This window comes from Schistocerca americana, chromosome 6, assembly GCF_021461395.2.
Source record: "Schistocerca americana isolate TAMUIC-IGC-003095 chromosome 6, iqSchAmer2.1, whole genome shotgun sequence".
NCBI lineage: Eukaryota > Metazoa > Arthropoda > Insecta > Orthoptera > Acrididae > Schistocerca > Schistocerca americana.
This window is the reverse complement of record NC_060124.1, coordinates 333834666-334411381: the sequence shown is the minus strand read 5'-3', so window position 1 is coordinate 334411381 and position 576716 is coordinate 333834666. Positions and strand designations below refer to the sequence as shown.

General features: G+C 41.2%; 4 protein-coding genes across 4 annotated transcripts; 2 read left to right on the top strand and 2 right to left on the bottom strand.

Moving 5' to 3' along the window:
• The first annotated feature begins 12223 nt into the window (after positions 1 to 12223).
• LOC124620122 (putative odorant receptor 92a) lies at positions 12224 to 29839 on the top strand. Its single transcript, XM_047146792.1, has 4 exons — positions 12224 to 12714; positions 15796 to 15895; positions 16596 to 16700; positions 29783 to 29839. The coding sequence occupies exons 1-4, from the start codon at positions 12224 to 12226 to the stop codon at positions 29837 to 29839; spliced, it is 753 nt and encodes a 250-aa protein (XP_047002748.1).
• Positions 29840 to 49452: 19613 nt separating this feature from the next.
• LOC124620120 (probable cytochrome P450 6a13) lies at positions 49453 to 121661 on the bottom strand. Its single transcript, XM_047146791.1, has 9 exons — positions 121352 to 121661; positions 119309 to 119540; positions 118838 to 119026; positions 117214 to 117347; positions 107476 to 107683; positions 100879 to 101021; positions 88836 to 89048; positions 68062 to 68307; positions 49453 to 54736 (listed from the first exon to the last, which is right to left on the bottom strand). Exons 1-9 carry the CDS (start codon positions 121659 to 121661, stop codon positions 54564 to 54566), a joined length of 1848 nt encoding a protein of 615 aa, XP_047002747.1. The 3' UTR covers positions 49453 to 54563.
• Positions 121662 to 178561: 56900 nt separating this feature from the next.
• LOC124619292 (xanthine dehydrogenase) lies at positions 178562 to 423358 on the bottom strand. The gene is made up of 28 exons (XM_047145566.1): positions 423258 to 423358; positions 296423 to 296480; positions 292881 to 292977; positions 288884 to 289119; positions 277274 to 277551; positions 274568 to 274709; positions 274215 to 274382; positions 260745 to 260821; positions 256137 to 256230; positions 255519 to 255631; positions 240110 to 240294; positions 229744 to 229857; positions 229451 to 229589; positions 229294 to 229369; positions 225694 to 225914; positions 222089 to 222211; positions 220842 to 221066; positions 214608 to 214741; positions 199188 to 199362; positions 197903 to 198094; positions 197599 to 197744; positions 190388 to 190565; positions 184474 to 184602; positions 180670 to 180797; positions 180450 to 180564; positions 179581 to 179835; positions 179122 to 179289; positions 178562 to 178879 (listed from the first exon to the last, which is right to left on the bottom strand). Exons 1-28 carry the CDS (start codon positions 423303 to 423305, stop codon positions 178829 to 178831), a joined length of 4065 nt encoding a protein of 1354 aa, XP_047001522.1. The 5' UTR covers positions 423306 to 423358; the 3' UTR covers positions 178562 to 178828.
• A 70997-nt stretch (positions 423359 to 494355) lies between these two features.
• On the top strand, positions 494356 to 551015 carry LOC124619753 (stress-induced-phosphoprotein 1). The gene is made up of 11 exons (XM_047146331.1): positions 494356 to 494512; positions 494728 to 494937; positions 522243 to 522526; positions 522604 to 522799; positions 530472 to 530598; positions 535907 to 536049; positions 537036 to 537213; positions 546838 to 546999; positions 547157 to 547260; positions 550054 to 550217; positions 550319 to 551015. The coding sequence occupies exons 1-11, from the start codon at positions 494504 to 494506 to the stop codon at positions 550389 to 550391; spliced, it is 1650 nt and encodes a 549-aa protein (XP_047002287.1). The 5' UTR covers positions 494356 to 494503; the 3' UTR covers positions 550392 to 551015.
• Positions 551016 to 576716: the final 25701 nt, after the last annotated feature.

Sequence of the window (576716 nt, the reverse complement as noted above, 5' to 3'; positions counted from 1 at the left end):
ATTTATGTGGCACAACACTTTCCTATACAAAATCCTGTGGTCTATAATCACTTTCAAACACCATATAAAAAGTGTGCTCAACATAAAATCTCGATTGACAGTCACTATATTCTTTTTCCTTGATTTCCGGAAAGCAGTATTCGAAGTTTTTCTTCTGCTCGTTTGGCCTCACCTCTTCTTTTGCTAGGTTCTTATTGCGACGTTATCTAGCAGTCATCTCACATAGGTATGAAACCAAGATTTTTGACTGAATACACATTCTGGAACAATCTCGATTAGATCACCGAAGCCAGTATCTTACATAGCCGGTGCGTGACGTACTGCCCGCCTACTATGTCCACTTCACTTTCTTCAGAGCGTGTAACCAGGGTAGAAGAGCGATATTAAAAGTGGTTGCTTAAAAAAAGTCTTCAAATCTCGGATAAGTAAATTTTTCGAATAACTATACCATTAGCGGACACTGTGTGTTATGGAAGTTTTAAATGATAAAAATGCTGATTACTGTCTTCACCGACCAGGTCTCTAATGAAAAGAGGCGGTAACTATGAATGAATCTTTTGTAGATAGAATAATTACTACCGAGGTGGTGACTGAAGCTCCGTAGCCCATAACTTATGAAAAGACTGCGAGGCGTGGTTTTTTGATGTTCGGAGCACGTTACGGAACGTGCTTCGTAATTCTGGAACAATTAAGGCTTCAAAGCATTACGACAGGTGCAACATTTAATAACAGGCGCTTAAATGATGTAGGAAATGTAAGGAACCGCACGCAATGAGAATTCAAAATAAATGCTCACGATTGCAACTGGTAAAGCACTCATGTCCTTACGAAAATCCTCAAGGATACCAGTTGTTCCAGCGTCGGTGGCTAGGTGAGATGTTCCTGCTTTCAGAGTACATCTTAATATCAAATCATAGGATGTAGGACAACGAGTACGCAAAAAGTCTCATAATAAATCGCTGTGGTCATTTAGAAACAAAAGCATTGTGTGTAATGTATGAAGGCAACGTTTTTCTACTCAGACTACAGTACTCCTTTTTATTAAGTCGTTTTTGTGACCCGTCATACACATAATCAGTTTCAGCTTAAAGTGTTTTCATCTTCTAGTGTCAATGTGAGCCTCATAAATCGTCAGCAAAATGAATTACAACTTAGCATAACCATTACTCATCAAGCTTGACGTCCATTTTGACACCATTATATGCAAACATTAGAAAATGGCTGGATACACCGAAACTACGTAGGATATATGTTATATTACTCCTTCCTTGAGTGTGACCTAAATGTATCCCGTTAGTTAACCGATTCATGGCAACGCTTTGTCTTTGCGGTTGCGGTTCTTTTTTTTTTTTTTTTTTTTTTTTTTTTTTTTAAGCAGCTCAACTGGGCTCCTATATCTTTGCTTTGCTGCCTGCACAGCTTCACCTGAAATTCTAGCCAAAGACCAAGTAAAGTGGATGTTCTTTGTATCAGGCGTTCATCAGACGTTCTCAGTACTTTCACGAAGGCAGAGGCCATTGTACAGGTTCATATTAATGTGTAAATATTATCTTGGAAAATTAGACTCGCCTACATTATTGCCATGATGTTTACCATATTTCAGTAAATCACAGTCAATTCAGCTTTCAGTGCAGCAACTCCCGAATTACCGTATCTACCTCTCGAAAATAATAAAGGGTTGGTATTAAGTTAAAAGGCAAAAGGAAGCAGGAATGAGAGCCAAAACGAAGAGGGGAGAGATAAGTATGACACGATCAAAAAGAAACCTTGATAGATGTTGCAGTCTGAGAGAAAAAATGTTACCTTCTTTCGACAAATTTCTGGCTGTATTCAAAAATGGTTCAAATGGTTCTGAGCACTATGCGACGTAACTTCTGAGGTCATCAGTCGCCTAGAACTTAGAACTAATTAAACCTAACTAACTTAAGGCCATCACACACATCCATGTGCGAGGCAAGATTCGAACCTGCTACCGTAGCGGTCGCTCGGCTCCAGACTGCAGCGCCCAGAACCGAACAACAGATTACTTTGTGGAAAAAGTATATTCGGTTGTTAAAAACTGCCAAAACACCTACGCATTGTCTTCGTACGGTTTGCAATATTGCCCTACAACAGTAATGCTTCAGCAATTCATTTCAATTATTTCAGTGTACAGCTATTACTTCGTGGTCAAAACTTCCTGTGATGCCAAAAATTTTCAGACAAGTTAATTTTAAAAACATTTATTGAATACTGTTTTGTACCCCAAAGAGCCTGACGCAACGTGAAACGTCGCGGATTTATGTCTCCAGAGAGAGTTGACAGACTTATGCAGTAATTTCTGCACTTGGAAAAGCCTTCAGTTAATGTTCTCACCCAGTCTCGCATAAGGTGATTGGAGATGTTAAAGGTGAAAGGTTAAAGGTCAAAGCATCAGGCAGAAGATATTTGAGCTATACTCTTTCTGGCACGTAACGGCATTCAAATGTGAAATCAATCTGTTGCTTTCGTGGGGTGACGATACATGCAAACACGGGGTATTTTCTACCAAGTGATTGTTTTACAGCCAAAAGAATTTGGTTCAAACTGACTTATGCAGTGGACTCCGATGCTCACGCGTACATACGCAATTTACGATCGCTGCTCCCCTACGCTTGTGCATTCTTCTTTGATGTATCCCTCACACCCTGATGGTCTGCTTCATGCTGAGGTCTGCTTAGCAGGATATCTGATTAAGGGAAAGTATGTGCTGCGATTACCCAAACAAAACAAATGCTAATGATTTCCAGCAATTCCTAAGCATTGCTGGGTTCGCTAGTTATTGATAAACGCGAAAGTTGCTTATGAATAATAGAAACATGTTTTAAAAAGATCTTCGAATCTATATTTGATATATTTTTGTTTTTCATGTTCTGCTTTTTAGGGGGTTTTTTTGTTGAGAAAATTGCGTTTTCTAACGGTATATGATGACTCTGTATTCTTTTTTCTATTTTTACTGCAAGATCACTGTGTTCCACGTTACAAGTGAATAATTTTCGAATAATACCTGAATTAAACATTGATAATTTTAATTTTGCTATAAACACTGTCTATTTGCAACAGGAAGTGGTATAACTACGTAGAACAAATGTGTTCCATAGGCTACACCGCTTTATATCTCCTCACTTACTTTCTAGACGATTCGCCGCTTCTCATTTGTATGGGAAGCTAGTAAGACGTTAGTTGCATCCGTAAACAAAGCGACCGATATGAGGTGACGCCCAATAGGTATGCAACACACCTGACGTACAGGTAACGTGAGCCGACATCAATTGACCACGGCTACTAGGAAAACTACCGTAGTCTGTCCTTACTTACGACACTCTATGGTAGCCTACGGTAGTTCTGCAACTGTAGCTGCAACCAATGCTTGCAGCGTGAGTGCGCGCGCGGCGGCATGGAGTCTGCAGGGGCAGCTTCAGAGGGCAACGGCAGCGGCAGCGGCGGCGACCTGGAGTACCTGCTACGGCTGCTTCACTGGGCGGGCACGCTGCGCCACCCGCGAGCCGGCCTGTGGTCCAGCCGCGCCTTCTACGCCCGCAAAGCCTTAGTGATGACTGCTGTGGTGCTGTTCCTCAGCTCCCACGCTGCGGTCATCGTGCTGGAAGGCACAGCAGACCTGGACCGCTTTACCCGCGCTTTGTTTCTTCAACACTTCCTTCACCTGGCTGCTCCGCCTCACACACGTCGCTGTGCGAGAGCGACGCTTCCACGCTATGGTGCTACAGGTCTGTTCGACAAACGCCTCCGCCAGCGCTAGGCATCCCGTTATCAGTAATCTTACTTTGTCGTATTTCTATTTTATTTCACCCTTGTAGCCAATGAAGTTAGAACTAAAATAAATTATGTTATATTCACTTCCTACGTTGGTGTACAATGATAACCATTGTCTGCTGTATAATGACATGAACAAAAAATTAGACACCATCACAAGACATCACGCTAATACCGTGTAGTTCTGAGACTAATCAAACCTTGCTAGTGACCTCAGTGTGGCAAGGAGAGCTTATAAGTTTCTTCACTTCAGATTTTTTTTTACATCAGTTAATTATTTACATGTTCCATAGACCATTTGAACTAATATTTTGTCTAAATGATGTGGAACGAGTAAGTTTACAGGATATGGATACATGATTACTGTTAGCATTAATGGACACATTACTACTTTAGTACAACTATGCTTAAAAACACGGTTTTTTCCTTTTTATTGGTTACCAGTTTTTAAGTAGAAATTTGTCAGTGGAATAGAAGGTGATGTCAGGAGAGAACCACTGAAAGCTTTAATAATGGCTAATAAAGTAATTTTTCCCTTTATTGTTGTATGTATGGGCATACTCGTTCTTCTCAAATTGTGATGGATGAGTTTCATTAGCGAACAAATGTTCTGTCACGGCACAGTTAAAATGCCTAGCCCCTTGAAGAGGTACCTACATGACATCGATGGGTGAACAACATATATTATTCTTACTGCTCGCTTTTGTACAATCAGTACTTTCTTTCTAAGTGATGAATTACCCAGAAAATTATTGCATAAGACATTATTGAGAGGAAATTGCAAAATATATCAGAAAGTTCATTCGTTTGTTTCTAGTATCGATAGTTATACAAAGAGCAAAAATAGCTGAACTTAATTTTCTGAGAAGCTCAGTAAAATTCTTCTTTCACTACAAGTTTTCATCAATATGTAATCCAAAAATTGGAGCATTCTATTCTATTTAATGATTCCTGCTCGTGTGCTTCATCAATTATTGGTGTGACTGTATTTGTTGTAATTTTTCTTCAAAATTTATTTGAGTTCATTTTCTGAGAATCACTTTATGATTCTTTATAAAATGTCATTTATCTTCTTCTCCCTCCCTTTCTCTCTAATAGGATTCATTATAACACTAGTATTATCTGCAAAAATTACCTATTCTGTTGTTTAACGTTAAGTGGAAGGTCATTGACATATATAAAGAACAGGAGTGGACCAAAAATTGAACCTTGTGGGACTCCCATTGTGATTCTTACCAGTCACTAAAATTTTGTACATTTCCAACATCGTTTAAATTATTCAGCACAATCTTTTGTATTATGTTTGTTATGATTCAAACTAGTTGTGTGTAGAGCCATCCGTTGCATAAAATTTGAGTTTTTCCAACAGAGTAACATGATTTACACAATCAAATGCCTTGAAAAGATGACAAAAATAGCAACTGGCGATATTTTATTACTTAAGGCTTGTACTGTTTGATGGGTGAATGTATAAATAGCATTCTCAGTTGAGCAGTGTGTGCATAACAGCCATTTGAATTTATGATTCCTTACAGTGCTGTGCTCATACAGATACTGCATGAAACGGTCTGTCGAATTCCCGTCGGTTATGCATAGTCATTTGAAGGAGCCATGATATCTCTTTGTCTCGCAGTTACGTTTTGTATGGTTTGGAAACCTTTGATCTAAGGTAACTTCTCACTTCATGTAATTATTATAATTTGCATAACTGAAATTATAAGGATGCAAGGATTCAGGAGAGGTAAGCAATTAATCACACACTCAGCAGAAAAGTTTTACAATTTATTTTGTTCAAACAATTTAGATAAATCTGGACAGAAACAATGTCAGTACCAGTTGTAACATTGCCTACATTTTATTGCAGGTCTAAACTTCAACTAACAGCACAGCTATCATCAGTGCGTTACAGATAGTCATGTAGACTCAGCATATTTATAACAGCACATATTACATTATAAGTTTCACATATACAAGCATCAGTCAAAGTGCTGTCAGTTTGACTGATATGTGTTTTACATACCAAAGCTATATTCTGTTAGCTGAAATCTAGATCTGCAATAAAATATAGATGATATTACGACCATGCTGACCTTCTTTCTAGCCTGGAATACCCCATGGTTGCGGCTAAAAATTATTCTAATGGATGAATTTAGCCCACACTGGTAACCTGAGGTCACTTGATGATTCAGTTTAATAGCGCCAATGAATAAATCAGATACTTTAGCCTAAACTGTGGCAGTATCTCAAGTGCTCACAGACTGCTTACTATGTCATAATGCATTACGTCTTATAAACTGACACAATTTTAAACAAAGATGGTATCTACAAACTAATTAGTTTCTGCACATCGTCTTTGTTTACTAACTGTGAAAGTTTATATTTGAGGTATTACGATAGAGAAGGGGGCCTATGACTACTGGAGACAGTGCCACAGGTTACCTCAAAGTCGTAATGCAACACACACATAGTATTAATAGACATAAATCCACGACATGACGGAAGTTTAAACCTTTTAAAAGCATTGTGAGAATAAATAAACAGCAACTGGTAACAGTAAACTTGTTGTTTCATTCGATATCAGTAACAGTTACGCTAAAGTTTAACATAAAATGTCCGCATTTAAAGATAATGTTTCAGGTTAAAAGAAGTATCCAGTATTAAAAATATGTATATGCACCCAACACAAAAAAGTGATGGTCCTAATAAATCAACTGCAGTTAATTCTTTTGACCATTCTCCAGAAGCCTATACCAATAATAAATCTGTAAAACCACCATGTCTGTCTGCTTGTATTTGAACACACTAAGCCGCAAAAATACTAGATGTATTTTCATTTCGTTTTCGCAAGTATCTAGAGCACAGTCTGGGACCCTGTAGCTTTAGTTCATCAAAATCGCATCACAGGAAAAGACCGTGTGATTTAAAGTTTTACTAAAATTTTCCTGTCTGTCTGTCTGTCTGTCTGTCTGACAATGCTAACCTCCAAAACTATCAGATGGATTTTTATGGGGTTTCGACTGGTAACTTCATAACAGTCATGAACATGGTATAGGCTATATTTCATCTAAATCTATTCACAAAAATGAAGCTATTCGTATATGTTATAGAAATGTATGTATGTATGTTCCACATTTCCCCCGCAACTAATGGGTTAATTTCAACCAAACTAGGTAAGCATTTCACTTATCGTCTGGAAAGAATCGGTGTCAGGGTAAGAACCACCTACTTGTCGAACTGCGCGACCGTTACGGTCGCAGGTTAGAATCCTGCCTCGGGCATGGATGTTTGTGATGTCCTTAGGTTAGTTAGGTTCAAGTAGTTCTAAGTTCTAGGGGACTGATGACCTCAGAAGTTAAGTCCCATAGTTCTCAGAGCCATTTTAACCATTTGAACCTACTTGTCAATGGGGTAAGGTTGAGGGTGAAAAGGAAGTGCAGGGCATGATGTGTGAGAACCCAGATTTTATTCGTCCAGCACCTGAGAATGAGAGAACTTAGTGGCTTGCAACAATCTTTGTACATAATTTCAATCCTTAACAGAACCTTTTCTTGTTGAGAACACCAACATGATGCTAAAAGGAAAAAGTTTATAGCTTACTACATTTTTGCTGCTCATTTCCGTATCAGGCATGATGACTATATCTCTGTACTGTATTTGTGACACATTTTCCAGACAGTTTTTGCATGTACTACTGAATGTACTTGCAAAATTATATCACTGTATGAAGCATACTTCAGCATTTATAACATAAACACTGAAATGTGTGGAAAACGGCCGCACAATGCACGTATTCTAAATTTATTATTGCTAAAATGCTGAGCTAATTTCAATGAAATTCGGTAATGAGGTAGTTCGAACACTGAGGGAGAACAAAGGCTACGTTAGGAAGTATGTAGTAGATGGAACTTACTGAGTTGAAGAATATCATATAAATTACAGAAAAATATTTACTTTTTGAAAGAGCTATTTGCTGTTTGACATTTGAACTTAATCACATTTATGAAAATGCTTTTCTTGGTTGATACGTGTTATGTGGTATGATTCAAACTAATGAGCACAGTGTTTATACAATCTTCAATACGTTTAATTCATACTTCCCTATTATTTGTTGCACAACATTCAAGTTGCATGATGTATAGCTACTTTGTGCACTATCTAGTATTTGAGAACGAGAGCAGCTAGTGACTTGCAACGATCTTTACACATAATTTCAAACTTTCAAGAAACTTTTTCTCACTTACAACTCATATCAAATAATGAAAGGGAAAAAGTTCATCACTTACTGCATTATCGTTGTTCATGCAGTAAAACTGTCGCATCAATCATCACATCATTACCTCAAAATTTATTTCTTCTTTGCTACTAACTCTACTAACAACACATTTAGCAGACAATATGCATATATGCCTCTGAATGCACCAAAAAATGATATCATTGAGAGAGGGGGAGGAGGAGATGGACAAAGGAGTAGCAGGAGGAGATTGACAGAGAGTGGAGGATGGAGAAGATGGACAGAGAGAAGTCGAAGAAGAAATGGATAGAGAGGAGTAGTGGAATTGAACAGAGAGAGGGGGGTGGAGGAACAGACTACTAGAACTGAAATAAATACCTACCTGGGTAAAACTGGGTACTCAGCTTCGTCGCATACTTATAAAATGCAACGAACAGAAGTCACTAAGTATAAGTTTACCCAGAAAGTTCTCGGAGTACAAAGACGACACTACAGGTAGGCCAGTGGCTTGGGCGTTGGCCAGCATTGTTACGTGGACTCACGAGGTAGCGCGTGAGCTCAACTGCCGAATCCGCGATGGGCGCCAAGGTGTTAGTGGGGACCATATATAATCACATTACAAAACCCCAAAGGGCGGTGGCCGGAAGCGCGAACATGGAAGAGGCGACGCAATCTGCCTCACAGATAAAAGGTGGGGGCAGAGTAGCCTGCAGGAGAGTTCATTATAAGCAGCAGTCCAAGAGTGACGTGTGCGTAGGTCAGGCCCGGGGACTGGACTTCGCTCTGGCTCTGCTCGCGGTAATACTAAACTGTGTATCTCCCTCCATGGGATTTTGCATTCTAGGAGTAGTGTACTCTCACACAGGTGAGCAATTAAAGATTTTAGCTATTCAAATCTTGTCTTTGTTTGATTATTTCTTTCAGACTTCCATTTAGGCATTTACATGTTAGCTGACTGGAAGGACCTTCTCCAGTCTCCAATGTGATTGTGCTGCTAGACCAATGGATGCTACAGCTTGTTGTTAAATATTACTGCTTCCTATAATTTTCCAACTATTTTTCTAATCCCATAGTACCCATATATATCATGTAAGTAGTCAGTTAATGTATCAATATGCTGTTTTGGAAAATAAAACTTCCAATTCTGAATATATAATGATTTTCTCCTAACTACAACCTCTTGTGAATTACGTAACACTGTTTTATTTTTGGAAAATCATCAGTCTTGTAATACTTGTTTAATTTGTCCTAACTGACATTCTCATTCTATTCCCAAGAGTATCCACAAATATTCCTAATTAGTCTTTCACCTTTCACTTCCTCTAAATAAAACAATCTTACCTGAACCTGCTTGCACCCTATTTATCCCCTCCCCTATATCGAACAGCCATTTTGGATAGAGCATCTGCTGTTTTGTGGTCTTTACCTCTTATGTATCCTATCTCAGTATCAAATTATATAAAAACAAAGCCCACAAATAGCCAGTCTTGGATATTTCAGTCTACATTGTTGCAAGAAATTCAAAGCTTTATGAACATAGTACACTATTGTTTTATGTCCCAACGAATACCACTCAGATTTTTGAAATTCATATACTATTGCCAGTGCTTCTAAGTATTATAATACTGTTCCTCATGTTCATTCAAATTTCTACTGGCAAAGGAAATTGTTTAATTAATTAATCATTGGTCTGTTTCTACTAACTTAAACACACCAATCCCAGATCACAAAAACTTGAATCTGTACTAATGGGAAAGTGATAAAGTGAAGTAGGGATGTTACAATAAATTTCTGTTAATTATTTCACTTCTCAGTTTTGGAAGGTGTCATTACATTCTTTACTTCAATTCCACATGATGCTTTTCTTCAACAAATTGCTCAAACACGGGATGAGAACAGATTGATCAGTAATAAAATTCATAAAAATCCAATTAGTCCAAACATTGCGTCCAACTGTTTTTACTTTTAGGAACAAGTTATCACAAGCAGTGAGCAACAAGAACTTTAAACGCTCTGCTCATTGAAAATCAGCATCCTTCCCTAAACTTGTAATTCTTCAGCACTCAACAACTTTACAACAAGATGGTTGGTTGATGTCACACAGTGGCTGACTGTACCTATCGCAAAACACACGTTCACTTCCTTGAGGTTGCCCAAAAATTGAGAGTGACTGTTAGCTTTGGGTGCTTTTTCAAACTTTGGCCGCAAGGAAAGCAGTTTACACACGAAGTTCACACAACTTCTTCAGGCCAATGTAACTGATTCCTTTGAAGCAGTTGTGGTAGGACCGCTCTGGGATGTTAAATTTCCAGGGATTTTCAGCACTTAATGCCATCTCCACCTGGCAGATATGTCCCTCATGTGAAAGTTTTCAAGTTCCTACAAAGACTGTTCTAATGGCTATCACCATGTTGATGATCAGCAGTAACTTTCTAATACAATTAGGTTTCAACCTAAAAAATCAAGGAAAATATCTTTGTATCTACACTACTGGATATTAAAATTGCTACAACACGAAGATGACGTGCTACAGACGCGGAATTTAACCCAAAGGAAGAAGATGCTGTGATATGCAAATGATTAGCTTTCCAGAGCATTCCCACAAGGTTGGCGCCGGTGGCGAGACCTACAACGAGCTGACATGAGGAAAGTTTCCAACCGATTTCTCATACACAAACAGCAGTTGACCGGCGTTGCCTAGTGAAACGTTGTTGTGATGCCTCGTGTAAGGAGCAGAAATGTGTACCATCACGTTTCCCACTTTGATAAAGGTCGGATTGTAGCCTATCGCGATTGCGGTTTATCTTATTGCAACATTGCTACTCGCGTTGGTCGAGATCCAATGGCTGTTAGCAGAATATGGAATCGGTGTGTTCAGGAGGGTAATACGGAACGCCGTGCTGGATCCCAACGGCCTCGTATCACTAGCAGTCGAGATGACAGGCATCTTATCCGCATGGCTGGAACGGATCGTGCAGCCACGTCTCGATCCCTGAGTCAACAGATGGGGACGTTTGCAAGACAACAATCATCTGCACGAACAGTTCGACGACGTTTGCAGCAGCATGGACTATCAGCTCAGAGACCATGGCTGCGGTTACCCTTGACGCTGCATCACAGTCAGGAGCGCCTTTGATGATGTACTCAGCGACGAACCTTGGTGCACGAATGGCAAAACGTCATTTTTTCGGATGAATCCAGGTTCTGTTTACAGCATAATGATGGTCGCATCCGTGTCTGGTGACATCGCGGTAAAAGCACATTTGAAGCGTGTATTCGTCATCGCCATACTGGCGTATCACCCGGCGTGATGGTATGGGGTGCCATTGGTTACATGTCTCTGTCACCTCTTGTTCGCATTGACGGCACTTTGAACAGTGGACGTTACACTTCAGATGTGTTACGACCCGTGGCTATGCCCTTCATTCGATCCCTACGAAACCCTACATTTCAGCAGGATAATGCACGACCGCATGTTGCAGGTCCTGTACGGGCCTTTCTGGATATATAAAATGTTCGACTGCTGCCCTGGCCAGCACATTCTCCAGATCTGTCACCAATTGAAAACGTCTGATCAATGGTGGCCGAGCAACTGGCTCGTCACAATACGCCAGTCACTACTCTTGATTAACTGTGGTATCGCGTTGAAGCTGCATGGGCAGCTGAACCTGTACACGCCATCCAAGCTCTGTTTCACTTAATGCCCAGGCGTATCAAGGCCGTTGTTGCGGCCAGAGGTGGTTGTTCTGGGTTCTGATTTCTCAGGATCTATGCAACCAATTTGCGTGAAAATGTAATCACATGTCAGTTCTAGTATAATATATTTGTCCCATGAATACCCGTTTATCATCTGCATTTCTTTTTGGTGTAGCAATTTTAATGGCCAGTTGTGTATGTATCATTATTATCTGTTTATCATTTCTCAGCCGGCTTCACCTCATACATTAAAATGGAATGCAAATTTGTGCATTCATTAATTACAGATGTTTCTGAATTAAATTTTTAACTTTGTGTGCTGCAGTTCCTTGAGTGTGTTACTTGACTTTTTATTGACAGCTCTTGAGGGTGTGGCATTACAATTCATTAAACTCCCTTTTTTTCAGCTTTCGGATAGTAAACGCAGTTGCAACAGAATGGTTTTGGTGATGAATTCCCCGCACTGTACTGACTCTAAATTTTTCTCATGTTCTACGTGGACAGATGGGCAGCGACTTTGGAGAGTTCGTGACACGACGCGATGCTGCGTTGCCGAGCATGCGCGGTCGCTCGCTGCGGCGATTCGTGCTCGCCTACCTGTCGTTTGGCGCGGTGGCCGGCATCGGCTGGGACGTGTTCCCGCTGGTGCGCTACGGCGTCTGCAGCGAGGGGCTGCCCTTCTACATGGCGCTGCCCTACAGCGTCGACCAGCCACTTGCCTTCGCCGCCACGTGGCTCTTCTGTTTCTGCATAACAATGCACGTTGCCGTGATCACCATGGTATTCGACTCCTACAACGTCAGCCTCTTGGCTCAGCTGCGCCAGCAGCTGAGTGTGCTGTCCGGCAACATCCGTGCTCTGGCGGACGAGGGAGGTCGCGAGTTGTTGTCTGTCGCGTACTCCAGACAGACCATGAAGTCGCCAACACATGTCAAAAGCAATCATTTACGTCATCGTCTGCGGAGCATCATTCGCCACCACCAAGCTATCATCAGGTAAGAACAGAAGTTTGAATGGTGCAGCAGTAAAATAATAGATTTCTAATAGTGTTAAATCTAGAGTATGCCTCTGGAATTGTGATCTGGAATAACACAACCAAAATCCTAAAAACGTTAAAGAAGAGCAGAGACAGGAGAGCACAACAGCCACAGTGTCTGTCTCAATTCTGCAAACAACTAGCTGGTTATACACTAATGGCCATTAAAATTGCTACACCACGAAGATGACGTGCGACAGACGCGAAATTTAACCGACAGGAAGAAGATGCTGTGATATGCAAATGATTAGCTTTTCAGAGCATTCATACAAGGTTGGTGTTCAATCCCGCGTCCAGCCATCCTGATTTAGGTTTTCCGTGATTTCCCTAAATCGCTCCAGGCAAATGCCGGGATGGTTCCTTTGAAAGGGCACGGCCGACTTCCTTCCCCGTCCTCCCATAATGCGATGAGACTGATGACCTCGCTGTTTGGTCTCTTCCCCCACACAACTCAACCAAGGTTGGCGCCGGTAGCGACATCTACAACGTGCTGATATGAGGAAAGTTTCCAAACGATTTCTCATACAAAAACAGCAGTTGACCGGCGTTGCCTGGTGAAACATTGATGTGATGCCTCGTGTAAGGAGGAGAAATGTGTACCATCACGTTTCCGACTTTGATAAAGGTCGGATTGTAGCCTGACGCGATTGTGGTTTATCGCATCGCGACATTGCTGCTCGCGTTGGTCGAGATCCTACGACTGCTAGCAGAATATGGAATCGGTGTGTTCAGGAGGGTAATACGGAACGCCGTGCTGGATCCCAACGGCCTCGTATCACTAGCAGTCGAGATGACAGGCATCTTATCCACATGGCTGGAACGGATCGTGCAGCCACGTCTCGATTCCTGTGTCAACGGATGAGGACGTTTGCGAGACAACAATCATCTGCACGAACAGTTGGACGACGTTTGCAGCAGCATGGACTATCAGCTCAGAGACCATGGCTGCGGTTACCCTTGACGTTGCATCACAGACAGGATCGCCTGCGATGGTGTACTCAACGACGAACCTGGGTGGACGAATGGCAAAACGTCATTTTTTCGGATGAATCCAGGTTCTGTTTACAGCATCGTGATGGTCGCATCCGCGTTTGGTGACATTGCGGTGAACGCACACTGCAAGCGTGTATTCGTCATCGCTATACTGGCGTATCACCCGGCGTGATGGTATGGGATGCCATTGGTTACACGTTTCGGTCACCTCTTGTTCGCATTGACGGCACTTTGAACAGTGGACGTTACATTGCAGATGTGTTACGACCCGTGGCTCTACCCTTCATTCGATCCCTGCGAAACCCTACATTTCAGCAGGATAATCTACGACCGCATGTTGCAGCTCCTGCACGGGCCTTTCTGGATATAGAAAATGTTTGACTGCTGCCCTGGCCAGCACATACTCCAGATATCTCACCAATTGAAAACGTCTGGTCAATGGTGGCCAAGCAACTGGCTCATCACAAACCGCCAGTCACTACTCTTGATGAACTGTGGTATCGTGTTGAATCTGCATGGGCAGCTGTACCTGTACACGCCATCCAAGCCCTGTTTTACTCAATGCCCAGGCGTATCAAGGCCGTTATTGCGGACAGAGGTGATTGTTCTGGGTACTGATTTCTCAGGATCTATGCGCCAAAATTGGATGAAAATGTAATCACCTGTCATTTCTAGTATAATATATTTGTCCTATGAATACCCGTTTGTCATCTGCATTACTTCTTGGTGTAGCAATTTTAATGGCCAGTAGTGTATTTCTTTCCATACACACAATAGTATCCTCCTATTATTCGAAATCAAACAATACAGTCAAATAGGTAATTGGTAGTTACGCTAATGCGTTAATGTGCAACCAGTTTACACTGAAAAATATTAGATCCAATTTTGACCACCAGGTGCAAATCTGGCTGTGTGAATGCTAGAAAAGACACGTATAAATACATCCACATGCGGTCGTGCATTATCCTGCTGAAATGTAGGGTTTCGTGGGGATCGAATGAAGGGTAGACCCATGGGCGTAACACATCTGAAAAGTAACGTCCACTGTTCAAAGTGCCGTCAATGCGAACAAGACATGACCGAGACGTGTAACCAATGGCACGCCATACCATCACGCCGGGTGATACGCCAGTATGGCGATGACGAATACACGCTTCCAATGTGCGTTCACCGCGATGTCGCCAAACACGTATGCGACCATCCTGATGCAGTAAACATAACCTGGATTCATCCGAAAAAATGACGTTTTGCCATTCGTGCACCCAGGTTCGTCGTCGAGTACACAGTCGGACGCGCTCCTGTCTGTGATTCGTCGTTAAGGGTAACCGTAGCCATGGTCTCCGACCTGGTAGTCGATGCTGCTGCAAACGTCGTCGAACTATTCGTGCAGATGATTGTTGTCTTGCAAACGTCCTCATCCGTTGACACAGGGATCGGGACGCGGCTGCACGATCCATTACAGCCATGCTGATAAGATTTCTGTCATCTCGACTGCTAGTGATACGAAGCCGTTGGAATCCAGCACGGCGTTCCGTATTACCCTCCTGAACCCACCGGTTCCGTATTCTGCTAACAGTCATTGGGTCTCGACCAACGCGAGCAACAATGTGGCGATACGTTAAACCGCAATCGCGATAGGCTACAATCCGACCTTTATCAAAGTCGGAAACGTGATGGTACACATTTCTCCTCCTTACACGAGGCATCACAACAACGTTTCACCAGGCAACGCCGGTCAACTGCTGTTCTTGTATGAGAAATCGGTAACAAACTTTCCTCATGTCAGCACGTTGTAGGTGTCACCACCGGCGCCAACCTTGTGTGAATGCTCTGAAAAGCTAAACACTTGCATATCACAGCATCTTCTTCCTGTCGGTTAAATTTTGCGTCTGTAGCACGTCATCTTCGTGGTGTACCAATTTTAATAGCTAGTAGTGTATTTTCTTGCAATTGCGTTTTCTTCCTCCTTATGTTTTTTAATGTTGTTATGGGCCTGCCATCCTTTTTTGATTTCTTAATGCACCCACCTCTTCTTCTGTGTTTCCAGGAACGTTGAGTCGCTGGAGGAGTGCTTGGGAAGCATGCTGTTAGGGCAAAGCCTGTCCATCGGGGCCTCCATCTGCTTCCAGCTGTTCCAGGTTGCCACGGTGAGTCTCTTAAACGCCGCTACTATTTCCGTTGTCCTCACCGACACATTCGAATTCTTTCGACTAATCTGGCGATAAAAATAACTTCCCAAACCCCTTTACACGCTAAATGATTATGTATCACACTTAAATAAACATCGCCGTCTGTTTAACAAGAACGATGACGTTTCCAATAAGTCTGTGCATTTCACTTATACAGATTTTCCTTCAATCGTTTCGACTTAGCAAAAGACACCCCATTGACACAGAGACTTCTTTTAGCTGCTAATCTTCAAAGAGTAAGCAGATTTTTCCACAGCATTCGCTGTAGAAACGGGTCTTTTAGAACCAGGTCAGCTGAGTGCCTTCATTTTGCAAATTCCCGACTAATTACTTTGAATATTACTTTTATGTGATGTCCTGTACTTTTTCTGCCAATAAACAGTCATTGCTCACATCACAATTGTAAATCGAAATTTCGAATTCTGAGCCTAAAATCAGAGCGGACTTCAGAAAAGCGACAGCGCATATGAGGGACCTGGGGCGAACAGATTGGATGAAGAACGTGATAGAGCAACTGGCTGCTAGTTGAAAACGCGCATTCCTTGATTATGAACCCGTAAGGCCTGAACTGAGACAACATGAAATGCCGAGGAAAATAAGCCAGGTGTACTAAGAAACCTACTTTAACACTGCGCTGTGGGCCTGTTTTCCTTTTCAGAGTGCTGAAAGCCTGGCAGAGGCCGGCAAGTTCGGCTGCTACCTGTCCGTCATGCTGGCTCAGCTCTTCGTCTACTGCTGGTTCGGAGACGACCTCATCACAGAGGTGAGCTGCTACTGGATAGCCACGGTTAAACTGGCAACATGGAAAGAGAATAACAAAGAGAATATTACACGTACTGGGATATATCACGTAACTAGAGACTGACTGAACTGGAAACAGGGGAGGCCAGTGTGGCCGTGCGGTTCTAGGCGCTTCAGTCTGGAACCGCGAAACCGCTACGGTCGCAGGTTCGAATCCTGCCTCGGCCATGGTTGTGTGTGATGTTCTTAGGTTAGTTAGGTTTAAGTAGTTCTAAGTTCTAGGGGACTGATGACCTCAGGTGGTAAGTCCCATGGTGCTCAGAGCCATTGGAACCATTTGAACTGGAAACAGGTGCCTAGTACGGTTTAAGCGTGTGAAAAGAAAAGCGTTTTAAAACGCCCGGGAGGAAACGGGGTAGATATGCGGTACTAATATAAGCTAGCCTTTAGCACTGGTAACTGTACAACACTCCCTTGACACAGGAACGGAACTGGATATTTAACGACCGTGTGCCTAAACCCACGTACCTGGTCATTCACGCGGCAGTTAATCTGCTGCTCTCTGCACTGCCTGCTACGATGTGTCCTGTAATAACTGTTGTCTAGCTGGAAGAGGAGCCACTCACACCAACAGTACCAAGTTGATCTGGTAGAATCCACTGTATTCTGTTAAACACTAGCACAGGGTGGGGCTGCACTGTTCACAATTAACATTATGCCACAATGGACATGTTCAGTGTTTGTGCTCCAATGACGTGTCCGTTGCGAGGTATACGTTTGTTGTCTAAATTACGGCATCCAATGCAAAGACACGTTGCACTGAACACAAAATAATCACTGTCCAACGGATGTTTTATTAGTTGACGATTGGCACAGTTCTTCCAACAGTACGAATTCATTCAGCAGCTTATAACACGAGCGTGCGCGTTTCCGAATCGCGACGCGGATGCTCCATAAAATTTCGGGTAATTTCCAAGAATGATTGCCTATCAAAGTCGCAGGGTCCAAATGATACATATCGATCGGGCGATTGTAAATCGATCGTGTAACTCTGGTGGCGGGTGTTAAGATCAATTATTTGTGATCGTAATTTTTATCTGTTTTCCGTCGTTCCTTTAGTTGCTCTAAATTACATACCTCCGCGAGTTAGTTGTGAGTTGCTTGGGAAACCAAATAATGAGTGGGATGTCTGGTGTTCCTGACGTTTCTTCGGCGGATTCTCGTACATGGAAAAATCTGATTCCGTGCTTATACAGCACAAAAAATTGTTTGACTTTTTGTCGCAAATATGGAGTACTACCAGACGAGGAAGGGAGGGACTGTGTAGACTGTGGTGGTGCGAAGTGTGTAAAGCTTCATAAGAGGAGCTTCAATCCTGAAATACCGTTACAATTTCATTGAGGACAGTATCAGGAAGAATACGCGGTTCGATTCTTCCAAATTATCCGTCCACACCAGCGCAATTCTTCTATCTTGCTGGATTCGAGACTACACATTGCAAGCAACAGCATCGGAAACTGACTTCTCTGCCAATACCGTGTGTGACAATTTCGGGTTTTACAGACAAGTGTGTTATGTGGTACTGACAAATGACAGTGTACCAATTGATGGACCGAGTCAAGTTGTGGAAGTGAACGAATCTCATGTAGCTAGAAGGAAGAACCAGAGAGGACGACCTTCAAAGAGTGAAATCGATCATATTTGGGTATTCGGTGGAATAGAAAGAGAGTCCCGGAAGTGTTTCATTTTAAGAGTATTGTCCAGAGACAAGGTCACTTTAGTGGGTCTGATAAAGCACTTCATACTGCCTGATACTAAAGTCATTACAGACGTATTTCAGTCCTACGAGACACTGAAAGCTGAAGGATTCGACCAAGAGTTCGTCAACCACTCTGTAGAGTTCGTGTCTTCGTATGACCACAGTGTGCACACGTAGAACATCGAGCAGCTATGGAAATCTGTGAAATCTTCCATTAAAAGAGAAGGGAGTCCAGGACAAAGAGGCGAACTGTACTTGTTTCAGTACCTCTATTTCCACAACTTGCGTTTTCAGGGAAAAGTTAACGCATGGACACACTTCCAATATTCTTGCGTGATATTGCCAGAGTTTACCCAGATTACGGCAAAAAGGGCATTTCCCTGTAGCGTACACATCACATGGACTTTCACATGACGACAACACCGATGACGAGTAAGGTAAGTCGTCTCCTTTGTAATTAGAAGTATTTTTGTAACGCTCTTCTTTTATTGTTGCTGTAGTGACCACCGTAAACATACTCATAACAGCCGCCACCAGAGTCGCATCAGCGACTTACAATCACACGTTCGATACGTATCGTATGGACCCCGCGACTTCGATAGGCAAATTTCGGGTACTATATACGAACGAGAAAGTACCTGCGCTCGTGATATTCGGCCAGTCAAAACGATATATGTTTCTTTCACTTAGAACTTGCAGTTAGGATCATACCAGTCCACACTATTTTCCCGTAACCGTCGCGACGCTGTTGATTGTTGTTCTCCCGACACGACACACTAAACCTAGAAACATCGACTTTTGGATAACCATTGATACTGCGTCGTGAACACCGAAATTAAGCGCAAAACTTGTGCGGCAAACATGTTCAATTACTTAACCATAACTTGTAAGATATGGGCTGCAGCCACAGCATCAACACAACACTCCGCCCACGCTCCACGAAAGCTACGCCACGACGCTGCTCTGGGCAGAGAGGCGACTATCGATAGTCAACGATACAGTTCTATGCTTACAACGTTAGCCAGCCCGCTCCATAACGGGCAACCACCGCTGGCAGAGAATTCGGAGCAAGGTCCAAGGGAAGCATATCTCTCGAAGACGTACAACGGGCGTTTAATAGGATGCCATTCAGATCATCTGCGGGTCACACCAGCACGCTCATGTCCGTGCAGTGTTTTTCGCTCCATTTGATACAATTCGGATGCGATGGTTTGGTGCATTAACTGTAGGATGCTGTAGGTGAACCCAAGGACACACATAGACTGAAAGGATGGTTCTCCATCATTCAACAGAAAGAGATGATGGAACACATATCAATGTTCACATTTCATCGCCCACAATTTTAGGTAATTCTTAATTTAAATGTTTCTCCTTGTGGCTATCGCACGTCGTAAGGAATTGTTAAAAAAAAGAACATGTTTTGTACGAAACGTGACAGTGTTGCCTAAACGACAACCTTCGTTTCTTTACGAATATTAAGGACATCAGTTCTCCAATATAAATGAAAAGTTTGATTTGAAAAATAACATTTCATTTACTAACATTTATTAAGTTTGTAAGTAAAACACTTTTTAACAATGGCTACCTCGAACTATGCTCATATTAGTAGTGAAGATCAGTTAGCTTTCACACTAACGTTTGACACTGCGGCATTGATTTCCCAATTGTATTACCACCTTTTAAAAGTTCGCAGCTCCCTTAATAACTGTTCGAGCAATAATATAGCTCGCCAATGAATGCTACTAGCTAAGTAGCGCATCCTCCGTGAAGAAATCGATTAATAATTCCGATTGCCCTACCATTCGGCTGAAAATTCCAAGAGTCAATATTTATCAATTTTTGCAAACTGTCCATGTTTCTTATTGCGAATCGACTGCATACGACCGTCCCACGCTGAATCTGAATCTCGATTACTCTCGCTTAGATCAGTAGAGCGTTAAACGAAACAGCGAGGCAGCGCCTCCTGATAGCAAAGGCGTGCTTAGCTTCGAATGTTCTAAAGAAATAGCGATAAGTAAAGCGTACGATTTGATTACGTAATACCACTATCGACAGCAGTACCCCTTACACAGTTTAATAATGAAGGTTATAAAGGACCACTCTAATTAAATATCGTCGGCTATGCTTTTGGGGAACAACAATACAAAGGGAAGAAAGGGGAGGTATACCAAAGGTAATGCTCACAGATCAAGTAACCATTCTAATTAAAAGAAGTGACAGCTGTTTAATGGTTTGGACAAGCTGCTCAGCATGAGGACTACCAAGAAATATAATAACGTGCTAAACGTCAAAACTGGGATACACCATATCCGCCGAGGAAAGAAGATACCACAAACGATGGAAACAATAGATATGTAGAAAGTTGAGTGGCACCAGAGAGAAAAAAAGTGGAAAAATGTGAAGAGAGCAAACGACTGAAGACGAAACTGAAGTCATTAGGCACATAATAATTGGCATAGGCAACTGTGAAAAAAAGAGTGATGTTTTTATTGTGAAGATCTGTGAGATTGCCGTTGAGGCTGTTTATTGCCATCTGTCGTTTTAGAATGCCTGTTCTTTCAGGCCCCAACAGCCTTCTGTAGCGTGTAGAAGTGACTGAGGTCAGAATGCTTCGTAGATAACATTGTTTCAGTGTCTGCATATCATACTGTTGAAAGGCAATAAAATAAACCGAAGTCAGATGGATGCCACAGAAAGCTTCGCTCATTTGGCTGTCTGTAGAACGTAGAGTGCGCGGCGATGTTGTGCTTGCCACCAGCACCCAAAGAACTGTAAACATCGGTTTTTGCGCCGGCCGGTGTGGCCGAGCGGTTCTAGGAGTTCCAGTCTGGAACCGCGCGATCGCTACGGTTGCAGGTTCGAATCCTGCCTCGGGCATGGATGTGTGTGATGTCCTTAGGTTAGTTAGGTTTAAGTAGTTCTAAGTTCTAGGGGACTGATGACCTCAGATGTTAAATCCCATAGCATCGGTTTTATGAAACGGACCTGTGAGCCAAGAGTTTGCGTTGTGTGTGTGTGTGTGTGTGTGTGTGTGTTGTGTGTTACTCAGATCTGTAAAAAGTTCTACGAGTCCTCTTCACAAATGAATCCTGATTACCTCCAAGCAGTGACTGTCTCTGACTGCTGGGCAAGATAAGAACGACGACATTATCCATGAAATGTTAACAAATGTGAGCGATACGAAAGTGTGGTCGAATTGTGAACAAAAACCATGTTATAAAGCGAGCTCCCTTATTTATGCGTATTGCGTGGAGTAGTGCATCATTATTCATAATTGTAATGTAGTTGGCTTTCCGAGTGGCACTCACGCATAGAGTGAACACGACGCGACACTTCAAAAATTCTCATCGCTATCAGAAGAGAGCAGCCGATTACATGGCTACGTAGCTGGAGCTATACAGGGACCGACTATCACACTCAGTACGTCGATTCGCAGAATAACTGCTATTTCCAGAGTCAACTGTAGCTGTTAACTGTGTGTCCATGACAGACGTGAATCACCACGTCGATCCACACAACAAAAATACCTAATCATCCGTATTATCAGAGTTCGCTAGCTACTACCTCACATCTCTCTTAAGCTTCTTACTCTTAAGCATCTCATACCTTAACTCTTGCCTCGTAAACTCACAGTACATAAGCACATTTCCATTGGTCGCTGCAAAGATCCAGGAAGGTCAAGAGATATCTTACGTGGAATGTACTACGACACATGCGTAATCTAATATCGTTTCTTGCAGAGGCGTAGCACAGAAGCCTGCTTGCTGATTACGTGTACACAATTGTTTCAGTACAGCATTATGCTGTAGATCTGTACGTTTAGCCTATCTGCGTCGTCGTCAAGAGAGATGTGCCCACCTAGGATCCTCTTCCAAGCAGGTTCCGAGAGTTATGAGAAATTGTACTGTCGAGCAGTGTCATTTCTCTCAGACCAGTATTTCTCATATTTCAATGTGCCCTAAAAAGCTTTTTTATAGCCATATCTTTCTAAATTATAATTCAGTAGTGTGGCCGTGGTATAATATCGGAAAGCAATCTGCGAAAGAAAGTTACAGAAGTGTAAGAACGAGAGCTTTTCAACTTCAGCCACAGTTTTTGTTAATGCCAGGATTCCGTTAGCCGATTAGAAGTCACAGGCTTGATGCTAGATGCTTTTGTGTTGAGTAATTTTATGTGTCACAGATGTTATCATTTCCTTACGCTGTTCCTATAGACATAATCCACTTCCGTCGAGTAATTCAGACTGAAAGTTAAATACAGTAGTGCAAATAAATCACTTTTCATTTTCAAACATGCATAAAACTAAAATTATGACGCTTCGCTATGAATTTTTTCACGTTATAGAAAATGTTCGCTATGCTTTCGCAGAGCGAGAAAGTCAGCGCGGCGGTCTACTCAACAGTGACGTCACTCGAAGGGTGCCCCGTGTCTCTGAAGCGGTCACTCCTGCTAATGATGACGCGTGCGCAGCGCCCACTCCATGTTACGGCTGGCGGCTTCTTCGATCTGTCCAGGGAATCCTTTGTTAATGTAAGAAAGACTTTCTCTAACTCTCTCTCTCTCCCTCTTTCTCCCTCCCTCTCTCTCTCTCTCTCTCTCTCTCTCTCTCTCTCTCATTACATAAAGTCAAGTATGATATGATTCTGGAGACACAGCCTTCTTCAGTAATACAGGAAATGTATTAGCAATTGCAAATATGAACTGCCATCAGCTGTATATTGTATCATAATGACGACAATGAAAGTTCGTGCCGCACCAACACTCGGACCCGGATTTAGAGGAGGAGGAAGAGATTAGTGTTTAACGTCCCGTGTACAAGGAGGTCATTAGAGACGGAGCACAAGCTCTGATTAGGGAAGGATGGGGGAGGAAATCGACCGTGCCCTTTCAAAGGAACCATCCCGGCATTTGCCTGAAATCATTTAGGGAAATCACAGGAATCCTAGATCAGCATGGCCGGAGATGGGTTTGAGCTGTCGTCCTCCCGAATGCGAGTCCAGTGTGCTACCCACTGCGCCACCTCGCTCTGTTCGTAACCGGATTTCCTGCTTTACGCAAGCGGTCACCTTAACACCTTCGGTTGTCTGTGCCCGAATCATTGTCAGATCCAAACTTCTCTATATCGCCGTCCATGTATCACAACCTGCACTCACGCATTACGTATATTCCCGCCAGGAAGGACACATTTATTGGGAGTCGAGGACCTAGTATTGCCAAAGAAATACCCGTCCGGAGGAACAGTGCACCGCACTTCTTAATAACACAGGCGCTGCTACGAGGTGTGATTGGAAAGTTCTAAGAATGGATTCGCTACTGCTTACTGGTTTGGCGGGCAGTACACGGAGGGTGGGGAGTGAACCATTGCCTTGCCCTTGAACCCCCTCTGATAGGAAACTGCGTTTCCTTTATTCACTTCGTTGTGGCAACTGGTTGAGTGTTGGTCTGTTAGGGCTTGTTGCCGGATTCTGTCTGCGTGAAAATGGACGTATAAACGGAGCAACGAGTTTGTGTGAAATTTTGTTTTAAAACCGGGAAATCAGTTTCTGAGACTAACAAACTATTAAAAACAGCTTTCGGAGATAATTGTATGAGCCAGTCATGTGTTTCTGTCTGGTTCAACAGATTTAAAAATGGCTGCGAATCATTTGAAGATGAACCACAGTCCTGCCGTCCTTACATCTCAAAAAACGAATTAAAATGTTGTGAAAGTTCGCTACGTAGTGCGCTCTGATCGTAGACTTACAATCAGGGAGATGGCTGATGAACTTAATTTAAGTTTCTATGCAGTTCAGTCAATTTTAACTGAAGATGAGAACATGCGTCGAGTCCGCAAAATTCGTTCCAAAAGTGTTGTCAAGTGACCAGGAACAATACCGACTTGAAGTGTGCCAAGAACTGATTAATCGGACTAAAAATGATCCAGATTTGTTAAATAGGGTAATTACAAGTGACGAATCGTGGCTAATAGATAAGAACCTGAAACCAAAGTGCAGTCTTCGCAGTGGAAGACTCCAGGTTCACCACGACCGAAAAAAGCACGCAAAGTCGGTCGAAGGTGAAGACAATGTTGGTGATTTTTTTCGATTCTACCGGTATTGTGCATCATGAATTTACCCCTAGAGGACAGACACTTAACCAGGAATACTACAAATGTGTTCTTGAGCGTTTGTGCGAAAAGGTGCGGAAGAAAAGGCCTGCACTGTGGAAAGACAGGAGTTAGGTGCTACACCATGACAATGCTCCAGTTCATAGTGCCTTCTCCATCATTGAATTTTTGACCAAATTCAAAATTCTTGTCCTTGGACAACCGCCATATTCCCCTGATTTGGCCCCTGCAGCCTTCTACCTGTTTCCTAAAGCGATTTGATTCGATTGAAGACATCCAGGCAAATAAGGAGAGCGTCCTTAACACACTACAGGAAAAAAATTTCCAGAAATGTTTCCAAAAGTTGAAACACCATTGGAGCCAGTGTGTTCAGTCAGAAAGGGACTATTTTGAAGGAGATGCATCAAAGTAGCATGTAAGTACCACCACTGTACAATTACAAGCCCATTCTTAGAACTTTCCAGTCACACCTCGTATTTCGTATCATTCTTTAGTAAGACAATGAGCTACGCTGCTGGGTGAAATCTTTTCGACTCTTTTTTTCAGCCTCGTTTTCTGAAGTTCGACCTGTTTGATCTGCAGAAGTAAAGAAAATTACTCATAGGCTGTTCGATAAGTTTTTCAGTGGGAAACGTTTTCCCAGCCAAAAAGTGAACCGATGCTTAAATAGGCTTGTGAAGTTGATTGATTAGTTGGGAGGAATAATCTCTCACGTAAAGATATGTCCTCTTGAACTCTTCTTACGATACAGAGCTGCGTTTTCTGTGATGATACGGTTTTGGCTAATCGCCTATGGGGATTTCAAAGGCAATGAAAATTTTTGAGACATTAAAAAGTTATAAAACAGTCGAAAGATTACCTCTAAAATATCTCTTAAACATAATGTCAAACGAAAAAGAAGTGAATCAGAAACATTAAAACACTATAGCAATTTATGCGAATGCCACATATTCCAGACGGTTGGAACAGTGACCAACACAATCAGAACAAATTATTTTCTTCACTCTACAGTCACACTTTTATTTTGTTTACTGTTCCGGTTCCAAATACCATCAGCACACCATACTCTGGCACGTAGGCGTAAAGCTTACTCAAGTAGGTGAATAGGCGATGGTTAATGTACGAGCCAGTCAGTCCGAAATTAAGTGAAATAACTAGCTTAAATTCTTTGTGAGGTGGTCAGACAGATCACGTTTTAAAATCTGCTTCGCTTTTACCTCATCACTTGGTATGAAACGGCATGTAAAATACCTGGCGTTGGGAACCAACTGAAAAGTTGAAAACAAATAGGTCACCAGGTCCGGACGAAATTCGAATGAGGTTTTACAGATAGTACTCTTCGATATTTTTTCTTTCGCCACTAGCCATTACTTAGTATTAAATTATTGCGAATCTCACGCTCAGCGCAAAGTCCCAAGTGACCGGAAAATAGAGCACGTGACTCCCGTACATAAGAAGGGCAAAAGGACGAACCTGGTAAATTACGCACCAATATCCTTAACGCTGGTTTGCTGCAGAAATTCTTGACCATGTTCTTCGAATACAATAAACTGCCTTGAGACAGAAAAGCTTCTGTCCACAAACCAGCACGGATTCAAAAAGCATCCCTCTTACGAAACTCAGCTCCTGTGAACCATGGATGGAGAGCAATAGGCAGATTCCATATTCTTATATCTGCGGATAGTGTTTGACACAATGCCCTACTGCAGACTGTTAAAGAAGATTCTAACATGGGGAATAGGTTGTCAGATATGTGAGTGGCTCGAAGACTTCTTAATAAAACCCAGTACGTTGATCTAGAGTGCCAGACATCATCAGAGACAAGGGTATCGTGTGGAGTGCCGCAATGTAGTGTGACAGGACCTCTTTTATTTTCTGTATACATCAACGATCTGACGGTCATGGTGAGTAGAAATCTGCGACTGTATGGTGATGGTATTGTACAGTCGGCCAGAATCCTGAAAGCTTGGTCAAAATTTCAAACTCTGCTCCAATATGGGTATAATAGGGTGTATGGCCTTTCTGATAACGGTTTTTAAAAACAATATAGAAAAAATCAAAATGACGGATCCAATGTAATGAAAAAATCTGTAAAGAGTTAATGAAGTGGACAAAGAATGTTTTCTGTGAACATTTATAACTTTAATGGTAAACGTTATTACAAAGCAGCCTTTATTACTGTCTTTGTTACAAAAAACATATATTACGAGTAGTAACAAGAATTGAAAGTTTTGTACGTCTTCTTAATCTTATTCCTCTTGTGCTTCTTCTGTTTCATCTGCATTTCCTTCTTCATCTTCTTCCTCACCGACATTTGTATCTTCTTTATCATCCTCAGCTACGACTCCTCCTAATCCTCTGCAGCAGGTACAAAGAGGGCAACAGCTTCTGACGAATATGTTTGCACTTTCCTCGGAGATGGTTTCTGCAAAGAAGAAATGTAGGGAGCAGTTTCTGCCAGTAGTCTCCGGAAAATATTCTTCATATTTTTCAAGTGAGAAGACTTTCGGGCAAAGCTTAGGTGTTATTCTCTTATTACTTGTTTGTTGATTCCTGCGCAATATCCAAAAGCCGGACGGTTGGTAAAATTGAGGCAATTACGTTTGTATTTTTTAATAGACTATCGGCAATTTTATAGAGAAAAAAACTGTATGATTATGCGCGCAAATCTGTTTGACTCATGTTTTAGTAAACTTTTCAGTCCTATTTTCTCGTTGTAAGTAATGGCATTTGTACCTGTCGCTTAAAAAATTGTTCAAAGCCCAAGGAGCTGGATTTTAAGAGTGATACGTGAAGATAATAGTAGGGGTACTTAAGGAGGGGGTGAGGTAGAAGGCGAAATGTCGTGGAACCTAAAACTTAGCTTCTTTTTCGCTCGCGTTTTACAACTTCTTTATTTGTATTCCTGTAAGAAGTCAATTAACAGAAACCAGTTGTTAATTAATTATTAAATAATGAAATTAATGTTCATGATTATGTACATGCCTTCTGGAATAGTGTTCATTTCAAAAAAATTGGTATGATGTCACTGAACAAAAATATTTCATCCGAACCACGCAGTACTCTTCCAGATCGGCTAGCGCGGCGTGTGGCTCACAAGTGGACGTCGCGTTGGGCCTGAAATTCAGCATTCCAGAGAAACAGCTGGACGCTTCTAATAACGGAGTTCAATAGTTCCAGGCTTACTCAAGCCAAGCTATTAAACGAAACTTCTTAACTCCGAAATTTTATTTTGTATTTATCGCCAATTCTTCAGGATTCTGGCCTACTGTGCGCTGTAGTGTACGGGAAAGTGACATCGTTGAGTGTGAGGAGTGGCATCTTGAGCAAAATGTAAAGCACCTAACCTTAATGCAGATGAGTGGGAAAAACAAACACGTAATATTGCAATCCAGTATTGGTGGTGTGCTCCTTGACACAGTCACGTAGGTTAAATATCAAGACATAATTCTGCAAAGCGATATGTAATGGAAAGAGTACGTAAAGTCGGTAATAAGAAAGGCGAAAGGTCGACTTCGATTTATTAAGAGAATTCTATGAAGATCATGTACAAAGGAGACGGCGTATAGAACACTTGCGCGACCCATTCTTGAGCACTGCTCGAATGTTTGAGATACCCACCATGTTGGATTAAAGGAAGACATCAGCACAGTTCAGAGGCGAGTTGCTAGATCTGTTACTGGTAGGTTCGATCAACACCCGAGCATTACGGAAATACTTCGTGAGCCCAAACACACATAATTGGTGGTAAGACGACTTTCCTTTCGCGAAACGCTGATGAGGAAATTTAGAGAACTGGGATTTGCAGTTGACTGTAGAACTATTCTATTGCCGTCAAAGTAGATACCGGGTAGGTGCGCGAAGACGAGAGAAGAGAAATTCCTACTCGATGGAAGCATATAGACGGTCGTGTAGCCTTCGCTCCATTTGCAAGTGGAACACGAAAGGAAATCGCTAGTAGTGGTACAAGGTATCATCAGCCATGCACCATATGTTTGTTAGTATGTAGATGCAGATGTGGCGGTAGATTTCATCTGAGACCGACTCCTCTCTCCAGAATAAAATGCACTCTGTTAAAGTGTTGCGTGCTAAGAGGCGGCGCACACCACAAGTGTCACAGAACTAGCCAGTGCAAAAGTATACGTACCGAGATATTTACTTATTACCTCAGCTCCAAACACTCTAGTAGTGATTTAGAAGGCTCACGAAAGACAGTCATCTGTTTCCACAACGAATATTCGTTTCTGTACAAACTACTACTAAGGCTCTGACCACCTAACTCCCTGTAATCCATTTCCAGCACCTATTTCGATTCTTTTTCTTTTTTTTCCCTTCTTTTTACTTTGGCTTCTCCTGCGTATGGATTATACTGAATACACCTCCTCCTCCCTCTCTCTGCATCCGCCTCTCCCTCCTTGTGTCTGTCTACCTCATCCTCCCACCTCTCTGTGTTCCTCCCGACTCATTTCAGCTCCTCTTCCCTCTCTTCTTCCGATTTCTCCCACCCCCTGGTTCTGACGATTTCTTCCTCCCCTTTTCTCTGCCCATATCATCCCCTCCCTCTCTCTTTTCATCTCTACCTCCCCCTCTTCCTTTTCCACCTGCCCATTACCCCTCTACACCTTCTACCACGCACATGTTCTCCTCCCGCCCTCTCTCTGTCCATTTCTTTCTGCACCTCACTCTGTCCATCACCTCCTCTATCCATCTCAACTGTCGCCAGCCATTTAATTGGCATGTGGAGCCCCTGCAATACAGTTCAATAAAGCAAGCCGATACTACTCCAACACTCATTCAGAGCAACCTACATGTTGGGGACCAGAAAACAGAGTCTTGCCCCTGACATGCATGGTGTCATGCAAAGCAGGTTGACTTGACAGGCAAGTATTGTTCCCACAGCACATTCCTGTCATGTGGAGCAGCCTCGATGTCAGGGGCTTGGAAGAACACGTTATTTCCTATATCTGCTCGAAATGAAGCTAGGCTGTTACAAGCCCCACAAATTTGATACTCGTGTGGCCTCATGTTTCTGTGCAAAATTTGGCTGAAATCAACCCAGAGATTTGGGAGGAGATCTGTGTCATACACACACACACACACACACACACACACACTGCTTTATTTTATATGTATAACAGATTGAAAAATACTGAACCCCAAGAAGAAATGTGGTTGCATTTGATTATGATTAAAAATGTGTAAGTAAATGAATAACTGATTAATTTCTCTCTTTTTGCAGGTTTTAAATGTGTCTTACTCATTCTTTGCCATTCTTCGGAATTTCAAGGAAGAATAGAAGCGGATGACTTCTTGGTGCTGCATGTCTACCACTGCGCTGCATTCCAGAGTACGATTGCACTAGGAATGAGTCATTAATGTCTCCATGGCAAGATACAGTAAAATTTCGACAATTTTAAGATAAAATGTCTGAGCTATGCCTATGTGTTCTAAAAAAATAATTTACTAACAAGGAAAGAGCATTTGCAGTACTGTGGCTGTGAAAGAATGGCTAATTAAAAGCAGGATCAGAGATGTATCTATACAGGTATACTACGCCCCATACTGTTTCTCCAACTGGCAATATCCAGAAGTGTTCTCAAAAAACACAGATCATCTAAAACCTGGATAGCACCATTTTAGTATCTTTTCATGAAATCTATCATCATAGCTTCCACAAAAAAAACAGTGGTAAAGCAGGGTATCAATCAGGCAATCCTCCCATGGATCTTTGTTATCCTCTGGATGATTAAATTTTATATTTCATGGGGGGGGGGGGGGGGGAGGGGTATGTTCTTAACGAAATGATATCCATCATAATTTGACTTACTCATGTTCAACAATGTTCAAATCCCAAAGTTTCACTCATAGTGTTGACAAATGTAGTAACTGAGCACCACTATTATTTTAATAAAATATTGCCCTTAATTACCAATTCTCTGTAATCGGTGTTAAAAATTTTTCAATGGTTTTTGCTTTTTTGTGCATATTTTATGTAAAGGACAAAACTAAAGGAAGATCATTATTTAAGATTTGAGACTCACTAACTTCTTTACTGGGAACCAGGCCTTACATGGGTTGAAGGAGAAACAAATGGGAGATGTGGAATCTACAACCATACAGGCGTCACACATAAATATAACTATCGTAATCATTATTACTGTATTCGGATGAGATGTTTCATTCTCTGAAGATACCCCACAAAAAGAAGATCTGACAAAATTATTGTTGTAAAAGTGTGGGACAGATAGTTCACCTTCTATGTAACACATGTTGAGAAAGACCAAGTCTGATTGCGTCCATAAAAAGCAAATAAGGAACTTTGATGAAACAGAATGTTAACTTGCAGACTTCTGTAAAGGCTTGCTATATTTTTATTTTGACTGTGCTTGGTTACAGTGGCCTTGAAATTTTCTTTTGCACTTTATTGTATACACAGTTGTTTGTGGTAGTTTTTTAATTCATAAGTAAATGAAAAAGTGTGTAATTATTTTGTCTCACTTCATATTCTTGCATGAAGTCTTACTTAGAATTCTCGGGAGGAATACGAACATATCAGTTCTTATACAAAAGTGCGTTACATAATTTTGTTTCTGTCATGTTCCACATTCTCAATGTTCTCCTCTGTATGGATCTGGAAAATAAACAGCGAATCTAATCCTGATTTAATCTTACTCATGATCTAAAACAAACATCTCTTGAGGTTCCTAGTCCGAAGCAACCTTCCAATTTGACGGTATTTCGGCGGTTTTCGTGTTGAGTTCGCTTCTCATTTTACTTAAATAGCTCCTCACGAGGCCTCCTGAGGCTTAGGGATCGCTATAGCAACTTTTCTCCGCAAAAAAATCCTAGGTGACTCAAGACAATTAAACGTGAGGGACATGCACATTGATAGTCAACAACACCAACCACTAGACTGCGAAAGCGTAACAAATTCTTAGTTGGGAACTGTAATTTTCATACAGCGGAACACTTTCTTCTCTGTAGTTTGGCTCAGGCTCTAAATTTACGTTCCAGCTATGGAGTCTTCAGTGCACATTGCCTTCGAGATACGCAGTCAGAATCTGCTTTCGCGGTCTACCTAAGACATTTTTTTCCTAGCTCATCGACTATAGAAACTCAATTCCAGAATGAGATTTTCACTCTGCAGCGGTGTGTGCGCCGTTATGAAATTCCTGGCAGGTTAAAACTGTGTGCCGGACCGAGACTCGAACTCAGGGCCTTTGCTTTTCGCGGGCAAGCGCCGTACCATCTGAGCTACGCAAGCACGACTCACGACCCGTCCCCACAGCTTCGCAGAAGAGCTTCTGTGAAGTATGGAAGGTAGGAGACGAGGCTCTGGCAGAATTGAAGCTGCGGAGACGGGTCGTGAGTCGTGCTTGCGTAGCTCAGATGGTAGAGCTCTTGCCCGTGAAAGGCAAAGTCCCCGAGTTCGAGTCTCGGTCCGGCACACAGTTTTAATCTACCAGGAAATTTCAGAAACTCAATTGTTTGCAACTTCCCCCATGAACCATATACATCACGGAGGAATTATTCGAATAGGAGGGAAATCAGTAGATGTGATGGACATGTATAGACAAACAAATGTTCACAATTTCAGAAAAAAATGATTGTATATTCAAGAGAAGGAAGTTCACAAGTTGAGCGGGACAGTAATGAGCTGCTTCACCTCTGGCCATTACGCAAGCAGCTATTCGTCTTGGCACTGATTGATACAGTTCTTGGATGTCCTCCTGAAGGATATCGCAACGAATTCTGTCCATGTGGCGCGTTATATTGTCAAAATTTCGAGCTAGTTGGATGGCCCTGGCTATAATTCTCTACACTTTTTCAGTTGGGGAGAGATCCAGCTAGCTTGCTGACCAAGGTAGGGTTTGGCAAGCACAAAGACGAACAGTAGCAGCTCTCGCTGTGTACGCACTGACGCTATGTTGCTGAAATGTAAGCGCAGAATGGCTTGCCATGACAGACAACAAACCAGGGTGTTGACTGTCGTAGACGTGCCGCAGCGCTGTGTGGGTGCCGCGGATCACAACCAAACGGGTCCTGCCATGAAATGAAATGCACCGCAGACCACCTGTTCTGGTTGTCGGTCTCTATAGTGGACGACAGTCAAGTTGATATGCAACCACTGTCCAGAGCCTCTTCAGACACGTCTTCGCTAGTCATCGAATCTCAGTTCGGAGAGGGACTCGTCACTGAATACAGTTCTACTCCAGTCAATGAGGTTCCAAGTCGAATATATCGTATACCAGTGCAAACGAGCTTTCTGGTGTACAGAGCTCAATGGCAGTCGGCTTAAGGGGAGCCGTGAGCTAAGGCCCCTTTCTATGAGCCGCCTGTTAATGGTCTTTGTGGTCACTGAAGCACCAGTTTGCGGGCTTTCAAATAATAAATGTGATGTGTTGTGTGGCCCTCAACTACGTACCCTCTGACTCAGAGTTGAAATATTAAAAGTTCTGGCTGGTTTAGTTGTCTAGGGGCTGGGATACGTAGTTGCCGCATTGTAAGCCAAATACTGCTGAGTCTACAGTATACAATATGAACATACACGTGAGTCGAATGGTCGAAGCTTCCTATCACTGGGCATCTGCGAATTTAGAATGCAAAATAGTAATTTATAAATGAAAGACTGCAATTAAACTAAATCTGCAGGTACTATTTTTAACGACATTAATTGATGAGTAAGATAGCAGAAGTACCTTTAAGAATGCCGTTTATTACTGCAAAGACTTACTGGAGTCGATGGTCCAGCAATTAAATAAAAGTTGAATAACAGGGAAACAATAGATTCCTACTTCACGTAATTAGTTACGAACAACAACATACCTCGCGAGATATTCACTTCTAAACGTATACTACGTCTTCAGTGCAGAAGCCACGGAAATCACACAAGAGCACAAGTCGGCACGAAATATTTCTATCTCTCGTGACCACGCGCAAACTTCTCCCCTCTCCCAGTAGTTCCTGCCACAGACGGTCGCTGCTTCCCCTCTCGCACTTCCACTGTGTTGTCCAGCACCCTCTCTGCCCTGTGCTGTACTCCCCCACTTCCATCCAGTCTCCGCATCAAAGAGCGCCGTGATTGGCTAGAGCGCTCCCGCCATTTCTTCAAGCCAACGCACACTCACAAACATAATGAAACGCATTCGAAATGCTGGATTTACATTCAAATAACTTGAAATTAAATAAATATTCCTACGGCTGGACCATAAACACGCTCTAACACAAATTATTAAATACATAAACAAGTTAAGTCAACAAATATCAAAGGAATAGAACAGAAGTAAGCCAGTAGCCTAATTTCTCTGTGCTTTCTAAAACACAGTAAATAATTCAAGAATGGTTCAAATGGCTCTGAGCACTATGGGACTTAACATCTTAGGTCATTAGTCCCCTAGAACGTAGAACTACTTAAACCTATCTAACCTAAGGACATCACACACATCCATGCCCGAGGCAGGATTCGAACCTGCGACCGTAGCAGTCCCGCGGTTCCGGACTGCAGCGCCTAGAACCGCACGGCCACCGAGGCCGGCCAGTAAATAATTTACCAAATTCTTCGTAAATAATATACATCGGATATAAACAAAGACATAGATGAGTAAATATATTTATAAGCGTGGTGCTACCGTTTTTTCGTGTAACTGTGGAGTACTTATGGCCTGCGCGGTTAATAGTAATCGGCCACTTTGACCTCCAATAACTCATGTACTATTCAAGTTACATGCTTGTAATTGATACCAATTTAGGTTTACACTACTAGCTTTCTAAAGACATGTCGATCGACAAAATTTGGTGAAGCGTTTAAATTTTGGAAATTCGTTGCTGGATGCTACTTGTATAATTTATCGTCAGATACTAAACTTTAAACTAATAAAGATATGGAAAATCTGATTACACCATCAGAATCTTTGTGCAAATAATGGTAATGTACATATTTCTTTTTGAGGTATCATGATTCATCTGGTTACTATTAGTTTCTGAATGAGCTGTGTAATGTCTGCCAGTATGGTTTCACGAAGTCCGCCATTTTGGCACTCTGCGGCATACAAATCCCCTTCATCGACACAAAGCCCATTCTGCGACACAGCGTTAACGTGGAATTCCCAGCCACATGGCCGGGTCGGCCTGGACCACATGCTCTTGCTCCGGCTAACGAACGGCACCACGCGGTCGCTGACGAGAGGCCCGTGCGGCCACGCCAACTCCGAACTTACAATATTTTCAGGACGCCACAACTGGCCCGTTACCTCCCAAATTGCAGTTCGAATCGGTGATAGTGACAAATGTGGGGTTCTGAGTGCCTCTAAAAAATGGTTCAAATGGCTCTGAGCACTATGGGACTCAACTGCTGAGGTCATCAGTCCCCTACAACTTAGAACTAGTTAAACCTAACTAACCTAAGGACATCACAAACATCCATGCCCGAGGCAGGATTCGAACCTGCGACCGTAGCGGTCTTGCGGTTCCAGACTGCAGCGCCTTTAACCGCACGGCCACTTCGGCCGGCCTCTGAGTGCCTCTCTCACAGTTCCTCGGACCTCTCGTTCTTTCGTCTCTCTAGGTCGACCGTTTACTTCTTGACGCTGTGGTCGACCATAGTCCGCCTATTCCTGCCAACATCGTTGAACAGTGGCATCGCTCGTATTCAAATTTCGAGCGGTTCACCGATTATTCCAGTCGGCTTCATTGAGCCCAACTACACATCCTCTTTCAAATGCTGACATCAGTATATCTTATTCACGCACCTGTCTGAGAGACATAGTTTCTGTCTATATAACAGAGGTTGAAAATACATCTTCAGTTGTAAATTACTTTGTTTTCACACGACCGGTTTCGGACTGTTATAAGCCCATCTTCAAGTGTCGTAGTTGTGCTGTGGTCCCCGAGCGCCGCGTGTACCAGGCGCGGTGTGCTGGCTATGGGCGCTCATAGGCAGATTCTGACTGTGTATCTCGAAGGTAAAGACCAGTGTAGACAACATAGCTGCAACGTAAATTTAGAGCCTGAGCCGAACTACAGTGAAGAAAGTGTTCGGCTGTATAAAAATTACAGTTAACAACTGAATCGGTTTATCTGCGATGGACACTCATAGGCAGCACACCGCGCTTGGTACACACGGCGCTCGGGGACCACAGCACAGCTACGACACCTGAGGATGGGCTTATAACAGTCCGAAACCGGTCGTGTGAAAATAAAGTAATTTACAACTGAAGAGGTATTTTCAACCTCTGCTATAATGCTCAGTTGCGGATGTTCTGCCAAAAGGATTGTTTCTGTCTGAGTACAAAGAATGAAATTCGTATTGACTTTATGGCCTGGTGTCTAAATCTCCCTGCTTAGTACCCCTGCCAGCTTCGCCGGCCGGAATGGCCACACCGGAGGAGAAAGAATTTGTAACGTGCAGCTACCACCTTTACACTGTCACGGAAGTGGGAATTCAAAGTATCAATCACTTTTTCGTAGCCGGCTGTAGTGGCCGAGCGGTTCTAGGCGCTCAAGTCTGGAACCGCGCGACCGCTACAATCGCAGGTTCGAATCCTGCCTCGCGCATGGATGTGTGCGATGTCCTTAGGATTAAGTAGTTCTAAGTTCTAGGGGGCTGATGACCTCAGAAGTTAAGTCCCATAGTGCTCAGAGCCATTTTGAACCTGCCAGCTTCCCGGAGAAATTTCACAGTAACGTCACACATTCATCCTCCACCTGCCACGGTTTACATTTTCATCACGTTCCTTCAGTACCTGTATGAATATCAATTTGTTATCGGTTGCATAACTCCTTCACATTGCGTCGTTTCTTTGTCTTAGAGTGAAATCACACTGTATTCTTCGTGTGACAGAACTGGTGTGGAGATGACCTGTGCGATTCCACTGTGATATTACTCGCTGATGTGACTCATCAGAATCACTGGGGCAGGGCGAACAGGGAGTCCATGAAAAATACCACTTTTAGATTTCAACAACTAGGATTTTACTAGACATTTAACAGTGTCTTCCTCACCTCTAATGTAACAGATCTTTATTTATTGTTAGAAACAGTGGCAGTGGCAGTGGCAGTAACTCTTAAGATTCACATCTTCGTAATGGTGCAGGCGTGTGGCGCCCTCCCACGTCGTCACCCTCGGGCTCGGCGACGTTTGAAGCAGCAACGCGTCGACACTTGCGAAAAAAAGGCCACACCTCAAAAGCTCACGTGAGTGTTAAGGTGAGTTTAATTCTGGTCATGTTCACTCATTTGACTCTACGACAGAGACATGATCGACTTTTGAGTGTCCACGCTTTCCACAGTCCGCAGCATATCTTAACAAACAAATAGATCTATCACTTTTTAACGAAGATAATCACATAGATGTAAGATTTAGGCGACATCTTTCGTCCCGGCAACAGCACAGCAGGGCGTATCGCTTCGTTCGTGATTTGCTTTACGTGCTTCTAACGAGAAGCGACTTATTTTGATTGACTTGTGTGCTTTTTGATTTAAATTCGTAAATGCATTGCCTGTTTACTTGGCAAGGTTACGCATGTTAATAACGGTCTAATGTACAGCTCCACTGTCTTTAGTACGGAAAGGGACTGTAATTGTTGTTTTCGGTTATGAGCTGAGTTGGCGACCCTTGGCTTCTTCCAGGAAGTGCCGGCTTCGTTCAAGCAGCTTGAAGCCAGTGGGCGTCACTGTGTGTTGTGGGGGCGGCGGAGGGGGGGGGGGGGAGGTGGGGCGTGACGGGGCGATCCGAGGGACGTCAATCACATCCCACGGATCCCCCAATCGGTCCACTACTGTGGCCGCCCCAGTTACCGCCCGCGTTAAGGTTCCTCATTACCCGTGGTCGACTGGGAGATCGTTTCAACGTGCATCAGACAGTGAAAGACTTTCCGTAGGGCCGATCTAAAGGCCTTCCCAGTTCGTCTGACAAACAGCTTTAGGCGCCATCTGAGGCTGATGAAGATCCTGAGCTGGATGCAGTCACTTGCCCTGTTTCAGGCCTGCAGGTCCTGCAAAATCTGGACATCCACACACTGGTAGTTGAGGGCTCCGAGGTAAGAAACGTAATGGGGCCCCTTAAAGATATGGCTACCGAGTGGAAGAAGTTCAGCGTGCACACTGTGTGCATACCACGGGAGGAACGGCGGGCGGGTGGGGAGAGACATACCAGATGTGGAACGGATGTTTACCGACCCATGAAAAGCACTGGCTGGTGGCTCGTGTCGGTAGTAATGATGTGTGTAGCTTTGGATGTGACTTGATTCTCTCTGGTTTTGTGCGGCTATATGAAGCGCTAAAGACTGCCGCCCTTGCTTCATCATCAATGGGACTGATTATGGACGTTTGGTACAGAGTCGAGAGTTCAGCCAGAATCTGTTGCTCAGACGGCTCTGCGATCGTGTAGGATGCAGACCCCTCGACTTGCGCCACAAGGAGGTGGGGTTTCGGATTCTACTTAATAGGTCAGGGGTCCATTACACACAGAAAGCGGGTACACGGGTAGCCAGGGCTGTGTGGGGTGTAGTGATCGGTCTTTTATGTAGGAGGGTTTCGGGAAAGTATAGAAAAGACTTCAATCTTAATGAATGCATGCCAAACATAGGATAAGGATAGACCTAGCAACAATAGATATTGTAGTTCCAAATTATCGTAGCTGTGTTGGGAGACAACCAGAGCTCAAAGCGCCAACAGAAAGCACACTAACTCAATTCGTTATAGTTATGAAAGCTGGCTAAATCTGTATTCGATGTTAACAAATTTCTCTTCTTCAACTACGCCTCCCTTGCCATTGTGAGTACGCATTTTATGTCTTCTCTAATACGGGCGTCATCAATCATTTTACTGCCCAAATAGCAAAATTTAACTGCTATTTTTAGTGTCTCGTTTCCTAATCTAATTCCCTCAATATCGCCTGACAATTTGACTACATTCCATTATCCTTGTTTTGATTTTATTTATGCTCATATTATATCCTCCTTTCAAGAAACCGTTCATTCCATTCAACTGTTCTTCCAAGTCCTTTGCTGTCTCTGACAGAATTGCAACATCTGGGATAGACTACAGCCCTGTCTCATTTCCTTCTCAACCAGTTCTTCCCTTTCATGCTTTTGAACTCTTATAACTACAGCCTAGTTTCTGTTCAAGTTGTAAGTAACCTTCCGCAACCTGTATTTTACACTTAATGAGCGTATGCTAATCGACATTATCAGCTTTATCTAGTGTACAAATGCTATAAACGTAGCTTTCCTTAACTTACGTTCTAAGAGAAGTCTTAGGTTCAGTATTGCTTCGCGTTTTCCTATATTTGGTTCAAATGGTTCAAATGGCTCTGAGCACTATGGGACTTAACATCTGTGGTCATCAGTCCCCTAGAACTTAGAATTACTTAAACCTAACTAACCTAAGGACATCACACACATCCATACCCGAGGCAGGATTCGAACCTGCGACCGTAGCAGTCCCGCGGTTCCGGGCTGAGCGCCTAGAACCGCTAGACCACCGCGGCCGGCTTTTCCTATATTTCTCCGGATTCCAAACTGATCTTCACTGAGCCGGCTACTGTGTTTCTTCCATTCTTCTGTAAGTAGTTATGTCAGTATTTCCTAACCATGATTTATTAAACATATAGCTCGGTAGTATTCACACCTGTCAACACTTGCCTTCTTTGGAATTGTAATAATTGCATTCTTCCTGAAGTCTGAGGGTATTTCATGTCACCTCTTACGCACCAGGTGGAATAGTTCTGCGAGGCTCGCCCTCCCAAAAATATCAGTGGTTCTGACGTTATGTCGTCTACTCCAGGGGCTTTGTTTCGAATTAGGTTTTAGTCCTCTGTCAAATTCTTCTCGCAGTATCATATCTCCCATTTCACATTCATCTGCATCCTCTTACCTTTCAGGTACACTTTCCTTGTACAGCCCCTCTATATACTGCTTCCATCTTTTACCTTTCCCTTCTTTACTTGGAACGCGTTTTTCCATTCCGAGTTCCTAATATTCATACAGCTACTTCTATTTTCTTCCAAGGCCCCTTTAAATTTCTTACAGGCTGTATCTGTCTTCCCTCTAGTTATATACGTTTCTAATACAGATACGTCTCTTTTCTTCAAAGGCTTCTTTAAATTTCTTTCTTGTCCTCTTGTCATTTCTGCTTGGCTATTGTGCACTTTCTACCTGTCTTATATTTAGACCTGTGTAATCCCTTTGGCCTGCTACATTTGCTGCATTTCTATTTTCTCTCTTTTGATGAATTAAGTTCAATATATCTGTGATATCCAAGGATTTCTACTAGTCCTTGTCTTTTTACCTACTTCAGCCTCTCATGTCTTCACTATTTCGTCTCTCAGTGTTACCCATTCGTCATCTACGGCGTTCCTTTCCCTTGCTATCGTCAATCATTGCCTAACAATCCCTAATTATTCCAACTCATCCAGGTCCCATTTCCTTAATTTCCTCCCTTTTTGCAATTACCTCAGTTTTAAACTACCGTTCATAACACGTCAATTGTATTAACAGTCCATGTGTGCCACTGGAAATATCATAAAGTATAAAATCTGGTTCCGAAATCTCTATCTTACCATTACATAACCAATCTGAAATCTTAACAGTGTCTTCAGGTCTCTTCCACGTATACAACCTTTTTTCACGATTCTTAAAACCAACCTTCTTACACGATTCTTAGATCAAGTGCTACCGATTGCTAAGTTACGTTCTGTGCAAAATTTTACCATGCTACTTCCTCTTTCATTTTTCTCCCCCCCCCCCCCCCCCCCCCAAACCCATATTCTTCTATTTTTCCTTATCTTCCCTTTTCTACTGTCGAATTCCAGTCCCCCAACGCAATTACATTTTCTTCGCCCTTAATTATCAGCCTAGCTACTGTTGTGGATGTTGGGTTCGCATCTGTTTCGGCTAAGATGAGGCGTTCAATACAATGTACATAGTAGCTTACCCGCATTCTTTTTTTCTTCTTCATTATTAGGCCTACTTCTGTATTACTCCTATTTTATTTTGGAATTATAACCCTCCACTCATCTGACCAGAAGTCTTGGCCCTCCTGCCACCGAATAGAGGAATAGATTTACTAAATGGGGAGTTAAAATTTATGCATAAATTCTTAATCAGGCTGCAATCTACCTCCGACGCAACACTTTCAGAAAATCAGGCCTCAGGAAGGGACCTTCGCGTAATAATAATGTATTTGTAATAAGACAAATTATTAAAAAACGTTCTGATTTTGGCTTGGAAACACACTTAGCATTTATTGATTACGGTAAATCCCCTATTAAGGTAAAAAGAACCTTTTTATGGAAAACATTAGAAATAAAAGGTCTTCCTAAACATCTTCTTAATTCCACAAACACTCTATACGTAAATACGAAAATAGTTTTAAGTTCAAGTTAGAAAATTTCGGAAGAAATTTTAAGAAACCAAGGCGACCGACAAGGGTGTACTCTACCATCCGCTTCGTTTAATTTATATATTGACGGCCTAGTTATCAAGCGTAAAACTAAAATACAGCTAGGAATTAATTAGGATCATGCATATACCGAACTTTATTACATGTTGATGACAAGGCAGCTTTACAGGAAACAGAAAATAATTTACAAAGCGCAGTACATAGACTGAGTCAAAACGCAATATATTACAATTTAACGACATCTGCGAATAAGGTAAATATAATGGCTTTCAAAGGGAAGGATTCAGTCAGACAGAAAATAATAATAAATGAGAAAATTGTAGAAAAATTTTCCCCTTTAACTCCTAGGATGTGATGTTAGTGTCGACTACGAGAAAGATAATGAGAGGACGATTAATAAACTTCAAGCTATCTGCGAAACTGTTGCAAGAACTTTGGAAATACAGACAAGAAAGGAAATACAGATGAAATTGTATAAACTTACGGCTGTACCTACTCTTGTATATGATTCCAAATCATGGACAATAACAAAAAAGAAAACAACACGTCTACAGGTAACGAGATACTTACGGGTATTAAATAAGGAATGAAACAAGGAGAGCATATTTTAAAATATTTTCAATTAATAACAAGAAGGAAGAGAATTGAATGAAATGGACGAATCATGTTGGTGGAATAATAGAAAATAGGTTACCAAAAAAAAGAAAACAATGAATTATCGGCCTACCGGAAAGAGAGAACTGGGAAGAGTCGCAATAGATGGATTGATGATAGAGACCAGAACAAGTGACTGCAACACATAATTCTTGTAAGTAGATGATGATGACCGCTCCTTGAAGATGAGAATTAACACTTACGAGGCAGCCAATCGGGTGATTTTAGAGGACGGGGTAATGTATCAGGAGATGGGAGAGAGTTGGATGAGCTACGGAAAGTGGTAGTTACAGTGAGTAGAGGCTAGAAAGGCGTCGCAGCAGCAGTGAATGAGTACAGGTTTGGGCAAGCATCACCCGCAAGACACGCATAAACGTAAGACACTGATCCAGGTCAGCAGCATTAGATGAGTGCGGTTGAGTGGAAAATACTGAAGCATTCTATTGCAGGGTTGCACGTAGTAACAAAGTAATGAATGATAGCTGACTGCAGAGAAGCGAGCTACTAAATGCGTTTCCAGTGCTGGATTGAGGCATCTTACCACAGGAGTGCATGTACTGAGAAAGAACTGAACAGCAGACTGTTCTGTAGGCCACGGGATAGCGGCGCACTTCCTTTTAAAAAAAGTTTCTTTCACTGAAGTAATTTTCATTGCGAAAACAGCCTACGAGGTGACAGTGATATGTCTGTGCGAACAGGGGCGTTACTCCAGGTAAACAGTATCAGGGACTCATACGTATAAATGTTACAACTACAGTAATAACCACAAATGGCGATGCTGATACAAAGATTTATTCACTAATACCTTAAGTGATCATTGTACAAAGAGTCCTTCTCTGCGCCAGTGAGCCGGCCGCTGTGGTGGAGCGGTTCTAGGCGCTTCAGTCCTGAACCACGCGGCTGCTACGGTCGCAGGTTCGAATCCTGCCTCGGGCATGGATGTGTGTGATGTCCTTAGGTTAGTTAGGTTTAAGTAGTTCTAAGTCTAGGGGAATGATGACCTCAGATGTTAAGTCCCATAGTGCTTAGAGCCATCTGAACCATTTTTTTGCGCCAGTGAAGCTTTCTGAGACAATTCAAGTTGGTGAACACAACTATTTTATTCCCGAAGTAGACACTGCTCCGTAGCGAAGTCTTACTTTGTCGCTAGGCTGCTGTTTTCACGTCGAACTTGTTGTTGGGAGACTTGGCGATTCCTTCGGCGAAAATGATCGATGCTCCTCGGCAACATAGATTCTGTTATCTTAGCGACTTCTGTTATAAGCTGCTCGAAATGCTGGCTGTCTCTTTCCGCCTAGTAAGTAGGCTGCCCGTGCAACCTGCGTTGCATGAGGGAAGCCTCGTCTGTAGTGGATTTACGGCCAAGCGACTCGCTTTCGCAGTATATCATTTGGGAAGGGAAACTGGTCAATTTTCAAAACAGAATCCATATCCGAAAGATCACGACTTGGACACTGGAGAGCGCAGAAGTCTTAGATGTGTGTGCGATCCACGTTTCATCAATAACCCAACATGAGTAGCACATCACGCTGTCTGTATTACAAACTGGCTTCGAACTGCGTACCTCCTACGTCAATGCAGAGCCTACATCGGTGGTGCTGAGCTTGACGCACATGAGCCAACGCGTGAGGTTTTCTTTGAAATGTTTCAATCGCTCCGTGGTCTCGAGCAATTAGGTCCTCCACTGACGTTACAGGTCTGCCATACGTATACACTCCATACTACCTCATAGAAAATAGTCGAGAGCGTTCAGATCTGGCGACCGTGCTGGCCACGGAACTGGTCTACCTGTGCCAGTCCATCGACTGGTACATGCGACTATGAAGTGATACCGCACATAGACGTCAAAGTGTGCTGTAGCTCTGTCGTGTAGCACCCACATGTCCACTCGAATATATAGTGGCACTACATCCAATACATCAGGCAAAATAACTCTAATAAATGCGAAGTACATCGGCCCTTTTAGTCTGTTTAGCAGTAGATATGGCCCAATGATACGGTCACCAATTTTCCCCGCCCAGATGTTAATACCAACCCTGTATTGGTGATCTTGGATTACTTGCACCGTTGTGGGCAGTCCCGTAACGCCTGGACTTTCTGCAGGTCGTATGGTTAGAGCAGCGTTCATGGACAACACACCACAAGTCACTTTTACCAGCGTGCAGTGCCTATGACACCTGCCGAGTGCTGATGGTTGGGTCCCCTTAGGACATTTTCAGCACCTCATCCTTCGAGCCGAGTCTAGACGACCCGCATCACGTACCAGAGGACAAACAGTTGATTGGGGGTAGGATCGCAAGTACTCAGCTCAAAGTGTTACTCTTTTACTGTACAATTAACAAGCCTCAGGCAGAAAATACTTACGTGCAACTTTCTGGATTCTCGGAGGTGTCTCTTCATGGCCGCAAACGTGGAAAGATGTGGGGTACATCTGTTTGGAAAAAGTTCCGCATACAATCTTGCAGCAGATCTTCCACTGCAGTCTGCTTTGATGTATGGAAACACCCTGTCGGTTATTTTCGCAGCTGTGTACTGGCACATGCCACACTGCTGTCAACAACGTAACTGCAGTGGCAGCCACATAAGATCCGCAGTAACATGCGCGCGAGGGCTATGTCAAGGAATGTAGAGCATGCGCGGGAATGTTATTAAGCTCAGGTCGTCCATCCGCAGTACACAGATGGCTACAGGGTCACTACCGTTCGTTATCAGACCTCGATCCTCTCCCGCTCCAAAGCTATGGGTATCTGGATATGGGTTCCTTCTTGAAAACCTATCAGTTTGCCTTCCCATAAAACATACTAAGCGTTGTTAGTGTTGTTTTTTTTTTTGGTACATCCTGTATATGTATATTGTTAAGTCATTAAGTAGTATGTCTGTTCAAGTGTTCCATTCCCCGTAGTAGTCCGCCCCCGGTAGCTGAGTGGTCAGCGTGACAGACTGTCAATCCAAAGGGCCCGGGTTCGATTCCCGGCTGGCTCGGAGATTTTCTCCTCTCAGGGACTGGGTGTTGTGTTGTCCTAATCATCATCATTTCATCCCCATCGACGCGCAGGTCGCCAAAGTGGCGTCAAATCGAAAGACCTGCACCAGGCGAACGGTCTACCCGACGGGAGGCCCTAGCCACACGACATTTCATTTCATTCCCCGTAGTTAGTCTAAATGAGCGTTTTATTCTGTAGAAAATCGTGCAATGTATAGTTTTCTTGCAGTTCACTTATCAAGTGAAAGAGCTAAAAATCTTCACTGTTGAAGTAGTCAGAGAGCTGGACCCAGCATATGCAGATGTGCTGTTGTGTAAGGTTTTTGTATCATGTAACAAGCATATGTGGGCAATATGTATATGCATATGGCCTCTAGGCAAGGCGCTGTGTGTTTCTTAATATTTTAGCGGTGACAAGCGCTTCTAGTGTGTTGAGTTTTATCCACTTGACATCTTGTGCATGAGCTTCAGTGTAAAATGAACATGTTTTACTACCAAAAAAGTGTTTAATGCCTGAAGATGACAGCCAAAACTATTGAAGCCATTTGTTTTGAATAAAAACAATTTTGTGCGATCTCGGCTTTTGAATGGTTTTTAGCAGTAGGATATTCTACAAATTTAGTGAAGCCCGTAATTGGTGTCTTCTGTGAAGGTGATCTTTGACAAAGGGACACGAAAGGACGGGTATATTTCACTATTACCACTTGATATGAGCTTAATTACCTGGATTTTGAACGTCATATGCAGAATGAGTGTCACACACTGCCTTTCATAAGATATGCATGAAGATAGTGTGCGCTGTTAACCATCTACACACTTTTCACATGCAAAATATGATTTATTGCCTTTTGCTTTCTGCTTTCTAACTCGCCTGGTAAACGTGCTTGAAAATGCAGTGCTGCGAAGTTCTTGGTAATTTCAGGATGCGAACCGCTGTTTGGTACATGAAAGCGTGTAGGCTCCGTAACGCCATGGTGTGTGCTATTGTGTTATAGATTTTTGCCCGTGAGCTTTATTGCAGGCGATTTCCAATTTATCGTTGAATAACACATTCAAAGTCAGCATCTTTCGGGGCGAATAGTTCCCCAGAAAATCTCTTCAGAGCCTATGAACTACATATGCCTCCTCAGACGGTAATCAAAAGACTTACCATTTGGGTAACTCGACGCTATTACAGTACGTGAACATAAATTATGCCAAAAATTATGTATTACGTTGGATGCAGATTATCTTGGTCAGTATAAGCCATAGATGCTCGTTTCGGTAGTAAATACGCGTCTCAGAAGACACAGTTTTAACTAGGCTCACTTTCATTTCTTTGTAATAGTTCGTATACCGAGGGTCAAGATTAGGTTATAGTGAGCTCGAATCGCGTCATCCTTATCTAAATGCGACAGTGGGATAGTGATCAACGTCACTGGTTGGATGTATACGCTGGAAGTCCATGATCTCTTCCCGTTGATCGTGGACTTTTAACGGGTGTGAAGAACTGTAGAGACCTCTGTGCACCCATGTGAGGCCAAAGTGAATCAGGCTGTCTACAAATACCGTGACATACAAGCCGTCGAAGTGGTGTAATACGGAAAGGCTTTCATATGGCTTTACGTTTCGAGTCCTTTTTAACGCTTTTTTGTAATCTTGATATTTCGGAAGTTCTTTGTAATCGGAACTGTCATATTTCAGAATGTTCCAATCTCAAAATGCAATCCTACCAAAATACCAGTGTTACTATTTTGCAGCCCTAGCTTTTACGACCGCTGACGACTGCGCCGTAGAGCGCCCCACAAACCAAACATAATCAGCATCATCACCAGTCAGTTCTTGGTGGGCTTTGTAAATCCCTGTTTAAGTTAAGACCTCTGCTTCACAAAACAGTATCCATAAATTTTGTCGATTTCTGAATCTACAGCTAATAATTAATCAACATAATTTCAATGCCTAACGTATTTGTGTGTGTTTTACATTAACGGAGCTTCATGCCAGTATTTGAAATGTGAGAGTCCAATGTTTTCCCATTTTGTTATTTTTAAGCTACGCGTGTCGTTATATAGACGTCGCACCCAAATTCCAATCAGTCGATGATTAGTTAACCAGCACTGTTGTTATGTATGTTGTTAGGCTGTCTATAGTGAGTATCTAACATGTAATGTTCATTAGTCAGCCCATTCGTAAACAAAGTCAGTATGCTTTGTTATAATTCTACTTCTAAATACGTACAACCACTTATAATCCATGCAGCTCACCGATCTGTGTTACGAAATTGATATTAATAAATACAAGTAAGATGACATCGAAACCAAATTTAGCGTCATGAAATGGGAAGAGAATGAAAAAGTAAGCTCTAAAGTGTTAAGTACATTTATTCAATAACTGTCCACCACATCAAGTAAGCTCAAGAGGAATATTAAAAAAGATATTCCACGAGACTTATGAGGCATCAAAAAGTCACTAATGCTAAAATCTGCGCGTGAAAAATCACAAAACACAATCGTTGACCTGTCCCGAAGCTCTGTGCACTCTTTTTGCAGACTAACGGCATGCAAAACTCACAGAAACATAGGAGCACTATGGAGAAAATGAGATTCATAACAGAAACGACTGATTAAGGTAAAAGAAAGCACAGGAAAAAGTTAGTCGAGACGAACGCAGAGCTCACGACGTCATGGAGTGGGCAGAAGAAGATTTGAAATATATTTAATACGCTGTAGATGTGTGAGGACAATGCTCAAGAATATACAGTACTGTCATCAAAATCAGCAAGGATGCATTTATATCGACAGTGTACGGAAGTATGTTGTCAGTGATGAGTACTTTAATATTTGAAAGACATGTTGGTAATCATATCTGGAAGTGTGCGAAATTGAGGCTATATGTCTTTACCACAACGAATGATTACTGACATGGAATTTCAAGTACGAATGCCCTGACTGTTGCAAGAGGAATTCAGCCTCAGGGCCGAAGTATTCGCCCCGAAGCAGTAAGCTTCCACTATTCCAAATTTGCACAAAAGCACTATAATGCACCGAGACTATATGGCAATGGAATGCCCACGTCACTGAGAGTGTAGTGAAAGGCCTCAAAGTTTTGCCATAATGTAAATTTTGTTTGGTTATTTTTAAAAAAAAAAATATACGCAAACTAGTGCCTTTGTTGTGGCTGAATTACTTATTACTGGCTTCCGTGTCACCTTTAGCGTATGTCAATATGGTAATAGAGTTTCATGATTCAAGTACTATTTACTGGATCCGACAGATTTGTCAGATGGTTACCTCAACGTTAAGCCAGATCCGTATTGACCACTGCAGGTAAGTGAAGTCTTAATTACATGTAATGGTCATACAGTAACGGCAAAATTCAAGTAATGTGAATGTAAATGACAATAACCATCAGAAGTAGAATATCTGTACTGTGATTACCAATAATAAAAGATTCAATTTAGTAATTATTGTCATTCATGAAACATATTGTCAAGAGTGTTAATTATTTAGATTGTAATGTTGAACCTCAAAGTAATTTCACTGAAAAGGTAATTTGAAATAGGAAGCTGAACATTGTGAATTTCCATGAGACACAATGAATAGTAGTAAGTTGGTATAAGCAACATCTCGATTGTGTTATACTGCTGGCCTGAGTGGCCTATGTGGTGCCATATTGTCTTTCGGCAAGGTCTAATAACGAAGTCTAAGGAAGAAAAATTATCACAAAATCAGAAAAATTTGCCAAGGATTTTTCGAGCTACATAAAACGATAGTAAATATTGCAGGATCTCTATCAGCGAGGATTCTGTTTCAAATAGCACCTGAGGATTGATAGGCATATAAAAATGACACGCTGATGAAGAGCGACCCGTAGAGAGAGAAAATGGTTAGCCCTCCTCCACTTGAGGCGAGAGTGGATGTTGTTGAAGAAAACACATCGACAGCAAGGCCGAAGGCCTGGAACTAGATGTAAAGTTGCAAAAAACATTAACATTGTCATAGCTGCATTTAATTTGGTAGTTCAGTGACGGATACCTTGGCCATACGCATCGTTAAATATCAAACAGTGCAATAATCACGACGTGGAACACAGCGGATAAGGCGCCGCCCGCAACGCGCGCCGCACCTCATTAGATGGTTCGAGCGGCAGTTACTAAGGCTACATCTACGATGACCCCTACTTCTCCCGATCCGACCCGATCCAGTCCGATGCAGATCCATTAGGTGACCCAATGTCGTTCGACGCCGTCCATTGTGAGTGCTTTTATTGTATCCGTATTTCCTCCGATCCGATTTAGAATGGTTATCTGCCCTGTGGTCGTTTTTGTGTTGGTTCCTGCTGGAGAAGAGCGTTCTCCTTAATAAGATACTTAGAAGAAGGCGTGGGTGCAACAGTTTAATGAAGATCTGCAGGAGAATTTTGTGGAATCTGCAAGCATTTACAAAATTGCCGAGATAAATTCAAGGGCTTTCATCGTATGACTATAGAAAGTTTGACCACATTTTTGAAGGCAAATTATTCTGACTGAGGAGAAATCATGTATGGGTTTCCCCACAGTTCAGTCTTACGTCCACTATTGTTCCACACCTGTGCAAACGATCTTCTGTTTAATATACAAGAAGTAGATTTACCACTGTAATCAGCCAAGGCACACATACAGAAACAGAAGTGATGGTAAGCAACGTTTTTAAAAGTATAACTGCCTGGTTTTCTGCGAATCGACTCACTCTCTATTTTAAAAAGACACAACATATTCAATTCTGCACATCTAGGCTTATTATATCAACACATGGTGAAGAAATAGCAAATAGGAGGAAACTTGAAAATTCTTAGGATTCCGTATGAATGAGAATTGAAAGTGGAAAAGTCACATTTTCGAGATCCTAAAACAATTTAGTTCAGCCACGTTTGTATTTAGAATCATCGCATATCTTTGGGAGACACAAATCAGGAAGTTGACATATTTTGCATATTTTCATTCAGCAACATCATACAGAACAACATTCATTGGTCGAAAACGTGCTGTAAGAATAATATGTAGTGCTCACCCACGATCATCTTGTAGACATCTGTTTAAGGAGTGGGGCATTCTGACTACTGCTTCACAATACGTTTACTCCCTCATGAAGTTCGCTGTAAATAAACCACTGTAGTTCAAAAGGAACAATGATGTATATAATTACAATACCAGAAGTAAAACGGCATTCATTACTACATTTCTGAAGGCTGTCTGTAGCACAAAAATGGTACACAATGCTGTAGTTATAATCTTTGTTAACTAACCCAGTGGTATAAAATGTCTTTCAAACAACAAAGCAAAAATTGAAAACAAACTGAAAAAGTTTCTCCTTGACATCGTTTTCTATTTCGTAGAATAATTTTTGTTGTTGTAATGTATAAAATGTGTTGGATAGCAATTGATAACTCACACCTGTATATCTAAATATATATATATACATATAAACATTCAGCATGTAGCCATACTTGCAAATTAATTTGCAATTTGAATGTAAAATTACTTTTTCCACATCATAATGATTTATCATGCAAATAATCCAGGAAATATTACACTAACTAACTAATTAACAAATAATATGACTGATTAGGGCAGGTTTAAGGGCCAAGCAACACAAGTGCTACTTGAGGTGCCAAACGGAAAGGTGCCCCAAAGGAGTCCAAGTGCAAAAGTTTTATATAGAGGGAAAAACAATTAGAAGCGAAAGCTGACATGGGTGAAAGTATACGACAATACTCGCAGAAACAAAAAAGGTTCGAGTAAACGAACCGTTTTGCAGGTTCATTGAGAATGTGTTGCTACAAGCTGCCACTGTGAAATAATGTACTAATAGTACAAACGCATTAGAAATTTAACTTTTCGCTCTAATTGGCTGCAAGTTTCGCTCTAGTGCTACCTCAACAATAAATACAATACTACTTCAGTGCGTTACTTGACACAATTTACTGTTAAAAAATGTATTCCACATGTCATACTCACATATGGAAGCAATACTGGACTCGTCTCTATTGTGAGCTGAAAAATCTTTAAAACATACCCAGATCGAATCATAACTGTTAACAGCATTCTACAATTCGCAGTTCCAGTTCCACAGCTATATCAGTGGGAGTTCTGTACACTTCACTTTTGAGAAAACCCATGCAGAAAAATCCAAAAGATTGAGGTCAGATGATCTTGGAGGCCAAAGGACAAGCTTTGTTTGACATATCCGTCTCGGACTGTGGTTGCATGTTAGATGCCATCTTATAACAGCAACAAAATATGCCTGTGCCCCATCACACATGTGCCACATTCTCCAATGTTGCATAGGGCAAGGCGGGCAAATAGATGAATTTTGAGACCAGTTAGACAGCTACTGAATCAGAAAGTTTACGTTTCAGATACAATTCTGCTAACTAGGACAACATCTTACACAGAAGTTAATGGCACTCATAAACACACATTTATAATCTGTTATATAGAGTATAAATCAGAGTACATACATATATATGATGTATACTTGTATGTCTGGTACCTCATCGCAAACCAGTGGATCAATTTCAATCAAATGTAGCACAGAAACAGCAGGAGTCACAAGTATCAGCGCTATGGGCTTATAATCTCTGGTTCCAATGGGGGTGGAGATACGAGTAAAAGCTTTTTCTCCAGCGTCTGTGGTATATGCTGCCCTGCAAGACAAGCGTGTTGTGTGGGAACAACATAGGCCTGCTAAATCAACATGGTTTGCAAGTGGCAAGAAATGCTTTTCCAGGCCCCAACATGTATGCTGCTCTACATTACAGGAGTGTTGTGTTGGCCTGATTTATTGACTTGCTTTTCTTGGCGTCCTATGTCTCAGGAGCAAATAAATGATTTTCAAGCACCTGGCATGTAGCCATACCTGCATGACAAGCATGTTGTGTGAGTAGTGTCCACCAGCTTTATTGTGATAAGCATAGCTGGAGACCAGTAGAATTGGACAGAGGAGGGGATGGACAGAGTGAGGGGAGGAGGAAATCGGCAGAGTGAGAGAGAGGAGGAGGAAGAGATGCATGATGCATGTAGAAGGCATAGAAGGGCAGTAGGCAGATGGTAGCAGGAGTAGAAGGGCAGTGGGCATGTGGAAAGGAAGGCAGAGATGGAAAGGAATGGGCAGAAGTATATGGATGGAGGCAGGGGAGGAAGGTATGGTCAGTGAGAGGAGATGGAGGAAATAGACAGAGGGGAGGAGGATATGAAGAAACAGAGAGAATGGGGAGACGGAGATAGATAGAGATGGTAAGATCAGTTAGACAGACGAAGGGAGGACGAGGCACTCACAGAGAGGGGAGGAGAAGATGTGTTCTAGATATGTCAAACCTACACAAAGGCAAAATCATTGGAAAAAGGTTAGTTATGTCCTAAATAACTTCTTACAGACCTGTGTTTATTGGAAGGTATTCGTTTCTCTTATCATATACTTTCACAGTGTCAGATGTCACTATTAACTGTGATCCATCTTATATGTATCAGGGCAACAATAATTGTTTTTGAAGATATCAGATATTACCATCAGTGAAAATGAATTGTTACTTCTCTTAATATTTAATAGTGGTATAAGATTTAGAAATTGATTTCTGTTACAGAGGAATGCCTATGCAGCTCTTACTTTAAAAGAAATAACAATTCACTCTACAGTAACTAGGCTATATTTTCACTCTGATATTGGTGTTATTAATAAAGGACTGTTAATAAGTAACTATGTATGAGCTAGAATAGTATCTGCCATCGTTTTGCGCTGTTGGGCTCTGATATCAGAATGGAAACAAACATGTCTGGTCGATAAACTCGTCGGTCTGACACTACACGTCATCAGACGTTGTTTGATAAGGTTTCCACTTCCTGTGTAGGCAGTTACATTTTAGTCTGGGTGTCTTTTTCTTCCTTCTGACATCAACGATCTTCGATCGACTTTGGATCGGACTGACAGAAATATGGCTCCAATGTAGATGTGTTCTCTTAAATCTTGGAAGTTGACGAGCACAGCTCTAAACGTACATTTCAACACAGCGGTACCTAGCAGCCTCTTCTGTGATACAATAAATACTTTTCCACTATGTGGCAGATACAGTGCCTCCCTTATTCCTTTTAATTACTGTTTCCATTGTCACTTAGCCTTAAAAGTACCCAGCATGAAACAGTACCAATGAGTTGAGGACCAAGATAGAAGTGATGTGATGGGTAATACTCATACATACATATGTGATATAAATTTTGACCAAAAGAAAATATTACACTAACATCAGATATTGAAACAAAATTACTCTCATTCATCAGTAATAGAGTTACATTATTCTGCAACTGTTGATTTGGATCACACTCAGTCACGACTAAAGTAAACACTTACTTTCATAATAAATTCAGAGTGTTTCACTCGTTTTGTCCACTTGCACACAGGGTATTTAAAAAAAATGGAACATATTCCAACATAATGTAGTATTGATCGAAACTAGAAGAAAATTTCCATAATGATAGGTCAAGAAACCAATACCTGTTGAGATATGGACCAATCTGTCGTCTCACTCCCAACTGTCTGACACATCCTTCAGCATTTACTTGCAGCGAATCGTGCACTTTTTCAAATACTCATGGCTTCGTTTGGACTGCGTCATATTCATTGATCACATGCTCCTGAATCACACACACGTTGTTGAAGGGTTGAGCGTACTACGATGCCTTTAACTGTGCCTGTAGTCAGAAATCCAGTCCAGTGGATGGAGAGGCCTTGGCATAGAACCTCTTTGACCATTCAGTCACCCATGAGAAACTGGTGTGACCTAATGTCGCAAACTGTAGTAAACAGGGAGATGCCCCATCGTTTACAAGTGATGGCATTGTCATTTACTACAATACGCACATGTGGTAAGATGCCAATCCTCGTCACTCACAGAGGTGAGTCCATCAGAATCACTTCAATATCAATCTATGGAAAGGAATTGTCGATGACAGATTCATAGGGCCACACGTGTTATCGAAGAGATCAACAGGTGCACCACCGATATTACCTGCGCTATTGGAGAGTAGAAAGACGAAAATTGTGGATTATGGACGATGGGGCGCCACTCCATTTTGTACAGATCGTGTGACAGTACATCACAGCAACGTTTGATGGGCAGCAGGCTGCTCAAAGAGGTTCGATAGAGTGGCCTCCCACTTCACTAGATCTGAGTCCGCTGAATTTCTGGCTATGGAGACATTTAAAGGCACCTGTGTATGCCCAATCGATCAGCAGTGTGTATACATTATAGGAGCATGTGATGCAAACTGAATGGAGCTAGGTGTTTTTGAAATAGTACATGATTCAATGTGATTGACTGCTGAAGGATGTGTCAGGACATATGGTTGCCAGATGGCTACAGCATCTACTTCTATGTAACGGACAGGTGGGAGTGGGAGAGGGGCTGGCCCATATCGCAACAGGTGTTGGTTTCTGGGCATATGATTATGGAAACTTTTTTTTAGTTCTGATTATAGCACTTCCTGTAATAATATGTGACACTTTTCTTTTCAAGCACTTTGTACATGGTAACTTTCTCTTTCTTTAGACAATCTCTATAAGCTATAGGCAAGGTTAGGAACATGTATCACACTTTTATGACTGAATAAGAAGCCAAGAATCAACTTTGTGTGGTGCTGTAGACCATTCACGAATAATACAGCATGAGCTAGTTAACATGGTGAGATACGTTGTGACAACTTTTCAAGTCCAGGTGCAGCAGCAGACGAAAGCGTAAATGAGTCTCACCACAATGAACTGGAACAACGACATCTAATCACTTGCTGCGGCTAGGGAGAGTACCGAGAGGCAATCTGTATGCAGTTAGAAGTGCGTCACGATCTAGATATCCACCACAGTCCAACTGCAAAACAAGCTGCCATCACTTTTCGTGATTGGGCAGTATCGTCTGCATAAATAAGCAGGAGGTGGTGTAAGGTGGCGACACGGAGCTGCAGTACAGCAAATAGTAGTCACGTGTCGTGCCTGGGCAGGATGGTGACGCGAAGCCCGTGAGCAGCAGTGAGTGTGTGGTGGTGGGGGCTGAGCACCACCGGCAGCACTGAGTGTGGGCATGGCCGCAGCTCGAACCGGCGCACCACACCCGCCACCGCAACTTTCACCAGCGACAGCGCGAACCGCATCCCTGCAACACACATACAGGTACGCTGCCTTATTTGGAGAACACAGGAAGTTACCTTAGGCTATTAGACCAATTTAAATGGGAACGTCGCATCCTCTACACGCAGAAGAAATAACGGGTGATCAAAAAGTCAGTATAAATTTGGAAACTGAATAATGTAGATAGAGAGGTACAAATTGACACACATGCTTGGAATGACATGGGGTTTTATTAGAACAAAAAAAAATACAAAAGTTCAAAAAATGTCCGACAGATGGCGCTTCATCTGATCAGAATAGAAATAATTGGCATAACAAAGTAAGACAAAGCAAAGACGATGTTCTTTACAGGAAATGCTCAATATGTCCACCATCACTCCTCAACAATAGCTGTAGTCGAGGAATAATGTTGTGAACAGCACTGTAAAGCATGTCCGGAGTTGTGGTGAGGCATTGGCGTCGGATGTTGTCTTTCAGCATCCCTAGAGATGTTGGTCGATCACGATACACTTGCAACTTCAGGTAACCCAAAGCCAATAATCGCACGGACTGAGGTCTGGGGACCTGGGAGGCCAAGCATGACGAAAGTGGCGGCTGAGCACACGATCATCACCAAACGACAGGCGCAAGAGATCTTCCACGCGTCTAGCAATATGGGGTGGAGCGCCATCCTGCATAAACATCGTACCTTCCAGCATGTGTTTATCAGCCAGGCTGGGGATGATGCGATTCTGTAACATATCGGCGTACCTCTCACCCATCACGGTAGCAGTTACAAAACCAGAATCACGCATTTCCTCGAAGAAAAAAGGCCCGATAACGGTAGATGTGGTAAATCCAACCCATACCGTGACTTTCTCGTCATGCAATGGAGTTTCCACGACAGTTCTAGGATTTTCGGTAGCCCAAATTCTGCAGTTGTGGGCGTTGACAGACCCTCGAAGCGTAAAATGAGCTTCGTCGGTCCACAACACGTTACTCAACCAATCGTTATCTTCCGCCATCTTTTGAAACGCCCACACCCCAAATGCCCTCCGATTCACTAAATCGCCAGGTAACAGTTCATGATTCCGATGGATTTTGTACAGATAGCATCGGAGAGTACGCCTAAGTGCCAACCAAACAGTAGTGCGACTCCACGAGCGCTGACTTCCCCGTGCATAGACGAACCCGCTACAGTCTCCATTTCTTCCTGAACTGTCTCAGCAGCATTACGCCTTGTGCTCGGTCAGCCACTACGGGGGCTATCGTCTAAACAACCCGTGGTTTCGAACTTCGAAATCATTCTCGCCATAGCTGCATTTGTCAACGGACCTTTACCCGTTCGAATCCTCTTCCTATGGCGATAGGATCGTAACGCTGAACTAGCACACTCCCCATTCTGATAATACAGCTTCACTAAAAGCGCCTTTTCAGGTAACGTCAACATGCTGCGACTGCTGGTGCATCTGATTCTCTCTCTCTCATTACAGCTCCTTTTATACACGATTGTCATGCGCAGTCACTGACGTTTTGCTGTCCAGCGCTATCTGTCGGACATTTTGTGAACTTTGTTTTTTTTTTTGTTCTAATAAAACCCCATGTCATTTCAAGCATGTGTGTCAATTGTTACATCTCTATCTACATTATTCCGTGGTTTATTAAGTTTTCAAATTTATACTGACTTTTTGATAAATCGGTACAATAGCTGTTCCCTGAGTGCCTAATGTATCCACTACTGTCCTCGCTCTATGTTAATGATCCATTGTTTTGCCTGAAACAGAGACAAAAATAGTTCTTCTTTTCCACATAATACAACTGGTCTCTATAAACGAGTTTGTTATGAGAAAAACGTGTAACAAAAGACTTGTACTGCCAGAACTATAACGTTTTTTATTTGGTTAGTGTAACAACAACAGATGGCAAACGGAACATAAACACTTCTTGGGCGTACAATATCTATAAAAACTTGTACTGGAAAATTATATGTGTTTAAAACGGGGTAGTGATGCGTAAAACATGACTTCAAGCTAGTGAAGGTCAGCCTTCCTACTTAATACCATCTCTCGCCTCCAAGTTCGTGAACGCCAGGAACCCGATCAACCCAGTAGAAGGTTGGGTACCCAACTCCAATGGGAAACAGGATCAGAGAAGAACAGGGCTTCGACTATGAACTGACAGCCCGTACCCAGGAAGAGGTCCTATTATGAAAGCTCAAGAAAATGCAGCTGGACCGACCCTAAGGCAAAGACATGGCACAGCAACATGGGACATAACAATTTGGTCATGGGATTTACAGACATTACATAGAATTTGAGCCCTTGGAAGTCTGATTGGTACAGTTAAACCATACAAGCTGGATACCATGGCCTCGCAAGAGGTAAGATGGAATAGACAGGGTAGCTTCCAAAAACAACAGTGTACTATGTACTGCAGCGGCCACAATAGAGAACACATATTTTGAGCGAGATCTATAGTCAATCAAAGCACTGAACAACTAGTAATAGGATTGAAAGCATTGTCCAAGTATAGTATGTATGTGAAGAAAGGGGGAACTCTTTAACTGTAGTCTCCTAAATGCGCATGCCCATACTGAAGAGAAGACAGCAGAAGAGGAACTGGAGCAAGCTTATGACAGTATCCAAAAAATGATATCAAAATGATAATAGAAGATATTAATGATGAGGAGGGGCAGGGGCAGGTCTTCTCCTCTACCACTGGTAAATAAAGCCTCCATAAAGAGATTGATAACAATGGACTCTACCCGATAAATTTTGCTGCTTCACTTAACGTGACAGCTTCTAAGACGTGTTTCCCACATACGAATACACATGTAATGACCTACGTGTCACCAACAATAATACGAGGAACCAAATTCATCGTATATTAGTGGGTGTCAGGAATGGCTCTGATGTACTAGATTGCCACAGTTTCAGAGGTTCTAATATGAATTCTGATCATTACCTCCTCACAGAAAAATTACAGGGAAGATTTCGAACGCACATAAAGTTAAAGGAGAAAGACAAAATAAGTTTAACATCTTAGAACTTAAAGACCCATGGAAGGCTGAACACCTAGCTATTAATTTGGAAAATAGATTCACGGGAATCATACAGAACAATTCTCATAACGTAAATGAGCAACGGAATAACATCAGAAATGAAATACAGGCTGCTGCAGAGGAATTGATTGGTATGGAACAAGAGACCATAATAAATGAATGGTATGGTGAATAAGAGTGTGAGGAGGCAAAAGAACATAGAATGAAGCATATAAAAAGATGCAGGCTAGAAGAACAAGAATGATGGTGAATGACTATAGAGAAAAAGGCATGCAGAAAAGCGGATTCTGAAAGCAAAGAAGGAAAGCTTTTTCGGAAGACAGTTGAAGGACACTGAATCACTGAATAACGCTAATGAAAGCAGGAAATTCTACAGGCTGGCCAATAATCTTAGAAAGGAATTTCAACTAAAACAGTACAATGTAGAGAAAAGGATGGTAAACTAATAGCATCACAGGAAGAAATACTTCAAGAGTTATTATACTCAGAAAATGCTGAAGCAAGGAAACTAACTGAAAACCAAAAAGTGGCAGAAGAGGAAAATGGGATGCTCTCGATGCAAGAGATTCGGTTAGCTATAAAGAAAGTAGACAACAATATGTCACCTGGCAATGACAACCTGCCAACTGAGCTTATTAAGTGTGGTGGAGAACATCTAGTTAGATCCATGTGCGCCCTCAGCTCGATTATATGGAAGCAAAAAGTCATCCCACATGATTGGAATACTGGATTAAATTTTTGCTATACATAAGAAAGGGGCATCCTGAAACGTAAAAGCTATAGGAGAGTTACATTATTGAACACGGCATGTAAAATATTCTTTCCCTGCTTTGAACCCGTGTAAAAACTTTTGCAGAATACGCAGTTGGGAGATATTGCCTTAGATCTGGCAAATCAACTATTGGCCAAATATTAACCCTGAAGGAGATATCGGAAAAAACAAAGGCATACAATATAAAAAACATCATATATTTGTTGATTTTAAAGCAGCGTGTGACACCACAAAAAGGTATAATGTTATTTAAGCCGTAAACGAGTTGGCCATACCATAACATCCATACGCTTTGTAAGCGTTGCTATGAAGAAAGTAGTAAGTAATGTACGGATACAAGGAAACTTAACATCAGGTTTTGAAACTGACTGGTCTGAGGCAAGGGGATGCACTCTCATGTATGCCTTTTATCGTAGCAATAGCCGAGATAATAAAGACAGCTCAAATCAACATAACGGGCACAATATACGATAGGATGGTGCACTTTCTGGCCTGTGCAGATGATGTCAATATTGTTGCAAGACCAGTACTAGCTGCCAAAGAAACACATAGGGCTCTGGTGACAACAGCAATAGATATAGGACTGGAAGTTGAACATCAATAAAACCAAATACATGCGAATAATAGGACCAGAACTAAATACAGTGTCACAAATTGACCAGGCATAAATACAATCTGTTAGTGAATTTGTCTCTCTGGAAACTGTGGTAACATCACAGAATGTTGTTAGTATGTAAATAAAGTGTTCATCCACCTAGTTAGTAAATGCTGTTATGGGCTGGCCCCACAACTTAAGTACAGAAATCTGCCCAGAAAAACAAATTGTCAGCTGCATAAAACCTTAATACGTCCAGTGTTAACATATGGGTCAAAAACACGGACACTGACACGACAGTGTGAAGAGCTAACAGAATGTTTTGAACGAAAGGTATCACGCAAAGTATATGGAGAGACTAATAAAGATGGAGCATGCAGTAGAAGATATAACGTCGAACTGTACAGATTATATAAAGAGCTTGAAATAACGAAGTTTATTAAAATAAACCGCCTGAAGTGGGTCGATCACGTTTTTCGCATGGAACATGAGAACCCAATAAAAATAGCACAGCTGCAAAACCCAGTCGCACGAGAAAGCAGGGAAGACCAAGACTTGGATGACATACAAGAAGATTTAAAAATTATTCATGTCAGAGGGTGATACCCAAGACACTGGACAGGAACGAATAGAATGATGTACTAGAGCAGGCCAAGACCCATCAAGGCTTGTAAAGCCCGGGAGAAGAAAGTAAACAATACAAGAGATCTGCTAAACGTTTGTATTCAACTGAAGAGAAATTCCAACTTTGCAAGACGGCATTTCTTTCTTTTTTTAGATCTGTTATTGCCCAGACATGTTCCAACACTTTACGTGCTATCTTCATAGGAATTTACTTACGTTTATTTTCTTTCTGAAAATTTTTTATAACATGTAAATCTCTTGCGTAGGTTATATGAGCTTTTCAACTAACAGCTACTTACAAAGAAGTGATAATTAGGCGACCAGTATTTTTCGTTAGTTTATATTTAAAGTTAATGAGTTGTACACTTACACTATGCTGAAAGATTTACGTCTATGATACTAACTCGAAAACAGTATGGTTATATATTTGATCTCACACTTTATATGACCTTATTAGTTGTGTGTGCTGGTAGTTTTATCTCTACCATTCATTCTACAGCTTGTCGTCTGAAAACGACGAAGCGTTTTCTACATTGTTTTCTGTTTATCGTCCATTTCCGACTGAGAATCGCTGTGAGTCACGTTACTTAGCGTGTTACTTGAGGTTGTCATTATTTCACTGTTTATGAGGAGTTACAACAGTTTTTTTTACTGTTTTTTTTTTCTGTTACACAGGGATTTCATATAATTTATCAGCAAAGAAGAAAGTTTCTACGGCCTTTTCACGTCGTGTTATAGCTACGTGATGATCATTTGTTTCGTTTACTGTTAGCGTGAAAAAGGATGTTTGTTTCGGCATTATTGTTTACCAAGTGTTGACCTTCCTTATGTACCTTCACGATGAGTATTTTGTCCACATTCCCATCTTCCAAGAGGACAACACCCTTGTTTATAGGGCTGCAAGCACGCATTCCTGATTCAACGAACACTCGTGGCTGAGCACCAACGTCGGTCAAAAGGCAAGACATGAAAGGTCCTGTGATCACGGTTAAAAGTAAAATTTGTTTAAAATGTCTCTGCAGTGCACTAACATTAATTGCAAGTCAACTAACTGTCGTCAGCCAACCGTACATTTGACCACAGTTAACGCTGCATACTGGAATGGAAGACGCCCTAGAGAAGCCAAGATGTTAGAAATTTGAATTTGTATTCTGCCACTTACGTACATAAGTTCTCTAGACCATTGCAGGTGAAAGTGACGTCATTGTCACATGCTCTCTCTTTCATCAACAAGCAGAAGTGTTCTTATACCTTGTTATTAGTCCCGTTCGTGAAATGGGTAATAAATGACGAATACCAAATTTTTCGAAGTAGAAGATGAGTATACGCCTTGAATTGGTCAGTGCGGATGCATCAGTTCTTGAAAACAAAAAACTGATAGATGCAGTATAGCACAAGAAACATACAGTGTCTCGTTTTGGTCATTAGGTTCTTCGTTTTTTACCTTTCGGTTCGAATTACTACATAATTAAATATAAAAGTCATCAAATATATGCTAATTAACACATTTCATTGTCATTTTCATGCAAAAATGGACGTCTCCTTATTTCTAACTACATATTGCATACAAAAATTCAGTTTCCAGTTCAAACAAAAATGGTTAATTAGCGATCTTTTACAAAATTTTATTAATCAAGATTGTATAATTAAAAAACTAAAAATTAATTTTTTCTATCCTTTTTTATTTTAGGCTTCAGGTAAATGCTTTGTTAATGCTTTGTTTAAAAACTTGAAACCAACTGGAATCGGATCCCCCCCCCCCCCTCCTCATGCAGCAAGTAAGCAAGCGCACTACCACAGATTCACACAGCTTACCAGCTTACTGAAAAAATCGGCTACCTTATTTTAGCATCTTAAACATGGTCGGAAAACTTAGCAGCTGATTTTCTAGGGCATTTTTGGGAATTGCATCGAACTGGTTTGGGGGAGATATACTCGTATTTGAGTTTTGAGCTTTATGTACCATAAATTTAAAAAAATACGAAACTCTGATTGACATGTGGTTCCTCTATTAGAGAAAATAGTCAATGTGGGCATCTGTGGAGGCACAATTTAATTCTAGTCCAGGAAGGTTGATTCACAAATTAATAAACTTTTTGGGTACATCTTACGGACAGGGTACAGTACGCAATGCCTTGAGTCTGTCTCAATGCACTGTTACATGTTGCCATCTTCATACCATACGCCTATAAAAACATGCTCATCTCGCGAAAATTGGGTATGAGTCAGGGTCAAATTTAACCATGGTCAACTCCCTCGTTTAACTTTCCTTGAAGTCGATACACCGGAGGTTTGCACTGAACTAGGTGAAATGCCAACTTAAACACGGTTAATTTTTAATTGAGGTTAGTGCACTCAGCTGTCAGGCTTGACTGGTTCATTAAATTACCTGGCACTATTTGCAGCAGCAGGTGAAATGTAGCAATGAAAAATCCCAAAACGTGGTAGCTCTATAGCTTTTATCGTTCTTTTTCGATATTTATTTGATTTTAGCCTTTCAGCTGAAGAAACTTATGAACTCTCATTTCTTCATCGAATTTACGTCTTTATGAAGGCTAGAAGACATCAGGGAATAATTTCCATGGTACTAGAAGAAGCTTAGAGGGTAACAACTGTAGAGGAAGCCAGAGATGGCAATACATCCATAAAATAACTGAGTACCTAGAGTGTAAGTGCAACTCTGAAGTGAAAAGGTTGACGCAGTATACTATCTCCCAAATTTTACTGGCAATTTTCCTCGGGAAAGCCCACAAAAAATTTATTGAAACAATAGCTAATAAATTTATCCACACAAGTCAGACAATAGAAAGCTAGTAGATCAATCGGTGATCACCGCAGGCCAGGTATAAGAAGTTGTAACTCATTGTGGAGACTTAGAATCTTGCATAGACCGTGTGCTGCATGTCTTACAGAAGATTAATAAAATAAAGAGCGAAAGCATTCCAGCTACCTCGTGGATTTGGCTTTTATTATTAGCTCCACAACATTCCAATGTATTATTATGTCATTTCACACAAAAACTCTATACATCTTCTAAGTAATTCCGCATTCACTATTCGAAATAATAGCTGCTAGAATTATTCTTCCATATACAGTCCTTTTATGATAACATAAACAGTCTCTTTTTCTACACCAAGCAATAAAAGCTAGTGCATGGGGTGTATAACACAATTGCATCACATTCACTTAGTGTCTTTGGTTTGTACAGTACAATACTTCGAGTGCCATGAACTGTAGACGTTTTCGTTTCTCATACTTAACTCCGATATTCCACTAATTCAAAAGTGTGAAGAATGAGAGGAATTTGTTGCAATTCATATCAAACAAGTCATAAGAAAGAAAAAAAAACGGTGCGAGCGTTGTTAACACAATATTACCGTGTTATAAGATGAGGTAACACATTTTTTGTCAGGTGTATTTTTTTCATGTTTTCTATATACAGGGTGTTCCAAAACGAATGGCCTGATTTCAAAACTCCGTATTTATTGATAGAAACATACTACAAACATGGGATGTATTGTAAAATACTCACAAAATCTTTGTTTTAGTTATGCTATTATACACTGAACCGCCAACGAAACTGGTATAGACAAGTGTATTCAAATACAAAGGTATGTAACCAGGCAGAATACGGCGCTGCTGTCGGCAACTCCTATATAAACCAACAACTATATGGCGCAGTTGTTACATTGGTTGCTGCTGCTACAATGGCAGGTTATCAAGATTTAAGTGAGTTTCAACGTGGTGCTATAGTCGGCGCACGAACGATGGAACACAGCATCTCCGCACGACCATTTCACGAGTGCACCGTGAATATCAGGAATCCAATAGAACATTAACTCACTGACATCGCTGCGGCCGGGAAAAGATCCTGCAATAACGGGACGAAAGACGACTGAAGAGTCATTCAACGCGACAGAAGTGCAACCCTTCCTCAAATTGCTGCAGATTTCAGTGCTGAGCCATCAACAAACGTCAGCTTGGGAACCATTCAACGAAACATCATCGATATTGGCTTTCGGAGCCGAAGGGCAGCTAGAGTGTACCCTTAATGACTGCACGACACAAAGCTTTACATCTCGTCTGGGGCCGTCAACACCGACATTGGACTGTTGATCACTAGAAACATGTTGCCTTATCGGACGAGTCTCGTTTCGAATTGTATAGAATGGATGGACGTGTACTGGTATGGAGATAACCTCATGAATCCATGGACCCTGCATGTCAGCACGGGACTGTTCAAGCTGGTGTAAGGTCTGTAATGGTGTGGGGCGTGTGCAGTTGGAGTGATATGGGACCCCTGATTGGTCTAGATACGACTCTGACAGGTGACACGTACGTAAGCATCCTGTCTGATCACCTGAATCCGTTCATGTCCATTGTGCATTCCGACGAAATTGGGCAATTCCAGCAAGACAATGAGACACCCCACACGTCCAGAAATCCTGCAGACTGGCCAAAAACACTCTTGTGTGTTTCAACACTTCCGCTGGCCACCACACTCCCCAGACACAAACATTATTGAGGGTATCTGGGATGTCTTGCAACGTGCTATTCAGAAGAGATCTCCCCCGGCCCCTCCCTTGTACTCAAATGGATTTATGGAGAGTCTTGGAGCATTCGTGGTGTCAGTTCCCTCCAGCAGTACTTCAGACATTAATCGAGTCCATGCCACGTCCTGTTGTGACACTTCTGCATGCTCGCCCTACACGAAATTAGGCAGGTGTACAAGTTTCTTTGGCTCTTCAGTGTAAATGGTCTATGTGTCCAACAGCTTCAGCACGAACAACGTCTAGACGATAGCTAAATTCGCCATAAATTTTGCACATTGTATCTACTTTTTACAGAAGTTATGGTACCTGCACAAGAAACAATCGCAGGGGATAATTTCTGGCGATCTTGGAGGCCAAGAATGCAGGGCAGTGTCTCGGGGTCACATGCACCCTGTCCAGCATTGAGGCAGAGTTTCATTGAGAAGCTGAGGTACGTTGTTGTGCCAGTGTGGTGGAGCTCCACCCTGTTGGAAAATAAAGTCACTGGATTCCTCCTGAGGTAGTGGAAAAGCCCATTCTTTTACCCAAATCCTTTCCACCATGTCATCAGAAGTGTGAGGCCTACCTGGACCTTACTTTTGCACGAACATCCTGTCTCTTCAAATTGGCCATACCAATGACGAATGTTTTTGGGTGCAGGCGGATCAGTGTCAAAATCCGATGAAAAGCACGCTGTACCGAAATCACTGGCTCACTCTTTGCAAACTGCAGCAGACAAAACGCCTTGTGTTGAACAGACGCCATCTTACTTCTGACTGACTGTTAGTTGAGATGACGCATTGACTGTCATCCAACGGCAAATTACTGAAACTCTCGATCACGCCCGAAACAACACATATTTACTTGCCGGCACGTCTCAGGTTTCGTAATTATTACCGTCCAGTACAAGGTTATTCTTTTTGAACACGCTGCATTGGATGAATGTTATCACAAGCAGTACAAACTGTATGTTATTGTTATTTCTGCGGTTTTTCTTGATTTTGTGGAAACTAATATAATATGCGGAAGAGGCAGCTGAGCCGTGGTAAAAATTGCTGTTTTGAAGAACGCGCCGCAACGCGTAGTGTGAAGCAGTCGCCCTCCGTTTCTGGCGGTGACGCCGATGTGACAATCGCAGCTTTGGTGTCTCTCTCTGGTGGGAAAGGGGAAAGGTTGCCTTTTCACGTGCATTTAAAGGTCGCTATGAGCTCGCCTGTAGTCAGTTGGTCAGCCGGGTCATTGTGGGGCAGTCAGTGTCTGTCTGTCGTCCGGAGTGCCAGTACGAGGGCTATCCACAAAGTACCATATGTTTTGGAATTAAAAATAAATAAAGTATTGGAAATTTTTTTATTATATACAGATGAAAGCCACACTTAAATACTACATTTCTACATAGTTGCCATTTAAATTAAGGCACTTATCGTAGCGATGGACGAGCTTGGAAATTCCTTCGTCGTAAAATTCGGCCGCCTGCGCCTTCAACCACGTGGTTACCTCTTCTTGTAGCTGTGCGTCGTCATCAAAACGCTGCATAGCCAACCACTTCTTCATTGCTGGGAATAAGTGGAAGTCGCTCGGTGCCAGGTCGGGACTGTACGGCGGATAAGGAAACAACTCCCACTTAAAAGATTCGAGAACTTCACGAGTGGCATTTGCCGTGTGGGCCCGGGCGTTGTCGTGAATCAGCAAGATCTTTGAACCCAACTTTCCCCTGCGCTTGTTTTGTATTGCTCTTCTGAGGTTGCGCAGAGTTTGGCAATACCTTTGAGAGTTTATTGTAGTGCCTCTTTCCAGGAAATCCACAAAAAGCACACCTTTTCTGTCTCAAAAGACAGTCGCCACCTGGTTGAAGGCGCAGGCGGCCGAATTTTACGACGAAGGAATTTCCAAGCTCGTCCATCGCTACGATAAGTGCCTTAATTTAAATGACAACTATGTAGAAAAGTAGTATTTAAATGGAGCTTTCATCTGTATATAATTAAAAAAGATTTCCAAAACTTTATTTATTTTTAATTCCAAAACGTAATGTACTTTGTGGATAGCCCTCGTATGTGTTAGCCGGCCGGGGTGGCCGAGCGGTTCTAGGCACTTCAGTCTGGAACCGCGCGACCACTACGGTCGCAGGTTCGAATCCTGCCTCGGGCATGGATGTGTGTGATGTCCTTAGGTTAGTTAGGTTTAAGTAGTTCTAAGTTCTAGGGGACTCATGACCTCAGATGTTGAGTTCCATAGTGCTCAGAGCCATTTGAACCATTTTTGAACCTCGTTTGTGTTAGGCCGCCAGTCTGCTCGAGTTTGTTCAGGCAATGGTCATTGGCGGTTGGATCGATCGTTTGGTCGGTCGCGCACTGGGACACAAGATGAGTTGTCCGTCTTGAGCGTCGGCGCATGTGAGGTCGCCACGTGAGTCCAGTGGCCCGCGCCGTATAGCGAGGGGTAGTGACTTCGCGGCCGACACGAGATCAAGAGGAGTCAACCCACGACATCAGTCTCGCCGGGGCGAGCTGCCACGCCGTGAGACAGGAGATCGGCGCGCCTTCCTGCGTCCGTTGAGGCGGCTGGCAGGGGACGGTTCGGGAGAGCGTTTTGGGGGTGCTGCGCCAGGTCTTTGACAGACATCGCAGTTTATTAGAAGTTAAGTGATTCGTGATATGTTGTTTCATATACTTGTTAAATTCTACTTGTTTTCTTGGTCAGTCTCTCGTCCCCAGCTTGCTCGTCTGTCTCCCGTCCGCATTTGTTAGGCAGTTAGTGTCCGTCTGTCTGTCTGTCGGTCTGCCGTACGTTAATAGCTGCCTCTGTCATGTTTGTCGGATGCAGTGTTAATGGATTTATTCCTTGAAGTGTAAAGATCGAATTCCTGAAGTATGTTTTTATCTTACCTATCATCTTGAGAGGCGGTATATGTGTAATGTAGAGCATGTTTGTATATTTTATGTAAGACTGCATTTCATGGGTTTTTATTTAATTGGTCATTTTAGTATATAAAGTTGTCACCCTTCCACCGTAAGAATTTTCTTTTAAAAACAAGTTGCACTTTCGGTGGCAAGTAATTTTCTTTTTTTTATGTGGGTCTTTTGTAGCATTTCCATCCCTCCTACGGGGTGCATAGTTTATGTGTTTGTGTGAGTTGTTAAAATTTTTGTTTTAAAGTGATCTGGTGTGTTGCAGATTTGCACCAGTGTAGTCAAATGGTTCAAATGGCTCTGAGCACTATGCGACTTAACTTCTGAGGTTATCAGTCGCCTAGAACTTAGAACTAATTAAACCTAACTAACCTAAGGACAACACACACATCCATGCCCGAGGCAGGATTCGAACCTGCGACATTAGCAGTCGCTCGGTTCCAGACTGTAGCGCCTAGGACCGCACGGCCACTCCGGCCGGCACCAGTGTGGTCTTTCAGAGGCTGTTGTGAGCGGTCGTGACTACGGCCGTGTTAAAAGGGAGCGGCAGGGTTGTCAGCCTGAAAGCTCATACTGTCAACAACAAAAAATTGTTATTTCTGCCTCTGAATAAATTGTAACTTGATATTTAGAGGGTGCTTTGTGATTATAAATTTTAAATCTGTTTTTTTTTTAAAAAAAAACGGTTTTTAGGAATAAAATTTCCATTTGTTGAAAGAAGTTTGTTTTCATCAGTTACCCACTGGCAACTACTTCTATGCTCACACAGTGTGATTAAATGTGTTAATGTTCTTGATGAATCGCTAGCAAGAAAAGATTTTGAAGGTAAATTCACAGTTCAGCAGCCCGCAGGTAGCAGCTGCAGCGGCGACCAGTCTTACCCAGACAGACGCGCGGTCCCTCGCCGAAAGGCAGGTAGGCGAACCTGTGTCGGGCGGCGACGGCGGGTTCGGCGAAGCGGCGCGGGTCGAACAGCTCGGGGTCCGGGTAGAGGGCGGGGTCGCGGTGCAGCGCCAGGATGGGCACCACGACAGGGGTGTCCACCTCCAGCGGCCGGCCGCCCAACGTGGCGCCGGCGGCGCTCAGCCGCGTCAGCGCGGGCACCGGCGGGTGCTTGCGCAGGCTCTCTGCGGCACAAACAGTCTGCTGCTGAGCGCCGCAACGTACTTTTCTCACATCACCCCATAGGCCAGCAAAATTAGCTCCAAAAAAGAGGGTTGCCTTCCAAAAATTAGTGGAGGTCTGGAAACTCTTATAATCACTTAGGTAGGACACTAAAACTAAACTCTGTCTGAGCATGTCCAATGGTACCGACGGGCCGCCGTGTCATCCTCAGCTCACAGGCGTCATTTTATGCGGATATGGAGGGGCAAGTGGTCTGTAGACCACTCTCCAGGCTGTATGTCATTTTACGAAACCGGAGCCGCTACTTCTCCATCAAGTAGCTCCTCAGTTTGTCTCACAAGAGCTGAGTGCACCCCACTTGCCAACAGCGCTCAGCAGACCGTATGGTCACCCAGCCAAGTGCTAGCCCAGCCCCACACCGCTTAACTTTGGTGATCTGACAGGAACCGGTGTTACCACTGCAGCAAAGCCATTGGTTAGGTAGACCACTGATAGGAATAAACTCAGTTTGCCCTACTTTCTGAATGAACCTTCAACCTCGATGAAAAGAAAACCACCAAAATTTCAGACCTTTTTTTTTTTCACAGTCATCTGAAGCTAATCACTTAACCGAAAAAGTCAGGGTTATCAGAACTGTAGAGCATTAAATTCTAAGTCGACTGAGTACCAAAACATTGATTAAATTATCCATAGAAAAGGCATTTTTTACACTTTGCGAAAAATATTCTTTTCCTCTCTATAAAACAAAAAACGTCTGAAAATTGACCAATTTTACGCAAAATTTTATAGGAGAAAACCTGCAGGGTATCAAACTATGTTTCCAAAAGGTCAAAGAAAGTGACAAAAACGTATCTGGTAAGTAAAATCGCCATTATTCAATTATATGTAAATTTGCACAGAAACCCGGCATAATCCAGATTTTTACTTATCTGTGTGTCCACTCCTGCACCATGCAGCATCTGGTCATGCGCTCAATGTTTATGACTTGTCCGAAAGAACAGATACCATCGGTGGCCATGCAGCTCTCTAGAATGAAATGATAATTATCAATACCCTTAGCTGCTGACAGGCGTTGATATACATCAATGGGGACATTTGAAAATGTGTGCCCTGACCAGGACTCAAACCCGGCATCTCCTGCTTACATGATAGACACGCTATCCATCTGAGCCACCGAGGGCACGGAGGATGGTGCGACTCCAGGGACTTATCCCTTGCATGCTGCCCTTGAGATTGTCTGCGCGAGTAATGACTGTAAATGGGCAGTGGCACTACGAATGTAGTGTGTGGACATTAAGTTGGGAATGTGGGTCGCACGGGGAGAGTGCGAGGGAAAAGTCCCTGCAGTCGCACTATCCTCTGTACCCTCGGTGGCTCAGATGGATAGAGCATCTGCCACGGGATTGGAGTCCCGGTTGGGGCTCACATTTTCAACGGTCCCCGTTAATGTATATCAACTCCTGTTGGCAGCTTAGGGTCTTGATTTAAATATCATTTCATATATCCTGATCTATGAGTCGTTCAATGATATAATTTTGTAGATACGTTCAGCGGCATATGTAGATGCTGAACCACATGCTTCATACGGTGCTTTAACTGCAAGAACAGCAGAAAAGCAGTAAGAGATAAACAAATTTCCTTTCATCATTTTGTGGAGGTGGTCAGCGACAAAAAAATTTGAAAAAGTTTGAAATAATGTGTAAAGTTTATTGCAAGACACTAAGTACTCCCTTTCACAAATACCGGAAAAATAAAGTCTGGGAATTTACGCGTCACAGGATACGCTTCTTTTTCACACCCATCCTCACCATTTTGATAGGTAGGTGGTTCTCACTCCCACAGCGAAAGTCGCCTGACATTGAGGTATTTGTGTACCAAGTTTGATGTATGGATTACATGGCTAACGACCAACATCAGCTTATCACTTTCATACTAATAATGATGGAAGCTGAAGAAATGAATTAGGAAATGAATTAAAATTTGTGCCATTGCCAACATTTGGATCCAGGTCTCGTTGTTTACTAGGCAGGTATGTTAGCCATTACGCCAACACAGCACTCTAGCCAACGTAGTTGCATGGACTACCCTAGTTAGCTCTCTACATAAATTGTACATATTTTGCGTGCTAGTACTATACAAAGATCCGAGCTACACACGTAAGTCTTTAGTGTCCTCCATGGCTGCACCAACAGTAAGTCCTTTTCTTGTGTTAACACCAGTCTTAATAAGCAAACACAACTGCTGGAGCACTCATGAGCGTACCTTTTTTGTTTGATTGCTGAAGACTTTTGCATTTTAATCTATGCTGACTTTACATTTTTCTCCACACACAAAGCAAGAATGAATAAAGAGGTATTGATAAACGCAGAATAGGAAAGTACTTTAAAAGAAAAAATTGAAAACAGACGCAATAGTCTGATCGGACATTTGTTAAATGACTCATGTTGGTGTAGTCCTCTAATAGAAGTGAAATGAAGATAAAAATGAGGATGGTCAAGAGCAGAATTCTTATGACATCGGGAGACACCTCCTACATCGGCAAATAGAGAGACTATTCCTGTGTTTTCCATTATACCACACCACTGAGCATAGGGTTAAGATGGAGGAGAAGGAGGCAGGTTTATCACAAATTATGGAAGCAGTTGACTAATACATCTCACCTTTGAGAAAATATTTTGGAACATCGCAGTCTTGCTGACTTCTCTTACGAGAGTAATTCCTCTTTTTAGCTGCATGATCTCAAGAACATACCTAGCAGATTACGGTGCATACTCTCCGGCAGTTTGACAACTATACAACTATCAGCTGTTTGCACAACTATATTTCCGAAAGTTTTAATGGTCATCCAACCTCAAGTTGACTTGCCAGACAATGAATCACGATTCGACCCTGCTGATTACAGCCCAGTAGCAATTCAATTGCACTCATATAAGTTTCTAGATCCGACCACTCGGTTACAGATATACAACATTAATAGTCCATTATTTAATTCCACATGGCTTCTTACAACATCCAGTTTAAGCGAGGAATTTTGAGATAATAGTTCAAAGACATGGCTTTGAAAGTCACAACTGACGATCAGCTACAGACCTTGTCCAGGAAATCCTGCCTTCTTTCCCTGCTCGGTGTTTGTAGATACGTAAAATAAGCTGCATGGTGGGCATTTCAGACTAGACGAGACTATCCGTAGTTTTAAAATTTAAATTACAGACGGATCCCACGCACCAGGGTAAAGGAGATGAACTAACAAACGCAATCGAAGAGAGACTCTATGTCAGAAAGACAGCCACCGCCATACTAATTCTGTGATTTTTAACTGAAAAGCTGAATACATCCGACCTGCTGTGCCCAAAGCGTTCAACAACTGTTTAGATGTCAATACTGGTAGTTTCGCGAACTACAAGTGACCTACTGCTGTACATTGTCGTTATCTAAACAAAGTCTTTTCAGTATTCAAGACGCATCGTTTCCAATATTCTTTAATGAAAACACACTTACCGTCAACCAATCTCCTACCTTCGGGTTCCTGTCACCGCGTCCTTGTTGAATACCGCTCTATCACAAGGCAACAGACGAAACCAAATCCTGGTCTAGTTCACGGAAAGCATCCTTCTCTCTTCACCGTACCAGGCGCCATACATAACATAGCCTCTTCTTCTCGAAGATGTTTTCCACATACATCTTTCTTCACATTTTGTACTCATACTTTTTGTGTCCACCAAGTTTTAAAAGTTCTTCCGTAATAGTAAGATTCAATGGTTTTGAAGTTCGTGTGTATTCAGAGTTTATACTTCACATCTTCAGATTTTTTTATAAAGAATGATTGCTTATCCGCTATGTTGTTCTTGTCTTCTTTGTTTCGGCCATATTGTACTGTGTTGACTCACAACTAGACGAATGCTGTCACATGCTTTCCAATATATGTACCGATTATGATGAACATTTGTTTATAATTCTCCTTCTTGCTTTGTTTATCTTTACACCATATCTGCGGTAAGCATCCTTCCAATCCAAATAATACTTTATTTTTTTCATCTTCCTGTTACTCGTCTCAAATCTGCCAATTCACTCGTATGACAGTTTTGAACATGGCTGTTACTCAGCAACTGCATACTAGTTTCAACATAGGATTATATAGCTATCCGGTTGCACGTAACTGGTAGGTACATTGCCCTAGCTTCGACACCTACTGGGCACTGCTGCTCTTCTGACCATTGGTTTTTGGCAATGTAATTTTACGGTTTAGCAAAACTTCGTTATGATGAAGACACTCGTGGTAGGTGTCGAAACCTAGGTCAATGTACCTACCAGTTACGTGCACTCGGTTGGTTGTATAATCCTATGTTGTTACTCGTATGACTGAAAAGTTTTCCCTCTCATTCTCACCGCTGTTGCGAATCCTTCTTCATTTCTTTCAACTTTCTTCGATTTGCCAGCTGTATATCAGTAGTAATCAACTTCTATCCTGCCACAGAGCCTTTTTAACAACAGACAGTGTCGTCTGAGTTTAAGACTCTATAATTTTCATTTGATTTTTGTAAATATTGTAAATCGCCGGTGTACGTCACCATTGTCTTCACAAATCTGAAAATTGCATTCGATTTATGTAATGTTTAGAGATCCCTTGGAAATAACTTGTTTCAGACCTTAATTAGTGTTGTCAGTGCTTACAAGGGAACCTCCCCCATTGCACTCCCCTCACATTTAGTGGTAAAATGGCCCAGTGGATATCCCGTCAAAAACTGAACACATATCAAGCGTGAAAACAGACAGAAGGTGTACCGAACTATGAAAAAAGGAGCAAAATAGAAACAGTGAACGGTCCAAGTTCAATATGTGGAACATCGAGCAAATTGCAAGAACCACTGCGTCGTGCTCATAGCGTTGGACTGCAAAGAGAGAGATCCGTTTTCAATTATTACACAAAATTATGAACTCGCCGTCCGGTCATTGACGTATCTGTTCTCCTCCTGTAGTCTTGGCAATTATGATACTATACATTGGCCCTAGAATATGAGTCATGTTGTAAGAATATATTACCGTCGTAAGAAAATGTGATGAATACTGAGAGCAGGCGAGGTGCGGCACAGACCTCTCACAGAAATGAAAACAACAAATAAATGCGTCTGAACTATGTTGCAAAGAAAGAACTCAAGAACCAAAACTTCCAAACCGGAACGCAAGGTACGTGGGTCGAACAAATAGGTACGTACGTCTGGAGATCCCGTCCTTATACCTCGCTGTTGCAAAAGGACGTTACGCCACGACACGGACTCAAATCTGAATGCAGTGAACAGACATGTCAATGACCGGACGGACTGTTCATAGTTTTGTGTAAAAAAAAGGGGGGTACGAGAGAGATTTGAATACGGACGTCCCACTTGGATTCCAGCACCGTGTCAACATAATCACAGCGCAATGGCTATTCACATTCGCTTTATGTAGCACATCTTGAGCTTGGATCGTTTACTGTTTCTATTTTGCTTCTTTCTCCACAGTTCAGTACACCTTTTTCCAGTTTTCATGCTCTAACTCCTTTCATTTTTGACGGGCTATCCACTAGGCCATCTTACCACTAAATCTGAGAGGGGTGCGACAGGGAGTTTCCCTTGTTAGGAATGAAGTTGACTAGAGCAAGTATTGCAAAATGAAGGTTATGACTGATAATTTACAAAATACTTGTTAGTCCTTGTCTACATCGACATGACTGTACATTTAAGAGCCTGGCAGAGGCTGCATCGAGCCATTCTCATATTATTTCTCTACCGTTCCACTCTCGAACAGCGCACGGGAAGAACGAACAACTGAATCTTTCCGTGCGAGCTCTGACTTCTGTTATTTTATTACGATGATCATATCTTCCACAGTAGTTGGATGTTAATAAAATATTTTCGCATTAGGAGGAAAAAGTTGACGATTTCTATTTAAAAATCTTTAAGAGTTCCACATAAAAAATTCGATGGCATTACTTTTCAGCATGCCCTCCTATATGAGGGACAGCAGAGTGTGTCAAACACTCCTTAAAGAACGCCAGATATCACTTACCGCGTATGTTTCACTAAATGACTTTCTCATCAGTTAGTACGGACTGTGACCTTTCTGATAGTAAATCACGAATCCAGTTGCACAAGTGAGACGATACACCGTAGGCGCGCAATTTCATTAGAAGCCGCGAGGAACAGTATCAAAAACCTTCATGAAATCTAGAAATATTGAATAAATTTGAAATCCCATGCCGATAGCACTCATTACATTATGAGAACAAAGAGCTAAATGTGTTGCACAAGCACGATATTTTCTGTACGTGCGAATAGATCGTTTTCTTCGAGAAAATTCAAAATTTTCGAACACAGTATATGTTTCAAAATCCTATTGCAAATCGACATCAGTGATATGGGTCTGTCATTCAGCGGATCCTATTTCTTTTCTTGTCCGCCCCCGGTAGCTGAGTGGTGTCCGCAGCTCGTGGTCGTGCGGTAGCGTTCTCGCTTCCCGCGCCCGGGTTCCCGGGTTCGATTCCCGGCGGGGTCAAGGATTTTCTCTGCCTCGTGATGACTGGGTGTTGTGTGATGTCCTTAGGTTAGTTAGGTTTAAGTAGTTGTACGTTCTAGGGGACTGATGACCATAGATGATAAGTGCTCAGAGCCATTTGAACCATTGCCCGCACGGTAGCTCAGCGTGTTCGGTCTGAGAGCGCGTTGGCCTCTGCAATAAAACTGAGTGAAACGATCAAGAAACGAACTTGACCGGATGTCATGTGACGTCCGCAACGAACAAACACAACGATCAACAACGAACAAAATGGAGAAAACAAAAAAAAAAAGTGGTCAGCGCGAAAGACTGTCAATCGTAAGGGCCCGGGTTCGATTCGCGGCAGAGTCGGAGATTTTCTCCTCTCATGGACTGGGTGTTGTGTTGTCCTAGTCATCATCTTTTCATCCCCATCGACGCGCAAGTCGCTGAAGTGGCATCAAATCGAATGACTTGCACCAGGCGGGCGGTCTACCCGACGGGAGGCCCTCGTCACACGACATTATTATTATTTCCTTTCTTGAGTATTCCTGTGACCTGTTCAATTTCCAGTCTTTAGGTACGGATATTTTGCCGAACGAGCAGTTCTTATGATTACTAAGTTTGTAACTATTACATCAGTTTACTCTGAAAGGAGCATAATTGGTATATAGTCTTGCCTTTATTAAGTGATTTGAATTGTTTCGCTACACCGAGGTTATCTACTTCTAAGTTGCTCATATAGGCAGTTGTTCTTGATTCGAATTCTGGAACTTCTTCTTTGCCTTCTTTGATGAAGGTATTTCGGAAAACAGTATTTAGTAACTCCACTTTAGTGAAAGTGTCACTGGTAACTTTACCATTGCTATCGCACAGCGAAGATATTGACTGTGTTTTTCCACTGGTGTACTCTAAATACGAAAAAGAATCTGTTTGGATTTTCTGATGGATTTAGAGACAGAGTTTCGTTGTAAAAAGTATAACAAGCACGTCGCGTTGAAGCCTGAGTTAAATTTAGAGCTTTTGTAAAATTTCGCCATCCTTGAGGATTTTTCGTTCTTTTAAATTTGGCACACTTTTTTCGTTGCTTCTGCAACAGATTTCTAGCCTGCGTTGAATACCATGGATGATCAGCTCCGTCTGTTATTAATTCATTTGGTATGAGTCTCTCCATTCTTTGAATTCAAGTCAAGTCTGGTCTATACTCACATACTTCTGAAGTAATGGAGGCTGTATTTTAGGAAGGCGTCGAGCGAATTTTTATCTGCTTTTTTTAGGAGATTTGTTTTGCATTTATTTTTGCTGGGTTTGAATGTCTCGCAACGAAACCTATTAGTGATTAATCCCTGTACCCATCATGATGCTCCCTATTTGCTTAAGATTATTTGTCACTAAGAAAGCAAGCATGGTTTCTCTAACATTCACAGCTCGAGTAGCTCCAGAGTTAAATACCCAAAATAATTTCCAGAGAAAGCATTTAGCACATTTTCGGACAATGTTTTTACGCATACCACAGGATTTGAACATGTATTTTCGCCAAGGTATCGAGTGTAGTTTGAAGTCACCACAGACAACACTGGTGTCCAATATTATAGCAATAAACGGAAATTTTTCAAGGTTGTGTTTACTTCACCACAAAACAGTACAAACAGGTGATAGTAAAGGAGAGACAGTGTAAAGAATACAGAACGTAAAATAACTGCAACATGTAAAACGGTAGCCAAAAATGTACTTAGTTTTTCTCCAACTTAACGGATTTGCACACACATTCCGACAACTGGTTAATGTGCTCAGTATGGGGTGTGACCTTCTCTGCCAGCAATACAGACATGACAACGACAGGGTATGCTGTGAATGATGTCATCAATCTCATGTTGAGGCAGTAACGTCCATTCTTCCAGCAGAGCTGCTAGCAAGTTTTAGAGAGTGGTTGCTGGAAGCTGACGTGATCTAACCCGTCTCAAATGGTTGAAATGGCTCTGAGCACTATGGGACTTAACTTCTGAGGTCATCAGTTCCCTAGAACGTAGAACTACTTAAACCTAACTAACCTAAGGGCATTACACACATCCATGCCCGAGGCAGGATTCGAACCTGCAACCGTAGCGGTCGCTCGGTTCCAGACTGTAGCGCCTAGAACTGCTCGGCCACCCCGGCCGGCTTAACCCGTCTTCCTAGTGCATCCAAGATATGCTCCATGGCATTGAAATCGGGAGAGCGAGCAGGCTACGCCATGCATACAGTATTTTCCAAGAAAATATCAACCAGGCATGCTCTATGAGGTCGAGCACTATCGTCCATCATTACGGAGCCTGGACCCTCAGCACGTCGCAACAATCGCACATGAGGTCCCAAGATCTTTTCACAATACCTGACAGCAGTTAAACCTTGCCGATTCACCCGTACAATTTCGTGGAGACATGTTGAGTGGTCAACGTAACCCTGGTAAAGACCGTTAGATATCCTCCTCGATATCGGTCTCTTTCCACAACGTTTGGGTGCAGAGATCGCATTCCACGTTCCCTATAGATGTGAATGCGTCGAGAATCACTCTCCAGACGTAACCGGGACTCATCTGCGAAAAGCACACTGGCCCACTGTTCGACTGTCCAGGTGGCATGTTGACGACTCCATTTTAGATGTTCCCATATGTGAAGAGGCACTCATCTGTGAAAAGCACATGGGCCCACTGTTCGACTGTCCAGGTGGCATGTTGACGACTCCATTTTAGACGTTCCCATATGTGAAGAGACATCAGAGGTGCTCATACAGCAGGTCACCTACAATGAATTCCACTCTGCCTCAGCCTTCTGTGCACCGTTTGCTTCGATACAACACGTCCAGTGGATGCTGCGAGTTCAGCTGCCAGTTGCTATGCAGTATTAAGGCGGTACCCCGGGTCTTTGCAGCCACATAACGGCCTTCTCTTTCTAATGCCACACATGGTCGGCCGGCCGGTGTCGCCTAGCGGTTCTAGGCGCTTCAGTCTGGAACCGCGCGACCGCTACGGTCGCAGGTTCGAATCCTGCCTCGGGCATGGATGTCTGTGATGTCCTTAGGTTAGTTAGGTTTAAATAGTTCTAAGTTCTAGGGGACTGATGACCTCAGATGTTAAGTCCCATAGTACTCAGATCCATTTTTGAACACATGGTCGACCCTGCCATAGTCTTCAGGATACCGTTTTGGTCTCCGTAAGCTGTCACGACATCCGAGAAACAACAGAACGGTTCACATTAAGCCATCGAGCCACATCAGTTTGCTACTGTCCTGCTTCCATTCTTCCTACGTCCTCCACCACAGAGAGTCTGGTAGGCGTCTTCCCTGTGCCATACTGCACCACACTGCTGTGTACACAGCAATTGTGAATGTGAGTCTACCCGGAAACGATTCCCCGTTTGGTAGGTGCCCTGACGTCATCGTCGGCGTGGTTTTCCGTTACCCGGAATGCCATCTTCCGTGCAGAACACGGTCGTGCGGATAATTGTTGATAGTTTGTATAATTATATCGCGAATTAGTCACAGGACGGGGAAACAGCTGATTGTTGCTTTAATTTTGGACACCAGTGTATAGCTATATGAGTGGGGTCGCAGGTTCGAATCCTGCCTCAGGCATGGATGTGTGTGATGTCCTTAGGTTAGTTAGGTTGAAGTAGTTCTAAGTTCTAGGGGACTGATGACCTCAGAAGTTAAGTCCCGTAGTGCTCAGAGCCATTTTTTTGTTTATTTTACTCTCTCATTACAGTCCAGCATTAGCCGGCAGGTTCGGCTGCTTGTAATTTTCCCATCCCATGGTCCAGCAACAGCAAGTCAGTACCGGGGTAGGCAATCTCGATCACACGCCTTCCTTGTGTGGTGAAAAGGTAATGCCGTCTTTGCGACACTGAGCAGGCCATGCTCTGGAAATTTCTATGCCGCTCCCGCGGGTTTATCAGCGTCTGACCAACCAGGGCTGAGGAAGCCGCATGGCCATGCTGGACGTACTCTGCCGCCCTCCATCAGGGATCTCTCTTGATCGCGCGCCCTGTAGCAGTCAACATCTCCTGCCCTTCTCGGTGCTGTGGAACCGTGGACTTTGTTTTTTCACTTGCTGCCACGCCAGTCGGACTTGGTCGAAAGGCAGACACCACTTTTCCTTAGCTATGCGAACCACATTTCGCCCCTGACTACGCTCTGTCTCACCCTCGCCTCCCTAGGCCTGACAATGTGACCTATTTCAATCCATTTACTGCAAATAGATGGCCTTTTACCTAAAACTGTTCTAATGGTTTATTCCCACCCACCGCCTTCCAATCCTGCTGTCCTGTACAGTATTTTTAGCCAGAACACTGTTTCTTCATGAGAAATGTTCTCAAATATTAGCAATGTGCAATTGACCACTAGATGTCACGAGAGGCAGACCCTCCAGTGTACAAGGAGACGAGGAGTGCTGTGCTGCCAGTAGAGAAGAGGTAACACCAGAACATGTCCGTCAGGAGAGCTCAGTTACTTTGAATGTGGGCTACTCATTGGATGTCACCTTGGTAACAAATCCACCAGGGACGTTTCGATCCCTCTAAAGCTACCCAAGTCGACTGTTGTGGATGTGAAGGGGAAAATCTCAGGAACAGTCGTAGCTAACCTGAAGCCAGGCAGGCCTCATGTAACAACAGACAAGGGTTGTCGAGCATCGCGGAGGATTGTTGTAAAGAAGCGAATGGAATCAGCAGAAGGAAACACCTGTGAGTGGCAAAGTGCCATCAGCAGTCCAGCTAACACAATGTGGAAGGATATGAACACATTTTACATCGTTCTGTACTGTGTACAGTAAAGGAACAGCTTGGAGAAAACGATAACTGTATCAGCGTGACATTGCACTCTGTCATAAAGCAGCATGTGTGGGGTAATGATTTATAGACAATAACGTGCCTGAAATAGACTGGTCTGCCCAGAGTCCCGATCTGAACCCAATGGAATACCTTTGGTATTAATTAGAACGTTGCTTCACTCCAGACCCCAGCGTACAACATCACTATCTTCTCTGGTTTCGCTCTTTAGGAAGAATGGGCTACCAGTCCTACACCTCGGACACCTAACTGAAAGTGGCTCAAGCAGAGTTCGAGCCATCATGAAGGCAGACGGTGGATACACCCTAAATTAATGCCCAGCAATAGGTGTCTGGATACCCTTTATCGAATAGTGTACTTGTTGGCTACGGTTTCTATTGGAACGGTGCTTCTGTTCCCTTTATTTGAACAAAAGACTAGCTAAAATATCTGTACAGGCCGAGAATTTGGCGCGTAACACGAACTTCTCGTTGGCTGTGACTAAGCAAAAAACGGAATTTGTCAAATACAGTAGGTCCGTGAATAAAGTCATTGTCCATTCCTCTGCTATGAGAAAGCCAGCCAGAGAGCACCAGACATAGTCCAAGCTCACAGTGTAGATCGTCAACAAGAGGCCAGTTGGCGCTTAGGTTGTTAACATGTAGACTGAATACGACTCTGTCTCGTTGTCGTGGTACATGCAGCTTTATCACTTTAGAGAGACCTCTGGATCACCCCCAAGTGACTTGACATGGCGGTGAGGGCATGTCTCCGCCCCTGTGGTGTGATCGCTGTCTGCTGCGCGCATATGGTGCCGCCGGCTGTGGCAGTAAATAAATACGAGATCTAGTTCTCTCAGCTGCTGTCCCCAGCACCTTCAATACGTCTGACTTTCGTTTCTGTGGCTAGGCACCCTTCCTAAGGCTAAAACTTCGCACTAAACAACATATACGAGGAGCAGTTCGGCTCACTGCCTGTCTGTGAAGCATTTGATTTCTGTTCTGTGTATTTTTTGAGGCGCAATTGAAGAATCAATTTGGAATTTGTATGTCCGATTCGACTTCCCTTCTTACTCCATAAGGTGTTGACGTGGTAATATGTGCAGTCAGCTCCAATATGTGTAGAATGGATAGTGTTTGTTAGAACTGCACAATGGGCATTTGCATAATCGATTTGAGAAAAGACTTTTTAATACTAGTGTTCTCAGTGAGATAACTGTGTTATTCCGTCTTCTATGTTTGAAGTGCAGGCTTAAATTGATAGTCATGACTACTAAATTTTACATTTCCGAGTGACCAACTGTTAGCCATGAGTGACTGTTGTGTGCACGTGCAAGCTGAGTTGATAGCCCTTCACTTGGCTTGAAGTTGTTGCCGATGGCATCACTGTGGGGGACCAGACGTGAGAATCCAAGGGTTAGCCAGCATGTCCCACTTGTCTCCCAGTCGGTCCACTGCTGCAGGCTCCTCAGTCATTGCACACATTGAGGGTGGGCCCCCCTCCCCCTCTCCCCCCCCCCCCTCCCACCTAACACACACACACACACATGTGCTCGAGAGGGAGATTGTCTTCAGTTGTGGCAGGCAGTGAAAGACTTTTCAGATGGCTGACAAAAAGGCTTCCCAAGTTTGTCTGACAAACAGGTTTCAGGCGCTATCTGTGATTAATAAAGATTATGACCAACATTCAGTTGTTTGTAGCGTTTCAGGGAAGCCTCTCACGCTGCAAGACCTGGATATTCGTAGGGAGTTGAATTACTATAGTTGACAGACCCAATTTTAGGGGTGTAGTGGGGCCCCTTAGGTGCATGGCTATCAAGGAGGGAAAGAAGCCCATTGTGCACAGTGTGCGCATACCAGCAGGGGATTGGTGAGTCATCCTCGATGGGAAATGAGTATTTTCGGATGCCACGAAGTGACAGAGTGTAACCGACTGCTGATGGTGGCTCACTTTGCTACTAATGGTGCGCGTCGCTATGGACTGGAAGATATTCTCTCTGGTTTCTAGCAACTGTCTGAAGTGCCGAAGACTGCCAGTGTTGCTTGTGGGGCAAACGTTTAATAGACGTTTGGTACAGAGCTGAGTGGACAGTCTGAATCAGAGGCACAGGCTATTCTGCGACTTGAGGTGTGTTGTAGGGTATTGTATCGGGTTCTTCTTAATAGGCCAGGGACCTACCACACAGAGGAGGCAGCTACACAGGTAACAGACACTGTGTGGAGTGGACTGGGTTGCTTTTTAGGTTAGACGGTCTGGGTATAGAACAAAAACGGCTTCTATCTCAATGGGTGCAGGTCAAACACAGGAAAATGCAAAACCTAGGAACCTTAGGTATTATAGCTGTAAAATGTCGTTACTGTGTTGGGAAAGAGCTAGAGTTCCATGCGCTAATAGAAAGCAATGAAGCTCAAACCGTTATAAGTGTTGGAAGCAGACTAAGGCCTGAGACAAATTTAGCTGAAACTTTTACAAAGACCTAACAGTGTTCAGAAAGGATAGATTAAATACAGTTTGTGGTAAAATATTTGTTGCTGTTAGAAGTAGTTTATCTTGTGGTGAAATACGGAAGTAGATACTTCAAAATGGTTCAAATGGCTCTGAGCACTATGGGACTTAACAGCTGTGGTCATCAGTCCCCTAGAACTTAGAACTACTTAAACCTAACTAACCTAAGGACATCACACACATCCATGCCCGAGGCAGGATTCGAACCTGCGACCGTAGCAGTCGCGCGGTTCCGGACTGCGCGCCTAGAACCGCGAGACCACCGCGGCCGGCCAGTAGATACTTCCTCTGAGTTACAATGGGTAGAGGTTGTACTTGAAATTTCGCATAAATTAATAACTGGTTCCTTTTATCGATCTCTGGACTTAAATGACACAGTTGCTGAACAGTGCAAAGAAGACTTGAGTGGTTCCAGTCTGTAGCGCCTAGAACCGCTGGGCCACTCCGGCCGGCAATAAAATAAACCCTTTGAAATAACGACAGAATCCCCTACTGTCTGGCTCAACCTTACAGTACTTTAAAAATGGACACAAACAGTCTCGGCTGCAAAACCATTTGTTTTCATGGTAACCGGTTTCGATCAGTTTTTGACAACCCTTAGTCCCTCATACTGAAATATGAATATAGAATCGATTTAGAGGGATGTCTGATAATAGTAGTAACATATAAAATACAGTATATACAACGAATATTAAAAGAAGAAATTATGCCCATGATGGTAGGCGGTGGCGGTGAATGGAGCGGGTATTGTTAACTCCACAAACATCACCTGGCAAGGAGAGCAACGCAGTTGTTGGTTAAATACACGATGCTCTGCCCACTGCACACCGAATTACATCAACGACAGCCAATCAGGTACAGATCACGTAAAACAGTTATTACAATAAGGTATATAAAGAATAGTTACACGAAAGCGAATAACAAATGAACAAATACGCGCATTTCATTATATAAAGTAATTGCTACAAACAGCATTTCATCAGTGTGAGAACACCCGCCGGCCGGAGTGGCCGTGCGGTTCTAGGCGCTACAGTCTGGAGCCGATCGACCGCTACGGTCGCAGGTTCGAATCCTGCCTCGGGCATGGATGTGTGTGATGTCCTTAAGTTTGTTGTTGCTGTTGTGGTCTTCAGTCCTGAGACTGGTTTGATGCAGCTCTCCATGCTACTCTATCCTGTGCAAGCTTCTTCATCTCCCAGTACCTACTGCAACCTACATCCTTCTGAATCTGCTTAGTGTATTCATCTCTTGGTCTCCCCCTTTGATTTTTACCCTCCACGCTGCCCTCCAATACTAAATTGGTGATCCCTTGATGCCTCAGAACATGTCCTACCAACCGATCCATTCTTCTGGGCAAGTTGTGCCACAAACTTCTCTTCTCCCCAATCCTATTCAATACTTCCTCATTAGTTATGTGATCTACCCATCTAATCTTCAGCATTCTTCTGTAGCACCACATTTCAAAAGCTTCTATTCTCTTCTTGTCCAAACTATTTACCGTCCATGTTTCACTTCCATACATGGCTACACTCCATACAAATACTTTCAGAAATAACTTCCTGACACTTAAATCTATACTCGATGTTAACAAATTTATCTTCTTCAGAAACGCTTTCCTTGCCATTGCCAGTCTACATTTTATATCCTCTCTACTTCGTCCATCATCAGTTATTTTGCTCCCCAAATAGCAAAACTCCTTTACTACTTTAAGTGTCTCATTTCCTAATCTAATACCCTCAGCATCACCCGACTTAACTCGACTACATTCCATTATCCTCGTTTTGCTTTTGTTGATGTTCATCTTATATCCTCCCTTCAAGACACCATCCATTCCGTTCAACTGCTCTTCCAAGTCCTTTGCTGTCTCTGACAGAATTACAATGTCATCGGCGAACCTCAAAGTTTTTATTTCTTCTCCATGGATTTTAATACCTACTCCAAATTTTTCTTTTGTTTCCTTTACTGCTTGCTCAATATAGAGATTGAATAACATCGGGGAGAGGCTACAACCCTGTCTTACTCCCTTCCCAACCACTGCTTCCCTTTCATGTCCCTCAACTCTTATAACTGCCATCTGGTTTCTGTACAAGTTGTAAATAGCCTTTCGCTCCCTGTATTTTACCCCTGCCACCTTTAGAATTTGAAAGAGAGTGTTCCAGTCAACGTTGTCAAAAGCTTTCTCCAAGTCTACAAATGCTAGAAATGTAGGTTTGCCTTTCCTTAATCTTTCTTCTAAGATAAGTCGTAAGGTCAGTATTGCCTCATTTGTTCCAGTATTTCTACGGAATCCAAACTGATCTTCCCCGAGGTCGGCTTCTATTAGTTTTTCCATTCGTCTGTAAAGAATTCGTGTTAGTACTTTGCAGCTGTGGCTTATTAAACTGATGGTTCGGTAATTTTCACATCTGTCAACACCTGCTTTCTTTGGGATTGGAATTATTATATTCTTCTTGAAGTCTGGGGGTATTTCGCCTGTTTCATACATCTTGCTCACCAGATGGTAGAGTTTTGTCAGGACTGACTCTCCCAAGGCCGTCAGTAGTTCTAATGGAATGTCGTCTACTCCGGGGGCCTTGTTTCGACTCAGGTCCTTCAGTGCTCTGTCAAACTCTTCACGCAGTATCGTATCTCCCATTTCATCTTCATCTACATCCTCTTCCATTTCCATAATATTGTCCTCAAGTGCATCGCCCTTGTATAGGCCCTCTATATACTCCTTCCACCTTTCTGCTTTCCCTTCTTTGCTTAGAACTGGGTTTCCATCTGAGCTCTTGATGTTCATACATGTGGTTCTCTTATCTCCAAAGGTCTCTTTAATTTTCCTGTAGGCAGTATCTATCTTACCACTAGTGAGATAAGCCTCTACATCCTTACATTTGTCCTCTAGCCATCCCTGCTTAGCCATTTTGCACTTCCTGTCGATCTCATTTTTGAGACGTTTGTATTCCTTTTTGCCTGCTTCATTTACTGCATTTTTATATTTTCTCCTTTCATCAATTAAATTCAATATTTCTTCTGTTACCCAAGGATAGTTAGTTAGGTTTAATTAGTTATAAATTCTAGGCGACTGATGACCTTAGAAGTTAAGTCGCATAGTGCTCAGAGCCATTTTTTGAGAACACCGATAACCATCTGTGGGCATTTGTCGCAAACTTGTAGATTGTATGCCAGCAAGGACAGTGGTTAAAAAATGGTTCAAATGGCTCTGAGCACTATGGGACTTAACTTCTAAGGTCATCACTCCCCTAGAACTTAGAAATACTTAAACCTAACTAACCTAAGGACATCACACACATCCATGCCCAAGGCAGGATTCGAACCTGCGACCGTAGCGGTCGCGCGGTTCCATATTGTAGCGCCTAGAGCCGCTCGGTCACCTCGGCCGACGACAGTGGTTCAGCAACACCAATGGTTGCCATGGAGACGGCATTGTCGTATCGATATGCGCTATCCAGATGAAGACCATTTTAGAGCTGCAACAGCTACTGGATGTTAAATACATACTGGCATGCATGACGACGTATAGAAATGCATGCCAGAGACTGCAGATTGCTGCTAGATGGTAGTGGCAGTCAAAATATTGTTTGAGTGACGCCGTTATTCGCAATGGAAATGGCGTGGAGGTATCGATGTGCACTTTTCAACAGAACACGATTTCAAAGTTGCGATAGCGACTATCTGTTACAAAACACTGGTAAACAAGTAAAATGACTGTCGTCATATGTGTCAGATCCCCCAGATGAGATCGCCCAAGTAACCAACAAGATAAAAAGTAAAGTGGTATACATAATATCTAAAGCATGTAAAAATAAGTTATATCAAAAGAACTACGGCAAAAAAATCTCATTGACTCATCGAGGTAGTCAAAACCACAAAACAATGAGCATAAGAAGTTGAAGTATCAAGAAACTGTGAACATATTTGTTTACAGTCATAAATATTCCACGAAATTCCATAATATAGGCGTATATACTGTCAGACGTACGGAAATATAGATTACATCACTATCATTTAATACGTCATAGACAACTCAAAGTAGTCATAAACGTAAAATTAACGCACAAGCAGTCAGAAAGTATAAACGATACTGGGAATATAGTTAATTACAGTCAGATATGTCCATTAAATAGCAATAAGTGTCAAGTTACAATTATTATTTGGAGAAATAAAAGGGGAATTAAAACGAAAGGAAGTATAATAGCGTTCTTTAGGTAGCCTAGAGCAAAATCGTCATATTACATCAAAGGAGGTACTGCATAGTGATTGTTATACAATTGACTGGGCCTTTTAAGGTAGTCATGAATAAAAAATAAAAAACATAAGCAGCCAATAGTTTAAAATAAAGTAAGCAAAGTTTTATACAGTCAAGGAAACATTCCATAAAATATAAAATAAAGAATAAAAGAGAAACAAAAGAGCAGAAACATTTTATAGTAACTCATCAAATAGACCACAAAAATATTTTTCATGTGAAGTGTAATTGCTTGTTGAGTATGGACGACAGTTTATTTTTGTAGTGAACACAAATCTCTGTTTCTTCTAATGTGTTAAGTACACTTTGTGATCAAAACTATCCGAACATCCCCAAAAACATACGTTTTTCATATTAGGTACATCGTGCTACCACCTGCTGCCAGGTACTCCATATAAGCGACCTCAGTAGTCATTAGACATCATGAAAGAGCAGAATGGGGCGCTCCGCACAACTCAGGGACTTCGAACGTGGTCAGGTGATTGGGTGTCACTTATGCCACACGTACGCGAGATTTCCACACTCCTAAACATCTCTAGGTCCACTGTTTCCGATGTGATAGTGAAGTGGAGACGTTATGGGACACGTACAGCACAAAACTGTACAGGCCGACCTCGTGTGTTGACTGACACAGACCGTCGACAGTTGAAGATGGTCGTAATGTGTAATAGGCAGACATCTATCCAGACCATCACACAGGAATTCCAAACTGCATCAGGACCCACTGCAAGTACTATGACAGTTAGGCGGTAGGTGGAATTTCTTGGTCGAGCAGCTGATCATGAATCACACATCACGCCAGTAAATGCCAACGATACCTCGCTTGGTGCAATGAACGTAAACATCGAACGATTGAACAGTGGAAAAATGTTGTGTGGAGTGATGAATCACAGTATACAATGTGGCGATCCGATGGTAGGGTGTGGGTATGGCGAATGCCCGGTGAACATCATCTGCCAGTGTGTGTATTGCCTAAAATTCGGAGGCAGTGACGTTATGGTGTGGTCGTGTTTTTCATGGAGGAGGCTTGCACCCCTTGTTTTGCGTGGCACTATCACAGCACAGGCCTAAATGGTTCAAAAGGCTCTGAGCACTATGGGACTTTACTGCTGAGGTCATCAGTCCCCTAGAACTTAGAACTACTTAAACCTAACTAACCTAAGGACATCACACACATCCATGCCCGAGGCAGGATCCGAACCTGCGACCGTAGCGGTCACGCGTTTCCAGACTGAAGAGCGTAGAACTGCTCGGTCACACCGGCCGGCCAGCACAGGCCTACATTGATGCTTTAAGCACCTTCTTGCTTCACTCTGTTGAAGAGTAATTTCCGGATGGTGACTACATCTTCTACTTGTACATCTACATCTACATTTATACTCCGCAATCCATCTAACGGTGTGTGACGGAGGGAACTTTACGCGCCACTGTCACTACCTCCCTTTCCTGTTCCAGTCGTGTACGGTTCGCGGGAAGAACGACAGCTGGAAAGCCTCCGTGCGCACTCGAATCTCTCTGATTTTACATTCGTGATCTCCTCGGGAGGTATAAGTAGGGGGAAGCAATATATGCGATACCTCATCCAGAGCCGGCCGAAGTGGCCGTGCGGTTAAAGGCGCTGCAGTCTGGAACCGCAAGACCGCTACGGTCGCAGGTTCGAATTCTGCCTCGGGCATGGATGTTTGTGATGTCCTTAGGTTAGTTAGGTTTAACTAGTTCTAAGTTCTAGGGGACTAATGACCTCAGCAGTTGAGTCCCATAGTGCTCAGAGCCATTTGAACCATTTTGAACCTCATCCAGAAACGCACCCTTCCAACACGATTGAGCACCTGTTCATAATGCACGGCCTGTGATGGAGTGGTTACACGACAATGACATTCCTGTAATGGACTGGACTGCACTGATTCCTGACCTGAATCCTATAGACCACATTTGGGATGTTTTGGAACGCCGACTTCGTGCCAGGCATCACCTACCGACATCGATAATTCTCCTCAGTGCAGCACTCCATGAAGAATGGGCTGCAATTCCCGAAGAAACCTTCCTGCACCTGATTGAACGTATGCTTGCGAGAGTGGAAGCTGTCATCAAGACTAAGGGTGAGCTAACACCATATTAAATTCCAGAATTACCGGTGGAGGGCGCCGCGAACTCGTAAGTCATTTTCAGCCAGGTGTCCTGGACTTTTGATCACATAGCGTAAATGTCCTTTAGGTACAGTGTGAGGAATCTTTAAATTATTCGTTATAGGTCCTTCCGAGTGATCATGATGTGTCAGGTGTTGGCCAAACATTGATTTATTACGAGATGCATCCAAAGTGTTCCTTATAAGAGCAAAGTGATGTTTTTGTGGTCAGGACTGTTTGTGTCCATTTTTAAAGTTATTCCGCATTACATAGGATGCTTCCGATCAGACAGTGCATGCAGCTGGCAACAGGAACAGTACTGAAGCGATCCTCACCAGAGACGACGCGGTCGAGTAGCTCCATCTCCTGCAGCTTCTCGTACGTGAGCTCCGCCCCAGTGGCTGCCACCACCTCTTCCCGCAGCTGCTCCTGCACGTCCACGTTGTGCGCCAGCTCGAACAGCGTGAAGGCGAGGGCAGTCGCGCACGGGTCGCACCCCTCCGTGAAGAACATCGTCCCGTGCGCTGCGATGTCTTCTAAGGAGTAACCTGCAAGCTCCACCCGGGATTAAATGGGTAATTGTTTCTGCATATTAGTTCAGGTGTCTACTGGTTGTGTACGTCGTGCCAAAGACATCTACATGGAGCTCTGTACACTTAATGCTACTATTATTTTACATCATAGTGAGGGATGGAACAATAGGAAGCTTGGTGACTCATCACATCTGTGACTTTGTAACTGATTTACTTCGTTGAGTAGCGATGTTCTACATCTACATTTATACTCCGCAAGCCACCAAACGGTGTGTGGCGGAGGGCATTTTACGTGTCACTGTCATTACCTCCCTTTCCTGTTCCAGTCGCGTATGGTTCGCGGGAAGAACGACTACTGGAAAGCCTCCGTGCGCGCTCGAATCTCTCTAATTTTACATTCGTGATCTCCTCGGGAGGTATAAGTAGGGGAAAGCAATATATTCAATACCTCATCCAGAAACGCACCCTTTCGAAACCTGGACACCAAGCTACACCGCGATGCAGAGCGCCTCTCTTGCAGAATCTGCCACTTGAGTTTGCTAAACATCTCCGTAACGCTATCACGCTTACCAAATAACCCATGCCGCTCTTCTTTGGATCTTCTCTATCTCCTCTGTCAACCCGACCTGATACGGATCCCACACTGATGAGCAATACTCAAGTATAGGTCAAACGAGTGTTTTGTACGCCACCTCCTTTTTTGATTGACTACATTTTCTAAGGACTCTCCCAATGAATCTCAACGCCTTACCAACAATTAATTTTATATGATCATTCCACTTCAAATCGTTCCGCACGCATACTCCCAGATATTTTACAGAAGTAACTGCTACCAGTGTTTGTTCCGCTATCATATAATCATACAATAAAGGATCCTTCTTTTTATGTATTCGCAATACATTACATTTGTTATGTTTAAGGGTCAGTTGCCACTCCCTGCACCAAGTGCCTATCCGCTGCAGATCTTCCTGCATTTCGCTATATTTTTCTAATGCTGCAACTTCTCTGTATACTACAGTGTCATCCGCAAAAAGCCGCATGGAACTTCCGACACTATCTTCTAGGTCATTTATATATATTTTGAAAAGCAATGGTGCCATAACACTCCCCTGCGGCACGCCAGAGGTTACTTTAACGTCTGTAGGCGTCTCTGCATTGAGAACAACATACTGCGTTCTGTTTGCTAAAAACACTTCAATCCAGCCACACAGCTGGTCTGATATTCCGTAGGCTCTTACTTTGTTTATCAGGCGACAGCGCGGAACTGTATCGAACGCCTTCCAGTGGCGGTTGTTGTGTAAGAGCTCAAGACCGCATGAACAGTTTAACTTTTGACACTTTTCGGTTTTAATGATTATTTTTCTTTGAATCCTGTTAAACATAATGTAGATGTAGTAATATGAAACACACAGCACTAAATCTGCCACACTATGCTCCTGTAGACCCGGTGAAACTTGACATCAGGGGCACGAGTACACCTTCAGTTGTGCACGTTTTAAGGGGTTTTGCACTTGCACAACTGGCATGATGTAACTGCCTTATGGGCCAAATACATGCGGATTTGATAAACAGCTGGCCTTTACTACTCAATTACAAGTTTACATCAGTGCCATGAGGTGGTAGCACACTGCAGCAGACTTTTATCCCCCTTTGCTCGACGTACGATGTGCAACAATAAAGTAATGAGACTGATTTTCTTTGGAAGATGTGGCAACCCTGCAGACTTGCGTAGGCACAATATCTTTGGCCTTGGTCTATAAGATGCTTCTAGTCCAAGCAGCACGTTGATGCAACTGCTCAGGCATGAGTTGTGCTGTAATAAGTTAAGATGTGTTTGTGTCTCTCGTCACGGAAATGGAACCGCATAATATTGCGCAACGGTATGCCATTTCTTTTTGTGTTAAATTGGGTGAAAACGCGACGACAACTTACGGTCAGCATCAGAAGGCTTTTGGAGAGGAGGTTATGTCAAGAGCTCAAGTTTTTCATTGGCATAAAATGTTTAGTGAAGGCAGAACGAATGTTGAAGATGAAGACTGCAGTGGACACCCATCAACCTCACAGGCGGATGTCAAATTGGCCAGGATGTGTGAACTCGTACGATTTGTTCGAAGATTATCCATGAAAATGATTGCAGAAGAACTGAACATTAATCGAGAAACAGTTTGTCTAATAATAACTGAAGATTTGTGCAAAAATGGTCCCTAAACATCTCACAACACAACAGCGAGAAACATGGAAAAATGTGGCAGCCGATATGTTAGAGCAAACAGAAATCAATCAAGAATTGTTGAGCCGCATTATCACTGGTGATGAAAGTTGGTTTTCTCAGTACAATCCAAGGACAAAACGCCAAAGTTCGCAATGGTGCTCAAACTGATCACACAGACCAAAAAAAGCTCGCATGTCAAAGTCAAAAGGGAAATTTATGCTTGTATGCTTCTTTGATTCCAAGGGAATTGTTCATAAAGACTAGGTGCCTCCTGGACAAACATTTAACCAATATTACTACAAAGAAATTTTAGGAAGACTTCGTAAAAGAGTTCTTCGTACCCATGCCAACATTGCTGAGAATTGGATTTTGCATCACGATAATGGGCCATCCCATACTGCTTTGTCAGTACAGCTATTTTTAACCTCAAAACAAATTTCAGTACTACCACAGCCACCTTATTCACCAGATATCGCTCCATGCGACATTTTTCTATTTCCAAAAGTCATAACGGCGGTCACGGGACACCATTTTCAAACAACACAAGATGTCCAAAAAGCTGTGACGAGGGTCTTGGAGGATATTACAGAAGATGAGTTCCAGAAATGTTACCATCAATGGCAGAAGCGCTGGAAAAAGTGTGTGCAACCAGAAGGGAACTACTTTGAAGGAGACAACACTAAACTTGAGTAAAACCGTAAGCAACATTTTTTTGCTTCAGTCTCATTACTTTATTGTCGCACCTCGTAAATCCCGGTAGGCAGCAGCACATTCCTCAGATATGCCAATTCACTCTCTATACAGTAAAATTAGATCAGACATCAATATACGTTATAGTTATACTGTCAGAAAAACCTATTTTGTGGTATTCTGAACGAGATACAGAAAATTAAGCTATGGATTTTGCCATATAGTAAACCATTTTATGTGCTGAGATTAAACCACATCATCGCCGATTGTGAGACAGTAGGATTTATTCATATTTCTGACATCTGTTGATCTTATGGTGAGTCACGCTTATCTGTACTGTAGACCCACATTATACATATGTATGAACATTTGCGCAAAACTCTCATTGGTTTCTCCGATGTTCACTCAAATGTGGGGTCGAAGGCGGTGTGCTTTTGGGCCTTGTGGCTCTCAGCGCCTCATTCGTAGTCAATGCCATGTTGGTAGACAGTACGGTACTACTTGAATTTAATCATTTCCGCATACGGCTATTTGGGTTCGGAGTTGGTTGTTTACTGTGGAGGAACCGGCTTTCCCGTGCAGTTGCAACATGAACTCTGTTGAATCTGTTTTAAGTGCTAACAGAAAAGGAAATTACCAGGAATAATTAGCCGCAAAGGAACTAGGGCCTCCCAGACCAGATCCGTTGTCTGAGAAAGTGACGAAATCAAATAAGCATGACAACAAAGCGAAAAGTCGACAATGAAGTGTATAATAAGCATAAGTAGTCTTGTGGGTGCAACGCAAAACTGTCTGATTTTCACCCCAGACGTTAATTCCGTTAATTCGTTAACTAATGCACGTATTAGGAACCTCGAACATTTTTCTAAAAACATAAAAAAAGCACAAAAACTCCCACTTACACAAAAATGCGAGACAGAGAGTAATGAAAGCTTAAATATTATTTCGTTCTTGCCATCAACTATACTTAATTACGTACAAGATAACAAAATTCTACAGAAACAATTTTTTTCAGACAAGTTATGCATATTATCATTACTATTATTATTATTATTGTTAATGACAGAGGTTGAAATCGTAGAAATAGAGGATCTAGAATTAGCCACAGATTAAAGTTAAAGCATAAATAACATTCCTCCATAACGTTTAAGATCTTTGGTGAAAGTATCCACCATACAACTATTTATGTCGGTTTGTACAATTTGTGAGTCTGGAGATGCACCATCAGACTTCTGAAAAATATCAACCACTCTGTCCCAGAGATATCAGGAGCAGCTAAGTACAGGAACATCACACAATCTGTTTAACAGCTCATGCATCAAAGCTGCTGAGAAGAATAATGTACAGAAAGATGTGTACAGGGGGATGTGTTAGATGGTGATCTCTTGGTTTTATGAAAGGTAAAGGCAGCAGAGAAGCAGTTCTGATGTTTCACAACAGTAAGTAGGTTGAAAGCATGTTCATAGGATTTGTCAACCTAGAAAAAGTGCTTGACAATGTAAAATCATGCAAAATGAACTGAAGCATTTAAGATTTGGTGCTCTAGAATGATGAAAATTAGGTGGACTGATAACATTTGGAATGAGGATGTTCTCCATAGAAATGGTGAAGAAAGATACGTATGGAAAACACTGACAGGAAGAAGGGACTGGATGATAGATTATGTGTTAAGACACAAGGGAAAACCTTCCATGGTACATGAGGAAGTTGTAGAGGGAAAAAACTGCAAGAGAAGACAGAAATTTGGAGCACATCCAGAAAATGATTGTTGGCATTGTGTGCAAGTATTACTCTGAGGTGAAGAGATTGGCACAGAGAGGAATTTGCAGCAGGCTACATCAAACCACTCAGAAGACTGATGACCAAAAAAAATCATGTGATCTCGAATTTAGTTGTCCACAAGAACAGTATTATTTGCTGAAGGCACAACTGTTATAAAAAAATTTGAAAAGATAGGTTCTTCAAAAAAAACTGCCACAGAAACCAACTTAGTGGCTGTTCTCAGCAAACCATCTGTTTATAAACAACAATAAAACAGTAGCCCTAAATTTTCACAGTCCACATATTATAAATATTCATTATCCAAGTGGTATGTAGAGTGCAATATACTTGGATCAACAGTTCTGTAGTAAAAGGAATAAGATCCTGAAACTCTGCTTAAATTAACAGGCAGCTCTGAGTAAATATTATACATTTTCATTCACATCCAAAATATGGAATCATATTCTGAGGTAACTCTCCTGCATATCAGGGTACTTTCAGAATGCAAAATTTCAGAATACAAGAGTGCTGAAAGGACTACTAGACACCCATTCAGGGTATTATTAAACATTCCACCATTGTCTGGCTTTTACATCTTCAAAACATTATTGTGCATTGAGGAATATGAAATTAGTAAGGAAACATGAAAAAAATTTCGACTTTCACAATGACTATATAAAACAGCCAGATAACATACTTGTGACACCTATAAGCTATAACAGATGACAAAAAAAGGACACATAATTTGGAATAAAACTGTACAACAAGCTTCCATGTACTATAAAATTCATCAATTATGAAAAATGATAGAGAGATAAGGAAGCATATTTCTGCAGCGTCACTCCATCTACTCAATATGGTGATATTTGATAACATACAGTACACATATAAATATTAATTCACAAATCATAATTTAAATGTGCAATTAATGCATACCTTGTGATTGCATAGATGAATCTATTCAACCAAACACTGGAAAATTTTGGATGTTATAACACCAATATGAAAAGATTAGATGCCACTCACCACATGGTGGAGGCATTGAGTGGCACACAGGTACATTTCATGAGCACTTCTAGATGTTATTTAACTGTCAGACTAAGTCCCTGGTCAAACATAGACAAAACACACACATATTCACACATGCATGACTCACACACAAATGGCCACTGATGTCTTTGCACACTAAGTCCTGACTGCTTAATTGAGTAGGTGGGATAGCAAGGTAGGGCAGGGGAAGATGCTGGTGTTGCCTGTGGGAGCATGCAGGGACTAGATAGTGGACTGCTAGGTGCAGCATTGGTAGGCTGTGCCAGAGTAGAGAAGGAGAAGAGGAGAGAAGAGAAGTAATGAAGGGGAAAGGACCACACAGGTATCTGGTGGGATAGAAGTGGAATGGAATCCAAGCAGTTGGAGGACAGGACCTAATGAAGCCTGAGGCTGGGGAATGTTTACAGGAACAAAGGTAATGCTGCAAGAGTAATTCTCACCTGAGTAATTCATAAAAACTAGTGTTGGTGGGATGATTCAGATGGGACAGGCTGTAAAGCAGTCTTGAAGTCAAGCACATCATTTTTGCACTATTCTTAGCAATGACATGATACAGCTGTCACTCAGACACAGTTTGGCTGAGTTCAATCATGTACACAGACAGCTTGTTAGTGGTCATACACAGTATGTTGCATAGTGATTGCAACCAAGTTGGTAGATCACGTGGCTGCTTTCACAGGTGACCCTGCCCTTGATGGAGTAGAAAATGCTTGTGTCAGGGCTGGTAATGGGAGGGTGTATACAACAGGACTTACATCTAGATCTATTCCAGCAGTATTAGCCATGGTACAAGGGGTTGGGAGCAGAAGGGGAACAGGGATGGACAAGGATATTGCACAGGTTGGATGTGCTGTGGAGAGGATATTTCTCATTCCGTGCCATGACAACAGGTAGTCCAAGTGCTTGTGGAGAATGTGATTCAGTTGGTCCAGTCTTCGGTAGTAATTGGTGATAAAGGCAGCACTCCTTTGAGGCTGCTCAGTTGATATATGATAGTTGATAGGTGACTGGAAAGACAAGATGCAGGAAATCTGTTGCTAGACAAGGTGAGGAGAGTGAGGAATGCCCAGTGAGACTGGGCATATTTGGAGAAGTACTGATTGTCACTACAGATGCAACAACATTGTGTGTTTAGGCTGTACTGAAGGGATTGTTGGTGTGGAATGGGTGGGAGCTGTCAAAGTAGAGGCACTGTTAGATAGGCTTGACATGAATGGGAGTACTGATGCAGTCATCCCTGAGGTAGGGTCAACATCAAAGAAGGTGGCTTGTTGGGCTGAGGACAATCAGGTGATACAAATGGGGAGATGGAGCTGACATTCTGGATGTGAATAGGATGTTCTCACCCTCAATCCACATGCTGAAGATGTCATTAATGAATTTGGAGGAGTTTGAGATTCTGGATGGCTAGAAAGGATATATCTAAATGGTCCATAAATAGGTTGTCACAGGATGGTGTGGTGTGGATCCCCATTTCTGTACCACAGAGTTTTTGTAGGTGAAGTCTTCAAATGAGAAATAATATTTTGGGTAAGGATATAGTTGGTCATGGTGACCAGAAAGGAGGTTATATGCTTAGAGTCAGTCAAGTATTGGAAAATGTTATGTTCAGTAGCAACAGTGCCATGGACATTAGGGATGTTGGTGCAGAGGGCAATGGTATTAATAGTGAAGTGCAGTGGCTAGGGGGTAAATGATGAGGAACTGAGAAGAATTGGTAGAGGATTTAGGCAGGTCATTGTCCTCTTAACTGCCTCTATCCTCTTCCCTGCTTCTACTTCAGCTTACACACACCTTCTGCCTGGTAGCACACCTGCATAGTCCTTTCCCCTTCTCTACTTCTGTCCTCTCCTCTGTGTCCCCTCCCCCTTTAAGCACAACGTCTCAATCCTGCTAGCCACCTGTCCTATTCCCACCACATCTCTACATGCTCCCACAGGCAGCACTAGCCTCTCCCCCATCCCTATCCGGCTACCTCTCACCATTCCCACATCATGCCTCTTCTGTATTATCACTACCTGCCCCGACTGAGAATGCCACTCACCTCAAATGCAGTCAGGCCCTAATGCTATGATATGACACTGGCCAAGTATGTATTAGTTATGCATGTGTGAACATTTGTGTGTTTTGTCTGTATTTCACAAAGGATATAATCTACTTTAATTAGATAGACAAAAAAAATCTCCTCACCAAGTGGTGGCAGAACACAAACACAAAAGAAGGTTGTAATTGGGCAAGCTTTCAGAGCCAGTGGCTCCTTCTTCAGGCAGAAGGGTTGAAAGGGAAGGAAGAGGGGTGAAGGAAAAGAACTGGAGAGGTCTAGGAAAAGGAGCAGATTTTGTGAAACTCACCCAGAACTGTGGATCAGGTCAGATTTACCACGCGGGATGAGAAGGAAAGACTGATTAGGATATAGTCTGACAGCTAAATAATGTCTAGCAGTTTTTATTCAATGGGCCTCTCTGTCAGCCATTGTCTCCTCTATGTGGTGAGAAGCAAACTATCCTTTTAATCCAGAATGAGATTTTCACTCTGCAGCGGAGTGTGCGCTGATATGAAACTTCCTGGCAGATTAAAACTGTGTGCCGACCGAGACTCAAACTTGGGACCTTTGCCTTTCGCGGGCAAGTGCTCTACCATCTGAGCTACCAAAGCATGACTCACGCCCGGTCCTCGCAGCTTCACTTCTGCCAGTATCTCGTCTCCTACCTTCCAAAACTTTACAGAAGTTCTCCTGCGAACCTTGCAGAACTAGCACTCCTGAAAGAAAGGATACTGCAGAGACATGGCTTAGCCACAGCCTGGGGGATGTTTCCACAATGAGATTTTCACTCTGCAGCGGAGTGTGCGCTGATATGAAACTTCCTGGCAGATTAAAACTGTGTGCCGACCGAGACTCAAACTTGGGACCTTTGCCTTTCGCGGGCAAGTGCTCTACCATCTGAGCTACCGAAGCACGACTCACGCCTGGTCCTCACAGCTTCACTTCTGCAAGGTTCGCAGGAGAACTTCTGTAAAGTTTGGAAGGTAGGAGACAAGATACTGGCAGAAGTGAAGCTGTGAGGACCGGACGTGAGTCGTGCTTCAGTAGCTCAGATGGTAGAGCACTTGCCCGCGAAAGGCAAAGGTCCCGAGTTCGAGTCTCAGTCGGGCACACAGTTTTAATCTGCCAGGAAGTATCCTTTTAATATTTTTGTTGAATCTCATAAATTATATTCTGTAAAACAGAGTGTGCAACTGTAAGTAAGAACAATAAAATTTTATGTTTTAGGCAGCCAGAATACATTGTACAGTACATAATGCATTGTACAGATAATAAATAAAACAAATAGCTACATATGAAAATTTGACATATTGGTATTGACTGTGGCATTACAAATGTCTTTGATGATGTGAATCACTAGCTCAACTTATGAATTTAAAATGTTGTGAGATTAACACAGCTCTCTTACTTGTATGGAGTCTTGCCATTATAACAGAAAGCAGGGAGAAACTGAAAATTCATTCTGAAAAATAATTTTGATTTGTCACTGTGTTTCTGTCTTATATTATTGTGGGATAGTCAGGTACCAGTGAGAAGCAAGCAGTTCTTTCATAAACATTCTGCTGTGATTAAAAGTGCTGGTTACAGCTTACTGCTTTAGTATTAGCTACTTATACAAAATTAGTTGCCAATATGATCGAATAACTTCTGGAATGAAAATTATAGCTCCAAAAACTGTTATTAAACCATAGGAGAGTTAAGTAATGAGCAACATCTCAAGTACATCACTTAGTGAACCTGGTCAGATTTGGCATTGACTGAAATTAATTCATGCTCTTTAACATCAAATTTTCATCTCTGTCTTCTTTTTCTAGACTGATTGACTCTTTGTGTGAATTTATGGCATGAAAACCACTAGTAAGTATACTTTCTGACATGAGAGTGTAACCGAGCGAGGTGGCACAGTGGTTAGACACTGGACTCGCATTCGGGAGGACGACGGTTCGATCCCGCGTCCGGCCATCCTGATTTAGGTTTTCTGTGATTTCCTTAAATCACTCCAGGCCAATGCCGGGATGGTTTCTCTGAAAGGGCATGGCCGACTTCCTTCCCCATCCTTCCCTAATCCAATGAGACCGATGACCACGCTTTCTGGTCTCCTTTCCCAAACCAACCAACCAACCATGAGATTGTAAATATTTCTAGGATCCCTTCCAATGCCATATACAGCATTAGGAATATGTTGTTGTTGTTGTGGTCTTCAGTCCTGAGACCTGTCTGATGCAGCTCTCCATGCTACTCTATCCTGTGCAAGCCTCTTCATCTCCCAGTACCTACGGCAGCCTGCATCCTTCTGAATCTGCTTAGTGTATTCATCTCTTGGTCTCCCTCTACGATTTTTACCCTCCACGCTACCCTCCAATACTAAATTGATGATCCTTTGATGCCTTAGAACATGTCCTACCAACCGATCCCTTCTTCTTGTCAAGTTGTGCCACAAATTTCTCTTCTCCCCAATCCTATTCAATACCTCCTCGTTAGTTATGTGGTCTACCCATCTAATCTTCAGCATTCTTCTGTAGCACCACATTTTGAAAGCTTCTATTCTCTTCTTGTCTAAACTATTTAGCGTCCATGTTTCACTTCCATACATGGCTACACTTCATACAAATACTTTCAGAAACGACTTCCTGACACTTAAATCAATAATCGATGTTAACAAATTTCTCTTCTTCAGAAATGCTTTCCTTGCCATTGCCAGTCTACATTTTATATCCTCTCTACTTTGACCATCATCAGTTATTTTGCTCCCCAAATAGCAAAACTCCTTTACTACTTTAATTGTCTCATTTCCTAATCTAATTCCCTCAGCATCACCCGACTTAATTTGACTACATTCCATTATCCTCGTTTTGCTTTTGTTGATGTTCATCTTATACCCTCCTTTCAAGACACTGTCCATTCCGTTCAACTGCTCTTCCAAGTCCTATGCTGTCTCTGACAGAATTACAATGTCATCGGCATACCTCAAAGTTTTTATTTCTTCTCCATGGATTTTAATATCTACTCCAAACTTTTCTTTTGTTTCCTTTAATGCTTGCTCAATATACAGATTGAACAGCAATGGGGAGAGGCTACAAACCTGTCTCACTCCCTTCCCAACCACTGCTTCCCTTTCATGTCCCTCGACTCTTGTAACTGCCATCTGGTTTCTGTACAAATTGTAAATAGCCTTTCGCACCCTGTATTTTACTCCTGCCACCTTTAGAATTTGAAAGAGAGTATTCCAGTCAACATTGTCAAAAGCTTTCTCTAAGTCTACAAATGTAGAAACGTAGGTTTGCCTTTCCTTAATCTTTCTTCTAAGATAAGTCGTAGGGTCAGTATTGCCTCACGTGTTCCAACATTTCTATGGAATCCAAACTGATCTTCCCCGAGGTCGACTTCTATCAGTTTTTCCATTCATCCGTAAAGAATTCGCTTTAGTATTTTGCAGCTGTGACTTATTAAACTGATAGTTTGGTAATTTTCACATCTGTCAACACCTGCTTTCTTTGGGATTGGAATTATTATATTCTTCTTGAAGTCTGATGGAATTTTGCCTGTCTCATACATCTTGCTCACCAGATGGTAGAGTTTTGTCAGGATTGTCTTTCCCAAGGCTGTCAGTAGTTCTAATGGAATGTTGTCTACTCCCGGGGCCTTGTTTCGACTTAGGTCTTTCAGTGCTCTGTTAAACTCTTCATGCAGTATCTTATCTCCTATTTCATCTTCATCTACCTCCTCTTCCATTTCCATAATATTGTCCTCAAGAACATCGCCCCTATATAGACCCTGTATATACTCCTTCCACCTTTCTGCTTTCCCTTCTTTGCTTAGAACTGGGTTTCCATCTGAGCTCTTGATATTCATACAAGTGGTTCTCTTTTCTCCAAAGATCATTAGGAATATACAGGTAGCAAATCAATAAAACAGTCTAAGATCTGACTTTTTTACAGAAAATAACTATTCGACAGTTCTGAAAATGCTAGAAGCAGAAACAATTCTAAATTGGATCATTCATTTTCATAGAAGCATAGAAGCACACAAGAACATCAGCATTCATGAAGAAAAAAATTCTAAAAGAGGACAATGAAACACTAACAGACCTGTGTTCTCATCTGAGTCTATTTTATGTATCTGCATCATCGTTTGCATGAAATCCATCCTCTTGAAATTGTTCTCATCCCGATAGGAAACAACATGTTTCACTGCTCTATAAAAGAAGTCTGACACTTCAGCATCAACTATCCTGTGGGCAAAATGATTGATGAAATTGCAGTAGTCGAGGTTCAATGATAAATATGTCAGAACATTAAGGAAATTGTTTCTGCACTGAATTTATTGTTATTATTATTATATACATCTGTGAATGTTGCACATATATCACGAGAGGTGTAGGTGAATTTAATAAATAGTTCAAACAATGGAAAAGCCAGGTTGGCATGTCAATAATAGAAAGGAAAGGATAGATTGCTACTCACTGTAAAGATGACACATTGACTTGCAGACAGGCACAATGAAAGGATGGTTACACATTTAGCTTTTGACCAAAGCCTTCTTCAGTAAAGAAAACACACACACCTTCATTTACACAAGCAAGCATGCCTCACACACACATGACCACCATCTCTGGCAGCTCAGACTGGAGCTCCTGGAGATGGCAGCCATGTATGCATGAAGTGTCCTTGCTTGTGTGAATGAACGTCTGTGTGTTTTCTTTACTGAAGAAGGTTTTGGTCAAAAATTAAATGTGTAACAGTCCTTTCATTGAGCCTGTCTGCAACTCAGTGTGCCATCTTTACAGTGAGTAGCAATCTATCCTTTCCCTTATTGTGAAAAGAATAGCTGCCACTCACCATATAGCGGAGATACTGAGTCACAGATAGGCACAAAAAGAAGACTGTTACAAATATAGCTTTCAGCCAATAAGACCTTTGTCAAAATTAGATGACAGATACACACATACACACTCATGCAAATGCAACTCACACACACATAACTGCAGTCTCAGGCAACTGAGGCCACACTCAGTTGCCTCAGTTGCCTGAGACTGCAGTCATGTGTGTGTGAATAGCATTTGCATCAGTGTGTATGTGTGTGTTTGTCATCTAATTTTGACAGAGGCCTTACTGCCCAATAGCTACATTTGTGACAGTCTTTTTGTTGGGCATATCTGCGACTCAGCATCTCTGCTATATGGTGAGTGGCAACTTTTATTTTCACAATATTGTTACATTCCATCCTGGTTTTTCCATTGTTTGATGTTCTTTCCCTTTTATTGTTAATAAATAATTCAGTGTGTTTCAACATCTGGAAACAGTCTCTGTAAACATGAAATAGTGTTTAATGTTTTGTTATTTTGTTATTGCACATTTATCACAGATACAGTGTGTTTTTCATTTTGAAATGAAAACGTTTGAAATGAAAAATGGCTACAGTAAGTGGCCTCATTATCAGTAATGTCATAAAAAATCAAACACATAGGTGTGACCTTAATTCTAAACGTGACCAACAGTGGCTCAAGTAACTGCTGTTACTGTATCATGTACAGGGGAGAAATCATAAACTATGGTATGTCTGCACTGTGCACGGTGTTGTTGCATTCATGCTCAGCACTCTGATTATAAAACAAATAACAAAGTTAGCTATCATTGGCTGGAATGTGGTAAAGGAATTGGACAAATGGCTATGTGAGCTTCTCTAGTGTTCCAAGATTACTTTAGGAAATAGCACTCTTCATACATCCTACAATAAGTTTATTCAGTGGGATAAATTTGGAAGAGTTTGCAGGTCAGATAATGCCTATTCCATTAAATGTGGAAAAGTCCAAGGTATTAAACAAGAAAGTAAAATTACTAGGTTTCAGGGAGGGTGGGCTTCATCTTACATGAACTACAGTGAATCTGATGAAGTGTAAAATGCTTGCACTGTGCAATTGACTGTTCCATATCTGTACTAGCCAGGGTTGATTATTACTTACGCTAAATAATTCCAGGGATATCTTTGCTGGATATGGCATGCCACATTGTCAGTTTTGAGGAATGGTGTGGTCACACTTGATAAATTGAGTTTCAACTGTGATCCACATGCTGCCTACATCAAATCCATCACTACCAGTCATGGTATTTTCCTTGTTGCACAGCACAAATGGATATGGCATGGACATTCAAAACTTTACAGATACCACAAGGTGTCAGGTGTTCTGCAAATGTGTATATAATGTATAATAAACTCTTTTAATTGAGTCTGACTTTCCACTTTTTAAATAGACATTGTTGGATCATATTGAACTGCCACACTAACAGGTGACAATTTCCACCTGTCGATATTTTTGGCTTATCTGGCTTTGTCTAAATCTTTACATCATTCTAGTGTTGCTCAGCCACTCACTACCGCGCTTTATCTCTGAAATTTTTGTCAGTCACATGGATTGAATTTATTACTCAATGGGCTGCTTTAATCATGCCATTGTAAGCACTACACAGGGATGTTATTGCTTCATCATTTCCACTTTAGTAGCTGGTAAATATTTCTACAAAACCAGCCTTTCCATTTCTAGAAACTGCACTTAGAAGTATTTGTTAATCTTGTCAACATAACTGTGCTTGGTAGAATTTATCTATTTTAATATATCAATAAACTGAAGGGTTCAGCTTAGGAAAGTGCTAACCCTCAATTAACTTATGACAGATCTGATCACCTCATCTGTAGTATACTTGAATGCACCACATGCTGATAAGAAGTAATTCCACATGTACTGATAGATAGAACTGTCTTCTGCATAAAACTGTTTTATCTTATTGCATTTTAATTTTTTCTTTGTATTTATTCCAACACGTAACATGCAACAACTCAAAATCCACTCCTGTGGATTAGTATTTTCCTTCAACAACCCGTTCAGTTATCAGTTTCCTTGTAGATTGGTATGGAAATTAATTTTTTTATACTTATGTGGTAATTTATTTTGTATATTAATAGATACATACAGTGTGTAAATATATGTATAGACAAACAAGAAATGGAACATCTACTTACCAGTCACTAAAGGAGGAACAACTGGTGTAGAGCTGAAATACATGAAAATATAGAAAAAGTACTTTCAGCTGTATGATAAATATGTATGTCTCTCAGCCCTGCAATTGCTGTTCTTACCTTGGCTCCACTTCTAATATTCTTAGTATTCTTTTTCCACTTCCATATTGAATAGAAAAAGTACCACCATATGACTCTAGCAGTGTAAGCAACAAAAATTTCAATTCAGTAATGTAACGCATGAAAATATCTATCCACAGTTTTTTTTTCTTTTTTTTAAAAAAAAAAGTAGAGTATATCTATTTTCCAACTTCTGATGGCAGACACATATTCCAGGTGGACGGAGAATAAATTACAAAACTGAGTGTAGAGAGACATTTTCTATTTATGGTGTTGAGAGGAACTGATAGTGAATGGATTACTGTTGTGGATAATAAGAGAAGAAATATACAAGATTCCATGGAAAGAGTAGAGGAACAACTGCTAATCTTCAGTATTGCACTGAGTGCAATGTTATATACTGTGTTCTGAGTCTGCTTTTAATGAATATTCTTCATTAACAATTATGGAGGTGAATGGCAATCACATTCACCAAAAGTGCTGCAAATTAACTCTGATGTGAAACTTCCTGGCAGATTAAAACTGTGTGGTAGACCGAGACTCGAACTCGGGACCTTTGCCTTTCGCGGGCAAGTGCTCTACCAACTGAGCTATCCAAGCATGACTCACGGCCTGTTCTCACAGCTTTAATTCTGCTAAAGTACCTCATCTCCTACCTTCCAAACTTCACAGAAGCTCTCCTGCGAACCATGCAGAACTGCTAAGCCATGTCTCCGCAATATCCTTTCTTCCAGGAGTGCCACCTAACATCCCCAGTGCCCATGGACTTGCCGCTATTGAACATCACTTTTCACAACACCCCAGCAACTACAGACCTATAATCTCTTTTCTTATCACCATGACCAACTATATCATCACCCACAATTCCTCCTCCTTTGAGGGAGTCCCTTAAATTTTTGATACAGCAATGGGAATTTGCATGTCACCATCCTATGCCTAACCATCCAGAAACCCAAACCAATCACCTAGTTCACAATTATTAATGACATTTTCATGTTCTGAACTGAGGATCAAAACATGGTATCCCCATTCCTCCAGATCCTCAACATCTTCTCCTCCATTTACTTCACCTGGGCCTCTTCAGCCCAACAAGCAACCTTTCTCGATATTGACCTCCACCTCAAGTATGGCAACACCAGTATCTCTGTCCACATCAAACCTGTCAGCCACCATTAATACCTCTACTTCAACAGCTGTCACCCTTCCCACACCAAGAAGTCCCTTCCATGCAACTTAGCCACCAATGGTTGTCACATCTGTAGTGACAAGCCATCTCTCTCCAAAAATAGTGAATTTATTCTCCACTCCTTGTCAAGAAACAGATCTCTTGTGCCTTGTCCCTCCAGTCACTTATCACCGCCACACAGTCACTGCACATCCACAAAGGAGCACCACTCTTGTGACTCTGTGGCACTACCAACTGGAGCCACAGAATCACATTCTCCACCAGGGTTTCAACTACCTCTTGTCATTCCCTCAAATGAGAAAAATCCTATCCAGTTATCCCCACCTCTTCCACAGTGTAATTCTAGTGCCCATCCAACTTACACAAAATCCTTGTCTTTCCCTGTTCCACCTCTGCTCCAAAACCATTGAAAATTTCATAATCATGTGGACAAACACATACCAATGACACAGCTAATCATCAATTATGTGCACAAAGTTGAGCTATTATGATGACACATAATACCTCAACTGACACCTTTCCATGTGGCTCACATTCCCACAACAAACCTAGACACAAGACCTGTTCTTGAGATCCACCCACTACCACCTGCTCCAGTCCTGTCACAGGCCTCTCTTACCCCATCAAAGGCATGGCCACCTATGCAAACAACCATGCAATCTACAGTTTAGCTGCAAGTAGGATACTGCATTCTACATGGGCACTGCAACTAACAATGTGAGTGGTCACCACCAAGCTGTGGCCAGGAGATAGCTGGACCAACCAATTGCTGAGCATGCCACACAACACAGTTTGCTTGATTTCAATGGCTATACTCTAGCCTTTCTGAAATACACAAGTGGATGCTCTTTCGGCAATATATTTCTTTGCCATATATTCCTTGGCCTCAACCTTCACCAATACCAGTCCACCATCTGGCTACCCCATTCCCTGCTCCCATTCATGCCTTCTACCCCGCCAGCACACCTCACTATCCCTTTCACATTTCTGTCCTCTTCCCTCTACTCACCCCCCACCCCCCAGAGTAAAGTGCACAGTGTCCTGGTGTTGCATCCACCAGTCCACTGTCTGGTAACAACCATGTTCTGTTCATTCCCAGAGGCATCACTGACACCTTCCCCCACCCCTAACCTGCACCTCTCCTCCTCCTTGCCCCATACCTTTTCTGTACTACCACTAACCTCCCCAGCACAGATTGTTGCTCTCCTCAGACACAGCCAGATTTCAGCTTCAATGCATGGAGATGACAGTAGTCATTTGTGTGCAAGTTGAGCTTGTGGGAATGTCTGTGAGTTTTGTTGTCTACATTGGCTATTTGAATAATATTTGCAGTCTATTTCACTGTACTTGCTTGCGACTCAGTGGCTCCTCTAAGTGATGAGCAACATCTATCCTTTCATTTTGTTGCTAAATTTTTTTAAAAAAGCTTATACATGAAGTTTAATTGTCAACTGTACAACATATTCTTTACATTGGTAAGGGTAGGTTTAGTAACAGTAAGATCATGGTAATGAGAATATGAGAGTGTCTATAGATATGATATTCACTGTGAGGAACAAGGAATCAGTTGGACCTTATAGAAGACAAGGAAAAAAGTATACCATAGGTATCACATCACTGGTCCTGGTTTATAATGACATAGATGATTTTGATGGGAGCATAATAACCATTGACACAAAACATTTTGAACACACTGACAGTCATTATGTACTTCTGTTCATTCCCAGAGGCATCACTGACACCTTCCCCCACCCCTAACCTGCACCTTAGGATAAGGCTTCTAAGTAAATATGTCTATTGATCACGGAAATCCTTCAATCTAGTCATTACTGCAGTTCATAATCATACTGTCGTAAACTTTGTCTACAGGGGTGACTATCAAGCTCTTTCCAGGTTGCAAATTTCAAAATGTGGTATGGGCAAATTATTAGTGCCCCTGAAAATTTCTCAAGCAAAATAAGATTAGACATGTCTGGTCATTAGGAATTATTGATCAGATACTACAAGCTGGATAAAATTAGTTCCTGCTGCGACCCAGCCTACACTCACTGTATCCATCCTCCCTCTCTTCCTCTGTACTCCCTCGCATTCTCCGCCAATCTGCCATTGGTTATCATCCTCCTGATTCCAAGCCATAGTCTGTTATATGTCCCTTGCACAACCCTCTATCCTTTTGATGTTCTGTCTTCTTTGGTCTAAACAGCCAGTAATGTTAGGAACAACATTACTGCTGAAATAATAAATGGTGTGTGTGTGTGTGAGAGAGTGTATGTGTGTGGGTGGGTGGGTGTATGTGTGTGGGTGGGTGAGTGTGTGTATTTTATACTGAGTTCCAGTTCCCTCAGCAAGATCTTATTTCACTCACCTGAATCCGAGAATTTCAGCAAGCTTTGGTGCTTTAACAACTACAAAATGCTTTAGATCTTTCCATAAATTTGGCACTACTATGTTTTGAGCCATATTCCAAAAATCAGCCTCCGGGTCTCTGAAAGCATTTCCTTTAAGACCAAAGACACTTGATGCAATGATATCCGTTGCAAACTGAAGTGAAAACTGCTTAATATCCACACCATCTATAGGGAAAACCAATGACAATGATTAAAAAGCTTGAACTACCTCTTAATAAAAAATATATTAGTGGTAATTACTTTTATTCCATCATTATGCTGAATTTTCAAATAAATTTAACTGTCAATGTAGTGCTCTGTGGAACACAAATTTTAGAATAAGTTTTTCATCTACACTAAGCTTTTCATGTACACTACAAGAATCTGCTTCATCATTAAGTAAATCTGGCTGATAGAATTTCTCATCAGAGATGATACAACAGTTTAACACAAATAAATATATATAAGAATTTCTTTCTCATGTTTTACATGTAGGACTCTGCTTAATTAATACAGATACCTCTCAATCTGGGGCCTGGGCACCTGCCCTGCCTTCACAATCAGTAATTCATTCATCATTTTCTATAGATCCCATAAAGAAGAAGAACCTTCAGGAATATGGAATGAGTCAAGATATACATTAACATGAAACAAATACATCATAGAAACTTAACCTCTATATTGTACTATCACTATACTATTTAATACTGTTCAAACTCATGCCATCAAAATTTAATCAAGTAAATTAGTAATAAAACTGTTACTTTTAAAAGAAACTGCTGCCTCAGCCTTTTTGCATAGTTGCTGTTTATCTGTTATTAGTAAGTTAACATTTACTTAATTGCAATAATATTTTTAAAAGAAAATATTTTTACATTTATGTACACTGAGCCCTATTTATAGTTCATTATTACCTGTCATACAACTTTATAATGAATATCGGTATTTGCCATGTGATAACAGATATTTTAAATACCTGAGTCTGGATATTCAGACAATTTGTAGAAAGTGTGTCTAAAGAGATATTCTTTTGAATTGGTTTGTAATCCCAATTTTTTGCTTTATATTAGGTGGGAATATCTTACCACCAGAGTACATAACTCCATTCCAAACTCTCAACAGGGAAGCAAGTTTTGGTATCTGGCAGTGATTTGGATTTCCCACCCAGCTTTGGCATCAATACACAGGAAAGGCCAGAGATACTGTGGCTTCATACCACAAACACAGCTAGCCTCTGTAGAGGTTCCCACTGCCATCTCAAGCATGTAATGTAACAGTGTCTATCAACATCACTGCCGCACGCATATATGGCTGTTCCCAGTTTTCTCTGAAGCCTTCGTTATACGCTGTTGAGAGTAGAGTGACTGACCTTGGCTGTGTTTATGTTTTTCAGTTCAGATCACTCCTTGGACTGTTTGCAAATGCTTATGACAATTTTTCCTACTATCTGGACCTTGCTTCTGGCTAGCTGTTCACTTCATTAATGGTGCCATCATTGCCCAGATGAACCACCTGTTTGTTTCAGCTGTCTCTGCATCACCACCAGTGTGAGTGATCATAATCTGTGTTCAACCCATATTGTATAAGGTAGCTGCACATTTGCAACTTTATGTAAACACAGGGCTCTAAAACATACAAAAGATGAACAACACAAAGTGGATCAAATAATAAACATTTATTAAGTTTATTTGAAGTAATACTCAGCTTCGAGCATTAATAGATGCATGACTGGACATGCTGACTTGCCTAACACAATGAAGATAGCCATCTAATCTATAAATATTTAGCTGAACTGCCATTTTTGAGAGTACTGTGTTCTGTCTCTGACAAATAACTTCACTAGGCACTTGGTGTTGAACAGTCTGTTGAACACTCATAAACAGCAGCTTGTTGCTTGGTGGTGAACGAAGAATCATCAGCTGATGTAGACTAGAAATGTATAACAGTAGCCACTCAGACGTGAACTTGGTGTGAACTGAGTCAGATGTGAACTGCAACTGATCTTGATGTGTAAATTCTATGAGAGTCACCATGTTTTGGTTTTGCTTACACACTACGATCAGCAGAATAATCTTGCATTTTGACAAGGAAAACCATTTCAGATATCAGTGTCCATTGGGGCAGCTGATATCACTCGCAGCAGATGCTTGCTATATACAGTTTATATCCAGACCCAGATGTCAGAATTAAGACATAGCTCCACGTGCTGCTTTGACAGTCTTGTAACAGAGGCAGAAATTGGTCCTTTATTGTGAGTGTTATCTAGATGGCAACAGATTGGAACTCAGTGTGGTGCCACAGCAGGAGTGCATGACAGTAGTGCCCTCTGGTCTATATTGCTGTGTACCAGTGACCAAGTACAAAGCAATTTACTTTGGTTGCACTATCCCAGAAGGTAATTATAGAAGAGAACACAGCATAAAAATGTGCAAAATAAGCCAACACTTGACTTTAAGTCAATGCAGTGGCACAGTGGAGCATGCTTCTAAGGGCATAGCACATTGAAATAAGCCTTCAGATTAGTTTATCAATGTCTTGACTCCATTTTAACTTCTTATCCAGTTGAACATCCAGAGACACAAGCACTACATTCATTGCGTGATCATTAATGTTTACTTCCGGTGCTAAAAGGTCATCATTACTTGTTGTAAATTGTATAATATGATATATTAAGAGATTAAGGCTTAAACATTAAACCATTTGTAGGCCTGTTCAGCTATCATCTGAGATGTGTCTTCTAAGGTTGAGTTTGGATCCTTGATTAGTATGTTTGTGTTCTCAGAAAGCACTACAGTTTTTGAACTGCTCTTCATTCAAAGATCAGTTCTGCATGTTAGAAACAAGTGTTGGTCCAGTGCTAATCTCTCTGGCACTCTACACATTGTGTATGCCATTCTGAGGTTATTTTTGTACTTGTGACACAGTCTAACAATGGAATCTATAAGTAGGAATATCAACAATGTAGGAAGAGATAGATTGCTACTTACCATAAAGATGATATGTCAGTTGCAGATAGGCACAACTAAACAGCCCTTTCGCATAAGCGTTTGGCCACAGTCTTCGCCAGAAAAAGAGAAGCATACACCATTCATTCACACAAGCAAGCACACAGAATGCACAGATGACCACCAACTCCTGCAGCTTGGAGCAGAATACAGCTATCACATGGAATAGAAGCAGCAATCTGGAGGGGTGGGGAACAGGAAGGGATGGTAGCACAGGGGGAAGGGAAGAGTGGAGTACTCTCTGGTGGAGTGTGCAGGGACTAGAATACCAACAGGCACAGTGTCAGAAGATTGTGTTACAGAAAGGTGGGAGGAATGGAGCAAAAAGGAGAGGAACAGGGAAAGGTGGGAGGATGCAATGGCAGAGGGTGGCAAACAAATAAATTGGCAGATGAGAATGTGGAGGTGATAGGGCAGAGAGTGCTGGAAACTGTTGGGTGGAGGGTGTGGGTAGAGTATGCTACCGCAGTTTGAGACAGGGATAGTTACAGGAGCAGAGAATATGTTGTAAGGATAACTCCCATGTGCACAGTTCAGAAAAGCTGGTGGTGAAGGGCAGGATCCAAATTACTCAGGTAATGAAATAGCCACTGAAATGAAGTGTGTTACTTTCATCAGCATGTTGTGCCACAGTGTGGTCTGCTTTGCTCTTGGCCACAGTTTGGTGGTGGCCGTTCATTCTAATGGTTGATAGTCACACCAATACAGAAAGCTATGCATTAATTGCAGCAGAGCTGGTAAATAACAAGGCTGCTTTCACAGGTGGCCCAGCCACTGATAAAGCAGGATAAACCTGTGACAGAACTGGAACAGGAAGTGCTGGGTGGGGCGACTGGGCAGATTTCGCATTTGGGTCTTTCACGGGGAAATGATCCCTGTGGCAAGGGGTTGGGATTGTGAGTGGCATAGGGATGGACTAGGATGTTGTGGAGGTCATGTGGATGACACAACACCACTTTAGAAGGGGTGGAAAAGATCTTGGGTAGGATGTCCCTCATTTCAGGGCACGACGATACATTCCAGTCTGGGGTGGTATTGGGTGACAAAGGGGGCACTTATTTGTGGCTGGTTCTTGAGGGCAGTGAGAGAATTTGGGATGTGAGGGAAAATGACACAGGAGATCTTTTGTGAACCAGGTTTGAGGAAACGTGCCTGTCTGTGAAGGCATTGGTGAAGCCCTCAGCTTAATAACCAGGGAGTTCTGGCCACTGCAGATGTACCATCCCCAGGTGGACAGGCTGTTTGGCAGGAATTTTGTCATGTGAAAGGGATGACAGATGTTGAACTGAAGGTTCTGTTGGTGGTCGATGGGTTTAATGTAGACAGACGTGTGGATGGAGCCACTGGAGAGAAGGAGATGGCATGCTGGCTTGAGGAAGGCCAAATGAAGAGGATGGGAGAGAAGTTGTTGAGGCTGTGAAGGAATGAAGATAGTTTGTCTTGATCCTGAGTCCAGTTTATGAAGATATTGTCAATGAAACTGAACCAGATATGAGATTTGGTTAGGAAAATCTCCTCTAGATGGACACCACCTCCATAAGTTACTCAACCAGCTGACATCTTACTTTCACCTTGGGGTACTAGTATCCAATCCCCACCCTAAACACAGTGTTCCTCCTCATCCACCCCTCATAGTGCCTAAAGCCTGCCTAGCTGACCTTTCCAACTCACCACATTCCCCAACACTGCACCAAATCCAGAGCCAAAACCTTCCTGTAACACTGTTGTTAATCTTTCCATCAAAACCCTTAGCTCCACAGAAGTTTCAATCCTGTCCAAAGACCTCACCTTTTCCCCTCGCATCTAAAATCCTCCCACCACCCCCAAGAACCAGTCACAAAGGAGTGCTCCTTCTTCACCCAGTGCCACCATGGACTGAAACAACTGAACTGCATCCTTCACTAGGACTTTGATTACCTATCATTATGCCTAGAAATGAGGGACATTCCACCTGAGATCTTGCCACTCCTCTGACAGAGGTGTTTCGTTGCCCTCCACAATATCCTAGTCCATCCCTTTGGCACTCCCAATTCCAACCCCTCATCATAGGGATTGTATCCCTGTGATAATCTCAGGTGCAAGACCTGCCTTATCCCCCCACTCAGCACTTCCTAATCCAGTCCTGTCACAAGTTTGTCCTAATCCATCATCATACCTGTGAAAGCAGCCTTCTCATTTACCAGCTCTGCTGCAATAATTTCATAGCTTTCTATATTGGTATGACTACCAACAAACAGCCCACTAGGATGAACAGCCACTGCCAAAATGTGGCCATGAACAGAAGCAGACCACTGTGTGACACAACATGGAGATTAATGAAACATGATTGACTTCAATAGCTGCTTCACTACCTGAGCTATCTGTATCTTGCCCTCCACCACCAGCTTTCCCGAACTGCACGGATGGGAGTTATCCTTACTAGACATTCTCTCCTCCTGTAATTATCCCCCCCTTACATTAACATACTATCCCCACACCTGCCACCCAACAGCTTCCACCTGCTCCTCTGTCCTATCACCTCCTCCACCCAACCATCCCTCCATGCTGTTCTCCTTTTTCCCTTCATTTTTCCCAACTTCCTGTCCTACAACCTCCTGACACTGCACCTGTTGGCATTCCAGTCTCTGCACACACTGCCAGTCAGTGCTCCTCCCTTCTGCCATCTGTACATTGCTATCCCTCCCCATTCCCCACCCCTTACTGATTGTTGCTTCCATCCCACACGATAGCAGCATTCTTGCACGAGCTGCTGGAGTTGGTGGTCATGTGTGTGTTATGTATGCTTGCTTATGTGGATGAATGGTGTGTATTTCTCTTTTTCCGATTAAATCTGTGGGCAAAAGCTTAAGCGTAAGTGTCTTTTAATTGTGCCTGTCTGCAACTTAACATATCATCTTCATGGTAAGCAGCAATATATTTTTTCTACATTATTGTTACATTGTCATACATCCTCTGCTTGCTGTTATGGAGTTAATATTCCATCTATACAATAGGGATGCTGTTAGTGACATAAGACTTCAATTTTCTACATAGAATTTTATGATCTTCACAGTTAAAGTTTTCCCCAACCTATTCCTCATTCCTCCCTGAGGAAGGAACTAAAAGCTCTGAAACTATGGTAGTTTCTGTTCTGCATTTATATGTCTCTATTAGCAGCACTTAATATTTTGCCTCCTGATGGTGAATATTAACCAGTTATTCTTTCTTCTTGTAATTTGTCATGCATAACCCAAGTAACAGATGTAGAATTTGACAGCTTTTAGACTGAATTTAGAATTAAAAGTATATTCTGAACTTTAACATCTGCTTCAACAGTGTAAATAAATGAATATAATTATCTATTTCATGGCAATCTGATTTTGTCAATCATTTCATAGATTTTTTGGGACAATATCAAGTAATCTGAAACTTCAATATCCCCAGGCCCCTTGTAGTTCAGTGGCTCCAAAGAAAACTAAAAAAAATCTGCGGATTATTTTTGCTTGACTCAGTGTTCTGTCTAACAGAATGAATATCTGGATCATATAGTTCTTTTATGCCAGCCTGCTGGCCTTTTATAGAAATGTTATCAGACTCCTCTTTTACATTAAGCAATTGTTTGATATACTCCTGCCAGCAAAGTAGCATTTTTGTTGTCACTGTGAGAATCTTCACATTTTCATTTCATTGTCTAACAATTTCATGCTTTTCTTCAGGGAAATTACTTTCAGTTTTTGTGTTTATACCCTCAGTTATATGACAACATTAATTTACTGACTTTCTTGTTTGGTTTGTTTTAAGTATCTTGTCATCTTTCACAGATTTGTTTCTTTGGATGTCTGGTTGAATTTTACCTCACTAGCTTATACCACTGATTTCCCATCTTAACATTTACATTCATCTACCTAATTGTTTCATCAACAAGCTGGCCTTTTCTACTCCGGTTTTTGTCGTATCTCCAATAGCTTCTTGAACCAGAATTATTTCCTTCTTTTGTCATAGTTTTGTATGCTACTACACTAAGTACTGAGCCATTAGTGCAATGACAATAAGAAGGAATAAAGGAAGGGTTATGATAGTAACAGGATGGTGAGAAACACATTTTGTTCAGTTCATCTGGTGAAATCATCCACTTTGAGAACTAGTGCCAGCAAGTACACTATGATCAATGAAGCTCCTAGTTACATGTGAATTTCATTTTCTGCACCCATGCACAAAATGCTAAGTTAAGTCCTTGCCACATCAAAAAGTAAGGTTAATAGTCCTTGAATAATGATGCTTCATGTATTATTTTATTTTAAGAGATTCATTAAGTTGTCTTCCTTTAGTTTTTATCACATTTGCACAACTTATCCTTTTGTGTTTCATATAAAAAGTAACTTGTCATTGCTTTTTCATGCCATTCTCACTGAAGCCTCTCTTTCTATATTGTTTGCTTGATGTACTATTTTTAGTTTTATTTTATTCATCCATTTCTTTTATATTTTCTTCTTCCTCTTGCAGGCTTATTTTTTTTCCCCCAGCTGAATAATACCTTTTACTAATGGATATGTGAAATAAGAAATTCAATTTTGATATTTCTTTGTTGCTATTAGTCCTGCTGTGGTAATGCTGATGAAAGAAATAATGAATTTACTGTAACTTCCACATCTGTGATACAAGGCCTTGCTCTCTGTATATATTTATTTATTCATTCAGTCAGTTCAAAACAGAGTTATGTGAACTCATATGTAAGTCTACATCTACATGGATACTCTGAAAATCACACTTAAGTGTTTGGCAGTCTATCAAATAAAAAAAAATGAAGACATGCCATAGTATTAACTCCCTAAACAACTTATTTGTTTACCGGTACATCACATTAGAAATTGAAAATTCCTGCTAATAGATAATGATGCCCAATGTAAATTACCTCTTTCCTTACAGTGAATAGAATGCTTTTTCTTAGAAAGTTATCAGTGTAGTCATGTAAGTGTTTGTCAAGCAACTGAAGAAAACAGAATAGCAAATACAAGTACTATGAAGAAATACTACAAATTTCAATGTAACAGCTTTTTTTTATCAGTTGTGTGAGAGGTTTCATTCAGGATTTTTTATGTTTGTGTGGAGCATAGCAAACTTATATTAGTAATGTAACATTCAAAAAACGTTTGTGAATTCCAGTTAGTTCTAGTGACAGATGACTACTTGAAATCACTCAGTAGCCCCAAAGGCTCTCCTTTATCATGCCATGCAGAGAACATGAAGTATGATGAAGTGTATAATTAAACAAAAAAGAGGGTTTACATCCAATGTCGCTGGAAACTTATACAACAGTAAACAAGTGAAGAAAGCATGTGTGTGTGTGTGTGTGTGTGTGTGTGTGTGTGTTTTCACTCTGATGAAGTAAATTTGGGAAGTAAGTTACAGTGCTCACAAATTTGTTTATGTGCTTATTTAATGCCTAATTCTCAAATGATAACAATAATGAAATGTACTGCAGTACTTAATGGAATAAAAGTAAAACAAAAGTCATCTATTATACAAGCAACCAGACTGCAACTATTTAATATTTGATGTATGTAGTACACTGAGGTGACAAAAATAATGAGGTACCACCTAATATTCTTGGAGTAGTGCATCAACTCAGCATGGTCTCGACAAGTAGTTGGAAGTCTTCTGCAGTAATATTGTGCCATGCTGCCTCTATAGCTGTCCATAATTGTGAAAATTGCCAGTGCAAGATTTTGTGCACAAACTGGCATCTCAATTATGTCCCATAAACGTTTGATGGGATTCATGTTGGGCAATATGGGTGGCCAAACCATTCACTCATATTGTCTAGCATGTTGTTCAAACCATCTGTGAACACTTATGGCCTAGTGATAAGGTGCATTGTCATCAATTAAAATTCCATCATTTTTTGGGAACATGACATCCATGAATGGCTGAAAATCATCTCCACATAGCAGAACATCCAGAGGACCCAGCCCATTCCATGTAAACACAGCCCACATCATTATGGAACCACCACCAGCTTGTGCAGTGTCTTGTTGATTACTTGGGTCCATTGCTTCACAGGGTCCATGCCACACTGAACACTAGCATCTACTCTTACCAACAGAAATAGGGAGTCACCTGATTAGGCCATGGTTTCCCAGTCACCTAGGGTCCAATCGATGTGGTCACAAGCCCGGGTTAGGTGATGCAGGTAATGTGTTCTTAGCAAGGGCAGTCATGATGGTCACCTGCTCCCATAGCTCATTAATGCCAAATTTCACCACACTGTCCTAATGGATATGGTTGTCAAATGTTCCACATTGATTTCTGCAGTTATTTCATGTAGTGTTGCTTGTCTGTTAGCATTGCCAACTCCACGCAAACATAACTGCTCTTGTTTGTTACAGAAAGCTGTCAGCCACTGCATTGCCCATTGTTAGAGATTATGCCTGAAATGTGGTTTCTTGGCATACTCTTGACACTGTGGGTAGCAAACTATTGAATTCTCTAATAATTTTCAAAATGGCATGTCCCAAGCATCTAGCTCCAACTACCATTATGCATTCAAAGTCTGTTAATTCCTGGCATGCAGCCATAAACACATTGGAAACCTTTTCACATCAATTACCTGAGTAAAAATGACAGTTCTGCCAATGCACTGCCCTTTTAAAACTTTTGTATGGTCACTGTATGTACATATGCATATTGCTACCCCATGACTTTTTGTCACCTCAGTGTATATGTATAACAAACCTTGACTCCTGGCTTCTGGCAATTTTTCTAAGTATACCAAGGCCTCCTTGGTAACTTCCATCATCAGAGGGAATATTGGTCGAATTTTTGCTACTGTCATTGCTGGAGTCAAGAGATTTCTTGTGTCTTTCCATCTGCAATGATAGAGAAGTGCTGATTTTAATATCCACAAAAATTGAGACTTTGCATTTAAAGTATATTAGCAGAAACATTCTTGCTTAGTTTATGTGTATCCAAAACTTACAGTACATATATGATTTGTAATTATATGTTGGGGCTATTTTTATGTGCAAGTGAGCCGGATGAGGACTCTGTTGCAAGAACAATGCTGTACATTAGGTAGAATCTCAGTCACAAATCTCTGAAAGCTCAAATTCCAGAATGAGTCAGGAAAAGTATTACCTCCTCCAACATACCAGTATATCCCAAGTAATGACCATAGTAGTAAAATCAGAGAAATTCAGAATCTTGCATAGGTGTGTCAACAGCCTTTCTTCCCATGTAGCATCATCATATTGAATGGGAAGAGGGAACAAATTATTTTGGTATCCTATGTACACTATACGACACATCATACAGTGGCTTGCAGTGCATAGCTAGATGTAGGTTCATATTTTAAATTACACTTTTTGAGATATTTCAGAGCTACAAAATATTTATCACAGGTTAGTATTTATATACAATTGCAACAAAAGAACGTGTGTTTACAATGCCTGTTACTATTCATTATGCAGCTAACAAGGGTCTTTAGCTTTTGAATATTAATAAAAAATAAAATTTATGGGGAAGGCTAATAAAAAATGTTCTTAATTTTTTTGAATCATGGCATTATCTTTGTGGAGGATAGCAACAATCCAGGAACTGTTGAAAAGTTTCTAGTTTCAGACTTTGATACAGTTTTCCAATAAACAATTAACTGTTTCAGATGGTTATGACCGTCTTCAGATCTCTGTGCCCAAATTTAGTATGATAGAAGTATGTTGGAATGGTGCTAAAATACAGTACCAAATGTTATTTGAGAGTGTTTGTACTTACTCTACATGATTGTTGATTTACTATGTCACTATCATAGACTTTCTTTTAACTTTGTAGGGATTCTCAGTTTCTTGTTTTATGTCACACAGGGCCTCATTCAGAACCTTTGCACCTGAATAAAGATCCTCTCTCCAAACCCTAGACAGTTTTAATCCAATCTTTAAGCCATTGCCTGCCACCAGTCCCACACCAAAAGTTTCGTAACGCTCATTATTTGATTCTGTAAATCTCCCTTCAGTTCATTTTATAGCTCTTTGTATAGAAATCTCAATGTTTTATAATTAGTTTTCTTGGACCTACATGATAAATAAATAAAATAAATCCATCCTGCAATCTACTCTTCCCTCTCCCATCTCGTCACATGCAGGATTGTGTGCAGTATGCTAAGTCCCTGCCTGCTTTGTAGTAAGCTTCCTCCTGATGCCATATTCATATTTATGTGCATCCTCCATATCATATCATTACTCATGTGTTTCCCTCACTTTTTTCATGTTCACCACAACCAGTACAGAAGTACACAAATCTGACAACACTGTTATTGAAACACTGAAGCAAGAGAGATATAAGAGCACATGACATCATGGCGTACCTTTCCTCATGCTGTGCAGATGGACATTTTCCAACTACTGGGTCAACTTCTTCACTCACTTGGAATTCATTGTCACTAAAATTGTGGAATTCCTTAACTAGAACTGTCTTTATTAGCTCCAGATCTCGCAATAAAATTGCTGGTTGATGACACTTGTAAAAACCACCATATGGATGGTCTTCCAGCTTCCTGTAAAAACCGTTGAGTTCAACATAAAAATTGAGCTGATATTTTATGTTCAAATGTAGTTTCTTCACAAGTAATTGTTTCATTTTTACTTTTAATGACAGTATTAAAAAGTAGCTTGGTGAATCACATCAGTAGAAAAAAAATTATATTGATGTAGCAGGTATTTTCTTTCCACATAAAAAAGTTTCTGTTTCTTGATAATGTAACTTCTTGAAATTAGTATTTATCAATTTCTGCAATACTTTTATATTATGGTACTTCAGTTTTTCTTCTCCTACTTACATGTACAAATCTTGATACACAGAGCTAAGGGCTTTCTTTCTTGTGATATAATCACCAATATTACCAAAGAATAATACTGGTTTCACAAAAGGCACATCTTGTAGTTGCCAGTGCCTGTATTTCCACATCATATAAGCATAGAGTACACTTACTGTTGCCACTAAAAATAGTAAGCAATCCAATCTCCATAGTGGAAATATTTCCAAAAGAGATGCCATAGCCCACGCAGGCACTGAAATTGTTTTATGGAAGAAATTAGTACACAAGGACAGAGTGGCTTACCTATTGTAATGAAATTCAAAGTATAAATGAATTTGATATGGGTTCTTTAATAATAAAACAACAATGGAAACAAGTACTTTTTTGTAGATAAATATTATAATGCAAATCCCTAGATCGTAACATACAGTGAAATGAGTAAAGGCAAGCATGCACCACACAATGGATGCACTGGATAGTCTATAGCCTCATTAACTAGAAGTGAATAAACAGTTGGCAAGTTACATTTCGCCACTGCTACTAACTTACTGCAACGTTGAATGTTTTGTTAACATGACTCTTCACTGCATAATATCTCTGCAGTAAACTATTTACAAAATAGTTACTATACTATTGTTAACATCAAAAACACCCTAAAATAGAGTCATTGTTGTAATTCAGTTGTGATGGTATACATATTTATATGCAACATTAAATACTGATACAATATGGAAAATGTGGCAGGGGTTTATGTAATTCCGTCTATTTTATTGTTAACTATATGAAAAAGGTAACAGTGTCTGTATAGAGACTAAAAATGGTATGCAAGAAGAGAGGACTATCAGACTGAAGACAAACATTTGAAGCAAAAGCTAAGGTACAAGCTTTTCCAAATGTTTCTTTAAACTAAAATAACTGCTCTGACTTAGAGGTGTGCATGTGAGGAAAGAAATTTCTGAACTTACACAATAAAAATGTATCATGTGTATTAGTGGTTATTATGTTTGATCTAAACATTGTGTGTGTGTGTGAGTGAGTGGGTGAGAGGGGGAGTGTGTGTGTGTGTGTGTGTGTGTGTGTGTGTTTCAGTATCACATCACTCCAGTATATATATTCTACTTTTGAACTTGTTTCTTTTGCAGCATTCTACAAAGTCTGCAGCAGTCATGAAACCCTGTGTTGAATAGGCACAACTAATTCCTTATTCACTGTTCAGACAGACAGACCTATTTTCTTTCTGAACTGCAGTAGAATAAATCATTCTGGAGAAGAACTACATTTATAAATTTAAAACGATGAAGGCTGTAAATTCATCCAAGATTTTTCCTCATCCATATTGTTTCTATTACATTATATTTTACATTATAAAAGTAAGCAGTATTCATCAGTATCCAAATCAGACAGGATACTATGATATCTTACAGTATGTCATTGAACAAATAGATATAATTCCTTATTCACTTTTTGTACATGACAAAATTATTCTTTATGCTCTGCAGTACAATAAACTATTCACCACACACAAAAACAAAGCACCTTGTGTCAAGACTAGTCTATTGCACTGACGTGAACAAAAAACACAGTGATATACTGAGAGACATCAGGTTATCATGTCCACTGTAGGCTCTGCAGAGCACCAGAAATGTGGCGTTAGAGAAGAACAGTTCTAATACCAACAGGAAAAAGTTGCAAATTGGTATTGAAATTTTTACTGTCTAAAACACGGTGTCATAGAAACGAGATGTGTGAGAAAAGATTTTGACGAATTTATAGATTTGATCATTTTTATTAAAAAAGATATTCAATTGATGGCACGTAAAAAAGTGTCAAGATATTCGCACTTATTTGTCGTTGCTGCCACAGCACTACGAGGTTCACAACGATCTGCACGATGTTTACGTAATCGATTTAAGTAAAATGTCATCTGCGGTTGAAAGGTAAAAAGCAAAATTCCCAGGAAAGATCGTTACTGTGCGTTGTAGAGTTGTGATCGGTATACGGAGTAATCACATGGCGGGGCGCGGCGGAACGCTGCCCGCAGAGCTTGACTTCTCACCCGCTTACCTGCCGGCGCGCTGCGGCGGATCGCGCGGTGTGAGTGTCGGCGGCGAGTGGCGGCCAACGGCGGACGGATTGCCGTCGGAAGCGAGGTCCCAGGGTCACGCTGGGCTCCGGATCGCTGCCAATTGTTCCCAATTATTGTTAGGGACGGTGGCGGAATTACGGCGATATGTGCCAGCCATGACCCGGTCGCTCCCGCCGGCTGTCTCCCTGGCTCGCCTCGCGGGCACACAGCCGCTCCGCACGCCGGGCCCCGCTTCCGGAGCCTGTAATTGGCGTGCAGCGGCCGGTTAATAGCAGCCTCGCCATCCATTGAGTCGCACTCACAACCGACATTTTTTTTCACTTCCTCCTTAAACGTCACCTCTGTCGTTATTGAGGTATCGGGTGTGATTCTGTAGTTTTTCTGAGGCAGGTGCATAAGTTCGTATCGTTTTTGTTTTGCGTGTTGGCAGTCCTAGTGAAACAGTTTGTCTATCGATTGTCAGTTTTTATTTGTAGTTCACCGCTGTTAGTTATGTTTACTTGAGCGCTGAAAGACCTGAGTCGAAACAAGGCCCCGGGAGTAGACAACATTCCATTAGAACTACTGACGACCTTGGGAGAGCCAGTCATGACAAAGCTCTACCATCTGGTGAGCAAGATGTATGAGACAGGCGAAAAACCCTCAGACTTCAAGAAGAATATAACAATTCAAATCCCAAAGAAAGCAGGTGTTGACGGATGTGAAAATTACCGAACTACCAGTTTAATAAGTCACAGCTGCAAAATACTAACGCGAATTCTTTACAGACGAATGGAACAACTGATAGAAGCCGACCTCGGGGAAGATCAGTTTGGATTCCGTAGAAATGTTGGAACACGTGAGGCAATACTGACATTACGACTTATCTTAGAAGAAAGATTAAGGAAAGGCAAACATATGGTTCTAGCATTTGTAAACTTAGAGAAAACGTTTGACAATGTTGACTGGAATACTCTCTTTCAAATTCTAAAGGTGGCAGGGGTAAAATGCAGGGAGCGAAAGGGTATTTACAATTTGTACAGAAACCAGATGATAGTTATAAGAGTCGAGGGGCATGAAAGGGAAGCAGTGGTTGGGAAGGGAGTGAGACAGGTTTGTAGCCTCTCCCCGATGTTATTCAATCTGTATATTGAGCAAGCAGTAAAGGAAACAAAAGAAAAATTCGGGGTAGGTATTAAAATCCATGGGGAAGAAATAAAAACTTTAAGGTTCGCCGATGACATTGTAATTCTGTCAGAGACAGCAAAGGACTTGGAAGAGCAGTTGAACGGAATGGACAGTGCCTTGAAGGGAGGATGTAAGACGAACATCAACAAAAGTAAAACGAGGATAATGGAATGTAGTCGAATTAAGTCGAGTGATGCTGAGGAAATTAGATTAGGAAATGAGACACTTAGAGTAGTAAATGAGTTTTGCTATTTGGGGAGCAAAATAACTGATGATGGTCGAAGTAGAGAGGATATAAAATGTAGACTGGCAATGGCAAGGAAAACGTTTCTGAAGGAGAGGAATTAGTTAACATCGAGTATAGATTTAAGTGTCAGGAAGTCGTTTCTGAAAGTATTTGTATGGAGTGTAGCCATGTATGGAAGTGAAACATGGACGATAAATAGTTTGGACAGGAAGAGAATAGAAGCTTTCGAAATGTGGTGCTACAGAAGAATGCTGAAGATTTGATGGGTAGATCACATAACTAATGAGGAGGTATTGAATAGAATAGGGGAGAAGAGAAGTTTGTGGCACAACTTGACAAGAAGAAGGGACCGGTTGGTAGGGCATGTTCTGAGGAATCAAGGGATCACAAATTTAGCATTGGAGGGCAGCGTGGAGGGTAAAAATCGTAGAAGGAGACCAAGAGATGAATACATTAAGCAGATTCAGAAGGATGTAGGTTGCAGTAAGTACTGGGGGATGAAGAAGCTTGCACAGGATAGAGTAGCATGGAGAGCTGCATCAAACCAGTGTCAGGACTGAAGACAACAACAACAATAGTTATGTTTACATTCTGTCGTTTGTCTCCCCATCGCACCCCCCTCAGATTTAGTTATAAGTTGGCACAGTGGATAGGCCTTGAAAAACTGAACACAGATCAATCGAGAAAACAGGAAGAAGTTGTGTGGAACTATGAAAAAAATAGGCAAAATACACAAACTGAGTAGTCCCATAGACAGGCAACATCAAGGATAGGGTGAGCTCAGGAGCGCCGTGGTCCCGTGGTTAGCGTGAGCAGCTGGGGAACGAGAGGTCCTTGGTTCAACTCTTCGCTCATGTGAAAAGTTTGATTTTTTATTTTCAGACAATTATTATCTGTCCGTCCGTCCGATGCGAGGTAACTGCGCCGTAGTATGGGGACGCTACACCTAAACAAACATCGAAACACACGACGTCAGTCGACTAGAGCGCACGGAAGAGAGAGTATTCCTGCTAACGAGGCTCCCTGGCTAGCAGTTGACTGTTCGCTACTTTGGACGATAGTGCATTAAATACGTGAGATGTATTCCGTGGGCAATATGAATCCAGCAAATATGGCTCGCAACTTCAATAACAAGGTCAATGAATATTTTCCGAACTGTAAGGAATCGGAAAGTTCCTTAAGGGATCGAACGATTGTCGAACATTTATATGATTATTTCCTACATTTGTTGATAAACAGTACGTGTGGTGATGACGATACCTTGCTGATTGCTGTGGAGCTGTATGTACCAGATGATGAGATTGTTGACGATCCGTATGAAGAACACGAAGAGGAAATACTGCGACTTCAATCTGACGGTATTTCTTTGGGTTACATGAAGGAAATGCTCCAATACAGGTCACTGTCCAAACCAATTAAAAGACCCAAATATAGATTATGGAGTGAAGTAACAAATAAATTTAAGAAATTTAAAGGGATCGAGGAAAAAATCACAATTAAATATTGCAAATAAGTCGTGGAACGAGGTGGAACCCGAAGACAGAAGTTCAGTGAACTACAAAACCATGTATACCGACAATTTATTAAAACCAGAAATGAATTAAGTGCAGTGCATGATACGGACCTACAGATTTGGGGATTGCATTACGCTAAACAAATCGGCCTGGACTTCAAGGCTTCATCTCACTGGCTTGTCACGTTCAAAAGAAAATACAAAATTACGCGCAGGAAGATTACGAAATATGTAAGCAGGAACTATGCGAATTAACTGGAAGAACTTTTAGAGTGTTCCAAGACGTTTGTTACAGAAACTAACGTCAGATTCCAACAGTATGAAGACGCATATATTATCAACACAGATCAGTCCGGTTTTAACTATGAAATGAAATCGACCCGCACGTTATCGTTAGTTGGAGAAGGCGACACGCAATGTACTGTAGGATGCCACTTCACATAGTTATACCATACAATATTCTCGGAACAAAGCAGGATTTATTTTATCCACATTTTGTTTATGTTTGCAGGAAAAAAATGGTGTATCTGGACCGCAAGTTTAGCAATAGGTGAATAGGGTACTTGCGCAAACGCCGAATGTCATTGTGAATTGCAGTGCGTCAGGAAAAATGGAGAAAAGACTAGTGAAAAACTAATGAACATATGATTGCTCCTTACTCGGACAAAGATTTTGCCTTACTCCTTGACAGCTATACAGGAGAGAAGGATCAGGCATTGTACAATTTTAGCGTGGGAGTAGGAGTGATTACTGTGGTGTCACCGCCAGACACCACACTTGCTAGATGGTAGCCTTTTAAATCGGCCGCGGTCCATTAGTATACGACGGACCCGCGTGTCGCCACTGTCAGTAATTGCAGACCGAGCGCCACCACACGGCAGGTCTAGAGAGACTTACTAGCACTCGCCCCAGTTGTACGGACGACTTAGCTAGCGATGCAACACTGACGAAGCCTCGCTTATTTGCAGAGAAGATAGTTAGAATAGCCTTCAGCTAAGTCAATGGCTACGACCTAGCAAGGCGCCATTACAGTATAGTGCATTTATCTAAAAAGTATAACTTGTATCGTCAAGAGCGATGTACACCAATGATGGATTAAAGTTAAGTATTCCAGCAGCTACGTACTTTTCTCTATAGCATTCATTACGTATCCTGTTTCAGACCTCACGCCATCCGGCTTGAGCTTATAGCGTGCATTTCGGATTCCTCAAACAACACGGTGTTGGCAATTCTGCTGACACTTCAATTACCATTCCTCCAGGTTGTACACCTCTTGTGCAACCATTAGATGTGTTTGGTTTTCGGCAAGTGAAATACTTTGTGAAGAGATTCTATGATTTTGCGAAGCTGCACAGGTACACAGAGCAGTATTGTTTACATGATCGTGTGTCAATTATCAAAGTTCAGGCACTCACACATAATCAACTTCGCTCTCCAAAATTCCAGGACATGTTCAGATTTGCTTGGACACATGCAGGATTTGACGGTCTACACACGGAAAAATTTGAAAACGTTAAAAACATATGTTTTGATAGAGCACAGGGAAAACTGTGCGATTGTGAAGCTGTTGCATTCATTTGATGTAGTTTATGTGACAAACTCTTATGTTTTCATCACTTTTTTGGGAGTGCTTATCACATCCACAAGAAAACCTAAATCGGGCAAGGTAGAAGAATCTTTTTACCCATTCGCCAAGTGTACAAGTTAGGTGGGTAGACAACATATTCCTGTCATGTGACGCACATGCCGTCATCAGTGTCGTATAGAATATATCAGACGTGTTTTCCTGTGGAGGAATCTGTTGACCTATGACCTTGGGATCAAATGTTTTCAGTTCCCATTGGAGAGGCACGTCCTTTCGTCTACTAATCGCACGCTTTTGTGGTGCGGTTGCAAAACACAGACACTAAACTTACTACAGTGAACAGAGACGTCAATGAACGAACGGACTGATCATAATTTTCTGAAAGTAAAGAAACTAAACTTTTCACTCGAGGGAAGACTTAAACCAAGGACCTCTCATTCCGCAGCTGCTCACGATACAACGGGACCACGGCGCTCCTGAGCTCATACTGTCCTTGATGTCGCCTATCTTGCGCATGGACTACTCAGTTTGTATATTTTGCTTATTTTTTTCATAGTTCCACACAACTTCTTCCTGTTTTCTCGATTGATCTGTGTTCAGTTTTTCAAGGCCTATCCACTGTGCCAACTTATAACTAAATCTGAGGGGGGTGCGATGGGGAGGTTCCCTTGTGAGTGGAGCTGCGGACGCTAGAAAATGGAGTGTCGAGTGGAGAAATCGGAACATTTCTGGTATATTCTTCTGTTTGAATTCAGTAGAGGGGTGAGAGCAACGGAGGCAGCCAGAAAAATTTGCGCCGTGTCTGGAGATAACTCAATTAAACAGAGCACGGCAAGAAAATGGTTTTGTCGTTTTACGGAGGATCGTTTTGACATTAGTGACTCTCCACGTTCAGGAAGACCTTCAGGGTTTGATGAAGATCGTTTCAACTCATTAATCCACAATGATCGACGTCGGCTTTGTTGACAAATGGCAGGTATGATGAACTGTAATCATTCCAACATCGTGCGACATTTTCATGCAATTGGGAAGGTTCAAAAATCAAGTGTATGGGTACCGCATGCCCTAAACCAAAATCACAAAAAGCAGCGCGTGGCCATATAAGCATCTCTGCTTGCTCATCAACAGTTGGCTCGTAAATGACACCTACCATTCCTATCCTGTATCGTTACTGGTGGCGAGAAATGATGTCTTTATGCTAACATAAGGAAAAGAAAGGAATGATTGAGGTCAGACAAAGCAGCAACACCTGGTACAAAGGCCTGCGCGCATCCACAAAGTATAATGTTATGCATTTGGTGCAACAGCGACGGTGCGGCGAACTATGAACTGGTTCCTCGATGCTGACAGTTATTGTCAACAACTGAGACGCCTTGCAGACGCACTTCAAGAACAATCATCAGGAAGACTGCGTGAAGCGATGGTCGTCCACGATAAAGCCCGCTCGCATTCTGCTAGACTGACCACAAACACTATATAGAAGTTGGACTGGTTTCAGTTTGATGTAAAATAAAGATTGAATGTTATTTGACCCTCATAAATTATTGCTAGTCTGTAAATTATTAATTAGAAGTTAAAGAAATTGGGCTATAATTAAAAAGTTCTGCGAAAATATCGAGAAGTTCGGCCTGAAACAAAGGCTGTATATATCCCTTCCAATAGTCAACTGGCGCATTTTCCCTGATGTTTAAGCTGATATTTGCAATTTCGTTGTTGGGACTGGTGAAATTGGAATAATAAAGAACTGTGAAGGTGGTTCGATGAACCCTCTGCCAGGCACTTGAATGTGATTTGCAGAGTATCCATGTAGATGTAGATGCAGATGTTCCGCGCTGACAACTGCCACAATGCAGCAGCGCCATTGATTTGCTGCTGGAGTACCGATTACTCTTTACGTTTCACTGTCCCTGTTACATATATCAACAAAGCGAGTCTATGTCTACATCTATACTCTGCAAAACACCATGAGGTGCATGGCAGAGGGTACGTCCCATTGTACCGGTTATTAGGGTTTCTTCCCGATCCATTCACGTATGGAACGCGGGAAAAATGATTGTTTGAATGCCTCTGTGCTTAGAATAATTATTCTAATCTTATTCTCCCGATCCCTATGTGAGTTATACGTAGGGGTTTGCAGTAGATTCCTAAATTCATCACTAATGTCGCACTACACTAATTTGGGACCGCTCTGTCGAATGGGCATGTAAAGTTCCGCTTTCAAATCATTTTGCTTGACATGAAAAAAAAAAAAAACTTTCCGTCGGCACTGAGGACTGATGAGCAGTATTTCTTTCGCCTGACTCCAGCTACACATTGCGAAATCAAGACTGCAAATATTCTACAAAACATCGGACAAAATGCGCCTGACGACTCTTGGGAGGGACACTCAGTGCACAGGACATTTAACTTGAGACAGCTAAATATCTCGAAAGCGACACAAAATGATGATTAGTCAAGGGGACATTTGTCTGTGCTACAACTGGAAACCTCCTACCCATCTCTCCTGTTTGGACAGAGTCAAATTTGCATTTTCAAGTGAAAACCCACCTTTCTTTTTTTTTTCTTTTTGCTTATTCGGATTCTTCACTAAAATTACGTAAGGTTTATCAAACCATTGTTTTCTAATCTTGGTAGATGATGCTGTAATCCACAAATATCAAGTTTGCACCGACGCATTTGATTCTACATTTCATTTACGATGTAAGTTTAAACCTCTGTGTTCTAAGGTTGATATTTATGTTCGAAATTTACTTTTGCGTTGCAAAATTTGTACAGTACAATATGGTTCTGCTTTTAGCGTGATCCAGCAACAAAGACGTAGATGTAATAGTTTTCTGTTCCCATCGAGATGTTTGACATTGGTGAGTCCTCTGGCCTCTCACCATAGGGGTGCTTGATAACGATGAGTCCCCTTGCCTCTTGCCACTGGGGTGCTTGATTTCGGTGCGGTTCCACGGAGTGTGCGCCTATCACTATCACCTCATGGACATTTTATCTTATTAGAACGGTTGTGGTTTGCATTCCGCCGGTAGCCACGTAGCGACCAGCGCGAGAGTTACATTGGTTGGATGGAAATACACACCTAAATCATCTTGATGGCGAGGTTCGAGGTCGGTGACCGAAATCAAGCAGTCCTATGGTTTTGGGACTCTCAACAATAGACACTGAAGTGAACAGAAAACTACGTTATCATACAGGTAGCTTATTTGCCATAAATATCAATGTCTAGCCATATTATTTGTATTGTAAAGTCAAATTTGCAACGCTCAAGTAACGTTTTAACATAAATATCAACCGTTAGAACATAAAGGTTTAGATTTACATCTTGAATGAAACAGAGAATCAAATGCATCGTTTCTTAACTGCAAAAACGGGCACACTCGATATTTGTCGATTACAGGGCCATCTGCTACGAGTGGGAAACAATTGTTTGAGTAAAACGCACATATTGTTTTGGCGTAGAATCCAAATATACAATAAAAATATGAAGGGGTGGGGGGTGGCGGTGTCCCATTTGAAAATACTAAGATTGCTGCAGATTCCCTTGGTGCAACAGCATTACTGTAGATCACCTGCATCACTTCAAAAAATGGTTCAAACGGCTCTTACAACTACTTAAACCTAACTAACCTAAGGACATCACACACATCCATGCCCGAGGCAGGATTCGAACCTGCGACCGTAGCGGTCGCGCGGCTCCAGACTGTAGCGCCTAGAACCGCTTGGCCACCACGGCCGGCGCATCACTTCATGTTTGATGTCTTCCCCAACGTGGATGGCATCTTCAAGCAGGAAGGCCACAATCGTGCATATCAGTGAACTCACATTGATACCTTGGTAACTAAATTCGCCTGCTCTGAACCCAATGGAACGCATCTGTGAGTGGCCATAGTCCACAGCTTGCATGGGGCCTTCGACTGCTAGCACAAATCTCATGGAAGTCCAGACTGAAGACACTCATAGCATAATCTTACCCTTACCGGCCTGCGTTCTCGCGTCCCGGTCCGTCATTCAGGCGAACGGCCGCTCGGAACCTGCAGACGCTGAAAGCAGCAAGGTGTCGATGTATTTGAGAAAAAGGCCAAAGCTCAGTTGTTCACGTGAAATGTAAGGTGGCTTAATGATGTCACATTGGAAGCAAATTTCACCACAATTCTGCTCAGTGCCACAGTGGACATGCCACACGAAGGGAAGATTACCCCACGCCTCTCACCCACATTTCTCCACTTCTTTTGTCACACCTGCCGTCGAGGCTAGAACCACGATGCCCAGCGTTGAAATCACGCAGTTTTCTTATGGATGGTGGAGGAAAACATTTCAGATACATCTCCGCTCAGCATCGAAACGAAAAGACCTCAGAGTGTGACATAAAGGACGCAAATGAAACCATTCCTTCTCTGTGGGAGTTGATTCCCACAAATTATGCAGTCGGAAACAGCGGTTCTCAGTGAGACGAGCAGTAAGACAACGTTCTTCACAACCTTTAACACTGCTTGCAACCCCGGACGACTCATCCCTTCTCTAAGGACATCGTGCTGTTGCAACCCTACTGAATGCCAGTGTCGGTTGGTCACAGCCAGTGTGCTCCCTGCCGCCCTTGGATAATCAGCTGCCAGCAGAAAGTCGTATACTCCTAGCTCATTCATTTGTTACATAGTTTAATTCTTAATTTCTTTGCGTGTTTTTGGTACTTACATTGTTTAATTCATAAATTTCTGGAGTATTATAGTATTTGAGAGCTGTAGCATAGCGTTTTAGTACCTGAATAGTGTAAAACCGCGTAGTCTCCTTCCGCCGCCAAGCACTGTGTCAGCAGTGCGCAAGTAGCAGCATTACTGAATTTATTAGGCAATCTTGTATTTTAATAACCGTTTAAATTTTGTGTCGATTTGTTTGTGCTCTCTGTAGATTAATTCAGACGTTCTTTGCACAACAGTTTTTAGCATGGATAGGGACTGCAACTGCTGTGTTCGGATGCAGGCTGAGTTGGCATCCCATCGTCCCCAGCTTCAGGCAGTGTTGGCTTCGGTCACACAGCTTGAGGCTGTTGCCAATGGGCATCACTGTGGCGGTCCGGATGGGGGTTTGTCGGGGACGGCCAGCTCGTCCCACACATCCCCCGATCGGACTACGACTGTGGCTCCCCGGGATACTGCCCACACTGAGGCTGATCCCTCACCTGTGGTAGAGTGGGAGATCGTCTCGAGGTGTGGCAGGGGGCGAAATACATTCCGGAGGGCTGAACAGAAGCCCTATCCAGTTTGTCTGATGAACCGGTTTCAGGTTCTGTCTCCGGCTGATACTGATCTTCGGCCGGAGATGGCTGCTTGTCCTGTTCCAGAGGTTGCCCCTCAGTCTACAAGATCCGGGCACTCACAGAGGGTGAGCTTACTGGTAGTTGGGAGCTCCAACTTCAGGCGCGTAATGGGGCCCCTTAGGGATATGGCAGCAAGAGAGGGGAAGAAAACCAATGTGCACTCTGTGTGCATACCGGGGGGAGTCATTCCAGATGTGGAAAGGGTCCTTCCGGATGCCATGAAGGGTACAGGGTGCACCCATCTGCAGGTGGTCGCTCATGTCGGCACCAATGATGTGTGTCGCTATGGATCGGAGGAAATCCTCTCTGGCTTCCGGCGGCTATCTGATTTGGTGAAGACTGCCAGTCTCGCTAGCGGGATGAAAGCAGAGCTCACCATATGCAGCATCGTCGACAGGACTGACTGCGGACCTTTGGTACAGAGCCGAGTGGAGGGTCTGAATCAGAGGCTGAGACGGTTCTGCGACTGTGTGGGCTGCAGATTCCTCGACTTGCGCCATGGAGTGGTGGGGTTTCGGGTTCTGCTGGATAGGTCAGGAGTCCACTACACGCAGCAAGTGCCTACATGGGTAGCAGGGGTTGTGTGGCGTGGACTGGGCGGTTTTTTAGGTTGGATGGCCTCGGGCAAGTACAGAAAGCGCAACAGCCACAAAGGGTGTGGGGCAAAGTCAGGACATGTGGGGACCAAGCAGCAATCGGTATTGTAATTGTAAACTGTTGAAGCTGCATTGGTAAAGTACCGGAACTTAGAGCGCTGATAGAAAGCACCGAAGCTGAAATCGTTATAGGTACAGAAAGCTGGCTGAAGCCAGAGATAAATTCAGCCGAAATTTTTACATAGGCACAGACGGTGTTTAGAAAGGATAGATTGCATGCAACCGGTGGTGGCGTGTTTGTCGCTGTTAGTAGTAGTTTATCCTGTAGTGAAGTAGAAGTGGATGGTTCCTGTGAAATATTATGGGTGGAGGTTACACTCAACAACCGAGCTGGGTTAATAATTGGCTCCTTTTACCGACCTCACGACTCAGCAGCATTAGTGGCAGAACAACTGAGAGAAAATTTGGAATATATTTCACATAAATTTTCTCAGCATATTATAGTCTTAGGTGGAGACTTCAATTTACCAGATATAGACTGGGACACTCAGATGTTTAGGATGGGTGGTAGGGACAGAGCATCGAGTGACATTATACTGAGTGCACTATCCGAAAATTACCTCGAGCAATTAAACAGAGAACAGACTCGTGGAGATAACATCTTGGACCTACTGATAACAAACAGACCCGAACTTTTCGACTCTGTAAGTGCAGAACAGGGAATCAGTGATCATAAGGCCGTTGCAGCATCCCTGAATATGGAAGTTAATAGGAACATAAAAAAGGGAGGAAGGTTTATCTGTTTAGCAAGAGTAATAGAAGGCTGATTTCAGACTACCTAACAGAACAAAACGAAAATTTCTGTTCCGACACTGATAGTGTTGCGTGTTTATGGAAAAAGTTTAAGGCAATTGTAAAATGCGTTTTAGACAGGTACGTGCCGAGTAAAACTGTGAGGGACGGGAAAAACTCACCGTGGTTCAGCAACAAAGTTAGGGAACTACTGCGAAAGCAAAGAGAGCTTCACTCCAAGTTTAAACGCAGCCAAAACCTCTCAGACAAACAGAACCTAGACGATGTCAAAGTTAGCGTAAGGAGGGCTATGCGTGAATTCGAAAGTAAAATTCTATGTACCGACTTGACAGAAAATCCTAGGGAGTTCTGGTCTTACGTTAAATCAGTAAGTGGCTCGAAACAGCATATCCAGACACTCCGGGATGATGATGGCATTGAAACAGAGGATGACACGCGAAAAGCTGAAATACTAAACACCTTTTTCCAAAGCTGTTTCACAGAGGAAGACCGCACTGCAGTTCCTTCTCTAAATCCTCGCACAAACGAAAAAATGGCTGACATCGAAATAAGTGTCCACAGAATAGAAAAGCAACTGAAATCACTCAACAGAGGAAAGTCCACTGGACCTGATGGGATACCAATTCGATTCTACACAGAGTACGCGAAAGAACTTGCCCCCCTTCTAACAGCCGTGTACCGCAAGTCTCTAGAGGAACGGAAGGTTCCAAATGATTGGAAAAGAGCACAGGTAGTCCCAGTCTTCAAGAAGGGTCGTCTAGTAGATGCGCAAAACTATAGACCTATATCTCTGACGTCGATCTGTTGTAGAATTTTAGAACATGTTTTTTGCTCGAGTATCATGTCGTTTTTGGAAACCCAGAATCTACTCTGTAGGAATCAACATGGATTCCGGAAACAGCGATCGTGTGAGACCCAATTAGCTTTATTTGTTCATGAGACCCAGAAAATATTAGATACAGGCTCGCAGGTAGATGCTATTTTCCTTGACTTCCGGAAGGCTTTCGATACAGTTACGCACTGTTGCCTGATAAACAAAGTAAGAGCCTACGGAATATCAGACCAGCTGTGTGGCTGGATTGAAGAGTTTTTAGCAAACAGAACACAGCATGTTGTTATCAATGGAGAGACGTCTACAGACGTTAAAGTAACCTCTGGCATGCCACAGGGGAGTGTTATGGGACCATTGCTTTTCGCAATATATATAAATGACCTAGTAGATAGTGTCGGAAGTTCCATGCGGCTTTTCGCGGATGATGCTGTAGTATACAGAGAAGTTGCAGCATTAGAAAATTGTAGCGAAATGCAGAAAGATCTGCAGCGGATAGGCACTTGGTGCAGGGAGTGGCAACTGACCCTTAACTTAGACAAATGTAATGTATTGCGAATACATAGAAAGAAGGATCCTTTATTGTATGATTATATGGTAGTGGAACAAACACTGGTAGCAGTTACTTCTGTAAAATATCTGGGAGTATGTGTGCGGAACGATTTGAAGTGGAATGATCATATAAAATTAATTGTTGGTAAGGCGGGTACCACGTTGAGATTCATTGGGAGAGTCCTTAGAAAATGTAGTCCATCAACAAAGGAGGTGGCGTACAAAACACTCGTTCGACCTATACTTGAGTATTGCTCATCAGTGTGGGATCCGTACCAGATCGGGTTGACGGAGGAGATAGAGAAGATCCAAAGAAGAGCGGCGCGTTTCGTCACAGGGTTATTTGGTAACCGTGATAGCGTTACGAAGATGTTTAGCAAACTCAAGTGGCAAACTCCGCAAGAGAGGCGCTCTGCATCGCGGTGTAGCTTGCTCGCCAGGTTTCGAGAGGGTGCGTTTCTGGATGAGGTATCGAATATATTGCTTCCCCCTACTTATACCTCCCGAGGAGATCACGAGTGTAAAATTAGAGAGATTCGAGCGCGCACGGAGGCTTTCAGACAGTCGTTCTTCCCGCGAACCATACGCGACTGGAACAGAAAAGGGAGGTAATGACAGTGGCACGTAAAGTGCCCTCCGCCACACACCGTTGGGTGACTTGCGGAGTATAAATGTAGATGTAGATGTAGATGAATGTGATCGCACCCCTTTGGAATGCAAAACAGGACTGTTCAAAACCATTTCGCGCCGTCCTGTCTCCTGTGTCGTGATCACGGGAGATGTGACATTGACGTATGTGTGAATAAAATGGCAAAGAGTCCCTCTGAGGCCATCCCCGTTCTACAGCACCCTCAGTGCCACCTATGCTGAAGAGTTTAAAAATGTACTGTACAGAGACAGACGGTGACTTGCTTACTAGGTGCCGGCGGGTCAAGCAACCATTTTAAAACCTATGAGCTCGGAGCTGAGTGGCGTTATGATGCTGAAGTAGCCTCTGCAGTCTGCATATGAAATCGAGGGGGTGTATAAAGGAGTGCACGTCAGGCCGGTGCGTAGCAATCAGTGAGCGGCTGTCTCTGTACAGGTACATTTTTAAGCACTCGACTAAGGTGCGCAGGTGGCATCGAGAATGTTGCCAAACTGGGCATCTTACAGGGACCCATTGCCATTTTATTCATGCATGTGTCAAAGTCGCAACCCCCCCCCCCCCCGCCCCCCCCCCCCCGACCTCTCTGCGATCACAATACAGGAGGAAGCAAAACAGGACGGCACATCCTTTGGTGCTTCGAACCACGTCTGCGGAGATACCAAATTTGAGACATTACCTCACACCACGGACAATGATGTGGCCAACGATCTTCATGTAAAGGCCGAGAACAGCGGCGTTTGCGTAGACTTCTCAGTGCTAAGAGACAAGAAACGCTGCGTGAAATAACCACAGAAATCAATGTCGGCCGCGCGGCATAGCCTCGCGGTTAGAGGCGCCATGTCACGGATTGCGCCACCCCTCCCGCAGCAGCTTGGTCCTTTAGGAATTCACACACATTTGAACATTTTTTGAAATCAATATGGTACGACGAAAGCATCCTTTTCGACAGTGCGGCGAAAATTAGCGATAAAGGGCTATGGCAGCAGACAGCCGACGCGAATGCTTTACCACCAGCACGATATCGCATGCAGCCCTCTCCTGAGCTCATGACCATATCGGCTGGACGCTTGACGACTGGAAAGCCATGGCCTGGTGAGATGAGCTCGCTATTAGTTGGTAAGAGCTGACGGTAGGGTTCGTGTGTGGTGCAACTCCCCCCCCATGTTATCAACAAGGCATAGATCAAGCTAGTCTGCCTCGTGATGACTGGGTGTTGTGTGATGTCCTTAGGTTAGTTAGGTTTAAGTAGTTCTAAGTCCCATAATGCTCAGAGCCATTTGAACCATCAAGCTAGTATAGATCCATAATGGTGTGGGCTGTGTTTACAACGGATGTAGCGGGTCCTCTGATCCAACTGAACCGACCATTGACTGGAAATGGTTGTGTTCGGTCACTTCGACACCATTTGCAGCCACTGATGCACTTCCCAAACAACGATGGAATTTTATGGATATCAGTGTGTCATGTCACCATGCCACAATTGTTCGCTACTGGTCTGAAGAAAATTTTGGACAGTTGGAGGGAATGATCTGGCCATCCAGATAGCCCGACATTAATCCCATCGAACACTTGTGGAATGTAATCGTGAGGTCAGTTCGTGCACAAAATCCTGCACCGGCAACACTTTCGCAGTGTCCTTTGCTGCTTCGAACGACGTTCACATTTCTTCGAACGGTTTAGAGTGGTTCAAATGTGTGGCAGAGCAAAAGTCGCGGGCACGCTACTCTGCACAGAGGTGTAAGCACGCTCAGCGGGGTTGCTGAACCACGATGTCCGTAGAGAAGAGTTGTGGCGTCCGGGAGCGTGTCAGCATAGTCAGAGGTTGTAAACAACGTCTTCCTGTCGCTCGTCATCCTGCGAACCGTCGTTTTCAGCGACGAAATGTGTGGAATCAATTCCCGAAGGAAAGGGGTTGTTTCATTGACGTCTTTTATGCGGGCCGCTGAGGCCTTTTCATGCCGGTTCTAAGCGGTGTTGTCTCTTAAATGTTTTCCTCGGCCACCGTTAGGAGTAAATCGCGTGATTCCAACGCTGGGAGTCGCGGTTATTATCTCCATTGCTAGGCGTCAAAAGAAGGAGTGAAATGCTGATCAGAGGGGCTGTGACGACCTTCCCATCGTATGACACGTCCACGGTCGTATTGGACAGAACCGTGGCGAAACGTAGTGCCAATGTGATATCATTAACACACCTTACACTTCCCATGAACTTCTGAGGTCTGGCCTTTCTATCGCATGTGTCAACACCTTGGTGTTTGAAGTGTCGCCGAGCCCGATAGTGACATCGCAGGGTGCTACGCTTTTGGACCATTACAGAGAAAGTTTGTAAGCAATTTTGAGCCAAATTTCAAAATTCTGCGTCGCAGTGGGAGACAATTACGGGGTTACGAAAAAGTGACCCTTTGGTTGTGTTGTGTAGCATATTTAACTTGCTGACAGTGAACAAGTCCGACCTCTCCGAGAACATTTGTAAACTTGAGTCGATGATTAGGACGCGTTTTTAGCGTCTGACCATGGTGCAGCTGTAGCGAATGTTGTCACTTAGGTGAAAAGGGCTGCAAAGTAAGAAGAACAGTCTTCATATTAAAGTAAATGTCCTTTCTCACACATGAGATAAAATCATTTTATTCTAGCAGGAAAATGAAAAGGAATTGTGACTTGAGACAATGGTACAGTACAATAGATCAAATTATAGAAAATATTATTTTACAGTTATCAGAATAACGTTGTGTCACACACCCAATTTGTTATAAACAACGTTACAATGCGAACATTCTTAAGAATCTTCACCCTCGGCATATTAGTTGGAACGCAAAAATTCAAACCCGAAAATGACAGCAAGAACCAAAATCTTAACAAAATTGAAACTGAAAACTTCCAATGGTACTTCACAAAGGAAATTGAAAGAATTTTGCCACCATTCAGTTGCCATGTCGCTGCAAGATGAGTGGGGTAGTAAAAAGTACTAGTAGTGTTCCAAAACAGCGTTAAATGCACTAAATCATTTGGGTCTCACCGAGTGAGGTGGCTCAGTGGTTAGCACACTGGACTCGCATTTGGGAGGACGACGGTTCAATCCCGCGTCCGGCCATCCTGATTTAGGTTTTCCGTGATTTCCCTAAATCGCTCCAGGCAAATGGCGCGATGGTTCCTTTGAAAGGGCACGGGCGACTTCCTTCTCTAATCCGATGAGACCGATGACCTCGCTGTTTGGTCTCTTCCCCCAAACAACCCAACCCAACCCCATTTGGGTCTCAACTCTAATGCAATCTAAGGGCCAGGTCCACCTTTGATAGTAGTCCACTACGGATTCCTTGAGCAGAAAACTGTTCTCAGTGACTGGAAAAAAGTGCAAACCACTGTTACCAATTAAAAAGACAGCATAACTGTTCCACTGAAATAACGCCCTGTATCCTTTAACTTGAATTTTCAGCAAAAATATTTTACAGTAAAACATGATGAACTACCGGGATGCAAAATATTCTTCCGACATGGTTTCGCTGAAATATCGACCATGCGGCACCCACTTCACGCTTTTAAAATGTAGTATTCTATGTGCCACAGCTAGAGGTACTTCATTGGATTTGGTGTTTCTAGACAATCCAAAACAATTGTTTCAGTGCCACACGAAGCCTAGCAGCGATAAAGCGTTATATAGGATATATGGCTTTGTGACTAGATTGAAAACCCGTGACTGATATAATGCACCACTTTGACATGGACGAAAAGTCATCTGCATATATAGAAGTAATTAGTACAAGAGATTTAACAAATGTCTTGTAACGATTGCGTGGCGGCGGACGACTGTTGTTTGAAATTTAAAAAACAAAATGTGGCCAGTGTTGTACTGTAGGTCTTTCGCGCCAACGACCTGTTCGTGGAATTAAGTAGAATCTTATTGTGCGCTGCTAAGGAATCAAGCAGTTATTTATTTGGCTAAGTAGACCCCGCTTCAAACAATGCGAATAAAACGGCAGCTTTTACGAAAATAAATTCAACAAATACTTGTTCCCGTTTTCTGTGAAACTTGTATATTCCATAGGACTCCGTAATCCCGTTCTTGTTTCGCGTTCCGCCAGACCCATTTCCGACCATGGCTGTCAATGATAATTGAACATATACGATGTGGCAGGGATTCCTTAAGGCAGAAATCATTTCTTCAAGACTCTGTTATGGGAGAAACTTATGACAGCGAGCTTCAAAGAACGTCGGCGGACATTGGCGGAAAGAGTGTCAGAGGTCAAACGCGAGAGGCATGAGCGACCCATCCCACGCCGTTTCAATGTGTGAGACTGCTGTATTTCTCATTCCGGTCACTCTTCAGACCATTTCAGTTTTAAGGGACGTTTTTCATACAAATAAGTTTGCTCTGCTGTTACTTATCTATGGCGCTGTTAAAATGAATGGTTCAGTTAAGTGAGGCAAGTCCGAGTAATTCGCCATTTTTCACATTGTTCTATTTTGTTATATGAATGCTTTCCGAATATTTCTTTTTTTCATTTTTGGTTCATGGACTATGCAGGTTTGTTGCATTTTGTCTTAGTTGTCACATAAACACAAGTACCAGGTACACACACAGCATGCTAGAAAATTTATTAAATTAAAGTTCTGTCGACCACGCAGTAAATCCTTTACAGTTGCCTTTTGTAAATTTCTCCTGTCTGTTTACTGCCAGGAAGTTAAAGAGATGGCGTAACCTTTCTTTCTTTGATTGAAATATCTCATATTGAAAGCCACGATCCCATTAATTTTTATTATTAACGACAGGATTCGACAGTTGAAACTATCAAACTTTGATCTGTGAAAAAAATTTGTTTTCATTTGTGTTCCATTGTGAGTTTATCACTCATGCCATGTCGTCATTACGGGGGAGAATACATAGCACATTACACATAGGTATGACAAAATTAAAACCATATACACATGAAAAGCACCTTGCGCAATGGGCATGCTCACACACGTAGCAATCCACTGATGCTTGTTAGTCCTTAAAATGCACGATATATAGTAAAAATGAAACTTTGTAGAATTGTGAACCTGTATGAACACGCACACTGCACAAGGTGCTTTCAGTATGTTAATGCTTTTACTTTTGACAAACCTGTGTGTAATTGGTTGTATATTCTCCACCAGTATGACATTACATGGGTGATAAACTCATAGCGGAACACGATTCACGAGAATATTTTCAAGATCAGTTTCAACTATCGAAACCGGTCGTCGATAATGAATATTAATTAATGCGATCTTGGCCATAAAAAGGTTTTTTCGACTTTCTTCCTTTATCATACACTAGAATAAAAATTCATGAACCAAAAATCAGTTATTTAATTTCTAATAATAACATGATTCGTAACTGAAGAATATTGCTATACTGCTATTAAAATGGAATAGCATTATAGTTAATTAACAACTTTATATAGAATTGGCATATGTCTAATGGAAGATCCGACCTTATAAAAGTTTCCTAATAAATTATTACGACCAGCAAGCCCAATTGCTGCGATATTTGCATTAGCTTATTCGGAAATTCATTGTCGTCTTCAGAAAGCAAACAATACGCGTACGAAGCAGGACTCTCGCCCTGCATGTACTTCAGAGAGCGAGTCGCGACTGCAACATTCTGCACGTCTCACACTGAGAATTTACGGTGAGCGCTAGTAGCAGCACCGGCATCTTAAGGACAACCCTTGGTCAGAATTTAGTCAGAACATTGCATTTACCTGTCCCACATCCACCAATGTATTGGCAGACCCATTCGTTTCTCAGTCTAACAGTCAGGCAAACAGTCGCTATATTCGTTTCGTTAAAAACTCGCGTGTCATTTCAGAACGTCGGTTGCGTCTATAGGGCACGTTCTTAAATCTTTCAAGTAGCTGTGGAAACCAGCAGGTTTACTTGGTGTAAACCGTATAGTGCTGATTTGTAATATTAACTTAATATTGTCAGATAGATGCGTTTCATATTTGTGTTTTATTTGAATAAATTAATGTCTTCAATTAAAACTTGTTTCTGTTGACACCTTCAGTTAATCTCATTTTCAATTTATATTATGCGGTTCCCCACTTTAGGATCCACAGCTATGGGTTTGATATTTCATCGTGTTAGTTAATCCGTTTGAGCACAGTAATTCAGCTTGGGTCTTAACGGTGTGTCTGTCTCGTAACTAATTTTCTGAGCCAGTTTAACAATTCCAAACACACGAGACGTATTGCAATTGGTCATCATTTTGTCAGAGAAATGTGTGGATAGTATTGATGGGATCTCTCTATTTTTGTCACAGACTCAGCATTGTTACGGCTAGGAAGCTTAGAGCTCTACACATTATTATGTACGAGGGCTGATTAAAAAAAAGACTAAGATTAATTTTTTCGCAGTTGTTTGTTACTCCATTTCAATTTTTACATGACCTTTTTCAGTGTTTCTGTCAGTCCTTGAACACGTGGTGCGGGCCATTCTTTGTCACGTCCTTGAGAATCGCATCACAACTTCAGAGTTCTCAAATCGAATGCCCTGGAGCTTTGCGTTTAGTGATGGGAACAAAATACCACAGGGTGCAAGATTAGGGCTATAAGGCGGATGCGGCACGCAGGTAGTGTTTAACCGACCAAAACTGCATGATCTGATTAGCAACATGAAGCCACGCATGGCCATAATGAAGTGGCCATCCAGTCACGTTCTGGTTGTTTTCTTGCTACGTACCTCGTCAGTTTACCCAGTATTGGCACGTAGTGTGATGCTGTAACAGTAGCGTGAGGGAGAAATTCATGCTGGTGAAGCAATCCATGACTGTCAGAAAATGTGGTCGCCATTACCTTCCCTGTGGATGGAACAACTGTCGTTGGAGAACCTGTCGATTTTCACACTGTGCTGGCTCGTTTTCCTTCAGAATCATAATGATGTAGCAATGATTCGTCATCGATGAATCGATTCCAGAAACGCATCCTCTCCAATAGCAAAGAGATGCAGCATCTCACAGCTTGTCTCCATTCATGCAGCCTTTTGTTCGGGAGTCAACAGACGGGCATGGATGTGTGTCATGTCCTTAGGTTAGTTAGGTTTAAGTTGTTCTAGGGGACTGATGACCTCAGATGTTAAGTCCCATAGTGCTTAGAGCCATTGCAGTTACCAGTTCTCATGAGTAATCACAGCACCTGTGTTGGTGTGGACTTCAATCACAGCACAAACCAAAACACCAGGCCCACCTTGCTTAACCCAGACAAGTCGGTCTTCTTTGAAGTCCTTAAACCACCTAAACATTGTTGCAAGAGGTAGTTCACCTTCACCGTATGCCTGTGGCATCTTTTCGTAAGTTTCAATGGTTGTATGAATTTTATTATGCCGTACTGCTCCTCTCACGTCACCTTCATTGTTTGGTAAGCAAAACGCAAAGACATCTACAAAATAGAGCATTACAACCAACCTGCCAATACGAGGTGCTGCCGCCTATGGACATGACACATAAAAATCTGCTCTTTTTGAATATTCATGGTACAGAGAGAAAACCATCATGGAAGCTACAGAAACATATCAGTCTCAGTCTTTGTTGATGAGCCCTCATAGATTTGGTAAAGTAATACATGATGTGAAAAACATTATGTAAATATTTCTCTGATGAGTAATTTTCGATTATCTGCTGAAAGTTGCTTGTCACATATGTCAGTTCTCAGTTTTTATTATTTTCCTCCTTGGTTAGCTAACATATTTTGTGTCCAGTAGTCGATGTCTGATATGGAGGCAGTCTGTGCTCAGTCAAGATGGGTAGTCTAATCGGTGTTCTTTGGCGAGTGGTGTCTCAGCCAATAGGAGATCAACATGGCATCGGCTGGTATGACGTGGTCTGCATTCGAATGAGGAGAAAATAGTCTTTATTTAATCTGGTCAGAATAAAGGAGCTGTAGTGTGCTAATAAAAAGGAAGGCTGACTTACGTTTGCTGCTTGGGACTGTATGTGCAAGCTTGTGCTGGCACGCTTGTAGAGAAAGCTGATGTGAAAACTTGCAATGAGATTTCCTTCCTGTATTTTTTCTTATGAGTATTGAGATGTAGTGAGATAACACATTGCACAGTTCAGCTTTGGGTAACGAATTTTCATCTGTCCATTTGCTCTCTAACGTACCGATCCAAAATGGCGCACTTGCATGTCCCCACCGCCACTCCAACCACCAGGAGATGGGTGTACTGTATATAAGATACAGCCGCCCGTTCATCTAGCTAGCTCATTTCAGAATGCTGTTGTTCACAACTAGTTACCAAATGACCACCACCGGATTGTAACGTCATAATGTCAGTATAGCATCTGAATATACTTCGAAGTTACAGTAGAAGTAGAGAATACCCAGTGGAACATGACGGTGCATTTCACTGAGAAGGAGCGTGATCATCTGTGCAGGAAGCTGAAATACAGTGCAGACTGGATAACAACCACCTGCAAGACATCGATGTCTCCAGCAGCAGCAACAGCAGCAGTGCATTCACCATCAAAATGTATGGGATGATACAGTGAAGTTAACATCACAAGATCTTAGACTGTACATATATTTAAAGTGTCATAAACCTCTGCACGATGCAGTATAGGTAAACATGGACAGATTCAGTCTGTGGTGAGCAGATGTCAAAGCATTGTTCAATGATATTGTAGAATATGGGTTGGGACATAGAGTTCATGTGGAGGAAAAGTTAGACAAGTGTATAAGTGCATGTATACATGTTATACCTAAGTCAGCTAGTATTACTTCTATAAAAAGAAATTCCTTGCAACTAGAGTTTACAGATGGCATACCGGCATCTATTAGTGGTTCAGTTGATTTGAATGCAATACATGCCCAATTTAAAGCACATAAAAACAATTGTTTGAAAATATTGTAGAATGATAATTGGGGTTGATGTAGAAGCAAAGAATAGCATTGTTCTAACAACAGCGATTTATTTTATGTGGTTAACAAGGTACAAAAACGTATATTGACAAAGTATAAAAATTGTAGTGAAGTATGTATAGAAATAAATACGATTTTTACAATCAGCCATATATTTTATTCCATTATACATATTTTCTCCTAGTCTTAATAGTTCAGTCTTTGGAGAGAGAGTCTTAGCATTTAATACATTTACAGAGAGACTTTATAGTCCAGTCATAGCTATGTGAAGAGACTCAGCACATTTTACGTGAGATGAAACATAACTTTTCAACGTCTGCAGTGTCTGAGACAGATCTTTACAGTTCCTGCTTTCTCAGTTGTTGATGGACTTAGCAGTTCATTATTAAAACAGACAAAATCTATATGGTCATTACAGGGAATGGCAATCTATTTTTATTTTGAATCTATTTGAATCAATTACCATCAGTTGGGTGGATTTTAATGGAGGTAACTTATTTTTTGTTGAAGAATCTGTCACCTTATTGCATGAGCTGTAACGCCCACACACATTTATACCCTTTTATGGTCTTGTTTTCTCTCTACAACGTGGTAGTGATCTAAGAGGAATGCGATTACTGTACAATTATCAGCTTCAAGTCTCATTTTTGCTCATCACGTTTCCACCATACGAAAAGTCTGCCAAAATATGCAGAAGAAGAGTGAAGACAGTGTTTATATCTCGGAGAGGTAAGGTCTTGCTCAAAAATTACAGCATGTTGGTGTGAACCATACAAGGTGTTTGTGGAAGGCTACCCGTCGAGTAGCAATTCTGAGTCTGTGAATAAAATGGAGAGATTCCGTCAGTGCTATATACACATTTGTCTAGCTACTTGCTTCCCACTTATTGTGATAAATCATTATCAACACATCTCCTACTATTGTTACTAGAATATCTGCAACGTACCACTAAGTTCAGATCTCAGAGCCATATGCCCTGTGTGCGACTGTCTCTGCCAAGAAGTTAGCTTTCATCGCATCAGCCAGAGAAATACTATGAGGTGCTGAACTCACTTTTCCATCCATCCGTCACTATTACCTGCTGTGGTCAACACAGAGATCTACCCTGAGTGTCTGTTCCATGGCGGCTGGTCTGCAGATATTATCACTTGTTTAAATAAATAAAAACATTTCTATGCTCCTACAAACACACAGGTTGGTAGTTGTTTAAACACTAGAATCGTTTAAATTTCAGAACGGTCTTGTAAATGCAAGTCGTATAATTATGCAGACTCTAGAACATTTTGTATTGGAATGACACTGAAAGATGCTGGTGAACCTGAAACTGAATTACTTAACTACCTATGATGTCACAAGCTATGCCCTCCTTATCAGTGATGTCATCATGATCTTGTATCAAGCCGTGTCTCCTTTCAATGGTATCATCATGTCCCCACTCCCCTTATCCCTTCCCATCTCCCCTTTACCACTCCTCCAATCATACCGCAGTGTTTTAGTGGCCATTAAACTGAAACAGCCATTCGCATTGTAGCCCCAGAGCAGCAATCTTGGTTTTACTCAAAAGTATCAAAATGCTAACAGTTTTTTGCGCCATATTCAGAAATATTTACCAAAAAAAGTTATGCATAGGGTGTAACTTGTGGTATTTGGGCATTTAAGATAAATGCTTATGTCATGAACTTACATTTTAAGTGGCACTGTTGAATGTCCAAACTTATACCACACTTGGTATAAGGCACAATGGACCCTCAAATTAAGTATTTCCACATCCACATTGTTCTATGATTCTTGTCAGGCGTTAGCATTTCTATCTGAAGCTATGTCAATGTTGATTCATGAAACAAAGTGTCATCACCTTACGTTTTCATAAGTTTTTCAGTAATGTCTCCCCTTGGTAAACACCATTTTTAGGGGGGGGGGGGGGGGGGGGGAAGAATATGATGATCCATATTTTACGCTAAAAATATAATCTATGACACTTATTGGCAACTATTGATTTTTATTACAAATGATTGAAACCTACTCAGGGCTATGTACAAAAACAACTGTTGAAGAAGGCTGCAATATTTACCAATCGGACCTATGGTGCTAACGCTCTCAAAAATTTTTACACACTGTATTTTCCATAATTAACTAATAAATAATACCAAAAATCTGATCAAAATATGCGATATAAAAACACACAACATAGCCACAAAAAAAGCGAACTGAGCTAACACCATTTTAGGGAGAGATGAAGATTTTTTTATGAGATTATTATTGCGATTTGGTACTTTAATTACATATTTTCGTAATACACAAGAAAAAATTTCATAATATGAAATGTTGACATACTACACAACATGGCCAAATAAGGAATTTAATAAGATAAAGATGAAAGATCTATTTCTCTAAAATACTGTCTTTGACACCAAAATAAAATTATCTATCAAAATAATTAGTTATTTAGAGTAGAACTTGAAATATGCCAATATAATAACTCTGACCGTAAAAGAAAATTAAAAATTAGCACCAAAATACAATTGTGTTACTTTTCCAAATATGTAAGATGTCGAGCACAAATCATGCATGGCACTACTTTCATCCCTTAACTGTACTATTATAATAAAAAGTATGTTTGGCTTGCATATTCACACTTCTTATGAAACCTATAGGTTGATTAGTATTTGGTGTTGACCAAATTTCGATTGTAAGCGCAAAGGACCTTCAAATTAAATATTTCCACATCTAAATTCTCTTTATTATTTATTAAAGCATACACAGGTTGCTGACTGGCACAGTGGAAACGGGTAGGATAGTAGATGAGTGAGGTTCGATCTTTGTACCAAATACTGAATTCATCAGTGAAACGCCCGATAAACCCGCTGGGCAGAACAGGTAATTGAGATTGTAGAAAGGACCAAATAAGTTGTTGGTCAGGTTCACTCAAAATTGTAATTTATTGTAATTTAATAACACCTTTAAATCAAAATGGCACGAGTTTCAAAACGGCAATTACTTCACGGCTAAAGGCCTCCAAACAAGAAATTTTCAGCAACAAGATAAATCATAAATGGTAAAAAACATGCAGTTAAAATCGCAAATAAAATAATTAACATATACATACACAGCAAGGCTAAAGAGCCTCAAGGCAAGGCTAAATAGACAAACATAAACAAGATGCAATACAAACAGCTGAAGGCCCACAATAAAATTTTCAATATTTTAAAATAAATTATCATAATCTTTCAAAGACAGAAGACTGCAATGTTTTTTTTTTTTTGTTTTGTTAATGAGGATTTAAGTGGCTGAAGGCCCACAATTGATTTCTAAAATTCAAAAAATACATAACATCCAGTAAAAGCAAGAATTTTTTAAATCATTGGCTATGATAGATTAAAACAGGCAACTAAACACCAGTGAGAAGGAAAATACAGAAAACAGCACTCAGAAGTGCACTCAAGGAGGTCGGTCTGCCATTGTTCACTTAAGTGAGACAGTTGGTGAACACATCTACACTTGATCCATCGGAACCCAACTAGGGGACAGCCACGGACTGACCGACAAAACGACTTGCTTGCCACCAATTAGTACATGAGAACTCAAACACAAAAAGTTACGAACGTTATTATCCAGAATGAAATATGTATTAGCTATCAAAACTACACACCATGTTGGACAGAGACAACAGGTGAGGAAAGGATGGTGCCTGAAATTACGTTAGTGGCCAGGGCAGGTAACCGGAACACTAACGGCCACAAGGCAGAAAATTCCACTGGTACACTTGAATTTGAGATACAGTAACATAGTTAACTTCATCCAAAAGGAACACTGCCTGAATTTACGTCAGTGGCCAGGGCAGGTAACCAAAACACTAACGGCCACAAGGCAGAAAATTCCGCTGGTGCACTTGAATTGTAGTCAACCAATATAGTTAATTGCACGGCATGGTGGCTAAATTTCAGCAATAGAAACATTCAGTGTTGCTCACAGGAAAACCTCCCCAACAGCGAACCATCGAAATGAACCACACAACATGAATGGACGTGGCTTGGGTAGTCGATACCACTACTCAACTTCGACGTCCTGGGTCAGTGAACCACGCAGCTAACGATCAGACAGCTCCACACACAGTCCGACACTGCGCAAGGACCGCCAATGGACCCAGCCGACTGCACCGTGTGGAGATAAATTCCCTGGTCCGCAGCAACTGACCGACTCACTGCAGACCCCCTAGCCGGAAACAATATGCACAAAACCAAAGATGGTACACGGTACAAATATCGATACACATCACTGCTGCCACACGTTGAAGGAAGAAGAACCATGACATAACCACAACAAGAGTGGGAAACCAAACATAGATAGACAGCAAAGTTCACGAAAATGCATAGTTGGGAGTGAGCACGTCTCAATCAGAATACATAAAAATTGATTCAGTAAATCACAGACTGGCACTAATGCTGATGTAACTTAACAGCTTAAAGTGCACTTTCTGACAAGAACAGTACATATTGAAAAACATACAAATCGAATATACATTACATTTACATAACAAATAAATGACAAATAGCATATGGGCTTCCAACCATGACAGAGAAATCAGGACAAATAACTGAGTCCCTTTGACCTACAACTACTTAATGTTACCACAATAAAATTTATGTAACAAAATTAATTACAACATGCATACGGGGATTTATTCTTGGCTGCGGAACCCACAGCAAATAATTGAGCCTATTTGACCCACAAGTACTTCAAATTAATTGACAATGACAAATATTAAAGATACTTAAACCTAGGAGATACATGCAGTAATAGTGCAGAGAAAAGCAAATGTTCCTAGATCAGGTAAATGATTTAAGTGCCAATTTTCTTCTACCCACTGCATTAGATTAAAACAGCATTAATTAATTTCATATTCCTTGTAATGAATAAGACCCCATTTGAAGATAACTATCCCAGCATTGCGCTTTCATGAATCCATGTTACTGCCATGTCAAAATTCATACCATAGTAACTAATTAGTATAAGCTGTGTATGCCCATGAGTTGTCAGTACTGGAAGACAGATAATAAAACATCCCCCTTCTCACATACTCTAAAAGCCTAAAACCATCAGTGACAGTGCTGTGTACCTCTCTGTTCCAAAGGTAGGCGGCCAGCTTTACTTAGCTCACAATGTAATTCACTTATGTCAATTAAAATTAAGCACTTTTGAAATATTGCTGTCTTTGTACTGTTGTATTGTTTGTTACTGAGCCAAAGCTCTTAATGTTAGTTGACATTTTCTGATTCATTTATTATTAACTAAATTCATATTATAAAATAAGGCTGAGAACCACAGGCTGCATGAGTACTTGATTTCAGCAACTGAGGCAGAACATCGACTTCAATCCAGACTCGGGCATCCAAAATCAGTACCTTCTCTGGTATCGACTTTTGAGGGAGAGTAGGCTGCCATTCCTTCACAGACATTCAGACACCTCAATGGAAGTGTCCCCAGCAGAACCCAAGTCGTCATGAAGCAAAGTGTAGACACAACTCATATTAATGTCCACTAATAATTACCAAGAACCAGTTCCCGTCAGATCACTGAAATTAATCGCTGTCGGGCTTAGCTAGCACTTGGGTGGGTCACCATCTGGGCCTGCTGAGTGTTGTTGACAAGTGAGGTGCATTCAGCCCTTGTGAGGCCAATTGAGGAACTACTTGACTGAACAGAAAGCCACTGGTCATGAAAACAGACAATGGCTGGGGGAGCAATGTGCTGACCACCTGCTCCTCCGTATCTCCATCAGGTGACATCTAAGAGCTGAGAATGACTTAGCGGCCGATCGGTACCATTGGGCCTTCAAGACCTATTTGGACAGTGTTTGTAACAGTTACCCAGATACTTTTGATCAGGTAGTCCAAGAGTTACTGTTGAGTGGTGGGTTCCCATTAGCTGTGCTGTCTTCAGGCTGTTTGTGCTGTAATGAGGATTGCAGCAGTCCCTGATACATTGGATACGTGATATAAAACCCCCTCATCAAGTCCCTAAGAAAAATAAGCTCCTTATCCACAGTGAGGGTAGATGCTCTTTTCCAGGCACAAAGCACTGCATTGGAGAGCTGAGGTGGGGAGACAGTCAAGTCTTGAACTAAGCTTACATCAATCCATCGCCCTTTATTTGGGTGCAATATGAAATTTAACCATTCTGTTCTGTTCACTTTTACTATACAGATGTACTGTTCAGGTCAATATGACCTGTTTGTGCTGTAATGAGGATTGTAGCAGTCCCTGGTACATTGGATACGTGATATAAAACCGCCTCATCAAGTCCCTAAGAAATATAAGCTCCTTATCCACAGTGAGGGTAGAAGCACCAGGAAAGTTCTTTCGAAAAGTAGTCCTCAACACCTATCTGTATGTTCGTATTACTTTCTTTCCTTCTTACCCATTGCAGTTTCGCAACAAGTCGGTGGCATTTCTTTTGCATACATGTTTATTACACATTTCACACAATATGTCTGTTTTATTGCCGTTGCTTGAAGGACAGAAGTTACAACATGCACATTTAGTACGGTTTCTTGCCGTTACTGATTTGGGTACGTACACCTGCCCCTCCTTCAGGATCATGAGGCTCCTGACCAATCTAAGAAAATCTTCTGTTAATGTAAAATGCTTCCTTGATGTTACGTACTCTGCTATCAGTGTCTTTCCAATTTCCTCCTAAAGTAGTCTCCTTCTAGTCAGTTTTCTTGCATTCCAAAGTCCACAGGAAATATGCATTACAGACAGCAACATCAAGAATATTGTAGAAAATTATCATAGGCCACCTATTGGTTTTCTCTTTTCCATACATATACAGGGTGGTCCATTGATCGTGACCAGGCCAAATATCTCACGTAATAAGCGTCAAACGAAAAAACTACAAGGACCGAAACTTGTCTAGCTTGAAGGGGGAAACCAGATGGCGCTACGGTTGCCCGCTAGATGGCGCTGCCATAGGTCAAATTGATATCAACTGCGTTTTTTAAAATAGGAACCCCCATTTTTTATTACATATTCGTGTAGTACGTAAAAAAATATGAAAGTTTTAGTTGGACCGCTTTTTTCGCTTTGTGATAGATGGCGCTGTAAAAGTCACAAACATATGACTCACAATTTTAGACGAACAGTCACTAACAGGTAGGTTTTTTAAATTAAAATACAGAACGTAGGTACGTTTGAAAATTTTATTTCGGTTGTTCCAATGTGATACATGTACCTTTGTGAGCTTATCATTTCTGAGAACGCATGCTGTTACAGCGTGATTACCTGTAAATACCACATTAATACAATAAATGCTCAAAATGATGTCCGTCAACTTCAAGATATTTGGCAATACGTCTAACGACATTCCTCTCAACAGCGAGTAGTTCGCCTTCCGTAATGTTCGCACAGGCATTGACAATGGATTGACGCATGTTGTCAGGCGTTGTCGGTGGATCACTATAGCAAATATCCTTCAACTTTCCCCACAGAAAGAAATCTGGGGACGTCAGATGCGGTGAACGTGCGGGCCATGGTATGGTGCTTCGACGACCAATCCACCTGTCATGAAATATGCTAATCAATACCGCTTCAACCGCACACGAGCTATGTTCCGGACATCCATCATGTTGGAAGTACATCGCCATTCTGTCATGCAGCGAAACATCTTGCAGTAACATTACGTAGGAAATCTGCATACATTGCACCATGTAGATTGCCATCGATAAAATGGGGGCCAATTATCCTTCCTCCCATAATGCAGCACCATACATTAACCCCCCCCCCCCCCCCCCAAGGTCGCTGATGTTCCACTTGTCGCAGCTATCATGGATTTTCCGTTGCCCAATAGTGCATATTGGGCCCGTTTACGTTACCGCTGTTGGTGAATGACGCTTCGTCGCTAAATAGAACGCGTGCAAAAAATCTGTCGTCGTCCCGTAATTTCTCTTGTGCCCAGTGGCAGAACTGTACACGACGTTCAAAGTCGTCGCCATGCAATTCCTGGTGCATGGAAATATGGTACGGGTGCAATCGACGTTGATGTAGCATTCTCAACACCGACGTTTTTGAGATTCCTGATTCTCGCGCAATTTGTCTGCTAATGATGTACGGATTAGCCGCGACACCAGCTAAAACATCTACTTGGGCATCATCATTTGTTGCAGGTCGTCGTTGACATTTCACATGTGGCTGAACACTTTCTGTTTCCTTAAACAACATAACTATCCGGCGAACGGTCCGGACACTTGCATGATGTCGTCCACGATACCGAGCAGCATACATAGCACACGCCCGTTGGGCATTTTGATCACAATAGCCATACATAAACACGATATCGACCTTTTCCGCAATTGGTAAACGGTCCATTTTAACATGGGTAATGTATCACGAAGCAAATACCGCCCGAACTGGCGGAATGTTACTTGATACCACGTACTTATACTTTTGTGACTATTACAGTGCCATCTATCACAAAGCGAAAAAAGTGGTCCAACTAAAACATTCATATTTCTTTATGTACTACACGAATATGTAATAAAAAAAATTGGGGTTCCTATTTTAAAAAAAACGCAGTTGAATCCGTTTGACCTATGGCAGCGCCATCTAGCGGGTCAACCATAGCGCCATCTGGTTTTCCCCTTCAAGCTAGACGAGTTTCGTTCTTTGTAGTTTTTTCGATCGATGCTTATTTCGTGGGAAATTTGGCCCGGTCACTATATATAGCTGATCAAGCGTGTTTAGGCCCCTTTGGTTGAATTATAATCTAAAATCGTTTTTGCTCCGTGTCAGCGTGTCACTGATTTTCCCCATCATGGTGGAGAGTGCTCATAAGTACAACATTCTTATTTCTCTTAGTAATATAACTGACCACTGCAGTGTCATTCGTGAAGTAAGAGCTGAGCCTCCTGGTTCGTCATATTTTGTGGAAGTTCTGGTTTATTTTTCAGTATAGTTCCTAACATTGTCCGTTTCTTTTCAGGAGCAGCTGTCCCATATTTTATAAAGTAAAAAAGATATCGCATGTTACCTTCTGACCTCTCAAATCAGAGGTGAGATCATTAACTACTCTCGCTGCCTGATATTTTTTCTGATGCTCCTCCGCTCCCCTTTCCGGTATAAATTTGGACTTTGACTACATATGAAAATTTCCTGTCACACAGAATCCTTATTTTGATCCCATATTTTGCCGGTTTGCTACGGATGCATTGTTTGAATGGATAGCGGCCTCTGAATGCTACTAACTGCTCATTGATGGACACATTTTCTCCTTGGATTATACAATATAGGAAGGACTTCTAACCACTTCTGTCAAATACTACGATTTGCGTCAAGTTTATCGGTAGGCCGACCTTTCATTCTGTTGGATTTCTTATCAAATCGCAATTCATGCAATATTTTACAGAATGTTTCAAGGGACGTGATTGCTCGAAATATGTTCCGCAGAGTGTCCTTATGCCACAAACATTTTTTAAAATTCCCATCTGATCGAAATACACCCGCAAGGAATAAGAGCCGGCCGGAGTGGCCGTGCGGTTCTAGGCGCTTCAGTCTGGAACCGCGCGACTGCTACGGTCGCAGGTTCGAATCCTGCCTCGGGCATGGATGCGTGTGATATCCTTAGGTTAGTTAGGTTTAAGTAGTTCTAAGTTATAAGGGGACTGATGATCTCAGATGTTAAGTCCCATAGTGCTCAGAGGCATTTGAACCATTTTTTTGAGGAATAGGAGTCCTAAGTACACTTATATTGCTTGTCCATTGTTGACCGTAAACTTGTTGCCCTTCGGTATTTGATATCTCTATCATTTTATTCTGAAGGGCTCTACAAAATACTACTTCAAATGAACTTTTAATATCACTTAGTCTGATGCTTGCATACCTGGTAACTCCTGGTGTAGGCCTACTCCTGATGACTTCGAAGCAGGTAGATGGCTGTGTTGTGCCGTCATTTTGCGTTCCTGCCTTTAGAAACGTAATTCTGTACACTATTTTGAACAGGCAGCGGACTTTCGTCACTCTCATCTTAGCACTCGCTTTCAGATGCGTTGCTGACATGATATTCAAACTCGGAAGGTGATCCTTTGTCTGTTGGGGTACTTACTAATTCTCCCCACACAGCGTCAGTCAGTGATGTAATCGCCATGATGTCGTAATTCAGACTGATCGCAAAGGAGAGAGAATTCAACGTCACAATTCAAACGGAGCAGATCTGTGGGTAATTCGAAGAGTTGACAAGTCCTAATGACAAGTCCATTGTTGTAACGCAGCGCCTTTGCTGATTTGTTGAATGTTATGAATAATGAAAGTCAATACCACTGTAAAATGTAACAAACAACCAGAAAGTATTTGACGTTAGAGTAATCATATTAATGTGGGGTCACTATGAGCCAAACGCTACATATGTAGGCCATAACTGTTAACGTTTATAACCAAATGACTCAAAAATTTTAAAACTTTTTTAAACAAGTACTGCCCTTGCATTTTCAGAGAAAGTCACCAAATTTCATAAAGTTATATTGACATTTAAATAATAAGAAACGAAATTTGTAGCCATATCAAGTCATATAGGTCCGAACAGAAAGCGGGATTAAAGAAAACTGAAGGAAATAAGATCGACAGTATCCTTGGAATGGAGAAGAAAGACGTGAAATACGTATGTATAAAATTCACAGTCTGGTGATTCTATGCAACTAGCAGTTCAAGCAAATAATTTTCAAAGCCAACTTCAATCATATCCGCTAGACGATTCTTGGTACACTACAGATGCATTTCTTGATGAGTGGTGCTAACATTGCTATTTAGGTATTTCTTTTAGCGATCTTAATTCTGGAAATGAAGTTTGTTTATCCTAATAAAATCACAGATGAAAAGACATTTTATGCCAACTGATCTAGCCTCCCTACCCTAACATCTCAGATTTTTTTTAAAAATTTGGTGCGTTGATTTCTACACTTAGCAAAAGCCATTCCACAATTTTTTAGCTCTTCGTATACAGTGCCAATACCTGAGATATTGCCCTCGAACATACATGTATTATATCTCAAACTCTTCAGAAAGACGTTCACTACGAAATGAACACATTTTTTTTTAAATTTTTGACATTCTGTGTCAAACGCTCAAGGGAGGGGGGGCGCCACTATCAAGGTTTTGCCCCGGTTCGGAAATATCGTAGATCTTGGTTTGTCCCCTGTTAGTTCTATCTGATGCAGATCCCACACACTTGAGCAGTTTCTAGGATGGGTCACACTAGTGATTTCTAAGCAATCTCTTTTGTAGACTGCTTGCACTTCCCCAGTATTCTACCAATAAAACGAAGTCCACCATCTGCTTTACCCACGACTGAACCTATGTGATCAGCCCATCATATCCCTACACCCAGACATTTGTATGAGTTGGCCAATTCCAACAGTGACTCATTGATGTTATGGCCGCAGGATATTACTTCTTTTTTTTTTTGTTTTCTGAAGTGCACAGTTTTACATTTCTGAACATTTAGACTAAGTTGCCAACCTCTGCACCATGTTTAGATCGCATCAAGATCTGACTCAATATTTATGCAGCTTCTCTCAGGGAGTACTTCATTATAGATAATTGCATCATCTGCAAAAAGTGTGATTTTGCTATTTACTTGTATATTGTCTGCAAGGTCATTAATATACAACATGAATAACAAACAGTCCCAACACACTTCCTTGGGGCACACCCAAAGTTACTTCTGCATCTGACGATGACTCTCCATCCATGATCACATGCGTATCCTCCCTACCAAAAAGTCCTCAATCCAGTCACAAATTTCAATTGGTACCCCATATGATAGTACTTTCGACTATAGGCATAGGTACAGTACTGAGTCAAATGCTTTTCGGGAATCAAGAAACGCTGCATCTGCCTGGTTGCCTTGATCAAAAGCTTTCAGCATGTCATGTGAGAAGAGTGCGAGTTGGGTTTCACATGAGTGATGTTTCCGAAAATCAAGCGGTTGGCACTGAGGAGATCATTTTGTCCAAGATATCTCATTACGTTTGAGCTCAGAAATGTTCTAAGATTCCACAACAAATCGACGTCAGGAAGGGATCTAGGATAGATTGTAGTCAGAAGAGGGACCAACTCAGCTGCGAATTCAGCAAAGAATCTGACAGGGATTCCACCGGGCCTGGAGGCATGGTATTTGGTCTTAAGTGTGCCAAAAGTGCAGTGCCACGCCTCTTCACACGGCATTCTTCTATCGCATGTCACTGTATTTCGCTTTGTGGAATTCAAACGTATATATTTTCTAATGGAAACTATCCAACCTATATTCAGGACAGTGAAATTTAAAATGTCCTGTGGTGCCATTCCTGCTCCCAGTCGGCTGATTTGACTTCTACCGCCCTTTAAAAAAACTCATAATTAATATTGGGTGGGATTAATTGTTACCAGAAGAATAAGAACTCTTCAGAAAATTTGCGCCCTTTATTGCCTATTAGCTAATAACTTTCTCTTTTGTGTGACATAAAATTAAATATAGGAAACATAAAATCAGTAAAGACAAGAGACGAGCGAGACAGTACACATTTCTTCAGTCCTTAGGTCCAAACATTTTTTGCTCTCTAATCATGCTGCAGCTTTACATGGCGTTCTTTCCTTTCTGTGAAAAAATTTCTTACCTCATCAATGTTCATCAGCATGAAAAATCAAAATGCCATTGTCTAATACTGAAAAAGCTCTTAATACGGATAGTACCCAAGACTTGTTTGGTTTCCCGATTTGATTACGTCTATATTGTCATCTTCTGCTAGATAAAACGAAATAAGGCCTTTGTAATATTGCAACAATTGTAATACACGCCAAATAAGCACGACTGTTTTGGCCTATAATAAATGTACCTCATTTACATAAATAAAACACCAGAATATAACTCACGAAATACCAGTATCAAATATCTATTAGGCCTACTACAATCAAAAAGTTTTATGTTAGGAAATAGTTTCACATTTCATTCATACGCTCCAGTTTCTCAAGCTTGGGATCGAAAAGTTGTAGTACCGGTACGAAATTTTTATATAAATTTGGAATCGTCATGTTCTTCCATATAATTTGCGAGATGTGTCTGTTTCTTCTTCTCCTTCCTCGTTCTAACAAGCAATCTTGTCATCACTGATTCTGTAGCTATTCCTGCCACTGTCAAAACTTACTCCCCTGTTAACTTCACTAACCTTGGCAGAATCACCGGTTGGGTTATTCCGCGTTTATTATCCGGTTAGGCGTTTTCAGCGCTGTTCCGAGAATAGAACTTAAAGCGGCTAACTGGTAACTGTACAACTGATCTTTAGAAGTGTAACGATCTGGCATTTTTTTTTCTTTTAGATGCGACAAGGACCTGGCAGAGATGTCATGTACACTATGCATGCATTCAAAAATCACCTTACGATTCGTTCAGAAATCAACTTACAATGTGTTGAAAAACCTACTGGTTTCAAAATCAAATGAATAATCGATAGGCCAAAGTTCGCTGGATGTTAGGTGCTTTGTGAAACAAGGCTTTTTCCTTCAAGAATATGAATTTGACGCCCCCTGAAATTCCCGCCTGGGGCTGGAAGACCCATGAAGACAGACGTAAACTATCCCAAGTTTACTAATGAAATTACAAGAACCAGCTTCAAATGATTACTCTAGAGACATACTACAACCCCTACGTATCGTTCATACAGGGATCGTGAGGATAAGATTAGAATAATTATTGCAAGCATAGAGACATTCACACTATCATTCTTTCCGCGCTCTTTACGTTAATGGAACAGGAAGAAATCCTGATAACTTGTACAATGGGTCATACTCTCTGCCATGCATCTCATGGTGGTTTGCAGAGTTAGATGTAGGTGTAGAAGATTATATGCCGGTGATATCAATTACATGACCGGTTGTACAATGGGTTTGCAGCTGGTTAAGCTATATTCTCGGAATAGCGCGAGAAATGCGTTGTCCGAACCCGGAAAAACGCCTAAACGGAGAATAAACTCTTTATAACTTAACAGGTGAATTATGGCAAGTTAGCAAGCTTAACCATGGAATAAGTTTTCAAGGTGGCAGGAATAGTGACAGTTGCAGACAACGATGACGAGATTTTGGCGGAACTGTTCATGAGAATGAGAAATGAAAAGAGAGACGACGCCGATTCAGATTTCATACACGGATTTTGCTTATCATAGGAAGCCATACGTTGTCTTTTCAATATTATAGCTGAGAAACTGGAGCACATGACGAAAAAGTGAGATTATTTCTCTGTTTTCTTTAATAATACTGTTTATTTGTAGTAATATGCATTCGATTTCAGTACTTCTTGAATTCCGTCGTGTGCTTTGTGTATATCAGAAACATTAAAATGGTGACTCGTATAAAAATAGTATTTTTTTCTGGCGTATGTTACAATTGCTGCAGTAGTGGAAAGGACTGTTTCGTTTTACTAGGCCCAATGCAACTTACCCCATGGTTAACCTATTCCTCGGTTAGCTGTCCCTGGATTTATCCATAGATTGTACAGGGGGGGTCGAATCAGATCAAATATTTTCCAAAAGTGGGTCATTAAATTTTACTAAGCGAAAGGTTTAGGATGGCTTCCTTTTCTAAGCATGTGAAATACTTCATCATTAACCAAGGTACCAAGTCCTAGGCTGCATAATTACTTAGTTTCGGAGATATTTTAAGGTAATGGTACAAGTACCAAAACATTTCACAACAAATTATACTCATATTGCACTGATCAGCCAGAATATTATGATCACCTACCCACTATCGACATAAACCTATCCAGGTGATAGCCATGTCACCTGGTGAGGAATGACTGCTAGTCAGAAACATACATATGGTGCATGTAGTATCAGTGAGTATGCTGCCCATGTGTAGAACAGGGGAGGTGCACAATCTACACTCCTGGAAATTGAAATAAGAACACCGTGAATTCATTGTCCCAGGAAGGGGAAACTTTATTGACACATTCCTGGGGTCAGATACATCACATGATCACACTGACAGAACCACAGGCACATAGACACAGGCAACAGAGCATGCACAATGTCGGCACTAGTACAGTGTATATCCACCTTTCGCAGCAATGCAGGCTGCTATTCTCCCATGGAGACAATCGTAGAGATGCTGGATGTAGTCCTGTGGAACGGCTTGCCATGCCATTTCCGCCTGGCGCCTCAGTTGGACCAGCGTTCGTGCTGGACGTGCAGACCGCGTGAGACAACGCTTCATCCAGTCCCAAACATGCTCAATGGGGGACAGATCCGGAGATCTTGCTGGCCAGGGTAGTTGACTTACACCTTCTAGAGCACGTTGGGTGGCACGGGATACATGCGGACGTGCATTGTCCTGTTGGAACAGCCAGTTCCCTTGCCGGTCTAGGAATGGTAGAACGATGGGTTCGATGATGGTTTGGATGTACCGTGCACTATTCAGTGTCCCCTCGACGATCACCAGTGGTGTACGGCCAGTGTAGGAGATCGCTCCCCACACCATGATGCCGGGTGTTGGCCCTGTGTGCCTCGGTCGTATGCAGTCCTGATTGTGGCGCTCACCTGCACGGCGCCAAACACGCATACGACCATCATTGGCACCAAGGCAGAAGCGACTCTCATCGCTGAAGACGACACATCTCCATTCGTCCCTCCATTCACGCCTGTCGCGACACCACTGGAGGCGGGCTGCACGATGTTGGGACGTGAGCAGAAGACGGCCTAACGGTGTGCGGGACCGTAGCCCAGCTTCATGGAGACGGTTGCGAATGGTCTTCGCCGATACCCCAGGAGCAACAGTGTCCCTAATTTGCTGGGAAGTGGCGGTGCGGTCCCCTACGGCACTGCGTAGGATCCTACGGTCTTGGCGTGCATCCGTGCGTCGCTGCGGTCCGATCCCAGGTCGACGGGCACGTGCACCTTCCGCCGACCACTGGCGACAACATCGATGTACTGTGGAGACTTCACGCCCCACGTGTTGAGCAATTCGGCGGTACGTCCACCCGGCCTCCCGCATGCCCACTATACGCCCTCGCTCAAAGTCCGTCAACTGCACATACGGTTCATGTCCATGCTGTCACGGCATGCTACCAGTGTTAAAGACTGCGATGGAGCTCCGTATGCCACGGCAAACTGGCTGACGCTGACGGCGGCGGTGCACAAATGCTGCACAGCTAGCGCCATTCGACGACCAACACCGCGGTTCCTGGTGTGTCCGCTGTGCCGTGCGTGTGATCATTGATTGTACAGCCCTCTCGCAGTGTCCGGAGCAAGTATGGTGGGTCTGACACACCGGTGTCAATGTGTTCTTTTTTCCATTTCCAGGAGTGTATATGAGTTTGACCGAGGGCAGACTGGGGTGGTCCAAAGACTTGGCACAATCATTTTGGAACCTGCACAACTTGTCAGGTCTTCAAGGAGTGCTGTGGTGAATGTCTTCAACACGTGGTGAAACTATGTCAAGACATCATGGCGTTGGCAACAACCCCTCATTACAGATGACAGATGTCTTAGGCTAGGCATATGTAAAACAGGAGACGAACTATGCTGGCACTAACATTAGACTTTGATGCCGGGCAGGACACTCCTAACAATGGACCTCTGCAGCTGATGACCCACGCATGTGCCAATGTTAATATCACAACATCGGCAACTATGATTGAATTGAGCACATGGCCATTAACACTGAATGTTGGTGCAGTGGCAGAGCATTGCAAGGTCTGATGAGTCCCAATACCTTCTTTATAATGCCTATGAGAGGATGGGAAATCGCCATGTTCCAGGAGAACAGATCTTTGACACCTGTACTCAGGAACAGAGACAAGCTGCTGGTGGTTCTAATATGCTCTGGGGCACATACATGTTAGCATTTGTGAATTCAGTGGAGCTCATGCAAGGCATCATGATGACAAAGGAGTATTGGTCATTTGTTGCAGACCGCAATCACCCCTTCATTGTGATCGTGTTTCCCGACAGCAGTGGCATTTTTCAACAAGATAATGCACTGTGCCTCGAGGCCAGGAGTGTGATGCAGTAGTTTGAGGAACACAATGGTGAACTCCAACTGATGTGCAGGCCCTCCAACTCTCCAGATCTGAACCCAGCCGAAATTATCTGGCATGTGGTTAAATGTAGCTCCATAGCTCATGGCCAAGCTCCCAGAATGTATGGAATTAGGTAACCTGTGTGTGCAGATGTTGTGCCACCTACCTCCAGCGACCTACCAAGGCCTCACTGCTTCCATGATAAGATACATTGCCTCTGTTATCCATGTCAAAGATGGACATACTGGCAGATCATATTATGAAGAGTATAGTTGCTACTCACCATATAGCAGACATGCTGAGTCACAGATAGAAACAACTAAAAGACTGTCAGCAAGCAAGCTTTCGGCCAAAAAGGCCTTCATCAGAAATATTCAAAATACACACACACGCTCACGCAAATGCAACTCACACACACATGGCCACAGTCTCTGGCTGCTGAGGTCAGATGGTAAAGTGCTGCTTGTGGGAGCATACAGGAATGAGGTGGCAAGAAGGTAGAGCAGCTAGGTACAGTCAGGAATTTAGACAGAGTGCAAGAGGGCAAGGGCGGGGGGGGGGGGGGGGGGGGGGGTAGTGGAGAAAAAGAGAGAAATAAAAAGACTGTGGGTGTATTGGTGGAACAGAGAGCTCACCTTTTGCCACACTCCTGCATTCAGTCATGCAGGACTTGTTAAAGACCTTCTCTCCTTCTCCTGGTCCCTACAGTGGAATTACTGTTTCATCATCACGCCTACTAATCAGGCTCAACCAAATGCCAATGTTGAACCCTGCCTGACTCAGTTCACTCCTTCTTCAAACCATGATCCACTCACACTGCCTCCAAATCACCTCCTGTTAACATTCCAGAATTTCTTAACATCAAACCATAAAAAGCTTAACAACCAATGAAATTCAGTTTGAGAGAAGCCTAAAGGATTTATTGGTGGCCAACACCTTCTACTCCATTGATGAATTTCTCAGTAGAACCAACTGATTATATGAAGGGCTTATTTCATAGTAGTACAAGTTCATTTTTGTTCATTTTGAGATACAGAGTCCTAAAGTTAAATGAGTGCTGAAAAATCTGCAATTGAGATACAAGAAATATTCAAGTATATGGCTTGTTGCTAGAGATGAACCTTTCTTTCTGTTTGTTTGGATCATTAATTTCAGCAACATTATAGGCAGAAAAGTGAAGGTAATGGAGCCGTACCACTATTGAAATAAAATAAATTGAACATTGTAAATAAACCTATTAATTCTTTTATTGCAAATAATTTTATTACAGTTTTAATGTACACCTTCTTATTAAATTCACATGTTTATTGAACTACACAGTCACATATGTTTCAGGTCAATTGGTTTCTGTAAAACTAAGGATTACATTCTTCTTCTTCATCTTCATGTTCCAGACCTCTGTCTTCTGTTTGCTGAGCAAGGAAATAACTATATTTGATAGCTGGAACATAAGGGAGCAAATCAAGCATATATCCCGCTTTTTCTTTTTCAGCACTTTTCTGATGTGTGGGTAAAGTTGTGAAACTGCAATAATGCCATATGCGTGTGGTCTCCCTGTACCACGTTTAGGATGTGGAACTCAATGTCATCATTCAGTGTTTCCTTGTAGAGCATTTTGTATGGTTTCTGCCTCTCAAAATGCATCAATTTTAGTTTCACCCAATTACATTGAACATACTCCATGGGGATCTGTAACTAACTTATTGAAATTGCAAGAAAATAATTAGTGTATCAACGATATGATTTCAACAACTGGATCTCTTAGGAGAAAGTTGTACAAACTTTTAACATAACAGTAGAGTAACTTCCACAAAATAGTGACTCATAACAGAATCAAGGCCTTTAAATATTGACATAAACTCAAGTCCATGTCCCCTGAGAGATAAAATGTAATCAATTTTGCCATTTGTGTATTAGTACTTCTTAACTTAATGGTAATGGTCCAGACTATAATGCTTCCAGTGAGTCACATGTTCATCACTTACTCTCTCTCTTTATCTTTTTGAACAACTACAGTACTATATGACTTTTTAACTGTTCAGGTAAATTGAACCCTGCATTTTGGGTTCCAGTTAACTTGCAATTACCAGTCCCTAGTAAACTGTATAAATCCAAACTTGAAGTTAAAATTCTGCAACAAATAAAAACCATTCACCCCGTAAATGAACCTTACCACTAAATGCAGGAGAGGTATGGTAACGTAACCTTCCATCTTTGCTGCTATTGTCTTAACCCAACTGTTAAAATGCTGATGAAAGATTGAGCACTCCAGTACAAACATGACTCATATAGTGGGTACAAACATGATCTTATAGCAGATGGCCATATACAAGTCCCAAAAATTATCTCCCAAAATGCCCAGTTTCAATCAGAAAGAGGAAATCTCTATCATGAGGGACAACCTTGTATGCCTCACACCAAACAAATGAAACTTGAATTCAAAACACAATCACCATTCACTGAGCACTGATAGAGCACATGTTTCTCCAGAACAAAGTCTGACCATATAACTTCTAGGTTTCCCTCCCTGTTAAAATCCCACTGACTTAACAATATTCCTTAAACAAAATTATTAGCTCAGCTAATAGGATGCCTCCCCTCAGTGAGGTCTCCTAGGTCCACAGACTTGAGATTTCACACTACCACCTCACCTGCTACCATCCACCATGAATACTCAAGGTTCATCATTACTGCCTAAACCACATTTAAGTTAACTCGACAGCCACTAGTATCTCTTTACTTCTACCTTGATGTGGAGGTTTTTTTATACACTTTAAATTTTGACATAATATGTTTACTCGGAACTCATTCGTTATGAAAGGCCATACGTCCTCTGAGCTGTTCATCCACTTCACTTTCTCTGGTACATTACTGATTAAAATTGTTGTTTTTGGGTCTGGAATCTTCATAACCACAAAAAGTCCTTCATACAAGTGATGGAACTTGCTTGTTAACTTTTCATTCTTTGTGGTTCTTAACTAGGATTAGATCTCATACCCTATATTGTATCAGGATACCCTTTTCCCCTTCTCTTCTTCTTCTTTTGCCCTTCTTTGATTAATGACTCCATCATATTAGCCTCTGGTACCAGTAGGGTATTTACATTTTCCATGAGCCATTCAATGCATTTTAGTAATAGTGCCACTTGTGTTGGTCTTCCTATTACTGCTACTGAGGAACCTTGGCTGATGAATGAGGTAATGTATTTATCACTTTTTCAAAATCTGCCACTGTTTCTATCCATTTAAAATGCTTGTTTGCACAATAGGTCTGACACAATCTACCTAATTCACAGTTAGCCCTTTTATCTGGGTCAGTCTGCAGGTGGTATTTGGACATTCGCACGAGCCAAGTGCTCTTTAAACTGATTCACAGTAAACTGTGTGCCATTATAAGAAAGCAGTCTCAATATTATACTCTTGGTCATAGCTGCTTCTATGAATACAATCTAACTAACTTAGACCAGCACTCTAAACCTATTAAGATGTATGCCTTACCCCCATCCCCCCACCCCCCACCCCCCACCCCCCACCTCTAAGTGGTAGACCATAAAGGTCCAGGGCTATTAGATCCCATAAAGCTCTTGGTATTATCAAGCACAGTCTGGTGTACATATTCAAAATTTGTGATTTTACTGTCTGGCAGATGTCACGCAATCTCAGTATGCTTTTAACCTTCTGGACATATTTTTGAAATAATAAAATTTCCTCATATGCAGTTTTAAACATGGCTGTTATTCAGCAACCGTATACTAGTTTCAACACAGTATTATAAAGCCAACTGGTTGCAAATAACTGTTTGGTACATTGATATAACTTTTGACACCTACTAAGGGTATCTTCAACATAATGAAATTTTGATAAATCATAAAATTACATTGCAAAAAAAGCAAGAGTCTGATTTTAAAGCAGCTATACTCAGGTAAAAAATAAAATAAAACATTCCATCTTTTCCCATGTGTGTCTAGCTACGAACATGCAATATGCAATTTTTTTTTTTTTTTATTTTTTCCTGAATCGTGCATACCCAAATTGTTGGTATCACATTAACAGATTGATACTTTTTTAGAAATGCATAGTTGCATAATAACCATTTGTTTATTCAGGAACTTTTATGAAATAAAATTCCTTTGTGAATTTTCCGTTGGATGTTATTTCCCTGTGAATTTTGCTGCAGTTGTATGTATATTTTTAATATATTGTCTTAGTATTGCTCAGTCTCTAAATTTTAACAAAGCAATCTAATGTCTGTTTCAATTCTATTTACTTTTAGGAAATATATTGCAAAAGTATCTTTATCCTTAACATCCTCATTTGAGGGTAACCCAATTGGTAGTCGAGATAAGCTAGGTTTTCATTTCCTTTGACATAGCCTATCGAAAATTTAAATTGCTGTAGGACCATGGCAAACTACTATTGTTTCGTGGCCAGCTAATAAATATTTAAATTTTTAAATGTCCACACAGTAGCTAGTATATTTTCTTCCATGATTTCATAATTTCTTTCATGTTATGTTAGCTTTTGACTTGTAATGTTATGAAGCAATGTTCTTTTCTCTGGCATGTATGTTTCTATTGATATAAATGACCTCTCAAACCATAGTCTGACATGCTTGTTGCCAAATGGAAAGGTAGGTCAAGGTCTGGGTGTACTAACAATAGTATTGGCGCCATACGGTTTTTAAGTTTCAAGAATTATGCACTACAGTCTAATGTCCATTTTCTTGTTTTGAATAGCGCCATCGTATACGTTGCATTTGACACATTACTAGATAAAAATTTCCTGTAAAATCCTACCATTGTAAGGAATGACTTAACATCGGAGGTCATCAGTCCCCTAGACTTAGAACTACTTAAACCTAATTCACCTAAGGACATCACACACATCCATGCCCGAGGCAGGATTCGAACCTGCTATTATAGCAGCAGTGCCATTGTGGATTGAAGCACCTAGAACACTCAGCCACAGCAGCCAGCGATACTCTCCCACAAAATGTCAAGGTTACGGTTTACCATTGTGACATGAAGCACTATATCCCACCTCTTATAAGCTCCATTTTGGTCACATGTCTTCCCAATGTGATGCATCTCATATTTGTGGCACCTGTGGTGAATCCTGGTACCCGACCACCCAAGTGCATGAACTATTCTGGCTCACACTCTCCATGCACACCATATTGACCAATCTACAAAAAGGAAAGGAACATTCAGGAATTCAAAACTCTTGAGCAGCAGAAATCCAACCATCACTCCCAGTATTTCTAACATCAAACTTCGTTCTATTATGTCCTTTCCTCCTCCTCTTCTTCTCCTTCCTCTTTATCTCTGTCTCTCCACTTCCCTATCCTTCTCTCAGGTGGTTCCTATTCCCCTCCCCTCATGGAACCACTCCTTCTCCTCATCCAGAGAAGAAACCCTTTTCTCCTGCACTTCCTGGAGATGGGGCTCCCTCCTGGAGCCCACTCTCTATTGCCCCCAGGAAAAGGAGCCTATTACTTTCAGCCAGATGTGGGACCCACACTCTGTGGGCCTTGAGGCCTCTCATTGTCTCTCATATCTGGAGGTTGCTGCAACTTGCTCTCTTCCCGACCACTTCTCCTCCCACCTCCAAAGGAGAAGAAGAAGATGCATAAGTCACAGGACAAGATACTTCTGACATTCCAGTAGGTGCTCCTACCTCCTTCCCAATCAGGGTCCAATCTTACATTGATGCGTGTCACTCCATCCTTACCAGTGACAGACACTGACTCAGCATAATAATTGATTCTGGCCCATTCAACATCCATCCAGCTTCTTGTACCACTCTCCGCTGATGAAACTGTTATGGTTACTACTGTCTCCTTCTGGAGCTGAAGTCAATTCCTTCTTTCTACTTTGTAGCTTGCATTGTATAGCAGGAATCTGACTTCACGCATACTCATTTGCCAACTCTTCATGGTTTTCAAGCCTTTGGTGGTTTCAGTACATTACTGCACAGACATCATTAGTTTCTGGGTTCTGCTTCAAACTGCACTGGAAGCTGTGGTAGTTCAAATCCATTTAGGCTCTGAGGTAACAATATACAATCTTCATTTCCCTCTGACTAGCCTCCTACACTTCCTGCTCTTCTTGCCCTCGTATGACAGTGTTCTCCTCCCTTCCTTCTCCTTGGAGATTTTAATGCCCATAATCCTCTGCTGGGTGGTACCGTGATCATTGAAGACATGCTGGCAGAGTTAGATCTCTGCCTCCTCAACACTGAACTCCCACACACTTTAGTGTGGCACATGGCACTTTCTCAGCTATTGATCTCTCCATTTGTAGCCTGTATTCCTCCCCTCTCTTCAATGGGGAGATCATGACGATCTGTGTGATAGTGATCATTTTCTGATTGTCTTATCTTTTATTCAGCATCACTCACCTGGATGCCCTTCCAGGTGTACCTTTACTAATGTGGACTGGAATGCCTTTTCCTTGGCTGCCATCACAACCACTCCATCACATGACAGCATTGATGAATACATACAGAGCTTGACTGACGCCATCCTTTCAGCAGCTGCATCAGCAATTCCCTCTTAATCAGAGTCTCCCTGATGGATGACTGTTTCTTGGTGGAGCCCTGAAATTGCTGCAGCTATTAAAAACAGGTATCATGCCCTTCAACACTACAAATAGCATCTGTCTCTTGACCACAATATGGCCTTCAAATGGCTTTGTGCTCAGGTCCATTATCTAATTAAAGGCCAGAAACGAATCTGTTGGGAGCAATATTTCACAGTCATAGTGCCACATATTCCCTCTTCACAGTTATGGTCAAAGATCAGGCACATTTTTGGCTGATTTTTCCCTGAAAGATGTTTTCCTCACCAGCCTGAACTTAATCGCTAAGCATTTTGCCCAGCCCTCAGCATTTGCCCACTATCCACCTGCATTCCATCTTCTCAAACACCACATGTAATGCCTTCCTTTATCTTTCAGCCCCCATCACCTGGAGCCTTATAGAGCACCATTTAGTGAGTGGGACTTCGCCAGTGCCCTTGTCATCTGTCCCAAGATAGCTTGTGATCTGGACTGGGTGCACACCCAAGTGCTTCAACACTTGTAAATGGCTAGCCAACATCATGTACTTGTCCTTTTCAACCTTCTCTGGAGCAAGGGGGAATTCCTTTCTGAATGGCAAGAAATTGTCATTATTCCAGTTTTTAAATTGGTTAAACCACCTCTGCAGATGGACATTTATCGTCCAGTCAGTTTAACCAAAGCCCTCTGCAAGTTTCTTAAACATATGGTGAGTTGAAGACTATACTGGATCCTTAAATCCCAGTACATTTTGGCTTCAACACAGAGCAGTTTTCACCAAGGCCACTCTACTGCAGATAATTTCGTCCACCTGGAGTCTGCTGTCCAAATGCCTTTTTCCCAGCATCCACACCTTGTTGCAGTATTCTTTGATCTGCATAAAGCTTATGATATCATGTTTGCTCCACCACATCTGTGTCACATACAGGAATGGGGCCATTATGGCCTGCTCCCAACTTTTACCCAGAACTTTCTTTCATATCGCACTTTTCGTGTACAGGTCAGCACTTCCCGTAGCACCACCCACATGAAGGAGAATATGGTACTGCAGGGCTCTGATTTGAGTGTCCCTCTCTTTTTAGTGGCTATTAATGTCCTAGTGGGAACTGTGGTGTCCCCCTCTTTGTATGTTGATTGTTTTAGCTTATATTTTTGTTTGTCCACGATGGGCTGTTGAAAGCAGACCGCAGGGAGCAATATGCAGAGTGCAATCTTGGGCTGTCACTCATGGGTTACAATTTTGGGCTGCCAAGACCTTTATCATGCATTTCTGCCATCACCGTACAATCCATCACTATCCATATCTGTGCCTGTAAGACCTGCCCCACAGTATGGTGAAATCTCATTGTTTTTTGTGACTGGTCTTTGATGCCTGGTTGACATGGTGTCCCCATCTTTGTCAACTAAAGCAGACATATTGGTTGCAAATCAGCACTTTTCAGTGACTCAGCACTACCAACTGTGAGGAGGGAGGGGGGCAGGCCATTCTACTCTGTTATGGCTCTAAAAAGCATTGTTCCAGCCCTGTTTAGATTACAGTAGTCTTGCATACAGCTTGGCAGCACCTATAACAGTACAGATACTGCACCCCATAAACCATTGTGGAGTACAGCTGACAGCTGGCACATTTCAGGCTAGCCTTGTGATCAGCCTCCTAGCAAAGGCAGGGATCCCACCACTGCATGTTCTGCACCAACAACAGTTGATCACTTATGCATTACACATCTGCTACTCCCCAGAGCATGTGAATTACCATCTCCTCTCTCCAGATCAGAGACCTACCTCTCCCAATGGTGGCCCAGGTCTGGGGCTCCAGTCATCACCCATATCTGGTCCCTTTTCTCAGAACTCCAGTTTTCCCCTCTACCACCTCTTCTCCAAGCCTGCTCACATACACCTCCAAGGTTCATGCCCCCTCCACAGCTCTCTCTTGACCTATCACAAGATCTGAAAGATTCGGCTCCACCTGAGGCCCTTCATTGCCAATTCTTCTCAACTCTTGGCACATTTCAGGATTTGAAAGTAGTCTATACTGATGGTTCAACGGTCTTAGGTCACATTGGCTTTGCTTATATCCAAGTGGGATGTAATGAACTTTGCTCTATGCTGGAAGGCTGCACTGTTTTCATTGTGGAGATGGTAGCCATCTCTCATGCTCTTGAGCATACCTGACCCTGCACTGGCGAGTCCTTCCTTATCTGTAACAACCGCCTGAGTGGTTTACAAGCTCTTGACCAGTGTTACCTTCTATCCAGGATTTCCTTTTTGCCCTCAAACAATGTGGATCCTTGGTGGTCTTTGTCTGGACTCCAGGTCACGTTGGGATACTGGCGAATGAACTCGCTGACAGGCTGACCAAATTGGTTACCAGCAAGTTACCTCTTGAGATTGGTATTCCAGCATCGGACCTTTGAATGGTATTATGCTGCCAAGTTCTAAGGAGTTGGAATACAGAAGTGCATTTCTCTTATCAAACTACAGGTGATAAAGGAGACCACAAATTTATGAAGGTCCTCCATGCAGGAATTTCGCAAGGACTAAATTGTCCTTTGCCAACTCCACATCTACCATACTTGGCTCATTCACGGTCATCTCTTCCATCATGAGGACCCGCCCCACTGTTGTTGTGGTGCCCTTGCCACCCTACTATGGACTCCCTATCTTCCTGACCAGTTACCCCTGCCATTAGCAAACATTGCTCAGGGACTGACTTGGTTTTATGGTTTATTTGTGAAGGGGGCTTTTACCACACTTTCTAAGGGAGGGTCCCTCGGCCTTGTCAGCCCATTTAGGGGTTTGCAGGATGCATTTTTGCCTCCTCCGCCGTGACTGGGCGATGGATACCCTGGCTTGGTGGTCTGCCCCAGCCTTGACCTGACCATTCTTTTGCATTTCTTCCCTTTCTCGTGTGCTCTGACTGACTTGGTGTTCTTCCTCTGTTTTCCTGTACTGCTCTCACCCTGTCCATGTCACTAGTCTTTACTGTGTATTATTGGGTTGGATGCCTCTGTTAAGTGGCACGGGTTACGTTGCCCATCACAGCTTTTGCCTTTGAGGGTGTCTGGCTGGTCCCTGGACAGATCATCTCACCTGTCTTCCTTCCTTTCCCCCTTTAATTCTTTCTTGTTCCTTTATCTAGGCTTTGTTGAGCTTCAGTAGACCTTTGGATTTTCTTTCCTCACGTTTTGTGCACTACACTTTCTTTGGCATGTAGTTTTGTTGCCTTGCCTGCTCCAGGTAAGAGGGACTAATAACCTCTTAGTTTGGCTCCTTTAATCCTTAAATCAGCCAACTAAACTGTATTGTCAACATACATTAAAAGCTAAAAAATCTGATTACTTGGCCTAAAGCTTTAATGAACACTGAAACAGAAACATTTAGATCAGGTGGTAACACTACGAAGTGATATTATCTACTCTCAAACAGTAAGGCTGTGTATTTTCTTGAGTCAGTGTGTTATGGTAACTTCAATAACCAACTGTCAAGTCCACTGTACTGATATATTTTGTCCTTGTAAGCTTCGTCAATAAGTCCTCAATGATGGGGGTCTGTCCCTTTTTGGTTCGATTATCTTATTAACAGTCCTTACTTCAAGTACTAACTGCACTGATCCATCAAGTTTTTTAACAACTACCAACAAACTGTTATAACAGCATTTAGAAGTTTCTGTAATTTTCCATGCAATAATACTGTTTATTTTCTGTCTTACTGACTCTAATGTTGCTACTGGTATTGGGTAAGATTTCACAAAAAATGGTTTGTGAGGTTGTACCTTTAACATACACACAAAATCTTTAATGAGTCCTGATCTCATGAAGAAAATGTTCACTTAGTAGGGCTGTCATATATGCTTTCTCTTTGATGCCATGTCCTGAGGATTTGCCTCTCCACTTACCTGTTTATTATAATCATATATATGGCCTTTGCCATAATTATCTAAAGTCATTTCTGATGTTTTATTTTAGATTAATGTGATGTAACTGTTTCAAAAGTGAATACCAATAATTCTGCATATTACATTTAAGTGAATGTTATAAACCCTTCCCTGTAATCTAATACAACTCCTTCCTCAGGGAACCAGTCCATACTTAGAATTATAGGGATGTTTAATTCTAAAATAAGTAACATGGTGTATTCAAATGTATATTTATCAAGAATAAATCTCGCTGACAGTTCTGATTGTATTGGTTTGCCTTTGTTTCCTGTGAATTCTATGTTCTTGACTTCCTCACATACTCAAAATGCTGGAAAATACTGCAGCACGTTATTCTATTCCAGAAAGTTCTGGTCTATTATGCACATGTCACTACTTGAATCTAAAATATATTTACTGGTTCATTTTCTATTGTCCTTTTAGTTTTGGTTGAATATATTCTCTAATTTGTTGTTCAGTTTCCTCTAACAAGTCTTCTGCTTTACTAACCCTATTGTGATACCTTAATAGAAGTGTTTTTATCTGATGTGCTCATTTGCTTCTGGGGACCTCTCTGTAGTATTGGTATTATTGTCAAAAACCCTACTGAATTTGTCTCTGTTGCTGTCATCCCTCCACCTTTGTCTTACCCTATTGCCTTGCTGTTCACTGTTATCAGTTCTGGTATTCCATGTATGTGGTCCTGTGATTCCATTTTTGATGTTTCTATTCGTTTTGTTGTTATGCATTACATTTAGTTTCTTTTCCACAAACCCAACTGTTAGTCTATTCTATCCATCATACCACGGTATTTTGGTTGTTTATTTGCCTTTCCCCAGTTCTTTCCTACTAGTTTATCCCATATTTTCCATGGTAGGCTCCTTATAATTACCTCTAACAGATGTTTCTTTCGAACTTAGCTTCGTTCAGCCTGTACTCAACAAAACCCCTTTGATCTTTCCGGTTGTTGCTGTTGTTAAGGTCTTGCTCCCAGTAACTCCAAACAAAGGTTTTTTGGACTCCCTTGCTCCAGTATTTTTATTTAAATGTGACCTCAGAATCATAGTACATTTTAAAGTTGTCCAATTTGAACATACCCCATTGTGCTGTGACTACTGTTACATGATTTATTACAAATCTAATTTTATGATGGTCAGCTCAGTTGGCTGGTAGCATACCATTAAATCCTTTTGAGAATGAAAGAGGGTGTAAATCAGCAGACAGTGTTAATTTAGCAAAGTTATTATCTACATCTTTGCTCAATATAGCTGTAAAGTGTTTGTTTGATTTATAAAGTTAATTGATTTTAGTTGACTCTTCCTCATGTCTGTCTCTTTCATTATGACCTCTGTAGTCTACATTTAGTGCACTGTTGTTTATAGGGGTTCCCATCTATTCTTAATAAAAGAGTGCTCCATACTATATGACATTGGCAGTCACTGTTAATGGTACTGTAGTCATGATGAAATGGGGTTAATTTCAATAAGGACTTATTATGAGACTGTACCTCATTCTCCTTTAATTCTTTTTGTTTTCTAATGGATGTGTTCTTGGCTCTAGCTCACTTATCAGCACTGTTATTGCATTTGTATTTGTAAAATTTTGCACTTGGCTGGTGCATCAATTGTAGGATAAAACCTTCTTGTAGAAATAGTAAACAGCCAATCAGTTCCAAAATGAAAGGTTTATTAAAACCCTTTTACCATCGTTTCAAAGTTTATAAAAACGTCTTCTTCATAAGGAAATATGGACAACTGGATTACATGTTGTGGCAGAGGTATGTTAAAATATAGCTGATGTATACTGACTGGCACCTATGGCTATATTTTAACATACTTCTTCCACAACATGCTCTCCAGCTGTCAATATTTCCTTCTGAAGAAGACATTTTTATAAATGTTGAAACCATGGCAAAGGATTTTAAAAAACTTTCCATTTTGCAACTGATTGGCTGTTTATTATTTCTACAGTGTCGGCAGCTTTCTCTAAACTTTTTTTTTTTTTTTTTTGTTTCTAATAACTCTCTTTTTAAAAGTGTTAATTCTTTTAAGTAACTCATCCTGTGTTGATGGGCATGCTTATGTTCCAGTTTCCCATATAGCTTGTCTCCTACTATTCCTGGTCGAGTATCCAGTTTTTACCATGCCTGAATCCCATGTCTAATCTGTATTCTAATTTATCCACCTTTCCCATGATTTGAGACATTCTTTCATCTGTTTGGTTGAATTTAGTAGCTAACTGGTTGAATCTGGTTTCTATATTAGATTTTAATTGACGAAATTGTTGCATCATGTTTTCCATGAACACTTAGAATGTTAACTGATTATTCATTAGAGCCATGTTCACTGTAGATACTGTTGCTAATTAATAAACATCAAAATATCCATTTAATTTTTTTTAATATCTCAAAATACGTGTATATTATTTCTCTTGTTAGTAAACCCTGCACCAAATACAGTGAAATGTTTTACAAAGTTTGCATATTACTGTGAATACCTAAACATTTGTGCAACACTCTTTAAAGTGGCTAAGGTGATAAACATATATTTCATGACTGGTTTGTGCACACGTTATATTGAACTGACTGATAGGAAATTTAATTATTGTTCACAGCTGTTCGTACAGGGTGTTTCAAAAATGACCGGTATATTTGAAACGGCAATAAAAACTAAACGAGCAGCGATAGAAATACACCGTTTGTTGCAATATGCTTGGGACAACAGTACATTTGCAGGCGGACAAACTTTCGAAATTACAGTAGTTACAATTTTCAACAACAGATGGTGCTGCGGTCTGGGAAACTCTATAGTACGATATTTTCCACATATCCACCATGCGTAGCAATAATATGGCGTAGTCTCTGAATGAAATTACCCGAAACCTTTGACAACGTGTCTGGCGGAATGGCTTCACATGCAGATGAGATGTACTGCTTCAGCTGTTCAATTGTTTCTGGATTCTGGCGGTACACCTGGTCTTTCAAGTGTCCCCACAGAAAGAAGTCACAGGGGTTCATGTCTGACGAATAGGGAGGCTAATCCACGCCGCCTCCTGTATGTTTCAGATAGCCCAAAGCAATCACACGATCATCGAAATATTTATTCAGGAAATTAAAGACGTCGGCCGTGCGATGTGGCTGGGCACCATCTTGCATAAACCACGAGGTGTTCGCAGTGTCGTCTAAGGCAGTTTGTACCGCCACAAATTCACGAAGAATGTCCAGATAGCGTGATGCAGTAATCATTTCGGATCTGAAAAATGGGCCAATGATTCCTTTGGAAGAAATGGCGGCCCAGACCAGTACTTTTTGAGGATGCAGTAAAGCAAATGCTGCCCACATGCATATTGCCGTCATCAATCCTGTGCACTATATCGTTAGCGAATGTCTCTCGTGCAGCAATGGTAGCGGCGCTGAGGGGTTGCCGCGTTTGAATTTTGTATGGATAGAGGTATAAACTCTGGCGCATGAGATGATACATGGACGTTGGCGTCATTTGGACCGCAGCTGCAACACGGCGAACGGAAACCCAAGGCCGCTGTTGGATCACCTGCTGCACTAGCTGCGCGTTGCCCTCTGTGGTTGCCGTACGCGGTCACCCTACCTTTCCAGCACGTTCATCCATCACGTTCCCAGTCCGTTGAAATTTTTCAAACAGATCCTTTATTGTATCGCTTTTCGGTCCTTTGGTTACATTAAACCTCCATTGAAAACTTCGTCTTGTTGCAACAACACTGTGTTCTAGGCGGTGGAATTCCAACACCAGAAAAATCCTCTGTTCTAAGGAATAAACCATGTTGTCTACAGCACACTTGCACGTTGTGAACAGCACACGCTTACAGCAGAAAGACAACGTACAGAATGGCGCACCCACAGACTGCATTGTCTTCTATATCTTTCACATCACTTGCAGCGCCATCTGTTGTTGAAAATTGTAACTACTGTAATTTCGAAAGTTTGTCCGCCTGAAAATGTACTGTTGTCCCAAGCATATTGCAACAAACGGTGTATTTCTATCGCTGCTCGTTTAGTTTTTATTGCCGTTTCAAGTATACCGGTCATTTTTGAAACACCCTGTAGTATAACTCTCATGCGACCCACCAGATAATTGACTACATTTGGTGGTGGCTGCTGCTACTGTGTATGGCTGCACCCTGGTTGTTGGAGTAATATGTTGTGATTTAATGCCACGCTACAGACAGATGGCTCTTGGTGAATGCTGTCAACCATTGCTTAGGTAATTACTTGTGGTGGCGGCAGTCGGATGTACCTGCAGTCACCTCTTCTTCTCCATAGAAGTCAATGTTGACTTGAAAATATATAGTGTACTTTATAAATGATCTTGTGAAAGATATCTTGGTCTCATCAAGATAGTTATTCATAGTGAAATCTTCTCAATATGTCATAAAAAAGGCTTGCTCATACTTGGTTATTTGCCTGGCAACCTTGTGTTTATTACTGTTACCAAGCCCAATTTTTCGTATTTGGTGTTATATCAATTTCAACTCATTATTTTTGTTAATGAAGTGCACTGCTATCTATTACATAGGGATGTCTTAATTTTGAGGGTATATGTTGCACAGCTGTCAATACTGTACCACAGTTAGTGTATTTGTCCATATATCCTGCTCATAGTTTTGCTTATTTTTGTCATTGCTACCTGTACTGTTTCCTCACTAATATGATTACCTTTTGGATGGCTGTCACTGTATGATTCTCTTGTGTGTTTTTCTCATATTGCTTTCATCTTGGCTTGGAACTTCATTTCTGTATCTGAAGTTTTTTCATACTTTATTTTGCAGTTTCCAAAAACATGGTCACCACTTGTGAAGATTTCTGTCTTCTTGAAGATGCTTTTACTTTATACCAATCAGAACATGCACTTCTTAAAGCTATTCTTCCTGTAGAGCTATATCTACTATGAAGGAGAATACGCTACGTATTCTGGACAGAATCTGGTGTATTGGATAGACTACAGCTCAGATTCAGTTTACAACACAGATTATAACTAAGTCATTTCACAAGAACATCTCGTACGACAAATTTCTGTTGTCAGATTCTTCTCTTTTCTTCAATCTGCATTCTAAGCTCTATATTGACAAAATCCATGGAATTTCACTAGGGAGGAGCTCCAACGTACAGCACATAGCACTGCAGACCCTGAACAACTGCTTGTGATGATTGAAACTCATCAAAAAAGGAGAACCTCATACGTAAAAATCCAACCCCAGCAAACCTTAATTGTCTCCTAACTTCAATGAACAATAAATAATGCTGCTTAAGCTTAATTGAATGCCAATTATGAATGATTACTCAATTGTACTAACTGTTTAGGGTACAGGTGTTTCACAAAACCTCTGAAATATTAATCATCATTTCACAAAACCTCTGAAATACTAATCATCATATCTGTACCTTTATGATACACACCTTGTCATCATCCTGATTGCCTTTTCCCTGCAGTCTCAAGTTTTGAAATTCTTCCATTGCAGGAGGTATTGAATAGAATTGGGGAGAAGAGGAGTTTGTGGCACAAGTTGACTAGAAGAAGGGATCGGTTGGTAGGACATGTTCTGAGGCATCAAGGGATCACCAATTTAGTATTGGAGAGCAGCGTTGAGGGTAAAAATCGTAGAGGAAGACCAAGAGATGAATGCACTAAGCAGATTCAGAAAGATGTAGGTTGTAGTAGGTACTGGGAGATGAAGAAGCTTGCACAGGATAGAGTAGCATGGAGAGCTGCATCAAACCAGTCTCAGGACTGAAGACCACAACAACAACAACCACTGCAGGCATTGGGGTATGGTATGCAATGAAGTCCTCAAAAGGCAACACACCTCCTGAAAACGACTGAACAAGGATGTGGAAGCTATGGCATACAACTGCTCTGCTTGCAACTGGCATCAGGCTGCTTCAGCCCAGGCTTTTTCCTCCTGACCCACCCCCATCACCCCAGGGACCACATTCATTTGGACTTAGGCTCATTTCTCAGCTCTGCATGGCTCATCCAAGATGCACACTCCATATCTATTCTATTGTCCAGATTCTCGCTATCAGAGGACTTCCCCAAATGTCCATGTACGACAGTGTGCCCTGATTCACAGTAATGGCTTTTGACCAGTTCTGCACCTCAAATGACATCAAATATGAATAAAGAATAATATTTTACTTGCGTTCACCTAATTTTAGTTTCACTGGGGAGATCTCTTTCCTTACAGAAGTTTTAATGAATGTGCAAATTGCTAACTTGTTTCTTATGCCTCTTAGGGAGTCTCAAATTTTCTTTTTTGTTTTACTTGTTCTTGATAGTTATAAGGAAGTTTGAAACATTATAAAATGATTGTACAGAACCCAGATAACATTAACTTGTCTCATATGTATTATTCATCAGAACTTTATATGATCAATTTGCTTGTCATGAACTATTTCAATTTAACATTGCAGGTAAGTAAGCAACATAGGCTATTACAAGCCTAGCAAGCATTTACAAATGGAATCGCAAATAAGATACTGTCTTTAATAAAACCTCACATATTTACTCATAGATGTAGACCGACATTACATTATGATTATCTAATAGACCTACCAACTGACTAATATTGTGACTGTGCTAGTTGAAGATGACTGATTTACTAGCTCACCTGTTAACTAAGTGATGCAGACTGACTGCTGCTGTGTTCACGACACCTATTTATAGATGCACTTATTACAGAAATTACAAAATATTAAAACATAAAGTTACTACATTTAGAATATTAACATAAGACAGAAAAACTGAAAGACACAATAGGCAGATAAGTAAATTTGTTTAACCAAATGCTGTATTTTTTAAGCTGGTACAAATGTTAGGTATTATTTTACAAGAGGGAAGTTTTAATGTATGTTGGGATTTTGAAGCCCACCAAGGATGTGCCAGAATGTTATAATTTCTTATTAGCATACTTTGTTACCTAACATTCTACTTTTAAAAAAGATATACACATTTTTTGAATCATAAAATTTGGGGATACAAAACTGAAAAGGTAGATTTTTGACAGGATTGCATTTTAAAACTGGAACATTATAGAGAATGAAAATTTTGAATACAAATAGCTTTTGAAGTATATGATTTTCAGAGAAACAGTTTTTAGAAGGATTGAATTTTGATGCCTTATAGCTATTGTAAATTCAGAATATTTCTTCAGATAAAACATTTGTATATAAATAAGGCTATTTATGCCAAAATCAGCATTAGTCTGAAAATTATACTGTGAATAAGAGTTTATTCAAATACTGCATGAATAAGAATTTAGCAATTTGAAATATTTATGATATATGCCTTATGTTTATGATATGCAGCTTTTCCACCTTGCTGTGTCTCAGAGGATAAGATATGGATCAAAAAGAAAAGTCAATATAAGTAATTCTTTTAGTACAGATAGAATCTGGAACAGTGCATGCTGAAAAAAATCACTGCAAGGCAACTGATGACTTCAGCTAAATCCACAGTTTTCAAGTTGATGCTATTTAATTAGGAATCCATTTGAAAACAAGCAACAAATCAATTATGAAGAACAGATTTTTATTTCAATTCAAAATTGTGCAAAATACATCACAGTCTCCATCAGCATTCATACAGACATTCCAAACACTAATTACTTAAAAATATTCCATGAGCATTAATTAAAATAATAAATATGGAAGCTATTTGATGACATTTGTCAATTTTCTTAAAACAGATATCACAGGTTATTTAAGAACATTTGTGTGTTCTTTAATATCTATTCTTTTTTCAGTATCCAGTCTCATGCAGATCTGGAACATCATTATGATTACAACACCACATTCCATGGAGTGTATGTTCCTTTGTCAGGTTCCTGGAACTATAAAATAAGTTACTTTAGCTAATAAGCACACAACTTTGCTCATTTGAGTTACAAAATTGTTTTCTGCATGGACTTTCACAATTTAAATACAAAGTAATAAGAAAGAAAGGTGCATAATTCTGCTCAAAACTGCAATTTTTTTATAAGAACTAAAGTTGTGAAACATAATTTACTGAGATTTGTAAATTAAAAAAATAAACTTTGAGTGATACCTTTAAAGGCATTAATATAATACAAACCTTGTTCACTATTTTATCACCACAAGCCATGCGAATGCGTGCAGCTGTGGCTGGCGCATCTAACTGGAACCACTTATCCAGTCCATTGTCAGCACGAGCAGCTTGGATAGCTGCTCTTATGGCAAAAAATACTGAAGAAGCCAAGAAGAGAGGAGGCTCTCCTACTGCCTGAAATGTGCAAACAGAATACTGAATTACTCTATTGTGTAACAGTCTTGTTTATGAGTCAGTTTTATATAATGTACCCAAAATCTAAAATACTGTGGATGCATTGGACACAATCCCAGCTGTGCCCTTTTCAAGAAATTACTCTCATGCATAAAATCATGTTTTGTTTTTTCTTCACTGTTTTTTTGAAATGTTGCAGATTTCAAGTGTAAACTTTTATTGAAACCAGTAATTTTAATACTTCAGTAAAGGCCGCCACTTCAAAGCATATAAGAATGCTGAAATGTGTACCTTTGAGGAGTAAACAGCCCTTGGGTTTGGTGCATCCTTGAGTAATGACACATTGAAAACTGTTGGTATATCAGCAAAACCAGGTATCTTGTATGCTCCAGGTCCTCGAGAATACATTGTGCCTGTTGGAGAAACTACCACTTCTTCTAGCGCAAACAGACCATAACCTTGCACAAAACCTCCTTCAATTTGTCCAATGTCTATGGCTGGATTGAGACTGGAACCTAGATCCATCACAATATCTGTCCTGAGAACCTGCACAGGAAAAAGAGGAAACAGAATTTTGAATTTTTTGCTTGAGCACATTCAAATTTTGCCCTTTCTGTTTAATATACTATTTACATTTCTCCTAATGCAGGGATATTAGAGAAATCCATATAGTAAATTCTGTTTTTCTAATTGTGTACTTCGGCTTTATTTCTATTATGAATAATGGCTAATAAATATTTTTTTCTTCTGCCTCAAATATTGCTGCATTTCATAGTGGTAGTTGAATTAATTTACCCATAATTTTATAATTTAAAGATGTTTGGGCAACATCAGAGCAAATGTCAAAGTAGGTAATGTCTTACATTTGGGTAACTCAGCAGTTCATTGTTACCTTAGACAGCTTTAAATAATGAACAATAAAAAGATGAGAGAGAGAGAGCTACAGTATATGAGAGATTCATTCTTGTCTCTGTACCTATTCAACTATGCTACAATTTTATTCAGTTATTACAGTGGGCATTAACAAGACTACTTAAAAATAATGTCATTATTACTTTCTGTTCATATTAGCACCAACAAATTTCTCTTACTCTATGCTGCAATCTTTCACTTTAATTTTTATTTCCTATCTGAGAATGTATTACTTTACTGTATCTCACCTTGTGATCTCCTGTTAGACAATCAATTTCCACTTCTGAACAGGCAGCACCAAAGGAGAAATAATTGAATGGGTTTCCAGTATTTTTGCTGAAGTCGTAGGTGATATTTGGAGTTCTTGCAAGAAAGAAGGAAAAAAGTATTAGTCAATATTTTTTATTTATTGCATTGACTTTGATTACGAACATGCAGCCAAAGAATATTATCGGTATATCATCTTACTTGTAAAATCCAGTAGCAGAAAGGCTTACTCTTTCTTGATAAGCTTTTTGAATCCAATCTTCCCATGTTCCTTTAGGATTTTCATCTATTATTGGTTTCAAGCGATCCTTTATTTTCTGGCATGCGTCCTGCAGAGAAATAAATGAAAATGGTGTATCTTAACAATAATAACAAGAAGAAGAACAATAACAGTCTATCATATGATTAACTGATAGCAATTAAGCTGACAAATAACAATAACAACAACAGTTTTTAATTGTAAATAATTTGACTGCCAAACAAAATGCACTTGGCTGTAAAATCTTCTGAATTATACTGTATTTACTTTCTCGGCCCCTATGTGTCCCAGAGGAGAAGAAAAAGTGTGCTGATGCTCAAAGTTTCTCCCACGAAACATTAGATGCTCTGCTTGAGACTCAAGAAAAAACATTATTCTATGGCACTTACAACATTTAATGAATAATTAGGTCCTTTGAGTAGCTTAGGGTTTATTATTCTTTTGTACTACAAGCTTGTTTCAGCATAATTGCCATTTTATAGTACAACCTGCAACTGTATAATGATTGCAGGTTGTACTATAAAATGGCAGTAATTCATAAGTATAGATTTTGTCAATCGGATGGTAATTTACACAGAACATGTACAAAGGTACACTTGCATCAAGTTGTTCTTGCACATGTACATACTGCATCTGTGTCTGGTCACTATTTTGTTGCTGTCTTATATTATGAACAACTGTCTATTTTGCAAAGGATTTGACAGTTGATTCAATTTTGACAGCTTATTAAGTTCATTCAGGTTTACTTACAGAAAGTTGTTATAACAGGAACTAACTATTCATTAAAATGTCACACTGTGACCTATATTACACTTTAGTCCCTACAGTGCCAAAAGCATTCACAACACATGAACATCATTTTATGTAATGGATGCACAAAAACATGGCTTTAATGCATTTATTTTGGTGACATTCTGTTGTGAGCTAGTTAGGTAGCTTCCAGAGAAGACTTTTTGAGGAATCTGATGTCACTTAATGCCAGTGAAAAACTGGCATTTCATATTAAGGACAGTCAGGTTAGGAACAATGTCCATCACCTGTACGACACAGCTTCATACACTGGAAATGTCACCATTAAAATGATCCAAGTTATAGGTTTTGCAACCTGCACCACGCAAGTAATGAGCAGCCCTTAGTGGCTCGCCATAACAGTTTCTTTATCTTAAATATCTTTGTGACTAATGCCCTTTTGGCATATTTATTATTTTATAAATGACATAAGTACTGTCAGCCTTTTACAATGATTCCATACTTATAACCTATCAAACATTTTTAGTCATAATTCTGTGACCATGTTATAGAATATAGACCATTCTTTGATTTAAATTCTGAGGAAGACACTCCTAGCAGTGTTGAAACCAGGTTAATTTGTTAAAAATAGTGACTGAGGGCTGTTTTTCTTTCAATTGTAACCATTGGAAACATTGCATAATAGTAAAGACAATATTAACAGACACCATCTGACAAAACAGAATCTCTTGAAGGGATTCACTGACAATGCTGCTGGTAGCTTGTGGGAACACTGTTTGTACTATGCTTCATGTGTTGATGCCTGGTATTTTGTACTTGTTCTAAACATTCTTATCCTTGATGGTACACCTACAACTGTATTCCAAAAGACCTCAAATAGCATGTTTAGGGAGGTTCACGGTGTATCAAGATCATTTTTCTTGCCTCCCATTCCTTTTGTGTATATTGCCCAGGAAGGTATGTATCCAAATTTCTCTAGTTTTTTCTCTTGTGTTCATTATGCAAAATATACAGTAGTTGAAGGAAGTAAAATATTTTTTTTCAATAACATTGGGGTGTGAGCTCTCAGAGGTCTAAGAATAAAGCACTGCCGGCCGGAGTGGTCGTGCAGTTGTAGGCGCTACAGTCTGGAACTGAGTGACCGCTACGGTCACAGGTTCGAATCCTGCCTCGGGCATGGATGTGTGTGATGTCCTTAGGTTAGTTAGGTTTAATTAGGTGCAAGTTCTAGGCGACTGATGACCTCATAAGTTAAGTCGCATAGTGCTCAGAGCCATTTGAATCAATAAAGCACTTCGTAAAGCACAACATTTTTGCTGTAGCATCCCACTTTGGATTTTGTTGAGTATTTCTGTGATTGGTTAAGTGAAGGTTTTGTAAACAACCTACTTCATGAGTGAATTAAATTTCCAAACATTTTGTCCAGTATTTCCCTATCTGGTGCCTGCCTTCCACACAGCTAGGTATGTATGGTAATTCTTAGATCACTCTTGATATATACTTCTAGAATTTGAAAAACTCCAGTGATTGATCACCAAGCATGCAATCAAATTATAGAAAATGAGCATCTACACACAACTTTGGGTAGAACTAAAATTTTAAGACATGCTCTATCTGATTTCCACAACACTTCACAGCCACTCTGCTGCAACGCTCACCTAACCTTCGAACAGGCGCACCAATATATAAAGTGCACCAGTCACAAATAACATTGGTTTATATGATTTCATTATTGTTTTACAGTTGCAAGCCAGTTCCTATTCCTTTATTATTGCTTCAGCTAAAACAGTAATAAGTTGTGTTGTCATACCTCCAAGTGAGCAGCAACAATATAAAATAAACAGCATGCCAGGTGAGAAAAAAATTATGATCTTTGCAAGAAAATGATACAGATTCTAAGCTAGCAGTATTGTCCCACAATGAGGCTATTATGTACACGATAATTAGTAGTCAAATAAATAGATGGCAGGGATGTGATGCAATTGTGCTGTTTAATGCTTCAAGTGGGTCATTACTGTGGGGTAACACTTGTATGCAGCAACAGAGAGATACAATGAAAGTTTTGTTCTATCGTTGTTTAATTAAACAGTGACTTAGGTCATATAATGTTAGTTTATTTTATCATTGGTTAGTGAAACTAAGATTAAACTGCATTTTTTTCATGAATGTTTACCTTGGTAACATAAAGGCAGCTATTCTTTACATGTGTGCAAAGTGTGCCACATGCCCACTTGTGGTATGAAAAATGGTGTGCCTGCTCAGGGGTTAACTAGTCTTTCCAGAGAGAAGTATATCATAGAGCAGTAGGTTAGATACAGTCTAGGTGTTACTTCCAGAATAAATCTTTCACTTATAAGTGGAGTATGTACAGTTACGAAGTCTCCAAGCTGATTAAAATTGTGTGGTAGACTGGGGCTTGAACATGGATCCTTACTTTTCACAAGCAAAGTTCTTTATTATTGAACTATCTAGGCACAACTTGTCAACCTCTCCTCACAGCTTCAGTTCATCATGACCTCTATTCTGCTTTCCAAGCTTCACAGAAGCTCTCTAGCATACAACCTGCACTCCTTGAAGGATATAACAGAAAAATGGCTTAGTATAGTGTAAGAGTTGTTTCTAGAATTAATTGCAATAGAGTGGGTACTGTTTTGAAACTTTGGTAACATCATTGACCACGAAAAAACAAGATTTCAGGTTTCTGATTGGCACTTAGGAATGTTTCCAGATGTCACTGGTAAGAAAATCACACTCAAATGTATTATTTTATTCTGGATTATTATTTACTTTTAAATAATTTGATGGTGTGTAATTCAAACATTGCAATTTTTTCTCAGTTAATATACCTTGTGGTTCCTAAGTCTTGGAATTCAAGCTGATTTGTAATAAACACATATTTCGATAGTACTTATTGTCAGCTGCTCTATCCCTTCCTCAGTTTTATATCATAAAACTCCTTGTTGCTGTTGTTTGCTTATAAAATGTATTAAACTTACCAATACTGCCATGCCGTTCAGGTCTGAGCTTGCGCTGGCAGCTGTAGCTGAGGTATTTGGCACTTTGTCTGTTGATGTTTCAGAAATGTGAATATATTTATCAGGAATCCCAAGAACTCTGCTTGCCACCTGCAGCAGACAAATTGGTAAGAACATCAGAAAAACATAAACTTTTTAAAGAAAATTTTCAAAGATATTAACTGTTTTCACAAACTCATATGGTACGTATCATAAAAGTGAATGTATGCAAGTTCCACATATCTCTCTAAGCCACAGCATTGATTTCAACCAAACTTGGTACTTATATCACTTACTGTCTGGAAAGAACAGTTTAGGGTAAGAATCACCTCCTTCTCAAAGTGGTGTGTGTGGCGGTGGTAATGTATCAGAGCTCATGACGCACAAGTAGCTAAACTATATTTATCCAGTATTTGAGAATGTAACCACTTAGTTACTTGTAACAGACTTCACACATAATGTTAAACCTTTAAAAGACACTTTATTGCTGACTGACATCCCCTCCACCAGCAAATGTGCTTGCACACGCACACACGCAAGTGCCACGTGCACGCACACAGACACACACACACACACACACACACACACACACACACACACACACACACACATGACCGGTACAATTTACAAGTCAGTTGTCCATTCCATTATGTACTTGGCATTTAACTATGTGAGTACTGAAAATTTGTTTTGGTTAGATGCTTTTGCTACTTTTGGTTTTTCTGTTGCAGATGCTGTGCATCTAGTGTCAGATCAAGTGTCTTATCACAAATTACATTCTTTGTGTTCTGAGTTCTCAGATGTGTTTGGCCCAGGGTTAGGTTGTGCAAACAATTTTACTGCACGCATCATCTTCAAACCTTATGCCTACTCTTGCTTTTTCCAGGCACAGTCAGCACCAGTAGCTTTATACGACCAGGTTAAGGCAGAGCTAGGTTGCTTAATGTAATTGGAATTGAGTAGCGCAATTTCCTCAAGTGAATAGGCTATGTCGTTGGTGATCATATCATAAAGAAGCCATCCAGTCAGCTTTAGCTCTATGGTTAATGCACAGGCAGTCATACACACTTACTCCCATCTTGTCTGGAGGAATTGCTCACAAAGTTGGCTGTGGATCAATTTTTTTTAAAGTGGTCTTGCCCAAAGCCTGCCTTTGGATGATACATCAAAACAGTTGCCTGTGATTTATATGCCTTTCAGCCTCTATCAGTATCAATAGCTAATGTTTGGGGTTGCAAGTGTGCCTGCCATCTGTCAATGTTTTTTAGAATAGGTTACAGTGGTTGCCCCTCTTTGTGTTAACTATCTTTATATCATCATGACAGGTGCTACCATGGAAGAATATCTATGTAACTTTGTCTCTTTGTTTATTGTTCTACAGACTGAGCCTGAAATACAATCTCACCAAGTTTCACTTTTTTCAGCCTTTCATTGTTTATGTGGGTCATGAAATTTTCTGGCACGGTGTGTGCAACATGCGAAACAACATGTCACTGCCATTACAGCTATGCCCTGTCTTCTAATCTGAAAACTGCAGGCATTCCTTGGCAAGGGATGTACTATCACAAGTTTATACCCAGAGCAACTACCATCACACACCCCTTGCATCTGATGCTTCAGAAAAGTGCCTCTTTTGTTTGGTCTGTAGCGTGTGAGCATGCTTTTGTGCAACACATTCTGCACAGTGGCTTGTCACATTTCAACTCAGCAGGCATTTGTCCTGGCCACCCACAGACATGTCCCAGTATTAAGTGGGGTCTGTACTGGCCCAGTGCCATTCAGATGGCTCCAAAGACCCTATTGCCTTTACTCTGAAAATACTCAGCTCAGCAACATTATTCTCAGATGGTAAAGAAGCTTTTGCTATTGTCTATGCCTTAAAAAATTTCATTTGTTCATGTATGGTACAAATTTCATTTAATTACCTAACATAGGCCCCTGGTTTCCCCTTTTTAACCCACCTGTGTCCTTACAAGACAAAGCTACTCATTGCCTTCAGTGTTGGACTCTATTCTTGTCTCCATACAATTATGAGATCCAATTTTGTCCCGTCTCACAACATGCAAATGCGGATGCTCTGTCCAAATTCCCCACAGACACTGAGCCATTTTGGCCAGGAGGAAATACTTAGTTTTCAACAGGAAATGGAGGTGAGGCACACGGTGGATGGCTTCACCATCACCTGTTTCTGTATTGCCTCTGCTGTGGCAACTGATACGGTGCACGGGCAGGTCATACGCATGATACAACGTAGGTGGCCCTACCGTCTGCCAGGCTGGGCATCAGACCTGCTTCAGAATTTTTATGTGTTGTGGAATCGTGTTTCCCTCTTGGATAGTGTTATTCTCCTGTCGATGGAATGGTGTACTCCCCGCAGTGTGGTTCCAGTGGTTCTGCAGCAGGAGTTTTCCGTCCTCGGTTTACTGCATGGATGTCAATGGGGGGCCTCTCTCACAAAACTTTTGGTGTGTCACCATGTGTTTTGACTGGGCATCGATTGGGTGCAGTTTTCCAATGGTCCTCAGTTCTGGGTGCAGTTTTTCAAGGACTTTCGTATATACACTGGCATTTTCCGCATCATGGTGCCTCCCTTCCATCTGCAGTCAAACAGCAAGGCAGAAAACCTTGTCCAAACATTTAAGATGCACACATACGTAGAAGATTTTGTGTTGTATAAAACCGTGTTTAATAAATTCCACTGCTTCCAGTGCTGAGGATGTTTGTGCATAAATTAGTGACATCTAGTGATCACATCTGAACGTCTGCCACTTATTAGGAACATGAATCTTTTGTGACTCAAGTGCTATGGTTTAGCTGTTTTCTGTAGAATAGTTTTCTTCAAATATTTAGTAGTTCTTCAGAATCTCGCCCATTATACCCTATTTGTAATGAAGTGAAACTCAAAACAGGTAACTGCTACATCCAGCAAACAAATATTTGTTGTTATCTATTGATCCACCTGGAGATGTGGGTGTAGTAAGCCCTCAGAATGCACTGCGGGAATAAATAAACCTGGCTGACACAGACAATTGTTTTAATTTATCTTTTATTATATATTCATGCATCAGAATGAACAGATTTCACAGTCATCTCAGAACCAGAAACTGAATCTGTAAACATCAAATATGAAGGAAACACATCGAAGATCCCAGTCAAGTCTGCAATGTTTTTAAACAATGGAAAATCCAGGATGGGATGTAACAATACCAGAGAAGGAAAGTTGCTACCCACCATATAGCAGCGATGCTGAGTCGTGATAGGCACAATAAAAAGATTCACACTCACACATAGCTTTTGGCCATTAAGGCCTTCAGCAGTAGACACACATACACATACACACACGCACACACACACACACACACACACACACACAAATGCAACTTGCACACACGTCTGCAGTCTCAGAGAGCTGAAACTACACTGGCAGTCTGTTGGCAAGCAGGGTGCACTCAGCCCTTATGAGGCAAACTGAGGAACTACTTGATTGAGAAGTAGCAGCTCTGGTTGGAAATTAACATACGGCCAGGAGAGCAGTGTGATGACCACATGCCCCTCCATATCTGCATCCTGTGATGCCTTTGGGATGAGGATGACATGGTGGCTGGTTGGTACCATTGGGCCTTCACGGTCTGTTCAGAAGGAGTTCAGTTTTTTTTAGTACTCTAAAGGTAATTTGGAATTTTTTGTCTCCAGTACCAGTATCAGAACTGCACAAGAAGGAAATTGTTCTATGCTCTGTGCTCACCAACCTCACTGTATCCTGCTACTAGTAAGTGTGAGTGTGCTGAGTGTGGGACACTGTGTGTATGCGCTTGAATTGGCTGCCAACTGTATCAATGTGGGCCAGCCACTGGAGGCCATCTGTGGGAGGTGTGCACATGGCACTGTCTCTGCCAAGCCATCTGCTGGTGACTCATCCATGTATATGTGTGGGGCAGCACTTACTGATGCTCTATATTATTCTAATTTGTATCATGCACGTCAGTTGTTCTGCATCTTGTGGAGTCCTGAGAGGCTAGTTCCATATTATTCAGAGCTTATGAATAAAGTAATATTTGTGTGATGTGGATCAGGTTTGTGTATTGCCTGGTAACTACAACCCTCATGAGCTTATACCTCAGCCATATAATCTTCTGTCATTTACATCACCCCTTCCCTCACCATCTCCCTATCCCCACACTCTCTTTATTTTGTTTCATCATTATTTATGTGTAAATTGTTCTTTCACTTTTCCATTCTTCAGTATTCATTTTCACCTCTACTGTCATTAGACAATAAATCACAGATTACTGGCGTATTGCAATGAAACAGATGTGAGCAAAAAGTATAATACATTTCTGAATGAATTTATGTCTATCTTTGAAGCCGTACTTCCAAAAAAAAATAATAATAATAATTAGAAACAGTCATGTAAGCACCCCTGTCAATAAGTCATGGATCACTGCAGGAATAAAAACATCCTGCAGAACAAAGAGGATGCTATATGATTCCCTCAGAACTTGTAATGATCCAAAGAAATGTCAGCACTACAAATTTTAATGTACCGTCCTAAAGAAGGTAATAAATAATTCAAAAAATATATGCATTAGGACTGAAATTGATAGGTCTGACAGCAAAATAAAAACAATTTGGAATGTAATAAAGTGGGAAACTGGTAAAGAAATGGGGAACAGGACACCCATTGAAATCAAACAAGGTACTAGTATTGTAAAGAAACCTGAAATGGTTGCAGAAATCTTCAACAAGCACTTTTTGGCAGCAGCAGAGAAGATAGGCAGTAAAGGTTCTGTGGATGAATCATTGGCTCTTCTACAGAAAGCTATCAGTAATAGACCCCTACAATTATCCTTACCTCATGTTACAGTAAAAAAGATTGAAAGACTTATTACCTCATTAAAAAATAAAAAGTCTGTTGGTGTGGACAATATTTCCCGTAAAATAGTGAAATATTGCTATAAATATATAAGTCCAGTCTTATGCAACATATTCAATATATCCCTGTAAGAAGGAATAGTCCCCAACTGGCTAAAACTAGCTGTAGTGATATCACTCTTTAAAAAAGGTGAGCTACGGTCGCAGGTTTGAATCCTGCCTCAGACATGGATGTGTGTGATGTCCTCAGGTTAGTTAGGTGTAAGTAGTTCTAAGTTCTAGGGGACTGATGACCTCATAAGTTAAGTCCCATAGTGCTCAAAGCCATTTGAAAAAATGGTGAGAAAAACAATGTTACTATCGCCCAAAGTCCCTCTTAACAATCTTTTCAAAAATTCTTGAAAAACGCATGCACAGGCTGATTGTCAATCATCTTACCTTCCACAATATCCTAAACAAGAGTCAGTTTGGATTTCATGCTGGTCTTTCTACAGAACAAGCAGTATTCTGTTTCACCAACCAAGTTCTGGAAGCCATGAACAAAAAAATGTTTCCAGTAGGTTTTTTTGTGACCTCTCAAAAGCCTTTGACTGTGTAAACCATCTAATCCTTTTGATAAAGGCAGAATATTATGGTTTCTGTACCTAAAGTACTGAAAGCAGACTGTAATGCTGAATGGCTCATCCAGAGAACCTGCCTTATCTGAGTGGGGCTCAGTAAGTTGTGGTGTGCCACAAGGCTCTGTGTGTGTTAAGAATTATTTACAGTGTGAGCTCAAGAATGTCCTGCAGAGGCCTGTTCAAGAATCAGGTGATACTAGCTACTGCTTCTCAGTATATTTATTCTCCAAATTTGTTGTAAATACTTCTTTTCCAAACCAACAGCTCAGTTTGTGGAATCAGTACTAGAAATAAGAATAATCTTCACAATGATTGAATTCATTTACTTTGGCCCAGTTAGGTGTCTTCTGGAATGTAAATCTTCAATAATTTGCCATCTGTGTGTCTCTTCATGCATCACTGACCTGAATCATCTTTGTATGCAATCCTTGCCCCATCTCTGTTCCTCCATGTGTAAGTAATACAGAGCCATCTGTGTACACAATTATAAAGGCACCAGCTTGATTGAGAACTCTGATAGTGAATGATATTCCAAACATTGTAGGAACCACAGCAAGGCCTCTCTTTTTCCATCTGTTTTGCCTGAAACATAAAAGAAAATTTTTAGAGCAAATGTAACAGAAGAATGGAAATGAGTATACGGCATTGTGGGCTGGGAGTCCCCCATTCGGGGAAGTTTGGCTGCCGAGGGCAAATACTTATTGCATTTGATGTCACATTGGGCGACTTGCGCATCAGAGATGGGGATGAAATGATAATGAGAACAACACCACACCCACTCCCTGAGTGGAGAAAATCTCCTGCCCCAGCCGGGAATCAAACCTGGTCCCCATGGCGTGGCATCCCGCCATGCTGACCACTCAGCTAACGGGAGTGGACATAACAGAAAATAGTTTCATATGATATATGCAGTATCTTTGATAAATTTTGTAAAGACTTTTTGAAAGTTTAAATTAATGAAATACATAAAATTAATTTTTCTCCTAAACATCTTATTCATACAGTAACAATGTTTACAACTGTTTAGTTTGCAGTGAGAGTCTCTGTAATTAAATGAAGCCAACAACTGATATCAGACACTGACATACTTATTTTTCAGTTGCAATGTAATTTTGATGAGTCCTTTACTAGCATAATATTTCACAGTTGTAAATTGTTATGCTGTACTACACTCAACAAAAATGTATGCCCCTGACTGTGTTCCGTATCCAACAGACTCCCCTCAGTGAGTGAGGCTTTTAGAATTTCTTTCATATAATGTAATATACTGTTTTGCATAACAATGTATATCAACACACAGGCAGCTTCAGAAACTAGGTTATGAGGTATAGATTTGAAGTTACTTTTTGTAATTACACACACTTGATGCAATTAAAACTGCTAGCTGCATTACAAAATTACGTAACATCATTATACAATGTAATCAATCATTGAAACAAAATCTGCAGCTAGCTAATGAAAAAGACTATAAAAACCCTTCCTTGAAGTGCACACATCACACCTAAGCAGTCTATCCACCAAACTTGTCTGACAAACCAGCTTTTAACAATATAAATAAAAACCAAGAAGATTTCACTCAGTGCTAGTGACCCTTTGCATTTACTCATGAGCTACGCTGAAAAAAAATTGTAACAGAAGCAGTTTTATGAAAATACAATACTATGTTAAAACACTATGCAGTAGCATTGTACAATGCATTTGAATCATTAAAACAACAGATGTGCAGCTCATCAATTAAAAAGAACTAAGATTTTTTAATTAGTCAAATTGTGTCCACACAATCTATCCACCATTGGGGAGCATGTAAGCCAGTTCAATTATGTGCAACAAAATGTAAAAACAACTGGACTTAAACAGCATATTAAGTGACCCATGTGTTGTCATAGCTAGTACACATGTACATCGTACTAGGTTTTGACTGTTGTCTTCGCATGATGCTGCACTCAATTTCACAATGTACAGACTATATACATATTGAAATTTCACTGATTGTTGGTTAGGCACAGTTTGCAACTTATATCAGACAATTTAATAGCCTCAATTTCAATTACTCATATGTATCTGTGGCTCAAATGGTTAGATGATACGTAGGGCATTAATACTGGCTATGTCAAGTTTATTATTTCCTCTGCTATCATCCTCCACCATTCTGTCCATTCTTCACTCCAGTTTCTTCTCTCCTCAACCACTGTTTTATCTGCCTCTTTCCTCTTCGTTTTATATTCTGCTCTTGCTAATTTGGTCCTTTCTTGGAAACACAGTCTGAAGGCCCTGTTCTTCCCTCCTATTACCTCATTGACTCTTTTATTCCACTATGGTGTCTTCTTCCACCATTTCCTGCCACTTGTCCTTCTGCATACAGCTACTGCAGCTTCTACGACAGCACTTTTAAATTGTCTGCATTCCTCTTCTCCTGTTTTTGGTTCATCTTTTGGTAACCTTTCCATTATCCTGATCTTCTTCCTTGATTTCCGTTTCCTTCAGTTTCTGTATTCTAATTATCCTTTCTTATTTCTATGTCTTCTTCCATTCCTTCATGATTCTCACACTCATCACCACTGGCTGGTGGCCAATATCCAATACCTCAGGTAGTAGTACCTTTATATCCATTACAGTCCTCTTCCTTTTCCAATCATAGAACATGCAATCCAGCAAAGATTGCTGTACTACTACATTGCTTCGTGGCTCTCTTTCTTCCAAAAGCAGGAGTCACCTATCACTAAAGCACTTCTCTTGCAGAATTCTAGCAATCTTTTTCCTCCTCCATTTCTACTTCCCCATCCTTCTGTTCCCAGTACATTTTCATACCCTTATCTTTCACTCCCCGCCTGTGCATTCAAGTCTCGCATGACTATTATTCTTTGTCCATTCAACTGCTTTTGTAGTTCCTCTTGAGTTATACAGCCCACCTAAGTAGCATACACCCGGACAACCTCCATACTTCTTCCCTTTGTCATTACCCTGTCACTTATCCGCTGTACCTCCTATTTTAAACCATCTGTAGCAACATCTCCCATTTCCTGTTGTCTCCCTTCTTCATTTCCACTCCAGTACAATGTCTAACATTTCCTCAGTTTTCTACTGCCTTCTGTTTTCCATCTTGGCTCTCCAATGCCTTACTCATCCTTTCCACCATATTCACTAGCCTTTCCATCATATTGACTACTTCCTGTATCATATTTGCTAATTATGATTTCTGATTCTGTATTTTACGTAATTTACGGATGTTGTACATCTCTGTAATTACCTATCTAATAAATATTTTTTTGAGAATTGATGGATTTATAACAAAACAATTGTATCCAGGATCACTGTGAAATCTTGTTGTGTATATATCTTAACTTGTGAAGCAAGAAAAACATTTCTGAAAAAGAGAGATTTGTTTTCACTGAATGTAAATATAAGTGATCAAAAGTCTCCTCTAAAAGTATTTGTCTGGATTGTACCATCAAATGGAAATGCAATGTAGGTAGTAAACACTGCAGAGAAGGGGAGAATAGAAACTTTTAAAATGTGGTGTCACAGCAGAATTCTGATATTGCATAACTAATGAAGTAGCACTGCATTTTAAGAGAAAAAAGCTTTATAGCATAAATAGTTAATTTTGTAATCACGAGAGATGTAGAGCAGTAAAAATTGTAGAGGAAGACCAAGGCCAGACCACATCAAGCAGCTTCAAGTAGACATAGTCTGTAACAGTTATGTAGAGATAAAAAGGCTTTACAGGATAGACTAGCATAGAGAGATGTATCAGATCAGTCTTCAGACTGAGGATCACAGCAACAGTATTGTATTTAACTGGTGCCTTCAGTCAAGATGTATTCTGATACTGTATTAAACAGGTAATTAAGTTTGGTCAGCTATGATCAACTACAGACCTAAAAAATAACATACAAAGGTAGCTTCATCTACAATGTCTCTAAATTATACAAAATACAGAATCAGAAATCATAATGAAGCTGACTACATATTTTGAAATTTACTTTTCTCAGGGTAAATGTAAGCTTTCAGCCCACTTCTGAAGTTTCTGGAAGGAAAATTCATCAGGGAGAGGTGCTAGCCATGTTTAGAGGCTGTTATCATGTACAGATGCAGGTGCTTCTCATTACTATTGAGAGTAATTTGTGGGCTGTACAGTATCAGAACAGGTTTTTCCAATCTATTTTTATGACCTTTGTCCAGCATTTCAATGATGGATTCATCTTTGAAAATGATAAATGTGAACTTAACTTATAAATGTTCAGCAATGAGCCATATTTATAAATTAATTTGTTATGTGAGTAAAATATTCTCAGTTTTCAAACCGTGTCAGTTTGAATACAACACTTCAGCTTCTGATGGCTATCTCTGTCATTGTTGTCAGGAGTAAAAACCTCTGACTGCCAGAGCTGTTACAGTTTTCTGCTTATACAGGTTGGAGAAGAAATTGTGTCACAAAATATTAAGCCTGGATAGTTGATGCCGGCTGGAACCAAAATTACTAATGTTGTGTTGGTTGACAGAACAACATTTTTAAACTATGGAAACTTGGTGCCATACACTCCGTTTGGCCATAGGATTGCCCTGTTTTTGTTTGTCATTTGACGGGCAGTGCTATGGCTGTCGGTTCACACATACAAACGTCCCTTGCCCCTTCACTGCCCCAACATGATATGCATATGTGTCAAATAGGTCTTGCTGTTTGTTTACACCTCACACCAGAGGCATTCACATGTAAGCTTTGCTTCAGAGCACACACACATCACCTGTGATATAGTCATACAGTAAGCATGGTGGCACAGTATTCATTTGAAAAATGAGATATGGTTTTTGTTTATGGACTAGCTGATGCTAACACACATGAAGCTCAACAGTTGTATGAGGAATGGTACCCAGCAAGATGCCACCCACACCTGCAAACAGTTACAGCAATTCACCGGCTACTTGGCAAAATAGGCTCGTTAGCGTGATATCATGGTGATGCTGGAAGACCTGGAACACGATGGGATGCTGCACTTGAAGAGACTGTTCTCAAGCACCTCGAGGAAGCACCTATGACAAGTACTCGAGTGGTTGCACACAACATGGGGTCACTCATCTGTTAGTCTGGCAGGTTTTGAGGGATTATGGCCAGCATCCATTTAGTTTCCACCCTGTCCAAGACCTAAAATCTGTGATGCACTATGAACACAGGCTATGGTTTTGCAGTGGGTTCTGTGACGTGTTACACAAGATCCCCACTTCCCAGCCATTGTGTTGTTTACTGATGAGTGCATATTCCATTGGGATGGCCTTTACAACATTCGAAACATTCATTACTGGGAAGGGGGAATCCTCACATCACATACATTCATGGACACCAAGAACAATTTTCACTCAATATTTGGGCAGGCATTGTGGGTGACCATCTAATTGGGCCAGTCCGTCTACATCCTCCACTTATCAGGACAAATTACCTTCACTTTCTGCAAGAAACTCTACCCGGCCTGCGCGAGGATGTTTCCCTGATGCCACACATAACAGTCATGCTGTGCACAGATATTTAAATGAACTCTTCAACAGCAGGATAATTTGCAGAGATGCTCGTAGGACATGGCCCCTGCAATCACCAGTCCTCACACCACTGGACTTTTTACTGTGGGGATTCTTCAAGGTTATAGTTCATCCACCCGAACGTGAACCACCAAGAAATGAAGAGGAATTAATGGATCATATTCGACATGCTGCCAATCACATCAGGGAAAGGTCAGGAATCTTTGAAAGAGTTTCAGAAAACACTGTTTGACATTACCAGGCTTATGTCGCATCAGAGGGTTGCCAGTTCAACCACCTGCTTTTAGTAAACAATGTCCTAGATACAAAAAAGGCCCTTTTCAGGGCCAACACAATTTGTAAAAGACTATCTGTATGCTAACAGCTGTTTACGAGTTTGTTCCCAGTAAGTCTTATCATGAAACTACAATGGATGTGTTGGGACCCTGGTGGATTTGCCCCCAAAGTGGAAGGCTGGCACGCTACCACCGAGCATGCAGGCCACCTTGGATACATCAAGATCTCCAGCAGGCAAATCATTTGCGGTCATGCATTGTCCAGAGCATTCAGCAACAGGGCAATCCCATAGGCAACTGGAGCATTTGGTGCCTAGTTTCCATAGTTTCAAAATTGTGCATTGTCGACCTGCACAACATTAGTAATTTTGGTTCCTATTGGCATCAGCTATCAAGGGTTAAAATTTCGTGACACAATTTTTCTCCACCCTGTGTATATATTGTACATATATTTGAAAATTGCTGCTCCTGTCTCCCTACAAATGTCAAGCATCCATATTTTCCTTACAGTCTGTGAGGCAAATGAAAAAGGACTTGTTCCACCTAATTGTGATTTATTGTGCTAAATGATCCATGGAACAAGAAGCCAACCAATTAACCAAATGGAAAGATTACAGTACCTACTGGTAAAAACCAAACAGAGCATCCTTGGGCCACTCAAAATGTTAACCAGCTGCAGATTTTTATTTCACATGTGTACTCTTTCTAAAAGATTGCTTTTATTTTGGTTATTGTTTTGTTTTCATTTCAATATGATGTATTTTTCCCCATAAGACTTATTCATTCATTCATTCACTGTTCCCCTTCAATCTGAGCATATAGATCCACAGATCTGTAGGTGGTGCAAAACATTTTTTGAACAAATTACTTTCTTCACTGTAAGTTAACATGTGGATGCATCAATACAATCACAGTTGTAAATGGCAGAAAAGTAATGGAACCCAGAAGTTGCTTGCATGGAATATTGTTTGTTTGGTTTAGTTTACACCATTTTATGATACAGACATTGGGTACATAAAATACATTTAAATTATGTAAACAATTTGACAATATTTATGCAAACAGAATGACCAAATCACTATTTCTTGCACCTTCCTGTATCTAAATGCATCCACATCCATTTTAAATCCCAGATTTGGTAATATAACGACATTATGAAAAGGATAATTGCTACTCACCATTCTGAGTTGCAGGTAGGCATAAGAAAAAGACTGTCACAATATAAGGTTTTAGCCAACAAGGCCTTTGTCAAAAATAGACAATAGACACACACACACACACACACACACACACACACACACACACACACACACACACACATACACGACTGCAGTCTCAGACAGCTGAAGTGCATGTGTCTGTTGTCTATTTCTGACAAAGGCATTTTTGGCCAAAAGCTTATTTTGTGACAGTTTTTTTTGCATCTCCACTATATAGTGAGTAGCAACCACCATTTTCATAATATTGTTATATACCATTATGGATTTTTCATTGTTAGGTTTGGTCATATGTGATTTGTTTCTTTACCTAAAGTGAGAGAAACTATCTGTGTGTATGATTTTGTGCCCCAGAAAATACCCTGTGAACCAGTCACGATGCCTTGCCAGAGAGATGCATAGAAGCTTCACCAAGTACTTTGGGCGAAGATGTCAAGGCAATTTTTTTAAAAGCAGTCTCTAACATTTTTTCTAAGCTTTCAGAGGGACCCTCTTATCACTCACAGAGATTCACAGAAAGCGGGACACATAAGCCATATTTTTCATTTTGAACTTATTATAACTATTTCAATAAACTAATATTAAATATACCTATTAAACATCTCCACCTGTCTCTTCCTATTTGCATAATCAGCTCTCTGTATACATTCATCCCAACATCTCCTTATGGTGCAGTTCTCAATTTTCATAGAGAAGTGTGTTCGTTCTCCTTCATTATACAAATTCATGGCACATACCTGAAATGTTAAAACTGCTCAGTTATTTTCTTAATTTATACCTCAAAATAAATTGCCACATTAAATTTTCTCACATACAAGAAGTTTGAAATAAATATCATCAAAGTGAAAGATGACAACATTAACATTTTAATTTTAATTGTGGTCTTCATTTTTACCTCAAGAGGATCCTTCTTCAGAAAGTGTGCCACATGTCTAATCATAGTTTCTCCAAAAAACATTGCTTGTGGTCCTCCAAAGCCACGGAATGCTGTATTGGATGGAAGATTTGTCCTACAAACTGTGCCAGAGACACGGAGATTTGGTATCTTATAGGAATTTTCTATATGTAGCATAGCTCTTTCCATTACCTGAAACAGGGCACATCAATGCTTCATATTTTTTCACAGTGCTGGACATCTGGCATATACAAAGAAAAAACCAGAACATAGACCAATTGTTTTTTGTTCCAAATGTGTTTAATTTCCTCATGAGTAGTATGACTCTTGTATATAAACGAAATGAGATGTCAAAATCCTTGCCGATGTTTTCCTCCTGTCACTTTTACACTACCCATGAGGCAGTTGACAGGTATATATAAATTTTAGAGTTCCATTGCAATATTATGATTTTGCTCTCATTAAAAATGCACTTGGGATCATTTTAATTCATCTTGTCTGCGAGTCTTCTACTTCATCATAATTCACAGATCCAGAGTGCTGAAAGTAGGCCCACTTGCTATTGCTGATTTTTGTTTCCTAGTAACTGATAAATGACAAATTTTAACTCAATTGTTAAAGAGGTAGTTTTGTTCCACGTGGAGGGATTACCACTTGTTTTCCATACAATTGATAAAATTAATGCATTTCAGGCAAAAATTGTACAATAATGGTTAAAATACCTACAAACTTTAAGAGTATGATTATTTGATTTTAGTAGGTGGAGATGGCAACTTAGATAAAATGTTTCTAATAAATAGATAAAACTGTCTGCAAAATTACAGCAAATAAATCTGGACATTCCTGTTGGAACATAGGTAGTGGTGATTATATAGTGATATAGATAGAGCAAAAAAGTTTTCTTAAAGAACAAAAGTGAAAAAAGTAATAACTGTAAATAAGTGACAAAGTTGCAAAAACAACAATAGGTTATTCCAGTAATAGATATACGAGGAACGAGCATATAAGATGTAAAGTTCGGACCAGTTTATAAGTGTTAATGAAAAGGACAGTTTAAAAGTTACGAAAAAAAATGTGAATATCAAAAATAAAAATTCATAGAAAACCTTATAGTAATGTAGTAGTGTGACTACCAGGAATATATCACATGTGATCATAATAGCAATTTATGATACTTGGGAACAGCATGTTTAAGTATTTAATTTGCAGATAAAAGCTCTTATCATTGTTACTTGTGATTAAAGTAAGTCAAGTATTTATATGCTATTGACTTGCTATTACTTACAGGCCCTGATAAATCTATTGTGCAGCCTGCATTGCTGAATAGCTGTACATCAAGAGCTATTATTTTCCCTTCCTTTGTAAAACCAGCTTTGTATTTTGCATAGAAAGGATGTCTCTGCCCTGAAGTAATCATGTCTTCATCTCGATCCAGCATGCATCTCACTGGTCTGTTTAATCTGTACAGATAACAATACAGTATTTTAGTTCATCTGTCATTAATCTACCATTTATTTTAATTTATTCTTTTGTCACTATAATATTTCAAGAATAATGTTAATAAAATATCTTCATAAGAAGGGGATGTGGAGGGGGGGCATGTGGAGGGGAGGGGGGGGGGGGGAGTTGGACTAGGAATGGCATGATACTTGTGAGACACAATGTCTGTAAAATTTAAACGGGGACACAATCATGGTAAGCAGTGGTGTGCTTAATCCATTCCACAACACGTATTTTAGAAGTATCATCAAGTCAATAGAGTAATTTTCATTTACAGGTTCAGAATTTTAGGATTACTGACTACTGTAAATCTTGTGTGTTGGGAGGGGGGGCAGGGGGAGGGGGGGGGGGGCAAGCTGCATGCACATAATTGGCACTTCCATACATTTAGATTGATATGTCAAATTTGTGTGCTTCTAAGGACATAAGCCCAAAATCTGAGTCATAGTGTTCAATTTCTCATGTGTGTGTGTCTGTACTAGTCAATCTTTTCCTAAATTTTTTTTGAGAACACATTCAGTTGTTAATAATTGAATTAGACACAGTTGTCTGTTAGGCACTAAGCCCTCCCATCACAACACTGAATGTAATAGATCAGCATGTCATGAGAGTGGGAGAGGGGATCCATATCTACAGATACATGATACATGCATGTTCCACAACCCACTGTACAGTGCTTGGCAGAGGGTACCTTGTACCACTATTAGTAATTTCCTTTTCTGCTCTACCTTAAATGGATTGAGGGAAGAAAATCAGCCTCCATACAAGCCCCAATCCCTTTTATCTTATCTTCATAGCCTTAACATGAAATGTACAGTGACAGTAGATGAATTGTTCTGTTGTCAGCTACAGACGCCAGTTTTCTAAATTCTCTCAATATTATTTCACAAAAAGAACATTTGAGATTCATGAAGCATCTCTGTAATATCTGCATGTTGATCAAACTTGCCAGCAACAAATCTAGCTGCATGGCTCTGAATTGCCTCAATATCTTCCTTTAATTCAATCTGGTGGGTATCAAAAACACTCCAACAGCACTCAAGAATGAGTCGCACTAGAGTTCGACGTACAGTCTCCAGATGAGGTACATTTTCTGAAAATTCTCCCAGTAAACCAAAGTCAACCACTGGCCTTTCCTACTGTCGTCCATATGAGCTAGTTTCACCTTCATATTACTTTGCAGGGTTATGCCTATATATTTAATCACCTTGACTGAACTCAAGCAGCACACCACTAATCCTGGATTTGAATATTACATGATTGTTTCTCCTACAAATCTGCATTAATTTGTATTTTTGTGCATTTAGAGCAAGCTGTCATTCATCACACAAACTAGAAATTCTTTCTGAGTCATCTTGCATCTTCCTACAATCACTACTTTCTCTTATTCTGCAGCATCATCAGCAAAGAGTTGCAGACTACTACTCACCCTATCCGTCAGACTGTTTGGAGTGCTCCTATCACGCTTCCCAGGAGCACTCCTGATGATACCCTTGTGTTGCCACTGAGAACAACATACTGTGTCCTAGTACTTAAATGGTCTTCCCACCACTCATGTGTAGAGAAAGCAACTAGAATGTCTAAGGACACTATGAAAACTGACAATTACAAAATGTACTGTAAGACACTAAAGGAGGTAATACAAAAATCAAAAGCATTGTATTATGATCAAGAAATTGATAACTCACATAACAAAATTAAGACTATCTGAAACATTGTTAGAAGGGAGCCAGGGAAAACCACAAGAACTTCTGAAGAACTCAAACTTAAACACGAAGGTAATCTAGTACATCATCCTGATAACATAGCCAATATTTTCAACAACCACTTCTTGTCAGTTTCAGAACCAATAGGTTGCAACGGCTCTGTTAATGAAGTTTTTGTCATATGCAAAAGAATATACCCAAACAACAAGGCTGTTGTTGTTGTTGTTGTGGTCTTCAGTCCTGAGACTGGTTTGATGCAGCTCTCCATGCTACTCTATCCTGTGCAAGCTTCTTCAGCTCCCAGTACCTACTGCAACCTACATCCTTCTGAATCTGCTTGGTGTATTCATCTCTTGGTCTCCCTCTGCGATTTTTACCCTCAATGCTGCCCTCCAATACTAAATCGGTGATCCCTTGATGCCTAAGAGCATGTCCTACCAATCGATCCCTTCTTCTAGTCAAGTTGTGCCACAAACTTCTCTTCTCCCCAATCCTATTCAATACCTCATCATTAGTTACGTGATCTACCCATCTAATCTTCAGCATTCTTCTGTACCATCACATTTCGAAAGCTTCTATTCTCTTCTTGTCTAAACTATTTATCGTCCATGTTTCACTTCCATACATGGCTACACTCCATACAAATACTTTCATAAATGACTTCCTGATGTTTAAATCTATACTCGATGTTAACAAATTTCTCTTCTTCAGTAACGCTTTCCTTGCCACTGCCAGTCTACATTTTATATCCTCTCTACTTCAACCATCATCAGTTATTTTGCTCCCCAAATAGCGAAACTCCTTTACTACTTTAAGTGCCTCATTTCCTAATCTAATACCCTCAGCATCTCCCGACTTAATTCGACTACATTCCATTATCCTCGTTTTACTTTTGTTGATGTTCGTCTTATATCCTCCTTTCAAGACACTATCCATTCCGTTCAACTGCTCTTCCAAGTCCTTTGCTGTCTCTGACAGAATTAAAATGTCATCGGCGAACCTCAAAGTTTTTATTTCTTCTCCATGGATTTTAATACCTACTCCAAATTTTTCTTTTGTTTTCTTCACTGATTACTCAATATACAGATTGAATAACATCGGGGAGAGGCTACAACCCTGTCTCATTCCCTTCCCAACCACTGCTTCCCTTTCATGCCTCTCAACTCTTATAACTGCCATTTGGTTTCTATACAAATTGTAAATAGCCTTTTGCTCCCTGTACTTTACCCCTGCCACCTTTAGAATCTGAAAGAGAGTATTCCAGTCAACATTGTCAAAAACTTTCTCTAAGTCTACAAATGTTAGAAACGTGAGTTAGCCTTTCCTTATCTAGCTTCTAAGATAAGTCGTAGGGTCAGTATTGCCTCACATGTTCCAATATTTCTACGGAATCCAAACTGATCTTCCCCGAGGTCGGCTTCTACTAGTTTTTCCATTCGTCTGTAAAGGATTCGTATAAGTATTTTGCAGCCATGACTTATTAAACTGATGGCTCGGTAATTTTCACATCTGTCAACACCTGCTTTCTTTGGGATTAGAATTATTATATTCTTGTTGAAGTCTGAGGGTATTTCACTTGTCTCATACATCTTGCTCACCACATGGTAGAGTTTTGTCAGACCTGGCTCTCCCAAGGCTGTCAGTAGTTCTAATGGAATGTTATCTACTCCTGGGGCCTTGTTTCGACTCAGGTCTTTCAGTGCTCTGTCAAATTCATCATGCAGTATCGTATCTCCCATTTCAGCTTCATCTACATCTTCTTCCATTTCCATAATATTGTCCTCAAGTACATCGCCCTTGTATAGGCCCTCTATATACTCCTTCCACCTTTCTGCTTTTCCTTCTTTGCTTAGAACTGGGTTTCCATCTAAGCTCCTGATATTCATACAAGTGGTTCTCTTTTCTCCAAAGGTCTCTTTAATTTTCCTGTAGGCAGTATCTATCTTACCCCTAGTGAGATAAGCCTCTAGATCCTTACATTTGTCCTCTAGCCATGTCTGCTAAGCCATTTTGCACTTCCTTTCGATCTCATTTTTGAGACGTTTTTATTCCTTTTTGCCTGCTTCATTTGCTGCATTTTTATATTTTCTCCTTTCATCAATTAAATTCAATATTTCTTCTGTTACACAAGGATTTCTACTACGCCTCATCTTTTTACCTACTTGATCCTATGCTGCCTTCACTACTTAATCCCTCAAAGCTACCCATTCATCTTCTACTGTATTTCTTACCCCCATTCCTGTCCATTGTTCCCTTATGCTCTCCCTGAAACTCTGTACAACCTCTGGTTTAGTGAGTTTATCCAGGTCCCATCTCCTTAAATTCCCCCCTTTTTGCAGTTTCTTCAGTTTTAATCTACAGTTCATAACCAATAGATTGTGGTCACAGTCCACGTCTGCCCCTGGAAATGTTTTACAATTTAAAACCTGGTTCCTAAATCTCTGTCTTACCATTATATAATACATCTGAAACCTGTCGGTATCTCCAGGCTTCTTCCATGTATGCAACCTTCTTTTATGATTCTTGAACCAAGTGTTAGCTATGATTAAGTTGTGCTCTGTGCAAAATTCTACCAGACGGCTTCCTCTTTTATTTCTTACCCCCATTCCATATTCACCTACTATGTTTCCTTTTTTCCCTTTTCCTACTACCAAATTCCAGTCACCCATGACTATTAAATTTTCGTCTCCCTTCACTATCTGAATAATTTCTTTTATTTCATCATACATTTCTTCAATTTCTTCATCATCAGCAGAGCTAGTTGGCATATAAACTTGTACTACTGTAGTAGGTGTCGGCTTCGTGTCTATCTTGGCCAAAATAATGCATTCACTATGCTGTTTGTAGTAGCTTACCCGCATTCCTATTTTTTTATTCATTATTAAATCTACTCCTGCATTACCCCTATTTGACTTTGTATTTATAACCCTGTATTTGCCTGACATACAAGTAAAATTCACATTAGACCTGTCACAGCATCTGAAATTAAAAGACTAATCATCTCCCTCAAGAATTCCGCTGGCATAAATAATATCTCTAATAATTTACTAAAACAGTGCCGTGCTGACATTAGTGATGTACCTAGCCAAATTTTGAATGCATCCTTACAACAAGGAACTGTGCCTGACAGACTCAAATATGCAGTTGTAAAACCCCATTTCAGGAAAGGTGACAAAACCAAAGTCACAGTTACAGGTCAGATACTGGAAAAGCTTATGTATATGAGAATTTTGAAACATCTAAATAAATATAACATTCTCAGGAAAAGTCAATTTGGATTCCAGAAGGGACAGTCAACTGAACAAGCAATTTGTGCTTTCACAAATAAAGTTCTGGAATCAATTAATGACAAAATGGTAACAATTGGATTATTTTGTGACTTGTCAAAAGCATTTGACACTGTGAACCACCAAATTCTATTACAGAAAGCAGACCTATTAGAAATAAGTGGCTTAGCAAATAAGTGTTTAGAATCATATCTCAAAGATAGGAACCAGAAAGTAGTAGTAGATAGCACCAATGAGATCCATAGTGGCCTGGTTTCATCTGAATGGAGAACCATTAAATGTGGAGTGCCCCAATGATCCATTCTTGGTCCTCTACTATTCCTCATATTTATAAATGGCTTACCTCAATGAACAATGTTACAGTGCTTTTTTACCATTTTTGCTGATGACACCAACATTGTGATTGATGGCCATACATGTGAAGATCTTCAAGGATCTGTTAAGAATATTCTTACTGATTTAGTGAAATGGTTTAGCTTCAATGGACTCTCATTGAACTTTAATAAGACTAATTATATTTAGTTGACTGCAACTGCTAAAACAGAAAAGGAATTAACTGTGAAATGTGAAACAGAGTCAATAGAAAGAGCTGAATCAACAAAGTTTTAGGTGTTTTAATTGACTCCATAGTAAACTGGTCTCATTATATAATAAATCTTCAGAAGAGACTCATCTCATCAATTTTTGCCCTACGCGTTCTCTCTGAGAATAGAAACATACACACAATGAAAGTAGCATACTATGGATATTTCACTTCTCTTATACCTTATGGTATTATGTTTTGGGGAAACCAAACACTAGAAAAGAAAATACCCTTGGCCCAGAAACATGTTATAAGAATAATGAGCGGCGTAGACACCATATATAGGTGTAGAAACCTTTTCCAGAAACTAAAAATTCTTACTGTCATATCCCCATACATATTTTCTCTTATGGGGTTCATCATCAAAACTACTGACTTTTATAAAAGAAATAGTGAATACCATGGATATGATACCAGGAGAAAGCATGATTTCCACAATTGATGTAAAAATCTGACCATGATGCAAAAGGGTGTGCAGTTCTCTGGTGCAAAAGTTTTTAATGCTCTCCCTCCAGATATTAAAAACAAATTTGACAACCATTCCTCCTTTAGGGAGCATCTGAAGCAATTTCTACTGGAAAGGTCATTTTAAAGTTTGGAAGAGTATTTTTGCCACAATAAAAAAACCACCTAGGCCTGTGGACCAGATATGTTTGAGCAATGATGTAGGTACCATACCCATGTAACATTCATAGTCATGTTCACTGGTTTTTAATTTGTTTTCACTTTGTATGTGTAATGTTTGGTGTAATCTGTCACTCTTACCACATATGTGTATAGTAAACATGTAGTATTACTTTTGTCTGATTGACTGCTTTACTACTACCTTTGTATTGATTGTTTACTGACACACACTATATCCTTGTGAGTTTATCACAGTTGGATTGATGGAGTAAGAAATAAATAGATACAATAAATAAATAAAAACGTCAAATGCTTGGAATGTAAGAATATGGAATCTGCATACTGGTTCAAAGGATATCATCTGAGGAAAGGCAAGATGAGTTTGGCATGAGTGATGCTTTCTAAACCAACTCTGATTTGTGGGCAGAAGCTTTTCTATCTCAAGAAAATGTATTATATTCTAACACAGAATCCTGCAGCAAACTGATGTTAAAGATATGATGATCTGCAGTATCAGCACATTTTATCAAGACTAGCTCATAAGTATTTTAAAGTATATGATATACCAACTCTCAGGTTATTTAGGCAGTAGGCTTTCCCTATACCACCACATCAAAAGTGTATCAAGCGTACATCAATTCAGTGAAATGTGTTAGTGGCAGGAGTAGCTGTCAACTGTTGCAGATTGTAACAGCAGATAAAAGGACACTAGTGTGTCACTCTGCAGTTGAAGGCTGGAAAACAGTAACCACAAATGTGCATCTATACCATCCAAAGCCATATCCTCCCTATCAGGTACAGAAGTCATTCCGAGCACATGTACTTCCAATCAAACCATGTACAAAACACAGAGATTAGAATGACCCCAGAAACATCGACATTGGATGTTTGAAGTGTGGAAGAAGGTTGCAAGAACTGATGAATCACAGAACACATTGCTGCATGCCAGTATCACGAAATGAGTATCTTCAAATATGCTTGAGACAATGAACCATCTTGGCAACAGGGCAGTTGAAGCAAACGGAGCATGTATTCTCATGTGGGTGATGTTTAAATCGGACAAAATGTTTATTAATGTCTGCCATGAATGAAGAATAAAAGAACCTACAGTTTCATCATGTGCATCATTATGTTTGCCCCTAATTTCAACACAAAAATGTATTCCACACTGCTCCCGAATCGCAACAAAATGGTTTGAGGAATACTTGACAAATATGAGGAGTGACATTGCAAATCATCTCACCTCAGTCAAATTGAGCATATCGGGGCTACCATCAACCATGATGCTTGCACCTTGGACCCAGCTCTGAGCAATCTTGGGCAGCGGTCAAATGATCATATGGATCAGGGATGCATCACAGTGATTATAAAAATGGATTATGAACATTCTCAACCACAATAAAATATCTATTTCAATGGTTACTGGTTTGGTCAGTATGTGACTATCCTCATACCCTTATACCATGATGGCATGTTGGTAGGCAGCAACAGTGAACAGAACAGGTGTTATGACTCCATGAATGTCAATTGCTCTCAAGATGCTCTATTCACCACCCCACCTACCATCATTGTATAAAGGTCTGAGGATGGTCATGTACTGACCAAAACTGGTTAACTACTGAAATGAATGTTTTATTGCAGCTGAGACTGTTTGTAAACCATTTTTAAAGTACTTTCAGCAAGACCACTATTTCTCCATGAGAATTGTTCTCAACAATTAACATTGCCTTTCCCTGTCTCATGGAGTTCATGCCATAATGTATTGTCACTGACACCAGAGAAATTAAATGCTAGACATTGTTAAATAGATGTCTATTTCAATTACTATTGAGTAGATGAGAAATGTATTGTAATTTCCTGTGTTAAATGTGTTAAAAAAACTATGTTATTACTCCACAACACAGCATATAGTTTGTAGCAGAAGATAAGTGGTGTACTAGAAACATTAGCCCCCCCCCCTTCCCCCAACTGCTCTGTTTGGGGTAGGTATGGTGAAAATATGATAGCTAGTACAGGCAAATCTCTCTTATTTTTACCTCATGATCATCATGTGACATGAGTTGGAGGAAGTAACAAGTTCCTTGACTCATATTACACTACGGGGCCTCATAATTTAGGTAGCTCAGCTCTCTGTAATACATTGTGTCTTTCTCATAGCACTCTCCCATTTATATGATGCTCACATCTTAGTTAAACAAATCTATGATGAAGTATGCAACTCTACTTTGAACCACCTCTCTCTTTTCTATTAAGGCAACATGGTACAGGTCTCAAATGAAAGAACTGATTTTAATAGAGTTTGTAAGTAACCTCCTTTGAGCATTAATTACACTTCCTTAGCTTTCTGCTGATAAATCATAGTCTGACATCTGCCTTACCTATTGATACATTTATGTGATCAGTCAACACTAAATCACTCCAGCTAGATAATCCAAAATTCTTTATTGTTTTGACTGATTCCAGTCACAGATAATAATTGACTGTATACTCATATATTTCATCATTTACACATATAGAATTATATTTATTTATATTAAGGATAAGCTGCCAGTCTTTGCACCAAGTGCAGATGATCCATCTTCAAGTCGCCCTGCACTTTGTAACAATTTTCTAACAATGTGACCTAACCATGTGTGTGTCTATATTATCTGCAAAGACTTACATAATGCTAAAAAATTGTCTGCTCTGATATTTATAAATACTCCTTCAACCCATTTCCTGTTCCAGTATTTGATAAGGACATACTGAGTCTGACCTCTAGCCAGAGACAGTGGTCATGTGTGTGTGAGTTGCATTTGAGTGAATATGTGTGTGTTTTCTACTTCAGAAGAAGGCCATTTGGCCAAAAGTTTACTTTCTTAGCCATCTTGCTGTTGCACTTGTCTGTGACTTTACATCTGCGCTATATGGTGAGTATCAATCTATTTTTTTCATAAAATTGTCATAAGGTTGTATTTGGTTTACTAGGTGATGGTGTAGAATTCTAAAAGTAAAGAAACCTGGCAACAGTTGAACAATGCTAGCTACCACCTTCACAATGGAGAGTAGGAAGAAGCCAATACCAGATTTATTGCACTGCAGGTTTGGAAAATCTAAATTATATACACTGACATCATTTCATGTCTTTGCAACTTCACTGATTTTATTTCCATTGACCCATTTGTTTCATTTCAGTACATTTAATTCATTTTGTAAACAATGATTTTCCACCTACTCCTCCTCCCAGTGGTGTTATTTATGCACAACCTGTGGAAGAACCTTCAGTAGTAGTGTTTCGAATTCCAAGCTGGTATCTTCAACAGTAACAAAAATTTGAGCCAGACCTGGAGACATGCTCATATTATTGATGTGGCTGTTCACTATTAGCTGGAAATCTGGGTCTGAGTTCTATCTGGCAAAACATTCATTTGTCACTACATTTTCGTTACAGCTTTCTACTTCTCCCATTCAAGTGTAAGCTGGGCACTGCATTCAAATGAGATTTCAATTCAGTCAGCAGAAGCCCGCTCCACTCAGTGTTCATGTAGCTCAAGCAGTGTTAACACAGAACTGGTTGTGGCACTGTAAGACCTTCACAAAATTTACATTTGTATGTGTAGTTGCTACTTCTATTTCTTCCAGGTCATCCCTAATGTGATAATTACTGCCCTTAGCCAGGCTGTTTCCTGCTCCACCTACTATAATAATCTTATCCTCTATGCAAAATCTTTGAACAAATTCCATATGTCGTCTATTACCTGGCTAGGGCTAGCACTTGGCTTCACAATAATGTGCTCAGCAGATCATAGTTTGGATTTCAGAAGAGTTAGTCTATTGATAAAGTCATTTACATGTTCATTCATTAAATTTTACAAGCGTTAAATAATACACTCCTGGAAATGGAAAAAAAGAACACATTGACACCGGTGTGTCAGACCCACCATACTTGCTCCGGACACTGCGAGAGGGCTGTACAAGCAATGATCACATGCACGGCACAGCGGACACACCAGGAACCGCGGTGTTGGCCGTCGAATGGCGCTAGCTGCGCAGCATTTGTGCACCGCCGCTGTCAGTGTCAGCCAGTTTGCCGTGGCATACGGAGCTCCATCGCAGTCTTTAACACTGGTAGCATGCCGCGACAGCGTGGACGTGAACCGTATGTGCAGTTGACGGACTTTGAGTGAGGGCGTATAGTGGGCATGCGGGAGGCCGGGTGGACGTACCGCCGAATTGCTCAACACGTGGGGCATGAGGTCTCCACAGTACATCGATGTTGTCACCAGTGGTCGGCGGAAGGTGCACGTGCCCGTCGACCTGGGACCAGACCGCAGCGACGCACGGATGCACGCCAAGACCGTAGGATCCTACACAGTGCCGTAGGGGACCGCACCGCCACTTCCCAGCAAATTAGGGACACTGTTGCTCCTGGGGTATCGGCGAGGACCATTCGCAACCGTCTCCATGAAGCTGGGCTACGGTCTCGCACACCGTTAGGCCGTCTTCCGCTCACGTCCCAACATCGTGCAGCCCGCCTCCAGTGGTGTCACGACAGGCGTGAATGGAGGGACGAATGGAGACGTGTCGTCTTCAGCGATGAGAGTCGCTTCTGCCTTGGTGCCAATGATGGTCGTATGCGTGTTTGGCACCGTGCAGGTGAGCGCCACAATCAGGACTGCATACGACCGAGGCACACAGGGCCAACACCCAGCATCATGGTGTGGGGAGCGATCTCCTACACTGGCCGTACACCACTGGTGATCGTCGAGGGGACATTGAATAGTGCACGATACATCCAAACCGTCATCGAACCCATCGTTCTACCATTCCTAGACCGGCAAGGGAACTTGCTGTTCCAACAGGACAATGCACGTCCGCATGTATCCTGTGCCACCCAACATGCTCTAGAAGGTGTAAGTCAACTACCCTGGCCAGCAAGATCTCCGGATCTGTCCCCCATTGAGCATGTTTGGGACTGGATGAAGCGTCGTCTCACGCGGTCTGCACGTCCAGCACGAACGTTGGTCCAACTGAGGCGCCAGGTGGAAATGGGATGGCAAGCCGTTCCACAGGACTACATCCAGCATCTCTACGATCGTCTCCATGGGAGAATAGCAGCCTGCATTGCTGCGAAAGGTGGATATACACTGTACTAGTGCCGACATTGTGCATGCTCTGTTGCCTGTGTCTATGTGCCTGTGGGTCTGTCAGTGTGATCATGTGATGTATCTGACCCCAGGAATGTGTCAATAAAGTTTCCCCTTCCTGGGACAATGAATTCACGGTGTTCTTATTTCAATTTCCAGGAGTGTAAAATAGTGCTGCTTGGCATTTTCTCTAACCTTAAGGAATTTGGCTGGGAAATCAAAAGTGTTCTGCTAGATAAATTGAAGTTTTATGGGATTGCTGATCTAGCCAGCCAATGGTTAATGTCATATCTAACCAAAAGAATGCAGACATACAGAAACAGAAGGAATGGTAAACAATGTTCTTAAAGGTACCACTGACTGGTTTCCCGCAAATGGTCCCATTATCAATTTTAAAGACAAAACATGTTCAGTTCTGCATATCTAGGGATTACACCAATGACAAGTGTAGCACATCGTGAAAAATAATAAAGAGGGTGAAAACATCAAAAATTTTAAATGACCATATTGATAAGAAATTAAATTGGAAAAATAACATTTTGTAACTCCTACGTCAACTTACTTCAGCTACATTTGCACTTAGAATCATTGCAAACCTTGGGCAGAGACAAATGAGTAAGTTGACATTTTTTGCATATTCTCATTCAAAGTCATATAAAATAATGTTCTGGGGTAACTCATCTTCCAGTAAAAAGGTCTTCATAGTGCTGAAAGAATAATATGTGATGCTCATCCATGATCATCTTGTAGACATCTGTTTAATGAGTTGGGATTCTGGCAACCACTTCACAGTACATTTATTTCCTTGTGAAGTTTGTTGTAAATAACCCACTGCAGTTCAAAAGGAATAATAATGTATATAATTATGATACCAGAAGAAAAAAATGGTGTTTATTACTCCACATTAATTTGTCTTCAGCATAATAAGGAGTGCACAGTGCTGCACCTAAAATCTCTGTTCACTTCCCCTGGAGATATAAAATGCATAACAGAGAGCAAAGAAAAATTTGAAAACAAATTGAAAAAAATTCTCCTTGACAACTCTTTTTGTTCCCTAGAAGGATTTTTGTTACTGTAATGTGTAAAAGGTGATGGGTAGGAATTACTATCTCACATCTGTATGGTATTAAAAAAGAATACCACTTTATATATGTTTAGCATGTAGACATATTTACAAATTAATTTGTGACATGAATGTCACATGACTCATTCCTCATCAATATGATTTATCATGCAAAATGATCCATGGAACGTGAGTCTAACTAATTAACTTTCTTGGAGGAAAGAATTTGTTTTTATAAATCCTTGAATTTAGTCAAGAAGTTACATAAAATAATGAACAATGAATATAGAACAAAAATTAATTAGTCATTAGATTTAGTTTGTAAAACACATGTGAAAATCTACAATGTAATTGGAAGAGAAATACAAAAGAAGGACAGCTATAAAAATATGAAAATGTATTTGTGCTCATTATTGAAAGTAGCTTAATAATCAAGAAATCTTTTGCGCACATGTTTACAAATTCTTATTCCAAAATATTGGCAGCTTTATATTATTCCCAAACATATGATGAAAAAAGAATTTTTGAAAATTTCTCAAGATGCTTCTACACACTTAATTCCTATGATGACAAATGTCTTACCAATTTTGTCAAGAAGTCAGATTAGATTATTTGTGCGAACACATTTCATATCAATTACAAGATCTATATCTATGTTCATACTACCCCCCCCCCCCCCCCCCAAAAAAAAAGGTTGAGGTTCATAGCAGAGGATACTTTCTGTTGTACCAAATATTGGTGTTTCTTCACATTTCATTTGCATATCCTCTATGTACAGTGTCATTAGCCAAATCTTATCTTTGCTACCCTTATGGGAGTGATGCATAGGGAGTTGTTGTATTCCTTGGTTCCTCACTTATTAGTATTTTCTGAAACTTTGTTAGTTGACATTATCCTTGAAGAATCTGCTAGTGTAAGTTTTTTAGCATAATCATTACTCCCAAGAGTCAAACAAACCTGTGGAATTTTGTGCTGTCCTTCCCTGTATACCTTCAGTGTCTCCTGTTAGTTGGGTCTAGTATGAATCCCACACACTTAGTTAGTAGTTTAAGATGGGTTGCACAAGTGTTTTGTAACCAACAGCAACCCACCTTTGTGGACAGACTACCTTTCCCTCAGGGAAGGAAATTACAAACACAAACTTACGAATCAGTACAAATATTCACCAAAATCATTCCCTATCAAAGATTAAAATGAATTTCATTATACACTCCTGGAAATGGAAAAAAGAACACATTGACACCGGTGTGTCAGACCCACCATAATTGCTCCGGGCACTGCGAGAGGGCTGTACAAGCAATGATCACACGCACGGCACAGCGGACACACCAGGAACCGCGGTGTTGGCCGTCAAATGGCGCTAGCTGCGCAGCATTTGTGCACCGCCGCCGTCAGTGTCAGCCAGTTTGCCGTGGCATACGGAGCTCCATCGCAGTCTTTAACACTGGTAGCATGCCGCGACAGTGTGGACGTGAACCGTATGTGCAGTTGACGGACTTTGAGCGAGGGCGTATTGTGGGCATGCGGGAGGCCGGGTGGACGTACCGCCGAATTGCTCAACACGTGGGGCGTGAGGTCTCCACAGTACATCGATGTTGTCGCCAGTGGTCAGCGGAAGGTGCACGTGCCCGTCGACCTGGGACCGGACCGCAGCGACGCACGGATGCACGCCAAGACCGTAGGATCCTACGCAGTGCTGTAGGGGACCGCACCGCCACTTCCCAGCAAATTAGAGACACTGTTGCTCCTGGGGTATCGGTGAGGACCATTCGCAACCGTCTCCATGAAGCTGGGCTACGGTCCCGCACACCGTTAGGCCGTCTTCCGCTCATGCCCCAACATCGTGCAGCCCGCCTCCAGTGGTGTCGCGACAGGCGTGAATGAAAGGACGAATGGAGACATGTCGTCTTCAGCGATGAGAGTAGCTTCTGCCTTGGTGCCAATGATGGTTGTATGCGTGTTTGGCGCCGTGCAGGTGAGCGTCACAATCAGGACTGCATACAACCGAGGCACACAGGGCCAACACCCGGCATCATGGTGTGGGGAGCGATCTCCTACACTGGCCGTACACCACTGGTGATCGTCGGGGGGACACTGAATAGTGCACGGTACATCCAAACCATCATCGAACCCATCGTTCTACCATTCCTAGACCGACAAGGGAACTTGCTGTTCCAACAGGACAATGCACGTCCGCATGTATCCCGTGCCACCCAACGTGCTCTAGAAGGTGTAAGTCAACTACCCTGGCCAGCAAGATCTCCGGATCTGTCCCCCATTGAGCATGTTGGGGACTGGATGAAGCGTCGTCTCACGCGGTCTGCACGTACAGCACGAACGCTGGTCCAACTGAGGCGCCAGGTGGAAATGGCATCGCAAGCCGTTCCACAGGACTACATCCAGCATCTCTACGATCGTCTCCATGGGAGAATAGCAGCCTGCATTGCTGCTAAAGGTGGATATACACTGTACTAGTGCCGACATTGTGCATGCTCTGTTGCCTGTGTCTATGTGCCTGTGGTTCTGTCAGTGTGATCATGTGATGTATCTGACCCCAGGAATGTGTCAATAAAGTTTCCCCTTCCTGGTACAATGAATTCACGGTGTTCTTATTTCAATTTCCAGGAGTGTATTTAGAGGACCTAAATCACAGTATTTATATTTAAGTTGCTTGATAACACATTAATGAAAAAGTACCACTGCCAACTAGTTTTCGAACTAAAAAAAAAAAAAATCAGAGACAAAGCACCTAAAATCCAGCACATAGCTAGTGTCTCGGTCATAATAGCAAAGAAGTAGAACCCCTTAATACTTACTTGTAAGCTGCAAATGCAACTGGGAGAGCTACAAGTGATGACCGGGATTCTTTTCCTCCAAAGCCTCCACCAATCCTTTTGACACGGCACACTACACGGTTAAATGGTATGCCAAGCATCTCAGCAACCAGTTTCTAAAATTATGTAAGAGAATATTTGCCATTAACACTATGTGACATAAAGTGTTTCATGTTTCCTTACACTGGATAAATCAGGAATAGCATAGAACAGGACTAAAAAATACAAACAAAAAATTGCCTATCTTTAGCTTTAAGTGCTTTAATACCACTTCCTTTATCAGAAGCTGGAAATAGATAGAAAGTAGTAAGATACAAAAGAAAGATATCAAGTGCTCCAAACAGGAAACGGTGACCAGTACTCCAGTTCATGCAAGAGAAAATTGTTACACATGTCTTTCATTTGTTTTTGGTACTACATGTCCTCTCTTTTTTGAAAGTTTGCCTAGGTTGTTTTTCCAGTAGCTCTCTTCCAGTGCTACAATAGTTTTTCAAAGGTTGGCACCAATGTGCAATAGCATCACTGAAGCAGATAGATTGAACAGTCGTGTGATGGGAAAAGGCTTGTCTATGGTGAGGAGAGAGGAGTTAGTTACTTCTGGACAGTCAGATGAGATCGTTCTCTCTCTCTCTCTCTCTCTCTCTCTCTCTCTCTCTCTCTACTATGGTGGCTGAGTAGTGGTGTATGAGTTGCTGTGTTCAGTGTTCTTAAAATTAAGTTGCCCAAAGGGTACAGACATTGTCTGAAGCATGGATTGTTGCCACTTCTTTCTGAAACACATATCCAAAATTTATTAAAGGGTCTCGGATACTCATATAGAATCAACATGCATGCTGTGGAAGCAATTAAGATTTATTTTTGGGAAGAATGGGATGAAAACAAACATTAAATGTGCTAATTTTTGATGAAGTTAAGCACCAAGGGTAGCTGCATTTCAATAACACATTGCTGAAAGTTGATGCTGTGGTCAGTTTAGGAGAATGTACTCCAGTTGATTGTAAAAATAAACTTGCTAATCACACTCTGGTGTCTCAGATATTGATTCAGGAAATTATCCATCTCGAGACAGTGAGTACAAGAATTATTGCATTCATTTCTGATGGCAGTCAACCAAGTAAAAAGGTCCAACGATGTCTAGGAATTAGTGACATACTTTGAGATGCTGTTGATGTAATAAAATGTGTAAGAAATAATTTTTGTGATAAAGCTGAGGTGTTTTTCAATGATGAGATCATCAACTACAATTTTTATAGAATAGCTTATGAACAAGATAATTCCCCGGAATTCACTAGATTAAAAGTTTGTCAGAAGTTAACTTCAACCTACTTGGATACAATATTGTTTCAATAAATGAACACAGGATTAGCTCTGCAGTTATTCAGTAACTCAGTAGCCAATGGAATTAAATGCTTCAGGGAAATAAAAGTGGCAGGATTTGAAGGTGGTGAATGAATTGAATCATTCACTAGATGTATGAACAACATAGTGTCTCTAAGAGTAACCATTGAAAGTACCTTAGGAATATATGAATACTTTTAGAAAAGAGATTTCAGCTATGAACTGACAGCAAAATTTCATCAGGATCCACTTGAACATCATTTCAGTATCAAAAGGTCCCTGAATTGCAATGGTTATCTGTCAGTAATACACTTTCTGAGCTTGCACATGTTACAGCATGTTTACATCCCTGTTAAACTTTCATTGTCTTCTGGTGGAAACTGTGAACATAAATGTGAATTTTCTTTGACCTCATATATAAGTCAGATGTGGATGTTAGCTAGAGATTTACAGCAAAAGAACAGAGACAGAATTCTGGAACTGGAAGACATAGTTCAAGATGCTGTGTGAAGACATAGTTCAAAATGCTGTGTGTTCCATGTAACTTCACAGAGGCTCAACCTGATGCAGGACTTTTGCCAGAGTGTCTTGAAAGCTCCTCAGAAAAAGAATGTTTAGTTTATCATCTGGCAGGTTACATGGTGCATCAAGCAAGAACAATCAAAATACCTAATGCGTTTGTGCCTTCCAAATGGTAATTCATCTGACATACCATTCTGTTTATTGGTGTCTATCAGAGATTACAGTTCTTCTGGAGGAAAGACATTGCTCATGCACTCATCAAAAGGCATCTTCAATGTCCTTATCCAGATGAAAAATATCATCACAGTGAAACTTCATGAAGACAGTTTGTGGGGCAACACTTTTTATGTATATTTAAAAAAGTTTGGATCACATTAGTGTTGAAATACTGAAATGTGAATGCTGCAAAGATCATGTAATGGACATAATTCCTAAGCTGATTCTTCACTGTATGAAATGCCAGTTTTTTGTGAGTGTTAACCAAATTTGGAAGGAGCTGAAGCCTTTAAAAACATACAAGGCTAGCTGGAAACTGTATAAACTACTGACAACTGATGTCCATCAAGGTAAGTTAATTATATCCACATAATGTTCATTACCTGACATAAATTTCATGAATGAATCAGTTCATGTGTGGTTCCAGTGAACTAGGGGCATCACTACATTTTCTCTTCTACTTAACTATTTTGATGACTCCCCAGTGGGTGGATAATTGTGGGTCTTTAAAACTAGACTGACAATCTGATGTAATTCATTTAGAAGGGGATAGAGGGTGAAGTTAAAATCAGTACGTAGTTGTAAGATCTGTGCTTTGTCCATACTCACACAAAACACCGAGGTGGGGTGGTTGGAGCCTACACCAATTGATCATCATTGCCAAAAATTGTTCATTGATTTTGTGGGACCTTTGCCAATATCTAAAAAGAGACACCAATACATAATAATCCATATTGATGTATTTACCGGTTTCACTTGGCACTACCCCACCAAAACAGCAACAACACAAGCTGCCACCCATAATTAAAAAACAGTTTTTAGCATTTCTCTGCCACAGAAATACATTGTAAGTGATAATGCAACATGTTTTACTTAGATGGATTTTAAAATTTTTGCACAGACATGGGCAATAGGCACAGGACCACAACTCCTAACTATCCCAAATGTTCATATGCGGAAAGGGTGAACTAGAATTTGAGCACACCACTGACAGCCTAATATAGTAAGGATCAGGAAAACTGGGATTGTATACTCTCCTGGTTGATGATTGCATTTAACATGACAAAATATGAGAGCCGTAATTCTACTCCTGTGCAGTTACTGCTGAGCTTTAGGATTATCACCCCCGTGAGAAACCTCTTGTCTATTAGTGACCTATTGCAAGAGAAAAATCAGTCCGCAGCACCTGGCTGTTTAGTTGAAAAGGGCAAAAGGGATGTTTGAGACCCACTACTACAACTGGGGCAATGGACAAACCCATACCAGATAGGTAATCAGGTTTTTGTAAGGAAATTTCAACATCTAGTAAAAACGTTGATAAAGTTACAAATAGGTATTGCTCAGATTTGGCAAGCACGTTGAGTTTCATAAATTTATAACACCAGTGATGGCAGTTGTGTTGTACCTGAAAATGGTCAGCTCACCTCTCAGGTTAAGCCAAGTTCCAGCCTGTATGCTTAATTTTAATCAAAGGTCATTCATTGGCAACTGAGGATGGGAGTATGTGCAAAGGCCTGATGCCATTGTGCAATAGCATCACTGAAGCAGAGAGGTCCATCAATCATGTGATGGAAAAAGGCATGTATCTGGTGAGGAGAGAAGAGTCAGTTACCTAGGGTAGTCAGTAGTGGCATACGAGTTGCCTATGTTCAAAAATGTTGGTGAAAGGACAGAGTGATAATTCTTCATTCAGAAAATGCATTATAGCTACACAGTCAGATAGTATGGAGGGCATTCTCGAATGTGATGGCCAGGCAGTCATGTTCCATAAGTGACTGTGACATGACGGGGAAGTTCTCCTTGTGGAAGGAATATGACAGTCACACATAATGGTGGAAGTGTTAGGCATGTTTGCCATTGAGTAGAACCTAGACAGCATTCATCAAACATATAATATGTATTTATGTGGCACAGAAATGCTAGAAACTGTTTTTTAATTATGGGTGGCATATAAGCCAATGTTCCATAAGTGACTGTGACATGGAATGCAAGTTCTCCTTGCAGAAGGAATGTGACAGTCACACATAATGTTGGAAGTGTTAGGCATGTTTGCCATTGAATAGAACCTAGACAGCGTCCATCAAACATATAATCAGTGTTCAGCATTGAGTAACCAGTGTGGCTCACACCAGAGAGATCCATAAGTGGACTCAATGTGACTGTATTTCCATGGTACATTACACATTTTAAGTATTGGTGGCATTTAATATGTGTATGTAGGGTCAACTGGTCTGTGGATTCTCCCTGCATGGATACTGCCTTGTTAGACTGCAATTATGATCTTTAAATGTTATTGTTTCATTGCTGTTCTGGTTCTGTTCTTGCAATGGAAGTAGTTAGTGGGCTATGATACTTGTAGAAGTAAGAAAAAATTTTTGTGTAGTAAGGACTTGGAAGAGCAGTTGAATGGAATGGTCAGTGTCTTGAAAGGAGGATATAAGATGAACATCAACAAAAGCAAAACAAGGATAATGGAATGTAGTCTAATTAAGTCGGGTGATGCTGAGGGAATTAGATTAGGAAATGAGGCTCTTAAAGTAGTGAAGGAGTTTTGCTATTTGGGGAGCAAAATAACTGATGATGGTCGAAGTAGAGAGGATATAAAATGTAGGCTGGCAATGGCAAGGAAAGCGTTTCTGAAGAAGAGAAATTTGTTAACATCCAGTATTGATTTAAGTGTCAGGAAGTCATTTCTGAAAGTATTCGTATGGAGTGTAGCCATGTATGGAAGTGAAACATGGACGATAAATAGTTTGGACAAGAAGAGAATAGAAGCTTTCGAAATGTGGTGCTACAGAAGAATGCTGAAGATTAGATGGGTAGATCACACAACTAATGAGGAAGTATTTAATAGGATTGGGGAGAAGAGAAGTTTGTGGCACAACTTGACTAGAAGAAGGGATCGGTTGGTAGGACATGTTCTGAGGCATCAAGGGATCACCAATTTAGTATTGGAGGGCAGCGTGGAGGGTAAAAATCGTAGAGGGAGACCAAGAGATGAATACACTAAGCAGATTCAGAAGGATGTAGGTTGCAGTAGGTACTGGGAGATGAAAGAGCTTGCACAGGATAGAGTAGCATGGAGAGCTGCATCAAACCAGTCTCAGGACTGAAGACTACAACAACAACAACAACAACAACAACAACAACAACAAGGGACATATATGTGGACCCCATTTCTTGTTGGTGGATACACAAGCGTAACATATACCAACTGGTTCAGCTGCCAAATCAAAGTCTGAAGTTATTTTCAGCAAAAGGAAGCTATAGTGGATTTGATACTGACATGGTTTAAGTCTTTATGTAAGGTGTTTTAAAATTTTGTAATTTTTAAATTTCCTGTGAAGGGTTGCTATTTAATTAAGAGGTTTAATTTAAATATTGTTGGTCAACATAATAATCTTGATTATAAATTGTACATGGCTAAGTTGACTTGTTTTGTTAGAAAGGTAATCTTGACTGCTCTTTATAAAGGTATTCTTGCTTAATGGATAGATTAAAGTTCAACTAAGTTTTTTTAAAATCTCTATTTCAGTGAACTGATTTTAGTAAAAGCTACTGTTAATTTTTCATGGTATATGAAAAATAGTAAATTCTCGAAGTGTTGTTGTACTCCAAGGAAAGAGCAGAAATTTTTATATTTTTTTAAAAATAAATTGTTGGAACCTTGGTTGTGTGTGTGTGCATGTCACTGCCAATAGAGTTTGGTCCCAGTCCCTGCACATGTAAATTAGTGCACACTCTATAACACTGCATTATATTTTCCTGTGGTTTCTGTTGTGTCTGTGTGTATGTAATCAACAAGTTTTGTATGTATCTGGTACAAAGTAAATGCTTTTTTGCATGTTGATGCTTGCATATGTTGTAGTTTTTCTGGAAAGTAAGGAAGCTTCTGTTTTCATAAAATGTTTGCCTTTTGTTCTTATTTGATGTGGTTATTTTGAGTGATTTTCAAAGTAATGATTAATAAAATTTAATTGGAAAAGTGTTTATCTAGTAATGGCACACAAAAACATTGACACCAGACAGAAACATTGATTTTGTTTACATTTTTCTTAATTTATCTTTATAAATCATAGATCATATATAACTATGATATTAAAAGCCACAAATCTTGTGCAACTTGGCCATGCCACATACCTGAATTTCAGTTGGATGCTGGCAGCTAGTAAATATCTCCATTTCACTGTCTTCACCTTTAGGTCTGGCAAGAGTAACATGTGTTTCCAGATAAAAATGCTCTTGAGCTCCTGTTCTGGCTTCTCCTGACACCACATGATCTGCAGCAGCCATCGCAGCATCCACATCTCCATCAGTAATGGACACAGGGAATCCAGGAAAAAATGATTTCTCTCTTATTGCATCCTGAAAGGTTTCCAACAAAAGCTGCATCAGTAAATCTACCACTAATATTATGTTACTAAAAACTCTTTCTCACAAATGGTACTGGTTACACATAGAGATCATTTTCTCCATACTATCTATGACCCTTGCAGTTATCATGGAGTAACCAAACCCTCAACTTTTGAATAAAATCTTGAATACAGAGGCTCTATGAAATTGACATACCAATATATCATTCGGAATAGACTTTCGTGGTGCACCCAAAAGAAAACTGTTTGAGTAAGTAGGTAAGCTCCTATAAATCATTTGATAAGTCTACTGAACAGTGAGACCAGTGGTGTTTGTTGACACTTAAACTGTATGACTGTTGAGGGAGTGTGGTCTGTAGATACACTTCAGTATAAAAGATTGTCAAACGTTCACTAAAATATCTGCATACATATGGTTTGTTAGTATGTTTAACTCAACACTATACAGAGTCTAAAATTCTACAATAAAATTTAATTGTGTGGTAATGGTCCTGATGGGACATATTGATCATTGCAGTTACATGGACTGTACATAATACTTCCACCCTCCACTTCTTCCCTTCACAGTTCACTTATCATTTCCAATAGCGGCGAGCACTCAAGATAAATGAGGTAAGCTATGAATGGAAAAATTTAAGTTTTCCTTTCTCCCTTAAGTGTTCAGTATTTTCTTTGTTACTACTCCAACCAGAATGCATGTGACTGGTATTGGCAATATGAGCGCACTTCTTCATTAGTTACACATTATGTAGACATTATAACTCTGTGCTCAGCTTGTCATCCACCCAACCATCAATCCTGTTCCAATAATGACTACTTGATGAATGACAGAAATCTGATTCACAGAATTAACAAGGTTTTCTTTTCATTTGTTTGTGAGTGTGTGGGTGTGTGCATGGATACGGGTGGAAAGAAGGTGGGTATCACACTTATGCATGCATGCTTGTGCAATGCTACATGGTTTACGTTACATGTAATATTATAAGGCTATAGAAATGAGTTAGTTTTACTTACATCTATAGTGACGACGACTGGCTTCAGATCTTCATATTCAACCTTGACCAGTTTTGCTGCTCGCTGAGCTGTCAGTTGATCATCTGCAACAATGGCTCCTATTGTCTGCCCTTGACAAATAACCTGAAACAATTACATCTTTTCGGTTTGATAAAACGTCTGCTAGATCTATTTTTAACTTAAAAAATTAACAGTTAAGCCAACATTGCTGTGATACAAATGACTACTTTTTTTATTAAATTAAGTGATGCATTTAATACATAGTTTTTATGCCTGTTACTACACTGAATTAGTGAATACTGTATAAAATTGCATTCCAGTATGAGAGATTGCAGTTCTTGTATTTGTAACAGTGTTTTATGCATACTGCTTTATTGCAGGTATTACATGATGATGGTCATGGATAAAAGAAAAACTTGATGGTGTGGGTCTGTGTACCATCATTAATAACTGGCATATTGGCTACAAATATTTCATATTCTCTCTCTCTCTCTCTCTCTCTCTCTCTCTCTCTCTCTCTCTGACAAAAGAAACATGTGGAAGCCGGAAGCCTGATTAATTCAAAATTTCTTGTTTGCACACACCTAGCTCAATCATTCATTTAGTTTCAGTTATTTTTACTGTAATAGTTATTACTTAAATAGATTTAAAAAATGCAATTGAAAAAATAATTAGATTAAAAGTAATACTTAAAAGATAGTGAGTAATTATGATCATTCAAAATGAAATTTCAATTCTGCATTGGATGTGCTACACAGCTCTATGGGAGATATTACACACTCCTGTGAAATCATTTATGTAGGTTAAGAACAAAAATGGACCCAGTACAGATTCTTGTGAGACTCCACATTATCTTCTCTTATCCTGTGGTTAGTTTCATGTCTGTGATGCAGTCTATCAATGAAAACTTCTATTATAAGATAAGACTCCATGATGCAAGAGGGATGCCATTAATGCCATAACACTTTAGTTTGCCAATAAGTATTTTGTTGTCCATACGATTAAAGGTTTTGACAAGTTCACAAAATGCAAAAAAAGGAGAATTTTCCTTGTTAGCTCTGTTAAGATTTCATTCGAGAGGTCTAGTACCGTTTGTTTGTGGAGATACCCATGTGACAGCCATGGTGAGAGACAATTTCCTCAGTTAAATGAGTCAGTATCCTGTCATAGACAATTTACTCAAAGATTTTTTAAAGGAAGCTTCCTGGAAGTTTCAAGCCTGAAAGGCAAAAGTTGCAGGTTCAAGTTGGTCGGGCACATACTTTTAATCTGCCTAGTAGTTATAAATCTGCACACACTCTGCTGCAGAATGAAAATTTATTCTGGATACAATCTGACAGGCTCTGACTGAGCCATGTTTCCACAATACCCGTCCCCCCATAAGTGCTAGTCCCACAAGATATGAAGGAGAACTTCTATGAAGATTGCAAGATAGGAGATGTGGTGCTGGCAGAAGCAAAATTGTGAAGGTGGGTTGTGAATCATGCTCAGACAGTTCCACTGGTGGAGTACTTGCTCATTAAAGGCAAAGGTCCCTGGATTGAGCCCCAGTGTAGCACACAGTTTTAATGTGCCAAGAAGTTTCCAATCAGTGCACACACTGCTGCAGAGTGAAAATTCATTCTGGAGACTTTTGAAAAGACTGGAGGGAATGAAATAGATCTGTAATTATAGTTGGTTTGTTTATCTCCAGATGTATAGAGAGTTAGTGACTGATTACTAAGATTGCTAGTAATTGCAGAAATATATTATTATTTCCATGTCAACTAAAACTTATAGTAGCTTTATTGAACTGAATTTTTGTGATATATTTCTTCACTGTAATAAATTATCTCCTAGATACAGAGATGATAAATAGCTACAGCAGTAAACACACTAAAATTAAACTTTTATAACTATGAAATTGTTGGTGGCAGTGGCTAAACTATTAATTTTGCTAATACAAGCAGCAATTCAACAATAAGATGTTCCTTAAACACAACAATTGTCTCAGAAGAGCAGAAGTTGGGGAAGGATAAGAGCATGTAGAGATTATAAGATGACAAATTAAAGAGTGCCTCATTTTAAATTTGGAGTCAAGAAGGTATATCTGAAATGTGAAAATGTTATCTTTCAACAGTATTCTGGTTTTCATTCCAGAGGAACTAATAAGGTCACAGAGAACAAGTCAAGTGACAATGAAATATGATTATAGAGAAGCAAAGCTAAAGAACCACTGAGCAATAGGAATGAATCAGGAGGAAACTAATAAATAAATGAATATAAAATTATACACTGTCCAGCCATATTAATGTGACTATCTGTCAAGAGCCTGAATAATCACCTTTTGCACCATGAGATGTGCACGACAAAAGTCAGTCAGGTTCTGGAAGGTATCAAGGGTGATATGGAAACATGCCAACTCCAGTGCTGTGGCCAGCTATGTTACAAATATCAGCTGAGTGTCCATTGTGTGAACAGCTCAATTCTCGATTAGGTTTAAATCTGGGAAATCTGGTGGCCAGGGGCGTACAATAAACTTATCCTGGTGCTCTTCAAACTAAGCATATACACTACAAACTGTGTGATATGTTGCATTGTCCTGCTGGTAGATGCCATTGTACAGAAGGAAACAAACTGTATATTGGGGTGGATATGGTCCCCAAGGATAGATGTATGCTTATGTTGATTCACTGTGCCTTCTGCAAACCATAATGTTTCCTCCTCCACCCTGGATCCTTTGCTTCCAGACATTTCACACTGTACACTCCAATGGCCATCTGTCCACTGGAGCATAAAACATGGTTCATCTGAAAAAGCCACCTGTCGCCACTCAGTGGATACCCAGTTGTGGTATTGGCATGCAAATTTCAACCTTCATCGCCAATGAGAAGCAGTTTGCATGGCTGCATGAACCAGACGCCTGATGCAGAGACCCACATGCAGTAACATTTGCTAAATGGCATTGAGTAGACACTGATATTAGGCACTTGGTTCATCTGAGTGGTCCGTTCACCCCCGTCATCTATGGCCCATGGTACACCACAGTTGCCTCAGTGCTGGTTTTGGATAGCAGCATTTTTCCATGCGTGGTACACTGTGGCCATGACATCATGTGAAGTTTTACAAACTGAGCCATTTTGGAAATGCTTCCACCATTGGCTTGAAAGCCAATGATCATGCTCTTTTGGATGTCACATAAATTGCTCCATTGTTGCATTATGACAATGACAGCACTGTTTCTCTCTCCACTTCAAATACTGCCACCTGCCATATGGGAGTGGTTATTGCTTATTGTGGCCAAACATAGTTAGTGGTCACATCAATGTGACTGGACCATATATGTTGGAGGAAACAAAAAAAAAACGTTTATGGAATGGAGAGTCATGACAGAACACTGAAGGGAAGTGTTGCAACAAAAGAAACTAGTCTATTTTATGTTTGGATAATCATTTATTTGGCAAGTGAACAGTTTCCAGCCATGGCTGAGTGAGGCTGTCCAACTCTTACCCATCCCCTGCTTCAATAGGAATAACCATTTTTCATATCTCTTAATAATGTGGGACTACCATTATTATTATATTTGTAAATACAGATAAGCTAACTGTAGGTAGCAGAAACTATACCTTTCCTGCTGCAAATATATTTTCATCATGCACTTGAGGGCCCCACATGTTATGGTGAGATGACAGATCTTTGGCTGAGAAAAATGCATGAACTCCTTTAATTTCAAGAGCTTTACTTTCATCGATGGAAACTATTCGTGCATGAGGTCTAGTACTTAATACGAGTGCCAAGTACAGCTCTCCTTCAAGATGTGGCATATCATCACAATATACAGCCTCACCTGCAAAGTATTAAAATTATGCTTCAGCACATCTAAAGATTTGAAATGAGTTACTTATTCCTTACTGATGTAAACCTCAAAAACTTACAAATAAATAACACTTGGAAAATACTGCTTAATGAACTTGGTGTATGGATTATTGTACTGGCACTTAGTGGTAGTTCATACAATATTTAATAAAAATGTTTGAAAAAAAAAAAACAAGTCAGTAATAACTGTAATAGAATAGGAGCATTCACCTAAAAGAAAACATGATCTGCTGAATGACAGACACAAAAACTCAGAAAAACAGCTAAACTAACCTCAAAAATATTTAAAAATTTATTATTCAGAAGGGGAACAGTGGAAACAAAGTGTAAAACATACGGACATCAAGAGACACAATTTATCTGATTCCTTTCCCATATAGTGTGCCTTCTCAATCAGTTTGAAGTAGCACTTCCTTCCTTCGTGCATGTACATCTCATCAATCTCTTTTTCTTTACTGTAATCCATTTTCTCCTGACAAAATGATTTTTAAGCATCCATTTAGATGTTTCACACTTTAGCACAATCTATTAAGAATAACAGTTCAAACAAAAGCACAACCTTCACTAAAGGAATTTGAAGAATTTCTATGTCAACTTCAGACTAGTAACGACTCAAATATGGGGACACAATTTATGGTTTTAAATATCCTTGTTGTAGAGATATAAAGAAAGAGAAAAGAAGGGGTGATGGGAAGTTGAAAAACATTGGGGAAAGTGAAATAAGTCTTGTGTAAGCTGATTCCTAGGAACACACCAGGGGCAGAATACAAAAGACATGCTGCTTATAAAGAAATGTATTGAGACAGACTCAGTGTATTGCTTAAAGGGAACACAGTGACAACTGTGTAATGAAATTCTCTTATTCTCTTATTTCTTAGTCTTGGTTCACAGAAATAGTATCATATCTGGTTGCAACCTCCTAGTAAGTCATCATTAGGTCTCTGTTTGAAAAGAAAGAAAAAGTGGATATTCAAATACTATGAAACTGTATTACAAATCAAACTAACATTTATATGCACTTTAATCTGTTACATAGTAAATTATCAACTGAACCAGCCAAGAGAGGTACTCACAATGCAACCATATCCATAGCCTGCTTGTTGGTACTGAAGGTTGCAGTTAACTGTGTACGTTGGTGACTTTTAAAACACAAGTATAAGATTAAAAATATTCACAATATAAAAACAATTTTGAGAGAAAGCCTTCTCAAAGTTAAAACTAGTGATGCAGAAGTTAACCTCTTCAGGTGGGCATCATCTATCCTGTTTCTATTGTATATCTAGCTAATCTACACCAGTAGTCATGTAATTCTTTTCTAATTTTCACTTTGAGGACATTTTCTCTCACAATCAGTTTTACGTAGCGATTATGTTTAATCTCATATTTGTGGGTTATGAGTTACCAACTTTATAGTGCTACATGGTTATCTGTAGATTTCAGTTGCAACAATCATAATGTGGATATGTTCTCACTGTGAGTCTCTTTTAGCATTCTGCCCCAATAGTTATGGATGGCATTGAAATAAGAAACTAACCATGTGCAAGACTTGCTTACAAAAACTGATTGTAATGGGCCTGCATAATATGTACAACATTTTTGAGATTTTATTTGTTCAAGAGATGACTGAGGAACACAAATAGCTATGCAGAAAATAATGACAGTCCAGAAGTAATTGTAGATTAGGTCTATAAAGAGGGGAGGAAAGGTGGTAGGAACATTGGATTTCAGAAGAAATTATTAAAGCTGCCGAAAATGTTATACAAAAGGAACATGTAAGATTATATACTGAATGTCTGCAAACAAAGGCTATTCCATAAAACTAGATCAATGCTGTAAATATTGTACTTCACAAAAAATGGGACAGAGAAGACACGCAAAATACAGACTCCTCTGCATAAAGCACAAGTTATTCATTAAAATTATCCATAATCTTTAACCAGGCAAATGAAAATCCTGGCTTTAGAAATTGATGCAGCACCCCAAATCAATTGCAACTATCAAAGAAATTTATGGAGTGCCACTTTTATAAGGGCTCTGACTCAGTTTCAACCAAGTCTATAGTAGCAGTCCATAAGGAACAAGGTGTTGGTTCAATAAATGTTAGTATATTGGAGAATTTACATGCCATCCCATTAGACTTTATCAGGATACTGACAAAATGCAAAATTGAAAAAGAGTTTTCATATCACCAAAACTGTTCTCAACAGTCATAGAGAACGTTTTTAGACCCTTAAATGGGCAAAACTATGGAGGATGTGTAGTAATGGAACATATCTGGGAAAAAATGTCATTTTGCTGTTGGCACTGGATTGTTTCTCTTTACAGCAGGCAAACTCCAACAAATGGAAGAGCTCAATATAGTAAGTTAGAAAGTTGGTCACAAAACCAGTTGTAATAAAACTAAAATAGTGTGTAACAAACATGTAGAAAAGAAAATACTGTACTACAAATTAACAGTAAAGACATAGAATTGACTTTAGTATTTGGGACAGTCGAGGACAACAGAAGGGAAGAAATGGGCTTGACTGCTTTTAACAAACTGCGTAGGTGTTTCAGAACTAACCTTCTAAGTCCATCAAAAAGAGAGTTTACAGTTAGCGTATATTAACAGCTTTGTTAATGGCAATAGGCCTTTTAATTTGAAGGGTGGGGGCAGGAGAACCATTTAAAAACTGATGGTTGTACAGCAAACAATGGACAATACGTGTAGGGAATTATTAGAAGAAAGACTAAGACAAACAAGAAGTCAAGGAACAGACCAGGCTTACTAAACAATTTTATGACCATAATAAAAGTGAAATGGGTATGGGTTGGGCATTATATAGTTAACTGTATAGGGATAGACAGATCAAGGAAATACTCTCTGGATTCCAAAAGATAATAAAAGATCCATGATGATGTAATGGAAAATGGGTAGATCACTTTTGAAAACATGCAAGAGCATCATGAATAGCTACAGCTAAATATGTAATGCATGAAAATATCAAGCAGCATATGGCAGATGATTGTTATCTTCTTAATTTTCTATGTTATTTATTAACAGATTACTAGGAGCTATTAATGCATTTTATTATCTTCTGTATAGCCATCTTCCTGCAAATAAACTACATAGTAACAATTGTTGAGGCACATTTTTGTTCCATTTGAATTGAAAAATTGGAGCAATAAAAAGAGCCGATATAAAGATCACATCATCTGCCCTAAATAGGTAAAATAAGGTGAATATCACCTCTCTGTTCTGTGCAAATCTGTACAGAGTGCAAAATGATCAGCTTTGCCCCTCAATAACTTTGCATGCAGAAATTTATATCTCTTGACAATTTAAATTTATCTTCAAATAATTATCTCACCAGTAGCCTGTTTAAATGCAGATTTATGTGGAAGGGGCCTTCCAACAGCATCTGATGCTCTCTGATCCGGTGGTACCTGAAAATGTTGAATCCAAGCAATTACTTTTTTTAGAATAGTTTTTTATTTGGCAAAATATCTATATCTGCTTGAACTTACCACTTGAAAATATTGTGAACTTCTTGGGATTTCCATTTCAAGTCCCATTATTCCACTTTTATAATTTTCTGGAACAGGTTGCGTGCAATTTTTTTTAGCAAGTTCATTGCGAATTGCCAGATATGCTTTGAAGAACAGGCTAAAATAAGAAAGCAGTGGGATAAATTTGTCACAAAACATGATGAAGGTATTGTAGTAAGACAAATCCTCAGCAAAAGCTAATTATTATTTCATTCCATTCTTGTTACAGTGTCACTGTTTTTCAAATCATTTCAAGAACATTTCTTCCTTACCTTAATGTTAAGGATCTACGATACTGAATCATTCCTCCAGGAGCATTTGGTGACAAAGGAAGATCATTTATTAGCATTTCATAAGCATCTTCCAACATTTCATCATTCCATTCTCTGAAAAGAAAATAAACATACCTTAATTATTTGTTAGATCCCTATACGAGGTCAATATGACATGCAAATCCTAACTATAATACAAAGTATGTAATGAGTAAAGACAAACATAAATGCACATCATTGGTTGACCTGTAGATCTGGAAGAAGATAGTACTTTCTGCATATGCATGTAACCTGTGGATTCTGAAGATAAATTCAAATTCAAGAGCTGAGTTACAATGTTCATCATTGAGTACATTAACTCCCAAATAAATCTGACTTCCTCTGCATTCATGGGCAACTGAATTACAGATAGCTACCTAGTACTAAGTAAAATTCCCTTTCAACCTGTTGATGGCAGTGATGTGTTGTGGCATTGATTCCAAAAAAGATGAAAGTACTGAGGATCCATCCTGAGCTATGACCAATCAACAGGAACTCACAAATCATGAAGAGTGGTCAGATCTGGGTCCGAGGCACATGCCTCATCCTAAATTATCCTGGGAATGCACAATACAATTAAGGTCATGTGGCTCTGAGAGCCGCCAAAGTACCTAAATGTCCATTTTGACATGATTTGGGGCTTTATCCCATAAAGATGCAGGTGTAAGCAAACCAGTAAGTGCACATGAACAAACAATAGATTCCTGTATTGTTTGCTGGTGAGAGACAATATCAGATGTGTCTGGGTCCTCATTTGATTTCACATTAATGTCCCCCACAAAGGAATATCTCCACCACCTGTCTTAATGGTAAACTGTTGGCAGATGGGACACTTTACCTCACATAGTTGTTTATATATGTGTACTCCATCATAAATGTGTACAAAAAGAAACACCACAATTCATCAGTCCAAGCAAACTTTCTGCTTTGAGCATCCACTGGCTGTGCTTATCTCTGTGCCCCGCAATAGTGAGCAGAAGTATGGAGATGGAGTTGTAGCTTTTGTATCCCATAGCAAGGAGGTGTTCAGAAGAGTATGTATGCTCACCATATGTCCAGCATTCAACTGGATAGTGCTCCATTTATCTGCTGTTACAATCTACTATAGGCAATAGTACCTTGTCATGAACACATTGTTGCCCTTAGGTAGCTGACACTGGAGGCAGTGAGTTTCCTTGAATCTAGGTACAAAGGCGCACCCTTAAAATAGTGGCACATACAAAGTCAAGAACCTGCACATGCAAAACTGTCAGTCACTCATGAGCTGAACGCATTAAAATTTTTTGCCCTGTCCATTCTGTGCTTTATGGCCACATTGATTGCTATTACAAGAACTGACAGTGTCCCACTCAAATGAGACACCATTGTGACAGGTGCATTCTTCCTCCAAGAAAACATCTATCATTAATTCAGTTGCTGTTGATAGTCTATGGTGAGTAATTACATTTATCATTCCATTTTCCTAATCCTTCAAACTGCATGTTTCCCAAGAGATGATCACTGCCTCAGTAACACAATGAACATTTCAGAACAAAAACAACAAACATGAGCAAAGACAAAAATTTACAACTAGAATTGCCATGTGATGATTGGGACTCTATAAAGAATTTAGTGTAACAACCTATAGAAAAGAGAAGTTTGACACAAATACCTTGGCGGTAAGAATTCACATGGGAGTGATAATAACATCTAAATACTTCTGGCTACAAAAAATGCAAATATGCTTCCCAGCACACATGTTCGTACATTCTACATTGGTGGTCATCAACCTGTGGGCCATGAGCCACACACAGTCCAAATCTAGTTTTAATGTGACCTGCAGTTCTCAGGCATCTTTTATAACAATATACATCTAACAACTAATAGCAGAATCCAAAAAGCCCATAAAGTTTATAGCTTCTGAAAAGTGTATTTTTCTTGCTCATGAATGAGAAAAAATACTTATAAAAACAATGATTTTTGAGATATGCTTAATGTTTATTGATGTTGGGGAATTTGACCATGAGCTAAGCAAAGTTCGTTGCTTACCTCAAAGGCAAAGTTGTATGTAATGGGGCCACTGCAGGATTGATTGAATTTCATGAGCATGCACAACTGTTGCTGATTAACTGCTATGGTAGAAATGTCAAACAGAAATAACATGGATTCATGAATGAGCATTGTAGAGATGGTCATCTTCAAATGTTGTTCATGTTTGTAGTAAGCAATATGAAATAAAATTAAGGCTGTTGTAATATGATGCAACACTTAAAAGAAAATTATATTAAAACATTTAGTAAATATTTGCAATTATGTTTCATATTGCAGTTACTGTTATTAGTTAAAATAAGATATTAATTTATGTTTGTTACCAATTAATTGTAAGATCAGTAAAGGAAGGCGGCAAAATGGCCAGGACTGAAAAGTGGCCATTGCATATTTTCTGCCCTGAACAGCACTGTGCCTCCCAAGGAGTGGTAAAATTAGTTCTAACATATGTAGCCATTATTGTCAGTGAGATTCACAGAGGAAGCTTGTTCTGTTACATTTTAGTAAAGATGGAAGGTTAGTCATTTATACAGAGTGACACAGAATGACAGGAATGTTTGAAATGAGTAGTGGCAGCCATGGGCAGGTGGCAGCACTGTGGGTTCATGACAGTTGGTGAGTAAACAGTCCATCATTTCAGTAATCATGGATTAGTGGGACAGACAACAGCATGCATTAGCCATAAAATGTTTTATAAAAACATTGATAGTTTGGAAGCGGCACAGAGGGAGTTACAATGTTTTTATAATTTAGGACATTATGATGCCATGCCATCAAAGCATGTGATAAAATGTTGGATTAATAACTTTGAAGAGACTGGATCTGCCCTCAAGAAGAAACCATCAGGACGACCAAGAAGTGTGCATTCTCCAGCGAACATTGATATTGCACATGAGTCTGTCTCATGGAGCGCCAATGATTGGAATGTCACGGGAGAGCGTTCGCAGAATTCTTCATCTTGATTTAAAATTTCATCCATACAAACTACAGATGGTGCAACAATTGAAGGACAATGATTACTGTTTACGATTAGGATTCTGTCAACAAATGATAACAAAAATAAAGAATGATGATGAATTTCTAAACAAATTGTGGATGTCAGGTGAGGCACATTTTCATCTCACAGGTAATCTGTATAAACTGAACTACCATTACTGAGTAAACACAAATCCTAATGACATCCATGAGCTCCATTTACATGCTAGTAAAGTGACAGTATGGTGTGGTGTTTTATCACATGGGATTATCGGACTGTATTTTTTCACAAACTAACAGGGAAACACAATAACTGTCAATGTCGATTGTTATGTGGAGATGTTATGAACTTGTGTTACACTTGCATTGAACAACTTTCCAAACTTTCAAGAAGCCTGGTTTCAACAGGATGGAGCAACATCACACACTGCATGGCAATCAGTGGCATAAGTGTGAGAATTGTTTGGAAACTGTGTGATCTCATGATTCGGTATCATTCCCTGGCTCCCAAGATTGGCAGATTTATCCGTTTGTGATTTTTTATTATGGGGCTACCTCAAGAGCAAAGTCTTCATGACTCAACCAAGAACCCTGGATGAGTTAAAACAGAGAATTTGGGATGCAATTCGTAGTATTTCAGCTGAGATGTTGCAGCAGTCAATCAGGAATCTCAACAGCAGATTTCACTAACGTACTCACGCAGGAGGACGCCACCTAAAGTATGTAATTTTCAAAATATGATAAATGCCATCACTGTTTTGTAAATGACAAAGTTGTAAGGTTTCAATTACTATGAATGCAACTTCTTTCCTTCATCATTTCTAGTTTTATTGGACTGTGGAAATGTTCCCGTTTTTCTGTGTCATCCTGTATTATTCTTGTTACCTCACATGTATGAAGAATAATAACTTTTTACAACATCAATGTTTAAACAATATCTTTTTGCCTATAAGTGTAATTCATCATTATTTATTTCAGTTTGATAGTCTCTTCTATGAACCACTAATGCAGAGATCATGTCAAGTTGGGAAAAGTGGCCGAGGTGTTCATCCCAGCAAGAGTGAGTTAGTTTCAAAAAACAGGCAAAACACAACAGATAAAACTGACTTCTAGATCCTTTTATATGCAAAGCCATCAACTGACATTCTATCCCTCTGTGAAAATTTTGAGTTAATTATGTTATTTACTTATAACCATCTCTGTTCTATGTGGCCTAATACAAAGGCTCAACTGAAAATGGCCAGCTGCAGCCACTTCGCATAATTTCAGATACTAGGGCATCAAGGTGCTTAGACAATATGTCAATAAATCAGAATAATCATAGAAACCTGTTGTGATGGCACTGGCCACACTACCCACTTAGATACAGAAAATTGGTCACCACTGAAGCCTACAGAAAAATGTATATAGTTCCAATATATTATTTTCTTTTTCATTTAAAAGTATTTGGGGTGTTACCTTATAATACACAGAGTCAAGTGTGTATGTAGTAGGGTTCCATCCTCCTCCCCTCTCACCCAACCCTCTCCCACCCCCATACCCTGCCTCCATCTCTACTCAGTACCACCAACAACTCCCATAAAATGGTGGAACAGCACTTATCAAATATACTGCGCAACAAAGGTGCAAGGACATGATTATGGATGGGAAGATGAGATATGGCATCTCAACTGTCAAGTTCTCAATGCAGCTCTTAAACATATTAGGACAACATTGACATCACTTGGAACTATTTGTTGACATCACAGTTATGCAATATAAATGTATAAGTGAGCTGCTGTGGATTGGATAGCTTTCACCACTTAACTGAAATTGGATTTTGGGACAATTAACATTTTTTTAATAAGGGGCATACCTTTTGAGAAGACCTTTTGTTGAGATAGTATGTCTCCCTTTCTGGAATGAAGCAGCTGGCAGCTAGACAGAATAGTGTCCACAATAAAGATCTTATTTGAATCCTTAAACAATATTTGAAATTTAAGAAACTAAAATCAAAAACAGGTATATATTTCCAGAATGAAGCTGAGAGTGGGCTGATGTGAAACCTGCTGATAGATCAAAATTGTATGCTAGACCAGGTTCGAATCTGGGACCTTTGTCTTCTGAGAGCAAGTGCTCCACCAACTGAGCTGGTCCAGTGTGATATTTATCATGTGTTTAAATAAATCCCCCTCATGAAAAGAGGGCTTTGCCAAGGAGGCAGCTTCCATGCCTCAATGATAAAAGTAGTCATACTGCAGATGCAACAACAACAGAGTTATTTGTGGAGAGGCAAGACAAACTTATGGAGGGGCAGCAGCTTTTTTTTTAGAAACTGCAGGAGTAATAGTCTGGATGATTGATTGGTACAGTATTGTTACAGTAGCCAACAGGGCCTTACTCTGCTGGTACAGCAAATAGCTGAAAGCAAGGGCCAACTAGAGTCATCGTCTTTCAGGAGGACATACAGTGCCACTGTACGGTTAAATAGAGATGGCATCCTCTTGCACAAAATACTCCAGAAGTAAAATAGTGCCCATTTGGATCTCTGGATAGAGGGTATTCAGGACAGTACCATCACCAGGAAAAACAAGACTGGCATTCTACAAATTTGAACATGATACATTAGATTCTTTAATCTGTGAAGTGTGAAGTGTGGTGGCAGAAAGGACAAGACTTCAGCTCAGGTGAGTATAGGATTACAAATACTAAATGAAATAAGGGTAATGCCAGAGTAGGTATATAATAAATAAGAAAACAGGAATGCAGGTAAGCTACTATGAACAGTACAGTGGACATATTATCATAACCAAGATAGACATGAAGCCAACATCCATCACAGGAGTACAAGTTGCCAACTACCTCCTTAGACGATGAATATATTGAAAGAATGAACAATGAGTTATATAAAATTATTCAGGTAATTAAGAGAGACAAAAATTTAATTGTGATGGAGGCCTGAATTTGATAGTAGAAAATGAAAGAGAAGGAAAAGTAGTTGGAGAACATGGAGTGGTTCAATTCTGCACAGAGCATAATTTAATCAACACCAACATATTGTTGAAAAATCATGTAAGAAGGAGGCATACATGGAAGATACAGACTTCAGATAGTTGCAGATTGATTATATAATTGTAAGAAGGATGTTTCAGAATTAGATTTTAAACCCTAAGACATTTCCAGCAGCAGATGTGGATTCTGACCATAATTTATCGGTTATGAGCTGCAGATTAAAACTGAAGAAATTGCAAAAATGTGGGAAATGAAGGAGATGGGATGAGGATTAGGAAATAATGTAGGTGAAATGTGGTTACATTGAAAGAACCACAGATTACTGAGAGTTTTAGAGGGAGTATTAGTCAGGGGGACGGGGAGAGATAATACAATAAAAGATGAATGGGTGGCTTTGGGAGAAATAGTGTGGGCAGCAGAGTATCACATAGTTAAAAAGACAAAACCTAGTAGCAATACTTGGATGACATAGGAGATATTAAATTTAATTGATGAAATGAGAAAATATAAAGTGAAGCAGGTCATTGGGAATAAAGACATGTAACAAATCAGATTGACAGAAAGTACAAAAGGGCTAAATTGCAATGGCTATAGGACAAATGCAAGGCTGAAGTAGCATACATAAATAGAGGAAAGCTAGATGCTGCCTGTAGGAAAATTTAAGAGAACATTGAGAAAAGACAATCACCATTATGTTCATCAATAGTACAGATGGAAAGACTATAATAGGCCTAGAAAGCTTTTCAGGGGAAGTGAACTTGAAGACAGTATTGTAGAAAGAGAATAGAATGTAGATGAAGATGGGATGGGAGATACGATTCTCTGAGAAGAACCTGACAGAGCACCAAAAAATTCTAGAGGGAGACCAAGAGATGAATACAATAAGAAGGTTCAAATTGAAGTTGGTTGCAGGTGTTATAGCAGAGCTGCATTAAAGGCCATAATAACAACAATATAGATTGAATAGGTAATGCATGTCAAACTAATGTGCCACAGTTTTAACTTTGCCTGTAAAGCTTATGAATTCACAAAATATAATTTAATATTGACATAAATGTGGGGCTGTTGCCTTTAAACACCCTTCAGTGAGTTCCTGCATTTAAATTTGATTTCCCAACCTGGAGTTTTCATTGAAACTTCCTGGCAGATTAAAACTATGTGCCCGACCGAGACTCGAACTCGGGACCTTTGCCTTTCGCGGGCAAGTGCTCTACCATCTGAGCTACCGAAGCACGACTCACGCCCGGTACTCACAGCTTTACTTCTGCCAGTATCTCGTCTCCTACCTTCCAAACTTTACAGAAGCTCTCCTGCGAACCTTGCAGAACTAGCACTCCTGAAAGAAAGGATATAGCGGAGACATGGCTTAGCCACAGCCTGGGGGATGTTTCCAGAATGAGTTTTTCACTCTGCAGCGGAGTGTGCGCTGATATGAAACTTCCTGGCAGATTAAAACTGTGTGCCCGACCGAGACTCGAACTCGGGACCTTTGCCTTTCGCGGGCAAGTGCTCTACCATCTGAGCTACCGAAGCACGACTCACGCCCGGTACTCACAGCTTTACTTCTGCCAGTATCTCGTCTCCTACCTTCCAAACTTTACAGAAGCTCTCCTGCGAACCTTGCAGAACTAGCACTCCTGAAAGAAAGGATATAGCGGGCACACAGTTTTAATCTGTCAGGAAGTTTCATATCAGCACACACTCCACTGCAGAGTGAAAAACTCATTCTGGAAACATCCCCCAGGCTGTGGCTAAGCCATGTCTCCGCTATATCCTTTCTTTCAGGAGTGCTAGTTCTGCAAGGTTCGCAGGAGCGCTTCTGTAAAGTTTGGAAGGTAGGAGACGAGATACTGGCAGAAGTAAAGCTGTGAGTACCGGGAATGAGTCGTGCTTCGGTAGCTCAGATGGTAGAGCACTTGCCCGCGAAAGGCAAAGGTCCCGAGTTCGAGTCTCGGTCGGGCACACAGTTTTAATCTGCCAGGAAGTTTCATATCAGCACACACTCCGCTGCAGAGTGAAAAACTCATTCTGGAAACATCCCCCAGGCTGTGGCTAAGCCATGTCTCCGCTATATCCTTTCTTTCAGGAGTGCTAGTTCTGCAAGGTTCGCAGGAGAGCTTCTGTAAAGTTTGGAAGGTAGGTGACGAGATACTGGCAGAAGTAAAGCTGTGAGTACCGGGCGTGAGTCGTGCTTCGGTAGCTCAGATGGTAGAGCACTTGCCCGCGAAAGGCAAAGGTCCCGAGTTCGAGTCTCGGTCGGGCACACAGTTTTAATCTGCCAGGAAGTTTCATATCAGCGCACACTCCGCTGCAGAGTGAAAAACTCATTCTGGAAACATCCCCCAGGCTGTGGCTAAGCCATGTCTCCGCTATATCCTTTCTTTCAGGAGTGCTAGTTCTGCAAGGTTCGCAGGAGAGCTTCTGTAAAGTTTGGAAGGTAGGAGACGAGATACTGGCAGAAGTAAAGCTGTGAGTACCGGGCGTGAGTCGTGCTTCGGTAGCTCAGATGGTAGAGCACTTGCCCGCGAAAGGCAAAGGTCCCGAGTTCGAGTCTCGGTCGGGCACACAGTTTTAATCTGCCAGGAAGTTTCATATCAGCGCACACTCCGCTGCAGAGTGAAAAACTCATTCTGGAGTTTCCATTGTTTGATTTTGTGGTTATTTCAGATGGATTTTCAGAGGTTCCTTTTGCTCAATAAATTTCAAGTGAGCGCATATCCCTCTCCAAGATATAATTATTTTCCACAATCTGAAGTCATGTTTTTGTAAAAAGGAATTGAGTAAATAAAGAAATGCTGCCAAAAAAGGAAAAAAATAGGATTTTGTCTATGAAGGCTCAGTCCAGGATGATGGCAGGATGCGGGGATATTTTGGAGGTGAAGTTCTCATCTTTGGAGTCGAGAAAAACTAGTAATGTGAGTGAGGATCCAAATAGCCCATGTGGTATAGCATGCACTCAGGTCCCCTGAATTATTTAGTAGAGTATGCTTAATAAAACAAGTACTGGGTGCCCCCAAGGTGAACTTTTCTTTTATGCCCATTCATGTGCTCAGCCAGTTTAGTGATAGTCATTCTTATACAAAAAGCAATGCAGCACACACATCTCTGTTGGTAAACTACATATATTTCTTTGCCTTTGGTACAGGTTTTGCTAGTGGTGGGGGGCTGAAGTAAATGGTAGTGGGTGGATTGGCCAGGTTTTATAGTGGGAACTTTGAGCCTTGGGATAGGGATCATTGACTGAGAAACCATACCAGTGGTGTTGAACAGCCACATCTACATCAAAAAATTCAATTTTAAAGGGAAGTGAGAGAACATTATTATTATGTTGTTATCGAACAAATCTAAAATTACCGTCATTATAATACATCTTTTTAATAAAATATTAGATGAAAAAGATTCGAAAATAAACTTCAAGCCATGCTTTAAATAAAAATTTATATATGAGGTTGCTGTATGATCAAACTAACATATGAGGTTGCAGTTCAACAACATTGATATGGTTTTAAGTGTTTCATTACCAAAGACAATAAGATATTACTATATCAGTGGTGGTTTCAAAAGTCTTGAAATAGTACAGCTTCACAGAAGAAGAAATTATTTGTTAAACGAGTAAGGATCAGAATGTAAATATAGTGCAGAAGCACAACTTAGATTGCAAAATTTCTGAAAAAAAGAAAAATTCAATCAAACACTGAATGCCTCAAATTTTGCTTGTTAGTATTATGTAGGAGTAATATTGAATTGAATATTAATTCCTTTGCAGACAACAAAATTTATTAATTTTATTGCAGACAATGAAATTGTTCTATTGCCAACTTAAAATTCCTCTGCACCACTTTCCTTCTTATTCAAATTTTTATCAGAAAGCACTTAACCATTATACCCAACATAAGCTAATATGTTGGGCAGTACAAGAAATAAAATCCTTTCTCTCAAAAATGCTAGTGTTGAAGTACCATAAGGGGGCTTACTAGCTGATTTCAGTACTAGGCAAGAGATTGTTGCATAATACTCCTAGCAAAAGTAGGAGATTTTGTTCCAAGTTTTAAGCTGTGTTAAAGGTTCAACACAGTAACTTTTAGTTCACAATGTTAATTTAAAGCAATATTTGGTACTACAAAATACTCTATGTTAATGGTGCTACAATCAAAGTACTTTTCTTTGTTTCCACTAATAAAAGTTTAAAAATTACACAGTCCTTCCATGACGGTCCTAACATAAGTATAGTTATTTGTTTTTCAAAGACAGTCTGTTTCAGTGAATCTGGAAATTACTGTTCAGGTCTCCATACTCAGTAAAATTTGTATGACTATGTGTAGAGTGCACATACCGTCCAATAAGTTGTTGTTGTGTCTTCACAGCCATTACTGTTGTTGGGGCCATGCCACCATATGCCATTTGTAAGGATTTAATTTTTGAAGAGCCATGTTCAAATAAAACACTGAATGCAGAGTTAACAATGGCGATGTCATCATCTCTTCGTCTAGCCTGTTTATAGGCTAGAAAATACTGATCCTGTGAAGAAAATATTCTTATGACAACATCATAATACATAATCAAGTGTCCAATCATTATTTAAATTTTACCTTTTCAAAAGTTACATACACACAATACAAAAAAATTAAAAGGCTTTGTATGATGCATAGATAGTGTGATGAGTCATCTACTTATAAATATTGAGCCATGCTTCATCCGTACCCATTCATAATTGCAAAAGTATTACTGTGCAGGATTTTGCGCATGAACTGATCAGGATTACGTCATGCAAATAATTGATGGGATTTGTGTAGGATGATCTGGATCGCCAAAACATTCACTCAAATTGTCCAGAATATTGTTCAAAGCAATTGCAAAAGAACTGCAGCTCAGTGACATGGCGCATTCTCATCTGTAAAAATTCCATTGTTGTTTGGAAACCTGAAGTCCATGAATGAAATGAAATGAAATGTCGTGTGACAAGGGCCTCCCGTCGGGTAGACCATTCATCTGGTGCAAGTCTTTCGATTTGACACCACTTCGGCGACTTGCGCGTTGATGGGGATGAAATGATGATGATTAGGACAACACAACACCCAGTCCCTGAGCGGAGAAAATCTCCAACCCAGCCGGGAATCGAACCCGGGCCCTTTGGATCGACAGTCTGTCGCGCTGACTACTCAGCTATGGCCTCAGATGATCTCAAAGTAGCTGAACATAACCATTTCCAGTCAATGATCAGTTCAGTTGTATCAGAGAACCCAGTCCATTCCTTGTAAACACAACACACACCATTATTGAGCCACCACCAGCTTGCACAGTGCTTAATTGGCAACTCAGGTCCATGGCTTCATGAGGTCTGCACCACACTCGAACCCTACCATCAGCTCTTACCAACTGAATTCAGGACTCATCTGACCAGGTCGTGGTTCTCCTGTCATCTAGTGTCCTTCCAATATGGTCATGGGCACAGCACTGTCATGCTGTTAGTAAAGGCACTCTCATCAGTTGTCTGCTGCTATAGCCTTTTAATGCCAAATTTTGCCACACTGTCCTAACAGATACACTATGTGATCAAAAGTATCCAGACACCTGATTGAAAATCACATAAATTCATGGCACCCTCGATCGGTAATGCTGGAATTCAATATGGTATTGGCCCACCCTTAGCACTGATTACTGCTTCCACTCTCATAGGTATATGTTCAATCAGGTGCTGTAAGGTTTCTTGGGGAATGGCAGCCCATTCTTCATGGAGTGCTGCACTGTGGAGAAGTATCAATGTCAGCGGATGAGGGCTAGCACAAAGTTAGCATTCCAAAACATCCCCAAGGTGTTCTACAGGATTCAGGTCAGGACACTGTGCAGGCCAGTCCATTAAAGAGATGTTATTGTCGTGTAATCAATCCGCCACAGTCCATGCATTATGAACAGGTTCTCGATTGTATTGAAAGATGCAATTGCCATCCCAGAATTGCTCTTCAACAGTGGGAAGCAAGAAGGTGCTTAAAACGTCAATGTAGGCCTCTGCTGTGATAATGCCACACAAAACAACAAGGGGTGCAAGCTCCTTCCATGAAAAACACGGCCACACCGTAACACCACCATCTCTGAATTTTACTCTTGGCACAACACATGCTGGCAGATGACATTCACTGGGCATTCGCCATACCCACACCCTGCCATCAAATCGCCACATTGTGTTTCTGATTTGTCACATCCTTTATATTGGAAAGAAACAAGAAAAATAATAATTAATAAAGAAGAACAATAATATATGAAGATTTGTTTTTACATCACTTAACATCCACAGCCACAAATTACCATTAACTGTAGTAAAAAGTACTGTAAAAGGGAAAACTGGTGATAACACATCATGTATGGCTCAAGTAGACTGAGCCAATGGCCACTATCATGATCTGATATCACAAAACAATGTATCTGTTGATGAAAGTAATGAACATATCAGAATTATACACTCCTGGAAATTGAAATAAGAACACCGTGAATTCATTGTCCCAGGAAGGGGAAACTTTATTGACACATTCCTGGGGTCAGATACATCACATGATCACACTGACAGAACCACAGGCACATAGACACAGGCAACAGAGCATGCACAATGTCGGCACTAGTACAGTGTATATCCACCTTTCGCAGCAATGCAGGCTGCTATTCTCCCATGGAGACGATCGTAGAGATGTTGGATGTAGTCCTGTGGAACGGCTTGCCATGCCATTTCCACCTGGCGCCTCAGTTGGACCAGCGTTCGTGCTGGACGTGGAGACCGCGTGAGACGACGCTTCATCCAGTCCCAAACATGCTCAATGGGGGACAGATCCGGAGATCTTGCTGGCCTGGGTAGTTGACTTACACCTTCTAGAGCACGTTGGGTGGCACGGGATACATGCGGACGTGCATTGTCCTGTTGGAACAGCAAGTTACCTTGCCGGTCTAGGAATGGTAGAACGATGGGTTCGATGACGGTTTGGATGTACCGTGCACTATTCAGTGTCCCCTCGACGATCACCAGTGGTGTACGGCCAGTGTAGGAGATCGCTCCCCACACCATGATGCCGGGTGTTGGCCCTGTGTGCCTCGGTCGTATGCAGTCCTGATTGTGGCGCTCACCTGCACGGCGCCAAACACGCATACAACCATCATTGGCACCAAGGCAGAAGCGACTCTCATCGCTGAAGGTGACACGTCTCCATTCGTCCCTCCATTCACGCCTGTCGCGACACCACTGGAGGCGGGCTGCACGATGTTGGGGCGTGAGCGGAAGACGGCCTAACGGTGTGCGGGACCGTAGCCCAGCTTCATGGAGACGGTTGCGAATGGTCCTCGCCGATACCCCAGGAGCAACAGTGTCCCTAATTTGCTGGGAAGTGGCGGTGCGGTCCCCTACGGCACTGCGTAGGATCCTACGGTCTTGGCGTGCATCCGTGCGTCGCTGTGGTCCGGTCCCAGGTCGACGGGCACGTGCACCTTCCGCTGACCACTGGCGACAACATCGATGTACTGTGGAGACCTCACGCCCCACGTGTTGAGCAATTCGGCGGTACGTCCACCCGGCCTCCCGCATGCCCACTATACGCCCTCGCTCAAAGTCCGTCAACTGCACATACGGTTCACGTCCACACTGTCGCGGCATGCTACCAGTGTTAAAGACTGCGATGGAGCTCCTTATGCCACGGCAAACTGGCTGACACTGACGGCGGTGGTGCACAAATGCTGCGCAGCTAGCGCCATTCGACGGCCAACACCGCGGTTCCTGGTGTGTCCGCTGTGCCGTGCGTGTGATCATTGCTTGTACAGCCCTCTCGCAGTGTCCGGAGCAAGTATGTTGGGTCTGACACACCGGTGTCAATGTGTTCTTTTTTCCATTTCCAGGAGTGTATGTTTTTGAATATTCTGCATCCATTTGCAGATTTTCACAGGCAGTATTAGCCTGTTTAACACGGAAGTTCAATTTTGTTTCTAGTTCTTTCTCTTTCTGACCATTTTTCTCATATGAAATTTGCATCTTAAGGTGATAACAAATATGACAGGTGCCACAACTTGGTTTTGCAAAGGAAATATTGAAAAACTGATGAAATATTTTACAATATATGCCAAGGGTAAGAGGTTCCTTGTTGCTGTCTTTGCACTTATCTTGATAAAGACTGTAGATCTTTCTAATGTTTAGATCTGCACACAGATACATCACATTGGGATTCTTTTTCCTAGAGTAGTGATTTGACTGCATAGAAAAACTGTTTACTCATACATGAGCCCACGCAAATTCCTGGTTCTCCTTGCTGCCTTTATTTGAGCACCCCACTTATCCATCTTAAATAATATATTTAGCCTTCAATGTCATGTTACACAAATCTATCATTGTGAACATACATCTTGTGTTTTGTTGCCTAAAGAAACACAGAAACTAACTTCAGGAGTTCCAGACATTTTCTTTTGTTTATTCACATGGGATAGGCATCCATTGTTTAGACCAAAGATTGCTAGACAAGCTTTCGTACAAATCTGATCATTTGCTTCACTTGCAGTGACCTTATAAATGTTGGTTGTCTGCCATCTACTCCTCTCTGGATCATCAGTATACCTCTGCTTGACAGGTTCAGATTCACACATCCAAATACATAAGAATTTTAAATATCTTTGTTACTTAGATTTTGTGAATGTGATTTTGCCTTTTTCACTACATTTTTATAATTAATGTACCTTTACCACTGTTTCGCTTCTTCTTATCATCTTCTTTGCACAAATTCTGTGGATTACGCTTCCTCTTTCAATAATTTCCACTGATTTTTCACACTTTCATCAACGTTTCAAATTTCTACATACTTCATGTTCACTATTGGCATTCTGTACTGAACATGCCAACTGAACACTTCAGATACTCTAAACTAGGTTCAAAAAGTGATTAATATTGCATATTACATAAGAATTATATTTCATGTTTACACTTCTATTAAATCCAATGTAATCTACCTCAGCCTCCAAACCTTTTCAAATTACAGTTAATTATCTGTTGTCTGTTTATCATATGGTGCAGTATCAGCTATCCTGCTACTCATTTTCTTTCTGTTGGAGGGAAGCCAGAGTGTAGTAGAACATTAGCCTGTTTTTGACATTAGAGAAATCATATCTACCAAATGCAAGAAATTCTCTGCATTTTATAACATCCTAATACGATACTTAGGGGAGAGACCAATGTCATTTTGACTGTTTCTGTACCTAGTAACAGATGGCAGCACTTATCTCTAAATTTTTATATTTGAGGGTTTGCCTAACTTTCCACACGTCTTCATATGTGCATATCACTACCCTGTGACCTTCGTCACCTGAGTGCATATATATTCATTTGTGTCCAGCATCTCCTACCCCACTGGATCAATTTTAACCAAATTTGGTGCACATGCTGCTTGCTACATGCGAATCAACACTGGTGGCATTAGAACCTCCTAACTCCCACAGGAGTAGATACAGGTGAAAAGGTGTTTAGTAGCGCTGATATATAGAGTGCCCAGCATGGCAGGCATGTTGTAGAGGAGATGGAAAGAGAGAGTGGGTGGAGGAGATAGACAGAGAGGGGGCAGAGGTGGACAGAGAAAGGTGGAACAGAAGATGGACATATAGGGAGGGATGAGACAATGGATAGGGAGAGAGGGTGGAGGAGATCGATAAGAAAGACAGGAGGAGATGGACAGAGGAAAGGAGGGAAGAAGATTGACAGAGACGGAGGATGGATAGAGAGGGAGGAGGAGGAAGTAGATAGAGAGAGGGTAATGCTGAGATGGACATAGAGATGGAGGAGTAGGTGATGGACAGAGGGGAGAGGTGATGGACTAATAGAAGTTTGTAGTAAATAAATACCTGGACAATGCCGGGTTTGTCAGCTAGTATATTACAAAAGTGGATGTAAGCATGTACTACATCTCCTCCTAAACTACCACAATGTTTTCAAACAAACATCCAACATGTATCACTTATCATCTGGAAATAAGCACTATGGAATTAGGACTATGCATCTCCCACTGGTGTGGGGCTGGGCATGAAGACAGGATGACACAGGAGATAGATAGAGCAAGGGGGAGGATGAGATGGACAACAAGAGAGGGAAGAAAGAGAGGGGTGGAGGAGATTAACACCAAGAGGGGAAGGGGAAGATGGATAGCGAGAGGGAGAGTAGAAGGCTGGCAAAGTGTGTAGGAGGACACAAACAGAGATATGCAGTAGGTGGAGATGGACAGATAGAGGAGGGAGGAGAAGATGGACAGAGAGGGGGAGGAGTCCATGAACAGATGGAGGGGGAGGAGAAGATGGACAGAGAGGGGGAGGAGTGCATGAACAGATGGAGGGGGAGGAAGGGGAGATGTAGGAGGTAGCTGAAAGATGGAAATGGGTAATGGAAGAGGAAGAGAATGTGTGAAGGCAGGTGGAAGAGGGAGAAGGTGTGAGGTGGAAGAGTGAGAGGTTGTGAGGAGACTGGTGAAAGATGGAGGAGGTGTGTGGAAACAGATGGAAGTGGGACATCTTGCGATGAAGCTACTGTAAGACAGAAGACTTAAATAGAAGTAGCAAGGAAGAGTTGAGTTGAAATTTAAATCTTTCCTAACTGTTTTGATGAGACTGTGTCAAAAAATTTAGTATGTACAATGATTCATTTGTCACTTTGTTTCAGGACCAAAGATAAAGCCCGCAGCTGTATACCACAGATAAATTTAACATCCTTCCTGGAGTAATATGGTGTAAAACAGCAGAGATTCAGACATTTATGTGTGCAATACATGTGACATAGGAGTCCACAGTCAAAACTGCGGGTAAATAGCTAGTGATTATAAAAGTGATGTATGTATGATCCATATTTCCTACTAAACTATTGGACTTATTTCAACCAAACTTGGTTCACACACCATTTACTCTCTGAAAAGAAGCACTGTATGGTAAGACCTACTTAACTCCTACAGGGGTGGGGGTGGGGACATAAAAGTGGTGCCATAGAAGCATAACCCTCAGGAACTATTTCAGCCAATTTTTGTATACACGTGACTCATTATTTGTATAAAAATATTGTGAGGATAGTATGTCCCTACCACTCTTAGGAGTAGGGGTAAGAGCCACGATATGAAAAAAATATTATGTAACAACCCATATTAGTACTGAATCAATAGTTTTCAGGGTCACCATAGTCATTGATGACAGTCCTGTTGAAATTTGACACTTATGGACTGGAAAGGGGGGGGGGGGGGTCATAGGCAGTGACGTATCAGCATACCTTCATCTACATCTACATTTACAACTATATCTACACTCTCCAAACAATGAGTACGGGAAGAATGAGTGTTTGAATGCCTCTGTGCGTGCAATAATTATTGTAATCTTATCCTCATGATTCCTACGTGATTGATACATAGGCAGTTGAAGTATATTCCTAGAGTAATCATCTAAAGCCAGTTCTCAAAACATTGTTAATAGACTTTCTCAGGATAGTTTACATCTATCTTCAGCAGTAATCCACTTTAGTTTCTTCAATATCTCTGTGACTCCCTCCCTTGGATTAACCAAACCTGTGACTGGTCATGCTGCCCATCTCTGCATACATTCAATATCCCTTGTTAGTCCTATCTGGTTCACTTGATAAAAACTCTAAAACTCGTCACATGAGTGATTTGTATGCAATTCCCTTTGTAGACTGACTGCACTTCCCTGGTATTTTATCAATAAACTGAAGTCTATCACCTACTTTACCCATAACTGAACCTACGTGATCATTCCATTTCATATACGTACAAGGTGTAACACCCAGGTATCTGTATGAGCTGGTCGATTCCAGCACTGACTCATTGATATTATAGTCATAAGATACTATGTTTTTTCGTTTTGTGAAGTGCAAAGTGTTACATTTCTGAACATTCAGAGCAATTTGTCAATCTCTGCACCATCTTATCAAGATCTGACTGAATGTTTACACAGTTTCCCTCAGATAGTACTTCATTACAAATAACTGCATCACCTGCAAAAAGCCAGATTTTACTATTAATATTGACTGCAAGATTATTACTATACAAAATGAACAGCAAGGTCCCAACATGCTTCCCTGAGGCACACCCAAAGTTACTCCTACATCTGACAAAGACTCTCCAGCCAAGATAACATGCTGTCTCCTCCCTGCCATAAAGTCCACAATCCAGTCTCAAATTTCACATGATACCCCATATGATCATATTTTTGACAATAAACACAGGTGCAGTACTAAGTCAAATGCTTTTCGGAAATCAAGACACACTGCATCTATCTGGTAGCCTTGATCCAAAGCAAGAAAAAGTGAGAAAAGTGTGAGTTCGGAATCACATGATCAATGTTTTCAAATTCCATGCTGTTTGACATTGAGAACATCATTCTGTTCAAGATACCTCATTATATCTGAGCTCATATGTTCTAAGATTCTACAACAAATTGATGGCAAGGATACTGAATGGTAGTTGTGTGGATCACTTCTACTACCCTTCTTGTAAGTGGCTGTGACCTGTGCCTTTTCCCAGCAACTGAGTATGGCTTTTTGTTCAAGAGATCTATGATAGATTATAGTTATAAGAGGGGCTAAATCAGCTGCAAATTCAGTATAGAATCTGACAGGGATTCCATCAGTGCTTGAAGCTTTGTTCAGTTTTAACGATTTTGGCCATTTCTCAACACCATACTTATACTTATTTCATTCGTCTTTACAGTGGTACGAGGATTAAATTGGGGTGATTCTTCTCTTTTTTTCTTTGTAAAGGAACATTTGAAAACAGAGATAAGCATTTCAGTTTTTGCTTTGCTACTCTCAATTTCATTTCCAATCTCATTTGCTATTGGCCAGACACTGACTTTGGTTCCACTAACAGCCTTTGCATATGCCTAGAATTTCTTTTGGATCTGTGAAAGATTACTAGACAATATTCTGCTGCAGTAATCATTAGAAGCATCATTCATTCCTCTCTTGACAGACATTCAGCATCTCTCTATCTACAGCCCTATGCTTTGTTTTATACCTGTTATGGAGTAATCTGCATTTCTTTAGAAGTTACTTTACAGTGACAGTATACCATGGAGGTTCCCTCCCATTATGAACTGTTCTACCATATACACACATCTATCCAGTGCATAGTAAACTATACTTTTAGACTTGAGCCAGAGTTCCTCTAATGCTCCAGCCCAGAGCTGAAATTTTCAAGTTCCTCGTTGAGATATGACACTACTGATTTTTTTACCCAGTTAACTGGAGATATACATCTTTTTGCTTGTTTTGGCTGTTCTTTGAAGTTTGGTGAACATTGTTGCTACAGCCACATCATGGTCACTGGTACCAGTTTCGATATGGACATCCTCAAAGTGGTCATGTCTAATTGTTTCCATTAGATCCAACGTATTTCCATCATGAGTGAGGTTCCTAACTATCTGTTCTAGGTAACTTTCAGAGAATTTCACATGATGGCTTATCATGCCCACCACTAACAAAACTGTAATTTTCACAATTGATTGTTGGATGATTAAAGTCTCCACTGATGATTACAGTATTGTTGGGGTATGTACATACAAGCAAATTAAGGTTTTCTGTAAAATTTTTGGTTATGTCAGGAGATGAGTCAGGTGGGTGATAGAAGGATCTGATTATCATTTTATCCCCCCCTCTGGTACTGAGTCTTGCACAAACAATCTCACATGCAGCTTTAATTTCTGTCTCAGTGGATTTGAGTTTATTGTCTACTGCAACAAATACAGCACCTCCACTTCTCATTTGTCTGTCCTTTTGATATACACTTACATTTTACATTTTCCCCAAAAATCTCACTGTCATTAATGCCAGGTTTCAACCAGCTTCCTGGACCTAGTATTATGTGAGCTGCACTGCTTTCCTTGAGCGCTTCAAACTCTGGCACTTTGTTGTGAATGCTTTGACAGTTTACCATTAGGATTTTAATATTCTCACCTGTGGAAGGCATTCCTTTTGATCTGACACCGTTACTTCTGGATTTCCTACAGCTACCATTATCTGGATTGTATGGAGAGTCACCTAATCTGAAAAAGCCTTGTCACTGCACCCCACATGCCGTCAGCTACCTGAGTAGCAGCCTCTGATGTGTAGTGCACACCTGACCTATTTAGGGGGACCCTACAATTCTCAACCCTATGGTGCAAGTCCAGGAAGTCACAGCCTAGCTTGACACAGAACCTTTGAAATCTTGGGTACAATCCTTCCACACAACTCAGAACCAAAGGGCCACAATCAGTTCTGGGGACAATGTTGCAAATTGAAAGCACTGTTGAAACTCCACGCGCAAGGCTGGTCTTCTCAACCTTCCCTGCCAGTTGCTGGAATGACCCAAGAATGGCCTCTGAGCCCAGATGACAGGCATCATTTGCTCCAATGTGCACCACAATCTACAGTTGGTTGCGGCCTGTTCTGTCAATGTCTGCCAGAATAGCCTCTTCAAAATGTTGAATGAGGCCTCAGGTATACACTCTGAGTGCAGCTGGTGTCCTTTCCTGTCCATTGCTGCCATTTCCCTGAGGGGTACCATCATGTGACATACATTTCAACTGCCAATGATTAGTAGACCCCTAACCTGTTGCATTTGTCTCCTCCTCGCACCAGACAAAACAGGTTTCCCCAAAATGGGTGAAATGAGTACAACTGACTCAGTTTCAGTTTCAGTGAAAGACAGCACCTCAAATATGTTGTTCAGGGGGATTGGTACAACATCCCTATTCCTCCCTGGTCCCCATCCTCTCTGTACAGGACACCTAGAGCTACCGTTGACAAGCCGCTTGCAGTCAAGTGGACATGTAATGACAGTTCCTGTACTTTCTGCAGAGGAGACAGGATCCACAAGAGAGGACAGTTAGTACTTGATGGCACTTGAAGTATGTCTTGTACAGGTATTATGGGTACATGATTCTCACGAGCTCTTCCAATATACCTATTCGCAGCAGCTGCCACTCATTTGACAGTAGTCAGGATGATTTCCAGCTGCTTATGAACATCAACCACCTCATCCCATGTTTGAAACAGCATTCACAGTGGGGCTGCATTTTGGCTGGTGCTACATATTACAAGACAGTGAGCACTTTAAATTAAGCCTGCTGATTATCTTTTAATCCATTTAGCTAAAAAGTTGCTAATTCCCTATAAGAATTGGAGTAAATACACAAAACAAGATTCCTATTAAGGCAACATGAAAATCTGCTGTAAAGATTACCAGTTTCCTAAATATTTTTATGTTAATTCTAATTATTAGCAAACTCACAAACAGAGTTGATTTATGATAAATGTAGATATTATATAGGGCCACTCCTCTTTAATGGAAAACTACATGTTAATTAAAAAATCTGCTACAGTAACTAAATCATAACAACTCATTTGCTACAAATTGCTCATAGATTACACAAAGGACAATGATAACTTGTGAAAATTCTCAAAAATGCACATTTATGTGCATTGGTATACAATGAAATTCAGGGGTGATGTATTCTTTGGCTGAACCGTGAACCACAAATGCTGATTTACTGCAAAATAAATTAAATATCCAAAACATTCACATTGGTAACTTACAAAAATATAATTTTGTAAGCATCTGAAAATTCTCAAACTAATCTACCTCATGTAATTGTACAATCAAATTAGAGAATGATTGTTTTGACTGAGGATAGGCCAACTGATCTCAAAAATTTTAAAAGAGCACAACTTAGTTTAAGCCCACAATGACAATAACAATGCGAGTTTATTGCAGCACACCTCCGTCATGCCTGAAGCAATTTCTAACAAACTGGTACACATATTGATTGCTGTCTGGATAAAATCACTGTGACAGTAATACACAAACACAATTCACAAACACAGGGAGCAATTATAATTAAGTTTGGTATATACATGACTCATTATTTATACAAAAATACTGTGGGAGTAAGATATTCTGACTAGCCCTAGGTTTGAAGGTTGAGATAAGATGGGGTGACATGTAAAAATGTTTGAAAATGACCTGCTTGTATTTCTTTCATGAACTTTGTTGACTTGAAATAATTTAAAAGTATGAAGCACTGTCTTCAGTGTATCAACCAGCACTGCAGAAAGGTAATAATTTTGTCAGGGTATGCTGGGCCAAATATAAAACTATGTGGCTAAATTCATTAGGTACATTTAACACCATACACTCCTGGAAATTGAAATAAGAACACCGTGAATTCTTTGTCCCAGGAAGGGGAAACTTCATTGACACATTCCTGGGGTCAGATACAGCACATGATCACACTGACAGAACCACAGGCACATAGACACAGGCAACAGAGCATGCACAATGTCGGCACTAGTACAGTGTATATCCACCTTTCGCAGCAATGCAGGCTGCTATTCTCCCATGGAGACGATCGTAGAGATGCTGGATGTAGTACTGTGGAACAGATTGCCATGCCATTTCCACCTGGCGCCTCAGTTGGACCAGCGTTCGTGCTGGACGTGCAGACCGCGTGAGACGACGCTTCATCCAGTCCCAAACATGCTCAATGGGGGACAGATCCGGAGATCTTGCTGGCCAGGGTAGTTGACTTACACCTTCTAGAGCACGTTGGGTGGCACGGGATACATGCGGACGTGCATTGTCCTGTTGGAACAGCAAGTTCCCTTGCCGGTCTAGGAATGGTAGAACGATGGGTTCGATGACAGTTTGGATGTACCGTTCACTATTCAGTATCCCCTCGACGATCACCGGTGGTGTACGGCCAGTGTAGGAGATCGCTCCCCACACCATGATGCCGGGTGTTGGCCCTGTGTGCCTCGGTCGTATGCAGTCCTGATTGTGGCGCTCACCTGCACGGCGCCAAACACGCATACGACCATCATTGGCACCAAGGCAGAAGCGACTCTCATCACTGAAGACGACACGTCTCCATTCGTCCCTCCATTCACGCCTGCCGCGACACCACTGGAGGCGGGCTGCACGATGTTGGGGCGTGAGCGGAAGACGGCCTAACGGTGTGCGGGACCGTAGCCCAGCTTCATGGAGACGGTTGCGAATGGTCCTCGCCGATACCCCAGGAGCAACAGTGTCCCTAATTTGCTGGGAAGTGGCGGTGCGGTCCCCTACAGCACTGCGTAGGATCCTACGGTCTTGGCGTGCATCCGTGCGTCGCTGCGGTCCGGTCCCAGGTCGACGGGCATGTGCACCTTCCGCCGACCACTGGCGACAACATCGATGTACTGTGGAGACCTCACGCCCCACGTGTTGAGCAATTCGGCGGTACGTCCACCAGGCCTCCCGCATGCCCACTATACGCCCTCGCTCAAAGTCCGTCAACTGCACATACGGTTCACGTCCATGCTGTCGCGGCATGCTACCAGTGTTAAAGACTGCGATGGAGCTCCTTATGCCACGGCAAACTGGCTGACACTGACGGCGGCGGTGCACAAATGCTGCGCAGCTAGCGCCATTCGACGGCCAACACCGCGGTTCCTGGTGTGTCCGCTGTGCAGTGCGTGTGATCATTGCTTGTACAGCCCTCTCGCAGTGTCCGGAGCAAGTATGGTGGGTCTGACACACCGGTGTCAATGTGTTCTTTTTTCCATTTCCAGGAGTGTAGAATCAGACAGTCATCAGCATGAAATATATGTAACATTTGTGTATGCAGGCAAGAAGCTAGTTATTTCATGAAGATGGTTCTGAAGTTCTTGCTGCAGCATTTCTCTCACATTTTGTTTGAAAAACTTGTTTGGAGTGGTGTGTTTCCTTACTGAAACATCTAGGGTTTTTATGTTTCCACAATGTGAACATTTTTAGACATTTTATTATAATAATGATAAGTAGCTTTCATTATCAAAATCAACAGTAAGCACATGATTTGATCAGAAATGGGAGCATGTCAGAAAAGTCCAAACTGCCCTCAGAACATGACTGAATGGAGTTATTGTGTTATTCTCCATGACTCATATGAAAAGAAGACCTTTTGAAGTTCAAAACAGTCTTGTCAGAGACAAAAGTCCAGCCAGATCTAATGTTGCATCACTAAACAACATGTTGTTGTCATTCATAATAGTGGTGGTGGTGATGTTGTTGTTCCTGGTGTCATGAAGATGACTATTTCTATTCTAAGAAGAGGAATAAATGTTTCACAATCAATGAAACTGTCAACTGACTGTGTCAGCAGTCTTCTGATACACTGAATGATTTTGAAAACCTGATGAATAATAAATAACCCATAACTGTCATTGGATGGAGAGAAATGTGTTTCCTTCATTTACAGCAGTTATCCAAAAAAATTTAATTAATTAGAATACTTCTAACCATGCATGCTTGCTGATCTAGCCTTTCAATAATTTCTGTGCCGCTAACAGTTTCAACAACAGTCAAAAACAGAGCAGATTACATAACCTAAACAAGAAAGGAACTAATGTGCTGATGGTAAAGGAATGATCATTCACAGGAGTTGAGTACCAGTTAAGTACTCAGGAAGACTGCTCGTCCTGTGCAACTGCCTTTTTCAAGCATCCAGCACTGTTATAAAGACTGTACTGTTAGCTTTCCAAATTCCATATGTCAATTAGTATGTTAATATATGATTGTTTGTTGTGCTACAACTATCAGTCATTTGAGCCTCTGAGGGTCTTGAGAACAGAGAGGTATTCATTTTCAGTTCTGAAGAAGCACTGGGAGCATTCATCAAATGATTAACAACTATACAGCTCAAGTCAGTTTCAAACTGTTCATAGCATGTTGCATGGTATTTTGAACGTCTCTGAGTTGAGGGAAGCTTGAGTATCTGTGGCAAGAATTGTCTCAGCAGTGTCACATGCAAGCACCTATTTGAAACTGTTGTGATTAGTGATTAAACGTCAATTTTCTTGCATGCTAGAGACAAAATGTTGATTACCTGAGTGGACGCAAAGTCATTTCCAAGGAAATAAAGGAGAAAATAAAGTTAGACATGGCTTTTTATCACAAGGATTATCATTCACTATGAATTAACCCCAAAAGGTTCTATCCCAGATAGTTAAATTTTGACTAAAGAACTTTACACAAATGTATTCACCGTTTATGAGACAGACTCTGATAGAAATGTACATGAACAAATTGGATTTTCATGTATTACAATTCCCTTGCACACCATGAGTTACTGAGCAAAATTTACCTTGCCAAGGGTAATATCACTACACTGGAACATCTTCCACATTTGCTCAGCCTTGCAGTCATTCAAATTACATTAATATAGTAACAAAAAATGACTCTGAAGGTACTGTTTCATAGATTGTGGAGAAATAATGGAATATGTGGCACAGTAGCTGAAAGAACTTCCTGATAACTGATTCCAACAATATTTCAGACAACTGGACAATGCCACAAAAGTATGACTGCTGGGAAGGATTTTGAAATAATTGTAGTTTAAAATGGTGTAAGAACAACCAATAACTTACAAGTAAAAGACGCCACTCCCTGAATAGCAGAAGCATTGAGTTGTCAACAGGTACACACAAAAAACAAACAATACTTGCTAGCTTTCAGAATAAATCCTTCGTTGGGCTAGATGAAAAACACACACACACACAAACACACACACACACACGCACCATTGAGCTGGCAGGACACACAGCTATGTGACTGGCCAGCATAATGTAGAGGCACAGGTAGCTCAACAAAGGATTTATTCTGAACACTAGCAAGTTTATTAAACTGATTATGAAAACTTTTTAATTCTACTTCACATTTATAGTTATGTTTCAAATGTATTACCTCACTTGTATATGGTATTTTTATGCTGACCAAAACTTCATCCTGTTGAATGACATTTCTTCTGTATCCAGTGAAGAACTTTTCATCCATTTTTATAAATCTCTGTCCTCGCTCTAGAACAAAAAGACATCTTAAGTGCATCAGAAAACAACTACAGAGTAAAAAGAGTTTCTATGGAACATAAAATATTCATTACAGCCAATTTTCTCCCCTTCCTCAAAATGCTAGATGGTAATCCTCAAAAAGTCATTATTCATAGACTACCATGATGTCATAGTTAAGGATATTTCTTATTGTTCCACAGTACCGATACTCCTCAACCATGTAATGGCAATTCCATCATATACAGTTCTGTTATTGAACTACAGAACATTTACACTGTTATCTCAATGTCTATCCAATTTAGACACTCTTGATGTAATAATAGATACACACACACACACACACACACACACACACACACACACACACACACGCACACAGAGAGAGAGAGAGAGAGAGAGAGAGAAATATTTTCACTATTTAAAGTGTACTATTCTCTTTTCCTAGTAATACAGTGAAACTGTTTCTATTATATTTTTGGTGCTAATCAGTTGCTAATGCATTTGAAATAGCTACCTGCACTTTGAACTTGAAGTTCGCATCCTGCTGCCATAAATATTGGATTCAAGTCTGATATTGGTGAACCAGTCATTATATTACCACCAACTGCCTGAAAAAAAAAGATAGCAGTTGGAAGATGTTTGCAAAACAATGAATTGATATTTTCATCTCGTAGTTAACTATACACGTAGTATAACATTTTTATTTGTCATTAGTAAAGTTTTGTTGAACCTAACACCTTATAATATCACTACAAATCAAATTTAGGACACACGTACATTAACAGAATATGTACACAGGGTTTAATAAAAACACAGATAACACTTAGCATGTTGTACAAGACTGTAAACTGATCATTTTTCAAAAGTGAATGCCTGTCCAGAAATGCATAGCCTGGACACTATGGAATGTTGAAGTCTGAGAACAGTGGTTTCACACATTATGTCTAATAACTTCACTGGGTATAGAACACATTAGCTGTCAGTCTAATTTACACATATGGGCTGCATCAATAGTATTCCTCTGGAAGCGCTGCATCATACCATAGTCTTATGTACCAGTACACAAGTAATAAACTGACTAATACACTGCCTGGAAAAGTTGACGGCAATGGTAGAGCTGCTGGAAGAGTGTATGAAGATAGGTTTTCCAACAGAAATACTACACATTATTGAACATTTCAAACACTTAAGAGACATTATGGGAGACTGGAAAGTTACAAGTAAGTACCCCATATTGAACTTTGTGTTTTTCCAAAATTGTCATACGTGCATATAGCAAATAATATTTTCTGTTTGTTACATTTTCTTGTTATATACAGTAAAACCCCATTTTTATGTTCCTACTTCTTACATTTTCTGACATTTTACATTCATTTTTATCAGTTGCAACAGAAGTCTTCCTCACTCAGTACAGTGTTTTCTATCATTAATGATTCCGTGTTTCAGCATTCCCTGCATTTTGAGTTTCCTTTGAAGTTATCACAACCTTTAACATTGACTTTCATACAGATTTCTGAAAAAGTGCATCAGGCTTGGAACAAAGCAAAAAACACAGACTATATGCAAAGGTATTGATTGTGTAGCATAGTGTTCACACGGTAAGCAAGATTTTCATTGTTGGCGTGTGGGATTGTGGCCACCTGTATTATTGGTTTGCAGTGTTTGGAAGGGTGGGAAAGTATGCTGAGTCACTGCTTTAATAATTATCAAGATCTGACAATAGAGACTCCAGAAGCAACCTTCTTTCTGCTCACTGTGTTGTATTACAACAGCTTTAATTTAATTTCACAGCCATTTACACCAATAACCACCACTTTTGAAGATGGTCATTTCTATAATGGGCTTTTACAAATCATTGTCACTTGCACTCTAATCCATACTAGGCACACAGTCTTAGGTTGGTAAAATCTGATGACAGATGTAAACATTCCTCCTAAGATGCTCTCTAACATGACAACTCCTGCCCTCTTTCTCACCCAGCACATCCCTGAATCAAGTGACATCATTGTCGGTAACAAGTTGTAGATTCTGTGCTTATTTTTCTCTGTTTGCGAAGGCAGCCAACTTTAGTGTTTTAACCAACATTGTATATCAAATTTTATTTACCATAATTTTATGATGATTATCAATAAAAAGTCTGACATTAGAACATGAATATCTTTTTAATGTAGTTACATAAAGGACACTAACTTCTGTGTTTTATTTACAGCAGTGGACATGACTGTACACATTTTCTGTGTGTCAGTACTCAGCCACTGCCTTTGTGACTGATGCTTTGTACACTGCAGGGAAACGAGTAGAGCTAACGCTGTTAGAAAGAAACAAAAACATTATTTCAGATTTTAAATGGTTTTAATTTCATATTCTGAACAATATAAAGAGAATGATGGTAAGAGTTTCTACTCATTTTGGCTTTTTGAGTTTCTTATGCTTTCCTGTATTTTACACATTTTTGAGTCAGACTGCCAAAAAGTGTAAAAAGGAGGCTTTATTGTAATTTTAATGTGTGGTGTGTTCTGAGTATTGCTTAGTTCAGAATGTTGCCTTTGAAGGAGATGTACTGGAGAAATTTGAAAAGAAATTGTCCACCAGTACTGCCAAGTAGCAAAAGCATTTGAATGTCTAATGAGTGAAGAGCTTTCAATGAATAAGACCTACATCCATACCATTTGTGAAGTCCATGCAACATTACTGAAGGCTACCCTGTCAAGCAGTTTACCCAAGGTATTCAAAGCTTTGCATATTTCAATTGTAATTAACAACTTTCACACTACCTATCGATGAATCCAAGTTCACTGAAGATGATACTGTAAGCTTGCACAGCACTGATATTTGGGAAAATAATAATCCATTTGTGCAAGTGTTTACAGATAAACAACACAGGATCAATGTGATCATGTGGGTTGGGGTAATCAGTTGGGCCATATCAAATGTCAAACAGAATACCAGGACCTATCTACCTCATTTCTCCCAGAGATATTCTTTTCACCCTACAGGATAATGTGCCACGATGAGTTTATCAGGTAATATAACTGCAAAATAACAGTACTCCACATACCCACATCACTGGGTTGGCAGAGGAGGACTGTCCCATAGTCATTGCAGTCAACAGATCTTTAACCTCTTGACTATGTCTTGACTATTTTCTCTGGAGTACTATGAAAACCATGATCTATGCTTCTGTAATACACTGAAGTGCCAAAGAAACTGGCATAGGAACACGTATTCAAATACAGAGATATGTAAACAGGCAGAATATGGCACTGCTGTCGGCAACGCCTATATAAGACAACAAGTTCTGGCGCAGTTGTTAGATCAGTTACTGCTACTACAATGGCAGGTTATCAAGATTTAAGTGAGTTTGAACATGTTGTTATAGACAGCACAGAAGTGATGGGACACAACATCTCCCAGGTAACGACAAAGTGAGAATTTTTCTGTAGGACCATTTTATGAGTGTACCATGAATATCAGGAATCCAGTAAAACATCAAATCTCCAATATTGCTATGGCTAGAAAAAGATTCTGCAAGAACAGGACCAATGACAACTGAGGAGAATCATTCAACATGACAGAAGTGCAACACTTTTGCAAACTGCTGCAGGTTTCAATGCTGGGCCATCAACAAGTGTCAGCATGTGAACCATTCAATAAAATATCATCGATATGGGCTTTCGGAGCCAAAAGTTCACTCATGTACCCTTGATGACTGACTGCACAACACAAAGATTTACACCTCGCCTGCACCCAAACACAGACATTGGACTGTAGATGACTGGAATCATGTTACCTGGTCAGACGAGTCTCATTTTAAATTGTATCAAGTGGGTGGATGTGTACAGGTATGGAGACCTCTTGAATCCACGGACCATGGGTGTCAGCAGGGGTCTGTTCAAGCTGGTGGAGGCTCTGTAATAGTGTGGGATATGTGCAGTTCGACTGGTATGGGACCCCTGATAAGTTTAGATAGGACTCTGACAGGTGACACGTATGTAAGCATCCTGTCTGATGAAATGAAATGTCATGTGGCGAGGGCCTCCCAGTGGGTAGACCTTATCAACTGGTGCTAGTCTTTTGAGGTGATGCCACTTCGGCAACTTGCATGTTGATGAGGATGAAATGATGATGATGAAGACAACACAAACATCCAGTCCCTGACCAGAGAAAATCTCCAACCCAGCCGGGAATCGAACCCAGGCTTCCTGGTATGACAAGCTGGCATGCTATGGAGGTGGACATCCTGTCTGATCATCTGCATCCATTCATGTCCATTGTGCATTCTGACAGACTTGGGCAATTCCAGCAAGACAATGCAACACACCACACATCCAGAATTGCTACAAAGTAACTTGAGGAACACTCTTTTGGGTTTAAACACTTTTGCTGCCCACCAAACTCCCTAGAAATGAACATTATTGAGCATATCTGGGCTGCCCCTCCATGTGCTGTTCAGAAGAGATCTCCACCTCTCATACTATTACAGATTTATGGACAGCCCTGCAGGATTCATGATGTCAGTTCCCTCCAGCACTACTTCAGACATTAATCAAGTCCATGCCATGTCATGTTGTGGCATTTCTTTATTAGGCAGGTGTACCAGTTTCTTTGGCTCTTCAGTGTATAAGAGGTGGACCTTTTTGCATAATCCATGCTCCAATAAAATACTGAATGCACAGCCATACCTAATTCATCTTCAGTCTCTACACTGCCAATTTATACTCTGCAATAGAGTTGGAATGCAAATTTTTTACTTTAACTGCAATGCCCAAAACACACAGATCATAAATTTGAGAACATGAGTTCTATCTTGAAAAATCAGTCTGCCAATCCTGCTCAACATATTAATTATTCTACAGGTGTAGTCAGTGTGTCCTCTTTCTGCAATAGCTAATGAGTTGCAAACTAACTAGAATACCAAACACAATCTAAAGAAGCTTCGCCATCACTGCTCTCAAACTCTTACACCTCACAGAGCCAAAAGCTATGCATTCTGGGCAGGGGTTCCTCTTTAGAAATGTTTGTTTCTATCCTGCACAACTAATAAACATGATTTGTGATTTTGTGATACATCCTGCATACTTCTGATAGGCACAACAACAAATAATATTGTCTGGATACTTACAGCAACATTTCTGATCTGCTTTCCAGCAAACCAATGCAGCATTTCAGTTATGGCCACGAACACTCTTGTTTTATAACCTGAGAAAGGATTGAAAAATGGAAAGAGGGTTAATCACAGCTGTTTTCTCAGTTTTCATTTGCACACTAAACAGCCCACAAAACACACACAGGACATCATAGCTTAAGACTAATTACTGTAGCATCATAACAAAACAATTGCCACTCACTAAACAGTTGACAGTATTAGCACAAAAAAATGAGATACCCACAAAATAATGATAAAGACATACACAACACCAGTAAGTTTTTTAAAAAAGTTATCATATGGTGCTGAAACATGTGCAACACAACATTAATGTTCACTGTATAATGCTGTAAGAATTAGTACGTCTGAAAATCATGATACAACAGAATTAAGTCCAGTTTGTGTGAAGCATAAACCTTAGTAAACAAAAGTATGTATTAGGACAAGGATTATAACAATTCTGAATTTCAAAATATGAACACTTCATCAGTTCTGATTTTCTGACACTTATCTAATTGTATGGATAGTAACATCCTGTAAGATAATTTTTTTGATATTAATGAATAAACATTTGACCGGCCTGCTGTTCATTTGAGGAAAAATAATAATAACACATGCTTGAAAGTATGATAAGCCACTCAACAATCTACTGAGGAAAGCCAATTCACTACTAGGGATGAAAATGTGGATAATGTTCCGCGATGTTCACTTGTGAGTTATAAGCTCTTGTTGTTGATTGTTGATGAACCCTCAATTTGTTTGAAACAGAAGATGGTATTCATTATTTTTGCCGATGGAGGCCATTATTTTTAGACACAATTAAGAAGCAATGACAAAAAAACATTCATAATGAATATCTGAAGAAAACTGTAATTCTCAAATGAAACTGCACTACACTTCAAAAACTGACAATATGAGCAATTTAGTTCTTACAAAATATTTCATTATCAGTAAATGTTACACACTAACAAGAAAAAATTAACACAAATTACTGTTCAAAATTTTTGGTTGTAGATTATGATGATCAACACGAAAAATTATATTTTATTTCTTCAAAAATGACTAGGCTACTCAAATTGTAAAGAGTACAGCAATCAGTTCCACATAATGTTTATTGCATGCCCAGAGTTTGGTCACTGTATGACCATCTTCAGTGCTAAAGGACATATAAGGAATCAGTTACTATAATGTAACATTCATGCCTTATTAAATGTACAGTCAGGGCTTTGATTACCTACCATCATGCCCTCAAATGAGGGTCATCCTAGCCAAGATCTTTCCCACCCATCCTGAAGTTTTGTTCTGTCACCCACCCAAGCTACACAAGATCCTACTCCATCCCTATGCCACTGCCAATCCCAACCTCTTGCCAGAGGGATCATATCCCCGTGGAAGACCGAGGTGCAGGACCTGTCCAATCCACTCACTGCCCTTCCTACTACAACCCTGTTACAGGCTTATCCTACTCCGTCAGATGCCAGGCCACCTGTGACAGCAGCCATATCATATACCAGCTCTGCTACAGTCATTGCATGACTTTATATTGTTGTGACTACCAATCACCTGTCCACTAGGATGAACTGCCAAACTGTGGCCAGGGGCAAAGCAGACAACCCTTTGGCACAACGTGCAGTGGAACATAACATACTTGATTTCAGTGACTGCTGCACTACCTGAGCCATCTGGATACTCCCCTCCACCACCAGCTTTTCTGAAATGCGCAGATGGGAGTTATCCTTACAACACATTCTCCGCTCGTGAAATTATCCTGGCCTCAACTTAAGGTAACCTGTTCTCCCCACACCTACCATCCAACAGTTTCCACCCCCTCTGTCCTATCACTTTCCTCCTATTGTTGTCCACCACTGTCTTTGTGTGCTGCCCTCTACCAACACAACCACCCACCTTTCCCCTTACCCGTTCCTCTCTTTTTCACTGCCCCTTCACTTCTCCTCCTCCCAACCTTCCTGCCCAACAGCTTCCTGACACTGTGCCTGGTAGCAGTCTAGTCCCTGCACACTCCACCAGACAGTGCTCTTCTCTCCCCACCTCCTCACCTCCACCCATACCCTGCTATTCCTTCCCTTTCCCTGCCCCCTCCAGATTGCTGCTTCCATTCTACATGATAGTTGCATTCCTGTCTGAGATTCTGGATATGGTGGTCATGTGTGCGTAAGGTGTGCTTGCTTGCATGAAGGAATATGTGCATGTGTGTGTTTTTCGTTTTCTGAAGAAGACTTTGGCCAAAAGCAAATGTGTAACAGTCTTTTCATTGTGTCTGTCTGCAACTCAACATGTTATCTTTACAGTGAGTAGCAATGTATCTTTTCCTTACATTGTTGATATTCCAAACTGGAGATCCATTGTTTAAATGAACAGCTGCATAAGCTATGAAAGAGAGTTAATCATTGAATACACACCAGCAAATTTAAGCTAAAAGCATTAAAACCACTTATTTATGCATAACTTGTCTATTAATGTCAAAGGTTGAGTTCAGACAGAGGTCACTGTTTACAGTTACAACACAGCTGACTTCAGAGGACATTATGCCGCTCTACAGTACCCTGTTTACATGCGTGATGCACTGATAACATGTATTAACTTTATTTTACAGTTCACATGTTTTTATCATTTCATTTATTATTTCATATTTTTTGAAAAGTTATTTATGAAAAACAAATAAGGTGGCTGTAACTAAAAACAGTGACCGACATTTTACACTTATTGATTAAAAACAGTCTTGGTTGCAATTTTAGTTTTTTTTAATTTTTCAACAACGCGTTTCACCTTATTTAGGCATCTTCAGGTTATCTTTTCTAGATGGACGCAAGAGGCACCAAGATCTGCATAACGCGTTCCCGTTCACAGGAGCGAGTAACAGTAAGATAGGGGCTCAGGTAGTAAGCATAATTATGCTTACTACCTGAGCCCCTCCCATTTCCCTCCTGTCATACCCTCAACTATACTACTCCCCAAACTCCAAAAATCCAACAACACAGGTCTCCCTATTTGTCATCCCATTGTGGCCGGTAACAACATTCCCATAGTATCAAATTCTGCCTCTGTTGACCAACATCTCCAAATCATTGTCCATAACCTTCCATCCTATGTCCAAGACACTGCTCACTTCCATCATTGTCTTTCCACAGTTCCTGTCCCATTACCACCAGACTCCTTCAGAGGCACAGTGGATGCGATGTCCTTGTATACCTTGCAGCCATGGAGCACTACCTTTCCAATTGTCCCCCCATATGAGATCCACCAGCTCCTTCCTAATTCTCCTGGCTAGCCACATCCTGACACAATTAGTTCACTTTTAAAGGCCAAATATATAAAACAAATACTTGGTGCTGCCACAGGTATTCACATGGCACCACCCTACACCTATATACTTATGGGCCTCCTGGAGGAGCCCTTCCAATCCAGCCAAGAACTCTTTGTCTAGCTCACATTCATTTGTGACATTTTCATGATGTTTCCTCCATAATCTCAAGTACTTTCTCCCAAATCAGCTTAGCCTGGTTCTTCTCAACTCAATGGGTCACCTTCCTAGATGTCGATCTCCATCTGTCGGATCTCTCCTTAAATATCTCTGTTCATATCAATCCCACCAACCACCAACAGCATTTCCACATTGACAGCTGTCACCTCTTCCACACTGACAAGTTTCTTCCTTACAGTCTCACCACTTGGAGATGCCACATCGGGAGTGGAAAGAAGGAATTGTCAAAATATACTAATAACCATAACAAAGCCTTTATTAACAGACAATATCCTATCAAGCTCGTTCATAAGCAAATCTCCCATGCCATCTCCTCCTCAACACCAGTAAACCTGCTAACCAGCAACTGATCAGCACTCCTCTGATCACTCAGTATCACCCTGGCCTTGAAAAGCTCAATCACATCCCTCCTCAGGGCTTATAGTACTTCTTGTCATGCCCCAAGAGGAGGTACATCATACCCACAATCCTACCTTCACAACCCAAGGTAGTGTTCAGCTGATCTCTCCACCTACATGTTTTCCTTGTCCATCCCCATCCAAACCTGCTGCAGTTCTGCACCCAATGGGCCATTCCCTTGAGGAAGACTCACATGCAAGACTTGTCCCATACGTCACCCACCACCTCCTACCAAAGTGCAGTCACAAATGTTTCTTAACTTATACCAGGCAGAGGTATGCATCAAAGCAGCCATGTTATATATTAGCTATGCTGCAATTACTGTGCAGCATTCTATGTGGGCATAATGGGTAACCAACTGTCTACTCACATGAACTATCACTGCTAAACTGTAGCAAATTGCAAACTTGATCATCTAGTTGCCCAACATGCTGCTCTCCTCAACACAAATGACTTAAACAGCTGTTTCACAATGCATGCTATTTAGACACTCCCTTCTGGAAAAAGTTCCTCTGAACTACACGTGAGGGAATTATCTCTCCAGCATATTCTGTATTTTTGCAGTCCCCCTTGCCTAAACCTCTGCTAACCTGTTTTCTACTGCTGTACTATATCTTTTCTATTCAGTCAATGTCCACACCACTCCTTCCCCATCCAGGCTGTGTACAGCCTTCCCACACCACTCATCCTCCCCATTCCCCTAGTGCCCATTCCGACTCTCTCTCTCTCTCTCTCTCTCTCTCTCTCTCTCAGTCACTTACTCACCCCCCGCCCCCTCCCCCTGTGTGCTGACTGAGACTTGAACTTGGGATCTTTGCCTTTTGCGGGCAAGTGCTCTACTGACTGATCTACCCAAGCATGACTCACAACCTGTCCTCACTGTTCTAATTCTGCCAGTACCTTGTCTCCTACCTTCCAAACTTCACAGAAGCTGTCCTGTGCAGAAAGTTTGGACTGTAGGAGACAAGGTACTGGCAGAATTAGAGCTGTGAAGATGGGTTGTGTGCCGTGCTTGGGTAGCTCAGTAGGTAGAGCACTTGCTAGCAAAAGGCTACGGTCCCAGGTTCAAGTCTTGGTCCAGCACACAGTTTTAATCTGCCAGGAAGTTTCATACAAGTGCACACTTTGCTGCAGAGTGAAAATTTCATTCTGGAAATACCCCCTGGTTGTGGATAAGCCATGTCTCTACAATATCCTTTCTTCCAGGAGTGCTAGTTCTGCAAGGTTCATAGGAGAGCTTATGCAAAGTGTGAAAGGTAGGAGGCGAGGCGCTGGCAAAATTAGAGCTGCAAGGATGGGTTGTAAGCCATACTTGGGTAGCTCAGTCAGTAGAGCACTTGCCCACAAAAGGCAAAGGTCCTGCATTCAAATCTCAGTCTGGCACACAGTTTTAATCTGCCAGTAATTTTCATAACAGAGCACACTCCACTGCATAGTGAAAATTTCATTTTGGATTCAGTCTCCTATTTTGTATGGGCCTCACAAATTTGTGAAGTATTCTAATAAGGAGTGCATAAGTGGTTGTAAGCAGTGTCCTTTGTAGACTGACTGCATTTTCCTAATATCCTGCCAAATAATTATTGCTTGCCACCTGCCTTAGCTAATATTGCACCTATGAGATTACTCCATCTCATACCCCAACAAACTGTTACACCTGGGTCTTCGTACGAGCTGACTAATTCCAGCTGTGACTCAACTGTCCGCCCCCATTAGCTGAGTGGTCAGCATGGCGCAGTGCCACGTTAAGGGATCTGGGTTTGATTTCCGGCTGGGGTAGGAGATTTTCTCTGCTCAGGGACTGGGTGTTGTCCTCATCATCATTTCATCCCCATCTCTGATGCACAAGTCAACCAATGTGGCATTGAATGTAATAAGTACTTGCCCTCAGCAGCTGAGCTTCCCCTAATGGGGAACTCCTGGCCCACAATGCCAAACACTCATTTCCATTTTTTTGTGACTCAACTATATTGTAGCCATTGGATACTACTTTCATATATATTGTGAAGTGCACACTTTACATTTCTGAATATTCAAAACAAGTTGCCAATCTTTGCACCACTTTGGTATCTTATCAAGAGCTGACTGTGTATTTGTTTACTGTGGCAAACAGGCATCCATCTACTCCTTACTGTGCGATTGTTAGCAGATCCAATTCCATCTTATTGTCTTGATGATTTGTTATCCAATGACATCAAGACTGTATGGCAATTTTGCTCTCCCAACTTCACTGCATTTGGTGGTCCCTGACACAACACCTGACCCAGTGACCAGTGCCGTTGTGACTCCATGACTACTCTGCCACTGCCCTCAGTGCACTGCTTGGACCAACCACCTCCAACGACCACCACCTTTGTCACTGCATCTTGTTTTTGGTGGCGCAGCCATGGACCCCAGTGATGCCGTCTTGATACCCACTGCTTCCTGAAGCCAACCCTGCTGCTCCACCAGAGTCTGCCACCATCAGACTGCATCATTGCCGCCTCTTCTTTTGCATGCAGCCTGTCATCTTTGTCTGGTTCTACACTGCCTAGAGATGATCTGCTACCTGTTCCTGATTTGTGCACATGGCCCAGGCCCTTCTTATTCTATGCACATACATTTTGTTCCTTTCAGTGCCTTTCAATGCCTTCTAAGTGCTCCTGCACAAGAATATTTTATCCCACTGCTTCCACGTCACAAATTTCCCTCCCTGGTGCTTTTGCACTGCACTTTTCCCTCCAAGTGGTTCCAAACATCATTTACTCCAGGTGCTCATACTCCACGCTTTTCTGTCCCATATGCTTCTGCACTGCTCTTTTCCCTCTGATGTGGTGCAGCATGTCACGATTTTATCCTGTACTCCTGGGCATGGCAATAGTCATCCCTCATGATTTCGAATCCTTTTCATATGTTTTCTTCCATTTCTTTTTTCACATTGCTATGCCCTCTGTGTCAAGTTGTCACTTATGTGATATGGTTTCCTTACAGACCGGCTTTTGGCACCTCACACCTTTGCTACTGTCAGTATTACAAGCCACCCTAGAGGTGCATTCCTGTCTGCTGAGTCACAGCTGCCACACATCCTGACCACTGCTGCCACAAGTGCAGGGGCCTGCCTGCCATAAAGTACCTGGCTCATCACATGCCATGTGGATGGTGGGTGCCAGTTGCCACCTGCGGACTTCACCCAGGACTCCCAATTTCTTGCCCCCAATGATGGGAGGGGGGAGGGGAAGGGGCAGGGGAGAACAGGGTAGATGAGCAATGCTATGACACCATAGACATCTGGCACTGACAGCACCATGCACAACTTATTCATTGTATGGGTTGCAGCGAGTTCAGCCCCTACAGTGCAGATGACATGAAACTTTGTAGCTCTGGAATTCCACAGCCAGAGCAGCAGAGGATGTCAACAGCATTCCAGCCAGGTCATGAGGTGGTGTACATTGTGATGGTAGAATTCATTGGCAAACTGCACCTCTTCAAGCATCCACCTTGATATGTGCCTAAAACAGGGTCACACATATCGGTTTACAAGGTGGCTATTTAGCACATCTTGCACAAGGGCTCCAGAGAGCAGTTCCATTGCAGCCAGCAACCTGAAGAGCTCCACCAAACCGTGGCAAGAACGCGGCCATCAACTTTTTTGAACAGCGTACCATCTCCACAGTTAGGACTCTTAAATGATCAGCAACAGTCTCATTGAGACTTGGTACAATTATACTGTTGTTCCTGTAACCAATGAGATAGTTTCAGATTGGAGATTTCTATCCTTGTCAGGCTTAGATATCTCATTACAGTTGACTCTCAATACATCTTCAGCAAAGTACCCCTTTAGCATTGTTAAGTGTTTATTCTTCTTGACTGGAGCTTGGATTTGGACTTTGGCTTTAAACCTGACATCAGAAATTTGTCTTTCCTTTTAAACCTAGAGTTATTAGGACTTCAAGACTGCTCATTAAAGAGGTATGACTACAGAAATTTAATTCATTGTTTTTAATGTAAAGCTCTTAATACTTAAACACTGTGTTCATTGAAGTGCGTGTATCTCTTTCATGTACCGTGGAACTTATTGATTTACTTTGCGATTCTGGAAGTCTAATTGGCTCCATCAATTATAAACCATCATTTATTTTGTTTCACTTCATGAAGGGGGATTAGCATCCATTTTGTTTCACTTACTGGGAATCACCCTTTGTTTTGTTTCACTGTGAAGAATATTTTTGTGCAAATTGTGTTCAATAAACTTTTGTTTGTTCCCTATACCTGGGCTGTTTGCTTGTGCCTGCCAGTGACAGACCCATCACAGAATACAGTATGTCCCAGCCACGATTTTTCCCTACTTCTGTTCAGTTCCAATAATCTTCTTTCTTTTCCTTTTTCTTCATTACTTCTCCATTCTAAGTCTGTCAGTCCACTTCACATTAAGCATTCTTCTTCATACCCACATTTCAAAACTTTCTAATTATCATTCTCCTTTCTTTTTGAAAATCCACTATTCACTGCTGCACAACACTACACTCCAGACATAATAGTAGTAAGCAATCATTAATCTGAAGATTGTTTTGAACACTGCAGTGCTCTGCTAGACATGGTCCTGTTGGACATGGTATGCCATTGCCTTCCTCTGTCCTTTGAGAGCTGACTTACCCAGTCAGTTACAGGGAAACAAAAGTTAAACATAGATTCTGAACCTCAGTATGACTTGGCATTTTTCACATCAACAAACATTCCAAGAGGTGAAAGAAGTGATAAGCAACTGATAAAAATCCCAGGACTGACCAGAGTTCAAACCTGAGACCTATGAATTTGTAGTCTGGCACTTTGTTGTACAGCCATTAAGACACACACTCCAGACAAAACATTTAGCAGATCTTTTCCTCAGCTCCATTTGAATTCTTACAGATGTTAGTAACTACTTCATCTTTTCAAATTCTCACTTTCCCATAGATATTCTCCTCCTTGTTTCTTCTGCAAGTTTCCATTCTGTGTCATTAAACTTCCCACGTACAAAAAGTGTTTTAATTATTCTATCGTCTTTCCACAAAAGAATATGTTAACCGGAGCTTCCTTTTTGCTTATTCTCATCATGTTTGTCTTTCCTATATCAATCTTCAGTCCATACTCCTTGTCTCTTCTTGAAACACTCTTAAATATCTGTTGTAGCTCCTCTTCCAATTCCACCAGCACTGCTTGATCTATAGCCTTTAGTCTTTCTCCTCCAATTACAATGCCTCTTGTGTCCTCTATGACCTTATCTGGCCGGCCGAAGTGGCCGTGCGGTTAAAGGCGCTGCAGTCTGGAACCGCAAGACCGCTACGGTCGCAGGTTTGAATCCTGCCTTGGGCATGGATGTTTGTGATGTCCTTAGGTTAGTTAGGTTTAACTAGTTCTAAGTTCTAGGGGACTAATGACCTCAGCAGTTGAGTCCCATAGTGCTCAGAGCCATTTGAACCATTTGACCTTATCTATCAGTTGTTCTTCATTATGTTGAATATATTTGGTGACCATGAGCATCCTCAAGACACATCCTTTCCAATGTTCATCTCTTCCATCTCCTCATTCCCTGCTCTAACCATCACTTTTAGCTTTGTGTACATCTCCTTTATCAACTTTGTAACTTTCCAGCCTAAACCAACATCTTTTACAATTTTCAGCATTATACTCCAGATAACTAAATCAAATGCCTTCTCCCAGTCAATAAAACACCTCCTTATTTATTTCTAACATTCTTTCTGCAATCGTCCTCAGAGAATCTGTAGCATCTCTTGTTCCTTGGCACTTTCTGAACTCAAACTGGTCTTTCCCCATATTTTTTCTCAGTTTTCTTCTCAGTTCTCCTTAGTATGATTCCCATTACAGCCTTTGTAACATGACTGATAAAACAAATTAAGTAATAGCCTTTGCACTCTTTTACATTGCACTTTTTAGGTAAAGGTAGTAGAATGATCTTAAGTAGATCTTGAGGCCAAATTCCTATGTCATAAATCCTGCTTACTACCTCAGCCAAACTGGCTACTGACTTTGGACCTAAGACTTTCAATGTCATAGCCCAATGCTTCTTTTTCCTTGAGCTTCTGAATTGGCTTCTCCAATTCCCATTTCAGTATCTTAGGACATCAGTCTTCTTCATTGCATTCCCCTTCATCTTCCAAAAATGGTCTAGTGTTATCAGCCTGTGCACAAACTGTTCTGTATAACCCATCCAAACTTTCTTGTCCTCTTCTAAGCATACTGTCTTCTTCTCATGTTTATTTAACATTTATTGTTTGCATATTTTCCTTACTTTTTTCCTTGTTAAACATTTCACCATTTGTGAATCCTAATTTTCCTTTCCTTTCCAATCCTTCTATTTCCTCACATGGTTTCCTCATTCAGTCTTCTGTAGTCTGTTCGGTAGGTCCATAGTACATTATTCAGTTTTCTGTACTGTCTACTGCCTTCTTCTGAATTGTTGTTTTCCATTTCCCGTGTTAATCAATTTCATCTGACATACTTCTTGTTATCCACTCTTTCATATTTTGTATTATTCTTGCTTTTCCAAATTCTAGCTCTAATCCTTCTAACATCTGTATTTTCGATGGTATTCCATTCTTCAGTGATTTCTCCCATTTTCCTCTCATGCTTAAATTTGTCATGTTAAACAATCAGGATTCTGCCAGTTATTCATATCTTTCTTGCTCAATATTTCAACTTTGTGACTCACAGGCTCCTTTTCATGCCGTCTGATACTGATTCCAGTGTGAGACGAGTCCAGAATTTATGCATATGTTGTGCCAGGCACTTCGTCTAGAGTCTGCATCGCATCGCACTGCATCAGCCACTCTGTTCATGTTACGCGTCAACCAATGCTTTCTTCAAGCTGTGGCTGTTCCAAATGCTCTGAATGTACTTTGTGGTTATTATCCATTGTCAGTCTTGCTGTATGAAGTTCTGAATAACGTCCAAGTCATGCTAGAAATTTTATCTTTCAACTGTCGTCATTTAAGCCCTCCTGTGATCTAGGATGTTCTGTTACCATGGCATGCCATATCATGCATTCTGTCTGAGGTTCATGCCCACCAGGAGCGGTTGCAGCATTATTTTCAGACCACTGGTGTTCAAATTGCCACTCAAGACTCGGTAGAACATCCTCAGGTATTGGGTCTCTTGTCTGAGGTTCCATTTCACGTGCATTCTTTGTTACATGTATTGATCTGTTTTCCCTAACTCCATCTTCATACTTGTGGTGTCCCCTGGGGTCTTGATGTTGCCTCTGTTGCATCTTCAGAAGATTGAGTGCCGAGTGCCAGGCAGAGCTCAGCTGGAAACTGGTGTCACAGTTAATGAGATTCTCCATGACCTTAATCTCAGCAGATACTTTGATGATATTGTCCCTGTATCTCAATGTTTGTGTTAGAATCTTGGCAATATTATAGCTCATAGAATGACTAAGTTCTAAGCAATGCTCGGCATTCACTGACTTGGTTGGCTGTTTCAGTCTGGTGGCCTTTGGTGTTGTTTGCATTTTATTCAACATCCAACTGATGTATTCCATACTTCATTTGCATCGTATGTCGTAAACATGCAGTTTCTGTACACCCAGGTCATCCTTCACGCTACCTAGCACAGCCATGTCTTGGTGGGTGGATGGAACATGCTCTTCTTACATTTAAGGAGAATTCTGCTACCAAAATCAGCAGAATCCTCGTCACACATACCATCAAGAGCACATTTCACCCACCCACCATGATTAAGGCTCTGATAGGAGTGTGAAGGATGACCTGGGTGTACAGAAACTGGGCATTTACCACATACCATGTGAATTTAGTATGGAGTACTTCAGCCAGACGACTGGGACCATTGATATCTGGTGCAAAGAACATTAAAAGCACACCAAACTGAGACAGGCAACCAAGTCAGTGATCGCTGAGCACCATTTAGTCATTCTATGAACTTTAATGATACCAATAGTCTAATACAAACATTGAGTTACTGGGAGTCTGTCTTTAAAGAATCTTTTGAGATTAAGATCACAGAGAATCTCATTAACCATGACACTTTTTTTTCCATTTGGGTTCTGCCTGGAAACTGGCACTCAATCTTCTGAAGGCACAAAGGAGGCAAAATCAAGAGCCCAGGGGACACAAGTATGAAGACGGAATTAGAGAAAACAGCACAGTACAAAGGACGCACATCTCAGACAACACAGCCAATACCTGAGGACATTCTTCCAAGTCTCAAGCAGTAATCTGAACATCAGTGGCCTGAAAATAACACTGCAGCTGCTCCTGGTGGGCACAGGCATTGGTCAAAATGCATGACATTCTATGCCACAGAAACAGAACGTTCTAGATCACAGGAGATAAATGACGACAATCGGAAGATAAAATTTCTAGCATGACTTGGAAGTCATTCAGAGCTTCACACAGCAAGAATGACAATGGATAATAACCACAAAGTATGTGCACAGTGTTAGGAACAGCTGTGGCTAGCAGAAAACACTACAGTTGCTGCTGTTGGTAGGCACATACCCTGTATAGAGCACCTGATGTGCCGCGGACCGCAGACAAAGTGCCTAGCACAACATACGCATAATGCCGGACTCATTCCACACTGGAATCAGTATCAGACAGCACCTGAAGTAGACTGTGAGTTACACAATTGAAATATTGTGCAAGAAAGATGTGAATAACCAGCACAAACCTGATTGTTTAACATGATAATGCATTGCTGGGAAACCCTGAAGAATTACATTCTTAAAATTATTTTCGATAAAATTGTTAATATTAATATGCAATATCAAAAAGTCCTCCCTGCCAAGATATCTGGAATCCATTCTTAAATTCTGTTTGATACCCGATAAGTTGATTAATTTTGGTACTGTGTCAAGTCAAATGCTCGTCAGAAGTCAAAAAAATACTACATCTAACTGTTTTATTGATCCACAGCTTTTGGGATATCATGCTAGTAAAGCTCAAGTTGGGTTTCACATAACTGATTTTTTTGGAATCCAACCTGACTGACATGTATGAGCTCATTATGTTTCAGATATCTCATTACTTTTTACCTAGCTAGTGTCAAGACACTCACACATGACACCAGAACTAAACTTGAGGATAGCAGAGCAAATGCATAAATTCTGAACTCCATTTTCAGATGTTACTTTACAAAGGAATAAAGAAGTACTGGCCTAGTTTAATTCTCAAACTGCTGAAAAGATGAGTAAAATAGGTATCAGTCTTAGCAGTGTTGATAAGCAGCTGAAGTCAATACTACTGAACAAGGCCCCTATTAATTTGTTCCAAATCATAGAGAGTTTTTGCAAATTTGATCCACAAAGTATGCAACAAATTGAACTAAACAGAATGGCTAACTGACCAGTTCCAGAAACAGCTACTTGAACATATTATGAAATGCCCCGATAATTTTTCCTGCCATGTGTAGTCCGTTTTTGTTGCACTCTATGTAACAGCCCCTCTAATTTTTGTTTGCTTCACATTATCAATACTAACATAGCTATAACTGTATACCCAACTAATAAAAGCAATCAACACATGCAAGTGTACAAGTTAGTGTTGTCTAACCTGGCTTGGTTTTTATTTGGTTCCTGAGGGCTTCTTCCATCTCATTCAGTGTAACAGAGGCTCCCAATCGAAGACCTTCTACTTCTTCGCTAATGGCTGTGAGCTCACTGATTTGTATAGGTTGAATAAGAACAGGATAAGAGCAGTTTTTAAACTTCACTTCAACACCTGTGAACCGAAAAAAAGAAAAGAGGCAATAATAATCACGTTCTTGGATTTTACATATCACTAACAGCTTACCATGAGCAGTCTAGTCTATGTGAAAGAGGTAAGTATTGACCATTGCATCCATCATTGCACTCATACTGTAAGAGCTTTGTTATTTATAGATGTAACAGTAAGCCATTACTCACCAACTTCTGTATTTCCAACAATAATCCTTGCTGTTGGGAATTTAGCTTTCAGCTCCAATAGTGTCTGAAGAGCAGTTGGCCGATACCATGTTGTTCTTTCCCCCCTGAACACAATATTCTGCTTCTGCAGTTCTGTATTTACCTGTAATGGCAAGCCATAACTATTTTAGGACCAAACTGAATCTCATTTGCAGTGCTGTCAACAACATTTTGATATTTGTAAATAATTTAGGAATAAAGGAGACCACTCACTGAATAGCAGAAGTATTGAGTCATAGAAAGGCCCACACAAAAGAGGAAGAAAACTTGCTAGCTTTTGGACTAAATTGTTTCTTGAGTACAGATACACAAAAACACACACAAACTCAGACAAGCCTGAGCCTCTTCCGAGTGATCTCCTTTACTCTTAAATTATCTACATTCTGTAATAACTTTCTTACTACATTTTGATATTTTGTATATTAAATGGAATTACAAACTTGAAAACTGCCTCTGAACAAGACAGTGATAAAGACAGATGCTACCCGCACCGTGTGTGCAAGACCCTTATAAGCAACCACAAGTTCCATATCCACATCCACAGAAATTTGAAGGTATTCATGACAAAAATCTCATCAGTCTTGTCAGTAAACTCGTTTTACCTTGCAAAGTTGTGTATGGAAATGGGTTTCTCGAGATGGCACAGTTCCTCATTGATGGTACGGCCATATACGGTGCAGTGAGTATCATAGAGCAATATTTCTCCAGAGCACTCACTGCAGCAGCTTGGAGATGATCTGGTGTGGTTGCTATGAATATAAGGTTGGCAGTCATGTAAGGCATGGTAGACAGATCACAAGGCCCCACTGCACTGGCCCATTTGTTTATAGTAAGCAACAATGCTCCCCAGTGTGCCTGCCCATTTGATTGTTCACAACAACAATGCTCCATGATCTGGAACAGTCTGTTCTAGAATAATGTTACTGTTATGCATGTTACAAATTGAAGTAGGCTCTTAATAGTTCATCATTATTTAGTTACATAATATTTCAGAAATCTGTTTCTGAAGTTAAATGTTCTTGTTGCAAATAGTAAACATACTAAAAATGTCTTGAGAGAAGCATTATTAAATGGTGTAAGAAAGATTATTAGATTTTTCCAACTTCTGTTGTCAACAAAGTCAATTAAATTGCCTTTATTTGTCTCAGGTCAAATTTCTACAACTTTGAACCACTGCTGTTTACCTGGCTCAAAAAAGTCTTAGTTTTCCATCCCATTGTCTGTCCACATATTCTTTCAATGATTTCTGCAAGCTGTTCTTAAGGCCTGATCTTTTTAAAAAAGTTGTGACAGCTCAACAAGAATTTATTAACTGCTGTACATCACTTTTCTTATTATTCATATCTCCTCAAGTCATATGCTCTAGCACAATATTGAGGATGCACACTTTATCAGTTCATGTTTAGTGTTTTGTACAGGTTTTTTTTTTTCTTTTTTTTTCCAACCTCACTCTCAAAATCTGTGGTACAGAACACTTGATCCTCAATTTTTCCCTCTTCATAGATAATATAATGTGCAGTCACTTCCACGGAGTTTATTTAACAATATAAGTCATTCCTTAGACTGACTATTATTGGCTCACCTTCATATAACATTCCTCAACTCTCTAGAAACAGCTGCAGGCAGACAATTAGCACTTTCCTTTCCATTTCTCTGGATCTGGTAGTTGGATGAAACAGCAATTCCTTGCCATTCACTTTCACCATGCTTTCCCTCAGAACAATAAGAAACTGTGCCATCTTGGGAAATCCATTTCCACACACAACTTTGAAAGGCAAAATATCTTTGCTGGCAAGACTGATGAGTTTTTAATTGAAGCTACTTTCAAATTTAGTGGGAGTTCTGGAACTTCCATGTTTCTCTTAAAGTACTATCACTAAAGTTTACTCCAATGCATTTATTATGTGGTCACTCAGTCATTAAAGAGCATTAAATGAAGACAGCAGAATCTCGGCAACTCACACCTCTCAGATAGCAAGTGGCCAGGGCTGTCTTCCTGAACATGCTTCACAGACTGCATGAAAGATAAGGTCCTGGCAATGCATATTCACTAGGTGCTGGTCCTTTGGGTGCAGTTTAAGTGGACATAGCCAGATGGTATGGATGAAACAAATTTCTGCTTTACACGGGCCCAAAGACTTCAAGATTTCAGTTAACATTACAACAGATGTGAGATGCACCGTCACGCAATCTTGTTCACAGACCACAGGTGACATACTTTGATGAAGTCTTATAATAAAGTTGATACTGTCCTTTAATTTTTAACTACAAAGGAATTATTGTTGCAGATATTTGCAAATAACACACACTTTTATACACAAGGTAACAATTACTGCAGTTGTCTGCACCTGCTTTGACCTCAAGCTATAGACATATTTCATTAACGCTTGAGAGGCTCAGCATTGTTTGTCTTAATGAATGTTTTGGTGCAACTCAGTTTGGAGTTTTTAATTCATGAGGAATAAATATGTGGGGAGCTACAATGATAACCCAGGCTGAGATCACTTCTCAGCTTTACGACACATAAATAAAAGCATGACCAGCAAGAATAATTTGTGTTTGCAAGAATAATTCACACAATTTTTTAAATGTACAACAGCATAAACGAAACAAATTTCCAGATATGTCTCTAAATTAAATTCATTTAAAACATAACAAACTAATCACCTTCAGTTCTGGAGGAAAAATGGGTTCCTGTGATGGATCATATGGCACGAACTCACTTTTTGAGAACAGTACCTCCTCATCTTCTGTACTGCAACCGTTAACTCCATTTTCCATACCCCTGAACTTACAACATTTATCTCCCATGCTGCAAGTTCCATTTGAGACACCATTTGTCAGTCCATTGCTTATTCCATTGATATGTCCCTGCTCCCAGCTTTCAGTGAATGAGCGGAAACCCTCAATAATTGGACGATATCCAGTGCAGCGGCAAAGATTTCCTTTAAAGAAAAAAATGTTCTGATTGAACAATCACCTTTCAGTAAATCTTCAGCCTCCAATTAACTTCTTTCATACTATCAACAGTGTGTACAATTGATTTAGCAGTGCAAGTTTACGAGTCCACAGCTTGTGGTCTAGTGGCTAGAGTTGCTGCCTCAGGATCGCAGTGTCCCAGGTTCAATTCCTGGCCGAGTCAAGAATTTTCTCAGCCTGGGAACTGGATGTTTGTGTTGTCCTCATCACTTCATCGTCATTCACGAAAGTGGCAAGACTGGACAGAGAAAAGATTGGGACTATGATGAGAACTGCTAACCATGCAGTTGAGAGCCCCACAAACCATCCTCAAGTTTAGGAAGCATTCTTACATTAGTAAAGGGTTAAATTAGTCATATATATTAAAATATTTTAATATTTCATCTGTATGCTACTAATTAAGGTATGTTAACATGAGTTACTATATTTCCTTTGCACTGTAATAGCCCAACTGAGCCAAGTATCATGAGATGATATTTTCAAAAGCAGAAACAAAAAATCTGAGTATTGGGTACTTTGATCTTGTGTTCCTGTTTTCAGTTTCTTTTTTTTACAATTTTAAAATGTATATCACAGAAATACTGCACCTTCTTTCACATACATTTCTTAATAAATTGTTAGTTCTCTCTGATTTCTTTGCCAAAGATGTTTACAGTCAACTGTGAATTAAATACATCATCATAGCCAAAAAAAATTTCTCAGTTATGAAGTGTGATCAAAAAGTAATTTTTTAATTTCATGGGCTTTATATGTTTGCATTTTCAGGTGTTTTAAATATTAATTTTATTGTTGACAGTCGAAAATGTTATATGTGTTTCCAAGTGCTCTTGAATTTTGCTTTTGAAAAAGATGGATCAAAGAATTTGCATAAAAAATGGAAGAAAGTGTGCAACACTACATTGAAAACATTGACTGTGGCCTCTGGAGAATGCACTATGAGTAAGACAAGAGTTAGCAAGTGGTATACACATTTCACCCATCTCAAACACCGTTGAGAAAATGTTGAAGATGGTGAGTGCTCTGGTTGCCATAGCACATCAATTACTGATGACATTGTGGAAGAAATAAAGAAAATGGAACTGGAAAACCACCGAATCACCATCAGAGAGGTTGCTGGTGATTTCAGCATATCTTTGCCTCTTGCTAAGCAACTTTTTGGATATTTTGGGTGTGAAACATGTGGTAGCAAAGTTTGTTCTAAGATTGTTGAATTTCAATCATAAACGTCAGATAGGCATCACTCAGGGATTCCTGAATGATATCAACAACAATCCAGAATTGCTAAAGAAGGTTATAGCAGGTCACAAAATATGAGTATAGGGCTATGATGTTGAAACCAAGGTCCAATTGGTCCAATGAAAACTGCCTGTGGAGGCAAGACAGAAAAAAATTTGACAAGTTTATTTACATGTGAAGGTTCTTCTTACTGTTTTCTTTGATTACAATGGGATAGTGTATCATGAATTCCTGCCTTATGGTCTTACAGTTAACAAGGGATACTACCTCCAAGTTACTTGTCATTTGCGTGAAGCAACATGAAGAAACTGATGAGAATCATGGTAGAACAACTTGTGGAAATTGCGACACCATAATGCTCTTGCTCACAGCTTAATGTTTGTTCATGATTTTTTTGGAAAAAGCAAATCCTTAATGTTCCCTAAACTGCCATATTCACTGGACATCCCCCCTGCAAGCACTTTTTATTCCAGAAGCAGAAGAGAACAGTGAAGGGATGTCATTTTGCCACCATTGATGAGATAAAAATAGAATCAGTCAAGGACCTAAACATCATAATGAAAAGTGAGTACCAGAAGTGCCTCCAAGATTGGATGGGTTGTTTGGGGAAGGAGACCAGACAGCGAGGTCATTGGTCTCATCAGATTAGGGAAAGATGGGGAATGAAGTCAGCCATGCCCTTTCAGAGGAACCATCCCGGCATTTGCCTGGAGTGATTCAGGGAAATCACGGAAAGCCTAAATCAGGATGGCCGGACGTGGGATTGAACCGTCGTCCTCCCGAATGCGAGTCCAGTGTCTAACCACTACGCCACCTCGCTCGGTCCCAAGATTGGAAAAAGCAGTGGTACAAGTTTATTATATCTGAGGGGGAATACTTTGAAGAGATCAAAGTTGATGGTGATAAATAAATAAATATTAATTAAGAAAAACAAAAATTCTCGTTGTTTTTTGAGCACACTCACATTTCTCTGTGAGTTTAAAGATACGTAAATAACACAACTGTGGTGTGCATACTGTAAGACCTTTGGTACACACACCATCAGATTATTCGACTTGTTGCTCTAACGAAGTAGGCGAGTGTCAGCAATATGTCTCGTGGTCTTATCGTGGCATGTTTATCTTCTGCCGTTAGGTCAGACGATAGAAATGCCACTTGCACGCTTAGAGTAGCAGATTGACGGTGACCAACTTTAAACAAAACTTGATTAATTTTCACACACATTTATTAAAATAATAAAAAGCATAGACATAACGTAACTTGATTCTGGGTGCTGTTTACAAATTGACAATCTGAAGTTCCTTTGGTCTTGGTATGTTAATCTTATTCTCACATATCTCTGATACTTGACAAAGTGTCTATACATTTATCTTCATGGCTATGTACAGGAATATGGCAATCTTATTAGGTGCAGACTGAAACCTGACTATAGACTGGTACAGACTAATGCAGACTAATGCAGACTGACTAATCGGAGGTCGTACACTCGTTATAATACCTCGTGCGTTCATGTATCACTGCACAAGTGTGATCCGCGAGGAGAAATGGTTCTACGTTAGCAGCAATCTCATTGGCTGCGTTACATATTAATACACGGATCGGCGGAAGCAGAATTGGGTCCATCTCTAAGGCAGCGCCATCTCGTAGTGTGGAGATGGACGAGTGCTGCGCCTGCGCTGTTGTGCTTAGCAGGGCGCGCTCTAGTGGGAAAGTTGTGTACACGCTGACTACGCAGAACTATGTACACAACAACAACAATAGAAGCAGTCTGTAATAGAGTGTGACCTATGAGAATGAATACATGTTCGTCAAATGTTTTTGCCAAAAACACTCTGTTGCATCCTTCTTTACAGGAGAAGTTCAGACAGATGGTATTGTCACTTGGAAACAACTGCAGAAAACAGGCTCTTCAGGTAAATTGCCTATATAAAAAGATGCCCCTCCCCCATTGCATCTCTGGTGAGTAAAATGCTATTAGTGTGGTGACAACTGATGACATACAGACAAAGTCTTGACATTATGTACCTATTCAAACAATGTATAAATGTAACAATGCCCTTCACTCACTGTTTTCTTTCAGGTAATATATTGATCACTGTATTTTGCTGATTTTTACAATTGCGTGTATACTGGAATGTTTCTCCCTGATGGATTACTGTTGTGTGACATACAGAAATTCATTCAGAAGTGTTTATTCCAGAACACACTAGAAAGTGAAGTTACATTCTAGAATCAAGCCTCAGGTTGGACCTATACTAATTCCCACTATATCCTTCCTCTTTCGTGTACTCACTCAGAAGAATGTGTGAGAGTTTCTGTGGAATTTGTACAAACAAACGAAAAATATTGGCAGATTGAAACTTTCAGTGAGACAATAATGCATGCTCAGGTATCTCATTTACCTGAACACTACCTACTGAACAGGATGATCTTGACCTACTTCTGGTCAAGTTCACCATTTTAATTTGCCAATGATTCATTTCAATGTACACTCAACACACAATGGCAGTATTATTGCTTAGAGAGAATATTTAGGATTTTTTTCTCTTTTTTTCTTCGAAATTCTCCAAAACTAAGCACCTGTTCATAATAGTATAATAGTCAAGGGTATCAGAAACACTGAATATTAAATTCTGCATGATTTGAGTACCAAACCTTTGCTATTTGATTAAATTTTTCTATAGGAAAGCTACATCATAAAATGGTAATGTTTTACACTTGTTGAAAAACACTTGTTTCGTCATTTGGCAATTTGTTACAAAATTTTGTAAGAGAAAAGATGTAAAATATCTAATTGTGTTTTTAAAATGTCAAAGAAAGTGACAAGAAACCTAGGTGATAAGTGAAAAATGCCATTATTTTAATTATGTGCAAATCATATGGTTAACAACCACCATCAGCTTTCTACTTTCCATTCAGTGAAGTTTTCAATACCCACTTTTTTATTTTATTATTGCTATTAATCCCCAGCCAATGCATTATTGAAATAATGGTTCTGAAACAAGGAAAAGCAGCAAAATGCTATTACATAAAGGACGGAAAAAAAATTTACAAGAGTATTAGTGAAAAATATGAAAAGTTTATTGTTGATGTATTAGGAATAAAGAAACTTAATTCAGTTAACAATAAATTGAGTTAAATGTTGTTATATAAAAGTGAGTTAGAGTTATACAATGAAAGACATGATTTAATTTGAAATGAAACTTGCTCAACAAAAATATGAATTTCTCATAACTAAGGAATGGTTTACAGTTCGAAGGTCAGAAAAATTTTGGGCAGAAATTTGGTCTGACATGACAACTGAACAAACTTTAATATGTAAAGTGAAGAGTAGTGTTGATTTAACACTTCGTAGAGGATTAGCAGATAGCACTCTGGCCAGATGGATTGCTTCGATGCCTACAGCAGTTGACATCATTGACCAATTTCAGAATTTAGTGGTGTTTCATTTGTAACTACTGAGCAACATGCAAGAATACAAAGAAATGAAGAGTGAATCAGATGCCAAAAAGTTGTATGACTGGTTTTCTTTGTCACATGGTGCTTTTCTTGTTCATGAGCATGTAATGTCTACATCTATATCTATACTCTGCAAACCACCATGAGGTACATGGCAGATGGTACACCCCATTGCACCAGTTATTAGGGTTTCTTCCTGTTACATTCACATATCAAGTGTGGGAAGAATGATTGTCTGAATGCCTCTATGCATGCAGTAATTATTCTAATCTTATCCTCACTATCTCTGTGTGAGCAATACGTAGGAAGTTGTAGTATATTTCTGGAGTCATTATTTAAAGCCAGTTCTTGAAACTTCGTTAATAGACTTTCCCAGGATAGTTTACATCTATCTTCAAGAGTCTTCCAGTTCAGTTCCTTCAGTATTTCTGTGACACTCTCCCACTGATTAAACAAACCTGTGATTATTTGCACTGCCCTTCTCTATATACGTTCAGTATCGCCTGTTAGTCCTATCTGGTATGTATGCAATCTCCTTTGAAGGCTGATTGCACTTCTCTTGTGTTCCACCAGTAAACCAAAGTCTACCACCTGCTTTATTCATGACGGTACCTATGTGATCATTCCATTTCACATCATACAAAGTGCTACACCCAGGTATTTGTATGAGCTGACCGATTCCAACAGTGACTCGGATATTATAGCCATAGGATATTACATTTTTTCATTTCATAAGTGCAAAATTTTACATTTCTGAATGTTTAGGGCAAGTTGCCAACCTCTGCACCATGTTGAAATCTTATCAAGAATTGACTGAATATTTATGCAGCTACTTTCAGATAGTACTTCATTATAGATAGCTGCAAAATCTGCAAAAAGCCTGATTTTATTATTAATATTGTCTGAAAGGTCATTAATATACAACATGAACAGCAAGGGTCCCAACACATTTCCCTGTGGGATTAGCATGTCCATTAGCTTTGGGGTGTAGGTGATGAAAAGATCAGTTGCCACAAAGCTGATGAGGTCAGTAATTTAAGTATTTCATAGAGTGTTCCCCCCCCCATCCACCATGAACCATGGACCCTGCCGTTGGTGGGGAGGCTTGTGTGCCTCAACGATACAGATAGCCATACCATAGGTGCAACCACAACGGAGGGGTATCTGTTGAGAGGCCAGGCAAACGTGTGGTTCCTGAAGAGGGGCAGCAGCCTTTTCAGTAGTTGCAGGGGCAACAGTCTGGATGATTGACTGATCTGGCCTTGTAACACTAACCAAAATGGCCTTGCTGTTCTGGAACTGCGAACGGCTGAAAGCAAGGGGAAACTACAGCCATAATTTTTCCCAAGGGCATGCAGCTTTACTGTATGGTTAAATGATGATGGCGTCCTCTTGGGTAAAATATTCCGGAGGTAAAGTAGTCCCCCATTCAGATCTCCGGGCAGGGACTACTCAAGAGGATGTTGTTATCAGGAGAAAGAAAACTGGCGTTCTACGGATCGGAGCGTGGAATGTCAGATCCCTTAATCGGGCAGGTAGGTTAGAAAATTTAAAAAGGGAAATGGATAGGTTAAAATTAGATATAGTGGGAATTAGTGAAGTTCAGTGGCAGGAGGAACAAGACTTCTGGTCAGGTGAATACAGCGTTATAAATACAAAATCAAATAGGGGTAATGCAGGAGTAGGTTTAATAATGAATAAAAAATAGGTGTACAGGTAAGCTACTACAAACAGCATAGTGAATGCATTATTGTGGCCAAGATAGACATGAAGTCCACACCTACTACAGTAGTACAAGTTTATATGCCAACTAGCTCTGCAGATGACGAAAAAATTGATGAAATGTATGATGAGATAAAAGAAATTATTCAGGTAGTGAAGGGAGATGAAAATTTGATAGTCATGGGTGACTGGAATTCGTCAGTAGGAAAAGGAAGAGAAGGAAACATAGTAGGTGAATATGGATTGGGGCTAAGAAACGAAAGAGGAAGCCGCCTGGTAGAATTTTGCGCAGAACGTAACTTAATCATAGCTAATACTTGGTTTAAGAATCATGAAAGAAGGTTGTATACATGGAAGAACCCTGGAGATACTAAAAGGTATCAGATAGATTATATAATGGTAAGACAGAGATTTAGGAAGCATGTTTTAAATTGTAAGACATTTCCAGGGGCAGATGTGGACTCTGACCACAATCTATTGGTTATGAACTGTAGATTAAAACTGAAGAAACTGCAAAAAGGGGGGAATTTAAGGAGATGGGACCTGGATAAACTCACTAAACCAGAGGTTGTACAGAGTTTCAGGGAGAGCATAAGGGAACAATGGACAGGAATGGGGGTAAGAAATACAGTAGAAGATGAATGGGCAGCTTTGAGGGATTAAGTAGTGAAGGCAGAATAGGATCAAGTAGGTAAAAAGATGAGGTGTAGTAGAAATCCTTGGGTAACAGAAGAAATATTGAATTTAATTGATGAAAGGAGAAAATATAAAAATGCACCAATGAAGTAGGCAAAAAGGAATACAAACGTCTCAAAAATGAGATCGACAGGAAGTGCAAAATGGCTTAGCAGACATGGCTAGAGGACAAATGTAAGGATCTAGAGGCTTATCTCACTAGGGGCAAGATAGATACTGCCTACAGGAAAATTACAGAGACCTTTGGAGAAATGAGAGCCACTTGTATGAATATCAAGAGCTCAGATGGAAACCCAGTTCTAAGCAAAGAAGGGAAAGCAGAAAGGTGGAAGGAGTATATAGAGGGTCTATACAAGGGCGATGTACTTGAGGACAATATTATAGAAATGGAAGAGGATGTAGATAAAGATGAAATGGGAGATACGATACTGTGTGAAGAGTTTGACAGAGCACTGAAAGACCTGAGTCGGAACAAGGCCCCGGGAGTAGACTACATTCCATTAGAACTACTGACGGCCTTGGGAGAGCCAGTCCTGACAAAACTCTACCATCTGGTGAGCAAGATGTATGAGACAGGCGAAATACCCTCAGACTTCAAGAAGAATACACTACACTGAGATGAAAACTTGTGATAGTCAAATCATATTAACTTTGTATGCAGGAAGATTAGTAGTGGATTATATCTACTCAGTCACCTAGCAAAATAGTTGCAAACAGTACTATCAGAACTGTTTACTATGGAACAATATATCCTTTGCTAAATTGTAGTATTGAGTCTGCCTCGATAGCTGAGTGATCAGTGCGGCCAAATGTTGTGCAAAGGGCCCGGGTTCAATTCCCAACTGGATCAGAGATTTTATCAGCTCAAGGACTGGTTGTTGTGTTGCCTCCATCATCATATCATCCTCATTGACACACAAGTCACCAAAGTGACATCAACTCAAAAGACTTGCACCAGGCAACCAGTCTACCTGACGGGAGGCCCTAGGCACATGACATTTCATTTCATTTGTGGTATTGAATTATGGAGCTGTGCTGCAGATACACACATCAATAGATTAATGTTGCTGCAGAAGAAGGTAATTAAAATAAAGGATGGTTTAGATCATCATGATTCCTGTAGAGCGGTTTTTGTGCAACATAAGTACCCTACATTATAGTCCTTGTATTTGTATAAGATAATTTAAGTTTTTGTATGTCATCAAAAAGATTCTAGAAAATGCAATGACATACATGATCACAATCGTAGAAATAAAAGTAACTACTTTAGACGAAGTATTAATCTACAAATAACACACCACAGTCCATACATCAGTGCTCAAATCTGGTTTAACAAATTTCCAAAAGACTTATGTGTGCATGATGGAAATATCTTCAAAAAGAAGCTTAAACTATTCCTGACAAAGAAATGTTTACACTCATTTTCTGAATTTTCAGTTGAAAATATGTGATCTTACAGTTTTTATTAGAAATAAGACATATTTTAATAGTATACCTACTTTTGTGGCTTGACTCTCTCTTTTGTGTGTGTGTATTGCAGTTTCTTAAATTATATCACTTATCTGTTTTGTTTGTATTTTACAATAAATTCTCAAAATGACAGAAAACAATACTGACATTTGCAAAAGTCGTCTTTGTTAACTCTATGCAAAAAGAGAAATTAATTAATTAATAAAAGAAAACAGTTCAGCAAAATATACACTTGATTTTCTTTGAGCCTTGAACCATTGTGCTTGCTTCCCAGATTGAATAATTATCATGATGATATAAAAATGTCACTGAAAATATGCAACTGCCTCGGAAGTTTTCATATAAACTTACAGACAACCCTCTTATTAATAACCAAAATGAATAGTCTAATCACTAACCAAGTAAAACAGGTCCAGACGACCCAACAAACTCACAGAATTTCACTGTAGCTATAACACTCAGGTAAATACTGCAATAATAGTTTTACCAATTTAGCTTACTCCCAGTCTGGCTGAGTGGCACCTCATGCACCAGGACTCATTATTCCATAAAATTACATCCCACTACTTGAAAAACTGATGAAATTATGATTGTACCACTCTGAACAGCGTCATGCAGTCTTTCTTGTGATTGTAACTTTTGTGCAATAGCACAGTGCCAATGACTTTTGTATCTGAACAACCTTTACACCAACATATTACTCATGAAGCATTCAAGATAGATGTATCTACAACTAAAATTAAGAAAATACACTGTAGTTATTAATCTCTGGGTGTAAATTTTTCAATACGTTATATTCCCAGATATTTCATATCTCACTAAAAGTTTTTAAAAGTAAAACACAAAAATAGCTAAATAAAAAGCCTTTCAGCATGCTTGAAGAATTAGAAAACTGTTCAAAAGACAATAAATTAATAAATGAGTGGTAAAACTAATTGCACCCTCATTCAAGACATGACGTATCTGTTATTGCAGAGTATTCTTTTACATATAGATACTTGTTATTTGGCCATGCATAAATTAGTAAATAATGTGCACTGCTATGGAATGTCAATCTCCATTGCAAAAGATGTTCTTAAATTATTCATGACAACATTAATTACCTGTAAATGCTTCATGATGGATGGACAAATAAATAAAACAAAAAATAGCTGCTACAGAAATTGTCTCAAATAGTTCAAAACAATGTTTGATGATTAAGCATACCCGTAAGTCATGGGTTCTTATAGGTTAATTTCCCAGACCTGCTAGAGTGGTGATTGGGCTTATTGCCTCCATTAACATCTCCAAATAATAAACCTAAAATCTCTTTGCTCATGCAGCACATATCAGAATGGCTGCCATGAAAATGGACCCACATTTAATTCCATTAATTTGTTTAAATTACAAGTCCAAAACAAATGTACAGATGGAAAGTGTTCTTGTAGAGTAAAAAACTGGATGGAAACAAACTTCTCTTTATATTAATAATCACTACATCACTGATAGTCTTTGTTTCTCATGGTGTTCAAAATGGCTATTGTAAAATGTAGCACATTTTAACAGCAGTTCAAAATATGCCCCATACATGTGCAGTCCCTTCACTGAAAATATACGTAATTCATTTACATATTTTTAAATATGATTTAAAAGAGATTGCTGTTGCCACAAGAACATTACTCTTCATCAGTACATAAATCAATTATAATAAGGAAAGTTGTGCCAGAACAAAGGAGACAACACACCAAACTGCAGAAATGTTGAGTTGTTGAAAGGCACACAAAAAGAGACTGAAAAATTTGCTAGCTTTCAGACGTAATCGTTTGACGAGCTAGAGTACACACACACACACACACACACACACACACACACACACACACTGGTGTGCCTACATTGTGCCAGCATTGTGTTTCCAGCTAGCACAATATAGGTCCACAGGTGTTGTTGCCAGTGGCAGACTGGAAATGGTCAACAGCTGTAAAGTTTTATAACTATATGCAAGTACCAACCATTAATTTATGTGGTATTCTTTGTCATTAGATTCACACTAGATGTGAAATTTTATTACAATTCAAAGAATTATGACAGCATTCTTTGTCAAGGAACTATCAGATACAGTTTTAAAGAAACTGATCTTTCATGTGCTAAACATTCCTGCCACATATGTGCTTACAATAGCAATTATGATTTGATTATTAAAGGAATTGGTGAGAACGCTGAAATGTGATTGTAATGTAAATGGGAGAAAAAGTCCCACAGAGCTGCTTCAAGAAAACTGTGAAGTCAGATGCTTGTGAACCAGAATATGCTTTCAGAATTTTCTGCATTCACCATACAAACATACAAGTTGGCCTCAATTATCCATCTAAAACATATTGTTCTGGGGAAAAGAATAAGTCATTACTAATGACTTAACATGACTTGTAGAAACATGACACTATGTTCTTCCCCATTTTCATGTGTATTAAGTTAGTGGATGTCAGGCTAACCAAATGACATAGCAAGCAGTTATATTTGTGGTAGTTTGTGCTAGAAATTAAATCTGTTAACTTAAGAAGATGGAAACTAATCAGATACTTTAGTGACATTGTATTTCTCTTGACTCCAACCATTATGATTAATGCTGAATACAAAATATTGAAATACATAAAATCTTGTAACAGTATTATGTGTCTTAAATAATAAAGCAATTTTTAAAAGTATGGAAAGAAAGGAGTTTGTGTCACTGAACCATACCTTGGAATGCTACTTCGAGGTCATCCATTGTGGGACAACTTTTGTTCCGAAGCAATGTGTACATTGACATAACGATTCCTGGAGTACAGAAGCCACACTGTGAACCATGTGCTTTTGCAATCCTTTCTTGCACTGGGTGTAAACGAGTCTTTGTGCTTCCAATGCCTTCCACTGTTGTGACTGCTAGACCATGCATTGCACATACTGGTGCTAGGCAGGCATTTGCTGCTAAATGACTTATTCATAGTCAAGGAATTATCTGTGAATAAAGCTATGGGAATAAAATGTGTTTTGACATACAATGATTCTATATGCAGGAATGACTTAACAAAATTCTTTTTACTCTGTCTACAGCAGCATTCTTCCACCTCTTCTATGAAACATCCAGATAGCACTCCTGCTCCCAGTCACTTGATACTTGGGATGATCCAGGTGAAACATTTAACTCTTTTATTACCACACAACGTACCCATCAAGCCCTTGACCAACATCCCATATAAGACAAGGCCACTTGCAAAAGTGGCCATATCATACACCTATACCACATATGCTGCAACTAAAGCACAACTTTCTATACTAGAATGAACATATCTCAACTGTCCATATGACTGAATGGCCACTGTCAAACTATGACCAAGGATAAGATTGACAGCCACTTACAAATCACACAGATTAGCTGGTCAACTCCTTCTGGATCTCCTTTCTTCCTGATTTTTCATTTTTAATGTAACATATTTTAATGTATTCTTCAGTTTCAGAGATATACACTGATCAGCCAGAACATTATGACCACCAACCTACTATTGATATATACCTGTCCAGGTGATAGCAGCATCACTGGTGAGGAATGAGTGCTAGTCAGACACACACACATTGCACGTAGTATCAATGAGTGTGCTGTCTTTGTGTAGAACAGGAAAGGCATGCAATATATCTGTGTTTGACCAATGGCAGAATGTGATAGGCTGGAGGTTCACCATGAGCATTTCAGAAACTGCATGACTTTTCAGGTATTTGAGAAGAATTGTAGTGAGTCTCTTCAACACATGGTGTAACCATGTCCAGATGTCATGTGATTGGGCAGCCACCCCTTGATACAGATGTTGGACTTTGTAGGCTGGGCTGATTGGTAAAACAGGACAGGTGGTGAACCATGGCAGAACTGACATCAGACTTTAATGCTGGGCAGAATAAGAGTGTGTCTGAATACACATTGCATTGAACACTCCTAAAAATGGGCCTCTGCAGCCAATGACTCATGGATGTGCCAATGTTAAAACCATGATGTCAGCAACTACTACTGAAATAGGCACATGACCATCAGCACTGGCCATTGGTGCAGTGGCAGAGTGTTACATGGTCTGATGGGTCCCAATACCTTCTTCATCATGCGGATGGGAGGGTGCAGATTTGTCATCTTCCACAGAAACAGCTGCTTGACTCCTGTACTGTGGAATGGCGACAAGCTGGCAGCGACTCCATTATGCTCTAGGGAATGTTCACATGGGGATCCACAGGTCCAGTGGAGCTCATGCAAGGCACCATTACAGCCAAGGAGTATTTACACTAGTTGCAGACCACGTACCCCCTTTCATGATGATCATGTTTCCCGATGGCAGTGGCATTTTTCAGCTGGATAATGCACCATCTCACAAGGCCAGGAGTGTGATGGAATGGTTTGAGGAACATAGTGGTGAGTTTCAACTGATGTGCTGGCTCCCCAGCTTGCCAGATCTGAACTTGATCAAAAACATCTGGGATGTGATTGAATATCAGAGCTCATCGTCCCCTCTCCAGAATTTACGGGACTTAGGTGACATACGTGAGCAGATGCGGTGCCAGCTCCCTCCGGCGGCCTACCAAGGCCTCACTGCTTTCATTCCATGCTGTGTCACCACTGTTATCTGAGCCAAAGGTGGACATACCAGCTATTAGGTAAGTAGTCATAATTTTCTGGCTGATCAGTGTGTATTGTTTCACAAGCATACCTTAAGTTTTTTTATTATTTGATTTCTGATTCTAATACCAGTTTCATACTGTTAGGCCCGCAGAGTTCATTTTTTATCCATCAACTAAGTTAAGGAGAAATCTAGATTTAATAGAGCATTGTTGACTCCCTTCCTATTCCAAAATTTTCTGTGTATCATTGTTACAGTTAACTGCAGCTTCTTCACTTTTATTTAGTTTTCTCATTAACTGCATCAGGTGCTCTCATATCCCCATAATTTCTAGTACTTCCAGCAAGTTTTAGTAGTTTATACAGTCAAATGTTTTGATGTAGTCCATGAAGCATACATTCAGATCCTACAAATAATCTCTGTTCTTTTTTTTCCTTTAACAAACTAATTGTAGCAATTTCATTTCTGGTACCTCTTGCCTTCCTAACACCTGATAATTCCCTTGTGGCTCTCTATTCATGTACACTTACCAAACGAATTTTTAATGTTCCACTTCATTCAAATGGTACTTTGTAAGCAGACTTCTCCAGTCTTCCTAAATGTATGAGCAGGACGTTTCTTTGGAGTAGCAGCACTTCTGCAAATCATAAAAAACTTCAGCAGGGTTATGAGTTTTAAATGAGGACCACTCTATAAAATATTCTCCCTGGCCACCATTGCCCTAGGACTGCTTTTCCTATTTTCCCAACACTTTTTGATAACTTATTCTCCTTTTGAAGTCATTTGCTTCCACTGTGATTCTTTCCCTATTAATACTTTTGCTGTAAGATTTTAGACTTATCTATCATTACATAAATCAGCCATGTTACTGGCAAAATCTGTTCCATGAGAGGAAGCATCACCATTAAACTTTTCATATACCAACTTGAGTGCAGCCTTGAGCCCAGCCTTTTATAAACACACAAAACTATGATAAAGTTGTCTATAATAATGAATGTACATGAAGTGTATAGTGACCACACACAGTAGCCCACTGCAGAACACATTGTGCAACATGATACTCACGACTTTTTGCTGTTTTACCATTTATGTTATCTACATTATCTCTCCTCGTGTCAGTTCCTCAGAACTTTACAGATGGACTCTTGCTACAAATATTCTTGGTCTTACCTGGCATACATTTGTCACAATTTTCTAGGGTTGTTCTTTTTTCTTCTTTTGTTGTCTCTGTTCAGGGTCTTCACATTTCACTTAAATTATTTTTTCATCCTCTGTACCATTTATCATGTATTTAATTTCTCCTTCTTTTTGTAATATTTACAAGGTTTTTCCACTCATCACTGACTTTCCTACTGTATTTTTCACCAGTTTTCAGATACTTCTGCTAATAAGTGTACCCTGACCCACCCAGGGTCCTGGATGACTTTACTTTTTGCTTAAATCCTTCCATTCTCTTGTTCTCCTTTACTTTCTTCTGCCAGAAGAAGGAGTCCACAGTTTTAAAAACTAGCAGTTTTACTTGTTTCTACATGTTAGCAGATGGCTGCCAATTCCTAAGTGGATTACTTCTAGTTGTCCTACAAATACCTTGCATACTGAATCATATGTCCTTTCACATGAAATAATCATGCATAATCCCACAGCAGAGATTTAATTGTACTGTGTTGGTTGAATGCTCTATATTTATGATATTTGCTTTAATTCCGTGATGCAAACTTATGATGAACTACGTGTGTTATGAGTTTGTTGCAGATCAATATACTACATGCTTATTATTTCCTACTGATATTTTGCATGCAACGTGAGGCTACCATCTACCCTAGGTGTAATTTACTCTCAAATCTTTGTGGATCACCACTAGAAAGACTGCACTACAAACAGTTGTAGCACTCTGCAATTACTCTTTAGATTTAGAAAAAACAACCAAAAAATTGTTCAAACAAATTTCGGGCTTGCAGCCAGTCATCGTTCAATGCCCGAAATTTGTTTGAACAGTCAATTCACCGGGAAAATTTTAAAATTCACAAGCAAAAAATTATTCAGAGTGCCTCGTATCATGTCAGCTTTGTTCCTGTTATGTTGGCACTGTAAAAGGATACATTACTTTGTTGAGTTTATGATCATACTTTGAAATCATGACAGTGCATGCTCCACAGCCACCTTCGGCACAACCAAGCTTTGTGCCACATAGCCGAACTGTTGAAGAGTTAAGGAAAATATAAACTGACATAGAAGTGCATTTTACAGCTAAGATATTTGAGATTACTCTTTTCTTGCAAAAAAAAAAAAAAAAAAAAAAAAAAAAAAAAAAAAAAAAAAAAAGCTGTACAATTGTAGCACAAAGAAGTGACACTATAAAAGAACATGATTTAATGAGTCTTATTGACATGACATACTGTTCTGTAAGTCATTCCTTACAAATGGCCCTTGTTTAAGCCATCTGAAAGGAAAATGAGCTCCAAATCCCTCTTGCCCCTGGGTTAATTTCCAATTTGATGTTTAATTTGTCCCATTTCTGACAGTATTTTTGTTTCCTGTGACAGACAGAGGAATTTATTTGAGTCTAACAAATGTCTGTGTTCACGAAAATCAGGATCAATTATTTTGTGTGATTTATTTGCACTTAATTGGTGTTCATTAAAAGAGGCACACATGCAACAGATACCTATCACAAAGTAGTAGGTATTGTATGCCTGGTAACTGCTAAACTAAGTGAATCAATGGCTGTAGACTTTCCCAGTTTGTACCACTGATGAAAGGTCCTATGTTTTCAGCTGGGAGTTATGCTACAATGAAGCTTTGACAAGTTTTGAGCATGATGAGTATGACACTCCTCAAAACCTCACAGTTTCTCAACATCACCACCTAGCTGAAAACCTAAGAGCTTTTCATTGCTGTGAATCGATAGTTTTGAGCTTTTTGAGTAAGAAATTGTGCTTTGTAAACTCCATCTCTTGCCCCTCCATAGAACTAAAATTACTTGCACAGCTCCCCCCATCCCTTGTTTGGATACTGTGTGTGTTCTTGATGACTATCATTTATCACACATGAACATTTTCAGATTTGTGAAATTCACTCAAAAAGTTTCTTAATCGATATATTTACACCAGATAATATGAAGATGACAACAGAAAGTTTTCAATATTTACCTACCATTTCATATGTTTGCTATGCTTTCACCTCTTCAAACTGCCTGTAGTGTTACAGAAGAAGAAGAGAACATGGAAGAAGAATATATAATTGCATATACCCATACAATACGGACACCACTGCTTCATATTATTGAGGACACTCAGCAGAGGCAAGATTCAAAGTATATAAAAGTGGCTCATACTGTGGCAATGCCTAGGACCTTTCCAGCCAGCAACCAAAAATATATTCAAGGGAAGCAGACACATAATTGTCAGGGACAGCCTTCCCACAGAGAAACACAATATGACCATGGACCACACAGTCACCAGACAGCATTCCAGGTGCTGATAGAGGGTACTGGCCCCACGGACCTATTCTCCTCGGTGGGCCATGTGAATGGATGTAGTGCTTACACCAGTGCTAAAGCCACTCAGAGTGACCTTCCTGGGTGAGGCACCAAATGCAGTCACAGTCCACCAATCAGAAACTCACTTTGGAGATGCCACAGTGATGACGTAATGTTTCGTGTCAGTGATCAGCTAGTGAACTTGTCAGATTTCTTTTTTTTGTTCTACCTCAGGCCTTGTACCTACCCAGCCAACACCCAAAAATATATTCAAAGGAAGCAGTCATATAACTGCAAGGGCCAAGCCTTCCCACAGACAGATACAAAATGACCATGGTCCACATTGTCACCAGACAGTATCCCAGATGCCAAAGAGGGCATTGTTCCCATGGACCAAACCTCCTTCGTGGGCCATGTGACTATATGTAATGTTTAGGGTATCCTGGTGCTTGGGCTATACAGGGTGTTACAAAAAGGTACGGCCAAACTTTCAGGAAACATTCCTCACACACAAAGAAAGAAAATATGTGGACATGTGTCCGAAAACACTTGCTTTCCATGTTAGAGCTCATTTTATTACTTCTCTTCAAATCACATTAATCACAGAATGGAAACACACAGCAACAGAACGTACCAGCGTGACTTCAAACACTTTGTTACAGGAAATGTTCAAAATGTCCTCCGTTAGCGAGGATACATGTATCCACACTCCGTCGCATGGAATCCCTGATGTGCTGATGGAGCCCTGGAGAATGGCATATTGTATCACAGCCATCCACAATACGAGCACAAAGAGTCTCTACATTTGGTACCGGGGTTGCGTAGACAAGAGCTTTCAAATGCCCCCATAAATGAAAGTCAAGAGGGTTGAGGTCAGGAGAGCGTGGAGGCCATGGAATTGGTCCGCCTCTACCAATCCATTGGTCACTGAATCTGTTGCTGAGAAGCGTACGAACACTTCGACCGAAATGTGCAGGAGCTCCATCGTGCATGAACCACATGTTGTGTCATTCTTGTAGAGGCACATGTGCTAGCAACACAGGTAGAGTATCCCATATGAAATCATGATAACGTGCTCCATTGAGTGTAGGTGGAAGAACATGGGGCCCCATCAAGACATCACCAACAACGCCTGCCCAAACGTTCACAGAAAATCTGTGTTGATGATGTGATTTCTCAATTGCGTGCGGATTCTCGTCAGCCCACACATGTTGATTGTGACAATTTACAATTTGATCACATTGGAATGAAGCCTCATCCATAAAGAGAACATTTGCACTGAAATGAGGATTGACACATTGTTGGATGAATCATTCGCAGAAGTGTACCCGTGGAGGCCAATCAGCTGCTGATAGTGCCTGCACAAGCTGTACATGGTACGGAAACAACTGGTTCTCCTGTAGCACTCTCCATACAGTGATATGGTCAACGTTACCTTGTACAGCAGCAACTTCTCTGACGCTGACATCAGGGTTATCGCCAATTTCATGAAGAATTGCCTCGTCCATTGCAGGTATCCTCATCATTCTAGGTCTTCCCCAGTCGCGAGTCATAGGCTGGAATCTTCCGTGCTCCCTAAGACACCAATCAATTGCTTCAAACATCTTCCTATCGGGACACCATCGTTCTGGAAATCTGTCTCAATACAAATGTACCACACCACGGCTATTGCCCCGTGCTAATCCATACATCAAATGGGCATCTGCCAACTCTGCATTTGTAAACATTGCACTGGCTGCAAAACCACGTTCGTGATGAACACTAACCTGTTGATGCTACGCACTGATGTGCTTGATGCTATTACTGTAGAGCAATGAGTTGCATGTCAACACAAGCACCGAAGTCAACATTAACTTCCTTCAATTGGGCCAACTGGTGAATTGAGGAAGTACGGTACATACTGACAAAACTAAAATGAGCTCTAATATGGAAATTAAGCGTTTCCAGACACATGTCCACATAATATCTTTTCTTTATTTGTGTGTGAGGAATGTTTCCTGAAAGTTTGGCCGTACCTTCTTGTAACACCCTGTATTTAGGCTGGTGCTTAAGCCACTCCAAGTGGACTTCCTGGACCAGACACCAAATGCAGTCACATTTCATCAATCAGAAACTCACTTTGGAGCCACCACAGTGATGACACCAAGTTGCACAAAAGGATACGTTTGTTACGCAGGTAATACAGCAGCGTCCATTCCGGGTCCACATTTGCATCAACCACCTGCAAAAAATATTAACATGAATATTTTCAGTGCTTAAGACTCTACAAATTACATAAGCCATACTGAATCTAAAATCAAAGAAAGTGTTAAGACAAAGTACACAGAAAGCCATGTAATTAAAAAACCATAATTGCAACAAATGCGTAAGGAGATGCAGAGTAAAATAAATCAATAATCATTCCAGACCTTTGCGAACAGAAGCATATGTTGGATAATGAATATCATATATGGCTTGAAAATTATTATTATTTTTTACACAAACAGAATATAAGAAGCTGCCAGGTTAGCCGAGGGCGCTAATGTGCTGCTTCCTGAACTTAAGTAGGCGTGCCGGCCTTGGATCGAGTCCACCCGCCGGATTAACAATGAGGACCGGTGTGCTGGCCAGCCTGGATGAGGTTTTTAGGTGGTTTTCCACATCCCACTAGGTGAATACACTGGGCTGGTTCCCATGCCCCACCTCAGTTACACAATTCACAGACATTTGAAAACGTTTGTACTATTTCATGGCTTACACTAGACGCAGACAGCTGGGGTACACTAATTCCATCCCGGAGGGGTCAGTGGTTGGCGACAGGAAGGGCATGCAGCCATCCTCTGCCACTAACATCACCAAATCCATAGTAACAAGGCCGACCCCATGTTGACATGGGACAAAGGCCCAAAGAAAATAATGATGATGATGATGATGATGATGACATGAACAGGATATAGGAGTGTATGGTCACAGGGAGCCAGAGCATTTAATATTGTCTGAACTGGATTTATTGAAATATTGTTTGAATTGGAATTATTGGAGATATTTGAAAAGTTGCTTTTGAGGACAAATATTTAGTGCCCCTATCTACTATGGGTATTGAGAGAGCAGTGGCGTCGTGCAAGCACTTAGCAGTAAGGTCGCCACAACCACCCTTAAATTGCAAGATTAGCGTGTCACATGGGCTATGCCACTATCTTAGATATAAGCCAGCCAGCAAAGAGAGTCAGCAATTGTTCCATGCTGTATAGAGTGTTTAGTCTATCATTATTTTGTTACACCTACAACAACCTTGCTTTGTTTCTGGACTGTCTGGCTTTTGTCAGTGGTATGTTTTCAGTGTGCAGCTGACTAAAGCTCTTGCTCTGTCCGTGGTTTACATTTTTGTATCAGGAGTGGACAGAAAATGACATACTCACACAAGGGAGATGATGTAATTGAATCAGAAAAAGGTTCATCTTCCTTTATTGGAAAAAAAATTGATTCACCTGGTAGGGTGTAATTCACTTACACAGACACATTTAAATAACTGTTTCAAATGTAGAATAGTTTTTGTCATAATTTGTGTATGTACTATAGTCTGTGTGTTACAGACATTACATTACCATGAGTTTTTAAATTAAATGTTCCATGGACTTTTAAAAACAAATGTTGATCTTAATAGTGTCCTTACATTTCATTCATGTAACACAACACTGAAGCATCTGTAAATTTGCAGCTGTAATTCTATATTACATGGTCAATTATGTAGACACATTTAAATAAGTGCTTCAAACATAGATTTGTTTTTATCATAAGGTGCATATGTACTAACCTGTGTATCTTACAAAATGTAATATGCCTCAAGTGATAAAGGAGTGAGTGCCTAATTGGTGAAAATCTTTCTGTAGTTATGAGTGGCATTATGATCACTTATTTTCTGGAGGATGAGGGATTCATCTTTTCTGTTATTTTTCAAACTAACTCAAAAAGATTCATGCCTTATGGTATAATAAATTTTGCAAGTGAGTGATGAAAATGCAGCACAGTTTCTTAATGAGAAGGATTATCTTTTATGCGGACTATGCCACAGACATACAAATATGCAACTATCAAGGACAAAGTTCTCAAACTGCCCTAAAATCATATCCACATTATTCCAATACTTATCACAATGGAAACAGTAATAGCTCATTACTTGTTGAGATTGTAGCATAAAGAATAAAATGAAATGAATCCCAGATTAACTTGCATGGCTATTTAAACAAAGACTTAGAGATCGCCATGAGAGATATGCCTTAGTCCTGGGAAGCAGCCAAGTTACATCATCTCTGCTGGAGAGCTCTGTTATCTTCAAACCAGAGGTCAAGCTTAAAGTCAGCTGCTAGTCACTATTAGCACAAAAAAGTCCCCAACTTTCTCATTGTGTGCACTAAGAAAGAGGGTCATGCATACTGTTGCTAAGTATCTCATTAGAAAGGTTTTTGCATCTGAATTATTTAAAGAGTTATCTGAAGTGTGAGTTGTTTCAATTGTTTGGGAAGTTGCTGCAAACAACAAATTATGAGTAAGTTTAAAAAGGAAAACATTCCTTAATGTTGTGCAAAGTTATATTTATTTTGATCACAAACTGGCTTTCAGCTTCTCATGCCATCTTCAAGCATAGATGAACATGATGTATGACTTACACAGATATTATTTGTACAGAAGATATAAAAATGACAGAGTGTTTAATAGGTAATCATTATGTTTTTGTTACATATAAATAATTACATTAACTAAAAAGTTGGTTTTTTGTGGAGATACATTTAATAACTTATGAGAAATAAGATGAATTTACAGTTTGAATCTTGTATTTGTAACAAAAACTTAATTTAACACTGGGGAAAAAGGAAATTGAGTCCGATCATTTAATACTAGGCCGGTGTTCTGCGTCATGTGTTTGTGGATTTTCTGTAGGGTCATCTTTTTACTTATCTTGACAGAATGTAAAACTTCACATTCTGCATCATATGAAAGGTTTTTGGTTTAAATATGAACAGAAGAGAAGTTGGATATTAAGAAAGTAAGTTTAAACTTCTACTGATCATCTTTCGGCAGAAAACCATTCGTATGATGTAGAATGTGAAGTCTTATAAGGCAAATAATTATAAAAGTAATACAAGGATAATGGAAAGCAGTCCAATTAAATCAGGTGATGCTGATATTATCAGATTAGGAAATGAGACATTAAAGGTAGTCAATGAGTTTTATTTTTTGTGTAGCAAAGTAATTGATGATGGCTGTAGAAGAGATAATGTAAAATGCAGACTGTCAACAGCAAAGAAAAGCATGTCTGAAAAAGAGCAATTTGAATCTATATGTAAGTGTTAAGAAGTCTTTTCTGGAGATATTTTAATGGATTGTAGCCTTGTATGGAAGTGAAACATGGATGACAAATGGTTCAGAATGGTTCAGACAAGAAGAGAGTAGAAGATTTTGAAATGTTAGTGCTACAAAAGAACTACAGAAGAAACCAGATGGGTGTATTTTGAACTATTGAGGCAGTACTGAGCTGAATTGTGGAAAAATGAATTTTAAAATACAGCTTGATGAAAAGCAGTGTTTAATAGTGCTCATCCTGAGGCATCAAGGAATCATCAGTTTGGTAACAGAAGGAGAGAGAGAGAGGGAGGGATGGAGAGAGAGGGGGGGAGAGAGGGGGGGAGAGAAGAGACAGGGAGAGAGAGAGAGAGAGAGAGAGAGAGAGAGAGAGAGAGAGAGTCTGTCTGTCAGTGTGCCCACATGCACTCAGAACCATGGTGCAACTTGAAATTTTCACTGACAGAAATTACTGTCAGTGAAGAAGAACCAGTATGTACAGAATAAATCCTTGAATCAACTGACAATTACACCGTAGACCTAGAATTTTATTTATCCACAATAACAGATATAAATGAAATGGTGTAATTGTAAGAAGGTAGTAGTCAATTACTAATAAATTGAAAGACCGTTAAATTTGGTGTTCACAAAGAATCTAGTGTAATGGTAAAAATTATATGCTCCGCAATTGCCAAACACAGAACTCCTTTGGCTCAGTTATTACATCTGAGACAGCTGTGGGGTGCCTAAGATCTGGAAGATGAAGTTCTCACTGATGTCACAATGATATGTCCTATCTTTTTGAAAAATGTTAACAAGCAACAAGAGCACCATCTTGAATACACATGAAGTGCATAAAGAATCTGAATCTGGAAAAATATTCCTTACATTAAAAATGCCAGGCCTCATCTACCCAACCCTGCTCTTCACCAAACATGATATTTTTTGCGACTCCAAGCTTTCTGTAGTGTTCTGTGGTCAGCAGGAAAAAGAACCAACAGTCAATTTGAACACACTTTATTATAATTAAAGAAAAAATGCCTTCTTGGCATACACTAAGTTGTAAATGCAAGAGCAACAAGAAAACCCACAACTCTTGTAGTGACAAACCAAATAAGGCAACAAGACAATGGAAGAAAAATACTGACCAAAATCTACTCTATACAATACAAAATAAAATGTGCTACTACAACATTACAGCGAGTGAATACAATGTTAGGGCCAACATAAGTACTGGCCAGAGCTGTTCCTAGAGTTTGGTAAACACACCCAGTTTGACAATCTAGGCATGCATCTTACAAAGCCAGGTCAGTGGAATGCTACCTCAGTCATATGAGTTCCGACTGGTGGAACACTGTCACATGTTGTCTGGTGAAGTAGTTCCATGTTTATTTGGAAAGTCTGTTATTGTTCCTGGTTGCTGGCAATATTTTTCTCCATGCTCCTAAAAAGGGATCAGCAACTCATCTTGCATGTCGATTCTGCAGGCCCTCTAACAGTAAGGGGCCATTATGACACTTTTCTGCGGACATGATGCTATCCACAAGGAGAAAATCAAGATTTATTCAGTAACAGACACATCACAACATTGGTCTAGTATGGTCTTTTAGTGAGTGACGTCTAGCCACACTTTTATTAAACATAGTATACAGCACACCCGCAGGAGAGCTACTCTGTGATATTCAGCAGAGGACATTTAAGTATGGTGCCATCTATCTGTAAATCATTGCACATGCGTGATTTCTGAGCCTGGATATTCTCTGAGTGCATGTTCTATATACTGGGGTGTCAACATCTGAATACTGTCAGTCGTACCTAGCCACGAGCAAGATTCAACCACCTGAAGATGTCAGACAATTGCCCCAGGGAAACATTGTGGAATTTGTACAATATCATCCGGTGGCAAACCCATGAAGACTATTTACATGATATTTGTTCTTAATATTTACTATTTTAGAATAAGTTATAATGAAATCAAAAGATAAAATAATAAAATTAGTTATGAACAATGCAGGAAAAGATAGTTTGCTACTTACTGTAAAGATAATGTGCTAAGTTGCACACAGCACACAATTAAGAGACACTTATATATGAGCTTACAGCCACAGCCTTCATTGGAGAAAGATAAACATACACCATTCATCCACACAAGCAAGCACACCTTATGCACACATGACTGCCCTCTCCAGCAACTCTAGATTCTGGTTCGAGCTGACAGAGTTGGCGTTCATGCGTGTGTGAGGTGTGCTTGCTTGTGTGAATGAACAGTGTGTGTTTCTCTTTTTCCAACAAAGGCTGTGGCTGAAAGCTTATGTGTAAGTGTCTTAATTTTGCCTATCTGCAACATATCATGTTATCTCTACAGTAAGTAGCAATCTAAAATTTTCCAACATTGTTTATATTCCTACCCAGAGTTTCCATTGCTTGAAATTTATTATGGTAATACAAACACCTGGATGTAACACTTAGTATGGATGATATGGAATGACCACACAGGCTGAGTCATGCATAAAGCAGATAGCAGATTTCAATTTATTGATAGAGTACTGGTGAACTGCAAGTCTACAAAGGAGATTGCTTGCAAATCACTCATGTAACCCATCCTACAATATTGCGCAAGTTTGTGGAACCGATACCAAATAGGACTAACAGATGATAATGAACTTCCTGCGCAAGGTTCTAGAGTAGAATAGCTCATTATCACTGATAATAACCTGGGACATTTTGTGCACATAATTTGGTTTTCATGCCAAACATGGCATTTGAAGTTTGTTAACCTTGATAGTGGAGTACATCTTGACAGGGTGAGGCTACATGAACAAAGTTTAGGTCAAATATTACTAGAGATTGAGATAGCATTCTGCCAAGTCTGTCATAATGGATTAATAAACAAATTCCTTCACTGTGTCATCCAAGGACATTTTATTGTGCTGTGCCATCACTAAAGGCTAGCAGCTCTCAGTCCTCAGAAGCACTTAGAAATGGGAGTACGAGAGGGACCAGTCCTTAGTCAGTATTCCGTTACTTGCAAATATAAATCCTCCTGGTGACATGATCCAATGTACTGAATTGTAATCAATGACTGAGCTTTCTCTTATGCAGACTTTATTAATAACATTGATAATATCTTATCTGGAATTTACAGATTATGGAGACATATAATAAAGATTTGGACAAATTGTATCTGCTATACACTTTCCTTGAGGGACATGGGTTGAATTTATACATAAAAGTTCTCATATACAAGATGATGTACTCCATGCTGTAATCGAGGCATCATAAGAGATAGTAGAGTTGATGAACCTCAAAAGTTCAAATCATCCTGAACAAAACACTACACACTATTATAGGATGATCTAGGTTCTTGCTGCACATGCTCTTTCCTTACACTGTGTGCCCTACATTAGTAAAATTATAAAAGTGTGTTCACAAATATTCTTTGATGAAATGAAAACTTTGTCCCATCAACTCATAAAAACATTTGTTTAAACCTACAGAAACCCACTATTTCCAAAACATTTAGTTTCGAATCCAATTCCTATGATCATTCACTGACATAAAACATTTGAAGCAGCTCCTCCTGAGTGGAGTGAGGTCATCTCCTTTTTTAAAGGATCAAGGTTAAGCTTACATCTGCATCCAACAGACAGAGTGCTATCGACAGCACTATATGCCCCCAATCAATCAAATACTGTGGGAAGGGGTCAAATTTTATTCAGTACCTATGAAGTGGCTTCTCCTGAGTTAAAGGTAGCTCGCTGCATGAGCACGGTTTCTCCATATTGGCCAAGAGGGTGAAGTCTATGCTCATAAATGCTATTTACCTGATAATATTTAAAAAGATAAAAATGTGTGGACTACTGTCATACACTAAATTATCTGGTGAGTTTATATTTAGGAAATTATGACGTATGTAATCTACTTTCCAAGTACTAAGTCCACTTATCAAATTATGCTTAGTCACTATTTTATAGAACATAACCTTTATTTGTGTTGTAACCAAAACCAACCGCGGGAACGCCTTGGGCTGCGGGATCGGAGCCGCCAGGTGGGGAAGCCACCAGCGGTGGAGCATGCACCACCGGGTAAACACAAGGACAAGTCAGACGACAGACCAATGACAACAACCGACAACGACTGACTATAACCAATACAACAAGGAAGAGATAAACAACAGGGGCTTGTAGAAACCACAACACCAAACACCAACAGTAAATCCACTCGGAACCAGAGCCAAGCAAATGTCAACAACGAGCAAGGACCAGAACGCAATACCGCTGAGATAGAGACGCAATCCAGAGCAAGTACCAGAATGACTGGACTAGGGCAGAGCGGGTCCCTATATACATGGCTATTGGCCGCGGTCTGCACGTGGTGTAGCGGTGGTGCCCTCGCTGCGCGACGCCGCTGTGCGGAAGAGCCGCCGCAGACACGGAGCCTTCTATGGGCTGGCCACGTCCATTTGTTGCGGCGCGTGTTCAACTTCCACGGTGGGAGGTACTAGAATTTGTATACTTATTCAGACATGATTTCACATTATTGTTTATACTCGTCATTATTGCAAACATTTGAACCTTCATTAATATTTGGTATCCTCAAACATTTTGCACCAACTGCCTTTTATCTGCATGTTGCTGCCTTGACACACAATCCAGTCACACTAATGTGAGCACTGCTTCTGTTCAACATCAACATGCAGTAATCACCACAGGTGACAACATTAGCAGTGGAGGGTATATAAAACATGTCTGGAGGACACTGACAACAGTATAGTCATAGCCGTAATGCAAACAATGGAGCGATTTATCTGACATCCAAAAGGGCATGGTCATTGGATTCTGGGCCATGGGTGGAAGCATTTCTAAAACGGCCAAGTTTCTCATCTGTTCGCTTACCACCAAGGTTTGTTGTAACTGTACATGGCAAAATGGTGCTATCCAAAATTAGCGCCAAGACAACAGTGGTGCGCCGTGAGCCATAGATGACAGGAGTGAACAACAGTTGCAGAGATGTTTACAGATGAATAGATGTACAACTGTTGGGCAGCTGACTGCCCAGATGAACCAAGGGGCTACCAACAGTGTCCCCTCAAAGACAGTTGCTGCAAATGGGCCTCTGCAGTAGGTGCCTCACACACGCATCCATGCTGACTGCTGTTCATTGGCAACAAAGGCTGGAATCTGCATGCCAGCACCGCAACTTGTTGTCCACTGAGAGGCGACAGGTGGCTGTTTCAGATGAATCACGTTTTATGCCCCATCAGACTGAAAGCAAACTCCCTTCAACAATTGTCAGAATGTTTCAGGCTGGAGTAGAGAGCATTATGGTCTGGGGAATATTTTCATGGCATTCTCTGGGTGATCTCATCATTCTGAAAGGTACAATGGTCCAACCCTAGTATGCATCTATTCTTGGGGACTATTTCCACCCTTACAACTACTTTGTTTTTCCTTAGCACGAAGGCATATACTAGCATGACAATGCCACGTGTCACACAGCTCGCAGTGTATGTGCGGAGTACAAAGAGCGACAGAATGAGTTTACTGCACTCTCCTGATCACTGAACTCTCCGGATTTGAACCCAATTAAGAATCTGTGGACAATGTCAATCAGGCTGTTTGCGCCATGGATCCTTAACCATGAAATCTAGTGCAGCTGGCCATGGAACTGGAGTCGGCATGGCTCCAAATCCCTGTCAGTACCTTCCAGAACCTCACTGTCCAATTATCAGATAGCAACTCCATTGAAGACAGTTCAAGTGGCCACTATCAGTACTAGACCTAACTGTAACATCAATAAGGATGAAATCAATGAAGATGAAGTGATACTAGTGCGAACCATTAAGATACACTCAACTTGCAATGTAATGAATATTTTGTGATGAACCCCATCGAGTTATTCACTTCACATCACTGTTTTTGACTGACTTCGTAATGGTAATATCATCGGAGGCACCAATATAGCATTTCTTGAGAATACATGAACAAAGTAGAAAATCTTTCATGGTCTTTCAAAAGGCACTTACGCATAGGAAACCATGAGAAACCCAAACCCATACGGCCATAGGAGATTTGGATGCTGTGTCCCCAGAATGTGGTTCTCTGAGCACTATGGGACTTATCATCTTAGGTCATCAGTCCCCTAGAACTTAGAACTACTTAAACCTAACTAACCTAACGACATCACACACATCCATGCCCGAGGCAGGATTCGAACCTGCGACCATAGCAGTCCCGCGGTTCCGGACTGTAGCGCCTAGAACCGCCCCAGAATGTGAATCAAATGTTGTAAGTGCTTCACAACCTCAGTCGATGGGGGAGTATAAGGCTGAATACTGGATTTAGATAACCTAGAGTAACCGGTTGCAAGCTTCAACCACTCAAGAAACATATGTACTAAGGTCAACCTGAAAATGATGCACATCAATGTGCTCTCAGTTTTATTTCTTTGCACTATGATACAGAGTGTAAGTTACCATCGGCGCTTGAAAGGTTTGAGAAGGACGCAAAAAATGGTGATTTTCTGAGGGAAGGAGCTGTGATATTGCCATTTATTTCGCACGATCCGTTATGTGCGTTAGTGTTCATGTAGTTTCTTACCGAAGAATATTTGTAGTCCTTTACGGTTTTTGGTGGTATTTGAGGAACGGAAGACGCCACATTTTTCATCCGATCGTAGTGATTTCCCTGTACTCCAACTGAGTTTGCTGTATGAATATGAGGAACGATCCATTCGTCTCAAGTGACGTAAGAAAACCACAGAAAAACTAAAATGTGAACGGCTGGGCTGGTATTTGATCGCTGTCCTTCACGGATATAAATTGCGTATATGGAGCTTAAGAGATACCTACAGAATTCCATTCACAAAGTTAGAGTGGCCATGCACCTCCAAGGCCGAAAAACATGCGATCTGGTGTTGATTACGCAACAAGACCAGTTCTCTACTTTCTTCCACAAGAGACAAGGTAGTAACAAGCGCCAGCAGAGGAATGCACAATGGGTATGAATGACAGGAGAGCTACCGTGTACTCGGTGTTCGGATAAAAGCCTCTAGAGAGACTGCTGTATTCGTCCATGAGGAACGCCACGGAACATTACATAATCGTCACCTCGTTCTTGCATTTTACTATCCTATTTTTAATTTCATCAGCTATGTGGGAAAAATTAACTTTTTGTGCTACGAGATGCTATTCATTTCTAAGTGCATCTAACACCGTAGTTTTGGTGGGCCGGACGTGTTCCTTCAACTTACAACTGCTCCAGAGAAAAATCGCCATCTTTGGGTCACACCGCATGAATTGCTTCAAATTAACTGCCTTCTGACACGTCATTTTATTATTTTTTTTACAAATAGGAATATATTCATTTCGTTCCGATAAATAAGGAATTCTTATACGTTGTGTAGAAGCTTTTCAGACGGTTGTGTTATTGTCTAGCAAAAGTCTAAATAAACTTTTTATTCAATCATTGTACCTGAAACTATATGCCAAACCAAGCCGCGGAACCTGCCTTTCACTGACTGTTCTCTTCAGTTTAACCATCCACGGACGCTTTATAGACCTACTAAACGTTTTCTGGTGGCTCCTCTTTATTCCACCCTTGGAAGAAGTTTAACGCCCCATACATACCGGCACAGCCCTGAAGACGGGGCGCTGGCTCAATTGCTAAAAGATATGGAAGGAAATTGATTATGGGATTGCTGAAGGAACCATCTCAGCATTCGTCTGAACTGATTTAGGTAAACCTAACTCAGGACGCCCGGACGGGAACAGGCCTTTGTTTCTCCCAATATGTGTCATTATTAGTTTCCCTGCCTCAGTTCTTAGAAGTAGCCAATGGTATGTTGAAATACTGAATCAGGTTGTGAGGCTACGTGGAGTAGCTGAAGGGTAGAGCACTGTCAAACAAAAAAGAATACTGTTTAACGCATTAGACCATTACTTAAAATAATTCACACCACCTGGGTCACTTCCCTCTTCTCGTGTATTATAAGAACGCTATCTAGATAATATTCAACATCAAAAATCGGTATAATCCTAAACGGACATACTGCATTTTGTTGATAATTTAAAATAGTGCTACAAAATAAGAAAGTCTATATTCATAATCCAACTTCTCATCATCTAGTTCAAGTGCCTGAAGCGAGTCAGTTCTAGTTATTGGTTTGGCTGCCCTTGATGTAGAAGCGAGTGAAAAATCATTTATGAATAGGCGGGAAAAATGGAAGCTAGTCCAGAAGACCTGTATTTAGGAAGCTTAATCCTTCGAGACTGGTTGTGACATGATAACATTCGAGCGAGTTTTGCCTTTTCTGGTGGTTTTGTTAGATCATATGTGAGAAATTCATATACAAGTGCACATGTATCTCTTTGGTTCCAACTGTTTCGTGGCATCGTGCAGCTAGTTTTCTTTCTGTTCAACAGGGAGTAGCGAAGAGAGGGATTTCACTTTTATCCCTTTGTCACTAAGATTTTACATGCTTTACCATGCTCTGGTTGCACTTATTGCATTTTTCTGGGAACTGTCACTACGTCTTTGCTTCGGACGCTCTCAGCAACAAATCTATGACTTATCCTCGCATACAGAGGCCTTTTGGAGGACTGGTGAGGAGGCAGTGGCGAGCTGAGCCTTGAGTTCGTCTATCAAGAGCGCTCGGCAGACTAAACGCGAAAGTACAGACCATAAAAGGCGCTGGTTCTAGTTTGAGTTCCGTTATGGCGCAAATTGAGCGCTTACGTCACTGCTCCCCCGATTAAAAGCGCATTTTTTTGTGTTTTTACATTACAAGTGATTCGGTACCTACCTAAATAAAATTTATAATACGAGGGGGTACCCAAATAAAAAAACCGTAATAGCATTGCCGTTGGCGGAGCCTGTGTAGTACGCATTTCCGCCACTAGGAGTATACAGCGCAATTCATTGCCTGTTCACTGCCGCCTGTGTTGTCGACCATTTCATCTGCAATGATAGTTTTTGTTAGTACTGTTTTGTTCTTGTTTCGGTTTTTATACTGACAAGTTTAATTGAAAACGGGCAAATGTTAAATTTTGTTTTTACTCGGTAAAATTGCTGCTGAACCGGTTTTATTTTTGAAAACAGCTTATCAAGATTACACTATAGGAAATACTCAAGTGTACTAGTGGTGTGCTCGATTTAAAAATGGCGGCATGTCGATTGATGACAAACTTCGTTCCTGGACACCCATAAACTGCCCGAATGGAAGAAAAAATTTGAGACCTTGTGCTCCGAGACTGTCGGCAGACAATCGATCGATTGTTACCTTACTCACTTGATCTAACTCCATGCGACGTTTCTTACTTCCACAGATGAAAACTGGTATGATAGGACACCAATCTGACAACATTGAAGAAGTCAAGAAAAAAACGAGGAAGGAGCTGTCAGCCATTTCTAAATGTGCTACAAAAAATGCTTCGAGCAGTGCAAGAGTATTTTGAAGGGTATAAGGTTGTTTTGCAAATAATTTGAAAATATATAGCTTTTAAAAAATAATTCTGGTTTTTTGGGTACCCCCTCCCCCTCGTATGTTCTCTGCAAATGACAATACATTAACCAACATTGATAAATATAGTCGTAACCAGTGTGTCATAAAAAACAGACAGATATTGAAATCACTGCCAAAATTACATTGCGGTAAATTACGAAAAATTATGCTAAAATCAGTTTTGAATCCAGTGTTTTACGAACAGATGAAAAATTATCTGTCTTAGAACAGTTCAGTAAAAAGTAATTCCGATTCTGAAACAGAAATGAGAAAAGAAATGTTTATATTAATGTCTGTATTAAAATTATCAAAAGTAAGATATGTGTTACGAAAACAGAGTGTTAATTCTAAATTTCTTCCAGCATGGACGAAGTGCTATATATAGGCAGTAATTTTAAGGAAGCTCTAAAATTGGAGGAAAAAAAGAGTTCACTAGATCGTCTCAAGAACAATGAAATTATGTTATCTCATAGAATGGTGCGTATATCGGGATTCAAGTACTTTTCAAATTTAAAAGGCTTCCCGCGAATTATGATACACAGAAATCTAATTTCGCTAATGAAGTCACATCAAAAGCGATGGATATCTTTTTCGAAGGAAAAAAAATATTCAATTTGTGGGATGCGACTGAAACAAAAGGAAATGAAATAAAGAGAAACAGTTACCACGGTGACGGAACGGTGGGGTCCTTGGAAAAGAATTTCAGCCGTCTACGCGTTTCGGAGGCCAACAGCGGTTACGAAACAAGCTGGATGGTGCGGATAACGCGACAGCAGCAATGACGAACTCTGATCCAGAGATAATTGTTGCTCCATTAATGGGCTGGGTCTGTGCTCTGCCTCCCTCCTCCCAATCCCCCCCCCCCACCCTCCGCCAAAAAAAAAAAAAAATCCTCGTTGTAAGACTATGTAAGTCGCGAAGTCAGATTATAGCGCCAGCTGTTATAGGTCCTAATCTTTACTGTCCCTCGCGGACGATAAACAACACGAACAACAAACATTGAGAAAGAACGATCTAGAAGAGCACATAGTACACGAAACTAATATCATCTGTGTCTGTAATCGACATCGAAAATTATTCCAGAAAAGAACGATGGATCCTCTAGACATATACAAGGGTCATCCAGAGAGTGAGGAACGATTATGTGCGTCCAGCTCCGATCCCCCACCTCCGCGACCCCAAGCTTGCCCGTTATCTCCCTCCTCAGTGTGAGCTGATTTTTGTTGCCGAGTGGCCACGACTCTTTTTCGAAATAGCGGCGCCCATTCAAAATCTCGCCAAATGTGAAGTGCGTAGTCATTAGTTTTCTGAGTGCACAAAATGTTTAGCGTATCGAAATTTATAGGCAAAGAAAACAATGCTTCTCATGATAGTGCAATGAACGATTTTTCAGTGACGCGGAATGCTGTCTGCAAAAGGCGCTGAAGTCTGGGACCGCAAGACCGCTACGGTCGCAGGTTCGAATCCTGCCTCGGGCATGGATGTTTGTGATGTCCTTAGGTTAGTTAGGTTTAACTAGTTCTAAGTTCTAGGGGACTAATGACCTCAGCAGTTGAGTCACATAGTGCTCAGAGCCATTTGAACCATTTTTTGTCTGCAAAACTGTTTTTGATTCACGACAATGCGCGGCCTCATGCATCAGCTTAAATACGGCAAGAACTTCAACGTCTTAAGTGATAAATTTTTGGGTATTCTCCTTACAGCCTTGACTTTGCACCACGTGATTTTCACTTATTCCCGAAGCTAAAGGAATTTTTGGATGGAAAACAGATCGCAAACGATGAAGACCTCGAACAAGCAGTGACATGCTGGATCAGATCTTTTGTGGTAGATGAGTACAACAAGGGAACTAAAAACTGATCCCATCTCACAATAAGTGCCTATAAAGTTATGGCGACTACATTGAACATTAGAGTGAGGTAATGTAACTTTCGAAGTCTTTCGTTTCTGTTTCATTAAGCCAAAACGTTTCTTTCTGGACGACCTTCGCACATAATCATGTGTATAAATGAAAAGTAGATAGAGAAATTTAATTTAAAATACTATCGGCTGAACCTTATAAAAGAAATGAGAAACTCTTGAAATTTTACAAAACACTGTCACTACAATCTGTAATGTCGGGAAGAGAAACCTGGTTAACAACAATAAGGACGCACCAATAACTGAAATCTAAATCTACACGGATACTCTGCAAATCACATTTAAGTGTCTGGCAGAGGGTTCATCGAACCACCTTCACAATTCTCTATTATTCCAATCTCGTATAGCGCACGGAAATAATGAACACCTGTATCTTTCCGTACGAGCTCTGATTTCCCTTATTTTATCGAGGTGACCGTTCCTCCCTGTGTAGGTCGGTGTCAACAAAATATTTTCGAATTCGGTGGAGAAAATTGGTGATTGGAATTTCGTGAGAAGATTCCGTCGCAACGAAAAACGCCTTTCTTTTAATGATGTCCAGCCCAAATCCTGTATCATTTCTGTGACACTCTCTCCCATATTTCGCGATAATACAAAACATGCTGCCTTTCTTTGAACTTTTTCGATGTACTCCGTCAGTCCTATCTTGTAAGGATCCCACACCGTACAGTAGTATTCTAAAACAGGACGGACAAGCGTATTGTAGGCAGTCCTCTTAGAAGTGCAGCAGATTTCTCAGACACGTAGCAGGACACAAGACAAGATCGAACGTAAAATACAGAAAAGAATTAGCGTTGACTCTAAATGAAAGGAAAAAAAAAAAACAGAAAATAAGTATGGAAATGGAAAGAGCACATCATTAGGTTGGAGGATGAAAGACTACCAAGAATACTACATCAATACAAACCAAAAGGGCAAAGATTCATACGGAACTCCAAAACCACATGGACGGACAGACTGAACTCTATAGATAGGTGTAACAGGCAAAGTCTAATAGATGCAGAATTTGATGATGATAATTCAAATTAAAATATTAAGTTTGATCCTATTATTCGCATGTCTAGCTATTTCGTCGTTGTTGGTGATAGGCTTAATCAGAAAAGCGCCAGTTTTTGTCTGATGTTGATAAAAAATACAAAATGGCTATTGACAACAAACATATGATGGAATTTATGATTACACGAAGTAGAATGTTAGTAAATAAGTTTCTAATGGCATTTAGGTTTATAATGAAACGATAATGTAGACATATATGAAATCCACCTCGCTAGAAGGAAAAGCTATGCTAGAAGGTGTACACATTCTCTACGTTCAGAAGAACGGAGAAAGAAGGAATGAAGGACTATTTTTTGCGGAGATCTACCTAAAATCTGTTGCGTGTTCTCCGATCTGTACATATGGGTCAGTTCATCTACATCTACATTTATACTCCGCAAGCCACCCAACGGTTTGTGGCGAAGGGCACTTTACGTGCCACTGTCATTACCTCCCTTTCCTGTTCCAGTCGCGTATGGTTCGCGGGAAGAACGACTGCCGGAAGGCCTCCGTGCGCGCTCGAATCTCTCTAATTTTACATTTGTGATCTCCTCGGGAGGTATAAGGTGGGGGAAGCAATATATTCGATACCTAATCCAGAAACGCACCCTCTCGAAACCTGGACAGCAAGCTACATCGCGATGCAGAGCGCCTCTCTTGCAGAGTCTGCCACTTGAGTTTGCTAAACATCTCCGTAACGCTATCACGATTACCAAATAACCCTGTGACGAAACGCGCCGTTCTTCTTTGGATCTTCTCTATCTGCTCTGTCAACCCGACCTGGTATGGATCCCACACTGATGAGCAATACTCAAGTATAGGTCGAATGAGAGCTTTGTAAACCACCTCCTTTGTTGATGGACTACATTTTCTAAGGACTCTCCCAATGAATCTCAACCTGGCACCCGCCTTACCAACAATTAATTTTATATGATCATTCCACTTCAAATCGTTCCGCACGCATACTCCCAGATATTTTACAGAAGTAACTGCTACCAGTGTTTGTTCCGCTATCATATAATCATACAATAAAGGATCCTTATTTCTATGTATTCGTAATACATTACATTTGTCTATGTTAAGGGTCAGTTGCAGTTATAGAAGTGTATAGCGTGGCCGCGCCTGAAGGTTCTTTTATTTGTTGTAACAGATGAAAAAACGGAAGACACAGACTGTGCCCGTTATCACAAGATTGCTATTCCTCTCCAGATGTAGCACTTAAGCCGAAGGTCTCGCAGGTTGTCACAAGATGGGCTGCTCTATAACAAAGGATATCTTTCACCCTCGCATTATACACTCCTGGAAATTGAAATAAGAACACCGTGAATTCATTGTCCCAGGAAGGGGAAACTTTATTGACACATTCCTGGGGTCAGATACATCACATGATCACACTGACAGAACCACAGGCACATAGACACAGGCAACAGAGCATGCACAATGTCGGCACTAGTACAGTGTATATCCACCTTTCGCAGCAATGCAGGCTGCTATTCTCCCATGGAGACGATCGTAGAGATGCTGGATGTAGTCCTGTGGAACGGTTTGCCATGCCATTTCCACCTGGCGCCTCAGTTGGACCAGCGTTCGTGCTGGACGTGCAGACCGCGTGAGACGACGCTTCATCCAGTCCCAAACATGCTCAATGGGGGACAGATCCGGAGATCTTGCTGGCCAGGGTAGTTGACTTACACCTTCTAGAGCACGTTGGGTGGCACGGGATACATGCGGACGTGCATTGTCCTGTTGGAACAGCAAGTTCCCTTGCCGGTCTAGGAATGGTAGAACGATGGGTTCGATGACGGTTTGGATGTACCGTGCACTATTCAGTGTCCCCTCGACGATCACCAGTGGTGTACGGCCAGTGTAGGAGATCGCTCCCCACACCATAATGCCGGGTGTTGGCCCTGTGTGCCTCGGTCGTATGCAGTCCTGATTGTGGCGCTCACCTGCACGGCGCCAAACACGCATACGACCATCATTGGCACCAAGGCAGAAGCGACTCTCATCGCTGAAGACGACACGTCTCCATTCGTCCCTCCATTCACGCCTGTCGCGACGCCACTGGAGGCGGGCTGCACGATGTTGGGGCGTGAGCGGAAGACGGCCTAACGGTGTGCGGGACCGTAGCCCAGCTTCATGGAGACGGTTGCGAATGGTCCTCGCCGATACCCCAGGAGCAACAGTGTCCCTAATTTGCTGGGAAGTGGCGGTGCGGTCCCCTACGGCACTGCGTAGGATCCTACGGTCTTGGCGTGCATCCGTGCGTCGTTGCGGTCCGGTCCCAGGTCGACGGGCACGTGCACCTTCCGCCGACCACTGGCGACAACATCGATGTACTGTGGAGACCTCACGCCCCACGTGTTGAGCAATTCGGCGGTACGTCCACCCGGCCTCCCGCATGCCCACTATACGCCCTCGCTCAAAGTCCGTCAACTGCACATACGGTTCACGTCCACGCTGTCGCGGCATGCTACCAGTGTTAAAGACTGCGATGGAGCTCCGTATGCCACGGCAAACTGGCTGACACTGACGGCGGCGGTGCACAAATGCTGCGCAGCTAGCGCCATTCGACGGCCGACACCGCGGTTCCTGGTGTGTCCGCTGTGCCGTGCGTGTGATCATTGCTTGTACAGCCCTCTCGCAGTGTCCGGAGCAAGTATGGTGGGTCTGACACACCGGTGTCAATGTGTTCTTTTTTCCATTTCCAGGAGTGTAAGACGTGTAAATTCTTAGAATTCATATGAGGGCGCAGACACAACATGGACGTGAAGAACTGTACGCTGGCACTTCTCCTTTCTCTATCAACAGAATTTTGGAAATCTACAGGAAATGAACCGCTAATATCGAAATCAGCGCTAATGTCAATTTACCACCTTTTAAAAGAGGCGATTGTAGTAACAGATCGGGCGCGCTCTACCTCAGCGCCAAAAGTTTAGTTGTATCGTGAGCTAGTTTTACAATGCGGAAGAATCGATCTGCTCCTCCTTTTTTGAAATGTGTCGCAGGTGTAACAACACAGATTTTAACCGAAAAAACAGCGTGTCATTAGACAGTACAGTGGAAAGAATAGGGATGAGAATGAAACGAGATCCAATTCGCTCTTTGGTGCGCGACTTCTCCGATTTCGAGTTACATCAGTCTTTGAACCTACAATTTGCGCCGTGAAGATTGCGGCGCCCCAGCGGGAAGGACTAACCGTAAAAACAAGTGTCTCGAAAATAATAGCTCCCGAAATATGTCAGCAACCTTGACGGAACAGTATCAAAATCGGTTGACGAAGAAAATGGTACGTGCTTCACCACGTACAAAGAAAAACCCGTGCAACAGAACAGGCGTCATGCAGATGACACGGAATAACATGTAAACAAGCAGTCTGCGTACTTGTAATTTTCGAAAGAAATTTCCGTCATTTGACAGTAAATTCATTTATTCCACGCAATCATTATTTCCGCTTTATAGCCATTCTCAAGTGCAAGATGAACTGTCACAAAATTAACCTGCCTGACATTTTGTGACAGTTCAACTTTCACCTGCGTTTGGTTGTAAAGATTAAATCATGATTGTGTGAAATAAATGGTAATTTTCAGTCAAATGGGGAAATTTGTTTCAAAAAGTTCTATGAGATCGTGGCTCCCACGAAGAAACAGCCATGTTTACTTGTACTACGTTCAGCTAATACGTATATGAAGTTAGAAACCCTAAAAACCCAATAGAGTTCAACAATAATTACTTTTGTATATGCCAACACAAGGTGTCACCCTCTGTTACTCATCATATGAGTTACTGTACATCAAACACGCACTAGTACTTTTACAAGAGTACTTTTTTGCCACAAGCATTCAAGAGCTAGAGGACCGTAGCAGTAAATATTTTCAAAGATTTCCTGGACGTATGATTAGATGACAATTTTATCTGAAATTAAAATTACGGCTTGGGTCACTGAACACGTGTACGGTACGTTCGGCAACCTGCACAGTGGATATACAACCTAACGATCAGATAGCATGTGCCATCCGGTTCCTGGCAAGCTCAAAAGAACTCCCAGACTACGTGACATGTATACACCTCTCTATGGACCAATAAATGATTTCAGGAAATTATGCAAAGTAGTGTGTTCGTGACAGAAGCCAAAGTCTATTAAAAAAAAACAAGTGTAAGGTTGGATGTGAAAGAAGATATCAATTAATTTGATAGCAAAATCTTGTATAATAAGTCTGCTTTCATTTCTTGAAATATTAAAAAAAAATTCCTTAAGTTCAGACCCTATGTAAAGAAGTCAATGGATCAAAGTCACTCATCTAGTCGTTCATGGATCATACTGGCACCGAAATAGATGATAACGAAGTAAAGACTGAGAAAAAAATTGGGCTTCACCGAAAAAGACACAACAAAGGCTGCGGAATTTAAAAGAAATTCAAGTCGCTCGATAGGAAAAGACAGTTTTTCCAGTTTTTAAGGCGAATAAGAAGTTAGAAATGACCAAATGTGTGTGAATTCCTAAGGAACCAAACTGCTTGCGTCATCGGTCCCTCGACTTACACACTACTTAAACTAACTTATGCTAAGAACAATATACACATCCATACCGAGGGAGGACTCGAACCTCCGGTGGGAGGGGCCACCCAATCCGTGACACGACGCCTCAAACCGCGCAGCCACTCCGCGCGGCATTAAGGTAGAAACACAGGTCTGCAGAAATATACGTGACGTTAGTTTGTTTTAGAAATATGGAAGACGAAATACGATCGCGCATGGAGAATGTTTCGTGATAGAGCAAGTACTGTATACAAATTAACATGGATTCCGCAAGCAACGATAGTGTGACACCTAACTGGACCTTGTCGTAAACGAATCTCTGAAGACTGTAGATACGTCAGTTTTAATCATCTCTGAAGACTGTAGAAACGTAAGTTTTAAGCGAGTTCTTTGATCTTCCGAAAGCCGTCGATGCTGTTCTCCACTACCACATTGTATAGAAAATATATCAGATAATACACCTGAAGTCAATGAATATTTCTTAGTAGATAAAACTTAACAAGTCTGCAACCAGTAAATAATTCCTGTAGCAAGCAATGAAAGCGAGACACCGACCTTCGGTAATCAAACCAAGAGTTGCCTGTTGGAGATATATGTGTTGGGAATAACGAAGGAGGACGAAGATAAATAAATAGGTAAGAAAAATAATACGTGTTCGTGTTGCTGCAATGACTGTTATGATATCAAAATGTACGTTGGGCGGCCAGACAGCGCCACATTAGTGACAGGTAGGTGGACAATATGGAGAGCAGATAATACGAACTTGGCTGTGGAAATCTGAAGACTGTATATAATATGTGGAGGAGTCTGGAACATATATTTATCTAGCAGTGGAAGAAAAGTATAAACTGTATGTCGCTTCAGTTAAAATCATGAAAAGAAATCTCTTAAAGTGCGTTTTATGTTCATCATATGTCAATCTTAATGTCGATCTGTGACAGATAAACTAGCATTATGAAAAATATTGCCGGCCGAGCGGTTCTAGGCGCTTCAGTCTGGAACCGCGCGACCGCTGCGGTCTCAGGTTCGAATCCTGCCTCGGGCATGGATGTGTGTGATGTCCTTAGGTTAGTTAGGTTTAATTAGTTCTATGTCTGGGGGACTGATGACCTCAGATGTTAAATCCCATAGTGCTAGGAGCCATTTGAATTTGAATTTTGAACTTTCTCATAAGCAGCAAAATGAATGTTAGCCTTTGTAACATCACTTTTAGTTGCTGAACTTCGTTTTCAGAGCTCCACAATAATCGTAGCATTCGAAACAACATTGTTGTTCCTCGCTCAACACTGAACGTTTTACTTTTTCTCAGTGCGTTACGACACTTTTCTCTTACACATCCCGCACGGTTGTGTTTCACCTGGATTAAATGGCATTTTCCTTTTCGGTGTTCCACTATTTTCATATACAGGGTGAACCACACAAAGTACCCCGGTTAATCGTATCTAGTCGAGTTGCTTGTGAAGTGCCCATGACCACCACTTCCAGCATCTCTTATAAACAGGTAACTACATGTCTTTAACATTACTATTATCTATCCTTTTTTAGTTAGTTTATTGTAACTTGAATTTCGGGCATGTGGCGTACCGGTTTTGTGTGGGACTCTCTGTATGTTTCTAACTAAACGTAAAATGGCACCTTTATTTCTGGAACGTCACTTCCATCACATCGGATCTTTTTGTCTATAGGACCTATCTGAAAAACTTATAAAAATGAAAAAGACAGATTATCTTATAACGTCTCGTCTGCTGACGACGTCATTCGAGACGTTGTACACGCTCAGACTGTACAGTGATGGAGAAAGAAATTGGCTGTGCCCTTTTTAAAGGAATCAAATTGGTATTCACTTTAATCAATATAGGAAAATAACGGAAAAGCTACGCCTGGAGGTCTAGACGGATAGCAGAAGATCGCTCTTCACGAATGCATGTTCTGTATATTCTTAATCAGTGCTCCTTTTTCATCCGGAAAGGATTAAGACATTCACATCAGAAAATGGACGCTTTCCATGGATTGTAAAGGGCAACATTTCCTACTGCATTAACTCAAAACTAAATTAGTAAGTTTTAATGCTTCCTTCACTGACTACAAGAATTCTCTCCAAATAACCTATAAAAATCATGAATTAAAATTTTTAGTATGATCTTTAATTGTAATTTTGGACCCTTACATTGCCAACGATTAATGTAATTTTCGTTTACATTTGTATGCGACGCAAGGTTTAACGGATGCCTGTGCAAACATTATCATCACTGTTGTTGATAACGATGAGCCAAAAACTAAAAATGAAATTCTGATAACAATTTAACTATGAACAGAGCAGAAGAAGAAGATACAAAAGTACTTCTTGTAAACAAAGCCGAAAATACTGAAGCATCTGTTGAACAGTTAGAAACAGCCTACAGCAAATTACGTTCACATCAAAATCAGGCTTATATAACACACTGTTCGATACTCAGAGCTTTGGCTACTAACGACAAGCATTTTTACACAGAATGTCGACAGGTCGGTTTAAAATAACGAAGATTACAGACAATATCACGGGAGTACTGAAATTTGCATATGTTTAAAAGGAATAAGAGTGTTATTAAAAATTCTCATTGGTCACGATGACGCTTGTTTTCGGTGAATGACTGTATCAATACCTGGGCACAAATAGTTTAAGGTCAAGGCGTACGTAAAACCGGTTTAAGACGGCTACATTACTCTACCGTAATTGCAGAGTGGAGAAGGTAATGGCGCAATAGAACAGAACAACATCAGCGTTGATATGCCTACGACTATTCATTTATTTTGTGTAATTTGTATCAGGGACGTGGCGATCACCCAGGATTGTGAGTGGGACACTTCCAGAATAAGCACATGCGGTTTGCTGCTGCGTCGGTATCCGCTTTGCTGTCAAGGCGCGGAACATTCCGAAGTCGAAGTGTGTTCTCACATTAAATTAGCTGCATTCCATATATTCCAATGGAGAGAGGTCAACAGATTGTGAAAATAGGTCGGAGATGTTCATATTTCATTTTAATTCAATAGAATCAAATTGCTTATCACCACGAAAGATCTATTACACCTAATATTAATTATAAAAATAAAACATTAATCTTAGGTGTTTCTATGACGATACTGTCAATGAAAAGATTTTTAATTGGTCTTTAACTCCATCAAAATTACCTACGGGCCAGTTAATATTTGTTGAACATGTATCAAACTTCGAATCTAGCTCCTTTCAGTACTGTAGTTAACACTCTGAAGTCTACGTAGATGGTGTTTTTGGTTCTTTGCGCTGCTGTGTCTACTCATCTATAATGTTTTAACTTTCGTACTTTTGAAACGATGAAGATTTGCGAAGATAGCTGGTGCTTTGAGTGGAGATATGTTGCACAGCTTTCTCTCCAAGATCTAACTTATATACATATTCGCCTTCTTAAAGTAACTTTGTGTCTTTTGCAGTGCAGGACATCATCATGATCATCAGCACCCAAGTAGCATCGGGATCGTTCACTTTCCGTGCGCAAAACACCTGCACTTCGGTATAGCACACATTCTCCATATCCTTCGCTCGTGGACATAGGAATATTGTACCAGGTACCCACACACGGGATCACACCTCCCATTTTGAGTGTCCCGAATGAATGGCCAATATTCATGGATATGATAGCAACGCTCATTCGAAGCAAAAATTCTCTGATCGACATATGCCCTATTCCGAATGGTTTCCGAGATAGAACACATTTAGTGTACATTTGTTTGTCCGCGTATGTTTCTTACCCATCCAACCTCTTTGATGTTTTATTTTAGGCCTTCCTACTTCTTTGCTTTCAGCATATTTGCTCGGGATTTCTTTCTGCCATTAAACTAGTCCGTTGAACGCGCAGCTGTTCATGTGTTACGAGTGAAGTAATGCGAACAACTGAGATTGTATCAGAGAGGAGCATCCGTTACCTGTGTTTGTACAGGTGCTGGCTAAAATGCCACACATCTGCACTAATCAAGAATATGCAGATATTGTGTATGTTTACGGCTTCTCCAAGGGCTGTGCATCTGCGCTGTCGAAGAATATCGTCGGCGCTTTCCGACACTTCGAATTCCTGATCGCAGAGTGTTAAATGTTTACCAGAGTTTTCAGAATATTACGTGAAACAGACATTGGTTCAAATGGTTCAAATGGCTCTGAGCACTATGGGACTTAACATCTTAGGTCATCAGTCCCCTAGAACTTAGAACTACTTAAACCTAACTAACCTAAGGACATCACACACATCCATGCCCGAGGCAGGATTCGAACCTGCGACCGTAGCAGTCCCGCGGTTCCGGACTGCAAAACAGACATTCTTTCAAGTTCTCATTTTTCTTCCGAACATGTAGTTCAACAACGTGTGCAGGAACAGCAACACATAGTTGGAACTAGTATAGCGTAGTTCTACTGTCAGCACAAGGCGACTTTCTGTATCTCACGATCACGTGTATGGTGAACATGAGGCCTACATGCGGAAAACTTGTACCCGTTTCACATACAGCGTCTCTGCAATATTCACACTGTCAACAATGCCACACGAATTTTCTCACTAGTTAAATGGCATTAGTTATTTACTTTCATTAGTACTATTCGCTGATGAAGCCACGTGTGAGGGAACATCTCAGCCGCATTAACCCTAATCGCTGGACTGCTCGAAGTATGCAGTACAATTAACTGGCCACCAAGATCGTCAGATCTTAACGCCATTAGATTTATATTATGGGGTTGGACGAAGACTGATATGTGCAAACAAAAGGTAAATAAACGAAATGAACTGCTTGGTCGCATCATGGACGCTGCTACCCTCATCAAGGAACATGCAGAGGCACTCAGACAAGCAGACATGTTCTCCCACGAGTGCACAAATGCATTGAAGTTACGGGTGTGATTTTATTGTGAGCTATACAGCAGCTATAATGTGACGTGTACCGTAATACTTGGGGATGGACGTGTTAAAATACGTATTTTTCAATTGATACTTTGTAAAACGCATGTTGTAGTGTTTACTAACTGTTGTACATGTGCAAACCTGATATATATTTAATAATACAGAAAATAAATAACAGTGTACATTAGATGTGTTCTACCTCGGAAACCATTCACTGTAGAACATAACGTTAATATGAAAGTTTCAAATGATCGTTCCTGTCATATACCTGAATATTGAATATTCCTCTTTGGACACCCTCTAAATTACGAGGCCGCGATTCGCGAGATCGAAGCTAATTCCCTATAACATCGTAAATATTCGAAACTATTGATTCAGGGCTCAGATAACCACATATAATCTTAACACATCCTTTAAATTACTCCGGCGTGATTCGTAGCTGCCCTTAGAGATTGTGTGACTGGTGGAAAAGATACCAGCCTTTAAGTCGCCGGCTGTGGAACTGGCGCTACTAATATTCCCACGGTATATGTAACGGTTTTTTTAAATTACCGCTACAAGTCACAAACTTTGTCAACTATTGTATTACTTATTTATTTGAAACTTCGTGGCGGATTATTGATTTAGCGACATGTTTCGAGGGTTAAACCTCATCTTCAGGCTAAATGGCATTACAAAAACAACTTTACAATAAGGTCATACCGATATTACATAGCATTTTCGTAAATGCTGTGGAAATCTTTGCTCTTCTGGCTTGGCAGTCTCATTGTGATGTGTTGCGGTGTATCCATTTCCGTGGCTCTCTTGGTCACTGTTTACAAATTGTCACTAGCATAGCAGTAACTTGGAAACACGATGTAATGCCATTTAGCATGAAGATAAGGTTTAACCCTCGAAACATGTCACTAAATAAATACGTAATACAATAGTTGACAATGTTTGTGACTGGTAGCGGTAATTTATAAAAACCTTTACATATTTCTTGAGACAGTCACGGTCGAAAAATAGTCAAAATGGCTTCAAATTTCCACGGTAACTTCTTTAACAAAGGTCCGAGAATAGAGGAAGGTTAGAGGTTGACCTCTTTCTAGTCGACATCTAGAGCTAAAAGTCAGATCACATCGACAAGACTGGATACGAAAATTTGCCGTGGCCTGTTCAAAGGAGACATCTTATCATTCGTCTGATGGTATTTGACAAAATCACGGCAAAGCAAAATCAGGATGGACATGGATTTGAACCCAGCCCATACCGGATAAGAGTCCATTGTCTTAATTACTGCGCTAATTCGCTTGGTGTAAATAGTAGAACAACGACATTCTATCATGATATGATGCAAGACGAGAGCTGTGCTTTAGATTTCACTATATGTTGCAAAATTTCTCTAGCCGTTTTAGAGTTAACATTTATGAACAGATGCGTTCTTTGTAAACTTCTCTGACACAGGTGGCACATCACAAGATGTCACTTGCACCATACCGTCTCGTGAATATGTGTTATTTATAATGGCGGTTCACTCTTTCTTGATCTACGACAACGGGCCTACATATGCTCGTGGAAATATCCACTGCGCCAATAAATGAGATGAAAGGCTGGAAAAATACACAAAATACCAATGAACACCAGTTCTGATAACAATAATGACAACAACTTCAGTCGCAAAATTTACAGATTAACGCAACCGCCAGAAAGAGGGCAATTCAGAGGAGTGGAATCGTGTTGTTTACGTGGTGACCTTCTTGCGTTATAACCCGTGGAACCAGTTCGTATAACCTTATTCGATCATCTTTCTCTCTTTCTTAATTTAATGAACTACACAATTCGCGCATCACCATAATCAAAAACAAAAACCCTAACTATTTACTTATGAACAGATGTTTCTTTTCTTTCGGAGGAAATATGAAGCTTTCCAAAAGAAGAAAACTGGCGACCCCCTTTGTTACGTAATAACGAGTGGTTTATATAACGTCAGACCCGAATATTAAGCGTCACAGGGGAGTGCCACCACAAGCATGAAGTTCTACACTTTTTCTCTGTTATTGGCAATTATCTTCGCAATTTGCCGAAAATGGACTACTAATGTTTCCACAAAAAATATTTCGACAGGCATTTACAATTCAGAACGTATCCCCTGCTCCTGTTCTGGTGATCTCCAATACAATCAACCATTTTTTCCTTCGTTTTTTATTGTGCAGGTAATTGGTAAGGTATATTTCTTTAGTGCCTCTCACCTCGAGATTAGCACCAGCGCAAGAGTATTCTTTAATTAATTTTCCATGATAACAAGAGTAAGGATTGGACCCAATAGTATAAAGAAGCACCAGAAGTGGTATGGGGCAACGTTTGGATTCCAGACAATATACGCCATTCCTAGGTAACTATGCGTATAAATCGCGAATTGTGATCAACGTGATTTGATAACAATCTTCTCTTTAATAGGTCGTGGAGAAATATGTCAGCCCCTTAATCGTTTATCCAACACAGACCATAGTCATACCATGTAGGCTTTGCCGGCCGGTGTTGTCTTCAGTTGAAACTTCCACATTGTGGTTTCGAACTTCAGTTTCTTATCAGTGACGGAGGGAGGATCCGAAAAGGTAGTGCAGTGAGTGAATAAAAACAAACAGTGAAGTGTGAGCAGTCAAAGTGATACAGTGACTGAATATAAATCTAAAATGAAGTGTGTAAATTCTATGTAGTGCATTTTTTAATAAAATGTTGGTTTGATTTGCATTTTAGACAATGAAAATGGATGTATTTGAACCAAACACATATGCCTTAACGTCAGGTGGCAATCACTGTAGGGGTAAGAGGGTAAGAACCACCTACGTATGAAAGGAGAGGGAGGTGGGGGGGGGGGAGGGGTGAAAAAGAAGCGCAGCCCGTGACACGTGAATTCGGTCAGAATTTCAGAAAGAGAGCACTTATCGACTCACATAGTTTCAAACCTTAAGAAAAAAATTTCTCGCTGACAAATCCTACAAAATTATGAAAGGAAAAATGTTCATCACTTACTGGATTTCGGCTGTTCATCCAGTAAAATTGCTACACCAAGTAGAAATGCAGATGATAAACGGGTATTCATTGGACAAATATATTATACTAGAACTGAAATGTGATTACATTTTCACGCAATTTGGATGCATAGGTCCTGAGAAATCAGTACCCAGAACAACCACCCCTGGCCGTAATAGCGGCCTTGATACGCCTGGGCATTGAGTCAAACACAGCTTGGATGGAGTGTACAGGTACAGCTGCCCATGCAGCTTCAACGAGATACCACAGTTCATCAAGAGTAGTGACTGGCGTATTGTGACGAGCCAGTTGCTCGGGCACCAATGACCAGACGTTTTCAATTGGTGAGAGATCTGGAGAATGCGCTGGCCAGCGCAGCAGTCGAACATTTTCTGTATCCAGAAAGGCCCGTACAGGACCTACAACATGCGGTCGTGCATTATCCTGCTGAAATGTAGGGTTTCGCAGGGATCGAATGAAGGGTAGAACCACGGGTCGTAACACATCTGAAATGTAACGTCCACTGTTCAAAGTGCCGTCAAAACGAACAAGAGGTGACCGAGACGTGTAACCAATAGCACCCCATACCATCACGCCGGGTGATACGCCAGTGTGGCGACGACGAATACACGCTTCCAATGTGCGTTCACCGCGATGTCGCCAAACACGGATGCGACCATCATGATGCTGTAAACAGAACCTGGATTAATCCGAAAAAATTACGTTTTGCCATTCGTGAACCCAGGTTCGTCGTTGAGTACACCATCTCAGGCGCTCCTGTCTGTGATGCAGCGTCAAGGGTAATCGCAGCCATGGTCTCCGAGCTGATAGTCGATGCTGCTGCAAACGTCGTCGAACTGTTCGTGCAGATGGTTGTTGTCTTGCAAACATCCCCATCTGTTGACTCAGGGATCGAGACGCGGCTGCACGATCCGTTGCAGCCATGCGGATAAGATGCCTGTCATCTCGACTGCTTGTGATACGAGGCCGTTGGGATCCTCCTGAACCCACCGATTCCATATTCTGCTAACAGTCATTGGATCTCGAACAACGCAAGCAGCAATGTCGCGATACGATAAACCGCATTCGCGATAGGCTGCAATCCGGACTTTATCAAAGTAGGAAACGTGATGGAACGCATTTCTCCTCCTTACACGAGGCATCACAACAACGTTTCACCAGGCAACGCCGGTCAACTGCTGTTTGTGTATGAGAAATCGGTTGCAAACTTTCCCCATGTCAACACGTTGTAGGTGTCGCCACCGGCGCCAACCTTATGTGAATGCTCTGAAAAGCTAATCATTTGCATATCACAGCATCTTCTTCCTGTCGGTTAAATTTCGCGTCTGTAGCACGTCATCTTGGTGGTGTAGGAATTTTAATGGCCAGTAGTGTATATCGCTAAGGACTCCTCTTATTAAATTAGAACAACACTTCAAAATTCTGTTACAGATTCCATCAACATTTATAATTTCCTTAATTTCAGTGGGGCAGTGTGACATGGCACATTGCCATCCATATAAATTCCAAACGTTGTTTGGGAACATGAAGTCCATGAATAGCCTCGAATGGTCTCCAAGCAGCCGGACACAACCTTTGCCAGTCAATGATCGGTTCAGTTGGACCAGAGGACCCAGTCCATTCCTTATAAACAGAGCCCACGCCATTATGGAGTCATCACCAGCTTGCACAGTGACTTGCTGATACCTTGTTGACAACTTGGGCCCATGGCTTCGTGAGGTTTGCGCCACTCGAATCCTACCATCAGCTCTTACCTCCTAAAATCGGGACTCACATGGCCAGGTCACGAGCACAGGTGAGGCGACGTCGTGTTGTTAGCAAACAACACTGCTACCAGTGACCATTAACGCCAAATTTCGCCGCTCTGTCCTAAAGGATACGTTCGTCGTACGACCCACAATGATTTCTGTGGTTATTTTACGCAATGTTGATTGTCTGTTAGCATTGACAACGCTACTCTCGGTCGTGACAGGTAATGTCTGAAATGTGGAATTGTCGGCACACTCTTGACACTGTGGATCCCAGAATACTGGATTCCTCAACGATTTCCGAAATGGAATGTTACATGCGTCTAGTTCCAACTACGTCTGCCCTCGATAGCTGAGTGGCCAGCGCGACAGAATGTCAATCCTAAGGGCCCGGGTTCGATTCCCAGCTGGGTCGGAGATTTTCTCCGCTCACGGACTGGGTGTTGTGTTGTCCTAATCATCATCATTTTATCCCCATCGACGCGCAATTCGCCGAAGTGGCGTCAAATCGAAAGACTTGCACCAGGCGAACGGTCTACCCGACGGGAGGCCCTCGTCACAGGACATTATATAGTTCCAACTACCATTCCGCGTTCAAAATGTAATTCCCGCCGCGTGGCCTCTTCGCACGAATCACCTAAGCACAAATGTTAGCCCCGCCCATGCACTGCCCTTTTATACCTTGTGTATGCTATACTATCGCCAACTGTATACGTTCATATCGTTATCCAAGTGCAATACTTTTCTATGATCACACTTGTGTAACCTGTTTGCAACAACTAGGTGCGGTCAGCTAAAGACTGAAGTCTATCATGTTGCAGTGCAACTTCGGTGCGTAGTTAACTACAAGAAGAACTACATAAATTCGATGAGGCTATAAGATAAGAGTTTCATTACCTTCTAACTTGTTTACTTGAATGGCAATTACGCCGTAGAAAGATGGTGTGCACATAGCGTGTGTGTTGTAATAGCTGCTGCTATATCTGAACGAACATCAGAGACATCGCCGTGCTGTTATGCATTTCTGAAGTGCGGACCATGAATCAAATGTTACAAGATCTCTTGGCACACAACAGGAAAAACGAAAAGAAAAAAGGGAAACACTTACGACAAGTTTCTTTCCGATGTCCCCTTTCACTAGCACAGAGCAGCTGTTGAACAGAAGTCAGCAGTCACTTGTGCAACAGTAGGTACGAGGGTCACTCCAAAAGAAATGCACAATATTTTTCTTAAAATCCATCTTTTATTCTACATGTCTGAAAGTTTAACAGTGTGTAGATACAATCTTTAGGAACAATATTTTCATTTCTTCACATACTTTCCATCCCTCTCAATTGCCTTACGCCATCTTGGAACCAGCGCCTGTATGCCCGCACCGTAAAATTCTGGACCAACCTGTTGGAGCCACTGTTTGGCAGCGTGCACAAGGGAGTCATCATCTTCAAACCTTGTTCCACGAAAAGAGTCTTTCAGTTTCCCAAAGAGATGATAGTCACATGGAGCCAGGTCAGAACTGTAAGGCGGGTGTTTCAGTGTTGTCCATCCGAGTTTTGTGATCGCTTCCACGGTCTTTTGAGTGACATGTGGCCATGCATTGTCGTGCAACAGCAAAACATCCTGCTTTTGCCGATGTGGTCGAACACGACTCAATCGAGCTTGAAGTTTCTTCAGTGTCGTCACATATGCATCAGAATTTATGGTGGTTCCACTTGGCATGATGTCCACAAGCAAGAGTCCTTCAGAATCGAAAAACACCGAAGCCATAACTTTTCCAGCAGAAGGTGTGGTTTTGAATTTTTTTCTTGGGTGAATTTGCATGATGCCACTCCATTGATTGCCTCTTTGTCTCTGGTAAAAAAATGATAGAGCCATGTTTCATTACCTGTCACAGTTCTTCCAAGAAATTCATCTCCACAATTCTTGTTCCAAAAGTTCGCTGCATACCCTTTTTCTTGTTACTTTGTGAGCCACTGTCAACATCTTGGGAACCCACCTGGCACAAACCTTTTTTAACGCCAACACTTTCAGTATTCTGCAAACATTTCCTTCCCCTATCCCAACGTAGCGTGATAATTCGTTCACTGTGATGCTTCTGTCAGCAGTCACCAATTTGTTAACTCTCAGCCCATTGTCTGGAATGTGTGCAGTACAAGGCCTGCCGCTGCGAGGACAATCCTCAATATTGCCGTGCCCGCTTACATCACGCAACCTGCTTGCCCACTGACTAACTTTACTGAAATCAACAGCAGCATCACCATACACCTTTTTCAACCTCTTGTGGATGTTTCCCACTGTCTCGTTTTCACAGCACAGGAATTCTATGACAGCACGTTGCTTCTGACGAACGTCAAGTGTAGCAGCCATCTTGAAGACATGCTGTGACGTCCCCACTCACGGGAACAGGTTGAACTAAGTTTGAAAACAAGCAAGAAGGATGTATCTACACACTGCAGAATGAAAACTGTATTTTTACAAAAATAGTGTGCTTTTCTTTTGGAGTGACCCTCGTATTTCGTGTATACGTGCAGTTATTCGTTTTCAAAGCAGCTTGTTCCGTTCAGTAATGCTTGGCTTTGGCTTTGGTAAAAATAGAACGAACTAAGTAACGTACAGCCAGTCTTTACGGCTAAGAAACAGGCAAATATCTGTACTTTCAAATACTTTACAAATTTCAGTTTTGACACGCAATATTGTCTCCACCAAGCGACCAAATGATTTCCTTCATGGTAACCAACAAAGATTCCGAAAACGTCCATCCTCAGGCTCTCAACTCCCATTATGTTGTTGTTATTGACTTCACAATGAAGACTCGTGTGATGCAGCCGTCCATGCTACTCCATCATATGCAAGTCTCTTCATTCCTAATAACTACTGCAACCTGCATCCATTTAGGCCTGCTTGCCGTAATCATTCCTTGTTTCCTCATTTTTACCCGCCACACCCCCACCCCACTCCCGTTCACCAAAGTGACGATTCCTTCATTCATTCCCATTCGGTCCCATATTTTACTCAGGTGGCTCGTGTGAAACGCTGCCTGCCCTTTCTGCAAACCATGAATGAAGAGCAATAGGCGTATTCCATACTTTTAGATTTCCGTAAAGCCCCGACACAGTGACCACTGCAGACTGCAAACGAAGGTCCGAGCATATGCGAGTGGTTTGAAGACCTCTTAAGTAATACAGGGTATCCCAAAAAGAATGACCAATTTTAAATAGAATTATTTATTAGGAAGAAGGGCTTAACACCAACAAATTGCATACTAAATTACTCAGAAAAGATAGATGTTTATAAAAATCCATCATAAATGGTGAATATGTCCTCCATTGGCTGCACGGACGACATCTTGCCGATAGCCGAATTCATCCCAAACTGAGCGTAGGGTGTCTTCTGTCACTGAAGCTACAGCAGCTGATATTCTGGTTTTCAGGTCATCAGTGTGACGAGGTAAGGGAGGAACGTTTAGCAAGAAATCGAATATGAAACGCACCCTGAACTGCGATCACTGATTGACTAAATTCAGTAACACAATACGCCTTCTGTTGCGCGGACGCCATATTGAGCGAGACTGGCTGCACGCTCCAGGTCAGCGCTCGTAGCGACATCTAGCGAATTTTTTCTGAAACTCTAGACCATGCTGATTACATTTAGCGCTGTTTCAGTTACCTAGTGACATTTGTCTCAATATTATTACAAGTTAAAATCGGGTCATTCTTTTTGGGACACCCTGTACATCCCAGTACATTATCCTCGACGGCGAACGTTCCGAAACAAGAGTATCGTCAGGAGTGTCCAAAGTAAGTGTGATAAGACAGCTCTGGTTCTATATACACACAAATAATCTGACGGATGGCATGAGCAGCCTTCAGCAACTGTTTGTTGATGGCGCTATCGTATAGGGAAAGTATCGCCATTGAATGACTGCAGAAGGACACAGGATGTCTTAGACAGGATTTCTGTTTTATAGACGAATGACAGGTCATTCTAAATGTAGAAAAATGTAAATTAATACAAATGAGTAGGAAAAATAATCCTATAATGTTAGAATACAGTGTCAAAGGTGAGCTGGTTGACAGTCACGTCTATTAAACATCTAGGCATAAGATTGCAACGGGATATAAAGTGGAACGACTACGGGAGAACGATAGTAGGGAAGGTGAATGATCGGCTTCGGTGTATTGGCGGACTTTTGGAAAAGTGTAGCTCATGCACAAAGGAGACCGCGTGTAGAATGCTCGTGTGACCCATTCTTGAGTAGTGCTCGAGTATTTGCGATTCCCACCAATTCGGATTAAACGAAGACAGTGAAGCAATTCAGAAGCGTGCTTCTAGATTTGTTACCGGTAGGTCCGATCAACACACGACAGTCACGGAGATGCTTCTTGAAATGGAAAGTCCTGGGGGGGGGGGGGGGGGATGAGTGGGGGGGGGGGGGGCAGGAGGAACACGACCTTGTTTTTGCGAAACACAGTTGAGAAAATTTAGAAAACAGGCATTTGCAGCTGACCGCATAACGATTCTACTGCGGCCAATGTTCATTCGCCTATAGAGCGCGAAGACAAGATACGAGACGTTAGGGCTTGTACGGAGCCAAATACAGGGTAGTCTATTGATCGTGACCGGGCCAAATATCTCAGGAAATAAGCGTCAAACGAAAAAACTACAAAGCACGAAACTTGTCTAGCTTGAAGGGGGAAACCAGATGGCGCTACGGTTGGCCCGCTAGATGGCGCTGCGATAGGTCAAACGGATATCAACTGCGTTCTTTTAAATAGGAACCCCCAATTTTTATTACATATTCGTGCAGTACGTAAGGAAATATGAATGTTTTAGTAGGACCACTTTTTTCGCTTTGTGATAGATGGCGCTGTAATAGTCACAAACAGCAAAATGCTGCGTTACTATATCTTCATAAAGAAATTTTCAAACACTGAGAACTTCGACTATTGTATCTTAAAAATAAAGTTGTAATAATTCCGTTTCTGTAAGTAAAGTCTTTTGTCGAATTTCTCTAGTTTTCGTTGGATTTTTCAAAATTTACCATTGCATGTGATGCTGTAGAAGGCTGAATAGTAAAAATACTGATTTCACTCAAAACTCGAAAACCATTCTAGTTTAAAACAGTCAGCAGAGCGTTGGTTAAAGAGTGTGCGCGCGCGATAAATATCTGGTTACTCGGAGCTAAGTTCTCCGGCCTGTATCGCTTTTCCGCAAGCGGAGTTCGACCTTGAGAGTAAAAACTTTCTCCGTCACGAAAGATCCACTAATCTCCTCAGAGAGACACCTTGCTGTCCTTTTATCAGTAGTTCTATTAAGATTAAAGCCTTCATTATCAGTAACACTGATAAAACGACTTCACGGCTTGTTTTCATTTGTAGGATGCAACGTAAGATATAAACAGAGGCAAGCTATGTAGCGAAATGTTATCGTCTTTTTCACGACGTTATTGCAAGTGAGTCTCTCCAGTTCTACTGCTGTCGGTGCATCTTCCGATAGAAACTTCACATTATGTGCACCATGCCGTAACTGCACCAACGAAATACGTACTCTACATAAGATTTTAATTTTATCCATATTTCGCATCTTCAAACGTGTCTGTATTCAATACATTCATGTATTAATACATGGATTAACAAACGCCAGTCAGTCACAACTTTTCGTATTTTATTAAGTACAAGGTGCATTTCGGACCCTGTGGGTCCATCATCAAGTGTAATTTGTCTTAATACATACTTTATTTTTTTCCTTTGAATGATTTGGAATGCCTACTCCTGTCATGAAGAAGTTTGGTGTTAGGTTATGAATTTCCATGTGCGAAATAGTGGAAAAAATGAACAGTGTAAACTTACCACATAATCCAAGAAAAGCGTTTTTATCGCTTTAGTACCAGCATACAAACGATGGAGGAAAGAATGTATACTGGTGCTAAAGTAATAAAAACACTTTTCTTGGATTATGTGGTAAGTTTACACTGTTCATCTTTTCTACTACTTCGCACATATTTTCCCCGTTTGACTTACGAAGTTCGTAACCTAACACCAAACTTTTTCATGACAGGAATCTACATTTCACCTCATTCAAAAGAAAAAAAAGAAAACACGTATTAAGACAAATTACACTTGATGATCGACCCACAGGGTCCGAAACGCATCGTGTTCTTAATAAAACACGAAACGTTGTGACCGAAGGCGTTTGTTGATTCATACTTCCAATGTACTACACTACTACGTTTTGTTGATCCACTGTACTGAGTCGTACTGTGGGGAGAAAAGTAAAGACATAATACAAGAATAGTGTAATACAGTCAGAGATAACACCTTCCTCACAGAACGCTTAAAGAGCGTCCATAGTTGCGACACACAGCCGAGAAACAGTTATCGGTCATTCCCCGAAGCTCGCGGATTCCTGAGATTATCACGTAGTAGGATGCCCCAAATGAAGTAATCCATTTCCACGAAGCCAATAAGGAAAGATATCGCAATTTCGATCTCCTGAGACGGCAGAGCGTTGAATAGGGCTGTTCCGAGATATCAACAATATATGCCGGCGGAGGATTTGCACCGTGATTGTGGGTGTATATGTTATTTCGATGACCGATTAGCTGGGCTACATACAGTAGTGACAAATACTTGACAGTGTCTCTCGTGGACCACGCCAAAGGATCGTGGAAAAGTGAAACATGGTTCGTATAGTTACAAGTCACGGTACGCACCAACGTGTTCCAATGCGCAGGGCTTATAGAAAGAGAGATGCAGAGTATTAGGGGCTCTCACAAGAATATTCGTGAATCAAATTGCACTACAAGGTATTGTGGTATAGAGTTAGGATAAAATCACTGTCGTTTATTTGTTGCTAGCAATCAAAGATTGGTTCGACAATGAGAACTGTCTATATAAATCTGACTTAGTAGTGATGTGGTTCAACAACAACAAAATGTTACTGTTTATCGTCTTGTCTCAGAGTCTTCATTTGAACCATGCCGTTTACGAGGCCTTATAGGGTGTGGGTTTTGATCTAGGTAACAAGACACATCGGTACCTGTCCTCATTGTATTTTTGCATGAAAAAACGTCTCGTTCTCCAGAAACCATTTCACCACGTCTGTATCAGTCCAAACGGCAATAAATGACAAAGCCCCTTATACATACTTACAGTTGATAAGGGAACAACAGTTTCCAGATCAGCACTAAACAGAAACTCCACGTTGTATTACTTAGATAATTATCCACTAAAGACTTATGACTGAAGTTCTCGAAGATATGGATTTCTGTATTTTAGTTGTAGTGCAATATTGGAGGACTCGTGTAGAAATAACACACGAACACACAAGAAAACATGTTGTATCTTTATACTTGCCTGGTCATTGGTTTAACCCGCAGGTTGTGACGCATTTTCACGAATGTCCTTTGAACATACTGAAATATTGTGATATAAACTTTCTTTTTTCCCCCTCGGTACAGTGTGCCAATGACATGTGTCTATCGATTACGCAGGGACTCTCAACGTATGCATTTGCAATATAGTGTTGTTTTGCTGTGATTTATTACGTAAAAAAGTGAAAACTAAAAGTGAAGCCCGGTGCAGGTGTAGTACCTACTTCTTTCGAATACCATCATAAGTTCCGACGAGCTTAATGTCCCCATTCGGCGGAAGAATCATCAATAGAGTCACAACCGTCATTCCTTGAGAAACAGAGGGGGAATCTGCAATTTAACGTAGAACATTGCACACAAATTGGTGATAAGGAACAGTACGTCACCAGCGCTGCTTCCCTTTCCAGATTGACGAAAATATGTGACACCTCCATGATCTAACCTACCTCATGATCGAGTAGATTGCACTACCGTCCGTTAGTGATATGTATCACAGAGGTTGAGGAATCTAAAAAGCACTTCAAAAGTTAACATGAGTCTCTTGCTGTCACATGGAAACTAAGTAACAGGACAGATATTTATGACTTCGTTGTTGTGTGAGTGTAAATCAGTACTGTTAGCCAGAATTCTGGATCTTATTAGTAGCAAAGTCATAAAAGTGGAGTGAGGCACGAATATCATTTTTGGTCCGACTGTAATGCGAGCTATGGTTGGAATGTGAGCAGCTTCTCTTTCAATGGTGTATTCTGTCCGAAGATAGGAGTTCTCCATTAATAATGCCAGGAGAAGCTAGTATTTTAATGGGACATGGGTGCAGTTATAGGCTGTGATAACTGAGTTATAATGATTAGCCATCACGGCAAAAATACTCAGAATAAATCTCTGGAGAACTTACTTCTGATCGAGGTCCGTTACAAAAGTAAAAGTTTTTAAGATGTTAATTAAAGAGTTGTTAAGATGTCACGCTCTGGACGGTTAATAAATGCACTACATGAAGACCATTCATATAGTCAATAGAAAATTATTTTTACAGCTGATACCCTCGTAGTTGTCAACAAACTACACAAATCTGTCAAATCCAAATTACGTAATTTGTCACTCATGCAGATAATTTAAAAACTGAGGGATGATAATTTAAGAATAAAGTAACACATCGGGAAGTGCATTCGACACTGCACACAAACGATTCTTTTCTTCTACAATGAGCCTGATTCATCTCCTCGACAATAACAACCACCCACAGCCGTTAAATATTGTTCAGTGAAGTCCTGTCGTCAGAAAGTTGTGTTTCGGAGAAACCCGATGGCAGAGTTGGGAGACTTCAAGGAAGAGTAACATAGCTCACACAAAAAGAACCTTTTCGCAGGTTCCTCATGCTCGGTTCTTCACATAATCAGCAGTTTGGCGACACTCCTAGATAACTTCCCAGAAAACAAAAGAGGACGAGATAACGGCGTAGCAACGACCCTGAAGACGTCCCACTGCGACACAAATAAGTCTTGCATTTACTCGGATCACGTGGAATTAAAACGATGGGCATTCTCGAGAAAGATGTAACTTCCAAATATCTTGAGTTCCATCTGGCGTTAGAATCTGAAAATCGTCTGCCGCGGCAAAATACTTTCAAGTTGGACCGCCGTAAACTGGTCCAGATTACAGCTTTCACTAGCTGTCTAGTTTCTCTAGCAAGACGTCGTTCTTAAGTCGTCCTACATTTCAACAACTTTCTTTTTTCCCCCTCGGTACAGTGTGCCAATGACATGTGTCTATCGATTACGCAGGGACTCTCAACGTATGCATTTGCAATATAGCGTTGTTTTGCTGTGATTTATTACGTAAAAAAGTGAAAACTAAAAGTGAAGCCCGGTGCAGGTGTAGTACCTACTTTTTTCGAATACCATCATAAGTTCCGACGAGCTTAATGTCCCCATTCGGCGGAAGAATCACCATCAATAGAGTCACAACCGTCATTCCTTGAGAAACAGAGGGGGAATCTGCAAGTTAACGCAGAACATTGCACACAAATTGGTGATAAGGAACAGTACGTCACCAGCGCTGCTTCCCTTTCCAGATTGACGAAAATATGTGCGCATATAGTCCGCAGCTCGTCGTCGTGCGGTAGCGTTCTCGCTTCCCGCGGCACGATTCCCGGGTTCGACTACCGGCGGGGTCAGGGATTTTCTCTGCCTCGTGATGACTGGGTGTTGTGTGATGTCCTTAGGTTAGTTAGGTTTAAGTAGTTCTAAGTTCTAGGGGACTGATGACCATAGATGTTAAGTCCCATAGTGCTCAGAGCCATTTTTTTTGAGCGCATACGTGAGCCATCCAAAAATATTACAACAGCATCGGAATACACGGTACTTACGCAGAATACTGCATCATCCAGTGTATGCATGAATATGTCTCAATAAGAGACACCGACATGTAGGCAATATCAATCATTAGTAACTAGAAAATAATGACACTTGAAAAACACGTAAATTCGTTACAAGAGGTTTCTATTCACCTGATTTATTTTTTTCCAACTTATTCATGGTCTGTATGTATATTCTCAGCACTAAGGCTTTGGAATAACGTATGCCATGCAAGTGTGATACATTCCGGTGCTGTTGAAATATTTAATATATCCTTCGCATGTGCGTTCACACTCTTTTTCAAATGTAGGTCGACTTCAGAATGGCATCCAGCGCCATTAAACGCTAATCTGCCTTTCTCTTTTCATTAATTTCGGGTAACGTCATTGTGCATCTTGGAAAATGGGGGTCAGTCACCTTTTATAAATTGTTCAAAATATCAGACAATGTTTCGATCAACTGACAGAAGATTAAAAAAATGGGGTTGCGCGTCCCCCTTGATCCAAAACACTTTTGTTTTATTTTCTTCCCCACACTAGTTTCAGCGTAAATATCGCCATCATCAATGGGCTTTTCTTTATTCTAGCACATACAAAACTAGCATCGTTACAAACACTACAAAACGTTCCTATACATGTACTACCTGGTTCCAGATACTGTATTGTATGCGTAGTTTTATAACCTTTTTTTACTTTTAAGTCACAGCAAGGTTTCTGCGTTTGTTGCCGTTTGTTTGACATATTTTCTGCGTTTTGTTGTCGTTTTTTGGGCGTACAGCATACCATCTGCAACTGTATGAGCAGCCGTTATTAACAAATATGAAAATGTGAACTTATATACATCAGTGTAGTATTATTAGGAGTTGCAGAAGTGTTATGAATACAGTTTTGGTGGACGCTATGTTGTTACGCAATATGTCATATGCTCACATTTGTAACTCGGCTTGCTGTTGCTTTAAAAACAGTTAAACACAACTTTTACACCTTCGGCGTAGTTGAAAACATTACGCCATGTCGTTGTCGTCATGTGTAGCGAGATGAATCGCTTATCGTATATCCCGCGACACACGCGAACAGCAAGACGGCGTAATGTCTTGAACTACGCCCAAGCTGTAAAGGTTTGTGTTTCTTTGTGTTTTAAAGCAACTGAAAGCAGAACGACGAACGTGAATGTATGGCAGATTACGTTATGTTTTGAAATGTTTGTAATGATAGTAGGAAAATTGCGTCTACTCAAGCTCTTTTTTAAATGGAACGGTGTAGCATCACAAGCAATGTGATAAAGAGAAATATAGTGATATAACACTTCTTGCTGTTTACATTGAAACCTTTCTCTAAGTGTTAACGCCAAATGCGCTAATATGAATGGTAACCCAACCAGCCCTGCATAGTTTCACATTCATTTACATCTATGCACCGCAAAGTAGGGTAATCAAGGTATAAACTGTGAAGAATTAAAAGGAGTGACACACCTTTCTTGACCGTCGGGTATGTATGCCAGTGCCCTGCACTAGATCGCTACAAAGTATCTGCTGGGAAACAGCATGTTACGCCGTTAACGGTGATTCGTCTGCCAGATTGGACATCAAGTTCGGCGGCCTTCCTCGTTTCTTTACCGATCGAGGTGGCGCATTGGTTAGTACACTGGACTCGTATATGGCAGGGCATCTGTTCAGATCCTCGACCACCGATCCAGATATATATTTTCCGTGGTTCGCCTAAGTCGCTTAAGGCAAATATTGCGATGGTTCCTTTCCACACTCCAAGCTCCGTGGTCCGACTGTAACAACCTCGCCGGTGACGCGGGCGTTAAACCCTAATCTTTCTTCCATTCTTCCTTGACGCTTTCCTCATGGATAAGTATGCTGCCAGACGTTTTCATCCGTTCCTTTTCTTACATTTGCGTAGTCATCGGCAAAAGAAGGCTGCATTACACAGCTATACACTGATGTGACAAAAGTGATGGGATACCTCCTAAAATCGTGTCGGACCTCCGTTTGCCTGACGCAGTGCGGCAAATCGATGTTGTATGGACTCAACTGGTTGTTCGAAGTCCCTTGCAGAAATACTGAGCCATGCTGCCTCCATAGCCGTCCATAATTGCAAAACTGTTGCCTGTGCAGGATTTTGTGCTCGATCTGACGCAAATGTTCGACGGGAACCACGTCGAGCGATCTGAGTGACCAATTCATTCACTCGAATTGGCCAGAATGTTTTTCAAACCAATCGCGAACAATTAGACTTGCTGACAGGGTGCACTGTCATCCATAAAAATTCCATCGTCGTTTGGGATCAACATCCGCTGACCTTGTCCATTCCATGTAAACATAGACCACATCTCTTTTGAGCCACCAACAGCTTGCCCACTGCCTTGTTGTCATATTGGGCTCCAAGGCTTCGTGGGGTCTGCGTCGCACTTGAACCCTACCATCAGCTCTTACCAACTGAAATCGGGACACATCTGACCAGCACACGGTTTTCCCGTCGTGTAGGGTCCAACCGATATGGTCACGAGCCCAAGAGTGGCGCTGCGGGCGATGTCTTGCTAAAGCAAAGGCACTCCCGTAGGTCGTATGCTGCCGTAGCCCATTAACGCCGAATTTCACCGCACTGTCCCAACAGATACATTCGTCATAAGTCCCACCTTGATTTCAGTGATTATTTCACGCAGTGTCGCTTGTCTGTTAGCGCTGACAACTCCACGAAAACACGGCTGCTCTTGGTCGTTAAGTGAAGGCCGTCGGTCACTGCGTTACCCGTGGTGGGGAGTAATGCTAGATATTTGTTGTTCTCGGCACACTCTCAACACTGCGAATCTCGAAATACTGAAACGCATCACTCATTGTTCTCAGGAAGGCAGTGATTACACAAACCCTCCCAAGAGAACAAATAAAAAAACCAGAAGCTTGATTAGAGTTTTAAGTAACGTAAACGATGATGTCAGCAGTGGAGATCTAAGAGAGCAGTATGGTACGTTGCACATTTTCGGACGGTAAGAGCAGAAGGATTCAATAGTCATACTGAGTAATGACGATTTTATATAAGGTACTGTGTCCCACAAACGGAAGAAGGGAGCACAAATACTGGCAGCACAGAAAACACCCAATGGTTGGTTGTCAGCGATAAACGACAACAGTACTTTGTCACACATATAGCACGTTTAAAACGGTGTAGGAAAACTAGAAGACATGTTCCCATAATGATATGCCCGGAAAGCAATACCTGTTGAAAGGTGGGACAATCTGCCTTCTCATTCGCATCTGTTACGTAGAAGTAGACACTATAGGCAGCGCCAGAGGTAGGTACCACACATCAAGACACATGCTACAGCTCATCTTCGTTTTGAACCACGCCCTCTTCCAAATACACCTGGCTCCACTCGTCTGCATATTGTCGGTGCGCCAGGCAAATACCGATGTCTTTAAATGTTCCTGTTGCCAGAAATCCAAAGGATTCAGGACCGGTGAACGATGAGTCAATGCATTTGAACCTCCTAGAGCAGTCCATTGCCCGCGAAGCGTTGCGGCGAGGTACTGTCGCATGATGCATGGAAATTGGGACAGCGCCCCGCGGTGAATAACCAGTTGCCGTTGTCTCTGTGCGAAGGTACCGTTCTCCAACAGCTCTGGTAATTCGTCGAGCACAAACGGGTGATACACAGCATCTGTTAATAAGTTTGGTAAAGCCCATGAGTCTGCCACCGACAACTCCTGCCTGTACGTTGATACTGAAGTGATCCCGACGCCTCACCTCCATGATTGCGCGAAAATTTGTGTCTGGCCACACGTTCATATTGTGATAATTTACTATGCCAACTCTTGTGAATTCTGCCTCATCTGTAAAATGTAGACTGTGAACTGTGGGTCTTCAACAATCCATATCTCAACAGATATTGATTTCCAGACTTATCAGTACAGGAACTTTTCTTCTAGTTTTAACCAATGATACCTCCTGTAAGAATATGTGATATTTTTGAAACATACTATACACGCTACTGGCCATTAAAATTGCTACACCAAGAAGAAATGCAGATGATAAACGGGTATTCATTGGACAAAAATATATTATACTAGAACTGACATGTGATTACATTTTCACGCAAAGTGGATGCATAGATCCTGAGAAATCAGTACCCAGAGCAACTACCTCTGGCCGTAATAACGGCCTTGATACGCCTGGGCATTGAGTCAAACAGAACTTGGATGGCGTGTATAGGTGCAGCTGCCCATGCAGCTTCAGCACAACACCACAGTTCATCAAGATTAGTGACTGGCGTATAGTGACGAGCCAGTTGCTCAGCCACCATTGACCAGACGTTTTCAATTGGTGAGAGATCTGGAGAATGTGCTGGCCGGGCAGCAGTCGAACATTTTCTGTATCCAGAAAGGCCCGTACAGGACCTGCAACATGCGGTCGTGCAATATCCTGCTGAAATGTAGGGGTTCCCAGGGATCAAATGAAGGGTAGAGCCACGGGTCGTAACACATCTGAAATGTAACGTCCACTGTTCAAAGTGCCGTCAATGCGAACAAGAGGTGACAGAGACGTGTAACCAATGGCACCCGATACCATCACTCCGGGTGATACGCCAGTATGGCGATGACGAATACACACTTCCAATGTGCACCCACCGCGATGACGCCAAACACGGATGCGACCATCATGATGCTGTAAACAGAACCTGGGTTCATCCGAAAAAATGACGTTTTGCCATTCGTGCACCCAGGTACGTCGTTGAGTACACCATCGCAGGCGCTCCTGTCTGTGATACAGCGTTAAGGGTAACCGCAGCCATTGTCTCCGAGCTAATAGTCCATACTGCAGAAAACGTCGTCGAACTGTTCGTGCAGATGGTTGTTGTCTTGCAAACGTCCCCATATGTTGACTCAGGGATCGAGACGTGGCTGCACGATCCGTTACAGCCATGCGGATAAGATGCCTGTCATCTCGACTGCTAGTGATACGAGGCCGTTGGAATCCAGCACGGCAGTCCGTATTACCCTCCTGAACCCACCGATTCCATATTCTGCTAACAGTCATTGGGTCTCGATCAACGCGAGCAGCAATGTAGCGAGACGATAAACCACAATCGCGGTAGGCTACAATCCGACCTTTATCAAAGTCGGAAACGTGATGGTACGCGTTTCTCCTCCGTACACGAGGCATCACAACAACGTTTCACCAGGCAACGCCGGTCAACTGCTGTTTGTGTATGAGAAATAGGTTGCAAGCTTTCCTCACGTCAGCACGTTGTAGATGTAGCCACCGGCGCCAACCTTGCGTGAATGCTCTGAAAAGCTAATCATTTCCATATCACAGCATCTTCTTCCTGTCGGTTACATTTCCCGTCTGTAGCACGTCATCTTTTTGGTGTAGCACTTTTAATGGCCAGTAATGTAAGTCTCAGTTCCTCTGCTTTTCATCAAGGAGACAAGTGTTGGTTTGGTCAGATGAAAACAGAACTTGTACGGTATACGGAGGCCGGATTTACAGATGGTAGCGCCCTAGGCCAGAGACTTTTCGGCCTGCACCCGCCCCTTCCCACCATTTTTTCTCTGTGTTTTTAAATGATGTTAAAATTTCAACGTGACTGTTAATTATACTACTAGCAATCGCAGCGGTTCTAATTTGCATTTTCACGCATGGAAAAATATTTGCCAAGTATTTTAGTTTGGAAGGCATCTTCCTTTTCTTCATTCAGTACTTGGTTGCCTATTCTGTGCTCCACTTAGTTTCTTCAAGCCGCTCATAGTATTGGACAACAGCTTTTTCAACAGAATAATAACAGTTAACTTGAGCAATGATGACAACTGACAACCATACAATGCCAACTTGTTCGGTCTGTTCAAGGCAGTCAGAGATTTTACGACCAAATACGAGGTGAGCGGGTTGTTGGGCAGGAGGAGTCCCGATTGGGAATATTTGGGAGGAGATTTCCAGTTGCGGTATTTGCCTTGCAAACAAAAGAGAAACGAATCGATGCTGAACATCTGCACAGCAGTTACCACCAGCGGCACTGGAAATCACCCTACAACTGATCTTAACAACGAAGCAAAATGTAAGCTAGCTACAGTATTGCTAGATAGACTTTCATGTTTTCAAATTACATTCAGTTCTGTCTTTGGCGTGTGAGCATGCATACAGAAAGTAAAAGTGCCGATCTCAATTCTTCGTCGTCGTCCATCCTCCGGCGCCTGTGCCTCAAGATGGCCCTGAATACAGAAGTAGCTACGTGACATGAACGCCAGCGTGGCGACACCCACAACGCAAAAGTAATACCCTAAGAAGAGGCGAATTAGCAAAGAGACTGTTAAAACACACTCTAAGAGATAAAAAAGGACGCACCGTGATGGAATTATCCGAATGTGACGGGAATCGGTAGATGCGATGTTCGTGTGCAGACAAATAAATGCTTAAAATTTCAGAGAAATTCAGTGACTTATTCAAGAGAAAAAGCTTGCAAACTGAGCAAGACTTCTATCGTCACCGGGGCTCTGCTCGAAGTGGAACTCATCACTGAAGACTGTTCTACTTCAGTCAAAGAGATTCCAGGCCAAAGACGTGACTGGAGCCGCACCGGACAGCGGTGGAATACCAACCCGACCGTCGCCCGCTATTAGCCCGACAATCAGGAGTGATATATACTTAATGGATGTGTGGCTCAGATGGATAGAGCGTCTGCCATTTAAGCAGGAGATCCTGGGTTCGAGTCCCCGGTCGGGGCACACATTTCACCTGTCTCCGTTGATATATATCAACGCCCGTCAGCAGATGAAGGTATTAAATTAATTCTAATCAGGAGTGATGGTCTGGTGTGCCATTCTTTTCATAGCAATAGCACTTTGGTTGCCATCCGTGGCGCCCTTACAGCACAGCTGTACTTCGACGATATTCTACGCCCCGTTTTGTTGCCCATTATGGCAAGCCAACCTGGACTTACACTTCAGCAAGATAATGCCCGCCCACATGGTGAGAGTTTCTACTGCTTGTTTTCGTGCTTGCCAAACCGTGCCTTGGCCAGCAAGGTCACCGGATCTCTCCCCAACTGAGAACGTCTGGAGCGTTATGAGCGGAGCCCTCTAACCATCTCGGGATTTTGACTATCTAAAGCGCCAATTGGACAGAATTTAGCAAGACAACATCTAATAACTCTGTTAAAAAAATGGTTCAAATGGCTCTGAGCACTATGGGACTTAACGTCTCAGGCCATCAGTCCCCTAGAACATAGAACTAGTTAAACCTAACTAACCTAAGGACATCACACACATCCATACCTGAGACAGGATTCGAACCTGCGACCGTAGCGGTCGCGCGGTTCCAGACTGTAGCGCCTAGATCCGCTCGGCCACTCCGGCCGGCAACTCTGTCAATGGTGAAGCTCTTTTATCTTTTATAAAACATCCAATTTTTTTGTAATTGTAATCACTTGTTCGTCTGTACACGTACGTCACATACCTATTTCCGTCCTATTCGGGTAATTCCTTCGTGGTGCATCGCCCCCCCCCCTTTTTTTATTGTTTTGTCTCAGTATTTCTCGTTGGGAGAATAATCGACATCCTGCCGTCAGCGCACTTATGTAGCTGTCGTGTGCAGTCTCATTTCTTTTTTTCTTTTTCTTTTTTATTTTATTTATCAGCATTTAGTGACGCCCACTGACGTGGAATAGATATCGCGAGTAGACCCAATTCTCTCGGAATAAAAACTAACGCAGCTTCCTCTCCATGCACTGATACTTGCGTATCTAAATATTACAGCAATAACAAACAGCGGCGCCGTGACGTAACTACGGCCCCCAGTGGAGTGTGCAGAGGTTATCGGGATATTTCCACAGCAGAGGGCAGGTCGGTGCCTCGCATGTTTATCAGAGACAGCGCCACGGCAGAGACGCCAAGTTTACTCTGTCAGTAGTAGCACAGTGCACTAAGCTATCGTACGCATTTGGAAACACATCTGATTTTGCAATCGAAATTTAAGTTACATCCAAACGAGGCCTCTTTCTATGTGCACAATCGCAGACGCGCAGGAATCTACATCTACATCGACATGGGTACTATGCAAATCTCTTTAAGTATCTGGCAGAGGGTTCATGGAATCACCTTCACAATTCTCTATTATTCTAATCTCGTAGAGCGCGCGGAAAGAACGAACACCTATATCTTTCCGTGCGAGCTCTAATCTCCCCCTCTGGAAACGCGTGACCGCTACGGTCGCAGGTTCGAATCCTGCTTCGGGCATGGATGTGTGTGATGTCCTTAGGTTTGTTAGGTTTAAGTAGTTCTAAGTTCTAGGGGACTGATGACCACAGATGTTAAGTCCCATATTGCTGAGAGCCATTTGAACCATTTGAATCTGATTTCCCTATTTTATCGTGGTGATCGTTTCTCTCTATGTAGGTCGGCGTCACAAAATATTTTCGCATTCGGAGGAGAAAGTTGGTGATTGGAATTTCGTGAGAAGATTCCGTCACAGCGAAAAACGCCTTTCTTTTAATGATGTCCAGCCCAAATCCTGTATCATTTCAGTGACACTCTCTCCCATATTTCGCGATAATACAAAACGTGCTGCCCTTCTTTGAACTTTTTCGATGTACTCCGTCAATCCTATCTGGTAAGGATCCCACACCGCGCAGCAGTATTCTAATAGAGGACGGACAAGCGTAGCGTAGGCAGTCTCCTTAGTAGATCTGTTACATTTTTGTCGTGCCATAAAATGCAGTCTTTGGTTAGCCTTCCCCACAACATTTTCTGTGTGTTTCTTCCAATTTAAGTTGTTCGTAATTGTAATTCCTAGGTATTTAGTTGAATTTATGAACTTTAGATTTGACTGATTTATCATGTAACCGAAGTTTAACAGATTCCTTTTAGCACTCATGTGGATGACCTCATACTTTTCGTTATTTAGGGTCAATTTTCCCACCATTCAGATATCTGCAAACTACCTAAGACGGCTGCTCAGATTGTCTCCCAAATCGTTTATTTAGATAAGGAACAGCAAAGGGCCTATAACACTACCTTGGGAAACGCCAGAAATCACTTCTGTTTTACTCGATGACTTTCCGTCAATTACTACGACCTCTGACCTCTTTGAGAGGAAATCACAAATCCAGTCACATAATTGAGACGATATTCCATAAGCACGAAGTTTCACTACAAGTCGCTTGTGTGGAACAGTATCGAAAGCCTTCGGGAAATACAGAATCAATCTGGAATCCCTTGTCAATAGCACTCAACACTTCATGCGAATAAAGAGCTAGTTGTGTTTCACAAGATTGATGTTTTCTAAATCCATGTTGACTGTGTGTCAATAGACCGTTTTCTTCGAGGTAATTCATAATGAGCCGGCCGCGGTGGCCGTGCGGTTCTGGCGCTGCAGTCCGGAACCGCGAGGCTGCTACGGTCGCAGGTTCGAATCCTGCCTCGGGCATGGGTGTGTGTGATGTCCTTCGGTTAGTTAGGTTTAAGTAGTTCTAAGTTCTAGGGGACTTATGACCTAAGATGTTGAGTCCTATAGTGCTCAGAGCCATTTGAACCATTTGAATTCATAATGTTCGAACACAATATATGTTCCAAAATCCTGCTGCACATCGACGTTAACGATATGGGCCTGTAATTTAGTTGATTACTCCTACTACCTTTCTCGAATATTGGTGTGACCTGTGCAACATCCCAGTCTTTGGGTACGGATCTTTCGTCTAGCGAACGGTTGTATATGATTGTTAACCATGGGGCTAATGCATCAGTGTACTCCGAAAGGAACCTAATTGGTACACATTCTGGACCAGAAGACTTGCTTTTATTAAGTGATTTAAGCTGCTTCATTACTCCGAGGATATTTACTTCTACGTTACTCTTGTTGGCACCTGTTCTTGGTTTGAGTTCTGGAATATTTACTTCGTCTTCTTTGTGAAGGTATTTCGGAAGGCTGTGTTTAGTAACTCTGCTTTGGCAGTACTGTCATCGAACATTATCTCCATTGCTATCGCGCAGAGAAGGCATTGATTGTTTCTTGCTGCTAACATACTTCATATACGACCAGAATCTCTTTGGATTTCTGCCAGGTTTGGAGACAAAGTTTCGTTGTGAAAACTGTTATAAGCATCTCGCATTGAAACCCGCGTTAAATTTCGAGCTTCTGTAAAAGATCGCCAATCTTGGGGATTTTGCGTCTGTTTAAATTTGGCATGTTTGTTTCGTTGTTTCTGTAACAGTTTTCTAACCCGTTTTGTGCACCAAGGAGGATCAGTTCCGTCTTTTGTTAATTTATTTGGTACAAATCTCTCAATTGCTCCCGATACTATTTCTTTGAATTCAAGCCACATCGGTCTATACTTATATTAATTTGGAAGGAGTAGAGATTGTCTCTCAGTAGGGCGTCAAGTGAATTTTTATCTTCTTTTTTGAATAGGTATATTTTTCGTTTATTTTTGGAGGATTTGGGGGTTACAATATTCAATCTCGCTACGACAACCCTGTGCTCACTAATCCCTGTATCCGTTCTGATGCTCGCTATTAACCCAGGATTTTGCTGCTAAGAGGTCACAATCGTTTACTATTCGCGTGGGCTCGTGAACTAACTGCTCGAAATAATTTTCAGATAATGCGTTTAGCACAATTTCGGATGATGTTTTATGCGTACCTTCGGAATTCGACATGTATTTTCGCCAGCTGTATCATCTGAACTGGGAGGTCGGTAAAAGGACCCAATTATTATTTTATTCCTGTTGCCAACAACGACCTCGGCCCATACTAATTTACAGGAACTATCTACTTCAATTTCACGACAAGATAAACTACTTCTAACAGCAAAAAACACGCCACCACCAACCGTGTTTAGCCTATCCTTTCGGAACACCGTTAGGTTCTTCGCAAACATTTCGGCTGAGCTTATATCAGGCTTTAGCCTGCTTTCAGTGCCTATAACGATTTGGGCATCAGTGCTTTCTATTAGCGCTTGGAACTCTGGTACTTTCCCAACACAGCTATGACAATTTACAACTGTCATACCGATGGTTCCTGTATCTACGTTCTTCCTGCACCCTTTGTAACTGAAGCCCTTCTTGTGTTTTCCCGAGACCCTCTAACCTAAAAAACCGCCCAGTCCACGCCACACAGCCCCTACTACCCGTATAGCCGCCTCCTGCGCGTAGTGGACACCTGACCTATTCAGCAGAACCCGAAACCCAACCTCTCTTTGGCACAAATCGAGGAATCTGCGGCCTACACGGTCGCAGAACCGTCTGAGCCTCTGATTCAGACCCTCCACTCGGCTCTGTACCAGAGGTCCGTAATCGGTCCTGTCGACTAAGATGCAAATGGTCAGCTCTGCTTTCATCTTGCAAGCAAGGTTGGCAGCCTCTACCTCTTCTGTTAGCCGCTCGAAACCAGAGACAATCTCATCTGATTCAAAGTGACACACATCATTGGAACCGACGTGAGCAGCCACCTGCAGTTGGCTGCATCCTGTGCTCTTCATGGCATCCGGGTGGATCCGTTCCACGTCTGGAATGACTCCACTCGGTATGCACACGGAGTACACATTGGTTTTCTTTCCCTTCTTGGCGGTCATATCCCTAAGGGGCCCCACAACGCGCCTAACGTTGGAGCTCCCATCTACCAATAATCCCGCCCTCTGTGAATGTCCGGATCTTCCAGGCTGAGACGTTTCCTGTATAACAGGACAGGCGACGGCATCTGGCTCAGCGACATCGTCAGCCACAGACAGCACCTGGAACCTGTTTGTCAGACAAACCGGGGAGGCCTCGCGTGCAGCCGCCTGGAAAGTCTTTCGCCGCCTGCTACGCCCCAGGGCGACCTCCCACTCGACCACAGGTGAGGGGCAGCCTCAGTGCGAGCAGTAACTAGGCTGGCCACCGGTGAGGCCGATCGAAGGATTCGGACGTGCAGGACGTCCGTTGGTCCCCACGGCCGGCCCACAACAATGGTGCCCATCCACTGCAGCCTCAAGCTGTGTGACCGAGGCCATCACAGCCTGGAGCTGAGATGGCTCACATCCGCACACAACAATCGCAGTCCCTGTCCATACTAAGACCGTGGAAAACTAAACTACGCAGATAAACGGACTATCGGCACGTGCTGCGCAACTCTACTGCAGACACTGACGAAAACGCAGGTATTGCGTCTAATAAATTAGATTAACACGCAGAGTTTCAAAAACCTAACTGCTGAAGCACTCAGGTGAAACTAAATAATTCGCCCCTGATTAGGAACTTGTAATACGTGACGAAATCGGTTTACTTTCCGACGCTGAAAGAGCATGCACAAAAACTAGTGGAAAGAACGCGCGTATGAAATCGCGACCTCGTGTCCACACATTGCTCATTGCACAAGCAGCCTGCTATGCCTCTCCTAGTTTACTTCGAAATTTGTGCTGCGTATCTTGTGAGAAAATGGCGACAGAAAAGGAAATACAAATGCGATTATGGACAAAAATATATCCAAATAACAGAAGTACGAGAAACGCAAAGTGACAGGGACGTTTTGATTGCATATTTCAGGAGGTCACAGCGAGATTTTAGATCTTCTACTTAGCAAACTGCAGCTGGCATGCCTTAAGAGCTATCAGCACTTGTTCATCTTTGCTACTGTGAAACTCATCTCTTCTGCTGAACAGGTGCTCATAGCTCGTAAGGTATGCATATAAGGGCCCATTTCTCTTAGACAACTTTTTCTTCTTTTGATCCATACTATCTCCTCCCAAAATATGGAAAGCAAAGAGCTTGCAGTAGAAGACGTTCGCTGTCAGAGGTATCTGTACGATTCTCGTTTATACCCGTCACTTTCCACTCGGTCGTTTCCGGACCGGGGTCCCTTACAAGTTGGTGCATTTACCCTTCTCAATCATTGCTGAAAGTCTGTAATACCATCACACTACATATTTCAAATGAAAGACACATAGTAATTTCCGAGAATACATAGGAAAATTTCAGTTTCTTTCATTTTTCCATTCTAAATAATCTGCGTCAACAACATTCGCATTTCCTCGACAAATCTTCTTTTAAACGAAGTTATGTCTTATTTTAAAATTAACGAGCCATTCCTCACTTGAGGCGAACCCTTCAGTGCCCATACTAAAAGCGAATGACGTAGGCTTTTTCAAAGCGATTAACACGTGACAGGTATAGTCTGTCCTGTACAAGAGACGGAAACTCACTCTCGCCGGCTCTGCTTCCTAGTCTCCTTATGATACTTTTCAGCAATATTATCCTACTGATTCAGGATTGTGGCAACGTGAATGACGGAGTCCAGAAACCTTTCATTACAACCTTTTTTTTTCACTCCACATTTCACACGCTCAAAAATCCACTTCTTTTCTGAGATAGTCGAACACATTTATTTCTTTAAAGCCATTTTCCTAACAGATTTATGGACTTCGGTAAGTTATGCATTGTCGAGAAAACAAAGGAGTGTTCCCCGAGTTGAACGACGAAACAATTATCTGAACGACTGACCAGACAATTCGAATTACTGAGTGTTAGCCAGCCGCTGACTTCGAATTATAGATATTTTGCAGTGCGGTCCGTCATCACAGTCACTTCGATTTATTGAATGTACCAAATACTTAAGATTTTTCGGTTTATCGAGGCTCTTTCAAGCGACTTGACAAGTTCCATTTAGCGAGATAAGCAATTTATCAACGTTTAAATTAACAACAGTCGAATGTAATATGTGAATTAACGTTTACTGAAATTTTACTTCAGCAATAAGCACTAACAGTTAGCGCGCAGATTGATTTTTGAGCTATTATATCGCCAAGGCAACAAACATTCGTCATCACATTTTGCCTACCCGTCTCAGCTGACTTCCATTAGCTTCTTTCACATTGCAATGAAAAACCTGTGTGCAGTCGACTCGAAAATTAAATATCACCTGTGTTTCGTGTTCCTTTGCAATAAGAAAAATGCTAGCCCTCCGATGTGGCTACGCAGCAACCAAACACATGCCAGGATTATTAGATAGTGTATGCGAGTGGTGTCTCGACTGCAACTCGGACTGTGGTTAGGTGGGCTGGCTGGATAAGATTTTTCGCCTGTTACGCTCTACACAAATACTCTGGTGTTCAAAAGTTACGGGCGAAAGTAACACGCATATATTGTCACTGGAAAGTAACATAGTTCGACGAAACTTGGACCATATCCGGAAAGAATTGCTACAGTACAGGGTTAACGTAAATGATTCATCGAGTTTCAAAGCACTGATTATTAACAAGTATACGATGTATATTCGAGGTGATATTGGATATATGAAAAGATAGATACACTCACCAAGTGTCTGGTACATTCTACAAATGTTTAATGTATGCTCCCTTGGTTACCCGGCACAGATACACACCGTAATCTACATCCGTCTATGCCTCCACTACCATGTTTCCGTCAATGTCCATCACAGCAACAGTGATGCGTTCCAGCAATTCTTGCAGCATTGTTGGCATTTGGGGTATATAAACATTGGCCGTAACATGATCCCATAGGAAGAAATCACGTGACGTGAAATCTGGCGACCTGTGGAGCAATGGAAACAGAGCAACTTCACCTAAACCACCGCGCCCTATCCAACAATGTGGCAGTTCTCTGTTGAGAAAGACGCAAACAATTATTGTGCTCCAATGGAGGTGGGGTCCATCCTCTTGTAAAGATGGAAGTCGAGTATTTAGCAGTCAGTTGCGGCAATAACCATAACTGCAACGTATCAAGGTACACAGAACCTGTCAACGTCTGCTCGATGAAGAAAATGGGGCCATACTCCTGTTTCTTGATAATGGCAATGAAGACGTTCGCTTTTGGCGAATCCCTTTCCAACTCCATGGGAACATGCAGAAATTCAGTACCCCACACTTTCACGCTGTAACGATTCACGTTTTTCCGCAGAAGAGAAGTCGCCTCATCATTGAATATTAGTGTCCTCGCAGAGTCATCATCATTTTCCACGGTTTGCTGCATTCAGATCCAAAACTCCAATCACGGACCATAATCACTGGAGCCAGGTGTTGTACCAGTTGCAAACGGCAGGGTTTGAATCGCAAACGCCGCCGCAAAATATTCCTCACTCTTTTCTGCGGTATGCCCATTTCGCGGCTTGCACGAATGGTTGTTTGTGGGCTCCGCACAATGCTCTGTCTCACGCGCTCCACGATGCCCTATGACTTGTGCGGTTTCACAGTGCTTTACTATTTACACAGATAACCAGCACCAGGAAACCAGCGAAACCTATGCAAAATGCTCTGGTGACCAGGTGAACTTTTTCTGTATTTGCGTACGAATGCGCAATGAACGCTCTTAACCGTAGAACACCTCGCATATTCTAACGTACAAAACTCGTCTCCTGCATTGCGTCCATCTTGTTGAGTGATGTCAAAGGCCTGACATCCTGCGTGCACCGCGAGTCACAAGACGGGTTTTTTGGACTTGGTGAGTGTGTCTATCATTTCATGTATCACCGGTCTTTGCATGCCGTGTTCTTGTCAATAAATAGTGCTTTGAAAGCCGATGAATCATTTAGACTAACCCTATATAGTAAGAAAGTAACTTAAAGAAATACGCAATGATACGAACATGAATGGCACTTTTATTCTAAGATAATAATTACACAGGAGTCATCGCGTTTCCTGGACATCACAAAAGGTGGTTTGAGCCGTGCATGGCTCGTGTTAATGCGATTTATTGTTTGTGATCTTCTATTACCGTACTGCCGCCTCGTTTTCTTATTCCATTTACTGGCGTCACTAACTTCCTGCCTCACTTACCCGTGAGCGGCAGCAGCAGTACGTATCGATAAGTGCACTGTCGTACCATCTCTGGAGCGACCGATAGTATTTCCGGGTCGTCGTGTGTCTGGCAGTCAGTTGGAGACGGACCAGCAGTGCAGTCGGGACGCAGCAGCAGTGAAGTCGGGGACGGAGCGCCGGTGAGGCGCCGACAGCCAGTGCTCGCCAACCACTGGCGACACACATGAACTGTCCGACGGAGCGGGACGACCGTTGGTTGGTCGTTCGGTTGGTCGGAGTGTGACGGGCTGTTCCCATTGCTACGAGGTTCGTGGCTCATCGATCCCGGACACGAAAGTTGAGTCTTTACTTAAACTACCAGCCAGACCCAACTGTTGACATTGTGTCGTTTGAATTTCGTTGTGGGCTGTTGGGGCATTCCCGCGAGCAACAACGTGTGTTTTCAAGTTAGCGCAATTCTAGCCGCCCTCCTGCTGAGTTTAACCTAACTTGATTATTTTGAATTGAAGTGCACCAACGGAATCTTCTGCCTTGTGGCCTTTAACGTTCCGGTTACCAGCCCTGGGCGTTCACGTAAATTCAGGCAGTGTATTTCCCTTGTCGTGTTGTGGCTCTCCAGCACAGTGTGTAGTTTGACAGCCGAGAGTGTAATTCGTTGTGGGCGCCGATACCTTCTGCGTAGTCCGCAGCTCGTGGTCGTGCGGTAGCGCTCTCGCTCCCCTCGCCAGGGTTCCCGGGTTCGATTCCCGGCGGGGTCAGGCATTTTCCCTGCCTCGTGATGACTGGGTGTTGTGTGATGTCCTTAGGTTAGTTAGGTTTAAGTAGTTCTAAGTTCTAGGGGACTGATGACCATAGATGTTAAGTCCCATAGTGCTCAGAGCCATTTGAACCATTTTTTGAACCTTCTGCGTTGTCCCATTGAACTCCCTGTTGTGTGCTGGTCGGGTGGAGCGGAAGTTATCCTGTCGCTTGGTCCGTTGACTGTCAGTCGGTTGGGTTGCCGTCGGATTGAGAATTGTTGGGCCGACTGCCTGTCTCACCTAAGCGAGTGTTAGTGTTTGAATTCCAGGCGGACCCTTGGAAACTTCTGAGCGCCATTTGATGTGCTGCCTTTTCTTATTTGCCCTTTCTTTTATGTATGGCTTCTAGCCGATTTTAAATTAAAGTTGTTTTGCCCTTAAGGCGTGAGATTGTTTGGGCCTTCAGCCTAATTTAGAGAAATGTTTTAAGATGAGGCCTTCTGCCTTTTAAAATTCAAATTCTTGTTTTTGAGTCTTAAGTGATTGGCCTTCAGCCGGTTTAAAATTAAAGTTGTTTTGCCCTTGAGGCGTGAGATTGAATGGCGCATTTAACAGGGAATTAAGTTCGAAAATTAATGTTTGGCTTGCTCTGTTTTTAATGTTTCTTTACTCTTGTAAAGTTTACCAAATGAATAAAGTAGTATGTTCGAGTGCAATGACAGCCACTCATTTTGGTCCCTTTCCACAAATTAAACTACCTGTCCTGTCCTGCGGGTATAGCAGGGGATCTCATGGTTGTTAATAGGCAATGTATTCTCTGCAACAATCTCCCATGCTGGCTACAAGGGTGTTAAGGAGTTCTTGGGTTACGGCGTTTCACCGTGGTTGTCAACTGCTACGTAGTCGTTGGTACCTGTGACCGCGCTGCAGTACGTCTCCCAAAGCATTCCATACGTGCTCTGTGGCATTTAAACCCATTCGCCGAATATCCTCTCGCTCTAAGAACTCTTTCAACTGAGCTGTTCGATGCGGTCGCGCATACTCTTTCATAAAGATGTATTAGAATACACCCCAGAAAAGATGCACATCAGGACGGACTACAGCGTCACATAACACTGACCAGTGAGTCTACTGTTTTCAAGTCAGTACGCTCACGTAACATTCTGCTTTCCCACACCATAACTCCTGGACCACCAAAACAGTCATGTTCGACAATGTTCCTGCATGCATTACGTGTTCCCACGTCTCACGATATGAGGGTACGTCCGGAGTCACTACTCAGACTGAATCTGCTCCCATCCGAGAGGAGCACGCGACCCCACTTCTCGTCGGTCCTGTCCCTAAGCTCTCGGCACCACCGGAAACGGTGCCGCCGTGTACAAAAAAATGGTTCAAATGGCTCTGAGCACTATGGGACTCAACTGCTGAGGTCATTAGTCCCCTAGAACTTAGAACTAGTTAAACCTAACTAACCTAAGGACACCACAAACATCCATGCCCGAGGCAGGATTCGAACCTGCGACCGGAGCGGTCTTGCGGTTCCACCGCCGTGTACAGTTATCACAAGAACACAACGTACTGGGCAAAGAGACCTCCCCCCACGGAGTCGCCATACCATTGTGGAATATGATATTGCGTTCCTTGCAAAGCTATTAAATTCGTTGCAATTGCACCTGCTGTTAGAAGTGGGTCTCCTCTAGTCTGGTGCACAAAGTAGAGGTCGTCTGCTGCTGCAATCGACAGTGGTCGATCACCTCTTCTCCTTCAGGCAGCAGTGCCTGTTGTTCGGGATACTTCCTATGCAAATGAAACAATGCTGTGAGCAATAACAAACTCATGGGCTAGACTCGTCCGTCTTACTTCGAGAGCGTGTGGAATGCGTTGGGAATAAGTATTGTAGCACGTCCTTCTGGACCAATGACCATCCAGCAGCTGGCAATAGCACTAGTGAAGGAATTCAATGCCCTACCACAAGAAATCTTTATCAATCTTGTGTCCAGCATGAGATCATGTTACAGAGTATGCATTGCCGCCATGATGATCTCATACCCTTTAATAAAATGATTGTTTTGAATGAAAGTGTCATTTCTATTCGTTTCATTGCATACGAGGAGCGGTCGAAAAGTTTCTAGCCAGAGATAGTTACCGTAATGTCTCGCACAAACACAGCCACCTACTTTTATGGTGACCCATTGTGGGTATGCAAATCAAATTCCCCGGCTCCAGCTTTGTTAATTTTGCCGTTAGGATGCATTGTATACCGTAGTGTAAGCAAAATGACGAATATCGAGAGAATGAAGAACCGTGCTAGAATGAGATTTTCACTCTGCAGCGGAGTGTGCGCTCATATGAAACTTCCTGGCAGATTAAAAGTGTATGCCGGACCGAGACTCGAACTCTGGACCTTTGCCTTTCGCGGACAAGTGCTCTACCATCTGAACCCCGTCCTCACAGTTGTACTTCTGCCAGTACCTCGTCTCCTACTTTCCAAACTTCATGGTAGAGCACTTGCCCACGAAAGGTAACGGTCCCGAGTTCGCGTCTCGGTCCGGCACACAGTTTTAATCTGCCAGGAAGTTTCAAGAACCGTGCTGTCATTGAATATGTTCATTTGAATGAAGCCCAAGGAAGTTGCGGAGGACACGCGGAATACACTTAAGGACAGTGCCCCGTCTTATGCAACAGTGAAAAACTGGGTATCCATCTACAGACGTAAAACAACGAGTGTGAAAGATGTGCCAAGGAGCGGAAGGCCTGTCATAGTTGCCACTGATGAAACACTGACTGCAATTCTCAATACGATTTTTCAGGATCGGCGAACGCACATTGAAACCACATTTGTAATCTCCCATGGGCGTGAGCATGACATTGTTGTGGATATTTTGGGAATGCGGAATGTTTCATCTCGGTGAGTCGCGACAGACTTTAATGCAGATGAGAGACGGGTGCGTGTGCAGTGTTGTGAAGAAATTGCCCGTCAATTTGAAGCCGATGAAGACGGCTTTCTTGCAAGGTATATGACAATGGACGAAACGAGGGTTCACCATATTGATTCTAAAACAAAACAATAGTCACAAGAATGGAAACATCTTTCATCCCCTAACGCCCCCCCAAAAAAAATTCCGGGTGCAAAAATCAGCTGTTAAGGTGATGGTATTGTTCTTCTGGGATGCAGAAGGGGTAATCATGGTGGATTACTTGAAAAAGGCAACTAGCGATGCTTCATACCACTACACCCTCCTGCGTCGTTTGAGAGAAGAGATAAACTTAAAAAAATAAAAAAGGCGCGGAAAATTGGTGCAATGAGTTCCTTTGCATCAGGACAACAAACCGGCGCCCAGAGCCCTGGCAACATTCGAAACTCTGCGTGACTGCGGGTTCTAATTCTTGCGTCATCCGTCATATTCTCCAGATTTGGCTCCAATCGACTTTTCTTTTCCAACCCTAAAAAGGAGACCTCAAAGGGCGACGATCTGACATTGTGATGCAGTGATTGATGCTGTGAACGGTTGGTTGGATTCGAAATCGAAGACATTTTATTTGAATGGTTTGCAGAAGTTATCTGGGAGTGCCCGCACGTTTATTAGTGTACATGGATGTCATATTGAAAATAAATTGATATTATGAAATTTCTGTCATTCTTTATTTGTTAAGCTAGAAACTTTTCGACCCCCACGTATTTCTTCCCGTTACGTCACTGTAGCAGTTCTTTCTATTTGTGGTCCAAGTTTCATCTTAAGTTTTGCACATCAGTGTATATCGTGAAAAATAATGGTTCTGAACACTTCATTAGGGTATGCCCGAAGTTACTTTTCAATACAGTTACATAGCTGGGCTGATGTTCCGTGCGATCGCATTTGTTTATTAGGTGACAGTGTGGCATTGCATCGAACGCCTTCTGGACATCAAGGAACACGGATCAAACTGGGTGTCCATGTCTATTGTTTTCTGGTCGCGTGGACGAAGAGACTGAGTTTCACACCATCGTTATTTGCGGAATTGATTCGTTGGTTTGTTGGTTGATATGGGGGAGAGGACCAAACGAGAGAGGTCATCGGTCCCATCGGTTGGCGGCCGTGCCTTTCCAAAGGAACCATCCCGGCGTTTTCCTGAAGCGATTTAGGGAAATCGCAGAAAACCTAAATCAGGATGGCCAGAGTTTGAGCCGTCGTCTTCCCGAATCCGAGTCCAGCATGCTAACCACTGCACCAAATCGCCCGGTTGTTTGCGGGATTCATGTCGCTTCCTACAGAGGGGGCTTTTCGGTTTTCCGGAAGGTCATAATAGTCGATCGTACGTGTTCCAACATTCTGCAACACACTGACGGCAGTAGCAATAGTTATGAGCGTCTACTCAACGACCCTTCTTGAAAACGGGAGTGATCTGAGCTTTCTTTTTCTTTTCAGTCACTAGGAGCCTACGGTTCTGTCAAAACCTACACTCACTTTGATATCTACAGAAGCAAGTGAAAGTTCAGCGTGAGAGACTGCTGGAACAGAAAAGTACAAGACACTCTGTACAGCTGAATGTAGGACCCTGAAAACACAGCCTCGCTTCACTTCGGTACCGTACAGTTACTAAAGCGGCCGACTGTGTTCGTTTACTTACGCTTTCTTGACGTTGTTGGCTATCCCTACTTTACTGTTCAAATCGTGGATGAATGACGACTTGTGGAACAAAATGCTACAGGGAATTGTGCTTTACGTAACGGAGGTCCAGAGAAAAACTCTGGCCGTGGAGGAGGGGGGAGGGCGGCGGGGGGGAAGAAAGGACGCTGGACAGGTCTGTGGGAGCGAAGTAGTGGTGCGTCTACCTGGAGTGGATGACCTCGGCTTACGTAACGCACAATCCAGGTGCTCGCCGAAGCGACTTTGAACTGGCTGGATTCTGTGGCCCTGTCACGTTCAAGTCGCTACGTTTCCATACCGGCGGACTGTGGACCGAGCCTTGAGACGAACAAGAAACTAAGCCGTTAACAATTTGGAGCCGGCCGCGGTGGCCGAGCGGTTCTAGGCGTTTCAGTCCGGAACCGCGGGAATGCTACGGTCGCAGGTTCGAATCCTGCCTCGGGCATGGATGTGTGTGATGTCCTTAGGTTAGTCAGGTTTAAGTAATTCTAAGTTCTAGGGGACTGATGACCTCAGATGTCAAGTCCCATAGAGCTCAGAGCCATTTGAACAATTTGGACGCTGAAAGGCAAGCACGAAATTTTGTTTGAGTGAGATAGCCTTTATACGACATAGCCTGTTTCATATTGGGTTGTTGCATAAGTTCGTAGCGGTTTTCTTTCCATAGGTTAAATAAACACAACAGATACACAAACAGAGAGTTTAGTCACCAATAACTTCTTCTCCTTCACTATTTACAACAGTCTGCCAACGCTAGGGCAGTAGAAACCATGTGGTTTTGATGGTTGGTTGGTTTGTGGGATTAAAGGGACCAGACCATGTGGTTTTGAGACGCAGAACTTGTCGAGCCATGTTCGGAGGGCATTTTCATCCGGAAACGAAGTTCCTTGAAGGTTATTGGATAGAGAGCGGAAAAGTGAAAATGTGAGGGCGCAAGATCAGCTGAGTAAGGTGGGTGAGAAATGCGGGCGGACTTTGTCGTGGAGTAACATCACTAAACGCAGTCTTCCTGGTGGCCGTTCTTGGATAGCGTCTAAAAGACATCTCAGTTGCTGACAATGAATGTCAGCAGTGATGGTTACACCTCGAGGAAGCAATTCGTAGCACACCACACCGTCCCTGTTCAGCAGATGTGTAACATTATCCTTTATGGATCAGCGCCGGTCTTTGTATGGGGAGGTGCTGCTTTGTGTGGGATCAACCATTCTTTTCTTTTCCTAATGTTAGCAAAAACACCATTTCTCTCGCCAATAACGATATAAGATACAAATGGTAGATGTTGTTCACGAGCAAGCACAGATGCACAGATGCACATATGGCCACCCGTGATTTTTATGATTTTGGCTTACAGCATGTGGTACCCATGTTTGAACCTTCCCATTGGATGCAAATGTCGCACGATGGTGGAATAATCACAGTTCATCATATCTGCCAGTTCTCGAGTACACTGACGTGGATCGCTGTGGATTAATGCGCTTAAACGATCTTTATCAAACCCGAAAATTCTTCCTGAACGTGTAGAGTCACGAATGTCAAAACGAGCCTCCTTAAAACGAGAAAATCATTTTCTCTTGCCGTGCTCTGTATAATGGCATTATCCCCATACAGGGCGCAAATGTTTCTGGCTGCCTCGGCTGCTGTTACCTCTCCATTGAACCTAAACCGGAGCAAACGTCGGAATGATCCAATTTCTTCACTTGGCACTCCATTTTCTAGCGTGCACAGCTCCACTCACTATCTCCAAATGACAATATGTAAACTTAAATAACAGTGAAGCACAAATAAAAAGGAGAGTCAATAAATACACCCATAGCAACTGGATACCGACACGCAAAATAAAAACGCTACGAACGTTGCCAACAACCTAATATTTTTTATAGACAGCAAATTATCGAACAGACCATTTCACTGACGTTAAGGGAAGACAGTGCACCACTTACCACTACCATTATTGACTAATTGGAATCAGTTTACAATACAATTCCTCTTCTTTCGTTGTTCTGTCGCATTCCTTCAATATTCTTACAACTTCTCCTAACGCCGTCTTACATCCGCATTTCTCTGTATGTATTATTTTTTGCTTCGCTGTTCTTCAGAACTTGGTAACTGCAAAGTGTATCCAGGATTCCGTTCTGGAGGGAGGGAGGGGGGAGAGAGTGGAGGTAACGATTAGTTATCGTCCCGCTTTATTCACCCACTCTCACCCCGCCTCACCACATATAGCTTGCCATTGCTCCCTTTTCCGTTTCTAGAGTGTCATCAATGCCTAGGCATTTAGTAATAATAACAACAAATGTATATAAAATATCTGAATATAATAATACAAATTTGTTTACGTTAGTGCTTAGTACATCGCTGTAGCATAACATTCACGAAATTGCAAATCAGAGAAATGCATAATTTGAAAGGCATTTGCCTACAAAATTGACAAGTACATTCGTCATGCGACTGATTTAAGAGCTATAAATAGCAACAAACTCGATGTATTTTGACTATAATTTACCCGATATAAAATCATTGTGTGCTCTCAACATTATCGTCTATCACTTAAGGTGCCTTTAAACCTATGTCTGCTGCCAAAACTTGTGGCTGTGTTTGCCTCACACGCAAGAAGTGACGGGCGTGTGAGCGCACGCCTCTTCCGGGGCATGTGCGCACGCGTGATCCATTCACTCCTAGACATATCCACACATGCTGTTCCTATGATCGAGGTGTCCGCTTTGTTGGCAGCAACTGTAGACGTGGCGGGTATGTTTTGAGTCAAATGCGAAATCGTAGTAAGAAGCCCAAGCAGTGGAATAATGAATACCTGTTGCCTGATGCATGTGTCAGCGTGGTGGAAGATATAAAGACGACAAAGAGTGTGTGTTCCTGACTTCGAAGTCGCAATTGTTGGGCCATTAATGGCGAAGAAAAATACAAAAGATAGAAACGTTACATCGGTGGCAACGAAGTCAACTCTGTCACTTCGAATTCTTGTTACCGGGGTCGATCACTCCAGTTTGATGTTCCAGTTCAAAGTAGCTGTTCCTTCTATATCTAACACCATATCAGAAGTTTTCCTGGCTTTGGTGAAATCCATAGAAACTTATGTTAAGTTAGGTTGATGACCACTGAAGGTTTCTTTCTCTGGTAAATACAATAATTATTTTACGCTTAACGTCTAGAGTCAATAGACCAAGAATGTGTGACGATGTATTTATTTACAAGACTGCAGAGGTATAGGGAAAGGAGGCGCTCTACCGATGACACATTTCCGTTTACGAAGGGTCTTCAGAAAGTAAATTACATATTATCAATGCAGGGAAAGCAACTTTTATTAAATGCTGCACTACACTTCAAAGTGACGCAGATACGTCACATTATTTTTCAAAATAGTCAAGTCTCTGTAAACAACCGTTGGTACGAGCTATCGTACAGTTCGTCGACGACAGAAATTCAGTCATTAGTCATGGAGACATTCTAGAACCGCTGTGTGAACGTCTTAGCGCTGAAAAATCTCTTCATTCCTCCCCCCCACCCCCGCCCCTCTACCTGCTCCCCCAGATGTAGTTTCAGCTTGCAGAAAAGTCGAAAATCGTATGGTGCAAGATCTGGACTTCCCGAACAGCAACGCATACGTCCTTGTGGCCTTGATGAAAGTGCTGACAAAATTTCACTGCTAGCCTCAACATCACATTTGGTCCTTATCCCGCGAGGCTTTCACGGTAAATCTCTGTACAATTTAGGCGTTTATCCCACAAGAATAGTACTGATTAGCGTACATAGATCTTTTGTGAGCGTTTTCAGTACGCGCACCGTTTCAGCTGCCCTCTGTAATAAAAAACTGAGTACATGGATCAACGACGAACTTGGGCGGTTGTCATTGGACGTCCTCACCGAACAAATGCAATGAACAAAATGTTGTTGTTGTTGTTGTGGTCTTCAGTCCTGAGACTGGTTTGATGCATCTCTGCCGGCCGAAGTGGCCGTGCGGTTAAAGGCGCTGCAGTCTGGAACCGCAAGACCGCTACGGTCGCAGGTTCGAATCCTGCCTCGGGCATGGATGTTTGTGATGTCCTTAGGTTAGTTAGGTTTAACTAGTTCTAAGTTCTAGGGGACTAATGACCTCAGCAGTTGAGTCCCATAGTGCTCAGAGCCATTTGAACCATTTTGATGCATCTCTCATTGCTACTCTATCCTGTGCAAGCTTCTTCATCTCCCAGTACTTACTGCAACCTACATCCTTCTGAATCTGCTTAGTGTATTCATCTCTTGGTCTCCCTCTACGATTTTTACCCTCCACGCTGCCCTCCAATGCTAAATTTGTGATCCCTTGATGCCCATGTCCTACCAACCGGTCCCTTCTTCTTGTCAAGTTGTGCCACAAACTCCTCTTCTCCCCAATTCTATTCAATACCTCCTCATTAGTAATGTGATCTACTCAATCTTCAGCATTCTTCTGTAGCACCACATTTCGAAAGCTTCTATTCTCGTCTTGTCCATACTATTTATCATCCATGTTTCACTTCCATACATGGCTACAATCCATACAAATACTTTCAGAAACGACTTCCTGACACTTAAATCTATGCTCGATGTTAACAAATTTCTTTTCTTCAGAAACGCTTTCCTTGCCATTGCCAGTCTACATTTTATATCCTCTCTACTTCGACCATCGTCATTTATTTTGCTCCCCAAATAGCAAAACTCCTTTACTACTTTAAGTGCCTCATTTCCTAATCTAATTCCCTCAGCATCACTCGACTTAATTCGACTACATTCCATTATCCTCGTCTTGCTTTTGTTGATGTTCGTCTTATATCCTCCTTTCAAGACACTGTCCATTCCGTTCAACTGCTCTTCCAAGTCATTTGCTGTCTCTGACAGAATTACAATGTCATCGGCGAATCTCAAAGTTTTTATTTCTTCTCCATGGATTTTAATACCTACTCCGAATTTTTCTTTTGTTTCCTTTATTGCTTGTAAGTTAGAAAAACAAAAGTGGTAACGTACTTGCCTCCCATGCAGCGGGCCCGGGTTCGATCCGGGCCGGGTTGGAGATTTTCCCCGCTTGTGTACGGGGTGTTGTGTTGTCCTCATCACCGACACGCAAGTCGCCCAAAGTGACATCGACTGAAATAAGACTTGCACTCGGTGGTCGAACGTCCCCGGATGGGGCCTCCCGGTCAACAACGCCACACGGTCATTCCATTTTTTCTTTTTTTTCACTCGCACAGTCTGAAGCAAGTGTTACCGCGGTGTGCCACAGCAGAAACGTGTCTGCAGGTCACCCTGCACATGTATTCCCTTAACGCTCACCGTTGTTCCGTAATGATGTTACCATGGGTGGACGTGTATAACTAACTTTCTGAAGTCGCTACGTACAGATATATCAGTCAAATCCCGTCAGCGTTAACAGTGAAGCAGCTATTTCAATTACACGCGCAATTTCAGTATTCTTTTATTTGCTCTCGTCAACGCTAACTATTCATGAATCCTCATAAAGGAACCAGGACGGATTCGACGCAGCGAGGGCCCCAGAATCACTCTCCTTCAACATGTTTTCGTCGGAAGCACGAACGCAATCTTTTGATTTTGTTCAGGCTTACCTCTGATGTTCCCAGATCGTCCTCACTTGTGAGGTATTGTAGACAGTCATTTTGTTTTACTCGGTCTCTACAATAGGCGGAATTAACCAACCACGATTAAGGCTTGGCTCTGAGCACTATGGGACTTAACATCTAAGGGCATCAGTCCCCTAGAACTTAGAACTACTTAAACCTAACTAACCTAAGGACATCACACACATCCATGCCCGAGGCAGGATTCGAACCTGTGACCGTAGCGGTCACGCGGTTCCAGACTGTAGCGCCTAGAACCGCACGGCCACGATTAAGGAATTGCACTATAATACTCTTCATATTCCCTGTGGTTCTCGTTAGACCACTTGGCCAAAGTGCTAATGTAAAGGAAAATTTGAACGCGAGCGAAAAACCGGATGTTTTAACAGTGAGAAATAGTAAAGCAAAACACAAAAGGATAAAACTGTGGACAGGTGTAGAACTATTACATGTCTATCCCCGTCTGGGGCGGCAAGACTCCAGCGGTATTTTCCGGTATTTGTTTGGTTTCGGTTATAACATGTATTTTTTATTTTTTACTTATAACCGAGCAAAAAACAGAAATATCAATTAGTCATAGCAGAAATACTAAAATTTTTAATTTTTAAATAAACCTTTTTTTAAAAAGGAGTAATTTTTATTCATAAAATATGCTCTGACTTGAAATAATACGTTATTATAGAAAGTGAAATAAGTGTTCAGAGCTATTTCAATAACAGTGCCGACAGAAACGAGCAACAAAGAGACGGCATATGAACTGGTACAGCACTGCTCAGAGAATAATGTCCCTGTTGCCGTGTGTCGTGGCTTAAGGTGCGCGTGTATGCACAGAGTGCAAGACCTGCTTCCACCTGGTCTACATGGTAGTCTCTTCATTCACATTATGCAATAAGAATAGAAAGTAGCTCATCTACTGCCTGTTTCTGCATAATATGCATTTATCTGCTTGTAGCCCTTGAAAACGGACAAATTAACACGAGAAACAGAGCTCTTAAACTTCAGTTTTCATCCTTTAGCACTGGCTATTCGTAGTGCCCAAATAGTGGTATGATCCGCGATGGCAAAAAAAAAAAAAAAAATTGCAATCAATAGGAGAAAACTCGTCAGTTTTTGTAGTATTCAACCACTTACCACTTTTCGAGAAAATCAGCGAACGGTGGACGGACTAAGTTTACATTTACTTCCGTATTTAACTTAATATTTTCATTCTATATATCTTAAAGCTGAGAAAATCAAAATTTTTCATTCTTTGTTCTATTTCTGTGTTCATTGCGCGAAATAAGAGAAATTAGAAACCTAAAATCCCAAATTCAGAAACCGGTTATTCTGGGCAGTTTTAACAGTCAGGCATCGAAAAAAATATGACGGAAATGCGGTTGTTTCAGCGATAACCGCCATTCCTAGTTTCTATTGTGTAGAGGCTGTACGTACTACAGACTGGCAACCCTTCTTATAGCAAAGGTGTAGCGGCTGCCTACCCTGAAGGGGTTACATCAGCAGGCGCTAGAGCTTCAATAACGCAGGCTGCCTAGGCCAGTAGCTGGCAGAGGGAACGCCACCAGAGGTCGCTGGCCTCACGGACCTGTTTGCCTCCGCGGGCCACGATCACAAATAGTTCCTCTGGAACCTCTCCGAGTCCTGGGTAAAAGTCGCTCCGAGGCAACTATCGTCGAGCTGTGTGCCAGGCGCTGACGGCGCCCGCGATTCTTCAAGAGTCTCCATCTGAACCTCCGCTACGTATGGCGCGTGCCGCACCAGATACCGCCGACTGAGGGAGTCACCAGTGTCTGCCTTCACCGTCACCAGGACTTGATCACGCACTTGAGGCGACCAGGAACTTGGTATCGGCTGTTGAACTATATTAAGTTATTTTACTTCCGAATGAATATTAACTTTGAGTGATTTATGATTACAGCCTTTACGCTAAGTTCGGACTTGTGTAAATTCAGTGCTACTCACGAACTTTCACGAACTATTCTAGTTATTAACATTTCTCGTATGGAGCAGTATTTTGGGTTATGTACCGGGTGATCAAAAAGTCGGTATAAATTTGAAAACTGAATAAATCACGAAATAATGTACACTCCTGGAAATTGAAATAAGAACACCATGAATTCATTGTCCCAGGAAGGGGAAACTTTATTGACACATTCCTGGGGTCAGATACATCACATGATCACACTGACAGAACCACAGGCACATAGACACAGGCAACAGAGCATGCACAATGTCGGCACTAGTACAGTGTATATCCACCTTTCGCAGCAATGCAGGCTGCTATTCTCCCATGGAGACGATCGTAGAGATGCTGGATGTAGTCCTGTGGAACGGCTTGCCATGCCATTTCCACCTGGCGCCTCAGTTGGACCAGCGTTCGTGCTGGACGTGCAGACCGCGTGAGACGAAGCTTCATCCAGTCCCAAACTTGCTCAATGGGGGACAGATCCGGAGATCTTGCTGGCCAGGTAGTTGACTTACATCTTCTAGAGCACGTTGGGTGGCACGGGATACATGCGTACGTGCATTGTCCTGTTGGAACAGCAAGTTCCCTTGCCGGTCTAGGAATGGTAAAAAGATGGGTTCGATGACGGTTTGGATGTACCGTGCACTATTCAGTGGCCCCTCGACGATCACCAGTGGTGTACGGCCAGTGTAGGAAATCGCTCCCCACACCATGATGCCGGGTGTTGGCCCTGTGTGCCTCGGTCGTATGCAGTCCTGATTGTGGCGCTCACCTGCACGGCGCCAAACACGCATACGACCATCATTGGCACCAAGGCAGAAGCGACTCTCATCGCTGAAGACGACACGTCTCCATTCGTCCCTCCATTCACGCCTGTCGCGACACCACTGGAGGCGGGCTGCACGATGTTGGGGCGTGAGCGGAAGACGGCCTAACGGTGTGCGGGACCGTAGCCCAGCTTCATGGAGACGGTTGCGAATGGTCCTCGCCGATACCCCAGGAGCAACAGTGTCCCTAATTTGCTGGGAAGTGGCGGTGCGGTCCCCTACGGCACTGCGTAGGATCCTACGGTCTTGGCGTGCATCCGTGCGTCGCTGCGGTCCGGTCCCAGGTCGACGGGCACGTGCACCTTCCGCCGACCACTGGCGACAACATCGATGTACTGTGGAGACCTCACGCCCCACGTGTTGAGCAATTCGGCGGTACGTCCACCCGGCCTCCCGCATGCCCACTATACGCCCTCGCTCAAAGTCCGTCAACTGCACATACTGTTCACGTCCACGTTGTCGCGGCATGCTACCAGTGTTAAAGACTGCGATGGAGCTCCGTATTCCACGGCAAACTGGCTGACACTGACGGCGGCGGTGCACAAATGCTGCGCAGCTAGCGCCATTCGACGGCCAACACCGCGGTTCCTGGTGTGTCCGCTGTGCCGTGCGTGTGATTATTGCTTGTACAGCCCTCTCGCAGTGTCCGGAGCAAGTATGGTGGGTCTGACACACCGGTGTCAATGTGTTCTTTTTTCCATTTCCAGGAGTGTAGATAGAGGTACAAATTGACACATATGCTTGTAATGACACGGGGTTTTATTAGAACCAAAAAAATACAAAAGTTCAAAAAATGTCCGACAAGTGGCACTTCATCTGATCACAATAGCAATAATTAGCATAACAAAGCAACACAAAGCAAAGATGATGTTATTTACAGGAAATGCTCAATATGTCCACCATCATTCCTCAACAATGGCTGTAGTCGAGAAATAATGTTGTGAACAGCACTGTAAAGCATGTCCGGAGTTATGGTTAGGCATTGGCGCCGGATGTTGTCTTTCAGCATCCCTAGAGATGACGGTCGATCACGACACACTTTCGACTTCAGGTAACCCCAAAGCCAATAATCGCACGGACTGAGGTCTGAGGACCTGGGAGGCCAAGCATGACGAAAGTGGCGGCTGAGCACACGATCATCACCAAACGACGCGCGCAAGAGATCTTTCACGCGTGTAGCGATATGGGGTGGAGCGCCATCCTGCATAAACATCGTACGTTCCAGCAGGTGTTTGGCAGCCAGGCTGGGGATGATGCGATTCTGTAACACGATTGTCATGCGCAGTCACTGACGTTTTGCAGTCCAACGCCATCTGTCGGACATTTTGTGAACTTTGTTTTTTTTTTTTGTTCTCAAAAAACCCCATGTCATTTCAAAAATGTGTGTCAATTCTTACCTCTCTATCTACATTATTCCGTGGTTTATCAAGTTTTCAAATTTATACTGACTTTTTGATCACCCGGTATATTGCGTTATTTCACTTCCGAGTGAATATTAACTTTGAGTGATTTATGATTACAGCCTTCACGCTAAGTTCGGACTTGTGTAAATTCAGTGCTACTCACGAACTTTCACGAACTATTCTAGTTATTGACATTTCTCGTACGGAGCAGCATTTTGGTTTATGTATTTTTCATTGAAACTGTTCTACATTGTCTACCTGGACTGTGTGCTCACTACGCCTCGACCGGCGCAAGACTTTGCAGTTTCCACCTATGTTTGGGAAAGTTTCTGTTTTTTTTCTCTCTCTCTTCTTTTCTTTTCTTAGCTAAGTGTCTTTTACTCTCCATCTTCTACGGTTTACCAGCTGTATCTGAGGACTTACGAACTTTTTGTGTCATGAAAAGAAAGTAATGCAAATTTGCAAACGAATATCCTGACTTACTGTTTTCTTAAGTGAAAATTGCAGAACTGAAGTTAAAATACAATGGCAGCAGATGGTCGAACCGACAGTCTGTCTTTAGAGTTTAAATCCTGAGTCATTACTTGGGTGTCAGATGGAAAAAATGAAAGATGCGTTGGATGTTGTAGGGAAATAATAATCATTATCGAAGCACTTCGTCGAAAAGTTTTTCTGTGAATTACAAAATAATCGTAGTCAGTTTTTTTCTGTTTTCTGTCGTTCGTTAGTTGCCTCAAAATTCATGGACGTATGTCCCTTCTACGCAACTAATTGAAAGCGGTTTGTTTCTTGCCATACGCGTTTCGCTTCTTTTATTTGCGAAGCATCTTCAGTGGCGATTTCCAGCGCTGTTAGCTTATGCGTGTGCTTCTGGAAATGTGTTCATTAGTCTCCATGCTTCGTTTGGCCCATTTCAGGCGTTCTTTCACCCACATTTGTTTCAACACATCGCTTGCATCACTTGTACTTCACATTTCGTGTTCAACATGTGTGTGTTTACTGTGTGTAGTGTTGCCAACTCAACACACACTACACATCATAAACACGCACATGTAGAAGGCAAAATGTGACGTGCAAGTGATGCAAGCGATGTGTTGAAACAAATGTGGGTGAAAGAACGCCGGAAATTGGCCAACTGGATCATGGAGACTAAGAACACATCTTCAGGACCACAGACATGGGCTAGCAGTGCTAGAAATCGCCGCTGAATATGCTTCACAAATAAAAGAAGCCAAATGCGTATGTCAATAAAAAACTACCTTCAATAAGCTGCACAGACGGAACATACGTCCATGAAAATAATCATCTTCTAATTGGCAGCTAGTACGGTCAGACTGAGAATGGTTGCTGTTACCTGGCTGGAATATTTTTCCGCTGAGACTGTGGCCGCCAATCCATCCACATAGGCTAGTCCTAGGCAAGCACAGTAAAGTATTCTATGTGGTAAACTGTAGCATCACGAGACTTCACTTGTCCACGGCGAACTAAATGCCGCGCCAAGACGATGGGTACGCCGTGGCAGTGAAATGTGTCGCTGAGTATGGCCGTAAGGCGGCGCTGATAGAGCTCGCCTTTAGGAGTGCGCTGAGGAAGACAGGGCTTTTGTAGCCTGAGGGCACTGGGGTGGAAAGTCAGCTGCGCACTTGCAAGAACCTATGGTTCGACAGACATAACGACATGTTGATGGCCTGTAAGAGGCTGATCTCTTGAAACTGCGCTGTACGGATATCTTATATGGTCGGTATCCCGTATATACTAAAATGCGAAAGTTTGTGTGTGAGTATGTTTGTTACTCCTTCATACCGAAATGGCTGCTGGACGGATTTGGAAGAAATCTGGAATGGTGTTAGCTCATGCCATGAATTAACACATGGGCTACGATTAAAAGTGTGCAGTGCAATATATTTATTGATTTGAGGAACATAACGCGAAGTGTGGGTAACTTTCGTTTCACAACCCTTCCCACAAACGTGACATCAAATGCAATATCGTCGACCTCATGATCGGCTGTGGCTTAGCGACAAGAAAGTATATGACTGTTAATGCTCCTCGTTTCATTTACAGCAATTTAAACTGTCCTCTTAGGTACTTACCTAACCGCACACTCGGAAGTCGTTCACTATTTATTTCCTCCTTCGTTCTCAAACAAGATGGAATGTAAACAACGTCGTTTATTGGAGAACGTACTTGTATTACATTCGTAAGAAAGTCCCAGGACCTCTTGACAATGCTACCATGAAAAAAATATTGGCATATGGTAGGATACGAACCCACAACTTGCGACTCATGTAACCACGGAGTTACCCATTATGCTACCACTTAAACATGTTATATTTGTCTCCTGGCTTGGTTATCATATTCTCTCTTGAAGGTTTATGTCGTTGATGTGTTACTAAGCGACATTTAATGATAATGGCACCGGGTTTGTGATAAATTTTCGATGTTCCTTTACCTTGAAACGACATACTGAAAATATAAAACAAGCTTGTTTCATGCTTAATTTGTACATTATTGGCGATAACGACTCACTACTTGCCAGGGCTCATTACATGGAGGCATAAATCATTATGTGACATTTTTATAGTAATTGTTGTAATAAATCATTTGTAAATACCCGGCAATGTAGTGACAGACGCGTATCGAACGCTAACTAAAGTCGATAGCTGATCATACAGTCGTCGATATTGCGTGTGACGTCACGTTTGCGGGAAGCAGTGTAAAATGAACGTTGCCCGAGAAATTAATTATTCTCAAAAAAAGAAAGCTATTTACTCTCTGACTTTCGAATTGCATCGTATTTGTAAAAATGCTTTTATTGTTTGATATGTCCTACATAATGCGATTCAACGTAATGAATGTAATGGTATACAATTCTCAAAGTCTTTAAACCGCATCGCTTCTTTTTTTCCGATGTCGCGCGGTTTGCTGAGACAATTGACTCGCGCTTAAATATCTCCAAGAGATAACTCTTATGATGGTGCATACGCGTGGATAGCGAGTTTCGGCATTAACATTTCTTTATGAAACACTGTTTAACCGCAGGTAACTCCGTACCGCGCAGTTAGTATGTCATAAATGGCCGAATAATTGTGAACTCTGGAGGTTAATCGAAAATTTGCTCTAGGTAATGTTTAAGATTACCGGATAGTGAGTCTACATGGAACGTGGCTTTAGCTCTCGCCAGAGTATGGACAGTGGTGTTTTGTTTACCTATCACTCTGGTGGTTCTGTAGGGAATGTTTGTACCGTTATTTCATACCGGTAACGCCGAGTCGATTTGATTATAATTTTAATGCTCCTGATCTGCATCTGTGGCAATGTGTTCATTTGGGTATTCAGTGATTTTTTAACTGTCATTTGAAAACTGCGTCTGGTGGAACCGAGTAACAATTTTATTGATTACAGTGGAGTCAGGTGTACCGTTGTGCGTCCAACAAGATCATCTGACCTCAATCCAAGTGACTTTTGGCTCTGGTGATATCCGAAAGAACGAGTTTACCAGGGACAAACTCGCTCTCTACCTGATCTGAAGGCCAGTATACAGGGACACGTTGCTCAGATTCCACCGGAACTGCTCTGAGCAACTGTTGATCACGTAGTTTTACGGATACAGCGTCTCGTCGAAGTCTCCAGTCTTCATACTGAACAAAACACATAACCGGCGGTTAATAATAAAATCAACGTTATGCCTTTCTTACTTGTCTGACATTTTCTGCCCACGTCCCGTTCCTAGACCATTATTTAAGGAACACTTCTTGAGTCTTTCTTGCATTCACAGCGCCAGATTTGCACCTGGTGGCCAGTTCCGCATTAACACATTAGAATATCTGCCGTTTCGCTGCCATACTACAATTACATCCTAAACTGGGCCTCTGTAGGTAGCTGCACTTTAGTTGCAACCACCAAGCACATGAAATTTTTGTCAAGTTAAATATGTTCAAGCACAATGTTCGCTGATGGATCAACCCGGCCCTCCCACTTACCTGTAACACTACGTACAAACATGGCTTGTAATTTTCTAGACTTTCTTGAAATTTTAAGGCTCTTAGTTTTCGAGATACTTAGCTGAGAAATTATTTAAAATTAAAAAAAAAATTATACAAAAATCTTTTACTATCCAGTCCGCAATTTACATTAGACAACTGAAAGAATATGACGCAACCATCTTCAGATCGCGCAAATAGTAACTGCAGTTGAATATGCATCGAAGAGTATAAATAGTGAACAGCATGTAAAAACAAGCATTCGTATAAAAAAAAAAAGTCTAAGAGGACGACGCCAGTTGCATCATCCATTATAGGCATTTGTAAAACAGGTAATACAGAGGGCATGCTTTATGCAAGTGCAACAAGAATTACAACTTCCCACACCTTGTATGACACGAGAGTAATCTGTCTTGTTGACAGAGATAAAATAAGACCAGCCCAGCCAGACTGGCAAGACGAGAAATTCGCTGGATCCACAGCTGCCTTTGATTGTGCTGTTTTACCTTCACCCTTAGACATACACTGCGCAAGCCATTGTCAGTTTGCCACTATTAGTCCTGATCTACTCCATTCATTTACGGAACGAGAGAAAAATGACTGCCGCGGCCTGATCTGTCTTATTCTCGGGATCTCTGCACGAAATACAATCCGGAGGCAGCACATTCGTTGCACATGCTCTCCTGCAAGCTTCTGTAAAGTTTGGAAGGTAGGAGACGAGGTACTGGCAGAAGTAAAGCTGTGAGTACCAGGCGTGAGTCGTGCTTCGGTAGCTCAGATGGTAGAGCACTTGCCCGCGAAAGGCAAAGGTCCCGAGTTCGAGTCTCGGTCGGGCACACAGTTTTAATCTGCCAGGAAGTTTCATATCAGCGCACACTCCGCTGCAGAGTGAAAATCTCATTCTGACTGAATGGATATTTGAATCCAAGTTCTTCCTATTTCACTGTGTTACATCGCTCAGTATGCGTCTCTTAATTCGTTCGGTATTTTCCGTGAAACCAGCTTGCCACTGGAGCAATAATCTAGAATAGGTCACACTAGAGAAAAAGTGTTATATCTGTCATTTATTATTTTTTCCAGACAACTTTTGGTTTAATTTTATCCATTGTTGTCAGCATAGGTGTCAGCAATGGATTGAGCAGGAAGTAGGGGTGGGGAGGGCACCCTTTTAATCTGGAGCACAGAGATTTTTTTTCAGATATTGAGGGTTAATCATCCATTTTCTGATGTACATAGGATGTAACAAAAATGTACGGCACAAATTGATGATTAACCCTTTAACAGCACGCACCAGCATACCACACGCAATTCTTCCTCACAGGAGACGTTCAATACGCGCTCCATGGACACTGATACATGCACCGTCATACAGAATCTTGGATGTTGTGGTGTATCGCTGGACCATTGTGTGTGGTTTCGCAACCTTCCATAATACGAGCACAGAGACTCTAAACATAATTAAAAGTCCAGTGGATTTAGGTCTGGAGAGCGTGGAGGCCAGGCAATTGGTCCATCTCTACTTACACATACGTCACCGAATCTGTTATTTAGAAGCCGATGAATATTAACACTAAAATGAAGAGGTGCTACATCGTGCATGAAGTACATGTTTTGACGCGAGTATCATACTCAAATGCCCCATATTCCCTAACAGAACGAACAATAGCTTCAAACGTTTTACTGTTGGAGCACTTCGTCCTGGAAATCTCTCCCGGTACAACCGTTGAGCGAGAGCGCCATTGCCAACAGCTAATCCGTACACCAAATGGTCATCTGTCATCTCTGCATCTGTGTACACTGCCACTGCATGAGCCAATTCTGTGATTACGCAGTAAACTGCGTGCATGCAACGGTCGTACTGATCGCTGGAACAGTCGATGTTAGCTGTAAACAAGCAAAGATGGACGTCGCATGGCAGCGGGACATGCAAAATAATTCTGACGTTCTGTTCTTGTGTGTTTCCCATTCTTAATGAGTTGCAGAAAACGAGTTGTAACACGTAAACAAAGCGTTTCCCAACCCATGTTTATATAACATAATTTCTTCGTCCACGTGTGAGGAATGTGTCCTGTAACTTGAGCCGTACATTTTTGTTACAGCCTGTATGAAATTTCTGCGGACGCCTATAACTGTCAGTGTTCTCTCCGTGACTGTATTACTTTCGTGAACTAAAAAATCCAACCACCTTCAGTCACAAATCGTGATTTTTATTTCAAACCACGATGCGTTTTGAGACTTGGGAGCTCATCTTCAGGTGCTTGATGAGTCTTCATAACTTTTCGACTTTAGGTAAATATTGGTTCTGTTAAGAGTACGTGGGTAATATTACAAGGTGACACAATGTGACTACAATTTTTACAAAACTAAGACAACACCAAAAAAATTACTTACTGTTTCAAGTAGTGATCAAATGCTTTTTGCACAGTATGAGAAGACACTTTTCGTCCTGCAGCACATTGATAAACACAAACAAATCAAATAAAGATGCTTCACAGTTGTTTTTTCTAAGACAATACAAAAGATGTTACATTATTATTTATACACAAGTATCATTTGAAAACAAATTATTTGTGTAGGTATCAGATATGACCTTTTGTTATAAAACAGTTCAACTATTAAATATATGTTTCTCTAGGAAATAATACACTTTTAAAACTGCTGGAAAAGCTGTGGCTGTTAAACTCTGTTCTTAATTTAACTGGTTCTCGGAAAATTTTTCGGCGTGTAACATTATTTATAATTGTTCCAGCAGATCATGTTTTCTACCATTATTTTCTGTGTGGAGTACCGTTAGGCTGTTGTGGTTGTCACTTAGTCTGTGTCTGTTAAGATACTTACTGTTAGCTATTTATCAGAGTGGTTGAGTCGGAAAGCATCAGTGTGTTCTTTGTAACGTGTATGGAAATTGTATTCTGACTTGCCTTGTACAATGTAGGGCAACTCTTACACTGTACTTTATACATTTCATTGTGCTCTGTTATTGAAGTGTTTATGTTTACTGTGTGTTGCAAGTGATATCCAAGTTGTCGTTTGTGGAAAAACATACTTTTATTTTGGTTTTTCTAAATAAGTTACTAATTTTGTGCGATGCTGTGCCTAAATATAGAATGCATGTGAAGATTTGTGTTGTGTGTCAGTTGTTTTTCTTGTAGTGCTTCCATTACAGCTCGTATTTTATTGGATACTTTGACAATTGATTTTACTGAATACCTATTATTTATTGCAACTGCCTTTATGGTATCTATTTCTTGCGTTAATGTTTTGCTGCTGTGGAAATTGATGTCTTTTTTGATCCTAGAACATCTATTTTGTCAACTGGTTTTCACACAGTCCGTAACAACGAGACATGTGTTCGTTACTTGTCGCAATCTACTGCGTTTTGTCGGTATTTGACTCACTCTTTCCTTTACAACGTTTGTTTTCTAAGCATGCACGTACACAAACATGAAAACGCTATGGTCTAAAGCGCTGTAATTATTGTGCTCAAGTTGATTGTTTTTGGAGATGTTGTTATAAAATTCTTATTTTAGCCCTATGATCTTCCGTTTTATTCTCGAGCACACCGTTTAACTCACAATCACAGACGCTGACCACCATGAGTTGTCTTACGAGATGGCTTCCACCTCCTGTTGCTGGTTCGAAAAGAGAAAAGACCTTCAGCAAATACAAACAACTGAACCTCCTCCCATCATTAAACGCGGTACGGTAAATAAAATAAAAATGACTGGACAAGTAGAGAACTGGATGCGCTGTCAATAACAAAAATAAACACACAATTACATTTTATTGGGAAAACATATTCTCCAAAAGATGGAGGGAAGGATTTCGAAGACACTTCTACATTACACACCTTCATGAAAAGGTCTGTAGAAAGATCGAGGGCAAACCGCTCGTCACATCTTAAATTTCGAAAGGCAGATGAAATAGATTGGAACTCAGTTTCAAGAAATTATTCGTTATATCAAGATCGCCAGAAATTACTATAAACATTCATACTACCAGTTTCGGCATATTAACTGCCACCTTCAAATGTACCAATAATGTAATTATTTCATCTTAAGATTGTGGTTAATCTGGTGAAGCTGGTAATGCGAGTGTTTAAACTAATTTATGACGATCCTGACATCATAAATTACTGCCTGGACACTGAAAGGTTCCGTATTTCCATTTAGCAATACGTCAATTCCTAAAGAACTTGGTTTTGTTCTTCTGCGTACTTAATACAGAGAGGAATGAATTCTTCAACGCACTAATAAAAGGCGAAGTGTTATCACATAGCCTACGGTTCTACACCAACAAAGCTTGATAGTACCGTGAAGAAATTAGCGTTTATATCGTATGCAAGTAATACAGGTTTGAATAACTTATTGCAATTAAAGACCAATATAGGCCCAGATTATTATTTTTATAATACCGGTGTAATGCGCAGTAGAGGACTTGTATACTTGTATGCCGTGTAATAGGAAACAGGCATTTGACAGAAAAACAGATTCCATTCTGATCCATAGTTATGTGGTACTGATGGCCATAACATCTGAAACGGAGACAATTGATGATGCAATCATTTCACTGTCTAAAGCAGCATACATGGGTAGCACAATCAATTCCGTTTCTTCCCCTCTTTATCAATGACCTATTATTTATTCCTCTGCCTGTGTCAAGTTCTGAATAGTAAGCACAGAATGCTTTGTGTAACGCGATAAAAATGCTGACGTGGTTCTACCGTTTGTCGAATTGCCGGAACGAGAAAGCGGTCCATCAACTTTAATTCAGCTGCGCGCACTGCTTGTCCCGTCTGCGCAGCAAGCATCACGCACCCTTCTCCTATTACGATGGCAATGACTTGTGGAGGCCGTAACTGTTAAGTCACATCACTCTGCTCGCGACATCTCTTTTAAGAGGGACAGTTAATCTATTAGGAGATGACGAGATTGTTTACTCGCAGTGAACTACCAGATAGTTCGAAACGCCACGGTTTCTCTCCATTTTATAACGTGATTTATATGAAAAGCTGGACGCTTACGAGTACAGTAAATGTGATGCTCCAATTACGAAAGATGTACCTGGAAAAAAAAAAACAGAACTTTTGGCTCATTCTCCATTTGCGTGCTTTTTAGTGCATTGTATACGACCTTCACAATGCAAAATACAAATAAAGAAAAGAGCTAATTAAAAGTTTCTGGACTTCTAAATACCTCCAGTATTATTTATGAACATCCCACATTGCTGGCCTCTCACTAGCCGTAAACAAGACGGTACGTACAGAAAGATATTTCAAACCGCAGCGGAATGTACGTGATTGTGAAACTGCCTGATAGGTTAAAGGTGTCCGCTGTATGGAGACTTGAATCCCGAAGTGTGTCTTCCATGAGCAGTGCTCGTATCGACTGATGGAGATAGATACATATCGGAGGCCGTGAAGCGCGTCGAGATATGTCTCGATAGTTCAGAGGAAACGGTGGTTGTAAGCGAAAGAAAAAGGTTCGGCTTCAACTCAGCTGAACGCGCAGTTGTAGCCCCTCACTCCCTCCCCTCCCTCCCCCTTCCCCCCGAAGACCAATTTTTCGGTTCTGGCTCCCTAATGAGGCGTTAGTTCAAAAATGGCTCTGAGCACTATGCGACTTAACTTCTGGGGTCATCAGTCGCCTAGAACTTAGAACTACTTAAACCTAACTAACCTAAGGACATCACACACATCCATGCCCGAGGCAGGATTCGAACCTGCGACCGCTACGGTCGCTCGGCTCCAGACTGTAGCGCCTAGAACCGCACGTCCACTTCGGCCGGCGAGGCGTTAGTGTCGAAGCGTGGTCCAGGGGTAGGCTCTTTACCTAGTAGAAAGCGTGCTGGGACACGGTTTCTAACGCAGCCACAGTTTAAATTTTGAACACAAATTATGAGCAATGGCGTCTGAAGGCTCCCGGTGCAAGGAGTAACTCCCGTTCTGCCAACGGCCTCGTCAGTGAGAGCAGAGGAGTGGACAGAGGTTCAGGACACCCTCTTGGCTTGGACATGGGAAACTGCTCCTAAAAGAGGACAGAATCAGCAAAGATCACTCGCACGAAGGGCAGAAGACAATGGAAACTACTGGATCGAAATTCATAATGTGTATCCAGAGGAAATGAGGCCGTAACTGAAAAAGTGTCATGGTGACCTTCCCATAGGCAACAGATTGCGGATTAGTCCTGCTTTCGGATCTCCTGCAGGAAACGGAGGTGCAAATCAGAAAAAGATAGAATAACCAATGAAAAGATGTCATCCTTCGTGTCGGAGTGCGCGATGTCAGAGATCTAAATGTGGTGGGAAGATAGAAAATCTGAAACGCGAAATGCAAATACTCAGTCTAGATATACTGGGTTCAGTGAGGTGAAATAAAAACAAGACAAGGATTTGAGGCGAGAGAAGTATAAGGTCATGCCAACAAAAACAGCTAATGGTGGAACGGGACTAGGGTTCGACATGAATACGATGGAAAGACAGAGAATGTAAACAATTCAGTGACAGGATTCTTCTTATCAGAACCGACAGCAAACAGGTGTCAACTTCAATAGTTCAGGTATACATGCCGATATCATAAGCAGAAGATGAAAAGATGGTGAAAGTGTGTGAGGATACTGAACGGGTAATGCAGCAAGCAAAGGGAGGCAAAAATCTAATAATGATTGGGGACTGGGACGCTGTGCTAGGGAAAGAAATAGAAGAAAGAATTACAGGAGAAAATGGGCTCGGTAATAGGAATGAGAGAGAAAAAAGAATAATCGAGTTCTCTTTGACCTACAAATATTCTTTCTTAGATTATTGTATGTGTATAATTCTATTAAGTATGTTTCTGTGTATTCAGATACTGTGTAAGAGTGGAGAAGTAATAGCGACGGAGATTTATTTATTTATTTTGGGAGGAGAAACCATGATGAGTGGACATAAGTATATAGCAGTGTGATGAAGTGTGGGTTAGAGGAGAAGGTGAGGAGCGAGAGGTGAAATGAAACTGTGATTGGGGTGGGAGGTGGGAGGCGGGGTTGTGGGAGAGTGGGAGGGGGTCAAGGATGAAAAAGGGTCTTTTCTTTTTCATGTGATTTCATCAATTATTCTAATAGAGTCTGGTTTCCAATATTTATCTGGTCATTGAGCAACTGTTTATTTTATACTTTTACACAGTATTTAAATACATAGAAACATACTTAAATAGAACTACACAGATACAATAACCTAATTTAAAAAAGAATATTTGTAGGTCAAAGACAAAGTACTGGAAAGGTCATGTTGGCAATGCTACAAAAAGCAAACATCAACACATACTTTAAGTACGAAAACGAACAGAATACAGTGGTGTGCACAAAAGTGTGTTGTGAGAAATGCATAGTGGTGCAGAACATCTAAAAAGTAAACGAAAATTATCAGTGTCTAACAGAGAAAAACAACGATGTGCTAGCGGACGCCATTTCCCGATGTAAGCGAGAAAGCAGCCGAAAAATCACCGTAAGTACAAACCAACCTATTCTTAACGAACTGTTGTTCGATTTAAAAAGCAAATCAAAATGTAAATAAGCTTAATTACAGACCACTGATGATGCTTTACCTCAATGAAGCGAAACGCGTCTGGCGAAAAAATCATGCATTTTTGTAGTTGCAATGGCGGATTAAAAATACCCTCATGAATGACAAAGAACAAAGGTTCGGATTAAAAAGGATGCACTCTTTCTCCCCTAGTATACAATCCACACATCGAAGAAGGAATGATGAAAAGGAAAGAAAAGTTCAGGTTTGAAATTAAAAATTAGGGTGAAAAGATATAAATGGTAAGATCCACTGATAACATTGCTATCCTCAGTGAAAGTGAAGGGCACTTAGAGGACCTGCTGAATGGGAAGAATTAGTCTAATGAGCAGATAATATGGACTTAGGATAACTCGAGGAAAGACGACAGTAATGAGGAGTAGCAGAAATGAGAGAGTCGAAAAGCTTAACGTTGAAACTGGCGACCAAGAAATACGTGAAGAGGGGGAACTCTGCTGCCTTGGAAGGAAATAACGTAAGACCGATGAATCAAGGAGGACATTAAAAGCAAACGTCACAGGCAAACAGGACATTACTGACCAAGATAAGTCTGCCACTATCAAACACCGGTCTTGATCTGAGAAAGAAATTCTTAGAAGACACGTTTTGGAGCACAGCATTCTAAAGTGTGTGGACGATTATCATCGATCGTAGGGAAATCAGAAAAGAAGAGAACCGAAGCGTTTGAATTGTCCTGTTATAGAAGGGCGCTGAAAATTAGGTGGACTGAAAAGATCAAGAATGTGGAGGTTACAAGCAGGATCGCTGTGGAAAGGAACATAAGGAGAACACTGACAAGAGGGTGGGACAGTATGATAGGACGTGTGTTGAGACAACAGTGAAAAGCTATCCATGGTTCCAGAGGGCTGCTGTATACGATAAAAAACTGTAAGGGAGACAGAGATTGGAATATGTGCAACAAATAATTGAAGACGTTGAGCGCAATTGCTGCTCTGAGATGAAGAGTTTGACACAGGAGACGAATTAATGGTGGGTCGCATCAAACCAGTCAGAAGACTGATGATACCCCCAAACAAGTAACTTACTTTTATCTTTAGTTGAAAAACACGTAGTATTTTACTATCAAAGTCGACGAGTTTTGCTATGGGCAGCAAAATAACTGACAATGGGCGCAGTAGAGAGGATACCAAGTGCAAACTGACCAACAGCAAGAAAAGCAATCCTGAAAAAGAGAAATTTCCAGAATGAGATTTTCACTCTTCAACGGAGTGTGCGCTGATATGAAATTTCCTGGCAGATTAAAACTGCGTGCCGGACCGAGACTCGAACTCGGGACCTTTGCCTTTCGCGGGCAAGTCCTCTACCAACAGAGCTACCCAAGCAAGACTCACGCTCCGTCCTCACAGCCTTACTTCTGCCAGTACCTCGTCTCCTACCTTCCAAACTTTACAGAAACTCTCCTGCAAGGTTCGTAGAAGTAACGCTGTGAGGACGGGGCGTGAGTCGTGCTTGGGTAGCTCAGTTGGTAGAGCACTTGCCCGCGAATCGTAAAGGTCCCGAGTTCGAGTCTAGGTCCGGCACGCAGTTTTAATATGCCAGGAAGTTTCATATCAGCGCACACTCCGCTGCAGAGTGAAAATCTCATTCTGGAAACATTCCCCAGGCTCTGGCTAAGCCATGTCTCCGCAATATCCTTTCTTTCGGGAGTGCTTGTTCTGCAAGGTTCGTAGGAGAGCTTCTGTAAAGTTTGAAAGGTAGGAGACGAGGTACTGGCAGAAGTAAATCTGTGAGGAGCGGGCGTGAGTCGTGCTTCGGTAGCTCAGCTGGTAGAGCACTTGCCCGCGAAAGGCAAAGGTCCCGAGTTCGAGTCTCGGTCCGGCACGCAGTTTTAATCTGCCAGGAAGTTTCAAGAGAAATTTGTTAACACTGAATATTAATTTTAAGCGTTAGGTTTTTTTTAAATACAGCCTTATACGGAAATGAACCGTGGACGATTAACAGTTAAGAGAAGAAAAAATAGAACCTTCTGAAATATGGTGCTGCAGAAGAAAATTGAAGATTAGATGAGTAGATCGAGTAACAATGTGGATGTACTAAATCGAATTATGTCAAAAAAGTTTATGGCACAACTAGACCAAAAGGAAGAATCGGTTAATAGGGCACATCCTAAGGCATTAAGCGTTGGTCCACCTCTGGCTTTACGCAATAAGTTATTCGACTTGTCATTGATTGACAGAGTTACTGAATGTCCTTCTGAGGGATATCGTGCCAAATTCTGTCCAATTGGCGCTTTAGATCGTCAAAATCCTGAGGGGGTTGGAGGGCCCTGCCCATAATATTGGAAACTCTCAGTTGGGGAGAGATCCGGTGACCTCCCTGACAAAGGCAGGGTTTCGCAAGCACTAAGAAAAGCTGTAGAAACTCTCGCTGGGTGCGTGCGGGCATTATCTTGCTGAAATGTAAGCCCATGATGGCTTACCATAAAGGGCAACAAAACAGGGCGCCTCCTGCTATAAAAAGAAATTGCGGCTTTGACCATCACCCCTGATTGTCGAGCCGTATGGCGGGTGGCAATCAGGCTGCTGTTCCACCGCTGTCAAGGGCGTCTCCAGACACTTTTTCGTCTGGAATCTCATTGGCTGAAATAGAATTGTTTTCAGTGATTGATCCCACTTAGGACTGAGCCCCGATAACCAGCGAAGACGTGTCTGGGACGCCCCAGGCAGCGGTAGGGTACTAATCAGCCATACTGCCCTACAAACAGGAGTGATGGTCTGGAGTGCCACTTATTTTCTTAGCAATACCCGTTTGGATGTCACCCACGGCATCCTTACAGCACAGCGATACTTCGACGATATTCTACGGCCCGTTTTGTTGCTCTCCAGTGCAAGTAATCCTGGGCTTACATTTCAACAGCCAGTCAGGAAACGTGAACAGCGTCAATTGGACAGAATTTGGCACTGTACCCCTCAGGACATGCAACAACTCTGTCAATCAATGTCAAGCCGAATTAATGCTTGCCTAAGGGCCAGAAGTGGACCTATGCGTTTTGAATTGCTCTTGAATAAATCATCCTATTTTTTCCAGAAATTGTAATCATTCCTTTGTATATTTATATCACATCTACCGGATAATACCTTCGTGGTGCCTCTTTTTTCTTGTCTTAGAGTGTATACCCTCACTATTAGTGGTAGCACCTGCTGTCTGTGAGTGGTTATTAGTGGTTGGGAAGTGATGAGACAGGGTTGTAGCCTCTCCCGATGTTATTCAATCTGTATATTGAGCAAGCAGTAAAGGAAACAAAAGAAAAATTCGAAGTAGGTACTAAAATCCATGGAGAAGAAATAAAAACTCTGAGGTTCGCCGATGACATTGTAATTCTGTCAGAGACAGCAAAGGACTTGGAAGAGCAGTTGAACGGAATGGACAATGTCATGAAAGGAGGGTATAAGATGAACATCAACAAAAGCAAAACGAGGATCATGGAATGTAGTCGAATAAAATCGGGTGATGCTGAGAGAATTAGATTAGGAAATGAGACACTTAAAGTACTAAAGGAGTTTTGCTATTTGGGGAGCAAAATAACTGACGATGGTCGAAGTAGAGAGGATATAAAATGAAGACTGGCAATGGCAAGGAAAGCGTTTCTGAAGAAGAGAAATTTAACGTCGAGTATATATTTAAGTGTCAGGAAGTCGTTTCTGAAAGTATTTGTATGGAGTGTAGCCATGTATGGAAGTGAAAAATGGACGATAAACAGTTGGGACAAGAAGAGAATAGGAGTTTTCTAAATGTGGTGCTACAGAAGAATGCTGAAGATTAGATGGGTAGATCACATAACTAATGAGGAGGTATTGAACAGAATTGGGGAGAAGAGGAGTTTGTGGCACAACTTGACAAGAAAAAGGGACCGGTTGGTAGGACATGTTCTGAGGCATCAAGGCATCACAAATTTAGCATTGGAGGGCAGCGTGGAGGGTAAAAGTCGTAGAGGGAGACCAAGAGATGAATACACTAAGCAGATTCAGAAGGATGTAAGTTGCAGTAAGTACTGGGAGATGAAGAAGCTTGCACAGGATAGAGTGGCGTGGAGAGCTGCATCAAACCAGTCTCAGGACTGAAGACCACAACAACAACAACAACAACATAAAGTCCAATAAACCATTCACTGTGTTCTGCCTTTAAATACACCGTGTAGAACAAAACATCTACAACCACTGTGCACCCATATTTTTCATAGTTTTGTACCGATCTATCGCTATTTTGGCTAACGTCAGCCCTAACACTGCACAGACTCTACATAGTGGGCAGCAACCTGCCAAGGACAAAATGCCAGCTGGTCAGCCCGACGTCTAACAGCTTGGACGCCTCGAGGAATCGGCCTTCGCCCGCTCAGGGATGGCTAGAATTCCAAAACAGGCCTGCTCAAACGTGCTGTTCCGCACATTGCTACACGTACAGCACGTGCTGCGTCTGTGTCCAGGACGGTACCAGCTCTCCTCTAGTCCCATTCTTTATGCTCTGATCATGTCTCTATAAGCACTCCAGTGCTGTAAGGAACGTCTTCCATTAGTTGGGCACGGGTCGTGTTTCGGCTAAAATACGCCTTTATTACACCCCTGTCCTGCAGGAAGATTCCTCACTGTAGCTGGTGATAGGGGCTGGAGGGTGGAACGGATATCTGTTGAGGTGCTCCTTTCTCTTCCATGAATGGATTCAAAATGGTTCAAATGGCTCTGAGCACTATGGGACTCAACTGCTGAGGTCATTAGTCCCCTAGAACTTAGAACTAGTTAAACCTAACTAACCTAAGGACATCACAAACATCCATGCCCGAGGCAGGATTCGAACCTGCGACCGTAGCGGTCTTGCGGTTCCAGACTGCAGCGCCTTTAACCGCACGGCCACGTCGGCCGGCTCCATGAATGGACCTGTAGTAGTTTTGCTTCTCAGTTAAATAAATATAAACTGACACTACTGACGGAAAAACGCCTTAGTTCAAAACAGAGTATGTCCATTTTTACTAAGGAAACAGATGTAACAACTGGATGTGGTTTCGTCTTGGCTTTTGGTATTGCAAAAGCAAAGAAAACTTATAGAAAGACGGAGCTCAGAAAGAGGGATATTGCACAATTTGTTTCTATTTTAGTCCTAGATGTTAAGAAACCGCAAAAAAAAGAACTTAAACAAATATTCGCCACTAGACATAAAACAGACGGCAGTTTCTGTTATCAGCAGCCATGTTGGAAGGAGACTGTATAAAAAAAAGTGAGTGTTCTGGAGTAACTATGGCTCTGGATGAGTATACAGGGTGGTCGATTGATAGTGACCGGGCCAAATATCTCACGAAATAAGCATCAAACGAAATAAACTACAAAGAACGAAACTCGTCTGCCATAGGTCAAACGGATATCAACTGCGTTTTTTTAAAATAGGAACCCCCATTTTTTATTACATATTCGTATAGTACGTAAAGAAATATCAATATTTTAGTTGGACCACTTTTTTCGCTTTGTGAGAGATGGCACTTTAATAGTCACAAACGTATAAGTACGTGGTATCACGTAACATTCGGTCAGTGCGGACGGTATTTGCTTCGTGATACATTACCCGTGTTAAAATGGACCGTTTACCAATTGCGGAAAAGGTCGATATCGTGTTGATGTGTGGCTATTGTGATCAAAATGCCCAACGGGCGTGTGCTATGTATGCTGCTCGGTATCCTGGACGACTTCATCCAAGTGTCCGGGCCGTTCGCCGGATAGTTACGTTATTTAAGGAAACAGGAAGTGTTCAGCCACATGTGAAACATCAGCCACGACCTGCAACAAATGATGATGCCTAAGTAGGTGTTTTAGCTGCTGTCGCGGCTGCCGGCCGAAGTGGCCGCGCGGTTCTGGGCGCTGCAGTTTGGAACCGCGAGACCGCTACGGTCGCAGGTTCGAATCCTGCCTCGGGCATGGATGTGTGTGATGTCCTTAGGTTAGTTAGGTTTAAGTAGTTCTAAGTTCTAGGGGACTAATGACCTCAGAAGTTGAGTCCCATAGTGCTCAGAGCCATTTGAACCATCTTTTGCTGTAGCGGCTAATCCGCACATCAGAAGCAGACAAATTGCGCGAGAATCGGGAATCTCAAAAACGTCGGTGTTGAGAATTCTACGTCAACATCGATTGCACCCGTTCCATATTTCTATGCACCAGGAATTGCATGGCAACGACTTTGAACGTCGTGTACAGTTCTGCCACTGGGCACAAGACAAATTACGGGACGATGGCAGATTTTTTGCACGCGTTCTATTTAGCGACGAAGCGTCATTCACCAACAGCGGTAACGTAAACCGGCATACTATGCACTATTGGGCAACGGAAAATCGATGATGGCTGCGACAAGTGGAACATCAGCGACCTTGGGGGGGGGGGGTTAATGTCTGGTGCGGCATTATGGGGGGAAGGATAATTGGCCCCCATTTTATCGATGGCAATCTAATTGGTGCAATGTATGCTGATTTCCTACGTAATGTTCTACCGATATTACCACAAGATGTTTCACTGCATGACAGAATGGCGATGTACTTCCAACATGATGGATGTCCGGCACATAGGTCACGTGCGGTTGAAGCGGTATTGAATAGCATATTTCATGACAGGTGGATTGGTCGTCGAAGCACCATACCATGGCCCGCATGTTCACCGGATCTGACGTCCCCGACAACGCCTGACAACATGCGTCAGTGCATTGTCAATGCATGTGCGAACATTACGGAAGGCGAACTACTCGCTGTTGAGAGGAATGTCGTTACACGTATTGCCAAATGCATTGAGGTTGACGAACATCATTTTGAGCATTTATTGCATTAATGTGGTATTTTCAGGTAATCACACTGTAACAGCATGCGTTCTCAGAAATGATAAGTTCACAAAGGTACATGTAAAAAACGTACCTTCGTTCTGTATTTTAATTTAAAAAACCTACCTGTTACCAACCGTTCGTCTAAAATTGTGAGCCATATGTTTGTGTCTATTACAGCGCCATCTGTCACAAAGCGAAAAAAGTGGTCCAACTAAAACATTGATATTTCTTTACGTACTACACGAATATGTAATAAAAATGGGGGTTCCTGTTTAAAAATACAGTTGATATCCGTTTGACTTATGGCAGCGCCATCTAGCGGGCCAACCATAGCGCCATCTGGTTTCCCCCTTCAAGCTAGACAAGTTTCGTTCTTTGTAGTTTTTTCGTTTGACGCTTATTTCGTGAGATATTTGGCCCAGTCACGACAATGGACCACCCTGTACACATATCAAAGATCAATCGCAACTTGCCATAATTGTAAGATACGTATCAAATGACGTTGAGGTGAGAGATGAGCTATTAGACCTGTTTGTATGGGACGATGCTTATAGAGCAGGTGACATTAAGGAAGTCGTGGATGTTGCTTAAATGAAAAATTTTGTGCCTAAGGGTTAGTATCAGTATTGGTACCGAAGATGCACTGCTTATGGCATGTAACGAAGTGGGTTTGTGGGACTTTTAAATGTTTACACATCATGTCCTAATTTGAAACCTGTCCAATGTATTAGCTACAGAGAACATTCACTGCAAAAATATCTTCAATATCCACATGCTATTCACGCAGTTCTAAAAACTGTGAAATGCTATCAAACAGTTCAAATCCTTCACGGAGAGACTGAACGATGACTAGCTTCCTGATGTGCCGCCGGTGAGTCACTGTAGGTGGGACTGGCATGTCTTGAATGGAGTTCCTACTTTGTATGATGAGTGGCAGCTTGCTCTAAATCTGCGAAAATGTAAATTAATGCTAGTGAATAGGAAGAACATTCCTGTAATCTTCGAATATGATATTAGTGATGTGCTGCTCAGTCATATCGATAGAAATATATGGACGGAGCGTTGCAAAGCGACATGAAATTCAAGGAGCACGTAAGGTCAGTTGTAGGAAACGCGAATGGTCGGTTTGTTCACCTATAAAGGCGACCGCGACCCGTTCTTGACTACTGCTCTAGTGTTAGCGATCCCCACGAATCTAGATTAAAGGAAAATAGCGAAGCCAATCACGAGAGTGCTGCTACATTTATTACCATTAGGTCGATCAACATGCAAGTATTAAGGAAATGCTCCACGAACTCGAATGGGAATCACTGGAGGGAAGAAGACGTTCTTTTCGCGACACGCTATTCAGGAAGATCAGAGAAACGGTGTTTGCAACAGACTGCAGAATGATCCTACAGCCACCAATGTATATCTCGCGAAGGCAAGATAAATCAGAGCTCGTACAGAAGCATTTAGACAGTCTTGTTTCCCTCGATCCATTTACGAGTGGAGCAGGAAAGTGACGAATTAGCAAAGCTAACACAACGGTGTCTGTCGTAATTATATCGGTGCGTGAGAAACAGTGTGGCTCCGGCGACAAAGTCATACGTGCTACAGCGACTGTATCAACAAACTGATCTCTCGTTGGGAGAAAAGTGTTCGTCGTCAGAGTGACTATGCTGAAAAATAAATATATAGATATGAAGAATAAATATGCAGCATGTTAATGATGCTAGTTTTATTTAGAGAGTTTTGATAGTTTTCAGATAACAAATTCGTAGGCATTACTTTTCAGCACGCCTTCGTATTAGTCATTAAACAATGCGCTCTCTTCGAATCCGTTCCGCAAGTTTGCGATTCGCAAGAGTAAGGTTAGTGGCAACCCCTTTCAGAGATGGAATGGACGTAGGTGTGGAAGTAAATCGCGCGGGTCTTATTTAACGAATCATTCCAGTATGCCCCTCAAGTGATCTGAGAAAATGGAAAACATAAACCAGGGTGGCTAGGTGTGGATAGATCATAACGTCTCACGGATCCGTGCCTAGTGTCTAATTACTGCGTCACTTCGCTAGCTGCTTTCTGTGGTCTCTTAGCCAGATCGAGGATAATGACGCGTCCTAAGCGGGATCATAAAGTGAGGAAGGAAGAAGTGAGGACCAAAGAGCGGCGAAGAGTTGGCACCTCCAAATTACCATGTTGGTAGTCTGGCCACAGCCGAAAAATCGGGTGCTCACAGAGCGCCGTGTATCGTGTTGTTGTCAGCGTCATTGTTTAAGAAGTTCCATTGCTTTACGTGTAACACTGCCGTCCTTATGGTTGCCAACACAGAAAATGAACCTGACCTTTCAAATGCGATGCTTCAGTTTAAGACTGCCTGGGAGTAGGCGAGCGGATGACCTAAATTAAGGATTAGCAAAAGCAAAGAGAAACATGGCAGTTAGTAGTGGATACAAAACGACAACAGAAACATTGCGTTACGTCTGAGACTAGCGCTGCCTTATTTTTCAAGCGTAATTACACAGTTTGGTAATTTATATTCCCTTGGTGTTAGAAGAATTATAGACACCAGAGCATTTAATGGAAGGAGGCAACGTGCTGTAAACAACGAAAAGTCTAGTGTAAGGAAGTTGCTGGTGAATCTTCCGGGTTGTCTGGTCGTCAGCATTTTCGTTCGTAACGTTTCGTCCAGAGTAGCGTTGCACACCTTCAGAGGCGCTCCGGTTCATCTGAGTTGCCGACTCAGCACCTCTTTAGTTGTCCAACGCAGCTCTGGACGAAACGTCACGAACGAAACAGTTGCTGGTGAGTCTTTTGGGTCCACGAAACTAAGACAACGGTTGCGAAAGCTTTCAGTGTGTGGCAGGTGTTACGTCTCTACATAATCTAAGCGTCACATGCGACGAAAACAGTTTACAACCTTAAAGTACCACCTATCAACTTTTAATATAATGCAAGACACTCGTTACACGTCGTTTAGGCATCGTACCTATTTATTTTGTAGAGTTAAGTTAAATTACACCCAAAGACAAAAAAGACAAAAAAAGGCACGTCACGAAGGCATTATCAGAATGGGACGAAAGTCGCTAGATGTGACATACATGTACAGACAAATTATTATAATTTCAGAAAAACTGAATGATTTATTCAAGAGAAAGAGCTTCACAAACTGAGTACGCCAATAACGCGTTTGTCCCTCACTGGCTCTTTTGCAAACACTTATTCGGCTTGACATTCATCGACACAGTTGTTAGGTGTCCTCCTGAGGGATATCGTACCAAATTCTGCGCAATCGGTGTGTTAGATCGCCAAAATTCGGAGCTGGTTGGAGGACCCTGTTCATAATCCTCCAAACGTTCTCAATTGGTGAGAGTTCCGCCGACCTTGCTGACAAAGGCAGGGTTTGGCAAGCACTAAGACAAGCTGTAGAAACTCTTGCCGTATGCGGAAGGGCATTATCTTGCTGAAATGTAAGCCCAAGATGGCTTGCCAAGAAGGGCAACAAAACGAGGTGTGGAATGTGGTCGACGCACCGCTGTGCTGTAAGGACGCCGTGGATGACAACCAAAGGGGTCGTACTATGAAAAGAAATGGCGCCCCACACTACCATTTGTGGTTGTCGGGCCGTATGGTGGGCTTAGTTCGAAGCGAGTCTCATCATTCTACTCCAGTCAATGAGATTTCAGGCCGAAGACGTGCCTGCAGATCCTCCGGACAGCGGTGGGCACACTTGTGCACAGCGGTACTTCGCCTTGTTTTGTTTCCCTTTATGGCAAGCCATCCTGAGCTTACATTTCAGCAAGATAATTCTCGCCCGCACACAGCAAGAGTTCCTCCTGCTTTTCTTCGTGCTTGCCAAATCCTACCTCCGCCAGCAAGGTCACCAGATTTCTCTCCAGCTGGGAAAATTATTAGCATTAAGGGCACGGGCCTCCATCCAGCTCGGTTTTTTGACTATACATAGCGCTTATTGAACAGAATTTGGCACGATGTCCTTCAGGAGAACATCTAACAAGTCTGTCAATCCATGTCAAGCCGGATAACTGCTTGCATCTATTTGGGGAGCAAAATAACTGATAATGGTCGAAGTAGAGAGGATATAAAATGTAGACTGGCAATGGCGAGGAGGAGGAGGAGGAGATTAGTGTTTAACGTCCCGTCGACAACGAGGTCATTAGAGACGGAGCGCAAGCTCGGGTGAGGGAAGGATGGGGAAGGAAATCGGCCGTGCCCTTTCAAAGGAACCATCCTGGCATTTGCCTGAAGCGATTTAGGGAACAATGGCGAGGAAAGCGTTTCTGAAGAAGAGAAATTTGTTAACATCGAATATAGATTTGTTAGGAAGTCGTTTCTGTAAGTATTTGTATGGAATGTAGCCGTGTATGGAAGTGAAACGTGGACGATAAATAGTTTAGACAAGAAGAGATTAGAATCTTTCCAAATGCGGTGCTACAGAAAAATGCTGAAGATTAGATGGGTAGATCACGTGACTAATGAGGAGGTATTGAATAGAAGTGTAGAGAAAAGAAATTTGTGTCACAACTTGACTAGAAGAAGGGATCGGTTGGTAGGGCATATTCTGAGGCATCAAGGGATCACCAATTTAGTTGGTTGGTTGGGTTGTGGGATTGAAGTGACCAGACTGCTAGGGCCATCGGTCTCTTACCAATTTAATACTGGAGGGCAGCATGGAAAGTAAAAATCGTAGAGGGAGACCAAGAGAAGAATACACTAAACAGATTCAGAAGGATGTAGGTTGCAGTAGGTACTGGGAGCTGAAGAAGCTTGCACAGGATAGAGTAGCACGGAGAGCTGCATCAAACCAGTCTCAGGACTGAAGACCACAACAACAAACAACAAGAGCCAGAGGTGGACCAACGCATTACTGGCTTGCTTCATTTGTGAAGTTCTTTCTCTTGAATAAAGCATCCAATTTTTCTGAAGTTGTAATCATTTGTCTGTACATGTACATCACATATACCGATTTCCGTCCCATTCTGGTAATGCCTTCGTGTATGTAGTTTTTTTTGCGTATGGTGTATTTGCATGCTCGATCGCATATAACTGCGATCTCTCGCTATTTGTGTAACGACTTTGGTATTTCGTTATTTATAAGGTTCTTCACATAACTGGATAGATAGAAGGTGATCGATGAAATGTATGTGGTACGTTCTCTACGTGTAGTGGCTACAGTACTTTCACCAAACACCAGGTGCAAAGCTATATCCTGTTCTGTTGTTCGAAAAGTTATGTAACCAAATAAAGAATTTTTCTCAAGATTAGATTCCACTGATAAACACGCAGTACGACGGATAGTCATAAATTTTTAACTATACTTAAAAAAAAGAAAAAAAACTCCGACAGAACAGTTCTCAGGAGGACCAACAGTACTGACCGAACGCCGTGTCGTCCTCAGCCTATTTGCGTCACTGGATGCGGATATGGAGGGGCATGTGTTCAGCACACCGCTCTCACGGCTGTTATCAGTTGTCGTGACCGGGGACGCTACTTCTCAAACAAGTTGCTGCACAGTTTGCCTCACAAGGGCTGGGTACATCCCAGCTTGCCAATAGCGCTCGGCAGACCGGCTGGTCACCCATTCAAGTGTTAGCCAAGCCCAACAACGCTTAACTTCAGTGCTCTGACGGGAGCCAGTGTTACCACTGCCGCAAGCCCTTGGTGACGTTAAAAAAAAAGTAATTATTTTCTCTCTGTTTGCAATTATACACTGAAATTCCCGCAGCATAGTACAGTAGCATACCGCTATAGGAGCCAAAAGGAAACGGTGCAACCCATTTGTACAGTGGAGACTGGCTACGTACAAGTTGTGATTCGATCTCTATGAGGTGGCCCAGTATAACGGTCTTCCGCGTCACATTACACGCATCAGTGAGCACATTCGAACATTCAACCACTACCGCAAGACACAAAACACTGAAGATTCGCCTCATAACAGTCACCCGCGGTCGACAAAAACAGCTGATGCTTACAAGTTATGGGTAAGGAGGCTCCCCAAGGAGAACTGCGTGGTGACGTTTTGGAGTCAACTAGGAAGTTTTCAGTAGTGGAAATCGTTATAAAGGCACGGATATTTGTAGGAAAATAACGTTGTCGGCTAGAATAGTTGTGCACAGTGTATACGCGATTGTATGAGATCCAGTATACCGACACACGCTGTCAAACAGTATCGGATATCATGCAGGTAGTGCAGTATATAACATCAACGATTCAGGTGGCAGAGGGTGGAACTCGTTATAAAGGCAGTCGGCTCTGTGCGGTGTTAGTGTGTGTCTACGTGCCTTTACTGCCGACAGGAAACACACATCGTTAGCGACAGTGAGTGCTATGTATATAAACAACTATTCTGACACTGTCACGCGGAAAACAGTTGTCATGTGATGAAAGAGCTAAATCGGAGCGTATAAGGAAATGGAACTCTCTAATCGTCAAATCGCCAAGAATGTGAAGTGCAGAGACTGATAATTTCGTTAGATTTGGGGCACGATAACGGAAAATATGGGCAAAGTAGAAAATTATCTGAGGCTTCGAAACGGTTACTTTTACGCAAAGCAAGGGCCACAAACCTTCTTATCAACTTTTTGCTCATTTACAGTTGCTTGTAACTCCCAGGCGTGTACGATTAACTTTGCCAAATGTCAAACATCTTGTATTCGAGAAACGCGTACAGGAACCCGTTCTAACACCAAATCATTAACAGACTGGATTGGAGCTTGCTGAAAAACATGTCATCGACTTCAGAATGCGATAAAGTGATGTACAGTGATGAGAAGAAGTTTAATTTAGATGGGCTGGATGGATTTCAGTATTACCAGAACAGAGCAATAGGTAAGAATAAGGAGAAATTTTGGCCGTATAAGTGTTATGATTTGGGCAGCCTTCTGCGCTAAACGTAAATCACGCGTTGCTTGGCTCAGTTCCATAACGAACTCTAACATGTACATTGAGATGCTAGAGACAGAACTGATTAGACTGTGTGAGGGTACAGGGTATGAAAGTCTAATGCTCAAGATAACGCATCCGTGCATGTTTCTGCTACAACCAAACAGTGGTTTGAAGATATCGATATCTTGTCCTGGCCTGCACGTAGACCGGATTTGAACCCCTTGGAAAACCTTTGGAGAAAACTAGCAATGCGTGTTTATTGCTATGGAACACAATTTGAGGCTATGCGTGAGGTGAAAAGAGAGGTAAAAGAAGAATGGGCGACAATTTCAATGCAAGAACTACAAACCCTAACGAAATCAATGCCGAAGAGAATTTTTGAGATAATTAGGAAGAACGAAGATTTGACAAGTACTAACAATGCAATAACACAACAGGGCAGTATGCGACTTTATACCAATTTCTATCCAGGAAATGCAAATGCCTTATTTTGTTACTCGTGTTATGAAAGAAACGATGTAAATCCGCCATGACTGTTTATGTCTCACATGAATGACAAGACACGGTTCCCTTACTTGCCATTTCTAACTACAGACACTACTCATAATTCCATCCAGGACATGTTGTAAATTACCCTCTTGCTCACATGCCCCATTTTTCTTTGTTTCAGTTACCACAATTTCTCTTGTGTTAAAAATTGTACTTTACTTTGTATAATGACGGCCGCTTCACTTACCTGATTAATCTCACTAGTACATCTTATTTGTTTGTAATTTAGGACCTATTAAAGACATGATTATTTTGTTGAGCCACATTTTTGGAACATGTCACTGAAGTTAGTTGTTCAGTTTATTTTCTTCTATGAACAACTGTTTTCATTTGTATATGGTCCATTAGTTACTGTTTCGCATATTTTATCGTAGTTAAATAATCTTACATCATATTTACACTGAGATAATCCCTTTGTTTTATTCCTAAAACTAACATTAACATTTTTCATCTCTGGAAATGGAGAAACTCTTTAGACACACTAGTTTAAAATCTTTGACCCAACAAAATTTCACTGCACAACATACTTATCTTTGTACCTGATGATGGCGTAACAGCCGAAGGCCGGTTTGTGAAATAAATAATAAATATTGTAGAATATTACAGTACACCAGTGTTGTTTGTGTTTCATACATATTGTATATACTACTGTCATAATAAATTAGGTACACGTATGCTTCAGACTTTGTTCTATTATTTGCATAGTAACCTACCTTTATACTGATTTCTACTGTTGTATGTCGATCCAGACAGTACGTAACCTCCTCTACACGATCAGTATCGCTAGTAGCATTACAAACAACACGTGTGGTTAAACTGAGAACGGCGTGCGGCTGACGTTCGGCTGAAATCGGGAATCAGTTGATGTCCCTCCCTCGCTACTTTTGAGAGGGCATACTGGATTCGTCGTATTTGATTGTTTCCGTATCATAACTTTTGCATTATCACAGTATGCCGTTTCAAGGGAACGGAGCATTGAAGATTTATACAAACACGTCACTCTGTGTACGGTTTGTTATAATTAAACGTCAGTTAACGACGCATCGGTGGTAAAAGCCTTTAGATCATAAAATGAAGGCCGGCCGGGGTGGCCGAGCGGTTCTTGCCACTTCAGTCTGGAGCCGCGCGACCGCTACGGTCGCAGGTTCGAATCCTGCCTCGGGCATGGATGTGTGTGATGTCCTTAGGTTAGTTAGGTTTAAGTAGTTCTAAGTTCTAGGGGACTGATGACCTCAGTCAGTTCAAATGGCTCTGAGCACTATGGGACTTAACATCTATGGTCATCAGTCCCCTAGAACTTAGAACTACTTCAACCTAACTAACCTAAGGACATCACACAACACCCAGTCATCACGAGGCAGAGAAAATCCCTGACCCCGCCGGGAATCGAACCCGGGAACCCGGGCGCGGGAAGCGAGAACGCTACCGCACGACCACGAGCTGCGGACTGTTAACTCCCATAGCGCCCAGAGCCATTTGAACCATAAAATGAACAGTAACAATGCTCAGAGTTGTATGCGACGGCTGTGATTTCGTCATTAGAGATATACAGTAACAGAGCTGACGCAAGTGGGTTCGTGTCCTGGTACATGTCTTATTCACAATATAGAAGTATATTCTGCAACATCTGATGTTATTTACATATAAGAGCGTGCTCTCTCAGGAAAGATTTTCTTCGATTTTGTGACTTTAGCCCGATTACAAAACGAAAGATGAAATTGCCACGAATGAAGCAATCTGCAATGACATTTATATTCTTTCTTGTCACAAATATTTGTCCGCTTTTTCATAATACGTCGTTATTTCCGAGGGTGTGGTTAAGTAGGAACCTAATTTTACAGCTTAAATAGCTGCGAGTGAAATGAGCAGCAGTGACGTTATATTCCAGCTTGTGTCCGCCCCGATAGCTGAGTGGTCAGCGTGACGGGTTCGATTCCCGGCTGGGTTGGGGATTTTCTCCGCTCAGGGTCTGGGTGTTGTGCTGTCTTCATCATCATTTCATCCCCATCCGGCGCGCAGGTCGCCCAATGTGGCGTCGAATGTAATAAGACCTGCACCAAGGCGGCCGGACCTGCCCCGCAAGGGGCCTCCCGGCCAATGACACCAAACACTCATTTCCATTTTCCATTCCAGCTTGTCACAAATATTAAGCTGCGATCGAATCCTTAACAACGCTTTCGCAGAATTCGACGGTCGAGATAACAAAGAGCGCAGCACACAGGTAGCAACGAACGTAACGCGACCCAAACGGCAGGCCGGACGCGGTTGTGTCGTCCTCATTTTATCAGGGGCAGTGATATGGAAACCGAACACCCTCCACAATGGGACCATGGAACGGTTTCATTCAGAAGCAACCACCACACGCGTTAAGACATTTATCCCAATGGGAGACGAGACTATCAGTTCTTGTTTCGTAGAACGCGGTCGGTCGCTGTCGGAGCCACAAACGCACCAGCTCTTTCACTTCCTTGTCCGACTGAAACCGACGCCCACGCATGTCCCTCTTCAGTTCACCAAAGATGTGAAAATCACACGTTGTAAGATCCGGGCTGTACGGAGGGTGTTGCAGTGTTTCCCACCCAAATCTCTGAAGCGTAGCCTTCGTCCGATTGGCAGTGTGGGGGCTGGCGTTGTAGTGCAATAGGATAATTCCCGCCAAAGAAATCCAAAGCTGTTCACATAAGTTCCGGTAAGGTCATGATGATCTCGACTGCGAGAGCCCTCTGTCCGTCGAGTGGACACCGGTTTCAGTCGGACGAGGACGTGCAAGAGTGGGGGCGGTTGTGGATCCGTCAGCGGCCGACCGCGGTCTACCAAACAGGGATCGTCTTGTCTCCCTGTGGGATAAATGTTTTAAGGCATGTACTGATTACTTTCGAGTGGAACAGGTCTACATCTACATCTACATACATACTCCGCAATCCACCGTACGGTGCATGGCGGAGGGTGCCTCGTACCACAATTAGCATCTTCTCTCCCTGTTCCACTTCCAAACAGAACGAGGGAAAAACGACCGCCTATATGCCTCTGTACGAGCCCTAATCTCTCTTATGTTATCTTGGTGCTCTTTCCGCGAAATGTAAGTTCGCGGCAGTAAAATTGTACTGCAGTCAGTCTCAACTGCTGGTTCTCTAAATTTCCTCAGTAGCGATTCACGAAAAGAACGCCTCCTTTCCTCTAGAGACTCCCACCCGAGTTCCTCGCGTGATGATCAAACCTACCAGTAACAAATCTAGCAGCCCGCCTCTGAATTGCTTCTATGTCCTCCCTCAATCCGACCAGATAGGGATCCCAAACGCTCGAGCAGTACTCAAGAATAGGTCGTATTAGTGTTTTATAAGCGGTCTCCTTTACAGATGAACCACATCTTCCCAAAATTCTACCAATGAACCGAAGACGACTATCCGCCTTCCCCACAACTGCCATTACATGCTTGTCCCACTTCATGTCGCTCTGCAATGTTACGCCCAAATATTTAATCGACGTCACTGTGTCAAGCGCTACATTGCTAATTGAGTATTCAAACATTACAGGATTCTTTTTCCTATTCATCTGCATTAATTTACATTTATCTATATTTAGAGTTAGCTGCCATTCTTTACAACAATCACAAATCCTGTCCAAGTCATCTTGTATCCTCCTACAGTCACTCAACGACGACACCTTCCGTACACCACAGCATCATCAGCAGACAGCCGCACATTGCTATCCACCCCATCCAAAAGATCGTTTATGTAGATAGAAAACAACAGCGGACCTACCACACTTCCCTGGGGCACTCCAGATGAAGCCTCCGATGAACACTCAACATCGAGACAACGTACTGGGTTCTATTAGTTAAGAAGTCTTCGAGCCACTCACATACTTGGGAACCAAACCAATATGCTCGTACCTTAGTTAGGAGTTTGCAGTGGGGCACCGAGTCAAACGCTTTCCGGAAGTCAAGAAATATGGCATCCGTCCGATACCCTTCATCCATGGTTCGCAAGACATCATGTGAAAAAAGGGCGAGTTGCGTTTCGAAGGAGCGATGCTTTCTAAAGGCGTGCTGATGCATGGACAGCAACTCCTCTGCCTCAAGGAAATTCATTATATTCGAACTGAGAATATGTTCGAGAATCCTGCAGCAAACCGATATTAAGAATATTGGTCTGTAATATTGAGGATCCGTCCTTCTACCCTTCTTATATACAGGCGTCACCTGCGCTTTTTTCCAGTCGCTCGGGACTTTACGTTGGGCAAGAGATTCGCGATAAATGCAAGCTAAGTAAGGAGCCAATGAAGTAGAGTGCTCTCCGTAAAACCGAATTGGAATCCCATCAGGAGCTGGCGATTTATTTATTTTCAACCCATTCAGCTGCTTCACAACCCCAGGGATGTCTATCACTATGTCCTCCATACGGGAATCTGTACGATACTCAAACGGCGGTATGTTTGTACGATCCTCCTGCGTGAAAGATTTCTCAAATGCTAAATTTAAAATTCCAGCTTTCCTTTTGCTGTCTTCCGTTGACAGACTGATCAGTGAGTGACTGGATGGAAGCCTTCGACCCGCTTACCGATTTTACGTAAGACCAGAATTTCCTTGGGTTTTCAGCAAGACCTTTTGCTACGGTATGACGGTGGTAGTGGTTGTATGCCTCGCGCATCGCTCTTTTTACAGCAGCACGAATCTCTACTAACGTTTGCCTGTCCTCATTCTCCCGGTCTTTCTTGTACCGCGAGTGCAACTGTCTTTGCCTCCTGAGCATTCTCCGAATTGTGCTGTTTAAACCACGGTAGGTCTTTTCCGTCCGTAACCCACTTTTTCGGCACATACTTCTCCAATGCATGATTTACAATGTGTTTAAAATTTGCCCATAATTCTTCCACGTCCATCCTACCGGAAGTAAATGAAGTCGATTCATTTACTAAGTGGGATGCTAACAACTGCTTATATGCCCATTCTAGGAAGAATACTCTCCTAGCCTTCTTGACCGACTTTTTAACTTTCGTAACCATAGTCGTAATGACATCATCATGATCACTAATCCCTGTTTCAACACTGACACCGTCGATGAGGTCTGGTCTGTTTGTGGCTACCAGATCTAAATGCGTTCGGCTTTCATTTGACTGCCCCTTATAGATGCTCGTCAAACAAAGTACAAAGCCGTCTAGCACTGTGGAGCACTGATAAGACGGGCAGGGGAACACATGGAGTTGAACCTGAATCAATGGCGTCGAGTTCTCATCACCAACGAATGCAGGATTTGTTTAACGCCTCCTAATTGGCATAGAAGGTTGTGGATGGTGTGAAGTATCAATGCACATCTCAGACATACAGTCCTAAATGGTGAGGGAGACAGGTCAGTCATGTTTTGAGACGGTGTGACGTAGGAATGTCGGACGCCACTAGCAGCTATCGAGGGTAATTTGAGGGCTGCGATAAGCACATAATTCTCCAACCTACTACTGTCCCACTGAATGTAATTTGAGGGCTGGTCAGTCTCATGACAGGAGTATTCGAACTATTGTACAGCCATACAGAAACCCGGTGATGGGAGCCACTTTCAAGACTATAAACCTTGAATACACGGCGCCTACCACTTGAACACCTTCGTTCAGAAGCGGGATGAAAGAATGGTCGCCGCAGAAATCTTCTTCACCCATTCGATGATATCAGGAGGGCCGCACTCGACGGCTGGGACAGCCTCGGGTAGTGCAGTACGGTTACTGAATGACACCCGGCAGCAATGATTTCCCAGGAGTGCACCTTCGGACAGACTGCCTTTATTTTAGTTATGGTTTTGTTTTACTATGATTTTTGTACTTTCAAAGTTCCGTCCTTAAATCGGTAAAAACGGAATCGTTACAGTTCACATTGTCGTCCGCCTGTCTTTCTGTCTGTCCGTCCGTCTGTTAAGACACCTTTTTCTCAGGAACAAGTGGATATATTAAGTTGAAATTTATGTCAATTGCTAAGGTCTGCGGTCCTTTACGCTGTAAAAAAAATTAAGGTTCTAAGTGAATGCGCCGACCTGTGGTGGTCGCGCGGTTCTAGGCGCTACAGTCTGGAACCGCGCGACCGCTACGGTCGCAGGTTCGAATCCTGCCTCGGGCATGGATGTGTGTGATGTCCTTAGGTTAGTTAGGTTTAAGTAGTTCTAAGTTCTAGGTTACTGATGACCTCAGCAGTTAAGTCCCATAGTGCTCAGATTCATTTGAACCATTTAAGTGAATGCAATCAACAGATAGGCAAACTCATTCATCAAAACCTATACGGTGTTGCCCATTGACCTAGACGGATGAAATTTGGCAAAAAGCAAGTTTCACAGCACGGGTAAAAGAAAAAACTCCAAAAACTGTTCACTTGTAATTATATCACTTTTTTTCTTGCTATTTGTTGTCTGTTTGTCTGTCTTTTTGTAAATTCTCGTCGCCAGTTTTGTAAAGCCCTTGTCGCTACTGCTGTGGAGGCCGAGTTGTCACTTTTGTTACGGTAGGGCGAATTTGTGAGTTCGTGAAACGACTTCTGGGCAGTACACCGCTAAGACGATTTCTCCCTACCACTATTACACAACTATGCCCCAGGATAAGGTAACAGGATATGAGAACGACTGTTCTACAACACTCCAACAAATTAGTAACTAAGTCACTCAAATGAGTTACAAAGGTTTACTTATCTTTGTGACTTGTAGAATAATGAATTCTGCAACACTGCTTGTAATAAAACGCAAAAAGACAGCCATCAATGGCTAAGTAAAAATAATCGTAGCTAAACTTCACAGTACACAGCAAATGCAATTTACAACAACTGTCTATACACTCCCAAGAGCTCACTAAACGACGTTCTCTGTCAAGTCAGCCCCGGATGATGATCTATAAGCAAGTGGGCCAGAACTGCTCTTCTTTCTTCCGAGGTAGGCTTCGGTCCGTTGTCATCCGGTCATTGGCCGAGGCGAAGTCGATATCTTCATCCTTAGCGCCGCCTGTGGCGCTTGTGGAACTCGCGCAAGTTGCGAGTCTCTATGGCACTGACACCAGCTCGCATCTTTGCGCCTGCGGTGCTTTTGCTCTGGCTGTGTCTTGTTCGGACGACACAGCCTGTCTGTGTGTCTAATCGTCTGTTAAGTTCCCTTTTTTCTCAGGAATGGGTAGAGAAGTTGAAATTATGTCAAACCCTAAGATCTACGATGCCTCGGCAGTATAAAAAATTTAAGCTTCCAGGCCAAATAATCAAAAGATAGGGCCATTTATGTCACATATGTTGACACTCGTAAACTCATTCATTAAGACCTATACAGGTACTGTCTACATGCATAATTAAATTTGTACGGAATGTTCAGAGCACAATTCCTACTCGCATTCGTACGGTATTTTTTGGTTTCTTCAGACTTATTCTTTCATTCCCTGCTCCCTTTGAATCTAAGCCCACAAGCCTCCACTTATATTTTCAGCAGTATAATTCCTTAAAAATGCGCTAAGCCCTTTTATCGGACATATCTAAATTCGAAACGTATATAAGGCTATTAGAAAATTAATGCCTCTGGTAGATAAATACTTTTCACTACATATTTTTTATTATAAAAAAGAAAGAAATTTTCTTTTTTATTATGCACTTCAATTGAAGAGCCAAAGAAATTGGTACACCTGCCTTATAATGTAGGGCCCCTGCGAACACGCAGAAGTGCCCAGAACGACGTGACATGGACTCGACTAATGTCTGAAGTAGTGTTGGAGGGAACTGACACCGTGAATCCTGCAGGGTTGTCAATAAAGTGTGAGGGAGTGGAGATCTCTTCTGAGCAGCACGTTGCAAGGCATCCCTAATATGCTGAATAATGTTCATGTCTGGGGAGTCTGGTGGCCAGAGCAAATGTTTAAACTCAGAAGAGTGTTCCTGGAACCACTCTGTAGAAATTCTGGATGTGTGGGGTGTCGCATTGTCCTCCTGAGATTGCTCACGTTCGTCGGAATGTACAATGAACATGAATGGATGCAGCTGAGCAGACAGGATGCTTACGTACGTGCCACCTGACAGAGTCGTATCTAAACTATCGGGTGTCCAATATCACTCAAACTTCACGCGCCCCACACCATTACAAAGCCTCTACCAGTTTGAACAGCCCCTGCTGACATGCAGGGTCCATGGATTCATGAGTTTGTCTCCATACCCGTACACGTCCATCTGCTGGATACAATTTGAAATGAGACTCGTCCGACCAGGCAACATGTTTCTAGTCGTCAACAGTCCACTGTCAGTGTTAACGAGCCCAGGGGAGGCGTAAAGCTTTGTGTCGCGCAGTCATCAAGCGTACATATCGATGACGTTTCGTTGAATGGTTCGCACTCTGACACTTGTTGATGTCCCAGCATTGAAATCTTCAACAATTTGCATAAGGGTTGCACTTCTGTCACGGTGATCGATGCTCTTCGGTCGGCGTTGATACTGTTCTTCCAGGATCTTTTTCCGGCCGCAGCGATGCCGGAGATTTGATGTTTTACCGGATTCCTGATATTCACGGTACACTCGTTAAATGGTCGTACGGGATAATCTCCACTTCAACGCTACCTCGTCGGAGATGCTGTGTCCCATCGCTCGTGCGCCGACTATAACACCACGTTCAAATTCACTTAAATCTTGATAACCTGTCATTGTAATAGCAGTAGCCGATGTAAAAACTGCGCCAGACACTTGTCTTATATAGACGTTGTCGCCGCAGAGCCCTGTTCTGCTTGTTTACATGTCTCTATTTGAATACGAACGCCTATACCAGTTTCTTCAGCGCTTCAGTGTACTTGTCACTGACAGACAATTTCAACTTTAAAGTACACTACTGGCCATTAAAATTGCTACATCAAGAAGAAATGCAGATGATAAACGGCTATTCATTGGACAAATATATTGTACTAGAACTGACATGTGATTACATTTTCACGCAATTTGGGTGCATACATCCTGAGAAGTCAGTACCCAGAACAACCACCTCTGGGCGTAATAACGGCCTTGATACGCCTGGGCATTGTGTCAAACAGAGCTTGGATGGCGTGCCCATGCAGCTTCAACACGATACCACAGTTCATCAAGAGTAGTGACTGGCGTATTGTGACGAGCCACTTGCCCGGCCACCATTGATCAGACGTTTTCAATTGGTGAGGGATCTGGAGAATGTGCTGGCCAGGGCGGCAGTCGAACATTTTCTGTATCCAGAAAGGCCCGTACAGAGCCTGCAACATGCGGTCGTGCATTATCCTGTTGAAATGTAGGGTTTCGCAGGGATCGAATGAAGAGTAGAGCCACGGGTCGTAACACATCTGAAATGTAACGTCCACTGTTCAAAACGCCGTCAAAGCGAACAAGAGGTGACCGAGACGTGTAACCAATGGCACCCCATACCATCACGCCGGGTGATACGTCAGCATGGCGATGACGAATACACGCTTCCAATGTGCGAACACCGCGATATCACCAAACACGGATGCGACCATCATGATGCTGTAAACAAAACCTGGATCCTCCCGAAAATGACTTTTTGACATTCGTGCGCCCGGGTTCGTTGTTGAGTACCCCATCGCAGGCGCTCCTGTCTGTGATGCAGCGTCAAGGGTAACCGCAGCCATGGTCTCCGAGCTGATAGTCAATGCTGCTGCAAACGTCATCGAACTGTTCGTGCAGATGGTTGTTGTTTAGCAAACGTCCCCATCTGTTGACTCAGGGATCGGGACGTGGCTGCACGACCCGTTACAGCCATGCGATGGATGTGTGTGATGTCCTTAGGTTAATTAGGTTTACGTAGTTCTAAGTTCTAGGGGACTGATGAAAAATGGTTCAAATGGCTCTGAGCACTATGGGACTTAACATCTGTGGTCATCAGTCCCCTAGAACTTAGAACTACTTAAACCTAACTAACCTAAGGACATCACACACATCCATGCCCGAGGCAGGATTCGAACTTGCGACCGTAGCAGTCCCGCGGTTCCGGACTGCGCGCCTAGAACCACTAGACCACCGCGGCCGGCGGGACTGATTACCTGAGATGTTAAGTCCCATAGTGCTCAAAGCCATTTGAACCATTTGAACAGCCATGCGGATAAGATGCCTGTCATCTCGACTGCTAGTGATACGAGGCCGTTGGGATCCAGCACGGCGTTCGGTATTACCCTCCTGAACCCACAGATTCCATATTCTGCTAACAGTCATTGGATCTCGACCAACGCGAGCAGCAATGTCGCGATACGATAAACCGCAATCGCGTGAGGCTACAATCCGACCTTTATCAAAGTCGGAAACGTGATGTTACGCATTTCTCCTCCTTACACGAGGCATCACAACAACGTTTCACGAGACAACGCCGGTCAACTGCTGTTTGTGTATGAGAAATCGGTTGGAAACTTTCCTCGTGTCAGCACGTTGTATGTGTTGCCACCGGCGCCAACCTTGTGTGAATGCTCTGAAAAGCTAATCATTTGCATATCACAGCATCTTCTTCCTGTCGGTTAAATTTCGCGTCTGTAGCACGTCATCTTCGTGGTGTAGCAATTTTAATGGCCAGTAGTGTAGTTCCTTTTACAGGTGTTAGCAAATACAGTCGCTATTTCTCGATAACACAAAATTATTGCATAATCTACAAGCAAAATACGCATGATCCAACAGTTTGCGGGTACCTTGTAGTGGAAGAAGTTAATGACAACGCACAATACAGAAGAGACGTGGTACAGGTGCCGATAGTCAAATCCAGGTCGCTAGTCAGAGTAGTCAGGTAGGAGAGCTTAAAACAAGAAAAAAAGTTGTTGACAGAGGTAGATACTTGCCAAACGAGTTTCTCAACGAAATAAAAAAAAAAATGATCCGCTACAGAAGCAGACTTGCCCAGCCTCCTAAACGCGCGGCACAGCAGCGAACAACCTGGTTCAAGGCGAAAGCTTGTTTATGTAACACATATCGCTGCACACCGGCCAAGGTACAGTTGCAGACAGACCGAGTCCCAATTTTAACAAAATTCAGTAGAGTAATTTCTGATCCGACACATACAGAACGTATAAATGACACCCACGCACATCTTTGTACGTTGTGAGTGCCTGTTTCATTACTTCCCATTTGAATTATATAACAGTTCTTCTTCTTTGCCAAATGACTTTTGAGAAATGCTCTACTTATTTAAAAGAATGAGAAACATTTTGGTTATTAATTGGTCCGACAAGCGGAAAATGAGCCACCACTTTCATCCTTATACACAGATGCGCCAAAGAAACTGGCATAGACATGCGTTTTCAAATACGGATATTTGAACAGGCAGAATATGGTGCTGTGGTCGGCAACGGCTATGTGGGACAACAAGCGTCTGGCGCAGTTGTTAGATCGGTTACTGCTACTACAATGGCAGGTTATCAAGATTTGAGTGAGTTTGAACGAGGTGCTATAGTCAGCGCACGAGCTATGGGACATGCCACCGCCGAGGAAACGATGAAGTGGGGACTGTTCCGTACGACCATTTCACGAGTGTACCGTGAATATCAGGTATCCAGTAAAGCATCAATTTCCGACATCGCTGCGGCCGGAAAAAGATCCTGCAAGAACAGTACCAACGACGACCGGAGAGAATCGTTCACCGTGACAGAAATGCAACCCTTCTGCAAATTGTTGAAGATTTCAATGCTGGACCATCAGCAAGTGTCAGCGTGGGAAGCATTCAACGAAACATCATCGGTATGGGTTTTCGGAGCCGATGGCCAACTCGTGTACCGTTGATGACTGCACGACACAAAGCTTTAAGCCTCGCCTGGGTCCATCAGTACTGACAGTGGACTCTTGATGACTGGAAACATGTTGCCTGGTCGGACAAGTCTCGTTTCAAATTGTATCGAGCGGATGGACGTGTATGGGTATGGAGATAACCTCGTGAATCCATGGACCCTGCGTGTCAGCAGGGAACTGTTCAAGCTGGTGGAGGCTCTGTAATGGTGAGGGGCATGTGTAGTTGCAGTGATATGTGTCCCTTGATACGTCTTCTGACAGGTGACACGACCTTAAGCATTCTGTCTTATCACTCGCATCCATTCATGTCCATTGTGCATTGCAACGGCCTTGGGCAATTCCAGCAGGACAATGCGACACCACACACGACAAGAATTGCTACAGAGTGGCTCCAGGAACACACTTCTGAGTTTAAAAACTTCCGCTGCCCAACAAACTTCTCAGACATGAACATCATTGAGCATATCTGGGATGCCTTGCAACGTGCTGTTCAGAAATCTCCACCCCCTCATACTCTTACGGATTTATAGACAGCCCTGCAGGATTCATGGCGTCAGTTCCCTCCAGCACTATCTCAAACTTTAGTCAAGTCCATTCAACGTCGTGTCGCGGCACTTCTGCGTACTCGCGGGGCCCTACATATTATTATGCAGTTTTACCAATTTCTTTGGCTCTTCATTGTGTAAGTACTTCGGAAAAGCCTGTTTCTTCAATAATCAAATTATACATCTGCTGCTTTAGAACGATGATAATGGGCAAAGGTGGCGAGAAGAAAAAAAAAAAAAAACCTCAATAGCGTCATCTAAAGAATTATCAGTTTGCCACATCAGCATTTATTTTTAAGGAAAATTGGGGGCTCTATGAGCAAGACGCATTATACAGCTTTAGCACAATTAAATGTCATGTCTAAATGATGGAAAACCCATGAGGAATTGAAAGAGGAACGCCAGGGGTCACACGAGAGAAAAAGATGTTCATTTTTTCTAGATGCTGAGGAAAACCCTAAGGTGAACGCTCTTTACCTGACTTTGGTCTGCGAAACATCAGCTATCCCTCTGGTATTCACAAAGTGCTGTACCGACATACGAGGGACTAATTACCCATAAAAGACGCTATGTGACGAAGAGAAATAGTGCGCAAATACTGCAGCAACAAGGCAGCATTTTCCGACAACACAAAATATTCTGATGAAACCAAACGAAGGTTTCGGGAAGGCTGGTATGGAGAATGGCTAATAAAAACAATGAAGTGTGGCACACATTGCCACAGTGGATCATTAAGGCGGTCGGCAATGAACTGGATAGGTGTGTGACGTCAAACCTGGAATATTTACTTTATTGATGATTTTATGATTAAACAAATCTGCTACATCAGTGTCGTGTAAACTTGCGCATGCCAACAATTTACATGACCCAGTATGACATTGACCCGAAAAAGGCTGAAATTGACAATTAATGGTTGATATAAAACAACATAAATTACCACTTACACTCATCTGATCTAAATTCGATAGGACACCTGTAAACAATGTTGAAGAGGTGAACGCCAATGAAACAAGGAATACTTGAAGGGAGAAGCATATAAAGGGAGAGAAACGACCACATGCTCATTCAGTGAATCCAACAAAGATCCCAGGTATCGTAACAAACGATACTTCATGTGCTGTTGTCTAATACCGTTTATTTTATTTAACGACTGACACAGGAAACTAGATCCTGCTTAATACAGATTTCGAAGATCTTCAGTATTATATGAGAAAATCTCAAAATTAACTTGTAGCTACTTCTCTCTCCCTGTAGGGTAAATTAACGATCGCCAAAGATAAAGCTGTCGTTTAATGTATCTTCTCGCGTTTCTTAAGACAAAAATATTATAAATGTTTATACGCTGTAGATTAAAACATATAATGTTGCAAATTCACACTATTATTTATTTCTCGTTGTTGTGCAATTCAATTCTATCGTGCCATGCGTGTGAGGGGAACGTATTGCATAGAAACATATTTAACAGCTAGGAGCAATCGTGTAATATAATTTCTTCGCCATTCCCGCGTCAGCTTATTAGAAAACCGATAGGAACTCTATAGTGATTACATTTGTACTCATTTAAGTAATGTGGACAACAATGACTGAAGGTAAGCCTTCTTCACGTGCAAACGTAGCACCATTCCGTTTTCTAAAACGTATTTCTCCCCTAACAAGCGCGCGGTTCAAATGACAAATGGAAATCATTTGTCCGGAGATAAGGTATCTCACTTTTCGGACTGCAATTCCGGGCACGTTTCGTCACCACATGAAAGCGTTTCCACACGTTCTCATCGAACGCTGGTAGTCTTGTTCGGCAGAGTACATCAGGCTATTAGTGTATTTAGGCACTGGAAACGTGAACTGCGCCAGGACAGAAAATTTCAGAATAACAGCAAAAACGGACAAGACAGCAGAATAATTTAGTTCATACAAGAAAATAAAACAGATGAAGATGTAGATACTGCCATGATACTGAAGCGAAAGAAACTGGTTTTCAGCGGGTTATCGTCTTCCCATTAGGTAATACTGTTACGTCATTGAAGTCCATCGTCAGCTGCAGCTATAGCGGACTGGGGTTTTGGTACATACACCATTTCTGTTCTTTGGTTTCATGTTTCACTACATCAGGAGTAGGGGTTGAATCTATGCAGCTGCAGTTCCTTCACATTTCCGCCTATACTCTGCTAGCCACCTTATAGCGTGTGGCGGAGGGTACTTTGTACACAACTGCCAATTTTCCCCTTTTCTTGTTTCAGTCTTGAAAGGTGCGCGAGAAGAACGATTGTAAGTAAGCTTCCGTATGGCGCGAACGTCTCTAATTATACCTTCATAGACTTTTCCCAAGATGTACGTAGGAAAAAGCAATATATTCGACGACTTTTACATGAACGAACATTCTCGTTATTTTAACAGTAAACTATATCTTGATACACAACGCCGCTCTTGTAGCACCACTATCAATCCTCTCTGCTAAAGGTCCCAGTCTGCCGAGCAACGCTCAAGCATCGGACGCAAGACGAGTTTCCAAGCTACCTCTTCTGTGAGTGAATTACATTTATGCGGATTCTTTCAACGTATCTCAGAGTGGCTTGTGCCTTGATTATGATTGTTTTTATGTGATTGTCCCAGTTTCAGTAGCGCCGTATGTATGCTCGCAGATACGATGGTTGTCCAGAAAGTAAGTTCCGATCGGTCGTTAAATGGAAACCACAGTGAAAATCAGAAACATTTTATTTGTAAGAGTTAGCTACACTTTCCAATGCTTCTCTACATAGTCCCCGCTCCGACTTAGACATTTGTCGGAGCGTTATACCACATTTCCAACACCATAGTCATAGAAGGCAGCTGCCTGAGCTTTCCGATAATTCTTTACACTGGTCTATAGCGCGTAGACTGCACCCAAGTGTTGTCTTCGTGTCCAGCGTTTCATGTGAACAAAGATTATACTCAGGACAAGCCAATTAGGGCTGTGTTGTGGGTGATCGAACACATCCCATCGAAAAGGCTGCAGAAGCGTCTTCACTACCCCTGCAGAGTGCGGCTTAGAATTGCCATGAAGAAGGAAGTGCGTGGCATTTGTGTAAGGTGGGCTGCATTCATTAAGGCGAAGCCTCTCAGCAGGCCCTCCTACTTGGCGGGAGACATCGTTGTTCTAGGCACCTTTACTCGCTCACAGTGCGCTCACAACTGAAAAGAGTGTCTTGATGCGATCAACGGTCATACTAGAGACACTACCCAACACACTGTGCAATGCTTCATCGGGTTTTCACTGTGGTGTCCATTTCGCGACCGATCGGAACTTACTTTCTGGACAACCCTCGTATTTAGTGGTTGCGTCTGTTTCCAGTGATTGTTCGGAAATCGTGCAATCAAACAATAACGGCTTTTTCTGCCTATATAAGCGCAAAACGTTGCGTTTACTTACAGTGAGGGTCAGCTGCCAGATCATCCACCAAGCTCTGATCCTCTGTAGACTTTCTTGCGTCTCGCTACAATTTAATAGAGCTTGCGACTTCTCTACGAACAACAGCATCTTCCGCGAACAGCTTCATGGGGCTTTGGACGTTATCCGCTATGCCACATATGCGCTGATGAGCCAAAACACTATGACCACTGCCTACTGCGAGGTTGTAGGCCGCCTGGTGGCGCCAAGGGCACGTGACGTGGCAAGAGACGAAGGGGGAATCATTCTAGCGATATTAAGTGGCGCAAATGCGGAAATCCGCCAACCTCAGCGACTTTGGCAAAAGCCGTATTGTTGTCGTCAGTGCCTGGGAGCGAGCATCTCGGAGACACTGAAGCTGTTGGCGCGCTCCAGTCGTGAGCATCGACGGAAAGCGGTTGAATGTTGAAACCACGATAGGCGTCAAGAAGTTGGACGTCCACACCTTATCAGAGCACAGGGATCGGAGGACTGTCCGTTCTCTGAGCAGGATGGGCGGTAAGCTGTGGTAGATCTGACGTCAGAGTACAGAGATGGCGCAGGTACAAATGCTTGTCTCCTTTGCGAGTGGAACAAGAAAGGAAATGATTAGTAATGGTACGGATACTCTCCACCACGCACCGTACGGTGGCTTGCTGAGTAGATGTAGATGAATCTCCAACAAGAGTCTTCTCTCCTTTGCAAATGTACTTGTTTTTCCAATAAATCGATATCGTTCATCTAACCTCTTGGGAACCAGGAATACCAAGTACTGATGTTGATCGTTGCACCCTAAAGAGGCAAGAAGTGTTACACACCTATTGCGCATTGCCACTTCTATTTATCGGCATTTAAGTTAAGCTGCTATTTATTACAACTAGCAGTCCTTTGCCCTTAGTCACTGAATGATTAAACTTTCCAATAGACACTTGCGTTTTGGTAACAAAATATCTCTTTCCCAAAAGTTGCGATAGGTCCTCTATGTCCTCTATGAAAATGAGCGATCGTAACACTCTTCCTTAGGATAATTCGTAAGTTACCCTTCTCCCTGATGAACCCTCGTCGTCCAAACTAACGTATCAAGTTCTCCATCGGACAAACATTCTTAGCGTCTATCATACACTACTGGCCATTAAAATTGCTACACTACGAAGAAATGCAGATGCTAAACGGGCATTCATTGGACAAATATATTATACTACAACTGACATGTGATTACATTTTCACGCAGTTTGGGTGCATAGATCTGAGAAATCAGTACTCAGAACAACCACCTCTGGCCGTAATAACAGCCATGATACGCCTGGACATTGAGTCAAACAGAGCTTGGATGGCGTGTACAGGTACAGCTGCCCATTCAGATTCAACACGATACCACAGTTCATCACGAGTAGTGGCTGGCGTATTGTGACGAGCCAGCTGCTCGGCCACCATTGACCAGACGTTTTCAATTGGTGAGAGATCTCGAGAATGTGCTGGCCAGGGCAGCAGTCGAACATTTTCTGTATCCAGAAAGGCCCATACAGGACCTGCAACATGTGGTCGTGCATTATCCTGCTGAAATGTAGGGTTTCGCAGGGTTCAAATGAAGGGAAGAGCCACGGGCCGTAACACATCTGAAATGTAACGCCAACTGTTCAAAGCGCCGTCAAAGCGAACAAGAGGTGACCGAGACGCGTAACCAATGGCATCCCATACCATCACGCCGGGTGATACGCCAGCATGGCGATGACGAATACACGCTTCCAATGTGCGTTCACCGCGATGTCGCCAAACACGGATGAGACCATCATGATGCTGTAAACAGAACCTGGATTCATCTGAAAAAATGATGTTTTCCCATTCGTGCACCCAGGTTGTCGCTGAGTACACCATTGCAGGCGCTCCTGTCTGTGATACAGCGTCAAGGGTAACCGCAGCCATGGTCTCCGAGCTGATAGTCCATGCTGCTGCAAACGTTCGTGCAGATGGTTGTTGTCTTGCAAACGCCCCCATCTGCTCACTCAGGGATCGAGACGTGGTTGCACGATCTGTTACAGCCATGCGGATAAGATGCCTGTCATCTCGACTGCCAGTGATACGAGGCCTTTAGGATCCAGCACGGCGTTTCGTATTACCCTCCTGAACACACCGATTCCATATTCTGCTAACAGTCTTTGGATATCGCCCAACGCGAGCAGCAATGTCGCGATACGATAAACCGCAATCGCCATAGGCTACAATCCGACCTTTATCAAAGTCGGAATCGTGATGGTACGCATTTCTCCTCCTTACACGAGGCATCACAACAACGTTTCACCAGGCAACGCCGGTCAAATGCTGTTTTTGCATGAGAAATCGGTTGGAAACTTTCCTCATGTCAGTACGTTGTAGGTGTCGCCACCGGCGCCAACCTTGTGTGAATGCTCTGAAAAGCTAATCATTTCCATATCACAGCATCTTCTTCCTTTCGGTTAAATTTCGCGTCTGTGGCACGTCATCTTCGTGGTGTAGCAATTTTAATGGCCAGTAGTGTATATGTGCGACAAAATATCGTATGCTCGAAAGACTGTGATTTCCACAAGCAGCGTAGGTTTTTGTATATGCATTCAGCCACTATGTTAAAGGCCATGCCATGACATGTATTTTTTCAGTATTAAAGCATCTACAGACAAGGATGGCGCTAGCAAAATTTGCACCAGTTACCCTAAAAGAATTACTTTAACAGTAGTCGTATCGCATCTAACATTCATACTCAAAGCAGACTCGGATAGGTAAACAGGTATTAAAACGACAGTATTTGTCAGTATAAATGGAAAAGTTTTGTTTCTGTGTAAGCTATAGTTCTTTAGTAATAGTCATCGAGCAATACTTGTTCGTAATCACTAATACCTTTCTCCTTATTCATAGTTAAGCACACGGTCACAACACTACAGCAGCTCGTAAGCTATAAAGTGTTACAAAAGTCGATCGAAGTTGCGTCGTTTGCAAAACAGAATGTATTGCTAGTACATACGAGGATGGCTTGACAGGTCTAGTAAAGAATCTCAAAAATCAGTGGCCATCACCCTACCAGCTGAAAAAATTATCTTTGCCTTCTTCGGTGCACTTTCAGCAGCCTTTGCCCATTGTTTTGACTCTGGTGTGTAATGATGGATCATGGATCATCAACAGTCACAAATCGGCGTAAAAAATTTTGCGGTTTGCGATTTAACTTAGACATTGTCTGAAATGTTATGCTGGATGCGCTTTTGGTCGACTGTGAGCAATCGCGGCACCCACTTCGCATACGACTTCTTCACAGCCAATTCCCCGTGCAGGATATTATGCACTCGCTCAGCTGAGAGGCCTACAATCTCAGCAATTTTTATTCGGCAGTCTGTCATTATCATATCATGAACTTTGTCAGTGGTTTTGTTTATGGGGACCTTCACTACACGACCGGAGCGCGCTTCGTTTTCGGTGCTTCTCCCACCACGTTTAAATTCATTAATCCAAAAGTGAACGGTCTTCAATGATGGTGCGGAGCAGGCGTTAACTTCGTCCAATTCTGTTTTGATTTGTTCAGCAGTCCAACACTTCAAATGAAAATGTTTAAAAACAGCACTGCACACGGTTTTCTCCATTTTAAATAGCAATCGACACTATGACCAATTAAGACGGTTGTCAACAATGAACTGTGCGCTGTACATTTTGGAATTCTTTCCACGATCATTGGAATAACGAAGCTTACCAACCATGAAGGCGCAACATAAAAGTTCCATTCTTTCCTGGAAATTTATCAGACTTATTAGACCACCCTCGTAAACAGCAGGCTGTCAGCTTGAGCAATAGTTTCACCCACATTGCAGGAATCGAATTAATAACAACTTGGCTGCTTTATCTGTTAACGCTGTGGAGTAAATGAACTCAGCCAGATAAGGAGGCACCTGAAAATATGCAGTGTAATGTTGTTTGTGAGTTGCGGCAGGAAGAAAAAGTATTTTTGCGAAGGCAGCAATCAAGATCGATATCTTCTTCAGTTATCTGTGTCTTTCTCCGTCAACGGAGAAATCAAATGCACCAAACTGGTCGAACTCGGATAAGCAGTCGTGTACCAGGAGAATTGGGGCTGTGGCTACCACTTTAGGAAGGAGCAGGGTTCATACCTCATTCCGACAACATAGACTTAGATTTCCCATGGTATCCCAAAACCGGTTACGGTGAACACGGACTCGGGCGAATTTCTTTCCCATCATCCCGTAATCGAGCTTGTGCTTCTTCTTAGAATACTTAGTCGTCGATGGGACTTCATACCCTAAAGTTACTAGTTTTGTGAAATGATTTGTCTACAATTAAAACGTACCTCATTTGCAGTACTCGACTTCGAGCATCATTCAAAGGCGGGTCAAATGTTTCTCTAATCTGTTTTATTTCTTACTTTCAGATACATCATTTTACAAAATACTCTACCATCAATTTTTAATTTATTTTCATGTTTTGTTCAGAAAACATGATCTTACTGTCACCTCATTTGCTTTCCTAGCGTCCTCTGTTCTCGAAATATCCTGAATTTCGTTTTTGATTAGAAGGAAACCATTTTGACGTTTATGTATCACATGAATACAAATTTTTATCTCAGTATGACTAGGCCTTGAAGTGATGAACTTTTGACACTTTATTTACATTTTCAATTTTACTTCAAATCACTAATTAAGTTTCTATTGCCTACCCGGATTACTTTCAAGGAATAAAAAATTAGATCTCTCACTGGTCCAATTTGACACACCTTTCGGACACTTCCCATTCTTCGTCATGCAATGAAAATTCGTACAAAGACGCGTTCTGTAATTTATAGGAAGCCTTGTTTTCGCTCCGCTCAAACATTTGACTAATAACTGTTGTGACATTCGAACCAGGTACCGCAGATAATGTGTCCGGTATAATCGGTAGTTCTGGATCTCGATGCTCTACAAGCAGAGGTGTTTGCAGAACAAGTGATAGGATTCGGTTCTGCCGGACGTTTGCTAGAACACTAACGATAAGGATTCGCTGAAATACAATTCCACTCTCCATCTTGGCACTATTACGGCCACAGACATTTATTTCACACGATCATCTCACTACGGCAATGAACCATTTCCAAGTGCTTCCTCACATGCTTGCAGTTTCACACAGTCACCCTGTATGAGTAGTATACAGTATATGATTGTTATTTAAATACTCGTATACACACCCGAAGGTGACCAATTTTCCATACGCGTCAACGTTATGTTCAATGTGAGTTTTTTGTGCATTAAACCCTCGCTAATACGGCCGTGAGTAGCCTGTCCTCTCAGTAATCTGGCCCACATCCAGCCTCTTGTCGTTCAAGCAGAAATGACTCGCACGACAATGAATTATGTTCCGCAGCAATGTTATTAATTAATTACAATGTTAAACCATGCTATACACGCAGGGTGGGGCAAATAAAAGTGGTCCGGAAAACAGAGATTTTTGGCCCTGGTCAGCAAACTTGTGAAGGGGGTCGAATCTGGAACGCTGGAACTGTTGCAGTCTCATCCGAAATATTCTGCTGCAGTTCTTGAAGACTATGAGGGCTGTAGCTACGCACCTTAGACTTGAGGGCTCCCCACACAAAGTACTCACACTCTGTCAGATCAGGTGACCTGGGTGGCCAGTTACGTCCGCGACCAGACTGACCTCTGCTAGCGCTTAGGCAGGCGCGACGATTGTGTAAATGCGCTCCAAGGTTCGGCTGTCTGTTTGGGCAATTGCTCCATCCTATTGGAAGTCACTGTAGGTCTTTTCGTCCTCCGTTAATGCTGCCACAAACGGTTTCTATATGTTGGCAATGTGACGAGCCGAAGTCAGCATATAATGAAAGAAGATGGGACCAGTAACGCGGTGTGAAGGCACTGCACACCAAAGTCCAACCTCCTGATCATGCAATGGTGTTTCGTGGAAGTTATGCGGATTCTTCGCTGCGAAGAACCTGTGATTCTGTGAGTTGACATAACCACCGAGGTAAAACTAGGCTTCATCGGACATAAAGAACAGATCTACGTCCACACCATTCATTATTATCTCAGTGAATAGCCAGTCACAAAACTGGAGGCCCTGGGTAGCATTTGCTGGCTTTAGTGCATGAACAACAGACACTTGGTAGTGATGCACATGCAGGCTCAGGTGGAGTATTCGTCAGCATGATCGACCTGATTTGCCGGTCTCTTGCGACAGGCGTCAGATTGATTTGGTAGGACTCTGAAGCATTTTCTGGTAAACTGCAGCTACATTTTCTGGTGTGCAGGTGCGTTTCGGAATGCCTTTTTCTTTTTTTTTTTTTTTCTTGTCTGGCTCACACTATTAAACTTCTTAGGAAACAACTGACCACACCGTTTCATGACTTTGTTGTCACGTTACTTTCCACAACTAACATCTGTGAGTACCATCATCCCCTTGCACTGCTCCACTCACACTGACACAGCCCGCACTGCGCTCTGAACTGGTGTGAATCACGTGGTGGGCGTATACGTGGTGTTCGCGTCGTGGGGTGAGCTTATATCCATACATTCACATCCAATTGTATCCACTCGCGTCCAGGGCGCTTTTATTTACCCCCACCCTGTATCTGAAATTGTGGCTTGCTTTACAGTCCAGTATCATAGCTTCTAAAAGGAAACACATTATGGTAGAGCTCAAGCAGAAACTCGAAATTTCAGATAAGTTGAACCGAGGGTTTCCGCAGAAATCCATTACTACTGAGTACAAATGTTCGTCGAGCATCTGTTTATGACATCAAAAAGAAGGACGTTATTCGACAGTATGCGACCCAAATGAAGAGTCAGTTAGGAAAATGGGAGGTTATGCGGAAGAGTGAGAATGAAGAACTAGACTTGGATGTTTATATTAGGTTCATACAATAACGCAGTAAAGGAATTCTATAGTCAGTGGCTCTATAGTAACGGAAAAACTAGTTGCCTTCAACAAACAGCTTGGCGGCAGTGACCTGTTTGCAGCAAGTGAGGGTTTGATATAATCTGAAAAGAAAAACGAAATGGTATGCAGCAGGTGACAGTAACAAGGGATAATCGCTCAGCTATAGAAAAAGACGCAGAAGAGTTTGTAAATATGATAGAGAAGATAAATGAGGAACAAGATTTAACCGCTGATGCATTGAACAATGCTGAAGAAGCTGGCCTCTCTTACGAGATGCTTCCTGCGAAAACATTAGCTGCGAAGAACGAGAAGGGAGCTCGAGGATACAAACAACAAAAGAAGCGCGTAACGTTAATGGTGTGTTATAAGTGGGAGTCATAAACTACCGCTTGTGGTGATTTGGAAATCCCTACAGCATCCACATTTCTTTCAACACAGCGGCAGAAATACACTGTCAGTGGAATATTGTGCTCAGAAGAAACCATGAAATGACAGAGACGTTTTCTTTCGGTGGTTCCATACAACATTTGTACAAAGTGTGAGAGAAGAGCTGAAGAAGAAAAAGCCGTTGAAAGCTATCCTTGTAACCGAGAACGCTCATAGTCATCCTTCAGAAGTTTCTCTAAAGTCCGATGGTATACACGTACTCTTTCTGTTTCCAGCGTGACAGTCAAGATCCAGTTCATGGACCAAGGAATTTTGAAATCGATTAAACGTCATTAGCGACATGCAATTCTTGTCTCCTTGCTGAAGGAATGTGAAAACGAGTCTACCAAGCCTGTGTTGGGGTGTGGAGGGCAATTAACTTACATGATGTTGTTTTTCAAACATCAGAAGCAAGGGATAAGCTACAGAATGCTACCATAACGAACAACTGGAGAAAGTGAACCACCTGTGAATGCAAAGTTTGAGGCAGCACTGAGAGACAGCGATAAGCCAGTGAATTCGGACTCATCAGTAGCTGACACTCTGAACATTGACATGTTCCACAAGCTTCCGGGGGGAGGAGAAATTGATGAAGAAGATGTTGCTAAGTGGCTGAATGAGGAAGACGGTGATATAAATGAAACTGTTTTAGATAAAGAAATAGCCAAAAGCGTGAAGGAAATTAATGATGGAAGCGATGAACAAGAGGACATAGGAGGAGAAATGCTGTGTACAGTGACAGACAAAGCCTAGACCAAGTTACACAACTAGAAACTACTGTTATATTTCTTCATTGACTTAATAATGTTCTTTGTTCTGGCTACCAAAGTTCATTTATAGTAGCTAGTCATACCCATTGCTGGTGCTGAAACTGCGGAATTCTTCCTGGGGTACATTATGCAACAACCATGCACATGCAGTACCAACGCTATACTTTTACATGATAAAGCATGCCGCTGTCACATATACCATTGCAACAGCTAAAAATCTGGGACATATTTCAAGTGAATGATGCTGCTGTATACGAACCCACTCAAGGACTAACTTTTGTATGAAGGAGAATGTAGCTTTGAATTTAATAAAGTATAGTTTCTACGAGTTTAAATTTTAGGCACTCTCAATAATACGGCACTTCCGCTAATCTGGCACCCATCTGTTCAAGAAAGCCGAATTAGCGAGAGTCTAGAGCATATGCATACTTTTCATATCGTTGGCGGGTATGAAACGTTGTTCTAGTTCGAGCCTGTTACACAAGCACTTACATATTTGAGTGACAGACGTCCATACTGTACACACACGCTGGAGGAGTGAGCTCTTCACATATCGCCGAAATCAACCGATCGTGTGAAATAAATTATTATGACCGTAATACAGCCCAGGTGGAAAATGTAATTGTCTTCTAATAGCTTTGTGACTGTGTGCATCCGATAAGAAAAAATTTAAGAATTTGTCTTTTGCCAAAAAAAAAGAAAGAAAAGGAAGAAGAAAAGAAAACAGAATGAACCTATTTCCAATAAGTAATACAACACATTTTTTATGAAAGTAGATTGGTTTTATTCAGGATTCTACCATATTATTGGCTACAAAACCCTATTTTTCAGCATAATCTCCTATTTACTATCAAAAACAGTCTTGATGTCAATTTATTTATTCCAGTGACCGGTTTCGACCACTACTGTGGTCATCTTCAGACCTACAAGTCATATACAAGCTTTAATTAGAGGGCTACATACATTAAAGGAAATACATACGGCTACAAAGCTATAGAACGATGCATTACCAATGAGTAAGAACCTTCTACTGGTGGTAAATCAATACTCGAGAAACAAGTGCACATCTTACTATACATACTGGAGGCTCCGCCCACTTCTGACAGAATGGTGTCATTGCTAATCAATGGATTATAAATCGAATAACAACGTAAAATTTCTTAGTTAAAAGAACATTGACAAGAAAGGAAATAAACACACATAAAACTTAGCTTGTTCAACAGGTATTGTCAATTAAGAAGCGTTAAAAATATTGAAACATGTAGGATAAATGAACTTCGTTTTAACAGTACATGGGTTGCCCTCTCAAGGCCTGTTAGTGAACCATTTGGAACCACTGGTTCCCATGGTGAAGTTGGACGACGTTCCAAAGATGTGGCAGCAGGCTTCTTTCTACTGAAGTTGTAAAGTCGATAGGGAAACTAGTGTTTGCCATGGTGAGGATGAACGCCATTCCAAAGATCTGGCACCAGGCTTCTTTCTAACGAAGTTTTTGCGGAAGTGGAATGGCAAAGACTGCCACGTCAGACGATGTACTATTGAGCAGCAACATGTCTTTATTGAAACGATAGACGCTCTATCAGGGCGCTTTTCAATGAGAAGGCTGCAATAATCGTCAACTGACATGTGTAGTACATGCTGTACAGATACGATTTACTGGTGTAATAAGAGACTTCCATTTACATAGATTACTCGATACATAATAATTGTTACAGATCAATACTAAGAAGAAAAAAAAGACTGTTTTTGATAGTAAATATTTGTAACAACATTGGTCACTGTTCATTCACACAATGTATTCAAAAGTATAATCTCCGTTCAATGTGACGGCCATACGCCACCTTACTGGGCGAGCCTACATGATCGCATGGTACCACTATACTGCTCGACGTCGGGGCCAATGTCTTGAGGCATCAATAACCTCTCCGTCATCCACGTACTGCTTCTCGCAGAGTACATCCTTCATTGCGCCAAACACAGAAATCGGAAGGTGCGAGATCTGGGCTGTAGGGTGGATGAGGAGTAACACAGTCCAATGAAGTTTCGTGAGCTCGTCTCAGGTGCGCAGACTTGGGTGACACTTTGCATTGTCACGGAGAAAGAGAAGTTCGTTTGCATTTTTGTGGCGACGAACACTCTGAAGTCGTTTCTTCAATTTGCTGAGAGCACACTTAACAGTTGATGATCGTCGCACCATGAGGAAGGACATCAAATGGAACAACCCCTTCAGAGTACCACAAGAAAGTCGCCATGACATTATCGGCTGAGGGCGCAGCTTTGAACCTTTTCGGTGGAAGGGAGGTGGAATGGCGCCACTCCATGGATTGACGTTTTGTTTCCCTTTCGAAGTGATGAACCCATGTATCATCCCCTGTGACGATGTTCGACAAAAAATTGTCAAGATCAGCCTCGTCACTCTTAGGCAATTCGCACAGACGGCCCTTCGTTGCTCTTACGGTTTTCTGTTGGTCTGCGAGAAACCCAACTGGAGGACAAGTGTGTCAGCACAACCAATAGAGGTGTCCATGTGAGCAGCGAGGTATTCGATTGTGATCCGTGCCACGTTCCTACACTGCAGTGGTCACAGCTCCGGCACGCAGGAGATAGAACCGATTTGCGGGACCTTGTTGCGATGATGACAGAAGCCAGAAGCCTTACCCAACGACACACTGTGCTTTTGTTAACAGTCAGGTCTCCGTATGCATACTGCAAGCGACTATGTATATCTGCAATGCTCTTGTTTTTCACCAAAAGAAATTCAGTGACAGGTCCTCCGTTGCAGACGCCATTTTGGAGGCTACGTATAATGCCACAACCTGAAGGAGGAGTGTTCCACTATGTTCCACAACAAACTCCGCAGTTTTTCAGCTGAAACTGGCCGAGAATAATCAGAGTTGCATCATATGGTGAAGAAAAGGTCGCGCACTCGGACTTTGCAGCGCGATTCCTCACATACTAGCAATAAAAAAATGTCTGACACAAACTTTCGTCCTGCGCGTATTTCGGGCAGTAAATAAACGGTAAGGATTAGCAATCTGGTAACACTGTAATCACGTGTAAAGTAACTACCTATCTCAAGATACATCAATAGTGTAGTGTAGCTGGTGCAAGGGATAGCTTTTTGGATCAGCATGCAGGAGGTCGAGTGTTCGATTGTGGGTTGCGGCTTATTTGTTTTTATTTGCTGAAAGTCATCTGCGTGGTACGGTATCAGGCATCTTAATCGCCATACAGTGATCACAGTGGCTCTTCTACAAAACATTTTCAGTTACATAGTACGAACACAGAAATGGAAATACTATCGTTTTCATTGATCAGCTTTTAAAGAAACCGTTTGCACGTCGTAGACGCGAATTGTTTCGCACCACTGCATCTACTGGATTCCGAACTTGTTTTGTGTGTACCCTTCCCCAATGGTCCCATCGATTATTCTTGCCACGTTCTTGCCATTACGTTTCACTAGGGCCTTACGTCACAAGTAGGGTTAACAATGCGCTCTGTAAATAATTTCGATGGGACCGTTGGGAGAGGGCACACAGAAAACAGTTTTGGAACCTAGTAGATGCAGTGGTGCGAAACAATTTGCGTCCACGACGTGCAAAAGGCTTCTTTAAAAGCTAATCAATAAAACGATTGTGCTAATGTGTTAGTAGCACGTAACTGCAAACGTTTTGTAGAAGAGCCACTCTATTCTCTCTATGACGATTAAGTCGCCTGATACGGTACCATGCAGTCTACGTTTAGCAAATAAAAACAAATAGGCCTTCGCCCCGTATCGAACCCTCCATCTTCTGCTTGCAAACCCAAACCGCTATACATTGGACCAACTGCACGACACTACTTGATGTGCTATCAGAGGTAGTTATCGTACATGTGATTACAGTTTTCCAGATAGCCAGTCTTTAACGTTCATTTACCCTCGAAAAATGCCCAGGAAGAAATTTTGTGAGAGACAGTTTGCCAGTTTGCGAGGAATAGCGCTGCGAAGTCCGAGATCGCGAATTTTTCTTCAGCCTGTATTATAATAAGTATCCCAGATCACGTAATCTGGGTAAGTATATTAGGTCTTCTCATCTTGCTTCGTAAGAACACACGGCATCTGCACGATTAGCAGGCTGTATGAACCACACCCCACCCCCAGACAAGAAAAAAAAGTTATAAAAGCGTTCAGGTAATTCCTTGGTTGTCAGTAGCAGCTGTAGAGCAAATAACTGGTGCCCATTGCATGTCCGACATTTGCCAAGCATGTGCAAAATATGGGACTGTGTAACCACCACACTGACGGCATCAACGAAACAAACATACACTCCTTTCTTTCAAAGTCAAATAAAATCTCGCAAATACATACGAAAGAAAAACATCAACTTAATCGCATGATATATTAATCGCTAAAATTTCTGAATTCTTTCAAAGTGTTACTTCTACGTCATTCTTGGAAAATTCTCTTTAAATGAAAATTTCCGACAGCTTGGAAACTGTTACCGTTTCTGGCGAACCAAAATGCGTCATCTATCTTTGGTTAAATGCCATTGGTCGTAACGAGTCTGACTGCCAGATACTGCAGATAATAAAGGTATTATGTAGCCGGCAAGGAATATCAAAAATGAAAGGTGGAATCGCACAGTGAGATATCAATACAGTAAAAGATATAGTTCCATTTGCCCAACAAAGGTGGCAGTAACATTTTTTTCACAGTATTTTGATGGGAGTGGATACCGCATCGAAATGTTGCGCTTAAAAGTGGAACTACAGAAGTGATGCTACAGAAGAATGCTGAAGATTAGATGGGTTGATCACAAAACTAATAAGGAGGTATTGAATAGAATTAAGGAGAAGAGAAATTTGTGGCACGACTAGAAGAAGGGATCGGTTGGTAGGACATGTTCTGAGGCATCAAGGGATCACCATTTTAGTGGAGGGTAAAAATCGTAGAGGGAGACCAAGAGATGAGTACACTAAGCAGATTCAGAAGGATGTAGGTTGCAGTAGGTACTGGGAGATGAAGAAGCTTGCACAGGATTGAATAGCATGGAAAGCTGCATCAAACCAGTCTCTGGACGAAGACCACCACCACAACAACAACAACAACAAAAACAAAAGTGGAACCATCAACTTAGGTGGACACTCGGAAATAAATTACCATCATAGACAGCTAGTAACACTCAGAAATTACATCAATAAATTAGCTCTCCATTATTAGATTATTCTCACAAATCAAAGTGAAGAATTGTTGTCCCGATAGAACTAGTACGTTTAGGAACCATTCGGAAGTAACAGAATATTCCCGACAATGTCACTTTGATTATGTGACGGGATATGTGGAAGTACTGGAGCAATTACTGGAACATACCGGATGTTTCTCGCAATTTCTTCTGGATAAACTACAGAAGTAATAATTTAGTCGTTTTCAATGCAAATGGAAATCAGACATCTGGGTTTGATTCAAACAGAAGCTGCTCGCAGAAAATACTGATTCTTATTATTTGGATGCGCGTAGTTCAACGAATGCCGAGTTCCACTTCTGCAGTAAATCAACGGGTCCCTGCATGAACCAAGGAATCATTTATTTTGTACGTGAGTTTTATTACAGAGTTTCTAAGAGACTGCTGTTCAAGGTACATATATTTATTTCAAGCAACACAACAAGTATTTTTCGCACGTTGGTGTATTTAATTGTGCGAAAAGAAGCAGGTATTTTGACCCAGCCTGGTACCTGAAAGAAAAGGAAGTATGCCATATACTACCAGCTTGCATCGTGTTGTACCGACAGAGGCACTCGATACATTCTGCAGCATTCTGTTATCGAGATACGAAAGGAGAACCTACAATCCACAGGTGGTCTTGCGCTGTATTTGGGGCTCTCTTATAATTAGAGAAGTTGTCCACAGTTGGGTAGAGAGAATCCACATCTTTTTTAATTCCACCGAACATGAGTACAAGGCCGGCCGAAGTGGCCGTGCGGTTAAAGGCGCTGCAGTCTGGAGCCGCAAGACCGCTACGGTCGCAGGTTCGAATCCTGTCTCGGGCATGGATGTTTGTGATGTCCTTAGGTTAGTTAGGTTCAACTAGTTCTAAGTTCTAGGGGACTAATGACCTTAGCAGTTGAGTCCCATAGTGCTCAGAGCCATGAGTACAAGTTTGCTTCCTTTCACTTCATGACGCCATATAACATAAAGAACGCGGTACTATTCTTTACGCTTTTATTTCTCGTTTATTCCCATGTAGTTTCGAGGCTTACTATCAAGCAAACTACTACAAATTACGGGAAATATACGCATAATATGACTGTATGAAGCAATCTTTCAGGTTTCCTTATTACTCCAAACTTAGTAGTAATCACACACTACGTAAGGTATGAGAAAACCTGAACTGTATACTCCACTTAATTTCAAATTCGACAAAACCGTCAACATGTATAGCTAAACGTGCGTCGCGATTATATGTTCAGTTATTTTCGATAGTGTCATGCTGTCGTAGATCTACGATTGTCACGAAATAATAATAATAACAATAAAAAAACAGCGCAAGCGCTAACGCAGCTATAGACGACAGTGTAGATGTATCACAGCAGTGTCGTTAACATTAGATCGCTCTTCTGCTGTTACGTAATTACCGAGCGAAATTCAGATTCTGCAAGAATAAAACTCTTGTCTGTTGTAGGCGAACGCAGAACACAGTGGAGCAGCGCACATCTGAATCTGGCACAGACAGTTCAGAAGAATCTGTACTAATATTTTTTGACCTTGGTATCACTTCTTTGTGTATATAGTGTTATAACGACACACACGTTGTGATGACAACAATAGAGCTGCCTACCTTTCTGCCGTTCACGAAGAACACAAGCGTTGACGTCTCGTTATCCATCTTCTCTGCAACACGCCAGGGGCGTAAGTGTCGGTAGAATGTAATGCCTTCCGTGCTTTAGTTGCCGCTACTGAACCATAGTTACGCAGAGTGTCGACAGAGCGCGCCACGTACTGTCAGTGTCAGTTGCGATTGGTCTACGCCAGGACAAACCGAACGCCATCTGCTGGTGGCTGCAACTAACCATTTATCGGAAGCGAGCTTTACGAGATGTAGGAACATGCGTAGTTTAAGCAGTTCAGCTGAGGCGGACGAAAGAAAATTTGCGCTCACGCTCTCGTTATCCGACGATTTTGCAAGGACAGAAGTGTCGAAGTCCAGGTGCTTCAATAAGGCAAAGATACGTAAATGCTCTCCTTTAGCGATAAAGTTAACTGACACATAAAACGACAACTTATATCTTCGTAGCAGCTGGAGAGCGTCAGCTATGCCAAATTTTGAACATCACATCATTCGTCACTCTTTCCCAAAGGACCAAAACGATGGCTATGAAACTGTGCCATTTGCGCCTAGAGCTTTTGCCTAAGAAAGGTCAACAAGCTATTTGTTCTGGACAGTTCGTTTATTCACGAAGGGCCAATGTTTTCTTGTGGTCCCATCTGATGTGGATCCCATATAAATATGGAATGTTAGGCAAGGGCCGCAAAACCGTGTTATGACACACTCTCTTCCATAGACAGAACCTACTTTCTCATTATCTTAACATGAGCCTGTGCCTGTCATTTGCTGAATTACACGCAGTGAAAGCGATGATTCTACTTCATATTCCCTCATATTGTTGCTCCCGATTATTTGTCGACACTACCGACTCCAATTATAACTTTCATTCTTTAGTCAAGGGCTTCTACATCTTTACGTTTCGTGAAGTGCTCAATCTCACATTTCTCCCCGTTAATTCGTTTATTAACCAATTTAGTACCAGCTGTATATCGTTCGCCAATAGTGGCTGGCAGAAGGCGTCAAGTTTACTCATTACATATTAAGGTTGAGAACTAGATTACAATACTTCACAATGGTAATCTAACTATAAAATCAATACTAGAACATAGAGTAATAAAGCAGCAGAGTCGATGCTGTTATAGCACTGACTTGCAGTTCAGGTAGACACTGTTCAATCAACAGAGAAGTATTCTTGAGTACTATACAAAGGCTACTCTCTTAATTTACACAAAATTTAAGTTTTAAATTGCTCCACTGCCAATGATTGATATCCTTAGGTGAATCATTAAATTAAAAAAAATGGTTCAAATGGCTCTGAGCACTATGGGACTTATCAGGTCATCAGTCCCCTAGAACTTAGAACTACTTAAACCTAACTAACCTAAGGACATCACACACATCCATGCCCGAGGCAGGATTCGAACTTGCGACCGTAGCAGCAGCGCGGTTCCGGACTGAAGCGCCTAGAACCGCTCGGCCACATCGGCCGGCGCAGTTTCACAGATTATAGTTTTTAACATAGTATAGGACTTGTCATAAATATCGGGGCTCCCTGAGTGTCTGTAGTTTTTTCCTTACTATTTTTATTATGTCTTTTGGCTACACTCTCTTTCACATTACTATGCTGCATTTATTTTCCAAATTTCACTTCAACTGCAGAATCTGTTCCAAAGTCACAAAGTTCACCGACTGTTCTTTCTACTACCCAGATAAAATATTCATTAATTTCATCTGGGCTGCAGTAATTAGAGCAAGAGGTGGGCTTCTGCGGTATTCACTAGCCTGATCTCATGGTGTCGTGCAAAGATTGCGAGCTTCTTCTGTAAATCTGGCATTGCTTTCCTTATTTGCTTTTTCTCCTTCTTTTCTGTACATCTTTTTGCTCTGCAAAAATTTATACGACAATTTATTAATAACGTCAATATCTTGTATTGTTTTAACTTGATTATTTAGTGGTGCAGGGTCTCTACATGGGCCTCTTCATGATTTTGCCATACCACACAGCTTCATGTGTTTGTCTCTGGCACCTCTACTGTTGGTGCAAATGGTCTGTTACCCTAGATGTAAAGAAGAAAAGGGAAAAGACTGAGTAGCTGAGTGTGTTTGTGGTGGCCACAGTATCCTATCCATATTCCGTTTTAACATTTCATTAGGTTATTGGCACTTGTCGGAGCCTCACACGCATGTACATTTAAGTGCCATATTTCAATGCATCTTGTTTTTCCTCTTCTTGTCCGATAAGTTTAATGTATGAATGAGTGTGTGCAAGGATTTCAGTGTGTAGATCCGTAGGAGTGTAGTAGTCTGCCACTGTGTCAGAACAGCCGTCTGTAGGAAACACGTACCAGTTAGCAAAGATGTTTCTGTTTGCCTTGGATGAACCTTTCGTATAGGTTGGCACCACAACAGGGGTTCCTCTGGCCACTTCCGTAGGTCGGGGGGGGGGGGGGGGGGTTCCGTGGGGCGTGAGACGGGTGAGACCTACTGGGGGTAAGTGTGCCTTTTCGATGAGAAGTTAATATTGTGCTTTATGTAAATTTTTCAAAGCTAGTCAAAGTAAATAATTCCTTTCATCGTTCATAGTTTATTATCGTGTGTGATAAATTTTACTTACTAATTCGCGAGTGTTATATGCGTTAAATTCCAGGGCCGCTGTAGGCTATTGTTCGGTTGAACTGTTGATCAAACACGTGAAGCCGTGTTGAGTTTATTGTGATTCAATTCATTTTGTTTAGTATCCCTTTCGCGAGAGCATGTATATTGCGTATGATTTACCTGATTTTATGACTGAATTTTGTACAATTCGTCTCACTTGATAACTTTGTTTGTATACACTTTTGTTTGTGAGGACCACGTGGTCGAGACCTAAAGAGAAAGTTTATAGTGCCAAGGCCATAGTGATCTTCCGCTGTAGAATATCTGAATTAATTATGATTCTTAATTATGCGTCATTTTATGGCAATTCACTTCAAATAAAATTTCTTCAATCATCCCGCATTTTAGAAACAAGGGAACAACCCCTCTTGCTACCCACGTGCGCTGTGGTGAAGGTTTTCCTTTGTTAGTCTCTCAAGTTCGTGTGAATGTAAGTGTTCGTGATCAAACCATAACCGCGCGGAATTAGCGGAGCGGTCTAAGGCGCTGCAGTCATGGACTGTGCAGCTGGTCCCGGCGGAGGTTCGAGTCCTCCCTCGGGCATGGGTGTGTGTGTGTTTGTCCTTAGGATACTTTAGGTTAAGTAGTGTGTAAGCTTAGGGATTGATGACCTTAGCAGTTAAGTCCCATAAGATTTAACACACATTTGAACATTTTTTTTTGATTAAACCATCCTTTGATCATTCCTGTTCCATAGATCATAAATCTTGCAGGGGACTCCGAAGTAAAGTTCTAGGGTTAATTAATATGTGACGTAATAGATTGCAGGCAAGAGCAACCATCATATCACTTACTATAAACGTTCATGTGTGCAATTAAATTTACCTATCCAATAAATGTTCTTTTGCCAGAATTTTTGTGTATGTTCTCACTGCTAAAATTCCACTCCTAGCCTCATCCAGCTCTGATGTACGACGCATCCTACGGCATTCCATTTGCGCGACAGTTGTATTGAGGCCACACTTTACCCCCGATATTCAGATTAATTGTAAAGATACCCCTTAATTGTAAATATATCTTTCAGTAGTTGGACAATGCATTTTATTTTAGCTAGTCTAGGGGTATATCGTCTCCTTAATTTGATAGTTGTCTCTGTGTACTTTGATTTGGCAGTTGTGTAAGTAGGCTGTTTAGGTTTTTATATTGGTAACGCCACGTAGCTCTCTGTATGAAAATCATTAGCTGTGCTGTGTGCAGTCTGTGGCTGGATGGCATTGTTGTAATATTCGCTATTGTAGTGTAGGGCAGTTGGATGTGAACAGCGCGTAGCGTTGCGCAGTTGGAGGTGAGCCGCCAGCAGTGGTGGGTGTGGGGAGAGAGATGGCGAAATTTTGAGAGCGGACGATCTGGACGTGTGTCCATCAGAAAGAGTAAATTTGTAATGTTGGATATCATGGACTGATATATATATATATATATATATATATATATATATATATATATATATATATATATATATATATATATATAATGACCTTAGAACACTATTAAGGTAAATACACTCCTGGAAATGGAAAAAAGAACACATTGACACCGGTGTGTCAGACCCACCATACTTGCTCCGGACACTGCGAGAGGGCTGTACAAGCAATGATCACACGCACGGCACAGCGGACACACCAGGAACCGCGGTGTTGGCCGTCGAATGGCGCTAGCTGCGCAGCATTTGTGCACCGCCGCCGTCAGTGTCAGCCAGTTTGCCGTGGCATACGGAGCTCCATCGCAGTCTTTAACACTGGTAGCATGCCGCGACAGCGTGGACGTGAACCGTATGTGCAGTTGACGGACTTTGAGCGAGGGCGTATAGTGGGCATGCGGGAGGCCGGGTGGACGTACCGCCGAATTGCTCAACTCGTGGGGCGTGAGGTCTCCACAGTACATCGATGTTGTCGCCAGTGGTCGGCGGAAGGTGCACGTGCCCGTCGACCTGGGACCGGACCGCAGCGACGCACGGATGCACGCCAAGACCGTAGGATCCTACGCAGTGCCGTAGGGGACCGCACCGCCACTTCCCAGCAAATTAGGGACACTGTTGCTCCTGGGGTATCGGCGAGGACCATTCGCAACCGTCTCCATGAAGCTGGGCTACGGTCCCGCACACCGTTAGGCCGTCTTCCGCTCACGCCCCAAAATCGTGCAGCCCGCCTCCAGCGGTGTCGCGACAGGCGTGAATGGAGGGACGAATGGAGACGTGTCGTCTTCAGCGATGAGAGTCGCTTCTGCCTTGGTGCCAATGATGGTCGTATGCGTGTTTGGCGCCGTGCAGGTGAGTGCCACAATCAGGACTGCATACGACCGAGGCACACAGGGCCAACACCCGGCATCATGGTGTGGGGAGCGATCTCCTACACTGGCCGTACACCACTGGTGATCGTCGAGGGGACACTGAATAGTGCACGGTACATCCAAACCGTCATCGAACCCATCGTTCTACCATTCCTAGACCGGCAAGGGAACTTGCTGTTCCAACAGGACAATGCACGTCCGCATGTATCCCGTGCCACCCAACGTGCTCTAGAAGGTGTAAGTCAACTACCCTGGCCAGCAAGATCTCCGGATCTGTCCCCCATTGAGCATGTTTGGGACTGGATGAAGCGTCGTCTCACGCGGTCTGCACGTCCAGCACGAACGCTGGTCCAACTGAGGCGCCAGGTGGAAATGGCATGGCAAGCCGTTTCACAGGACTACATCCAGCATCTCTACGATCGTCTCCATGGGAGAATAGCAGCCTGCATTGCTGCGAAAGGTGGATATACACTGTACTAGTGACGACATTGTGCATGCTCTGTTGCCTGTGTCTATGTGCCTGTGGTTCTGTCAGCGTGATCATGTGATGTATCTGACCCCAGGAATGTGTCAATAAAGTTTCCCCTTCCTGGGACAATGAATTCACGGTGTTCTTATTTCAATTTCCAGGAGTGTACATTGCTTGGTCTCTATCAAAATCTTTCATTTGCTAACTATGCCTATCAGTAGTTAGTGCCTTTAGTAGAACAAGTACTGTTGCATAGTACTTAACTTTTAACAGACCGATAGTGTGTTGGATCTTCTGCTATGAGGACGGCCTTCGGTCAGTGAAGGAAGTGTCGGAGACGTGCGTTCTTACGAAGCCCTTCCAAATGCACGCGACGCACATCTCGCGAACCAGGGATTCCTATGACCAGAACTTGTCGAGCAGCTTTTGCGACTGAGATGTTGGCACGAATCGACACCAGCAACGATTGTCTCCAACGAATTTGTTTTCAGAGGAGAATGCATTCTACACATCAGGTAAAGTTAACAAGCACAACGTGGGATACAGGGTTCGGAAAGGCCATAAAAAATGGTTCAAATGGCTCTGAGCACTATGGGACTTAACATCTGAGGTCACCAGTCCCCTAGAACTTAGAACTACTTAAACCTAACTAACCTAAGGACATCACACACATCCATGCCCGAGGCAGGATTCGAACCTGCGACCGTAGCGGCACGCGGTTCCAGACTGAAGGGGGAAAAGCCATATTTTGCCTTTGGTCACGTTAGGGATTTCCCTAAAATGACTATGGGGTGCGGTTCTTTCTTCGTTGTCGAATCTAACATCTATCTGGATTAGCTAGAAAAGATTGCATGTTATAAACTTCCTTAATGAAGTATTTCCTGGCAGTTGGATTGGGGCTACGTAAAGGACAAGCTTTACCCTACGCAAGTGCCTGATCTGGATACCTTAAGAAGAAGAATAGCAGATGGCGTTGCTGGTGTTACATAAGGAATGTTGTCAAACGTATGGAGTGAAATCGAATATCGATTAAACATTCTTCGAGCAACAGATGGCGCACATGTTGAAGTTTACTGACTCCATAACAAAAACTTAGTGATTTAATCTTTCATTTGTCACAAAACACCAATTTGTAAGTTCTATATCTCTTGTAAAATAAACACTGATAATTTTACAAAGACTTTTGGCCCACCTCGTAATTTTATCATCTTTGTATGGTACATGATCTACAGACAAGACTTGTAATCTGCAGTCAAAACAAAACAGAAGATACAACTGCAACATAACTTGGTAAAATACAAGATTGCAGTGCCTTGGTTGGTAAGAAGAACTACAAAGACATATCTGAAAGTAAAGGTATAATGGTTCACAGTCCTTAAATAGAACATTTATTTAGAAAACGTCAGTTGCATCTTATTAACTGGTTTATTTGTTACTTTTCGACATAATCACCCCCGTTATCCAAACATTTGTTAAGTCGGTGCACAAGCTTTTGTATCCCACAGTCACAGAAGGTTGCCGCCTGTTGTCGGAACCACTTTTCAACTTCATCTTTGATCTCTTCATCGTCGTGATGTGACTTCAGGTAATGGAAGACATGGAAGTCGGTGGGCGCAAGGTCCGGGCTGTATGGCGGATGGTCCGATATGTCCCATTTGAATTGTTTGAGTAGTGCTTTGGTTACGAGGCCGAGCGTTGTCATGAAGCAAGTGTACTCCAGTTGTCAGCATTCCGCTGCATTCGTTTCGAATTGCCCTTCGAAGACGTTTCAAAGTCTGGCAATATGCAGCAGCATTAATTGTCGTTCCAAGAGGCATAAATTCTAACAGAAGAATGCCTTGTCTGTCCCAAAAAACAGAAGCCACGATTTTATTCGCTGAAATCGACGTTTTGCATTTCTTTGCTTTTGGTGAATTCGAATGGCACCATTGCATTGATTGTTGCTTGGATTCAGGTGTATGGTGATAAACCCACGTCTTGTCACCTGTCACCTGTCACATTGTGATCAAGGAACTCATCACCTGCTTCAGCATAGCGTGTGAGGAAGTCGAGTGCAAAGCCCATCCTTTTCTTTTTGTGTTCTTCCGTTAACAGTTTTGGAACCCAGTGCGCATACAATTTCCTGTACCCTAACTTGACAGTCACAACGCCATAAAGAGTTGTCATTGACATGCCCGGTATGATCTGATGCAATTCTGTCAATGTGAGACGTCTATTCGCACGAATTGCTTCCTCCGTTCTCCGAAGAAGGGCATCAGAGATCACAGATGGCTGACCTGTTCTTTGTTTGTCATACACATCAGTCCTACCTTCAGAGAAATGACGACACCATTTAGTTACATTTTGTCGATTCATAATGTTCCCATAAACAGAAACAATTTCTTTGTGAATATCCGCTGGTCGCTGACCTTTTGCATGAAGAAAACGTATGACGGAGCGCACTTCGCATTTGGAAGGATTCTGAATCGGCGCAGCCATTTTAAACGCGACCTACTCCAACCAGAAGCAACGTTCAACTGCCGAACGACCGCGAGGAGAAAGATAACGGTTCAAGGTTAACACCATTGTTGCCAACTTGCTCGCGAAAACTCTTCTGTTCCTTTGGCGTACGGTGTATCTTTACTTTCCGAAATACCCTCGTATGTTGTTCCTCGAAAGAACAGGCGCTGCGGCGACTACAGTCATCATGAAAAACATGAAATGTATTCACAGTTGCTAATACGGGCAACCATCAGCTGTATAACAGAATGACGACAGTAAAAATTTGTGCCGGAGTGGGACCGAGATTGCCCGCTTTATGCAAGCGCTCGTCTTAACCACTTTTTTTTTCGGAAGGATCAGGTCACGGGCTGGCGGAGGCAGGGCGGGCAGGGGTAGCAACCCAAGGCCTGGCCACCATCTCTCCATTCTCCTTTCCTGGGAATGTGGACCAAGGTATGAAAGGGATTTATTTGAGGTATTTTTTGGTGTCTATTGACTTTTTATTGTCTTTCATAGGTGCTAAACACAATATACAGAAACTAAAGATGCCATTCAACGCATCCAAACGTAAAAAAACGGCCTAACGCCGTCTATATTTAAAGAGTTTACCAGGAAAAGAAAGAAAAGGAAACAGGACCCTGCAATGGCCCTGTTGGCGTGTATCCAGGTCGGCTTCTCGTTAACTTAAAAACTATGTATAGTCCCCTGAATACATCAGGCTTGAAAGTTGAGCTATCTCCTCATTTCACTTCTCATACCCGGAACACCCCAACTAGCCGGAGCGTCCATGAATAATGAACCCAAGTAATTGGAAAAAACATTTTCTATATTTCATGTGTCGCCGCAAGATGTGATGTTGCTCTTGCAGTACCTACCAGAAGTCTACGACGTTCTTGTCATCGGTGCCATCCCCTTTAGCAAGTTTACGGCCTTTGTCCTGGCGGTGGGAAAGTATACCTTGTCCAGGGCCGGCCGGAGTGGCCGTGCGGTTAAAGGCGCTGCAGTCTGGAACCGCAAGACCGCTACGGTCGCAGGTTCGAATCCTGCTTCGGGCATGGATGTTTGTGATGTCCTTAGGTTAGTTAGGTTTAACTAGTTCTAAGTTCTAGGGGACTAATGACCTCAGCAGTTGAGTCCCATAGTGCTCAGAGCCATTTGAACCTTGTCCAGGAACAGTAGGTCGTCAGCTTTGATTGCCATGTGTGCCGTACACATTAAAAGGGCCAGTATTTTCCTTGTTAGAAGCTAACAGTTGATTGCCGTGCAACAAACCAAATGGTACTCGTCGGAGTCGACGACCGCGCAGTGGGGGGATATTGACCTGTCGACCAGATGAATAGAGTGCAGTCGTTGACGGTTCGGTAATTTGCCGTTCACCACTACATACCACAATGCGAAAACCTTTGTAGGGAGAGAGGGAAGATGGACCGCTCTCCATATTCTCTGCCACTGTATCGCCAGGTACTTCTGTTCGGCCACATTGTGAGACTGTTGCTGAAGGAAGCTTCGATATATGTCTTTCGTTGTGGGCTGCCTGGTCTCTGGCAAACTGTCCTGAACGTAACTGTAATAGACGAAGAAGTCCCGAAGATGTGCGAGCAGCGCAATGATATGGCCTACGTGGTGGACAGAGTGAATGGGGAGCCACTTCGTTGATCACAGCGCCCATTAAGGTGACGAGCTCGGTTTTCCAACAGCGTTGCATCGTACTAAGAAATAGCACACGCGCCCTGTTCTTCACGTTTACGAGTCTGATGCCTCCTCCTCTCGGTGGAAGCGTCAAAGTATCATAGCGGATTTTGAAGAGGAGGTCGGCACTTACGAAATGTCCGAAGGCCGACTGTAGTCTTGACGCGAACGTGGTGGGCAACGGCAATATGTGTGCCAAGTGACTTATTTTCGGCGCCAAGTAGACGTTGACATAATGTGCGCTCTGGAACATATCCATGGCGCGCAGTACATGTTGACGTACCAATGCGCGTCGATAATTATCCGCCGCTGTACGTCGTATGTTTCCATGGAATACCACTCCCAAACACTTGAGTGTGGGGGTCTTGGTGATGGGCACTGCTGTCCCTGGAGGCAGCCCTCTGCCCACTTCCATACATCGGGTCTTTCGTAGGTTGATGACACTACCCGCTACCGCTCCATACTGCTGTATCCATTCCAGCGTCGCCTGGATTTCGTCTCCTGACTTGACCAAAAGAACGACGTCGTCGGCGTATGCGCCGCATTAGAAGGATGCGGTCCGTAGTTGGACACCTTCAAGTCGTCGTCGGAGGCCGTGTAGCGCAGGTTCAAGAGGGACCGCAAATAAGATGGCCGAAAGGGGGCAACCTTGCTGCACTGAGCGCTGGATGGTGAACGGTTCGGAGCTAACACCGTTCACCAAGACTCTCGAGTTTGCGCCATTAATCAACCTCATGATCGTGTCCACAAACTGGAGGGGGATTCCCATCCTTTCCATGACCCTTCGGAGGAACACATGGTCCATTCGGTCGAAAGTGTGATCGAAATCCACTGCCACGAGGGCTCCTCGTAATCGACATGCCGACATCAATGCTATTACATCCCTAGAAACGTTTGATCTAAATGTATTTTGTCCTTTATCGCCGCTTGAAGGCGAGCACGGAGGATACGTGCAAAGATTTTTTAGTCTCCACTCAATAATGTCAAAGGCCAGTAATCTTAAGGCCGACGACCACCCCTTGGTTTTGGAACGGGTATCATGATACCGTCTGTGAACTTGGTAGGGACACGTAAGGTAGGTGTTAAGAGTTCAATTGTACATCTATACCCACGTTGTATACCTGGAAGAATCCTGGAGATACTAAGAGGTATCAGATAGATTATATAATGGTAAGACAGAGATTTAGGAACCAGGTTTTAAATTGTAAGACATTTCCAGGGGCAGATGTGGATTCTGACCACAATCTATTGGTTATGAACTGCAGATTGAAACTGAAGAAACTGCAAAAAGGTGGGAATTTAAGGAGATGGGACCTGGATAAACTGAAAGAACCAGAGGTTGTAGAGAGTTTCAGGGAGAGCATAAGGGAACAATTGACAAGAATGGGCGAAAGAAATACAGTAGAAGAAGATTGGGTAGCTCTGAGGGATGAAGTAGTGAAGGCAGCAGACGATCAAGTAGGTAAAAAGACGAGGGCTAATAGAAATCCTTGGGTAACAGAAGAAATATTGAATTTAATTGATGAAAGGAGAAAATATAAAAATGCAGTAAATGAAGCAGGCAAAAAGGAATACAAACGTCTCAAAAATGAGATCGACAGGAAGTGCAAAATGGCTAAGCAGGGGTGGCTAGAGGACAAATGTAAGGATGTAGAGGCTTGTCTCACTAGGGGTAAGATAGATACTGCCTACAGGAAAATTAGAGAGACCTTTGGAGAGAAGAGAACCACTTGTATGAATATCAAGAACTCAAATGGCAACCCAATTCTAAGCAAAGAGGGGAAGGCAGAAAGGTGGAAGGAGTATATAGAGGGTTTATACAAGGGCGATGTGCTTGAGGACAATATTATGGAAATGGAAGAGGATGTAGATGAAGACGAAATGGGAGATAAGATACTGCGTGAAGAGTTTGACAGAGCACTGAAAGACCTGAGTCGAAACAAGGCCCCGGGAGTAGACAACATTCCATTAGATCTACTGATGGCCTTGGGAGAGCCAGTCATGACAAAACTCTACCATCTGGTGAGCAAGATGTATGAGACAGGCGAAATACCGTCAGACTTCAAGAAGAATATAATAATTCCAATCCCAAAGAAAGCAGGTGTTGACAGATGTGAAAATTACCGAACTATCAGTTTAATAAGTCACAGCTGCAACGTACTAACGCGAATTCTTTACAGACGAATGGAAAAACTGGTAGAAGCGGACCTCGGGGAAGATCAGTTTGGATTCCGTAGAAATGTTGGAACACGTGAGGCAATACTAACCTTACGACTTATCTTAGAAGAAAGATTAAGAAAAGGCAAACCTACGTTTCTAGCATTTGTAGACTTAGAGAAAGCTTTTGACACTGTTGACTGGAATACTCTCTTGCAAATTCTGAAGGTGGCAGGGGTAAAATATAGGGAGCGAAAGGCTATTTACAATTTGTACAGAAACCAGATGGCAGTTATAAGAGTCGAGGGACATGAAAGGGAAGCAGTGGTTGGGAAAGGAGTGAGACAGGGTTGTAGCCTCTCCCCGATGTTATTCAATCTGTATATTGAGCAAGCAGTAAAGGAAACAAAAGAAAAATTCGGAGTAGGTATTAAAATTCATGGAGAAGAAGTAAAAACTTTGAGATTCGCCGATGACATTGTAATTCTGTCAGAGACAGCAAAGGACTTAGAAGAGCAGTTGAACGGAATGGACAGTGTCTTGAAAGGAGGATATAAGATGAACATCAACAAAAGCAAAACGAGGATAATGGAATGTAGTCAAATTAAATCGGGTGATGCTGAGGGAATTAGATTAGGAAATGAGACACTTAAAGTAGTAAAGGAGTTTTGCTATTTAGGGAGTAAAATAACTGATGATGGTCGAAGTAGAGAGGATATTAAATGAAGACTGGCAATGGCAAGGAAATCGTTTCTGAAGAAGAGAAATTTGTTAACGTCGAGTATAGATTTAAGTGTCAGGAAGTGGTTTCTGAAAGTATTTGTATGGAGTGTAGCCATGTATGGAAGTCAAACATGGACGATAACTAGTTTGGACAAGAAGAGAATAGAAGCTTTCGAAATGTGGTGCTACAGAAGAATGCTGAAGATAAGGTGGGTAGATCACGTAACTAATGAGGAGGTATTGAATAGGATTGGGGAGAAGAGAAGTTTGAGGCACAACTTGACTAGAAGAAGGGATCGGTTGGTAGGACATGTTCTGAGGCATCAAGGGATCACAAATTTAGCATTGGAGGGCAGCGTGGAGGGTAAAAATCGTAGAGGGAGACCAAGAGATGAATACACTAAGCAGATTCAGAAGGATGCAGGTTGCAGTAGGTACTGGGAGATGAAGAAGCTTGCACAGGATAGAGTAGCATGGAGAGCTGCATCAAACCAGTCTCAGGACTGAAGACCACAACAACAACAACAACCCACGTCGGTCCCATCAGAGGAGCAAAGGTGCAGTAAAACTCAAGAGGGAGGCCATCCGGTCAAGGGGATTTGTTTAACGCACCACACTTTAGGGCGGCGTCCAGATCATCTACCGTGATTTCAGCCATAAGGCCACCCACTTCAGTGGGATGCTCGTCCGCTGGCATTTCGCGAAGCACATCTGTCAGTCCTGCTCTGTCCAGCTGGTCCTCCTCATAGAAACTGCGGCAGTGGTGAGCTAAAGCACGTGCAATATCCTTCTGTAACGTGGCCTGCGATCCATCAGCCATTTCAACATCCCGTATAAGTGTACGTCGCCGCTGCGTTCTTTCCCTCAGTATATAGTGGAATGACGGCTGTTCGTTGCGTAATCCGTCGAGAATCCTCGCACGTACTTTAACTCCTTCCATCTTCACTGCCACTAGACGCAGCAGTTGTGCTTTGACACGTTGGACAGCCTGCTGACAGTCGGCAGACCGTGGTTGTTTCGCAAACTCCCGTAGGGCTGTGAAATAAAATTCGGAAGTCGGACGTTGCCAATGTGACTTATCTTGGCCATATCGTGTGAACGTTCTGCGTAAAGCCCGTTTGACGCAGCAGAGCCACCATTTAAGCGTTGAATCGTACGAACGTTGACGCCGTTGACATTGTCGCCATGTGACTTCAACCTCTCGTAAACAGTTTTCATCCTGCACGTGGGTAACGTTGAGCTTCCATGGGCCCCTACTGCGGCATGTCTTCTGTCGTGGCAGAGCGATGGTGCAGTGTTGGTGTGTAAAGGCCGTAGGCCACATCTCTGCGTCAATCGCCGCCTTGCGTAGCTCACGTGACACATACACCCTGTCGAGTCGAGTAACTGAGTGGCTTGTAAAGTACGTATATCCGTGGCTGTCGCTATGCGTCGTCTCCCAGGTGTCATGCAGTGCAAGATCCCGGACCAGCGTCTGCAACGCCGGGCAAGGAACAAAGTGTGGTCGTTGGTCCTCGGGCCGCAGAACGCCGTTGAAGTCGCCGCCGACAATATTATTCGCCTGACGTCCTCGAAATAGCGGCAACACTTCCTATGTGTATAAGGTTGTGCGTTCCTGTCTCTTGGTCGAACCAGACGGTGCTTAAACATTCACCAAACGTACAACCCCTACAGTCAGGGCAACACCACGGGTCGATGGTAAGTATTCCTCATCTTCCGCCAATATTCCTTCTCGCAACAGTATGGCTGTGCCACCGCTACCGTCGTAACCTGTTAAACGATAGACGTCATAACCGTAAAGCCGGCCGATGTGGCCGAGCGGTTCTAGGCGCTTCAGTCCGGAGCCGCGCTGCTGCTACGGTCGCAGGTTCGAATCCTGCCTCGGGCATGGATGTGTGTGATGTCCTTAGGTTAGTTAGGTTTAAGTAGTTCTAAGTCTAGGGGACTGATGACCTCAGATGTTAAGTCCCTTAGTGCTTAGAGCCATTTGAACCATAACCGTAAAACTGGGGCATCGTTTTGTACCTGCTGCAGAAAAACTATGGCGACGTCCGCTGCCCGCAGCATATCTTGACTGAGGTGCTAATACCATTGATGTTAACTATGCCAATACAGTAGACGTGTGAGATCTTATCGGTTGTGCGCTGCTGGGAATTCACGCATCTACTGATCGGCCGTCGACGGAGGGTTCTTCCTGAACCGGAACCACACGACACGGCCCCATTGGCCGCCATGGGCTCCCTCCCGGCTCGTTGTCGGTGGGAGCCAACGATTGAACGTCGTCCTCCTGCAACTCATCAGTTTGTTCCGTTTCTTGTGCCAAATCTCCTAATGCGTTGGTGAGGACTCTCGGCGCCGGCTGATGTGGCCGAGCGGTTCTAGGCGCTTTAGTCCGCAACCGCGCTGCTGCTACTGTCGCAGGTTTGAATCCTGCTTCGGGCATGGATGTGTGTGATGTCTTTAGGTTAGTTGGGTTTAAGGGGCTCCGGAACGCCCTATACTTGCAATGTTAAAATAACGCTTATAAATTACATCTTTCCTCACAAAGTATTTGAGGTAGGAAGTTGAACTTTTTACAGATTATTTATTGGAATATGGGCTACAACTTAACACAGGGATTTTACAAAATTTTAGTTCAGTTATTAAAGATGATTTTTTTCAATTGTAATGAAAATTCACAACATTTTTTGCAATTTTTTATTTATATATTCAAAAATATACAGTTTTTTGGAAAAAGGCTGTGTTAAATTATGCAGAAGGTACTGTGTAACATTTACTGAAAGTTTGAAACAAATATGTTTGGAAGATCCTTAGAAAACATGTAATTAGTATGAGAAAATAAAAGTTTTGGAAATCGAGCGACAAAGATTGGATTAACTTTTTAGTGCATTCCAGGTCCATAGGACGGATTATCTTCATCCTCTGCAAACTCCTCCTCCAGCTTCCTCTTGTTCCTCCTCCTGTTTACTCTTGCTTGTATTTCTAGACTCTTTACAGCCCTGTCTGCAGCCCGAAGGCGTTCCTTGTCTAAAACAAGCATCGCTCGTTGTTGTGTTCGTAGATTTTGCTACAATTTTCTTCAGTTGCAGTTACTGCAACACTGTTCCAAAAGGTGGTCATGTATGAACACTTATCACATTTCAGTTGTATTTCACTAGCAAGTCCTACGTGCTTTATTATGGAGAGTTCCAGACCAAGTTCACTACAATGAATACATCTTACACAGTTTGAAAAAATTCCTTTGAGAACCGACATATCAAATATTTCATTCACATCCGATTCGCCCATAAAACATTCATAGTTTTCACTCATTGAACCAAGCTTCTTCTGTGAAGTATTTTCTTTCCCACTTTGACTGCTATGAGCAGGTGTACTTGAGAGATTAGGTTCACTCACTTGGTTATCGTCTTTATTGTTTACAATAATAACACATACCTTTGGCTTTCCAACATTTCTCCTTTTCTTAAAAGCCTTCAGAGGATTTCTAATAACTTTACTTTTACTCATTATTATACTTCAACAAAACAGAGACTCAAGAAACAGATTTAATTACGAATATTTTCGAGATAACGACAGAGTAAATAAACATGAAACAATCGACAATCACACCAGCGATATATATTGAACCATCACAGGTTAGCCACAACACATACTTTATCTCACATCACTAAAACGTACCTGATGAACACGGACGTTAATAATAACACCATTTGACAGCAGTTTAACAGCGCCACAGTGGGTCACGCCCAAGTAGAACACATTTCAAATAAATTTAAAAATAGTTGTAGTCTTCGGAATTGAATAAATTATATATCTATTAAAAGGTAATAGTCTGCAGATTCAGAAAACGCAAAAAAGTAAAAATTGAACTTTTCATGATTTTGAGCCTTTCCGGAGCCCCTTGAGCAGTTCTAAGTCTAGGGGACTGATGACCTCAGATGTTAAGTCCCATAGTGATTTGAACCATTTGAGGACTCTCGCTCTTTACGGGCGTTCATCTGCAAGAGGGACCTCACCCTGTTGCATATCTGTATCCATCGGGTCCCGTTGATGTGGCGGCTTCTCCACGGTTTGTAGCACCGACGCTGTGGATGTGACGTCGTCCTGGCCTGGCGGTGGAAACAAATCTTAATCGTTTACATTGTCTTGTTCGTCGCCACGGTTGTGTTGCTCGTCTTCTGTGGACAGCCGTCTCTTCTTTCGTTTCTTCGACCGCTGTTTTCGTGGTGGAGCTTCCACGTCTGCTGAGGAATGCTGTTCAGTGCGATCTTCTTGCGGATCCGCTTGCGTATCTGATGATGGGTTCGACTGGAGCGTGGTAGGACCATGGCTGCGCAGCTGTTGTGGGGCGTCTGGCTGTTGGTGTGACAAGGCCATTTCCGCCGTCAGTGACGTAGTATCGGGGCCGATACGCGCAGAGTCTACGCGCAACGGCTTGTCATGCGCGTCGCCCACGTCGTTCCGTAGCGCTTCCACGTACGTAATAGGCAGCGACGTCATCTGCTGTGGCGGTTGCTGGGTGTCTCGAGGTAGCTGTACTAGACGTCGCTGAAGACAGTCAGTTCGGACATTGCCTTCCTGCCCGCAGCCACAACAGGTTTTCGGTTGAACATCGTATACAGGGTGTTACAAAAAGGTACGGCCAAACTTTCAGGAAACATTCCTCACACACAAATAAAGAAAAGATGTTATGTGAATATGTGTCCAGAAACGCTTAATTTCCATGTTAGAGCTCATTTTAGTTTCGTCAGTATGTACTGTACTTCCTCGATTCACCGCCATTTGGCCCAATTGAAGGAAGGTAATGTTGACTTCGGTGCTTGTGTTGACATGCGACTCATTGCTCTACAGTACTAGCATCAAGCACATCAGTACGTAGCATCAACAGGTTAGTGTTCATCACGAACGTGGTTTTGCAGTCAGTGCAATGTTTACAAACGCGGAGTTGGCAGATGCCCATTTGATGTATGGATTAGCACGGGACGTTTGTATCGAGACAGATTTCCAGAACGAAGGTGTCCCGACAGGAAGACGTTCGAAGCAATTGATCGGCGTCTTAGGGAGCACGGAAGATTCCAGCCTATGACTCGCGACTGGGGAAGACCTAGAACGACGAGGACACCTGCAGTGGACGAGGCAATTCTTCGTGCAGTTGACGATAACCCTAATGTCAGCGCCAGAGAAGTTTCTGCTGTACAAGGTCACTGTATGGAGAGTGCTACGGGAGAACCAGTCTTTTCCTTACCGTGTACAGCGTGTGCAGCCACTATCAGCAGCTGATTGGCCTCCACGGGTACGCTTCTGCGAATGGTTCATCCAACAATGTGTCAATCCTCATTTCAGTGCAAATGTTCTCTTTTCGGATGAGGCTTCATTCCAACGCGATCAAATTTTAAATTTTCACAATCAACATGTGTGGGCTGACGAGAATCCGCACGCAATTGTACAGTCACGTCAACAACACAGATTTTCTGTATACGTTTGGGCAGGCATTGTTGGTGATGTCTTGATTGGGCCCCATGTTCTTCCACCTACGCTCAATGGAGCACGTTATCATGATTTCATACGGGATACTCTACCTGTGCTGCTAGAACATGTGCCTTTACAAGTACGACACAACATGTGGTTCATGCACGATGGAGCTCCTGCACATTTCAGTCGAAGTAATCGTACGCTTCTCAACAACAGATTCGGTGACCGATGGATTGGTAGAGGCGGACCAATTCCATGGCCTCCACGCTCTCGTGACCTCAACCCTCTTGACTTTCATTTATGGGGACATTTGAAAGCTCTTGTCTACGCAACCCCGGTACCAAATGTAGGGACTCTTCGTGCTCGTATTGTGGACGGCTGTGATACAATACGCCATTCTCCAGGGTTGCATCAGCGCATCAGGGATTCCATGCGACGGAGGGTGGATGCATGTATCCTCGCTAACGGAGGACATTTTCAACATTTCCTGTAACAAAGTGTTTGAAGTCACGCTGGTACGTTCTGTTGCTGTGTGTTTCCATTCCATGATTAATGTGATTTGAAGAGAAGTAATAAAATGAGCTCTAACATGGAAAGTAAGCGTTTCCGGATACATGTCCACATAACATATTTTCTTCCTTTGTGTGTGAGGAATGTTTCCTGAAAGTTTGGCCGTACCTTTTTGTAACACCCTGTATAACGATGGCTCGGCAGCCACCTATTGTGACATAAGACGGTATGGCTTCTGGAGTTCAAATCCTATTAGGCGCACTCCGTTGAGTACGGGATACGTCTCGAAGCTGATCCATTTCTGCGCAGTATGATTAAGAACCGTGCCTTAAGGGCGAAGTGCTGCGATAACCATGTCCGCAGGAAGTTCGAACGGAAGTTCGAATACGCGTACCGTTCTCACACCGAGACCTTCACGATCAACAGAAACCACACCCACGTTCCCGTCGGCGTGGCAATTGCGGTAAACCTTCGGTGGATCAACGGATAAGTCTGTCGCACGCTGCCTCGTCTGTGAGTTTTACGTATACGATGCTGGACATTATTGATAGGTGAATTCCTATCAGCTCCCGGGGATCTACACTACTGGCCATTAAAATTGCTACAACACGAAGATGACGTGCTACAGACGCGAAATTTAGCCGACAGGAAGAAGATGCTGTGATATGCAAATGATTAGCTTTTCAGAGCATTCACACAAGGTTGGCGCCGGTGGCGACACCTACAACGTGCTGACATGAGGAAAGTTTCTAACCGATTTCTCATGCAAAAACAGCATTTGACCGGCGTTGCCTGGTGAAACGTTGTTGTGATGCCTCGTGTAAGGAGGAGAAACGCGTACCATCACGTTTCCGACTTTGATAAAGGTCGGATTGTAGCCTATCGCGATTGCGGTTTACCGTATCGCGTCATTGCTGCTCGCGTTGGTTGAGATCCAATGACTGTTAGCAGAATATGGAATTGGTGGGTTCAGGAGGGTAATCCGGAACGCTGTGCTGGATCCCAACGGCCTCGTATCACTAGCAGTTGAGATCACAGGCATCTTATCCGCATGGCTGTAACGGATCGTGCAGCCACGTCTCGATCCCTGAGTCAACAGATGGGGACGTTTGCAAGACAACAACCATCTGCGCGAACAGTTCGACGACGTTTGCAGCAGCATGGACTACCAGCTCGGAGACCATGGCTGCGGTTACCCTTGACCCTGCATCACAGACAGGAGAGCCTGCGATGGTGTACTCAGCGACGAACCTGGGTGCACGAATGGCAAAACGTCATTTTTTTCTAATGAATCCAAGTTCTGTTTACAACATCATGATGGTCGCATCCGTGTTCGGCGACATCGCGGTGAACGCACATTGGAAGCGTGTATTCGTCATCGCCATGTTGGCGTATCACCCGGCGTGATGGTATGGGATGCCATTGGTTACACGTCTCGGTGACCTCTTGTTCGCTTTGAAGGCGCTTTGAACAGTTGGCGTTACATTTCAGATGTGTTACGACCCGTGGCTCTACCCTTCATTCGATCCCTGCGAACCCCTACATTTCAGCAGGATATTGCACGACCGCATGTTGCAGGTCCTGTACGGGCCTTTCTGGATACAGAAAATGTTCGACTGCCGCCCTGGCCAGCACATTCTCCAGATTCCTCACCAATTGAAAACGTCTGGTCAATGGTGGCCGGGCAACTGGCTCGTCACAATACGCCAGTCACTTCTCTTGATGAACTGTGGTATCGTGTTGAAGCTGAATGGGCACGCCATCCAAGCTCTGTTTGACTCAATGCCCAGGCGTATCAAGGCCGTTATTACGGCCAGAGGTGGTTGTTCTGGGTACTGATTTCTCAGGATCTATGCACCGAAACTGCGTGAAAATGTAATCACATGTCAGTTCTAGTATAATATATTTGTCCAATGAATACCCGTTTATCATCTGCACTTCTTCTTGGTGTAGCAATTTTAATGGCCAGTAGTGTAGTTTTACCACTTCGTGCATGAAACGTTCGATGTCGTGTGCTTTTGGTCTTGCGTATTGTGTGTCGAACGTGGATAGTCGCCTTCTGATAACAAAGAGCCATCGTGATCTGTAGTAATCAATACACCGCTATGCGAAGCCTCACGGATGTAAACAAAGCTTGCGCTAAACGGGGCGCGGCCGGTGCGCTAGGCACGCCCGAGCCGCTGCAACGCCGAAGGCGGACTGCGTTTGGTTATTCGGGCACGACTCAGGGCCACACGCAGATTCCCATATGTCGTCGGTCCTACGTGACAACTTGTACTCATGTACTCATTGTGTAATATCCATATGACTGGGTGTTGTGTGATGTCCTTAGGTTAGTTAGGTTTCAGTAGTTCTAAGTTCTAGGGGACTGATGACCATAGATGTTAAGTCCCATAGTGCTCAGAGCCATTTTGTAATATCCATACAAGGGAGGACATTTCTTAATTGAAAGTCGCTGTCCCATTGCATCGTTCTTCTTTACAACACAGTCACTGCAATAGCGTGTGTATGAGGACTGTTGATGTTTTTAAAAATCTCGGGAATCCGATATACTGATATTTAAAAAAGTAGCCTTCGATGTGTAGAAAAAAGTTATCGATATTTCGAAGAAGAAATATCGACGTAGCGGCCAAAAAAGTATCGGTAGCATATTGTAAATATACTGCCAGAGTTGGAGCCGTATATTTGAGTATTGATTTATTACTAGATATTTTGTACATCAACAAGGTAGCAGCCTGCTTAGAACAAGAATTGAGAGGAAAACGATGCACTTTCACGCTTGGCAATAACCACTTTGCTAACAATGGTGACGTCAGGTAAGTGGCACAATAAAAGGTGTCCGATGGGTCCGTCGTTCGGTTTCGTAACATATCGGATTTGTCTGGAACACTGCATGTCGACTTATCTGTTTTTTCATTTCTGCAAACGCCAGCGATCTGGCAGTTGTAGTGTCAAAACTGCGTGGTGAATTTACACGTTGCAGTTTCTGTTCGTAGCGCCAAGCGCCGATTACGTCTGCATTTCCGCTCACACGTCTCCGCCTACCACAGTGACAAATCGTGCCATTCAGTCTGGTACCGCGCGACCGCTACGGACGCAGGTTCGCATCCTCCCTCGGGCATGGATGTGTGTGATGTCCTTAGGTAGTTAGTTTTAAGTAGTTCTAAGCTCTAGGGGACTGATGACCTCAGAAGTTGAGTCCCATAGTGCTCAGAGCCATTTGATCCATCTTTTTTTTTTTTTTTTTTTTTTTTTTTTGGCCATTTGGATTTTTCTTTATCACTTCCAACAACTGTTTTTGAAGAATGCCGATGTGAAGAAATACCACACTAGTTGCGTTAAAAATAGTTTTTAACCAAAATGATGTGCTGTGGTATTTCTTCACATCGGGTTAGGTTGGTTTGGATTGTTTTGGGGGCGAAGACCAGACAGAGAGGTCATCGGTCTCATCGGTTAGGAAAGGGAGTCGGCTGTACCTTGTCAAAGGAACCATCCTGGCATTTGCCTGGGCGATTTAGGGAAATCACAGTAAACCTAAATCAGGATGGCCGGACACGGAATTGAACCGTCGTCCCCCCGAATGCGAGTCCAGTGTGATTTTGACGTCGGATATCTTGTCTTTGTGTAATCTATATTTGCTTCACACAGTCAGAGAGAAATACTGGACGTGATGGAAGTTCAAAAAGTAATAAGACTCACTCACATATTGAAAGTAAAATTATGTTCTATTAAAATTTCTAAAAAAACTTCAAATATTTATTGAAAACTGCGAAAGAACTATAACTGCCCGCGAAAGGCAAAGGTCCCGAGTTCGAGTCTCGGTCCGGCACACAGTTTTAATCTGTCAGGAAGTTTGAACTATAATATAAAATAAAAATATCGGCACTCGATATTGCCATTTCGATATCGGCATCTCGATATGTCGTTGAAAAACATATCGCCATTATACAACGAAATGTTTTGGAAAAAATATCAATACATCGACATTTTACTAACAGCTGCCAATACCGGGCAGTGACTTTCAATTACAAAATGTCCTCCAATATACGTGAATTGCATAACTATGTACAAGTACAGCTTGTGACGCTGGAACGAAGACGTATGGAAATTTGAGTCTGGCCATGTGTTGTACACGAATAACCAAAGCGATTCAGGCGAGCAAAGTGGGAAATCCGGGTTCGAGTCGTACCTAGTCCGGCACAAATTTTCGTTGTCGTCATTTCCCTATACAGCTATTGGTTGATCGTATTCACAACTGCGAATACATTTCACGTACTTGGCAAAATGTTCACCCTATATGCTTCCTTGTTAACCTCTTTATCAATTGCAAGTGACTGTTACATATTCACACATTTCTTTCTCTACAAACAGCAGTTGTGTAGCACTAAGTCACTCTTGAGTCTGTGTAAGATTGGCCTTGGAGAAACACCTTCTGCTCTATGTGACACTTATTGGTATGAGGGCAAGGAGGACATATCGGAACAAGCGAAGAAATGGTGTTGCCGCCAATGTATGTTTTCAGATTGGTAGGTACTATACAATAATATAGTCAAAGGTCACATTATTGTACAATCATATAGTCAAGGGGCGCTTCATCAACGAAATACGCTGCCTAACGGAATTAAAGGAACATTTTTTCGAAACTCTGTAATTGTCTCCCATGGTGACACAAAAGTTTGAAATTTGGCTAAAAGGTCTTCACAACCTTCTTCCATAAGGGTTCAAAAGCATGGCGCCCTGCGACATCACCCTGTGGCTCTGCGACGCGCCAGCGCATGTGGCCGAGCGGTTCTAGGCACATCAGTCCGGAACCTCGCTGCTGCTACGGTCGCAGGTTCGAGTCCTACCTCGGGTGATGTCCTTAGCTTAGTTAGGTTTAAGTAGTTCTAAGTCTAGGGGACTGATGACCTCATATGTTAAGTCCCATAGTGCTTAGAGCCATCAGCTGTGCGACGCTTCAAACAGTAAGCTGTCGACAAATGAGAAAAAAACCGGCTACAGCCCAGAAGTTCATGTGAGCTGTAAGGTTGGTGTATAATGTCACATTGGCACCAAATTTCATCACAATTCTTCCTAACGCCACCGTGAACGTGTCACGCGATCTGTACATCGTCACAGCCCCTCTTAGCCACGTTTCTCCCCTCCTTTTGAAATTTCTACAATGGACGTCAGAACCGCGACGCCCAACGTTGCAATCACGCAGTTTTCTTGCGGGTGGCTGAGGAAAACATTTCAGTCACACTGCCGCTCTGAAACGGCACGAAAAGGCCTCAGTCAGTGAAACAATCCCTTTCCGTGGGGTGTTATTTCCCAACATATCACAGTCGAAAACGACAGGTCGCAGTGCGATGAACAACAGGAAGGTGTTCTGACGACTTATGACACGGACATTTCAAACCTTCTCTAAGGATATTGTGGGGCTGTATCTCCATTGAATGTGATGGTACTTCTTTGGAGTGCACGGAGCAGCGCGAATGCAATTTTTGCACTTGTGTAAAGTTTGGAACCATTAGGGCCCGATAAAAGCCTTTCGACAAAATTGAACGTAATCCAAAACAGCAAAAGGTACCTTTTCAGCCCTTCTGTTTCCTCCCTCCTGTGGCGGGAGTGCAACATTAACATGTGCGTGAATAAAACGGCAAAAGGCCCACCTAAGATCCCCACGCACTATTGTTGAGCACGTTACGACACTAAAGCACTCTGGTGGCAGCTCCAGCGCCTGATGGTTATGCAACACCCTCGACACTCCTTGGGTGGAGTTTGCCTACCTTCGCCCGCTATATCAGCCGTTAGGCTTAATTGGTATCGAAGTTCCTGACACGTACATTTTTAACGTGCTCAACAAAAAAGCATGGGTGACACCGACGGTGATGCCGAACTGGGGGTGTTACAGGGACCCTTTCCGTTTTATTCACACACGTGTCAATCACTCCTGCATGATCACGCCACAGGAAGGTAGAAACAGGAGGGATGAAAAAGCATAAGTATCCTTAGCTATTACAGATTAAGTTCAAATTTTGTCGACTTGTTTTGAACGGTACTTAGTGGTTCCAACCGGTAAACGAGAGCAGAAATGGCAGTCCAAAGGGGTGAGATCACAATCAACGAGGATGCAGTCCTACAGCATCCTTAGACAAGGATTGAAACATCCGAGGGTGTCAGGAGTGTCAAAGGTTGTCAAGAATACCTTCTTGTTGCTCATCGCACGGTGAACTGTCTTTTTCAGCCGCGAAATGTGTAGGATATATACTAAGATGGTATCTGTTCTTTCGGACATTTGCGAAAGAACAGACACCATCTTAGTATACATATAGGGTGTTACAAAAAGGTACGGCAAAACTTTCAGGAAACATTCCTCACACACAAAGAAAGAAAATATGTTATGTGGACATGTGTCCGGAAACGCTTACTTTCCATGTTAGAGCTCATTTTATTACTTCTCTTCAAATCACATTAATCATGGAATGGAAACACACAGCAACAAAACCTACCAGCGTGACTTCAAACACTTTGTTACAGGAAATGTTGAAAATGTCCTCCGTTAGCGAGGATACATGCATCCACCCTCCGTCGCATGGAATCCCTGATACGCTGATGCAACCCTGGAGAATGGCGTATTGTATCACAGCCGTCCACAATACGAGCATGAAGAGTCTCTACATTTGGTACCGGGGTTGCGTAGACAAGAGCTTTCAAATGCCCCCATAAATGAAAGTCAAGAGGGTTGAGGTCAGGAGAGCGTGGAGGCCATGGAATTGGTCCGCCTCTACCAATCCATCGGTCACCGAATCTGTTGTTGAGAAGCGTACGATTACTTCGACTGAAATGTGCAGGAGCTCCATCGTACGTGAACCACATGTTGTGTCGTACTTGTAAAGGCACATGTTCTAGCAGCACAGGTAGAGTATCCCGTATGAAATCATGATAACGTGCTCCATTGAGCGTAGGCGGAAGAACATGGGGCCCAATCAAGACATCACCAACAATGCCTGCCCTAACGTTCACAGAAAATCTGTGTTGACGACGTGATTGCACAATTGCGTGCGGATTCTCGTCAGCCCACACATGTTGATTGTGAAAATTTACAATTTGATCACGTTGGAATGAAGCCTCTTCCGTAAAGAGAGCATTTGCACTGAAATGAGGATTGACACATTGTTGGATGAACCATTCGCAGAAGTGTACCCGTGGAGGCCAATCAGCTGCTGATAGTGCCTGCACACGCTGTACATGGTACAGAAAAGACTGGTTCTCCCGTAGCACTCTCCATACAGTGACGAGGTCAACGTTACCTTGTACAGCAGCAACTTCTCTGACGCTGACATAGGGTTATCGTCAACTGCACGAAGAATTGCCTCGTCCATTGCAGGTGTCCTCGTCGTTCTAGGTCTTCCCCAGTCGCGAGTCATAGGCTGGAATCTTCCGTGCTCCCTAAGACGCCGATCAATTGCTTCGAACGTCTTCCTGTCGGGACACCTTCGTTCTGGAAATCTGTCTCGATACAAACGTACCGCGCCACGGCTATTGCCCCGTGCTAATCCATACATGAAATGGGCAGCTGCCAACTCCGCATTTGTAAACATTGCACTGACTGCAAAACCACGTTCGTGATGAACACTAACCTGTTGATGCTACGTACTGATGTGCTTGATGCTAGTACTGTAGAGCAATGAGTCGCATGTCAACACAAGCACCGAAGTCAACATTACCTTCCTTCAATTGGGCCAAATGGCGGTGAATCGAGGAAGTACAGTACATACTGACGAAACTAAAATGAGCTCTAACATGGAAATTTTGTGTTTCCGGACACATGTCCACATAACATCTTGTCTTTATTTGTGTGTGAGGAATGTTTCCTGAAAATTTGGTCGTACTTTTTTGTAACACCCTGTATAATTAAGGCTCACCGGCCACTTGACCATCTTCTTCTTCTGTGCGAATGCACAAACAGTGCCCGAACTCTTACGGGAATCAGCAACCCGCCGCGAGTAATGAGTATAATGGGCGGGGGCACTACGAATGTAGTGCGGGACAAGACGTTGAGAATGTGGGTTTCTCGGGAGGCGTGCCAGAGATAAATCCCTGCAGTCGCGCTATCCTCTATATCCTCGGTGGCTCAGTTGGATAGAGCGGCCGGCACGGTAGCTCAGCGTGTTCGGTCAGAGGGTTAGTAGCCCTCTGTGATAAAAAAAAAAGAGCTGAGCCAATCGATGAACAACGAAAAAACGGATGTCTTACGACGTCCGCCCCGAGCAGATTCAACGAACAAAAGCGAAGAAAATTAGATTTAAAAAAAAAAATAGAGCGTCTGCCATGTAAGCAGGGGATCCCGGGTTCGAGTCCCGGTCGGGGCACACATTTTCATCTGTCCCCGTTGACGCATGTCAACGCCTGTAAGCAGCTAAGGGTGTTCATTTCATTGTAAATGCGTCGGAATCAACGACCCAGCGAAAGGTGTGGTTTCATTGACGCCATTTATGCCACCGCCTGAGGGCTTTCCGTGTCGTTTCTGAGCGATGGTCTGTGTCAGATGTTTTCTTCGGCCACCCAGGAAAAAAAACTGCCTGATTTCAACACTGGGTGTCGCGGTTCTGACATCCACCACAGAGATGTCAAAAGAACGGGGGAAATGTGGCTAAGAGGGGCTGTGACGACCTACCGGTCATCTGGCACGTCTTCGGTGGCCTCAGGCAGAATTGTGATGAAATTTGATGCGAGTGTGACTTGTTTAATGCACCTTAAGCTTACATGAACTTCCGGGCTGTGACCTAGCGCGGGGTAGCCAGCCGGTCTGGGGAGCGTATTGTCACGGTTTGCGCGGCTCCCCCCCCCCTCCCCCCCCCCCACCTCCATCGGAGATTCGAGTCCTCCTTCGGACATGGTTGTGTGTGTTGTCCTTGGCGTAAGTTAAAGTTAGATGCCAGCACGGTAGCTCAGCATGTTCGGTCAGAGAGCTTATTGGCCTCTGTAATAAAAGAAAACTGAGTGAAGGATCAACAAAACGAACTTAAACGGATGTCATGTGACGCCCGCAACGACCAAACACAACGATCACCAAGGAACAAAATTAAAAAAAGGGGGGGAAACGCCTTTGATTCATAATCAAAACATCTTCGGTCCTGGGTTAGGATTCCTCCGGTGCTTAAATTTCGATTAATAATCAGCATTGGCGGCCGAAGACTTCCGGCACAACAAGTCAGCCTCATTCTACCAACGGCCTTGTCAAAGAGGGCGGAGGAGGGGATAGAGGTTCAGGGCACTCTCTTGTCCTAGGGGTCGGAAACTGCCCCTAAAGGCGGAAGAATCAGCAACAATCAACGGCATGAGGATGCAGAAGGCAATGGAAACCGCTGCATGTTTCCTGCATACAAAATCCTTCGAAACCAGATCGTTGTGCAGCAGTTTTCGACGTTTATTGCCAATGAAAATTCATTCATTAGTGGTGAAGTTTTATAACGCGTTTACTCCCGCATTGTAAAGACTTACCTTTGGGCAACTGAATATAAATGTGGTCGCACTTAAAAATGGAAGGGTTTTTGAAAAGGCAACGGATGTTTTCCGCTCGTTTCCTACGGACATCGTATTCCGTCTCTAATGACCTGGTAATCAACGAGACGTTAATCACTTATTTTCCTCTTGACATAACGGTTTTTTTTTGTAATTGTAGTCCATTCTATGGACAAAAATTGCAAAAAGTGCTTCATCGAACCAACATTTGGCTGCATTTACTAATACAGAATTTACTTCAAAATCAGAAGCTCTTATATCGATGTTTGCTTTCTTTTTCGGAGAAGTCGTCCATGTTGATAAACATGGTTCTGTCTACTAAGGTACTACCACCAGAAATGCTCAAAGGAGGTTTTCGTAGTTTTAGAAATATGCAATATGCCGACACATTTCTGGTACATTTCTCCTGACATATAGACTTCATTAATCCTGATCTCAAAGAAGAAAACGGAATGGGTCCCACACAAGTCTTTTAGCAGCTGAAATCAAATTCCATTTTCTACTGGTAAAATTTTTAATCTTTAAGAGTTTCAAAAATAATATAGTGCTCAAGCTGGTGATCTACTTTTTAACTTCCTAATTATAAAGTTCTGAATGTGACGCTGTATTCTTTTGAGATATCACTTGCGGCCCACAACATTCAGCACCTGCGTTATTCAGATCTCAGCCTTGAATGAGGTTTCTCACATCATTTGAAATCCGTTCCCCCCACGTACACTGAGCAAGATGAAGTCGACGTGTGACATTGGACTCTCCCACTGGTGGAATTCTTGTCTGACATCCTTATTTAGATATTCTTGCTGTCCTTTGATCACTGTAGGCGAATACCTCGATAGCTCATTCGAAAATGCTGTGCCGATTTTCCTCTCTTCTCTGTTTACCTCGTCGCTGACAAAACGCTAAACCCTAGTTGTTTTTTATGACTTCTCTTTCAGTCCATAAATTTTATTTTCACACTTCGCAGTGATGAACGCTACAGTTTTCAATAGTTCAAGCTAAGGGGAATATATCTAAAAAAGAAAATAAACTGACAGAAGTGTAAAGTATTACACTATGAATGGATTGGTTGAACGCCACCGAATTGACACTTCACCTGTGCGGCTGGTCCCGGCGGAGGTTCGAGTCCTCCCTCGGACATGTTTGTGTGTGTTTGTCCTTAGAATAATTTAGGTTAACTAGTGTCTAAGCTTAGGGACTGATGACCTTAGCAGTTAAGCCCCTTAAGATTTCACACACATTTGAACATTTTTTTGACACTTCACTGTTTCCGTTCCTATGGGATACGTTGGTTAAAATTTTGTCGTTGCACAAGCTTATCTTCATTACAGAAGAAAGCTATTTCTACAGACGAAAAATATCGTGAGTACATGATGGCTGTGTGGTGTATCTAATCTCACTGGAACTTTTCCACTGGAGATCGAAAAACAGCGGCCACAGGATACACATGTGCGACTTATCTTCATAGTTCGGACTTCGAGAAAGGTCGAATCACTGGAATGGGGGACAAGGGAGCATCATACCGACAAATCGCACAGCAGGACAAACTGTCGTGAGATGGACTCGGGATGATAGTGTGGCAAGAAGAACAGCCGCTATTCCTACAAGAAAGATTATACCATCCCAAGATAGTATGCTTGTTCGATTGGCTCTGCTGAATTGATGGATCATAACAGCTGAAATCTGGGTAGAGCTTACATGCAGAGTGTCAACATGAACCGCCGGTTACAGATTACTGGAACTTGTGTTCACAGGGCGAGTTGCCACGCGTCGTTTCCCGCTGACACCTACTACAGATAGCAGAGACTTGCAAGGTTTAGGACCAGACATAAGTGGGATATTAAGTGGCTTTCTGCGTGCTCGGCGATTAGTCTCAGTTCTGTTTATGGCTGTCAGATTGACGTGTCTGTGGATGTCTTGGTGAAAGATCACAGAAAGCAGCGTGACCCATACTTCTCCAACGCCTTGAACCATGGTGTGGATTTCTGTTGGATATGACAACAGGACCGATTTGTTATAGTTGAGTGGAAGGCTGAATATTCGCCAGTATGTGGCAAGAGTGGTAAGCCACGTTGTTATACGCTTTGTGAACAGGATACCAATGGATTCCACAGTACAGTTCACACTACAAATGCCTACAGGAATGTAAGGATCCTTAACTGGTTTGCCCAGTTCCCAGACATGGCATATATAGAGTGCATTTGGGAGGCGAAGTGATATCTTACATAGTAGCTCCCTGGCAGCAACAATCACGAACTGACGCAGCATGTATTTCAGACACAGCAAGAGATTCTTCAAGATGACATTTGGAGGTTTTTTGCTTCCATGCCACAACAAATACAAGCGTGTATTCTTGCCTGCGGGGGTCAAACCTCATACTGACGTTGATAGTGGATATCACTTGCGGATGGAATGAAAGTGTAACCGTTTAGTCACCATTATGCGATTAACATCTCCACAAAGTTTGATACACATCGGATTGTTGCAATATCTTGTAACAGTGTCCATTTCTGTAGTTTAGGAGAAAATTGAAAATGGTGTATTTCACCATAATTTCGAATTTAATTCTGTCTCTCTCTTCTAATCTGCTATATTTACGTCAGTAGAAACCATTATATTGTGATATTTGTACTCAGTTTACTACAAATCAGATGTAAACTTCCAACATGTGTTAGACATGATAGGCAACAATATCATCATTTCCTCATTTAGAGAGCAATTAGAAAACAAAAGGAAGAGGGAGTAAAGAACCAAAGACTATTGAAAGTGAGGAAAATAATCCAGTTCACAGTGTGGGACAGAATTAAAGTAATGTTCCTCCAGTTTATACAGCCTTTTTCTCACATGGCGCCGGCTGTTGTGGCCGAGCGGTTCTAGGCCCTTCTGTCTGGAACCGCGCGACCGCTAAGGTCGCAGGTTCGAATACTGCCTCGGGCATGGATGTGTGTGATGTCCTTAGGTTAGTTAGGTTTAAGTAGTTCTAAGTTCTAGGGGACTGATGACCTCAGCAGTTAAGTCCCATAGTGCTCAGAGCCATTTGAACCATCTTATCACATGACATCAAAGTCAACAGCCGTTAGTCCAGCACAAATTACACTTAACACAGTTACGTCAATTACGAAATATCACATATGACAAAGTAGGACAGTTCATTTATGTAAATACATCATAAAGTCTTGGTGGACATACAACCCCTTAATCTTATTGCTTTTAGGATATGCCAGGAGATAACTTCCTTCAAGAGGAATACTATCAATCTTATGAGGACCTGTACACAAAAGTTACCATTTGCAGTTTTTCTTTCAAATAAATAAAGATCTCAGGTGAGTTTCCACCTGTCTTTTTTCTCAGACATACTTCCTCAGTGAGTGAGACTAAAACTTTTCTTACCTTTTCTGCCCAGGAACATGTGGCTTTGCACGTATGGGGAACAGGATTCATCCACTCATTTTTGTCCTTGGTACTATTTATAAGTTCAGCTAGTGTAGTTTGTGTGTTATACATTGCCAGATTTTTCACTACCTGTTCAAAGGTTGAAAATACTCTGTCCATGTGGCTTGGTTACTGTGTCCTCATGAATCAGTTGAACTCTTGGAAGATAATGGTCGCTCAGATTTGCTTGTGGGTGGAAGCCTGATATTAGTATTTGTTTAACACTGTTCTCCTGTAGAAATGCTTTCGATGTGTGACAAGTGATATCTGAAGCCATTATCTGACAGAAAGTTGTTAGGTTTGCAAATTGTTGATATATAACTATTTACTATCTTTTGATCATGGTACCTGCTGCAGTAAACTTTGTAGCATAGAATTTAACATATTTGGTGCGAAGTATCATATAGTGCTACCACACACTTACACTCGAATAGGCGCACTGTTTTTCATAACGTAAGTGGGCATGTGGCAAACTTTGTAAACATGTAATGAATAGCTTTCTTTATGTTACCAAGGTAAACATGTACGACCAAAACCACCGTTTAATCTTAGTTTAATGCAACAGCGACACAATAAACTTACATTACATGTGATAAAGCATTCTTTAATTAAACAGTAATCAATAAACTTTCATTATATCACTGTTGCCGTGTACAAGTATTACCCCATAGTAACGGCCCACTCCAAGCATTAAATAGCGCAATTGCACCATATTCCAGCCAACTGCTTATTCAATAACTAACTTTGTCATACACACCTGCCTCATTATGGGATTGTGCTGCTAGGTCTTAATCTGGGTCTTTTTCTTGCATGGATCGTAATTTTTTCCCTCACGTAGATCCGTAATTATTTAATATTAAAGCTGCTAACTTGGACTGATGACAACACACCCTATCACTGTGTTAGCTGCAGCAATAATGGAGGAGTAGATATGGGCTCATAATTGTGAAACAACAATGGAATGAAGAAGACCGTGCCATTTGTGACTTGCATATTTTATACATAGGCTCGACCACTTGAGGGTTAACTCCAGCTCTAGGTGAGGGCAGAGGTCCTGCAAGATCATTTGAAATGAATTTCAATGGTTTTGCTTGTGATGTATGGCGAACTCTGTATGAAAGCATTTTGTTTGTGGGATTTTCTTGTTGCCATAGACGACATGTTCTTAAGAGCTGCTGAATGCGTCCTCTCATATTAGGAAACAACATTATAAGCTTATCTTACTAACAAACTCGGATGTGCCATAGCGACCCCGGCATTATGTGTACCAAATTAAGGCACTCAACATGTAGTTGGGATACAGATGCACCATATGTCACACTGCTGATCATGCCTGTAAAATAGACCATCATTCCGCAATTGGTAATGTTGTTTTAGTTTATCTGTTGGATTCAGTGTAAGCAGGTTCTTAATTTTGAACGAATGTGACTCAGAATTCTGCAAATCTGCCATGTTTTTGCACGTAGTTAACTAATATTGGCAGTAATTGTTGTCCTTAAGGAAGAAAACGTGGTAGCGATCTGATTGTTCAATAAGCTCTGTGTGTTCTGGTCACTCCTGTGGTAGTCGTAATAGAGCGTCTGCTACAATGTTTACCTGTTATGTGAATAACCTCATAATTGTATTCTTGTAGAAACACAAATTAGTGTGAATGAAGTAAGTTGCAATACAACAGAAGACTCAGCGCTTGATGATTACAGTAATACTTAACTTTGTTTCCGTAAAGGGAATAATTAAATTTTTTAAACACCCATACTACTACCAATTTTTCCAGCACTGTGGGTAAGAATATACTTTTACTTTCCAATAATGTTTGACTTGCAAACCAATAACAAAAATATTCTGGCCTCCACCTTCTTTACTCTACTGAAATCGATGGGCTCCTAGACCAAAAATGATGCCTGAATGACAAGGCAAAAATCCCTGTTCATGTCAGGATAGTGTAAAATGTTTTAGTTAACTAACACATAATTACTTACATCAAAATCGCTTTTGCATACGTTGGTCGAAGTCTGTGGTGCAATTTTCTTCAACAGACTTAAAAGAGCAGTACTGTTCAAGAGCTGATGTGGCATGAATCTTCGAAAAGTGATTATGAACCAAAAATGCTTTAAGCTGATTTTTTGTGCTTGGGCGAGGAAAATGCTTTATTGCACTGATTTTGTCAGGGTCAGGAACTTTTATTTCTCACAAACTTCGACTGTTTTAAGTTTGCAGTTATCCCTGCTACTGAAAATTCCTCCAGTGTCTTTTCAAGCAAATCTGCATGTTCCCTCCAAGCTATTAATATATCGACAGCACATTACGTAACCCTAACAAATAGTTCAGGCCCTAATGCAGTATCTAGAGCGGTTATGAACATGCCTGAATTCACTTTTAGACCTAATGGAAGTACACAACATTGGTAGCTGCTCACTCTGAAGAAAAAGCTGTATACTTTCTGGATTCTTTAGTAAGACTCACCTACCAGTATGAAATTCTTAAATTGAAGCTAGTAAGATATTTCACAATAAGGCGACATGGAAGGTTCAGCTATACTCTATTCGAATGTCTGTTCGATTTCATTAGTGATGACTGCCCTTTCAGCCCAAGGAATGTAATGCGTATTATGACAATAGATCTCGAGTGGATGGACTTCCATATTTAACTGGTGTGTTTCAATAACACCAGGCTTACTTCCAAACAGATGTATGTACTTCAGTAATAAATCTCTCAGTTCTGCTTGCTACAGTGTACCTATAGTAATGGATTCAGCAGTCTTATCTTTCACCAAATTTTCAGTATCTGTAACCAGGCTACAATGAGAAGGTATGCTTCTGGTGCATTGTACCTGTGTCTTAAGTAGTCTTACCCCCAGACCCTGGCAATAATTACTACACTCCAACCGTGTTTGTATTAAATCTACAGGAACCAGCTGGCTATCGATATTCAAAAAACATGTCGCTGCAGAGAAGGCAATTATTGAATCCTTCTCTCATAGGGGAGCAATACCTAAAATGCATTTGACGACTAATCCTCTCGTGATTAGCAGTGGGCATTTTATTACTCTGTTTCTTGTTTTCACATCCACTTGAGTATGCAGCTTGACGTTATGTGATTTCACAGAAAAAGCTCTGGTAATTCTACAGTTCTGTACTGGATATGTTGGTACTATGCTGACCTCACTAATTTCATTGAATAAATTAGAAGATAAGACACTCACCACAGCCCCCACATTTGATACACTACAGTCGGTATTCTGCCCACTACTGCACATATTGTTGCCTGTAAAATATCTTTGTTTTGAACATGGCACTTAAAATGATCATTGGTTTGTTCCACAGAGGTATCCATTTCATCATTATAATGTATTAAGTTTATTTCGTCCCTTGATTGCCTCCATCCCATCCCTTGACCAACATTTGAGGGCACAACGTAACCAGACTTAGTTTGTTGGCCGCGTATTGTCAGGTCGCGGCTCTTCCGCTACCCTGATGATGTTTATAGTAGGGTGTGATGTCCACCAATCAGCTTCAATTGTGCGTTTCTGTATGCATGTTATTGTTATTGTTATTTTGCAAGGGTGGTTGGTTATGATTTCCCATATAGGAATCTTACCTACTGTTGTGGTGATGTGTACTACAGTTTTGTCAATGTCCATTACCATTACAAAAATGTCCAGGATGATGTCGTTTATTATTACATTTCTTTCTATTCGGATTCTGCAGACCGCCATGAGTCTGTTCTGCACTGCGCCCAGGAGGTAGTCCCACCTCTGTGATGCAACACACTCAATGCTCTCTTGTCCCACCATGGTTACGCCACTGGGCATGCATCAGAGAGGATTGCGCAGTATGGTTATTGTTATTACTGTTCGATTTAAAATCTTCTTGTATCAGGTTCGCAGAGTCGAGTACAGACATATTTTTTTCAAGATCTTTCTCAGATACATGAGTCAATTTGTCTCTGAGATTAAGTGGCAGTTTTGTCTTTAATATTCTGAGAACATCTCGATTATGTATGGGCTCGTCCCAGTATCTCGTTTTATTTAGGTATTTTCCAAAATGTTTGCGGAGGCTAACCTGTTTGCTGCTGAAACCAAACCAGAATTTTTCCTGAACGCACTCAGACCAGTAGTTTGCTAAAATTCTCTCTCGAATTACTCATAATCTTGGAAATTCTATGCTTTTTCTGTGGCCCGGAGGACAGCCTCACCTTGCATGAAGTAAATGTGCTGTTTATCAGTCCATAACCTAAGAAGTACACCGTTGAAACTATAAAAGTAACTGGCTGTAGACTTTTCTTGGTCTGGTGTGATCACCTGAAATTGCCTGTATTTTAGTAGACTTTTGTCTGACAGAACAGAGTATAAAGGCGGTGCTACTCCCACACCGCACAGTACAGGGTTAGATGACATGTCTGTGCTATTGAAACTATTACCATACCTTTCATCAAAGATGGTGGGACTAATGTGATTACCTTTTACCCTAACAGGAGAAGTTGAGGATTCAGTGATCTGCTTGACCATCCTCAGTTCCTTTTGAATACTACCAATCTGTAAAGCGACGTTTTCTCGCCATTTTGGTAGGTCTTTATCTATGGCTTTTTAATTTGATTTAGTTGCGAGATCTTTACGGAAGTTGCTCCTTGTAACAAGATTTCCCTCACTGTTGTTGTACAATGAATAGACCTGCATTTAACCTTTCATGTGTGTTTCCCTGTTTGAAATCCACCGATGATAATCTTTCTTGAATCATTCTCTTTGTGGGTCAAATTGATGTTTAACTTTAATCTTATGTTCTGCTGTGAAGTTTAGATCTAACTTGCAAAGGGTCTCGTTCAAATGTAATTGTTCAGCAGAGAGTTGTTTCATTGTTTACTGGTGTGCCCTTATATGCATCTTTCAAAGTAAAGGCTTCAGTTGTTATGCACCGTATTTTGAAGACAAATTTGTCACATTAGTTTTTATAGCGTTTTACTGTAAAGTAAAATTTGAGATGCAGTTGTCAAATTTTTTATCTGAGAAGAAAACTCAGTACATACTCATTATGCATGGTAGATATTTCATTTCATGAAGTTGTTGTTCCATCTTTTGTACACATTTTTGTCGACATTTATTTCATGATCTCCGTTAAAATATACAGCATTAACGTATTTTGAACTGGTACATGACTAGTTGTGGGACTAACAATAGGATTAACTGTCAATCAAATTAATGTCAGAACACAACTTATTAAATATGGTGAACAAAAATGTTCTAAAATACAACATTAATAAGTACAACATGTGAGCAATGATATGCCATTAAGCACAATCACAACTTGGTTTCAGCTATCTTGTACAACTAAGCTACTGATTATTGTTAAGACTACCTAATACTATAAAACTGAAGCAAAAGCGAAATTTTGTTACGATCACACTTCATAAAAGAGGAACATTCTATACTCTAGAAGGGAAAAAATAAACCAGGTCGTCCTTGCACATTATTTTACAGTGTAGTCTAGATATCAGTTTCTCAGTTATTATGTAATTATCCGATCTTCTCGTTTTTTTATACAGCTGTACTCTTTAATATTCTTGCTTTCTTCTGTTATTTCTTGTTTCATACTGTGCACAATTTCCATGAAAAAAGAATGGTTATAGTAATAAGACAAAGTTTTTTACAAGCCATGTACATAAAATTGATCCTGCTGAGGTATAGCGATTGAATGTGTCACAATCAGAAGGGAAAGGTTGTTTGAATTTGAACTGAAATGCTGATGCTGCATTATTCTAAAGTCTAATTGTTCAGAAGCCAGGACACATCATGACAATCGCCACAGGAATAGAATATGGAAAGCATAAATAAAAGTAATAGCATCAAGAATAAATTACCTCTACTGCAAATGTACAATTTAATTACCTGCGTTGATATCATCAGGCTCAGAACTTTTGTTGGTGTTCAGGTAAGTCTGGTGATGCCAAACTGTGTTTGTATGAAATATAATACAACAAAATAATTTGCATCACGCTAGATAACTTGAGTCAGACCTTGTTAACGAAATGTAGATTGCAAGGTTCAACAGTTGCTATATTGTGCCAATCTGAATATAATGGCACATGGATGATGTGCAAATTATTGCAGCACCAAATTGATCTGCTCCCAGCGTTAATAGCTGAAACATAACAAAACTCTATATGTCATTAGTAAAGGAAGTAGCATCAATTCTGAAAAATAAAAGCTGGACTAAATCAGAATTATTTTATTATTTCAAGTATACTGTGAACAAAAAACAAGTGATGCTTAAATTCTGAAAATCAGAAGAAAACACACAGCAGATAGGAAGCGATTTATGCCTCTGTTATTTTGCAAGATGGACATCGAAAAGTACAACAATGATTACCTGCAGAAACGGTAGTGGTACTGTACAATTTTATATTTGCAGTGTGAAATAATTAATTATAGGTGGTGCCATATTTGCTAATATGAAGCTAAAAGAAACTCTAATGAGCCATTGTCAATTCCAAGCCTTTATTCCAGACAAGAAAATGTGTACCCAGTCATGTTAATAAAGGGCTTTTGTGGCCTATGCCACATACGTGGACAGATGCACAGAAGATTGCCTTTGTGTCATGCTTTATACAAGGTGATGGAGCATTATTGGCAACAGATGTTCCTGACTATTGCACAAGCTATGGTGATTTCGAAGCTGCATTCATGTCCAAATACCAGCAATCATGCAGGAAAGGCTATGCAAGAAAAATTTTAAACCTGAGCCTTTCCAAGAATGTCATGGAAACTTGAGGAAATATTTTGAAAAATACTTGAATAAAATAATATATTGGGGTGATCCAGTTTCACATTGTTTAGGGAAAAGTTAGTTAACATATCTGAACCTAACATTGAAGAATCCATGTCTATACTAGATTTAATCTATTTGGTTAAAGAAGATGCAAAGGCATATTATCAAAACAGAAAAAATGACACTAATTCACTTTATAATCATGAATGGCACAGAAACTATACTAATAAACCAGAATTTTAATGGTGAACCCCTAACAACAGTAATAACATTTCAAATAATGACCAAAACCAACTTAATTAGTAAAGAAGCAAAGTTATAGATTCCATCCTGGATGTGCAAATAGGAACAGTATTCCACAGAGGCAGCATCAGCGACTCAGTTATCCTAAAAAAAAAAAAAAAAATGGTTCAAATGGCTCTGAGCACTATGGGACTTTACTTATGAGGTCATCAGTCCCCTAGAACTTAGAACTACATAAACCTAACTAACCTAAGGACATCACACACATCCATGCCCGAGGCAGGATTCGAACCTGCGACCGTAGCGGTCGTGCGGTTCCAGACTGTAGCGCCTAGAACCGCTTGGCGACTCCGCCCCTCAGTTATCCCACAAACACTAACTGGGTGAATTATTACATTTTAACTTTCGTTTTTTTAGTGTAGTTCACTGTGGATACTTTCATACTACCTTATTTATTGCACAATATAACATGTTTTTAAGAGTTTTTGTCACTGTTTGCGCCATATTTTGTGTAGTTTTTCTGTTGCTGTTTTTCTCAGCACACATCATGTCATATGAAACTATATGAGTAGCTGTTAATAAACAATTACTAATAGGTGAAGTTACGTATTTCAGCATTAAGCACTTGCAGTTCTGGTAGTGTTGTAAATACAGTTTTGGTATTTAGTAGGCTTACTTAATTCGTAGTGTACTCACGTTCATTGGACGGCATGCTGCTAATTTTATACATAGAAAAGCAAAACTTTCGCACTTTGTTTATGATCCAAAACATTACGCCATCTTGCTGTTCGCATGTGTCGCGAGAAATGTATCTCACGTTGCGAGTAGGCTATGAAAACTTTAGCGAGAGTTCTGACGATTTCTATTCCTAATTCGTGTCTCTGTGTGTGATGGTGAAGTGGTTCTTTTGCGAGTGTGTGCTATCTGTTCTGTGTCCTGGGTCAGTTCTCTCATAGTGGTATTGAGTGTGTTGTTACAAATTGCTGTGTTTTCAGTTATTAAGTTTCTCCCTTACACTATAGCCTTTTGTTTGTAGTAATTTTCTTCTATTTTTAGTTGTCGGTATAGACTGTTACTATGTTTCAGAGGGTGTAGATCGCTTTCAATGTTAGTGTGGTTACGGTTTTTGTTCATTAGGTGTTATGCGAAAGTCGAGTGTGTGACGTCACTCTTTAGAGCTGTCATGCGTTCTGTGCACCTCATTCGGATATTTCTGCTTGTTTGTCTTATGTATTGGGCCTCACAGCAGCTACATGTGAGTCGATATATTCCAGCATTGCTGAATTTGTCTGATGGTCTTCTGTCTTGTATTAGCCTTTTTTGAACTGTGTTGTTTGTTCTGAATGTTATTGGGATCCCGTGCTTTTTCAAGATGTTTCCAATTCTGCGTGAAATTTTGTTATTGTATGTTGTGTGTACCATCTGCCTCTTTTGCATGATGTTGTGGTGTCTACGTGTTGTCTGTGTGTTCTGCCTCTGGATTTTCAGATCCTTTGGTTGGGCTCTTGAGCAGGTGGCCACTATCTTTATGTTTCATTTTTACTTGTTGAGTTTGTTTATGATGTCTGTTTTGTAGTCGTTTCCAACAGCAATTTGTTTGATTATAGCTAGTTCCTGCATGTAGTTTCTTCATTTAAGAGGTTTTCAGTTTATCCTGTGGAGCATGTGTGTGAAACTGGCATATTTATGCACTGTCAGGTGGATGGATGAGCAATGGATAACAGTGCTTGTGGAGGTGGGTTTTTTGTAGATGGAGAATTCAATTTGGTGGTTGCTTCTTGTGATTGTAAGATCCAATAAATTTAGTTTTTTTTCTGTTTGTATTGTGATGTGGATTAAAAGGATTGAAAAACTACATAGTAATACCAACACCCTACACCCACAAATCCAAGCAGGTCAAAGAAAATAAGGTTTTGATGCTAGGATGCAAAGGTATATAGCAGGAGAGAAAGTATTCCTTCAAACCCATCTTAGGTAATCCAGACTGACTAAGCACAACAAGAAGTGGCATACAGTGCACCTAGTCCCATGCACTATAAGTGATACACCATGTGATGGTGAATAGCTCCTCTCTTATTCACGTACACAAAGGATACTGAAAGAGATTTGAAAAAAAAATTATGGCTGATAAGCTTCACAGGAAGCAGTAATAGTATCACAAATGCATAAATATCTTTGTGTAAATGTAAATGTAAAAGTAGGTACAGAGTTAAGTCTTTCATTAAAAATTTTATGTGTTTATAACACAATATTGGTGTGTAGCTGAAGATACATATTAAGTTTTGTTCCAACTCATGGCATGAATATGGAATCAAACTTACCACAAAAATGGGAAAAAGTGAATGATTATTTTCAAAAAGAGAACTAGAAGACCTCCCAGGTGCAATGACTTTCTGTGAAAGTTATTTGGACTTTTTAAATTCGTATTTCATGCAAAGAACTAATAATAGGATAATATTTGTTGCTGTCTGTAGGTATTACGAAAGGAGAACGAATGATTTGTGTATGTAGATATGTATATGCTATTTGCAGAGAAAGAAAATTTGTCTTTGTGTTCAAGTATGAAACAAAAATACTACTGTTATCATGAAAAGAAATTTGCAAAAGCAACAATACATATCCCCTATAACAGTATAAAACCATTTAGATATCTTAAGTCAAAAGAAAGAACGCAATCATGAGTGGAAGTAACATGGCTCGATCCTTGGCTACTTGATAATAATCCGAGTCTCTCGTCATTGGGGGCGAATGTAGTATAACATGTAACAGTATGCTTTAAAATTTATTTAAAATACGTTTTTAGTGAGCACTTTGCACAGCAGCAATACTTTGTCTTGAGCGGCTCTCATCCAGAGAAATTATACTCATATTACTTCATTGGTGCTACTTTTACATCCACTCACTGACTTCTTTATTACTGAAATGATTCATAAAGAAAAATGATATTAACTTACTTACTCCGCTGACAGTTTCTGATGAGATTACAAGCCTCATAACGTATGAATTACGAAATAAATAGAATCAGTCATTCAATCAATTTCCTGTTTATGAGTGCTTAATACAAAACCTTTTCCACACAGCTTTATCTAGTGAGCCTTCAACTCTATTGTTGTCACTATTTATAGATTGTTGCATGCCTCATTTTTATATGGTGTGTATTTCCATTGAATAAGAGAATAATTATTCATTATTTTGTAACAGATTTTAAAACCTGCTTTTTAAATAATGAAGTACAACAGCCTTCATTATCCATACTGTTGTAAACTATTCGATAAATTCAAAAGGATTACCACCAGATAGGACAACTATGGTACATAATATCTATTTTATTTCGTAATTATGCATCTGTGAAATATTGCAGCACAGTATAATAGGCATTAAATAAGCAGCTGGCATGCCATGAACCACAGCCTAAGGGAGGATTCACGAAATTCATAGGATTAAGAAGGAAACTCTTATTCGGTACGTCAAACGAGGAGGACACTAAGTACAATGAGACCGCACAGAAGCAAGTCGAAGAGGAACAGAAACAGCTATTGCGCCTAAAGAAGGAGGAATGAACAACAGTAAAATCAGCAATAACTGACTTTAGCAATACAGAAGAGAAACGGCAAAGGTGCACCAATATCCTGCAAACCAGCATGGAAACACTTAAGTACACGTTTCTAAATTCTGGAAAGCAACAGACCACAGGATGTGGATGTGGATAGATTTGACAGTGTCTAGCAAGAAAATTAGGATTGTGTCAGCATATTCGCATTGTGAAGGGACAGATCAAGATAAGATGGGTAGTTTTTATGATGCACTCAGTGATGTAGTTGTTAGAGTAAAGGACAAGGACAGTGTTCTGCTCATGGGTGATTTTAATGCCAGGATTGGAAATCGAACAGAAGGGTATGAAAACGTTATGGGTAAATTTGGAGAGGATATGGAGGCCAACAGGAACGGGAAACAACTCTTGGATTTCTGTGCCAGTATGGGCTTAGTAATCACAAACTCCTTTTTTAAACATAAGAACATTCACCGGTATACTTGGGAAGGCAGGGGAACCAGATCTGTCATTGACTATGTAATAATAGATCAGAAATTCAGGAAGGCTGTGAGGGACACACGTGTATTCAGGGGATTCTTTGATGACACTGGTCATTATTTAATCTGCAGTGAAATTGGTATTGTGAGGCCGAAAGTACAGGAGGTCAGGGCCTTATGCAAGAGGATAAGAGTGGAGAAACTTCAGGATAAGGAAATCAGGCACAAATACATAACAGTGATCTCAGAAAGGTACCAGTTAGTTGAATGTAGTCAATTACAGTCATTGGAAAAGGAATGAACAAGGTACAGGTACACAGTACTAGAAGTGGCTAAAGAATGTCTTGGAACAGTTGTGTGTAAAGGTAGGATGAAGCAAACAGCTTGGTGGAATGACACAGTCAAGACAGCCTGTAAAAGGAAAAAGAAGGCGTATCAAAAATGGCTACATACTAGAACTCAGGTATCCAGAGAAAGTTATGTTGAAGAAAGAAACATAGCCAAACAGATAATTGCAGCATCCAAGAAGAAATCTTGGGAAGACTTTGGAAACAGGTTGGAGACTTAGGGTCAAGCTGCTGGAAAACCATTCTGGAGTGTAATTAGAAGTCTTCGAAAGGGAGGTAAGAAGGAAATGACAAGTATGTTGGACAGGTCAGGAAAACTGCTGGTGAATCCTGTGGATTCCTTGGGCAGATTGAGGGAATATTTTGAAGAGTTGCTCAATGTAGGTGAAAATACGATCAGTAATGTTTCAGATTTCGATGTACAATGGGATAGGAATGATGATGGAAATAGGATCACATTTGAGGAAGTGGAAAAATGGTCAATAGGTTACAGTGCAATAAAGCAGCTGGGGTGGATGAAATTTAGTCGGAACTCATCAAATACAGTGGAACGTCAGGTCTTAAATGGCTACACAGGATAATTAAAATGACCTGGGAGTCGGGATAGGTTCCATCAGACTGGACAAAAGCAGTAATCACACCAATCTTTAAACATGGAAACAGAAAAGATTGTAACAACTACAGAGGTATCTCTTTAATCAGTGTTGTGGGTAAAATCTTCTCAGGTATTGTTGAAAGGAAAGTGCGAGTATTAGTTGAGGACCAATTGGATGAAAATCAGTGTGGATTTAGGCCTCTTAGAGGTTGTCAGGACCAGATCTTTAGCTTATGGCAAATAATGGAGAAGTGTTGTGAGTGGAACAGGGAATTGTATCTATGCTTTATAGATCTGGAAAAGGCATATGACCGGGTTCCTAGGAGGAAGTTATTGTCTGTTCTAAGAGATTATGGAATAGGAGGCAAACTTTTGCAAGCAATTAAAGGTCTTTACATGGATAGTCAGGCAGCAGTTAGAGTTGACGGTAAATTGAGTTCATGGTTCAGAGTAGTTTCAGGGGTAAGACAAGGCTGCAACCTGTCTCCACTGTTATTCATATTATTTATGGATCATATGTTGAAAACAATAGACTGGCTTGGTGGGATTAAGATATGTGAACACAAAATAAGCAGTCTTGCATATGCGGATGATTTAGTTGTGATGGCAGACTCGATTGAAAGTTTCAGAGCTAGATCACAAATGTAAGGACTATGGTATGAAGATTAGCATCTCCAAAACGAAAGTAATGTCAGTGGGAAAGAGATATAAACGGATTGAGTGCCAAATAAGAGGAACAAAGTTAGAACACGTGGACAGTTTCAAGTTCTTAGGATCCATATTCTCACAGGATGGCAACATAGTGAAAGAACTGGAAGAGAGGTGTAGCAAAGCTAATGCAGTGAGTGCTGAGCTACGATCTATTCTCTTCTGCAAGAAGGAAGTCAGTACCAAGACCAAGTTATCTGTGCACCGATCAATCTTTCGACCAACTTTGTTGTATGGGAGCGAAAGCTGGGTGGATTCAGGTTACCTTATCAATAAGGTTGAGGTTACGAATATGAAAGTAGCTAGGATGATTGCAGGTACTAGTAGATGGGAACAATGGCAGGAGGGTGTCCACAATGAGGAAATCAAAGAAAAACTGGGAATGAACTCTATAGATGTAGCAGTCAGGACGAACAGGCTTAGATGGTGGGGTCATGTTACACGCATGGGAGAAGCAAGGTTACCAAAGAGACTCATGGGTTCAGCAGTAGAGGGTAGGAGGAGTCGGGGCAGACCAAGGAGAAGGTACCTGGATTCGGTTAAGAATGATTTTGAAGTAATAGGCTTAACATCAGAAGAGGCACCAATGTTAGCACTGAATAGGGGATCATGGAGGAATTTTATAAGGGGGACTATGCTCCAGACTGAACGCTGAAAGGCATAATCAGTCTTAAATGATGATGATGAACAGACCACAGGCTGCAGTGGTTAACCTCAGTGTCGGTATTTAACGAGCAGGTGATGCAACTGATAGTAATATTCCAATATTTAAGAGGAGGAGTGAGTAACTATTGGCAGCCATCGTTAATGCATGAAGGGGATGTTAGCACCACATGTCATTAACTCCAGGCAGATGATAGAGTCCTTCTGGTTAATCACAAAACGACATTGCCAACAAGAAGTGCACATTAGAGCTCAAACAAGAGAATGGATATAGATTCCTTTGAATAATGTAGAATGGTGTGTTCCTAACTGATGCATACATAGTATATGCATTGATACTTGCCCCAATAGAGAGTCAAGTTTTCAGTTTATGCAGGGTACTGACACTATCTGTGAGAAGAGAGAGGAAATTTATATATATTTGCCTCCAGAAATGGGCTATCTGCTAACAGACGAGGCAAAGCAACAACATGCAGCGTCCAGCGCAAGTAGTTGTCAAAAGAGAAGTATTATGACTCTGTGCGTGTGAATTCTGATCTGGCTCATGAGAAAAACTCATAAGAAACGCATCCTCTAACTGAAATTCTTCCTAGCACCACTGCTTCATCACCAGATACACAGAATCACAGGTGAATGTCCGAACACATTTTACATTTGTGTTTCAAAGCTGTATTAATGATATTAATGAGAAATTCTTGGAAGTTACGAGAAAGCAGCAAAGTTCGACCCCAACAAAGCCTTGGATGATCAACAGCTTACAGCAAAAGCTATCTGCGGTGAGTCAGTTAATCTTGTACACAAAAAGGACCTGTAAAACTTGGCTGTATGTAGCTGTATCTGTTTTTCTCTTCCACTGTGACGTGAAAGTGAATCTAAGCATTCGATTTGAGTGATAGGAACTGGCTTCTTTTTATGATTCACAGTCTGAAATACGATATTTAGATGCAACTGCGTGCAACCTGTACGTAATAGAGTGTCCAACTGGTGTAGACACTTGCCCTAACAATTGGTTAACAGTATTGTGAGTTACAAGCCTCATGTGTATTAACACGTTCATGAAGTATGTCTTAGGTCTGAAGTGACAACCCAGTGTGTCTGCTCTTTGGCATATTCGTGTAAACGCATAAAATAGCATTAAAACGAAACAAACACCAACCCAGGGTCTTATTTCCTTATCACCATATCTACCTCCTTAGCCTGACAACCGACACAAAGTATCTCAGCTTGACCTTGTCGTCATCTCGCCTCTCGCTTAGAGCCACTCGGTGCCTTAGCTGGATGACCTCGAATCCCACTTCATGTTCATCCTGATTGTGAGATTCAAAATAGGTATGTTGCGACCATTGTCGGGTACAACAAGCTAAAGCAGAAAGGAGTAAGAAGAAGAAGAAGAAGAAGAAGAAGAAGAGAATCGATGGAAACGCCTAGGATTCTACCAATACCAAACAGATCTCGTGGAATTATCTCATTTCTAATTCCTCTACTGGTGGATCTTTCGCCAATCGAATCTTTAGCCAGAGGAGCTACCACACACAATGAAAAATTCTAAAAGTACCCAGGTGCAGCCTGAGAAGGCGAAAAGACACAATAGGTTGATGGAATTTGTGGCTATCAGAAAAGGACCATGTGTAAAGCCACACAAGACTATTTTTTTTAAAAAAAGGCCCTATCTATACTACCCAAAATATCACTTTTAAATATCGATCTGCTTAAATACGTCAAAAAATTCGGCATTCCAAGATTCATTGCTTAAGATTCATTGCTTAAGACTATGCAGAAATCTAATGAATGTGCGACTGTAAATTTAGATGTTGTTCGAGGACTTGGAAATCACTGCGTGGCGAATGTTAACAGAAACGCAAATGCCATATATCGACTAACTTGACTTCTTCAGCAATTTTCACCTGCTAGAGGAACTGCACAATTACCTTACCAACAAACACGTGTCCTACAGTTTTCGATGTTATCAAAACTACATACACACTTGTGTGGCCATATACGCCTCATATTCCTGCAGACGTCTACAAAGAAGAATCCATTCATTAGTTGAAGTTTAGCTGTGATGTCACAAACTGTAATTTTAAAAGAACGATCATCAGTTTTAAACAAGAGCTACTTTCCACCAGCCTATTTAAGCAGGGGGTATTGTAGTATCGCTTTGATTGGTCCAGAGACGTACAACGTCATTCCTAATATTATTGGGGGAAACGATAAACTATATCTGGTAGCGGATGGCGGAGGAGAAGATGTTGAGGAAATACCGCCCATCGCGCATGATACTGATGATTTAAAACATTTTTAAAACAAACTGGAAGACGGATTGAGTTACATGCAAGTGTCAGCATGTTGAAATCGGGAATAAGGACATCAATGGTACAATAGACTTCAACCAGGAATGTTCAATAATGCTGCTATTAGCTTTCTCGAAAACTCAAATTTTGAAGAAGAAGTCCAATAAATTTTATGAGTCAACTCGGCCAGTAGACGCACAGTCAGTCAGTAACTACCAGTTAGTACAAGTCATGTTGTGTGTAGTACCGTAACGAACGCGTATCTAAACAACGAACTGAGCCATACATTCTATGGACTCTTCCCTGCAATTCGACCAGGATATAAGATGTTGAGAGACCTGCCGACGCCCTATACCTTCCAGTGGCCACACAGAAATTAGACAATCTCGAGCTGCATATTGTGGACCAAGACACGTACATAGCAAACTTTTGTGGTGACGAAATCGTGATATACCTGCACTCGAAATAGTATGATATCTTAAGGCACAAAACCAGTGCATGCTGCCATCACTGTACCACTTTGCAAGGAGACACGCTGAAGAACTGTCAGTTCCTTAAATCACTGGGCTTGAAACCTACTAATGATGTCTCTCGGTATAACATCCCCATAGAATATGAAGAGCAAATTATACATCAGGAATACTTTTCATGCAAGACATATGCTCCAACAACGTTTAACAAAAACAATGAGCTCAGGATTTCCATCCAGCACTCTGCCTTGCAAGAGTTTACTATTCCTGGACAAGAAATTTCAGCTAAAGGCTGGTGACATCGAAGCTCACACGTAATCAGTTACCATTACTGTTTCAGGAAATAAGATACGAACTGAACAGAACTGAGACTAATCACACACTCAATGTAGGCATAACATTCACCCTTAAAACATACATTTCCACACTGGTCTCAGACTTGAACGCTTGGAAAAAACAGGATGATTCATTGCTGAACTGGAGGGCAGAAAAGCAGCAGAGTACAGACGATTTAGTACATGTATACCCCTCGAGATGCTGATGGATTGCTTTGAAGACACATGACAAATTATTAAGAATGTGAAGCAAGAACTTATTTTGGTAAGAAATGCAATGGATAATAACTCACATATTCAAGGAAACACTGAAGAGAACGAGAGTATGGTCAAGAAAATAATATAGAAATTACCTCACATCTTTGTAACAGGCGGGAACTGCTTGGAACTTTTGCAGGTTCTGAATGCAGATACTCATCTACCACTAACTTTTTGCCGATGGGAGCTTTTTGAATAACCTCTGCTACCAACAGCATCTAAGGGAATGTAGCTTATTAAAACATCAGTTCAGTTAAAAACACACTCTACTAGCATTCCAGACTGATAGTAAGGGAAACCTAGGAAATGATTCGAGCATACTCGACAATTGTAAATCAACTAATTTACAATTAACTAATTTACTCGATCTAACCTGCCAATTGGACAGAGGTTGGCACGATATCCCTCAGGAGGGTATCCAACAACTCTATCAGTCAATATCACGCTGAATAACTGCTTGAATAACGGCAAGAGTTGGACTAATGCGTGATGGATCTGCTCAATTTGTGAATCTCTTTCTCTTGAATAAATCATCCTTTTTTTCTGAAATTGCAATCATTTGTTTGACTGTACATGTGTATCATATCTACTGTTTTCAGTCCCAGTCTGATAATTCGTTTGTGTTGTGTCCTTTTTTAGTCCTAGAGTGTATATTAGCCAATATGAGCACTTCAGGAAGGCATGCCTAGGATACATCGTAAATTGTTATTAAGGACGCAATAAATTTCACGTTTGAATTACATCATGTACTGACATGTTCTTCCTATTATAACGAATGTGGGAAAGCACACCTAGTATATACTGACACAATAAGAGCTCCATATTTCTTTCTGCATCCAGATACCTTCTGCTCCACCTGTTTGGATAGGTCCAGGCTTGCTGACCAGCCACCATCCTTAGTCTCGTTCAGCAAATAAAAGGGTAGGACTGACTCAGTTGAGCTCACACCTGTGTTAGTCTGACAACCAGAACTACTAGAACTATACAGCTCTGAAGAACGAATCTTGTGAACAGTGCCATGAGATTGGTGATTAGGGGATTAAATACCATCAGTTCACTGATGACATTGCAGGCATGCATGTAAAAGTATTATATGTAATTTTGTATATATATATATATATATATATATATATATATATATATATATATATATATAAGAATGATTTTGAAGTAATAGGCTTAACATCAGAAGAGGCACCAATGTTAGCACTGAATAGGGGATCATGGAGGAATTTTATAAGGGGGACTATGCTCCAGACTGAATGCTGAAAGGCATAATCAGTCTTAAATGATGATGATGATGAACAAACCACAGGCTGCAGTGGTTAACCTCAGAGTCGGTATTTAACGAGCAGGTGATACAACTGATAGTAATATGTCATTAACTCCAGGCAGATGATAGAATCCTTCTGGTTAATCACAAAACGACATTACCAACAAGAAGTGCACATTATATATATATATATATATATATATATATATATATATATATATCTGTGTGTGTGTGTGTGTGTGTGTGTGTGTGTGTGTGTGTGTGTGTGTGTGTGTGTGCGCGTGCGCTTATGCGCTTGTGTGAGTGAGTATTTGTGCTTGTTACTTACATATCATTACCATTATCAGAAATATTGAGCCAATCTTCAAGCACACATTAAGGCTTGTGGTATTATAAGAGTCAATACATCAAAGCCAGCCAGATCCTATCCTCTGATGATGATGATGCAACAGGTTTATGGTACAAATATGGGTGAGAGGGTAAAGGATATGCTAAATGACCTGACCACATACGATGATGATTATGTGATGAACTCCCAATGGACTGTTCCTGCCACCAATAATACCTTACATAAGTACCAGGAAAAATTTTTTTCCACCTACACAAAGGGATCAAATGTATCTGTACACCCACAAAAACATACTTTTTCATATTAGCTGCATTGTGCTGTGTAATAAAAATGAATATGAAAAAGAATAGGCATATGGTTGCATTGTTGTCTGCATCTTACCGCACATTCATAATTAACGTCTTTGCCAACCCTCTGGTTACTCAGTGTTTCAATTTTTGTTTTTTTATAAATCTTAATTTTACGGTTTCCTGGGGACCTTTCATCATGTACTTATACAGCTGCCACCTACTGCCACGTACTCCATATCAGTGACCTCAGTAGTCATTAGAGATTGTGAGAGAGCAGAATGGGGCACTCTGCGGAACTCACGGACTTTAAACGTAGTCAGGTGATTGGTTGCCACTTGTGTCATACGTCTTTACGCGAGATTTCCACACTCCTAAACATCCCCAGGTATACTGTTTCCGATGTGATAGTGAAGTACAAACGTGAGGGGACACGTACAGCATAAAAGTGTACAGGCCGACCTCGTCTGTTGACTGACAGACTGCCACAGTTAAAGAGGGTCGTAATGTGTAATAGGCAGACGTCTATCCAGACCATCAAACAGGAATTCTAAACTGCATCACGATCCACTGCAAGTACTGTGACAGGCGGGAGGTGAGAAAATATGGATTTCATGGTCAAGCGGCTGCTCATAGGCCACATATCACGCCGGCAAATGCCAAACGACGCCTCGCTTGGTGTAAGGAGCGTAAACATTGAACGATTGAACAGCGGAAAAACGTTGTGTAGAATGAAGAATCACGGTACACAATGTGGCGATCCGATGGCCAGGTTTGGGTATGGTGAATGCTCTGTGAACGTCATCTGCCAACGTGTGTAGTGCCAACATTAAAATTCGGAGGCGGTGGTGTTATGGTGTGGTCGTGTTTTTCATGGAGGGGGCTTGCAACCCTTGTTGTTTTGCGTGGCACTATCACAGCACAGGCCTACATTGATGTTTTAAGCGAATTCTTGCTTCCCACTGTTGAAGAGCAATTTGGGGATGGCGATTGCATCTTTCAACACGATTGAGCACCTGTTCATAATGCACGTCCCGTGGCGGAGTGGTTACACGACAATAACATCCCTTTAATGGACTGGCCTGCACAGAGTCCCGACCTGAATCCCCCAGAACACCTCTGGGATGTTTTGGAATCCCGGCTTCGCACTAGTCCTCACCGACCGACATCGATACCTCTCCTCAGTGCAGCACTTCGTGAAGTATGGGCTGCCATTCCGCAAGAAACTTTCCAGCACCTGATTGAACGTAAGCCTGCGAGAGTGGAAACTTTCATCAAGGCTAAGAGTGGACCAACACCATACTGAATTCCAGCATTACAGATGGAGGGCGCCACGAACTTGTAAGTCATTTTCAGCCAGGTGTCCCTATACTTTCGACCACATAGTGTACATATATCCATCATGTTCTTTTGGAATGGAACACATATAAATTTTGACATTTTTCCCAAATAGGAATGTCTGAACTGTCCAGATGGTGCCTTCCATTTGCAGTCACTCCAGTCTAGTGCATCATGCTTCCTATGCCCGATGTGTGCACTGCACATTTGCACTACCCTGGACTATTGTGATCGCCATGGTATCGGCCATCTCATTCACCATACAAGTGCTGAGGACCAACAATCTCACTCCAGTCATCAACCTTCACTGTTAGTTATAACAATACTCCAGTTAGCATCAGATCTGCTCTAATAATGCAGACACTCACCATTTTAGTTGCATACTAGCTTTACATTACTCACTGATTCAGGTGCTTTTGAGGACAGGATCTTGTATTCCTGTATAGACAATAGTACATTCAGGTATCAAGATCTGATGAGTTTTCCGAATGTCTGTCTACCCACTCTGGAAAGAGAGCTCCCCAAAATCGTTAACGATCTTTGGTATTCTGCCCATTAAATGTGGTACAGTACTTTGCTGCCCATGTACACCACATAACAAGCCGTTGATGTTGAGGGGAAAGCATCATCTGTATTTTAGGAGAAAGTAGTGTGATATCATAGAGCTCTTTAATTGCTCAATAGTTCCGAACTCTTACCTTGAACGTCACATAGAGCCATTTTCCTGATATGCAGAAAAGAGGGTCTGGTAAAGCACTCGGTGGAATACTACACCTAGACATCCATGTTTTTGATCCATTAAATTTCGGGAGAAGATGTGGCGCAGCTAAACGTAGCTTCCACACTATATAGCGAACAATAAGGCCATTATTAAAGTCCAAAATCTTAAAGACGACAATTGCTTTAAATGGTCAGTTAGTGCTTGTGGAAGAAAGACACATCATGAGCATTCAGCTTGATACAACATGGGTGATAATATTTGTGGGTATAATAACTCTGATGGTATCGATTTCCCTGTTAAACTTTATGACATTAATTTGAAAGGCAGAATTGTGATATACCAGTTCAGGTAAAGCAAGGCAGAAAATGGTTATGTTACAAACAAATTCGTTGGACCCCTTCATTTCTCCGATTTTGCAGGTAACAATAGTCAGCATGTAGACCTGCAGATATTCTCCAAGGTAGAAAATCAACACTGTTACTGGATCAAGAACATGTTCAAACTTTTTTCGTCTCAGTTCTGTAAAGATGGTCACAAATGACTTTTTTCCCCTAGATGCCCCAACTTTTACTTTAAGTGAGCGATTAGCAAAGCATTGCATAGATTGCTCTTCACAGGAATCAGTCACGTTGAAATGCCTGCTGAGAAGACCAAGTTCTTAACATTTATGAATATCATTCACCAGGGACATGTCCCCTTTGTAGTGTCCACTGACTCTGAGTACCTCCTTGCTCCTTTGACATGATGTGTGGGTGATCCCTTTGTCGCCCATACCATGGCCGCAGAACAGTGTATACCATACGCAGCAACGTTTCAAGTTTTGTGCTCATATGAATGTATTATTAATCATTTTGATTCAAATGTCAAGGATAATCCTTATCTTATCTTACTGTACCTTACCTTACCTTACCTTACCATACCCTGCCTTACCTTACAAGTTGGCTCCTCTGAGCATGAACAACTTGCAAAGAGTATTGATGAGATTTATCACACCAGCATTCCTATCGTCGAATTGCAGTAAAATAACGCCTTATATGCAAAAAAAGTTCACTGTCATATGTTTGAGCTGCCATTATACAAAGAAGTGGAAACTCCACGTGGAGATCATTGTCATCTAATGGAGAAGTTCCGTGCTGCAGCACGCAATGGATACAAGTTGAACTACCAGCTACAACGACACATTCCTTTCTTTTTACATAATCTGAGTGGGTACATAGCTCACTCCATCATTGAGCACTTGGCTGATTTTGATTTACCCAATGATCATGTCTGTGTCATGCCTGAGGACGTTAAAAATGATTTTCATTTTCCCAAAAAAACCACTAATGACATTATGAAATTTTCACTCAGGAGTAGAGTGTGCACTGATTCACCAATGACATCATCTCTACATCCTTGATTCACTGTGTTTGGTACATGTGCCATTTCAGAAACTTGCTGATACCACATGTCAGGAGAACATGCATGTCACTAGAGCTGCACATCCCAATGATACTAAGCTTCAGCTTGTGTGAAGAAGGGTGTTCTCGTATACAAATATATGGATTTGGTGGAGAAACTCTATGAAACTACACTGATGCGTAACTGCATTTTCTGGAAATCTGAAAGGCAATCGCATAACAGATACCGAGCGTAGGCATGTGGTGAACGTTTCGCATGATTTCAACATCTCTAATTTAGAGAGTTATAAAAGCTTTGCATGGATATGGACATGGACATGTGGTTAATTGCAGACATTTTCGAGAAATTCTGGAGTGTATGCATCACCACATACACTTTCGATCCTGCCTTCTATTACGCCTCACCAGGACTTTCGTGGTAATCAGTATTGAAAATGACTATTGTCATCATTGGCATTTTGATCGATCTTGACATAGTGCTCTTCTTCAAACGTAGGGTCTGTGGAGGACTTTGCCAATATCCCCGTATGCACACCAAGGCAAATAATGTAGAGATTGATAGAAGTTCAATGCATCCAACAATTTGAATTACATCCTTTACCTTTGGGCAAAGAATTTATATGGATAACCAAATACCAATCTGTGCCAACTGGAGGATTTAGATGACTGTCCAATCCACAAATTGTCAGATTAGGCAAATTCAAAGATGTGGCTGCAGGTTCTTTGTGTAAGATATGTCATGGAGGCAGAACTGGCATATCCTAAAAGTTTGTATGATGTGCACATCAATTTTCCACTATGTACAGGAAATCTAGTTCAGTGTTGGCAAAACAATGGCGAATCTGGAAACCACCACGAAATGTACATATGTATGAGCAAAATGAGATACCATTATGGACTATATTGTCTGACCAAATTTTAAATGAGTAACACTGTTCAACAGAGATTTCATCACCCTGGAGATTCCAAGTTTTTGATTGGCTTCATGAAGCCTGATTTGTTGGTACCTACTCACACTCCACATGTACTAATTTCATTACAGGTTTGTGTAAACTTATTTTGCCAACCCAGAGTTACCTTCTACGGAAATGGATAGCTTAATCTGTCAGGTGAAGGGTTGTGATCCACTTGATGTAATAATATGCCACCCCAATCCATTTGACAAGTCAGAATATGTATCCAAAAATCCTTATGATACAACACTTACAAAAAATAAGTTTATTAGCCTTATGTAAGAAGAGGCGAATGTTGTGCAGTTTGAAGAATTTGTAGATCTGCACTCGAAAATACCATGCAGAGACAGGAGCCACCCAAAGGTGGGCAAACAGTGTGTGTTGTTATGCATCAATAGGAAGGTCGCAGTTCCTAGTAATAGACGGCAAATCATCGAGTAAAACTGAAGTGATATCAGGTGTTCCCCAGGGAAGCGTCCTGGGACCTCTGCTGTTCCCAATCTATATAAATGACCCGGGTGACAATCTGAGCAGTTCTCTTAGGTTGTTCGCAGATGATGCTTTAATTTACCGTCTAGTAAGGTCATCCGAAGACCAGTATCAGTTGCAAAGCGATTTAGAAAAGATTGCTGTATGGTGTGGCAGGTGGCAGTTGACGCTAAATAACGAAAAGTGTGAGGTGATCCACATGAGTTCCAAAATAAATCTGTTGGAATTCGATTACTCGATAAATAGTACAATTCTCAACGCTGTCAATTCAACTAAGTACCTGGGTGTAAAAATTACGAACAACTTCAGTTGGAAAGACCACATAGATAATATTGTGGGGAAGGCGAGCCAAAGGTTGCGTTTCATTGGCAGGACACTTAGAAGATGCAACAAGTCCACTAAAGAGACAGCTTACACTACACTCGTTCGTCCTCTGTTAGAATATTGCTGCATGGTGTGGGATCCTTACCAGGTGGAATTGACAGAGGACATCGAAAGGGTGCAAAAAAGGGTAGCTCGGTTTGTATTATCACGTAATAGGGGAGAGAGTGTGGCAGATATGATGTGCGAGTTGGGATGGAAGTCATTAAAGCAAAGACTTTCGTGGTAATCATTAGAACAAAGGAGTTTTCCGTTGCGATGGGATCTTCTCATGAAATTTCAATCACCAACTTTCTCTTCCGAATGCGAAAATATTTTGTTGAACCCAACCTACATAGGTAGGAGTGATCATCAAAATAAAATAAGAGAAATCAGAGCTCGAACAGAAAGGTTTAGGTGTTCGTTTTTCCCGCGCGCTGTTCGGGAGTGAAACGGTAGGGAGATAGTATGATTGTGGTTCGATGAACCCTCTGCCAAGCACTTAAATGTGAATTGCAAAGTAATCATGTAGATGTAGATGTAGATCAATAGTTCTTGAGCTCGAAGACTACTTGGAGTGCCTGCTCATGGTGTTGGTGGTGCTACACCTCCCACTCTGCACGTGGTGTTCTTCAAGATAGCATTCACTCATGAGACCATTCAGTGCACATTGTACCATGCTGAAAATTGGCCTGTCGTGCAGTAATATATCATAGTATGTCACTTGTGAGATTAGAATCAAGATGCTTTCATACTCACTTTACTCACTCAAGTGACAGAGTGAGGGCGAACGTAGTTATTTGTAAATAGTGAGTGTGTGCACGTATGCATGTAGAATAGTGTGACCTGCTTATCATAATGTAAACAGTTGTGGCTACACAGGATGTCCCATTTATCTTGACCACCCTAAATAACTGTTTGTCCAGATGCAAATTACAGAATGTTTCAAGCAAATGTTCTTTAGCCATCAAGGGGACATCAATCAGCATGATTTCCTTCGTTGTAGCTTTGTTTTTTACAAATATATAAATAGCGGTATGACTTTCTTAAATGGCACCCTGTATTTTTTGTCTGGTAATTCGTTTCTTCTCCTAAAGACATATTAAAAACGCATCACAGTGTGCAATTCACTGAAACACAACGTTATTAATTACATAACACAACACTGACGTTGACGCTCTCAGTGCTTAATGCAGGTACTCAGGGTAATGGAACACATCCACGTGTTGATGTTGGCAGAGGACAAACCTCAACATGAGTAAAATCCACAGCCGTCATTCCATCAACCATCGTCAGTTAAAGAGTTATGTGAGTAGAATGTACACCAATGAAAGAGAAGGTAGAAATGCTATTCATCTATAGGGAATGTAAGTTAGCAGAACAGTTATTGCAATACTATTTTCTTATGTACGGGTACATTTAGAACAGTAGTTCAGCCCTTTTAAATACAAGGGCCACTCCAAAAGAAATGCACACTATTTTTGTAAAAATACAGTTTTCATTGTGCATGTTTGAAAGTTTTACAGTGTGTAGATACTTCCTTCCCTCTTGTTTTCAACGTAGTTCAATCTGTTCCCATGAGTGGCTCCATCACAGCACGTCTTCAAGATGACTGCTACACTTGACGTTCGTCAGAAGCAAAATGCTGTCATAGAATTCCTGTGCTGTGAAAACGAGACAGTTGGAAACATCCACAAGAGGTTGAAAAAGGTGTATGGTGATGCCGCTGTCGATCGCAGTACAGTTAGTCGGTGGGCAAGCAGGTTGTGTGATGAAAGTGCGCACGACAATATTGAGGATTGTCCCCACAGCGGCAGGCCTCGTACAGCACACACTCCAGACAATGTGCAGAGAGTTAACGAATTTGTGACTGCTGACAGACACATCACAGTGAACGAATTGTCACGCTACGTTGGGATAGGGAAAGGAAGTGTTTGCAGAATACTGAAAGTGGTGGCGTTAAAAAAGGTTTGTGCCAGGTGGGTTGCCAAGATGTTGACAGTGGCTCACAAAGAAACAAGAAAAACGGTATGCAGCGAACTTTTGGAACAAGAATTGTGGAGATGAATTTCTTGGAAGAACTGTGACAGGTAATGAAACATGGCTCCATCATTTTTAACCAGAGATGAAGAGGCAATCAATGGAGTGGCATCATGCAAATTCATCCAAGGAAAAAAATTAAAAACCACACCTTCTGCTGGAAAAGTTATGGCTACGGAGTTTTTCGATTCTGAAGGACTCTTGCATATGGACATCATAACAAGTGGAACCACCATAAATTCTGATGGATATGTGACGACACTGAAGAAACTTCAAGCTCGACTGAGTCGTGTTCGACCACATAGACAAAAGCAAGATGTTTTGCTGTTGCACGACAATACACGGCCACATGTCAGTCAAAAAACCATGGAAGCAATCACAAAACTCGGATGGATAACACTGAAACACTCGCCTTACAGTCCTGACCTGGCTCCATGTGACTATCATCTCTTTGGGAAACTGAAAGACTCTCTTCGTGGAATAAGGTTTGAAGATGATGACTTCCTTGTGCACGCTGCCAAACAGTGGCTCCAACAGGTTGGTCCAGAATTTTACTGTGCGGGTATACAGGCGCTGGTTCCAAGATGGCGTAAGGCAGTTGAGAGGAATGGAAATTATGTGGAGAAATGAAAATATTGTTCCTAAAGGATGTATCTACACACTGTAAAACTTTCAAACATGTAGAATAAAAGATGGATTTAAAAAAATAGTGCGCATTTCTTTTGGAGTGACCCTTGTACTTTCGTGTGGAGTTTAGGCATACAGTAAAGGCTGTCTTTCCTACAAACTGCATTGTCATAACGTGTCTTTTATTCTTGTTGAAGGTTGGCGAAATGCTACACGGGCAGCGGAACTGTACAGAGAGCGATATCCTGATAAGTACCCACCTTCCCGACGGATGGTTTCTCGTCTTGTTGAGACACTTCAGGAAAGGGCAAGTTTCAACCCACGACAACACAATCGTCATAGCACTCGAACACGCGAAGCTGATGAAGTTACTGATCTCGCTTCCAGTGCTATGAGTCCACATGTGAGGACACGACAGCTTGAAAACGAGATTGGCATTCCTTAAACCACTGTACATCGTATTCTTACACGTCACCGGTTCCATCCTTACCATGTACACCTACATCAAGAATAGCATGGGAATGATTTCCAAAATCATGTACAGTTCTGTCAGTGGGCCCAGCAGCAAATCCTCGCCGACCCGAACTTCTTCTCTGATGTTCTATTTACTGATGGATGTTCCTTCTCAAACAAATGTCATGTAAATATAAGGAACACGCCTTATTGGTCCAGCAACAACCCACGATGGCTTAGACAGGTGGAACATCAGTATCAGTGGAGGGCTAACACCTGGTGTGGGATGCTTGGTACTACAATTATTGCCCCTTATTTCATCAATGGTAGTCTAAACGGCACAGCGTATGCCAACTTCCTCAGACGAATTCTTCCTCCTCTTCTGGATGAAGTGCCACTAAGATCCAGAATGCTTATGTGGTATTGACACGATGGATGTCCAGCACATAATGCCTTGTGTGCACATCATGTTCTCAACTGAAGGTATCCTACCAGACGGATTGGTCGAGGAGGAACAGTTATTTGGGCTGCTAGGTCTTCTGATTTAAAATCCTGTGGACTTTTTCCTTTGGGGGTGCGTTAAAGACGTCGTCTATCGCGATATTCCAACGACTTCAGAGGACATGCAGGAATGTATCATGCTTGCTTGTAATTCTCTTCAGCAGGCGACACTGGAAGAATTAAATAATTCTTTCATTCAACGAAGGCACCAGCGTATCGGTGTCCAGGGTCACTACTTTGAGCACCTTTGAATGTTCTAATCCTGTGCAATGATACAGGAGAGTCATGGTCAATTTTGTGTTATGTTTTTACTTGGTTTTCATTTGTTTTCTGACAACTCCAGCAAGTGGACGAGTTTGTGACCCTGCGCTCAAAGTCAGTGTTGTGTTATGTAATTAATAACATTGTGTTTCAGTAAATGGCACACTGTAATACATTTCTGAACAGGTCTTGAGGAAAGGAAATGAATTACCGAATAAAAAATACAGGGTGCCATTTTTAAAAGTCATACTGCTATTCATATCTTTGTAAAAAACAAAGCTACAACATCTGAGTGAAACATTTTGTAATTTTCATCAGGGCAAACAGTTATTTAGGGTGGTCAAAATAAATGGGACACCCTGTACATGTGTATATGACCTGAGTTCGTTGCACACTGTGTGCGTGTGTGTGTGTGTGTGTGTGTGTGTGTGAACTGCATATGTGTAGTACAAAAATGTGTACTGCTACAGTAGTATGCATGTATATAGGAAAGAAAATATGTGTACTATGTAGCTGAATATGAGGCTGTTTATATATTTTATAGTTGTATTTAATTTTTTCACCTGATGCTAGTCATCAAGGTCTCTAGTTTTACTGAGTCTCTCTTTTTAACAATAAAAAGGAATATAAAATGACATTGCAATAGTTGAACTCTAAAATTTTCTCACTGCAATAATTGGAAAAGAATGATAAAACCTTTTTCAAATGGCATTGCAGTAGCTGAATTGCGAAATTTTTCAATTACAACAACTGAAAAGAATGACTACTGCAAAGACCTTCATGGGGAACATACTGAAACACGCAGTATATTTTGTTATATTAGATTTTCATGCTTCTGGTCATAGCTAGTGTAAAAAAATATCTCCGTACAAAAAGTATTATACATTGTGAAAAAAGTTCATCGAATGCATGTTCTAGACATTGTTATTAATGAAAAAAAGGTACTCCTGGACAAAAAATTTGCTCCAAAAGAAAATATTGTGTATGTTTAAGACAATTTGTGTGTAGCCATTTTTAAAGAACTCAGGCTACCAGCAGTCTATGTACAAAAAATGCAGCCAAAGAAAATATTGCATGTATCACAAGAAAATTTGAGTGTAATCACTTAAAGTAGATACTGCACAAAAAAATTCTATCAAAGAAAATACCCTGAATAAGGGAAGAAAAGTTTTTACCCTGTCTCCTTGTCATTATTTACAAAATCTTACCCAGTCTTTTAAAGATTCAACTACATTGGCAGTCCCAGTGCACACAAATGTAAAAACGACAATTCTCTTGCACATAAATGAATAAAAAAATACATGTCAGGAGTGTGTATAAGAGAGATGACTCAGTTCACAAAATATTTATTTAAAAGATAGTGCTACTGCATACAAATGTATTAGAGATGTCAGCCTTATGTTCTTATCTGTAGATAGGAAATGTGATATAATGTATGAAGTCCCTGCTCCACATCTGGTGAAAACATTTAGTGTCCTGCTTTGTTATCCTGGGGGACATTGAACTGTTGAAAATAAAACTGTAAGCTATGGTGTATAGAGGATGAATGCCTGATGGCTACTAAGACCAGGGGGTAAGTGACCGCAGTGCCATCAAGCAAAATCGTTGCAGACTTATACCACAACACAAGGTGGAGCCATTCTGCAGCTTTTTCTTCTGCCATATTTCATAGAGACATCACAATTCTGCCAACCTGGATTCGCCATCTTGGATAAATCTGCCTACCACACAGGCTGTTTCAGCTTTTCCTGCCACCATCTTGGATAAATCTGGCAACAATGTAGATTGCCACAACTTTGTTACAGTCCCATTACTGGTGGCCCTGTAGCGATTATAAAGCTTTAAATGCTATCACAGTACAATAGCACTGTCCTATACCTCATTACAAGATTTGAACTGCTAATACTTCAAAATAAAGATATTCTCCAAAACTGAACTCATCAGAGCTTATGACCACATTGCCACTGCACAAGAAGATGTACTTAAAATGGGTGTTCTATTCGTAGTAACTTGAATAATTTGCCTTTTGTGTATTGTAATATTATGACTCATAAGAAGAAATTAATGTTTTTAAACTATAATATTAAACTCGTTGTTATTGAACTAGTGTGTATACCGTCTCTGTTTGTATGTCTGTGAAGGACAATATCAATTTCCAGAGCGGCATCGACTAACCCACAGCGAACATAATTTTGCAGATGTAGACAAGTTACTCTTGTGGTGTATAAGCAGCTGCCGACTCTGACGGTCGCCTATAAAATTCTTGAAATATAAGAGAAAGAAAAGTTCTATAGGATCTTCTCTGGGATACTGCCATTCGCATTTGGTCATTTGATGATTGTCTGCGAATGAAATGAGGTCGTTTTAGCAGGGAAAACTTTCTTTATGCTTTTGACCGTATTACTGAAGCAGGTTCTACAGCAAACATGGACGACCAAATGTTCGACGTCCTATACAAGCTTGTCATACATTACAGTTCATCACAGAATCTTTTGATCAAAAATAAATATGCAGAATTACCTTTGAAATGCACCAGACTGTTATGGCTGTTACTAAACTCAACATTAACGTTACATATCACTCGTGAATCTAAAAAAACACAAATTATACAGTATGGCGGCTAACAATGACTGTTTCATTGTAAACACTTCATACACGTCCTCTCGTTATCCTGTCTCGCCTCAAAGTCCCATCACAAACCGATTTTCTTACATTTCTTCTTCGGTTGCCATGGAGCAATGCTAAGTCAAGGAATAAATATTTCGCTCGTGAAGGCGAAACGCACCGCTTCGCGATATATATTATCTTTGAACCAATAACAATTGGGAGGTCGTTTAACCGATCAGCTGACCGATTCACGACTCCCAAACAGTAGTACGGGCCAAGGAATATTATAGTACTCCGATTCAGATGATTTTCTCGTTGCTCCAGCACCAGATGAAGAACATATAATGCGTCGGCAGCAGTTTCTTGGATGACTCGATAAATATCACCCTAACCTTACAATGGGAAAAAAATGGCTCTGAGCACTATGGGACTCAACATCTGACGTCATCAGTCCCCTAAAACTTAGAACTACGTAAACCTAACTAACCTAAGGACACCACACGCATCCATGCCTGAGGCAGGATTCGAACCTGCGACCATAGCACTCACGCGGTTCCGGACTGAAGCGCCAAGAACCACTCGGCCACCGCAACATGGGAAAAGGCATTTTTGCAGAGAAAGAGATATCATTCTTGCATTATATGTTGTCAGATCAAGGAATTTTACCATTATAACAAAGAAATTTCAGTCCTCCAGAAATTTCAATCCTCAGATTGTGAAAATATGTTTTTGGTGCCCACCTACAAAGGGAGAAAGGAACATCATAATAAAATAAGAGACATCAGAGCTCATGCAAAAATATTTAAGTATTCGTTTTTCCTGCACGCCATTCGAGTGTGGAATGGCAGAGAAGTAGCTTAAAGGTGGTTTGATGAACTCTCTGCCAGGCACTTAACAGTGAATTGCAGAGTACTCATGTAGATGTAGATATAGAAGAAAAAGTGAAAATAATCAAGGACTTCCTTCATCCTAAAACACCAGTGGAACTACACCATTTCTAAGACTGCTTAATTTCAAAGATGTATGTTACCATATTCTGCAGAAATCCAACAACCTTAGTTTAACTTCATCAAGAGTAAAAATAATTGCTCTGTTATATGGACCAGCGAAAAAGAAGGGCTAGCTCACAGTACTCAGCATGCTCATCCCTCAACAGATCTTCCCTTAATTTTGATGGTTGATGCTTTGACTCTGCCAAAGGAGGCAACTGTGAGGAGAAACAACTGAACCACTTGCGTTTTTCTCCAGTACTCTCACTGACACACAGCATAACTGTAGTACCGACAACTGTTAGTTGTTGGCAGTGAAACACTTTGATTATCTTCTTGAATGCAGAGAATTTACAATATTCGCATACCACACAGCAATCAACATTTGCCTTAAACAGTGCCCCGCAAAAGTAACACCCGAGCACCTGTGCCATCTGGAATTTCTCAGTCAGTTCACCACAAATATTCGATACCTACCTGGAAGAGAGAATATTCATGCTGATACATATTGCAGAGTTGAGGCACATGTTGCCAGCCAGTATTTCATATGAAGACATTGCAAAGGCTCAAAGCAATGACCCAGACCTAGTCAAAGTGAAGAATTCAAACTCCTGTTCCTTAGCATTTTTAACAATATTGTTATCTGAGGGATCAAACCTACTTTGTCATAATTCTACAGGTAAACTCAGGCTGTATGTTCATCCCAAAAATCACCATCACCAACAGTGGATGGCAGTTTGAGTATCAACTCTTCACTCGCCTCACAAAGGCCCTACATATACATCACATCAAAACCACTGCTTATCATTCAACATCGAATGGAAAAGTTGAACAATGACTTCACAACATCAAAACAACATTAAGAGCCTAACTTTCAAGTGACTAGATCGCTCAGTTACCAGCAATTTAATGGGTCTCCAAATTTATTTGATTCCAGATTCTAACACCACCGTTATAAAATGACTTATGGCGTGAGAGCTAGACTTTCAACCTATTTTTCTTATCCTACACAAGTAGAGTGTGACAATCCAACCTTCATTTTCAACTTGAAACTACATATAGTACTGCATAACCAACATATGTTCGACATCATGCTACAATGTCTGCCTGCATCTATACTGAACTCGTGACCTCTTGTCATGTTAAAATGTCTGGCTTCATCTATACTAAACTCTTTTCATGTATTCATAAGATAACCTCTACAACCTTTCTACAATGGACTATGCCTGTCACATTCATACCATAAAAAACACTTTGTCATTGCAACACCTCATGGTCAGGAGACCATTTCCACCAACAGACTTAAGCCTGCCTTCCTGGTGAAGAATGTGGATCCAGGATTATCCATGTGATCTTTACATAAACAACCAGCTCAGATCGTCAAAACTCTGGAGTGTTATTAGCCAAGCCAATGAGTTACATGTTGTGAATAGATTGTGCACATCCTAAAGAAACAGGTCAACTTTATCACTGGGGAGGGAGTAACATGTGACTGTAATGGACATAGTGAAAAATAAACTGTGTAAAAATTACAGGTACACATTGGAATAATTGATCTTTTGGTTTCAGTTATATAGCATTTCTGTTGCATCTAATATTAAAAAATATATGTGTGCATTCATGGTAACTTCCTTTGTGTAAGAATAAATAAATGATTATTGTTAATGTGACCCACTGTGTAAAATTTTTGTGATCTTTACAGAAGCAACATGTTGTGAGTTCTCTCTCAAAGATGATTCTTGAAATGTTGTAAGTCCGATTTCACTGGATAATTTTTGTGTGTGTCTTTAAGCCTGTGCCAATTCTGTTTGTGTCAGCACCTTCATAACTGTGTCCCAAGGGTCAAACAAACATTCCTAGTACCCTTCTTTGTATATGCACCATATTCCCTGTTGATCTATTTCAACACATATTGTTTGTTCCCGTCATCGATGTATTTACCTTTCTGGATCTAAAGTGAAACTTTATTTTGTACTCAACACAAGTAGCATCACACTCGCACTTTTTACCAATGCACCTACTACAACTTTTATTATCATAAGCCTAAGTATCTTTCAACCTCTCACTAGTCCCATTTGCTTTTTGTTCTCACTGAAAAGCTGTTTCGAATTAGTTGCACTCAGCATATTTGTTTTTTATAACATGAATCTCTTCCAACAGCACTATGATAATGGTTTTGTCTTTGCTGTTCATTATAATAAGCTTTTTGTCTAAATTGTCTTTCTAACAGCTCATAACTTCCTTTGGAACTGACACACACGAATAATGACGTTGAGTTTTACAGTTTAAATATACTATACCTTTACCTTCATGTGAGAATATGAAGTAGCTGAGTTTGCCATTTCCCGCAATTAATAAAACGAAGTAGCTGGTCGATTTTGTGACTTTTTTCTTTTATTTGCTTAGGTGAAAAAATAATATGACATGCATCTTTTATCACAACACATATAAGAACTGGTGCACCTTGAGCACTTTTCCTCATTCTTTTTACATTTACTTACAGAACAAACGTATTCGCACTGTATACTTGGTGCCATCTTGAAACCTCTTAAAGTAGAAAAATACGAAGTCGAAGACTTTACAAAACAAAAAAATATAGTGTTATTTGAGCTCAGAATTTATGAATCACAACTGAACTTAGCATGTTACACAAATGTATTGGGACGAAAATGTAAGAAAAAACAAAATGAAGTGATTAGATTACTTCTGTCTACATCTACATATATACTCCGCTAGCCACCAAGCTGTGTGTGGTGGAGGGCACAATTCACGGCAATGTCATATTTACCTTCCTCTGTTCCACTCGTGGATCACGCGAGGAAAAAACGATTGCCTGAACACCTCAGTACGAGCTCTAATTTCCTTTATCTTTGAATGGTGATCATTGCGCGATTTGAAAGTCGGTGGTAATAATATATGCTCTACATCCGCGGCGAAGATCGGATTTCGAAATTTAGTGAGCAGCCCCTTCCGTTTAGTGCGTCTTCTATCTGCAAGTGTGTCCCATTTCAAACTTTCTATGAGATCTGTAACGCTCTCGCGATGGCAGATAGCAGAATACTAAGTATATGCAAAGGGTCCAGGTAAAATTGGGTTACTGTAGTGCCCATCACGTCAAGGTCATCTCACCATCTTACATTATTTCTAACAGATAATTTTAAAAAAAATTAGACATCTCTATTTTTAGTTGAGAAAATAACGGTGTACTTTCCAAAAGAAAATTCTTGCCAGCTCCAACGAAAACAATGAAAACTAATGTTATGAGAAATTTTGAAGCAAAATAATTTTTTACTTCAGTGTGCTGAAGAAACAGAACCACTCACATATTTGACTGAAAAAATATGAGAGCAGTCTAGAAATTTAGAGATGCATATGCTATATATTTTATCATGAAAACGTGAAAGTATTCCGAGATAAAAGAAAATAAAATACCTTAGGGGGTTGGAAATCGTTCCGCCTATGTAACGACAAATTCGTCGCTGATGAGTTCGCATTCTGTTCGTCCTTGTAGAAACTTTCAGTGGGAAAATTGTGAAGGAAACTAAAATTTAATTTTGGTAACATCTGAGACATGATTGTTGTATTGTCACCTATGAAAGCATTTCATTTGCAAGGAACTTCGTGCACTATCATGTACGAATACTTACATGTCGCCGCCAGGATTTTAGTTCTAACCATGGAGGTAAGAATAAGGGGAGATGGTGCTACGTATCCCAGCCGTACTACGTTTTGAAGCCATGGGGGCGTGGCTCGCTGCCATGACACTCTGACCAAAACATTGCCAGTGTGCTATAGCGCTGCGTGTATTACAGTCGCTAATTGCACCATATATGCATGTAACGTCATCAGATTGGTTGTTTCAAAGTTTTTGTTTAAAATAAAATCTCGTAAAGGCGAAATTCCGCGTTTCTTCTGATTAAAAATAGTTTTTAATGTAATATTACGAATAGCTAGTCTTCAATGTAAATGATACAATTTTGTTAATTCAGTAATAAACGTGTATCACAAACTAAATAATAGAAACTGAAAACTAAGTTAGCTATACCCTCCCTCCAAAGCCCCATAAATACATCTTGTTTGTAATACATACTGGGACATTTCAGTTACGTTACACTACTGGGAAACACTGTTCATTACCACCAATATTTACTGAAATACGGTACATAGAATGGCAAATCTACACAGTGTCCTGTTTAGGCCTATACTTTACGCCAGCTAATGTAGTTTTAGCTTTTAATTTGGTACATGATGAAGACAAAGTGAGTTACTCAACACTTCGATTATCGACGATATGTACGTATTATACTGAAACGTGAACTTGAAAACTAAGATTTAATTCTTTGAATTAACATACCTTTTGCAAATGTTTTGGGTGTGTAGGGAAAACTGATGGTATAGCATTTTCTCGGAGCCTTGCTGTTGAAAGGGAAGTTCGGTTCATGTCCTCTTCTCGGAAATGCTGAGAATATATAGTGCTCCATTTAGACGCACGCCAATTCTTCCTCTTCACGGCATTCTCCCATAGAGCTTTCCGACTTTTATTTTTGGGAAATCTAAAATCATACAGGAGAAAAACACGCTATAGTGCAAGTACCGATGTAGCACACGTTCATTCACAATGAAGTTGTAAAATCACACTTAACGAGACAGCTTACACATGAAATGTTATTCCCTTCGATTTCGCATCACAATCAGAACGATTCGTACATCCGAACACTACACAAGTCACGATAATAGCGCAAAATCCTTCCAAAAGCGAGCGACAAGCCTATGCACACAAGCTTACAGCAGCAATGTTTTGGTCGGATTGAGATGGCTACCTTCGGCTTCACATGGCTTCGCAGCTGTGACGTCACGGCATCTCCCTCTATTCTTACCTCCATGGTTCTAACGGTTCACCTTAAACGACTGAGAAAATTCTCTACTTCCTTGAATATTTTTATTTTTAACTCTTACTAACCCCTCGTCACTTCACCCTACACCCAAATTGCCGATATACGACATACAAAAGTAACGGTAGGTACTTTGAGGCCAATATTTCCATTGAAATCGAGTAAAATATGTTGGTGTGTATGGTTTAGTGAAACACAAGTTTTATCGACATATATTAAAAGTATATTGTTCTCAGCATGCAAAAAGTGCACTGGGGTCAACAGAAGCGTCCGATCTTACCCGTCGGCTTTGACCCGTGACGTAAGCGTGTTGTGGTGTGTGACGTCATTACGGCGCGGAGTTTGATTTGCGATTGTGGCGTGTTTGTAGATGTCTTGTTTTTGTTTGTCGTGCTCTCTGGTGGTGTGTTCATGGTTTTCGTTTGTTGTATAGTGTTTGTGTGTTGTATTTTGGAGTTGTGGGGGAGGGGGTTGACGTTTGGGTGGGTTGGGTTTTTATTTTAGTTCAGTATTTTTTCGTTGGTGTGTGTGTGTGTGTTTTTGTATGTGTGTGTGTGTGTGTGTGTGTGTGTGCGTGCGTGCGTGTGTGCATTTGTGTGTGATTGTGGTGGCCAATCTAGTTTGTGGAGCTGGAACTTTTTTGAGGTAAGTTCCGTTTTTTTTTTTGGTTATTTATGTATGTTTTGTGTATTGGGTATAGGTTGGAAACATCCAATCTCACGCGTCGGCTTTGACCCGTGACGTAAGGGACCTACACATTGATCTGTAGCGTAGCCCTGAATACGAGGTTAGGTTGGGAGTTTTTTTTTGGAATGCGGCCGCGGCAGCGGCCGCCTATGATTCGAAAATATTGATTTCACACTAATGAACATGTATACGTAATATGAAGCAATTTGATGAACATATTGATCTGTAGCGTAGCCCACTTGAGGTTAGGTTGGGAGTTTTTTTTTTGGAAAGCGGGCGCGGCAGCGGCCGCCTATGATTCGAAAATATTGATTTGACACTAATGAACATGTATACGTAATATGAAGCAATTTGATGAACATATTGATCTGTAGCGTAGCCCACTTGAGGTTAGGTTGGGAGTTTTTTTTTGGAATGCGGCCGCGGCAGCGGCCGTCTATGATTCGAAAATATTGATTTGACACTAATGAAGCCTGTGGGGGGATGGGGGGGCACTGCAGACTCCCCCCACCGCATAACGACACATGATGATCAAATTTTGAAAAAAAAATGAAAAATTTTTTCCGTACCTGCTAAACTGCATAAGTGCCGATGTATGTAGGTGTAAGGGAAGCTTTCGTTTCTTAGTTTTCTATTGGGGGATGTGATCGGTAGGTTCTGTTGAGCTATATAGGTTAAGGGAAGTGTCCGATTATGGATAGGAATGTGTTTTTTGGTATTTGGTCAGTTTTGTGATGTTGATTTATTTCGTTGTTTTGCGTGGTTTTGAATGGCGGTCGGTGGCTACATTTCTGTATATTTAGTTTCTCCGCACCCAAAAACCCCTAATTTCCCACGCTTGTCCCGTTACAGTCATTAGGCTTTTTGTGAAACTTGTGTATTTCAGTGTTTACAATATGTATGCGATGTTTTTATATCCGGCATATTGGAATTGTTTATAGTCGTTTCCGCGGTATTTGTGACGTCATGGGTCAAAGCCGACGGGTAAGATCGGACGCTTCTGTATTTCCGTGCACTGAACACAAAACTTTGTTCTTGTTACTGCAATGCCTCTGCATTCCATTAAAAATTTTCATCGATCATTACACCTCCTGAATCAAAGCACAGGTGAGCAGAGAAGGTGAAGAACAGAGGTCTCTGACTCAGAATACTTAATTTTTTCACTGAGAGCAGCCTGTATTTTTCTAGCTGGCGGATACAGTCTTCTGTTGAAGTACCTAAATACATTTCTGTGGACTAACTTTTTGTCAAAATCGTCATTTTATCTACATTTCCGTTTTTATTTCCATTCCTTTCTTAGAGAATCAAAACACACACACACAGATACAGATTCTGTGAAAGTTACTGCGTTGTTAATAAGGAATATATTCGATTCCGAAACACGACAAGGTTCTTTTGTCGTTTTATGAATGTGAGCAAAATTATATTATTCTTGGTATCCTCACTATCAGTCAGATCAGTAAAAAATTTCAGTGCATCCCATATGACAATTTTTGATTGTTTTCTAAACTCTTTTCCCTTTTTACACACGCTAACTGCATTTTGCTTGCTAACAAACACACGTCAATGCATCATTCTACAGAAAACTAAAACCACATGTGAACACACGATACCACACAGAAACACTAAACATTCAGCTGACGCTGACTTACTGCACTCTTAACAGTGTATATGTGCAAAAAAGCTATGAGGTGTATGAATTGCAGCACTTACTGCTTGAAGATTGTAGGAGCAGATATGACATTGAGATGTCTAATTTCATGATGGCCACTCTAGTGATAGTCGAGAATGATCAAAGAACGACATCCCTCATCATGACAGTTTTGATTGTCTTTTGGAAGAGAACTAGTTATTTAATTTCATGTCCCTGAGATCACTTGCATAATAAATCGTAATGATGTGGAACAAGCCACTTTGTATTAATATCACAAATTATTGTGTAATCATGTCTACATGCTGATCTTTTACAACTTTTTTACTATACTTTAAAACTTATTTACCCCTTTCTATATAGGGAATTTATAAACAATAAGTACAAATGAAGATTAAAAGAAACAAAAGTCCAAATTCCACTGCCATAACACGAGTAATGAGAAAAAATAGGTTGACTTCCAATGTTAGCAGATGACGAGACCGTCCAAAAACTTTCTTGCCGAGAAATCTTGGTCTTACAACATGTGACATGACGATTCGCTGTGTGAAGATGTCATTTGAAATGCATTACTGAATATTTTTACATGATGTCATGGCCAAAGTGAATTTTTTTTTTTTAAATCTCAGAGTTCCACTTTCACTATATGTCCTCAATTAGTTGTTGGATGTACTCAAATACATGTGCACTCTATCTACCAATCCGTTCTCTCCTCTTAATGGTTTTGATTTCAACGAAGGTTGTTTTGACTTTTTTATTTGTTGAAGCAGTCCTTGCGACGATAATTTCTTTTTCGATTTCTTCACATTTTTCCTGTAGCCTTTTCGCTTTGGGTGCCGTGCACTTTCTGTTTATTTCATTTCTAAGGAACTTAAATTGCTGTATTCCCGTCTTTCCTAGAACATTTTTCTAGTTCCTTCTTTTGTCGGTCAACTGAAATATTTCTTCTGTTGCCCAAGGTTTCTTCGCAGTTAGCTTTCTACACCTATTAGCATTAGAACATTTGAAATTGCGATAACAAACCGTACTATTTTCATATTTATTCATGCTCTTCTATACATCTACGTGTAACGTCAGGAAGAGCTTCAAGTGTTCGTGCAGAGCTTTTCTCTGTCGTCTGGTGAACAGTTTTGGAAGTAGAATCAAAGTATTTACTGAGACGATGAGATGCGTTTCCAAAGCCGGGTATGGCACGAAAATACTGAAAATCCATTATCTTTGAGCTGCAGTTGTTTGCTTGACTCGTAGTTCTGGATGTTTCGTTACCTGTGAGAATCGAGTGTTGAGTGTTGTGCAAGTGAAATGGATAAGGTAATTTTTATTTAATAATTAGTTAGGAAAATGTGAATTGGTGAAGAAAGGGAGAAAAACAATTTGATGTAAGGGTGCTTTTTTTCATGTTAAGCGTAGCAACAGTGCATCATGTGTAGCGGCGTGTCCGGGTGGCGACTGTTGTTTAATTACTTGTTACATTTCTTGTATGTACCATCGTTATTTGTAAACTATAGAAAATCGTTTTTGTGTAGGTTAATGCATTGAAGGACAAAGGAAATGCCGCCCTACAAGCGGGCAAGCTCGACGAAGCGATTAAATGTTATACCGATGCAATAGCACTGGACAAAAACAATCACGTTTTATACAGTAACCGTTCAGCAGCGTATGCAAAAGCAGGAAAGTACTCTCAGGCACTGGAAGATGCGGAAAGAACTGTGGAATTGAAACCTGACTGGGCTAAGGTGAGTCATTACCATAAATACTATTTCTTGAGTTCAAAACTCGTTATTGCTTAGAGTCTTACTTAAAGGTTTAGTCGTTGAAACTAGAAATAGATACTTTAAATAAGAACTGACGTACAAGCTAGTCATTGGTGTGAGAATCTGATGGTGAGAAGACGATACTACGCTGAACCGATAGCCGCCAGATTCTGTTGTAAGCAAGTTAGTGCTATGTCCACAATGATTTAGACATCGACGAGACTTGAACATCAATTCTCCTTTCTTTTAGAAAGGAGTAATTTAACGTACTGTATGAACTTATGCACATTTGACTATGGACGTTCGTGGAAATAACCACTATGATATTGTGAAAAAACCACGCGCTATGTAGTGTTCCGTGCAGGCAGATGTAAGTTTAATTCATTATAATCTTTTGTCCTAATGGCTGGAATCAAGTATTCGATAAGTATGATACTATGAAATTAACTCAAAATCGCATCTGTACATTGTACTAAAGCTTCATATCTTGGAGAAAGAACAAACCTCTCAACTGGAGACAAATACTCCAGTCTTATCACCCATTGAATGCCAAGTCCGCTTATTGATCTTTTTCTTGGTGTTTTGATAGTATACTGTATAACTGCCTTCTTTAATGAGAAAATGTAGTCCTACCTGCAGCATTCATAGCAAATAGGTCAGTTTCTAAATGTGGATGTTCACATGTGGTGTGTTTGAAAAAATGTTAATGCCTGACATAGTCAATTTAAATAGGTGCCTTCTAATGCAGGTTTCAGATAAGCCAATGGCTTAGTGTGAGTGTAGAAATGTTAACATTTGAATACTTCCACATTGGCAGTCACTAGCCCCAGTCTTGATTTAGTGTGTGGTTCTCCTATCCCTTCCTCCCGTGATTGAGCTGATGGTGCATAGATTAGATTGGAAGGTGTTAGTTAGATTATGAATTGGCTTCGCCAACAAATGTAAATATGGTAATCATCCAATCTGTAGTGTAGCCCGAGGTTTGTTTATTCCACGTGTAACATACCTTTCATTGTACATAATTACAACTGGAAGGTTAATTTAGGAAATCTATATTATGTAATAAATCTCCATTTATTTTGGTGAATATACAAAACATTATACAAAAAATATGAACAATGTCATGGTGGTGGTGGTGGTGGGGCAACACGGCAACTTTTATTGCCCAACCTCCATTAATAAATCTGAATACTACTTTCCAGAACACATTAATAAGAGATAGGGCATCCCTGCACATGACAAACAACTTTCTAAATCTGTAAGGAGTATTATTAGTTGATTGGTTGGAGAGTAGAGGGACTAAACTGTAGGGTCATCAGTCTCAAGCAGTATTGCGATTTGCCCCGTGTAATAGTGTAATTTCATGCCATGGCCCTTTCATTCAGTATTAATAAACTATATCACATTTGGCTCCTGCAGAAGCTATAAGAGCATCAATCATGCTCTAACAACTTTGGAATACTGTGTACTCACTGACTATGCAGACAATAGTATAAGCAAACTCAGCTCCAATTGTGTTTAAAAATATTAAATAGATTTTAAGTGACATAACAAGCATGTAATAGAATATTATCTTGTGTTAGTGATAAGTTTCTTATACAATTACAGTCTGCAGAAAAGTTATTTTTCCCATACAGTAGTGGCAAGGTGTATCAGAATATGCATTTGCTGATCAAAACGCCAATTAGTTAGCAATTACAAGGCAAGTAGCAAACTAAGGTTTGATGTAGTGCCCTTATTCTCACATGAATGGCCAGAAACTAGACTAGTGTCCATTATAAGGAAAGAAAGTAAAGGAGTTAGAATTTCCCACCACTGAAATCGATGTTAATGGCCATACAGTAAACAATCAAGTTCCACAACAGGACAATAGATTCCAGTCCATTGCTGTCCTAAGAGGAATGCTGTTTAATTAATACTTCTTCAAGGTGTGAAAAGCAAAAGCTCGGTTCTATTTTCAGTCGGCCTTTTCTGTTAATGTTAATGGAGGTAAATTATATTTACTCAATTAATTAATTGTCTGCATCTAACTATTCCATAAACCACCTGAAAAACTTTTTTTTAGTAACAGCTTTAACATTGTCTGCACATAGGACAGATTTTTAATATGCCCTTGGGGATAGATTTCAACGTTGTTGAGGGAATATAGCCTACCTACAGCCCATCTAGGCTAAATTATTTATTTAGCAGTATTGTATTACGTTATGGAATAATACATACAAGACTTGGATAATATCTTGTGAATGTGAGCAAAGAAGTGTATTAAATTGGAGGAAGTGAGGGGAAAATTGCAAAGGGCTTGAAAGAAATGAAACATATCATGTCTCGTAGACGTGCTGCAAATCTAGTTAGGGTGTACTATTGTGCTTTGGCAGGTTAAGAAACGTAAGCCAGTGGGTATTAAACCGAGCAAGGTGGCGCAGTGGTTAGCACACTGGACTCGCATTCGGGAGGACGACGGTTCAATCCCACGTCCGGCCATTCTGATTTAGGTTTTCCGTGATTTCCCTAAATCGCTCCAGGCAAGTGCTGGGATGGTTCCTTTGAAAGGGCTCGGCTGTCTTCCTTCCCCATCCTTCCCTAATCCGATGAGACCGATGACCTCGCTGTTTGGTCTCCTCCCCCAAACAGCCCAACCCCCAGTGGGTATTTAAAGCTTAGTGACAGTAATCACGCTAATACCACCATGGCGTTGTCATTGTGTATAAGTAAAGTTATCACCAAGGTGAAATGTAAGCTTTGATTACATTATTAAAAATTATGAACTGACTTACAAAGATGACAACTTACACATGTACACAAATAGCTGGATGTAAGCGTACAGAGTACTTGATGTAAATAAAGTAGCTGTAATTAACTAGGTTGATGATTTCATGAGCTGGTATCAGCAGCTCACCTCATGAAAACCCAAAAACACTGGAAAATAAAGAGCAACAGCTTTTAATCAAGCAAATGCAGCTGAATTATTTACTGGGACATTAGGGAAGTCTCTGATTCCACCCATCTTTGACACATCATGTCATCAATATGGTGGAAAGCCTACTTCCAAAATGGAGACAATATTGTCACAACATACACGTGCCAACTAATGTGAACAGAAATAAAAATTACACAAGAACATCCAACTCCAACAATAAAATGAAACTAAAGGGGCAAATGCGGCAAATAGGGGGCTTAAGACAGGGAAAAGCTAAATATATAACAATACAAAACCTCACACCATTAAAAAAAAGACTCAGTTTAAGACAGTGCTACAGCCACAAAACCACCAGGAATTGTGTACACTTCACTCAACCTATATAGTTCAAACTGAGCCCACAATACCAAAAAGCCATCTGCAATTCTGTAAAGGGGATTGGACATTTCCTTTGACCTTTACTGATCAAACAAAGCCCTCGACACCAAAAACCCAACACCTAGAACTACGAATAGTGAAATTTATTTTACTATATAGCTACACTGGACTCGCATTCGGAAGGACGACGGTTCAATCCCGCGTCCGGCCATCCTGATTTAGGTTTTCCGTGACTTCCCTAAAATTGCTCCAGGCAAATGCCAGGATGGTTCCTTTGAAAGGGCACGGCAGACTTCCTTCCCCGTCCTTCCCTGATCCGATGAGACCGATGACCTCGCAGTCTGGTCTCTTCCCACAAAACAACCCCAACAACAACTATTATATAGCTCAAACACAGCTATCGATACCTGCCAGCAAACCACAAATAAAAAAATCACAACCCCATACTTTACACACCTACATAACTCACAAAACACCGCTGAAACCAAACCTCAACAATTTGAAAATCCAAAAACCCCCATATTCACTAGATCAATTAAACAATTAAACTACAACTGAAATACCATAAATATAACAGACAAAACATCAATTTACTATTGAATAAAACCAAAGCTAGAGTTACTTACCAACAAAAGTCTCCAACAAAATCGCGTAGTCTTGCTACAATACCCCCCTCCCCCCTTACACACACAAACTAATTACACCTAACAAAAATGCCACACGCACATAAACAAAAGGAAAACAATACCTCACAGAAAACAAAGCAAGCACTTCCAAAATCACGTTACAGCACTGATTACTCAGGCTCAAATAAACTCAAATTACTACAGTGATAACAAAGACTCAAATGAACCCAATACCACATGTCAACAGTCACCACCAGATGGTGCCATCAAATACAGCACCACGATGTCTACAGGCACGATCCAACTCAAGAACACGGCACTAGCGACATCACACACAACACCACCACCACCATTGTGTCACGGGTCAAAGTGGATGGGTGAAATCAGACACTTCCAAAGTGGAAGATACCAGTCCATGACACTAAACCAGAGCAAATCAAACCATCATTGCCCAGTGACAATATCCTGCCACTCCAGCCAGGTTAGGGTTGCTGCTATTAGAATAATACTAACAGGCTCATTTATATGTCCCACCCCCCTCCCCATCCAAATCAGACCACCACTCTCAAATACTCATGATAAAGAGACGGAGACAAAAATAGCACAATGGTCTGCCATCAATGGTATCTGTTGCCAGTGGCCACAGTGAAATCTGCATGCATTCAACTTTTTGACTCCGCTCTGCTGGGCAATGTGTTGGACGATTACGTTTTGTTATCAGCCATTTTCCTGGTGGGCCACAAGTTCAAGCCTGAGCTGGCTTGCTGTACTGTTGCTGTCCCCAACCTGTACAGGCCTACATTGTTGCTGACAACTGCCCGGGGCGTGCCCATCCACCATCATCTTCAATTATGCTGGACTTCATGGCTTAAACACCATATATCCTGGAGTGTTGTAGATGCGGCCACAGATCAGCCGAGCCATGCGCAGTGGCCACAGTCGTCCAGCACCAGTAGAGCAGGGCTTGCATCATGCTTCCCCAGTTGCTTGAATGCCAATAGCAAGCATTACCAGCCGGACAGGCAAAAGGCTGACACGCCATGCTTTCGCGACCATCTTTGTCGCCATCTTCAATAACCTGCTCTCAGACTACAGCCCCATCCCTTTAATTGGCATGAGTAAAGAACTAATATAACAAGGGTTGTTTTACTGACAGATCACCAAATTGTTCCACACCCCACATCCAGACAGCACTCCGCCCTGATTTGGTGTCGGCCAGTTCAACCATCACTGAAGGGGTCACATCCCAACCCCTACAGAACTAAATGTATTCTATTGATGTAATAATTGTATACTACATCTAATGACACATATGAAGAAAATTACAGGTGAAGCTGGGAAAAAGAAAAGCAACACACGCAGAAATTGAATAGTGGCGTAAATTTTACTTTCTAATGTGAGTTTCGTTTTTCTTCGACTAGTGTTACAAATAGACTCTCTTCCATCCTGCAAACTCCACAGCTTCTCAGACATTTGTTTACAGTCCTTAAACCACCATCATGTAACTCCATATTTTTACTGCCAGGTTTATGTTAGAAAAGAGCTTTGGAAGACCGGTCTGATATAATGGTAACTTTTCTAGAAGCCTAGGAGTTAATTTTAGTTCTTTTTTCTGATTTCATTTATTTTGTATCAGTTCTCCAGTTTTTCCACTCTTTTAAAGGATTCCTGTTTCTTTTCTTCTTTTGAGCATTGTTGTTGATTTTCCTCTTTTGTCACCTATTTTAATTTTTGGTTGCTGCCTTTGGGAAAAGGTCAGACATCGTCTCATTCAGGTGGTCCCTTCCTCTTGTACTTACTTACAGCTCTTTTCTTTTTCTATTGTGGGCCTAGGACTACAGCTCAAAATGTTGGATTTTCTTTGCTTGTGCTAGGTTAATGATCTGTTGTGCAGTTCACTTCAACATGAAAAGAATCAACTACAATATCCAGTTTGTGAATTCAGTTGTACATGAAATCATTGGAATAAATAGCTTGTGCAGCTGTTTATTTAAAAAAAAAAAAAAGAACAACTTCTGTTGTTTGGCCACTGAAAGGTAACCCATCCCTGTTGAAATGTACTCCGCAGTAGTTGCACATCATCAAAAACCTGTTTGAACTTAAATGTAAAATTTTACCTGCTATTCACTACAGTAACAAATAGTGCTAATTACAACAACAAAAATGTCATGTTTCATAGGAACAAATTAATAGCCAACATCTCTTGAAGTACATCCCTCTCTCCTAAATCATCGGCTACTTGTTCACTTAAGAAGTCAAATTTTTCTTCGCAACGTGGTGCTTGATAGTCTTAGTACTGAAAATATGCAAGGAACTGTAGGCATAATCTGTATCGCTTCACGCAGGGGGGCTACCTTCAATCTTGGATGTTATTGAATTTAGCATATGTTAAAATTCAGGATTAAGTAAGACACTCCCCCCCCCCCCCCCCCACACACACACACACACACACACACACACACACACACACACACACACACACAAAGATACAGGCCTCCAAAAGATGACACTGTGAACACCATTTTGAAGATGCGAATTTCGGAAACGTTTTTAAAATGCTCTAGCTCTGTAATAGTTCTAGATATTTTGTTAGAGGGTTTTCTTATTTGGAACATAATTGATTTATGATTACAATGGTATTCTCAGTTTGGACATATCTGTCAAAGTTCTTTTACTGTCACTTTTTGAATTTTCTTTTATATTTTACAGAAAAAAAATTATTTTCAATAATGCTAATCCAGAAAAGTTAGATTTTTCCTGTTGATTAGTATCGTGTAAAGAAGAGGTACCACATTTGAGTTGGATTGGAATTATTTTTAAAAAAAAACCTTTTTTTGGGTAATGTATGGCTTTACTGAAGTTGTTTCTTGCTAATTTCTTTGTTACAATGTGTGTTTCTATTGTTATTGTTGCAAATATTGCTTAAACTTTGTTGTCTGTTTCTTTGTTGTGGTTGTTCATTGCAGGTTTCTGTTCTGTAGTTGTTCAGTGCTAATTTGTTCACTGAAAAGGCTTCTAAGAGATCTTAGACCATTCAGTGAGTTCTGTGCTTTCATGAGGAATTTGCCAGTTGACACAGTTGCAGTGTTTTTTTTTTTTTTTGAAAAGGACTATTTGAAATGTCTTGTAATTGGGGTTGCAGGAGAGTGAAGTGCGCTGACTACACATGACATAAAAAAAGACTTTGTTCAGGTTCGGAATAAGTGTTCTCATTTGAAGACTCTGTTTCAAAGTGAGGCTGTTTCCATTGACGACTTTTTGTGTTCTAAATATTTTGACATAATCAGAATAACAACAATGATGGTTCCAGAACAAGGTGAAACCTCCCATGGTGCAGATAATGCAGATTTTGCATCAGTAGAGGAAGAATTAAATACCTGGAATCAGTCAGTTACAGAGATCGGTGTTAGTCCTGTTAAGAAACCGTGGCCAGTGAATTCAAGTCATAGGCTCTATGCATCAAGAAAGCATAGAAAAATTACTAAAGGTATTGATGAATACACCACATCAAAACTGACCACACTCTTCAAAGTAGACGTTCCATCTTCAGAAGAAAATGAACCAAAGCACTCTTTAACCTCTTGCCAGGAATTTTTCAGAAATATCAGTTCAGCTGTTGAATATTGTGAATCCTACAGTGAAAAGGTGAAAGTTTTAACTATTATTCCACTGACATTTTCAAAGGAAAAGGAGTCTTTGGAAGACCAGATCCCTATTATGGTCATCCTGTAGAAGCACTTTAAGTTCAAATAGTGCAGCCATTTTATCTGGAAGATAAATGGAACTGTTCTTACCAGAGTGCCAACAAAAAAGACACTATAACTGTAAAAGTTGAAGGTCAAAAAGTTGTGAAAGTGAAGAGGTACATGACTAGCAGTATTAAAAGAAACTTTTGCAATTTAGAAGAGCAACTGTACAACTTCACATATTGGAAGATCAAAGTTTTATGCACTACAACCAAAGTGGGTAGTTCTACCGATGTATGTTTCTGTGTGTACTGCATGCATTTTGAGCTTTGTGTGCAAACTTAGAACAACTTACTGGAGCATGCGACACCTTGGTTGGGCATGTCAAGTCATTAGTAGTCTGTGATGTAAAGCGAGAGACTTGCTTGTTTCAAGAATGTGGTGACTGCCCTGGAAAGGGAGGACTGTCTTTAGACACTTGGCCTGGAAGACATAGCAGATAACTCTGCAGAAATTACATATGTGACATGGGAGGAAAATAAACTAATTAAGAAAACTGTTGCCTTTGACAGTTTCATTGATGAACTTGATAAATGATCTGTGAAAGCAGTACCGTAACACACCAGCCTCTGAAGAAATTGCCGCAACACACATTGCAGAAGTGGTAGGGTGTTTACAGACTGAAGACCTATTTTTAGTGCTTCACTGTGATTTTGCTGAGAACTGGACTGTAATTCTTGCACAAAATGTACAAGGATATCTTGTAGTAATGACCAGGTGTCAATTTTTACAGTGGTGACGTATTTTCAAAACAAGACCACAAATGTTGCAGTTATAAGTGATGACACAGGATGTGACTCAGCACATGCTTTGCTAGTAATGTGCAAAATTCTTCAACCACAAAAGGGGCAGAGATGATCATCATTATTTCTTATGGTGCTCCTAGTCATTTTAAAAATCGTTGCCAGCTGTTTTGAAGTGAGTGAGTTGCTTGTGCCAACTGACTAGGGTACACAGTGCTACTGTTGTGGGAAGGGCCTTGTGATGGTGTAGGAGGCCTGCTGAAGCACCATACTACAAAACGTAATCTTTCCAGACCAAATACAGCTGTGATTCAGAATGCTGAGGATTTTACGTGATAGGTGAAATGTTACACACGCACAGCCCTCATTCATTTGTCCAAAGAGGAAATCGAAAAATTCTTTGAGCGGAAAAAAGAAGAATGGTCAAAACAAACTACTACTGTGACAGAAATTCGGAAGACACGTTTTTGGACTCAGTGACGGGGGAGCTCATATTAAGTCTTTGGAGCTTTCACATACATTTTGGAACCATTTAAAATGCTTGAAAAATGTGTCTCTTACTCATCTTTCAAATCTAAAATTGTGTTAAATAAGGCTAGGTTTTGATTTTTATGATCCTGTTATGTGATAATGTGGTAAAAACTTCAGTTTGTAAAACCTGTTCAACCTAAAAGTGGAAGCTCTCCTTTTCAGGGAATGTAGAACTATATGGTACTAATCTACAGAAAAAAGATCAAAATTTTATGGATTGAATTTTTGGAAAAAATTCCATAAATTATAAAAAAGAGTTCAGAAAGCTGTAGTAAAAGAACTTTGACAGATAAGTCCAAATGGAGGATTTCTTTGTAATCCTAAAGCAATAGTCTTTTAAATTAAAAAAAAAAGCTAAATATCTAGAACTGTTCCAGAGATACAGCATTTTAAAATTTTTTCCAAAATTCGTATCTTCAAAATGGTATGCGCAGTGTCATCTTTGGAGGGCTGTATCTTGGAGCAGAAATTTTTTGGAGAAAACAAAAAATACTTGTTCCTTACTTAGTCCTTCATTTTAGCATATGCTAAATTCAATATCAGAGACTATGAAGTTAAGATTTTTTTCTAGCATGCCTGAATTTATATAGACTACAATTGTAATAGAATTCAAAAATGTATGATACTCCACTAACTGTTATTTTTGTGTTCAGATTTCTCCTCAGGAGCTTAGCAATGTTTTGCTGGGTATGGGCTTGGTGACCGCGGGGTTCCTGAGCTGGGGACTGGTAAGCACCGCCAGCCCCCGGTCACGGTAAGCTCTGGGCATGCTTCAGTGACCACCGTGCGGCAGTGGACCATTGTGTGTCTCAGGGAACGGGGATCTTGGCTTGACGGCACAGATCGTAAAATGAATCTATTAAAAAGAAAAGAAAAAACCTTAATCTCAAGGTGTACTGTGTGCTGATGGGATGCGTGGCTGTCAAGGTGGAACAATCATTATCGTGCAACCTCAGTTGTATAAAGCTTACTCAGGCACGCGGGGCTCAGTCTGAGTGGACCCTTATTTCACTAGCTGCTCATCTTCTTCTGCTCCCAGTGGAAAGGGTGTGCCGCCTGGGAGTATTCACACCCATTCATCCAAATGAATGAGAGAGGCTAGTCCTCCTGGTATAAGAATACTTTGGATTGCAGTAACGTGGCTCATGGAGTCATGAATAACAATGTTTTTCTGGTGATAAAGAGGAAGGTGGGGCATTTGAAAAAGTGTCCCCCCTTCTATGTTCATAAGGAATTGGAAGTCATTCCTGGGACATTAAAATCTATAAAACAATTGTGCGATGGCTCATTGTTGGTCGAAACTAGCAAGTCAAAGCAGGTAGACCTTCTTAAGAAATCACAGAAACTTGGTGACTATGATATGGTTGTATAGATGCACATCTCTCTCAACTCCAGTAACAGCATTGTCACTTGCCAAGATATCATTGACAAAGCAGAACTGAAGCAAGAATCGGCATCCCAGGGAATAGTTGATGTGGAGCAATGAATTCTGAGGAATAATGGAGCAACTGAAAAGACTGCCACTTTCATTGTCACATTCAGTTCTCCGACACCGCCTGAACATCTTATGGCGGGGTTCCTTTGACTTAATGTTCGGCCTTACATTCCAAACACTATGCAGTGCTATAAATGCCAGCATTGCGGCCATGCAACCGTGAGTTGTGGAGGTGAAGCAATGTGCGGGAACTGCAGGAAAGCCGCTCATGACACTGGTACTGACTGCCTGTCTCCAGTGATCTGCATCAACTACTCTGTGAACCACCCAGTCGGGAGCTGAGACTGCCTGTTTTTGCTGAAGAATGCAAAGTACAGGAGATGCTGAAACAAAAAAATATAAGGTGATGAAACCCCCTGTCTTTGTCATCCCATATTCTTCCATGGTACAGATACCTAGTTCCAAGGCAGATGCTTCGACACAGACAGTGCCTAGTGTGCCTGTATCCACCACAAGCACCTGTACTTGCACGTGTACATGTCAAGGGAAGAAGAGTTAAGGACAAAGCAATCCAGGCAGCTGCACCAGGAGTGACCAATAACAGTTCAGCGGTAAGCATCCAGAAGGTACAAGAAAAGCAGAGTGCCTCTCATCGCCCCTTTTCCCCCCTCATCCTTGAAGGGACAAGGCTTCAGTGAAAGGCTCACAACATTCAGGTCAAAAGTTGTCCCGAGCACCGTCAGACTGATCTGACTGATGAGGAGAATATCAAGGAATTAGAGGTCTTGTTCCAGGCAGCTCCTCCACTTCCCCTCATTCATCAAGTGCTTCTCCTCCCCAGTGCAAGAATAGGGGTAAATTAAAACCGCACCGATGACATGGCTTCCATACTACAGTGGAACATGAACGGGTTCAGGACTCATGTGGAGGAACTGAAGCTCGTAGCACAGGCATGTCCCTTGTGCTTTTGTTTACAAGAAACGCATTTTAAAGATACAGGTGTCTCTGTGCTACAGGGACATATGCTATGTACTGCAAGGATGATCTATCAGGGGAAAGGGCCAAGTGAGGTGTCGCAGTGTTTGTCACTAATACGCACCACTCCTCTGTTCTCCCATTGGCTACTGACCTGCAACCAGGTGCAGTTCAAATTCAAGTGTGTCGAAGGATCACTGTTAGCTCACTGTATGTACCTCCAGAAGATGCGCTAGACTCTGAGGCTCTCATGGATCTTACCGCACAACTCCCGCGACCATTCCTCCTCCTGGGAGACTTCAATGCCCATCATGTCCTGTGGGTTTTGACCAAATACTTGCTCTCGGGGACAGGTTTTGGAGGGTCTCATGACATCTCACAAGCTGTGCGTCCTCAACACAGGTACCCGCACACATTTCTCTACTGCTGCTGGGTCATTATCAGCCATTGACACCCCCCCCTCCCTCCCTCTCTCTCTCTCTCTCTCTCTCTCTCTCTCTCTCTCCCCCTCCCTCTCTCTCTCTCTCCCTCTCTCTCTCCCTCTCCCCCCCCTCCCTCCCTCCCTCCCCCCTCCTTCCAACCATCCCTCCCTCCCCCCTCCTTCCAACCATCCCTCCCTCCCCCCCCTCCTTCCAACCATCCCTCCCTCCCCCTCTCCCCCTCCCACCCTCGCCGACACTGTTCAGTGGGAGGTCATTGATGACCTTCCTTCCAGTGAACACCTCCCAAACTGCCTTCACCTACTAAATGGCTCACCACCTGACGTTAAGCCCCCAAAATGGATGGTCAGCAGGGCTAACTGGATGAGTTTCAGCCAGCTGGCTGTGTTCAAACACTGCAATAGCATCCAAGGATGGGTGGACCACATCACACAAGTGATCCTTCGTGCTGCTGACTCCTCCATCCCGCAGTCCGCAGCTCATCTTAGGAAATGGCCAGGACCTCAGTGGACAGATGGGTGTCATTTCGCGATCTGGGAAAGGCGTGCGGCTCTTCCAAATTTTAATGCTGAATGACAGCAGATAACCTTAGGACCTTTAGAGTCACGAGGACCAAGGCTCAACACGTCGTTAGGGAGAGTAAGAAAAGATTATGACAAGCTTTCCTGGACTCCATCAACCTTTCCACTTGTATAAAAGTATGGAAAGCCATCTGGAGGGTTACTGGTAAATACTGCCCATTTACCGATAGCAGCAGTGCTGGAACAGGTGCCTCCAAGCAACACCCAGAGACATTTCTCAGATGCTGGTCAAACATTTTGCACAAACTACTGCCAATACAAGCCAGGATCTGGTGTTTCTTCGCTGTTGTGCGACTATAGAGAGGCAAAAATTGGACTTCAGGCCCAACAGTTCTTAGGCCTAAAACTCCCCATTCTCCATGTGGGAGCACGAATTGGCAGTGACTGAGATTCGTGACACTGCCCGTGGTCACGACCAAATCCTGTACTGCATGCTTCGACATTTGCCAGTGGCATCAAAGGGAACCCTCCTCGAATGTTTTAATCTAATATGGCAGACAGGCAACTTCCCCTACTTGTGGAGGAAGGCATTTCTGATCCCTCTCCTCAAACCTGGAAAGGATTGCACATGTCCCAGTAGTTAACGGAGTATCGCTTTAACAAACCTTGTAGGAAAGACCCTGGAGGAAATAGTTAACTATCTTCTGGTCTGGTTGTTAGAGACCAGGCAACTCCTTAGCCACTCTCAGTGTGGATTTCGAAGATTTCGGTTCCCTGTCGACACTCTGCCTCTCCTAGAGGCGGCTATTCAGCAGGCTTTCCTCTGTAAGCATCACTGTATCGGCATCAGGTGGGGCTTTCGTGACCACCTCATCATCTTCATACAGTCTTTTGTGTCTCAGCGGTTTTGTAGGACCCGAGTTGGTAACACACTGTCTGATCTATTTGCGCAGGAGAACAGTGTTCCTCAGGGCTGTGTTTTAAGTGTTACCCTCTTTGCCAGAGTCGTCAACAGTATCACATCTCCGGTAAGAAGTTCTGTTCAATGCTTCATATTTATAGACGATTTTGCTGTTTTCTGTTCTTCCACCAGTGTTGCAGCGGCGGGCCATCAGTTGCATTTCACAGTGCAGCAGTTAGAGGATTGAGCTGTAAACATGGATTTTCAGTTTTCTGTAGATAAGTGTGCATGTGTTCTTTTTAATTGTTCTCGTCGTCTTCTTAATTTGCCTGCCTTGAATATGGGAGACGCCATCCTACAATTTAGGGAGACAGTGCAGTTTCTGGGCTTCATCTCCCAATTGTCATGGTTACCACACCTGCGAGACCTGAAGCCACTGAACATCATCAAGTGCCTTAGCAACAGGTCTTGGAGTGGACAGGGTGCGTGTCCTTCAGTTTTATTGGGCTTTTGTGCATTCGCGACTGGACTATAGTTGCACGGTGTATGGGTCAACGAGGCCATCTTACTTGCAGATCATTGACGCTGTCCATCCATGAGGGGATTTGGTTGGCCACGGGTGCTTATCGGACCAGTCCCATATCTAGTATCTGTGCTGAGGCGGGGGAACTGCCACTTACCGTCTGGCGCCAGCTCCTCATGGTGCGTCACTCGTGTAAGTTCCTTGCAGCTCCAACTTCACCCGCACACCATACTGTTGCTCGTCCACCTCTGTAATGCCTTTTTTCCAACTGTCCACGAGCCACGATGCCATGTGGGTTCCGTGTGCAGTGTTTGCTGGAGTCGCTCAGTGTGGAACCAGTACGACCTCAAATCCAGGGTTTTAACTGCCTGCTGCCCTGGTTACTGGAGAGGCCCAGAGTGATTTTAGATTTGATGCAGTACGAGAGAGAGCACTCCTGCTTCCATTTGTAATGTGATATTCTCTGATATTTTATCTGAGTACCACGACCATGTAACTGTTTTTACAGATGGGTCTAAGCAGGGGGACTCTGTTGGTTGCGCTCTCGTTTTCCCGGGTCATATCGTCAAGGTCAGACTGCCTCCAGAATTTACCATCTTCAATGTAGAATTGTATGCTATCTTGGAGCAGATGAGATGTTCTCCCAGTGTTAGGTTTCTCATCTGCTCAGGTTCTCTGGCCACCCTTTAGTCTCTCGAACATTTGTACCCAGCAGATACAGTAACCCAGAATATCCAGCATGCCCTCCTACAACTACGACGACTGGGGAAGGAGATGTCTTTCTGCTGGGTACCTGGGCACATTGGAACTGCAGGGAATGAAAGGTTGGATCGAGCAACCAAGGAGGCGATTTGCGATCCTCTGGTATTTGGGTGTGCTATCCCCCTGCATGCTATCAGCTCGCTGTTGAGGTACAGAGTCATGTGTCAGTGGGAAGACAAGTGGCTGGCAGTGATTGATACCAAGCTCTGTGTCATCAAGCCCACAACTCGGCCGTGGAGTACTTCTTTCCAGCCACATTGGCGGGGCGAGGCTCTTCTTACTCCTCCTCACATGGGCCACAGCCCTATGACACACGATTCTTGCTCTGGTGAGAGGACCCTCCAATGTGTGGTGCTTGTGGCATGCAGATCACGGTGCAACACATTTTATTGGTTTGGATTTTATATGCTGACAAGCAGATTGTGCCGGATTTGCCAGTGAAATCTGCTTTCTATTTTATGAATGTGGTTAGGATTTTAAAGTTTTGTGAATTGTCCAATGTTGTTAACAAGATTTCTTGGAGATGTTCTTAATGTGTCAAAGGGTGGATGGCTTATCCTAGATTTTTGTAAGTATTTAGCCAGTCCCATTTCCCTGTGCTTTTCTTTTAGTTCTTCGGTGTTTTGTTGTCTCTGTGCTTTAATTTCTTGATTAGCTCTCTTCCCTCGTAATTGGTTCTAGTTCTGTGTGAGTGCATGTGATACGGGAGTGACTGTGTGGTCATTTTGAGTGCATGCATGTATGACACTTTCAGTTCATCTCCACATTCGTTTGTTTTTATAAGTGTAAAAGGACGCTGTTGACCTCACCGTTGGGCACCTGTTATATCCACATACACATACATATTCAGATTTATGCATAACTAATTTGAAGCACAGTGTTGAGTGTTTCTTCGTGTGGCTGAGTGTACAACAGACCATAAAGGTAAATATATGAAATGTATCAATGTGGACTTTTCACAACCCTTTCTGTTTTACAACTTGATGACAATTCACAATGTGAACACAGGTTCAAAACTAGTAACCAACAAATTTGAATTTGACGTGACAAGGAGATTAAAAAAACATAGGATGTAATAATAATAATAATAATAATAATAATAATAGCAGCATAAATGGGTCATTCCATATCAAATCACCCAATAAAAAATAAATTTTACACCCACCTCCTTAGATTTTCATGAAATTTGGCTCAAATGGTTCTAATACCATCCTGACAACACCTGCAATTTTTTTTTGCTGTATCTCTTACAGTTTTTTTTTATAAATTTTTAAAGTTTTTGTTTTCTGAACCTTCGGAAATGGTCAGTTTAATTTGTATTCAAAACTTTAAATTTGCTTATCTTAAAAACTCTTTTAGATAACATCATGAATTTTTGCAGCAAGTTTATTTATTATACATATTTGAAGATAAAAATGATGCTATTAAAATATATTAATATTTTCTATGAAAAAAAATACATATGTATTTTTTTCTTTTTTTTTTTTAACGGATGTTTTGTTTTATAAGAATTGCAATATCTCGAGTCTCAGACCTGATAGAATGCTCAAATTTGTTTTAATTTACTCTTAAACATATAGGCTACCTGATAAAACAAAAATAATGATGGCTTTTTAACATGTTTATTAATTATAGTAGATTACATTAGAATTATGTACAAAGATAGTTTACTTACGACACTTATGTATAACCCAACTGATTGCTTGAAACATTGAATTTTTTGAGTAATTTTGTCTTTTTAACAAACATTAATGCTGATTCAAACTGTTTTTCCACTTCATCCAAGAGCTTTCAGTTCTTTTGATACAGTCTTTTTTGAAGTAATACATTCTCCCAGTGCCGCTTGATTGAGGTGCGTCTACTACACAGACTATGTGCTCCAAAGGCACTATGCAGGAATCTTCTCTTTCAGGCCAATAAAATGATGCAGCGGGTCCTGAAGGATGTAGAAATAGAATTTATGCATCTTCTTCATCATTGAATATTGTTTTTACCAGTCCAAAGTACCAGTTACCATCATAATTTGCAGCCACATAGCAATTTATGGATGGTTCAACACGAACCCAATCAAAAGAAGAATGGAAAGAAAAGACTAAGGAGGGTTTTACACTATCTGTAGTCCTTCTAATTTCAAGGTTGGTTGTTGGAAGTGGTTTGAAGTTATGAAAACTTCTAGTTCCAGGAATGGTTCGGGTTGCTGAAAAACGTTTTTCAGTTTTAACCGTAGCAAATCAGCTTCTTTTTTGTCAATAAAGTGAAAATGAATGTTTTCAATATTTTTTTCACAAAACGTATACACAATGATTGCTGTCATTATTTGTTCTTTGTCTGAAAGCTGTAGACTGGCTTTCCTTAAAATTCTTTTAATAGTTCCTCCTAGGCCATCACAAATTGACTTCCCATGACTTGTTGCAAAAAAAGAGTGTTGGGCCTTCAGATTAAAGTCTCTCAAGTGTTCAGTCAAATTTTTAAAACTTTCTATTTTTGTACTGCCCAGCACAACCATCTGTAAAGTAGTGAACTGAGTCAATGTCAGTATGATGTAATGACAGCCACTTTGTAATTTCTTTTTGTACAGAGTTAACAAAACCAGTGTCATGTTCTTGGTCGTCACTAATAAAACAGTGGTTGGAAACAAAAACATTGTTTTCCTCATTTCTTAGAAAAACTCCAACTGGGTGTAGAGTACAACCACCTCTATTCCAGTGGTAACTTTGGATCTCATTTTGTATAACAAAGGAATAATTTTCACTGAAATCCATCACAATAATTGCTGTTTTGGGTGGTGGGTCTTCTTTCAATCTTTTAAAGGCTGCTGATTGGGATTTTGCTATAAACGAGTGTGGGGTGAGCTTTTCCAATGACCCAACCAATAAAGAAATGTAGTCTTCAACACTGATAGACTGTTTGATCATTTGTGCCCTGTCTGTGTTAACCCACTGACTGATTACAATTTCTTCTTCTAAATCATAATCTTCACGTAGTTTTTCAGTTAAGCACTCTGTTAGTGCAGTATTTGCAGGACAGCTGTTGCAATGATGTAGCATGCAGTTTTGGTTTTCTGTGTTGCACACAAGCATCTTAATTAGGTCTTTATAAGATTCTTCAATTTTCACAGCATCCAGTAATAGTTTAACATTCTGGTGGATACTGCATACACATTCAGTGTGTGTGCCTGCAGCACCAGCAAGGATACACCATTTAGGTCTCAAGAAACAAAATTTTGAAAATCCTACTTCTACCTCGGGATTCTCCCATTTGAAAGAATAATAGAGTTCTCTCAAGTTACACAAAATGAGTCTTTTTTGCATGTACACATTTTTTTGAACACTTACTTTGTCTTTTGTTCCAGGTAGCACTCTGGAACTTTCATCCTTTTCATAAAAATCTGTTAAAAGTCTTACTGTATTTTCAGAAAGAGTTTTACCTTTTTTTGGACCAGGAGTTTCCAAAATACCCTTTTCAGATTTTAGCTTTCTAGCTTGTCGAACCATGTACTCACTTACATTAAATTCTTTCATCACTTTATTTCGAGTCCAAGAATCTGGAGCCAAGGTCAGAGTCTGGATTTTTCTAGACCTCCCAACAGATGAAATCTTCTCTTTCATAAGAGAAATCATTACATCAAAATCATTTGCTTTCTCAACCACACTTTTATCTTCTTCGTCATCATCAGAACTTGGTGCATCATATTTTAATGCTTTTGAAACCGCCTTTTTTGCAGTCTTTTCAATACTGCTAACCTTCCTTTTAAAATAAGACCCTTTACTTTGTTCTGACAAGCCATGAAGCTTTATCGGTGTTAAACCTAAATAATCAAGAGCAATGTTTGTTTGTACGAGGGATTCATTTCTGGATTCCAATGATTCTAATTCAATCATGACTTCATCATCTGCTTCACTTTCATTGACTTCAACTCTTAATTTTTCCTCACAAAAGTTACGGCATGTTGAGCAAAGCTTTTGTCCAGGTTTTATGCTAATATTTTTTGTCAGTAATTGTTTAGAAAGATCCAAGCCTACACTTCTCAACTATTTTTTGATGGGCTTTTTGTGTTTTTTTAGTGGGTCTACACATGTTGTTTGATACTTTTCAAAAACATTTAAAAAGTAGTAGCTGTGGTGTGAACATATATTCTTAAATTCACACAGATTAATTCCAAATCGTAAGTGGATCAAATCTTTTTCTTCCTCACTCAATTCTGATACCGGTTGTAACTTTTTTGAAGGTGTGTAGGTTGTTTGGAAACAGTCAGATTTTTTAAATAACCCTACACTACAGGTTTGAATATCTGACATACTGATTTCACTTTTGGTCTGATTACTGTTCTGGTTACTTTTATAGGATATTGGAAAAGAATCTCTGTAAACTAAGCAACAGTACTTACCGAGAGTTCGAATAAACTTAATAAAATACTATCCAAGCACTATTTAACACTGTAATAATTTTTTACTTCAAAACACAAGAGTAACAATACAAAATCCAAGTGTACATTGTTACTTCAAGAAGACAAAAACTTATTTTCGGTGTCTAAGTCACTTGGCATTTTTTATTTTTAAAATATAATTAATATTATTTTAAAAATTAGATTACTATTAAACAGGTTAAAAAGCCAACATAATTTTTCTTTTATCTAATAGCCGATACAATTAAGAGTTTTTTAAAACAAATTTGAGCTTTCTGTCAGGTCTGAGACTGTAGATATTGCAGTTTTTGTAAAACTAAACATCCACAAATTTTTTTAGTTGTGAGGACACGTTTAAGTTACAATTTCCGACTGCTGAAACAAAGCCAAATCTAAAAATTTATAAAAAAAATTTATAAAAAAAACTATAAGAGATAGAGCAAAAAAATTTTACAAGTGCTTTCAGGATGATAAAAGAAGTAATTGTACCAAGTTTCATCAAAATCTGACATAGTTGGTGTCAAGGCCTGGGTGACTTGACATGGAATGACCCAAATGCCAGTTTGTACAACACAGTAAACAAAAAGTACGAGTCTTAAAAGTTTTGCCTCCAATGCTCTCCAACACATCGTCATCTGTCACATGCAACTCTTCCCCAACTTCTACTACAGTGGAACTACCAGTGCCACACTCATATCCCCTTCCCTTGCTGCCTCTTTTCTGTCTCTCAACCTTTAACTTCCCCACCCACATTCTGTGTTATACACCACTTGAGGAGGAGGTGGGCGGGGGGGGGGGGGCAGGCTGAGAGAGAGAGAGCACTTAACGGGTGTATACAGAACTTTGAGCAGACTTGTATCTTTGCCCTTGGATGTGAAATTCAGAGATGTGGTATGTGTCTTCCATTGATGATCTCTATTTTGAGGAGCTTTTGTATGAGGAATGTGTGTCTGCGGTGAAAATTTCTTTGTTTAACAAGCTACAAATTTCGGTAATAACATTCTTTTCCACTTCACATTTTGACTAATTTGTTTGTAACAGGGCCTATGCGCATTTTTCTGACTACACTACTTCTTTCCCGTTCTTTTTCATCATACTGTATCACAATCAGAATCAGTTGATGTGCTGAACTGCCCATTTGCGGAAAAAATGAAGTCAGTTATCATTACGCTGTGAGTGGAATGTGTGGCAAACATTACAGTACTTCTGTAAATTTTTGTATATGATCTAATAGTGATTCTGAATCTGAAACAAATTTTTGAACAGTATGTGCTAGTAATGGAAATCTTGTAATATTTCGGGTGGAATACAAATTGTGGAATGAGAGGAAAGGTAAATATTCACTACACACACACACACACACACACACACACACACACACACACACACACACCTCTTGTCTTTCTCTCTTGCCCCCTCCTCCCTCCCTCCCTCCCTCCCTCCCTCCCTCCCTCCCTCCCTCCCTCCATTATGTTGATTTAATACCACCAGCATCTTTCTTATATTTAGTTGGACATCTCACTTCTGTGCACATGGGCTGTTTAGGCTAATTGGAACGTAATACTCAATGGTTGAGAAGATAAGATTGTGAACAGAAGAACGTAGGGTTCATGCTGATGTTCCCCACCTTGTACCATATAGTTCATAGTTGAATTGCGTGCTTATTTTTAAATTACCAACATCCTTTATATTCTATTACTGGGTATGAATTGTCAGTATATTGGTTGGACCGTGCTGTAACCAAAATTATTTTAAAACTGAAAAATGAAGTAGTATCTCTGACTGCTTGGAGTACAGTACACAAAATGCTTAAAAATGTATTGCCTTATATGCACAAACATCTCTCAGTAAAGAAATATAAAAGGTCGTGTTCATGGAGCAGTGTGTATCAGATAAAATTTGTTATAGGCTTCATTCACAGTTTTTTTATGGCCCTTTCGCCACATTGCACAACCTGTAGCAGGGGTGAAAGTTTCATTCTGGAATCTGCAGTTAACAATGTTCCCAACTTTTTCTGTATCTTTCAGATGTACATTTGCTCTAGTTGTTTACAAGTGTCTTTCTACCACACACACACACACACACACACACACACACACACACACACACACACACGAGAGAGAGAGAGAGAGAGAGAGAGAGAGAGAGAGAGAGAGAGAGAGAGAGAGAGAGAGAATAAATATTGAACAAAGAACATGTTCTACACTGTGCGAGTTTAATATCAGGAACATTCAGTTAATTACATGGAATCAAGACTTTGCTACATGTTTTTAAAAAGATGAATGTTGCAGTTTTGTTATGTTGTTGTTTTCAGCCTAAAGACTGGTTTGATGTAGCTCTCCTCGCTACTCTATCCTCCGCAAGTCTCTTAATCTGTTAATAACTACTGCAACCTGCTTACTGTACCGAGCACGTCTCTCTCTCTCTCTCTCTCTCTCTCTCTCTCTCTCTCTCTCTGTACACTTTTTACCCCAAACTTCCCTGAGCTACCAAATTAATAATATCTTCATGCCTCAGGATGTGTTTTACTAGCTGATCCCTTCTTCTAATCAAGTTGTGCCATTATTTTTTTTTATGCAATTCAGTTCAGCACTCCATTAGTTATTCAAACTATCCGTCTAATTTTTGGCCTTCATATTTCAAAAGCTTGTATTCTCTTATTGTGTGAAGTTATTGTCCATGTTTCACTTCTGTATAATGTTACATCCCAGACAAATACTTTCAGAAAAGACTTTCTAACTTTTTTTTAGGGGCATTAGGCCATAGTCAAAGTCATACTTTTCTGCCCAATTTTTTGTCTTCCAATGCTGGAAACATCACCAGAGGCGGTAACAATCCAGAAAGGAGTCACAATCTCAAATAAGTTCTGCATGCGAAACAGTTCCAACTCATTGTAGCTGCTGACATCATTGGAAGACGAAACATTAGGCATAGTGGTAGGCCTTGGACAATAGCCTAATGCCCATAAAACAAAAATCACCAAGGGTACTAATACCGAATGGGAATGTCTGCATTGTATGACAATACTTCACTTTATGGTAGACCAGTGACCTGCCTAACTAATTATCTATGGCTGGATGACTTACCTGGCATAGCAATAATAAATTATAGTCCAAAACATCCTCGTGAGTCAAACAGTCTGTTAGTGAAAACTACAGCAAAATCTCTACAGTAGTTCATGAGATTAGCTTTCACATACAGACAGAAAAATGCAGAATGGGGCTTCTAATGTATACTAACTATAGAAATTCTCCTCTTTTAGAAATACTATTTTTCTGTATGTGTCAGCAATTTATACTAGGTCTAGTTCAGCCGTGTAAGTTAGTTTGCTGTCCAAATAGCAAAACTTATAATTGCTTTTGGTGTCTCATTTGATACTCAGATTCCTTCAGAATCATGCAATTTTCATTCAGTTACACTCCATTACTCTTGTTTTATTTTTATTGATGTTCACCTTTCAATATCTTCCCAAGACACTATCCATTCCATTCAACTGCTCTCCCAAGTCCTTTGCTACCTCCGGCAGAATTGCAGTGTCATTGGCAAACCTTGAAACTTTTATTTCTTCTCCCTGAACATTTATTCTATATCCAAATTTCTCCTTGGCTTCCTTTACTATTGCATTTTACAAACTATAAGACACACTTTTTTGTTCGAAAAATTGCCTGCAATATGCAGGTGTGTCTTTCGCTAAAAATTAATACATAAATGTCCAGTGTTTGATTTTAAATTTCCACGGTCTGAAAAATGACCACAGATTCAATGCCGCAGAAAAGTCTCTATCTGCCAACATTGGATTCAGCTGGCAACAGCAGTGTGCCAGTGCTATGAATATGAGTTGCGGGGATTCACAAGCTTGCTAACATTGTCTCCCTCTCACCCTGCCACATCACAAATCCAGAACACTGTCCAGCCTATACTGCGTCATTGCAGTCTACGGTGCCAGTCAACTTCAATTGGAAGTTTGTGTTATTAATAACAGTACAATATTTTTGTTAGCAGCTAGTTTTGTAATGGAAAAAAATAAAAGGTAATCATACGATCATACGATATGGACTATAAATTGAAAGCAATAGTATATGCAGAACAACATGGAAACAGATTAGCTGAGTGGCATTTCGGTCCTCCACCAACAGAAGAAAAAAGAAAAGAAGAAAAACATTTGCGATTGGCAGGCTAGTAAAGAAGAAAATGAAAACAATGAAGTCTAAATATGCAGATAGTGTATTGGATGCAAAATGGCCAAAACTAGAATGTGATGAATTGAAATGCACTCGAGGACACCGTCAAAATGGCATTTGAATTAATACAAAAATTAAACAAATACATGTTCGTAAGCTAGCACTACAGTGGAATTTAACAGACTTAAAGGGTGGAGTTGGTTGGTGCTGCAAGTGTATGAAGCATCATGGACTTAGCTTGTGAACCAAAACCAAAATATCTCAGAAAATTTCACAAGAGTCTGAAGAGAAAGTATTACCTTACCATTGCCTTATCATTCAAGACTGAAAGAAAACCAATGTGGAACTAAGCCAAATAATGAATACATGCGAAATGCCTCTGACATTTTGATGTAACAGAACTGTTGTCAGGAAAAGTGCTGAAACTGCAACTATTAAAACAAGTGGACTTGAAAAAATGCACTATACTGTTGTTCTTTCATGAATGTGCGGATTATATTAAACTTAATCCAATGATCGTTTTCAAACACAAAAATATGCCAAAACTTTCTGAAATACTGTCAAGTGTTGTTGATCACTTACATGACAAGGGTTGAATGGATGAGGCTGGTATGAAATTATGGACGAGTAGCGGAGTGTGAGAAAGAAGGAAAGGTACTTTCGTGAAGAAGTGTTCTCTTCTTGTGCTAGATCAGTTTAGCAGTCATTTCAAAAATTTTGTGGAAGAGAAATTGAGATAGGGAAGTATAGAGCTTGCTTTTATTCTGGGAGGGCTTACTTCACAATTGCAATCTCTTTATGTCTATAAATAAACCATATGTGAAAGAGGAATGGAAAAAATGGATGTTGGGTGAAACTCAACATGAATTTACGCTAAAGGGAGCTTTAAAATGAGCTGCAATCAAACAAGTGTGTCATGGGATAAAATAGTTGTGCTCTAGAGTGAGAGAAAATGTTATTGTTAACTTTTTCAAGGAGTGCAGCATAAGTAAAGCTCTCGATGGCTGTCAAAACCATCTTATATATGAAGAGGACAACAAAGAGGAGGTGGAGGAAGAAGGTTCAGATGAAGATTTTCAGGGATTTTAAAGATAATTCGGTTTTATAAACTGAGAATTTTTTAGTGTTGCTTTGCAATCTGCTAATAAAAATCGTAAAAACGTTATTTTTTATAAAAATTGTGTGGAAATTAAGACGTGTCTTACAGTCGGTAGTGTTTTATAGTCCGAAGAATATGGTACTTGCTCATTGTCATTCTCAACTACTGCGTTTTTCCCATGGCCTTTGACTCTTTATAACCGAAATTCGGTTTCTGTAAAAGTTGTAGATATGTGAATAATGTTTTGCTCTCTTATCACCGTCATAATTTCACAGTTTATTCAGATCAGCATTGTCAAAAGCCTTAACTGAATTTAAATATGTTATAAATGTAGATTGCCTTTCTTCAGTCTGTTTGTGAAGATAAGTCATTTGGTCAGTATCGCCTCTCATGGTTTTGCATTTCTCTGGAATGCAAATTGATCTTCAGCAGGGTCGACTTTTATATCAGATTTTACATTCTCCCGTGAATAATTTGTGTCAGTATTTTGCACCATGACTTATTAATCTGTTAGTTTGGTAATATGCAACTAGTTAGCAGCTGCCTTTTTGTAACTGGAATTATTACATTCTTTTTGAAGTCCGGGGGTATTTCATCTGTCTCACATATCTTGCATACCAGGTATAGTAGTTTTGTCATAGCCAGCTCACCGAAGGATATCAGTAGTTCTGAGGGAGTGTCACCTATTCAAGACCTATTTGGTTTTAAGTATTTGAATGCTCTGTCAAATTCTTACCACATTCTCATTTCTCACTTCTCCTCTTCATCTACCTAGTCTTCCTTGTCTATAATACTGACCTAAGCTGCACTGCATGCAATGTGGAGTGGTGATTATTGTCATTGGATAGTGTGTTGCAGATCTCACCAATTAGTGATGCTAACTGTTATTGCACATTGCACAGCTCATGGTGTTGCTTCCTCTCCTGGAGAAACTGCAACCCTCTGTTTCAGAAGTTCATATGGGAGCCGACTATATCATCCTAGATGTAGATCTTGTCAGTCGTCTTCCATATGACAGTGTTGGAGCATCGTTACATTAGGATCATATTGTCATGTCCTCATCACTATGATGAACAATAAAGGTAGTCACTGACATCGACACCGAGCGAGGTGGCGCAGTGGTTAGATACTGGACTCGCATTCGGGAGGACGACAGTTCAATCCCGTGTCCGGCCATCCTGATTTAGCTTTTCCGTGATTTCCCTAAATCGCTCCAGGCAAATGCCGGGATGGTTCCTTTCAAAGGGCACGGCCGACTTCCTTCCCCGTCCTTCCCTAATCCGATCAGACCGATGACCTCGCTGTCTGGTCTCCTTCCCCAAAACCAACCAACCGACATCGACGCTTTGGGATCGTCAAGTGGGCCCTCAGTTTTCTGGAGTTTTCTGTGATTTATCAAGTGTGGGATCTTTCAAGGTGTAACAAAATCTCGTGATCATTTTATTTCATTCATCTTCAATCCTTTGGTTATCGCGAGTGAATTTTGGATGCTCCTTATACCAGTTATTCATTCACCATTTTCCCTTCCACTTGAAAGTAAGTAGAGCAAGTACCACAGCAGCAGCATTTTGACTTGTCTAAAATTTCAAATGAAGCTAAGTGTTGCACATTTTTATTGAGAAATAGTGTTGCATATTTTTATTGAGTAGTCTAGGGAGAACTTCTACGGTGTTGCACAAAATTACTGTTTAATAGTACTCACCTTGGAGGGCCTGTTAGCAGTCGATATTTTCTGCTCCCATTTTGGATGATTGCCCCCAGACAGAAGTTTTTGTTGTTCCTAATTTGCATTTTTCTTAAGCAATTGACACTGTTAGTCACAACAGCAGTTTTTCCTCCTCCTCCTCCTCCTCCTCTTCCTCTTCCTCTTCCTCTTTAACAGTCCCAGAAGAACTCGTCTCTATAAAGAATAGTGATCACCATGAAAACATTATGGTGCTGAAATTATCTGTTAAATCGTACACATGGGCAAAATTTTGTGAGGTGACTGCCTAAGCTATACCCCAAAGAGCATTGGGAATGAGTGCTTTGAATTATCGTGGGAGTTAAGATAGCAAAATATAGCTGATTTTTGAGTATCTTCTTATATATTGATCAGTGGAAGTTAGCATGCAAGGAAACGTTGTTGATGTATAGTATGTAATTTACTGTGATTAATAGGAAATCAATTAAAATAGCTCATAGTTATCTTAAGCAAATGTAAATCTTTTAGCTTTAGGAAAGATAAATCTGTTATCTTTAGCAAACATTTTTCAGCTTGTGTACCCATAACATTCACACAAAATCATTGCCTTAGGCAACACTGCAGAATATCTTTATTGCCTCAACCAAGATTTTTGTACTCACATTCATTAGTTGTGCCAAATGAAAGCCAGACTGTAAATTTCTAAACTAATGTAGACCTAGAGTTGCCTTACTGATTTGTCTGTTGCCACAACTAAGAATGTATATCTGAGATAAAATCATTAATAACCATTTCAACATAATGAATGGGTGAAAAAGTATTGTACATATTGATAACAAAGCCATCAATATCAGGCACACACAGAAAGTGAAGGAAGGGCTGTCTCTTTGTATTTTCCAACATATGCCTATAGGCCTCATGAGGTGAAGAGCCTATTATTGGCATCACCATACCAATCTCTCATAGGCTGCCTCCAATCTGCACATGACACAATCATCTGCTTCATACTGGGCACAAGCACTATGTGTGCATAGTCCTTGGTAAATTATTATTTATTTTTTATTTTTTTACCGTTTTTCGGATGCATGCTTGTTACATGATGATTTGGTAATGCTTTCTCGCTTGGAAATGGAAGAAATTTATTCTGTAAATTGTCAGTAACATGAAGACATGACACTTATCAAAACACAAGTATCTGCTATTTACTGAATAACTGTAAGGGGCTGTAAAAAAGTGCCCAATGAGAAAAAATGTATTTTTGTCCATTTGCCTGATCTGCGATAATTTTAACTTTAATTCTGGCAGATAAGCCTGCAATGTCATATACACTCCAGAAATTCAATAACCTTCAGTAAAGTTTCAAGTATCAGATTTATATTGGTGGTGAACTTTTGCGATAAAATCTAATCTTTTGTTTCAGGGTTACAGCAGGAAAGGATCTGCTTTAGCATATCTGGGCCGTCTAGCTGAGTCTGTTAAAGCATATGAAGAGGGTCTGAAGAAAGAACCTGACAATGCCCAGTTAAAGAAAGACTTGGAAGATGTAAAAGCTCAACAGTTTGCTGAGAAGGGGATGGCAAACCCATTTAGGATGCCAGATTTATTTATTAAATTGAGAAATGATCCTCGTACTCGAGCGTATTTGGAAGATCCTGATTACGTGAAATTGATAAATGAACTGCAGAATAATCCAAATAGCCTAGGGTGAGACATTGTGCTATATGTGCTATTTACATTTTGCCGAATTCAGATCATAGAAGTAATTGTATTGTTTTTTCCAGGACCCATTTACATGATACCCGAATTTTAACAACACTAAGTGTTTTACTTGGATTAAACATTGATCCTCATGGAGATGAAGAAATGGAAACTGAACCTATACCCCCTAAACCCGAAACACCAAAACACCACTCACAATCGAATACAAAACCGAAAGAAGAGAAGTCAAAAGAAAATCTCTCTGAAAGTCAAATGAAAGTAAGTTTTTTCTGTACATTATGGTTTGCATTGTAAAATATTTTAAAAACTTCAGCTGTGATGTGTGTTTATATTTTTGCCATGTGCTTTGAATGTACTGCTTCAAGAGTAAAATTTATTGTCAGTTGAAAAACTAATAATGTTACATTGACTGGAGCATTATTATGAATTATTTTGTGTCTATTTTTATTTGTGAAATGCTTGTGATTGTGCCTGATGACATCCAACTTTGTTGCAGAACTTCTGATTCTCTGTGCTTCGCTATTTGTTGTCTACTTGTTCCTCATACCTCTCAATCAGAATTTTCTTCAGAAACATAACTAATGCTCATTTTTTCATTCAGAATAATGTCATTTTGGGAGCGGGGCTGTCTTTAGTGGTCGAGTTTGTTAGGCAAACCCACATTTCCTGATATGAAGCCAATCAGTGCCACAGTCCTCTATAATTGTAAGTTCTGAGAATTCTTAAACAGTCATCATTAAGCAAACAGAATGAATGTTGTATGTCAGGGAGAATGGGGTTGGTTGGTTAACTGCTTGCATTTAACAGCTAAATCTCTGCACAGGGAGTGTGGTTAGTTTTAGCAGCAAGCAAGCAACCTGTGGAGCACAAGCTTCAACTGTTTGATTGAGCTTATTTAGGTATGCACCTTTGCTAATATTATTTGTGTTGTTAACTTAAAACACTGGAAGTGGGACAGTTGTATTACCTGTGAGCATCAACATTCAACCAAATAATCTTCAGGTTATAGCCCCTCATGAACAACAGCACTGAAGAATAGCTGATGTACTGTGTCATATGCTTCCTTTGATTAAAACCAAAAGAACAGTCTGTTGATAATGTCCCAACTTTCTGTATGTACAATTATTTACAGTATATGAACCCTTGAGTCAGTAACACGTGAGGAAATATCAAGCTTCAGAAAACAGCGAGTGTCACACCTACTGTCAAAACTGCACTGAAACATGTTTCTCAACTGTACTAAACTGCTCTCGAAATCATACTCATTGATCTAATGGATTATAGCCTCCACAAATTTGACCTCAGTGGGAAGAGAGTTAAAGGTTGAATTATCTTTAGAAATGCTACATAGAACAACTAGACTCTTCTCTTCGACACTAACTTAGAATAACTTTTATTTATCTTGATTGTGTCTTCATAAAATATTACTGGTTTTGATTGTGCCAGCAATCATCTTCAGATGTAGAATAGACAGGAAATGTATTGTTTGTAAAAAGTTCTATCTACTTACAATAACTAACACAATCGAAACCGGTAATATCATTTGATAAATACATAGTCTAGACAAATAAAAGTTATGGTAAGTTAGTGTCAAAGAAAAGAGATGGACTGCATTTGAGCCGGTAGGTTGTGCTGCAAGACACATGTGCAGCTCTGTAGCATATCAGTAAAATGAGTGTCTTATGTGCAACCAGTGCTATCCAATTAGAAACCTAGTTAATAGTTAACTTTGCTTTTTGTGTTGGTGGTGTTTAATCACTTCTGTTTTATTTCAAACCATGTCCATTGCGAAGAGTGGTGCAACCCCAACACATAAGTGTAATGGAGGAAGGAAAGTGTGCAAAGTTGTGTGTTTGTTGATGGGCTACATTGAGAAAGAAAGAAAAATTTGTGACCTTATTTCCTGTTTGTCGGGTTGTTAAAGAGGACTGCAACAGTTCTGAAACTATGCAAAGAATACTGTTTTAACAGTATGGAGAGAACAGTACAATATAGATTGTGATGAGAGTAGCACAGCAAAGCTGCAGACATCAGGCAAAAAGCTGCTGAGTAAGAAGTGAGTGACAGCTTTCGGCGATTTCCAAAAAGACACTGTTCGTCGTCATGTATACACTACTATAAAAGAGAAGGGAACAGCCCACACCATCTAAATTGGTGGCGCCACTTCAAAAAGATCTAAAAGGCAGCGTAGTCGTGTTGTGTGCTGTACGCAGACATAAGATTGAGCTATTCACTATTTAAGGGAAGTAAAATATTAATGGAAATGACAGATGGTGTTGTATTGTGGTGCAGATTTCAGTGTAAGATAGTGGATTTGACATTTGAAAGTGTAGTGTGGCTAGATGAAAGTTGTATTAATACCAGCCATTCATTACGTAGAGGCTGGAGTGCTAGAATGCCCAAGGGGACAGTGACATTATCTGCTGGAAATATCTACACTTCGGGTACATCTGATGGTTTTGTGACAAACCCCCCCTTTTTTTCCAAAAAATGCGTGATCATTGTGGAAAGGGGACATGTAGTTTTTCAGAAGTGGTTTGAGATATCGCTTGTGACATATTTGATAGAGCTGTGAGTGATTGTTATATCTGCGTCATTCTAGTGTTCATAAGAAGGCATAACTTCAGCAACAAAAAAAATTACATTATTCAGTGATTGAATAGATGAAATGTGGATCTCGAAGAAGATTTGAAAAAGACTGCCTTACATGATATTGTGGCACAAAAGAAACAAAAATTTCCAAGAATCATAATTGATGAGATTACTAAAAGGCACAGTCATGAAATTGTTAATCTTCCTCCATATTATTGTCATTTCAGTGGCGTTGAAGGGGTATGGGTGCAAATAAAAAAATTATGTTGCTGCAAACAACAAAAAATTCGTCATCTATCAAGTTCAGAATCTCCTTGTGGAAGCTGTCATCAAGCAACAAGTGAGATCTGTGAACAGCATTTCAAGTGTCATTAGAGAGGCACCCAAAAATGAAGATGTTGTGGAAGAATGTGTTGAAAACTGAATTATATGTCTGGGAGGTACCTTTGATAGTTCGAGCAGTACAGAAAAATGTGAATGGGATTCTGATGGTGGTGTCAGTGGTGTTTTCCCTTTAGTGTGACTGCAACACACTTAGAAATTTAAGAAGGTAGCATCCATTGAGCTATCGTCATATTGTACTTTCTTCAGATTATAACTGTTAACATACTGATAAGTTATTTGTCACTCGTTGTACAACTAATTGATAATGCAAATATTTGACAGTGAAAACAAAAATGCAAATGTTGGATGGTATTGTAAACGTAGTTTTCACTTGTGTGTGAAGTTTAAAAATCAACTTAATGTGCTGTCAGTACATTAGGTGCTACATAGTTCTTTTCAATTTCTCATGTTAATATACTACATGTAACTCCCTGTTTCTGCCGCTAGAGAATGCGAGTAGTAGTGACTGGGTGTGAGGCCTGTAAGTATTTCCTCCTGAGCTTATCAATATCAGTCATTTGTCACATAAATTACAGCCACTTCTTGGTCTATGCAAAGAGGTTTTTTATTTTTGTAGGACTATGTTGTTAATGGGTTTTGCTGTTATTATTATTTTACACCAAGGTTGATCCAAATTACATCCTTGGTCTCTTACAAAGAAAGCTTCCCTTATGTGTTTTTTAGATACTTGTTTTGTAATATTTTTATGAATATCACATTAACATTGGGTATATAGACAAATTAAAACTGGGGAACTCCCTTCGCTATTCAATTGTTTTCTTTGACTGCCTTTAGGATTCACCTGTCAAATTTGTTTACAGCGTACAGTGATTAGTTGCACTGTGAAGACACTAGACAAGAGAAGGTTTTAAATGAGGTAATCACTCTGGTTCCCGTATCACATTTCGTTCTCATCAGTAAACAGTAATCTGGAATGTACAGAACTCTTTTATTTACTTCTAGCACAGCAGAAGAATGAAGCCGTATTCTGTTGTGTATCAGGGCACATGGAAGCAGTGGCAGTCGAACATACGGGCTACCTACTTCATCGTGGCTGCGCAGGCACAGTAACGCCGTTTTCTGGCGCTCTCTGATAACTGTGGAAATGAGTTCCAACAGGTCGCGAGAAAATATTGCAATTGGTCATGTGAAAAGCATTACTTTCAAAGTACATTTCATTTTACACAATATGAGTTACATTAAATGTGTGAACAAGATTTGAATTTCTTAAATTGCAATGTGTTTGATTTTTCATTTAAAGCTTAACACTTTGAGGGCCAGCCACTTAGAAGAATTAAGAGCCCAGAAGACCAGATATTTACATCATTACTTAAAATTTTACCAGCACATTTGTGTGAGGTATCGAAGTGTAACACGCAAAAAAGACAGATATTATGTGTGAAACCTTAGATCTTCTTGTAGCTACACTATGTAATTAATTTTCCTATTTGTGTATTTGTGCTACTTAACAGTGATGTTACTATAGGCTGAGTACATCACTTGTCCTATGCTCTGAATCACTACTTTTACATGCGACACATCTTCCGAGAGACGAGAACTGAATTTTGGAAACCATTTTTTGCTGTCGCATTTACATTTGGAGGTCTGAAGTGGATTTGCTAGCACAGTTAACTACGGCACCTGGAAAACAGCAGATGTAATTTATGATTTAGTCTGCACAATTGCAATTTCTCTTCAGTTAGATGAGGTGAAGACAGCTTCAGTCTAATATTTCTACTTATCCTTCACTGTACAAAAAGCCACTTCATCAATACTCGCTGAAATTTTTAAAAACAAGGCGAAACATGACAGCCACAGCATGTTTCAATACCAGCTGCGTTTACGTACAGCGAAAATCAGTTGCGTAACTTGAAAACTGGCAACCAGAAGCGTATTTCCAGAATTGATTTTGAAGTGTTTACGTGACCACTCAGAAGTGGTATTGGGAGATCGGCTTAAGAAATCTGCTTTTGGGAGCCCCATGTAAACACGATGAATATCTGCTATCGTTGTCTCACGATATCACTTTTAAAATGCTAACCATTGAAGAATGTGTGTTTTTAGTCAAACAAGTGTTCAAAGCTGACAGTAAATACAGTTTTGGTTCGTCAGACATTTAATTCAGTTTTCCTGGAGACAACACTCCCAGATCGCGATACTGTGCGAGATTCGATTAACAAATTTCGAAGTACAGCTTCAGTGACAGATGCACCAAGAAGTGGTTGTCCTATCGTTTTGTCTGAGGATAAGCTACTCGATTTTTCCGATAAAATGACCGTGAGTCCGAACAAGTCGTAAGAAAACTCGCCCATGAAATCAATGTTAGTGTCAGAGTGGCCCACACTGCTGTAAGGAAAAAATTAGAACTTTTCCCGTACAAAGTGACAGTTGTGCAAGAACTGAAAAATACTGATCATGGCAGGAGACTGTATTATTGTAAATGGTTCAAAAATTTCGTTCAACGAAATGGAAGGGATATTCTTAATGAAACAGTTTTTCATTGATGTGGCGTGGTTTCATTTATCCGGGTACATGAACTCGCAAAATTCTCGTACGTGGAGCACTGCAAATCCATTATGTATTGAGCAGGAACCACTTCATTCTGTGAAAATAGGAGTTTGGATTGCAATTTCTAGACGTCGGATTGTGGGTCCCGTATTTTTCAATGAAGCAATAAACGCATGACAGTACTGCAGTGATATTCTGTACCCATTCATAGGAGAACTTGTGTTAAGTGAAATACTGAACGATTATTTTCAGCAAGATGGTGCAGCCGCTCGTGTTTCAATGTCACTGCTTGCTGATGTTTTTGGTGATCGCATAATGTCACAGGGACTTTGGCCTCCACGGTCGCCTGACCTAACACCACCTCTTTTTCTTCTGGGGTGCAGCGCTGCTCTGAAAATAGCCTGTTGTTTTTCAAAGACTGATTATCTATTAAGCCAATAAAGTACAGAATAAAAAAAAAGTTGCCATGTGGGACTGTCATTGTGAAAGCAACTGTCTATAAAAACCGTCCAAAATCCATCGATGAATGGAAAACTGCAATATCCACTTTCACTGCTTCTGTTACAGAAGAAATGTCACAGCTTGTGTTTGTAAACATGATTAGACAAATTGAATTGTGTATTCAACAACATTTCATATGAAAATTTGTAAGTAAAAATGAATATTCAGTAAGTTAATAACATGTATTTAACTGAGTTTCACTTCAGTATATTCACTGCGGCATACGGCTTGCGCGGCTAACAATCGTGCAGCACTGCAGAGAGACTTTTTGAATACCCCATACATTGTATTCTTGTACATGCACGAAATTCCAAGACACAACCAGTATGACAGCGCTCTTTTTCTAAAAAGAGGTTTGGGGATACTGTCACACGAAATATAATGCAGTGACAACTACTGAAGTTTCCAGTACTTTTTATTTAACTATAAAACCACGTTGTAAATAACATTACCTAGCATTATAACAGTTTTTAAATACCCTAGTGCACACATTTTCCGAAGTGTTCTCTTTAGCACATAGTAGTATTTGAGCGGCAGCTTGACGACTCGAAGAAACGATTTCTTATTTTCTTGATTCAACTGAAGATGACACACATACAGCAGCCCAAGGTTGTCCATTGTTCATGCCTTGTTTGTTGACAGAAGTAACCAGTTATTTTTCTCATTTCTTGGACCAAAGTGCAACATTCTGGACGGTCATCTGACTTGCAAATCATACCCATGTTACTGTATTTTCACACTTGTTCAGGTTTACATTCTCACTCTTACCATCCACCAACAACATCAAAATTTCTGTATTTACAGTCACACAAGAGCTACACTTAAGTTTGTGTTTTAGATTCAAGAGAACAAATAAAATAGCTTGTTATTTTTGTTTCTCATTGCTGTCAATAATGACTGTGATCCTTGACAGCAATAGTTTGAATCAGACTGATTTCAGAATTGAGATTTTAAGAAGAAAGGTGGGTAGAGGTGGCTCTATGAATAAGGCCATCTTATGAGAATGCGGGTGTACTGAAGTGGATGGTATAATTTAATCAGAAATGTCTTCTTTATGGAAGTTGTTGAAGCTAATTTTGTCATTTACTATTGTAAGAGTGAGATTTAGAAAGTTTTAATTGCCGGAACTCATTGAACATATTAAAAAGTCTATAAATAGTCATTAGGCCCTTTGTAAATGATCAAAATGTCATTGACATACCTAGCACATGAAAGAATGCCTACAGTTGAAGCTGAAAAATGAATATAATTAGTAAATGCGCGGTTGCTGGACCTCAGCCAATAAAAATGTTTAAAATTACAAGATAAAGTATGTTGTGTAACTTTGATTTCTTGGTTGACTGTCTTACACTGGTTCTCATACAATCAGTCACTGAATTGCCTGTACAGCATTTGTAACATTTTGCTAGGTGCACACCAATTGTCTCACTGCGAGTCTTCCATACTCTGGTAGTGGAGCTCGGTCTGCGGCATCTTAAAAAGATGCACCGACAGATTGTGTGCAGTCAGTAGAAGCAAAGACAGTGTCCTCTGTGGATGTGTATAGTGCCACCTGTAACTTGATGAGCCCTGCAGAGAGCATGGTGTGCTGGCAGCCTATTTGTGTGTGTCTTCTTCCGCTGAGGTGTGAGTGGTGTGCCATGTGCGGTCGACATACACTGTCAATACTGCAGATTTTACTGCCCTCTTGAATCCATCTCTCATTTGTGGCCTTCTACCCTGCTTTCATGTAGTGTTTGTTAAAAGGTTGTTAAAATGTGTGCAGTACATCTCTCTTTTCAATATATTATTCATAAGTACAACTTCATTTTCTTACATCTTCTCTGCTTTCCTCTTCCCAAGTACAAAGTAGACAGCAATTGTGGACACTTATTTATAATGGCAATGAAATTGCAATCATGGATATTATTTTTGGTCCGATATATAAATATACCTTTTCTTGCAGGCACGGAAAGAAAAAGATCTTGGAAATGAAGCGTACAAGAAGAAAAAGTTTGAAGAGGCTTTGAACCATTATAACAAAGCAGTTGAACTGGATCCAACTGATATGACCTTTCTTAATAACATAGCAGGTATGAATTACTATCATATGACATACTTCTGAAGAGATTCTAGCTATGTTGACTGATGAGTTTGCTACAGTTTAGATAGCTGTACGGAACGTCATCAGTTATTTGCATTTGATTGTGGTAACCTACTATGTTGCACATAATTTTTCTTTTTCTATATTATAGTGGTAGCCCAACCTTCGCTGTTTACTAAATACTTAAATAATGCTAATTTTTGTCGGTGTAGCGAAACACACTACTGACACTAATGCTGTTACATCTGTCGTCTGTAGTTAACTACACAGTTAGTTTTTATTTTTTAGCATTGTTAAATATATTTGAGGCTACTCATATGTATGGACCCGTTTGTGGATTATGATGTGGTTTTCTTGGCAAGCTAAATTTGTCCTGCTTCAGTAGCTTATTAAGTCACCAGCCTGACCTTTGAAGAATGTATGGGACAAGGTGAAATAAATTGAGAGGCTGGGTACATAATTACGGGTGGTAAAGGCCAGGAGATAATAAAAGAGAATTTCAGTCGGAGGTACTGCAAAGAAACCATGGGTAACAGAAGAAAAACTTAAGTTGCTCGATGAAAGAAGGTAGTACAAAAATGTTTGGTGAACTTCCAGAATACAGAGGTACAATTCACTTAGGAATGAAAGAAATAGGAAGTGCGGGGGAGCTAAGGCGAATTTGCTGCATAAAAATTTGAAGAAATTGGAAAGAAATGATTGACAGGAAGGCTGGCTCAGCATTTAGAGAAGTCAAAACAATCTTCAGTGAAATTAAAAGCAAGGGTGATAACATTAAGAGTGCAGTAGAAATTCCACTGTTAAAAACAGAGGAGAGAGGTGATAGGTGGGGAGAGCACATTGGAGGCCTCCATGAGGGGGAAAGACTTCTCAGATGACATGATACAAGAAGAAACAGGAGTGGACAGGGAAGAGATAGAGGATCCAGTATAAGAATCAGAATTTAAATGAGCTTTGGAAGATTTAAGGTAAAAGAAGGCAGAAGGGTTAGATAAAATTCCATGAGAATTTCTAAAATCATTGGGGGAAGTGGCAACAAAGTTATGTAGAATGTATGAGTCTGTCGATATACCATCTGATGTATGGAAAAACATCCACACAATTCCAAAGATTGAGAGAGCTGACAAATGCAAGAATTATCATGTGATTAGCTTAACAGCTCATGCATCCAAGTTGCCAACAAGAATAATGTATGGGATAATTAAAAAGAAAATTGAGGCTTTGTTAGATGATTATCAGTTTAGCTTTAGGAAAGGTAAAGACACCACAGAGGCAGTTCTGATGTTGCAGTTGATAATAGAAGCAATACTGAAGAAAAATCAAGACATGTTCATTTGTTGACTCAGAAAAAGCATTGGACAATGTCAAATGCTGCAAAATATACTAAATTCGAGGAAAATAGGATTAAGTTGTAGAGAAAGGTGGATAATATGCAGTATGTACAAAAGCCAAGAGGGAACAGTAAGAGTGGAAGACCAAGAATGAAGTGTTCAGATTAAAGAGGGTATAAGACAGGGATTTAATCTTTCACCTGTAATGTCCACCCTGTACATTGAAGAAGCAATGCCAGAAATGAAAGAAAGGTTCAAGAATGGAGTTAAAATTGAAGGTGAAAGGATATCAGTGATAAAATTTTCTGGTGACATTGGGATCCTTAGTGAAAGTAAAGAATTACAGGATCTCCTGAATAGGATTAATAGTCTAATTAGTACAGAATATACTTCTCTTTTCCTTCAGCATTTGTCCCGCGTGCCTGCGGGGTCCATTACATGGGTCCGTTGTCTCCATTCTTTTATCACGGGCTGCACCTGGGTGGATGTTCTTGCATTTAAGGTCTTTATGAATTGTAACAGCCCACCGTTGCTTAGGTCGTCCTTTGTGTCTATGGCTGACTACTTAGTGTGTAACCTGCCTTGGCAATAGTCATCACCCGCCCATAAAACATGCCCAGACCATCAATGACTGCTCTCACACATCTTGTCTTGGATTGGTGCAACACCAAACTGTCATTAAAAACGTGATCTAACTTAGTGAGGCTCACTGTCCATGTTATCATCTCCGTTTCCATTATACTTAGGCGGTGTTGTGTCTCAACTGTAGTCGGCCAGTGCTCACAACCATACAAGGCGACTGGTCAGATGACAGTGTGATAGATTTTATATTTTAAATTGGCTTTCATCCTGCGGTCATAAGTGACTCCGGTTGTTGTTCGCCACTTCATCCAGGCCGCCTGAGTTCTGGTGTTGACCTCTTCGGTGAGTCGGCCGTCAACGGTGATCGTGGAACCTAGGTACTTAAACTTACTCACATGAGTCAGATCTTCACCATTAATTGTGATGGTTCCAATTTCATGTCTGTCTGATGTCATGTCTTCGGTTTTTTCAAATTAATGTGCAAACCGTGTTGCGCCAGCCGGTCACTCCATTCTTGAGTTAGGCTCTGCGGATCAAGCTTGTTTTTTGCTGCCAGCATCACATCGTCAGCATAAAGTAGGGTCTATGGTAATGGCCAGTGCAGATCAGCTGTCACGGCGTCCATTACAAGAATGAACAGAAGTGGTGATAATGCAGAAACTTGATGGATGCCAACTGTGATGGGGAAGTCCTTGGGTAGTCCTGAGGTTGTACAGACTTAACTACTCAGCTGTGCATAGAATAACTGCATCCAGTTAATAAGCTGCTCCGGAACATCTTGTTGTCGAAGTGCTAGCCAGATGAGACTGTGTGCCACCCGATCAATGACCTTTTTGAGATCCAGGAATGCTAGATGCAGTGGCTTGGCTTTCTCATGATGTTTCTCGACTAACAGTCTTGCAGCATGAATCACATCAGTTGTGCCGCAGTTCTTCACAAATCCAGCCTGGTTTCTGGAAATTCGTGTGATCTCAAGGATCCTTTGGTCCAGAACACGCTCAGAGGTTTTCATGGCATGGCAGAGAAGTCCAATTGGATGGTAATTGGTGTACTCAGCGGGATTCACCTTCTTAAAGATGGGCACGGTGATGCTCTGCTGCCTATCAGTTGGTTTTTGTTCCGCGTCAATGATCTTATTGAAGAGTTCCATTAACCATTTGGCTGCTTTCCAATGATGCGAACACCATAACTCTGCTGGAAGGTCATCTGGGCCGGTGGCTTTCCCAGGCTTCATTTTCCTCAAAGCAGTTTTGACCTCTTAGACTGCAATTTCTCTTACGGGCCCTTAAACAACATGGCAGTTGGGTATTGGTGGATGGGAGAACTCTTCTGTTGAGATATTCTTGAAGTAGCTGCGCCATCATTCTCTGGCCTTCTTCCAGTCAACTAGCAGATTACCGGTCTCACCATTGACTCCGTAGAACCGATAAACATTGTCTGACTTGCAGTGTCTTGCGTTAGTGAGTCGATATAAGTCCTGTTCTCCTTCACGTGTGTTAAGTTTTGCATATAGATCAGCATAACGTGAGGATTTGGTTGCTGCTGTAGCCTGTTTTGCATTTCTTCGGTCTGTTCTGCACGCATTCCATTGCTCTGGTGTTTATCGGCAAGAAACTCATGATGCAGAATATACATTGAGAGTAAATTGAAGAAAGATGAAGAGATGTTGCAGAAATGAGAACAGTGAGAAACTTAGCACCAGGATTCATGATCATGAAGTAGATGAAGTTAAGGAATTCTGCTATGTAGGCAGCAAAATAAGCCATAACGGATGGAGCAAGGAGGACATAAAAGCAGATTAGCAATGGTAAAAAGAACATTCCTGGTGAAGAGAAGTCTACTAGTATCAAACATAGGCCTTAATTTGAGGAAGAAGTTTATGGGAATTTACATTTGGAGCACAGTACAATTGTAGTGACACATGGACTTGGGAAAACCAGAGCAGAAGAAAATCAAAGCTTTTGAAATGCGGTGCAACAGATGTAGGTTGAAAATTAAATGCCCTGATACGATACGGAACAAGAAGGTTCTCTGGAGAATTCGTGAGGAAAGGAACGTATGGGAAACATTGACAAGAAGGGACAGGATGGTAGGAAATCTGTTAAGACATCATGGGATAACTTCCCTGGTACTATAGGGAGCCAACAGACGTGCCGCAGTGATAACATCAGTTCCCGTCAGATCACCGAAGTTAAGCACTGTCGGACTGGGCTAGCATTAGGACGGGTAACCATACGGTCTGCCGTAAGTTGGGTGCACTCAGCCCTTGTGAAGCAAAATGAGGAGCTGCTTGACTGAGAAGTAGTGGCTCTGGTATCATAAACTGACATACGATTGGGACAGTGGCTTGCCGACCACATGCTCCTCCATTTCTGCGTCCAGTTACAGCTCTGGGCTGAGGATGACCAGGTGGCCGGTCAGTACCATTGGGCCTTCAAGGCCTGTTTGGGCAGAGTTTAGTTTAGAGGGAGCTGTCAAGAGTAAAAACTCTAGTGGAAGACAGAAATTGGCATGCATCCAGCAAATTACAAAAAAATGGCAGTCACCCTGTGGGGTTATGTGCTTTGGAGACATTAATGATCAATAGGTCCTATTCTGCATACCTGATGGGATCATTGCTGGATTGCATGGGTGATGTAGCTCACACTTATAGGTCTGGACCAAATACCAGATTACGAAACCATTCCATTTCAGACCTGTAATACATACTACAAAAAGGCTATGGAACTAAAACCATTGTGGTACAAAATGTCACTGACCTGGTGGTCTTGATCTCCATGCCCTAGGCTAAGGCGGCCTGAGCTTGTTTACAATGCATTTTGCATAAATTTTGGTAGTGAAGGGTATAAAAAAGTGCAAGATTTGAAGACATATTAGGTTGCTGTAACTTTTTTATTAAAAGAAAAAGATTTAAGTGTGCACCTCTGTAGATGATTGAGAAAACACTCAAAACTGGTAACAACGAAATTTGATTCCTAGCAATTTCTAGGATTTTTTTTTGGTCACATTTTACATCCTTCATATTCTGTAATGTTCCTTAATGTGCAAAATGCTGAGCTGTCCTGTGATTTAGAGATCACATTAAACTCTAGGTCCCCTTATGACTGATCAGAGGAAGGCAAGGGCATACCATCTTCAATAGGACCCATGCCCCAATAGAGCACTGTGGTGTTTAAACCACAAGACCCTCTTTTTTTTCCGAGAGTAGCATGGACAAAATATTGCTTTAGTTCCTATGTGTTTATTCAGATTCAACAAGTTCAAACAGTTGTTTATGTTTTTAGAACTATGTGATAAATTAAGTAATAAAGCTTGTTACAGTTCAAATTACGCCACTCTTGATATGTCATAGATCTGGTGGTCACTATTTTATGTTTGTTGCAGCTGTCTATTTTGAACAAAAGGAGTATAAAAAATGCATTGAACAGTGTGAAAAGGCTATTGAAATTGGGAGAGAAAATAGGGCTGATTTTAAATTGATTGCCAAAGCCTTTACCAGAATTGGGAATGCCCACAAAAAACTTGGGGTAAGTGATTTTCTGTAAAAAGATAACTTCAGAATTTGCTTGGTATGTTGAGTGATTGCATAGTGGCAGTTTGTACTGTAATACTGTCATATTTATCGTGTATCAATAAAAAAGGGTAACACCATTATCTCTTAATTTATCAGTTGCTGTATTGATTTACTAATTAGGCAGAAAGTAGGTTAGCGCATACAGAAGGTAACCTTCCAATAATGACTTTTTGAATTTTTGTGTATTGAATGGCCCATTATGGTCGCAGATGGATTACTAACCACACATCATAGTTGAGAAAGCTGGTTGTCAGGACCATGGATTTGTCATGTTTTATCTGAATGCACTGGGTGTAATGATAAATTTCCATCAAGCTCCATGGTCTTGTCTAACAAAAGAAATGTGCATTTAGTATTTTCATTCAGTTGATCACAGTTTAGGGATTGTGAAAATATATGAATCATTTCGTGTACTAGAAAACATTGAGGAGTTCAACTTTGACTAACTGGTGTAAAGTATGGCCTTTCATTTAAGATGATCGATAAAATAATTAAGAAATGCGTAAATTTCGAGCATTGTAGAACTTCTGTCAATTGTTGTTAAAATAGACAAGATGTCTCATCACATAAGAGACACTAAATCACAAACAGTTAGAAAGAGTGAAAAGATAAAATATTCAAGTTCCAAGTAATGTGTTGTTGTTTCCAGTGCAGTTTAACATATTGATGGAAGAAATAAAGAAAAATATCTTTGCTATTACAGGATTGGTATTAGTACGTCCTTGTTCTTACTTTGCTACTGGTAGTTGTGTGCTGCTGTTCCACGGAAAGTCCAATTCCTGGATTTACAGTAACAATACTTCCTTTTGTTGTCACATTCATCAACTGTGAACTAATGCTGGAATTAATACTGCTTGCTTTGCGTGTACTACAGTCAATTTGTAAATACACAAAATGTAAAAATTTTTTCACTTCTTTTTCTCGTGATACCATTTTCAGGACCTGTACAGTGCAAAAACTGCATTTGAGAAATCCATGTCTGAGTTCAGGAACCCTGAGGTGAAGGCTTTGCTTTCAAATGTGGAGAGAGAGATAAAAGAATTAGAGCGAAAGGCATACATTGATCCAGCTAAAGCTGAAGAAGAGAAGGAGAAAGGAAATGAACTCTTCAAAAATGGTATGTTATAAAGTTACATTATTATTGAAGGAGATGTTAGCTCTGTTAATGTTAATACAGAATGACTTATAGACGTACATTAGTTATTATGACAGCAGTCGCATGCTTTTGATTGTGAATTTTTAAACCTTTATCAACAAGTTTTTCACAGATTATCTTCCAAAATATAAATCAGTTCTATTTGAATATCCCTCATAAAGATTGCAACTAAAACCATGAATACATTCATGTATAGCAAAACTCAAAAGTTTGAGAAAATTAATTGTTCTCGTAGTTCCAACATAGATTGGAAACTAACCCACAGATTTGACAAATACTGAAGTGTTGACTCCGTGTGGGATGCACAAAAGCAAAGAATAACAAGAGCTTTATAACAACCAGGGTTTGGTGCTGCCTTTGCAATATTTTGGAATTATCTCCTCAATACTTGCAATGTGGAACTCAAATTCTTCTTACTATGTGTAATGTTGTTGAGGAAAAATACATTTTAAATAAAGTTCACATTTTGGAACTGTTTCTCCCCCCTAGGTCCTCACCTTGTCAACTCTGTCCATTCTGTTTTTCTACACTGCAACTGGTTTTGACTTTGTCACCACTCCACATTTTGTGCTCTCAGTCAGTTCCTGAAGTTTGTAAATAGTAATCAAAATATAAAAGTCTCTCATATTTCTATGGAATTGCTGTTATTTTCTCCCTCTGAAAGGCAGCAGTTCAGCTCTTCTAAAGCTTTGTGTTACAAAATGGAAATATGTCTTCCGAGATGGCCTTGGAGTTCAGTACATCTCCTGGAAGATACAAGTTGGGCAGTCCATTGAGGGGAAGAAGTGTAGTATTTAGGTCAATTTTATGCTGGTCATCATGTAACTGGATGTCAAAACATTCCTCAGTGCATTTAAAATGGCGCTATTCACACAGCCGACCAATGTAACGAAATAGAATGTGACCGATAGAATTACAAAGAGTTTGGGGAAGAAAGTATTGCCGTTGGTATTAGTGGGGAGACAGTGAGTTGTCTGTTCGTTTTGGAATTAACTTATTCTCACTGTTTCCACTCAAATTATGGTACTAGATTTTATGCTTTTATCCTATTAATTTCTATTTTATAGTTTGTGCTCTTATCTTCTTTTACACACGTTGCAACGGTTGCATAAAATCTTGGATATCTTTCCTGTGAGTGTTTTTTTTTTCTCCAAAAAAAGACGTTAAATACCAGGAATAGAAAAATTATTTTAATTATAAAGTACCTGTTAAATCCAACCAATAAAGATACTTTTTAATTATACACTGTGGAAAATTCTTCAGAATAAAGCATTGCCATAACTTCGAGGCTTGATTCTGAGGTATTATGCTGCTGATTCATCAACACTTAGCTATAGTGTAAAAGTAGGTTCTCAGAGTATATCAGAACAATGAAGGCTTGGAAAATTGCTTTTTCAATGAATTCAGAAAATCTTTGTTTCTCATCAGACTGTCTACGAGGTGCGACAATAAAGTAATGAGATTGATATGGGGAAAAAAATGTTGCTTACTGTTTTAGTCAAGTTTAGTGTTGTCTCCTTCGAAGTATTTCCCTTCTGATTGCACACACTTTTTCTAGTGCTTCTGCAATTGATGGTAACATTTCTGGAACTCATCTTCTGTAATATCCTCCAAGACCCTCATCACAGCTTTTTGGACGTCTTGTGTTGTTTGAAAATGGTGCCCCTTGACCGCCGTTTTGACTCTTGGAAATAGACAAAAGTCGCATGGAGCGATATCTGGTGAATAAGGTGGCTGTGGTAGTACTGAAATTTGTTTTGAGGTTAAAAATTGCTGTACTGACAGCAGTATGGGATGGCGCATTATCATGATGCACAATCCTCAATTATTATTAGACAAACCGTTTCTCGATTGATGTTCAGTTCTGCAATCGTTTTCATGGATGATCTTCGATCGGATCATAAGAGTTCACCCATCCCGGCTAAGTTGACATCCGTCTGTGAGGTTGGTGGTCATCCACTGCGGTCTTCATCTTCAACATTCATTCTGCCTTCACTAAACATTTTATGCCAACGAAAAACTTGAGCTCTTGACATAACCTCCTCTCCAAAAGCCTTCTGAAGCTTACCGTAAGTTGTTGTCGCATTTTCACCCAATTTAACGCAAAAAGAAATTGCATGCCGTTGCGCAATATTATGCGGTTTCATTTCCATGACGAGAGACACAAATACATATTAACTTATTACAGCACAATTCACGACTGAGCAGTTGCATCAATGTGCTGCTTGGACTAGAAGCAGCTTATACACCAAGGTCAAAGATATTGTGCCTACGCAAGCCTGCAGGGTTGCCACATCTTGCAAAGAAAATTAGTCTCGTTGCTTATTGTTGCACCTCGTGTACAGTAATCATTGATAAGAGATCATCTTAGGGTTGAAACAAGAACTCACTTTGATATTTCAGTGCATGTGTGGCCGAAGAAACGGTTGACAGACTTAAAGTTGTAAACACAGTATACATGGACTGGTGGTGTGGCGTTCAAAAGCTTGTTTGTTTCATCACCAAAAATTACTTTTTCAAAAATAATGACGTTATCTTCGAGCTTGTTTAATATGGAATAGAATTAATTGAAAATAGGTTATTTTAAAAACTCTAATGTCCCAGGAGGAGCGGTCCATATTCAGGGATATGAAAGGAGTGATCATTTGAAGCAAGAAAGTCAAGTTAACATGGGCGCTAAAAGCATACTGGAAAAGCTGTGAGCATGTGTTCAGTAGAAGAGATGTTTCACAGTGCCAAAGATGAAAAGCGCTCGTAGGGTCATTCCATGCCAAGTGGTGTAGAGGTTCCCACATGAGCATCACTGAGTTTGATAAAATTTTGTGTAACACTCACACCTGCAAGTGCATCCGCGCATACGTGTGAGTAGCTCAAACGTGTTGTTGTTGTTGTTGTTGTGCAAAGAAACCTGTGTTTGCAGAGAATGCAGGTCTTTCTGCTACAGTTTCTTACTGTACATGGGTAAGGCAAAAAATGTTGTCAATAGTTTTATTTATTGCACATCTTAAAGTGGTGTTGTGTGTTTGTTCAGGTAAAATGAGATGTTGTGCAACATAACACACTCTTTGTGGATGATTTTATGGCAATAAAAATTCATTTCGAGTTGATTAATGTATATAGGGAGTATAAGCCTTCATTTATAACAATTACAGAATAGATGACTAAATTCAAAACAGGCTGTATTACTTACATAAGTTTAACCATGTATGTGTCCAAAAACTGAAAACACAATTACGGCTGGAAAGTACATGATAGAGTACTGCAAAATTGACAATTATGGTGTACATTATAACTGACATTGTAGCCATGACATGAGTAATTCATTATGGGTTTTGCTATGGTTTGATAAGTCTAGTAAAAGCAAGAAAAAATGATTGTTTCGTAAACAGCTCACTTACACACTGACAGTCTCGTTTGCGTCTTGCACAGTTATCCTTCAGCGTTTTCATCTCACTGGAAAAAAAGTTTCTGTCGAACTCTGCAAAATAATTGTTGACTGCAATTATCACTTCATCTTTTGATGAAAATTTCTTCCCAGCAAGCATAGGGGACAGGCAGAAGTCATTTGGGGCAAAGTGTGGTGAAAAGGATTGGTGAGGAACCAATTCAAAGTCTAGTTCCTGCACTTTTGGCATTGTTATTGCTGATGGTGAAAGAGCACTTTCTTGCGTGCCAAGCTTGGTCTTTTTACAGCCAATGCAAGTTTCAGACAACCTATCAACAGATCACAATAGGGTCCAGTTATGAAATGAAATGTCGTGTGGCTAGGGCCTCCCGTGGGGTAGACCATTTGCCTGGTGCAAGTCTTTTGAATCAACGCTACTTTGGCGATTTGTGTGTTGAATAGGGTCAAGTTATGATTCTGCCTTTTTCCAAGCAATTCATGATCATCATTTTATGAGAATCCCAAAGAAACACTGACCATCACCTGAATAGCTGACAAAATGCTCTTTGCCTTCTTTCGTGCATTTTCACCAATCTTTGTCCACTGTTTTGACTGCTGTTTTGAATTTGGCGTTTAATCTTGGATGCCAGTTTCATCAACAGTCACAAATCGGTGCCAAAAAATTGTACAGTTTGTGATCAAATATATCCACACATTGTATTTAAATATTGTACCGAATATGCTTTTGGTCGACTGAGCAGGTGTGGACCCACCTTGCAAAAAGCTTCTTCATGACCAATTATCCATCCAGGACAATATGCACTCACTCAGTTGAGGTGTCTACAGCCTCAGCAAATTCATAAATTTTTATTCAACGGTCTTGCATTACCACGTCATGGATTTTGTCTGCAGTTCCTTTGAGGTAATCTCAGTTGGCTGGCTGGAACATGCTTCACCTTCAGTGCTTGTACAACTTTATTTAAAATTACATTAACACAAAAATAGTGATGCAGAATCCACATGAACTTTATCCAATTCTGTTTTTATTTCTTTGCCACTCCAAACCTTCAAATGAAAATGTTTAATAGCAGCATGAAACTCTCTCTCTCTCTCTCTCTCTCTCTCTCTCTCTCTCTCTCTCTCTCTCTCTCTCTCTCTCTCTCTCTCTCTCTCTCCTTTTTTTTTCCCCAATGGCATTTGGCACACTGACTGATTCAAATGGCTGTCAACAATGAACTGTACACTGTATATTATTGAAGTTCTGTGTACAATCGTTAGAATAGTCAACCACAAAGGCACAACATAAATGTTCCGTTCTTTCATGGAAATTTACCAGGTTTACCAAACCACATTTGTAAGCTGTGTGTGCCATGGATGAAAGTAAAACTGAATTTCTCATTGATATTGTAACTGAAGAACATAATAATTTACCTCAAAGACCTGCCAATACAATTTCTTTATTGGGCAAAGCAGTTACCATTAACATTAAGAATAGAGGCATTCTACATACTCAACAAGATTTTTAAATGTTCTTAATATATGCTGGAGTACAAAGTAGATCCTGAGGATTGGGCGGGATCAGTTGCAATACCATTTATACAGGAAAGACAACAGAAAAGATTGTCACATATAGGGGCACAAAGCTATAAACAGCACCTTATACAACCACTGTTAAAATTATTATGGGGTGCATGATCACAACTAACAAGTCCCTTTCAGCAGATGAGCAGCTTAGTTTCAGGGAAGGACATTTTTGTAGTGACTTTGTATTCACAGCGAATAATTGATTCAAAAGAAATTGCTGTTCACTTTAGAAATCTGTATTTTATTCAGTGATGTACAAAAGCATTTGACAAAAGTTGTGCCCAAGCTTTGAAAGTTATGAAAGAGAAAGCCTATCCACTTGGTGTAACAGAAGTCATAAGGGCCTTGTGTATGGAAACTTAACATCTGCGTTTGCGTTGGGGGTGGTGATCCACTGATGCATTGTAGACCATGGGTTTAGACTACAGTACCGCTATCGGCCATACAGTTGGCTGTGCATCAACTCTTCAGCTCACTTGAAATTGGAACTGGAGATATCTATCAATAAACTAAGATAATAGCATTCAGAGAGGAATATCCAGTCTATTCAAATATTGTAATTGGTGTGAACATAATTGAGCAGGTTAGCAAATTTAACTACTTGGCATGCTTGATTTCCTATGTCCAAGGTGAAGATCTGAGAAATAGTTTAAGAAATCCCAACTGATGTGTAACAGTATAATCAGAAGTCATGAATGAGATTTTACATAGCGATTATAATGATTGCGACATTAATGGTTTCGCTGGTTAAAATTTGGAAAGGAAAGAGAAGAGAGCTATTGAAACAGGGGAAATGACATTACTGAGAAAAGTATTGGGGTGGAGAGGGAAGGGAGGGGGGGTTATAATTCAGACACAAAATAAGAAAATTGCACATCAATCAGGAATTAGATATTTTCTGTAAGTTAAAAGGTCGAATAATAAGTACACTACTGGTACGAGGACCTCTACCAAAGGGGAGGCCTGCAGAAAGGCTTTCCTCTTCAAATTGCCTGCTCAGACACATATTGGACATACGTGGTAGAGATGGGTGACATTGGTATTTTATTAGATTTTTAAAAGAGGTAAAGAAGTAGTTACCCTAATTAATTTTGTAAATAGATTAGCAATAGTTTAAATAAGTTGTTCATAACCGTAAAAGAAATTGTGCAGTGGATGAAAGTGTTGATTCATTGAACAATATTACATGTCCCTGAAGAAAAAACTGCAAACAGCCACACTTTTTTAGTGAATAATTTATTCCTTTGTAACTATAGTCTGATTTAAAAGTAGTTGGCACCTGACATTTGAGCTGGCCGCTGTGGCCGAGCGGTTCTAGGCGCTTCAGTCTGGAACCATGCGACCGCTACAGTTGCAGGTTCGAATCCTGCCTTGGTCATGGATGTGTAGATTAGTAAGGTTTAAGTAGTTGTAAGTTGTAGGGGACTGATGACCCCAGGCGTTACGTCCCTTAGTGCTCAGAGCCATTTGAACCATTTGACATTTGAGGTTCAAAGGAGTGGCACCGTCTTGTCAAGTGTTGTATGCAGGCTGCAGCCACATTGCCTCACTCACACTCACAATAGGAAATTGCTTCAAAGCCTCTATTGCCAACAAAACTCAGGTAAAAAAAAAATTAAGATTCATGTACAATATAAATCATTATGTAGTTTCTAAGCATGTCAAAAATCTGTTCATAATTTTAATTCTGTTCAAAGTTAACTAATTTTTTTAAACAAAACTTCCTCATTTGTAAACAGCTTCAGGCTTATCACGTCATATCTCAAAACCTATTGAACTAATTCGTAAACATTTTTCGTTGGAAACAACTCTTTCTAAAGGTGGGTATTGTATTGCATTTACTGTATGGAAGATTCTAAAAATGGCATTTTTATGCAACTGTTTCAACATTTAACTTCTAGCAAATGTGAAGTTTAAAGTCTTAATTTCTCCACAAAAATCACATAAAAATTCTGAAATTCAGTCAAGTTATTGAACTTCGTAGTACCTCAAAGCATTTCAATAATATTTTCAAACAATTGAAACTTCAGGTCAGGCTGTCTACAACATAGGAAAAGAGTAGATTGTTACTCATTGTGAAGATGACATTTTAGTTGCAGACAAGCACAAAAAAGTGTTACATGTTTAGGTTTTGGCCAAAGCCTTCTTCAGAAAAGGAAACACACACACACACACACACACACACACACACACACACACATTCATTCATTCATTCATTCAAACAAGCAAAGACACCTCAAGCACACATGATCGCCATCTTGGACGGCTTGAATCAAAATGCATCTGTCACATGGAATAAAAGCAGCTACCTGGAGGGGGCAGGGAATGGGAGGTAGAGTGTACAGGGTCTGTGAGGCATGGCAAGATGGCCACCAGGGGCTGCATCAGAAGACTGTGGGACAGGGAGTCAGACGGGGGAGGGGGGGAGTGGAAAAAGAGAGGAGCAGGGAAGGGGAAAGATGGGCAAGTGTGTTGGCAGAGGGTGGTACACAAGGAGGGTATGGGATGTGAATAGGGAGGTGGTGAGAGGACAGAGGGGGCAGAAACTATTGGTTGGATGGTGTGGGGACAGTAGGTTACAACAGGTTGGAATCACTATAATTTCACAAGCAGTGAATGTCTTGTAAGGATAGCTCCCATCTGCGTAATTCAGAAAAGCTGGTAGTGCAGGGGAGGACCAGATGGCCCAGGTTGTGAAGCAGCCATTGAAGTCAAGCGTGCTATGTTCAGCTGCCTGGTGTGCCACAGGGTGGTATATTTTGCTGTTGGCCACAGTTGGGCAGCAGCTTTATATCCTAGTGGACTGCTGGTTGGTAGTCACACAAATATAAAAAGCTTGCAGTGATGCTAGTATATGACATGGCTGATTACACAGGTGGGGTAGGATAAGCCTGTGACAAGAATGGAATAGTAAGTACTGGGTGAGTGGATTGGCAAATCTTGCACTTGGGTCTTCCCAGTGGCAAGGGGTTGGGATTGGAAGAGGTATAGGGATGGACTAGGACGTTGCGAAGGTTGAATGGATGATGGTACATCACTTTAGGAGGGGTGGAAAGGAGCTTTGGTAGTATGTCCTTAGTTTTAGTGCATTATGATAGATAGTTAATCAAACCCCTGTGGTTCAATTGTTCTAGTCTGGTGTGATATTGGGTGACGAAGGGGGCACTTGTTTGTAGCTTGTTCTTGGGTGGGTGGGGTTGCCTGTGGAAGTGGTGATGTCATGAGAGATTTTTTTAGAACTAGTCCTAGGGGATGGTGCCTGTCTGTGAAGGCCTAGATGAGACTTTCAACATACTGGGCAAGGGACTGCCTGGAATGCCCCTTCAGATGATGGAGAGCAAGGGACTCAGTTTCAGAGATGTGATGTATGTAGCAGGGATTCCACACTAGCAGTATCTTTCAGAAGAAGCAGAGGTGATTCTGGGATGCCTGTGCCTTGGAGACGCGTTTTTGCAATACGAGGTTTGTGAGGGCCAGGTACTGACTAAATCTGAAAACGTGAAGGTGATGCAGAAATGGACAAATGAAGGTATTAGATTCTTGTGATACTAGTTTAAATCGAACTAGTTTTGGCTTGAGCCCACCAACAGGCAGTAGTGAGGATTTCTTATGTAAATTTCACGTATCAAATTTCATGGCAAAATAAATAGTTCATTAAATAAGTGTGGCTGGTTTCAGGATGTTAACCGCCCCCGCCCCACCCCACCCTGCCCGATGGTTATGAAAACAGATATAGCATTCTCAAACCATCGTGGCTAAATTAAAGTTAACTATATTGTGGAACTGATTAGCTTAGCCGTACTTTGTACCACATTGTTCACATAAGATACAAAAACAATAATCTGACTGCATATGTTCACTATTTTTAGCCTGTGCAGGTGTCTCTCTCTCTCTCTCTCTCCCCCTCTCTCTCTCTCTCTCTCTCTCTCTCTCTCTCTCTCTCTCTCTCTCTCTCCCTCGCTCCCTCCCTCCCTCCCTCCCTCTCTCTCTCTCTCTCTCTCTCTCCCTCGCTCCCTCCCTCCCTCTCTCTCTCTCTCTCTCTCTCTCTCTCTCTCCCTCTCTCTCTCTCTCTCTTTTTCCTGCCCCCCCCCCCCCCCCCCATAGAGGAATTTGCCCCATGCACAGATAATTCTGGTGAATCCAAGTAATTAGTTTAATTGATATTGTTTTGGCATACAGAAGAGTTTTAGTAAACATGGGTTTTCATTAGTAGTGTACCTTGAGGGAAGCATATTGCAGGCAGAAATGGATCACAAACATTCTTGGCAAACTGAAAACAAGTAGTCATTGTTGTGTTGCTTGAGGCTTTCCTGACAGAGTAGTTGTAGAGATGGTTCTCGGGTGAGATACCAGATGTGTTGGGAAGGTGGCAGCTGCGTCGATGAGTGAAACACTGTGAGTATTTCATGATATCTGACATCACATCCAAGCACCATTTCTGCAATTGTCATTTTTGTCAGAAGTTTGTTTTGTTGTAATGTAAATGGTGTGATAACTGTGCCGCTGCTATGATCATTGCATACTTAATGACATATTGAAGCTGAGTTTTTGGAAAGATTGTTTTATCTTCCGTATACTATTGACATATTTATACACAAAATGAAAAATTTCCACAGGCAATTATGCAGAAGCTGTCAAACACTACACAGAGGCAATAAAGCGGAATCCTGATGATCCAAAACTATACAGCAACCGTGCCGCATGTTACACAAAACTTGCTGCGTTTGACTTGGGACTAAAAGACTGTGAGAAATGTCTTGAATTGGATCCAAAGTTCAGTAAGTATTGGATGCTGGTTTTAAGACTTTTCAAATTTTTCATAACGCTCATAGTTTTAAGTTGCTAGAGTGTTTTTAGAGACACTCTTGAAATTATCATCCTTAATAATAATAATAATAATAATAATACTGTCCCAATTTTTTTTCTTTTTGATAGCTCGAGGTTGGATAAGAAAAGGCAAAATTCTGCAGGGAATGCAGCAACCTGGCAAAGCCATCTCAGCATACCAAAAAGCATTGGAACTAGATCCATCAAATGCTGTAAGTTAACCATAGCTGCTTTAATGTTATCTTAATAAGTGTATCATTATATTATGTTAGCTTGTTTTTCTCTGTCCTCGAAGCAAATGGTAGGAAGTTCCCTGCCTGCCTGACTAGCTGCATCATTTCTTCAGTGTGTGGTGCAATTATGCTAAATAAATCTCAGAAGTTGCAGCAGTCAGACTTGGCTCATTTAAGTAATGAGTGATGTAACACAGTCAAATAACATTTTCTTCTACTTCCTGGAGGGCAGTTTCTTTCAAGAAATGTGACACAGTGAATTTATCGTTGAATCAGTTAGAAATGAATCTCAAGAAAAAGTATTGTGCTTAATTGATATTGATGTGAACCTGTGGTGTTATAATGAACTCCATGAATGATGCCATCCTGATCACTTAAAAATGATGTTAGATAAGATTGACTGGGTTACACAATTGCAACTTATTCCAGAAAATTGAATATGTAAAAACAGGTATTTAAAGTAGGCTTAAGTTTCAGAAGGAATGTAAGTGCAAAAATGAAAGAAAACATTTAATTGGAGCGTATCATCATTGCCATGCAATATGTTATCCAATGTATTAGATGCCTGCTAAAAAATGATTGTTTGTTTTGCGTAGAGGCTTACAGTGGTAGTCCATTGGAAGGTCAATTGATACAGTACTAACAAAATGAGTAGTCTGCCCACGTCCAGCCGTCGTGATTTAGGTTTTCTGTGATTTCCCCGAATTGCCTCGACAAATGCTGGGATGGTTCCTTTGAAAGGGTGCAGCCAGCTTCCTTCCCCATCCTTCCCTAATCTGATGGGAGAAACGACATCGCTTTTTGGCCCTCTTCCCAAAATCAACCAACTAACCGAAAACTCTGAAGACATTATTTCATTGAGAGGTGTTTTTAGAAACCTCCATAAACCCCTCCAAAGTCAGATAGATACCAAAATAAAGGAAAAACCAATGTTCTAGAACAAAGACTGGTAGGTGGCACCATCATTAATGTGAATGACACTAGTCTTGTTCTTCATTGTTAAAGAAAAAAGAATGTTTCCAGGAGATGTCAGTTCTGAAGCACAGTTGTAGTAGTTGAGTGTACTACAAATTTCTAGTGTGTGAAGAGTAAAAAGCAAAACTATTATAGGTGTTGATGATGTACAGGACTTCCGGCGTTATGTTAAACAGTTATGTAGGAAACACAAATATTGCAGAACGAAAGAGGATTTTCACAAGAAACAAAAATTAATACTGTGCAACATACTGCTTTCACCCAAGCCAGCTGAATGTGTTGGCTTAATACAAATGATACTGTTTGGACCATTAAAAAAAGACACATGCTCTTACACATTGCCCAGCAAAAGATAGTGTGTTGGTATCTCTGATGACCAAACTAACTCACTCACCGGAGTATCCTTTTATTTATCATGATATGCGGTATGCAGTGTCATGCTATTTTATTAATCTTACTATTCTCAAATCATGAGTTCAAAATTCCTGAGATTCAAATTGTGTACAGAACCAGTACCCAGATCCAGAAGCAGACCTTTTGCACTTACGAGCTTAACATCCAGCCGCGACTAAAGACTCAGCCTCACAGCTTTACTTTTGCCAGTACATCTTCTACCTCCCAAACTTCATAGAAGCTCCACTGCGTATCTTTCTGGGCTAAGACACCTGGAAGAAGAGAGATTGCAGAGCAGAGGATTAAGAGTGAAAGATTCATTCTTGAAGCAATGCCCCTAGGCTGTTACTAAGCCATTTCTCTGCAATACCTTTCCTTCCAGAAGTGCTAGTCCAGCTAGATGTGGAGCTTCTGTGAAGTTTGGTAGGGTAAATGAGAGGTCGTGAGTCATTCCTGAACAAGTCAGTCAGAGCATTATCCATGATATGCAAGGTTCTGGGTTCTATCCTTGTCTTCAATCAGCCAGGGAGTTACAGAAACACACCATCTGCTGCAGGGTGAGAGATTCAATCATAAATAATGGGTTATATAATGAGATTATGTTCATATTTTAAATACCAAAGTATGGTACGGATGGTATTCCAGTTGTACATGGTGAGCACTGTTTACATGTGTAGTTTGAACAATGTGCTAACAAACTTGCTGCCACACTGTCTTGCCTCAACAACAAAATTGAGGATTCCTTTTTGGCTAGAGAATAGAAAATCGAGTGCAGAATAAAACTATTCACGAATTACGCATAAGCTATACAATGTTTTGCATCTGTCAAGCTAAAAAATCTAGTTCCCATTGTCAGTTTCCGCGTCTTTCTTACTTTTCAAACAACCCGTTTGTGATAATCCGATGGGGTTCCATCACCCCCACACCCATCTACTCTCCCTCCATCACCCCCACCCCCATCTACTCTCCCTCCATCACACCCACCCCCATCTACTCCTTCATGCCCACTAACACCTTGCTCCCTCCTCCTTGCCCTGCCCCCCTCCTCCTCCTCCTCCTCGTCCCCGCACCCTCCTCTTCGCCCGTACCTCCTCTCTTTTTTTCTGTCTAATGAAGCAGTTTAACCAAACAAAATATGTCAAGTGCGTGAATACAGCAGTAGATTTATCCAGTCAGAAGTAAAATTGGGAACCTCTGCAAGAATAAAAGTAAACTAACTAATGAGAATATTCAGTCAAAAATTTAAATAATTTGGCTAAAACATGTAACTAGTAATGTTTGAGGCTTGGCTAATGTTTTTATTTTGTTTGCATAGTTTTGCATTTTAGTGCCGAGTAGACAAATGTGAAGTACAGTTTTGCTTTTCATTTTTACTGTTACTGATGAAATTAACCTGCTCAATAGGAAGCTATTGATGGCTACAGAACCTGTACAATGGCAGTAAACTCAAATCCAGAAGAAGTTCGTAAGAGGGCAATGGCTGATCCTGAAATACAAGCTATTATGCGAGATCCAGCCATGAGAGTTATTTTAGAGCAAATGCAGAATGATCCGAAAGCTCTTGCAGAGTAAGTGTACACAATTTCATATGGTTACATTCTTCAAAGTTGTTGTGAAATATTACAGCAGGATTCTTAATATTTTATTTACAAGTGATTGTTTTTTTCAGGCATTTGCAAAATCCTGAAATTGCCTCAAAGATTCAGAAGCTGTTGGAATCAGGATTGATTGCTATTCGTTGATGTAACGAGAGAGACTAATTTGCTCTGACTCATCCGTTTGATCTGCACAGGTGTTGTAACATCACCAGCGCTCAGTCATCTTCGCCTGAATTGTGTGCATTTATTGGCAAATAATGTAATTCTTGTATTGTCTATGTTTCATTGTATTTTTATATTCAGGATGTGTTATTTAGACGACTGATGAATGTTTAGAAAGCCATTTGACTATTTGTTTTACTGCCAGGTGCACAGATAATTTGTTGCGAGCTAACAGAAGACAATTATAGTGTTTATGACACTAGGAGAAGTTTTTTGATTTGTTAGTGAAACAGAGATGTTATGTGAACTTTAATTCCTACTGACACCGTAAATTATTGGCATTATTATGTGACTGTTGAAAGTGCTAATTACTGTATTCTTTCAGAATACAAAATAAAATTTATAGGGCCATATGTTCCATGAAGGAGATAAGCCCTTTACCTTTACATTATCTGTAGTAAGTTTTTATCAAATTTTTGTAATGTGAATGAGTTCATTGCTTCCTATGTCCATCAGTTCAGTATTGGAGACAAGTAACAATGGTCTTAGTCTCATGGCACACCATTTATGACAATTTATTAAATAAATTACTGTTTATGATAAGAACTTATTTATTTCATTAGCTATTACATTAGGCTGACAATGTCACCGTACACACAAATAATTATCGGAACAATTGTCTGCCTCTTATAACAGCAACAGCTCTCTCTCTCATTTCCTTTTTGTAGAAATTCAGATGTTTTGATATTGAGATGTTGTCTGTAAGGCTCTTTAAGTTCCTTTAAATTACATCATGCTGTGAAAATACATCAGAAAGTGTTCATATTCAGAATGTCTGTGATTAATACGACAGTTCTACAAGAGTAAAATATCAATAGCCAGTTATTAATTTTTAAAATTCTAAGTGGCATTCTTAACTCTTCATATGTGTGACACATGCCGCCCCCCTCTTTCTACAATGTTTTGTCTGTTGTATCTGGTCAATATATTTCAAGGTGAAGTAGGAGTGGAAAAAGAACTCGACAATTAACTACTGCTGAAAACAGCTTTATGAATTTGGACAATAGGTTGTTCATGGTTATGGAAACCCAGTGACTAAACCATATTACCATATTGTTTAGAGACCGTTGTGGTCACCAATACAGCATTTAAAATGAAGGTAAGAAAAATGGACAATAATTAGTAAATATCTCTCCAAAGCCTCATTTATGGAAGTGCCCAAAGATGATTTCATCTAACATTATTACACATGAAGAATAAACACTGGATACTACTTCTGCAGCAGAAGTTCTTATATGACTGCTTGTGATACATGAAGAACATAGAAGGTTTACGAAATTAAGTTTAGTCATTCTATGCACTCTGATTCTAGCCATACAGCAAATTAAATGCAGGCAGTTTTTCCTTCCATTATTTCATGATACCAAGAAGCCCTCTTCACTTACTCCCTTTGTTCCTTACTCTAAATCAGAGGAAATTGTTCTGCCACTAGCTGGATAGTACAGCATTTTGATGGTTTGTTTTTTTTTTTTTTTTTTTTTTTTTTTTTTTTTTTTTTTTTTTTTTCCTACAAAATAGTCTAGTATAAATAATCCTGTGACTGTATAGCTATGAGCTCTGTCCTGTGAAATTTGGGTTCTTTAGCCATAAGGCATAGTTTTATTTTTAACTGTGTAAATTTGTTCCGCTCTAGGATTACTCAAGTTGACAGGTAATAGACTGGCTCTACCTCATTCTGGGCAGTACATTTTGGCAGTTACAGAGACGTTTTTGTGAATGTAGCTATAATTAGACACATACATTCTCATAACACTAGTGTGATGATGTAAGAAAAGAAACGACAACCCTGAAACATTTGGTTCCATTAAAAATACTTTACTCTTTTGGCCTAAAAGGTTAATATGGGTTAATATGTCCTAGAAGTTTCACTTTATACTCATCCTTCATAGTGGAGTGACATTTTCAACAGTGGATGGTGAACTGAATTTCAGATTAAATTTCCATTAAGTGATGTCTGTGTGTGAAGAATAGGATGAGAAATAGATTATGCATAGCAAACCCAAAGCAATGCTGGAATTGATGAAATGGCTAGTCTGCAGAAGATAAGTTTTAGAATTTTGTGTGACTATTATCTACGCTATTCCAGATGTCATGGGGGGGGGGGGGGGGGGGGGCTATAAGTATATTGTAACTTAAAAGCCTGCTATAAAGAGGAAAGGGCAGAGAAGTTTCATAGAAGCATTCAGTACAAGAAATTGACTTACATTTTGGTAGACTGCAAGTGCCTGCACTTACGAGGAACTGAAGTTCAGTACAACTATTTCACTTCAGGGTTTTGGAGGAGATAATTTCTGATGCCGTTTTTATGATTCTGCATTGTCTAAAAGGCTACATTATGACTGGGGTGTACCAAAATATTTTTTCTAGTGACATACCAAATATAGTTTAATTTTGCAAAATTTATTTGAACGTTGCATGTCATTTTTGCTATCCGACATTACAGTTACTTGTACCAATGGAAGTATGAAATGCTGCCTTAGCTATTTCTTCATATGTAGTTCAGGAGTTGATAGAGCAGCAATTGTGTGCTCAGTAACTTAATGCTAGAGGAGATGTTAAACACTTCTGTCTCCATATCAGTTTCTCTGTGACGTATTCAACAAAACATAATTATGGTAAGTTTTGTTTTTCAGCTGATGGTTGGGGATGAAGATGTGTCCCTTTTGTTTGAATATAGTTTCCTGCTACTCAGTCCGTTTTCAGCCTTTGGTCTATTGAAAGTTTTTTGTATATACAAGGAGCAGTGGTTGTCTGTGTTCACATGACGATCAAATGAGTTAATGGAGGAACAGTGAGAATTAGTACTTTTTTAACATAATGTGTACTTTTTTTGGAGGGGGGGAGGGGGTGCTGTACAAATAAGCATAGTCTCCTGTATTCACTGTTCATTGTCCATGTCTTCCAATCGTGGGAAGCTGTTCTCTCTGTAGTACTAGGAGCCACTAATAATATGCTAAGCTTTGCACCAGTAGCTTGAGAATCAGAGATTATGAACTATTTAGTTACATGTAACAAGTTGTGTTTAATGTCATATGCCAGCCGGAGTGGTTGAGCGGATCTAGGCGCTACAGTCTGGAACCGCGCAACCGCTATGGTCGCAGGTTCGAATCCTGCCTCGGGCATGGATGTGTGTGTTGTCCTTAGGTTAAATTAGAACTAAGTTCTAGGGGACTGATGACCTCAGAAGTTTAGTCCCATAGTGCTCCGAGCCATTTGAACCATTTTTAATGTCGTGTTGCTATTGCAGATTCATCATGAACATTTACTCATAGAGGTACTGTGATACCTCTGTAATATCTGAGAAAGTGTGGACATACAATCTAATGGACACTTGATTTCTTGCATTTTATCCGGATCCTTGCAAATGCAAGGAAAGATGTTTTATTGTACTGTTCATGAATACTACCATTTTTGTGCCAAGTCTTTAAGCACTGGTAACCATTTTTAGGACCCTTTTCTAGTAAGCGAATATTAAAATATTTTTTGTGGATGGTTCTGTCTGTTCCACTACTAGTCTTTCCATTGCACAAAACATGAACTAGAAACATAGAAGCATCATAAATACAACAATGAGTATACCCTAGGCTCAAAAATATCTCAATTGGGAAATTAATCTATGTATCTTAAAGCAAAGAATAAACTACACGAAAGTGAAATTACAAGCTTTTTTGGAACAGACAGAAAACATAATGTTTCTGTTTTCCTTTCGTGATACATACCCTTCCCTAAATTAAAAAAGGATTAAAAAGATGTTGCATAAAAATGAGTTACTTCACAAACAAATAAAATGTCTGTCCGAGTAGTAGCAACAAACGGAATAAATAAAGTACATATATCCAGACTGTGCCTGCTTTAACAGAGACAACATGGTAGCTCCTACAATTCAATGTACACCTTAATGTACCATGCAATGATAGCAAATTACGAGACAGTACTAATCAGCTTAAGCCTGTAACATCCAACCTACAGCCACGAAACTACACATATTACCTGGGGACCAAGGTGGAACTTTCACACTTTTATAGTTTTAAATAATGCATTATTTAGAATAAGAGTAGTCACTGGGATAAGGGTAGTTGTGGAAATGAAGAGGAAACATCTTGCAAAGTGAACCGAATGATGCAAATGTAAACACAAAATGTGATTTAATGCTCACGATAATAACTGACTCTCCTCATTTATTTGTAATTTCTAACTTTTAACATTTGCCTGTATCAGAAGAGAAGTTTAATGAGATTTTTTTTTTTCTTGCCAGCTATGGACCGCATAAAACTTAATACTTATCCTGTTTCTTTTTCTTTCGTTCTTCCCAGTACTTCATTTTCTCACGAACTGCTTGTCTCTGCTCATCTGTCCACACTCTCTTGGGTCAAGGTTTTGGCTCATCTTCTCCATAGTTTGCGTTTTTATCAGTAGCCTGAAGTGATTCCTGTCACATATTATTTCTTCTGTAACACCTATTTTGTTGGCATCTTTCTTTACTGCTTCTATCCATCCTACAGTTTTTTCAGCTTCCTAACATAATTAAAAATGTTCTTTGTAATCCGTGTTTCTTCTATTTTTAAATGTCCATAAAATTTAGCCGTCTCTTCCTCATTGTATCTGTTATCTTTTCTGTATTTTTGTATAAGTTTTCATTTCTCCTTTTAATCCACCTATTTTCCTTGTTTTTCTCAGGACCTAGAATTTTTCTTAGTATTTTTCTCTTTTTTTTCTAGTTCTCTTAATTCGCCTTTCTTATTCAATGTTAGGCACTCTGATCCATATGTTGCTTGTGTCCTAATAACTGTATTATAATGTCCAATCTTTGCTTGTATGGATATTGATTTCTTATTGTAGTTTTGTGTCAATTTATATGCAAATTCTAACTTTTTTATTCTTTCTTTATTTGTTGTGTTATCCAGCCCATTGGCTTGGATCCATTCCCCCAGGTATTTGAATCTATACACTCTCTTAATTTTTCCATACTTTGTTTTCATAGACTTTTCTGTATTATGTTTGTGTTCTATGTACTCGGTTTTTCATAGAATGTTTTTAGCCTAGTCTTTTCAGCAATTTCGTGTTAACAGATCAAGTGTAACTGTTGCGTCTGTTCGGTTTTCAGTTATCAATGCCATATCATCCGCAAAGGCTAAACATTTATTTTCAAATTTGTTCTTTCCTTGGCCCATGCTTATACCCTTTGTGCCTCTGTTGTTTAATGTGCTTTCCCATGTTTTTACTATTTTATCTAAAACCAAGTTAAAGAGAATTGGGGACAATCTATTTCCTTGTCGAACCCCTGTTTTGATTTTGAATGGTTCAGAAATTTCGCCTTGAAACTTAATTCTTGATGTCGCATCTGTGAGCGTTTGTTAAACAAGTCTTCTGGTGTTTTCATCTATCCCTGATTCTTAAAGTATCTGGAATAGTGTTTGTCTGTCAACTAAGTCTTAGGCCTTCTTGAAGTCTACGAAATTAACTACTGTATTTTTATTTTGTATCACTCTTACTCTCAAAATTGTTTTTAAATTAAGAATCTGTTCTGCACATGATCTACCTATTCTAAATCCTGCTTGATTATCTCCTATATTAGGTCCTGTTTGTTCCTTTATTGTATTTAAAAGTGCTTTAGAAAGTATTTTGTATGTCACTGATAACAAGGATACACCCCTGTAGTTGTTGGTGTCGTGTTTCATATCTCTCTCTCTCTCTCTCTCTCTCTCTCTCTCTCTCTCTCTCTCTCTCCTCTTTTAAAAAAAATGGAGAGGCTGGATCAATGCTTGTTTCCAGACACTGGGTATGATTCCTTTTGTCCAAATGTCTTTAATTACTTTGTGAATTTTCTGCCATATGGATAAGCCCCTAGTTTCCACATTTCTGCTACTATCCCATCCTCTCCTGGTACTTTGTTTTTCTTCAGTGCTTTGATAATCTTTTCTGTTTCTTCTACTGTAGGTGGTTCCGATGGTGGATTTTCATGTTGTGGTTTTTTTAAATTGTAATCTTTCATTAGGCTCTTCACAATTTAATAGATTTTCAAAGTATTCAGCTAAAATTTGGCAGTTCTCTTTACTGCTTATAATCATTTTTCCATTTTTATCTTTAAAATGTAAACTTGGTGACTGGAATCCCGTCAAAACTTCTCTGAAAGTCTTATAGAAGTCTCTAGTGTTGTTCCTTTTAAAGTCTGAATCCATTTCTTCTAATCTGTCTGTCATATTTTCTTTTCACTGATCTGATGATTTTTGCTGTCTTTTTCCTTTCTTCTTTAAACTCTTACCAGTATTCATGTTTCTTATTACTGTTCCATTTTTTCCATGCCTTTAGTCGATTGTCAATTGCTCCATCACACAGCTCGTTCCACCATCTGTGTCTGGGTATTCTTCGTGGTTGTCCCATTTCTTTAACTGACTATAGCAGTGTTTCTTTAATTTCTTCCCAATCATCCATTTTTCTTGTGTTTAATATATCACAGAATTTGTCCTGATTTTGCATGAGAAATTTGGTGTTTACTCTTGGAAATCTTCTTGGTTTTGGTTTAGGTTTTTTTGGTTGAAACATGGTCTTTACTTCAGTCAGATAATAGTCTGAGTCTGTTTAGGCCCTTCCTCACTGTGACATCCAAGATTTCCTTGAAGTTGCGAGATGTTACTGCCACATGGTCCAGTTGATATTCACCTTGATTTGGATTAGGTGATACCCACATTTTTTTTTTTTTCTTTCTTGTAAGTTTACTGTAAAATGTCGACATTAGTTATAGATTAAATTGTTTACTAAAATCTGGGTCTTTCCCCATTTCTGTTGGTTCTTGCATGTGCTGGATAATCTCCAACTACTGATTTAAATTTTATTTCTTTGCCAACTTGTGCATTAAAGTCACCCACTAAAATTTTTATATGCTCTTTTGGTAATATCGATGTTTCGTGCTAGCATTTCCCAAAAATCTTCCACTTTGTCAACATTTGTTCTGTTATGTTGGTTGATAGGTGCATATGCATTTACCATATTTACTCGAATCTAAGCCGCACTTTTTTCTGGTTTTTGTAATCCAAAAAACCGCCTGCGGCTTAGAATTGAGTGCAAAGCAAGCGGAAATTCTGAGAAATGTTGATAGGTGCTGCCACAACTAACTTCTGTCATCGAATATATGTAGCGCTACACAGGGATGCTTTGTAGGCACAAAGATAAATACTGGTGCCAAAACCTCTGCATCAGTAAATAAATTTTTTAAAAAAAGGTGGAAGACGAGCTCTTTTTCTCCGCCCCAAGTTTCGACAACTGCATTTTCATACATTAGCCAATGAAGTAAATACAAATTCCGTTTTGTTCATCTTCGAATGTAGCAGAATTTCAATCTACTACGAAAATCCGACTGGCAAGACTGTTTGGGATGTTTGTCAATATGGCCAACTCTACGTTCTGAATATTTTTCTACCTGTGAGAAGAGATGGTTGCTAATAGGAACCTGATGAAATGTGAATCATATGTAGTATTCTCTTCACCATAAGAATTATTCGAATATAAACATTTTGCCATGTATTCTTTCGTATTTGCTGCTGTCTCATTTAAATCCTGTCTGCCTAATAAAGTACGAAACTAGAGTGAGACAACAGCAAACGCGGAAGAATATACGTATCGTGTCGTGTTTATATTCGTATTATTCTTATGCTTAATAGTGATACAGTCAGAAATGAAGCACGGCAACTGACTAGATTTTTAAATCTGAGATGACTAATTTCTGTGCAGAATTTGATGTACTAAAGAAGCGGCCACAAAGATTTTTAAACGTAGAAAAGTTTTCGCCTAACTCTCGTTCAGAACATGTTCTACCATATGCAGTCTGTTATTTGGTTCTTGTTGATCATTATCAAAGAAAGCAGCAGTGTAAGTAACAACAAATAGCAGTCTCTTGCCATTGTTTCGCTAATGAGACGATTCCTCTCTCTCTCTCTCTCTCTCTCTCTCTCTCTCTTTCTTTCTTTCTTTCTTTCTTTTTTTTTTAAAGCGGTGGTAGCGCGCACAAAAGCAAGCTATGCCGCGAGCGGCGACAGGCCGTAAACACGCACTATCAGAATGCGACAAACAATGCCTGACACAATACAGTAATGCATTACCAGCTTAGAGTGACGTAAACACCTCTAACAAAGAAAACGGGACTTATCAGATCAAAGTAAAATAAGCAATCGATTCAAACCAGACGAAGCATGTGAAAAAGGAAGGGTACCCGCATAAATACGGACGGAGCGCCTGATGCATAGCAATGGCTACCTGGTAAAGCTTAACTGCTAAGCTTACGACTCGAACCGAACGACTGTGGCTATATCATCATTCATTGGACCTAAATTGTGTCTCATATTACAATGGACCAACTTTGTTTCGATTTGGAGGTGCGGCCTAAAACTTTTCTCCCCCCTTGAATTTCGAGTCTCAAATTTCAGGTGCGGCTTAGATTCGGGAAATTTTTTTTCCTTTATATCGAGTCTCATTTTTCAGGTGCGGCTTAGATTCGAGTGCGGCTCAGATTCGAGTAAATACGGTATAATAGTGTAACCTTTATTGCCTGACTTGAACATCAGAATGAAATTCGTTCTGGTTGGGAGCTAAAATTAGTTATTGATTCCGTAAGTTGCTGTTTGACCATAAATGCTGTCCCTAATATAGTCGTAATACTGGCATTTTTAATGGCTGGCTTTCCTTTGTAGATCCTGTATCCACCTGACTCAAATGCATTTTATTCCAGATACCTTGTTTCTTGAAGTGCTAATATAAGTATTTTGTGTTGATAGAGTGTGTGTGTTAGGTGTTTTAGTTTTCCAACTTTCATGGGTGTGTTGATGTTCAGAATCCTCAGTAGGCGTTTTTTCTTGGATCTTCTCTTTGAAGAAGTACTAGGAAGCTCCGACTCTTCCTTACGTGATGTCCTAGGCTCTCCAGATCCAAAGTCCTAGTTGCACCGCCATGAACAGCGATGGAAGACTGGTTACTTCGTGGAGTAGTTTTCCTTTTGAAATTTACCATCATGTCTTAGGTTAAAGTTTCGTGTGGGGAAAGGTAGTTGAACCTTTCCATGATTTACCTTAGAATTATAAGTGAGGCCGCCACTAACATGTGGGACAGACGCGTTTTGTAGCCGCCCACTGTATGAACAGACACTACAGTCTGGTGGTTTAATACAAAAGCCTGCCTCTTCCGCCGTTCTGATGATCTTTATTGCCGCCTTCACTGCCATTGAGGTCTTCACCGTTTCACTATTTAATGAGAAATATTAATACAAAGAAGTAAAGAAATGGAAAAATGTATAGGTCAGAATGTAGTGTTTGCATCTTACCTGGCAGATCACAAAGGCCACAATAAACTCTTATCTGTATTTAGAAATAATAATTGCAATTCGTACTTCATGTAAACACATTAGGCCGTAGTAGCAACAGGTAAATCGCAATTCAAGGTGACAGTGACAAGTTTGTCATTATGGAAAGTATGTGTGTTGAAAAAAGTGGGAGGAGATAAAAGACTACTACAGCGCTCACAGTTATTATTTATGACAGTGCTGTGTGCAAATTACCCAGTTAATAAACACTTTACAATGAATAAAATGGTATTTGTAATAAGATGATATGCAAAAGGGAATCTTGTATCCGTGACTAATAAGCTAGCTTCATAAAATATAGGTATGCAGCTGGGTATCCATGATGCCCTTTTGCCTGTGATAGGACAACAGTCCCAGACATTAATTATGAACAAATGGAAGGTGAATGGAACAGACAATCATCTATTTCAGCAGTAACTGCATCTTTGTACATCAGTCACACAGTAATAATTGGCAAAAATAATGAAAAACAGCAGTGACTGTATCTTCATACATCTATCCCACAATTATAATTGGTACACAATGACTGCAGGTGAAGTCAAGTAGGATAACACTTTTACTCACTTAAAAATTGCTTGACTGTTCTATTCTGTATAAACTTAACATCTTTCATTTGCTGGAAGAAGTCATTTCAAGGACTGCGCAATGACTGAAAGGGATTTTGCTCAGAAATGGCACACACACATGGCGAAGTCAACGTATAACCTAGGTCCATTTGAGGTAGTCACCTGGCACACAGGCAGGCTGAACCTTGGCTTGGCGCAGCTGATTTTGAACCTGCCAAAAAGTCCAACTGGATTGGTCAAGCCATGCGAGTCTGACTCTCCCCACAAACGGTAAGGTTGCTCTATGCCATTTGGACTTCTGGTTTGTTCCTGCGTGGTAACATTTAGACAGCTGTCCTGATCTGAATGTTGTCAACTCTGCCCGCAGCTTGTGGATAATTGTTAGATCCAGATCAAATTTGCTCATCTAACTTGATGGTTGCCCATATGAGACTGCACAAGTGTCCTCAAATCCGTATTTTGTTGCTCAAACCATTCTGATACAGTCCAAGGAGAGGGAGTGATACATTGACTTGTTGAAGATAGTTGGTTTGCAGAGTGCTGCAGTTTCATTAACAGCATCACAGTCTGACATCAGGTTCCTGTATCATTCACCAATGGCAGACTAGCTGATGCATAAAGTCGCCTCAATTGACGCATGTGGGAATAGCTCCTTTACATGCCTTGGAACAGTGTCCCATTGGCAAGTGGAATGCACCACCTCCATGTAGTTTTCAACTTTACACATACCTGCCGTGACAGAGAAAAGTGGGCATGACTGGATTGCTGGGTCGCTCGCTGATTATTTGTAGTTAGCACTCAATTACTGGATGATTTTTGTACTGTGACCAGTCTTCGCTATTATTTGCAGTAGTCAACAGTAAAACCTGCCGTCAACATATTGTTACTTGCAGTAGTTCTTTTTTGTGATAGTTTACCCTGAATTAATGTAATTGATAAGATGACAAGTGAAAAGCTGTCTTTGCACTATCCTAGTGTGTCACATGTATAGAGCAACCACAATTTGTCTGTGATAAAGTCCACAGAAATCGTGCGTGTTGCCCAGCTTCTATTGAGCTGTCACAAAGGCAGGCAGTGCATGATCTTACAAAACACCCACTTAGTCTCATGACATTTCAAACTATTCCATTTCCCCTGGTTCTCTCTCTTCCTCCCCCCCCCCCCCTCCCCCCTCCCCCCTCACTGCCTCCCCCACTAATTTGGAATAAGCTGTGAACCACCATTTGGAGGGTTATCAATTTACAGTGTAACTATTAACCAGTAAAAAAGATGTAAATTATATACATATAATATTTAGGAATGATGAGAAATTTTTGGCATTGTTTCATGACAGATTACCCTGTAATTAAGTTTACTGACTCATAGTTAAATGGGACAATCAGGGTGTCCTTTCATTTTCAATCTTGAGTACAAGGTCTTCACGTGATTCTATTGATTGATTTTTCCATGCGTTTCACCCTTCCGACATGTGCTTTAGGACACGTCACATGGCTAACAAGTTTTCTCACTGAATGTAACTGTCAGATAGTTATAATTAGTCTGTAATCATATGTTATATAACTGTAAAAATGATTTCAATTAAAGTGCATATTTAAGTATGTGATGATGCCAAAACATTCTTGACATTTATTTGTGGTCACAGACTATTGGCAAAGGGTTTGTTAATTCTTTTCTTCCACAAGACTGGTGTGGTATTCTGTGGCTGTGTAACATACTGTAGCATCTTGGGAATAATGTTTAGATCAGGATGAGGCCGACAGTTGACTACCTGAGATATGTGGGCACACAGACTTGAAGGATATATGCATCTCTGACACTCGAAGCTGTTATGAAAACAGTGTTACAATATTAAATATTTATTGTCCACAAAATACAACAGTTGATACTTCAGTGTTTTGGTTGCCAGCATGGGCCAGGCTGGTGATATTGTACTGCCATGGGGTGACTGGTCAGCACTCAGCATGCAGTCAGCGGTGTGCTGGCTCAGCAGCAGCAATGCCATGAGACCAGTCATCTCACCTGTGTTAAATTTTGGCTGCATCTGCTCAAAGTGAGGCTGCACACAGCTTCTGAGAGAGAATGTCCAGGGCACCCGTGACGTCACCATAGACTGCACACAGGGAAGGCCTCTATCAGCTCTGCTCATAGTATGTGTAGTGCAGAGAAGTGCTGTCAGGGCTTTCTGTCAGGAGAGAGATGGTCTGCTCCCAGGACCTGCTGAAGGCCTGCCAGATGCAAACAGCCACAGCTCCCATCAGTCTGGACTCGGTAGTTCGCATTGCAGTGCACAGTGACCAAGTCTGTCTGGACAGGACTTATTGCTCCATAGTAGATCGAAGGCAACTAGATGAGCAGATTGACAAACATAGGCCTCCCCTTTCGACAGGATGGCTGCAAACTGAATAGAACTCCACCAGAATAGTAGTAGTATGCAGGACCATCTCATGTACAGTGACATCATTCAGCCTGGTTTTCTCATTTGGTCAGCTCTACATCTACATACGAGGGTCAGAACTTTAATAGTGGCAGCTATTTATTTACAGCTCATACAAAATAGATACATGTTTCAAAGTTTTACTGACCTTCAAAGTAGTCACCAGCATTGTGTATAACCTGTTGCCAGCGATGTGGAAGTCGTAGGATATTCTTAGCAGCACCAGTTGTGTTGACAGTTCGAGTGGCGTGGTCTATTGCCCGATGAATTTGTAGCAGTTCTGAAGCGAATACCATGAAGTGTTTTCTTCAGTTTAGAAATAGAGTTGAACTCGTGAGGGCTTGTGTCAGAGGAGTGCAGTAGGTGGTATGGCACTTAGCCGCCCCATTAGTCAAACAAATCGGTAACAGCTTGCACTGTATGCGCTTGAACATTGTCCTTTAAAATGATGGTCAGGTCCTGCAGAAAGTGTCATCACTTCTGTCTCTATGCTAGTCATCTTTGGAACACAACCTTCAACCAGCTTAGAGACAGAAGTGATGACACTTTCTGCAGGACCTGACCATTTTGCAGGACAGTGCTCGAGCATGTACAGTGCAGGCTGTTACTGATTTGTTTGACTGATGGGGCTGCTAAGTGCTATACCACCTACTGCACTCCCCTGACTTAAAGCCCTCGCCAGTTCAACTTGATTTCTAAACTGAAGGAAACACTTCATGGCATTCTCTTCAGAAGTGCTACAAATTCTTCGAGCAATAGACCGCTTCGCTCGAACTGTCAACACAACTGGCACTGCTAATATTATCCTTAGACTTTCACACCACTGGCAACAGATTATACACAATGCTGGTGACTATTTTGAAGGTCAGTAAAACTTTGAAACACGTATCTATTTTGTATGAGCTGTAAATAAATAGTTGCCACTATTGAAGTTCCAACCCTCATAGATACTCCGCAAGCCACTGTACAGTGTGTAGTCAAGGGTACACCGTACCGGTGCTAGTCATTTCCTTTCCTGTCCCACTTTCAAAGAGGGTGAGGGGAAAACATTTGGCTATATGCCTCAATATGATCTGTAATATCTCGTATCTTATCTTCGTGGTCTTTACGCACAATGTATGTTGGCAGCAGTAGAATCATGTGGCAGTCAGCTTCAAATGTCAGTTCCTAAATTTCCTTTGCATTGTTTCTAAAAAAAAAAAAAAAAAATGCCACCTTCCCTCCAGGGGTTCCCACTTGAGTTCCCGAAGCATCTCTGTAACACTTATGTGTTTTTTGAACCTACCAGCAACAAATCTAGCAGCCTGCCTTTGAATAGTTCAATGTATTTCCTTCAAGCCATCCTAGTATGGCTCCCAAACACACAAGCAGTACTCAAGAATAGGTCGCACCAGTGTCCTGTATGCGGTCTCCTTTACGGGTGGTTCTCAAATGCTCGTTCCGTTTCATATTCCTTTGCAACATTATGCCCAGACATTTAAAAGACTTGAATGTGTCAAGCAAGTCATTTTTTATCCAAACATTACAGAGTTGTTCTTCATAATCGTCCACATTAACTTACATTTTTCCATATTTAGAGCTAGCTCCCATTCATCACACCAACTGGAAGTTTTGTCTAAGTTGTCTTGTATCTTCTTACTGTCACTCAACTTTGGCGCCTAACTGTACTTCATAGCGTCATCAATGAGCCACTCACGTATCTCTGAACTTGTTCCATATGCTCACATCTTTAACAGCCTACAATGGGGCACTGTGTCCAATGCTTTTCAGAGCTCTAGAATATGGAATTTGCCTGTTGCACTTCATCCATAGTTCACAGTATATCATGTGAGATGCTTTCTAAAAACCATGCTGATTTGTGGACATAAGCTTCTCAATCTCAAGAAAATTTAATATATTTGAACTGAGATTATGCTCAAAAGTTCTGCAAGAAACTGTGATTTTGGGGGTCCAGGCTTTTACCTTTTTGTTTTACATGGGAGTCACCAGCCCTTTTTTCCAGTCACTTGGGGCTTTGTGCTGGGTGAGTGATTCAGGTTAGGGAAGGAGCCAGTGCTGTGGAGTATTCTTTGTAAAACCTAATTGGCATTTCATCTAGATCTGGTGTTTATTTGCTTTCAAATCCTTCAGTTGTTTCTCTACTCCAGGCATGCTTATTACTATGTCGTCCATATGGGAGTCTGTTTGGTGATCAAGTGACGGTATGTTTGCAAAATTGTCTGTATGAACAATTTCTTGAATCTGAAATATAAAACATCGGCTTTCGTTGTGCAATCCTTAACTGCCAGACCAGACTTCACTGCTTCAGGTTTTCATAACTTTGGCTTTCAGATGCTTTTTATTAGGTGTCAGTAAACTGAATAGTTACTTCTGCATCTGACTTTAACTTTCTTGTGACATTGTACAGGCTCCATTTCGAAGATATCCCTCTGTCACCCATGCTGTAATTTGCTATGTTAGTTGCCCGAGCACTCATCCTGTTCATGGTTTTGTAATAGCTCTTGTATTCACTGCTGCTCCATCAACAGTCCTTTCTTGCTGGCATTCTGCCTCGCTATTGACTTTTGCTGCTCTGTCTCTGAAATTACCAGGGAAAAACTTTGAAATTTTTCTGACTGCACCAAGTACACTACTCTGTTGTGCAGCAGTACATTACATTTGTCTTTCCACTTTACCACAGCTTTATGTAAGCAATGGTCTGCTGCTCCCTTATTATCTTTCAAATTTCACATTACTCAACTCATTGGGTAAATTTGTTCTATTCATCTTCTGAATTCCAGCGTAATGTGTGTTAGTTTTCTTGCCATGTGAAAACTACTGGAATAAACAAATTTCTAGAATTACTTGAAAATTTGTCAGATCGGTAATCAGACTAAGATTTCCCACTTACCGCAGTAACCAGAGGTATAGTGTTTGGAAATTATTAGTAGAAATGTCAGTGAAACTGAAATTTTTTGTCAGGCCTTGAGCCAAGCTCACATAACCTAATGGTTAAGACGACAGCTTGTGGATTTGAGACACAGTCTTGCACAAACTTTCAGTTGTCAATAAAGGTAATTCTTCATTGAAAAAATCAGAACACCTTACATTTGTGTCACAAATTATTCATTATTTAACTGGAGTTGTGTTCTTGACTAGACCTACATCAGGAATGTTATCAAAGTTGGTATGAGTATACTGCCTTGCAATTGTTGGCATTACTTTCTGTCAATGGAAAAATTTGAAAGATATGATTATATAAGTACATGGTAGACTGTTGAGATCATGAAGCAGAATCAACTGTTCAGGTTAGCAATGAAACTGTAGGACTTTGGGATCAACTGAGTGAAAGAATGTGCAAATGATATGGATTTGCAAAATGATGTGGACAATTGACTTGCCCTGAAAGACAACAAAATTGATAAATTTGAAGTGTGTGTCCCACTCTGTTTGCAAAAATTGACACACTCCAACTTCCACCTTTTCCTACATCAAAGAAAATTTATGGCAAAATCAAACAGTGAAAAGTCCTTGTTGAAATATAAGCAATTATGAAAGCATAGATTTCTACTCACTGTAAAGATGACATGTTGAATATTGAAGACAGCCATAGTGAAAAGTGTGTTACACAGTGAGCTATCTGCTAAAGCCCTCTACAGAAAAGCAAGAAACACACATTCACTCAAGGAGGGATACCTCACACACACAACTAATGTCTCAGGTGAGATTGGAGCTGTTGTATTGAACAAAAGCAGCAGTCTGGAGTGGAGTGGGGAAGGGGAAGGAATAGCAGGGTACAGGAGGCAAAAGAGAAAGTCTGTCTGGCAGAGCATACAGAGCCTAGGCAAGATAAGGGCTACCAGGTGAAGCATCAGGAGGAGGGGGGAGCAGAAGAGAAGAAGAGAGGAGCAGAGAAGGGGAAAGTTCATTGGCAGAGAGCGGCACACAATGAGAATGAGGGAACATGAAACAGGAGGAGCTGATAGAACAGAGGGCCCAGAAACTGTTGGGTGGAGGGTGAGAGGGTGGTACATAGAGGTCTGTCGGGCAACTAGGCTGGAGCCTAAGCAGTTCTGCACTGGCTGAGCACATGTGGACAGGGTTTTGCCATGTAGCTAATGCATGCGTAGATTGCATGTAACAGGGCCACCTGGTAGGTACCCTTTACTAGCTTCCACCTGCCTGTGAAGAGGCTGACGAGCATGCAACAGTGCCCGTGACTCATGGGGTAACAGTGGAACAGCCTGTTCTAGAGACTAACATTGTTCTTGAGACAATAATAGTGTAACAGTACCTTCTATTCTTCCAGAATGTTGGCAAAGAGTTTCTTCTTGATTTTTCAATATACTAGCCAATGTTCATTTGTTTTGTGATGCTGAAAGATTGACTCATCAGAGAAGGTTACCTGCCATCAATTAGCAACTATCTCCCTCACACACACACACACACACACACACACACACACACACACACACACACAAAATACTCGCTGAAGTATTAAGTTGTTTCTTGATTTATTTCACTGCTGGTTTGCCTTCACACTCTTTTGTAGTCTACATTTGCCTTGAAAATCGATGCAGCACAGGCTGACCCAAATCTTCAGATCAATGTAGATATGTTATTTAAGTATGCCAGTCCTCTGCCTGAAGTTTGGCTTGAATGTGGCTGCACTTTAGTAGACATATGTCTTTTGTATATTTGCACCCACTACCTTCATCCATAATATGAACCATCTCAACCTTACAGTTATTAACTGATGTTCAGTTTAATGAATCTTAGACAACAATACAACTTGGCATTTTCTAAAAACGAAGCATTGCTGGAATTGAAACTTACTAATACATTTGGATTTGTACTTAAACTCACTCTCACAGAGTTGCCATGTCACACTTCTGAGTTATCATAGTACAACGAATTTTGAACTCATTACTTGAGAGAACCCCCTCAGTAAATATATACAAGATTCCCCAATTGTCTCACTCTACACTTCGTAGTTGCAGCAAGCCATAAGTTTTGTACTTCAGTGTTCTGCGTCTTCTTGGGAAAACTTCCATCTTAGAGACTTTTTTATCCTCTGTATTGTATCTTGATGTTGGGACCCACCACAGAAGCTGAAAAGGGCAAATCACCCAAGAACAATACTGATGCTGCAGAGGGAATGAGTACCAGCTGGGAGAATGAAAGGAAGGACGCATGCACATGCCTTTGGTACTCACAAGAAACATAATTCCACTCTCTGATTCAGAGAGCTACCACTGAGCCACCAGAGGACATCCCCAGAGCGGCCCAGCTGAAGGAACTATTCCACATGGTATAAGATCTCATCAACGACATGTCCGGCAAAAAAGCTGCAGTTATGATAGCCATTCAGGCAATTTCGTCGTAACTGCAATCTGCTTCACATCTCCTGTGCAGCAATCTACGTAAATTTTAGTATTAACTGTGTTTTTCTTACTTGTCACTTCTTTTTCCGTGTGTTTTTGCTTTTAGGAAGCTTTAATTTTCGAGTACTAGTAGTAGTATTCCATAGATTTCGTGTTTGTTTTGGATACAGTCTAGAGATAGTTAGTACTTATTTTCATTGTTTCCAACTAGAAGTGTCTAGTAACCACAGTTTAGACAGCTATCAGCCACCTTTAGTGAATTAGCAGTCTAGTTAAAAGTTGATTACTTAACTCTCTACAGTAAATTGTTGATTTCTTAGTATGGATAGGATGTGTGACTGCTGTGTACGGATGCAGGAGGAGCTCTGGCCACTGTTCACAAACAGCTGAATGTGCTGATGGCCAGGTCAGCCGTCTTCAGGCTGCTGCCTCGGAGTGTAGCGGCAGTGGGGAGTCTGGTGCGTCGCATGGTATACCCCAGGTGTTACATGCTTCACCCATGGTCCATGCTGTCGAGACATCTTCCGGGGTACCGGGCACGGCTGGGCCACCCTCTCCCCAAGGGGAGTGGCGGGTTCAACAGCGTTCGCATTGCACGAGGCAGAGGGTCAATGTGGAGGCTGGCCGTGTGGCATTACCCGCTCTGCCTGTGAGTGGACATATGGCCGCTCATTCAGCAAGGTCCGAGCAGGCACACAGGGGGAGGGGTTTATTAGTGATTGGGAGCTCCAATGTTAGGCGGGTGATGGAACCTCTCTGGGAAATAGTGGAAAGGTCGGGGAAGAAGGCCAATGTTCACTCTATGTGTGCTTGCCGGAGTGGGGGGGGGGGGTCATGGGGGGCATCCGAGATGTGGAGGAGGCCCTGCCAGCAGTGATAGAGAGCACTGGGTGCACACAACTGCAAATTGTTGCTCATGTTGGCAACAATGACTCCTGCCGTCTGGGTTCAGACGGTTGGCGGAGTTGGTGAAGGCGGAAAGCCTCGCTCACCAGGTGGAATCTGAGCTATCTATTTGTAGTGCCATTCCCAGAAACGATCACAGTCCTCTGGTTTGGAGCCGAGTGGAAGGCTTAAACCAGAGGCTCAGACTATTCTGCGGAGATCTGGGGTGCAAATTTCTCGACCTCCGCTATCGGGTGGAGAAATGTAGGGTCCCCCTGAATAGGTGAGGCGTGCACTACATGCGGGAAGCAGCTACACGGGTAGTGGAGTACGTGTGGAGTGCACATGTGGGTTTTTTAGGTTAGAGAATTCCCTCCCTAGGCCCGAAAAGACCCCTACTGAGACGCGACAACGCAACAGGGAATGATAATATTAATGTGGTAATAGTAAACTGCAGGAGCATCTATAGAAAGGTCACAGAACTGCTCTTATTAATAAATGGTCACAATGCCCACGTAGTACTAGGGACAGAAAGTTGGCTGAAACCAGATGTAAACAATAATGACATTCTAAACTCAGATTGGAATGTGTACTGCAGAGAGAGGCTGGATAGTGAAGGGGGAGGTGTGTTTATAGCGATAAAAAGTGCAATAGTATCGAAGGAAATTGATGGAGATCCGAAGTGTGAAATAATTTGGGTGAAGGTCACGGTTAAAGCAGGATCAAACATGGTAATTGGATGTCTCTATAGGCCCCCTGGCTCAGCAGCTGTTGTGGCTGAACACCTGAAGGAAAATTCGGAAAATAGTTTGAGTAGATTTCCCTATCATGTTATAGTTTTGGGTGGAGATTTTAATTTATCAGATATAGACTGGGAGACTCAAACATTTATAACTGGTGGTAGGGACAAAGAATCCAGTGAAATTTTTTAAAGTGCATTATCTGAAAACTACCTTGAGCAGTTAAGCAGAGAACTGACTCGATAACATATTAGACCTTCTGGTGACAAACAGACCCAAACTGTTTGAAACAGTTAACGCAGAACAGGGAATCAGCGGTCATAAAGCGGTTACAGCATCGATGATTTCAGCCGTAAATAGAAATATTAAAAAAGGTAGGAAGATTTTTCTGTTTAGCAAAAGTGACAAAAAGCAGATTTCAGTGTACTTGACGGCTCAATACAGAAGTATTATCTCAATTACAAATAGTGTTGAGGATCAGTAGACAAAGTTCAAAACCATCGTACAATATGCATTAGATGAGTATGTGCCAAGCAAGATCGTAAGAAATGGAAAAGAGCCACCACGGTACAACAACAGAGTTAGAAAACTGCTATGGAAGCAAAGGGAACTTCAAAGCAAACATAAACATAGCCAAAGCCTTGCAGACAAACAAAAATTACACAAACCGAAATGTAGTGCGAGGAGGGCTATGTGAGAGGCGTTCAACGAATTCGAAAGTAAAGTTCTAGGTACTGACTTGGCAGAAAATCCTAAGAAATTTTGGTCTTATGTCAAAGTGGTAGGTGGATCAAAACAAAATGTTCAGACACTCATGACCAAAATGGTACTGAAACAGAGGATGACGAACTAAAGGCTGAAATACTAAATGTCTTTTTCCAAAGCTGTTTCACAGAGGAAGACTGCACTGTAGTTCCTTCTCTAGATTATCGCACAGATGACAAAATGGTAGATATCGAAATAGATGACAGAGGGATAGAAAAACAATTAAAATCACTCAAAAGAGGAAAGGCCGCTGGAGCTGATGGGATACCAGTTTGATTTTACACAGAGGACGCGAAGTAACTTGCCCCCTTCTTACAGTGGTGTAACGTAGGTCTCTAGAAGAGCATAGCATTCCAAAAGATTGGAAAAGGGCACAGGTCATCCCCGTTTCCAAGAAGAGACATCGAACAGATGTGTAGAACTATAGACCTATATCGCTAACATCAATCAATTGTAGAATTTTGGAACACGTATTATGTTAAAGTATAATGACTTTTCTAGAGACAAGAAATCTACTCTGTAGGAATCAGCATGGGTTTTGAAAAAGATGATCGTTTGAAACCCAGCTCGCGCTATTTGTCCACGAGACTCAAGAGTGCCATAGAATCGGGTTCCCAGGTAGATGCCGTGTTTCTTTACTTCTGCAAGGCATTTGATACAGTTCCCCACGGTCGTTCAATGAACAAAGTAAGAGCATATGAACTATCAGACCAATGGTGTGATTGGATTGAAGAGTTCCTAGATAACAGAATGCAGCATGTCATTCTCAATGGAGAGAAGTCTTCTGAAGTAAGAGTGATTTCAGGTGTGCTGCAGGGGAGTGTCGTAGGACCATTGCTATTCACAATATATATAAATGACCTTGTGTTGCAGATGATGCTGTAGTACATCGAGAGGTTGTAACAGTGGAATATTGTACCGAAATGCAGGAGGATCTGCAACGAATTGGCGCATGGTGCAGGGAATGGCAATTGAATCTCAATGTAGACAAGTGTAATGTGCTGCAAATACATAGGAAGAAAGATCCTGTATCATTTAGCTACAATACGCACTACTGGCCATTAAAATTGCTACACCAAGAAGAAATGCAGATGAAAAAAGGGTATTCATTGGACAAATATACCAGAACTGACATGTGATTACATTTTCACGCAATTTGGGTGCATAGATCCTGAGAAATCAGTACCCAGAACAACCACCTCAAGCTGTAATAACGGCCTTGATACGCCTGGGCATTGAGTCAAACAGAGCTTGGATGGCGTGTACAGGTACAGCTGCCCATGCAGCTTCAACACGATACCACAGTTCATCAAGAGTAGTGACTGGCGTATTGTAACGAGCCAGTTGCACGGCCACCATTGACCAGACTTTTCAATTGGTTAGAGATCTGGAGAATGTGCTGGCCAGGGCAGCAGTCGAACATTTTATGTATCCATAAAGGCCCATACAGGACCTGCAACATGCGGTTGTGCATTATCCTGCTGAAATGTATGGTTTTGCAGAGATCGAATGAAGGGTAGAGCCACGGGTCGTAACACATCTGAAATGCAACGTCCACTGTTCAAAGTGCCGTCAATACGAACAAGAGGTGACCGAGATGTGCAAACAATGGCACCCCACACCATCACAGCGGGTGATACGCCAATATGGCAATGACGAATACATGCTTCCAATGTGGATTCACCGCGATGTTGCCAAACACGGGTGTGACCATCATGATGCTGTAAACAGAAACTGGATTCATCCGAAAAAATGACGTTTTGCCATTCGTGCACCCAGGTTCGTCGTTGAGTACACCATCGCAGGCGCTCCTGTCTGTGATGCGGCATCAAGGGTAACCGCAGCCATGGTCTCCGAGCTGATAGTCCATGCTGCTGCAAAAGTCATCAAACTGTTCGTGCAGATGGTTGTTGTCTTGCAAACGTCCCCATCTGTTGACTCAGGGATCGAGATGTGATTGCACGATCCGTTACAGCCATGCGGATAAGATGCCTGTCATCTCGACTGCTAGTGATACGAGGCCGTTGGGATCCAGCACGGCATTCCGTATTACGCTCCTGAACCCACCGATTCCATAGTCTGCTAACAGGCATTGGATCTCGACCAATGCAAGCAGCAATGTCATGATACGATAAACCGCAATCGCGATAGGCTACAGTTCGAGCTTTATCAAAGTCAGAAACGTGGTAGTACGCATTTCTCCTCCTTACACGAGGCATTACCATGTTTCACCAGGCAACGCCGGTCAACTGCTGTTTGTGTATGAGAAATCGGTTGGAAGCTTTCCTCATGTCAGCATGTTGTAGGTGTCGCCACCGGCGCCAACCTTGTGTGAATGCTCTGAAAAGCTAATCATTTGCATATCACAGCATCTTCTTCCTGTCGGTTAAATTTCACATCTGTAGCACGTCATCTTCGTGGCGTAGCAATTTTAATGGCCAGTAGTGTAACAGGTCAGCAACTGGAAGGAGTTAATTCCATAAATTATCCGGGAGTGGGCATTAGGAGTGATTTAAAATGGAATGACCATGTAAAATTAATCGTCTGTAAAGCAGATGCCAGACTGAGATTCATTGGAAGAATCCTAAGGAAATGCAGTCCAAAAACAAAGGAAGTAGGTTACAGTAAACTTGTTCGCCCACTGCTTGAATACTGCTCACCGGTGTGGGATCCGTACCGGATAGGGTTGATGGAAGAGATAGAGAAGGTCCAATGGACAGCAGCACGCTTCATTACAGGATCATTTAGTAATCGCGAAAGTGTAATGGAGGTGATAGATAAACTCCAGTGGAAGACTCTGCAAGAGAGACACTCAGTAGCTCGGTATGGGCTTTTGTTGAAGTTTTGAGAACATACCTTCACCGAGGAGTCAAGCAGTATTTTGCTCCCTCCTACGCATGTCTCGTGAAGAGACCATGAGGATAAAAATCAGAGAGATAAGAGCCCACATGGAGGCATGCCGACAATCTTTCTTTCCACGAACAATACAAGACTGGAATAGAAGGGAGAACCAATAGAGGAACTCAAGGTACCATCTGCCACACACCGTCAGGTGGCTTGCGGAGTATGGATGTGGATGCAGAGACCAGCACCAGACAGTCATGGCCCATAGTCAACGAGGCATCACAGTATGTGTGTGGAATGCCCATTGGATTTACATACAAAATGCAAAATTCCAGATGTTTTTCAGAGATGAGGCTGTTCATGTCTGTTTTGTGTCCAAAACACACTCAAAACCCCGTGCCAATTTACACACTGCGAACTGTGCTTGCGATCAAACTGGTAGGCCAATCTTAGGACCGTGATTTACGTACACAAGTTGCTTACATGTCATTTGACCCTATTGCCGCCACTGCAAGGAATGCTTCAGTTGCCATCAAGACTACAGATAGATGTATCACATTCGTGGCGCCTACTGCCTGTCGAAAGGTACACCTGAGCCAGCTGATGTCATGGCACAATACCAACTGGAAGCATTATGTAACTAAACTGGACGACACATTTCAATCTGTGCCTGCAGCTGACATCATCAATGGCGATTAGAATGATCACCACACTGCCAATTAGGAATCATCCACCTGACTGGTCCAGGTAGATTCTATCACATCTCATGGAAACAATCACAAAAAGGAACTGAATTTTCCAACACTGGCAAATGAGAAGAAAAGGTGTCACCAAGAGGACATTAAACAGGATACGGTGAGAAATTAAAGTTGCTGTTGATGAAAATTTCCAACAGGACTAGACAAACCGGACAGCGACTCTTCACGTTGATGGTGGATCAGCCTCAATGGAGAAAGCCAGTGTCATTGCTGATATTTTTGAAGGCAATTTCAATCCAGCTGATGAACCAATACACCCAGAGCATGTCCAACTCACTGAGCAGTGCCTACCAGCATTCCTGGTTGCTGTTGAAGAAGACAACGACATTGGAGAAGTGACTGGTGAAGAGGTTGACAAGAAAACTTCATTACCTCAACAAATGAAAGGCAGGAAGCCCCGACCTGCTCACAAATGAAGTGCAACGCCACCTGCAACATACCATATCTCAATGATTCAACAAATTCCTCTGCTCAAGAAGGTACCCAGAAGAGTGAAAACATGCAGAAATCATCCTGACACACATACCTGGGAAAGAGCCAAGGCTGCTGATAAGTTATTGCCCAATAGCTGTGCTTCCAGCATTGAGGAAGGTATTTGAGTGCATGTGTCCACACGTCTTGTACAATGCACACATGCTGAAGACTGAAACAACATGGTTGTTAACAAGGACATGCAACAATGCAACAACTTCTCCAGCTCATGGAAGAAGCACTTGATGCTCTTGAATGTCGGAAATACCATATTTTACGGACTATACAACACAATTTTTTCTTCAAAAAATTGACACTAAAATTTAGGTGAATCTTATACTCAAAATTAATATAAAAAGTCCAGTGTTTAAGTTGAAATTCCTGCCAGTCTTAAAATGGTCATATATTTGGGGCTGCAGGAAACCCATCTGTATCTGGCAACAATGGATTCAACTGGCAGTGGCAGCAGCAGCAGCACTGCATTCGTGAATACAAGTTGTGGGTATTTACAGGCTTGCTAACACTGTCCCTTCCCACCCCACCATCACAGACCCAGGACAGTGTCTAGCCTATGATGTGTCATTGCAGTCCAGGGTGCCAGTGAACTGGAATTGAAAGTGATTTGTGTTCTCGGTTACAGTACAATACTTTTGTTAGTAGCTAATTTTGTAATGGGAAAAATAAAAGATACTCATATGTTGTGGGCTATAAATTGAAAGTTATAGTATTAGCAAAAGAATATGGAAACACAGCAGCTGAGCAGTATTTCGACCGTCTGCCAACAGAAAAAAACCATTCACTATTGGTGGGATAGTAAAGAATAACTGAAAAAAAGAAAAATAAAGAGGAAGACTAAATGTGCAAATATAGGACTGGATGCAAAATTGCCAAAACTGGAAGATGGCGAACTGAAATGGATTCAAGGACACTGTCAAAATGGCACTGACATTAATATAAGAATGATTCAAATACACACTCGTAAGCTAGCACTATAGTGGAACTTAATAGAGTTTTAAGGGTGAATTTGGTTGGTGCTACAGGTGTATGAAGCATCATGGACTTAGCATGCGAATCAGAGCCAAAACATCTCAGAAAATGCCACAAGAGTCTGAAGAGAAAATATTATCTTTTCATCGCTTTATTATTCAACAATGAAAGAAAACCAATGTGGAACTAAGCCAAATAGCGAATATGAATGAAATGCCTTTTGTGCTGAGTAATACAACTGTTGCCATGAAAGGTGCTGAAACTGTAACTACAAAAACAAGTGGACATGAAAAAATTCACTACTCTGTTCTTCTTTCATGTTGTGCTGATTATTTTTATGTGAAAACAATAACAAAACCTTCTGAAATATTGCCAGGTACTGTTGTTCATGTACATGACAATGGCTGGATAGATGAGTCTGGTATGAAATTACGGATTAACAGGGTGTGGGAGAGAAGGCAAGGTGCTTTATTGAAGAGAAGAGTTATCTTCTTGTGCTTGATCAGTTTAGTAGTCATTTGGAAAAATTCTGTGAAAGAGAAATTGAGATGGAAATACAGAGCTTGCTGTAATTCTAGGAGGATTTACTTCACAATTGCAACTTCCTGATGTCTTGATAAATAAACCACTTAAATTGTGTATGAGAGAGGAATGGAACAAATGGATGAGGGATGAAACCCAACATGAATTCACATCAAAGCAAGCCGTAAAATGGCCTACAATTAAACAAGTTTGTTGGTGAGTAAAACAGTTGTGGTCTAGGGTGAGACGAGACATTACTGTTAAATCTTTCAATAAGTGCAGTATAAGTAACACTCTCAATGGCAGTTAAGACCATCTTATATATGAAGAGGGCAACAAATAGGAAGAAGAAAAAGTTCAGATGGCAATTTTGGGAGGTTTTCAAGGTCACTTTGGTTTTATAAATTAAGATTTTTTTTAGTCTGTCTTTGCAATCTAATAATAAAAAAGGTAAAAATGTCATTTTTAAAAACAAAATTACTTAAAAATAAAGATGCATCTTGTAGTCCATAGCGTCTTACAGTTCATAAAATATAGTTCTTTGGACTGGTATTCTAGGCCAT

Excerpts from the sequence above, each read along its gene's own strand:
- LOC124619292 (XM_047145566.1), bottom strand. The coding sequence starts at position 423,305 with ATGGATAACGAGACGTCAACGCTTGTGTTCTTCGTGAACGGCAGAAAG. Across the intron at positions 289,120-292,880 it reads CATAAACTCAACAAAGTAAT|TCATTTAGCAGCAAATGCCT; the intron begins GTATCCTTTTAC and ends ACTATGAATAAG. Across the intron at positions 260,822-274,214 it reads CCAAATAAAAACCAAGCCAG|GTTATAAAACAAGAGTGTTC; the intron begins GTTAGACAACAC and ends ATCCTTTCTCAG.
- LOC124619753 (XM_047146331.1), top strand. Across the intron at positions 494,938-522,242 it reads TGAAACCTGACTGGGCTAAG|GGTTACAGCAGGAAAGGATC; the intron begins GTGAGTCATTAC and ends CTTTTGTTTCAG. Across the intron at positions 550,218-550,318 it reads GATCCGAAAGCTCTTGCAGA|GCATTTGCAAAATCCTGAAA; the intron begins GTAAGTGTACAC and ends TGTTTTTTTCAG.
- LOC124620120 (XM_047146791.1), bottom strand. The coding sequence starts at position 121,661 with ATGGATGGCGAGGCTGCTATTAACCGGCCGCTGCACGCCAATTACAGG. Across the intron at positions 119,541-121,351 it reads CCGCCGCAGCGCGCCGGCAG|TGCCTGCGTGGGCTATGGCA; the intron begins GTAAGCGGGTGA and ends AAACAATTTCAG. Across the intron at positions 117,348-118,837 it reads TCTGCACAGCATGAGGAAAG|ATGGAAAGACACAAGAAATC; the intron begins GTACGCCATGAT and ends CTATCATTGCAG.
- LOC124620122 (XM_047146792.1), top strand. The coding sequence starts at position 12,224 with ATGGGCAGCGACTTTGGAGAGTTCGTGACACGACGCGATGCTGCGTTG. Across the intron at positions 12,715-15,795 it reads CACCACCAAGCTATCATCAG|GAACGTTGAGTCGCTGGAGG; the intron begins GTAAGAACAGAA and ends CTGTGTTTCCAG. Across the intron at positions 16,701-29,782 it reads GAGACGACCTCATCACAGAG|GTTTTAAATGTGTCTTACTC; the intron begins GTGAGCTGCTAC and ends CTCTTTTTGCAG.